The 531100-nt window shown below is 36.9% G+C and overlaps 16 protein-coding genes, 1 long non-coding RNA gene and 1 other non-coding gene across 22 annotated transcripts; 10 read left to right on the forward strand and 8 right to left on the reverse strand.

Annotated features, from left to right (window-relative positions):
* Positions 1 to 4368: 4368 nt before the first annotated feature.
* On the forward strand, positions 4369 to 174469 carry LOC134655377 (thrombospondin type-1 domain-containing protein 4-like). 2 transcript variants are annotated; one of them, XM_063510831.1, is made up of 16 exons: positions 4369 to 4526; positions 20211 to 20712; positions 78982 to 79042; positions 81187 to 81329; positions 93427 to 93556; positions 94714 to 94816; positions 95400 to 95530; positions 162976 to 163159; positions 165633 to 165793; positions 166284 to 166811; positions 166915 to 167181; positions 167283 to 167424; positions 167824 to 167999; positions 173336 to 173528; positions 173863 to 173940; positions 174358 to 174469. In XM_063510831.1, the coding sequence occupies exons 2-16, from the start codon at positions 20672 to 20674 to the stop codon at positions 174462 to 174464; spliced, it is 2445 nt and encodes an 814-aa protein (XP_063366901.1). In that variant the 5' UTR covers positions 4369 to 4526; positions 20211 to 20671; the 3' UTR covers positions 174465 to 174469. The 2 variants fall into 2 exon arrangements, with proteins under 2 accessions (XP_063366901.1, XP_063366902.1); XM_063510832.1 differs by lacking the exons at positions 4369 to 4526; positions 20211 to 20712; positions 78982 to 79042; positions 81187 to 81329 and adding an exon at positions 81381 to 81466.
* A 5290-nt stretch (positions 174470 to 179759) lies between these two features.
* LOC134655241 (uncharacterized) lies at positions 179760 to 181776 on the forward strand. The gene is made up of 3 exons (XR_010097422.1): positions 179760 to 180179; positions 180495 to 180687; positions 181431 to 181776. It is a non-coding gene; the product is annotated as an uncharacterized LOC134655241 (long non-coding RNA).
* A 3009-nt stretch (positions 181777 to 184785) lies between these two features.
* On the forward strand, positions 184786 to 199838 carry LOC134655411 (probable transmembrane reductase CYB561D1). Its single transcript, XM_063510874.1, has 3 exons — positions 184786 to 184967; positions 197919 to 198111; positions 199561 to 199838. The coding sequence occupies exons 1-3, from the start codon at positions 184800 to 184802 to the stop codon at positions 199836 to 199838; spliced, it is 639 nt and encodes a 212-aa protein (XP_063366944.1). The 5' UTR covers positions 184786 to 184799.
* A 1351-nt stretch (positions 199839 to 201189) lies between these two features.
* Positions 201190 to 265576, reverse strand: LOC134655379 (thrombospondin type-1 domain-containing protein 4-like). The gene is made up of 16 exons (XM_063510833.1): positions 265379 to 265576; positions 256939 to 257005; positions 256227 to 256330; positions 249522 to 249633; positions 247790 to 247901; positions 246084 to 246214; positions 212244 to 212424; positions 210998 to 211158; positions 210253 to 210570; positions 209739 to 209963; positions 208930 to 209163; positions 208289 to 208439; positions 207590 to 207765; positions 202848 to 203022; positions 201664 to 201759; positions 201190 to 201307 (listed from the first exon to the last, which is right to left on the reverse strand). The coding sequence occupies exons 1-16, from the start codon at positions 265414 to 265416 to the stop codon at positions 201204 to 201206; spliced, it is 2385 nt and encodes a 794-aa protein (XP_063366903.1). The 5' UTR covers positions 265417 to 265576; the 3' UTR covers positions 201190 to 201203.
* On the forward strand, positions 221325 to 323510 carry LOC134655408 (proteasome subunit alpha type-4). Of its 2 annotated transcripts, XM_063510870.1 has the most exons (7): positions 221325 to 221341; positions 321097 to 321198; positions 321299 to 321341; positions 321420 to 321749; positions 322191 to 322321; positions 322740 to 322863; positions 323314 to 323510. In XM_063510870.1, the coding sequence occupies exons 2-7, from the start codon at positions 321196 to 321198 to the stop codon at positions 323454 to 323456; spliced, it is 774 nt and encodes a 257-aa protein (XP_063366940.1). In that variant the 5' UTR covers positions 221325 to 221341; positions 321097 to 321195; the 3' UTR covers positions 323457 to 323510. The 2 variants fall into 2 exon arrangements, with proteins under 2 accessions (XP_063366940.1, XP_063366939.1); XM_063510869.1 differs by lacking the exon at positions 221325 to 221341 and having other exon boundaries at positions 321040 to 321198.
* LOC134655157 (uncharacterized) lies at positions 311290 to 313710 on the forward strand. The gene is made up of 3 exons (XM_063510610.1): positions 311290 to 311972; positions 312582 to 312774; positions 313344 to 313710. Exons 1-3 carry the CDS (start codon positions 311619 to 311621, stop codon positions 313640 to 313642), a joined length of 846 nt encoding a protein of 281 aa, XP_063366680.1. The 5' UTR covers positions 311290 to 311618; the 3' UTR covers positions 313643 to 313710.
* Positions 315291 to 320282, reverse strand: LOC134655339 (probable peptidoglycan muropeptide transporter SLC46). Its single transcript, XM_063510790.1, has 8 exons — positions 320113 to 320282; positions 318549 to 318809; positions 318171 to 318345; positions 317645 to 317822; positions 317054 to 317285; positions 316563 to 316709; positions 315744 to 315984; positions 315291 to 315384 (listed from the first exon to the last, which is right to left on the reverse strand). Exons 1-8 carry the CDS (start codon positions 320249 to 320251, stop codon positions 315291 to 315293), a joined length of 1467 nt encoding a protein of 488 aa, XP_063366860.1. The 5' UTR covers positions 320252 to 320282.
* Positions 323511 to 324318: 808 nt separating the features above from the next.
* Positions 324319 to 327299, forward strand: LOC134655158 (vesicle transport protein USE1). Of its 2 annotated transcripts, none has more exons than XM_063510612.1 (6): positions 324319 to 324521; positions 324727 to 324823; positions 325173 to 325299; positions 325613 to 325818; positions 326440 to 326581; positions 327170 to 327299. In XM_063510612.1, the coding sequence occupies exons 1-6, from the start codon at positions 324325 to 324327 to the stop codon at positions 327217 to 327219; spliced, it is 819 nt and encodes a 272-aa protein (XP_063366682.1). In that variant the 5' UTR covers positions 324319 to 324324; the 3' UTR covers positions 327220 to 327299. The 2 variants fall into 2 exon arrangements, with proteins under 2 accessions (XP_063366682.1, XP_063366683.1); XM_063510613.1 differs by having other exon boundaries at positions 325616 to 325818.
* A 2394-nt stretch (positions 327300 to 329693) lies between these two features.
* On the reverse strand, positions 329694 to 332876 carry LOC134655279 (peptidyl-alpha-hydroxyglycine alpha-amidating lyase 2-like). The gene is made up of 5 exons (XM_063510728.1): positions 332678 to 332876; positions 332455 to 332600; positions 331922 to 332120; positions 330472 to 330987; positions 329694 to 329889 (listed from the first exon to the last, which is right to left on the reverse strand). The coding sequence occupies exons 1-5, from the start codon at positions 332807 to 332809 to the stop codon at positions 329773 to 329775; spliced, it is 1110 nt and encodes a 369-aa protein (XP_063366798.1). The 5' UTR covers positions 332810 to 332876; the 3' UTR covers positions 329694 to 329772.
* A 105-nt stretch (positions 332877 to 332981) lies between these two features.
* LOC134655280 (uncharacterized) lies at positions 332982 to 333988 on the reverse strand. Its single transcript, XM_063510731.1, has 3 exons — positions 333843 to 333988; positions 333657 to 333764; positions 332982 to 333377 (listed from the first exon to the last, which is right to left on the reverse strand). The coding sequence occupies exons 1-3, from the start codon at positions 333849 to 333851 to the stop codon at positions 333204 to 333206; spliced, it is 291 nt and encodes a 96-aa protein (XP_063366801.1). The 5' UTR covers positions 333852 to 333988; the 3' UTR covers positions 332982 to 333203.
* A 1009-nt stretch (positions 333989 to 334997) lies between these two features.
* On the reverse strand, positions 334998 to 355393 carry LOC134655402 (uncharacterized). Of its 2 annotated transcripts, XM_063510863.1 has the most exons (7): positions 354858 to 355393; positions 339193 to 339458; positions 338536 to 338565; positions 337394 to 337601; positions 336166 to 336312; positions 335616 to 335753; positions 334998 to 335144 (listed from the first exon to the last, which is right to left on the reverse strand). In XM_063510863.1, the coding sequence occupies exons 2-7, from the start codon at positions 339449 to 339451 to the stop codon at positions 335060 to 335062; spliced, it is 867 nt and encodes a 288-aa protein (XP_063366933.1). In that variant the 5' UTR covers positions 339452 to 339458; positions 354858 to 355393; the 3' UTR covers positions 334998 to 335059. The 2 variants fall into 2 exon arrangements, with proteins under 2 accessions (XP_063366933.1, XP_063366934.1); XM_063510864.1 differs by lacking the exon at positions 338536 to 338565 and having other exon boundaries at positions 354858 to 355392.
* LOC134655340 (uncharacterized) lies at positions 340388 to 342295 on the forward strand. The gene has a single exon (XM_063510791.1). It carries the CDS (start codon positions 340388 to 340390, stop codon positions 342290 to 342292), a length of 1905 nt encoding a protein of 634 aa, XP_063366861.1. The 3' UTR covers positions 342293 to 342295.
* Positions 355394 to 363184: 7791 nt separating the features above from the next.
* Positions 363185 to 373577, forward strand: LOC134655281 (RING finger protein nhl-1-like). Its single transcript, XM_063510732.1, has 9 exons — positions 363185 to 363416; positions 363962 to 364086; positions 364540 to 364817; positions 367310 to 367429; positions 368219 to 368434; positions 369666 to 369880; positions 371859 to 372085; positions 372477 to 372643; positions 373046 to 373577. The coding sequence occupies exons 1-9, from the start codon at positions 363241 to 363243 to the stop codon at positions 373520 to 373522; spliced, it is 2001 nt and encodes a 666-aa protein (XP_063366802.1). The 5' UTR covers positions 363185 to 363240; the 3' UTR covers positions 373523 to 373577.
* Positions 373578 to 378973: 5396 nt separating this feature from the next.
* Positions 378974 to 380422, reverse strand: LOC134655159 (ras-related protein Rab-43). The gene is made up of 4 exons (XM_063510614.1): positions 380148 to 380422; positions 379986 to 380070; positions 379645 to 379901; positions 378974 to 379147 (listed from the first exon to the last, which is right to left on the reverse strand). Exons 1-4 carry the CDS (start codon positions 380355 to 380357, stop codon positions 379046 to 379048), a joined length of 654 nt encoding a protein of 217 aa, XP_063366684.1. The 5' UTR covers positions 380358 to 380422; the 3' UTR covers positions 378974 to 379045.
* A 366-nt stretch (positions 380423 to 380788) lies between these two features.
* LOC134655396 (putative GPI-anchor transamidase) lies at positions 380789 to 388067 on the forward strand. Its single transcript, XM_063510855.1, has 7 exons — positions 380789 to 380920; positions 381000 to 381278; positions 381770 to 381978; positions 382931 to 383048; positions 384127 to 384237; positions 385137 to 385318; positions 387945 to 388067. Exons 1-7 carry the CDS (start codon positions 380849 to 380851, stop codon positions 388015 to 388017), a joined length of 1044 nt encoding a protein of 347 aa, XP_063366925.1. The 5' UTR covers positions 380789 to 380848; the 3' UTR covers positions 388018 to 388067.
* Positions 388068 to 395329: 7262 nt separating this feature from the next.
* On the reverse strand, positions 395330 to 475656 carry LOC134655341 (carbohydrate sulfotransferase 11). The gene is given in 8 exon segments (XM_063510792.1): positions 395330 to 395423; positions 401053 to 401207; positions 405851 to 406012; positions 407089 to 407407; positions 408573 to 408760; positions 445262 to 445333; positions 446593 to 446853; positions 475298 to 475656. Coding segments are annotated over 7 exon segments (1143 nt in total). The 5' UTR covers positions 446746 to 446853; positions 475298 to 475656.
* Trnav-aac (transfer RNA valine (anticodon AAC)) lies at positions 467055 to 467127 on the reverse strand. Its single transcript has one exon. It is a non-coding gene; the product is annotated as a tRNA-Val (tRNA).
* Positions 475657 to 514245: 38589 nt separating the features above from the next.
* On the forward strand, positions 514246 to 524792 carry LOC134655384 (uncharacterized). Its single transcript, XM_063510843.1, has 5 exons — positions 514246 to 514920; positions 515599 to 515696; positions 516203 to 516513; positions 516810 to 517053; positions 524320 to 524792. Exons 1-5 carry the CDS (start codon positions 514255 to 514257, stop codon positions 524735 to 524737), a joined length of 1737 nt encoding a protein of 578 aa, XP_063366913.1. The 5' UTR covers positions 514246 to 514254; the 3' UTR covers positions 524738 to 524792.
* The last annotated feature ends 6308 nt before the right edge of the window (positions 524793 to 531100 follow it).

Below are 531100 nucleotides of genomic sequence, written 5' to 3' on the forward strand. Positions count from 1 at the left end.
TTGTTAACCCCAAGTGTTTGTTAAGTCGGTTTGATCATCTGCGCACCATATCACATTAAACATAGTTTTCAAATTTTCAAAAATTAGCATAGACAAAATATATTTAAATCATTCGCGTTTTGTACCTATGTAGTTTTTTTTTATCGTTTTAACCCTATAGTGTGGGGTGTCGTCGGATAGGTCTTTAAAAATAAATAGGAGTTTGCAAACAACATTTTTTGATAAAGTCAATCAATTCGGAAATAATAATTTAGAAAGAATAAAAAACGGTTATTCATTCTAACTTTTGAAAAATCGATCCAAAAAATATGGAAAAAAATCATAAAAATAGTGCTTAATAAACTCATTCAAACAAAATTAAAGCGAACTTGATAAGTTAAGCCGTTTATGAGTTATCGCTAAAAGTCTTCCCTTCTTATTTTATTTAAAAGCCTGGCAAACCTTATTTGTGACCGGATTTTCGCAAGCAACCCTATAACCACATAATAGTGACCGGAAAAAGATAGGCAACCTAGTTGATTTATATTGTACAAGTTGTATACATTCCATTGGAACTTATTTCGTTTGTCAGACAGATCGGTGAAATTTAAAGAAAAAAAATTTTTTTTTTCAAAAAATAATTAAACATAGTTTTTACCATATTTCTTTAAGCAACCCTATTTATTTATGTTCAGGAATATATTTTCTTTCATAATATGTAAGTTTCATCCGTCAGACATATCGGTGAAGGTCGACCATCTTAGACTACAAAGGCTCCCCGGTTGGGCTCCCCTATTATCATATACAGTTTTAAATGTTTATAACAACGTAATATTTATAATAACTAAGCCTCTTTCCATTAAATGCACTGCCTCGAATATATTATCATTACCTTCTTAAGTCATTCATTACCTTTCCCAGTAAAATTAGAAGGAAAAGAAGTGAATGAAACCGATATGAATGAAGTTTTGGAAGTTTTTGTCGCCTACATCAGTTGGCATCAGACCTTAATTTTGCAGAATAAACCATCTGAAAGGGGACACTAAAACACTTCATTACGTATAATTATAATAATGTACACTTGCTACTTACTGTATAAATCACGCGATGGCGATGAAGACTAACGAGAACCACACTCCTTCCCGACCCGAGAGATCGTATATATTTTCGCTAACAGCGGCACACGGGCGTCTGCTACGAGATCACGCGGCCAACTGACTGACGAACAATGTGTTGCATCGGCGGTAGGCGCTATATACCCTCGCTATATAGCAAAATATAGCTAATCTATTTCTCGCGTCGGTAATGAAGAAATTACTTGAACCATACACTTATAAGGCTGTATAGTTTTTATTATTTATTTCTAGCTTCTAATATTATACGATTTAAAACATAACTAAATAAGTCATTTATTAAACAAACAACGAATTTTCTATTTGTAGTATCTTAAGGTTAAAATGTAGGTCAAAGTTATATCTTCACGCGTTACATGTAGAGATGAATGAAAAATTTGGGTGTTAATTGTACATATAAAGAAAATACATATCTTTTTAGAATTGTTCATTGGAGAGACATATACTTTAGGCCCTATGTTACAACCTTGCATTAACAGATATTAGAAAACGCCACCACATTTTTGGTAAATTTCCGAAAACACCGATTTGCACGAAATGCGAAAACGACCCTATAGTGTTCCACTACTGAGCAAAGGCCTCCGCTTGTTTCCACCACTCACGGCCTGGCCACGACATTGCGCGACTGCATGGGAACGAAAGGTCCGATCACTGTGTCTCGCTCCAACCTATGGTTGTCGCCTTAGCCGAAGCCAGTCGCGCAATGCCGTGGCTAGGCCGTCCGCCCTGTCATTTGTATTTTCCCACCATTCCGAGTAGAATGCGTCCAAGTCGTTCCGCTATTTTCCTTTTTGGTCTGTACTGTACTCCGATGGCCATCTGTCCCGTAGGTCCCTACACTACCTCTTTCTAATTAGTATTTACTATTCAAAGGGACGGGAGTTGCTATGTAGCGAGACTCGCGACTTGACAGCTGATTACCTCTGCTGTTAGCTGTACAGAGAGTTAAAAAAGAGTTAAAGTTAGGTACGGTCGAATTCACAAACATATTTACAGGCCAACATTCCAAAGACCATTATATAGGTAATGTCATCAAATAAGAGTGTGTTCGCCTGGGGGAATACTTTTGAAACAATAGTTTGTTTTGTACTCGATCCTATTTCCGGGTGCTTGAGGTAGACATTGTAGACAAATAATTCCTTACACCTGTTCATTCTAAAGCTCAGGGGCCTTTTCTCTTAACAGTTAACAAGGCGAAAGTTTATTAAGACAGGGGGCGAGAAATTCTTGACCCTTTACAACTTGTCAGCCTATTGTGGTTGGGGTGTGAAATGTGTCGATAGGTAAAATAGAAAAAAATATCAATAGCAGTAACTACAACTAGTCGGCTTCTATATTAAAAGTTGCATCCATATGCTGACTTTAAGTTGTTTGTATAACAACATAACAAAGTAATTAATAAAAGTAATTTCATTTAGAAATAGTCATTTGCCTCCTCATTTTTTACAAGTTAAAGATTGGCTGAAGTTATGACTGATATTGAAACTATAAAACTGCTTCTTGGACAACAGTAGTAAGAGTGCGATGTCAAAATGTGACGTAAAATCTCGTCATAAATAGCGAATGTTATGGCAGAATGAGATCTCGCCGCGTCTCGGAAATGACGTACGACATTGATAGATCGACGGAAGTGAACTTCAATCGCTTCAGACAGCGTATTTTTATACGAATATTATAGACTATTTATAAGATTCGCCAGACATTGGGTCTGATGTATTGGATGGGCGCTTAGGCGATTATAAAGGATGAGTTTTATGAGATAGTCAGCAAACGAGCAGACGAGCCGCCAGATGGGAAGCGGTTACTGCACAGCACCGTCGCCTATGAACGTAAGCAACATCGGAGAAGCCTTTTATTCATTGCCGACCCTTGACAACACTGCATACTCGCATCTTGAAGAACCTCATATCATTATAGTGCAAAGGAAATTCCTCAGGAGGTCTGTAACTAAATCTTCACTCCATATTTTGCGAATACAATTATTGTTAGTTACATCGCCCACCTCCATCAACACTGCAACAGTAGGTAATGCTGGCTACGGCCGACATTCGAAAAAGTATTGCCATATGAAAAAGCTGAAGATCCTGAGAAAAATCCGGACATTTCCCTTAAAATCCTGACATTTCCTAGACGATCTTTTCACCCAAAATAAATTCATCATTCCAAAAAAATTCGTGAGCTACTATTAGCCCCATAACTCGTCACCATATGCTATAGGTAGCTAGTGTAGCTACAGCATGACCTTTTCCCTTTCCTTCGCCCAACTCCACACTTTTAGCTGACTTCTAGTGGTTAGTTGAGGTTTCTAAAAACACTGTCACTAGCCAAGTCCGCCCTCAATCCTGGCCAAGGACTAAAAATATACAAGTATGGCAGGGGAAATCCTGACGTATGGCAACCCTATTTGTAATACTGTCCTACGCTAAATAGAAGTGACGCTAATATGCTCTATCTATACACTACGAGTGGATTGAAGCCTTAACCACAAATTGTCTTAATTTGAAGTCAGAGACATGATGAGGATTCTCCCCTCGCGATCTGTATGATATTAACTGTTTTAAATGGAACCATCCACCAATTAATTATCGGGATAATAGAAGTAATTAAATTAAGATAAGGGAGATAACACAATGCTTAGACATTATTACCTAAAATGCGTCCGTATCTTATTTTTATGTTATAAAAAAAATTGTTTTATTAAGGATGACTCACGTTAGACCGGGCCGTGTCCGGGCCGGAGCTTCCGGCACTTACTTTTCTATGACACGACAGGTGATCACGTGATGCTTTCCATAGAAAACGATGCGCCGGAAGCTCCGGCCTGGACACGGCCCGGTCTAAGGTGAGTCAACCTTTACTCTGATTACATTAAAATCAGTCAAACGTTTGTATTTTATTTTGACAGCCCTTTAATTACACGGATAAGACTACTGTATCGTTTAAAATTTAGAAAAAATAACAATACAACTTAGTCCAAAAACTTCCTATAGTATCAAATTAAGAAGTTAATAATATGACTTCTTTTCTGTCTGTTACACTTTGAATAGGTAATAAATCACTGAAGATGAATTTAAGAGAATCATAATAGATTACAACCAATGTCGAACTGTAAAAGAAAAACGACACGTTCAAAAACACTCACACGCGCAACTGAACACGAGGGAACAATTTACATTCAGTAAAAATCTACTAGAGGTTTTCATTACAGCAGGAGGTACGTCTGTTACACTCCGTACAGTATTCCGTACGACGCGCCTATGCAAGGACGTATCAGTCGCCCGGCGAGCGCGCGGGAAAACATCGCGAACTTTTTAAAAGTTACGAATCATAGACTACTTATACAAGTATACAGCCAGTGTTCCATGACACGTGTTAATGGTACTGAATGATTTTTAGTGAACAGAGAGAACAGAGGTTTGTTTTTTATAATAATTTTACCTATCTATCTCTAATCTAATCTATCATATTATTATGAATGAAACACGTGAAATTTAATATCAATAGATGCACTTTTTTAACATGCACATTTTTTAAAACAATTTAACATGAATTAAAAATAATAATTTAAGTTACGAACAGTTACCTACTCATAGAGCGGCATATATCATAAATACTGAACTTATGTCCATAATAAATAACAATACAGTCACAATTTTATTGTTCTAATAATCATACAGAAATAGAAACTATTGAAAGCTAATCCGTTATTTTGAATAGCGCACTCGAGAATCGTGCCCGTCCTTGTATTGAAAAGCGTTTTAAAACAATTAATTCTCAACCCAGTTTCATTAACCTAGTATAAGTTCAATATGGTAACAAATGCGTACTACCATTACGCGCATTTTAAACTATTGTTACTTGTTAAAGTGTTAGTTGTAAGCAATGAAATTTTTATGTAACCAAACCATTAACAGGTAGCTAGGTGAATAACCTCTGATACTAACAAGGTATTTAAATAAGAAGTTTGCATAGTGATGGATGATGCCATTTGTGTCAAACAGGGGATTAAAGTTTTTGTAACTTTTTTTTATTCAATAATGGACCTCGCGTCGTTTAAGCCCACGTCTAAAGTCTATTATGTTTATGTATATATTTATTTATATGTATGTATTCATATTAATATGTATTATATATGTGTATTTATATTAGAATGTAGGCTAAAGGTTTTAATTATTTACTTGGGTAATAATTGAACCATAATTTACTTTTCTGTACATGTGTTCGTTTGTCTGTCATTTTCATTTGTCTACTCTCAATTGCTCAAAGGTTGACTGGAAGAGATCCCTTATAGGGACAAGTTCGCCTTTGTACATTGTATACTTTCTTTTAATTGTATCTTAACCTGTCTTATGTACAATAAAGTGTTTACATACATAAAGTCTAATGAAGAGAGGCAATTTGTTAAATAAATAGGTTATGCCTACTGAGTTTACTAGAGCGACCAAAAAAAAATGTTATAAAGGTTGGGTATGTGAATTTTTGAGAATACTTTGATGTACTAATTATAATCTAAATATTTTTTTATTACATGTACATACCTACATGTCACGTCACGTCATACGTTTAAGTCAATTTTGTCCTATTATTGACCAATATGCAAAAGTTACACAAATACTGAAACAACAAAACTGTTACGATTTCCATGAAAATGATTATTGTGATCAGTAATTAGGTTTTTCCAGAGTTCAACACGAAATTTTAATAAAGCATTACCGTTTATAAGTAGGTACTATTAAGTAAAGCAGTAATTCTCAGAAAACAATACAGGTCATGGATTATATATTCTGTCCCATACGCCAATGTTAGTTTAGTGAGATGAAGTTACCAAATAATTACGTTTTACAGCTTCATGACGCAAACGTTGGACACACATCGCCATAAAACTGTCACTAGTTTCAAAAAGCATCATCTCTACCCCATTCTCATGGCAACTTATGTCTTTCTGGCCTAGGACGGCAAAGTGTCCTGCGCGTCCCGATAAGCTCTATTATCGGATGTTTTAACGGGCCAGAATCGTGTGACTTTTCCATTGGGCGTGCATGTAGGCCGTTGGTGATAGTGCGTTGAAAACTGCACTTTTATTAGCGTGCGTAATTCTGCACGTTACGGTTTGCATGTGTGATAAAAATACGCGTATGCGATAACCAACATACCCCTATTACGTGTGCCAGACTTTGATATTAGTTATACCTAAAAACTTATCACAAAACCTTTATTAACCCGCCAACATTATTAGTAATAAATATTAGGCTAATATAATATCAAACATATTTAATGTTATAGGGACGACAAGTAACGACACCTTGAAAGGGTACGTAATCTTGGCGTTAAAAGGGTTAAAGTTTCATAGTTTCAAATCGTATGACAATAAATACAACAACTGGAACTTTACCTCAAAAAACAACTATACCTACTTTTTTTAAATTTAGCAGATACATTTTATCAATCACCTTTTGAGCGGGACATATTACACGGAGCAGAAAAACAGACTTACCTGCAACGTTGATAATATAGAGAAAGGCCAATTAGTTGTTAAGATTCCTTCACACGACGCCGATTTAATTGAAACTCTCCAGCCCTGTCTAAATACGGTGTGAGGTTGGCAGCATCTTAGTTTCTCTTTTATAATAGCACTCAGGTAGGATGGTACTAATGCAGGATGGTGTCGGTAGAGTAATAAAAATATTACCACCACCATTTTAAAATGCGAACTGGGCATTTTCGCGAGAAGAGATACAAGCAACTTTTTTTCTAAAATAGGTACCTAAATTTAATGTTTTCAAAAAAAATCGTCCCAAATTTTATTTTTCCAATCCGTATTCGTATATCCATATTTCAAACACTTTGTACTGCGGTTACAAAATAGAGAGTACCAAAGTAAAATTACTTACTGAAAATTTTGATACATTTTTTTCTCCTACCTTTTTTCTCCTAGATTTAAAGACCTTGTTATTCTGAGTAGGAAAAATATTAAATTTACCTACCTTAGAAAAAAAGTTGATTACTTAGATCTCTTCTCGCGAAAATGCCCAACTAAAGCAGCGAGAATAACCTACATTTTTTCTACTGATTTATATAATTTTAATGGTAATAAGCAGTTTATACGACAACGGCAGCAGCGTAAGCAGTTTATACAGTTTTTACTCACTTGAATTTTTAGTCGCTATATAATATCGATGGTAATAAGCAGTAATAAAATTAAGCGCGTTTTGGTACCTACACATTTTATTAATCAACCTGCTATATAATGTTTCATAGATCGTAGAAAAACTAGTAGGTAAATTGCTACAAAAAAAATATTTATTGTTTACCGCGTCTGACATGAATAAAGTTTAAAAGGGTAAAGAAAAAAAACTAAAAAAATGTACGTGCTACAAATATTTGGATTTATGTACCTATATTATTATGTTATTATTAGCCATTAATTATTGTAGTGGAATTGCAAAAGTATATTATTTGTACTTTTATAATTTGTGTTCCTTACATAAGTATTCACCTTTTGAAAACTTTCTCTGACAGCGCATGCATAAAATGCTAGACTGAACAAAGAACTTAGAAACCTAGGTCACTAAAACTGCATTAACAAAGCACTAACATGTAACTATACATAGAATTAACGTTTTCCTCATTTATATTCCTATTTACAGTTGACAAGCTACTTTTTGTATTGTTTCTTCATGTGTGGTCACCGCGGTTACTTTTATTTTTGACAAAAAATTTATACTTTCAGAAAATTTTGTACTTTAAACTCAATAGTGTAAAGTGCACATTGGTTTGGAATAATTCTTTTTATAAACGTCTTACATAGTTGCTGACAGTAATTGGATAGTAGCCAACTAGTAACTACAGCAATTAAGAAAAAATCCACTATAACGAAGGCGAAGTCTCAATAAAGGTGCTCGATTGGTTCAGCAGCAGTTTTTAGGGTTCCGTAGCCAAATGGCAAAAAACGGAACCCTTATAGATTCGTCATGTCTGTCTGTCTGTCTGTCTGTCTGTCTGTCTGTCTGTCCGTCTGTCCGTCTGTCCGTCTGTCCGTCTGTCTGTCCGTCCGTATGTCACAGCCACTTTTCTCCGAAACTATAAGAACTATACTGTTGAAACTTGGTAAGTAGATGTATTCTGTGAACCGCATTAAGATTTTCACACAAAAATAGAAAAAAACAATAAATTTTTGGGGTTCCCCATACTTCGAACTGAAACTCGAAAAATTTTTTTTCATCAAACCCATACGTGTGGGGTATCTATGGATAGGTCTTCAAAAATGATATTGAGGTTTCTAATATCATTTTTTTCTAAACTGAATAGTTTGCGCGAGAGACACTTCCAAAGTGGTAAAATGTGTGTCCCCCCCCCCTGTAACTTCTAAAATAAGAGAATCATAATACTAAAAAAAATATATGATGTACATTACCATGTAAACTTCCACCGAAAATTGGTTTGAACGAGATCTAGTAAGTAGTTTTTTTTTATACGTCATAAATCGCCTAAATACGGAACCCTTCATGGGCGAGTCCGACTCGCACTTGGCCGCTTTTGTTATAGAGGTATCGTATACCTTTAAACGAGCAATTCTTGTACATCTCCGAAACGGCTCTAACGATTTCGATGAAATTTGCTATACGGGGGTTTTCGGGGGTGAAAAATCGATATAGCATTTTTAAGTTTTTATGTTTTCTGAGCAAAGCTCGGTCTCCCAGATATTATTTATTATTTCTCCATTTTAGTAAAGCTTCTGGTATTAACGTTTTATAATATGTATTTTTTTTTTGTTTTGAGCGGGCAGTTCCTATAGATTTCAGTTTTCAGCGACTCAAGAGCTTAAAACAAAAAATCGCAGAGTAGAAAGTTTATACACAAAACTTATACTCGCTCTAGGTAGGTATTTTCTTTTTATATCAATTTCCAGCAACGGAAGCTAGTACATACTAAGACTTAGATGTATGTTACTTGAATGTACATGTCAAATTTCACGATATTTCAAAATGTCGTTTTGAAATGAGAGCGTATCTTCAATTGTATGGCGGCGGCTAGGTTCATTTAACTTAAAAATAAAAATTATTATCGCGTCAACATCACGCTAGACAAGCTTGTATTGCTTATTTCACGCGATCTATTTACACTCTTGGGTTACCATGATAACCTAATTATTACGTTATCTGTTAGTAACACAGACAAGACATCCTCTAGACTGAGCATAGTAACGCTACCCCCTCTGCCACTTATACGGTAGTTTTACTCCATCTTCGAGTCAATCCCGTGCCGTGATTGGTCCGTGTCTTTGAACGGACCAATCACGGCACGGGATTCGCTCACCTCGTCCCCCCGCACCCCCGTATTTTTGGAAGCATCGGTTTCATGAAATAATTGCTCTAAACTCCGTCTAGAGGATTCCTAGTCTATGGTTAGTAATATTGTCTTTAGCACGCCGCTACGATTACGACAGATTGTGAATGAAACATCGTGGTTGGGGACGGATGTTCGAATATGGACCTTGACCCATGGAGATATGTTTCATTATTGTTTGATCACATCGGAACAAATTGTAGCCTGTTTATTTGCCGAGTGCCAAATAACCAAATGTTATTTTTAATAGTTTAATTTTAATAATAAGACGGTTTTAATATCGTAGTAGGTGGGGGAGAGGGGGGCAGCCTAGTACACTTTTTACATTAATGGTCATAGTTCAAAATATTACCTACAGAAACCTGTTTTAAGTCTCTACACAACAACCTACGTTATTAACCTATGTAATTACTACATTTCCACAATTATATAAAGCTAAAGATAAAAGTACAAATTAGATTTTTGCAACTCAAGGAATAATGTTCGATACTGCCCCAAGAGGGGGTGGCTTTGAACTTACGTTGGGCAGATTTGAAATATGGGCTGTAAAGGCAACAATATCGAGATATCCGTGTTTTTTTTTATCTGTACTTAGTACAGTTTGTCACTAAAAATAATCGAGTTAACATTTTAATTGTATAATTTGCAGTTACAACAAAGATGGGCTAGTTTTGTACATTAATGTTTTTTGGAGTGTTCAAAGGTGCCTCAGTGGGGGTACCTTTGAAAAGTATTGAAATCTTACTAAAGCTACCCCCTTGAGGCAGTTTTGCAAATACCATTGTTAAAATCTACCACAATAATGTTTTGAACAGCGGATTAAAATATGAGTATTTATTATATTTTGGTTAAATCAATAAATTGCAATTTTATAATTATTTATATTACACTAATTTAATATTTTGTATTGTAAATACAGAATTCTAATAAATATTTTATCAAACATAGACTAAACGTAATAAGCACTGCACTTAGGTAGTTCATGGAATTTTGGTAAATGCATTATTAGCATTTACTAAAATATTATTAGGTACTGGTTCAATTTAGGTACTTACCTCCATGTCAGTTAATATCGGGGCAGATATGAACATTTCTTATAGCTGGGGTAGTTTTGAACAGACTGCTAATCAAAACTGCCTCCTATTTTTTTTTTCAAAACTACCCCAACCCCTATTTAAAAAGAATATACGTCGTTATTTTCCAGAAACATTACAAATTCTGATTATTCATCCTTCGTCACTAAACAGAATAGATTGTTCTATCTAATAAATTAAGTTTCACTTACCACTTCCTTCAAATACAGCCTGAGAAACCTTACAAATCTGCACAAATACCGCTAACGGGTAGCATCGAAAACAAACTAAGCTACTTGTTCGTTCATGTTCTGTCAAACGTCAAATTTGTCAGGTGACAGTTGTGTGGGTCAATGTTGCAAGCCCTAAATATGGGTTTGGATCATTATCGCATCAAAAATAAATTTTTAAACGCAGTTGTTCTAAGCTGCCTCCAGTGATAGCTGCCCCCCTCTCCCCTAAATTATTTCAATACCAAATGGACGCATGATTCCCAACTGCGTAAAATTCGAAGGTAAGAATGAAATTTCAAATGTTTTATGCAGGTATTTCGTCAATCCGTCGGATTTATTAATATTTATTCGTATTTATTTCATTAAATTATTTATTTTCTTTTCCTTTTGTAAATATTATTGTCTCAATAAACTCATTTTAATAATAAGACTGTATTTTTTTAATATATTTTCTAGAAGAAGTACGCAGGTAATTATAAGATTTGATGTAGTTATTTTTATTTTTGTAAACGCGACCTGCATAGTTTCTTGCGCCGGTACGGGCCGTGCTATTATATAATCGTTGCCGCGTGTGGTATGTTTTTGAAATTCATAAGTGAATTGTAAAATGCCTTTCACTTTCATTTTGGAACCTTTAACCCCATGTTAAAGTTAATGTTTACGAGTGCGTACGTCGCGCATTGTCGCATCAACGCTTCAGTTAGAACAATAGCTACCTAACAAACATGACACATTTTCACAAATCACACTTCGCATAATCAATTTTATTGTATCATGAAAACACGATAAGGTTATCGATCTGCCATAATCGGTCACTGATACCCGCCTGACTCACTACACATTAATATTAAAAAATATATAGAAGTGATCGATTCCCAGTAAAGATACGACCTTTTATTTTACACAGATTGGTGTGAATAGCAGGTACAAGCGAACACGTTGTTTATGCAAGTATTTGTTTCTTTATGTTATGAGGCAAAAAGCAGTTATTCGAAATTAGAAGCGGTACAATTTTGAACCTTATGTAAAGGCCCTAAATAAGCTAAAGGGCGTACTTCGTATATCATAAAAAAGCTTCAAAAAGGGTATCCCTGTATGGCATATGGCTTATTATGTTAAGTTCGCTTTCATTCTATATCATATTTTACTGTTTTAGTTTTAATAACTATAAATTCAAACATAGTTATTGTTGGGGCCCACTCTGTATTTTTCACCTTTCATTTACAAGTATTTTTGCATAGAATGTTCAGAAAGTTGCATCAGGTTAGATAAGATTAGATAGGTAAACAAGTGTGAAATTTTATAAACAACAAGTATAATTATCTTTATTTTATATAAGTATTATTTTATTCACGTCCGACTTAATGTTCAACATCGTAGTTCCAAAATGGGTGAGTGAACTATTTTTTTTTATTAACTGTGATAAGTTGATTACATTAGGAATACCTCGTAAAATTTTGGTTTTATTTAGTATATTCCTGGTATTGTACATACATATTATTATTTAAAAGTTATTACTCCTGTCGCATCACTCACAATACCACAAAATCGGTTGTTCATTTTGACATAATTACTACATTTAGTTTGTGTATTTACCCAGCTGGCGCACTGAAGCACACATATTTCACACTTTAGAACACTTGACAATAGACAAGTTGACACCATTTCTTTATAATTTCGGTCATGGTAAATATTTTTGAGTTGGTAGGTAGGTATTGATAAATTTCTAATTAAACTATAACGTGATGAAATATTATTAATTAATGGAGTCAGGGCCACCTCCAACTACCGTCCACGACGACGACGATAAACTAAACTAACTCCTTGTAAATGTCTAATTCTCCTACTTATTGCATGCAATGATAGACTATCAGAATTTTGACGATCGCGAAAGCACTCAAGTCCAACAAATAACTGGCGGAGGGTCTGGGATGTACCTGTACCTAGTGCTGCATTTTGTATTTCGCAGCCATACATAATCACTGCCAGGTCTGATCCGACTTCGAATGTTAGCAGATATTTTTCGAAACAATCTGATTTGTCATTGTAACTGTTGGTTTAACTGCAGCGCCATCTGAGTTACGTTTTGCGAGTTTAACCGTATTTCTAGTTAATTCTTTGATTATCAGATTATCAGTGTGATGTAATCTTATACAGCGTGTTAAGTAAACAAGTTACGAATAAACCTAGAGAAAAGCTAACGTAATATGAGATGAGTAGAGACGTGCGGGATCAACTAATAGAACTACTTGTAATTCACATCTTTGCAACACAATGCAATTGGTAGATTACCGAACGTCTCTTGTCATCACCATCTCTTATATGTCTAACCTAAAAAAAGTTAAGAAGTTAGCAGGGTGTCTTAGGAACAGATCAAATGTCGGGTAGTATTAAGTCACCTTAAAACCCCATAGTCATCTAAAATTGGCTACTAGCACAAACTTGTTAACATTATGTCGTGCAGCCCTTACCTACAATACAAGTAATGAGTTATTACATGTGCCATTGTGCACTTATGTGCTATTGTGTGAAGGCAATTCTAGGCTTCATCACTTGTGTGACTAGTAATGTGGCACTCAAGCCGTCAATTCTTGCTAAAGTGGCTAGTAATAGGGCTTTTGCACGATGAATAAAATTTGTTTTGCAGAAGTTATGTCTCAATTATGACACAACGCGTACAATAACTAAATCAAAATGTGCATAGTTGTTACCTGACTGCTACATGCTGCTTACACAGTAGTTCATTTCATTTAAATTTTGATTCAGGGACCAACACCCCATTATGAATACCTTATACCTACATGCTTATTAAATCTATAAAATGAAAACTAAACATTTTTATAAATAGTATTTAAAGTAAGACGTAAAAAATTAAACTTGCATGTACTTATTTATACATACCAACGCAAAATACAAGCTTCCTAAAGCATACAAATTGCCGTGGAGTCCCTCCTAGGTACGCTTTGAGTAATATTAGTGACACTGATATACAAATATTATTATCGGCACACTCAAACATTCGAGAAAATAAGTAATTCATAATTTTTATAAAAAGAAATTCTGAATTCATACAATTACCCGTAAACAGACAACCTTGACCCCTCAATAGAAAGCATGACAACGAAAAAATAAAACAAAACAGAAACACAAAATTCAATTACATAATCTTCTAATTCAAACTAATTCGATATGTGTAATAAATGATACGTCACTGATACAGTCGATGTAAAAAACAAGTGAAGATTTATGATTGATACAGTGAACGAAGTTAGGGTGTTCAAAACTATGAGAGAAATTTATTAAGACAAATACTCAAGTGCTTCCGAACACATAAACAATGTGGGAAGATTAAAAACGTGTCAATATACAAATTGAAACGTCAGTAAAGTTGATTTGTTATCTCGCCTTGAGGTCGAGTTAGTACTAGTTAAATGCATGTAAATAAATTGGACCAGATATCTTCCATGGCATCTACTATATTTGAATTACCAATGCGAGCAATATCTCTATTATAATTGCTTAATATATTAAATTACTAACAGTTTGTACAGTGTTAATAGGTTTATGCATCTTTGTTCCTAGTTGCAACATTGTATAATGAAATGTTTTTTTTTATTTAGAACATCCTCATAATTTTATGATATTAGGTATTCATTGCGCTAGATTTGGTCACATTTTTTTATCTTCTTTCAAAAATGCCTGATTTGAAAAGTTAATTGTGTTTTCGTTCGGGTTTTCTTGACTGTTATTGAAAGATATAGGTACTATATCAAAGAGAAATCAGACATTTATGTCAAGTCGGTGGTCCACATTTCAGTGCTTACTAAAACATCAACTTTATGATCTTCATTATAAAATGCGTGGGAGTTCAAATGGCTTTCATTTTCATTTTCTTCGCTAAACGGACTGTAGGGTCCAAAACGTTATACGAGATCAGATATGCAGATGTCATAAAAATATTATAAAATCGTATTTGGATCCATTTCTACAATGGATTATCATAATTACCTACTTCTGACCACAAATTGTTTTGTCATGTTAGTCAGATTCAATTCATTATTTGAACTTTATTAATTAATTATAATTTATGCAGATGCGTATTAATTATCATATTATAATCAGTTCATCAGAACAACAGTAAATTTTCGGATACGGTTTGATATTCGAATTCATGATGACCTATTTTATTTTAATCCTACACCTAGATTGTGGGTGACATACTCAGAACCTAATCAGAACTAGGATAATAATCATAATAGTTCTAATAAGAGAATCATAAAATCACAATAAGACAAACTATTTAGTTTACACCACAAATTTTCTATTTAAACTATTTAACCCTTACATTACCGTTGAAAATGGCGTCAATATCGCAGATTACGAAAGCGGTCTAATCCAGGAATAGTATCCCAACGCTATCAAGTTGTCGTGTCAGCTGTCGGATCGGATCGTCTGCGCGCCGTCAGCTGACGCAGACCACCTATCCGACATACGGAGTAACGTTTTGAAAAGCATGGAATTAGACCTAGGTTTTGTTTTGTAACTTCCATATACGAGTACATACTACAAATGATCCAGTGATTTTTAAGTGGTTATCATCATCATTGGCCACAGCATCTTTGCAGGTGATAGTTGCAGCGACTAAAGAGGTATTTTGAGGTGGTAGTCTACAGCCTACATCGACTGCGATGACTGTATAGACCATGAGTGGTTAAACAAGTAAAAAAAATCACTTACTTAAAATATCTTCCCGTTAAATAATACCTTCTATGACAGGCCATGGTATGCCATAAAACTTGCACAATATCAGCTAAAAGGCATTATTTTACCCGGCAACCACAGGCATAGAAGTGGCTTATTAAAAACATGTAACATGGTCCAAAGGTACCTACAATTAAAGTTTAACACATTCAGTGCGTTACGGGAAGCATTTGGCCGTATTAGACTTTCCGCCGGTGCGGCAGCTACTTATCTGCGCTTGTCTTACGCCCGGTGCGGCGGTGGTTAAAACTCCCATAAAATTAAGGGTTTTGAAAAATGCCTATATGTTTTGGAATTTTATACAGATCCGCGGGCGCCGGCAGCTGTAGGTATATACACAAGGATATAGTCTATTGATCAGAATGACTTTTAGTTCAAATCGATAACATTCCAGGTCTGTAGGGACCTTTTAAGTCAGGACATGGTACGGGAAAATGTAGGTCGTGCCGCAAATTTGGCTTTCTCAATACGGGAAGTATATGACTCGTAACGCACTGGCAGTAAGTTTGGGTTTCGCGCTGCCGCACCGATTGTGTTAATCATGATCTTTGTATGTACTTAAACCTCCGTGACATTTTAATTAACATCATAAATTGTCATTGTCGCATATGTATTATAATTATGAGCTTCAGATATTATTAGAGTGAGTGTGTCCTTCGAGTAAATATTAAAAACATGATCTAAATATTACAGTGTTTCAAAGCGATAATTATTGCAGTAGGTATTTATAAATCAATTGATACAATAAGACTGACTATCAAATCACGTTTAAAACCCGGCCAAGTGCGAGTCGGACTCGCGCACCATAAACAAATATCGAGCCAAAACAAGCAAAAAAAGGTCACCCATCCAAGTACTGACCCCGCCCGACGTTGCTTAACTTCGGTCAAAAATCACGTTTGTTGTATGGGAGCCCCACTTAAATCTTTATTTTATTCTGTTTTTAGTATTTGTTGTTATAGCGGCAACAGAAATACATCATCTGTGAAAATTTCAACTGTCTAGCTATCACGGTTCGTGAGATACAGCCTGGTGACAGACGGACGGACGGACGGACGGACGGACGGACGGACGGACAGCGGAGTCTTAGTAATAGGGTCCCGTTTTTACCCTTTGGGTACGGAACCCTAAAAATGAACAATAGATTCGATTGTTAGTTTTTATACAGGCAAAGCACTGACTTAATATAAAAGAATTAGACACACAAAGCAGAACAAAAACGTCAACAAATGTGGATCCCAATGACGTTTCGCACCATTTGCATTGATGATAAAAACGCTTACGTTAATTTTGAGTCAAGATAAATGTTTCGTACAGAAAAGAGCTTAATGTCGTAAGCATTAAGTGTCAAATTTGCAAACATAAGTACCAACACTGTTAAAAAAATTAGTCCGATGGCACTAAACGTAACGTATTTACGTCAAACAACGTCAAACGAGAATAATGAACGAATGGAGTCACTTTGGTACACTTTAATAGGTATTACTGTACAGAAAAACCAATTGAAGTAATAAATAAAACAAATTTAATTTAATCGGGAGCTCAAATAAAATTAAATCGTGGTTCAAATTCAAACAAATTTAATTTTTAATAAGTAAGTATACATCTTTAAATACTAATTTCTTTGAAATAAATTCAACTTATTAAATAAAATAACTGTGTATTTTAGATCTACATTTACTCATCGCACGGGTGCACGGGGACATTTATATGTAGGTACTGATTGGATTTTTTTTATAAAGTCCATACTTTATAAAAAAATCCTGTGGTTGTTACTGTGTTCAGACAGGTTTAGCATTTACAGTTAGTCGATATAAGCCCTTATTGGTGGTGTATATGTCGGAAACAGGGAAATGGGCCGAACACACAACTGCCGTTTTGCCTTGTTTAAAACTGCATCACCCCTATCTCTTGCTATAATTAAATAGCAGTCCACTTTGCAAGTCGCATAAGTTTTCTTGGAAATTTTGAATTTAAACATAATATTATTCCTTACGAATTCCATATAAAAATATAAAAAAATATTGACCTCACATCGACTCATTAGATTTTTGTTTCTGACATCCCTTCTTTGGTACTAACAAATTAATTTATTCAAAACCATATAATTACCACCAGATTACATAAATTATGTAATGCTATCCAAAGAACTAACCGAAAGAAATACATTCCATCCTTTTTCCTTGTTTTATCATTGTTATTTTTACATATTTTAACGGCACATTTCGTAATTGTTGACAACTTCACATTTGAGCGTTTCAAACAAGACTAAACGAAAAAGTAACGCGTGATCTGTTTTAACGTTACTTTTGTGGGGCCATTTTTTGCGGCTGATTGGGTATCCAGTTCTTTATTCTATATCAATGAGGCAAAGTAATAAATTGTTTTTTTTTTGCATTTATGAGTCAATCGAACGTCTATTAAGTAGGTAGCTACTGTTCACTGACATGGTATAATTACGGTTGTTTTTCGAGTGGGCTTTTTACTGTTAAACCTTCGATCGACACGAATTCTATGGAAACAAAAACGCTTATAAGTGTTACATTATATTTCATATGGGTAGCAATGGTATTAGGTGTGTGTTATTATTGAATATGACAAAAAATGGATAGGTATAGGTACAATCATTTATATAAGTATATTTCATGTAGAATATACCTACATATACTTCACAATACAACAGCATTTTACAGAATTTAGGTTTCATTTAATAGAATGACGGTAAAAAATGGTTTAGGGCTCCATTAATATTTACCTTATCAAGTTATCACCGAGTTGTAAAAATAAACACACCTACATATTTATGTATTCTCGTGCATACGAGTTTAAAGAAAATTTAGTCAATATAATATGTATTTAAAACACACGTTTTGAACACATATTAACTCACATTTATAGACGGGTCTAACGCGAAGGTAATTGAATAAATTGCGCGTTAGACCCGTCTATAAATGTTAGTTAATTTAGTCAATGTTTCTACTTAATCAAATCCAAATGAAGTGAGTCGCAATTAGAACAGTGACAATTATAATAAAAAAAAATGTTTACTGCCAATTCGCTATATCGCCATCTATACCTGTTAGAAGAAATAACTTACAGTCAATTGAGAAAAACTTTTCTAAGGTAAAAAGCGGTAATAAAATAATAAAATGGAATGCTGTAGTCACGCTTTGGTTTAATGTTTCCGCTAGACCACGGCAACGAAGTCTTCCGGTCGCCAACCACTTAAACTAGGATACGCTGGTTGCCATTAAATGTAATTAACTCCAAACAGTTCTATGAAGCTGTGGAATGTGTTCTAGTTGCTTTTTTATTGATTGTCATATGAAATAATAATTTTACTGTGCTCGAGTAAAGGCAAAATACATGTACTGTAAAACAAGTTAATTTTAAGTATGGATAACATCATAATAATCCAGATAAAAAAAACATTTAGGTCTCTACCAATCTGAAGTACTTAACGTTACTAATCTACCAACGAATACCTAACTCTTAGTCTAAAATTCGTGATCGATCCCTCTTGTCTGTTCGGAAGAGTCGTGGAATGTATTTGGGCCCCATACATTCCACGACTCTTCCCTTTCCGCACAGACTCTATACGACATTTTTTAGTTTATTTAAAACATTTTATTTTTGACGTCAATACACCAAATACGCGCCAAGGCACTGGAAAAAACACTGCGAAAAATTACCGAAGCCATTCTTTGACCTTTTCTATGTCTTTGAACCGCCTGTTTCTTTTCCTGGGAACATTAGCGCCATCATCAGTCAAAGGGCCCAAAATCGTTGGTAGTTTATCGTAACCTATCTACAAGATCCGATTAAGATCACCTGCGCGCTGACATAACTGGCCAGTTACATCCATGCACGATTTATAAACTGTTATTTGTTTCATGTCAGGATTTGATCGATCATTGGCAGTTCTTGAGTTTATTTTTTTATTTATAGCCGCGGCGTGCGCACTCGTTCCTAATCAGCCAGTCGTTTAAAGTGAAGCCACTTTTGTTAGGGACTAGACTTTTCTTTATATTTTTAGTGTAATGCGTTTTTAAAAAACCTTATTTAATATTATAATAAAGATTACATTAAACCGAACTGAAATGAATGACAGAAGTACGTTTAAATTAATTAGAACATTATAACTGTGTAGTAGGCAATTTTTGCTTCTTATTACTACATAATATATTAGCCTTTTTCCTGCACATATAAAATGTAGGTGAATGATATAAATACCGTTAATGAAAATGCCTATTTATACTGCCGTTTGTATAATTTGAGTGAAGTGATACGGTAAAAAACAAGATACGCTAGACATCAGTGTCCAATCCAGATACGCATGATAACCAGGACTACTCAAATGTATCGCAATCAGCTCCAAACGTCGATTTCCTTATCGCTCTCGTACCGCCATCATCCCATCAGGAAATTCCTATGCAAATGTACGTTATCAGGATATCTATGAGTCTAGTAAAAGTGTAGGGTGTAAAAATATATAAGTATTTAGAGCGTTTAATTTTTCAAAACAATTTCTTACAAAATTACAAATTTATGGATTTAGGTAAATATTTCATTACAATAATCGTCGCTATATCCCTTGTTTACTAACAAAGTAATAAAAATACCACTAACGTTTTCAAATCTACATGAAATCTATGAATAATTCTCCCCGTTTCCCTTCCTTGCAGATCGTTCCCGAATGAATATTGAGCTCAGAAACGGAGCCAGGATGACATCGCATGAAGATGAAGACAAATAGAAACACATTCCCTAATGGGAAACCAGAACAGTTGAAACACAACAAGAAACTTTTACATTTACGCGGACTATAAAATATAAGAATGACTTGATTCTTATAGTTTTTCCGCGTGGTTCCGGTGTCGTGATCCAAATTCTAATAACAGTCAATTCACGTTATCATCCGACCAGATCAGAATTTTTTTGGGTGCACCCAAAAGTACTTGATTAAAGGTTTTTCATAACAATAGTTTCGCCTATTCAAATATTGACAGTCCATAAAAACTTTACAATTTACCAAAGTTCAATCAACTATAAAGTGCTAAATCGGCGTATGACTCAGTGTTTTTTAGACGTGCCATTGAAATAGTGATACACTGTTATGGTGATACATTTGTGAAACCGTGCCAACATGGCTTGTAAGGGGGCCCTTCTGTTCTGCGTCTTTGTAATGTAAGTACCGAAATACGTGTTATTTTAGAGTCGATTTGACAGTTTACTTTTGGCAAGTCGCTTTTCATGGTGCGTGATGAAATTAGAATATTTCAGTTCGTGCTTTGAAAGCTCTTTCGAATCATGATATTTTGTCCTAAGACAGATATTTTGTGTTTTATTTTTTAAATTTGCAAATATATATATTTTAATTCATATAGTCGTGCGGATTGGCCGTTTCACAATTTTGGATTTTGATACCTATTATAACCAAAAATTAAAACCAAATCTCAACGGGACAAGCCCATAACCTATACGCAACCTATATTCAGAAGTAGGTGGACAATTAATAGACCTATTAATCTACTTATATTTATTTCTACGACAGCATGGATATGCAAGTCACGCGCTCTAAAAAATATACGTAGAGTCAAGGTAAAAAAATATCGACACGGACAAATTACCAAAAACATGTACACACTATCTTAATGAATAGGTAATAAGGTCCTGTGTACGTATTTTAGGCACTTTGTCCGTATCGATATTTAATACCTTGTAAATATACAATTACTACACTTCCATAGACGTTTACTGCAAATCCTTATTTATTTATCAGATTAACGTTTTAATTCCTCAGTGTTTAGCGCAGTTAATTTGAATTGCATAACTGCGTGGTGATATTTATGAATGACTCGGACCGTGTTGTTGTGGGCGGCCCGGATCGGCGGGTCCGATTCTGTGTCAACACCAAGAAATTATAAATTTATGGAGTCACAGATTTTGTACGTATGTCCTCAATCATCATAACCCAAGACCTCTTGTCGGTGGAATCGCCAATCCTTTCTTTCTTTTTATTACTTTATAGGGAACGTGCATGAACTGTAGGGGGCAGCACAGGAACCCCCTGTTTATTGGCGAAAAGTATTGTCAAGTTTAAACTTCCAACTATACCTACAATTGACAAGAAAACGTACGTGACCTGTAGAGGGCAGCACTTGCTTTGGTGTCAATGTACAGTTTATGTTTCCCATTCCTGAATGGGAAACATAAACGTTATATATGGAATGTTATATTCTGATAAACATAAACAAAAAATGCCATCTTGTGGCCTGCCACAAGATGGCATTTTTTGTTTATGTTTATCACATACTCTTTAATTCATTTGGGTTGTCATATACCTATCTAATAGTATAAAGGAAGACTCACGTCAGACCGGACCGGGGCCGGGCCGGAGCTTCCGGTGCTTCATTTTCTATGGAAAGCACCACGTGATCACCGATGAGCCGTCATAGACAATGACACAAGCCGAAACTACGCGGGTTCAAAAATACGACGAAACGTGCCAAGAAAAGATATGCACTGCCTTTTGCCCTTTGTCTTGTCTTGGCGGGGGCACGGCCGTGCCCCCAGATGTCGTACGCCTCGACCCGGGCTGAGTGCCTACCGCGAACCACGTTCGACGTGTTGCCTCTCTGTCGCACTTGTAAATTCGTACGTAAGTGTGACAGGGAGGTAACACGTCGAACGTGGTTCGCGGTAGGCCCTCTGGGCCCGGTCTAGTGTGAGTCATCCTTAAGACTGTATGATTATGTTGTGACAAAATTCATGTTCATTCCATGTCATTACATTACTAGCTCTACCGAGTCCCATTCACACTTTCCAACTTTTACGCTCATTACCATGAAGGGTGCCTGCATTGCTCAAATGTATTTATTGCCCTGTTTGAATCAATTGTGTAACCCGACAGAACGCATAAATAATTGCCCATTTAGATAATCGTTACTTTGCTAAACTAGATAAAGATTGAACAGGTGATTACGTTGACAAGGTTGCTTATTGGTGACGGACTGACGGTCAACGGATTAGGTACAAATGTTTAGTCAATTGAAGTTATTTGTTACTTCCAATACTAGCGGTAAACTTGTTAAATCGTAATTACTTAGTAAAATATGAGAAAATAGCTTTACTTTCCACAACTAGCAAAACATATTGTTTAGCACAGGCTGCGACAAAAGTTTAGTTTTGTAAATTTCATTTGGAACCGTTTCTTATAAAATAAAAGTTAAAACTAAATTTTAGAAAAAGGCAGTTCTATCTAGCCGATGGTCTGGGCTAGTGGGTTGTGACCCTGCCTGTTAGCCGCGGTCCTGGGTTCGAATCCTGGTAAGGGAATTTATTTGTTTGATTCACACTGATATTTGTTCCTGAGTCTTGGGTGTTTTCTATGTATTTATGTATTTGTATATTATAATATATATCGTTGTCTGAGTACCTACAACACAAACCTTCTTGAGCTTACTGTGGGACTTAGTTAATCTGTGTAAGAATGTCCTATAATATTTATGTATTTATCTTCAATCGGTTGCGTCGTTCAAGGAGAGGTTAAAGAAGCTATGGTTATCTGATCTGACTGATTAATTTGTATATATTTCTATTGTATAGTTGCTTTATATCTTTCTAATTCTTTCAAATTTTTAGTGTATTTTCCCCATTCCTTTTTGTGTAATATATGTATGTTTATCCTATACATTTTGTATGTATTTATATTCTTTATCTTTCTGGTACCTTGTTGTACATTTTGCTGCATTTGTCACCCTCTTTTCACTTTCTCCTCTCATCTACTCAAAGGTTAACTGGAAGAGATCCCTTAAAGGGATAAGTTCGCCTTTGTACTTCTTACTAATTGTATGTTATTTTTAATATGTATTTTTGTACAATAAAGAGTTTACTACTACTACTACTACTACTTATCTTCACAGTATTACAGTAGCAGTATGTAATGTCGTATCTCTATAAAAAAAAACTACTATTCCGAAAAGCGCAACTACGATCGGAATGATGTAATTGAATGAAATCAGCTTCATTAAGATTTAGTGCTTTCGGTTACCGCGCCCACTGTGTTGTCATCAGATTTACTAGGTTTAAGTACTCGCCGATTCAATCGCGATTCCCAAATAGCACAATGACTTGACAAATGACTGTCGCTGTTCGAGGAGCATGGTAATTGATTACGTATCCTGTACATTTGGCTCCATTCACGAATAGTTGTTGGAATTGGATGGAGTTGTCTCCGGCTTTTGTGAATTGCACTGGGCAATGTTAAATAGGTAATAAAACTACATAAACAGAAGCGCTTATAATAAAATAAATAAATAAATAATTATCTAGACGTGTATAGTGTATATTATGTTTAACACTTTAGTACTTTATCTATCTATACACTGAAAAAAAAAAATGATCTATCGAGCACACATTAAAATGATTTCATTAAGATTAACTGCTTTTATAATATCAACAAATGTACGTACGTTCGTACGTAACGTACAAACAGTAAACTTTACTGCTTGGTTCGATAGGCTCATATGGATCTGTTTAAAGCATTAAACGTTAATGCAATTTCAATTGTTTTAAACGATTTTTTTTCTCAGTATATTTGTAATTTGTAAATCCATTAATCCAAATCCAATTTGAGTCGGTGGTAGCTGGTAGCGCGTCAAAAATTTGTAGAAATAATAAAAGTAGGTATTGAACCGACAAATTTCTCAAACAATTGTGTTATAGAATAGTCTATTAAGATTAGATTATTGAGGCATTCATAACTACTTATTTATGGTTATACCATGCCATACCATCAGTCTCTGTACCCACTCTTTCGAGGCCGTAGGTAGATTCAGTCGCTTCATAGGATGACATTTTGACGGAGCACTGGGAACATAGGCATAGCACTGGCACTGGAGCATAGAAATTGTTATTCAGAACAAACGCCACGAATTACACTTACGTGCATAATTATTGTCTATGCACAGTCCTTAAAAGGAGCTGTGTCGTGACAATATTCGAAGCAATATTTATAAACAGTATGTTTAACAACATGTTCTGTTCAGTTATCATGGCGATATGTGTGGTCTGGAATTTGTCTTAAGTACATAGGTGATAGGTTAGTTTCCTATGCCTAGGTTTGTCTCTATAAGGAGCTTTTGATCCTGAATATAATTGGGATCGATTGGTATCAAATATAATTTTGTCAGAATTGACGATTTGGTCTTAGACTGTATTTTTTTTATCCAAAATCTATAAATGTCAATTGTCCTTAATTAAAAAGTTAGGGAAGGTCGCCTAAGACCATTTCCGCATAACATCACGCGATGAAGTAGGTACACCCAGTGTCCCAATTAAAATTTCTACCCTGTATGTGTAGGTATATGTTATGATTTAATTGGAATAATTGTGGCACCTATAAATGTTATATTCTGATAGACTAAAAACTACATTGATTATTTCCAAAATTAACTTTATTATTTCAACGGCCAATTGAGATGTAAAAGATAATATCTCCCTCAGATAAATCATTCGACACCGAGATAAAGTAATTAACGACAGCGTAGAAAAATGTCTAGCAAAACCACACACATGAAACTTATTTAAAGTTTCTAATTCAATCGTCATAAAGGCTATTTTTGTTTGATTGATGATTTATTTTCTTGGTTTGACTGTTCGTGTTCCGGTTCTGACTATCGGCACATCGATACGATTAAGTCAAACTGTGCTCATCGATCAATCGACATCGATAAATAATTTATTTATTAGCGGCTGTATTTAGTGGGTAATTCGCGAGCTTATTAGCATTTTTGAAGACTGACGTGCGGTGTTGGGATAATGTTTTATTTTGATTTAAAACAATTGTTTCAGATTCGCGTTAAAAATATTGACACCAATATAAGTATATCACAACTAGCCACGCAGCATTCTATTTTCATAACGTAGTACTCTAATATTGCATTGATATTATGACTATACTAAAATGTCACCGTACCGTACGCCTCCTCTCTTAGCCTACGATGTCAATCGTGTTTTTTTTTCAATATCAACAGTTTTTTAGTCTGAGATTCGTCTCGGTCTACCCTAAAGCTCCGCAATGATATATTATGTCCCCTAATATTTATTATATTTATATTTCAAAGCAAAGACAACCTGCAGCAAGTATTTAGACACCTTTTTATTAGATATATTGCATCATATCATAATTGCGCATAGCTTCACTAAAATAAGTGACTATCATTTTCCAAACAATACAAAATCCACATCATTGGCTAATTAACTGCTATCAGCGTCACCGCATCTTTAAAAAAAGCTAAATGATTTGTAACAGAACTTGTAAAAGCATCCTTAAGTTTTAGTTATTAAGGTTCAATTTGAAATAGCAGCTTTAGTGGAAATAGACAGTTTTCAAAAGGCTTTCTTAACAAGCGTAGACATGTGTAAGCAGCGGATTACAGCATATCGACTATAGAAAGCAGTGTCGAAGAAACGTTAAAAAGACGTTCAGAGAACCCTTTGTGACCATTAAACAACGCTGCCGTTTACGAAATTAACTCTATTATCTTGTCCCGAGTCGAGGATGGCTTCATACGAGAATGATTAAATAACTTTTAGGGTATTTATTTTGGAATATTTAAGTGTCCAGGTTTTAATTTTAGGTTTCTAAATTTTATCCCACATAATAACTGGAAATATAATAAATTCTCGCTGGCAGCTCGCTATTGCCATCGCCAGTCGCCACGAAGTGGCTACTCGAATAGTAGTTACTTTTAGACTTACATGTTAATGTATAAATTTTAAATGCAGGGAAACCAGCTCATTTTTGTTCGTGGTATCTACAGGTACCTACAGTTATGTAAACTTATGTGTTATTTTAGGCAATATAATAATCAAGTTAAAGTGACATTTGTTTAGAAGTAATACATGTATTTGATCTTTGTATACACAAATTGACTTTCATCATCAGCACTCGAGTCGAGTCACTTCAAAACTTGATAAACTGAATACATATATAAATGAAGATCTTTCTAAAACTGGTTCTTTCCCGCACCACACCATCCAACTCGCGTGAGTTAACTCGCTGTTATCATGGATCCATTAATCAAGCCTTACACTTCAGCTTTAATAATTATAATTAATAATTTTATCACCTATTGACGCGGCGCCGACGCATGGCTGTAATAGGCGATTAATCAATGCGAAATCAATTATTGTCTCGCTCGCAATTTGATCGTTATTGACCGATGAGTTTTATTAGCTTTTACTGTTCGTTAAGACCTGTCATTTATAGATCGCCGCAAAAAACAAAATCATACCATCGTTTTTTTCAATATCAATACTATCGCGGCCGTATCGATGCTGTATCGCAGCTGTAGCGATGCTGTATCGAGTTAGTAGCGACGTAGAATATTGTGTTTACGTGTGCGAGAGTATATGACCAGCGACAGTACGAGTATAGCGATTGTATCGCGACCTTTTTGCGAGTGCATCGCTGTAAAAAGTCGCCGTGTGCGACCACATTCTATTATACATACAATATGTGGCGAATATGTCAGCAGAATGAAGACGAGAAAGATATTTCCCATTGCTTTTAACAGATTTTAAAATCTTAAATCTAGTGTCTTAAATCTAGGCTCATGACCAAAATGTGAACATAATTTCCAATGAGAAATATTTAAAATAAGATCCTACTGCAAGTTGGCAATTTTTCAGTGGCATACTTTTTTTTTTATTCCATAAAATATGACTGGATTACACCAGTGAAATATTTGTGTCAATCAGTTTACGACTTCCGAATAGTTTTGTAAGGACGTGTATGGAGAATACTAAAATAGATGGGTTTTATTATCCGATGCGGTCATGTTCCCAATTTTAGTCGCTGTAAGTCATTTTAAAGCATGTCGAGTACATACACGAGCTATTTTCGCACTTACATGCATAACAACCGGATACGACAATTGGACTCTTGCACAATAAAATACGTTAGATATACCGCGGTATTCAGAAAACAAGATCCGTTCTAGAGAAGAGAACGATACGATATGTACTAGATACCTGATAGTTAAGATTTCAACTAGATATCTTTTGCAGCTCAATTCGGGCAACCAATGTAATTTTTACGTTAAATTATCGTATTAAGATCGTTTCAAAATCGTTTTGTGATCTAAAAATACATAGGTAACGAGACGTTTTAGACATTGTGGAAATCGTTCAAGAGTATCTCCAGAATCGCGAAAATGACAAATTTAACAGGCTAGATCTTAAAAATATCGTTGTCGTATCTTGGTGATGTCTAATAGATATCTAATAGACGTCTAGTTCAAAATCAGAATCAGGCCCATAGTTTGTCAATTCAATACTAAGTAACATAATAGGTTTGTCTGCATTTCACTTATGCATATATGGTATAAAATCTGAAGCAAAAAACATAATTTTTGAACAAAAATTATAAGCTTATAACCGTATCAAAATATGAAAACACGATAAAATTGCACACCACTCATCCTGTAGCTAAAACTAATCGCCCATGTCAATTCAAATCAGGATCCTTCCATCCTTAGACAACCGTTACTTTCAAATAAATCATAAACAAGATTATACACTAACCTTTACCCGTATTGATGTCAGAATAAAGAAGATTCGATACGCTATCATAAAGTCACATAATTTTCGTACCATGCTGTGCTTCAGAGCATTACTTTGGCATAATTACCCATTCCGGTATTAAATATTACTTATAGCCTCTAAATATTAAATAAACGTATGTTCTAGTCTAGTATTTAGTTGGTTACGCCTCTTTTGCAAGCAGTAGTTTCCTCTTAGACAAGTGATGAAAAATGCATTCTTCAACTGTTTCGAATGGGGAAGGCAAGTATTTTGAAACTGGTTTGGGTGAATTGCAAACAATTGTTTGGGTATTTAAAGACCTGTTAGGTTGATTCCATGTGGTATTTAATAAATTAAATACATAATTATGTATTATATAATCAAGTACAAGAAATACAATTTACATGGTAAATTTTCGAAGGTTCGAACACAATTGAATTAAAAAATTCCAACTACGCTTATTTTAACATTTGAATCGCCTTTTATTAAAATTATTACTAAATGAATAATCGCCTCAATGTGTGTCTCTCAATACAAAAACTTTACCTATTGAAAGCATTTACTTAATGCTGTAAAATTTAAGCCCTTGCTACACGGTCGCCGACAAGCCTTCTAACCGTCTGACCTTGGTCTGTCCTTGGTCAGTTTTGGTCAAATTTTGTTGGAAACAACTGTCTACACGGTCCGTCCAGACCAAGGCCACGCGGTCTGAGGGGCTTGTTGGCGACCGTGTAGCAAGGGCTTTAGGGTGCGTAGAGACTAACGGATATTTATTTTAAGCGTAGTTACGCTTATTAACCACGTCGGTCAGGAGACACCGATGATCTACTGAATTACATCACGTCACTAGAAAATTCGTATTTAATTAGAAACTACGGTTTACAAAGTGGTGTTTTTACTAAGTATAAAGATTGCATTGCTGACCTTTAAGGGTGACTCACGTTAGACCAAGCCGTGCCCGGGCCTGAGCTTCCGGTGCTTCGTTTTCTATGGAAAACATCACGTGATCACCTGTCATTGTCATAGAAAAGTAAGCGCCGGTAGCTCCGGCCCGGACACGCCTTGGTCTAACGTGAGTCAACTTTTACTTTGTTCAAATATATAATCTTTGCATAGTGATCGTGCTTTCCATAATATGGGACAAAATATTTTCCGAATGGGGTTGTTTTTTCTTTAGCTATGTGCACCGTTGCCCGGCCCAGCAGTTCCTCACCTCTAGAATGTTTCTCCTCACACAAGTCATACCTAAGTAAGTCATATATACCCGCGTCAAGAGATCGTCGACACTGCAGCCGACGCGTGGCACAATGGATTAGTCGCGCTAGTTACGCGGCCAGGAGGTCTGCATGCATTATGCACCAGGGGAACTTGGGGACATGGATGGATCGTTTCAGTAAGGAGAAATTGACTAGTAACTAATAAATTCATAAGAATCTAAGTGCCTAATCACGGCTGAAGATACCTCATTTTCAAGCTCGTCAAGTGATTTAGGCTGTAGAGCGTGCTAAAAATGAGTAAAGCACCATAGTAGTAAGTAGCAAATGAAACAACGCGACAAAATCTGCAACCCTTTAAAAGTTTGCCAAATAGAGATAAAATAATAGATATATGTATTATAATTTATTTATTTATCTCTTTAGTTCAAAATTATTTGCTACAGTCTAATAATTCTACATTACATTACACATTACATTATGTCTATTAAAGTAACTCACTCGAAGTAAAACACCGATTTTTATAGAGATAGTATAAGAGTCCCAGGGAAATCATCTGGAAGGTGAAAAAAGCGGCCAAGTGCGAGTCGGACTCGCCCATGAAGGGTTCCGTATTTAGGCGATTTATGACGTATTAAAAAAAAACTACTTGCTAGATCTCGTTCAAACCAATTTTCGGTGGAAGTTTACATGGTACTGTACATCATATATTTTTTTTAGTTTTATCATTCTCTTATTTTAGAAGTTAGGGGGGGGGGGGGACACATTTTACCACTTTGGAAGTGTCTCTCGCGCAAACTATTCAGTTTAGAAAAAAATGATATTAGAAACCTCAATATCATTTTTGAAGACCTATCCATAGATACCCCACACGTATGGGTTTCATGAAAAAAAAATTTTGAGTTTCAGTTCGAAGTATGGGGAACCCCAAAAATTAATTGTTTTTTTTCTATTTTTGTGTGAAAATCTTAATGCGGTTCACAGAATACATCTACTTACCAAGTTTCAACAGTATAGTTCTTATAGTTTCGGAGAAAAGTGGCTGTGACATACGGACGGACAGACAGACGGACAGACAGACGGACAGACAGACAGACATGACGAATCTATAAGGGTTCCGTTTTTTGCCATTTGGCTACGGAATCCTAAAAAGGAGGGGGTGGGGGATTTACTATTGAAGTAATTATTATACGCAGACAATGTTGTACGCAGAAACTAGTATTTTGAACACTCACTTACCACTTCAGTCTCACTTCCCTAAGGACAATCCGTCACGTTATAAAATGCGAAGAGGGAACGAATGCGTCACAAATAATGTTTGTTAACGAATTCGGGTTAAACTTGAACTTCGTTTCTCTGCCTATTACACTAAGTATACGGCTAGTTCTTACAGAGAAGGATTTTTGAGTAATACGATTCTAACGGCGCGATTCGGGAAATGATTTAGACATTCACTAGATATGAAATAGTAACGATATGTGACGTTCCACGGCAAAAGGTACCTTATGACCGCAATAATATTGGAGCGGCGTTAATAATAGCGTAAGCGCCAACCACCTTAGGGTGCTTTTTGCCGTGGAACGTCACATATCGTTACTATTTCATATCTAGTGAATGTCTAATTTATTTCCCGAATCGCGCCGTGAGGACCTATTCTTTAACCTTGTCGTTATTATGATTTATTTGAAATCTGAAATTAATATTCAATTGGGTCATTTCACGACAAGAAAACAAAACGCAATAAAGTGATGAACTTTATTGCGTTTTTTCTTCTTGGGATGAAATATTGTCTCGCGCTCTGGGCCCGGCCACATGTCAGCGGTGCGGCGCCGCCGCCGCCGCGCGGCGCGGCACCGCAGAAATCTGCGGCGACGCCCGCCGCAACGCAAAATTTTGCGGTGCCGCGCTGCGGCGCCGCAAAGCGGTGCGTTTCGCCGCGCGCGGTGCCGCAAAGCGGTGAGTTTCGCCGCGCGCGGTGCCGCCAAGCGGCGTGCGGCGCCGCGTGCGATGCCACGCTGCATAGTAAAGAATAAAATTCGACTACCAGTTGTTTAATCGGACATGGATTCCTTCACACGTGTTCTTGCTGTTGTTATAGCGATAGCGGTTCGCCAAAAAACGCTGCAAATGGTGTTAAAGGTATGAAAATCGGTACGATTGATCATTAGGACATTTGAAACAATTTGACGCGAAGCACCAACAAATAAAAAAAACCGGCCAAGTGCGAGTCGGACTCGCGCACGGAGGGTTCCGCACCATCAACAAAAAATAGAGCAAAACAAGTAAAAAAAAAACAAGCAAAAAACGGTCACCCATCCAAGTACTGACCCCGCCCAACGTTGCTTAACTTCGGTCAAAAATCACGTTTGTTGTATGGGAGCCCCACTTAAATCTTTATTTTATTCTGTTTTTAGTATTTGTTGTTATAGCGGCAACAGAAATACATCATCTGTGAAAATTTCAACTGTCTAGCTATCACGGTTCGTGAGATACAGCCTCGTGACAGACGGACGGACGGACAGCGGAGTCTTAGTAATAGGGTCCCGTTTTTACCCTTTGGGCACGGAACCCTAAAAACGAGAGGAGTTATGACGTCATCTTTTTTTTGTATGAAATTTAAAAAAAATTGTTTAGAAACCTATCGTGTGTAGTATTAAACGAAAGGGCTTTCTGAGCCGATTCCAAAAATATATCACATCATTACATTTGAGTCATTTTTTTTTAATTATAATAAAAATATTTTTCAAAACATACCAAGTTTGGGTTTCTCCAGATACAATACCGTTAAAAATTTTATCTACACACATGTCATTACTGCTCTATAATGCGTTCAGAAACCGTAGGAAATGACCAGCTTTATTACAACCAATTTTACTATGAGAACTTTCTTATCTGTGGTAGTAGGAAAATTTGTACTGTAATGTTATAAGTAGTTATAACGTTACAAATTTTTAGTATCGTTATGAGTTTAAATTTGGAACAGCAGTCAAAACTCAAGTGGGTCTCTATTCTATATCCATAGATATTAAAACAGTTATCGATATGAAACGTCAGTTTAGTATGTTTTTAGGGTTCCGTAGCCAAATGGCAAAAAACGGAACCCTTATAGATTCGTCATGTCTGTCTGTCTGTCCGTCTGTCCGTGTATGTCACAGTCACTTTTCTCCGAAACTATAAGAACTATACTGTTGACACTTGGTAAGTAGATGTATTCTGTGAACCGCATTAAGATTTTCACACAAAAATAGGAAAAAAAACAATACATTTTTGGGGTTCCCTATACTTAGAACTGAAACTCAAAATTTTTTTTTTCATCAAACCTATACGTGTGGGGTATCTATGGATAGGTCTTCAAAAATGATATTGAGGTTTCTAATATCATTTTTTTCTAAACTGAATAGTTTGCGCGAGAGACACTTCCAAAGTGGTAAAATGTGTGTCCCCCCCCCCCCCCCCCTGTAACTTCTAAAATAACAGAATGATAAAACTAAAAAAAATATATGATGTACATTACCGTGTAAACTTCCACCGAAAACTGGTTTGAACGAGATCTAGTAAGTAGTTTTTTTTTAATACGTCATAAATCGCCTAAATACGGAACCCTTCATGGGCGAGTCCGACTCGCACTTGGCCGCTTTTTAATATTAACCGCACGATATTTGATCTCGAGTGACATGAGAATAGGAACTCTATTCTTTTGTGAATTAAAAAAAACTATGGATGCGTGACATGCGTGAAAAAAGTTTTCATTCACCGTCATTTGGCGTACAGTTTATCTTTTAATTAGTTTTAAGTATGTGTTTAGATAAAGTAGTGTATGTAACTGTACATAATTAGGCATTAAAACTCGTGTGATCCTATTAAGAAACTCGCTAACGTTCGTTTCTTAAACCCACACTCGTATTTTGATGCCTCTCATTATGTAGCAGTCACATAAACTACAATTTTTGTTAAATATACCTCAAATTATACCTAATATCCTCATATCTAATTCTAATAAAGCAATTTTGAAAATATTTACATTTAGTATACCTATTTGTTTTAATTTTTTCTACTCCCGTACCTTTATTTGTCATTTAAAAGGTCGTACACACACCTTTAAACGCCTATGTTATAGTTGTCAAGACAAGTCTTTAGTCTATTCCCCAAAAAAGTATTTGTGCATACACGCAGTATCTTTTTGGTACTTTTACGATACTTCGTGTAATCACTACTTAAAAAATATTGTATGAAATACATTGTTGCCAACCTAATTTTAATTGTCATCTCTGACAGATGAGTACTAGTAAAAGGTGAGTTTTTTCAGTTAATTCTTACATAGATAATTTTTACTACGACTTATAGATTCCAAGATATACTTAAGCGACTTTTTAGAAAAACCGTTATACTTATATTAATTTTATGCTTTCTATTTAAATATTTAATTGAGAGATTCATAGATCACACTTTGTAAAATTGAAAATTAAAAAAAAAAACATATTTCATGTAATTATTTTCAAAATTGCTTTCTTAGGGTTAGATATGAGGATATTAGGTATAATGTGAGGTATATTTTACAAAAAAAAATTGAACGGTATTGTATCTGGAGAAGCCCAAACTTGGTATGTTTTGAAAATTATTTCTATTATAATTAAAAAAAATGACTGAAATGTAATGATATGATATTTTTTGAATCGGCTCAGAAAGCCCTTTCGTTTAATATATACACACGATAGGTTTCAAAACAGTTCCATACAAATACAAAAAAAGATAACTCATCTCGTTTTTTTAGGGTTCCGTACCCAAAGGGTAAAAAACGGGACCCTATTACTAAGACTTCGCTGTCCGTCCGTCCGTCCGTCTGTCTGTCACCAGGCTGTATCTCATGAACCGCGATAGCTAGACAGTTGAAATTTTCACAAATGATGTATCTCTGTTGCCGCTATAACAACAAATACTAAAAATAAAATAAAATAAATATTTAAGGGGGGCTCCCATACAACAAACACGATTTTTTTGCTCTATTTTTTGTTGATGGTGCGGAACCCTCCGTGCGCGAGTCCGACTCGCACTTGGCCGGTTTTTTATTTAATGGTGCTTCGGGTCAAATTGTTTCAAATGTCCTAAAGATCAATCGTACCGATTTTCATACCTTTAACATCATTTGCAGCATTTTACTGAATTTCTCGGTGTACTGCCAGCGCTATTAAGAAGGCGCAGAAATAAAAAAACAAGAGAAAAGAAAATTTTGGGTGAACCCATATCTTCGTATAATGAATGAAGATGCAAATCATTTCAAAAGAAAATACCGGCGCGGCACCGCAGAAATCTGCGGCGCCGCACGCCGCTCGGCGGCACCGCGCGCGGCGAAACTCACCGCTTTGCGGCACCGCGCGCGGCGCCGCACCGCTGACATGTGGCCGGGCCCTCTCTCTTTATTTTGCAAGACACATTTTTATATGAAAAATCTAAGTATATCGAACTTCGTAAGTAAGCGAAGTTGAAACTCATATTTTACATCACCTCATTACTGCCACGAAAAGAAAGAAACAAGTGTTCCAAAAACAAAAGCAACACCTTAATAGCACTATACGAAGTCAATACTGACTTTTACTACTACTACTTTTATTTGCGAGATGATTCCACTATGAACGTCAAAGACGTCAGATGTCAGTGACCTCAGCGCGTGTCAAGTTGACATGCCCGCCAACACTTTGATTAATTTGACATATTTTTATTTTTTACGAAGACGTTAATGTACAAATGGTCCACATTGTTAAATAACAATTCGTAAACCTTATTGCAAAGGTATAATAACCACTTTGGGGTCAGTGTTGCTGTACTTACAGCAAGTAAAGTAAGTAAAGTGGTCTTATACGTACTTACGTAGGCAGATATTTGGGAAAAAGGTACTTGAATGCCGGTTAAATTCGTATTTCTTTCGATACTCTGTTTTGACGTAGATTTATGTGTGGCATTTATTGTTCAAAATGTTTCTGAACAATTTTATGCTATCATTGTGTTATGTTTTTCTAAACTCCGACCGCAGCATCGTAGCGCCTACACGTTCAACTAGATCGAGTTTTTCCCATCCGTTGTCTTTATCAGTAGTGGTTAAACTGTAAATTTAATACCTACATTTGACCGTCATTTTCATATCCAAAAACCTAATGCACGCGTATTAGGTATTGTCACATACTGTCAATTACAGAAGCCAAATGGTCTTGTTCTATTAAGTATTTTTGACTTGGACCGCCATGTAAGGAAAATACAACAGAAGCAACCAGAAATGATACTAAATTCTTTATTTACATAAAATTGAGGTCGCTGTACACTAAGTCGCAAATTTGTCTAGGGCGTAATTGGTGGTAGAACAACCACCAAATAAATGCGACGTCGGTATTGTCTCATTTCCGTCCCGGAGAGTAAAAATCTCGATAAACAATACATGTGACCTTTTCTCCCTTTCCGGCTATCTCTGCTCTCCCACTGAAAAACCTATACTAGCAACAAACAAGACACGATAAAATCAATCTAAGACCAATTTTCACACGCCTCATTGCCACCAGTTTATTTCTCGGCGCACAATAGTCTGAGAGACACAGATCGATGATTCTTCCTTATGGACATGCAAATTGATGACATTGAGACTTGCGGTGGCAGCATGGTTCATTTTTATCGTCTGTGACTACGCCTGTCACTTTCGCCCTTACATACTTGTTTGAACGTGACAGGCAATAAAAATGCAACCGTGCTTAGCCCGTTGGGCGATAGGAGTTTTATCAGCCTACGCAAATAAGCTTACTAGTTTTGATAATATTTAAAGGACTCGTGCCCATATGTGACGGACACAACTCTTCACCTGAGATTGATTGCCGTGTGATCCAGTCCCTTTTTTATATCCCTACTACGTCAGTAGCAAACAAGTATACGGCCCGCCTGATGGACCAGTCTCCGTAGCCTAAGGACGCCTGTAACTCCAGACGTATTAAATGCGTGTTGCCGACTCTCTGCACCCTCGTTGAGCTCTGGCAACCTTACTCCTCGGCAGGACCACAACACTATGAGTACGGTGTTATTTTGCTGCAGTTTTTAGGTGGAGGTACTTCCCCAGTTGGGCTCTGCTCTAGATCTGGAATGACATCCGCTGTGCTTGTATCTACCATACACAGCGAGATGATATTCACAGTGCCCATACCTCTCTTCTGGACGTAGTTTAGGGACATACCCCGGTCCTAATTTCAGTCTGATCCAATTTTCACACCGTATTGAACATCGATCTGCGAATCGCAGTAATTATATTGGTAACAGCGACCCATTGTGTCGATTGTCGCAACACGGGCTCGTCGCGTCGGGTCACCGCCCACCGAAGTGGGACACGTGTATTCACACTTTACGATTCGATCGGCGCGATCGAAATTTGAATTTCGATTCATTCATAAATTCCGTGTGTACGCATGTGGTACGGGGAATGTGTGCATCTAATGTTTGATTTTAAATGCATTTTTTTAAATTCTGTGGTGGCTTGAGCTGGCTTAATGCAATGGTTATCGGTCGACGAGAATTTTTTTTTTAATGAAAATGAAACAACAAAATACAATGTTATTTTAATTTTGAATTGGAACCATGTCTTATTTAATAAAAGTTAAAATTATATTTTGGAATAAGATCTCTATTAGGGCCTCTTGGGACTCAGGACTTTAAACAAAATATAAATATGTACGCATCATAGCAAACTTAGGAAGTACCTAGTCAAGAGTCATGATCTATGTAGAGTTATAGACTTAACATATTAATTTAGAAAATCCATAGGTATTTGAATTAGGTACCTATAATACGTTACGTTAAGCAGCAAAATATTTTCGTTGCATGATTTTACTCATATATGTTTCCTGTAACAGGAGCAATAAATTAAACTGTAGGCTGTACTCCTCATACTGACCAACATTTGTTCAGCAACTTTTAAAAATAACTTATGTTTTGATTTTTATTACACTTTAAAGTTTATTCTAAGACGCAATGTATTGCAAATTTCGTTATGTTTAAAGCGTGACAAGCAACGTCAAACCAGGGATGTTGCGGATGCAGATTTTTTGACATCCGCGGATGCGGATGCGGATGCGGATATTTAAAGGCTCACATCCGCGGATGCGGATGTCAAGATTAGGTACTTAGAAAACGTCAAATATTACATTTTTAGTATTTTTTTATTTAAAAAAAAAACGAAACGTATTTGAGCATGAATATAGATGCGTTATATTTAATAAACAGTAACTTGGCCGACTTTTCTGGATCTAGACGATTTCGTTGTAGGTAATGACGAACCTACCTAGCACTTACGCCGCCGCTAAGACGTTCCTGTACCGACTTGTTCGACATCCGCATCCGCATAAGCTCCGCTCGATTTTATGCGGATGCGGATGCAGATGCGGATGTTGAAAATAATGCGGAAGTTCCGCGGTTGCGGATGCGGATGCGGATGTTCGCATCATCCCTGCGTCAAACACACTGATGTCAGCGTACATTGAAGGCAATATTTATTTTGTATGAAAAAGAGCAAGTCTAAAGGATTCATAATTTTTTAAAGTTGTTTAACAAAAGTTGTATAGTTTGAGGAGTATAATATATGGTTTAATTATTTGCTCGTGTTACAGGCAACACCCTGTATATTGTTAAAAAAACTCTAACTTGGGAAATATAAAGACCTCAGAATAGATCAAGTTATTATTAGCATAGCAGCATCCTTGCACTATATTAATATATTGCTTGTAGTTACATATGGGTAATAACTTAATAAGTTTCAGCCTAGACATTTAATTATATAACGCTATCTGTTGAGGATGTAATCGAAGGCGAGCCCACAGTGTAAATAGCATTTACAGTATCTTGACTTAAATAGGTACTACTTACTAAGTGCCAGTGACATCAAACTCCAACTCTCCTCATCCCATGAAGGCCGGTCAAACTTTTTGTAAAATTTTCGCAACCAGTCTTAAAGGGCAAGTTTTTAATCCTCCAGCAAAGTGGAGGATTTAAATCACATCTGTGAAACTATGAAATTCGAATCAACGCTATTAAAAACAAAGAAAAATAATGCATAAGGTGCTATATCTCTCACAACTTTCGATTTTATAGTCGCAAGAGGCGCTGGAATTTTAAAATGCTTTTTCTACTCGTCTACTGCAATGCTTGAATTAAGACTTCGTATACCAAAGTAAAATCGCATACTTTTTTCACTATGGGACCCCAACTCAACTATAATATTCATTTCGATACTGTTTAGGCAACTATAATGAAAATGAAATTGACTAATCGAAAGCGCGGAGCAAGTACCAGGGCCTCATGACAGGGTCGCGTACGAGTATGAAGGTATCGCGGCTGCTCGCGCATCTTAGCTGTATACTTTTGGTTTTTTTACCTACATATATGATTCTTCTACTAGTTTTAAGTATTTTTTTGTTGACTCGTAGTAAAAGTATTGTATACAATAGTGATATAATCAAGCTTTTCAATCTCGTACCTTCCTTAGGCAACTCACAAGCTTCGTTGCCTAAACACGGTACTCGACTGAAAAGCTCTCCATTATATCACGATTGTATAAAATACTATTAAACGTGACTCAGTTTCATGGAAATCATGGTGACACGTATACGTACACAGTAGTTCGTTTACACTGAAACGAAAATCGGGTCGAAATCGGAACATGATGCTATTTATAAATAACTTTTAGAGGGATAAAATAGTGTGTTGTGTTCAGACAATAACCCTTGTAATACTACAATGTAATGGTCAAAATACTGTCTTAAATTACTGCAAGTTAGTTTACTATTAAATTAATTGCTCTCGTAGAATCCGTATTAAGAGACGGTAAAATAGTAAAATAATCATAGTAGCTGTAGCAATTGCGCAGAAAACTGTTAATTGGATAGTTTGTTATATGTCTCTTCACTGATATTTTATGACAAGTGTTTTAGGTTAGTATTTCTAAGTGCTACAATATAATCACCTACCTACGATAACACTTGTGAAAGTTATGTATGAGTTCTGACTCACAGCACACAGCGCACAGTGTAGTTATTATACACAGATACTTAGGAAAAAGCACCGTATTGGACCATATAAATCGAACCAGAAATATCCGTAATAATTCTTTATGTTTTCTAATATATTTGTGCTTGTATTAATGCTAGTATTGTTCACATTTAGTAATACAGTTTCCTCTTGGTGAGTCTATTATACCTCACAATTATTGCTTACACATAAACACTCAATCATATTCAAAATTACTTAAACTTTAACACGTGCTGAGTTGTCTAAAGCAGGTAATTAGTGTAGTAATCCTCTTAACGGAGACAAGTCGCATAAGGCTAATAAGACTTGACAGATTATTGTTAACAGCGTGATGGACAGTCATAATGTCAACGTACGTACAGGGGCCTTACCATGATGCCCTTATTGCGATACTGTTTAGGACCTAAACTGAATTGCTAAGGGGCGGAGTTATGCGACTTATATAGCTCCGTCCTTTTTTATAGGCCCCAGATATTTAGTTTTTAGCCGTTTTCTTACTTAGGCCCTATAACTGTTATTATTCATATTCATATTCATATTCAATCATTTATTTGCATAAAAAACACAGAAATGCATGCAAATACAATTTTTAAAAACACAGAGATCGCAACAATACAGAAAACAGAAATAATAAAACACACAGCTATACCTAAGTCAAACAGAAAAAACAAAACAATAATACTATAATAAGAAATATATATTGTAATAAGAAAGCACTAGGCCAGCAATGCAAACATTTCCGCATTGATACGCTCGGATGTACTGAGACTAAACAGAATGTGGCTTTCGTAAACAACGCGTGGATCAGTAAACTCCGTGTCCGGCCACTGACGTTTTACAATTAAGACGATAATATAATATTACTCGCCGCTTTCATTATATTTCAATTTGTTGGCCTAGTACATTTCTCAAGTGAATCTTGTAAGTTTATCGAATGAACATTTGTAACTACGTTATATTAGACAAGACATATAAACACACCAGTGGCATGGTGCCAAATACATATATCTAAGAGGTAGCCTGCTACGTTGATCCATATTCCACCCACATTTGTCACCACTGTTTGCCACCCACGCTGTATAAAGGAAAAAAACATTTGTTTTAAATTATTATATTAACCATCGTTTCCTTATTTATTGAATAATATACTTAGGTCAATCATAATTCGATATTTATATTTATCCATATTTATACCTACCTAATACTTATAGCATGTAGCTTCTTTGAAACATAATTAGGCCGCATGAACGTTCAATGAAAAAATTATCGGTTATTTTTAGTTAAATATTAGTACCGGTAAAAAGAAGCGCTGGTGGCCTAGCGGTAAGAGCGTGCCACTTGCAATCCGGAGGTCGCGGGTTCGAACCCCGGCTCGTACCAATGAGTTTTTCGGAACTTATGTACGAAATATCAGTTGATATTTACCAGTCGCTTTTCGGTGAACACATCGTGAGGAAACCGGACTAATCCCAATACGGGCCTAGTTTACCCTCTGGGTTGGAAGGTCAGACGGCAGTCGCTTTCGTAAAAACTAGTGCCCACGCCAATTACTGGGACTAGTTGCCAAGCGGACCCCAGGCTCCCATGAGCCGTGGCAAAATGCCGGGACAACGCGAGGAAGATGATGATTAGTACTGGTAAAAAAAAACAATAATCCATCACTAAACTTCGTAGTCGAGAAAACAAAGGTTAAAACACAAATAGATCATTAATGAAATTGTATAAACTAATTAACGGGTAGGTGGTACCATAAACTATTACGTGGTTCATTTACGTGTGGCGGGTGACCGGTGACCCTACCACGTGGCCGTTAATTAATACCATTTGTATTTCATTTGAATAATACAAGAGGCCAAGAGACTACTTGATACGGTTTTAATCACATTTTGATACGACGTTGGAGATATCGCTAAATATTGCATGCGAAATAAAGTAAAAGTCGTACATGAAATGCACGCCAATCATCAAGACGATGCCGCAAATACGCATTTCTGAAAAATAATTACGAATTTGCGGCACTTGCGGTCAAGACTTTTGGGCCTTGGTCGTCAGACACCAAAACATTAAAAGATATTTCCCGAAAACTTGTTGGGGTGTCTGGCGACCTAAGAGCAGGGTCATATTTTGCCCAAAGGCTGAGTTTAACTATACAGCGGGGAAATGCGGCCAGTGTCCTGGGGACTAGGGATTGCTCCCGGTACTGAGTTTGTATGGGTTGGTACCGGGAGCAATCCCTACTGGGGACTATGCCCCTGGTGACATTAGGTTTCGTCTAAAATTGATGTAATACCTTTGTTAATATTGTAACTATGAATACCTACAGAGTACAGACGATGTCGAGCTCGTGTCAAAACCAGTTCGAAACCGTAACTAGTTGTTAAATCAGAATCGGTCTCCAATTCAAACGTACATTTTGGTACGTCAAAATGATGTCGTTTCTCGCGCCAATACATTGTATGCATTTCAAGTAGCTTGGATACGGTGACCGCCAGCAGAAATACAAACGCAGAAACTAAAACGCGTATTTTCTTTCAACCGAATCCTCCAACAACATTTCAAATTCAAACGCAAGTAATAGGTTATTAATGAAACATTACACCTAACCCGAGAGTAAAGTAAACCATTACGCGGTTCATTCACGCGCGCGGTGTGGTGACCTCAACACATAGATGCAGCCTAATAGATGGAGCATGGGTCTCTATTGTTTCCCATAAAGTTTTAAGTCATAATGTATTGTTTGTCCGTTAATGAAAATGCTCGTTAGTCATAATTTGGTTTTTCTCAGAAACGCCTAACTTGGATTGCCCTAAAACAAACCTAACCTAACCTAAGCTATCTATAAGATAACCTTACGAAAATCCTGAAAAGTTAACGGTATCAGAATTATGAGTATTTTGACAAATGATAACTTGATAATCATTACATTATGACTTTCAATAATTATGTCAAACAAGGATCTGATGGAGCATACAAGATTTACTGGATCAAGGTGCCAAGTCAAGATGACAATCGTTGATAAGAAACGCAAAACGAAAGTTAAATAATTTATGGTCAATAGTCACGTGACTTTTCGTCGTCATTCCGGTATATTTTTTCTTTTTGTTTGGTGTTGTAGATGTACGATTTTCATCTGGGCTTGGCCACCGGATCGTACACTTGCCAAGGACTAAAAATAGTAAAGGCAACAAAGGGTTTTTCTGTTTATACATAATTTCGCTGAAAATTTGAAGTCCTTCCAGGGACCACCACTAGTTCGAGGACGATCGGCCAAGAACAAGAACGTTAATTTTTTTTCAATTGGTTGTGCAGTAGTGGTAGTATAGTAACATGTAAAATAACACGTACGTGTGGTGACCACGCGGTTCGAAGCGGTATCTGTGGGCGGTAGTCTCCGCCTCAAAACCACGTGGATACATTTGCATTCTAATAACATTCTTACGGCTACTGTCGTTACGGGGGCATGTATAACTGTGCGTTGATTGTAGTTTATTGTTTTCATAAGTTTTGTTACACTGTGAGAACATAGTGAGTTGCGACACACAATGTTAATACAAATGTAAAACGTTTCTGGAAGAAAAACATTTAATAATTTATACTTGTATAGGTAGTTTAGTAATTTAATTCTTTAGGCCTCAGTCGGTCTGCCAGTTTTCTTTTTAAGACTACTATTACAGATTCAGAGAGACAGTACTACTTACTCGGAGTAACCCTAAGTGCCGCCAAAAACCTTTACTGTTTCTATCTTTTTTGTCAGACAATATTTAGCAGTAATACTAGACATAGGTAGATGCATGTTATTTCAATGTTCATTTTAAATTTCATGTTAGGTATTTCAGCATGTTGTCGATTGTACAGTTACTTCCCTCTGAGTCTTGATAGTACAAACAGTTTATAGTGACTAAGAGAAAAGCCTAACCCAGCCTTTATTTAAGTGACTAGGTGAAATACATCGAAGTTAACTTACGGCCCGATTCGGATTTTTTAATAGACATCTATTAGATAACTTTTAGACATCGCGATTCTGGAGATACTCTTGAACGATTTCCACAAGACATTACTTAGAGATCTAATTCACATCTAATAGATATCTAACACGATCTATCGTAAAAGTGACATTGGTTGCCCGAATTGCGCTGCAAAATAGAACTAGTTGAAATCTAAACTATAACGTATCTAGAATGGATCTAGTACGTGTCGTCTCTTGTGAATATCTTGAAGTTCGAATACGGCAGAGAGTCGCGTATGTCGTAAATGTTCTGTAGTTCCCTGTACATTTACAAACATCCTTTCAGACATCGGTGTCAAGTATTTCCTTAATATATTGTTGACTGATCAAATGTCAAGCTTATTGCAACGGGATAAAGTCCCGATAATGGTCGGTATTATTATTTGAGTCAGTCTTTTGTACCTATAGCTGTAAATTTATATTTAGCCAAACATGTAAAGTATTTTACATCGAAATTTACTCAATTTGTCACTGAGTTAGCTTCTCAAACTCGTACACTGGCCTATCCCTACTAATACTATAGATGCGACAGTCAATCTGTGTCACCTCTTTACGCTAAAGTAGGTAGTTTTTATCAGTCATCATCATCATTATCATTCCACGCAGACGAAGTAGCGGGCAGACGCTATTAATAATAAGACCGATGGGATGCCAAAATGCTATTTATTTACTCTGTAATACATACCTACTCTAAGAACAAATTAAATTACTTCCTATGAATTTTAATTTGTGTTACCTCTATTTCAAGAAGACACTATCTGTTTTTCCCTTCATATACCTACCTATGAAATTTATTTCGGTAATACATAGGTAAAACGTTGGTATTTTTCGGCAACAACGATAATTATAATTCGGCAAGCTTACATTGAAAAATTGAGAATTCTAAACAATAAAACACTTAAGAATTCATACAAACAAAATGTTTCCATTCCACCAATTCCATTAGCAAAACAGTTGAAAAAATACAATCCATCATCTCTACGAATTCTTAAGTTTACGTCCAGCTCAGATTCTCCTCTTTTAAGGAAGTCGTTTATATCTTCCTGCCGAATTCTTTTACTTTTATTACATAAACAATGTTCTCGTGTGTCCGCGATGGCGTCTGGTCATTTGATCTTAATAACTGCGCAAACACAAGTGGCTTACGAATCGGTTATCTGAAGCTGTTGTTGTCGAGTTACGGGTTTTAACGTGATGTTATTGTATCAAATGTTTTATACTATACCTATACAGAAATAATTAAAAATCGCTACCTATTAATATCACTTACTTCTTACACTATAACAACTTAAGTCTCGGACAAGTAGTGCCCTTTTTTTACTCGTATCGAAGAAGGAGCGCTTATTATATAAAGACAATAGGTAGGTATACTCGTGGCTTTATTAAGCTATTTTGTATTGTATTGTGGTTCGGGCGATTTTCCGCAACTCGACGACTGGCGCCTATTTTGCGTGATAGGGGGTGGACTAGTCCTGCCAGCCCAGCTCCTCGAGAAATTCTATCAAACATTTTATCTTTTCTATTTTATCTTTTCTTTATTAATTTTGAATATTTCTTAGTCTAGAAAATATCGGACGGTTAGATATACCTACCGGTCTACTTTAAGTATATGACGTCTCTTAATTAAATCGGTCTGACTACTTAGTGGTCTTATTTTGATTTAGTTCAATACTTAGGAACCTACGATATTTTAGATTATAAAAAGAAAACAAACATTGTGAAAAGATAATAATTTCTCTGCCTATCCGTGGTTCTTTTACTCCCACGATTCATAAGCCAAAGTAATTAAAAATGCGCAATAACCCAAATTTTAACATTTCACAAAAGCACAGTCGTTCACCTCGTGATCTATTTTTCAGAGAAGTTATCTAAGTTTATCTATATTATCTGGAGATAGTGTAGATACGAGTCCTCGACTATTGTTTGTAGGGCCGTCTTGCATTGAGTAATATTTGCATTAGTTGCATAATTTTTCACAAGTTACTGCACAATTTCTTATCTGGTTTCTATTAGACATGTTAAAATATTACTCGTTTATAAAAATTATTATTACGCTGCACAAACTTCTTCAATGATAATTTTAACTTGTAGTACGTGCTTTATCATGTAGCCTGTTCCATGAATGTTACAGAGAGGCAAAGCCAAAATTAAAAATATGTATCTGATTTATGAACATAACTCCTACGTTGAACGATTCCCGCGCTGTCAACTGTCAATGTCATTGTGTTTATTCATGTTAGCCTAGACCATTAGGGCTTAATAAAATATAACTTTTTTAACAGGAAATAATAGTAAATATATAATAAATATGTGAAAAAATAAAATATTAGTGTACGACAGTCCGACCAATTACAAAATTGGAAGAAAATACAAGAAGACTGAAGAAGAAAATGCTACTTTCGCGACCAAGGTCAAAGGCGGCGTCGTTTCGTGGATAGCATGACTATCCACCCGGACATGTTGCATATCAAAATAAGAATCTAGCAGGGCATGGACGTAGGTACCTACTTTTTATTTTAGGTCTGCATCATCATCTCCATCTCCGCCAGCGGCGTAGAGAAAAAAGCGATTTTCGCGTGGCGTATAAAAAGCAATCTGTGCCCTCCTCGCTCGCCAGCGACCGAATGTTTAATACGTATCTAAAATTCCGAAAGGGAAATAAACGCAAAGTAGGAAATACAGTGGACCCAGTATCAAGTGCTTATTTGTTCATGATTTTCGACGTTTGTGCTACTTGTGCATTCTGGATTTTTTGGAACACTATTCTAGCTAGGTGTATATCTGTCCGCTAACTGCACATGGTGACTGAGCTGTGCACTGCATTCTGGAGCACTATTCTAGGTGCGTCTGTCTGCTAACTGCACACGGTGGTTGTGCTGTGCACTGTGCATTCTGGAGCACTATTCTAGGTGCATCTGTCTGCTAACCGCACACGGTGGTTGCGCTGTGCACTGTGCATTCTGGAGCACTATTCTAGGTGCCTCTGTCTGCTAACTGCACACGGTGGTTGTGCTGTGCACTGTGCATTCTGGGCCACTATTATAGGTGTGTCTGTCTGCTAACTGCACATGGTGACTGAGCTATGCACTGCAATCTGGAGCACTATTCTAGGTGCATCTGTTTGTAAAATGGCTATACTAAGCTTTTTGGAGTACTAACCTAGGTATCTCTGATGATATTTGAACTTGGCAATCTTTCACATACTAATACTAGGTGTGTTCAATGCCAGTATATTTGGGACATTGTGGTGTTGTCACTTATTCCTTACTAACAGCACTGAGATATGGCTCATATCCTACCTGCCAATGGCAGTGGACTTAAGGCCACAAGTCTTGCTAGAACTGGGTTTTGTGGCCCCATGAGTTAATCAATGTGATATGCCAAATTAGGCCGTCTCTTGATATGTACTCATCTTCAAGTAGGTGAATTAAAATATTTATTCTTATTTCAGCAAGCAAGGAATTAAGCGAGTAAATCTTGACATCGTGAGACGGAGGCACCAGAAATCTGGATATGGAAAAATCCTAATAAGACAACCTCGTTGTTTGTTTTTTCAGATGTATAATTAAGAACATTACAAAACCAGTATGACCCAAACAAGATTATGCAAAAATAATCTGCGCTGTAAAATTTTATTGGCAGCGACTTGAACTGCGGCTGGTGAGATGCTTGTCAGTAATGAATAAGGCTAAGTATTTGTTTGCTAACTGTGATGATTTAGCTCTCAATCAATTTTGTGCTGCAACCGGCTGTCGCTTTTAAGTGACTGACTTTCATTTGTGTGACTGTCATCACTGAGAATCTTCGCTAAGGCAGCGGTCCTTTAAATACTATTAAAGCACAATAAATGGCATTAGAGATTTCTTTAAAACATGCTGTCGACAAGTGATATTATAAGAAAATCTAACAGAAAAACTAATAGCTTACGGCCCGGTACTTCAACTTCAAGGGCTCGATTATCAATCATATTTTCCAATGTATGTTTTGCTGTTACTATTTGTTTCATATAATAAAGTGTTCATTTAACATTACAACATACAAAAAACCCTGGTCAAAAGCAGCGATAAGGAAGCGGAGCAACACTTTCCTCTCTGCAGTCACAATGTGGTCGCACTCAAGTGACATTACAACAGCCTGTGTTCATTTAGAACAAATTCTCAAAAGCTGTGGTTTATTTAAATACACTTCTTTAATTGCAGTGACATCATATTTACAAGGATTCTGTCATACAAAATTAAATTTTTGTCTGTACTAATACCTAGAGGTATTCCGAAATATGATCAATTCTGTAAAATTGATAGTCAAATACTAGAAAACTATGTGACTGTGATATATACTGTGTGTATATGCCTATGATGTCCTTATAAAATAATGTACACTTTATACAGTTTAATATTGACTTCAATATTTTCTCTACCAAATCCTAAGAGAAATAAATACAGATACCTATAGAAGAAGTAAATTTATTGCAACTAAGCAGTTTAAGTCAACAGGGAATTGGAACTGTTATGAAACTAATGAAGTAATGACATAAGTCCTTTTATTAGACTATTAGACTAGGTGTCGATATGTGTCAGACCTTTCATGAAGTGTCTAAGATCTAGAGGTCACATAATGAGCAATTGTTTAGATTATATATCTATTGTTGAAGCTTATTATTATAAATGTTATTTATACCATGTAGGTGCATACATATACAAGATACACTTAATTAGTCTTGATACCATTACCTATATGGAGCTATAATCAAATGAAATTAGCTCCTTAGTACTTACCTCAGAAAGCTGGGTAATACTATAATTATTTCTTTAGCCGATAAGGATAAATACAAACTTAAACAACAGATAAAGTCCTTTATATATTGGTCACATTGTAATTAGTTTTAATGAACTTTGCTCATATAAATGGGTTGTTGTACCTATAACTACAAGTTATAGGTACCTATAACTACAAGTTATAGATATTTAAGTTTGGCTAATGAATATGGTTATGTGTGTATTTAAAGAGCTGAATAGATAAAAGTACCTATACTGAATTTCGTATATTTTAAAGAAATACAATGCCAATATATCACCTAGTGTGACATAATTTGGTGGCTAATTAAAATAAAGGGTTATAAATATATATTTTTTCCAGATATTTAATTACTTACGGTAATACTTACACCCGTGTGGAAATTATTAAATAAGCCTAATAGAATGAATTAGGTACATTAATTTTGTTCAGGTTATGGTGGTCTTGTTTATGTTTAAAGACCCTCTTTTCCGGTTTACCACACTGAGATACATCTGAGAGAAGACAACACAGCTATCGCAATTATTTATAAACCGGTGAAATGAAATACAGTATTTTTTATGTCTAGGAACATTAGCAGTGGTGTGAAAAGAGAAATTACAATATTCTACTTAAATGCTATATGTGCTTTAAGTGTCATAAGCTGATTGAGAGAAAATAATGTAAGATTTCAGATTTAACGCAAATTAAATTTGAAATTCTTACAACATTTTGGAAATCCATATACCTCACGAGTTATTGGTTATTATATAAATATCCTGGTGAAGTAACCCAGATGTTTTTTCTACATAAGTAGATGCTTTTGCAAAAAATATTTTATCTATGTTTTCCTTCCAACTGAAACGAAATCTAAGGTATTAAAATTTAGGAAAAGTAGAAGGCATCAAGGCACGGTCATTGTAACTACTCAGTTTACAAAATATTTACACGCATATGTACATATAATTGTATAAGATTTGCGCCCCAACTCTCATTTATAAAAACATATTTTATTAACTGGTTTCAAGTTTCAACAGCGGTTACCCCATTATCCATTATCCTGGTTACCCCAGTGTTATCCAGGAAGTGCCATCAGCCATCACTGAAGGAGAAGAGGAAGAGGAGAAAGGAGTACAGTACGGTGTAATCCCTTGCGCCCAACACCGTCAAGCACACACACACACACAGTACTCCCTTGAAATACTGGTGTATGTTATGTAAAAATAATTACATTAATTATTTTATGGCATCTGTTTCAGAAGTGCTTGCCGTTTTTAATAGCATTATGTAATGAGGGTATAGATGTGTAAATAATTGTAAATCTGCTCTTGTGCTTTTATTGGGGAATAGGCTCTCCTCAAATGATAGAATTGAACACTTTATGAAGAACGTTTTTTCGATTACACCAAACTCAACCTTAAAGTGTGACCTAGTACCCTTAATCGGTCTTAAATTATTTATTAACAATGTCACCAACTAATGAAAATCATTCATTACAGGATTAAGAAAAAGTAAAAAATTACTTTATCACTTTTATTAGCTGTTGTGATTGTACCTATACAACGTGCAAACCCTGTCCTTGAAAAAATATCAAACTTTACTGTTATTCTGATTGATAAATTTCAGCAACCCTTGCTATCCATAGCATTAATTTTTTCAGGGAAAACACTAATTTCAAATTGAATGAGGTGTAAAACATTGATTACCTGTATATATAAATAACGAACAATAATATTCGTGATGGTAGTTAACTTGTTAGTGATTATTTATTGCCCTCAGAATCATGAAAAAATCACTTCCCAAACGATTTGTAGAGGGATTACATAAGTCAACTCTTAAAGATTTGTATTGATATATTTTTATTTTCATCACCTATTTAACCTGTTATGTGTTGTGTCAACCGTAAATCGTTTAGGAGTTGGTGGAAGAAAAACATCAAGGTGGAGTGATTCTTGTAATGATTTTTCTCAATTTCATAATCATGGTTCCATCCAATAATTTTGGTAAATCCTTACTATGATAAATGAGAAAATAAGTGTTACTTAAAGGTGTAACCAACAATAACACACTGCCAAGAGTTGCTTATAGTTGTTGTATTCGCCAACAGATGCATCTCATGCTATCCTTTGATTTCTTTCCTATAATAATTAAGTTGTATGTGGTATTTGGTGGTATAAATGAAAATACTTACCTATTAATAAATAAGGATCAAATTATTTTTGTTTCAACTATCTATACTATACGATAGACAGTTTGATGAAATGATATCACTAGATCTCTAAATAATGTTGTAAACTAAATATACATACCTATATTTTGAAAATAGTTAATGATAACTAAAAAGGTACCTAATTTAAAATGAAATAATAAATCATTGTTAATCAATGATTTCATTGTTGTAATACAAAGCCAAAACAAACTTTGAATACTTATCTCTAAACATCTACAAGTTAAAATTATCATTGAAGAAGTTTGTGCAGCGTAATAATAATTGGAAATTAAACGAACTTACGTGTAAGTGAAGTTCATTTCAATTATATTAGCTGCACAAACTTCGAAATGATAACCCATCCCACCCAGTACCCACGTTGTCCTGAGACAACCAGGGATTCGTGTACCTATAATCCCTGTCAAAGTTATGGCAATATTGGCTTTGCTGAATTGGGGGCCAAGTTGTTCCATCTATTGGCATATTCACTGCCAGCGTGAGCTAAAAGCATAGCGGATACCATATGTTTTTTCCGCTTTGTAGCGATAAGTACCTAAGAATAGAGAATCCTAGCGGGCTAATGGCAGTGAAAGTGTTATGTCTTGGCTTGTTACTCTAAACTAAATGACATTGACAGTTGACAGCGCGGGAATCGTTCAACGTAGGAGTTATGTTCATAAATCAGATACATATTTTTAATTTTGGCTTTGCCTCTCTGTAACATTCATGGAACAGGCTACATGATAAAGCACGTACTACAAGTTAAAATTATCATTTCGAAGTTTGTGCAGCTAATATAATTGAAATGAACTTCACTTACAGGTAAGTTCGTTTAATTTCCAATTATACTTGATACTAATATTGTTTGGTTTAAAGACAGGTGCATGACAACGATCTTGTTAAGAGGCATACGTATAAAAGTACACGTGCCATACAAGTTACGTATTTATGTACCTATCTGGATAATTTATTTTATTTACACTAATTGTAAGTCTACATATTTATTTTGCAAATAGGTGGAAATAAATAGTATTGGTCTATTTGGATTTACTCGTGTATAGATGATTTATTTATGTTTCTGAATTAAATACTAACTACTAGTACCTAGCTAGATATATCGTAACGTCTATTAATTCTCACTGTTATTTTAGTAAAGCGTAGTGATATTCTGATTTTACACTTCTATTGATAAATACTAAGAAGTCGTAAAATGCGTAACATCTGGTACTCGTTTTGATGATCATGTAGCAGTAGCTCATCATATTGGGAAGTGTGATAGTAATAATGTTGACATTGACTTGCTAAATTAAAATCGTCTTCTTAAATTGGGTACCGTAAAATGCGGTGAGTAGGTTTCGTGGTGAGAGTTGGGTTATGAATGGGGAGAGAAGGGATGAAAGGGAGTTTAAGGCTACTGCTACAAAAATAATGTATTCCAATTTAAAATGGAGCTATAGTAATACTCATAATAAAAAAAATCGATCCAACAATCTTCCAAAATCACCTTTGTATGAAAACCCAACTCACCCCAAACACGAGGGACTACGGGGTGAGGTGGGTTTTCCTGTTTATCGTCAAAGTTATGAAATGGAAAACTACCCAAAATAAAATAAAAACTAAAATACAAACGTCCCGAACACTTATTATGATATACACCATTCAGTTTGCATATGTAAAAATAAAATGTTATTGAGGTTTGAATGTCAGTTTTGACCCTACTCACCCCATTCTACGGTACTTCATGTATTTTTAACAATTACAACTATGTTGTCACATTAATGGTCATATAGGAAATAAAAAAATCAATTTTAGTTAAATCAAGATAATATTAATATGATTTAAATTATCCATATACCCAAAACCTAATATATTTTCTAAACATTTTTCATGTGGGTAATGTTCGCTTCAATGTTGGTCAGCCGTACTAAAAAAAATAATTAAAACAACGTAACATAATTCAAATAAAATTGCAAATACATAATAGGTACTTACCGTACTTTATATCATTATTTACTTAGATTGAAAAAAAAAAACATAGATACCTAGTACCTACATTCTAAAGGTTAAAGATGTGTCAGTTATGTTAGAATTAATTAAATATGGCGCTATATTTAGTTAACCATTAAACGACCAACAGCTCAACTAGAGCGATATCCCCTAATAGGCGAGCCCATTTGCTGCATTCCTGCCTGAATTAAGCCAGACATTAATTTTGCCAAATCACTTTTTCGTCTCCACTCTGTCGCGATCTACGGTGCTATATTAGCGAGGCGTTGCCAACCGTTGGCTCTAAATATTGACTTAAAACGTAAAATAATAGATTACTTAATAAAATAGGGCTTTATAAGAGCTTTAATTTACTTACTAAATGTTTGACTGTGTACAATCAATAGCTTTTATTGTATTTTTTTAAATACAACTTTTATTTAATAAAACCATTTAAATTGAACGCAACATAAATTAAAAACCTATTTAGTATGAGTTCAAAATAATTACATTTTTCCCGTGGACATCAGACCTAAATAAATGGATTTTTAAGCCTAGGTTGGCATATTCACACCTTGTAACCAAATGTCTTTAAAGTTGTATGAATGACGGGAGCCTCACTAAAGTGTACCGAAATAACCGAAATTGTTGGTTACTGCATTGTCCGTAAGAAAGATGCTCTATTCCTGAAGCTTTTTGAGCCACTTAGGAAACTTTTTTCTGTCATTTTTTTGTTGTTTTTATGTGTTTAAAGTAGGTACCAAAAAATATTCAAAGAATAAGTCTAAAATTTAGGTCCATATATTATTAAATTGGCAGCAGACAAGAAAAATCCGGGTTTCTGACAATTCTATAGGAATGAAATGACAGCTGTCATATTGAAAATCCTGTTGCATCTACGAGTATCTTAAACTGGTTTTATGCAATTATTTTGTAAGTGAAAGTAACTAAGTATGTATGTACTTAGGTAATTGTACTTTAACGTTAAACCAGTAGGTATTTTACATTTTTTACCGGTGTAGGTACCTAGGTAGAAAAAACAATAGTAAATAAACCTAAATTTCGTATAAAAATAAACATTATACATTCATTAAAAAAAAATACACACCTCTTCCTAATTTTGAATTTTAAGTAGGTACAGTACGCAGGTACAATAAAATTAATCCTGTCCACAGTAGTTGAGACCTTATTGAATTGACCGGGTTAGTACGATTTTTAAAATCCCCGAATGCTTGTCATAATACTCATAATGAACTACATTCATTTACTATCTGTTTTGTCTGGTTATACATTGTTTCCAACCCCTGGACTAGTTGCGAAACAATAATTAAAACTCGTATATCTTTCGCACATATGAAGTTTACTGTTTGTTAACTATAAACTATTTAATCGCAGCTAGATGGTTACTAAAATGGCTTGTAATCAATTAAGACCACTTAGGTCAAACCTAACACCTACATACATTGTGTAAATACGAATTTATTTTAACGAATTTGCGTTTGTTGGATGTTTAAAGAAAAGAAGATCAGAAGTATAGTCAAAAGTAATAAAACAGTTTTTTACCATAATATATCCATTATTTATTAATAGAACTACTTATAAAATCAAGTGGCAATACTAAACACATAAGTGAAGAAAGTGAATCTAAATATAAACGATTGATCACACGATTCATACGTGTGGCGTGCTGCTTTGGCAGTAAAATAATACATTCGCTTCACTACGAGTATATTGGCCATAGAAACCATATTATTCTAAAACGGTGTATGCGCCGTCAAAGGCTAAGCATATGTCCTTTGAATGTGCGATAGTAGTGCGAATAAAATGACATAAAACCGCAATGTAGTCTTTTGAATGCAAGCCATAGTAAACCATGGATATATATTTAAATTATTAACGATATGGGCAATTTGCTTGCTCGTATATTGCAATGGTTGAATACTAAACGTATTTCTATTATAAATTTGTAGGACTATGAAGATGCGACTGACTTGGAGTGCTGGCGCCGTTATTAAAGCTACGAGTGCAATAGTAATCGACTCATTTAATTATATTGAGTAATAGAGATCTGAAATTGAACGTGTAGGTAAGAGGAGAAAGTTTTTCAGTTAGATGCTAATTAATGTAAGTTATACCTGCATACTTATGTTTAATATCTGAAGTCATCAAATTACTGGGCTATTACAGCGAAAATCGAAGTCCGCAAACTGCGGGCATCCTTCTCTGTCACTCTAATGACGCCTTCATTGGAGTAAAAGATAAAGATCCCCGCAATTTGCGAACTTCGGTTTTCGCGGTACGTTCCGTGGATATAAAAGTTTAACGGCGCATAGCGATATAGGTATACGACGTAATAATTCAATATTTAATTATATAGGAAACTTATAAAATTAAGTGCAGTTACTTATAGAAATCTATTATGTTAGTTTTTTATGAATAAGAATATTTTGGAGCCGTAGACCTTTCTTAAAGTCTTAGATCGACTAAAGCTAAAACACTGCTGAAAGAAATTCTTTGCTTTTGTTTGACATACTCATAATAATTTAAACATAAAGTTCAGCTGGTTATGCAGCACAACATTTAATAATATAGACCAATTTCAAAATTATACTTTACATTGATATATAGCAGAAACTTAACAATACAAATTAATCCTAAATAAGAGTATACCTTAGGTACCTTAATTCTAACCAAATAAACTGTATTCAAAAGAGACATCCCGCTCAAACGCCCGATCTAAAACCTGCTCACTGAATCACTTGATCCATCGCATGCGGGTAAATATAGCTTACTATAAAGTATATTTGTGTAGGTACCTATATCTCGTCCCATTCTGGACCAGATCTTGTTAATTGCGCTCCTGGTCCGCTCACCGTTACTCACTTAGTGTTAGTGCGACGCACTGTTAGGAAATGGTTTACGGTTTACTGGAACGGTTTAAAAGCCCTGTAAATCGAAGTTATTGCGGGGGGAGTTTAAGCCAAATAGAAATAAGATTGCAATGGAAACTTAAAACATACTTTTGAACACAGCCGACACAAAAACAGATAGGAAATTTGTATTTTATCCTCTAGAGTGCCAATAGTTATTTGTACAACAAGAGATCAAAGTTTGATATTTCTTCGAGTGCTTATTTTGAGTCCCGTGCAAGCGAAAGATTCTATACGAGCGTAGCGAGTGAATCTAATTTAGAATCTTGAGCGTAGTAAGGGACTCAAAAGCGCACGAGATGTAAATTACTTTGATCTCGTGTAGTTCACAAAACTTTTCACCTCAGCAGTGAGAACATATTAGAGAACCCGAAAAATGTATTCCTTCTTCATCACTTACATCTATTCACTCATGTTTTCTGAAGATATACCAACAATTAAATTTTCACTTCATCAGCTCGAACAAGAGTACTTTGCTACTTAAAAACAGTGAGCAAAATCGCATTTTGCTCATTTTGTCTCACTCAGTGAGCAAAATGCTATTTTGCTCACTGTTTTTAAGTAGCAAAGTACCCTTGTTCGAGCTGCTGAGGTGAAAAGTAATTTAATGAGAATTGTAAAATATTCCTCACGTTGGCTGGTATGATGAACTTAAGTGATGATTTTAAATGATATTCAATAGCATTCGATTTCTAATGTGTTACACACGGCAGCATAGTTCTAACGGACGAACGCTCGTACCTTCAAGTCCTTCTTCAAAACCACAACCGTACCTATGTAGCGAATTTTTTTCATCTTTCGCGTGCACTTTCCTTATTTAGTTTTTTATAGTGAGACTTGTTTTTAAATCCATGGTTCAACGTTTTTTTTGCCAGAAACGTCTTTATTGCACACCTTAATAAAAGAAAACAGAATCACAAGCAGAGGTAAACCACATGCGGTCTTAACCTTTTTTAGTGACATCTACTTTAAATAGGTGATAAAATAGGTGAGGGTGGGGAGGGTCGATCCCTAGGGGACACTTGGTAAACTTCATTTTTAATCAAACCAAACGAGATACATTTTTTTGCACTGGTAACAGTCATTCATTCGTTCCTAACTTCACGTTCTGTCATGGCACTGTATCGGAAAAGTCAGTGGTTCAAAAATGGCGGACGGTGAAAGATTTTCGGCGTACTATATTCAATTTTCGGTAAGCTTTAACTGGATTTATTTTATAATATGAGATGGAAATGATGTTAGTGAGTGTGTTTATTTTATTTGTTGTTTATTGAAGTGATGATTAACTTGGATTACATTGATATACGCGAACACACGTTTCGAGTACGGCACTTTTTATAATCTTACTATGTATGGGGAGACTTTGTCTTTTTCTTCTGGGGAGATATGATTCCGGGATCATGTCACCCCCAAAGCGATCAAGATACATTGTAATAATATACATTGTAATAATTGTAATAAATTTACTTACAAAATGATTCATAGAGCTATCATAAATATTTTCTTTTCTTTAGTAAATCATGCCGCAAAAGTACGACCAGAGAAACACTGATTTAAACTTTCAAGGTTTTTGACTCATTATTGTTTACTGGCGGGATTTAATGGCGTATAATTCAGTTTTTAATTATACAACCGACACCGAACTCCGAAAACGGAATTATCCCCATGGCCTTTGAAAAGACTAACTAAAGTTGACATCAACATTTTACTAACTACCCGCACTTGGTCTTGTTTATCAAGTTAAACGTTTTACACACAGGGGATGTTACTCGGTCGACAAACAACACTTATAACGATATTTGGTTTTCAACCGGCGATATTTGTTTTTATGGATGAAATGCTATTTCAATGGCTTTCCGACCTTATGTACTATTATAGAACCGACGGTCCATAGAAAGAATTTTAGGATTATGCAGCTCAAACACCGTCCTCGAAACGTGAGCAGTAAATTTCTAAACTTATTTATTATAGTAAACAATAACGACCAGAGATGGGTAAAAAATTTAAAATTGCTGTAGGTATCTGACGCTAAAAATACCTTCATAATAACTTTAAAAAATTTAGCTTGTTACAAGAAATTTGATATTAATAACTTAGATTTTTGTTTTTTTTTTTAACTTTTTTTTGGTTCAAAAATTGATTCCCTATTTTATGTTGTTTTATGGATAATACGATTACATTGTTTTTTAAAAGTATAAGATTATGGATTAATATGTGTTTGATATCTTCATATATTAATTTTCTGTAGATAAAGTGAATAAATTAATGTAGATACTATCCTCGAAATATGACATTGCCGCTTAAAATCTTTTTATTAAGTGTCCCCAAATCTGGAAGACTTGATCCCTTCGGCTTAGACATCTGATTACCGAAAATACAACTTCAAAGCATGGAAGATGCAATATATATATGTTTGCTGTGTATTTTACAAATTATAGATGCATTACTAATAGCGATCCGAGTTATATAATCAATGAGAATCTGGTATGGGGAGACATGGTAAAAATCTGTTTACCATGTGTCCCAAGAACCAGGGTCACTTGATCCCCCTAGGATCAAGGCTCCCGACCAGGGGTAAACAAGTCTCCCTTACATAGGGGACACATGGTAAAAGTCAACAGTATGGGTTTTCATTAAATAATGGTCTAATTTATTGCACAAATCTGTTCTAATTCAAACTATTAATGAAGAGATAAATTCTGAATCGTATGGTCTATAAAGTTTTTCAATACTACAAATTGTTAAGAAAATGTATGCTAAAAACAAAAGGGGTGACCCGCTCTTTAGCGGGCAAGGCCCTTACCCTTTGGTAACCCTTTGGTTAATAAAATGAGTGACGGATTGAATGTTCTAATGGCAGCAGTAAACATACTTATGTCACCTGCCAGTAATATTGTCTGCGTAACAACTGAAGTCGTAGGTAATGCTGTAACAGTAGGACTTTGTAGTTGTCATCCAAAACCTACTTAATACCTCCTTTCCCTTTCCTTTCCTTCTCCTTTTTCCTTCTTTCTCCTTTTTTTCGCCTTTTGTACGATAAGTTTTTCTTTTGTGTAATAAAGTTTAAATAAATAAATAAATACTTTTGCGCTTATCTCGCGTATACCTACAGTTTTACAGGCTGCAAAATTAGTAAGTACCTATGTATAAGAAAAAAACACGCTGTTTGAATCAGACCATTTCCTACTTGGTGGATAATTTAAGGAATCTAAACTAAACAAGGCTATAACATATTTAACATCTTTTTGTGTTTGCATTTTACATGTTAACGATGTTTTTTGCAAAAATCAAAAACATGAATAATAGTTGGACATAAAACATAGACGTCTAGACGGCATTAGCATTAGATTTATTCTAGACTTCAAAGAATCCGAATATGAGTTAATGTTGATATATCAAAGCCAAACTATTTAGCAGAAATGCTTAATTCGTTGGTATGCATTTTAATATTCATTGTTAGTTATTTCGGCTCGGGCTAAAATCTAGTTTTAATTCTGTTTTATTCCCAAAATGAAAAAGAATAACGTGCCAACGTTACAAATAAACCTAGACATGAATTTAAGTACTGTTCCGCAGTAAAATAATATTTACGGTGAAGTTGAGCTTATTGTACGAAATAGGGAACTCTATCTATTTATTTATCTAAAATAGACGAAAAAAACAAAACGACAAAAAAATAAAAATCGGCCCAGATAGTGCATGAGTACAAGAGACGATTCCAGACTCTATTAATTAAAATAATTAAGATGCAACAGCTCAATACACACAATCGCTACCCTCGGCTCACAAACATATCCTAATAACAGTAATTAGACAAAGACAATGGCAAACGGCCGGACTGACCGATTTCCAGTGCGTTATTATTCTGCGGGTATAGGTGCGGTTGAATTCGCTGTGACACTTGATGCCGCACCCTGTTGCGTCATGCATTCAGTTTGGCGATGGACTTGGCCATTATATAATATGTACCGTAAAACGGGGTGAGTAGGTTTCGCTCCCCGCGAATCTAGGTGGTTATGAATGGGGAGAGAAGGTTTGAGAGGGGGGTGAGAAGGGATTTTAAGGCTACTGCTACAAAAATAATGTATTCCAATTTAAAATGGACCTATATAGTAATACGCATAATAAAAAAAATCGATCCAACAATCTTCCAAAATCGCCTTTGTATGAAAACCCCTCTCACCCCAAATACGAGGCACTACGGGGTGAGGTGGGTTTTCCTCTTTATCGTCAAAGTTATGAAATGGAACTACCCAAAATAAAATAAAAACTAAAATACAAACGTTCGGAACACTTATTATATACACCATTCAGTTTTCATATGTAAAAATAAAATGTTATCGAGGTTTGAATTTCAGTTTTGACCCTACTCACCCCATTTTACGGTAACCTACGTGCCTATACACCAAATTGAGTAAATAGAGTCTTTCGAAGTCAAGTTTGCAATGACTTAATTAGCAATCCATAACCACACACCACTATGGTATCGTATCGTTGCTGCTATACACACTCTAGTCTTTATTTGTTGTGCTCTGTTATTTCCCTCCCCAGTAAATCGTGGATATATCTCCAGACCTTCCTTGGTACCTCCGTAGAGAAGACAGTTTAAAACACGATCTTCGGTATCGTATATTACGTTATCATATCATACACATAATATATTTAGGTATCCCTATCGAGGTTGGAGCTTGCTGTAAAACTCTATTAGTGGATGTACTAGGAACATAAGTCATTATAAACATTATCATAAGCCGTAATGCGGCAAGCTTACCTAGTGCACTATCTCTAGAACCTTATATACCTACCCACTGCTGGACATCCAACAGTGAAATGTTGCTATAATTACGCTCGAAACTGGAGTAAACAAAAACTACTTAACAAAAGGGTATATGTCTTCACTATATAAACTTCTAAATTAAACCTTAGATATTTCGAGCTAAGGATTACTTTCGAATAGTGACTATAATGGAGATAAACAGTTTTCCGTAGCGGATATCAGGATGCCGTAGGGCGCGGGCGCAGGCTTGCGTGCAAATATTACAAATGAGCTTCTCGCCTCAGCCTGCTTATATCGCGATTAATTCACTTAATCAGTAGCTGTTGTTAGTATTTTCTTTTTTGGTTCATATTTGAATGAAGAAAATCTTTTTTGCATATTTTTCCTTAAAACTGGAGAAAAGAATTTCTGATGATGAACATGAAATCAGCGACACTTATATGAGTTTGTTACTACTGGATGCATTCGGAATTTAAAAAAGCCTTAGATTTAATATTCATCAATATAAATATGCAAGCGACGTGCACTGTGATTAATATCAGATTGATATATCTAATACTATAAATCAGAATATGTCATCTAATACTATAAATCAGAATATGTCATCTAATACTATAGATCACAAACATTATCACGATAAAAACTATCACTCCAGGTGCACAATCGCCCCTCTGTTACAAACTGTTAACCGTGTAATAGGCTAACAACTTAATGCACGCTTTGGTGCTGCTAACCCCAATTTACAACATAACCGATTGAGACGAATTACACCAATTACTTTTATAGCCCTCACAAAGGGCCTATCTGTTTTGTAAACAAATTATTAATTTACTGGAAACTGGATGGCATTTGCATTTTCCTATCATTAATTCTGGGGCAGGGAAGAAGGGGTTTCATTCTTAATGCTATGTCCACACGTGCTAGATGACTGTCAACAGACTTGCCTGAGTTTACGTTCCCATACCTATTCTAAGATTTTATTTATCTTTTATATTGACGAAATTATTGAAATTATTACCGTAGTCCAAATGAACTTAAATTATTGATAGGATAGTAAAAGTGTGCACATGGTATGTGTTATGTTTAGCCAAGCGTTAACCTTTTCGCCGCCACGCCAATGAAGTAATAAAGTGTCATCAGCGCCATGTCAAAAATTGCTCGTATACAAACCTGACCAAAACGACGACTTGATATCAAGTCGTGGCGTGTGGGGCACGAAATGTTCGGACTTCATATCAAGTCAATGGCGGCGAAAGGGTTAAAATATTGTTGGCGTATACGATGCTTGTCATAAGTCATTCAAGGAATCTGGTTCCTGTACCATTTCAGATTTATGAAGGCTATGTAGGTATTGACAGTGGCAGTCAATAGGTGTGAAAACTGCTAGTTTCATATTATAGTCACTGTGACACGGTACGAAATGGCACAATATTACCTACTCGTACAAATCAATTTCGATCAAAAAATTAGTATTGGTACGTACGTGTGGAGTCAGCATTAAGTTTATTAGGACTCTTACGTCCTTTTCAAAAGCATATATTCAGGTCACGGTTGTGAACAGAATGTTTTATCTGTGCAATTAATTGGAAGTGGAACTGGCTCCGAGCTTCCTGATTCTGTTAGGGTTATTGCGGGAGTTTGTCAATGTCCTTCTGATTTACATCACTACATAGTATAAAACAAAGTCGCTTCCCGCTGTCTGTCTGTCTGTCTGTATGCTTAGATCTTTAAAACTACGCAACGGATTTTGATGCGTTTTTTTTAAATAGATAGAGTGATTCAAGAGGAAGGTTTATGTATAATTTGTTAACCCGTGCGAAGCCGGGGCGGGTCGCTAGTTAATAAATAAAACGGGACTTACTCGCATATACACTTGACATTACCCTGATGTTTCTAAATCTGAATTTGCCTTTTTCACTCATTGGGTTGGATGGGCTTTACTGATTCGACTTTATTATTATTTCCGCATAATTAATTGCACACAGCAGTACTTCTTGTCTTATCTTTATTAAAAGCAGCCTGTGGCTTATACAATTTTACTGTATATTTAGTTTTCATATACTTATCTACATACTACATTAATTATGAGAGCGTTCCACATTATATTAAAGCTAAAATATAAAAGCTTTACTTCACTATTAATTTTATTATGGTTCAACTTTAAATAATGTTGGTAAATAATTGTTTTCCATCGTAGTTTCTCGGAAAATACGATGGAAAACAATTATCTCTATTCTCGTATTTGCCATGCTATTTCAGTCAACCTCAGTACTTTTTGTACCGAGACTGACTGAAAAAGGAAGACACATTTGTACATTTCCGTGAAAATACGATGGAAAATCATTATTCACTACATCTGTACCCATAGCATGTTACAAATGTTTGTAAACAGCGTGAAAACCAATTGAGTTCAGCTCCGTAACATGTAAAGTGGAATGCCCCGTACGTTTCGGCGTAAATCGGGAGATAATAAAACCACAGACATCTGGGTGGCCATTACAATCAACATTGATTGATTGACGCCGATGGACCTTATATTGAACTATTAGGATCTAAAGCAGTACCTAATTCAATTCAATACCTAACAGTTCTTACAAATTGCACATTAATTCCTATGATACTTGCAGATTGCAGACTACCATCTCGCAAAAATCATTATTTCCTGATTTTCACAAGAACACGGATGACAAACTCGCATGAATCCAACTTCTTAGTAACACCCATACCTATTGGCCAATAAAATGTAGTAAGTGGTAATAAAATTTCCATTTCTATTTTCCACTTTCACTTTCAGCGAATCATAAACCGTCAGCTCCAACCCATCGATACACTGCTCGTGTTTATTGCTTGTTAACATACCATGCGCCGGCGCCGCCCGTACGTTTACCTTTGAACTAGATCATTTGAACTTGAACTTCCAATATTTCCTACAAGACTTTCGCATTTGGCTCGCTTGTGAATGTTTAATGCAAATGCTCTGATAGCGTTCTATTATTTCCTATTCTATACTCCTCTTTCTCACTCCAAGCGGCATGTAACGTAGCAAGAAAAGGATAGCAGCTCACAGCAGTCATGTTGACATATTGGATAGAGGTACGAAAATGGATTTTCTAATGGTTTTCGTAATGTATGCGCTCGTAGTTGGACTTTTATGAATCCATATGTAGGTTGGCTATATTCGTTTTTGCCGTCGTAAAAGTTAACGATGTAATTAATTTATATTCAAGTGACAGATAATGAAATACTAATATTAGTATCCGGTTTGTATACGTGCGTATGTATTGTTAATCTTATTTGAATTGTATACATTTGTCACTCTTCATGTTCAGTTACCTTTTAACTTTTACATTTCGTACCTATGTTATCAAAAGTGTTTAATGTGATAAATACTATTCTAGATCCTCTCTCTGCTCTCAGATTGCCAGTATTTATTTGGTAAACGATGTATGATACACGTCACCTTGTAACAAATACTATTACAAGTAGATAGGTATTAGGAATCAAACGCATTACACTTCATAATAATGCATATTATAAATAGGTCAATAGAATCGAGTGATTGAATTATTTTCGTAAGCTAATTCCCGAGCGAAGGGATTATGAAATCATAGAGCGGAGTATCAGGCCGTTGGAAATAAGAACCTTGTAAACAAAATATCACATGCGGTCTTTGATCTATCTGAATATGCTTAAAAAATAAAACACTATGATATAATAACTTAACGCGTAAAAATCATCATTATAGCCTATTGAACTTTCATGTACCTAATTTTCTAAAGTTTTTACTTCATCGAATGAAACATTTGTCTAATTTGACATCTAGCGAGCTGCAAAAATATCTAGGGTACTTACCTACAGTATTTATGGATTTTTTGCAGCTGGACGAACCATAATTCTGGCGTAATTTTTTGTTTTTTACGTTATGGTATGTACTAGGATATCTTTGAATAATGCGCCAAGTACCTGTTTACATCAAAAACGTCGAAGATAGGCTTTTAATTGTCTTTATCTAGGTACTTATATCAATAATTCTTGGTAAAAAAAATAATAAAGTATAGGACATTATTACACAAATTGACTAATCCCCACAGCAAGCTAAAGAAGGCTTAAAAAATGCAAATTTATTGCACTAATTTTTATTATATGTATGCAACAACAACTTCAATAAGACAACACCAACGTAAACATTATAGTGCGGCGCGGACAGTGTAACAATATGCTCTTGGGAAAATATTTACATTACAAACACGTATCAAATGCTACGTTGTGTTCGAACATCGCAGCTGTCAAATCAAGCAAATCAGACGATCGAAATGTGCAAAAACTCGGACGGCGCGAGATGTTGGTGTACACTGCATGTGTTCGCAGACTTCATAGTAATATCAGTCAGGGCTGAACAGTTCGAAATGTATGTAAAATCTAGATTAATTCACACATTCGAGATTGGTGATACTCATGTTACAAATGCAATATTTTTTGAAAAAACAAAACTTAATTATAATTGAATCCAAACTATCATTAAAATATTAAAATATATGAAAATACAAATTCAGACACTCAAGATTTTAAAGTACATGCTGTTCTAAAACATACCTACTCATTTAATATTTATATTTTTGCTCCTATATGTATAATACTAACTATACATATGATATAAGTAGTTTGTCTTCAGTGTCATTAATAGTTTACCATGGTTTAAAATATATATAAGAATTTAAAGAAGGGTTATGTTTCTTTAAGCTTTGTTGTTGTACCTGAGGTAGTATAAATATTTAAATAGAAATAGGTCAATGGTTCTCATTCGAAGGAACCCTAAAATGGTGCCACCATTAGGTACACTAATTCTGGCGGACAATTATGAAACTAGGAAAAAAAACGGATAAGTAAAAACATGAATGTTGTGTTCACCATTCAATACAAATTATCGACATGTCCAAACATTACTTGCATTTTACGACGCAGCCTAATCCGGCACTTAAAAATGTAAATAAGCAAAAAGTTTGGGTTACATACCTTTACTTTTAGAATTATCATACTACAAACATTATTTGTTATTCAATATTGCCTAAGATTTTTACCTAATATCTAGTGAAATAGGTAGGTTAGTGTTTTGTTTATTATAACAAACCAGGTTGCCAGAGCTTCTGACATTGTAACTTATTGGTGACATTTTGTGCCAACAGTTACCCCTCCGGCTGACACCTCCATAGTCGCTAATGTATTTATGTAGGTACGGGTTCCACTAACAATCAAACGGGCCACAAGCTTACCAGCATTGGGTTTATACTTTTTAAAACAATTAATATTCTGACTGCCCCACAGAAGCACTCCAGTTTGCCCAACCACCTACCTCGAAGCTACAAACTATCAAATTAACTCAATTAGCTCCATCATCCCGGGCCGATTGGATCGTGATCTCATTCCGATCCAGAAAGCCGGTGATTTATCGTCAGATTACTCTGTGTCGATGACGCAAGCGCAACACTACGAATAAAAGTCGTATATGTCATTGGAATTGTCAAAGATACGCTCTTTTAGTCGAGCCCGACCGCCCGTGACGGCCGAACACTCCTTGATGACTTATATACGTCTGGTACCAATGCCCTATTTAGGTTAGGGTTCCTTTGATTTGACACAGTTTCCTGCAGCTTTGTTTTATACCTAGAATCTAATCGTGTTCAAAATGCCCAATTTTGTATCATATCCATGTTTACGACAGTGGAATGACTGAATAGAATAGAATAGAATAGAATAGAAATAATTTTATTCGTGAGCACAAACACAAAATAGAAACAGATGTAACAGATATAACAGAGATATAACAAGAGATATAACAGAGAATAAAAGGATAAAGTGCCACGAAATGGTCTCATCTCCCGATTGATTGCTCCCAAGGGTGTCCAAAAAAACGGACAACGCTGTCATACAGTTTCAAAAAATGAAACAGAATAAAGTATTACAGGGCAAGAAAATTGTAAATTCTTTAAATAAAACACTAGTAAATGTTTTGAAAAAACGTTTAATTACAATATCAAATAGAAAAAACTTATGTGAAACATAATAATACTATATTTACTTCCAGTGTTAATGTATAGAATGACCCATATACCGAAATATTAAATCAAAACTATAAATTTCAAGGCTACTTATACATGCAAAATAGGCTCATAAAGCTAGTTACTAAAGTGACCAAACCATTTAACACTATGATCTCACAGTTCTATGTCTTGCTTGTTTCCTTATCACACGGACTATCTGAAACCTAAGCTGGTGGTAGAGAAAAGCTGTCGTTCCTGTTAAAAGTTTAGATGTTTTTCAGTCCCAATGGCATCTCGAACAATTCTGGGATTATATCGCTCCTCCTTGGCAAGAATCAGAGGCTTATTATGCACATCATTCTCCCAGGCTGCAGACTTTGGTTGGCGGTCCTTGACAACAACTATATATATTATGTTCCTGTACCCAAGTAGAAATGCTTTCATCTCCTTCCCATCCTTTACTACGTCTGCCCCACATTCGTCTGCCCAACTCGATTCAAATTTAAGTATTTACTCTCCTGAATTATGAAGGGATTACATTTTACAGGCCTCGGGAATTGTAACATCTTCTTCATTGACTTGAAAAAGGTTTTAACCGTAGCACATTTCAAGACGTGCCAATCATTTGAATACTGAAGCGAATTATGCGTTTGCTGACGTGGAATTAAGTTTTGTAGATGGAGTACTAGGGGACAGGTCGTGTTCAGGTCAACTCATTATATTATTAACAACGTTTTTCACACAAGGACGTTTGACTTCGAAATCATCTATAAGTACAGATTCACGATGTGGTGCACTAAACTTTAATAGCATGGCAATAAGAATAATAGTACGTGTCTTCGTAAATGAATCTATCTATATTTGTCCATCATATCTGACATCTCCGGAGAAAGTGACATGGCTGAAAGAGAGTCGGATTGGGGCAAGGTACGTACAAGCTGTCTCTAGTAGTAAAATCTCGTCATCGTCGTTTTTTTATTATCTCACTCCTCTGAGTCAGATGGTGGAACCACCTGAAACTAAAATACAATAAAATGTATACATATAGTTATGTATCACACAATCCCAACGCAACGTCAGCCTATAAAATGTCAATAAATTAAAAAAATATGTATAATCAAAGTATGGCAATGTCCGTTTTATGTCACAATCGTGTCTGCGCACAAGGCGGCACGGTCCGTTTTTTAGGACGTGCATGCATGGTACTTGGTGACCAGTACTATCGACAATGTCACAAAAATGGGACAAGATTTATTTCACAGTTTTTGACTTATAATTAATCTATGATTTAATGAACTTTATATATAGTAACAATCTTTAACTCACCTAGTAATAATATCAACACAATGAAAGCACTTTAGCCTGTTACTTTATATTCTACGACGTCAGGAACAGACTCCGTCGCAAATTCAGCAAATTTCATATTTCAATTGGCGCTTGCGCATAAACCGAATGTTGCCTGATATTGAAATTGAAATTAAATGAAATGAAATTGCATTAAGCTAGAAAAAAAAGTACATTTCTTGCACTTTCTTCAACGTACTTCCTTTTCTAGCTCGCACATAGTGTTTAAACTTGGCGCCGCATTTAGTACCTGTACTAAAAAAGGGACATAAACGTTTTAAGGGTTAACCTACACACATGAAATTTGGCACATGTATATGTGTATGTGTTGTCCCTTAGCTTGTACAAAATACAAAATTTCATATACATAGCTCATATAAATTAACGTTTAAAAACCGACATTTTTGTGACTGACTGACATATAGATCAAAAACCTAACCCACTTCCAGATGACCTAGAAACTTGAAATTTGGCATACAGGTAGACTATTAGGTGTACATAGAGGGAAAAATCTGAAAACTGGAAATTATTGATATTTCGATGGAAAAAAAAATTAATACTTATAGATCAAAAACCTAACCCACTTCTAGATGACTTAGAAACTTGATATTTGGCATCAAGATAGACTATTAGGTGTATATAGAGGAAAAAATCTTAAAACTGGAATTTATTGATATTTCGGTGGAAAAAATAATAATTAATACTTATAGACCAAAAACCTAACCTACTTCTAGAGGACTTAGAAACTTGATATTTGGCATCAAGGTAGACTATTAGGTGCATATAGTGGGAAAAATCTGAAAACTGGAATTTATTGATATTTCGGTGGAAAAAAAATTAATACTTATAGACCAATAACCTAACCTACTTCTAGATGAATTAGAAACTTGATATTTGGCATCAAGATAGACTATTAGGTGCATATAGAGGGAAAAATCTGAAAACTGAAACTTTTTGACAATTAACCGCGCGTTAGCGAGGGTTTCCTTTTCAGCTTAGGCAAACTGCTTTCATGATGAATACTATAGTAATTTCTGTACAAAAAGTAATGATATCCCAACAAAAACATAAATGTGAAATGAAAGCCAAGTAATTTTTAAAAACAAACCAAATTTTTGAAAAATAACATAGATAAATATATATTACCTATATGCCTATACGTAAAAACTAGCCAAGAAAAATCCTTTATAATTTCAGGATTTTCTACACAGCACAGAACTTGGCACCCATATAGATCTCAATTCTTTTGTCGGCGAGTCAACAACGACACAACTGAACTTGGCTTTCATTTCACATTTATGTTTTTGTTGGGATTAATATATAACATACAAAAGACAAAGACAGCAAAAAGATAAAAATACACTAATACTGTATGGATTATTTATCATTTATTGAAAATGTTTTATCTTTTTTTTTTTATAATTTACATTTTCGTTTAAAGACATTGAACCAAAATTTTACCTACGTATTATTTCAAAACAAAAACTTCCGAAAGAGAAGTGTTTATGAATGCAGAAATAAAATGAAGAATGCCAATGGTGACGTTTCGTCAGTGCGCGATTTGTCTCTCGGTGTATTTCAACACGTAATCTTCAGTGTTTATCAACCTATTTCCCAGTGTCCCACAAAAGTAGTTTTATTTATTTTACGGCTATTTGTTCACGTGGTATGAATAAATATTACGAGTATTGCCGGGACTGATAAACGTTTCTTTAAATATTTTTATGCAATTATTGTAGAATTTTGAAAACATTTATACTAATGCATAAATTACAAATATTCATAAATAGTCTCCATAAAAACTGTCCAGTTTGACAAAATTTGGCATCAAATTCTTTCCAGTAATTCCTTACAATCGTTGCTTGATTATTTTTGGAAATAACGCACTAATATAATGTTTTAGATTGATTAAACTAATATAACCAACATAAATAACTTCTCCTACCTTTACCTCGAAATTGCTTTAGAGATCACACTGTAGAACGTTGCCAATAACGATTTAGATTTCATCCTATTACAATAGAACATCCACGTCGATAAAGATAAACAGAGACAACGGCCAGTAATCAGAGAGCTCATACTGTTCATGGTAATACTATTTATCTAATCTTAGATGGGATCCGCTATCTTTCCAGCCTATACATTCATGAAGTAAACACTCGACCACAGAGGGCCTACTGCGAAAACCGAAAATCGAAATTATCCGAATCTCTATCGTTCTTGCATATGCGAGCGAAAGAGAGGCAGGTAAAAAAAAATCGTTTTTCATTTTTCGCGATAGAACCTCAGCCGGCCTAGACAGTGACAATCGCTATCGCTTCGACAACGAAACGCTTTGTGTCTCTATATCACTCTTTCATATTAGTGCAACAGTGACAGTTGCGTTTCGATCGCTACGGAGCGTAAGCGATTGGGATTTTGACTACTGAGATGGCCCAATAGGTTCTCATACGTAGGCCCCTAATAGTTTTAAAACCATTGACCCATCATGAGGAAGCAATAAATTTAAAATAGTTAGACGGACAAAAACGACAGGCTAAAATAAACAACGATAATTTAAAGTGAAACCATGAGCAAAAAGGTTGTAATTTATGGTTATTCGATGTATAGTTTCGAGGAAATTACAAAAACTACGCAAAACAACTTCTATTCTAGCTTTCACTGGGAGAGATAGAGGGCCGTCACTGTACACAATGGTAAACTAATCTAGAATCTCAACATATGACCCTAAGGTCTACAATACGATACGCAGCAGTATCTACTTTGGTCTATTCGAATGTTTCAGTGAACATGTGCAAAGCAATCCCTGCGCGCGCGTCGCCTGCGGCCGGGCACTTGACATCCTTGTACGAGCGAGGCAGAGCACCACCAGCCCGTTGGCGCCATAAGTTGGAGGGAGAGAGAAGAACGCGTCCCGTACGAGCAACTACAGTGACGCCATGACAAACGGGGATGTGCAGACACTTCTAGCGAGAATGTATTTTATTCACTGTTAATAAAGTCGACCCTAGGTTAAGTAGAGATAAGTTGGTATTTTGTAAGGGTTCGCTGGGGATGAGATGGGATGAGATGAGGGACACTCAGATTTGAGACGCTAGAGAGGACGGCGGTGACCATTAAATTAACTCTTACTACGAAATATCGCCAAGTGTTATCTAACCTTGTATTGTATAAAATCAAATCTAGAATCAGTGGTTCCAGTCGGGCGATATAACCCAGTTAAGTACCTAGCATTAGGCCAAGTGTTAATAATGTTACCTATAGTCTGTCAAACTATACTACGAGTATTTAAAGGTGACATTCTATAATTATATATAATGAGTTCGACCCTCATTAGTGTTACCTAATAAATATGGTTAAATACATTTATAGAATCAGGGATTCAAGTTCCCGCAGATGATTGGATGTACTTAAATGAATTGTCGATGGAAATTCCGATATTATACTTTGTAGTTGAATATTACCGACTAATCATGTTAAACCGTCATTCGCAATTATGCTGTGTATACTGTCTTGGAAATTACGAGTAGATTGTTAATTGTTATTGTTAAACAAATTGAAACGTGTAAGCACCGATGTATCTAGACATTATAATTTAGAGTATTAAGAGTCGAGCCAAAGGTTTTCCTGGGTTTTTCCTGGTTCGACGAGTAGGAGATACCAAGATGTTTCCCAGGGGGGTATGTGCGTTGGTTATTGTTATTGTATAAAGACTTCATCAAATTCTGGTAATGGTTCGAGCAATAAAAGGCATAGGTTGCACTTCATATTTGTATTACACAGTGCAAAGATTACTTATTGAGTTTATATCCAAGCACGAATAATTGACTTCTAGGAAACTAATGCCTTGTGGAATTTTTCATAGGAACGCACAATACCCAACAAATTTGCGATAATAAATTCAAGTATATAAATCGCCATGCGCATTTTCTCTACAGACACCCCAAAGTAGCTCAGACCCCTTTCATAGGACAGTAATTACATGTAGGTTCTCTCCTTATGATCCAACGATTTAGATTGATATATTTAATCAACCCCCAATACCATCTCACGTGGCTCCGTGACCGCAGGATCTAGACTTTGTGTCTAAATTAAATTACAAAAAAATAGACACAACTAGAAAAAGAACTTTTGCTTTTAAAATCAAACACAACGTAGGAAATCTTAAATTTTATTAAATTAATATGACGATCACAATGTTTACATACTTGAGAAGGGTCTGAGAGGGGTATTAGGCTACCTAGAGTGCGAACATACTTCAATTAAAATCATTATTAGTCTCAGTTTTGTTATAATGTTTAACAAACAAAAATTCCAAGACAGTATACCTATCTTTATTTCAATGGATTTTATTTTGTGTGTTTTGTGTACAGTGACGCAGATATTTTGTGCTAAATTGAGAGCTAAATAGTCCCCTGTAGCTGTAAGTTTTATTTGATTGCCTAGAGTTTAGACTATGGCTTATAATTCACCTTAAAGGTTGCGAATAGGCGCGAAACAGGTACCAAACAACTATAGGACCAGAAAGTTTGCCTGGGTGGTTCAAGAGTATATAGCGTGGTACGAATGCTGTTGTAGAAATATCGACCATAGGACGTACCTAATACAATAGAGTTGTTGATGGCGAGATGTGACAGGCGTGGTATTTTATTTATAGCAGAGAGTGAGATATCTAGACCGAGTTTTAATGCCGCCGAATAAATAGTAACTCATATAATATAAAGTTAATAATATGCGAGCTTCTGTAGCGAAGGGCTTTTACCTTTATGATAAGAAGGTTAATTCGGTTGTTATGAGGTTAACGAGATTACATAAATTATGTAGAGCTCTAGTAGAGTTGATGTTGATGCATTTGTTAGAATTGAGAAACTTAAGGAAAACCGAATAATAGTGCAAAACTTAGTAGTATTCGCGGTAGTAAACTGAGTAAGAGTGTGTAATTTATTCCAAAGGTCATGTAGTATGTATGTATGTCACAAATTTATTACCGTTTTAAATTATAGATTTATACGCACATTTTATTACACAAATCTTCCTGTAATCAAAGTTACAAAAATAATTATTTATTTCAATTGATGCTGTATTTCACATTAAATGCGTTTATATATTTGGTATTAAAGATGAATATTAGTAATTGAAACTAATCATTTATAATTGCCCGTTCTAATAGTCCATGATAGTAATTTTACAGATGACACTAATTCAATTGCTTTACGTTGGGGGGTTTGGGAAGCAAGTAGAGTTGTCGTTAGCAAGTTTGAACAGACAATATTAGAGAATTACATGTAACATTATGTGCCTGGTTTTAATAAGCAACTAGATTTGATCTCAGGTAGAAAAGCTCTGATGTATACTGGCAGTTTTGACGCGGAATTGGAGGGAGTCCAACCGGATGGGGATAACCTCTGAGGACGCTATTTGATGGGTTTTCTTTTGTTCTTGGAACAAAATTATATTTGCCTATCTTATTTTTATTGAGGCCTATAATCTTGTACACATTTAAGGGATGCTTCGACGTTACTACGTCATGGAGAATAGGGATTCGATTAATTGCCAATATAGACCACGGTTATACGGTTTACATAGGATAACCTGACACCACCTCTATTTGAAGCGCTGAGGGTCGGCACAGGCCAAGAAAAAAATAAATAAAAAAAAAACGAAATGGTACCGTTAACATCAAATACTATATATAAAAAAAAACATATCATATAGTGCACATGTGCACTTGCTGACCCTCCATACGAAAAGGCTACGTAGCAATCACACTTATTACTGGAGACAGGCCCTATGTACGCAGCAAACGATTTCAATTCTAGAAGTTTTGGCGTTATGGATGACAGACCCGGTCTAGTCAATCAAACCTATCGTCATTTACGTTTAGGAGCAACTGTTCTTGCGCCTCTCCTCTGTTGGACGCAACAGAGCTAGAGAATTAAACACTCCCGTATTAGACGAACGATATTTATAGCAGTTCATGTTCCGCTCCTTGACGAAATGACTCTGTAACGTGTGGCCAGGCCATTGTCTGTTCGAACTATTATTTCTTTGAAAAAAAAATCAAGTGACTTACTAAATTTTAAAACCATATTACAACATTATAGACATCTCTATTATAACAATATTTAAAGACTCCAAAGAAAACAATTAACAAAGGAGTTTTGATATCATGAGTGTCATGACAGTAATCTCATAAATGAAGGAAAGTAAATTTTGTTATACCACAAGATCTTATCAATTGCAATCTTACCATAGTTGAGATAACATGGACACGGAAAGGTTTGTTTTAAATGCAGTTTTATGAGGCGAGATCTCTTGACAAAAATATAGGCGTTTTTGTCAACAAATGTAAATTTGGCGGGTAAATAGTAAATATCAGAAAGGAATGGGAAATCAAATATAAGTAACAAATTAATTGTAATACGTGTGAACTTAGTGTGAAAAATCTCTGGCCAGAGTATTGCGTGATTTTGAATGGAGAAGGATGAATGTAACTTAGAAGAAAATGGTGAGTGAATACAAGGTTAATTGTTTGATGATGGATGAGTCAAGAGATCTTGTTGCTATAAACTGTAACTTACGGGCTCGGTAACTTGTTTTAAATGAATTTATAATTATATAAACACACTGTGTCGAACATACAGCCTTAATTGAATCCCATTGTTAGACAGGAAGTTAGAAAATATGATGTTTTCCTTTCTGAGAGATATATTTTAGTCTCATAGACGTTAGGCAACGGCCTAAGTTAAAGTATCGTACGAAATAATAGAATAGAATAGAATATCTTCATTGCTCACATGTTGGTATACAGGTCGTTAATGTAAATCAAAAATAGGATACAATCTAGGACACTACCTTGCGGAATGGAACAAGAACATGTAATTTGTTTAGTTTCTGAATATAATTTCTCAGCGGTTTTCCTTTTAATATCATAATGTTTTACTTCAAGTAAATAGATTCTGTTCTTCAGATAGGCCTTGAACCAGTTGTGGACGTCTCCACGTATCCCTATTCCGTATAATTTGTTAAATAAAATGTCGTGGTTGACACGATCATACGCTTTACTTGTATTAGCCAAAAGCAGAATGCTTACTGTCTATTGTATGCTTACTGTTTATTATAATTATACTTGATATATACAGCAGTCCGACACTCCATGTTCAATAGCCGGGTAGGCCGCACAAAAGGATAGGCGCCAGCGCTAAAGTTATTTGTTTATTGCCCACTACAAGCCCCATAATAGACTTTTGTTTAGAAAGACATTTTACACTTAACCTTGAGTTGACTAGTGTTAGTTTCGTTAATATTGACAGATATTTGTAGGGAGAGTTGGAGGGTTACTAAGATTCTCGAATGACCTAAATAGTTTGTGTAGAAGACCAAAAGAGAACGATGTAGTTTTGGTCATCTACCCAGAGAGGGGTGTGAGATGGCCCAATAGGTTCTCATACGTAGGCCCCTAATAGTTTTAAAACCATTGACCCATCATGAGGAAGCAATAAATTTAAAATAGTTAGACGGACAAAAACGACAGGCTAAAATAAACAACGATAATTTAAAGTGAAACCATGAGCAAAAAGGTTGTAATTTATGGTTATTCGATGTATAGTTTCGAGGAAATTACAAAAACTACGCAAAACAACTTCTATTCTAGCTTTCACTGGGAGAGATAGAGGGCCGTCACTGTACACAATGGTAAACTAATCTAGAATCTCAACATATGACCCTAAGGTCTACAATACGATACGCAGCAGTATCTACTTTGGTCTATTCGAATGTTTCAGTGAACATGTGCAAAGCAATCCCTGCGCGCGCGTCGCCTGCGGCCGGGCACTTGACATCCTTGTACGAGCGAGGCAGAGCACCACCAGCCCGTTGGCGCCATAAGTTGGAGGGAGAGAGAAGAACGCGTCCCGTACGAGCAACTACAGTGACGCCATGACAAACGGGGATGTGCAGACACTTCTAGCGAGAATGTATTTTATTCACTGTTAATAAAGTCGACCCTAGGTTAAGTAGAGATAAGTTGGTATTTTGTAAGGGTTCGCTGGGGATGAGATGGGATGAGATGAGGGACACTCAGATTTGAGACGCTAGAGAGGACGGCGGTGACCATTAAATTAACTCTTACTACGAAATATCGCCAAGTGTTATCTAACCTTGTATTGTATAAAATCAAATCTAGAATCAGTGGTTCCAGTCGGGCGATATAACCCAGTTAAGTACCTAGCATTAGGCCAAGTGTTAATAATGTTACCTATAGTCTGTCAAACTATACTACGAGTATTTAAAGGTGACATTCTATAATTATATATAATGAGTTCGACCCTCATTAGTGTTACCTAATAAATATGGTTAAATACATTTATAGAATCAGGGATTCAAGTTCCCGCAGATGATTGGATGTACTTAAATGAATTGTCGATGGAAATTCCGATATTATACTTTGTAGTTGAATATTACCGACTAATCATGTTAAACCGTCATTCGCAATTATGCTGTGTATACTGTCTTGGAAATTACGAGTAGATTGTTAATTGTTATTGTTAAACAAATTGAAACGTGTAAGCACCGATGTATCTAGACATTATAATTTAGAGTATTAAGAGTCGAGCCAAAGGTTTTCCTGGGTTTTTCCTGGTTCGACGAGTAGGAGATACCAAGATGTTTCCCAGGGGGGTATGTGCGTTGGTTATTGTTATTGTATAAAGACTTCATCAAATTCTGGTAATGGTTCGAGCAATAAAAGGCATAGGTTGCACTTCATATTTGTATTACACAGTGCAAAGATTACTTATTGAGTTTATATCCAAGCACGAATAATTGACTTCTAGGAAACTAATGCCTTGTGGAATTTTTCATAGGAACGCACAATACCCAACAAATTTGCGATAATAAATTCAAGTATATAAATCGCCATGCGCATTTTCTCTACAGACACCCCAAAGTAGCTCAGACCCCTTTCATAGGACAGTAATTACATGTAGGTTCTCTCCTTATGATCCAACGATTTAGATTGATATATTTAATCAACCCCCAATACCATCTCACTACGCGGCTTGGGGGCCTAGGCAAGATGACAACCGTACCTCGACAAACGCCAAACGATATGTAAAAATGTATCGGCATGACAGATGCTACGAAAAGTCACGTGACAATTTCCATACATTATTATTTTAAGTTTCGATTGGCACTTTCTATCCTATTTGTCAATACACCGTAATTTTTAGCTTTCCGTCATCGCTTTGCTAAACGAATAGAAATTTTGTCAATAGACTGTCAATCAACTACCGCGGGGTGAGGTTATTCAATTCCGAGAGGGGTGGAGCGCGTTCGTTCTGTATGACAATACTATTCCTTATTCTGTGCCTGTAGCATAATTTTCTATACATTCGTTACAACTATAAAGCTCACATTATAATGGCTAACCTAGAACCCCGGCCAGTAATCTTTCCGAACGGCATTGAATGGGACGCGGAAGCTGATTCTAATATTTAAATGCGAATAATAAATACCGATAACCACAGATTTAATGATTCAAAGTAAGCAGTAACAATGGAGTTTGAGGATTTGGATCCGTTTATGCACTAGGGCCAGCAATGTGCACACGTATTATTGTTATTCCATGGTATTATGATTATGAATGTTCAAATTGTTACTTATCCCTGACGCTAGTCCTAAGTTCTATCCGTAAAATGTTTTGTATAGGAACTTTTTTTTGGTCTATCTTTAAAGAGATGCTGTAGATACTAAATTAAGTATATAAAACAATTTAGAAACGAAGATAATGTAACCCACTTTACCTACTCGTTTAATAAAAAACTATTAACGTGTTATTTTGTTTCGTTGTTTTTTTTTTTCAATATTCTTTAAGTAATTTTTTAGGCTTGCCTATAATATGTAATAATTACAATTTCAGCAGTGTTAGAGCGTACATATAAAGGCAAATTTTAGCAAATACACAATGAAAGGCGGATATGGTTTTTCAAGTGGGTAGATAATTTGTGGAAAAAATGCTTTAAAATTCTAACATTTCTAACGGCTGACTAGATATTCCTTCCAGTTGTTGGAAGGTACGTGTTTTGAACTTTTGACTATTGACGGTATTTTATAGCCTTTTAAAAATTTGCTATGATACGACCTTGACACGACTCATTTATAAAATATACCTACATACCTATTTCATAGTCAACTTCAGCAACATGAATGAGACCACTTTAAAAACGCCTCTTATTTCCTCATTAAACAAACACCAATCTCAGTGTCAATGATTGTAGATCGTCTCTAAAGATTTCACTACTCAACGGCGGTCGGTATTCTATTAAAGTATCATCGAGCCAATTAATATTTCATAAAAGCATTAGAGCCCTTCGAGTCACGATGTTATCTAGTAGTTGGTATTCAAAGGGCCGAGGCGCTGCCAAAGACGGAAATGCTAATCGCACACGTATTTGACACTAACATAACAACCATTTGCAATATGTATGTGCATTTATTACGCGACTGATGGAGAAGCGAGGGTAATGATTTTTCGAGGGAATAATACCCGATACTTAATGTATGTTTTTAAACATTTTTCATGGATTTAATAGTTAAAATTGATTTGAATCGATCGAGTCGTAGATATGATTAAGGTGTAAGGGCAAAGTCGATAGTCGAACCTTAATACTCTCATTCGATAGGTAATTGACAAAATTAGAGCAATAAGGATAGACATAATATGTATAAACACTTAAGTAAGAGTGAGATAGCGCTTTACGAATAAAGAACACTTCCAATATGTCGTTGTTTCAATAAGCAAGTCCTTACAGTGAAAAAGCAAAATAATCACAGAAAAAAAAATATCACAAAGAATTTCATATTTAAAGACATTCGATAAATAATTAATGATTTTCAGATTAACCTATTTGCTTAATTTTAATGCAAGTATTAAGTAATCCATTTCAATATTGATGCGATACTCGTTCTGGAACCCGGGAATACACTCTCTTTCGAATTCCCTCTTCAATATTATATTTATATACAAATCATAAATGACGATAGATCTCTGAAAAGCACTTTCGCTCACTGTTGTTTACTTGAAAAACAAACACTCCTTTGTGCCTCATGCATTGTGTTAGTCGATCGTCAGAAGCTTACCATTCGTCATCCGTGACATTGCTCAAAGGGATGATAAATTAGCTGTTATATTCACGAAGTATTTCTTCTTATATCCAGAATATAACTTGAATCTGGCATTCGTTATAATTATTAGTAAACGAAGGTCAGACTTAAATCAGTCATGTGGCAGTCGGTAAGCCTTGTCATGAACAGACCTATTAACAGCAGCACTATCTGACTGCCTATGGATGGACCCTATGCCTTTGTAATAAGGTTAACGTATTGTAAATTGGACGATGGTACTGTCTATTTAGTACAACATTTTGTCTTAAACATTAAGCTCTAATCCAGTATAATTTGCTCCTCTCATCTCTCAAAACTACACGTAACTTAAGGTCAAGTTGATACTGGTCAATAACGGGTTTGTTTATATTTCAGATCTCTTGCAATCTGCCAAAGACTGGTGCAGGCGCAGCTTACGAACACCGAGCTAAGGCCGGTAAGTTTATCCAATGTTTTGAATCCTGGTTATAATAAGCAGATGACTAAAGGGCAAGTTTATAGATCAAGTAACGGATATTTATACCGCGGTATTTTGTTTGAAAATAATTCTGAATGCCTAGTGAAATATTGAAAGTTATGCGGAGTTGTGGTAGGCTACTATTATATCGTTCGAATCTGAATTCGAACGACATAATAGTAGAACTTCTGAAAAATGCTAAGCACACAACACAAGCTGTTTCGCTGTTTGTATAGATATATTCAGTTCTTAAGCTATCACTCCAGTACAATTTTGAGTTTAGAAGTCATAAATTGTACTGTGGTTGTCACGGAAAAATCAACTACAACTTTCGAATTGACACAAACTCGGTAGACAATCAAAGCTCACTAATTTGAATGTTTTTTGCCAACTGAGTGACAAATTTGCCAGTTATTGTTGTTTGTTATTTGGTCCCATTGGTCGGGTCCCATTTTTGGTGGTGACTTGTCGTTTTACGTTCTCTCGTTCTCAAATTTTCGTTTTCATGCAGAATAAAAAAGACTAAAGTGTTCGCCTATTTATGCTCACTCATTTGATCGTTAGAACGTCGGAAAGGAAAAACTTTCGTAAGATCCTGGGACCTATCAAGAGAGACAACGGCACCTGGAGGATAAGGAGGAATGCCGAAATCGAGTTGGTGGCCGTGTAGTATGTGTGTGGGTATGGTGTAGTATTCGTATGCAAAAATATTTTATTATAATTTTTTTTTACATAATCTTTAAGGTTAATGTAAATTGTATTTTTTGTGTAAACAAACATTAAACTTAGCACATTGTTGCTACATTTAAGTCCAATTTCCAATTTTCTTTATAATTAGACTTTAACTTCTGCTATACTCGTAATAGCGTAATAAATGTGTTTTCATATATGTAATCTCTTATTTTATAATGCAGTTTATATTTTTTAAGCTTATCTGAGTGGCCCACTGTATATTAAAAAAAAAAATAGATTAACTTTTAGATTTTAATTATTATTTTTTTTCTTCAAGGGGGGAGGTGTAGTGTGTATACTACACCATACCCACACACATACTACAGCCGGACCCAATATCATCGGCGAAACGAAATCCCACAGACTTCGCTGGTTCGGGCACCTATTGAGAATGGGAGAGGACCGAGCTGCCAAGAGGGCGTACCTGGGAAGACCGACTGGTGGCCGCCCGGTAGGTCGGCCCAGATACCGCTGGGGAGACAGTGTGGAAGCGGATCTGCGTCAGCTTCAAGCCGATAATTGGCAGGAAACGGCGCAGGATCGGGAAAAATGGTGTGCTCTCGTTTCGGAGGCCAAGATCCTCTTTGGGTCGCTGAGCCGTAATAGTTAGTTTAGTTAGTTGATCGTTAGAACATTGTTTCTCAATCAAACATCATACAACAGAAAGTGGCGGCTGTACCTAATGTGTACAATGAGGCTAGCATGTTTTCAAAAGTAATTTGATATCATGAAGTACCAATTCAGAGCCCCACTTCTACAAATTGTACCAGGCCGCCGTAGCGTTGTCAACCGCGACGCTCCAATTACAGACCAGTGGAATATTTAGGACGTCAGCTTCGATCAATAAAAATAATCAATAGAAAACTTCCATGTATATGTATCTTACCTACTTAATATAGTACCAGTACCAAGGTACTGCCCAAGCCCAAGGGCTATATATAAGGGGAAATTATATAAATAATTAATTCAAAATCAGAGTCCAAATCAAAAATCCATAATTATACTTAGTTTAAAAAAATCTCAAATAGGTACAATCAGCCTAGTAATTATCATCATCATCATCAATGTTCAAATCTATTAGGCGTTAAAACAATTAAAACGCTTTTTCTAATGATGACAATGGTAAAATATTATATTCAAAAAATAGCCTTTGCCTTCTATAGTTCGATCCAAATCAATGTAAGTACATAAATGTAACGTCTATCTATACCAATCAATTTTTTTATCAAACAGATACGTCTACAAACCATACTACATAATTTTAAAATAAGGTCTTAGGCGTGCAAACAAAAGGAAAGAATGGAGAAATTTGCACGCTTCTGGTAAGCTTCGGTAACTCCTGTTGGTTACCTAAGAGCTCAAAAATCTATACCGCTGCCTAATAATTTCAGGTGTCCCGAACGACAGAAGCGACTCGAACAAACGGCACGGCGTTCGCATGGAGCGCGTGGGGCCCGTGGAGCAAGTGCTCCAAGACGTGTGGGGGCGGCGTCTCCGTGCAGGAGCGGCAGTGCTTACCCAGGGATCCTTCGAGGTATGTGCCATTATTATATATTATGAAAATCAATACGTTCGCGTAAGCGCGTGGGGGCCGTGGAGCAAGTGCTCCAAGGCGTGTGGGGGCGGCGTCTCCGTGCAGGAGCGGCAGTGCTTGCCCGGGGATCCTTCGAGGTATGTGCCATTATTATTTATTATGAAAATCAATACGTTCGCATGGAGCGCGTGGGGCCCGTGGAGGAAGTGCTCCAAGACGTGTGGGGGCGGCGTCTCTGTGCAGGAGCGGCAGTGCTTACCCAGGGATCCTTCGAGATATGTGCCATTATTATATGACATTCAATACGTTCTCATGGAGCGCGTGGGGCCCGTGGAGCAAGTACTACATTTATGGGGCATGGCACACTGCGTCCGATTCGCACGTCACAAGACACTTGCGATTCATTTTACTAATGTCATTACTTCTTTAGTACCTAGTCAAAATACAATCCGTGAGGGCCTCTGTCTGGCGACATTTTCATTTCATGAATCAATACAAAATCTGGAAACTAGCTGTAATTTCATATTGCTTTAGACTTTATTGTTTCCGACGTATGTTTTCTTGCTTTAAACTTTCATTTCATCTCTTTCTATTAACGCAGAACAGAGAATGCGGTTGATTAAATTGGGAATGTATTTAATACACGTAACTCCTCGTGCTGATTGCCGATATCGATAGCCTTGTTCTCACAATCCTTAATGAATGCTTACGGCACATTCCTCCTGATGCCGTCGCGGAGTATCGGAAGCTACTTACGACAAATAGTTGTTAAGTTACAGTTGAGTAATATGTAGTTGCTAAGTCTAGGCATATTTTAAAAAATATTTAAATAAACACCATGTATTTTTTAAGAAAAAAAATCTTATATGAAATTGAATCTCATCACACATCAATCAGCGGTGGTATCATGGTCGCATTTTTATCACTAGCATGGCATGCGACACTTTCTCACTTACATACTTGTTACCTATAGAACGTGACAGGCATGATGACAAGTGATAAAAAATCGCCCATCTTAGCCCTAAATAGGTACATCAGATTCTAGGTGGCTAAATTTAATAACAAGTAGGGAGTTCCTATATCGAAAAAGTCAATTATCGATCTTCAAAATACTTCCATGGCGTTAACGTATAGTGGGTATTAGGTACCTACTAGTTCTGTTAGTTCCTGGACAAGGAGTCCTGTTCTTTATGAAACAAAGGGATATTTAATAGAACTAACAGTCTGGTTTTAATTAGTTCAGCTCCATATAAATGAGTTCTGGGTTTAATTCCACGTGTAGCTACATCCCAACGCTGTAACATCTACAAACATTAGAGCTGTTAGGATTAGATAATTTTTACTTAAAAGTATCAATGCGTATTTATTTACAGTGTGATTATCTTTCTGAATTTTGTATATGGCAATCAATTAGTATTTACTTATTTTAAAACAAGCTTTTTTGAATTTTATATTAAAGGAAAAAATGGAAAAATTACGCTTCCGGCAGGACTTGAACCCGCAACCTCCAAGCAAGCTTTTTTGAGCTTACTGGTTGCATATTTAGGTAATTGGTGTAAGATAAAGTTTCCTAAATTAGTCATAATTTATTTATATCTATTTAGTTCTAGACTTATGAGGCGGTTGCGTTTTTGATTAGTACACAAAAAGCGCAAATAACATTAAAATGCCATATTTAAGGTACTTAATACTTTAAAACTTAAACTAAAAATGTACTATACCTTATATTTATAACGTACGTCTATGATAAATAAAAAACAAATCACAAAGTTACATCGATAACGAAATCAAAGTATCATTGCCCTATCTTAATAGATAATAATGAACCAGAAAACAACATTATTTCCCCTAACAGCCTGTAACATTTACCTTAACGGATATACTGTCCGATAAGCCAGATAAGGCAGAATTATCACATCTCTGTTCTAATATTTCTGTCGCTTAAAAACGAAATTCTTGTTACAAACAACCTGGCAACGCGCGAGGATGATCAACCGAGATTTTTCCATTTTATTTTTTCCTTTGTTTCGTGTGGTATTGTCTTAATTGTTTCGTTTTAAGGGTTGAAACATGATGACTTATTTAAACGTTTCAGATCGTGTTAAGTTAGTTATTGTAAATATGTATTACTTTCATAAAAAATGCGTAATTATTAGGTTAATTTTCTTGAGTGTACCATATAAAGCGTTACTGCCATACATCTTTCAAACATGTTTTCACCGATTTAGTGATCTTTGTACCATTCAAATTTTAAGACTTTAATCCGGACAGCTCGGTAATCCGCCAAGGACATAATTATGTTTATTTGGTTATGTTTTACCCTACACAAGTAGCTAGTTTCTACTGTATCTAACTAAAGAATAAGTATACAAAGAAAAAAGGTAGATAATGTTTGGCAAAGCGTTATAGTTAGGTACCACTTTTTTTTCCAAACAAAAAAGTAATCATTTTATTATTAAAATGCCAACATCTCAGAGTCAAAACATGTCAGATACTTAAAGTAAGAACTTGAATAGTACAAGTGACAGCCCTAACCGTTTGGTCGCTTGATCATATATCACAATGATATCTAATGATACGGCGCGTGATCGATAAAGTCTGGCCACCGCGGGAGAGCTTCGCGCCGACGTACGCGTCGATAACCCTACTACGAGTCCTTTCCTGACTTCAAATGTATTGGAACGATGTTCCATCTAAAATATTGTTAAAGTTAAAAAGTTCACAATGAATTCCTAATAATGGAAGAACGGCGACCATAATTAGGAACTATATAGTTTACCTGTTTGACATAAATTATGTACCTGCTTGGTAGATCACTGTTTTTTTTGTATAGTAATATTGTATTTTTTTTATATATTATATTTGGTTATATTGTATTTGGTTACCGCGATACTTATTCATGAAATAAAACTTTGAAGAATGTCTAGACATGGTTCTTTAGTAGGGACTCAAACGGTACCGACCAGCCCTTTCTCGACATGTTAATTTAAGGACCTGTTCTTCCGCAATGAAAACAGTTGAATGTGCATTTATTAGTATACAGTGTGTAAATCCAATACGGGCGAAAATTTAAACGGTGGTTAGCACAGGACCTAAGAAGTATATTGAGATAGATTTTACTTAGAAATACAATGAATTTTTTAAGAGCCAACAGGAGCTAAGATTGAAATATTTTAGGTAAATATACCCGTCTCGCTAACGGAAGCGGCTCCTAAAACTAGTGCGATAAGGACAAGGCGAAAAATCCTGCGTAAAAATATCAAAAATCGAGGTTTCGTACTCGACTGTTTCCTCCTCCAAAACTTAACCAATCGTAACCAAATTTGGAAATCTAAATGATTATGACATTATCTGTGTCGGACCGTTTTGCTTTTTAGCACGCCTCTCATTGCGGCATAGTCAATTAGGCCATTTTTGCCATTTTTGAAGGGCTCTAGCGCCTTAAAAAACAAAAATATCAAAAAAAGCAAAACGGTCCGACACAGATATTGACAATATTAATCTGTGTTGAAAAAAATCATTGCTCTAGCTTCAAAACCCACTGAGGAAACTGTCGAGTACGTTTGTATGGAGAAATGACCACTCCTGTTGGCTCTTAACCATACAAAATAATTCGGCCCGCAATGTAATACACTACACAAGTTACGGGATACGAGCTTTTTAAAGTAACTGTGAACGCTTGTTGGCAGTTACAATAAAAAGCTCGTATCTCGTAATGTCATGTCATCTTATGTTTCTTAATGTTTGCAGTAGGTACATTGCTGCTCGGTAATCGGAAAAAAAATAATTACGGGGTCATAATTAAGTGTAACTTAAAAAACTTCTTAATTAATGATTAGACGTGTAAATTCTATATCTGGTTTAATTTATTGCCCGTATTGGACTTACACACTGTATAAATTGATCCGGAGCAGAAGAAAATTGACAGGTTTTTTTATGGAAATACTTAAAATAAAATAAAATTGTTTGAACAATTAAGTTTCGCAGCGTAAAGTAAATAACAATTTGTTAATACATACTCTTAGTTTATAAACGATGACAACACAAACTGATTCGCTGAATTTCTAAATGCCATATATCAGGAATAATGGCTTAATAGCTCAGATTAGAACAAATAATTATGTCTCTTGTATCAGTGTAATCCGAATTAATTTTAAAATTAAACTTAAAAATTACTTACAACGAAAAATTGAGAGCGATTTGATAAATGAGAATCAATAAATCTGTAACTTTAATGACTCCATAAGAGTTTACCTTGGTAGGTACTTTATTTTGTAGACTTTGCCTTAGGAAGATGACTTACATGCATAAATTACAAACGCACCATTAGGAAAGCTACATAAATGAGAAATGTTTAGTTGGTCTAATGGTTCGCAATCGTCCATTGAAACTACATTATTAATCATCAATTCATCTCTTTACGGACCAAGCTGTTCCTAGGTATTGACTTCGTTTTAGTACCTAAATGATCAAGGCACGCTTTGATGTACAGTTCGCCTCAATGACTAATAGAGCTTTTACAATACTGTCATTCTGAGATATTGAACCCACCAAAATTATTGCAACAAAGAATGTGGCCAGTGGGGCTTACTGTTCAAGATATTGGCAAAATATTATCTAGTTATGATCCCTTCACACGATAAAAATAAGAATAAGAATAAAAATTGTTTTTTTTTTTTAATAAGAAGAAGAAGAATTTGGTACCTAGTTAATGGGATTAACATATGTCATCTGCATAAAAAAAATAACATTAAGTACCTATGTTGGCTACAGTTTAAAATCAATAAAAATGTACTTCATGTGTTACAAAAAAGTTGGTAATAAAATATTAACACCCACACCGTCGACTCGTCAAGACAATCAACGAGAAATGCCAATATTTTATCACGGCCGTCAGAGTGAGATGTACCATCCACCACATGATAAATTTACTGTTCATATACTTTATTACAAAGGCATAAGGTCCGTCGATGATCAGTTAAGAGCGTTGCTGTTACTGGGATTCGACACGACTGTCCCGCCTCATCGACCCACCGGCGTGACACTTTCATTTCACGCACTCGTAAACGCTGTCGTCGGGGTTTCGTAAATGTTAATCTTCTTAAGTCTAAGATATCTTTAAATATCTTCATCGCGTAGCACAGGGGTCCTGAACCCTGATAATAGCTCTCCTTTTTTATTGCGAGATCTCCTTCTTGACAATTGCTTTCGCGGATTTTTATTGTCCTTTCGCCAGGAGTGACAATGTCATTGCGCCCCTGAGTTGCATAATGATCAAGTTGGAATAGGTATTTAATTAACGCACACTACACATTACCACAGCTTCACTGACTATGTAAAACATAATGTTCCCACTTAACCAGAGTAGCATTATTGTATTCAATGTTACCTTCTCTGTTTAATATCCGTTTATTTCGCCACACACAGAGTCAAAGCTAAATGCGTTTAAAATTGACCTTACCGCCCTTTTCAGACGGAACATGCCAAATTAAGGTAATATTGAAGATTTAAAGATGTAACAAGGCCGTGCTCGACCGGATTATCACGGAATTTGGTCAGAGGTTCTGATTGACGTACAATTTGGAGCTCTTTGGCGTACAATGGATTGTTATCATTATGTTTACACGGTCTTTAATCTTTTGTTCGACGCGAAATTTTGTTAAGTACTTTATTTAGCGGAATATTGCACTATGAAAATGTGCAATTTTGTACCAAATTTTATAAATAAAGGTTTCTATTTTATTCAATTACCAATGGAAAGAGGTGTTGCCGTTCACGTTGCATCTTTATCATAAAGAAGATAGCAGCATTCGTTATAATAATTTTTTTTTATTTAATACTTATATATAGGGCTCCTACTAATCTTGCAAATAAAGATAGGTACTACGAAAATTAGATAAGATAAGATAAGATAAAAATATATTTTATTGCACGGAAAGGATACAACAGTGGTTACAACACGAGTTACTGGTAAGAGTTGTGCATAACTAAATTGACATGCCGAGATTCCAGGAGTCCCCGCACTAGGCTAGGCCTGTATCGCGGGAGACCAGATGTACATTGTATGTCATGCAAGTTAACTTAAGAGGAGAAAGATACCTAATTCTAATTTTAACAATTGTGTAAACTATGTAAGTCTATCTGTTATTACATTACTACTAATTTTTGTTTCTAGGTTCACCTTTAGTATCAGTTATAATATCTCAGTCTAATCAGTTATTTTTATATCTATTAAAGTTTTCAGTTAAAAAGTTTTTAGAGTTATACAATTTTAGTCTAGTTTAGTTAGTTTTACATTTATTCGAGAATTGTGTTAAACAATTTTTAGAAGTAATGTCTCAGTCTCATTATAATCAAGTGATAATAACCAATTAAAAAGTAACCTTTTAGCTACATGCACAGTGCAATTAATTAATTCGCTCTGGAACTTTACGGCCGTATTGTAGATCAAAGAACTAAGGACGCCGCCAAATCGTCTCCCAAAAGCGGAATTTACCCTCGGGATAGGTAATTTAAATACGCGTTTAGAAAGTAATTCTGCATAATTTTCAGACTTAGCCGCGTTTTTATGTATCGAAAGACAGACTTTATGTATGTAGAGCTGGCGGACTGTGAGTACTTTAGCTTCTTGGTAGAGGCTGCTTGTCGGATATCGGAAGGGCTTTTTGAGCATTACCTTTAAGACCGAACGTTGAGCTCTTTCAGCCATTAATATTGACGTCTTGGCGGCACTGCCCCATACTGAGATAGCGTATGTGATTAGAGACTGACATAGGGAGATATATATATTTTTTAAGAGTCTCAAGTCTGCGGAATGTCTTAGTTTCTTAAATATGTACATCGTTTTCCTAATTCTGTTAGAGAGACATTTTATTTGGGCTTTGAAATTTAAGTTTTCGTCTATAAGTAAGCCGAGATATTTGATAGAGTCGGTACGACATATTACTTCACAAGAACACGATAATAAGCTATTGACATTATTGCAATTATGAATTTTGATTAATTGTTTAGATTTAGAGGGGCTGGAAGCGGCAGATTTATGAAAACACAGGAATTTAGTCTTTTTGCTATTTAGGGTTAGAAGGTTATCTCGTAGCCAGCAGGCGACGTTACTCATACCCTTTTATGCTGCAGCAAAAACACCCTCCCAAGTATCACCTTTAAACAGGATCACTGTGTCATCAGCATAGCAGATTATTTCAGCTTGGGAAAGGGAAATGTTGTGAATGTCATTAATGTAGATTAAGAATAATGTAGGACCAAGCACGCTCCCCTGTGGGACCCCAAATTCCACTTTATCCAGCTCGCTCTTGTGGCAATCCACTTTAACCAGTTGCCTTCTGTCCAATAGATAGCTTTCGAACCAGGCCAGTGACACGCCCCGTATCCCCAATTTTTCAAGCTTTTTAAGGAGTATTGGTCTAGACACAGTGTCAAAGGCCTTGGCCAGGTCCAAGAAGACGCCGATACAGTTTATGTTATTGTCCAAGTTGGCAGAAATTAGATTGGCCAAGAGCGAGATGGCATCCTCAGTGGACCTATGTGCCCTAAAGCCGAATTGTCTCTCAGACAGTACTCCACTCCTTTCTAGGAACCTGATGAGTCTGTAATTGACCAGTTTTTCCAGAATCTTCGAGAGTACACTGAGTAGGGATATAGGTCTATAGTTACAAGGTTCATTCTTAGGGCCGTCCTTATATATGGGGGTGATAGATGCTATTTTCCACTGTTCTGGAAAGTGACCCGTACTTAAACTTAGGTTATAAATATGTACTAATGGTTGCAATAATAAGTGGCCAACAGATTTGATCAGATCGCCGCTGAGACCATCCAGGCCCGGCGCACTATTATTTTTAAGCTGCGAAATAATATTCCTGATTTCATTGACATTTGTAGGGTGCATGAAGAAGGATTCGGAGGGACTTTCTCTTATATTTACCTTGGCGGCTAAAGTCTTCTCACAATCCCCAGTTTGAGCCAAAAATGTATCTGCAAGCTTTTTACCCGCCGACGAAAAGAAGTTATTACACCTATTCAAAGACTGCTTGGGGTCACTAGGATCAATTAAGTCAGCGTGTTGAGTCGGTTTCTTTGGGATGTTGCATATGTTTCTTATCGTACTCCACAGCTTCTTGGGGTTTTTGTTATGGGTCAAGAGAAGGCTTTGTTCGTGTTCGTGCTTTAGTTTCCTTAGAAGGTTGTTAAAGAAATTTTTGTACCGGTTGTAAGTTACTTTTGCAATTTCGTCATTCAATTAGTTTCAAAACTACCTTACATACACGTATGCTTTATAATACCTACACAATTATCTTCAGCATTTTTCTAACACGGAACCTCTCCGCTTTAACAACAGATCGTAAATATTGTGTGAAAAATATTTATCTACGGCCCAAACTGCCAAGTCACCGTCTGCCTAAAAGTCGAATACCGTGTTAACAACAAAACTTGTGTAAGAGTAAATTGCACATAGGCCCTGGTTCAAATGCTCGTAATTAGTGTTAGGAACTATTTGATGGTTTACGATTAAGTTTATGCGTTTGGCCAACTGTTCAGACAAATAATAAATTTATTTCGGGCCGAATTATGATTTATGTTGTGCGAATCGCAAACATAAATACACTAATTTGAATTTAATTAAATAGGTCAATAGTTTGGTTCCTGCCATTCATTAGCATAGTTAAACTAATGACGTAAATACCAAAGGATTGGTTCTAATATAATTGTTAAAGTAAATTTTATGGGAAGGTAAACATAAAGTACTAGCTAATTATCCTACTTTCAGACCGTTAATATTGTAATTTATCAACCTATTCTATGCGCTTTAATAAAACAAAAGTAAATCCTACTCAATAGCCATCATCAGTATCATGACAGAACAGATCGATATCAAAACCAATTATTTGTAGGCGGCGTGTCTATAGACAACGCCACGTCCACGGTTGTATCGTTTTAATTACTGCACAAAAGTAATATGTGACCCCCGTTGGGATGTAATATAGGTAAAACAATGTAATTCGTTCTATAGTGTATTGTATGCGCTTACGCATCTTGTATAATCATCTGGATTAGCTGATACTTGTAGAGGTGGTCTTTCCATAGCTGTTGCATTTGCATTAAAAGCCATAATTCCTGCATTATCCAGTAGAAAAAACTTTGTTTAAAATGCGATAAAATCTACCGATTTTTCAATTATGTACTAAGTAAATACCTACTTGTAGGTACCTATACGGCAAAAATATTAGAAAACTCATTCAGTTGTTTACAATATTCTCGTGCAATAAATTCAATTTCTAACTGATTATCCAATATCACTTACGCTTGTTATGTGTGATGACTTGATGAGTGCACTGTCTTACAATGTGTCTTAAGTGGCAAATACGACGGTATACCTACTACGCTGGTCATGACAGAAACAAGTACTCTACGACATGCGATTGGTAGGACTAGCATATGATCAGATTTAGAATGTATATTTCCAAAAGCTTTAAATGTACCTATTATTAACAGGTTTAGTTATTTAGCCATTCTTCTTGTTTACAAAATGTTGCTACTGACTATACCAGCTACGCTTGAGCGAATAGGTTTGATTGATGGTAATAAAATATTCGGCACCGAAAACATCAGACTCATTTAAATTAAGCCCCTTTGCAGCCTGCGGCATCATAGTAATTGCTACATTCTTTTGTCTTGTATTTGCTATAAATTCAATCCAACTATTGTCTGGTTGTTATTAGTGTTATTACAAACTGACAGTGATATTATTGAAGTTTTCATCTAACAAAGTACCTACGTATACCATCAGATCTAATTTCAATTTAAAACTCGTTCCCTGAAGGCATTTTTCCGCTACCTTTATTCACATTGTAAATTGATTGATTGTGTTTTCTTTTATGGTGAAATACACAATACCAGTGCTGCTCATTTCGCTGGGCTCCGTATATTTAAAATTCCGAGTTCCTTGAAATTCTACAAAAGTTCCCGTTATCTCCCTATGTGTGGTCTGGGTTAACAATAAAGGCATCCAAAGGTCGTACATCTGATACCTTAAGGTTTACGGAACAAACGCCAATCAGACGGTACTACCGTTGGAGAAATCCCTGACCACAATCGGATGACGGGAACACGGTCAGGCGGTCAGCTGTGTTTATGAGTTCATATTTACATATCTATTTATCGAATATTTAATATTTTTATACAAAATTTCTTCATTATGAATTTGGTTCAGTAGTTGCGGTATTAGAGACTCACTATCTCATTTTATGTTTGCGAATTAGTACATTTCCTGGTAAATCGTTTTGATTAGAAATGTTTAACATAATATCCGTATGTTACTTAAGAACTCTTCCTCACATTGAGACATAATAAAAAATGATCTGTTTAATATTCACTTAGGTATATAAGACAAACAACTTCATGAGACTTCATAAAATTAATAATGCAAATATTGAGCACAGGCGGTCTAACCAATTGAACTTATTAGTAGGTACTTATAGGTCCTTAGTTTGTAGTTCTACGAATTTGGTCATGTGCTTGTTAAGATGATTTTGAGTTCATATAGTTTCGCGATCAATACGTCGTCGGTTGAAATTGCAAACCTAACAACTTTTCGAATTAAACTTTATGTAGGTAGGGGAAGTCCGGGCATAGTGAACACCTTTACCTTTGACTTGATATAACAGAAAAATTTAACGAGGAAGAAATGAAAAAAGTATCAATAATAAGTCTTTATTTAATAATCTTTTAATTTAAAACAACACTAGCCTCCAATGTTTAATAGTTGTTGCAATTTTGAACGACACGTAAAAAAAGATATTTTATTCGCTTTGCCCAGGGTGCCGGGCAAAGTGAAACAGGCCCCCGGGCAAAGCAAATATTACTCATAAAATCTTAGTGAACTTAATAACTAAGTGAAAATTAATCAACATAAGATCATTTCAATAATATTAATTAGAAAAAGCTGTCACAAGTAACTTTTGATATATTTTCACTGATTTCATAAGCATAAGTCTTCACGGCATTTCTGAAGACATTTTAACACAGCGAATCCACGTTCTGATAGCCATTTCCATGACATCTGTTAGCCAGGAGTCATTATCGATCTTTTTTTGATATTTATATACCATCTGTAACAAAATATTATCATTAAAAAAAATTACCTAATAAATTCAAAGTGAACACGCTATCCGCTTTGCCCGATCCACTTTGCCCATTCAGTCAGTTAAAGAAATTAAGAATTAAAAAAAAAATAACCTTTGGATTGTTTTAAAAGAAATGCGTTGTAAAAGGAAGATACTTTAATAAGCAATAGAAGCATCTTGAATTAAAATTCGAGATAATTACTATGACAAAATAACATACAATGTACTTACCTTTCAAAATCGAATATTTTGCACTAAAAACACATTTTGACTCCTCACCGACGACGCTCACAGCGACCGCTCCCTGTGACGCTTGCCGCTCATAGAGCGAAGGATCTTGAACATTATATAGGCGCGTGGTGCGACAAAGTCGACTAGTTTAGGATTGGGAGCCCGAATTCGCTTTGCCTGGGGTGTTCGCTTTACCCGGACTTCCCCTACCTATTTTGAAACTGAGTCGCCAAAATGATTTTTATTTTTTTAGGTTTGAAGACTTTTATTATTGTATGTATGGTAGTTTGTATGGTTGATCTTATTATAGAATAAAAATCGCATGTTCTTTATTTCCTTCAAATGAAGTTACGAGGTTTGCGACTTTACCTACTATACTTTAACCGACGATATTGTAAAGTATCCTAAAGCCACCTTATCTGGGATGCAGAATTTATTGTGACATTTTCTGCAACACCATTTCTGTTAAACCTTAGTGTAAGGCCTGAGTGGACGCTCGAAGCGGAACGTTCGGCGGGGCGTGCAGCGTGGCGTCGAGCTCCCAAGTGATTTGAGTAGCGTGCACTAAGGCCGCTCTTATACGTTTGCGTTTGTTTAACATGCACGCCGCACGCCCCGCCCCGCTGCACGCCCAACTCGAGCGTCCACTCAGGCCTTACATTTTAGTCTAACCAGTATCAGAAAGCTGTTTAATTGCTATACTAAAATAAAAACAATTTAATTTACAGAATGCGACGTAGTAGAAAGAGAAGGAAATTGATTCGGAGTACGGAGCGTCTACGAAGGGCTCGCGATATTCCGAGCGGGGATCCTGACTGCCCCGGCCTGGCGAGGCGGTACCATGAGTGTAACACTGAGGTATGTCATATTTGGAGCTATTCGTACCCTGCCTTTTATACTGAAGGGAAAAAAGTTGATGCGGAGTATGAAGCAGCTGCGTAGCTCAGGAGATTCTGAGCGGGGATCCTGACTGCCCCGGCCTGGTTAGGCGGTACCATGAGTGTAACACTGAGGTATGTTATATTTGAAGCTAATCGTACCACTGCCTTTATACGGAAGGGAAAAAAGTTGATGCGGAGTATGAAGCAGCTGCGGTGCTCAGGGGATTCTGAGCGGGGATTCTGACTGCCCCGGCCTGGCGAGGCGGTACCATGAGTGTAACACTGAGGTATGTCATATTTGAAGCTAATCGTACCCTGTCTTTTATACTGAAGGGAAAAAAGTTGATGCAGAGTATGAAGCAGCTGCGTAGCTCAGGAGATTCTGAGCGGAGATCCTGACTACCCCGGCCTGGTTAGTCGGTACCATGAGTGTAACACTGAGGTATGTCATATTTGAAGTTAATCTTAACCCTTTTATACTGAAGGGGAAAAAAATTGATGCGAAGAATGGAGCAGCTGCGTAGCTCAGGAGATTCTGAGCGGGGATTCTGAGCGGGAATTCTGAATGCCCCGGCCATGAGTGTAACACTGAGGTAAGTCCTGCGTACAACTACCATGGATGCATTTTATATTGAAGATTGATGAGGCTTGTGAGGTTCCAACCAGGCATCCTGACTGGCCTGGCCTGGTCAGGTAGTACCATGAGTGAAGTCATGTGTGAAGTTGATGATGTATATATGGAGCATCTGCGAAGGGCTTGCGAGATTCCAAGTGCCGAGATACCATTGAGTGTATTACATAATTCTAAGATAAGTTCCATGTAATGTAGGGTAATGCGTGTCTATAAGAAGGATAATTAAGACGAAATACGAAGAGGTTATAGAGAGTTAAATAAATTCTCTATCTAAGTACCTACAAGTCGATTTTTAATGTATGATTGTCCAATGACGGAATCTAAAATAATCTCAAAACCTTATGGTTTTACGTCAATCCGTTTTTCCTTTTCGTGGGATATCCACGGGTCTTCCATCCACTTCCACTTGATCCACGTGACCGAGTATTTGTACTCATATGTATTACATATTGTAAAAGTAACAAAACATCATATATATTTTTTATTGTTACTATTTCCAGCCGTGTCCAGGCCCACTACGTGACTCCCGCGCCGATCAATGTGCTGTGTACGACCGGCGGCCGTTCCGAGGGAGGTTCTACACCTGGGTGCCCTATGTTGATGGTAGGTGTAGTTTAAAGACAAGATGCTTGGTCAAACACGATTTATTTCCTGAAACTTAGAGTTGTGACAATATCTATTTCTCGGAAACTATGATCGTTACCCAGCTGAAAACAACGTTCTGATGTCCCTTTTGAACTGCGCTTTTTGACGCAATATGTGATAACGGCACAGTTTGGAAAAATAAATTATGATAGAGAATTTAAATAAATCTAGGATAGTATAACGTGAGTATAACCATGAAATAAAGGAGTTAACAAGGCCAATAATTTAAATAAATCTAGGATAGTATAACGTGAGTATAACCATGAAATAAAGGAGTTAACAAGGCCAATAATTTGGGATACTCTTTAGCCTAAAGTTAACATAACGGATGAGTGATTTATTTTATAGTGGCAGGAAATACAAAAACTGCACTTTGAGGTTGTACCTACTATCGTTTTTGATTGCCTAATTTGTTTCTAATCAAAGAAACGCTGAAAAATCGCCGACTAAACATGAATGTGACGATCTTTTTGTATTTTGATTTTAACAACTAGTGCATAGTACAATCCCAGTTATTCAACCAAATTTTCGTACGTTCCAGGTGACTCACCCTGCACCCTGAACTGCCGGCCCCGTGGTCAGCAGTTCTACGCCTCCCTGGCCCTTGTGACTGACGGTACCCCGTGCACCAAGCCCGGCTACAGGGCCATCTGTGTACAGGGATCCTGTAAGGTAAGTTATAAGCTTGTTAGTGTTATCAGCGGCGTTCAATGCTACTGTGCAAACGGGAAAGCAATATAATTATGCGCGTGCAAAGGAAGATAGGGCCCTTAAACTGCCGGCCCCGCGGTCAGCGGTCCTACGCCTCCCTGGCTTTTATGACTGATGGTACTGACGGTACGCAGTGCACCAAGCCCGGCTATAGAGTCATCTGTGTACAGGGATCCTGTAAGGTAAGTTAGCTTATTAGCATCAATCGGGTATCAGGGAGGGTAAGGTAGGTAAGTTATTTTCTGAGAGTTTTCGGAGGAGATACCTAATTCGAAAACCAGTTTTTGTTCATAGTAGTATGTTAACTTATACTATTAAAATGTAGCAAAGATTACCTACATAATCGTAGAAGAAGTATAAAAAAGAAAACTTCATCCCTCGAATTGTACTCTTGAACTAGGTGTCGCTGTACGGCGTGAAGTAGATATCTTGCCGGGCCGACCGGGCCATGCCCGGGCCGGTGCTTCCGGCCCTTACTTTTCTATGACAGATGACATGTGATCACGTGATGCTTTACATAGAAAAGAAGCTCCGGAAGCTCCGGTCCGTACACGGCCCGGTCTAACGTGAGTCATCCGTAAAAGAAGTCAGCGGTAAGTCTGGTCACACTATATTTGTCAAAAGTGATTTTTTGACAATTCAGTTACCAAAACACAGTGCCATTCAGTGGCATCTACTTTAGCTAATCAAAATCGAGGATTTTCAAAATAGGAAAAAAATAAAAATAAGGCACCAGAGTATTAAAACTATACATAGGTACCTACCTACCCATTTGGTATTTTGGTTATCTAAATATATAATCATTTAAACCTTGATAAAATTACAAATACCTACTATTACAATGAAATAACTACCTACCCATCCACAAACGCGTGGATGGGTAGGTAGTTATCAAATCGTTATATTACGTTGTCAAATCCCAACGCTCGTACAAATCAAAAACCAATCTGTTTCTAGATGGTGCGGATTTGACAAATTAGTCCCAATGGGCAGGACTCGCGGCGCCACAGGTGGCCGTTCTACCCTTCAGACACAATAAGACCTAATTGCCTTGATATTGTTGTTGATATACGTCGTTTTGATTCTGGTGACTTTACACCCGCATCGTTTGTATGCGCCGCAAAAAAAAGAGATGAGTCAATTTAAAAGGGATAGCGTGTTTTTTTGTTTAGGGGCAATAACCGATAGGGTTAATTGCCATTAGTGATAATAGTGATGATGGTAATTGTCCATATTAAGCTACCTGATGCCGTTATAACAAGGGTAGTATCCAAAATAAACTGAAAAATACGTTGAATAGTAGTTTGCTTTTATTAGGTAGGTAATATCCATTACGTAAATATCATTTATTTTACCCATATCCTATTTTATAGTACCTAAGCAAGGTCCAATTTATAAATTACTATTTAATTTAAGGCACAAGGATTATTCTAGTTAGCCTACGACGTGATTTATATTATAATAAACCACAGTAAACTTACTGAACCGAACAACGTATATAAGCGCCACGTTTAGTTCTGCTACTCGACGGTAGATGGCGTTTAAAGTAACATTTGTTAAGAACTAGTTGTAGGCACGCCAGTCGATCATGAATTTTGAGTTTGCACAGTCATAATAAAATAAGGTGGTACTCTTATTATTTTATAGTAAAACATATAAGTCATTATCATGTAAATCCTACGAATAATATGGACGGATGGATGGATAAATGGATTATCGAGACTCTTTCAAGTAAAACTGCATAGGCCCACTTGCACCATCCCACTAGCCCGGGGTTAAGCGGTTAAACCTTTAACCCAGAGTCAAATGTACTGGTAACAATGGTAACTCCAGGTTTAACCGGTTAACCCCGGGTTAGTGAATAGTGCAAGTGGCCCTGAATGAACTTAGATGAAGTGTGCACACTGCACCCTCTGTACTATTGACATAAATTTTTCCCCATACCTACTACATACCACATTTTAGCTTTATTTAAGTTTGCAAGGATATCTCTATCACACTACGCTTTAGGCAACTTCTACAAATTGCGTTATTACTTAGGTAGGTACTCTAAACTGTCTTATATGCCCCTCTGTATAAAAAGGACGTGTCGAAACATGTATAACACGAAAGTTACGCCATTTTGGCTATCCGTACTCATTCGCCGAAGTACGCATCAAAGTTTCCGCGATTCGAACGTATACGGTTATGAGAATAAGTACTAAACTTGACTGAAATTGAATTGGACTTGAAACATTCCGATTTAGTATGGTCTTCATTCCTGACGGCCCTCAAGCGCTGATCCATCACTTGCCTTACACAATGGTAATGATAGTGACCCTAAAGCACAGATCACTAAGTCCCGGCCAATAATATATCACCTCCATGTTTTTACGGTAGAATCTTTTTTTTTATTTGCAAGTGATTTCCATCTACTTTAGGTAGTCTAGTAGTCGTTTGTGCGAGCCATGAGAAAAATTGGTTGAGGAAAAATAGAAATGACTAGTAAAATATGCAATCTTCAAACAATATTGTTTACTCTATTATGAGAAAGTACCTTTAGAAAAGATCTTCAATGTTTCCTAACTCTAGTTATTATTTTATGAATAGTGCTTTTGAGAGATCATCATCATTCTTTCATCCTTTCCTGGCCGGTTTCGGCCACGGCGACTGGGGTTGTACTAGTTATTGAGAGCGACGATCGTGGGCTCTTAGGTGGCTGACGTAGCCTATCTTTGCCGTGAATGAACGACCGCACTCACCGCAGGTCAGCTCAGCACCCCTCCGACAAAATTGTAGTTGATGACCGCAGGTGGTCGGGCATTTAACTCGTCACGCTTTGCGTCGAGTTCCACTCGCCTCTGCTCTTCGAAGGCTTGCACTTTTGTGCTCACTGTATGCCTCCACTTCGGCCGATCTTGTGCCGAAGTCTCCCAGTGCGATGGCTCAATGTCACATCTCCGCATGTGGCGCTTCAGAACATCTTTGTATCGCAAAAGTTGGCCGCCCTTTTGAGAGTTAAAGAGATAATGAACGGCTTACTTATAAAATATACACAAATCAATAGTGATTGTAGTTCAGATGTCCCATATTTGAAAGGAAGGGAAAGAAAGAAATCGAGGGGATTTCTGATGGTCATCTGCGTGACTCTCAAGTTTAAATCCAACTTAACAACTACTGAGAAGAAACTAGGGAATACATTTAGTTAGGTACGGTAGACGTAGGGGGCAGGATTACTACGCTGACTAAGTCGGGGTCAGAGGCTAGTATTTTATCATTCGGAGTCTGTGAGATTTAGTCTATGGCCTAACGTGACCAGAATAATAAGCTGCCGGATCGACGAAGGGACTGGTAAGGTTCCAGAGCTCAAGTTACGCTGGACAATTCTTTGAAACTGATAGTAATTGTGTAACTGTATGTTAGTCGGCCATTTTATGGTCGATATTACGAATTTGGGGAGAATAAATATAGGTATTAAAAGAAATGCTTTTTGTAATTAGAAGTTGTTACCTGTGGCGAACAACCGACTGTAGGAAGAGATTCTGTTCTAAGTAGGTAAACACTTTAAATCAAGGTAGCATCAGTGTCTCAGAGGGTAGGGCTGAACGTAATCTAAAATTGGCTACCACTGAGTTGTATATTTTAAAATAATCCGACGTGTATACTAAACTAATACTCTAACAGAAATAGTTGGCCACGCCTGATCAGAGGGCCTACCGCGAACCACGTTCGACGTGTTGCCTCTCTGTCGCACTTGTAAATTCGTACGTAAGTGTGACAGGGAGGCAACACGTCGAACGTGGTTCGCGGTAGGCGCTCAGAGCTGGGGGCTCTAACAGCACCGGATCGGTTGCTATTGTTTGACAGTAATTGTTGTCGATTGCTGTAACTCCCCAATAAAACCAGACCTATCTCAACTACCCCTGATATCTTCTATCGGCGCATTCAAAATTGAACTGTATTTGCAAGTTATATGTGTGATTTTGCAGCTACAGTGCTTGGAGAACTGCGAGGATGCGAATCTTGGTCGTGTATCGGTTATACAGATTCGGAGGCATAACGGTTATGGTATGGAGCAGGTCTGAGTCCTTGGGTACTTGTGTTAACGGCACATTAGGTCGATTCGAAGTATAGTGATATGGTTTAGAATATACTTGTGGAGACCTACAGTGACTTAGACTATATAAGAATCCTTACATTCAATTTTGTTTGTATTTAAATTACCAAAATTAGAATAATGTATTTCAGTTTAGGTGCTAGAGATGTTTTAAAAGCACGTCTTTTAGCCAAACTATTGCTGGAAGTATTACGAATTCTGCAGTTTATGTTGTGTGTTTGTTTGTGTCGTCGTGTTTTCCCGTAGTGATTATATACTGTTATTTATTTTTGTCAGTCTCCATATATAGGTACACTTATTTTTTTTTTTTATAAGCAAATGTGATTGTCTAAAGATAAAACGTCTAAGCTAGTTTTAGGGCTTACTCCTATGTCGTGACTAGATCATAGAACTTGTTCTTGTTGTTAGGTTAGGTTTGACTTTTTCACGTGGCCAACCGATCTTTTCATGAAATGATTGTCACATCATGAGTGTGGAGAAACAAATTAGTTACTTTTGTAAACAGTCAATGGTCTTTGAACTTGTAGAATATTTCGACCTCCTTCGCGCATGCATCACCGATGAATCTTTCTGATTTTTCAGCTGTTCAAACTAAACACCGGTACTCGTCATGTTTTCCACATAAAATGGGCCAAAAATATACAAAATCAAAACAGTAACACACATAAACCGCATATGGCCAGTCGAGTGAAGTGCCTGACTCATTACGTCTGACACAGAAGTGCCTCGACGTGTTTATCTTTATTATTAACTAAATTAAGATAATATTTGCAAAACAACGCAGATGGTTGATAACTTATAACGCGATGGATGGAGTTTAAATGGTTGTAATAGTTGTGAGACGGCTGACTATCGGAAAAATATATCCGAAGCACCAAAAGATGTATTCAATAATCAAATGTACCCTGTAGGTATGTCTACTACCTAGACCTACCTGACTATAGTGTGACACTAAAAGACTTTTTTGCTGCTAAAAAAATCAATTTCTCCCCACAAAAGCTGCTTAGGACCAATCTAGGCACTAGAAAATTCATAAATCAATGGTAGGTAATGTTTTTCATAACTAAGTTTAGTGTGGATGTTTAAATGTTTTTTATGCCACTTATCAGTCAGTCTATTACGCTTGAATATCATAACACTAGATGCAGACATTATTATTTAAGAAAGTTTTAATCCTGGGCAGGCGTGGCTCACTCCGCGATTTCGTCGCTTTGCTACAGGTAGCGAAAAGTACCCGTTCCGCCCCAATTTTGGGGAAAGCCATAAGCCGCGCGTGGCGCTCTAGCGGCCATATCTGTGCTGATCGTAGCAGACGCGTTTTGTTAGAGAGTGAGTCTCCTGTACTTAGTACTATTATTTATTATGTGTCCTGGGTGGAAATGAAATTGAAAACTATTCTTCGATTTTGCCGCGTACTGTTTTTTTTTTTTCAAAATGTGTGAATGGATACTTTATTCTGAATGCGTTTCCATCTGGCTCCATAGATTTATCTATGCAACAATGTAACAGACAAGGAATTGTCTTCCTAACGCGTTTGATTCATGATCATGACGGACTGTGGCTTGTTGACAAGAAAATTGCGTCTTTAAATACTCGTAAAAGTTTTAGCACTTTGTCCTTGGTTATACCTATCTTATTTTAGAATCTATAAATCGCGTTACAAAGTATTCAACCTTTGTTTCGAGTATTTATGTCTATAAAAATGTGGATAGCGTACAAAACTTGCAATATAAAAGTATAAGTAGGTATGTCGTTCGGACCATCTCGTCCGGTTTTCTCCCCTCTTCCTTGTCACCTCTATATTATTGTGACTGAATATGGCTACACTATGTTTATCAGTTAACAGCTGCTAAAGTCTATTTTTTTGTTCGGTAGACTAAAATGACATTTCATAGTATGAAATGACACATGATGTTCATACTATGAAATGTCATTTTAGTCTACCGAATAAAAAATAGACTAAATAATATTTAAGATGTTGTAATGGACGGATAAATGAAGCGACGAGAACGCACGTAGCTCGCATTTCCCCCTCACCATGTATTTCGCACATTGGCCAGAACCTCCGGACTTCTCATAATGTAAATAATAATTTAATAATAATTTGAGCCTATATACGTCCCACTGCTGGGCACAGGCCTCCTCTCATGCGCGAGAGGGCTTGGGCTAGCCCAATGCGGATTAGGGACTTCACATACACCTTTGAATTTCTTCGCAGATGTATGCTGGTTTCCTCACGATGCTTTCCTTCACCGAAAAGCTAGTGGTAAATATCAAATGATATTTCGTACATAAGTTCCAAAAAAACTCATTGGTACGAGCCAGGATTTTATCATCTCATATCTCATAATATACTTATAGAATATTTTTTATCCAGCGACAAATTATAAGAGTCTATTATAAAATGTTGACTATTATAGCCGGACTAGGGTGACTATGACTACTATAGTTTTTGGCAACTACATAGTAATTGGACTAATTGGACACTCTTAACAATAAGACTTCTTTTCGCTTGTTTGTTTCAGATTTGTTAAGAAAGGCCAATTTTTATGTAGTTGCCAATAATTATAAACCAACTATGAGTCAGTAATAACCACAGGAAAACTATACTCATCCTTTTCTTTTGGGTGCTAGTATATACTAGTGTAAGACAAAGATAGTATGATTCTCTGTCTATGTTTGAAATGACACAGTCCTTTGACAAACTATATTAATGCTACGAGGGCCTGAAGCCCATTGCTTTCATTTCGCACGCTATAATGGCCCTACGAGCTTATCTATCGATTAATTTATTACCGCAGGTCATTATAAGCTCAAGTGTGCGCTGCACCAAATTAATTATCAGTCTAATGACATTTCCTCAACAGGCCGAATGTCAAAGCGTTAAGATCCATTTTCGTATGTCAATACTTAATGTTGCCGGGATCTGTGTCGCTTATTGGTTTACATCGGGTTCTTATTGCCAGCGTATATTCAGATAAAGTGTCATTTTGCTATAGTTAAATTAAGTATACTAAATACATTATAGACGTACGTAGCCGACTATGACTCTTAAGAGTCTGTGTGAAACGAGAACAGTAATAGAATGTATTGATTCCCTTTAATTCACGACTTCTCTTTTCGAACAGACTCTATTGACCATAACGGAAATTCGGGATGTGATTATGGAAGCAAATAGAAAATAATAACAAGACAGAGAGAGGATGCAAAGGATAAGGAATCGAATCTCCTCGATGATATTAAAATGACATGGATAGGTACCTAGTATTAAAGTGTAGAAATGGAAGGAACGTGCCTTTGAAATACTTCTAATTATAAAACTGGGAAGGAGAAAGAACGAAAGCAAAATAAAACATTTTATATTGACAGCAAGAATGTTATTCATGCGTCTCTAGGGACTCAATGCGCCTGCGGGCGGCGAGTGCAATACATGGCTTGCAGCGCTGCAGCCGAGGACCGATCGTTAGACCGTCCATACGGCGCGCAGCGCTTACAGCTGAATTTACAAAATTTGTTAGTAATAAAATACAATCATCATCATCACCACAAAAGTAATGATTTTACGAATGTTTCAGGATGTTTTCCAGACAGGTAAACGACGTTTGTGTTATATGTCTCGATAATAATGATCTATCTTTAACACGCGTTTCCTATCATTTCTATCAATTTATAGTGGCGGTACCTAGTTGATATTCTAGTACGTAACATCCTGTCAGTTTCTTCATGATTTTATTTTTTTATTTCAAATTTATAACAAGTTACAGCTAACGCCAAAGCGGTACAAATTAACATTTGCTTAATATTTTAGCACATTTCTTTTTATACTGAATATTATATGGCAACCAATACATTTTCACTAACATTTCAGTCAATACTAATACTACTGCAATAATTATACCTTCAGTTCTGTTAAAGCGGAATTTCCAAAAAGTATGTCTTCACGGACAAAAAGGAAACTTAAAATGTTCCCCAATGGACGACATTTTTACATAAATGGACGTAACATTAAATTCAACAAATGCAAAAGGTACACACATGCACTAGTCATACAGCTATAGGTATGCATAATTATGATATGACATTTAGCTCAGCAAAAGTAGCTCTTGTGCGAATAGTTTAAGGCTCAATCTTAACTGAACACAATATTAACACCTCATTTCATATTCCAAATTAATAAAATAAATTATAAATAACGGTTTGAAATAATGTGCCATATGCGTTGGTCATAAAGTCCCATTTTATACCTAACTGCACATATTTAATGTCGTTTTTCCGAATATTAAATATTCACATATTTTGCTACTGACATAATTTCGTATTTGCGAAGCTGGTGGCAATTGCAAAGTAAATATTTGTTACGATATGAATACCTTCCATTTTAAACACAATCATACTTTTGTATTTAGTATACAGCTGTAAAGAGTTTAAAAAGGTCACCTTTAATCCATATTTATGTCACCTTCACAACGACTTTATTTAATTAATGTAAAATGTTTTAATTGTTACAAGAAAAATGTCTCAGTACATGACTGTGTACGATTAATTAGTTCCTTTCATTGATTATTATGTAAAACAAAAATAGTAACAAATAGGGTGTTAGTTAATATTTGAAGTAACTTTAATAATACTGACATTGAATAATTTTACGGTTTAGACTCACTTGTTTTTAAGTCACTCGCGCGACATGTTAAAACAAGTGAGTCTAAAATGTCTAAACCGTAAAATTATTCAATGTTAGTATGTCTCACAACAGTTTAAATTCGATAGTTTAATAATACTGTTTTTATTTTTTCCTTATTATTTTAGCACCAAACGTAGTCTGAAGCGGTTGTACAATGTACTTATATGTACAATCAGGCACGTACAAAAACAATACTACAAAATACTAAATGTTAGTCTTATTTACATTATTCTAAAAGATTTAAATAACCCGACATTTATTATGTTAAATAAATTACTATATTATCCATATAACTTTAAACCCTCATACTGAATTTATAGCAATTACTTAACCACCAACCAGTGAGTCTACCTTTATGGTAACTACTCGTAATAGTAGTTTTTCCATAATATACAAAACAAACTTCCTCGTGAAAGTGTTTCGCTCCCATCTAGTCTTGTAGAAATCGTTTTATGGTAACTAGGCAGTTATGTGCCTAGTTCTACAAATTATTCTATACCTAACATATAATTTAATCTGATGACTAAGTCGCCAGATTAAAGTGGTTTGGTGTTGCTTCGTACCACAGACATGCATCTGAATAGATCTCGCATGTACCACTATCTGTAGAAAACGTTATGTCGGTAAATGTCATATCTCATATTTTTTCTTTTTTTTTTAATAGAATAAGATAGATATTTTTTTAAATCATATAGGCCTAATAATTTTATAATTTACGCCTTTTGCATATAAATTGAAATCTACCAGCAATGTAAATTGCCGCTGGCTTAATCCCATCTGCACACAATACCTTATTTTACTTGAAAATACTGTTACTTACCCCGTGTTGTCCTCTAGGAAATAATAATTAATAATTATTATTCACATAAATGTCTCCGTAATCAACCCTCTAAAACTCAATACTAAGAGCTGATGTTATTAAATCAATTTTGTTTTGTTATTCACCTAACCCAAAAATGCAGACGACCCTAAATTTTTTATTAAAAATTTGTGAACCAAAATCCATCATTCTTAGATTCTTTAAATATATTTTTTTAGGCTAGCTACAATATCACGTAGTAATAGAAAAGTCCCTTTTCGTTAACCGGAAAAAGGACTTGACCGCGGTCGCGATGCAATTGCGCAGCTGCCAAACGCATATTTGTATACGCATACGTATTGCCATACTTACGCATACGCATATGCCATACGCATACGCATATACCATACGCATACGCATATGCCATACGCATACTGCAAAAAGTCGCAGTGTGGTAGGTAAAGCCAATTGAGGGGGGATTTAAATCTTCTCGAGGCAGAGGTGTAGGGTTGAAGCCGTTGTTGCTTTATTTGACGTTCATAAGCGCATTGTAATATGCCTACTTAAATATACTATCTTTTATCTTATCTTATCTAAGCCTTAAACATTAACACATTATAACTTCTGCATCAAATACTGTTTCCATAATGCAAGTAACCAATAAATAGCGATAGCCGGTAAAAGCGTAATGCCAACCTGACATCGGCTACTGACAGACGACTTCACTGTGAAATGATTAAGCTATTAAATTCAGATTTATAACTAAATGACTACTTTAATAAGACAGCATTCGACTTGTTTTAAAATTGCAATTATTTTGCCACTTTTATAAAAAAAAAATCGTCTGTTCTTAAACGGTGTTTGAGTAAAATGCCTGTGACAGAACGACAGACAAAAACCTATCAGACGTGTCCAATTTTTAGAATTCCGTAGATAATAAATAACAAAATCGAAATCCTTAAGCCTAGTTTCATCATGTCCGTCTGGCCAACCGTCTATCTGTCCATATGACACAGTCATTTTATCATTTATCTCAAAGAATACCTACCTAAAGTATTATTTAAGGCATTCTCGCTTTTACTGTAGGTACCTACCTATAGTTTTGACATTCAGTTTTGAAAACGAATGGTCTTATATACATTCTAATTGGATAAATGGTAAAATTCTTCATTTTGTGGTTGTTTACGGTCAATATCACGAGCTGTCGAGAAGCAAGATGGAATAATGCCCCTGTTCAGAGTAAGTAGTTTCACTCCAAGATAGTTGAGCACTTTCGTATTTTAAATGTAATATCAAAATAGTGTACATTTTGACAGGCCAATTAAAGTGAGTTATTACTACTGTCTAATGCGGATTTCTTTATAGTTAAGGAACGCTTCCCACGTATCCCCGACCTCCAACAACACACCGACGGCAAGACATTAAAGATTATCTTCAGCGTCGATAGAAGGAATGCAGACGCACCTAATGGGATAAACAAACGCACCCTTTGATACAAGTACAGGCGCATGTAATGCATCACCTATTTTATGGCGGTTGTCAATTAATGCCGGTCCCACGGGATCGACTCTTCATTATCTTAATGGCAGCGACAGCATAAACGCTCCAGAAACTTCTCATGGCCTACGTGACTCCAGACAACGCATCCCCACGGTTTCGGGATGAATATAAGCGGCCATCCCGACCAGCGGAAGACAGTTCTCATCGAGTCCTCATCTAGTTCGCATCCAGCGACCAGGCTACACGTGAGCTCCGAATCGCTCGGTGTACCGGTACACCCTCGCGCTTCTAAACTATATTGAATTAAACTCGTAATTGTAAAATCAAATAAAGTAAATACCTCCTCATCGGTGTTTTATAAGAAGACCTCCGTTCTCTCAAGACACTTAACTGGTGACAGCGACGGGCGAGTCTCCCAGCGAGCAGCGGCTACACATCGTCGGCGCGAACTGGAAGGTTTCAACCTGAAGAGATTCGACCACTGCCTTATGAAGACCACAGTACTCATCGCACTGGCGGCTACCCTGTGAGTTTTCCTACATTTTCCTTTCATTTTCCTAATTATTTTGTACGCATTTCCACCATTTTTTTTTTCTTAAAAAAAAAAAAGAGACAGTTCTATTCTGTGATAGGATTTAATTAATTTAATATCAAAATGGCTCTGAATCATACTACGATCGAAAAATATTTGCCCAAATATGAAGGTGATAGACAAACTTTAGATTTCTTTTTAAATCAAGTTACTATGTTAGCTAGAGCAGCAGACGCTGACGCAAGGGCCCTGTTTCCAATTATATTAAAAAGCAAGTTACGCGGGGAAGCAATTAAAGCAATTGCTCACATGCCAAACAACACGGTAGAAGAAATTGTAAATTCCTTAAGGTCTAAATTTGGTGACACTAGAAGTATAGAACAAATTATTTCTGAAATCACTCGCATTAAACGGTTCCCTAACGAAAGTGCTCTAGGATTTGCTGATAAAATAAAAGAACTTTTGTACGCAGCGAAAAATAAAGCGGATTCACCGCAAGCAACAGCCATTTTGGAGAACGTTTGCATCGACCAATTATGTAAACACTTGGATATCGCGACTGATCGATTAATCCGTTCCGCGCAACACACCACTTTTGATGACGCGTATAATCAATTAAAACACGAGTTAGAAGTCCACCCTGAGTACTTCCAGAGAAAACAAGAAAAATCATTTAAATCTAATCCAAGATTTAACTATAATAATAAAAACTATAATCAACATACTATACTAAAACCGAATTTCAATCAAAACCGCGTAAATCAACACCAATCTAACCAATTCGCACAAATATCTTATCCTAATCTGCAGTTAAATAACAACAACAATCAAATGCATTGGGCCAACCAACCGCGACCAACTCCGGAACAATGGCGACAAACATACCCGCCAAAACACCAACCTCAAAGATTAACTGACCATTTAGATAGTGATATTTCAATGAGAACCGCGACTAGTAGGCGACCTGTAAATCGTCCGCCAAGACCGCGACCGGTAGAAGTTTTTAATACACAAATAAATACCAATGAACATAATGGTAATTACGAACATAATTATGACCCCAACACGTATGATGGCGATGATTTTTTTCAAGAAACAGGACCACAAAACGAATTGACGTAAAATTAAATTATTTAGATAAAGATCATCTCCCATATATCACTATAGATGAATGGGGAGGAAAAATCTTAATAGATTCTGGTAGTAATAGGTGCCTTATTGGATCATCAATATTGAAGTCTAATAGGAATTTTAATAATAAAGTTATCGATAAAGAGTTTACAATTACGACTGCTCATAGTAAAACAAAACATCGAGGAGCTATTAATTTAAAATTATACCCGTTAGGCGAAGACATAGAACATGAATTTTTGATCTATGACTTTGACCCCAAATATGCGGGAATGATAGGATGGGACCTGATTTTAAAGCTTAACGCAATAATTCATCCAAAAAAGTGTGAACTTATCATGCCAAACAAAATAATTCCAATTAGCATAGACTATCCGGAGAAAATCTCAAAAATCGATCCGCTCTCGGATAATCTAATTACGTGTGTATCTAACAAACCGGACGGCGAATACTTTATCCCTGAAATCGGGACAAACACCGTCCTCATTAATTGTGCATTAGTGTCAGTGATAGATGGCAAATATAGATTAGGTGTCACAAACCTAAGTCCTAGGCCCCAAAAATTCAAAAATAATTTTGATAATTTCTTACAACCAATACCGAATGGATTAAAATCTGTATCGGAAGTATTAGACAATGTTAAAATAAACAAAACGGAAGCTAGTAAATTAACGATTCGAACGGATCACATGAATATGGAAGAAAAAGCTAAAATTACCAAGTTAGTACACGAATTTAAAGACGTGTTTCATACGGGTCAAGAGCCACTTACCTTTACCCATACAGTTAAACATAAATTACGTTTGACAGATGATACACCCATTTATGTGCGCAATTACAGGAAACCACCAAAACAACAAGAGGAAATAGACAAACAAGTTAACGAGTTACTTAAAAATGGCATTATTCGTGAGTCTAATTCCCCTTGGAGTTGTCCTGTTCACATTGTACCTAAAAAACCTGACGCATCCGGTAAGGTTAAATGGCGCATGGTCATAGACTATAGGCAATTAAATGCAAAGACAATCGAAGATAAATATCCTCTGCCAAATATAGAGGAAATATTGGATAAATTAGGTAGAGCTCAGTACTTCACTACGCTAGACCTCGCGAGTGGGTACCATCAGATAGAAATGCACGAGGAAGATATCGAAAAAACTGCGTTTTCAACTAATCACGGACATTGGGAATTTTTACGCATGCCTTTTGGTTTAAAAAACGCTCCGGCTACATTTCAACGATTAATGGATTTAATATTACGCGACCTCTTATATAATACATGCCTCGTATATCTAGACGATATAATCATTTACTCAACTTCGTTGGACGAGCACATACAAAAATTACGAAAAGTATTTGAACGCTTGCGACAACATAATTTAAAAATACAACCAGATAAATCTGAGTTTCTTCAAAAACATGTAGAGTACTTAGGACACGAGTTAACACCTAACGGTCTAACACCTAACCAACGCAAAGTACAAGACATAGTTAATTTCCCAGTACCAAAAACCGAAAAAGAAATACGATCCTTTTTGGGATTGACAGGCTATTATAGGAGATTCATTAATAACTATGCTCAAATAACAAAACCATTGACTAAATGCTTAAAAAAACGCGCCAAGATTATAATAGATGATGAGTTTTTAAAGTCAGTACAGAAGCTAAAAGAATTAATTACCAACGAACCTATTTTAAAGTATCCAGATTTTGATCAACAATTTATTGTTACCACAGACGCTAGTGACATAGCGTTAGGAGCGGTTTTGTCTCAGAAAAAAGATAATGTCGAAAAACCAATCGCTTATGCATCTAGAACTTTATCTGATACAGAATCTAAATATTCTACAACTGAAAAAGAGCTACTTGCGATAGTTTGGGCTTGCAAACACTTTAGACCGTACTTATATGGTCGTAAGTTCATCATTTACACCGATCATAAACCTTTAACTTGGTTAATGTCTTTAAAAGACCCCAATTCTAGGTTAACTAGGTGGAGACTTCGACTAGCTGAATTCGACTTCGAAATAAAATACAAACAAGGCTCTATTAACTCGAACGCAGACGCTTTGTCACGGGTAAAAATTAATTTTAACGATAATGAATCAATATTAGCTCAGAACGGTAGCGACATGGATGAACAAATTAACTACAATGATAACCGCGAAGAAATCCAAACACAGCACTCACAAGATGACAACATACACCAGGGAATTCCTATTATGAATGATGTCATAAATAAAAAGCCACATCAAATTTATTTTAAACTACACAATAAATTAGATAATATAAACGTGCGAAAGGAAGACGGTAACGAAATCATAGAAGTTAGCCTGTATACATCTAAACGACCAGGAGAAGCACTCAGGAAACTTGCACGCGAGTATTTAAAACCAGGTATTCACTATTACGCTTTCTTTTACGTAGATGAATTATATCAGGAAATGGTAAAGATCCTCACTAAAGAACATAATCCTCAAATTCGTATAACTCGTTGTACTGAAATAGTGGAAACCGTAGTTGAAAAGGAAAAGCAAATCGATATCATAAAAAGTTATCACGAAGGAAAAACGAATCATCGCGGTATTACCGAAACTTTAATGCATATTAGTAGGAAATATTGGTGGAAAAATATTATGTCCGATATCCGCGAATATATTAATAACTGCTCTATTTGTAAGGCAGGCAAATACGAACGGCATCCAATGCGTCCACCAATGTTATTGCCACCAATAGCTTTGCGACCACTTAATCATATTTTTTGCGATGTTGTTGATATTGAAGGCAAGCTTTACTTATCTATAGTAGACGGATTCTCTCGTTTCGCAGTAGTTAAAAGATTAAAAGATAAAAATAGCTCAACAGTTATGTCAAAACTTCTTTCTTACTTTGCACACTATGGTGTCCCTGCAGAAATAACGACTGACGCAGGAAAAGAATTCGCACTACTTAAGGAATTAGTTAATTTATATCACATTAAGATTAATTTCACTACGCCTTATAATCCAGCATCACACGGGATCGTCGAAAGATTCCACTCAACGTTGAGAGAACATTGTCGATTGCTTAGTGAACAATATAAAAATAAACTACCGCACGATGACAAAATGAAACTCGCATTAATAGCATACAACAGCTCGATACAATCAGACACAAAATTAACTCCACATGAAATCTTATTTGGACATATCGAAACGGAACCTTTGTTTAACTTTCTCCATGATTCACAGTTGTTAAATACTCTATTGGAAAAACATAGAGAACATTTAAAAACGGTTTACGATTATATATACAAAATAAAACGGGATGCTCAAATAAAAAGAACAGACGAATATAATAAGAATACCGAATTACCAGCCCCAATAGTCGAAACTCACGAAAAACTCCCAACCACTAATAAACAAGCTAACGTATTTTGTACTCGCCGAAAAACCTACATTCGCGACACAAAAGCCCCAAAAATATATTTGGATAGTCGAGGTAAACGACGAGCAGCAAATAAATTGAGGCCTGTTGTTGTTACAGGTTCCTCCAAGTCCAGGGTAGTCAACCCTACCAAATCAAGAAGTTAGAAAATCCCAATGGCGTGTATCTCGAAAAAATAGGACCAATTGCAGAAATAGAAGGCTACAGATATCTAACCAAAAGATGTAATCTAACCGAAATCCTTAACATCCTTAACAAATTAATGTCTAATAGAGTTCAAACTGATAATTACCACATTAACAGTCTTTATACCCATTTATTAGGAAGATTAAAAGGATTAATGAACCAAAACGTTGGTCGATCCAAACGCGGCCTTATTGATGGTCTTGGAACAATTGTTAAATTTATAGCTGGAAACCCTGATGCGAATGATTTAAAGGAAATTAATAACAATATTCAAACCCTTACAAATAACCAAGAAACATTACTTAACAACTTAAACGAAACTATTAACAAAGTTGACTTAAGGCTTAAAAGCATTACAAAACGTTTAAACACTATGTACGAAGTAAGTTTTACTAATAAGGCAAATATTGATATTTTAACTACTTTTATATTAATGGAAGATATAATTAATATCTTAGAGTTAGGCATAACATTAGCTAAGCCAGGAATACCTTGTAAAGACATTTTTGAGGAGGCAAACAATGTAGAAGTCGATCGTATTATGGTTTACACTGTTAGTAATGTCATACACTTTGTTGCAAAAATAGCGGAAATTAAAGCTAAAAGTGGTAATGCATACAACCTCATCCCTTTCCCGACTCATGATGGTCTAATCCTCGAAATCCAAAAACCTTCAATCCTCATTAAAAACTCATGGTACGCCTACCCAAGTGCTGAACAATGCAAAGCTAAGAAAACCATGATGGTCTGCAAACACGTTTGGTGGAAGGACTCCAATAAAACACCTGACTGCATCCATCAAGCTCTGCTTCTCAAAAACAACCACACGTGCCTTACGACGAAACTAGAAGAAGAGGAAGCTATCACAACAATAAACGACGGCAATTTCCTGTTATACTCAAGAGGACCACAACGAGTAACCATCAATTGCAATGAAACGTTTTACGAAGTCATCCAAAGGGCCATATAAACTACACCTTAATCCCGGCTGTGAACTACAGATGGCGAACCTATATACTAAAGTGATCTCGAAAACCAACAATCTATTCAAAGAAGAAGTCCAGCAGATACAGATGCACTTAGAACAAAAAACAGATAAGATCCAATATACGGATGAAGATTTACAAATACACCTGAAGCCATTAGAATCAACAATCAAATCAAACATACATCAACATATTTGGATACCCAGCGTGTGGAGCATAAGCATATTTATGTGCCTCATCGGGTGCGCCATATACCTCAAGTGCACCCAACGCCGTAGCAGCATCGAGAACACGGGCGTAACAAGCTACACCCTTAGTTCTCTCTTAAGGGGGGAGGAGTTAAGGAACGCTTCCCACGTATCCCCGACCTCCAACAACACACCGACGGCAAGACATTAAAGATTATCTTCAGCGTCGATAGAAGGAATGCAGACGCACCTAATGGGATAAACAAACGCACCCTTTGATACAAGTACAGGCGCATGTAATGCATCACCTATTTTATGGCGGTTGTCAATTAATGCCGGTCCCACGGGATCGACTCTTCATTATCTTAATGGCAGCGACAGCATAAACGCTCCAGAAACTTCTCATGGCCTACGTGACTCCAGACAACGCATCCCCACGGTTTCGGGATGAATATAAGCGGCCATCCCGACCAGCGGAAGACAGTTCTCATCGAGTCCTCATCTAGTTCGCATCCAGCGACCAGGCTACACGTGAGCTCCGAATCGCTCGGTGTACCGGTACACCCTCGCGCTTCTAAACTATATTGAATTAAACTCGTAATTGTAAAATCAAATAAAGTAAATACCTCCTCATCGGTGTTTTATAAGAAGACCTCCGTTCTCTCAAGACACTTAACTTTATAGAAGATTATTTACAAAGTTTCTTGTATAGGTACCTATTTACAGTCAGCAAAACTAGTTTAGCACCCCTACATATAACAAATTATGTATGCAGGGGTGCTCAGCTAATAGTTTTATTGACTGTACCCTATGTAGATAAGAAACTTCTATAATTACCACTTGCCAGTCTTACTTACTCTTAAAAGTAAGACAGACTGGGTCTTACTTTTAACCCTAGAAATATTTGTACTCAAAATTTTTGATCAAAATATATTTTTTTTTATTTCATGTGTTTTACTAGTATAAAACTAGCATTTATTTACGCAATCCCTAGCCTATCACAGCCTGTTAAAGGGCAAGAACGAGCGTGATTGTTCGATCAGAGTGACTAATTGGTAAATTGCAGCGACTCCAATTTACCTCCATTCCGAGTCTGGCACAGTGGGAAAGACGCTACAGAAGGCTGACCATAATTTAGATAAAGTTTAAAGTTAATAAAATGTTAGTGATATGGAATTTAAATTGAAAATCAAATATGGAATGTTAAGTTGTATATTCAGGCTACTGCCTGAATACACAACTTAACTAAATTGCTATTTATAAGGGTATTTAAACGTATGTAATGTAGTTGAATGGATTACCCTACGTCATAAACTTATAAATATAAATACTGCAAGGAAAATTGTGTCGTCCGTTTGCAATTTTATTTTGTACTATTTAGCTTCTGTCTGCAACTTCGTCTGCTAGGAATGATAATGATGAAAATTTATAAAAACTATCCTATGTCCTTACCCGGGACTCAATCTATCTTAATACCAAATTTCAACTAAATCGGTTCAGCAATTTAAGCGTGAAGAGGTAACAAACAAACAGACAGATATACTTTCTAATTTATAATATTAGTATGGATTAGGGATAGTAGCATGCTGTAGACCTGCATCTTTTACGTCTTTATCTGCCTCACACACGCCGCCGGCAGTACACGCAAATAGCAGAAAACTTTTAGCGCTAGGTTACACGGACGTTTGAAGTAACGATTTACATTAGCGCATACGGCACCACTTAGAGGTTAACTTGCAGATGTGATGCCAAGTAGTTTATTATTTGGATGGAGCCTTTGTTGTGTCGGTCCGTGCATGTGAGAGTTATTTAATCGAAGCGAAGTTTACTGAGCTAGTGCCAATTATTTTTAAACTGAGGCCATTTTTTTTTATCTACAAAATATTGAAGTGTATTAAAAAGAAAAACAAAACTAAAATCTTTTCTAATAACACAATCATATCCATTTCATATACAATACCGTAAAATGGGGCGAGTAGGGTTCGCGGGGAGAGTTGGGTTATGAATGGGGAGAGAAGGGATGAAAGGGGGGTGAGATGAGATTTTAAGGCTACTGCTACAAAAATAATGTATTCCAATTTAAAATGGAGCTATAGTAATACTCATAATAAAAAAAAAAAGGATCCAACAATCTTCCAAAATCACCTTTGTATGAAATCCTATCTCACCCCAATTACGAGGGACTACGGGGTGAGGTGGGTTTTCCTGTTCATCGTCAAAGTTATGAAATGGAACTACCCAAAATAAAATAAAAACTAAAATACAAACGTCCGGAACACTTATTATATACACCATTCAGTTTGCATATGTAAAAATAAAATTTTATCGAGGTTTGAATGTCAGTTTTGACCCTACTCACCCCATTTTACGGTACATGCGAAAAAATAGGCCTTAATTAATAATATTTCACCCACTTAATCTTATCTATATGAATACGTTTTTGGCTTGCTTCTTACATGACGTGTTCTATTTGAGCTAGATTACAACTACTATCCTTCAGACATTGGGAAATACCCTGTACATTTTGTACAATGTGTTTAACTGTTCAGCAACACTAGGTGTTCTGCAAATGATGCAGTAAATGTCAACGCAACTAACAGTTAAAGATGACAAGACAGTTATGATCCTGCTGCGGTATTATGTCGGTAATTTGTCTTGTTTACAGCTTGCACTTTTAAGGTGGTTCGACTAGGTTACTCAAAGCTTAACCCTCGCTAGATGGCGCCACTTTCGCAAAATTTCATGTTTTATTTTTTTGTGAAATGGTCTTGCTATTTGTATACTTAAAAGTATGTTTAGCGAACTCTTTAAGTAAATATTGAACTATTAAAATAAACATTGAATACTTCATTGTGCAAAAACCACCCTTTAAAGTCGACGGAGTGTTGCTGTCATGCTTTTTCCTACTATAACTCACACATGCAAACAGTGTTTCCGTGATGCTTGTAGTAGACAATTTTACACAACGTAAGTATGCTGCAACAGCGTTACGGTATGTTCGTGGAAGCGACTTTGTTTTGTAGTGATATAAAAAATACATACGCACTTAAGTGGACTTTACTTTTGAAGTTTGCGAAATTCTAAGCTGGTTGGAGATTTTAGGCCATTACTGCTGTAATAATTTTTACGACAGCCCAAGTATCTTCATAAGATTGAAGGATTCAATACGGGGTCACTAAGTAGGCCACACGAAATAACTGGAAGGCTCAAGATAAAAGTTACGCCAATATGTGGGCGGAAATCTATTGGAATAGAAGATGATAATGTGTAGTGACAAACATTTCTTGATACGGTCGCTGTTGCAGTCTTAATGTCATGTCATTTAGGATTTTGATTTAAACAGAAAAGACATACCTACGTCATTTTACCTTACTCCTTGCTACATTTAAACCCTGTTGCATCTGAAATTTAAGCACTAACCTATTGTCGACACAGCATTATAAAAGATCGCGAACTAGCCCTCAATCGCCCACGAGCCTGCGATTAAGGAGCGAAGTGCAACATTATCGCCCGAGACACCCATAAAACTGTAATAAAAACCGTGGAAATATATTAAGAGCTAATTTTCTATAATCCATGTAATAACTGTTATTACTGACAAGTTGTTGAAAATGAAGTAAAATATTATGATCTTTATGATTAAAATTGATGTCTAAAGTCAAAGAGCGTGACATAGTATGAATGCTATTACAGATTAGGTATACTTAACACCACATGATATTAAGGCCTTTTATAACTGAAATTTTCTTCTAACCAATTTGTGCAAAATATCTTTATTATTAATTTATTTTAATGCCCATAGATCAACAAGTAACAATGTTATCAGAGCATTCAAATATGGGAAAAAGAAAGATTTCTTCAATCCTAGAATTATCACTATTACTTTATTTAAGTAAATTATCTTTAAATAAATTGATCTTACTAGTTGTCTCTACAATAGCAATGTCTACTAAAGACAACTATTTGTAAACGTTTAGTGCAAAAACTTCTGACAGCCGTTTAGCCTTATCCTCAGCAAAGCAATCAATCACTATAATAAGCCGTCAAACTTGGACATTATCACCTCGGCAGACAATACACTTTATTGTTATGGCTTGTTATATTATATTAGTGTAAGGCCTGAGTGGACGCTCGAAGCGGAGCGTTCGGCGGGGCGTGCAGCGTGGCTGTGGGCTCACGCGTGATGTGAGCAGCGTGCACTAAGGCCGCTCCTATACGCTTGCATTTATTTAACATGCACGCCGCACGCCCCGCCCCGCTGCACGCCCAACTCGAGCGTCCACTCAGGCCTTACACTTATATTGTCTTGGTAATAGTGTTTTTATATCCATTACTATCGTTGGTACTGCGAATTTTATAATGGATATTAAATACTTTGTCAGCATTTTGATCGATGTTATTTATTGGCATAACATTCTGAACGTCTCATAGGTAAAAGTTTCGTAACGGTTCACATTGATTATTTATCCTAGATATGCCGTATAATCTTATACCTAAACTTTATACATACCTACAGTCAGCAGCAGATGTTCCTAAGCGGGCCAGGTGTTCAAAATGATCTTGACGCGACTTGTTAAGAGAATAAGAGCGTGCCAAGGTAATTTTGAACACCTCGCCCGCTTAGCAAGTTCTGCTGCTGACTGTACATAGTATGTATTTTATCTCTTTGGCACACGCTGCAAGGTGTCGGTAAATTGTTCTTATTGTAGGAGTATACGTATATAACTGGACTTATTATTTAAATATAGACGACTAGCCTTTCTAGGCATGAGTCAGTTTGTCAAAAAACGAAAAATCTCCTTATGTTCAATAGTATTTAAAGAATGTATCACCCAAACTAACCAAACTTTACAAAAAACGATAATGACCTCATTTATTGTTACAATTAAAAGAAGCCATTGAAGAGACCGAGAACAGAGATCGTGTGTGGTCGCCTCTGCTTCCTGGACGACGGAGTGATAAAAGATTTACATGTTACAGCTATTTGAAATGATGGTGACACCACATTTGTGTACACTTGTTGAGGTTAGCCTATAAAGGATCCCAGTTTTATAATATGTAAAATCACATACACAAATTATAGGCACAGAGCATAGAATAAGGAACGACTAACTTAAACTTACGAAGAAATATTTATTTTGTAAATTGTTATGCCGGTCATTCCAGTTTTCTTAACATCTATCTACAAAAAAAAAATATATCTCCACTCTCCAGAGATTCGACGATATGTACCTATATTTTGGAGGATTGCCTCCAGAGCTGGAAAAAATAATCCAGAGCAAATGCTGTTTCTCTTTTTATTCTTAATTCTACGTTCTACATGGGGAATGGGGAATAGATATATCAAGACATTCGCTATCTACCTATTTGATCAATACTGAAGAAAATAAATGTAATATTATGTAGTTACCTACTCCAATATTTTTCTAGATAAGTTTTTAACCAATAGGTATCGTTCATCACGCCAAACATTTTATCTACAAAATATTATTCGTCAACAAACGACTTAATTAATACCCGGCAGCAATCTCAGTAGTTATATATTATTGCCACATAATATGCCAGAAAGTGTCGGAGCGAGTGGAAGTGTGAGAGACGTTATCACAACTCTGGCGTAAGTCCGCCTGAGGGAATATCCTTAGTTGGCAATAATTAGCATCTGCAGGTTGTGCTTGCGAAAAGTAACATTAACCTATTTACTTAAATGCTACAAATTGCTTTCGGCGTTCAATTTATTCAGGATAAATTTGTCTCAAATTCAATATTTGAACGTTAGATTTCTTAATTCGGCTAGGTAATTGTTTGTTTTTTTCTACTAATTTTCCTAAAACAAATATGCTTATGTTCCCTGTAGGCTACAGGCAGGGGCCGTTTCTCAAAAGCTTGTGGAAGTCCCTTTCTAACAAAAGCTGTCAAAAAGTGACATCCGCTTTTATTACCAGTTACTTTTGAGAAACGGGCCCCAGGACCGAGTCACATATTTATTCGTGATTCAAACCATGATCAATTTCTATCATAAAAGTGCATCACAATTTGAATTTTGGTCAGTCATATCGATTATATACATACATAACTTCATTTCGGAACAAATTTAACTTACCCATCAACTTTACCCAAGGGTAATTTTTAATTCTATTGACCCTAGAGATGTAGGTACCACATTTTATTTCGCAAAAATCGTGTTTGTTTAGTCGATCTGTGCATATTTCCTACAATACCGCTTTTCTCAACTAATCATAAACACTCTACAAGTATCGGACATTTCGCCCGAGGCTCTTCATAAATACCACTTTGCTTTGGTTTAAACTGTAGTTTTATTCCGCTCCCAGCGTTTACTGTGGCATAAAACCGTGCTACTGCCTTTCGACACCTAGGAAGATAATTTACTTTATGGCGGTTTTACTTTGTACATCTTTGATTATTACAGTTTAATGATAATAATGATTCGTTTAAAATTCTGTTACGTTAATAAAATGATTTACTTACTTATCCCATTATTACGATGGAGTTTGTTTTATTTCGTAATATCTCATACATTAAACCTATATAAAACTCGTGATGATTGAGTACCTAATAAGAAAACTAAATATTCAAACGTAGGTAATATGTATAAGCATATATAACATGATTTATTTCGACGTAAACAATATATCAATATATGGAGGAGACAGTAAGAGTTACATAAAAAATATAAGCATGATTACGTTGGTATCACACTTTACAATTAGTATCGCTTGTACTTAACTTAAAACAATCGGAGGAGGAGTTTCGGAGGAGAAATCATTTTATCTTGAGCGTTTTCCGCCAGCCAACATCCATTTTGCGTTACGTGAGAAAATTTGTTACTCTAAAATTAATATTTAATATAATATTTTAGAACACAGAAATAAGTGTGCCTGAAGATCAGTTTACCCGTAATTTCTGACGTAAGGTTCTCACTAGTGTAGCTACAGCGGCGCCAAGTGTTAGCGCATTGACCGAGTAAAATCGGCCGAGATGATCCGTGAATCATACCACTTGAGGGAGGTGACTCGTACCTAGTACGGCGACGCGCGTATTAGAGTTCCACTTGATACTAGCCTTTAAGAGGCTTGAGAAGGTGAGGGAGATACTATACAGTCAGCAGCAGAAGTTTCTAAGCGGGCGAGATGTTCAAAATTACCTTGACACGCTCTTGTTTTCGTAACAATAAAGTCGCGTCAAGATCATTTTGAACATCTCGCCTGCTTAGCAACTATTGCGGCTGACTGTACAAGACTTACACGTGGGTCTAAGATCCAGTTTTCATACAAGCCAAATGTACACTAGTTATATTGTTGTTAGATGCCGAATAGATCGGCCGAGATGATCTTTGAATCATGCCACTTGAGGGAGGTGACTCGTACCTAGTACTGAGACGCGCGTATTAGAGTTCCACTTGATAGTGGACGTTGAGGGGCTTAAGCAGGTGAGGGGGGTATTACAAAACACTACACGTGGGTCTAACATCCAGTTTTTATAGCAGCTAAATGTACACTAGTTATATTGTTGTTATTGCCGAATAAATTCAGCCGAGATGATCCGTGAATCATGCCACTTGAGGGAGGTGACTCGTCCTAGTACGGAGACGCGCGTATTAGAGTTCCACTTGATACTGGACGTTGAGGGGCTTGTGAAGGTGAGGGGGGTATTACAAGACACTACACGTGGGTCTAAGATCCAGTTTTCATACCAGCCGAATGTACACTAGTTATATTGTTGTTAGATGCCGAATAAATCGGCCGAGATGATCCGTGAATCATGCCACTTGAGGGAGGTGACGCGTACCTAGTACGGAGTCTGGGGTATTACAGTTCCGCTTCTATACTAACCGTAATATTAATTGGCGACTGAACTCATATTGTGCGAAAAGACAATTGTGGAATAAACAAATATTGCTGTTTTTCATGCTTGTTCAGACCTAGCGATATCGAAAGGAATGGCTTTGTAAATTCAGTCGCCACTTGGTACTTACTATCCGTACTATAGCTACACCTACGCTTGGTATAAAAATTAATCTATTCCGTCTAAATAAAATAAGACGAGGTGAACAGTGAATCATACCACTTGAGAGACGTGACTCGTACCTACTAGAGTTACAGCTAAAAAAACAGCTATACAGTTAGGTACAGTAAAAGCTTTACTATGTCTGCGTTGATGTACGCTGAATAAAATATTATTAGAGTCGTTACCATAGCCACGGAATACATTACTAGTTCTATGACTATAGCTATACTAGTGCCCACGCCAATTACTGGGATTAGTTGCCAAGCGGACCCCAGGCTCCCATGAGCCGTGGCAAAATGCCGGGACAACGCGAGGAAGAAGATGACTATAGCTATACTAGTTCGGTGGTGTTGTATTATATAATATTATTAAATCGGCCGATATGACCGGTGAATCGCGGTTATTACCTACATATTACTTTTGAGACGTGGGTGTATCACCGGTATCATTGAGTTACGGGTATTCCTCTTGCATGTGGGTGTTATTGATCCAATTTTGGAACCAGCTGAATGGACATCAGCAAAATTTAAATAAAATTGTACCTAATGTAATCATAAAATCCGAAAATGAGCACAGTTTTGTTTTTTTAAACGGTAGAAATGACCTGTGTCTATGTTTCATTTTACGCAGCACTTCTTTATTATTTGAATATATGACACAGAAGTATTCTAAATAGGTAATGAACTATCGTTAAACATTTAGTGTTAGCTCCTTATATTTATTTATTATTTTTACCTTTTGTGGAAAACATAACAATAATGAAGATCTTGGACACGGCGCGGATAGTCCGCCGGTTCCTCTCTCTGTGGCCCTGACCACCGGCAGCTTGGGCCTTGCCCCGCTGCTGGCGGCACCCTAGGTTAGGTTTTTTTTTTATAATGTGTTTATAATATTTTTTATATTGTTTTTGTAAGTGTTTTTATATTTTATTTTTATTTTAATTTTATATCCATATTGTAAAAAAAGCCTAACTTAAGACAAAAGATAAATGAAGTAAAAGTACTTAGTATCTCAAAACCAGGTAAATCACGATTTTCACATCACTAACGCGAGCATGCGGGGTTACTTAACATTCCTGTTGGATGCTAATCACATAATTACTTCAATAAATTATTTGAAGCTAGGATAAATGGTGTCTATTATTATTTTTGACGTAATCGCTGTTAGTCATAGATCTGTTGATTTCTTTGCAGAGCTTATGCGTTGAGATTTGGCCCTATTTTGAATGTTTAATTGTAATCTGTGATATATCCATTTTTACATGGCGGAGATGCCGCCATTTAGCAATTAAAGCTTACATTTTTATAGTAGTCTGTAAAATTTTCTATACTTACAAATTAAAATGCATAAATTATATTAAATCTTTGTAATGTCATGTGTGTATCATTCTAGAGATTTCGTTCTTAAAGTTCTTTATTTTTTGGTGAATAGATATTTAGGCCGAACAGAAGTAGAATCTATTTTAATTAGTCATAATTGGAATCATCATCGAATTCCATTATTTCCGGTTAAATTTGTTTATTAAAATACATTAATATTTACTATTTTAATTTGTTCTAACTACCTAATATTACAATTCCTGTTATTACCTAAGTTCTTGTTATGCTCCACCTGTTTTTCCCACTAAAAATAACCTAAAAACATTTCACCATCGCAAACAGCTGATTTCCGTTCATCGTCATTCCATCGGAGAGAATGTTTCCTAAGGCATCGGGAGAAAAACGAGCCATTGTACTCGCTGCGAGCGAGATAAGCTCTAAACAAATTTTGTACGTCACGTGTAAATTTGGTTAAATTCGTTAGACTATTCTCGACCAAGGTCTGGGTTCATTGCGCTGCCGTATAGGGCCGATACCGACGCTTATACGTGACTGGAAGTGGCACGAATTTTGGCAACTATTTCACCACTTCACTTTTTGGTTGATTTTTATTTATAGGTTCACGATTCAACGCTTGTAGGTATGTTGCCACCGTCTTTTTTTATTGAAACAAGTTATTTTACTGTCATACAAAAAATGATTATTCAAATTTAAAATTTTCGGCCGGATTGGAATTATTCTACATACAATGTACAAATAGTAGGACTAAATGGTACGAGTACCGATTTATTATAATAAACTTAATAAGAATGAAGTTTCTATCTTAAGAAATTAATTAACATAATATTCTGAAAATAAAACAACTGGCTCGTTATTTGTGAGGAACGTTTTTTGTAAATATTTTTATTAATATAACGAACAGCGTATAAATTTTAAAACGAACGTTTTCCTTTTAATACTACTTGTATTTTAGTAAGTAAATACAACGTTTTTGTGCACATACCATTTAAAATTAATTTAGTGTATGTATAGGATAAATTTAGGAATGGTACGTTCATTTAATATTTAACTAAGCATTATCTGTTAATCCGTATATTGCGCTATGTCACATCCAGTAGCTCTATAACGGGGGCGTATGAAAACATTAGAATCACGTTGACAGCGAAATGATTTATGGGAACCGCGGCCATTTACGTGAAATCTACGCTTTGTCCACGTGTACGGTAACAATAAGCGGGTATTACGTGGGTACGATATGAAGACATCACACCTCGATATGGGATACTATGGTTTTTATGATTAGAGTGGACTAAGATGGCTGGCGATTTGTTTGAAGACTAAATAAGCATAGCAGAGCAAATGTTTTTTTATTTTTTTTATTTGATGTTTGAATAAATATGTATTTATATTTTTTTTTCGGTTTGTTGGTCAACTTTATCAGACATATTAAATCATGTTTGTGTAGATATATATCATAATTTTTGCGCTTAACCCTAAAACATAATATCATATGTATAATTGGTAAATATAGCTGGTCAACCAAATTTTGTCAGTAAAAAAAGGCGCGAAATTTAAATTTTCTATGGGACGATATCCCTTCGCGCCTACATTTTTCAAATTTGCCGCCTTTTTCTACTGTCAAGATCTGGTTGACCAAGTACCTATAGATAATATAACTACGTTTTACATATGGTACAAACAAGTCACATAGGTAACGTAATAACACATTTATCTTTTATTTAGTAGGAATCGGGGAAACGTTTTTCATCGTTCTTCAAATGTACAATTTTTTTTTTGTAATAAGGATAACTGTAATAAGGATTTTTCTTTGCATATTTCCATATCTTTGGGTAGTTGACGATCTTTTCTAGGCGCAAAAACATATTGACATGAAATTTGAGCGTTTATCTCCAGTATCCGGTGATCAATTATTTTTATGTCACTTTTTGTACGAAGAAATAGTGATTTACTTAATGGACAAATATTTACATAGGCAGGAATTTTTATATGACATAATAATAGAGATTCTATGTAGGCAGAATATTCTAAAAACAAATGCGATAAACAGATTTTTGTACTTCTAAGAACTATACCTACCTATATTTACTACCTGCTAGTATTTTACCTGTTACCTGTGTGTTGCTCTACTATGTATGTATACTAGGTATGTACTACGTGTTAGTTTTAGTACCTACCTGTATTAGGTAATTGATTGCATTAATGATGATATACCTATTTTACCTAAGTCCGTAAATATTATGAGTTTTGTTTAGGCACATAGGGACGGACGATGCAATATTTAAGGGGCCCACTGATTAAGTGATTACCAGTCCGCCGGACGGTATTGGCCTGTCAGTTGTTCGGAGCTGTCAATTTTTTGTTCTAACTGACAGGCCGATATCGTCCGGCGGACTGGTAATCAGTGGGCCTCTTTAGACCCGTGATAAATGTTATATCAAAAATTACGAAAATTGGTATTCCTTGCTGAAAGTATAAAATAATTATATCATGCTTTGAAGTATAGTATAAAACAAATATTGTATATATTAACTCACATTTATAGACGGGTCTAACGCGACATTTATTCAATTACCTTTATTTACCGAAGTTTCGACACAAGTTTCACTGGTCATGGTCGCGGCTAACTGATGTCCCAGCAAAATGTCAAAACAGAGATTTGTGCAACTACCCGACGAAAAGTGTATGAAAAAGTTTGGGGTAGACCCCACACTTTTTCATACACTTCATACTTACTTACTTCATACAGGGACATCAGTTAGCCGCGACCATGATCAGTGAAACCTGTGTCGAAACGTCGGTAAATAAAGGTAGTTGAATAAATTTCGCGTTAGACCCGTCTATAAATGTGAGTTAATATGTGTTCAAAACGCGAAGGTTTTAAATATTGTATAACCCTGTTTTCAGTTTCAGTCGTATCCATTGCACACGCGTATCGTCGCGGAACGCACTCGTCAAACAGAGTTATCAGATAACTCAACATTGCATAACGTGTTGCTAATATATTCGCAAATTCCATACCTGTAATAGTAAGATAATTTAATCAAAACTACAATATACATTGTATGACTAAAACTTGGATTCTCGAAAGAACAGAGTTGAAAGTCCCTTAATAAATTTACATGAAAATAATCGATCGGATTATTGATGTAAGTAGTAGGCATCGCACTTTCAAAAATTATTAGTTCAATTGCCTAAACTAATAACCTATGGCCCTATTCAATGCCATTAAATATTTATTAGCCACACTAAATATTTTCTACACATTGATTTTCGGAACCTAATATTTTTGTATAGGGATCGCAATTTTCCATTATCGAAATTAAATTTGTTTTCAATTTCCTAATAAAATGTTCCTGAAACTGAAACTTTTCCGCAACTTGTACATTTGTAGCTGTAGGTATTACCACATTTGCTATTTGGATAATGAGTGACCTTGATGACTTAGGTGCCTCTATATCGATGGAGTGATGTGATTTTAAAAGGATAATATAGGCATGGTGACGTAATTTTTTGTGTTATAGATTGGTCGTTTATTGGCATTCCCACAGAACATATTAAAGAGGTTAGAACGGCTATTGCGCGCAGTTAGTATCGATTGTGGCGCAAAAGGCATGTTTACGTTTTTCGGTCAGCGCGGGCGAGTATTAGCATGCGAGCGTTTGCTCATAACCGGCGGCGACACGTACCCTGCTCGCATCGCCATTCTAATTTGTTCTGTGGGCATTCCAATGTGAAATAATTGCATGTTAGAAACATTAGAACTCTAGGAACGGAGCGGCGGATATCGATGCTATATAAGGTAGCAATAGCCATGAATATTTAGTTTATTGAGTCGACTATTGGGCTTATATTAATATGTTTTAATACTAAAAATATGATTAACACCTCCATGTTACCTACATTAAATGATGCGATAGCGGTAAAGCTTGGATATTATATGAAAATCTTGCGGATTCTATCCGAATATTCGTTTCTATTTTTTTATTAAGTTGGTTTTACGAAACCCGTTTAAATATTTACCAAAAAATTTACAGTACCTACAGTATAATCCACGTATGTGGGTTCTTTATAACATTTACATCATTTTAAAATTATGTCATCACTAGGTGTAATCACTAATCAGTCCCATCTTCATTCCTATTTATAACATCTTGAATGCCCCCCACCTACCATCCACCTGCCGATGAAAACAACGCTTCCCAAACTGTCAAAATGTCAGTCCACTCAACGCTACATTTTCCACGCGTTTCAACCAACCGCCTGAATCTAAACAAGTCAATCATGTTTACATCAGATCGTCCTAAGTAGCGTTCAGATCTGAAGCTGCCGGTTGTCACTTAATTCAAACAGCATTCATATCAATAATTAGCTAGTATAACTTGCCCTCGAGATATACAATGTCTGTTTGTAATCTGTGACCGCATTTATACTGGTTCCCTTGAGACGAGTCCTTGGTAATTGGTGGTACGTAACAGTCGTATCAATATCCATTGTGTGATTTGTGTGCATTAGGATCGGTCAAACTGAATCAAGTGTTTCGCAAGCCCACTTAGCTTGGACGTTTTCGCTGGGGTAGCATGATGCAGACATCGAGCTAACGCACTATTTGCGTGGCAATATGTTAGTAATACTAGTCAGCGCAGCCCTAGTAGCACGGTCGCATTTTTATCGTTTGTCACCATGCCTGTCACGTTCTAACAAGTATGTAAGTGCGAAAGTGACGGGCATAGTGATAGTCGATAAAAATGGAACCGTGCTGAGCCCGCAGGACTTGTGCTTCCATAGACGCCATCCATCAAGTTGCCATGCATCACATAGGGTCAACAGGAGACAAAGGCTTACGGCAGAAGACTGCGCATAGATCTTTCTTACCATTATTGTAGTAGTGCTGGCTCTTACGTCACGTAATTTTATTCATTTTACTACTAGCAGTGCATGCATAGGATGCATTGTAGTTTTGGTTTGGACAGAATGGTTGGCTGAGCTGTCCCTGTGAGAGCCACTACCGACTAAGTATCGACCGCTTTTTTATAATGTATTTTCTCTCTTCCACTGTCATTAGGCTTACAGTCCTCACTGTCTGTTTTAGATACCATATTCAGCTTTCCGACATTTTTTCTCGCCTTTGGATGATCCTCGGCCTTCGGCGTGGTACGTTAGACTATCCATGTAGGGCACCTGGGCGCATGTTAGTCCGGCCCTAATCGACAAGGGCAGAGTTGTTAGCCGGCCCTACGATAGCCGCTATCGGTTATCGGCCGCTAATTACACCTGTCCGTCACACGATATCGAACACTTACCTGGTTACGCGTGCCTTCCGAGTGTCATTCCAATTGCTTGAAGAGGCATGCTAAAGGTTATATAGCATAAATTCTAAAATCACATTTCCTAAGTACGAAATTCCTAAAACAGAACATCGAAAATCAAAATGTCTAATGTACGAAATTCCTAAAGACGCATGTCCTAATACACTTTTAATCGAACGATCTCATTTTCGAATATCAATATTCCTTTGTACACAATACCTAAGGACAATACTCTGAAAGTCAATATGTCTAGTGCTCAAAATAGCTACGTTCAAAAAGCCTAATGACAATATATTGAAAATCAATATTTCCGAGAACATCCCCTACCCTAACCCTGCCCCCCCCCCCCCCCCCTCTTTACCTACCCTAACATTAATTAAGATTAATTTTGATTAGGGTAAGATTTCTTACCCTAAGTTGACGGAGCCCCGCGTACGCGGGGCTCCTATTTCTGGGCGTCTGAAGCTACCTAACGAACCTAACCTACCTACCTATTGATTTAGTTTAGTGTGACGTCCGTGAAAACAGTACACTTTGCGGGAAAAAGCGTAGGGAGGTAGGTAGGTTAGGTTTGTTAGGTAGCTTCAAATGCCCGAAGGGCAAACCACCCATAAATAGGAGCCCTGCGAAGCGGGGCTCCGTCTAGTTAAGTTGTAAAGGAACTTTTTGGAAATAAAATTGCGTACGTTTGACTCTTTAAGCTAAGGTCAGTTAAACGTAGGACAAATGTCGTTAGAAATTTCGCGTTTATACATTTTAAACTTAGGTCAACTGAACGTAGGAAAAAAGATCGTTAGTATTTTCGTGCACTAGCAGTATTGTACTTTAGACATTTAAATAGTATGTTGATTAACCGTAGGACATGTATCTTTAGGAATTTCGTACATTAGACATTTTGATTTTCGATGTTCTGTCTTTAGGAATTTCGTACTTAGGAAATTTGATTTTAGAAATTATGCTACATAACCATCCAAACAATGTCTGTGACTTCGAGATCCATTACGACTATAAACGTTCCTCCTAATTTTCATATCGCGTATGCACTTAACTCATTCGTACCAATATAGGCATGAACATGATTTTCATGTCTTGCTATATTGGAGCTCAAACTTATAGGTTTGCTTGAGACGAATATAACTACGATACGATTCTAATATTTCTAATAGAATAACACCCCAGCCCAGGAGATTGCTTGCTTAAGATGTATCGCGTACCTAGTACCTACTAGTTACCTATCTTTTTACTGAGGCCCATTAGGGAGACTCGTGTCAAAAAGTTTACAATGCTATGACTAAGTTTTATGTGGTTTTATTAAATCTTGGCATTTGCTTTATCAACAAAATAAATCATACCTAATTAAAAAGTCGTGATAATAGAACGCTGAAGGAAGTATAGGTAGCGACTGCTCTTTGAATTCTACTAAAATAATCCTAGTTTCCTGTGTGGTATTGATTTCCCGGTCAAATTGTAAATATTCACAGATCTCATCAAAATCCTTGCAATCTTTAGATTTCCTTTACCACTCGTCCAAACGGCGAAGGCACCATAAAACATATCAGTGGAATGTCCATTATGGACCATGTGATACCAGATGCGTACAATTTTGCGTCACGCTCACCCCGTTTATGAAGAAAGCTGTATCTGACTTGGAAAATTAAGCGAGTTACTACGTTTTGTAGATAAAAAGCTGCCTATCGTATAGTAAGGTGGCTCGCGGCACAGTATAGAGGCGAGAGCGCGGCCGCGCGAGCGTACGCGGAGTCGGGAAAATTGGCGCGAAAATGACGAACTGTCAACGATCGTTCTTTTTTTGAAAAGTTTTGATACGTGAAGTGCGAAAGATTTAAAGAAGGTTGCAAAGTGTTTTTTTGTTGTCTGAATGATATATTTTTGGTTTCTGCAGGAAGCGGAAAAGTTTTTTTTTTGGTTTCTTTTATTTTTGGTACCTATAGTGTACAAAAAGGTTAAAAATGTTAAAAGTTTAAATACTTAAATATACTAGCGATAGTTTTCAAAAACTTTTACAGGAGTAGCGAAAAATATTGGAACACTTTATACTATCAAAAATATTATTATTTTTCTGGATGTAACATTTGTTACACATAAACTTTCATATTTATATTTTAATATCTCAAACGGTCAGCCTAATGTCAAACTAACCTGCCAAATATTATAAGATACTTTATGTTTTGACTAAAGTTCTTTAACTAAATAATGGTACGAATGCGTTACGAAATATTTGCTAATTTATTTTAGAACGTGAGATATTAATGTAGATATTTATCGTTTGTGATCCAGATTAATTCAGGTCTAATGACAAGTTTGAGAAACCGTGTGAAATTTTAAATAGCGTTTTACACTGTCATTCTTTCGCTATATTTTTTTTAATCTATACATGAAATTCTATGTAGCACGTAAATACGTATACAAAAGTACGTAATACTATAGGTGGTCGTATTTACCAATAGGTTAAATTTAATTTTCCCGTTGGCTACAGCTTCCCGTCTCTGCCCTTCAGCGTGAATAATTACTTCTATAAATACATTATGACAACAATATTACTATAGATCTATTTTCAACTATATTGATAGGAGTCCAATAACTAGGTACTTACAATACTTCAGTTGAAATTTACTTACAATCTTTTTTTAAATTCATTCTAAATTTGAATGAATATGTTAGAAATAAATATTTTAATAACATCAATATGAATGTTTCGTTGACCAAATCGTCGTTGTCACTGTCAGGTCTAATTCTTCATATGACATAACACTAAAAAAAATTATTCACTGTTATATGCTTAGTAATTCAAAGTAAAATTGTACAATTCACTGAAAAATAATGACGCCATATCGCGAGCTCATTAAATATTGTCGAATCTAGTCTCAAGTTTCAACAACATAATTCTCTAGAGAAGAATGCCTACCATAACTACATAAATAATACGCCTTTAGAACATTGTTAAACTTTATAATTGCTTTCTGTCACATTGTCTCGTCTTCTTGCTATAAATTTTCAATTTTTATCATCTTAATTTAGTGCGGGTATAGCCAGCGGTGATATTTGGCAAAGTCCTTTATCTTGTTATTCTTGTTTAAAGTGAATTTAAGAATTAATTAGAGTGCTTACAAATTAGGCGTAACGTAAGTATTTTGCTATTCAAACATTTTTTTTGGGAAAACAAGAAAATAATTTTAGTTTAATTTATTTCATAAAAAACAATATTCATTGAATGCCGCCTAATTTCACTAAATACACGCCCTCAAATTAAGCCTCAAGTTAAAAAAATAGTTTTTTTTTTTAACAATAATAGCTTGTGTGTGTATATTTACAAAAAAAAATTGTAACTATTAATAAAGAAAGTAACAATAGTGTAGGCAATAAATATCATCAATACATTTTCATCAAAAACTTAAAGCAAAAGTGTGTGTTACCGGAAAATGTTAATTCACACTATTAAATCTACACAAAGTATACAAAGAGTTTATTAAGCTACTTAAATGCCCACAGCGTATAATATTGAATATAAATGATGTTTTGAGATGAAAAAGATAAGCGATATAAGCAGATAATAGGCAATATTTTACGTTTATGGGTTTTTATGGCCCGTGGCTAAATACTTTAAAAAGTCCGACATGTTAAATCTAGGAAACTATTTTATTGGTTTGCAAATATTGTATACGATTTTAATTATAATTTGTCAATTTTATTGTTAATAAATTAGACATCTACCTATACAGATATGTAGATAGAAAAATAAATGTAGGTATGCCACGATAGAAAAAAAAATTGAATACCATAACTTTATTAGGGCTTAGCTCTATTAGGCACAGGAATTTGCAAAAATATGATTAATATGTATCTAACTATTTAAAAAAGCTTGGTTCTTAGAGGCAGAAGTATTCGATTTTTGTTACAAGAAAAAATATTTTTAAATACTTAATTTTTTCTTGTTCATATCTAACACTACAACTTGCAAATGTCTTAAAAAATTGACATTCTTTTTTATCTTCTCCACTAAGTTATTGTCAAAACTTAAATATAAATACAAACTAAATATGTAAAAAATAACCACCTACTGAAACCCGTCCTAGGCTGCCGCCGACGCAAAGGTGCCCATCACTAATTAGTATTATTTTACAACTTTTGAAAACTGGTCCAAGTTTCCCTCGTCTTCCCCTATCCCACCGTCAATCGTCAATTTCCCCACCGAGAGAAATGCCGTCGAGCCTATACAAAAATAGCTCGGCATCCACGCCGTAGCGAGATTTCGCACAACTGGTTTAATGGAAAAATGCCGACAGATCTTAATAATAACGTAAATTACGAACGCACTTTCCTTCGTTATTTGTTCGTAAACTATCTAATACCTTTAAACGAGCAATTCTTGTTTATTTATTTATTTATTTATTTATATATATATTTCGGGGATCTCGGAAACGGCTCTAACGATTTCGATGAAATTTGGTATATAGGGGTTTTCGGGGGCGAAAAATCGATCTAGCTAGGTCTTATCTCTGGGAAAACGCGCATTTCCGAGTTATTATATGTTTTCCGAGCGAAGCTCGGTCACCCAGATATTATAGTTTAAATGTGTCATTGCTTTTCATTCGTAGAAATATAAAACTATAAAAAATAACAGGAACAATGATAAACTTAAAAAAATAAAAACAAATGTTTGGCAAACTCCAACGTGAATGATTATTAATAAAATAATATAAGGATAATTTAAAAAAATCTGCCTGATTGCAAAATACCTTACATAATCATTTTAACCTTATAGTTCATAGGCATAGACAGATGGACGGGTGGACATATAGATACTATGCCAAAATACCTATAATTTAAATGTTTAAGTATTCAAATACTGATTGTGTGTAAAAAAAAATGTAAATGCTGATTGCCTCAATTTATATAATTTGCGACTTTAGGTCTTTACTTTCCTTTTTTCCGACTATCAATCGGTTTTCCAGTTTTCCATCACTTTTTAGTCTACAATTACATTTAGTACCTATACCTCGTACAGGAATCAAATTCACATTCCCCGTCACTATCTTCCCGGCATTAATCTGTTTGGTCATACATTAACAAAAGCGTAATCGTCATAAATTAAAAACGTAGTAAGATTTAGAAAAAATGTCGCCCAAGGTCGGTGGGGGCCCAATGTCATCGTAGGTAAGGTTCTTATCGCTTATCTCCTATTGCTTATCGCTCGCCCTGCTAACAACGTTAACAAGAGTATAAAAGTATGAGGAAAACATTAGAGATATGACGTTTTATGCCGGGAAAGCATTGTATGTAGGCCATGCGAGCTGTGTTGTAAAGGGCTGGCTTGTAAAATCTGCAAACGAGGCTCAAATGAAAATGTTTGAATAATGTTTGGACGGTAATACTTTTACATTTTACCAGTTTTTGTGGCAGTACCTAGTGGGCAGTAGGTAGTAGGTTAACTTGTGTTAAATTAATTTTAACACAAGTTAACCTACTGGGTTGTAAAGGGCTGGCTTGTAAAATCTGCAAACGAGGCTCAAATGAAAATGTTTGAATAATTTTTTACGGTAATACTTTTACATTTTACCAGTTTTTGTGGCAGTACCTAGTGGGCTAGTGGGGTGGGTGTGGTAGTAGGTTAACTTGTGTTAAATTAATTTTAACAGTTTCGATTTGAAGTCTAGGTAATCTAGGTAACAACCATTAAGTATAATTGTACAAGAAACAAAACAACAAACATATTATACATTACAGGAACTAAGACATACAAAACTTGCAAATACCGAAAGCGAGTGTTGAAGTTTATATATTTTTTAATACCAGACTAATAATAAAATAAAAGATGTCTAAGTAAATAATATTATCACTGATAATAGTGATAATGTAAGTCAACTCATTCAACAAGCCAAGTGCGTATTTAGCTGCAACATTATTGGTAGTTTTAAATTACCTATTGAACGTATAGAAAATAGTTGTTGTTTTTCAATTTCAATGCCTATTCATAAATAAAAGAAGTTTTCGAAATGATGTGATGATGATTTGAAACTATACAACGTCAAAAATTTTCAATAAAATAATATAACCTCATCAAGGCCACATTAAAATTATTTTCATTAAAAAGTTGCGGTGAACAAAAGCGCTTTCATCTTTAATGGCATTCATGTCGGAAACATTATTATGGCAATGGAATACGGCAAAAAGGAGTACATATACGAGTTAACGATTTTGACTGTTCACATTTTCAGTTACGTTAATTTGAATACGCGACGAGGTGAAGAAGAAAAGATACGCTCTGTCGCAACCTCTCTAAGATACCGCCAAAATTGGGGCACTTACAAAATATTATAAATATTACAAAAGATACAAGATATCTTCTTCACATATGTGCCTACCTTGACGCCCTAACATAACAGTTTGTTCGGCCTAAATGGCGAAGGGACGGGTTTTATCTCCCTGTGTCAATTCAGAAGTTTCTAAGGTGCTGTTATAGACAAATTGCCGTGTCGTTAAGGAGATAATTATTATGCTAACGTTTATATAGCAAAATGACAACACTGTTCTTGGATGTCATCATTTTAATCAAGTACCTTTATTCCCGTTCTTCGTAACAGTTAAGTTTTTAACTCAATTACTATTAAAGAATTTTGAAAAGCTTAGGGACAAAATATTCTTTATAAAACCAATTATTTTTGTGTTTAATTCAATTATTTCAATTAAATTGTGTCTTCTGTAAGTACTTGCAATAGCTAAGTATTTTAAATGATATTTAACACACAATTTAGGCAATTATTATGAATTCAGCATAACCAAAGTCAAGTAGTACTTAATCCTATGAAAAACTTATCATCTTATCACTTCAGAAACATTATTAAGTAACTTTTTGGTGATCCATAACAAATTAACGTCGAGATAAAGTACAAACTTTGTGGATACATGTTGAATCAATCTAATTAGGCACTTCAAAAAAATCCTCATTGCGCGCAAAATTTAATCTGATTTTTATTTCAAATTGTTTGTTGCGTTCTAGATAAAGAAAAGTAACGCTACCCTACTGTACCCGAACCGATCTGAACGTAAAAATATGATATGACAATAGTTATTTGTACAACAAGAGATCAAAGTTTGATATTACTTCGAGTGCTTATTTTGAGTCCCGTGCAAGCGAAAGATAGTAGATTCACGAGCGTAGCGAGTGAATCTAATTTAGAATCTTGAGCGTAGTAAGGGACTCAAAAGCGCACGAGATGTAAATAACTTTGATCTCGTGTAGTTCAAAAAACTTTTCACCTCAGCGGTGAGAACATTTAGACAACCCGAAAAATGTAATCCTTCTTCATCACTTACCTATTTAGTCATGTTTCTTAAGATATACTAACAATTAAGTATAATTACCACAATCAAACACAAAAACGAACAAACAAACGTAGTAAATTTCAGTAAAATAGGTAATATATGAAAACAACGACCATCAATTGATTGACATTTGAATCGGCAACTTTTTTTTTGTAAAAAAAAAACATTGTAAGATACGGTCCGAATTACGGATACTTACTATTTCTAGAGATTCTTAAAAGTATAATTATTTATTTTACGTGATATACTGTGTATTTTTTGAGTTCATTATTTTAATCGTACAATAAATTACGTAAAATATTTTATCAGTTTTTATCAAATCTGAAACTTTATTTTCATTAATTACATATTAAGAATTCATACTTGTATATGTTTTGGAACGATACGTTCTGACGTTTTTCGGGGGTCTATTATAAACCGTCAATATACCGTTGAATGTCGTTTGAAATTTTTTTTGTCTCTTTCTTTTTGCTAACGACGTGAAAGGGACAGAGATAATAAAATCCAAGTATTTCGAACTTGTATTAGACCCCGCATGTTGAAATGACATTTGAATATTAAGGTCACTTGAATGTCATTTTGTCTCACTCAGTGAGCAAAATGCGATTTTGCTCACTGTTTTCAAGTAGCAAAGTACCCTTGTTCGAGCTGCTGAGGTGAAAAATAAATTTCTAGTGGCAGTCGCATATTTCGCAGGTTTATGTGTTTTCTACGAGTTTGATCATTGATGTGCGTATGTGTGGTAGCCAACATGTCAATGTAAGTCTAATACAAAGGTTTAGTGCTTTTTTAGAATTCGGCCCAATATTTTGTCCAATCATCCGCAACATTTGAAGGATCAAAAACAACCCACAGAATGTAATAACTAAACGAAAGCAATAAATCGTTGGTTTGATGTGACAAGGTCCCCAAGTGGACTACAAATCAAATTAGTCACCTGCACAATATTTACACCTACATACACAAACTGTTAAACACCCATTACGATAATATTGACCAATTATACGGTTTGGCTAAAGTACAAGATGTTTGTTCATACATTTTATTGCAAATAAATCTCAAGTGATCTAAACTGATCAATGTGTAATCATGTACCGCCCAAAAGAAAAAAAGCTTTAAATGGTTGAAGCTACTACGCTATTAATGCTTTTTTACGTATCATCAACCTATTAAGTCGGTAATTAAGAGGCCACCAAATGTCTGGTTTGTGGACAGGAGAGCCGAGCGGTCCGAGTGAGGTGCCGTCATTCCCATAACTACTGAACTATTTTAGTACCAACCTTGTCATTTCTGTATCGAGGTATTTCGGCAATGAAATAGTCATTTCCATTTACTGAGCTATTTCTGTGCAATATGTTTGGGCTTTTTGACGCACGATTTGCGAGCTCATTCGTCATTTATAAATATTTCAAGGGCGAATACCTATCTATAGGTACGGAGCAGGTAGGCCAAGGTAGGTATGTTGTTTGGATTTTTAGAGTGAACTATTCCACATTTTTCTACGATATACTATAAATTTTTAGCACGTGTAAAGTGGCCGTATAATTTGATTATTCTAAATAATAGATGGAGAATAGAAGATCAAGATATAATTTTAATTTATGTATATTGAGTTGACGACAAGGTTTATAAATATTTAGAGGTCTTTCGACTATATTTTCTTAACCGCTATTATTTTCGTCGTAGGTAAACGAGGCAATAAATAAACAAGATGGAAAGTCGTAAAACTAATGGACAGGATCGAATACGGAAAACAAAGAATCTGCAAACTTTTCAGCTGTCATTCATATACTATTTTGCTTAAAAAATACATTAAAATTTTATATGCGTTGTTCAACATCGAGTTCTAGGAAATTCCCATGAAAATAATAGTTTATCTGACTTCAGTAGCAGATTAAGAGATCAGAAACTGTTTGCAATTGGTAAAAACCCAGCAAGTTCAAAATCAATTTATTGGTAAACATTACCCGAACCATTAACCTTGTTCCAGGAAAAAATAACAAGATTTGATTGAGCTGTGCTTCCATTATACAATCGAAAGTGCTTCATGAATTTTATTCACGAAAGTATTTCTTATGATAATAGTTGAAGCATTTTAAGCACCACAAAAATATCCGTCTGTTTACAGCCGCATCAGTCTTCGTGATGGCCGCGTTAAACCGGCCAAGTTACAAACATTTTTACGCGCCCCGTTAATTTATGGTTTACCGAAAGAATCCACGTAAAAACAAAGAGATTTAGTAACAGCGTAGTAAATAAAACAAAGTGATCAGTGATATAACTCGGTTAGATATAAAAGGCGTATGTGAGTGCTAAATGGTGGTCGGTTACGTTTTGGTGTCTAACAGAGTAACGCTGGCACGGTGCCGGCCGCGGGCGTTCATTCGGAGCCGTCATTCATGCGATAGATTTCAATAGGGGATTAATAAACATGCAATTTTTCTTTTTGAATCCAATCTTCATTAAGTCTATCTCAATTAAAGAGTAGCAATGTATTGTAATAATAAAGATGTATGGCATGTGCACTTGAGACGTTTGAGATGTTTTGCCCGACATGAATCACCACAGCCAAAATTTGCAAATTAAAATTACTCGACATACGTACGGTCTTGCCTGCCCTGCCCCTTTTTAGACTTTAGTGAAGACCAAATTCTTACTCATCTGTAGTTGACGGGAAAATTCATTATCTAAACAAGTAGGCAGCTAAGTATTTCTTATGGTATTTTATGTACGTAGGTACCGACTAATTACGGTACGAAGAAAGCCAAACTTAATCATTTTTCTCGGTACAATTTTAAAATTGAACTAAATTGACAAGTTCATGCCATGTCTACCCTATAAATGACAGTTGCTCCAAATAGAGTCAATTGTTTACTCAAATATTAAGAGCAATGTTAAGCAATGCCACGTGAAGTAGTCCACATACATTCCTGCGAACCCTTTGACGTCACGTCATGTCTCAACGGAGTTCATAAAGATGAAACCGATACAAATGTATCTATTTCCAGATGATATAAAATTTGTTTGCTTTTAACTTTCGCCCTTGGGAAGGTTTAGTTCTGGTACAAGATAATCGTAAATTATTTACGATTTCGTACCTATATTTACGAAAATGTAGCTGTTTGATTTGTGGCCAATAAGAAGTCACGATTTGATGGATGTTCGGTATTTTTGTTTTCAATAAGCGTGAAACCGTTTTTAATTTGCAAAAGTAGTACAGGGACGCGTCTGTTTGAAGAGTTGTAACTATTATCTCCTGTGTTTACCTTAGCGCTACGACTGTATTCCTACTGTCTAATTCAATAAATATAATTGCTATAAAGTAAGTAAATTATATAATTCAGTATTTTCTATCCTAGTATGATATATGTATATTATTTCTATTTAAGATAGTTTCCAAAACTCAAAAAAAAATGAAATGGAAACGCAAATGATTACAAATTATGATTATGAAAAAAAAATTGTTTGTCATTAGTATGAATTGTGACGATTTTTTAAAAATCATCTCTATATAACCATACTTACCTAATAATATGAAGCATAGGTGTATGCTGGTAGGTTTGTATAGTAAAAATACAAAAGTAACCCGGCCGATTCACAATACCGCTATTAAAAATAATTTGGCAATAAAATATTCAAACGACAACACACGTGTTGTGATTGTGTTAACTGGATACATTTTTATGCTCAGACAATATATGTACCTACATACCTATATTTAGAAAAATATAAAGGGCACATAATACTCGTATAGCCATTTCGATAGCGATTGCGATTATTTAAATGTAATGAGAACACCAAAGTAAGAGAATGTTATTACTTCTTGTTGGAATCCATTGCTATTTTTCATTGTTTAATTGGCCTGATAAGAGCGCATATTTGTAACAAAGGCTAACTGAACACGAGTTTTTCGTAAACTTCGAAAAAAGAAATTTTATTCCGTACAATTAGGTACTGTATTTCAAAATGTATTGGAGTAAGTTAAGATATCTTTACTGATAAACATAAACATCACTTTACAAAAGAACATATACATACTTATTATACAAACTGATTATGTCGATGCACCGGCCTTGCAACTGCCAGATTCAAAATGCATTCATTGTAACTTTAGCAGTTTTATCAAGAAATTTGCACTGACCTGGATTATTGGGTATATTATATTATTATCAACAGCTATTTTATATTAAAATCAATAATATGAACGCAGTTCGGCCATTATAAAATAAATCAGACCTATAATTTCTTGCTATCCCGTTAGTTTATTGCGAGTACCTACATGGTACATTGTATGTAAAAAAAAAAAGATGTGTCCCGCCGAATTTGTTGCCGGTCCCATATTGGGATACCCTCCCCCAATTGAGGGAGGACTTAAATCTTCTCGGGGCAGAGGTGTAGAGTTGGAGCCGGTCTACCGAGCTTTATTTGACGTTCATAAGCGCATTGTAATAATTATGCCTACTTGAATAAACTATCTTTTATCTCTTTATCTTATACCTTTAAATGAGCAATTCTTGCTTATTTATATATATATATATATATATTTCGGGGATCTCGGAAACGGCTCTAACGATTTCGATGAAATTTGGTATATGGGGGTTTTCGGGGACGAAAAATCGATCTTATCTCTGGGAAAACGCTAATTTTTGAGATTTTATATGTTTTCCGAGCAAAGCTCGTTCTCCCAGATATTATTTATATCAAAAAAGCAACACATTGCAGTGAGTTAAAAAAAAAACCCTAAAATCAAAAACTAAAAGAGTATCATATATAATGTAAAAACCTAAAGTCGTGGTCGGTACTACACTATTTTAAAGCCGCCTAATATACTTACATGGAGAGAAAAAGAAATTTTAGAAAAATGATAATTAAACTCCCAGCTTCAGCTTGAAGCCCGTCGGTCGCCGATTAAGACTTTATTGTATAGGTACATATAACATATATTATACAAGTTAACCGTTTTGATACATTCCTTTGCATGTCTATCAACTACTTCTCGAGATCTTTATAATGAGCCTAAACTCAATTTTATGTTTTTCCATCTAAGAGTTCCTTTGACTATATTTCGACTGCATCATCAGAACAGCTCCATGTTAGCATCTTATTGCATTGTCATCGGATATACGGAAGAACCTTTACCAAATTTCAGTTCAATCTGTCACTAGTTCTTTCGTGGGTACCTAAAGGTTACTTACGGATGTCAACTATAGCTGCATTACTGTTGCTATACTGCTGCATGAAAAATAACATAAACTTTATGGCCGATTCGTTGGCTAATGTTGAAACTAATAATTAATTGGCCACTTTAACAGCCCTTAGTAATTAAAGAAGGTAAATAAAAATTATTCATTTATTCTCATTTCACACCTTTAAGTAATTGGTATAATAAACAGGCTCAAATAATTCGCTTTGAGCTAATTTTGTAACGTTATATAAACTTACATACATCTAACGATCATTAAGTTGGCCAGCGGTTAATGGATTAGCCAATAATAGTGCCAATACTTATCAAATGTTACTCTAATACAGGGGTTCCCAAACGTTATTTAGGCACGCCCCCCTGCTGCCTAAATAAAGTTCCCACGCCCCCACTTTTCGCTTCGATGCAAGGAAACGGACAACTATTAGGTAATCGTGTTCTTTCCCGAGGCCCCGCGCCCTCCTTAAAATGTGGATCCTATTACATGGATATTTTTACTTATCGCACTTAACTTCAAAACTCTTAGCGCTCCATAGCGCTCATATTTGAATATTACGCCGCAAGATAAAGTGCTCGCCACATTCGCATGTTTACATATCGATTCAGCGATGAAAATTATATGTATTAGCGCTGATCAAACACGATCTAAAGTAGGTTATCGCGCTCTATTAGATCATAAATACACTTATCATTATTATCCTTCACAATGTAAAAAAAAACGTTTTACCTTTTCTTAAATTATGTGAACGCCGGGTGAATTGATTTAAGATGTGGACTTAAGAATTGTGTGCAAAAATTGGAGCTTTTCGTCGAATTCTACTTGATTATGATAATGTAAATGTCACCGTAAAATTGTAAGCACTCGTCAATTTATAATCTCGATAGTTAAATTATAAACTGACGGTAGGGAGATTATAAACTAACCTAACCTAACCTACGTTAGATTGTAAACAAACGGGTTCACAATCTTACGGTGTCACATATAATGCAGTACATACCATTATCTAAATCCTATAAGTATAGGTTCCTTCCTATATTCTGGATAATTTAGATAAACCACTTAAATCGATTTTTGCTTAGTAACAATAAACTCATGGTAAGTAATTCATATTCAATAGAAAATCGAAAAAAACATAGAAGAAGGTTTCATTTGTTGCTAATGTCAATATTTATTGCATAGAATTCTAATAAATCATACAGAAGTACAACTCATATTTAAAAAGGTTTACTTACTGTGTAATGTACCAGAAGGTCTCTAACATAGACTAGGAATCCTCTAGACTGAGCATAGTAACGCTACCCCCTCTGCCACTTATAAGGTAGTTTTACTCCATCTTCGAGTCAATCCCGTGCCGTGATTGGTCCGTGTCTTTGAACGAACCAATCACGGCACGGGATTCGCTTACCTCGTCCCTCCGCGCCCCCGTATTTTTGGCAGCATCGGTTTCATGAAATAATTGCTCTAAACTCAGTCTAGAGGATTCCTAGTCTATGGTCTCTAATAATATTATGTTACTAAGTTAGTTTATGTATTTATATGATTCTATTGTTAGAAATTTAAAATATATCATTCAGATAATAATTTAACCTATAAAATGTTCCTAGATCAAAATTGATTATGATAATGATGTTTTATCTATTGTCTTGAAAAGGATAGCGAAGATAAAATACTAGAGACAGTACGAACTGTTCTTTACTGGCAAATACGAGTTTGTTTAGTGTAAGAAGTGATGTTCGGCGAAGTGAAAATGGCGTGTTTTCCAGTGATTTTCTCTGCAATTTTAATGGTGAGTACACATTTACATACATAACTTAGTAATCTAAGTATAAGTACGAGTAAATACCTACCTGATTAATATTTGAAGGGTACACGGAAAGAACATGTCTAGTCACTTTTTTTGATAAATGAGATTTTAATTTCAAAGTGTACAGCTCTCAATGAACTACTAGTTATAGCTTATAGCTTCTGTTACCGCTGTAATCATAAATATAGGTAACTCCTTTTTTCTCACTTTTTAAAACCCCAATAGGTACACGAAAATAATAATATGGTTAATTATTAACAATTGAACATCGTTCCATTCAAACCGCGATAAGTCAAATTGTTGTCAGAGTGACTCTTCCGTGTACCCTTTCATTTATTTTCCGATTCCCAAATAATATTACATGCTGCCGTTTGTATCCATAGACTAGGAATCCTCTAGACGGAGTTTAGAGCAATTATTTCATGAAACCGATGCTGCCAAAAATACGGGGGGTGCGGGGGGACGAGGTGGAGTAAAACTAAGAAGATGGAGTAAAACTAGCGTATAAGTGGCAGAGGGGGTAGCGTTACTATGCCCAGTCTAGAGAATGTCTTGTCTATGTTTGTATCAAAACAAGATACTTTTTTCTGATTGTGCATGGATTACTAAGATAAATATACAGTAAACATAAAAAAAACTATGCAGTAAATTATTATAAAATTAGTGGCAGGCTATTCGTGCGGTTTTTATAATTGCTATACTTTCAGTCACGAACTTTGTGGTAAACTAAATTATTTTTAATTTGACAATACCTCTGAATTCAATGCTAACCAATATCGGGTCGTTGTAGGTGTCATTATAATATTCTTCCAACCACATTCATTTGCGGTAAGTTTGAACAATAAAAATACTGAAAATTTCATCGTGATGTAAGTTCGTATATCGACTAAGTATATCGTAACTAATCTTATACCTTTAAACGAGCAATCCTTGTATATTTATTCATTTATATGTATATATATTTCGGGCATCTCGGAAACGGCTCTAACGATTTCGATGAAATTTACTATATAGGGGTTTTTGGGGGCGAAAAATCGATCTAGGTCTTATATCTGGGAAAACGCGCATTTTTGAGTTTTTATATTTTATGTTTTCCGAGCAAAGCTCGGTCTCCCAGATATTACGTATATTATTTAATCATGCTAGATCCTAGATTAATAAAATTAACAACAGGTAGACAATAGAACTCATCTATATCCAATCTAATTCCCCTGAGTTGATACTTCGGTACTATTACTATTCTTCTGCGTACTATTTTTTGCCTATTTACTTATGTCAAACAAAATAATGTCTGTGAAGTTAGCATATCAAAGTCTAGCAGATCACGTTTTTATTGTAGTTTTATTAGCATGCACCATCGTAAAAACCAATACTATGGAATTTCACAAAATGATATGCCTGACACAAAAAAGGCGTCTCTGAGAACATTCACTAAAATTTTTTTCTATTTTTGTAATTATATGATATACTAAGTTCACACGTGCTATGATGAGACCAAATTAAACCCTAAACCTCCTGAAAATGTTTCAGCATAGCACACATGTAGTTTGGCTAAATCGAAATTTCAAACTTAATTTTAATTTATCTTTCAACATATCGCAGACATAAAAAAAAACAACGGGTTGCACTCAGGGAGTGCCGGCAGAAGTGAAAACTCAATCACTATTGCAAAATGTCTGCAGCACTATGTATAATTGAGGTTAACGCCATCTAGCGTTATTTTGTCGCATTAGTTGAAACCCCTAAGCACATCACTGTTAGTACTCGAGATATATTAATACCAGTTAGAGCGAAACTCACTAGATGGCATTTAAATCAACAAAGAAAAACTCAATGACATTGAAGTAACGGTTTGCGATCAGGTCACGTGTCCGTCTTACGTCTTACGGTCACGTGACACCTGTTACGAGTTTAACATTTTTTCCCATCACAAAAAGTTCACTTTAAAAAATTTGGTAATACGAAATTTCCACTCGTTTGCCTACTCGATATAATAAAAAAACGGAACAGCTGTTCACCAATTAAAACACTAACGCATTAGTTCCTCAAGCGATAACATTTGCAGACCATAGCCCGCTGAAACAAAGCCAATTTTCAATAGGACCGATCCCATAAACAATCATTGACTAGGTGTCAATGCAAATGACTGCGTCTAGACGCTCAATTCTTAAAATTGTGGCCACTGGGACTTGATTGCGAAATCCGACCATCAATTCAGGTCACTAACAGAGGTTTTGTTACGTTTACTTATCGATCTTTATCATGATTTGCTATTTGGGACTACTTTTTTGCTACTACTACTAACAAGGAAAACATGTTGGAAGTTTGATCGATATTTGGATATTTGTTTGATTATCTTTTAGAGGATTACTTGTGAATGTACTATTTTTAGGGTTCCGTAGCCAAATGGCAAAAAACGGAACCCTTATAGATTCGTCATGTCTGTCTGTCTGTCCGTCTGTCTGTCCGTCCGTATGTCACAGCCACTTTTCTCCGAAACTATAAGAACTACTGTTGAAACTTGGTAAGTAGATGTATTCTGTGAACCGCATTAAGATTTTCACACAAAAATAGAAAAAACACAATAAATTTTTGGGGTTCCCCATACTTCGAACTGAAACTCAAAAAAATTTTTTTCATCAAACCCATACGTGTGGGGTATCTATGGATAGGTCTTCAAAAATGATATTGAGGTTTCTAATATCATTTTTTTCTAAACTGAATAGTTTGCGCGAGAGACACTTCCAAAGTGGTAAAATGTGTGTCCCCCCCCCCTGTAACTTCTAAAATAAGAGAATGATAAAACTAAAAAAAAAATATGATGTACATTACCATGTAAACTTCCACCGAAAATTGGTTTGAACGAGATCTAGTAAGTAGTTTTTTTTAATACGTCATAAATCGCCTAAATACGGAACCCTTCATGGGCGAGTCCGACTCGCACTTGGCCGCTTTTTCATATTTTCACACAAAAACTCGGTTACTTATAAAGTGACGCTTTGTATCAAAAAAGTAGCACCTAATTCATTTGATTTGTTTTTCTGCAAAGTAAGATATACGATATAGCTAACTAGGTACCGGTAAAAAAGAACTTTTAACCAAGTAGAGCATAATTTTAGTAGCTTGTTTCGGGACATAAATAAAGTAAGTAACAAGCCGATTTTAATACGACGTAGATACAGATCGCTCGATCATGTGATCATACTTTTTCCAACGTGCGTGACTAAAAGCCATTATTTTTTATATATTCCCGTTTATTTATTTTTGTTCACTTTAAAATAACCTAAAAACTGAAACAGCCGATGTAGCTTCGATCGTAAAACTTGACATTGAAACTGTTGGTACAGTTTTACTAGCAGGAAGCAGACGTCACACCTGGTCGGACCCGGGCCTACCTAAGCCAATAATCATTTTACGACTTGTAGGTATGTGGATTTTTGATTTAGGGTTCGTCAATGATATATTAACGTCCAGGGAATACTAACGTTTATCCACGTCAGTTGGTACCTATTAATAATAAAATTCATATTCATAATCATTTTCAGCGTGTTCCAGTAAAAGCTCTAGGTACATTCATTAAGTTATCACAATCTCCCTCCTCCCTCTTTATATAGGTACTTATACAGAGACTGCGTCCCATAACACTGAAAATACAGTCGTTGGGTAAATATTTTTGAGTGATATTGGTATAGATAGATATTTTGTCATCTGGAAGTATCGAGACTTGTTGAGGTGTGCCATAATACCTATAGGAGACCTTAAAAATATGATATACATACTTTGATTAGACTATAGCTAACATCTTAGTAGAGTAGCACATACGCCTAGATACATATTGTAGGTACCTAATATGTCGGCCGGAATATTATCCTTTGGCACATTTTATTGTTTATATTCGATATACGATATCCACGTAGATACAAAAAACAATAGGACATCGAAACAAATACATATTATGTTTCTATTGCGAGATGTTATTTAATATTTGTGGAACCAGTAAAGGGAGCAAGCAGAGGCGTAACAAATCTTTGTAATAACAACAGATAATAGATATAAAGATACGAGTCACGTAGGTGGCCTACGTGCATTCTACAATCGTACAATACATTTGTTTGCACCTAGGTGTACGACCGACTTAGTACAATTTTTGCCTAGTGTGACGTAGGGTCTAGCCAAGAGACAGTTATGCTTTCGTTAAAAAGAAGTACCTAGTCAGATAAAAGCAATACGATTTCAATTGGCGTGTGTCTCCCTAACACTCGAGTGTGAGGGAGACACACGCCAATTGAAATCGTATCAGCAGCAGAAGCAGCATGCTTTACTCGAGTAAAGCATGCTGCTTCTGCTGCTGAGATTTAAATCAATTTGTTATTGATAGGAATCGTAGGTATTTTTTAAATTTTAATTTGTCACATCAATTCTGGTAACAAAGTATCCTGCAGGCTCTAAATGCAAGCTAAATAAAGTTGTTATATGGCAGTGTCACTTTTACACAGTAATTATCAGTCAGTCATGATTTAAATATTTTACATACCTATAAATAATTCGATAGTTTTTCAATAAACGGACCTATTTTGGGAATCGACATACTACTAGTAATTACAGGTAGCAACTAATTGTAATTGTAGGTCTAAAACCACGTATTTTTAAACCAAAGTATTACATTTAAAACCGAAATGTGCACGGAACTTATGTTTCCAAAGCCAAATAAACTCTTGCTTATATAATTATGAGCAAATACCTAAAGAATCTTGGCGCCATCCTCAGAGATTCGCTCAAGCGTAGTCTCTGTGTAAACCATGATCGCATGTGTGCTCACGATTTTTAAGTTTACCCTCTTCTATTAGCGATCAGTAAATACGTAAACATTTATACAACAGTGGACAATGAACGCAAAAAGGAACTGAGGACCTAGCTAAGATGATAATCGTACATAGGTACTTAGATGCCAAAGGAAGAGTAAAAATGTAATGTTATATGTAAGTTTGTTTTTTGTTTCTCTTTTTATCTGTTTTTTTGCCACAAATAAGCAATTTATATTTCTATAATAGCACAGGTGCTGCGAAAAGTCACGTGATATTCTATACGTTATTTTAAGGGGCCCGCTGATTAACAGTCCGCCGGACGGTATCGGCCTGTCAGTTAGAACAAAAAGTTGACAGTTCCGAACAACTGACTGGCCGATACCGTCCGGCGGACTGTTAATCAGTGGGCCCCTTAAGTTTCGATTGACGTGTTCTATCAAGGTTTGTCATCTTGGCTAGGCCTCCTGCCAGCCTATTATGGATAGCTTTATCCATCTTTATCCACGTGATAAAATAACTGTCACTGTTTAACACCGTGGGAAAGAAAGTGACGGACACCGTTTTATCACGCTGTCACGTAGACAAGAACGACCATCATATCCGTACTGATGTTCGACAAGCAATGAGAATAATATTTCATATTGATAGGCTGTGTTTATAAATGCGTAGCGAGTATTATAATTCGCAGGATAAATACGAAGTGACCCAGATTGGCGCGTGCACATGGATGTTTGCATACTCGTCGCAGTCCCAGCTTTGTTTTACTCACTCTGAATAGCTCATTTAGAAACCCACTTATCTGATTCAGTTGTTCAGTCGACCTGAATTTTCGGCTTCATAAATTCCTCGTCCACGTCATAACTAAGCATCGCATTGTCCTTGTTGACTATCGCTGCATTCATGTCATGTATGACTTCAAATGAGAGATTAGAGATTTTAACTGGTAACTATGTTAACACATTCTGGATTCTTTGTTTGTGTTTTTTCCCCGGTTCCTAAGCAACGATTTAAAAATGAATAGGCGTAACAGACGGAAATACTTTCGAATTTATAATAAATAAATAAATTGACACATTTTGGGATCACATCGGTCTTGCAAATCAGTTAAATGTGTTTTTTTAAATTAAATATGTAGCCATTTAATGCTCTTTTGAGATTTATCAGTTAAGTTTTTAGTATTTATGTGTATCAAATTTTCCCTATAATACTAAACACTTAGGACTTTGCTATCGATAAATTCTATTTAAACATAACATAATTATCCTATCAAAACCAATGTTTGAGAGTAATTGAAATGTCATTTTCGGTCACCCTGGCCTTAAAGGATCTCAACCAGAACTGATAGATCGGGCGACATTATATTAACAGTGATACTTAGCAGTGTTACGTTTCAATGGATACGAAGCGGAGAAACCTAGGTATTACCGCGAAACACGATAATCGAAATTTCGTTATCTGTCTCTATCGCTTTCCTATTCATGCGATAGAGAGGCAGACAACCAATTTTCAATTTTCGTTTTTCGCGGTGGACCCTCAGAACTGAATTCACAAAGTAAACTTCACCTTCGCTTCTGGCATGTAAATGAAAATGGCAAGCCCTGTGTCAATTTAGAATAGACACCATAAACCAGAAAATGGTTCATGATTTCGAAAGCAACCAAACTAGACAGTTGAAGTTATTTTGCTATACTATCCTTAATATTACTCGATCCAAGTGTCTGGCAACTCTAGCAGCTGCTCATCGGTGAGGGGCAGAAAATGAAAGTCTCTTGCAGGATGCAAGTTTTGGAGTTCTTGGTTGTATTTAATTCGAATATCTATGCATAACATTTCCAGACGTTTCTGTTAGGCGAAACAAGTGCCAGGTGATGTCTAATGTTATTCAAATTCATCGCCTGCGGTTTTTTCGCAAGAATGCGTAATGTTGTTTATTTTAATAATACATTTTAGGATCGGCCTTCTATAAACGACAAAAAATCGGGACTTTTCGCTTGCTTATTTTTAACAGACAAGTTTTTCTGGCCTGTCATTCTGACCTCCACTGATGAACAGCTGCCAGATGCCCGGATGGCAGCTGTTTATCAGTGGAGCAGGATAGTATGGCAACTAACTAGAGAGGTTTTTTTGCTCTCATTGTCTTATCGTCAGGTGACAACAAAGAAAGAAGACAGTAGGTATAGTAATTACTACCACAAATTCAGAGTCATAGTCAACCGAAGTTTGTAGTAACAAAGCAAGGTTGATTTTTGGTTAATTATTTTTATGCAATTAGTTTTGTTTGTTACCTGACGATATACCATTTTCCGGGGCCAGCTCTAGAAGCGTTGCGGATTGAAATGCCCGCGGCACACTCAAATGAGCCAATAAATTTATAATTTCCGACAAGTCTCATCGCGTATGATAATGGAAACTCGACTGGTCTAGTTATACTCGTAATAATGTAGCCATCTCCTGTTGTATTAAGCGTAATGGTTTCAATCAACATTTATTATGTAAAGGATTCTCGTGAGGAAGGGAATTCAAAGCTTTTTTTTTAAGTTTGCAACACACCGTCTGTTATACACATTTGATTAGACTGAAGGGAGTGCCAAAGATATAGGTATATCTACTAGAAACAAGGTATATTATTTTAAAGACCTAATAATAAAGCATTAGGTTTGGTAGATAACCTCATTTCCTTCTTCATCAGAGATTAAAAATCTATATTTCTTAGTGTTATTGCCGCTTTTTATCTAAGACAGTTGTGCTAGATTTAAACATATGCCACACATTGCACACCCTAAATGTTTCAGCCTTGTCCATGCATGTGAGGCTAGTTCCATAAACGACAAACAATTGAAAGTAATAAAGTAACATATGTATGTATACGTTGATGTTCTAGGTGCAACGAATGGAGATAGCGAGATCGCTGAGAGTAATGACAGACCATATGTGCAAATGACAACCTTGTATCGTAATAATCTACATTGTAACAGCCTTGCATCTGCATTTAAATATTTAGATGGTCAAATTTGTTAATTCATAAACGCCTATAGGTACCTAAGAGCCATTTTGAAATCATAAGTTAAGATATACGTATATTAGCTTAACACTTTAGTTTCAGAAAAAAGAAAAGGGAAAGTTGCAAGCGTCCATAGATATTATATTAACTGCTTGCCACCGACGCGATATAAAAAAACTTAATATACAGAGAGGCAAATGGGGACTTCGTTTGTAAGAAAAGGCGGTTTCGGGGCGGTCGTCCACCTTCGTATTAATTAGTTTAAACAAATACACAATTTGCACGGATAAGTATGTCATCCTGCACAAACGTATGAGTCAGCATGCATGGCAAATTACTACAAAAGCGTATTTTACATATACATAAAGAAAATCTTCATTGACACCGATCAATTTGAAGGTTTTATTCGAAATATGCGACGCCCCCATTTTAATTGACATGACATATGTTGGTATTAAAGTAACTTCTGTTACGTAAATTGGTAAGGAAGAATTTTTATTGATACCACCGTAAGAGCGAAGCTGGTATAAAACAATCTGACAAGGCTCATATTTTAAACATTTAACTGGATCGAATGGAACAATACCGAGTGGGCTTCGCAGGGGGCGTATAATGCTCCTGGTTACGAACTGGTTACGGTTTAGTGAAATTGACCTTCGTTAACTGCATAAAGCAATTAAAGACTTACTGTAGTTGCCGTCTTGTCAATTTTAACTTGACTTTAGTAAAGTCATTGTTATTATTTTTTTCGGAACAATTTTTCCGAATTTCGTACTGGGGCACTGGAGCCATAACTTAGATGACAATTTTATTTAAACACCAAACGAAAATTAAAAATGTATTGGGGTTAACACTGCAATGTAATGTGCCGTGATTATCTACGTACATTATTTAAGTTTAATTTTCTATACTTTAACGATTATCACCTGGCTACTTATCCTTTGGATTACTCCAACAAAACTCAATTCAAAAGGCGATTAAAAGATTTACTCATAGTATTACTATAGGATGACTCGGTTTATATCTTCGATAAATGAGCTAATTACATTATTGGGATGCGAAAATTCGAGCAGTTCGAAACAGAAGACGAGCGAATCTTTAATTCACACCATTGAGCCTGGCGTCAGAAGTATTATTAGTGATTCTATGTAAATTACCATAAACCCACCCTGATTAAGGATTAAAAGCGTTGGGTAAATATTTTGCTGTAGTAAAACTTACTCTAGAAATAAATTTAGTTGTAAGATTATTTGAATCTGAATTAAAATAACAGATAGGTACATAACTATTGTTCAAAATTACATAAATTACCGACTGTTGATTACGACGACTTGTTTTACAACTATTTTCTCGCTTTCATTTAGTACACACCAGAACTATGTAGGTTAGGTACATATAATTAAGTACGCTATGTCACATTTTCTTTTATAAGCCGACAATCTAAAAAAACATAAGGTGATATTCATACGGAGGTTAATTTTATACTTTAGTTTGGTTGTGTATTATTAAGTAGTTTCGATCAAAACACTGTGGTTAGATCCATTAAGAGTATGATTCACTGCAGGTGGCGCCACAAAAAGCGCCGCTAAATGAGAACATTGTAATTAATGCCCTAAGAAGGGTTATGAATGAATGAATGAATGAATAACATTTATTTCAGGACAAGTCCCATAGTATGTTAGTAACAAGATGAATACTTAAAATTAGTGTTAGTGCACAACATAAATAAAAATTTAACACAAATAAAAACTTAAAAACCTATAACCTACCTACGTGGAGCGCGAGACATGGAGCTGCGTCCATCGACGCATCAGCGCGGAGTCCCAGCGGTCCGCGAACGCGCTCAGGATCCCGTTGGTGCTGCCGCGAACTCGGGCTAACAGGGAGGCGCACCGCTTGCGCATTATGGCAGCAAAATCGTCGGTCCGCGCCTCCGCAAACATGCCCGACGCACTACAGTGCCGCGGCAACCCCAACAGAACCCTAAACGCGTTGTTATATTGGACTCGCAAGTCGCTATATGCCCGCTGCGTAAAGTTGACCCACAGACCGCAAGTATAAAACGATTGGCAATATGCCTTGAACAAAGTAATTTTCACAGGCTGTGAGCACCTTGCGAACCTGCGAGCCACCATATTACATCGGACAGCCAGCGACCTGCGCTCCCTCTCCACGTCACAATTATCTTTTAAATCCTCCGTGACCCAGTGACCCAAATATTTGACTTTTTGCACCCTATTGAGAGGTGTGCCACAAAGCGAGATACCAGGAGCGTCTGTGTAGGTCTTTGACCCTGCCTTAAATATAATCATCTCGCTCTTTTTGGCATTATATTTGAGTCCGTGGGTCACAGCGTACGACTCACAGATTGCGACCAGTTTTCTTAATGCGCCAATCGATGGACTCAGAAGCACCATATCATCTGCGTAACTAATGTTATTCAAACAGATATCTCCAACGTGACATCCGATATTAGTGCTGCTGAGCTCACCGATTAGCCGGTTCATATAAAGATTGAAGAGCCGGGGCGAGCTCAGCCCCCCCTGCCTCACCCCACACTCCAACCCATATTCATCTGAGTATGACCCACCCCATCTTACTCTGTTCCTTTGATTGCCGTACCAGTAGCGAAGCATCAAGACTACCTCTGGCGGTAATGTGGTCTCATGCTGCAACTTGTTCCATAGCGCCTTATAGTCATAGCGCCTTATAGTATATATATACTTGAGTCTGCACTTTTTGTTAGAAACCACTCGGAATTGTTTAAAACCAAAGGAGAAGTATGTAAAACTAATAGTAGGTCTAAAAATCAGCTAGCCATACCAAATACCAAATTAGCTATGTGCAGAAAGGGGCCCTTCTACCAATGTATTATAATTACAAATAAACTCCCCGACAGTATAAAACAGGAACCGTGCGACAAACAGTTTAAAAATACGCTTAAAAAGCTACTTCTAGAAAAATCATACTATACTATTACTACTACGAATACGAATACTATACTACGAATTTTTAAATGACCAAACATTGGAATAATGCTATGCTATGTACTTACCCATATTAAACTAATTAAGTTCTATTAAAATATTATTGTAAACATTTATCGACATTTATGCACTCTAAAAACGACATAATAACTAATTAATGTGACCATATTGCTTATTGTTTGAATCTATTTATATATTAACCTGGACTTCTATATTTAATATTAATTAGCATGATAATTCATTATTTTTTACTATTCTCATAAAATGAGTGACATTGAATACTACATAAAGGTCGATAAAGTACAAAATTATGAATAGATTTTATTGCTATTGATATAAGATGCATGCATATACTTACCTAGACTTAAGAAATATTGAGTGCCCTTACATGAGTACCTATCATCCTCAAATCGTAACACCTAATGTAACATGAACATGACTGCAATATAATAAAGAATAAAGAATAATGTCTACTAGACCGAATGCCTTTGACAAGTCCAAAAAACAGGCAAATACAGGTGTATTTTTATCAGTGTAGTACTGAACAGCTTGCTTGAGACACAGTATTGCACTCTCCGTGGACAACCCTGGCCTAAAACCAAATTGTGAGTCGTGCAAGTTTAGGTGCTGGGCGAGTTGTTTATCAAGCAAACTGTCCAGAACCTTGGCCAGAATAGTAGCTAACGAGATTGGCCTGTAATTGGACATGTCAGAGGCATCTCCAGTCTTATTCTTCACTATTGGCACGACTACCGTATACGTATACGTTATGAGTCAATCTTCTACATTTCCGTAAATAGAAACAAAAACACAATGAAACATATATAATTGGATCATAGATTTCTCATTAGTTACCTACTACATTATATTTATAGTATATAAAAATTATGATGGATGATTATATAATACGACATGGCGATCTTACACAAAAAAGGCATCGTGAAAATGGAAAGACCAAGAAGAAGAAAATATGATAGACCTAAATCAAACTACTACTAGGAGGAGCGCCGACGAGAGATTTTTTCACTATTTTTCTTTCTTATTCAAATCTAAATCTAATATAATATATGTAATATTGATAACCACGACCCTACATAAACATTATGGACGTTGTCTATCGTATGCCCTAAAAAGGCTGGCGAGGTCGAACTTTCTCCTAAAGACTGCACGTGTGACAATAAAGTTGGCTAGCCGCGTTGACCATGCACAATTGCACACGTAGGAGGGCTTAGGTCTCTCTTTTCGTAACTAGCGTTTTACGTCTAAGACCTAAGAACAAGACGAGAACATAATGTACCGTTGGTATAACAATTGCCAAGGCCCGGAAAATAAAACACAGTCTAACGAGATTTGAGTCAAAGAGACAAGCAATGAAGGGGCCATATATTTTTCTTGGCTTTACACAATCTATTGCTAGTTCTTATTAGTACGTTTGAAGTAGCACAGTGTTAAATAAGGGCTAACCAGGCTCATAAAACTACCATTACTGTCTCTAATGTTGGACCGTGCATTAGCGTAGGTTAGTTACGGAGATGGCAGGGCCATGTGGACTCCGTTCTATAAATCGTGTTGATTTGCTCATTATTTTGCAATGTGGTAGTGGTATCTTCAGAATTGTTTTAGTTGCGCAAGAATATTGTGAGAAATTTGAGCATGATTTTTTATAAGGTCAAACTTTTTAACATGATCAATTTAACGCTTCCTCTATTTCAAACTTCATGGTATATCCTGAGAACTGATAATTTTATGATCTACTTGGCAAGTGCATTTAGGTACTGGGTACTGGGATTAGTTCATAAAATGGCCGGCCACATCATGAAGAAGACAAACAGGTCAAAATGAAAATGACGTAAAATGAAAACTCTACATTTTACGTCAAAAACTGAACGGTTACATTTATATCTATGTTACCGTAAACACTCGTCATATTATAATCTCGCTAGTTACATTATAAACTGACGGTAGGGAGATTATAATCTAACCTAACCTAACCTACGTTAGATTATAAACTAACGGGTTGACAATCTTACGGTGTCATCTGTTAGTTATTGATTTACTATTATTTCACAAAAAGCGATTGACAAAATATGATAATTTCACGAAACACGTTTAAAAAATTAATCAAAAAAGTAAAACCTTTTTTCTCACAAATAAGTATTGTATATTTCAAAAACACAATTCGCATGTGTTTTAATACCAGTCGCAGTTCTAACCTAACCCTCTTTTCTTGTAGCAGTTCGGTTAGTTTTTAAGGGTCGCAGTTTTAACCCAAGTCCCAACCTAACCCATTTTTCTGATAGTAAGTATTATTATAGTACTTAAGTTCAATTTTCGTAGGGTCGTTTTCTTCAGTTAATTTTTAAATGAGTTTGTCTTAAAAATATACGAAATTAGGAATAATAACTTTGCCAAATGTTTCTCAATTCTTGTTGGGAAATCACCATAAAATTAAGCCATTTATTCATGTCAAACAAGGATCAAATTACAAATATTAACATACATAATTACATACGTAACTACTAGTCAAACCCGTTCCTTATCGCTTCCGGTGCAAAAGTGCCCATAATGCTCACGGCATTACCCCGCTGGATGGCTATGGACAGCCTCTGCACCAGAAACGATTCGGAGCGGGGATCCTCTCCCTTTTGCCTAAGTCGACGGCCTATGTCACGCACAAATTGTATCACCATAATATATTATTACTTATTGCATAAGTAATTTATATGGCTAAAGGTTGAGGATTGCGTCGGAGTATCGTATCATTGAACATTGATGTTAAAACAATATTAACAACCCCAAGTGTAACTGGATAGATCATGAAATAGCCAATGAAACACACCTATGAAATACTATATAATACCTACAACTGGCTTTCTTATGTAAATAAAGACATTTGTGGTACTAAACAAACAAGACGACCTTACTTAACTGCTAATAAAATCACGTAGCTAGACAGAAACATAAATATCGTTTTTAACAGGCACTTGCGGATCATATTCTATGATTCTACAGTTTTATTAGACAATAATGTTATGTGATTGCTCAATTGCCTAGTCAAATCGTCACAGCTGGTATTATACTCTAAGAATTTTGAAAATCAATGAAAATAATGAATAATATCTATCAAAAGAACAGGGTGGAAAACGACATGACAAAACGCTGCGAAGACGAAAAATCAATCTAGCTATACTTTTTCTTAAGAAATATTTAATTGAATTTCGTAATTTCAAATTGTATTGCGAACTTGTCGTATTAAAATAATAACTACTTCATTATCAATTTATAAATTATTTCTCTTGTTACTTGATCAAGCGCGAAAATAAATATAATTTAATACTTTTTGACTAAGCGTCAAATATGAGCTTTATCGTCTTGCAGCATAGTTCATTTTACAACTTCACAATTGACTAAAATACGATTATGCGCTAGTTACTGGTATGGTGAGGGTTTTCGTATAATATCTCTATTAGTTATGGCTATAAAAGCGATAAAATCAAATTATTACACGGTTTATGGATAACAAGTTAAAATGAGCTGTTGAATTATTTTTTATGTTTTTTATTGATGTGGGATTAAGGGTAACCACGTAATGAATAGCATAAGGCCGAATCCGTCACGTTTATATTAATTATTCTTACATATTTGAAGTGTTCATTTTATTGATTTTAAATAATCAAGCTTTAGACCAATAGTTTGATATAAAATAAACAGCAAATGACAATTTTTGCCGGTCACGCGATATTTTTTACTTAAAAATCACACTGGTACTTGCCCTAAATTGGCTACGTAACTAATACTAAAGTATAATCTGAAAAATATGTCACATAGGTACGAAAGAAAATTTCCCTATGTAGTATTGTAGTGTAATCTGCACTATTGTTTATACTTAAAATAACACTTATCAAAATATTTTTATGTGTTTCTTGTTTAGAACGTGTATTTACCCTTACTAACTCGTACTATTTATCAAAACCTAGCGGAATAAATAATCGGGATCAAAATAAAAATCGGTACATCTACACTCTGCTATCCGCTTAAGGCCTTAATCTAATCAATCGGCAACTCATTGTAACTAAGAAAACTTAACTATACGAAATTTTAAGAAGTACTTAAGAAAAACTGTTTTTGCAAATTTCGCAAACTTTGCAGTACGGGTTATAGGGGTTAGTAAATATATAATTTATATTACAAAACTGTTGTCTAGACACAGTATACGAAAGAATTCTTCGAAGCATGTCTGTGTTAGATTTATTGGTGTCAATTATATTTCACGGGCTATGTTGTCTTGAATCGCTTCTTTAAATAACTGCAAAACAATCTCTGAAACATCTAGTCCAATCAAAGGAGTCAGCTGCCATTAGATAAGAATTATGCGATCCAAATATTAGATCACTTGACTCATAATATTAAGACTCTACCAGCAATACTACCCTAAAGCCTAAAAAGTGGCTCACTAAGGGAATAAAAAAATCTAGTCGTTATAAAAGAAAGCTACTTATACTGTCACGAAAAAATAAAGATGAAGCTTTTCGTTCCTATTTCAAATTATATAAAAGAACTTTCAAGAAAGTACTGGTTACTGCTAGGAAAAATCACACAAAGAAAACAATTTCTAGAGCTAAAAATAAATCAAAGGCAATTTGGAATTTAGTAAGAGAAAACACAGGTAAATGCAAGACAAATGACAAGATTTCCCTCAAAATAGATAATGACATGATTAATGATGACAAAACGGTTGCAAACTACTTTAATAATTTCTTTGTTAGTGTCGGCGAAAGCACAACAAAAGTTGATGAGTCTAATTTCATGACATTGCTTAAAAAACGGGGCACTAGTTGCAATCGATCGATATTCTTGACGCCAATCATTGAGCCTGAAGTTGTTCGTATTGTCAAAAATCTTAAAAGTACATATTCGACAGGACCAGATAATTTAGATACCAATATAATTAAAATGAACATTGATGTGTTATGTATACCTTTGTGCATCATCTTTAATGATTGTTTACTTAATGGAACCTTCCCCGATCTATTCAAAAAAGCAAAAGTTGTTGTAATTCATAAAAAGGGAAGCAAAACCGATATGAACAATTTCAGACCCATATCTCTGTTGCCAATTCTTGCCAAAGTATTTGAAAAATGCATAGCCACAAGAATACAATCTCATTTTGAAAACCATGACCTTTTTACCTCGCATCAATACGGCTTTAGGAGAAATAGAAACACGTTGGCGGCAGTGAGTAAATTGGTAACAGAAGTTATGACGAACCTTAATACAGGACTTACGTGTGGGGGTATCTTCTGTGATCTCACCAAGGCCTTTGACTGCGTTGATCACGAAACACTCCTAAGTAAACTCGATTTCTACGGGGTACGTGGCATTGCTCTGGCCTTGCTGAGATCATACCTGTCCAACCGGTGCCAATATGTACAACTAAATAATATTTCAAATGAAGCTGCAATAAGATCCGATGAGAAATATGTTAAATATGGAGTTCCACAAGGATCAGTGCTAGGGCCGTTACTATTTATAATATTCATAAATGATCTGCCTGATATGTTAAACTATGGCACTCCATATCTCTACGCTGACGATACAAGTGTTATTTTAAGTGCAACGTCCGTTGAAGATTTAAATGTACACATGCAAAATTCCTGGACGCAGCTTACTAGATGGTTTGCAGCCAACGGATTGAAAATGAACTGCAGTAAAAGTTTTTATATGGCATTTCGTAGGAGCACAACAAGTCCTGATTTTGACTGTGATATCCCAATCAGTAAAGCAAAATGTGTGCAATTCCTAGGCGTAGATCTTGATCCGTACTTGAGGTGGCATGATCAAATCGATAAGATTAATATAAAATTAGCGGGGGCTTGTTATGCTATGAAAACCCTAATGAACATTGCAAGCAAGGAAGTCTTACTAACTATGTACTTTTCATACTTCGAAAGCATAATTAGATATTGCATTGAGGTCTGGGGAAACGGGACTAATACAAATTCACTTCTGCTTAAGCAAAAGAAAGCCCTAAGAATAGTCGAAGGATGCCGTACTATACCTGAGTCGCACCGTAGTATATTTATAAATAACAAAATATTGACTGTGATTTCTATGTACCTATACAGAATATGTGTTTATGTGTTCAACAACAAACACTTGTACGCGGAACAGGGTGCGACCATCAATAATTACAAACTGCGAAATAGAAATAGGTTACTCTTAAATGAATCACATTATGTAAATTTTGACAAAAGCTTAAATAATACGGCTATAAGAGTTTACAATTTATTGACCGACGAAATTAAAGATATAAAAGATTTTAAAACTTTTGACAAAACAGTTAAAGAATATTTTTTGAGGCGTCCTTTCTATTCCATAAATGAATACTATGATAAGTTTTTTGACCAATGTACCTGACATCTCTGTAATGCTATTCTATTAAATTAATGTTTTATTATATATTTGTAATCTGATATCTTCACTCTCTCTATTGACTTATTATTATTATTTTGGACATAGTATTCATTTTTATTTTTTATATTTTTTATTTTTATTACTGTTAAACCTATCTGCCTTAGTTTAAGTTATGTCGTAGAAGTTGTATTTGACCATTGTACCTGACATTTGACTTAGTATTATTGTTTTATTTTTTCTGTTTGACTTATGTATAGCTGTGTGTTTTATTATTTCTGTTTTATGTATTGTTGCGATCTCTGTGTTTTTAAAAATTGTATTTGCATGCATTTCTGTGTTTTTTATGCAAATAAATGATGAATATGAATATGAATATGAACTACATTACATTTACAAAGTTAATCAAGTTATGTTGTACGGGATGTGAAATATACACAGACAAATAATGTCTCTTTACACATACGTATATGTTTCAGAGGGCATGTAACGTGCATTACTGTGAAAAATAAAACATATTGAGCAAACGAGACACTATGCGGTAATATACCTTAGAAAGAAAGAGACGAATGAATGATTAAATGAAAGAAATACACATAGGATTAGGTTAGCGTATGATGAGACGGAAAATATATTCATTATGACCGAAAACGTTGTTTCAATATTTCAATATAATATTTGATTCAACGGTCATTATGGAATTTACTGATTTACATGAAGCTGAAACTAGTGACATTAATATGGTTATCAACATCACACGATAAAAAAGACATAAACGATTAAAAAATGACATAACATAATGATATCACATTGATTGGAGTACAATCAAAATTGTCATAACAAGAACTTGTTCTAATTAATCAAGCGCTTAATCACATTCCTGGCTTGTTAATTTTTATAGGCCAAAAGCTGTCATTATCACCATGTGCTTCCACGAGAACAATTAACAGCGACCAAATTATTAAAATTAATACCTCAATCATTTTTACGACTCCTTCATTGAGGTTACAGGAGATAAATTCGACTTGTATTAGTGACAGCTCAAAATGTGCCGAGTATGACTACAATATGATGACTAAATTAAGTCAGATTTTACAGATTTGACGAATCTTGATATAGATCCATCCACTCAGCTCTGTGAACTGCAAGTATTTAATCAAAAATGTCATTTTATTCAGCCCACAGCTTAGTATATTACATGTATCATAATAAAAGAGTGTATATTTGTGGCGACACTAGCTAACTTAATCTTCATGGATTCTTTATAATGCGGAGATCACATCTCGGATGTAAGCACAAAAATAATACCTTAATTTACCCCTTACCTGCATGCCCTTAACGTTATTTGAAATCTAGTTTAACAGTTATTTATCATACTTACAAAGTTTATGTTTTATACATGGCTAATTTAATGAGATCTCAACACCGTCACAAAAATTTGTGATGTCCTAATCTTTCAAAAAATATAGTCGAATATTGCTTCCAATTCATATGTTTGTGGTCAGAGATTGAGGTTCTTAATGAGACCACTTTGTGCAATAAAATCTGAATGGTAATATATTAGGTAGGTACGTGTTTTCTATTATCTAGTTTAATATTTCCTTTCCTAGTTACGGTCAAATTAATGATGTTCATAAACAGGTCGTGATTAAAAGAGTTTTATGGAGTAGTAGGCTTTTTTCGTGTCTACTTTAGAAGTATGGATTTATTTTAATTGCCACACATTTACATGCCATTTGCTTTTGTGTAGGAATTGAAAACGACTTCCAACAAAATATTATATTGGTTTTATTGTTTAAAGTTACAAGAATTATGTCTAAGCCATAAATTAAATCATTTTTTTTGGCTTTGTGTAAATGTTTAGGTGAAATGAACACACACTTAACGATCTTTGAGCAAAAGTTCATTAATTACGATGTGAAACAGTACTCCAGCAAAATGCATTATTAAAACTTATAAATGAAAATCCGTTATCTTAGTTTAGAAAGATTATAATTATGGTGGATGACTCAGATATTTACAAGGTGCAAGCGGGAGCAACGCCTTGTCTCGCCGACAGCGAAACTAAGTAGGTACACGATTATCTTCTTGAAATAAGTGCAGTATTTACAAGCGGGTTGAGTCAGTATTTCACAATTATGATTGTTCATGAGATAGCTATGCATTATGTACATACTTAAGCTTCGTAGGTAACGGATTATATTAATACGTTTTCAATCAAGATGATATTGTTTAACAGGAATGTAAGTTCCACTTCATTACAAATAGAAGTTTTAATTAGTGGAGACATGATCGCGTGTACTCGTCTAAACATAAGACAAATTTAGTTATTAAGGGACAAATATTGCACATATAAATATTGGTTTAACGAACCAGCTTATACTAACTACTAAACTTAACTTACTTAGCATAACTACTAAATATGGAAAAAAGAAAAAGTTGTGGCCCCTGCAGTTTTCGACACAGCACAGAAACCTGACAATATGACAAGGCTGCAAAAGCCCAAGGGACCGTTGACCAACATGTGGAACTGACAGAATGGTGAAAACTTGTTGTGGAGAAATCTAACATGAAGACACGTGTTAAGCTAAGTTGAATATTTGAGGGATCGACTGAGGAGAAAGGAAGGCGGAAAATGTGCAGATAACTTTGCCTCTATAGCAACCTAGTATAGACTAAATCGCTACCGAAGCATTGGTGGCCCAATTTACCACATTAAATAAATACTATAAAGTATAAAGTGCATAAAAAACGTCACTCAAAATTACTCTCGGAAGTCCATAAGTGTTTAAATAATAGAAGGCCTCACGTGCAAGCTGGGGATTAAGTTGTCCGCGCATGTCACGGCGGCGGCGCAGAATCTGGGCGGTCGACGGGCGGGTATAATTTCGCAGCGGAATGCATCCACGTTTACTTAAACAAGTATTTGAGATATAATATGCGGTATAGAAAACCTGCACCCGCATTGAGAATACGGAAATAGTAAATATTACTCGGTGCAAAATGTGGGTAGCAATTAAGTTTGTTGATCTTTGATGTTAAAGTGTATATAGGTACCATACAATCAAAAGCAATAAGATTAGAATGAAAATAGTGACCGATATGTTGTTACACGTTTACCCAATTGTAATCAAGCAGGGATTCATGTGAATATCGTTCAGACATTTTAAGCTTTGGCTAAGAATAACGGTAAAAAAATAAACTAATTGTGTTCTAAGCTTTGGTTTTGTACATAAAAATGCCTACCTCAATAGGTACATGGCTTACGAGTAGATATCTACTTTAAAAACTTAAACTACTGTATCAAGGCTAGAGGGGGTAGGTAGGGAAAATTTATTGTATTTATTGTCATTTATACATTTAGATTGTAAGTTTTGTCCTTTAGATACTTCTGAATGATGTGAATGCATGTGGATGCCTATGTATGTAGTTATAAACACTGGGTCTGTCAAAAATACACAAGAGCATCCGATGCAACGGAGCCACGCCGTTTTGTCGATTAAATAACTAGTGTTTAGTTTTAAGTTTATTAAATACATAATTACATATGCATGTTAGTCTGTAAGGTATTTGTAATATGGGCCTTGTTGCCTGATTTAAATGTCTAAATAAATAAATATCTAAAAATATACTAACCCTGATCTTTCCTTGTTCCAGATTGTGGGTCGAGAAGGAGTCCTAGGCTCGACCGCGTCCCGCGAAGTGCGATGCGGTCGCCGGCTGGTCTCCGGCCTGTTCTCCCGGCCGAGATTGCCCCTCGGCTACTCCTACGTAACCACGGTCCCGCGCGGGGCATGCCGCCTCAACATCTCGGAGATCGTGACCAGCGAGAACTATATCGGTAGGTAGAGTTAGAGCAGCTAAGTTGGCAGCGATTTTGATAGCCCCGACTGTGCTGCGGGCGCAGCATGGTTCCATTTTTATCGCCTGACACTATGCCCGTCACTTTCGTACTTACATACTTGTTGGATCGTGACAAGTATGGTGACAAACGATAAAAATGCGACCGTGCTACTGCCACAGGTGTTATTTAAACGTGATAATTTCATAGAAGTCTGACGTTTAAAATAACAGTTGAACTTGTTTCAAATCCAGTTCGTTTTTAAAACATAATAAATTATACTTTATCGTCATTTAGGAGAGCTCCCACAAGCCAAACGCCAAATACATCTACGTAATATTCATTCAATATTCAATACATGGGTTTATTACTAGTTTGTATTAAGGATGACTCACGTTAGACCGGGCCGTGTCCGGGCCGGACCTTCCGGCAATTACTTTTCTGGCAGATAACAAGTGATCACGTGATGCTTTCCATAGAAAACGAAGCTCCGGTAGTTCCGGCCCGGACACGGCCCGGTCTAACATGAGTCATCCTTTAATGTAGGTAATAATTTTACTTCAGTTTTTACCAAGCTATAAAATTGATCTAATAACTATAACATTTGCATTATAGCAGACCTAGTTCATCGATTGTTTTATTAAGTAAATCAAATAAAAAGTATAATAGCTATAAGTTGTTTACGACCGTTTTACAAACTATAAAAACGTAACAGCCATAAAATGTAGGCTATAAAACTGCGAATGAAAAAGGACAAAATAATTATTTGTATTGACTCTTTATTCGATGTGATGTGAATGTTTTATTGCGAACTAAATAGGTCACTCGGAGATCTTAATCAACAGATGAAGTGTTCGTTGGTGCAAAGATCGATGTCGAATCGATTAGGCGAAATTGCACAGAAATTGTTTTATCAACCATTTACTGTGCAGGCGGCAGACGGTCACCGAACCAGTGTAAGGCGGGCCTTAGGATGTTAATTTACAAAAATAAACTTTTTGGAGATATACACGGTGTAACATGACGAAACCGAATAATTTTAACAGCGTATTCCTGATCATATTTAGAGACAAAAATGTCCTATAAACTTTTTTGAAAATCGCCTTCAGAGTTAATACCAATTTAAAAAAAAAAACAAGTTTTTATTGTTACATAGTGCAAAACGCCTTTTTGATGGCGATGTTACTATGGGACGTAGTCTAAATATCCTTATTGATAGATGTCAAAAAGAGACAAGTAACACTTTGCAAAAACTTTACGAAAAAAAAAATTAAAAATCCATTTGAAGTGAAATTTTAACCAATAACATTTACTTTTTATGTACAAATACATCCAAAAAATTGAAAAAACCAAACAAAAAGAAAATTTTTTTTGGCGAAATTGACCTAAACTCATATTAATTTTTTTCCTTCTTTAGATCTCAGAAATTCGTGGTTAAAATCTTTCGCATTCCTTACATTGTACTTGTTAGAGGTAGGTCGTTCGAAGTCGTTCTGCTAAAAGGTAGTGGTTTAAAAGTTGATGTCCAAACATACAGTTGCTAACCGTTATATTGGGAAATATGTTGAGTCACTACGTGATGAAAATTATGCGTAAACTGGTTGCGAAATTAGGTACCTTGTGCAAAATAATTTTCAGCAACGATTTAGAAAACCTAATTATGAAATTTTATTGTCAATCGTATGTAATTACAATTGTGACCGATCTGTAGGTACATAAATTGTACTTGCAGTTTACCTACGCTATGTAAGCCATTGAAATATGGTTACAAGCCGAAATTGCACAGGCTGCCGCCAATAGACTCCTACGCGAACTGTACGAATAGAAGTCGTTCTCACAATTGCTGGCTAATTATTTGCATGACGCAGTCTAGTCTTGCGTTTGGCGGCTTGTTAAAGGATTGCTGCGTTTTATTTAACAGGGGCTCAATTCTCGCACCTATACGTACGATGAAAATGGTGAGCTATCGTATCCGTTAAGATTTTTTTCTCGGAATTTCAGAAGAGTCAGAAATTTTATATAACGTAACGGGTTTGTAATGACAATGATGCTTTTATCTTTGTTTTCGAAGTTTAGAAAAATTAACGATTTTGGGAAATAATGCAATTGGACAAAGACAATCCGATAACCAAAACATCGGAAAAAAATCGGAACCTCGATACAAAAGAGATTTTTTTAAGTTTGATCGGAGGTTTTATCAAATGACAGCTTAAAGCGGTTCAGTTTTAGGTAACTATTAAATGTTCATGCAAATTTTATTTCCGAGCTTCTACTTAACTAGATTTTAATGAATCTAGTCTTTCGGTAGTTTTGTCATTGGATCTAACTGCAATGGGATATATTATAACGTATGTAGCAACAGTAAAATACTCCGAGTTATCTGATAAAACTAAAGATTCCAAATGCTTTACGCATCCAGCGTGTTTCTAGTCAGAAATAAGCTAAAATTAATGCTCAAATATTTTGTCCCCAGCTTTAAGAGTGACGAACGGGTCCTACATAATGAACGGCGAGTTCGCCGTGAGCGCGCCTGGCATGTACGAGGCCGCAGGCGCGAGGTTCAAGTACTCGCGCGCCGCAGGCCTCGACGCTGTCTTCGCGCACGGGCCCCTCCACCATCCCGTAGATATTATGGTAAGTAGAGTAATGTACCTACTTCACTGGAGGCTTTATTTTCGAAAGCGCCTTAGAGTATTGATCCTAATTGTTATCTACGAAAGCAGCCATTAAGTAAATCCAGGTACGGCAGCACTGCAGTAGATCATGGTTCTAGTGGCTTCTATTGGTTAGAATTTTATATATACAAGCCACTATAGTTCGTTTTTTTTAGCATTAGGAAGAACTTGAAAGAAGGTAAGCGATTTTGACATGCCTGCCACTTTTTAAAAATCAATAACTATTACTTATGAAAGCAGAAGACTATAAAAGATCGTATTAGATTCATAATTTTTACATATTTACCGTAACTTATTTTTAAAATGTGTTTTTCAATTAAAAGACACATCAAGATTGTTTACGTAATTTCTAATGCTAAAAAAAAACGAACTATACAACTTTGTACAACCACCAGTTTGCTCATCTCTTACTTATTTAGTCCGTTTGCTGACTTTACGTTTTTTTCCAGATCCTGTACACTCAGCCGAATCCGAACATAAAGTATGAATACTTAACCGACACGGAACCTGATGAAACAAACGACATACCAACAGCCAGCCCTCCAGAGCCTCATTATCCCCAACGACATCACCGGCACTACAACGCCGAGTCCCACACTAGGGCTCTTGATCATCCCATTCAAGATCCATCTTTGCCACCAAGCTTTGAGAACCAAGCGGATTCAAACGCAATTGGAGAAAGAAGATTCACATGGAAGATACTCTCATTTACACAATGTACACGAACATGTGGTGGAGGTCTTCAAATTGGTAAATTCAGATGTGTGGAAGTAGACAAACTGACCGGCCGTGATCGAGAGGTTTCCACGGTGCATTGCTCGGGGAGTACTCCTCCGGCGCGTCGACGTCGGTGTGGTGTTACTCCGTGCCCGCCGAGGTGGAGAGCAGCTGCGTGGGGACCTTGCCCGGTTTGCGGGCCTGCTCATCGGACAAGGATTGTTGGATGCGTCCAGGACCATGCTCGAGGAATTACCAAGGTATATACCTCTATAATTATTGTCTTAACTTTATGTAACCATTGTTCATAAAGTATTGTGTTAGATTAAAATATTAATCGGACAAAAAACTTTACAATTACAGGTCAGCGACCAGAAATGTCCCCTTCCCATGCCTCCGAGCAGCGAACTCTGCGACATCCCCAACTGCGACGGAACTGTTACCACCGAAACTCCAAGACCTGATACTAGGCGTCAGGTCCGACCGAGAGACAGAACTGATTCCTTCCATGATGGCCCAGTTATATCGCTTGCACGAAACGTGTCTGAGAATGAAATCGGCCCGACGCTAAGTCAACAAGCGTTTAGTCATTCTGGTGGTGGAGGATGGTTGTATACTGAGTGGTCTGAGGTTAGTGATTTCTTCAACTATTCTTTTAAGTAAATAAGGCCATATAAACTCATTATAAAGCATTCAAACCACAAATAATTAAATACTGGTATTTTTTCAAGTGTGTTGGCTGGTGTGTCGGCGGTGGTGTTCAATCTCGAGGAGTCCGATGTGCTGACCCAGCTGGCTGCACGAGTCACCGCGCGCCAGTATCATCACAAAGCTGCTCTGTGAGGAAGCAGTGCGACGCGCAATGGTTCACTGGTAGTTATTGCTTCTTGTGGGGCAGCTCGTGTTGTGTGGTTAGGTATATGTAGTCCGCAGGGGTCCAGTGTATCGATCCAAAATTCTGTACGAGTTGCTGCAATACTTTTCTGTCTGATATTAATGTGACGCCGCGCCGTGGTTCAAAGTTAAGAAGCACAGTAAGTTGTGGTTTAGTGTGCGAGTGGAGTCCCGAAAAGCCCGATGTGTTTATTTAGCGAGCTATACAACTCTGAATAAGGTATCATACAGCACCTCGTGGTCATCTACTTAAGTATAATTTATATCCAACTTTATTTCACATGCGAGTGAATTGTTTCAATAATCATTTTTGCTCCTCGGCTGAATTGTACTACCTCCTCATTCAAATTACTTAGTATCTCTCTTTACATGTTCCAGGTGAATGGTCCCCATGCTCAGCGTCATGCAGCGGGCGCCAGGTCAGGGGAGTGGTCTGCATCGGGGGCACCGGGCGCCGGCTGCGGGACGGCTCGTGCCGCGCACCGAAGCCAGACACTGAGCGAGCTTGCGGGGGCACTTGCGCTCCTAGCTGGTACCTGAGTGATTGGAGCGAGGTAAACAAACTTTTTTATGAATAATTAATTAATTATACATGTATAGTGCATCAAGCAAATCTTGTCAGTAGCAATGTACTGCAAATTAAAGTAGGGTAACACCATGTAACACTCAAAGAGCAGAATTGCGCTTGGAAAAGCAGCAATGTACATCGAATAAAACGTGTTTATTTTTCCGCCTTTCATACGTCAGTTCGAGTGAATTATCATAACCTCAAATTTTAGTAATGTTTACCGTCAACGAGTATGATTGTACATTGTAAGCACCTTAGCTTTGCTTGAGGTCATGCAAAATCTTGGTATTTAATGGTGACAGCAGAAATTTCTCTTGAAATAGAAACGATTCAGAATGTAAACAATAAGATGATGGCTGTCATTCACGATCCACATTCCACAGATAACACACAGATGACACGCGATTTTGGAATTATTCGAACACAGTGTTGCTAACCCGCGATTTTTCAAATTTGCCGCCTTTTACTACTGACAAGATTTGATTGATCCAGTATACATATTTATTGTAAAGAAAAAGAACCACAAAAGCCTTGGAAGATTTGTGAAGTGCAAAAACAATCAATTTAATTTATGTAGGTACTTAAGGTGACGGTAGAGGTGGGTAAATTTTCAGATTCTGTCAATTTACCCCATTTCACACACAAGCGCACTTCACGCACACTACCTCACTTTACTGGGACAGGTCACTGACCCATCAAGTTTTTTTTAAGATAGCGTTTTGAGTTTAGTGGCCTCCTTTTAGGAAAAGCGTTCCATTGAAAGAAGAAAGAGAAACAATACATTGAATCTTGCTTCACGTGACGTATTTAAATTCTAATAATTCATTTGGTTGTTGACAATTTTCTACATTATGGCTTTGTCGAGATACGCGTTTTCTAAAGTTAAACCGAATAAAACCAGATGTCATTAAGTCAGATGTAAAATTTTATTTACTACTCTATACGACTTTTCATAAGGCTCAAAATCAATTAAATGAGAATTTAAATAAATAAAGTTCCGGCAGGGTGCAAAATTTAATTAAGGCGGACAAAATAAAATTTGAAAATATATGGAAACAGTGTTGGCTAATGTACCCCTAATATCTTTACCGATTTACTTTTATGTGGTATATTCGCCTTTTGTTTCACTATTAAATTAATACAATTAAAATAAAAAATATTATACCGGTATTCCACCGGTATTATTTCAGTGCTGAAGCGATTATCTTCGATCGTAGCCTTGATAATGTAGGAGTTGATAGTTACTTACGGCGGTAGGAGCGGCAATGAACCCCGTGCAGAGTAGAACGTGAGGTGCGTTGGGATAAGTGCATATATCTACTTATAATTCTTTGGCTGGTTGGTAACCCTCTATATTTTATTTTTTGTTTTACTGTTATTAGGTTAAGGAAGTTTTAGGGAGTGAAAAAAAAAATGATTTTCGTTTTATGCGCTCGCGTGATTGCCGATGGATTATAATTAGACAAAAGAACTTGTTTTCCACGCATCGAATGTAGATCCCTATGACACTTCCTCCAAGTCTTCTCCAATAATGTTTATACCGTATTTTAATTACCTACCTTAAATGTTACATTTCTAAATATTTTTTTTGTGCTATACATACTTCAAAAAAATCGCTGGAGGCCTAGCGGTAACAGCGTGCGAATTGCAATTCCGGCTCGTACCAATGAGTTTTTCGGAACTTATGTACGAAATATCATTTGATATTTACCAGTCGCTTTTCGGTGAAGGAAAACATCGTGAGAAAACCGGACTAATCCCAATAAGAGCCTAGTTTACCCCCTATGGGTTGGAAGGTCAGATGGCAGTCGCTTTCATAAAAATTAGTGCCCACGCCAATTTATGGGATTAATTGCCAAGCGGACCCCAGGCTCCCATGAGCCGTGTCAAAATGCCGGGACAACGCGAGGAAGATGATGATGATGTGACACATACTTCCAAAAAAATCTACAAATATTTTACGTGACAACTGCTTATAAGTAAATATTATGTAGGTACACTTATAAAGTATAAAGTAGAAAATATCTTATAGGTACATAATATAAAAACCGATCATGTACGAGTAGGATTCACTATGGGTTCCACAGTTACACATTTTTATTGCGTATTTTTTGTTTAAGACCAACTCACCTATAATAGGACATAGGTCTTCCATTAATCTTTTGGCGTTGAACTATTTTTTGTATATGTATTTATGTAATACAATTCTGAGTTAGGTTATGGTACATTTTTGCTCACCTACTTATAGTTATGTATTATATCTGATATGTCACATGATACCAAAAATCGCCGCAAAGTTAAAAGTTCATTTATTTACGTTACTCATCTTCGGATCACCGACTTACTACTTCCTTACTTGACATATGTGTACTAAATTTCAATTGAACTAGTCCAGTAGTTACGGTGAAAATTGGCTTTAACAAAATGGCAGACACACGAGTGATCTTATAAGGGAGATTATTTTCCTCGAGTGAATGGTATGCATTTACCCCAATGCACCTCACGTTCCACGCGGCGCGGCGTAATCTGGCCCCTATTTCACCACGGTGACAGGTACGACAAAAACATCACTGTTATTGACGCCATAGGCATCCATGGACTACAGTTACCGCTAACACTGATTTAAACTTTCACGATTTTTACACATTATTAAATTGTACAACGGAACCGCAAAACGTTCAAGCGGATAAACAAGACCAAGTGCGGGTAGTTCGAAAAACTCGCGCGGTTAGAAGATGCTGATGTCAACTTAAGCCAGTCTTCTCCGAGACCACGGGGACAACGCCGTCCTCGAAACGTCGGAGGTAAATCTTAAAACTTAGATACGCGATTAAGTCCCGTTGTACAATTTAATAATACAGTTACCGCTTACCATCGGGCGGGCCGTATTCGTGTTTGCCACCGTCATTGTACCTATTATTAAAAAAAAACTTTATTATATCGGATAAAACAGACATTTCTCTCGCGAAAAAATCTTGTGACAATTGTCACAAGATTTTTCAAAGAATTTTCGGTAAGTCTTGACAGGAAATGAGTTCTGTGTCGCAATTTCGATACAGTTGCCGTGTTTCTTGTGACAATTGTCATTAGCTTCGCAAAATAAGAATTTTTTAGTGGCAATATAATGGAGTTTATTTATTTATTAAAATGTTGGTGGCAAACAAGCACATCGCCCGTCCGATGGTAAGCGGTTACCGTAGCCTATGGAGGCCTGTGACGTCAGCAACAGTGATGTCGACAACTGTCGCACCTGTCACCGTGGTCGTGGTGAAATAGGGGCCAGTAAGTACCTAATAATCGCAGTGGTCTTAAGTGTCACAGACCCTACTGGCGCTTAAGTCCTTTATGACAATTTCTGCCTATTTTAAATTGTTCAAAAAAAAAGAAACCGAATAATTATATCGGACTACCGAATTTTCACGAGAATCAGTTGAGAAATGTGATATGCAAAGGAGAAGAATTCGGACATAAGAAAGCATTTTTGCCCAAGTTGAAACGGAGACCTTCGCCAACGCTCGGTCAATGATGGTTTAGGTACAGCTAGCTGCAGAGAACAGGTACCACCCCTGCAGACAATTATCTATCTGGTCGTACCTTTTCTCTGCAGCTGACTGTACACCTATAAAAATGGTTGTCCCTGCTGTAATTTTATACCGGTACCGTACTTTGTATTTCAACCGGTATAATTTTACCTTTAAAACGAACCATACCGCTTATACCGTAAAGAAAGCATGATGCAGTCTCTGCTTTGCACAATTATTGTGTGGACAAAATTCTTATAATCACCGAAACATACATACCTACGCACATAATGTCATTGAAATAAAACATTGTTATTTTATAGTAAATTTATATAATACTCGATATATACACATAACAATAACCAGACCGCAGCGGTATTAGCCTGTAAGCTTCATCTCTTGTCTCCAAATCAGCAAAAACTAGTTAGTACTAAATGCTGGTCTTGCTGTTATTTTATTCTTGAAGATTATGGCTTGTTTCTTGATTATTGAGAACAGCACGTAATCGCACACATATAGACGGAACGAACGGCAACAAAGTAGGTGTAGACACTAAGACTTTCAGGTATTAAACGAATTACGCTTCGTATTAATAGGTAAGTATTATTTAAATGAATATATAATATTCTCTAACGTAAATACAAGATTACAATTGACATCAAATGTCATTGACGTACAGAAGTCATATACTTTTTTTTAATGACGCAAAATTGATACCAGCATAATGAAAATCAATCCCAATCAGTAAAACGAGTCTTTAAACTTTTTTCATTTTAAGCGGGTTTTGAAGGAACAAGTTACTTAAATTCAATTGTAATCGTATTGTTTTAGGATAGTTTACTGCTGTTTTCGATCGTTACGACCTGTAAATAACAACAAATCAAATTTTAAATAAATTTATTTACCCTATTTTTTGAAATACAATTTATCTACTGGTATACATTTTCGTATGCGTATATGATGAAATGTCTAAATAATGACAAAAACGAGCTACGACGACGTACACGTCTGCTTCGATCCAAGGCCAGCGGCCATCTGACTCGAAGAAGAATTGTGAGTGATGTCGTCAATGTATGGAAATTGTACGAAAGTTTACATTTGGGATTGAATTTCTGTGTTATATTTGTGAGTAAAAATATAAGTAGATAATAATTTGCTAGTTTAGTTATCTAGCTTTCAAAATCACACAACAACTCAATTACTGTTAAAGGCAAAACTGTAATGCGTGTTGCTCAAACGGAACTCCATATTTTGATTTTTGGATACTTTTAGTGTCGATTTGTAGAGAATTACAGCAAATAAAAAATATTATGCCGTGAAGAGCCGGTACACGGCTTCTTCGTGAACAAATTTACGTATAATTTAATGCAGTTATTAAACATTTCTTGAACAAATTGATTGCACAAAGTGAGCTCTAAATCGAAAACGTCATATACCGTCCCCTTAACTGAAAATATTGGGACGGATTTTGTTTATATAGTATTTCTTTTAAGTATACCTACGCAAGATGAGTTCCATATTGGAATTTTGACATAATAATTAGATAATAATAGATCACGCGGCCGCGGTAGGCCTAAGAAGCGCTGGCTGGAAGTCGTGACAGCGGACATGCAAGAGAACAATCTCACACCTGAGGATGCCGAAGACCGGGCAAAGTGGAGAAGAGTAAGCAGGAAAGCGGACCCTGGCGCTAGGCCGGGAAAACGCTAGGTTGAAGAAGAAGAAGAAGAATTACCTAATATTAGTTCCGTCCATACGTAGACGATATGCAGAGTTCATTGTTTAACCTTTACGTCCGCAGTGCCAAGGCCCCTGCGAGGCCGGCATCCAGAGCCGCACCGTGTGGTGCGCGCGCGGCGGCGCGGACGGCGCGGAGGGCGCGGCGCGCGACTTCGAGTGCAGCACCCAGCGGCCTCTGGCGCGGCGGACGTGTGTGCCCGCTCGCTGCTCGACGAGGCCTGCGGTCAGGCCTGCGGTCATCAGTCCTCCTGCTGGTTAGTATGTCTCCGGCTCAGAATATTTATAAGTTAAATTAACTGAGGTTACAAAGCGTTAGTAACGCTAATCAGTGCGATTTTGAGAGCTACAGCTAGGTTTGAATCGATTTATTTACCTACTCCTTTTTGCATTTCCGATTAGTCATTTCTAACAAAGAAATAAGTAGGTACCTTAGGCACTTACTTATTAAATATGTAGTAATGGAAGAGTCAATAATTTGACCAAGGATTAAATATAGTGTAAAGTGCAGCATGAGCATTTTTTATTGTTTCGTGAACTTGAAACTAATAACTATTTTAGTTGGCATTAATCATACCGATTGTATTTTAGTTACAGACCCACAACAGCGAGTGACAAGAAATCAAAGTCCAAACACGCAGAATACAAGAGACCGGACAACTGCTAATGGTGGGTATTTATTTATATGTAGTTTCATAACAAATAATAATAAATAATAGCATGTACCTCTCTAGCAAAAAAAAAGAAAGTTGTTAGATAAAGATTTCAACGTATGCTGGACTTTGCCCAGCGCTAGTTTTCTTTCCGACAGTGGATCTTGACCTCCGACACCAAAGACCGCCATGCTGTAAATACAGTTTTGCAGGGATCTGTATAGATTTAAACCTTGTACTGTATGTTAATAATAAATAATAAATAAAATAATAAATGCTTCTCTGTCCAAAGTCGTATCTATCCAATCGACAACGCCGAGTTTGCTAAGGTCTCTTTAAGTCCAGAAGGTCTACAGAAGTCTCTCATGTCTCCAATAATGTTCGGACCGGACGCCAGATCTTCAATTTCACTAATCATTTTGTATAATTCCAGGTCAATGCATAGACAAATTAAGCACCTGCGCCCTTGCGGTGCAGGCCCGTCTTTGCCACTATCCGTATTACGCCGACTATTGCTGCCGTTCCTGCCATGGCCGGTAAACATGGTAAGACTTGGGTTAAACTTTTCTGATATTAGTGTCCACAAAAAAGGCATCAGTTTTCCCGGCCGTTTTTGACACATGACGACATGACTGATTTGAACTATGGATGTTTTCTATTGTTGATGTTGATGATGTTCCTGTATGTTGGCATAGAGAAAAAAATACATAGAGTGCTCACTCCATACATCAGTTTTAGTACCAAAAAGACTATTAGCATCTAGCATCGAGTAGCGGAACTATCAGTACTGCTACTTGACAATAGATGTAGCAGTACTGATAGTTCCGCTACTCGATGCTAGATGTAGACACTGAAATTAATAGTCTGAACTGATGTGAGTGATCACTCTTGTCTTACTATATTTCTCTATGATGTTGGAGACGTCCGGGAATCAACCAATAGTATTAGTTGTAGATAATCCACATGTTTTCCGCTTCGCTAAATTACAATCAATGCTACTGGTTGATTCCCACAGGTCTCCTCTCATCTCCGTTTATCTCGATCTGACTCAGTGGAAAGGCAACATTTATCTTTATAATTATGCTAGGCGCGCTGTGTAAGATTGTCCTAAAATATTTATGTATTCATCTTAAAACCTTTTTCTTTTCAGAAAGAAAAGTCTCAGGCGCTGACACAGTATTGTGATAAATGGACGCACAGTGAGAATACGTAATATATAACATAGTGTAAAGTTGCACTGGCCTCGCGCACACTGAATAATCTCACCAGGACCCAGTGCTAATGATCGGAGAACGACCGTTTCGTGTGAAATTGCCATAAAGTATAAATAGTATATTTTGACTGCTCTAAAGGTACAATAATACAGGGTGGTCCAAACCTTGACGTCCTAAAATTTATTTTTTTTTAGATTCCTCACGTCGTGAGCTATCAGAATATACCCCATGTATGTTAGCCGATTTTTCGTAGTTTTCGAGTTATGATTTTTTAAACTTTTAACTTTTGTTACGAAATTCCGGGGTTCCCATACAGGGTGGCTAAAAAATAACTGCATTCCAGATGCCAGGGAGGTTTTGGGATTATACTGAGCAAATTTTACTATGGGACCAACCCCGAAATCGCGAAAAAAAAATTTACCCTTCCATAGAAAATGGACCACAGCCAAAATGTATGGAAGCCAAATTTTTTTTTTCGCGATTTCGGTGTTCATCCCATAGTAAGATTGGTTCAGTATAATCCCAAAACCTCCCTGGCAACGGGAATGTAGTTATTTTATAGCCACCCTGTATGGGAACCCCGGAATTTCATAACAAAAGTTAAAATTAAAAAAAATCATAACTCGAAAACTACGAAAATCGACTAACATACATGGGATATATTCTGATAGCCCACGACGTGAGGAATCTAAAAAAATTTTTTGGATGTGAAGGTTTGGACCACCTGTATCTACCTAAAGCCGTACCAAGCTAACTCTACATAGCATTTGGCTAATTGTATTTCTAAGACAAAGTGTGGAAATGTCATCATAAATGTGAAACTATGAAAATATGACGTTTATTATGATACTTAGTTTTGTCAAATTCGGTACAGAATTAGCCTACAAAATCTCTACTTAAGATTATTAGGTTTATTTTTCGCTCCGAGTTTTTTCTGAAATGTCTTGCTTTTTAAATGTTTTTTTATACATATCTGTGTATGACATAATTATGATAATCGAAGCAATCGTTTGTAAGATTTACACTCTGAGCTATGTTAAACCACTATGTGATTTTAATATGTATTCATTTCACTTCGATTCACGATATGTTTCCAATTTTAAATGGTATTCCAATGGCTGTGTGCCAGTACGTTCGATTCGGCTGCATAGCTTTTGGTCTTAGCTTAATAAATTGTATTAAGACCAGATTAAATAAATATCAGATTCAACATCGAAATCATCGTATTAAAAAATGGTACGGACGATAGTCGAATCCGATAGATTACTCAGTTTAAAAGCGCTCTTCTAAACCGCAAATGGTACTTAATGTCATAAGAATTTATGAAATGAAGATATCTTCATTGTCTTCATAGTCTAACACAAGACAGGAAAGTGGCAAAGTGTATTCTTATCAATTTACAGTTACAAGAACGTGAATCATTGTGTAAATACTTAAGGAAATCAGTTAAATATTAAAGGACACTGTGTAAAAACATATATATTCCTTTATTTTTTTCAATTAAATATTAAACTTCAGCAACACAATTATTAAAATGCATAGGTACCTATAATGGCAAATACTTATTCTTTTAGGTCGCATTACTTTGTGAAAAGAATGGTTCGTTAATAAAATAACTGTTTCAAAATGTGGAAGAGAAAAGTTTATGAGAGCTTAATACAGTTTAGTTTCATATTTTAAACCAGGGATCGGATACCGGTATTTTTTGTATGGGAACGGAAACGGTATTTTTTCGTTCTTTGCTAATTACTTCATTTCTAATTGGGCAATCTAATAATACGAAGTCGTAACCTAAAAACACAACCGAGTCCTACATTTCGAGTATAAAATAATTTGAAAAATATGGTTATTTCTAAGTTTTTGCAAAAAACCGGTTCCGATCCCTGTAATTTAAACTGACCAGCTCGTGTCGTGTAAACTAGGAATATGGAATAAGTATGATAAGTAGGTATTAGTAGTTTTGTGATCTCCAGTTATAGAATTGAAGTCGATCTGTGGATAGTAGGAAAACAACTGCGCTATTCTTTATGTTATGATATTTCATTTCAGCGCTGCGTTGCCTACGAATACTCTAAATTAAAAATTAATTACCTGTGTAATTTTTCAAAGTATTAAGGATAAAATGCAGTGCTGAGATTTTCTTAGGTTTATGATAGCACTGAATTGATAATCAGTGTGATTGATCACTGTGGTCATAGACCTAAGATACAATTAACTAGGTATTTTATTATATAATTGCACACCGTTTACCTATATGAGTTTGGCACTTATAAGTAAGTACTATGCTTACATAAGAAATGTAAAACCGCAAATTGTAATTAGACTATTACGTTTTATCACTAATGTAAAAAGCTTTTTTCTATAATAACTCTTGTATTTTGCAAGATAGGAATGTCTATAGTATAGTGGTATATTTTTCACGGAAATGTACTAAGTGTTAAGTGGACTAGGAGATAGTTCCTATCCATATTAGGCTAGTTTGACGGCCTTGCCCTATTATTTAAAATTATTATGCTTACTATACAATCTGATTATGTCAAATATTCGCTATACAAAAGTATAATTAGGTATATTGTGATTTTACTAAAACATCTACACTTATTGAAGGTTATGAGTTTAGTAGAAAAACCTTGGCTTATTTGGTACTCAAATCCATGTATTGCAGAATGTATATAGACTATGGTACCTTAGTAAGAAAGATAGTATTTCATTTAATTTATTTGATCACAAGAAACAATGTCTATTAACGTGTAATATTTTGAATAAGAATATATTTTTGTTAGGTACTCTTATTTTATGTAAATCCAATTTAAAGAACAATTCCAGGTTGATGCCTGTTATGTAGAATAGTGACACGTTTATAGTATATATATGTCAACTATCAGAGAGTTATTACTCTATTAGGCATAGTAAAAATATGTAAATAGTACTTTATATGTATAGTGCATTTACTTTCTGGCTGTTAAGTATTTATGTGTTCTTAGGTATTTAAACTGCGATTACAAGTACATAGTCTTCAATTTACCCACTTTCACAATAAAATAAAATAACAATATCATGTGTCTTTGTACTGAAAAAATGCAAAAAATACGGTTTAATTTTGTTACACAATGATGAGATAAAATAATAGATATCTACCTACTTACGTCAGAAGATCAGAAAGTATAATCTCTTATCTTAAGTATATAGCTTTACAAACCAGATGCTGTTCTCTTGAACTATATAAGGAGAAAAGGTTTCTTTTTACATTTAATATCAAACCGACTATAGGTGATACACTTGGAAATTAAGTAGTTTTATCTGACAAATAACTACATGCGATAATAACATACACCCTTAATACATAAATATATACACTACGAAAGTGTGAAAGTGGGTATATTTTTGTTTAAAATAGGGCTGTACAAGAGGAATAATGTAAAACTAATAATTGGTTTTGCAATAAGTGCCTAACTGCAGCTTACCAGTTTAATCAAGTTTTAAAAATGTATCTACTAATTGTTGCGCAAAATAACAATGTATAAAATAAAAAGCTTGAAAAAATGTGGTGTTTTTTTCATGTTTATTTATTTAATTGATAATGGATGGTGACAGTGAACTTTTTAACACATTCGATGCGGCAGCGCCAAACCCAAACGTACTCCTAGTGCTTTACGCGTCATATAGGTACTTCCCGTATGAAGAATACCTGATTGGTATTACAACCTCCATTTTTCTGTGCCATATCCTGCCAGGGGATATGAAACCACGTCTTTAGGCCGCATTCTACGTACGTAAAAGTGACGTAAATGTCTCGCAGGAATCTGTCTCACTATCATTTTGGATTGGCATTTTGGTGACGTTCGTCTCACTTACACTTTAGGGTTTACGTACATAGTGCCACAACAACTACAGTTCCTGCGCCGCCATTCAAGTTACATGGATGCTTATATGTTAGGGCATCGAATGTATGTACAAACTCTGGAAAACTTTGGTAACAAACTAATATCAGCGGGCTCAGCACGGTTCCATTTTTATCGACTATCACTATGCCCGTCACTTTCGCACTTACATACTTGTTAGAACGTGACAGGCATGCTGATAAACGATAAAAATTCGACCGTGCTACTAGGGCAGATTTTTGAATTTTTACCATCAATGAGGATAAACGCACAAAGCTTAGGCCGCTAATGGTTTTAAAATACTATTTCACATTTCATAAACATACCTATGCCAAATTCAAAGAAACATAAACCGTAACAATATAGTCTGTGGGTTTATAAATTCATTCTGGAATTTCTCAGGTAGATCTATAAGATTAAAAATGGAATAAATACGTAACACGTATTCATTTATAGCAGATTTATAACTTGATAGTTGCCTATTCTACACATCAATCCGCGATACCTACCTAAATAAATATTATACGTCATGTGTACGCCGATTAGTAAATACTTAGATTATCTGTCTAATTTTGTAGCAATAGCAATACAATTAGATTAACAGATTGATAATGGTGCCGTTGCTAAGTTCAAAGAATTACTTACAATACTATTTTCAATCTTATCACAAATCACACCGACAATATATTTACTGGGACTAACTAACAAATTCCTCATTTGTGGGAACTACCCGATATTGATGCAACTTCATTTTCCTCAAATGCTTTCTTAAAATCCCTAGACGGTAACGACTAAAAGCTATCTCACATTCGTGTCAACAATTTTGAAGAGGTACTCCAACAGTTGACAGTCTACGTGTGAAGAGGACCTCTCCAAAACACATTTATTTAAACATTGGAGACGTTAATCCACACATAATCGAAAATCAGACAAAGACAGGCAAGCACGTCGCAATATTTGAAGATATGCGTGAAATTATTAATAACACGGACATAAATAAAAAGAACCATGATTCCATTTGGTTTTCTACTTTAAAAACAACTATAAATCTTTTATCTCACGTTTTTAGTAGTTTAGTGGTCGTAATATGTCTTTGGTTTTCTTGTCGATCGACAAAATTAACCATCATAGAGTTGCATATAGTGTTATGTGTTTTAGGGGTAAGTTGAAGTTGTTAAAACTTATTATATCGACTCTCTCTATATCAAGTCCCTTAATTTAATATTGTAACTGTTTATGTATAGTATGTAACTTAGTCCTCAAACATAAAACACATGAATCGTTAACTTTATTTAGCTGTATTATCTTTGTACCAAACAAAACAATTTTAATCTGATTGTTGTAAAACAAACCACGGTGTTTCACGTTACCGTCTTTAACTTTAGTTTAAGCTTATAATAATTATTAATTTAATCATCATCAGGTTTTTTTCAAAGAGGTTTATCTTTCAAATAAATTGGAAAATTGCGTTTCAGTACCAACTCTTCATGAGTCAGGGAATACTAGTTTTGTCAAAGTTCAACAGCTGGTCGATGTACTTTAAGCGAAGCCACCGGCAATGTATCCACTGGGGTTTGGAAATAATTGGAGCAGTATTGGTCATCGTTGGCTCTATTGAAGTGATCAGATACAAACATGAACATTTTAATACTCTTCATGGAATTCTAGGTAATATTATTTCTTTTTTATTGCTAAATAAAATACAAGTAAAAACTTGACAATTTTTGTTAGCTATCTTAGCTATTCGATTCACCTTTTCATCTCTTTTTCATCGATTACGCACTAAATGTTTAGTTTTTTAACCAAGCAGTAGTAGGTACTTTATCCAGAAATGTGTGTGAATCGCGGTATGATATTTTTAATCGTTAAATCCCATTTTTGTGTCAATATCCTTTATAGTGATTTTCTAAAATGTCATTAATACAGTAGGGACCTATACCATTAATGCTGCTGTGATAGCAGCACAAAGGCTAATTAAATCAAGCTATTACACCATTGCTGATGTGTATTTATTGAAAGTGTACCTAAACACAATCTGATAAACGTACAAGCAAACTCAAACAACGACACAAAACTTAATTACTTTATTGATTCAAAACATGATCTTTTGCTGTCTACTTTAACAGTAATTAATAAGAAAATATTGTAAAATTGATTAATTTACCATCTGATAGTAACTAAAGAACATAATTTATAAGCACTTGAAATGCTATCAGAAATTTTGCATTTCCGACATTGTACCTTACTTACCAACTGGTCATCCTGACACTTAGTATACCTACTTTATTGTAGCATCATCGTCCACATTGTTAAATGGCAATTTGCAAATCTTGTCGCAAAGACATAAGATATACCGATGATCAATTGAGTGATGTTAGACTACAATCAGTAATAGAAAATAATTATTTCAGGTTTATGTGCTTTCATAGCAACAGTGATAATCATATTCAACGGGACGATGACGTCACTTTGTACCAAACTTCCCAGCTATGGTATAACTGGTATCAGCCTAACTGCCAGCAAATGCGTGCATGGTGTCACAGGAATTGCAACCTTATTTCTTGCCTCCGCAAGTCTACATTACGGCTACGATAAACGGTCTTTCAGAAGGTGGATCAATAACGAAAATTTGATCGTTGTTCTTAAAGTCTTTACTTGGATGTTAACCATTTTCGTTGGTTTTGAGTTTTGGATAATATTGGCAAAGAGGATTCAGTGTAAAAATACTATGCCCGTCGGTGTATCTAATTAGAACTAAGTAATAGATGACTGTACCAAAGGATTCCACATTTGATAAGATTAAAAAGATTACTGAAAATTTATTGATTACTTAACCATAACAGAAATCTATCCTAAAATATCCTTTTATCAATAAAGAAACTTCAAGACACAGTATCCCACTATTAAATGGACTCTATCAGCAGTTTCTCTCCATCAAGTTTTACTTTGCGGGAGAAAATGCACGAAATACCTACCTACTATCACAAGCTAAGGTCCACACAGTTCCCTCCAAAGGTAAATGTGCAAAGTTACTTTTAAACAAAAAAAAGTAATACATCGGCCCAATGGTTTTGGAAAAATTTAAGAATAGGTATACATTAAAAAAACCAAAATAAAATAACTTAATATAATATCTTTTTTTTTAAAAAAAGGGAACCGCCTTCAAAAAACCAACCCACTGAAAAGTACAAAATAATTTTTATATGGCACCCCTTTACGTGTCCAGTCCCTATCCCGTCGTAAAGCAAATTTTTGCCAAAAAGTAATTAATACCTAATAATAAGAAAATTAATAATCATCCGGGTAATTACTTAGTTTTTGAAGTCGGTGCCAAACCAAAATTTTTGAGAACCGATATTTTAGACAACGAAGAATGCTGCACTTACTTGCATTATAAAGACATACTTAGTTTACTCATTAATTTAGTTTTTGTAGGTACTACGTACTCGTATTTTTTTTCTGATTGGTAGTAAAGAATGTTTTTGTTGGTTTGGCACCGCCTTCAAAAACTAAGTAATTACCCGGATGATTATCATTTTTCTTATTATTAGGTATTAATTACTTTTTGGCAAAAATTTGCTTTACGACGGGATAGGGACTGGACACGTAAAGGGGTGCCATATAAAAATTATTTTGTACTTTTCAGTGCGTTGGTTTTTTGAAGGCGGTTCCCTTTTTTTTTTATAAAAGATATTATATTAAGTTATTTTATTTTGGTTTTATTTTTGTTTATTTTTAATTTTTTAATTCTTTTTTATTTATTTTATTTTATTTTTTACTTTTTAGTGATAGGTAGGTACTTCATTTATTTTAGGTTTTGGGCTAAAATATGTTTGTTAGGCTCTCCATTTAATATTGGGCTAGTAACTACCTACTAATGTTGGTGATGGCCTAACTCGACGATAATCGCGACACAACATAATATGACGTTTTGGTGCTAAACGATTTGTATGTATATTCCTCCCACTCCCATTCCCAGTCCCAGTCCGAGTCCGCCTCCCACTCCCACTATTTTATCTAAATCGGTTTCAGCAACTTACATTTGTTGGTAGGTATACGGATAGCATGGCCACCTACGGGGTCCAATTGGTTTTTCAAACCATCCATGTACTGTACACTAAAACCTTCTGCAGAATGTAACACTTTTCTGAAAACCGCATCAAAATCGGTTCAGCCAAACGCAAGATAATCACGAACAAACATACATACATACATACATACGGGTCAAACTGAGAACGTCCTTTTTTTAAAGGCAGTTAGAAAAAAGTTTATCGACCCACCTAGTGGAACTCTGCAACATAGGCACACGACGACAAGTCGGTTAACCAAAACAAAGTGTGCCTATGATGCACCAAACCTGAGTTCCACTAGGTACAGCAAGGGTTCAGCGTCAGCTTTATCTTGGGTACTGCTCTCCCAAGTGCTCATCAAGATGTGACGGATGACCAAAATAGCGTGGGCCTATGTTGCACCAAACCTGAGTTCCACTAGGTACAGCAAGGGTTTAGCATCAGCTCTATCTTGGGTACTGCTCTCCCAAGTGCTCATCAAGATGTGACGGATGACCAAAATAGCGTGGGCCTATGTTGCACCAAACCTGAGTTCCACTAGGTACAGCCAGGGTTCAGCATCAGCTCTATTTCGGGTACTGCTCTCCCAAGTGCTCATCAAGATGTGACGGATGACCTAAATAGCGTGGGCCTATGTCCACCAAACCTGAGTTCCACTAGGTACAGCCAGGGTTCAGCATCAGCTCTATTTCGTGTTCTGCTCTCCCAAGTGCTCATCAAGATGTGACGGATGGCCAAAATAGCATGGGCCTATGGTGCACCAAACCTGAGTTCCACTGGGTACAGCAAGGGTTCAGCATCAGCTCTGTCTTGGATACTGCTCTCCCAAGTGCTCATCAAGATGTGACGGATGGCCAAAATCGCGTGGGCCTATGTTGCACCAAACCTGAGTTCCACTAGGTACAGCCAGGGTTCAGCATCAGCTCTATCTTGGGTACTGCTCTCCCAAGTGCTCATCAAGATGTGACGTATGACCAAAATCGCGTGGGCCTATGTTGCACCAAACCTGAGTTCCACTAGGTACAGCCAGGGTTCAGCATCAGCTCTATCTTGGGTACTGCTCTCCCAAGTGCTCATCAAGGCGTGTCGGATGACCAAAACAGCGTGAGCCTATGTTGCATCAAACCTGAGTTCCACTGGGTACAGCCAGGGTTCAGCATCAGCTCAGATCTATGTATACTAAAACCTTCTCCAGAATGTAAGAAACACTTTTCTGAAAACCGCATCAAAATCGGTTCAGCCAAACGCGAGATAATCGCGAACAAATATACATACATACATACATACGGGTCAAACTGAGAACCTCCTTTTTTTTTTGAAGGCGGTTAAAAAACACAATTTAAAGTTTGTTAAAAATGTAAACGCTGAATACCATTAGAGCATTGTTTTCCAAGATATTCCGTATATTGTCCTGCCTCTGCCTAATCTGCTTCCATATAAATACGTCTCGCTATAACATAAGCGCCAATCGTGAAAGTGGCCTCTTTGATGTAGATAGTCACGAAGTATCCAATAAAGTTATCGTGCAAAAGTACTTACTTATCTCCAAAAATAGCGATAACTGCACTTAGTTATCCATGGACATTACTTAATACAAAACCGTACATGGAAAACGCGCATCCGGCTAAAGCGACAGTCTTTTGTTTGACACAATAAAAAGTTCGCGATCTTCTTATGTTTATTGAGTGAAAAAAATAAAAATAAAACAAAATGCGTCAACAAAGTGAAGAGCGGTCTGCTTTCATCATGTGCATGAATGTGATTAACTCAATAACTCACTGGGTGCTGGGTGCGGTGGCCATGCTTGCCATCACCTTAGCCGCAATATTCCCTGGATCGTCACACTTCATTCAACATGTGTATCTTTGTACAATTGGGGTAAGTACCTTTTAAATACTTTTCACTTCTCATGCTCAAAAAGTGCACATTTATGTCGTGCGTAGACGACATAAAATCGCATTTTATGCTCTAGAGCATAAAAGTAAAATTTTCTTCTAAGACTAAGGTAATCAGTCTCAACAACCAAACAGTTAAAACATATTGCACAATTTTACTGAGCAATAAAATTGAGTAGGTGACAAAACTTGTTATATTATTTTATTTTTGCTACAATTTATTAGAAATCAGTATTTTCTTTCATTAAATTTAGTAAATCACATAAAATAGGAGTCGATTATCGTTCAAATATGCTCCGAAATGTTTGACTTGGCAGAAAACCAAGCGTCTGAAACTCTGATCACATGTTGAAAATTAAAAAAAAAAAATTAAAAGTTAGTTGGCGGGAATTGGTTATATACCTATTATGTTCTTTCGCTTTACGACAATTTCGAGGTGTAAATTGCCGTTCAAAATATAATTATTTTCCTCGCAATCGAAGTGAAAAGCAGAGTGTACAACAAGGGCATAAATGTCCATTTTTACCCTCGTCTACTATTTTGGTCTTCGTTTGCTCAGACCAAAAAATTGCCTCTGGTACAAATGGGTCACTTTATGCCCTTGTTGTACAATCTACTATTGTAGCCGGTGTATTGCACCTAATATAATTCAATGTAAATACATAGTTCTAATTTCAAGTGTAGAATTTATCAGCATATTCCCGGTTGCATCTTGAAGGCGACCGGAATCTTCTTTTGGCAACATTATATCAAGTATTGGGGTCATTCTCTCATTTCGTGCAAATCGGTGAGATTCTCTCGATTTGTAATTTTTCTTTTAAATGGTAAACTTTTGAGTTTCGTCAATTTGTGGATTCATTTATTAACATTTTTCTGCTAAAGGCACCTTTGTAACGTTATTACTTTTCATTTAATAAGGCTACTGGTAATGAACTACGTGCTGGTAATGAATTCGGCCGAGATGGTAATTTTATCAGTGGACGGTAATGAAACAAACTTATGAAATCAAACATAAAAATACTGTATTTCAAGAAAATTAACACCAATTAAAATCAACAATATTAAAAACATGTGTCTTAAGCACCGAACCGACTTGACATACACTTGGGGTTGACAATCTCAACTTATAATGTTCAAGCTAGATGGTACATTTACCATTTACTTATCATCATTATAAGTCGAGATTGTCAACCCCAAGTGTTTGTTAAGTCGGTTTGATCATCTGCGCACCATATCACATAAAACATAGTTTTCAAATTTTCAAAAATTAGCATAGACAAAATATATTTAAATCATTCGCGTTTTGTACCTATGAAATTTTTTTTTATCGTTTTAACCCTATAGTGTGGGGTGTCGTTGGATAGGTCTTTAAAAATAAATAGGAGTTTGCAAACAACATTTTTTGATAAAGTGAATCATTTCGGAAATAATAATTTAGAAAGAACAAAAAACGGTTATTCCTTCTAACTTTTGAAAAATCGATTCAAAAAATATAAAAAAAAATCATAAAAATAGTGCTTAATAAACTCATTCAAACAAAATTAAAGCAAACTTGATAAGTTAAGCCGTTTATGAGTTATCTCTAAAAGTCTTCCCTTCTTATTTTATTTAAAAGCCTGGCAACCCTTATTTGTGACCGGATTTTCGCAAGCAACCCTATAACCACATAATAGTGACCGGAAAAAGATAGGCAACCTAGTTGATTTATATTGTACAAGTTGTATACTTTCCATTGGAACTTATTTCGTTTGTCAGACAAATCGGTGAAATTTGAAGAAAAAAATTTTTTTTTTTAAATAATTAAAAATAGTCTTGACCATATTTCTTTAAGCAACCCTATTTATTTATGTTCAGGAACATATTTTCTTTCATAATATGTAAGTTTCATCCGGTGAAGGTGAAGACATATCGGTGAAGGTCGACCATCTTAGACTACAATGGCTCCCCGGTTGGGCTCCCCTATAGTCAATAGTCAATAGTCAAAATATACTTTATTCATGTAGGCCTAGCAACAAGCACTTATGAATCGTAACATACTTATAAATTATCTTAAGCTAATTATCAGAGCAATTTATTGATGTTATTATTCCATAAGAATATTGGATTATTATACAAATCAAATTAAACACAAATTAAATTAAATTAAGAATTTCACAAAAGGATCGTCAAACATGAAAAAAAACTGTATAAAAAACACTAGAATGTTTCTAGAATAAAATCTAAATGTCAAATAAATAAATAAAAAACACAAAAGAAGTATGTCCATCGGAATATCAATTTCCTCATCATTAATCAATCATACCTAAAAAAATAATCAATTCGAATAACAATTAATCCCACGTTGTTAAATCATTCATGTAGTCTTGTGTGGTATAATACGCTTTAGAAATAAGTTTACGCTTCACATAATTCTTAAATTTATAAATAGATAATTCAGTAATATGGTTTGGAAGTTTGTTATAAAATCTCACACAATTACCCATGAATGATTTTTTAATTTTATGGAGCCGAGTGAAGGGCACTGCGAGCTTATGTTTATTTCTAGTATTAATATTATGAATTTCACAATTTTTTCTAAAATTTACAATGTTTTTATGTACATACAGAATATTCTCATAAATGTATTGACAGTGCACTGTCATTATGTCAATTTCCTTAAATTTATCTCTAAGTGAATCTCTATGGTTCATTTTGTATATTGCTCGAATAGCCCTCTTCTGCAGAACAAAAATGGTATTTATCTCTGAAGCACCACCCCACAGTAAAATACCATATGCCATAATGCTATGGAAGTAACTAAAATATACTAATCGAGCTGTTTTCACATCAGTTAACTGACGGATTTTGCTCACTGCAAAAGCTGCAGAACTCAGTCTATTCGAAAGAGTAGCAATATGGGGACCCCACTGGAGTTTAGAATCTAAAGTTATACCAAGAAAAACTGTACTATCAACTAATTCCAATTCCTCATCCTTCACAATGACACTTGTTTGCACATGCCTAACGTTACTACTAGTGACAAACTTAATACATTTAGTCTTTTTCTCATTTAACAATAAATTATTAACATTGAACCAATTTACTACTTTTGAAATAGCATCGTTTACATCACTGTAAGCTTGTTGCTGTCGTTTGACTTTGAAAATAAGTGAGGTGTCGTCTGCAAACAATACTATATCATGGTGGGTCTTTACAAGGAATGGCAAGTCATTTATGTAGATAAGGAACAGGAAAGGCCCCAATATTGACCCCTGCGGTACACCCATAGAGACCAATGACCCCGGTGATCGCTGTCCATTCACATCGACCCTTTGTATTACATCTGAGGTAGAAACATGTTCAAAATGAAGGTCTCCACAACATTCTGGAGCGTTATGTTTTAATAATGTAACAGCAGATGAGGGTGATGAATTTAAATCCTTAGTTGTGGATACTGGTACCTCGGTGAAAAATTTTTCAAATTCTGTAGCTACTTCTAAATTGGAATCTATAATTTTGTTATCAATATTTAGTTTAAGTTCTTTAATTGTGTGTTTCGAGCGACCAGTCTCCACATTTATTACTTTCCAGGTTGCTTTAATAATGTCGGAACTACTTTTTATTTTCTGACTTAGATAATTTCGCTTAGCTATATGACAATCTACTTTAAACTTCTTCGAATATTCCTTGACATGTTCTTTAAATTCATCACTCTGATTAAACCGCCGTTCCTCATACAAGGCATACAGTTCACGTCTTCGTTGATGTAAGTCCGCAGTAGCCCACTCACTAAAAACTGATGCACCATTAACTACGACCGATTTTGAGGTGAATATCGCATTATAATGTTCCATAAAAGTGTGAAAGAATGAATTATACATACTATTAGGACTCATATCGGAAGACAAAAAGGGTAGCGCCTGAACTAAACTTTGCGTCATTCTTTCCACGCGGTCCGAGGTTACTGGTACAAAAGTTATTTGTTTTCTCATAGTATTTTTCCTTAATGCCTCAAATACCATTAATTGACCTAAGTGGTCTGATTCTAAATTGCTGATAACTTTTTTAGTAATAGGAAAAATATCAGTGAAAATATTATCAATACAGGTTGCACTAGTAGCAGTCACTCTAGTGGGCTCCATAAACATGTGGTTGAGATTACAAGATTTGAAAAGATTCAATAATCTACAAGACATTGTTGAATTTTCCAAAATATTTACATTAAAGTCGCCGCATATAAGCAATTTCTTACTAGAAGATGATATTTTAAGTAGGGCAGATTCCATTATGCTTTCAAATAGTTCAAAATTACTTAATGGCGGCCTATACACACAGACAACAATAAATTGCTCCAATTCTACTGCACTTAGTTCTATAGTCCGTTCAACAGACATGGATACAATGTCCTTACGTTCCTTAAATTTTAACTGACTATTTAATATAATTAATGACCCACCATGTATGGAACTAAGTCTGGTGAACGAACTTCCCGCCTGGTGATTATTAAATTGAGGCATTAATTCATTATTATTTAACCAATGTTCAGTAATACATAAAATATCAATATTAAAATCATTCAAAAAAAGTTCAATCTGTAAATCTTTACCTCTAATACATTGAATATTTTGATGCACCAGGTGGATATACTTTCCATGTTTGCAGTATTTTTCATTATATTTATTTAAAACTAAATTGCCAGAGACAGAATCTTTTGTCTTAACAGCTAGTTTAAATCATTGGTTATGACTGGAACCAATTCCATGTTCATACTGGGCTGCTCAATAGGAGTAGATTTGACTGCCAAATTCTTGGCAGAAATGTCTGTTGGAACTTACTTTAATTACAACAGTGATGTTGGCGTGTGTCTGATATAGTTTGTACCTACATAGAGTTCTTATATGTACCAACTCTGGCTATATAGAAGTGGTCTTCTAAGACAGATGTCACATTTACTATATGTCATTCTCTTATGAACGTTTGCTGGTGCATCATGCACAATACATTTTGGAAACATTAAGTATGTTATTTGATTGAGTAGTCTACGGTAAAATCCAACATGGTAGCAGAGCGTGTACTCAATTCGCTACTCTAACATTTTCCAAAAGTGTGCGCGTGTGATTTCGTAAAATTATTTTCAAAATTTATTCGCAAGAAAACAAAAGATGGCAACTGCCATTCAGAATGTTTCTATTGAAAAATTATCCGGGATTGACAATTATCCGTCTTGGAAATTTATGATGCGGATGGTGCTCATTCATGACGATCTTTGGGATTGTGTGAGCACAACAGAAAATAAAAACGAAAACGCGAAAAAGCAGGAGAAGGCGCTCGCGAAAATCGCCTTGAACGTGAAGCCTTGTGTATTTCCACAAATTAGAAATGCCAAGACGGCTCACGAAGCGTGGAGCAATCTGCAGAAGGCATACGAGGACCGAGGCTTGTCACGACGACTCGGATTGCTTCGCACATTGTTCGCCACCAAGTTAAGCGAATGTGCAAGTATGGAGGCATACGTGAATAAGGTCATGGATACATCGCAACAACTGAGCGACATCGGAGCGGCTTTGGAAGATGACTTCGTGGCCGTGATTTTACTCAGCGGTTTGACAAGCGATTACGACCCGTTGATTATGGCTCTAGAAAATTCGAATACGTCACTGTCAAGCGAAAATGTCAAAGCGAAATTGCTTCTGGAAAACGCGAGACGCGATGAGAAAAGCGGAGATGCTACGGCTTTAGCAGCTCTAAAAGCACGCAAGCCTATTAAGTGCTTCAGATGCAAAAAGAGTGGACATGTCAAGAAGGATTGTCCTGAAAACTCTGATAGCAAGAAGAGTGACCGGAAAAGCCAGGCGCATCTCACAGCGTTAGCCGCAGGAGTCAAGAATGACGTTTGGTACGTCGACAGCGGTGCGGCGCAGCATTTTTGCAATGATCGCAGCTATTTATCAGATTTTACAACTGAAAAGCCAAAGAAGGTCTTAATAGCCAATGGCGAAGCATTACCGACAGCTGGGAAAGGAACTGCGCAAGCTGTGTTAAAGGACAATAGTTTGAGATTGATAAGTAATGTGTACTTAGTCCCTAAATTGTCTGTTAATTTGTTATCTGTTAGTGCGATGGATAAGAAAGGTTACGAAATTGTGTTTCGTTCTGGCGGGTGTACAGTCTATGACAAAGGGGAGGTTTTGGCTACTGCTACCCTGAGAGATGGTATTTATGAACTCGATGCCATTGAAACTGTTTCTGTCTCGTGTAGTGAGCCGTCCTCGGAGGCCATGTGTTCGTCTTTGTCTGTAGGTACAGGTGACAGCAAAGCGGTGCCGGCACGTCAACTGAAGGATGACAGTCGTCCTGTTGCCGTGAGCGTGAAGCAAGCGCCACAGTCCCCTGCTACTGGAAACCAGTCAATGCAACAAATTTGGCACCATCGTCTGGCGCATCTGAACACCCGAAGCATGGAGTTACTGCGAAAAGGTATGGTCACAGGTATTTCTTATGACAACAATAACTTTCAGTCGTGTGTTTCCTGTATTTTAGGTAAACAAACTAAGTTGCCATTTCCGAAGAAATCTGAGACCAGAGCCAAGGAAATCCTTGGAATAGTTCACAGTGACGTCATGGGACCACTGCCATGCCCGTCCCTAGGTGGGAAGAGATATTTTCTGTTGTTTATTGACGACCTGTCACGAAAAACATTCGTTTATTTTCTTAGGAGAAAGGATGAGGTTTTCGAGATGTTTAAAGAATTTAAAGCTCTCGTAGAAAACCAAACCAATAAGAAAATAAAAGTTCTTCGTAGTGACAATGGTGGTGAATATGTCAATTCTAATTTTCAGAAGTTCCTGAAGAAGCATGGAATTCGACATCAGACCACGGTTCCAAGGTCGTCAGCTCAGAACGGTGTCGCGGAACGCGCGATCAGAAGCGTTACGGAGAAAGCCAGGTGCATGCTTCAGGAAGCAGGCTTGAAAAAGGAATTCTGGGCAGAGGCGGTCAACACCGCCGTCTACTTGAAGAATCGCTCTCCAACTAAGGCTGTGATGGGCAGTACACCACAAGAAAAATGGACAGGTAAAAAGGAGAATCTGAGTTACCTGCGCATTTTTGGTTGTCAAGCGTATGCCCTTCAGCACAAACGGGACAAACTGGATCCCAAAAGTAAGAAATATATTTTTGTCGGATACTGTGACGAGTCAAAGGGTTACAGATTGATAGATCCGGCGAGCCCGAAGAATGTCATAAAGGCAAGAAATGTCACTTTTCTTGAGCATGCTTTTTGGAATGACACTTCATCGGATGAGGATGACAGTTCACGTTACACTCAGATTAGTTTGTTTCCGAACAATGTAACTGTCACTGATGACGTTCAAGTGCGACCCGCCTTACCCGATTTACCCCAAGAGCCCGCAGAAATATCGAATGAAAACTGTCAAGATAACAGTGTCAATACGATAGATGATTCTGAGAGCAGTAGTGAGACCCCAGATGACCCTGCGGATGAGACGTATGTCCCAGGATATTCCACACTGGAAGACTACGAGAACTCTACGGACGAAACTAGTGAGTTTGAGTCGGCTAGTGTAGCACGCACTGTATGCAGTGACACAGGGGACCCTCAGACAGTTCGCGAGGCACTGAACGGCCCGGAAGCGAGTAAGTGGAAAGCCGCGATGGCGGAAGAGTATAAATCCTTCATCGATAATAAATGCTGGACTCTGACTGACCGCGATACGAAGCAACGGCCGGTAAAATGCAAGTGGATCTTTAAAAGAAAGCTTGGCCTCGACGGGGAAATATTGAGGTACAAAGCGCGCCTTGTTGCAAAAGGTTATACCCAGAAATATGGTATTGATTACGAAGAAACGTTCTCCCCTGTAGTACGATATTCTACTATACGTACGTTACTAGCTTTAGCAGCGGAACACAACATGAATATCGAGCATCTGGATGTAAAAACGGCGTTTTTGAATGGAGATTTAAAAGAAACCGTTTTTATGGAACAGCCAGAGGGCTACAAGATTAAAGGCCAAGAAGATAAAGTTTACAAGTTGAATAAGGCCATATACGGACTGAAGCAAGCTTCGAAGTCTTGGTATGAGAAAATTAATGGCGTTTTGACAAGTAAAATGAAATTTAAACGTTTATCTTCCGAACCTTGTGTCTATGTCAAGTCGAGCGGGAAATCTATGATTATAATTGCGCTCTATGTTGATGACATAATGCTGTTTTCTTCAGCTGATTGCCAAGATACGGCAGGAATCAAAGAAGAATTAAAGAAAGCCTTCGAAATCAAAGATTTAGGGCCAGCACACCACATTCTTGGAATGAGGCTTTGCAGACAGAACAACGAAATAACTCTAGACCAGTCAAGTTACATTAAGAAGGTGCTAGAACGATTTCACATGTCAGATTGCAAACCTGCGCGAACACCTATGGAAACAGGTCTGAAGCTCGTGAAATCTACAAAGAAGGATTGTACGCACGACTACAGAGGTCTGATAGGATGTTTGATGTACATAGCGGTATGTACGCGACCAGACATTTCGCACGCTGTTAGTTCGCTCAGCCAGTTCAACGACGCGTACGACGAGACTCACTGGAAGGCGGCGAAACGCGTTCTTCGCTATCTGAAAGGTACGCTTAATTATTGTTTAACTTTTCAGAAGTCAGGGTTAGATATCGTCGCGTATGCTGATGCCGATTTTGCGTCGAATGAGGTCGATCGTCGATCTTATACCGGTTACGTCTTTAAGATTGGAAATTCTACCATCTCTTGGGAGAGTAGAAAACAAAAGACAGTCGCTCTTTCAAGCACAGAGGCCGAATATATGTGTCTGTCAGATGCTTGTAAAGAGGCTCTTTTTCTACGCAAGTTTCTGTTCGAAATTTACGGGGTACAGTATAGGATTACGTTGTTTAATGATAATCAGTCTGCACTGAAGTTGTGCACTAATTCTATGTACCACGCCAGGACGAAACACATTGACGTAAGACATCATTTCATCAGGGAAATTGTTGAGGAAGGTACAGTCGTCTTAAAATACCTATCTACTGATGAAATGGTGGCCGACGTTTTAACGAAACCGTTGGCAAAGGAAAAACATGATAAGTTTGTAGGTCATTTATTTGTATCGCTTGAAATAACATGATGGTCCTAAGCAGTAGGTATACTTGCAGAAGTATAGTTTGTTTTAGATCCGCTTCACATAGTTTTGAATATTTACTGTTTATGTGTGACGGATACTTTGATAAATTTATACTTTTGCTATGTTTTTGCCGTTGTGATGTTTTATTATTTTTAGACAGCGGATGTGTCTTTGTCTAGACTACGGAGATTATTTATCGTGTTTACTTAATGTGTGTAATGTGATTTACATGAGTTTATATTGGTTCAAGGGCCAGTGTTGGAACTTACTTTAATTACAACAGTGATGTTGGCGTGTGTCTGATATAGTTTGTACCTACATAGAGTTCTTATATGTACCAACGTAAACTCTGGCTATATAGAAGTGGTCTTCTAAGACAGATGTCACATTTACTATATGTCATTCTCTTATGAACGTTTGCTGGTGCATCATGCACAATACATTTTGGAAACATTAAGTATGTTATTTGATTGAGTAGTCTACGGTAAAATCCAACAATGTCAAGTAAATAGGATAGCGATAAAGCTATTTGTCTTTTGTAATAATTTGAAAGGCAATACTTGCCTTTAGTCAAAAACACCATAGGCATATGGTATTTACTAACAAAATTGTTAGTGTCAATTATCCTAAACTTACTACTATATGTACAAAGATTATATAGAGCTATATTTAACTTATGTCTAGTGGTATTTTCTGCCTCTGACATTTGCTCACAATAGGGGAATGTGAAAAAAATAATTTCATGCACTGCCAGTGAGTTTAACTGTTCAAAGTATTTAATTAAATTATTTTTGTTCACATTACCCCTATTCCCCATAAGAATAAGCAGTGTTGTCTTAGAATTAATATTACTGTCATTTAAAATTTGTGTTAAGATATTTTCAAAACTACTATGAGGCAGACAATTGCTGATTGTACTAAGTCCCTTTAGGTAAAAGTTTAAAAATGAGCCCATATTGCTTCCAATTTCATCACAATACATAATAACATTAGGTTTAGGTGTGCTTTGTTGTGTAGTGTGGAAGGAGCTATTATCATTTATTTGCTGGTGTGGTAAACCATCACACAGGCTTGGGTCGAGTACACTGGTCGACAAATGTTCAGTCACTTGCTTACAAACACATGACTGGGCATTGGTCAGTGACTCAAACCGCTCTGAATTAAGCTTAATCTGGGATATTAAGTCATCCATGGCCAAAGAATATTCATTAATCACCTTTTTAGAACTGTCATTTATTGTTTCTAGGGATTGTATTGAATCCTCCAAACTCTGAATTTTTAATTTTAAAGTCTGTGTGTCGGTTTCATATTGTAATTGACTATTTTCTAACTGAGCAGAATACAAATCTAACTTATCCACTAAATTAACATTAATTTTACAGAATCTCAGCTTTTTTAAAAACAATTTGTTTATTTTTGACAACTTTTGGTTTTTTTTCATGAGCCTATTTAATTTAATATATTTCTTTAGTTTGTTTCCGCTGCAATTTACTAACCTTGGTGTGGTAGTATCATTGGCTAAAACTGTAGTGGCCACAGGGTTTTCAATTGGTGCGGCAACCAACTGAGAGTCGGGCCGGACCAGTTCTTCGAACAAGGTCTGAGTGTGTGCCGCTGCTGCATTGTTTTGGGCCTCCTGTAGCTCATAGATTTGTTCGTGGGCGTCGTGCAGTGCTCTCTCCAATGAGTTGATGTCCTTCAGGGCCTGCTCATACGCAGCACTACACTCAGTGAACCTGTCAACCATCTCCTGAAGCCGGGCCCGCTCTGAATTTACATTATTGTAATCAGTTTCTAACGAACACAGTTCCTTTTTCAGCTTATCATTGCTATTAATTACTAATAATAGTTCCTTCTCACTGTCTTCCCTTTCACTGAGCAATTGAGCACAAGATTCCTTGGATATTTTCAACTCCAGCAAGGTAAGTTGGAGTTTATCAGTCTCCTGCTGGCGAGCCGCTGCAGCTGCTCTGCGGGTTAGCATTGTAGATGGTTAGGCAATTTATATTAAACCCAAAATAAACAAGGAATCGCTTACTCACGCCAAGTGATATTTAGGTACGTACTTACATGAAATAGTGACGATTGACTGTGTCTACACTGTGTTCTAACCCTGTACAATGATTATTATAAACACACTTGGTAAATACTAGTGATAAAAAACCAGAAAGGATTCTAAGGCGAACACAGGTTTCAAATTTATAACCTGTAACGGCTACAAATCTGAGATATTACAAGACACTTGTAAACGTCACTAAAGCACTTCACTTATTATTTATACATATAACTTAATGTTAAAACTATTTAATTCACACTTATAATGCTTAATATTACATGAAATATCATTAAAATTAAAATAATTACAAGGGACCTAGCAAAATCAGCTGCTTATCGTTTGACAGCCGGGGTTGCATCTGACAGCCGGGGCCTATTATCATATACAGTTTTAAATGTTTATAACAACGTAATATTTATAATAACTAAGCCTCTTTCCATTCAATCCACTGCCTCTAATATATTATCATTACCTTCTTAAGTCATTCATTACCTTCCCCAGTAAAATTGGAAGGAAAAGAAGTGAATGAAACCGATATGAATGAAGTTTTGGAAGTTTTTGTCGCCTACATCAGTTGGCATCAGACCTTAATTTTGCAGAATAAACCATCTGAAAGGCGACACTAAAACACTTCATTACGTATAATTATAATAATGTACACTTGCTACTTACTGTATAAATCACGCGATGGCGATGAAGACTAACGAGAACCACACTCCTTCCCGACAGGAGAGATCGTATATATTTTCGCTAACAGCGGCATACGGGCGTCCGCTACAAGATCACGTGGCCAACTGATTAACGAACAATGTGTTGCATCGGCGGTAGGCGCTATATACCCTCGCTATATAGCAAAATATAGCTAATCTATTTCTCGCGTCGGTAATGAAGAAATTACTTGAGCCATACACTTATAAGGCTGTATAGTTTTTATTATTTATTTCTAGCTTCTAATATTATACGATTTAAAACATAACTAAATAAGTCATTTATTGAACAAACAACGAATTTTCTATTTGTAGTGTCTTAAGGTTAAAATGTAGGTCAAAGTTATATCTTCACGCGTTACATGTAGAGATGAATGAAAAAATTGGGTGTTAATTGTACATATAAAGAAAATACATACCTTTTTAGAATTGTTCATTGGAGAGACATATACTTTAGGCCCTATGTTACAACCTTGCATTAACAGATATTTGAAAACGCCACCACATTTTTGGTAAATTTCCGAAAACACCGATTTGCACGAAATGCGAGAACGACCCTTGGCGCAGGCATTTGGCAACATTATATCAAGTATTATCCCACGTATTGGCGCAGGCACTGGTTTTAAACACGCAAGTACTTAATCTGGTTCCTAGAGGAAAAACTATGTCGTATCTGGAGAAGTGGTTTCTCACGATGCTTGCCTTCGGTGAAAGGCAAGTGGTAAACATCAAAATATAATTTCATACTTGAAAGCCGGGCTTCAAACCCGCTACTCCGAGTTAGAAACCCCATGCCTTAACTGGTAGCCTACCCAGCGCTAAAAGTACTATTCCACTTAAAAAAAAAAGGTGTATTCGTCGAGTGAATATTATTTAGATCCAGTATTCTTTTTTGGAAGACATAGGTATATTCAGAGAACGAATGGACTCGTTCAAATCAAATGCCGCCCATTTGATTTGAACGAGTCCATTCGTTCTCTGAATATACCTATGTCTTTTGGTTCAATGAATGATCACTTCAACATTCAGTTATATTTTTTCAGTACGTCGTCCTCATGGCCGAAGCCATCCTTACCTTCAACCCGAACAACGGCTGGTCGAAAAGCATGAGGTATCAAGATAAGAAGGTCATCCATTGGGTGATGCAGATCGCCGGGTCTCTCTTAGCTATTACTGGCAGCATCATTCGGATTGTCAATGTCACGAATAATTTCCACACCCCACATGGAATTTTAGGTAAGCAAAATTAGTTGTATATGTACATATAAAACTGCGTCATTTTCAATGAAATTATGTAAAATTTTATCGTCTTCCTATACCTAATTAACTATTTAAGATTTAAAGTATACTATTATTGTGTATACTTATAACAGTTATATCAAACAGAAAAGAACAGAAAAGATAAATCAAAGCCGTCTACGAAATAAGCAGCTGCATGTAAGTCAATTATGTGATAACTTTTTTACACCAACGAATAATCAAAAGTTTGTATTAATCGAATATTTTGCCGAAATCATTACTTTGGAATTTATTTTATCTACACCGTGCACCGCGCCCTTAGTCAATTGTGATGTCATGGGCGTAGGCAGGCAGGAGCAGGGAGGGGTGGGGGGGCAGCTGCCTGTAAGATATTTTTCTCCAATATGCTCGGAAATGTTCACCTTATTGTAGCAAAAATAATACGGGAAGTTCTTCGTTATTGTCAAACTCTAATTAAAAAATCAAACTATCGCTGTCCTGTTCTAGCGGACGGGAATGAAAAAAACACTACAGTAATAACTTATTACTGTAGTGTTTTTTACTTTTTTTAAATAAATAACGCAAACAGCCAATTATTATAGCCGCGAGCCGCGTCTACACGACCCGATCAACTATCATTTCAAGCTATAGGATAGAGCGAGATAGTAAGATAAATGACCTTACTTGTCTCGTTCTTACAAGACCGTTGTGCTCGTGTATGATCGTGCGAATACTGCTTAATAAAATCAAAGATTATTTTTATATTTTTTTAAGCATCTCATCCGTGTTCATAAAGCTTATATAGTTTGTTAAAGGACTTTCTCATTTCAAACATAGACAGAGAGAATCATACTATTTTTGTCTTACACTAGTACTAGCAACCAAAAGAAAAGGATGGGTATAGTTTTCCTGGTTCTTACTGACTGACAAATTGGTTTGACCAACTATATTGCACAATTATATTGAATGAACGAATATTGAATGGTACTGACACTGACTGGCAGAATAAGTTTGTACCCTTAACTTTTAAAAATTAATTAAAGAGGGAAATTGTTTTTGACATTTTTGATGTGAAGGTTCGATTTGAGTGAGGCTTGATGCTTAAATAATTATTATTTTACCTTATTTCCTCGCATGTTTGGAGAAAAGCACTATATATGCCTCGGCAGGAATAGCAATTCGCGGATTCGTCTTCTTTGTCGGACTCCGCTTCGCGTCGTCCGACAAAATCGAAACTCATCCACGAATTGCCCTTTCCCGGCCTCTGCAATAATGTACTATATACTACTTCCAGCTCATCCCGCCATCTCACTTATTGACACACCCACACACCAACACACACACACACACACATACACACAAACACACACACAAACTCACACATCACACAAACACACACACACTTATTGAATTCTTATAAATTTAAACCTTTTTTGTTTCTTTTAGGCCTCATCGCAATGCTGCTCACTGCCCTCAGTCTTGTTGGAGGCGTCATCGGCCTCTACAGCAAAACCGCCGCCATCAAAATACTACATTTCTGCGCGGGATCCTCGACTCTCATTGCGGCCTTTATCTGCCTCTGCCTCGGCTTTGACAAATCAGTGTTTAGGGGCATATTTAACGATACCGTAGCTAATTTAGCCATCGCCTTTACAGTTATCGGTTTAATAGGTACTTTATGCTCTGCGGCGAACTCTAATCTTAATAGAGTTTTGAAACGATAGAGTCAGAGTCACCTCATAAATTGTACTTGGACTTGGCTTGACACGCTGCCGCGTGTCTAGTTTTCCTAAGTAGGTAGGTATGTTATTGTGACGAAGATATGTTTTATATGAATGTGCAATGAGTCGTGGCTAAAGTAAACACTTTTTATCAAAAATTTAGCTGCGTGATTTTTAATAAGTGTAATTATTAAGTCTTATTGCCTAATTACGTTGACTTAATGGATATTGATTGAGATTGTGATTGTGTTTGATACTTTGTCCGCAGTGGATGTCGATATTTAAGTAGGAAATTTAGCAGACAGTATTACTATACACTAAATTTATAATAATGATATATAAATGAATAAAACTACTATTATATTACTAAAGATGCTTTATTTATTCAACCTTAATATATAGGTAGTACCTACTATTTACATACAATAATACTAACATTACTAACGAATACTTTTTAACCACTCTTCACGACTGGGTATGCGCTAAATACTGACCTATTAATAATTAAATAAGTTTTACAATAAATTTAAACAAATCTAATCTACATTCGATTAAAAAATATGCATTTACATTTACAAAATAATCAATTTAAATATCACACCAATATACTCATTGTATACATTTACCTACTATACACTGTAATACCTACCTAGGTAATATATACGTCCTTAATGTATACCTCTCCGGATTCCGGACATAAGTGATTTAAGTGATTTCGTCAGTATGTCAGTTGTAACTGATAAGACACGTAATAATGGAACTGATTATGTTTATTGCAATTACTAATCGTAGATCATATCATATTATAACTTTATCGGCATTAAAACATGAGTCACTTTGTTGCAGTGTTATCTGTGATGTCACGTGGATCCCAATGAATAAAGGTTTTTATTTTTATTACATTATAGCCTACAGGCTACTTATTTATCTGTAGTGTACGTAACAAGATTTGTTCCACTGTTAAGTCTGCGGCTAATTTAAAACATTTCGCCATAACGGCTCGGCCCTGACATTGAGCGACGCGACGGTGGCAGCGACAACCATAGGTGGGAACGAAAGGTCCGATTTCTGTGACTCGCTCTAACCTATGGTTATCGCTGCCGCCGTCGCAAGTCGCTCAATGTCGTGGCCGAGCCATAAAGCTCAATGGGTACATAACATAAAACATCATGCAAAATATTTAGGCAGGCATAGACAGTGATGTACCTACAAAAATATTTTCCTCACAAGAGGAGGTAGTCTTCAAAGAATAATACATATATACATATATATATATGTGTGTGTGTGTGTGTGTGTGTGTGTGTGTGTATATATATATATATATGTATGAATTTCTTTTGCTTCACTTATAGCAGGCGAAATGCCGTTCTACCGTCCTTTGCAAGAATAACAGCAGTTGTGTATATAGTACTTGTAGTGGCAGAGACGCGCCTGCACCGCCAAGGCGCAGTTACTGAGCTTATCTTCGCAATCTGGAAAAACCGAGATATTAAAAGATAAATTAAAATAAAAGTATTTTTATATTAAGTACAATATATAGATATGATAATGCATTTTGTTGATAAAGTCAACGTCCCTGTGGTGTTCATTACTAACGTAATTCATAAGAGATGACAGCAGGGTTTGACCTATTGGGCATTAGCAAATCGACCACTGGGACGTTTACCTACCTTAAATATTTTATTTACTTATTTATTTAAAATTGACTGCACAGAAGATAAACTTAATGTACAAAAAGCAAACTTAATGCCATGAGGCATTCTCTACCAGTCAACCTTAGTGCAAAGCAGCAAAGATTGTAGGTAGGAATATTTTGGTATATTTATACCTTTTGCTTCGTGTTGCTGCGTGGTAGTGCCTTCCGTTGAAGTTGTAGTTGTAGTAGTACTTGTTGTCGTATCACTTCTGGCTACCTTTTGAGAATCTATAAAGAAAATAAAAAAAAAATTGAGTCAAAGTTTGCTTGACTGCATGAGCATGAGCATGAGCATGGATAAAAATATACAGAACAGAGAGTCCATTATCTGCAGTGACACAAAACTCCAACCCTATCATGTTAACCATAAACATGATTGTCAATCATTACTACCTACATTCTATCAAGAAGTTTTCATGACGAGTTTGGTTGTGGTGTCACATTTACATTGCTCCATTAGAATAACAAGATTGTCGCGCACCAACGCACCACATCGCGCTGGACGTCAGTTTGGACGAGCAGCTGGCGATGCAAGTGATAGTTACCGAAAAACTCCGGTCTTACGGTTAACTATATAGTGGAGTGCAAGATCGTTCTCCGGCGGGCGCGCACCACACTGTGCGGCGCTGGCGCTTGTGATGGACGAACGGACGAATATTTGTCGATGCAAGTTATAGTTACCAATAAACTCCGGCGGTACTGTTGCACTGCACAGCGGAGTGCACGATCGTTGCGCCGGCGGGCCCGCACCACAACGGCGCTGGTGGCTTGTATTGGACGAACAGTTGTCGATGCAAGTTATAGTTACCAATAAACTCCGGCGGTACTGTTGCACTGCACAGCGGAGTGCACGATCGTTGCGCCGGCGGGCCCGCACCACAACGGCGCTGGTGGCTTGTGTTGGACGAACAGTTGTCGATGCAAGTTATAGTTACCAATAAACTCCGGCGGTACTGTTGCACTGCACAGCGGAGTGCACGATCGTTGCGCCGGCGGGCCCGCACCACAACGGCGCTGGTGGCTTGTATTGGACGAACAGTTGTCGATGCAAGTTATAGTTACCAATAAACTCCGGCGGTACTGTTGCACTGCACAGCGGAGTGCACGATCGTTGCGCCGGCGGGCCCGCACCACAACGGCGCTGGTGGCTTGTGTTGGACGAACAGTTGTCGATGCAAGTTACAGTTACCAATAAACTCCGGCGGTACTGTTGCACTGCACAGCGGAGTGCACGATCGTTGCGCCGGCGGGCCCGCACCACAACGACGCTGGTGGCTTGTATTGGACGAACAGTTGTCGATGCAAGTTATAGTTACCAATAAACTCCGGCGGTACTGTTGCACTGCACAGCGGAGTGCACGATCGTTGCGCCGGTGGACGCTCGCCCGCGCCCGCCGTGACGCACACGTCGTCGCGCGCCGCGCCCGCGCCGCGCGCGCACCACACGGTACGCCGCTGGACGCCAGTGTTGGACGAACAGTTGGAAATACACTGCGGAAAAGAGCCTTAACTTAGTATAAATAGCGCCAACTCTTACATAGGATAAGGGAGGGTATCGTACGAGGCGACTAAGTCCACAAACGAAGCAAGAAGCTATTTCGTCATAGGGGCGATGGTCCTCTTAGCATTGTTTTGCAATCCATGAGAAGGATTCTCCAAAATAAAACCCGAAATGGAGTTTCCATAAGGCGTGAGTAGAGCTGACATAAGTGGCAGATTCCTGCAGCCGACCTGTCTCCACACGTATTGGCTCGCCTTTCCTGTGGGATAAGACAGTGAAGCCGAGAGGGTAATGCAGGTGCTGGGCATCCCTGCAATTTCTTAATTCCGTCCCCGGCGCTGTAATGCCTTACACCATAAATCGTCTGCAATAGACGCTAAGGCCAATGATGACATTGATAAAGACACAGCTAGGTTTATGTAAGCTTAGACATAGAGAAAAAATACATAGAGTGCTCACTCCATACATCAGTTTCAGTACCAAAAAGACTATTAGCATCTAGCATCGAGTAGCGGAACTATCAGTACTGCTACTTGACAATAGATGTAGCACCGACAGGAAAGTCTTATGCTGTTGAGATAAGACTTTCCGGTCGGTGCTACATCTATTGTCAAGTAGCAGTACTAATAGTTCCGCTACTCGATGCTAGATGTAGACACTGAAATTAATAGTCTGAACTGATGTATGGAGTGAGCACTCTTGTCTTTATTTCACTACTAGCTGTGCCCGCGGCTCCGCCCGCGTGGAATTCGGTCTGTGTCAGTAAGCTAATTCATCCCTAATTTCTCTTTCTCTCCCCTGGAGGCGGAACTTGAAGTAAAGTTGACAGATCGATACGATTAGCGGACTGAAGCCAGATAAAATATTTTACAATTAGGTAGGCACTAAACAAAACTACACTCCAAAACCAATAGTTTTTTTCGCCCTTCCCCAGCTTCGCCCAGGCTGTAAGTGCCTAATCACAGAACAATAGTATAAGTGTCTAAGTGCGAAGGCCGAAGGCCGAGCTCCACGTAGGGCCAAACGTCCGAAGCGTCCAGGCGGTCAGTGCTTAAGTCGTAGTAGTAGTCGCTCGGTAGGGTGCCCAGAAAGCCACCTTAAGTAAATTAGGCTTATCCTTTAAAATCGTATTAAAAACGCGAGCGTAGCGAGCGCGAAAATTTTTTGATAAAAAAAAATGTAGAGAGGCTATGTCAGGGACACAGCCGCAATGGTTTACGTGAAATTTTGGTGTGGATATCTAATGCGAAAGCCGAAGGCCGAGCTCCATGTAAGGCCGAAGGCCCGAAGCGTCCAGGCTGTCAACGCTTAATCTCAGAACAATGGTATAAGTGTCTGATTGCGAAGGCCGAAGGCCGAGCTCCGCGTAGGGCCGAAGGCCCGAAGCGTCCAGGATGTCAGTGCTTACTTAAGCACTACTACTACTACGACTTCGTAGTAGTAGTCGCTCGGTAGGGTGCCCAGAATGCCACCTTTATCAAAGTAGGCTTAGCTTTAAAAGTTAAAAACGCGAGCGTAGCGAGCGCGAATTTTTTTGATAGAAAAAAATTGAGAGAGGCTATGTCAGGGGCACAGCCGCAATGGTTTACGTGAAATTTTGGTGTGGATATCTAATGTGAAAGCCGAAGGCCGAGCTCCATGTAGGGCCGAAGCCCCGAAACGTCCAGGCTGTCAGTGCTTAAACACAGAACTATAGTATAGTGTCTAAATGCGAAGGCCGAAGGCCGAGCTTCGTGTAGGGCCGAAGGCCCGAAGCGTCCAGGATGTCAATGCTTAATCACAGAACAATGGTATAAGTGTCTGATTGCGAAGGCCGAAGGCCGAGCTCCGCGTAGGGCCGAAGGCCCGAAGCGTCCAGGATGTTAGAGTGCTTAAGTACTACTACTACAGTAGTCGCTCGGTAGGGTACCCAGAATGCCACCTTTATCAAAGTAGGCTTAACCTTAAAAGTGAAAAACGCGAGCGCAGCGAGCGCGAATTTTTCTGATAGAAAAAATTGAGAGAGGCTATGTCAGGGACACAGCCGCAATGTTTACGTGAAATTTTGGTGTGGATATCTAATGCGAAAGCCGAAGGCCGAGCTCCATGTAAGGCCGAAGGCCCGAAGCGTCCAGGCTGTCAACGCTTAATCTCAGAACAATGGTATAAGTGTCTGATTGCGAAGGCCGAAGGCCGAGCTCCGCGTAGGGCCGAAGGCCCGAAGCGTCCAGGATGTCAGTGCTTAAGTCGTAGTAGTAGTCGCTCGGTAGGGTGGCCAGAATGCCACCTTTATCAAAGTAGGCTTAGCTTTAAAAGTTAAAAACGCGAGCGTAGCGAGCGCGAATTTTTTTGATAGAAAAAAATTGAGAGAGGCTATGTCAGGGGCACAGCCGCAATGGTTTACGTGAAATTTTGGTGTGGATATCTAATGTGAAAGCCGAAGGCCGAGCTCCATGTAGGGCCGAAGGCCCGAAACGTCCAGGCTGTCAGTGCTTAAACACAGAACAATAGTATAGTGTCTAAATGCGAAGGCCGAAGGCCGAGCTTCGTGTAGGGCCGAAGGCCCGAAGCGTCCAGGATATCAATGCTTAATCACAGAACAATGGTATAAGTGTCTGATTGCGAAGGCCGAAGGCCGAGCTCCGCGTAGGGCCGAAGGCCCGAAGCGTCCAGGATGTTAGAGTGCTTAAGTACTACTACTACAGTAGTCGCTCGGTAGGGTACCCAGAATGCCACCTTTATCAAAGTAGGCTTAACCTTAAAAGTGAAAAACGCGAGCGCAGCGAGCGCGAATTTTTCTGATAGAAAAATTGAGAGAGGCTATGTCAGGGACACAGCCGCAATGTTTACGTGAAATTTTGGTGTGGATATCTAATGCGAAAACCGAAGGCCGAGCTCCATGTAGGGCCGAAGGCCCGAAGCGTTCAGGCTGTCAGTGCTTAAACACAGAACAATAGTATAAGTGTCTAAATGCGAAGGCCGAAGGCCGATCTCCGCGTAGGGCCGAAGGCCCGAAGCGTCCAGGTTCAGTGCTTAAACACAGAACAATAGTATAAGTGTCTTAATGCGAAGGCCGAAGGCCGAGCTCCGCGTAGGGCCGAAGGCCGAGCTCCGCGTAGGGCCGAAGGCCCGAAGCTTCCTGGATGTCAGTGCTTAATCACAGAACAATAGTATAAGTGACAGTGAGAACCTATAATTGGCTCTGTGATTCTATTGTAATTTCTGGATATATGTAGCGCTGTTGGTTTTCCATGTACTAAAATAAAATAAAAAATAAAATAAAATAAATAAGTGTCTAAGTGCGAAAGCCGAGCTCCGCGTAGGGCGTAAGGTCCGAAGCGTTCAGGCTGTCAGTGCTTTAACACAGAACAATAGTATTCATGTAGGTAAATGTGTGTGCTGGGAGCCCTGAAGCACTCAATGGGTTTAGGAACTCCAGAGGGTCTGTTGTGACGTTGCCTTCATCCAAGACAGTGTTAATGGATTTAGGTATATACTGCCTGTTCACCTTCGATTTCCGCCAATATCCGCGCATGTGTAGGTAAGTATAGACGTACGACTCTCTCCAGTATCCACTGATGTACCACAGTACTTACCGTCGAGCGCGTCTGTCGTGCGAATCCGCTGAGCGGTCAACCGTTCTTCGCACTGCGTGAACGTCTCCCAGGCACGGGATTCTTCCTCAGATTCCTGAGACCGTGCTACCTTATAACCTCAATACGTTGCGAGAATTTCGCGAAAAAATAGTTTTTTTTTCGGAAAGGTATGGTAACGCGTTTAAAATGCAAGTCGCAAATTGTTTGACATTTACAAAGATATATACATAATATTTAAAAACTTTCGCGTTTTGAACACATATTAACTCACATTTATAGACGGGCCTATCTTGAAACTTATTTTATTACCTTTATTTACCGACGTTTCGACACAGGTTTCACTGGTCGTGGTCGCAGCTAACTGATGTCCCAACAAAATGTCAAAATAGAGATTTGTGCAACTACCCGACGAAAAGTGTATGAAAAAGTTTGGGGTAGACATCATATTTTCAAACCACCCACTTCACAATAATGTTAATTATTGTCAATAAACCCGCGATAGACCCGTCTATAAATGTGATTTAATATGTATTTGCAAAACGTTTGACATTGACTACGAAAAATGTTGTTTTTTTTACAAAGTACACAAAAAAAAGTTTACACCACTTTCTTAAGTTAGCGCCATAAGATTCAGATGCAAATATAACTTAATTGAGTGTAGTGGCCACCCCCCCTTTTAGGGGTTGAATTTTTCTAGCCTAAAATGTGGCCAGGGATTTTCTTGACAGATTAGTAAAGTTTGCATAAAAATCCGTTCAGCCGTTTTCACGTGATGCGCGGTCAAATAAACAGACAAACAGATAAACAGACAAACAGACAAACAGACAAACAGACAAAAATTCTAAAAACTGTTGGAACGTGTTCTGTTATCGATTCTAAGTATCCCCAGCCAAATTTTTTTCAAATATCTTCTATGTACAGACTTTCGACCCTCTTCAGCTTTATTATATGTATAGATGGCTTAGATATCAAATTGATCTACCTGACTCCACTCGCTAAAGTACCAAGTAGGCGTGCACTTGTCTTCACAGTCTCTCTCGTGCGCCGGCCTCGGCGTCTTGCATCCAGAATCTTTCAGGTGCCTACCAGTGCCTCCTATACACAGGACTCCACGTATCTGCTTCCCATTACAAGATGAGGAACATTGAGACCATTCGCCTGCGAAATGAATATAGATATTGTAGAGGCCCTAGTGTAAGGCCTGAGTGAACGCTCAAGTTGAGCGTGCAGCGGGGCGGGGCGTGCGGCGTGCATGTTAAACAAATGCAAACGTATAGTAGCGGCCTTAGTGCACGCTGCTCAAATCACTTGTGAGCCCGACGCCACGCTGCACGCCCCGCCGAACGCTCCGCTTCGAGCGTCCACTCAGGCCTTACACTTAGAGAGCTATGTGGGGTGGTCCTAAGTCAGGGATAGTCAACCAACAGAGTACTGGAAGAAGTAGAAGTCAAAGTATTGAGGAACTGATAATAATTATGGTCTCACGTTCTGTGATCGTGAAGAATAAGAAAATATAACAGAACGGTAAAGTCAGCAACAAATAAATAGTGACGGCAAAATATGTCGGGAAGCAACCTTTAATTTTGACCACTTTGACTATCACGATCTATTTGATGCTGAGTAAATGTCGTTGTATACAAAATTAAAAAAATTGCGAGAAAAGAAGTGGGTATATTTTTACCAGTAAACCAATGTCCTTCCTGAGCTTCACACGATATCTTCGGACTGCACGATCGCGATGCATCGGGAGATCTCATAGGGGTGCAACCCGATGGATCCGAGCATCGGATTCCACGGGTTTGTAAACCACCGCCAACACACCAGCCTACACACTGAAAACACCATTTGATAGTATACCGGTACAATAAAAGAGGCATAATACAGAACTTATCTTGTATATGTCTATCATTTAACTCGGCAGTTGGTACGAAATTATTATGGTCTGCTTAGGTAATTGGTTTGTGACCCTATCCTAGAATGATACGGAAGATATAATACGTTCTTATGTTTAGGTTAGGTTAGGTTAGTTAGTTACCTCTCTCACACATAATTTTAAATAGGTTTTGTTTATCCAATCTGTTACTTACTCTTTTGTAAGCCCCAAGATACAGGCTCAGCCTAGTTTGGGGCTTAACGGACACCTTTGTGCATGCGTATTTCTTAGTTATTATAAATAAAATTTATTCTTATTCTTATTCTTAATTATAAGTAGTACGTCGTTCGTCAGCTTATTAGATCCATAATATTAGACCATAGTCTCCTCACTGGCCCTGTGTAGATTACGAACTTTACTTATAATACACACAACAAATAAATCCATACCTCCGACCATTCCGTAAACAGCCAACTAGCAGCCGCATTGAAGTTGTATTCCGGGCCAATTTCATCCTCAGACCCGTTAACGGCGACGGAATACACCGGTCCTTCGTGGAACGCGTCAACATGTTCGCGAGGTCGTTTTACCCGTCTGTCCACTTGCCTTACATCAGGACAGTCGGGGATATCGCAAGGTTCTGTTGTCGATGGTTTTGGTGATGGGCATTTTTGATCGCTTATCTGAAATATGGACAGAACATTTCTAGCACTTTTCCAATGAATAATATTAAAATAAAATTGATGTTTAACAAAGGAATTTGTTAAGAAACTCATTTTCAAATAAAAAGGATGAACCAGCCATGACGAATCAGGCGGCAGAAAAGGTGACAATCGCTCGCGCTTCGCCATCGAATCGCTTTGTGTCTGTCTGTCACTCTTCTATAATTAGTGTGACAGTGAGAGTTGCGTTTCGTTCGCTAAAGTGTCATTCAATAGAACTTGCTAACTATGTAAACAAACCGTCATACTAAAATTGACACTGAATGTCAATTTACTAGTAACTTTTGTTTACATAGTTAGCAAGTTCTATTAAATGATACTTTACGTAGCGTTAGCGATTGGCATGATGTCTACGGGGCCAGTTCCACCTTAGAATAGAATGTCACACGGAATCGCCAGTGGCATAACATTTTTGGATACTGTTATTTTTCTGTTGTCCTAAACATTTTGCAAGCACGCTATTTTTAGCAACACCTTTGATCTGACTGACCAGCTCAGTCCAACCGCTTTAATTTCTAGTGATTAAACAAACTTACTTTTGTAATGCCTCTTGAATGATCCTGGACACAGCCAACGATCCTCGTCCTTGTGGCAGGCCCGCAGGCGGGGCACGGCGACCAGGCGGCGGCGCGCCACCGCGGCGGGCACGGCACGTTGCCGCACCGTCGTCGTCTGCTTGCGGGCGAGGAGCCCGTGCAATGCACCGAAGCTACTTCTCGGTCACCAGTACTGCTAGCTTCAACGCAGCGGAATTTTCCTACCTACAAATATGTATTATCTTATATATCATAATAAGGATGCTTAAATATTTTCGCAATGTTGTGCGCGTTAATAATGTGCTTGATAGTTATAATCTGCTCAAATCTGCATTTTCAAGGTGCAACTAAAACCACGTAACGACCAAAACTATTAGATTTTAAAAGTCTGTGGCATTTAAAGCCAGGCTTGTGTAAATAATTTCAAAAATGTATGTTATTCGCATTAAAGTGGAGTGTGTAGTGCAAAAGTATACCTACGTCGGTATGTACATTTCTTAATTCTGTGACATACCTGGAATCCTCCACCACAACTTCTCGAACACTGGGTATACGAGAGTATTTTCCAGATAAATCTTCTATCCCCAACAATATTTTCTTCGAACTCCTCCCCCGAAAATGCATCTTGCATAACATTTACATTCTTGTATCGCGGTACATTGGCAGGTCTAGGAAACGCGTCCAGACTGTGATGCCTTCGGGTATGTTTGGGGGAAATGGTTGAGGGTATTTCAGGGGTTGATCGTGTAATCGATTCAGCGTCTAGCTCGCCAGACTGTGATTCGGTGAAGTATTCGTACTTGATGCTTGGGTTTGGTTGGGTGTAAAGTATCTGAAAATGAAATGAAATTATAACAATCTTTTTTTTTTGTTTTCTGCCATGACGGTTTTGTCTTCATACAAGTAAAGAACATAAAAAAATTAAACATAAAATATTTTACAAAAAAAAAATAGTTTTAGCACAGAATAAATAATAGTACTAAGTACAGAAGACTCACTCTCTAACAAAACGCGTCTGTTACGATCAGCACAGATATGGCCGCTAGGTGGCGACAGCGCCACGCGCGGCTTATGGCTTTCCCCAAAATTGGAGCCGAACGGATGTACTTTTAGCTACCTGTACCAAAGCGACGATATCGCGGAGTGAGACACGCCTGGTTTAAGCGAGAACGTTTTAGTAAGAGTTACAAATGCTATCCTTTGGAATTCAATATTTATACACCTTTACTTAACATGGACAATGGACAATTGGGACTCACCATAATATCAATAGGGTAATGGATAGGCCCATGAGCATACACTGCATCCAGCCCGACTACTCGTGAGTAGATGAACCGTGCGCCCGCTGCGTCATATGTTCCTGGAGTGCTCACAGCAAACTCTCCGTTCATTATGTATGATCCATTTGTGATTTTTAGAGCTAAAAAACAAACAGTAATGATAGGATTTTTTTTATTTCTACCAAACTGAGGTGAGGCGGATGAGTTAAGGCTGAGCTGAAGACTCAAATCTACGCAAATCAACACAAGTCAAATGGTTCACCTGGTACTTCCGCGGTAGATCCCTGTTTTCCATAGGAGATGGTAGGTTCCTTAGTTTTGGACTAGGTTAAATAAATTGGCTTGACTCATTCATTCACCTGCCTGTATGCTTCCTGAACAAAACTTGTTTTACATTCAACTATAAGTAGGTAATATTGTTTTGATACCACAATTGACAATGCTCCACACAAAGTGTCCATTCGGTGACAACCATCTCTGTTACAAGTAGGTAACCTATTATTAGCAAAATCACAAATTGATTTGGAACAGAACTCAATAGCGAGGTAACTAGCCTAGCTATTCAGTACAAACGTCATCAGGGCCATTGTAAGTCTCGAATGATTTAGAACCACAATACTGATTGATCAGTAAGGACCTACCTTGCGTTTGCGCACCATTTGCCCTCATCAAAGGACCATTCTTGTGACTTTAAAGTAACAAATTATCTCGTTAAGATAGGTTGCATTTTGAGTTGTAAGGGATATAATTGGAGATTAATGGCTGACATTACTTGCGCAGAAACTTGCACTAAAGGAAGTATTTTCGAATACTTTGCTAAAAATTGTATCCATAAGATTTTATTGTACCCGAGCTGCATAGATAGTTGACCCGCTTTGCATCTTCCATGCAGCTCAGTTATCTATAGAGCGGACCATACTTGAAACTCATAATATAGGTGACTAAAGACAATCGAACAGTTTAGACGATAGGCATTTTGTAGGACCTTGAACATTGTCATGTGTGTTTCCTGCTAGTACCGCTTCTTTGAACGAGTAGATACTTACTAATATAATTCTCGCTAGATATGATCTCCGTGACGTTGAGACGGCAGGCCCCGCGTGGCACAGTGGTTACATAAGAGTAGCCGAGCGGCAGTCTAGGCCGGTAGAACAAGCCAGAGACTAGCCGGCGACCGCATCGCATGTCATGTGTGTTGGCAGCTAGTACCGCTTTTTGAACTTACCAATATAATTCTCGCTAGATATTATCTCTGTGACGTTGAGACGGCAGGCCCCGCGTGGCACAGTGGTTACGTAGGAGTAGCCGAGCGGCAGTCTAGGCCGGGAGAACAAGCCAGAGACTAGTCGGCGACCGCACCGCATGTCATGTGTGTTGCCTGCTAGCACCGCTTCGTGACCCACAACCTGAAAGAAAAAGTACTATTTTGTAAAACGAATGAACAATTCGTTTTAGAGATTTTTAAAACATATATTTGTATGACAGTACCGGAATTACAGAGATCAAATAGGTACGTCCATAAACGTAACATTATAGATAGGTACCTAAATAAAATGGCATTGTAGAGTGGTAAGACAAAACTACCTTATATAGCACAGACATTAAAAATATGTATGCTGATCCAATACAAAATAACAGCATATAAAACACTCCACATTCTGTCTTCTTAGATATACATTATACCTTTCACACTTCCTAAACATTCCCACGCGCATTCAGTATAAATCCAAAACCGTGCGAATTTCTAATTTTAATCGCCTTGTACAACGTCCAAAGTTGTTATAGCTTATTTAGTAATTCTTTTGTTTTTAATGGAGTGAAATATTAAAGCATCTGCCTTCAGACTGTTAGGGCGTAAAGGCCTTGGTAACAAGAGTCTATTAGGCCCTTTAGGCTAATATATAAAAATATTCGCGGCTCGTAGCGGCGCCGGCAATGGGATTAGCCCGTCGACAGCCGTATTATACGGGTAGGCACGTGCGCTGTCAGCTGTCACAGCGCAAATCTATGAATTTTATAACATTAAGCCCTTCCTAGACGTTGATGATAGTGTTGTGTTGTACGAAAATTTACATTGCAGTGATTCTTGCATATATAGATAAATGCAAGAATCATAACAAATCATAACAAAAAGCATAACAGATAGCAACTCATCATCAGCCACGTGCCACGGTATTTGGCAAAGCTTACTAAGGGAACCTGAAGTCTGCTCGGAAACCTTATGCCATGAATTGGCACTAGTTGCCACTTGCCAGTTGCACTGCCATCTGATCATCCAACATAGAGGGGAACAGATGAAGATAAAATAGTATTTTAAGGACCCTTTATTAAATCTGTGTTAAAAAACTGGCCAAGTGCGAGTCGGACTCGCGCGCGGAGGGTTCCGCACCATCAACAAAAAATAGAGCAAAACAAGCAAAAAACGGTCACCCATCCAAGTACTGACCCCGCCCGACGTTGCTTAACTTCGGTCAAAAATCACGTTTGTTGTATGGGAGCCCCACTTAAATCTTTATTTTATTCTGTTTTTAGTATTTGTTGTTATAGCGGCAACAGAAATACATCATCTGTGAAAATTTCAACTGTCTAGCTATCACGGTTCGTGAGATACAGCCTGGTGACAGACGGACGGACGGACGGACGGACGGACAGCGGAGTCTTAGTAATAGGGTCCCGTTTTTACCCTTTGGGTACGGAACCCTAAAAAAGGTACGTCCCTGCTTTTTGTACCACGGCTTGCCAAGAGAGCCTGATGTTTTTAAGAAAAACAAAGAGTGAGTTGACATTAAAAATACTCAACCGAGAAGTAAATGGTGGGACTTTATGCTTATTAGTTCTTATAAGTCGTAGCTCGCTGTGAATTGAATTAATATGTTGACAGTCGTATTATATGAGCGTAGGTACGCTTGTCAGCACTTTTGCCTCTTGTCCGGCTCGGCTGTTTCTAGATCGTTTCTAAGTCAACATAAAACATGGGCTCCTATCAAATCTGTTTTGGGAATACCTACTTAAAGTGACTATTTTGTAAGTTTTACACTGTTTTATTAAAACTTTGAACTTAAATCGTTGTAAGAGCTGCCTATTTAACTTTGTATTTTTTTAGTATTAGATAACTACATTAATTTTAAGAATTTAAAAGATTCCACACATAACACTCATAAATCATAATATATGTTTAAGCTTCTTTTCACTCAGAATAAAACCATGTTTAACAAAGTTGCATTTTTATTACGAGATAACACCGTAGGAATAGTGTAGGTACTTTATTCGCGACGCGGGCGTTTCCAAAGTGTTTACATGCACTCTAAGTGTTTTGCGCTTCCATTATTTCCATCTTAACCGCTTATTACGGACATGGTATCACAAAGATAACAATTTTAGCACCGCTGTTTGAATATTTAAAGCACTTAAGTACAAATGTCTTCATTAACATTTTTAGTGTCAAGAATAGTATGCGTGTCTTATTCGAGATGGATGTACAAGACGTCGGTTTTGTACTTTTTAATCAACATAGGCAATATTGTAATTTGTACAATAAATATGTAATTACTATGTAACCTATAAATATGTAATTACTGTGTAACCTAGCGAACCCCCATGGCTACGCCATTTTGAAATTGGTAAATCCAAAAATAATATCGTCAAAAAGTCCATGTATAATAATCAGACAATTTTACGAGCTTCGGTAGAAAAATGCGACCTATTGAGGAAAACAGCAGAATATGCGAAAGCAATTTTGGTCAAGCTTTCGGTTAATAATAGTTATTTGTACAACAAGAGATCAATGTTTGATATTTCTTCAAGTGCTTATTTTGAGTCCCGTGCAAGCGAAAGATTCTATACTACTAATTTAGAATCTTGAGCGTAGTAAGGGACTCAAAAGCGCACGAGATGTAAATAACTTTGATCTTGTGTAGTTCACAAAATTTTTCACCTCAGCAGTTGTTCTCACATATTAGAGAACCCGAAAAATGTATTTCTTCTTCATCACTTACCTCTATTCACTCATGTTTTCTTAAGATATACCAACAATTAAGTTTTCATCTCAGCAGCTCGAACAAGGGTACTTTGCTACCTAAAAACAGTGAGCAAAATGCGATTTTACTCACTGTTTTTAAGTAGCAAAGTACCCTTGTTCGAGCTGCTGAGGTGAAAAATAAATTATTTGATTTGAGAGATCACTGACCTACACTGACAGTGCATAAGTTTATTTTGTTTATTTGGCTCGATGCAGGAGATTGTTCGGCGACTTCTGTTTTTTCTAATTGAATTCATTAATAACCTTTAATCATTTACGCAAGCCTTAGGACTAATGATGCTTTAAAGTAACCTAACGGAGTTCTGTGATTTAACTGTTTTACAATACAATAAAATGCATTAAAACTTCAGATAACGATGCCTAGCCCTGGCACTATAAATGTATATACCTATACATCATTAGACTGCTATTAAGTACCGCAATACTCATGTGGCATAAGTGCATGTTACCATAAGATGCTGCAACAAAGTGCAAATGCTATTTTATCTACAACAACTTTCTTATGTCTTTAACATAGGGTCTAATTCCAACTTTAAGATATTTACGTCACGTTTGCTAAAGATACGATATAGATAGGATATGTTAGTGTCTAAAGTGATGTTATTGTTTGAAAAAATATCACCTTTGACACTGACATATCCGAACTATAACGTATCTTTTGCAACATTTTGACGTATCTTAAATTTCGAATTAGACCGATAAGCATGATAATGCAATAGCGTCCGAATTCCAAACATATTATTTTGTTTCTATTATTTTAAATTCGAAATTATGTCATCGATATTAGAATGACCTAATTGTCACTTAAACTTTAATAATACCCGATAACATTAGATATTGGTTCTGTTATCTGTAATGCCAGATTTCCCGTTCGTCATTTGTTTTCACACTAATTGAATCATCCTAATCTTAATGTATGTTAATTGATAAACCTTCGGAAGAACACGCCTTTTTATTACTTGGCCGCTATCAAAAGCAAAAAGGTTCGCATACGACTGACCGATATTTACGACCTATTTCAAAAGGCCGGTAGTTTGCCAGCGATACCTTTACAAAACGATGACACCTAGACGCCTCTCAAGGATCTGTTTAAAAGCTTCGGCTCGGTTTTATTTGCCTTTTATGACTTTATTCGAATGTAAATTGGCTTTAATTCGTATTTACATAAAAAACGGCGCCAACTCCATTCGCCGATAAAGTGATGAAGTTGTCACAAAACATGTAAGTTTTTGTTTATGCATAAATATGTATGGACTGTGAATAAATTCAATATTGACACACATTAGCAAAAAAAGGTGTTAATGACCAAATATTCCGTTTCATCATATTTATCTAAGATTAATATCGAAGCCACCTACAAAACTTCCTTCTGGAATTTATAATATGACCCTACTTAGAGGAAAATTTTAAATTTTTAGTAGGTGTCTCTGTGTTAAAGAAACTTAATACTTACTACGTTTACTTATTTAATATTTTTACTATGATATGAACTAGAAGAAACCAGAAATGCCCTGCAGATAATCAATTACATGTTTTCACACTGAATATCATATTATCTTAATCGATAACACGAACCTCGATGAATGGGCGCCGACTCATTAATAACCCTAATCTGATCACAATGATCTCGCCCGTTTATCAGCAAATACTTAAAGCATGGCGCGATAAATCTCACATAGTGGTAATTGAAAACGTCTGCTAATAGACTATTAATTAGGCTTATAGCGAGTTAACAAATTAGCTGTCTAGAGGCGCGAGTTTTAGAACATGATTTGTGACGTGTGCCGCCGTGTTTGGCGTTTATGCCTTATTTCAAAGTATAATTGGTATCTCTATTAATTTGTCATGCTGCGGCTGTAGTACGGTCGCATTTTTATCGCCTGTCACTATGTTTGTCACGTTCTAACTCTTCTAACAGGTATGTAAGTGCGAAAGTGACAGGCATAGTGACAGGTGATAAAAATCCTACCATGCTACCGCGGCAGGGTTAACTGCTGCGCTGTTTCGCGTTAGATGTAGGCTTTGCAAGTGTAATTTGCGTTGAATTTGCCATTTTAAATAACTTAGGTCAAACTGACACTTAATTTCACCATTTTCCGTAAAATTACAATTACTTAAGTCAACACAGCAAAGTTAACGGTGACGTTTTTGGACCACGTACTTTCCTATTGTTATAAGCCGCGACACAACTCAATTAATGGAAGAATTATGTAGATCTTTAGTAGCTTGTGTCATTTGATTGTTTAAATACAATAAACTGTAAAAAAATCAAAGGAAAACCAAAAGACATCGAAATATTTTCATAATTACTAGCAACTATTAACATAATACATATCGACGACTCTACGTTTTTCATTAAGTGCCTCATTATTCGGAAATCAAGTAGTAATAAGTTAAATCGAATTAAGGTAAGCATTAATCAAAGTGTCACAGACCCGAATGTAATAGAATCAACACCTATTCGGTTAATTTTGGTATTACTTAATGGGTGTCGTGATATGTGGAGTCAGCAGTAAATAATGTTGCTTATTAAAACCAAGAGACAGATTCAGATTTTAAATATACTATACCAATCGCATCGAGTCGCGCATTTATACATATACTTACTTACCTACTCGAACTCAAGGGTTGTTGCGAGGGCGATGCAATGAGGTTAATATTAGTTATTATTATTATCTGTCGTGTCTCCCCTAAATTTCTCCACTGATCTTTATCCAGTGATATGTCTGGCCACTCCTTCAAGGAGTCCAGTTCATCCCGCCATCGCCGGCGAGGACTGCCATCCTCGATTTAAGTTTTGCGGGCTCCCACTTCGTATAGTAGTTTTCCCCACAACTTATTAGGCATCCAGTAGAATCAAATCATATCATATTTATAAAGTCTGAATACACTTTCAAAGTGACACAGTTACGTAATTGGGCAGAAACCTTTAATTGGGTATAATAGGTTCTTATAAATCAATTAATATGCCTTTCTTGTGCTCCGATTGTATCGTGTTACAGCCGTTAGCTGTAGCAGATTGTAATCATTCACAGATTTAATGCTCAGTAAAAGGGGTTCAGCACTCAAACCACTGCTTTCAGCAACATTTCTTTTATTACATTGATATACAGGATTAGTTTAAGATTACAATAATATCAAATCGAACATAACCTCGGGCAACGCGCGCCGCCATATCTATCTGACAGTTCTCTCTCTCTACCATAGATACAATACAATAACCCAAAAGTATAAAGCCAGGTGCGTACTACATGATTATCAGTGTAAAGCCACATACAGAACATTAACTAGGTATTGTGATGCTTATAGCTCGGCCGTCCTTTTATTTAAAGTGAGTCCTCTCACTAAAAACAATTGTACATTAATAACAACAGTAATATATCATGACAATTTTATCGATATCAAACAAACATTCATAAGAACAGTTTTTGTAAACTTCTGACTATAGACCTTTATTAGCCAATCACAGCCAATGACTATTTGCATATATGTAAGTATGTATTAACCTTATTGAGAAATCAATCTTCTGACTTCACATGCTTTAACCTGAGATCATGTAAACAATAACTTAATACAACCAGCTAACCTTATTGAGAAATCAATCTTCACACTTCACATGCTTTAACCTGAGATCATGTAAACAATAACAATACAACCAGCTAACCTTATTGAGAAATCAATCTTCTGACTTCACATGCTTTAACCTGAGATCATGTAAACAAAACTTAATACAACCAGCCAACCTTATTGAGAAATCAATCTTCTCACTTCACATGCTTTAACCTGAGATCATGTAAACAATAATTTAATACAACCAGCTAACCTGGTTTAACAACCTTCTTTCGATAATCTTTCAATATACTTATATAAACTAATTTACATTCATGGTCTGCTCTAGACAGTCTGCCAAAGTATAAACCAACATCAACAATCACAGTCTGCCCTCAAGGCCTGCTCTACACAGTATGGCAAAGTATAACACGTCATAAACAATGACAGTCTCCCCTTAAGGTCTGCTCTAAATAGTTTAGCAAAACATAATTCATCATAAACAATCACAGTATTCACAGTTTGCAAAACATAATTCATCATAAACAATCACAGTCTGCCATTAAGGCCTGCTCTTAATAGTTTGCAAAGCACAATTCATCATAAACAATCACAGTCTGCCATTAAAGCCTGCTCTAAACAGTTTACAAAGCATAATTCATCATAAACAATCACAGTCTGCCATTAAGGCCTGCTCTAAATAGTTTACAAAGCATAATTCATCATAAACAAACTCAGTCTGCCGTTAAGGCCTGCTCTAAATAGTTAGCAAAGCATAATATGTACATCATAAACATCACAGTCTGCCATTAAGGCCTGTTCTAAATAGTTTGGCAAAACATAATACGTCACAAACATTCACAGTCTGCCCTTAAGGCCTGCTCTAGATAGTTTGGCAAAACATAATACGTCACAAACATTCGCAGTCTGCCCTCAAGTCCTGCTCTTAATAGTTTGGCAAAACATAATACATCATAGACAATCACAGTCTGCCCATAAGGCCTGCTCTAAAAGTTTGGCAAAGCATAATACATCATAAACAATCACAGTCTGCCCATAAGGCCTGCTCTAATAGTTTGGCAAAGCATAATACATCATAAACAACCACAGTCTGCCCTTAAGGCCTGCTCTAGACATAATCCCAAAGTATAAATTGTTATGGCCTGCTCTAGACTTGACTAGTCTAGACAGTCTGCCACTACGGCCTGCTCTAGAAGACAGGCTGCTATCAAAGCCTGTTCTAGACAGTCTGCCAAATTCAACCTAGACAATCTAATAATTTGATTTGGTATGGCCTGCTCTAGACTAGACCAGTCTAGACAGTCTGCCATCACGGCCTGCTCTAGAAGACAGGCTGCTATCAAAGCCTGTTCTAGACAGTCTGCCAAGATCCAACCTAGTCAATCTAATAATTTGATTTGGTATGGCCTGCTCTAGACTGGACCAGTCTAGACAGTCTGCCATCACGGCCTGCTCTAGAAGACAGGCTGCTATCAAAGCCTGTTCTAGACAGTCAGCCAAAGTTTAAATCATCAACATCATAAACAATCGCGGCCTACCCCAGACAGTCTGCCTTCAAGGCCTGCGCTGGTCAGTTTGCCAAAGTATAAACTAATATATATATTTTAATTTGGATCAGACAACAAAGCCCATATTACAATAACCTAACTTTGCCAAAACATAAACTAACATAATAAACAGTCATGGCCTGCTCTAGACAGTCTGCCATTACGGCCTGCACTAGACAGTCTGCCAAAACTCAACAGTTATATTCTAGATTCATAATATTAATATGATAACTAGCAATCATGTCAGCGAAGAGTCTCGAACAACACCTAGAGATACTCTCGCTGGGTCGCTGGATCAAGGTTCAGATGCAGAAAGTGGTAATCTTGGACACGGCGCGTATGTACGTCGGTTCCTCACTCTGTGGCTCTGACCATCGGCAGCTTGGGCCCTGCCCACTGCTGGCAGCACAATCTTAACAGTTTAACCTCCTTTGCTTCAGTCAGCTCTTGCTGCGAAGCCCTCGCTTATCATCAATGAAGGGCCGTTCAGCCAGGTTACCAGCGTTGAAACATAAAAAAAATAAAAATGTTATAATTATTGGCAGTAGCAACGATCGTTTTAGTCTCAGTCCTCGTCAATAATTAATTCATTGATCATGCACATCGACTCAGTCAATCACTATCATCATCAATTAATCTTACTATATACATCATCCATATATCGTCATCAAAGTGGTCGGTCAAGCATTATCGCCGAATACGATGAAGCATACAAATCAAGGAAGTTTAAATTAATGATATTAACATTTCAGAATGTAAAAGAGACTTGCACCATTAATGGTGTCACAATTATTCTACATCAATTTACAAAAGAAATAAGTTTGAAAATATAAGCAACAATTTCAAAGCATTATTATTAGCAACATGATGTCTGGTCGCATTGTGGATACTTTTACTGAGATTGCAAATGAAAACGAAAAAGAAAGTTTATTTTCTGTTAACGAGTACAGGTTCATTTACAATGGTTAAGATCTCCTAGTAGGTATTTAAAAAAGAAAGTGAATAATTTCACTCTATTTGGAATTCTTGAATACCTACTTCATACCTTTGAATTGATGACAAGCGGTATTTATATTTAAACATTATTGCACAAAATATACACCAATGTACAAATTTGTCTCTCTAAATTTATAAATTTAGTGCAAGTCCTGTCCGGTAAAAGCATTTGTTAAACGGGATTGGCTAAACAAGAACAGATTACTTTTCCGTGCTGTTGACTCAATATTTGTCTAATAATATTGCATAGTATTCAGTTATATTTTTTTAAAATTTTACTAGGTATTCAAAATTGAAATAAGTAATGCAGTTATACATGCGTAATGTGTGTGTGTGTGTAATGGATGGCGACTAATAAATGATTATGATTATGATTGCAATCCAGTAATAAACCAAAAATGAAACTATGAATTGTTGCTATGAAATACAATTTATTTGTGACTTTACGATTTCATTTGCTTATAGGGTGAATTAAGGTATTGGAATTACTTTTAATTACTTCCAATGGTTCCAATAATATAATAGGTGGGGTAATGTCGATAGTATTTGCTACGGTATACTCCGTGTAGTATACAGTAGTACTTATTTGGAGTGTTTTCTTTCCGGGTGCATGTCACCCCAAGGTTTATTGCTGCGTTTTTGCCGATTTCTGTGGCTGAATCCCTATTACTTTACTATTGTGAAATATTGGACGAAGTTTAGGACGAAACATCAGGACCATTACCTTAGATTTTCCTTAGATACCTACTCATCGTTACTAAGATCGTAATCAGACGTCAATGTCGTCATGGATATCAATCATTATCTTCATCAAAAATCATCAACATTAATTAATTAAAATAACAAATATTCCATCAATTCATCAACTCAGAAATAACATCTAAAATATGTTTTATTTTTTTATTTTTATTTATTTATATAAACAGATTATTCAATGACCTGATGGTCCTGATGTTTCGTCCTAAACTTCGTCCAATATTTCACAATAGTAAAGTAATAGGGATTCAGCCACAGAAATCGGCAAAAACGCAGCAATAAACCTTGGGGTGACATGCACCCGGAAAGAAAACACTCCAAATAAGTACTACTGTATACTACACGGAGTATACCGTAGCAAATACTATCGACATTACCCCACCTATTATATTATTGGAACCATTGGAAGTAATTAAAAGTAATTCCAATACCTTAATTCACCCTATAAGCAAATGAAATCGTAAAGTCACAAATAAATTGTATTTCATAGCAACAATTCATAGTTTCATTTTTGGTTTATTACTGGATTGCAATCATAATCATAATCATTTATTAGTCGCCATCCATTACACACACACACACATTACGCATGTATAACTGCATTACTTATTTCAATTTTGAATACCTAGTAAAATTTTAAAAAAATATAACTGAATACTATGCAATATTATTAGACAAATATTGAGTCAACAGCACGGAAAAGTAATCTGTTCTTGTTTAGCCAATCCCGTTTAACAAATGCTTTTACCGGACAGGACTTGCACTAAATTTATAAATTTAGAGAGACAAATTTGTACATTGGTGTATATTTTGTGCAATAATGTTTAAATATAAATACCGCTTGTCATCAATTCAAAGGTATGAAGTAGGTATTCAAGAATTCCAAATAGAGTGAAATTATTCACTTTCTTTTTTAAATACCTACTAGGAGATCTTAACCATTGTAAATGAACCTGTACTCGTTAACAGAAAATAAACTTTCTTTTTCGTTTTCATTTGCAATCTCAGTAAAAGTATCCACAATGCGACCAGACATCATGTTGCTAATAATAATGCTTTGAAATTGTTGCTTATATTTTCAAACTTATTTCTTTTGTAAATTGATGTAGAATAATTGTGACACCATTAATGGTGCAAGTCTCTTTTACATTCTGAAATGTTAATATCATTAATTTAAACTTCCTTGATTTGTATGTGAGGTGTGAGGATTAAGCCTGGACTATCCCTATAGTCCAATATGCAAAATTTCCATACATCCAATCAATCGAAAATAATAATAATAAAAGAATGTATGACAAATCTGTAACCGATAACATTTAAAATTTCGAAAAATTCTGCTCATCTGTTTTTCATCTTTAAATTATATAAACCTTGCTCATATACAAAATTCAGGCTTAAGAATGAATTACATAAACTAATGAATTGGGTTATTGAGATACATGACATTTGAAACAATAGCATGAAATAGATGTGAAACTACCAGCATCATTTCAAATTTAGAATTCATACTGTGTGTAATTCCATTCAATCATTATTGTTTCTATATGCTTCTCTCTAAGTATCCAGATTGATAATTTTCAGTATAACAATGATATGCAACTACATGCATGTACCTACCTATGTAGAATATACCATTCAATATCTTCAATTATCATTTTTTTAATCCCTTTTTCATACACAAATGTTCATAAATAATTATTTTTTTGTTGTCAAATCAAAAACTATTTTCTGTCTTTTGTCCAAAATAATTTATATGCACATTTACCTATTATATTATTTTATTCTGAATTAGAGACCGGAGTATAGAGATAGAGATATATCTAAATAAGTGTGGTGCCTGCTAAAGGCCTCTTCTAACTCTTTCCATTGACAACTGTCATGGGCCAATCTCCTACAATTCTAGCCCGCTATCATTTTCTTCCTCTCATTTTCGCTATCCCATCATTTTATCATGGCGATAACCTCTGTGATACTGATCCATAACATTGTTTTGTTATCTCTTACCATATATAGGCATTATATACTCATGCATCATTAGAAACAATATACCTTTTAGTGTCATTAGACTATCCAAAAAAGAATAGTAATAATACCTAGTAAATATTCAACTAACATCATTATACAACTCAGTGTTAATAACTAACTTCACTGAGCACCTGCATTGTATAATGCCATCCTTACCCTTTTGACTTCCTTCGTAACCATGTTGGCTCTTAATAATAGCTCTGTGTCTCACCAATCTCACCGTGACGAAGCTGATGGTTGTTTTGCTTGCGTTCTCGTCGAGATCTATTCTCATTGTATTCCAACATGTCATCTCACAGTCCAAAAACAAACAATGACAAAAACACGGGTTAATAACTAGATCAATATATAGCGAACATCCAGTGCATTGCAAATTTAAAACACTTTTTATGGTAAGCAAACAAAACCAATTGTCAATCATTTTGTTTAGCGTACAAAATATGAAATCTATCTTGTATCATATATATACTTTCTATTGCTTTCATTATGAAATGAACTCTTAAAAGACCAAGCAACTTACATTTCTACGCACCTCTCGTCATCAGTGAGAGCGACGATCGTGAGCTCTCAGGTGGCTGACGTAACCTATCTTTGCAGTGAATGTACGTCCACATTCACCGCAGGTCAGCAGCCCTCCGACAAAATTGTATTTGATGACCGCAGGTGGTCGCGCCTTTAACTCATCAGTCATCACAGACATCACGCTTCGCGTAGTTCCACTCGCCTCTGCTCTTCAAAGGCTTGCACTTTTGTATTCATTGTATGCCTTCACTTCGGCCGATCTTGTGCGGAAGTCTCCCAGTGCGATGGTTCAATATAGCACCTCCATACAGGTGAAAACAATCATCCAATTTCTATGTGGGCATTTGAATTCACAATCCCGCTTTCTGAGATGTAATCATTCACAGATTTAATGCTCAGTAAAAGGGGTTCAGCACTCAAACCACTGCTTTCAGCAACATTTCTTTTATTACATTGATATACAGGATTAGTTTAAGATTACAATAATATCAAATCGAACATAACCTCGGGCAACGCGCGCCGCCATATCTATCTGACAGTTCTCTCTCTCTACCATAGATACAATACAATAACCCAAAAGTATAAAGCCAGGTGCGTACTACATGATTATCAGTGTAAAGCCACATACAGAACATTAACTAGGTATTGTGATGCTTATAAGATTGCATTCAACTAAATTAGGCATTTCAGTGTTAACTTTTAGAAGCTCTCAATTTAAATATTAGGTACCTTATAGCGAACTAAAATTATGGATACTCTAATCTCAGCCACTGTGGCAAATAGCTTCAACCTTAGCGCAGCGTTGTCAAGCCAGATACGAAATTATGGTCATAATTAATTAATTAATTATATTTAGTGACCTATACCTTTGTTTAAAATGTTCGGGTAGGGTAGTACCTACATGCCAAGCGATTAATTTAAGAAAAATTACTACACTTTATTCCGTAGATAATTAAAATTATGGTTCTAAAAGTTTTAATACCTTAAAATAAATTGGAAACATGATTAATAATATGCGGCTTACCCTATGCTTTTCTGGGTCCTTATGCGTCACGGGCACGTGCTGATGGAAAGCTAGATAGGTATATGCTATCAAAATCAGAGCACCAAATGAGGTATAAGTGTCACTTAATGTTATAGTTTTATATTCAGGTTAATCAAGCAACTAACCTAAGATTAGATTCGTTACATAAAATCTAAGTGTTTGCATAAAGTACTTACGAAAGTCAGTAGGGCGGCAAGAAGACAGGAAGTCATCATGTTGCTCTTCATGTTTACTCGACTCGACATGATTATCTTTAGATAGCACAAGTTTTTATCCAAGAACAGCTTTTTAGCACCGCACGATGACACGGAATCATTTTTTTAAACTAAGCAATGCAAGATAAATTTCATCATATTACGTTCATTTAGTTACATTTTACCATAACTAACAAGTTACACTTTTAATTTAAATACTCTTATACCTATATATTATTTTAATTACATATAAGTGTTATGGTGGTGAACAGTCCAACGATTATAGCGCTTTCCCTAGATAGGCACACAATAATGTGTACTTTTTTGTATATACGACATCTGAATTGTATTATAAATTATATGTAGACACTATCTAACTTCCTATTTAGACATTAACGGATACATCAACAGAATAATTTATCCTAATAACTCAGTGCCTGGATATTGATATACGGCACGCTTTACGACCGCTAGATTTGAAATCCCTATTAAATTTATTGCCTATCTATTACGGGCTAAGTCAAACAACACCGGTATATTGGCCTTTAACTATTTATGACAAACGGAGCACCCGTAAAATAAATGGAACAGAGCAATTTGCATCGCAAACCAAATTAATATTGGCGAAGGTTAAACTCTCAAAAGATCGTAGATTTAGAGCGGGTTATGTTCAGGCGGCCTAGCCAAGGTGACGATCGCTTGCGCTTCGCTATCGAATCGCTTTGTAGTCTCTCTATCACTCTTCCATATTAGTGCGACAGTGACAGTTGCGTTTCGATCGCTACGGAGCGTAAGCGATTGGCACGTTGGCTACGCAGCCAGATGGTGGTTCGGTGGAGTGATTAGGATTACTTTATTGTTGGTAGTGGATCGTAAGAGATGCCAAGAGAAACGTACGCTTTGATCTGACCAGACGAATTGCACTTACGCACAGAACCCAAATCCCTGCTGATATCTTTACGATATTGCGGTACGTGCCTTGACAAAATCTGCATTGCATTTACGCTGCATTCAAAGCTTGTTTTAGTTTACATAAAATATAGCGACATCATACGGCGTGTATAGCAGATTATTCGCCATATTATTGTTATTTATTGTCTGAATAAATGTATGTCAAATGAAATGTATTTTCAATTGTATGTTATCTCAACTGGATACTAGTCTATAACGCATGCAAAAGTTACGTGACTTTAGGTCAAGTTTCCACGCGAAACACGATATTTCCCCCATATAGTACTAACACCCAGCACACACATTTTGTGGGATCCCGCCATTCAAAACATTTCACTACATATTTCCGAGAGTGTGACCAAAAGCAGGCGGTGGCCGTGAGCCAAACGTCCACGTCTCATTGTAGACGTGTCTGCATACTGCATCACTAAATATGAATCCTTGCATTTATTTACTTAATATAAAATTTTATTCTGACAATGTGGTATAAATACCGTACGTCGTCGACTAACAGACCTATAAAAAACACTATTTTGGCGAAAAAATCGGCGTGGTGACGGAAAAATTGAATCGTCTTTATTTACCTACTGATGTAAATTCTATGGTCAGTTCACTTAAATAAAGTACAGAAGTTACCGACTGAGATAAAGTAAGACGCCGATTGTGCATGCTGTAGAATGATAATCAAGACATGTGGTAGGTATTGCGACTTTAACGCCGAGTGGCAGAGGTTAGTGTGGCTTTAAAAGCAAATTATTTATAGGTATGTCTTTACTGACCAGCTCAATAAAAACGTAGTTGAGTAAACCTATCGTATAAGTTGCTAATGCACATTTGATTAAATATAGAGAAGGGAGCTAAAATATATTCGCAATAAAACTGCCATAACCGAACAAGATGGCCAAACAGAAAAAATATAAACTATTCAAATTATTGTCACCTCTCTTTACCTTAAAACAATTTAATTGTTACTTCAAAGTTGATTTGAATATATAACACGGAACAGTGAATTCCCAAGATGGTCCTACACCTCCCTATCATTTATCATTGTAATTTAGGGTCCCTTTTAACCTCGATTTGTTCGCGTGGCACTAGTAAATATGTCAATTATTGTTATTATGATATCCCGCCCGGCCTAGCCGCTGCTTTTACAGCTTAGAGCCACATCGTAATTTAAGATATATGGATAAGTGAACAACTTGGATTTATTACGTTCGGAGTACAACTTTTAACATGTTATATGTAGTTTTTTATATTCAAATATTCGTTTCATTTTTAGGGATATCTAAAGATTGTTGCTGCTTCTCTGATTTTTAGGTTTTACATTTAAGTCACTAACTTAGGATAGCGATATACTAATCAAACTAATAATAAAAACTTAAACATCTACTTTTAAATATCAGTCATGTTTTTTCAAGGCGGTTACATTTTATGTTTCTAGAGAAATGAAAGCAAATCTGAAAGTTCATAAAAATTTCGCTATTTTTGTATGCCAGTGAACTTTTAAAGTTCTATTTATAAATATTTCGGTAGATCTCAGTGCTAAGAATAATATAAATTCCATTACCACGAATAATTAATACCTATAATAATACATATCGGTATTGGCCAACCGCCAAGCACTAATTATTTTCTAGTTTCGTTTTACACATGACATTAACGTCACGAACAATGTAGGTATGTAAAGTGCAATGCATTTGTGTAAGCTCTCGTTTTAATATGTGTGTTTAATGGGACAATGTCACGCGCACCAGAAATATTATGACATGCAACTAAGTCTAGGTCTGAAGCGATGAATGACCACTGGCAGATCAAAGGTAAGGTAAGTGTTAAATAGCTTTTGTTTATCATTAAATAATTTTCAGATTTATTTTCGAACATGTACAAAACGGTGTAAAGTAAACGTACCAGTGCTCGACATGCTAATGTCCAATAGATGACACCCTGCTGTCACCTCTATTGACAATGACCAGGGGTCGGACAAAAAGTGCGGATGACGTAAAAATGACGTAATCTTGCACACAGGATGATGTTTGAGTTTGTATTTAAACTTCCGTGTGACATGTAGTAACAAAGTAGTATTAATGAAGTAACAAAATAATCGTAAATAAATCCATGGAATTAATAATACAGGTGGTAGGGTGATGTAGTGAATAAAATAAATTTCATGAAACTTGCCACAATATTCGAGTAAAGATGTGACATTTTAGAGCGTTTTCTTATACATTAGTAAATATAAATTTTAGCTAAATATAATCGTGAAGATACAATAGCTAAACAATAACGTCAAAAAAAAAGTCAATTTATTGTTCATCTGATTGACAATGTGTCAGTCAAAAACGTACTTACTCATTTCTAGTGGCGATATCGTTTAATAAAGAGGTTGATAAATGATAAGTGATAATTGTTTATGAAAATCAAAAATACTATTTGAAATCATCCTATAAGTGGTTTGACGTCATCCGCACTTTTTGTCCGACCCCTGACAATGACGTAAGTTTCGTTTACCTTACATCATGCGCTTCATTTTAAAGTAGGTATTATCACTTTATATTATTACTTTACAAATGAAGTGAAACACAAAGACATGATGTTTGCTGGAAGAATACCAAAGTAAACCATTAAACTTCAAAACGATCCTAATCGTACACACCAAAGAAAACGTGGGCAATTGTTCCAACTAAAGAGCACGAATCACCTAAAGTGAAGACATTACTCAATACAGATCGAACACAAACGCTATCGCTCCATCTAGCTGCGCACGCGTCGCTCAGCTGTCAGCTACCGGCGTATTGTTTGTCTGTCTGATCTACTAACCGATCAAAAGGACGTAACTGTAACCATATTCCAGCGATATATGTCGTTATTGATTAACAAGGGTCATATCACTGCTTATAGTAAACATTGATTCTGAGATGAAATGTCGTAATTGAGATCGGCGTTGGCTATTAGGCTAATGAGCCTGTCAATTTGGATTAATGACTATCTGTTTCGCTGGCAGGATCTGTAAGTACTTATACTTATGCGGAGAAAAGTTCGCTTTCAGAATTCCTTTTACACAATGACTATTATGGTTTCCCGATCTTAATCTAAAGCTTTTTTTATAACAATTTTGTTAAAACATAACCAATTCTAGAAAAATTAAAGTCTTAAACAACAGAGACGCTACAACTTGGCTCATTATTTTGGTAACCTACATTCAGATCTCTGTGATATGAGAGGAATATAGACATTAATTTTAAAAACCTTCGCAGTCGACAGTTTAGATGAGAGCAATGATAAATACACACCAAACATATGACTTCATTCCGCAATCAAAAATAAAAGCTACCCGATACCCAAGGAAAACTACATTTTTATGCTAATACTTGGAGTAGGTATCATCCATGTCCAATAACCTAATGTAGTAAAATGTTTTGACCTGATGTAACAATATTAGTTCTGCCACCTACGGAGATTTGATAAAGACAAAGAATTATGAATAAATGAATAGAACATTATGAATGTTGTGACTCAACGGAAACTGTAACAGAATAACTTTAAGTTAACATGATGATGATGATGACAAGGGAAGTAAATAAAAATGATACATACAGAAAAGAAGATCTATGAAGATTTTTTAGTACGACTAGGTATGTACAAAATATAGAATAAGTAATTAGATAGTTATGTATCTTTTTTTTTTATTCTTTTTTGTTTAGGTAATAAGACTTACATTGTGTATTACTTGTAGTTTATAATTAAGTGAATAATTAATAAATAATTAATATTGTCCTTCGCTGCCTGAAATACAGGGAATCCTAGACAGGCATTTGTAAATCACTTGTCTTAGTCTTTAATTCTTAGTATTTAAGAGCAACCACTGTACTATACTTTTCTCAAATATTTGTGAAATTATTTGTATTTGTAGTTATAATGTAAGTTATAACTTCTTTACAAGAATTGATGATTGGAAGGAAGAATTACATACTGGACATGGAACTGGATACACATGGTGAAGTACGTGTTAGTTGGCTGCTTGTATCCATAAGTTTTTATAGATATGTAAACGCTACTCAAACTATGCACAAAAGCTTGCAAGTGGGCAGGGCCACTTTGAATGACTTTGTTTTGTATGAAATGTACTAAATTTCATTGCTTTTTAGCATATAACAGTAACGTGACATGGTCGTTTGCAAACAGTTTATGAGTTCTCTGTAAAATGCTCTTCAACTTGGGAGTTCCGAACATAAAACAATTAGCGTTAGTTCCCAGGTTTATTTTATAGTTGCATGCTATGACTGAACGCTAGTTTGTAAAATTACTGCAAAACTAGCGTTGACTAGTACAAGCACGTCTCAAGATGCGATGAAAATTTTCTTACATGTACCAGTAAATGTATATTCGAGAAAAATATATTTTATTTTTTACTGGTTTTGACCTTCATTATTCCTGCTACATTTATTGTTTAAAGTACTTTCAATTGTAAGCCCTACAAAATATATTTAAGAGAAATTGATCACCTAGACAAGCCCTTTTAAAAAAGCATCCATTTTTTTCTTCAATCTGTTTTCGACTGACTAACTAAAAACTAAGTTCAATACTTAGGTGAAACATGAGTACTAATTATACACAATAGTAAAAATTAAATACACGTCGCGGATTAGAGTAAACAATTAAGAAAATGATAACCACTACTACTGTAACGAATTTCGAACAATTGAATGATGATTAATAGCTGTATGTTGAAATTAAGATGCCTCTGTTAGTACGGCGAATTAGGGTTGTACATTTACACTTCGTGCACTCTGTACCTACACAAAATATTTCTTGCTCCCTGTACACATAGTTATATTTATAATGTGTAATTTCGTGTTGATGGTAAATTGATTTTATTTCTCTGATAAATAAAATAGAATTTTTAAAATCTTATTTCCTGTACTATTGTAGTTCAATTACTTTTTTAATCAAAACCAATTCGAAAGCGACTATCCCCACGAAATGCCCGATGACTTATTTTTTTTTCCGTTTACGCTCTCATAAAGTTAGAAGCCTATAGCAATACTATTACTTTTTCTGTGCTATAGCAATACTTTCTTCGAGTGCAGCTTTAGTTTGTATATTTTTGACAAAGTCATTAATATACCTAGGCAGAGTCAGTGCGGAAAGAGAAGAATCGTGGAATGTATGGGGCCCAATACATCTTTACTTTGCCACATCCCTAACAACACTTTAACAGTTGTTATTGAGACCTTCTAGCCACAATTTGTTGATGACTATTTGCGAAGCTTTTACAGTGTTCCGTTAATGGGTTTTAACGAAAAATTAGCAGAAGCGAGTCATCAGACGCGGCAGACGCGTTGTCATCCTTGATTAGTGGTTATCCGCCGAATCATTGAGCCGATGTACTCGTTCATATATTTTATATCTGTACGTATGTTTACGATTGTGCCAGATAAATGAAAAACCGGCCAAGTGCGAGTCGGACTCGCGCACGCAGGGTTCCGTACCACTCCGTAAAATGGAGCAAAAAACGGAAAAAATAACGTTTGTTGTATGGGAGCCCTACTTCAATATTTATTTTATTCTGTTTTTAGTATTTATTGTTATAGTGGCAACAGAAATACCTACATCATCTGTAAAAATTCAATTGTTTAGATATATAACGGTTCATGAGATACAGCCTGGTGACTGACAGATGGACACGGACAGTGGAGTCTTAGTAATAGGGTCCCGTTTTTACCCTTTCGGTACGGAACCCTAAAAAGTACATTGACGAAGCTTGCGTTGTGGATTTTGCCTACCTTACGAATATTAAACAAATAAAAAAGTCTATGTACGTATGTTCAAAATGCGTACATCACTTGCAGACAAAATTTGCTAGGTATAGAACTGCAGCGAAATAAGAGATAGGTATACTTTTTTGTCTATTTTTAACAGTTACCTATTACTACATTGAATGACATCGTTGAAATTAGCCGTAAATTATGATATTATTCGACACGGTATTATGACATGTTTGTTAATACCAAACAAATCAAATGTCAAATGTCAATGTAAAAATTGAATCGTGTTTTATTTTTGTATTAATAGGTACGTTAGGTGTTTAGAAAATAATTAAATAATTGATCGTTTGTGCACCTTTTAAAAAACAAGAAGAATTGTGTTCACATTTTATTTCTAAAATAGAGTAAATAAAATTATTCTGGCAAGTACCTATATGTCATCATTGTTGTTGATCAAATCCAAACGCGTCACAGTAGACGAAGTCAGAACTATTCCAAGCCGCTGACTAACTCCATATTTACCGCCGTGAGTTTAAACGCATTTCAATAGTTCGCCTAGATAATACGTTGCGATAGTAGTGTCCTGATGGCCGTGAGATTGTTCGAAACCGGGAAGAGGATATTCAACTTTCGGTCTCTAATAGGGATGATGACACATGTTGAATTTTATAACGAAATCTAGTGAAATAGATAGCAAACGAGCAATTTATCACAATAATGTGGATATTAAAATAAAATAATTACAAAAATCTAGTTTTTTTTAACTTCCAAAAACGATAAAAGTAAGGGTACCATTCGATTCTTTACATTTCATGCAAAAAAATATTGTATAGCAACTATACAGGGTGTCCCAAGAAGTAGTGATATACTGAAGCTGGGAGGTAGAGGACCTAGAGGGCTATCTGAATCACCCCCATGTATGTTCCGCGATTTTTCGTATTTTCGGAGTTATGATTTTTTTTAATTTTTCACCTATCGCCGAGTACGATGAGATTTTTATTTATGGTGACGTGAATTATTGCGGTAGATGCTTGATTTTTTTTGTGTGCTAAGTTGATAGATAGGCCAATTCAGTATGGTAACATTTACTATCGTTAGATCTTTGAATGGAATTAAAAAAAAATTAATGCCAAGAAAGATAAAATTACCCAGTATGTTCACAACTTCAAGGGCGCTTAGAAAAATAAAACGTACTGGGTAATTTTATCTATCTTGGCATTATTTTTTTTTTTAATTCCATTCAGAGATCTAACGATAGTAAATGTTACCATACTGAAAAATCGCGGAACATACATGGGGGTGATTCAGATAGCCCTCTAGGTCCTCTACCTCCCAGCTTCAGTATATCACTACTTCTTGGGACACCCTGTATACATAAACGCAATATTTCACCGACAAAAACGCAATTTTCTTGTTTTGTCCATACTACAATATGGGCTCCCAGAGACCTTGACGTCACGTTCCCTTATCGTTTTGTTTAAGGCGTTTCGCGAGTGAAGTGCGACTGTCGGCCTTTGACTACAACTTCTGACTTTTGTGTTACTTTAATGCAATGGGTCCCATATAGACATTTGATTCTAAAAACAAACCCGATCGATTGATACCATAAATGAAAATTAGTCATGTAGCCTATCTTAACTGGAACATTTTTTGTTTGTTAAGTAGAAAAAGAACATTGATTGTTGACATCCAACATTAATTTGCTTATTTGCTTTATATTATCAGATGGGTCTGGCCACAAAAAATTACACCTTTAAAAATAAGATACATCAGAAAACTCAATAAGAATAAAATGCCGAGTGACCCTAGACCAAAGAATAGGCATCGCCATTTGGCGTAGGAATGTAGCCAGCCTTATGGGCACCCTTCCACAAGGGACAGACCGTAAGTTTAGTTTATACTTAATTGTACCTAATGTTAGATCACAGAAATAGGACACAGGAATCTCATGCCTGAAGCATTCCACTAGAGTGTGCTGTGGAATGCTACTAGGTATCAGATAGTTTCTGTACTCGATTGATCGAGCTACGTTAAGAAGGTATTTATTAGTCAGTTTTAATCGTCAACCGACAATAAGGAGATTAGTGAGTTTGAGCTACGAATGAATGAGAATTAATGAATGAATGAGTTATGGAACAGACTTACTGCACCGGTGCGAAAGGCGATGTTTGTAATCCATTATAGATCCAAGAAAATACGCGACTTCAATTTACATACATGGTGTAAGATATATGCACAGGTATTAAACCTAATGGCTCTCATCATTAACCTTACGGTTAACTTAGCTGTTTATTTTTTGTTTGCATATAAGTTTAATGTTACTTGTAGTAAGGTTCAATATAGAAAGATTCTTGTCGAATTAACGTGTGATTGTCATGTTAAAGTTACATCGTTTAGCACCTTACAGTATTAATTGTTGGAGATAAGAGACTTTTAACGGTACTTAAAAAGTTTTGGGTGTTCGATGCTTGTACACAACTTTTTGTGCTTAAATTTACGTATGAACCAATGTATAGTTCTGTTTTTTTATATTACTCGCACTTCTTAACAACTTTTTTTAGAAGGGTAACCGGGCACTTTGAAAACTAAAACTTTAATAACAGTTGCTTAAAAAAATAGAGTTCGATATTCGAATTTGTTTTTTTTTCGGACCGAAGCTAATGCGCTGGCTGTCGCGCGCCGCGTTGTGCACTACTGGTGAGACGCGCACGCGCCGGACCCATTGATATGTGGAAAACCGAGTGGGAATGTACCGGGAGGACTAGTGACTTGGGAGGAGGGTAATGGATGAAAACTGTACCATCTTTTTTATTATTAAGGATGAAAAATACAAATATCAACTTGAAATAGTTATATATTCAATATTTTCATACAGATACCATTATGCACGTAACACGCAGCATATTTTAAAGTAAAAATTTAGAACGCTATGTTTTTTTTTCAAACGCAAATACGAAATTAGGTGTTGTTGTTCAACTATGATATTATGATATATATGATTCAAAAAACGTTAAACAAATTAAAATTATCTCTTTGAGAGTGTGTGCTATTAAACAAAATAACAATTTTTGCACGAAAAATGATACTAGTCCTTCATTACATTAAATAGTTTCTGATGAACTGAAACAGAACATGGAAAAGCAAGCGCAATACCTAAAACACTTTAACGTTATGCACCTAGTGCATCTCATACATCACTAATGCATCCAACATCATAGAGTAGCAGATTTAGTTTCGTAAAGCTCGAGAATCGAATAAATCACTCAATCAATCGACGTCACTCGATCGATTGAATCAACATTCGAAATTTAAACCCAGTACGGTAAAGATGAAGGAAAAACTAATTTGGAGTCAAGTTTTAGCCGATTTTATTTATAATCTTGTGAAAATATTCCGTTCGGTAAGTAAATTGACGATCTACAAAAATGTGATCGACTTATTTATGTATGGTACCTACCACATTTTACATTAGTACTGTAGCACGAAGTAGTTCATTTTAGTTCTTTTGTCTGGGGAATAAAATTCATATCTGCATACGTTTTTGACTTGTCAACAGAGTAGTGCATATCATTGTTTAATATTTCAGCGTCAGTTTCTGATACACACGACGTATATGAAGAAAAAACAGCATTTTCTGTAGAATTCGCTACGGCAGGAAGTTATTGATAGTACTTTAGGTGATGAATTTACTTAAACAATATTTTTTCCCACAAAATTTCATTTCATAAATTGGAAAATTGGTACATTAAATTTTTAAGAATAAATAACATTATCATAAATATAAGGACATATTTCCTAATTATGTTTTCGATGTCCGCCCGAAACATCAAGCATCGTAATGTATGTTTCATTTTATAAATACCTAAGTACTAACGTTACAGCTTATGGCCTTAAAGTCATTCAAAACACAATTAATAAAAAATAATGTGTCAAAATTGCAAATATTATGAGCAGATAAATATAAATATCTGGGTGACCGAGCTTCGCTCGGAAAACATATAAAAAACTCGAAAATGCGCGTTTACCCAGAGATAAGACCTAGCTTAATCGATTTTTCGCCCCCGAAAACCCCCATATAGCAAATTTCATCGAAATCGTTAGAGCCGTTTCCGAGATCCCCGAAATATTTATATATATATAAATAAACAAGAATTGCTCGTTTAAAGGTATTAGATAGATAGATATGTGTACCTCTACGGGTTGTATTTCATAGCCGATTCAGATGTAGCATTTCATCACAGACGAATGAACGTACGTTACAATACCGCGGCAAAATCTGCCAAATTATTCAAAATGACCACATGACAACAGCTAATAAAATGAACAGTTAGATGTGTCCCATCAGGTATAACAGATATTTGGAAATCCGTTTGAAATTGAAATTTATAGCGAAAGAATCACATAATAGTGAGCTTTTCAATTGCTGTTACTGCTGTAAATGGTTGATGGGGCAGAATGATTTAATGTCTGTGGTCTTATTTTAGTACATTGCAGAAACTTCATTCAATGTCATTTCACGTTTATTTATTAAGTAATAACTTACGCCTAAATCATAATCATATCTACACATTTCATTTTCTACGCAGCGTCATAAAATAATCATTTTAGTGTTATTCAATATTCTTGTGACAAAATGGTAATTTCTGGACACATTTTGCAACAAAGTAGGTAGACTGTTTACGTTAAATTATACATTCTTGATTAGCGAATAAATATTGGCATTAGGCTTGAGCATGTTTTACGTGGTTCCTGAGAATCTCTTGGCTAATCTTTTTAAACTTGTAGGTTTGTATATGTATGACAATAAACACTTCATTGCTAATTAAATTTATAAATAGCTGTTACTCACAAAATAATGGTTCGCATTGTATTCAATAAATTGTTATTGTAATAAAGTGTTATTAAACTCTAATCTAAGTTTCTGTCTCACCACATTGGAAATGTCATCGGTCGATCGTCTATTTTATTTTAACAATTTCTAGAAAATTCGGCGTAATGCGTAATTGTTATTTTAGTCGAGTGGTTTTATTCTAAATCATAGTGCATTAAGGTAATTTAGCGTAGCAGGATCATTCTCTGAGAATAAATATGTCTGCGTTTGCGTCTAATTGCCACGACTCTTTTCAAACAGTTTGTAATATGGGTCGCGGCATTTTAGACCGCACAGACATATTTTTTGAGAATGACCCCCTAGGCCTAGCCAAGCGTTCTAATAATTAGCTATCGATCCTAAAAGTAAACTCATTTCTGTGCTTGCACTGTAACCTGTAACTGTAACTGTAACTTTCAAGATTCTATCAATTAGGATAGGTACTTACTCTGAAATACATACCTAATAATGTAAGTGCATTTTAATGTGAAGAAATAGATCGTTTCGGGATTCGAGAGATCGTTAGTTTCATTAATAACACATCGGTGGCAAAGAAGCACACGGGGCGCCTGATGGTAAGCGGTCACCGTAACCTATTGACGATTGCAACTCCGGAGTGGTATATGCGCATTGCCGACCTCTTAAAAATCAGTACACCTTTTCCGACGAACCCAAGACTATAGCCCCTCGAGAAAACCTCTGCAAAAAGCTCATTCCACAGCCGGAGTGAACGCGGGAGGGAATTCCTCTTAAATCGCACAGTGCGCGACCATATAAGTAAGTCTGTATTAGAAAGACACAGTCATAATAAAGGACTCGTTCATTTAGAGTCTTCTTAACCATTTAACCGCCGTAGACTGATGAAAGAAAAATCACATCAAATAAGGGCAGAGGTAAACAATATAGCTGAACCACAAAATAATTGTCACATTGAGAATTGACGCTTTAGGCAAACCTCTCTTATTAGGTAAATTAATTGTTTGTTAAATTTTGATGTAACAGTAAATATAGTGAATATTTTTATAATACAACCAGTATTATGTTTTTTTTTTAAACTGTACTATAAACTGTATATAAGACATACAAAATCGGGCTCATTTCGCCGCGGTATGATAAATAAGACGAAACTTCGTGTAACTTCGTACCGCCGGCGACACGAGCACGCTCGGTGAAACATTCTGTGGCGGTTAAAAGGTTAAAACGAATAGTTCCTAACAAGCGTTAGGAGTTGTCACATAGAGAGTACGAGTAAAGTACGTAACATATTACACATGACAATAGGCACCAACATTGTCACCAAGCGAATACATAATTTACCTTTAGCCATAAAATCAAATATTCAGTGTCATTGGCACACATACAATGGCAATAAAAGATTTATGTATTCGCATTGATACAGATGAGGTAGGTTTGGGAGGTTTAAATGGAAAACTACATAACATAGGTAGGTACCTAATAATAGTTAGGTACATATTTAAATAACAATGGTAAATGGTAACCACTGAAATTTTTCGCCGAAAAACACGTAATTTTAAATAAATCGGATTAATTTGGAAATCCAAGGAATACATTGCGGACCATTGAGGTGACATCAATTCAGCCGGCCGATCAAATGACGCAATGTAATGAATGCGAGTTCTCGCGCCGTCTAAATGAGCCCTAAAGGTTGGCGCATAGCGACATCTACTATTTTTCCTTTAATATATATAAAAGTAATATTGATTTCTTCTTAACATGAAAGATAAATCCGTTCCTTCGAAAGCTTGGAAAGCCTCATACATTTTTATGTACTTCAAACGAGTTGTACACATCGATCAGTCGTGTTTAGTATGAGGCGCCGGCGCAAGATCCGCGATTAGAGGCACGAGCCTATTCTGTCAGGCTAGGCGGCACTACAAACAGGTAAGTACGAGTACTTCATCGCGATAGGCTCGAAATTGGCGCTACAGGCAAAATACAAGGAAAGTCAAGTCTCAATTTGAAGTTTAACATTTACTATGTCATCATTTTCCTCGCGTTGTCCCGGCATTTTGCCACGGCTCATGGAGCCTGGGGTCCGCTTGGCAACTAATCCCAGTAATTGGCGTGGGCACTAGTTTTACGAAAGCGACTGCCATCTGACCTTCCAACCCAGAGGGTAAACTAGGCCCGTATTGGGATTAGTCCGGTTTCCTCACGATGTTTTCCTTCACCGAAAAGCGACTGGTAAATATCAAATGATATTTCGTACATAAGTTCCGAAAAACTCATTGGTACGAGCCGGGGTTCGAACCCGCGACCTCCGGATTGCAAGTCGCACGCTCTTACCGCTAGGCCACCAGCGCTTCTACATACAACACAACATTTACTATGTATAAGATAAATATGCAACTTTAGGAACAAATCAAATTATTTTATTAAATATGTTTTGATTTGTGTCTTTTTAAATTAATCACGCATACTAAATTTTTTGTCGAATACTAAATAAAATGTGACCAAACTTTCCAACACCGGATCGGCTTCCGCCACTTGTACGGCTTAGTCACTTTTTCTATAGTATATGACTTCTATTTCAGTTTATATAAATATGCGTTAATAGCTTTACAAATTTACGGTGAGCTTAATTTTTTTTTACTTACATTACATATGCACATTACTACCACATATGCAATTTTTAGGGTTCAGTACATCACTCGCGTGATGTCCGTCTCAGCTAATTTGCTTCGAAATTACTTCCTTCTTTTGACAAAATGTGTCAGGTGTATGGTATAGTTATAGGTAGTATGCTCTAGTTTACCCTCATATGCATACAAACACCAAACTATATTACCTACTTAAAATCAAATAGCATTACAATTGACAAAATTCGGTCAATAAATTTTAAGTTATTCGTCAAGAAATTATGCATTAAAACATTGAGGTGTACAAGAGACGACATCTCGAACAAAATGTTTCCGCACCTCAGAGAAGTGCATGCACTTCTTTGCTTTTAGTACGTCACCGACCATTGACGAGATGCCACACATGTACAGAAAATTAAAAAAAAAACTAAAAAAATAAATATTGCCTTCGTGCGTGTTAAAAATATGCAACAATAGCACAAGAAAATATAATAAAAGGGATGGAATAACATTTCACCGGTAAGCAATGGAATAACTGTTGATTTACTATTATTTAGTTTTCAAAGTAAATGTTTGGTCGTAGAAAAAGTATTGTATGCAACGTTGTGTAACTGAGTCAAAAAATACTCGTGGCGTCTTTATTAACAATTTTCGGCTTCGCATGCATGCATGCACTTCTCTGAGGTGCGGAAACATTTTGTTCGAGATGTCGTCTCTTGTTATATACCTCAATGCATTAAAATGACATCACGGTGTCAGCGATAAGAATCGCTATTTTGATTGACCAATTAGCAAGTCCCGCGGTACTAATGGGATGCAAATGGCGTGAAGATATCCAGAATACCCCCGCCAACATGGAACCAGACATACATTTCCCATTTTAGGAGAAAGATTCTCACCCGTGAGATGAATATTACGTTTTCTAGAAAATTCCTCGAGTGACTTACTATGTAGCAGATTCGTAGATTGAATGAGATGTGTAAAGTCGTAGATTCTTGCCTCGAATCTAACAGTGAATGTTGACTATGTTATAATTAAATCAACGAATATGTGCTACGTAGGTTATCATACGCAAGAAATACATATTTCGCTGAGAACTATTCAATCTTTAAGTACTTTTATGCAAATTTGATTGAAGATGAGATATCTTGTTTAATAAGCAATCATTTTTATGAACATTATATTCTCGCTATTTTAATAAATTAATATTGGATTTAGACTAAAAATATGTCCTTTTTGGAAGCTACTTCAATTTCCTTGGCCATGTCTAAGGTAAACGTCCCAGTGCTCGACATACTAATGGCCAATAGATGACATTAACACATAAGATTTCTAACAAATACAACAATACCATTATTATCCCAGCAAAGTGTTCCAGCCATGTCACTAACTATTCTAATCAGTACTGTTTATTATACGATCTTTTTACTGCCTTCAAAGTGTTTATTTCGCAATAATAGCGTTATTACTTCTCTTACAAGTACTCTCGACCTCACTAAATACATGTTATGTTGTATACGGCATACGAGTCTACTTGGTTATTCAATTGACAACAGAGATTTTGAAGTCGCATACATAAGACGTCGCAACAAAATGTACCTATCCAGTAAGCTATTTATTTATGTTTTTCTAAAAGTTTACTGAAATAGTACATTACATACCTAGGGAGGTGAATTCGTGAATGCTCCAGATCGCAGGTGTTTGTATATGCCATAAATACATATAATAATATATAAATATGCTAATATAAATATGCGATCTGGGGCTTTACGAATTACCGCCCGTGGTTTGTCTAAAGTTTTACGTGTTGCCTTGGCCAGGAAGCGAGATTTTCTCCTCGCGTAGCGGGGAGAAAATCCCACTTACGGGCCTAGGTGACCTAAAAATCTTGAAACTAAAAATAATAGTTAATGCGGAGGCCACACCTCGCATTACACGCGAGTTACTTCCAATAAAAATTCTATATATCTGTCTAGCCCATTTTCATCCACCCAAGGGTTTAATTTCAAAATAATTTCTTAATAGAACTCTACATTTGGATAATATGCGATTCTTGCAAAGTTCTTACCTTTAAGTTTTACGTTGTGTTTCAGTATCACAATAGCAATTTTAGTTAAAAATGTGCTAGTCTATCAATAACAGGATCTCAATAACTTCTTAATAAACCAGTTTATGATCTAGCCACCTTGGTTTTACATGTTATTGTTGATTTTATTGCGATTTGATGACGACAGTTGACACGCTCCAGAACTTCTCAGTATTTACTAAATGACTTCATAATGGTCAAATAGATTCTACGAAAATGCTCCACGTTTAGATGAACATTTGTTTAAGAAATTTGTGTCTATTGGGGTCAAACACAAAACTGTGTTCGCGTCTTTCCTTAAAAGTTAAGGGCTATATAGAGGTAAAGTTTCATATTTGCCCACAGGAGAGAAAACTGTACAGTTCGCGCGAATACACAAGTTTTCTCTCCTATGGGCAATTGTACATGAATCGTTAACTTTCTCTGTTGTATTTTTAAGAAGCCCAGCATCTGCTTTTGTCTTCCGACTGTTAATCTGGCTTACCAAGCCATCAACAGTTTAACCCACAGTTCTTTCACAGCGATATGTTTAACCCTTATTTTATCACCTATCATATCTGCTGGATGTCGTTTGTGCAGTACTGGACATGGCTTCCCCAAGAATCTTCAGCACAACCGATCGTGCACTGCCCCCATCTAACGGTTCTCTGCGACCTCAACTTTGCCACTATGCAACCAAAAACATTTATAACAAAACGTTACATGCATGAATTACACGATACAAATGCTAAGAGCCGGCCATTACAATAGCTTATTGGTCGTATAAAAGTCATATAAGGCTTGCACGGGCACGAGCGGCGCCAGCGCACATTTACCTACCACTTAGTGACTGCAATGCGTGTTAATAGTATTTTATTGGCGACCTTTTATAGATTATCGTGACTGTGATTTTGTTGTGAATAAAATACACATCTTACCGTTATATGCTGTAAGGTCAGTGGGTAGAGAAAGCTAGTTTTGCGACGTGTGCTTGAGTTATTTGGTTTGGTTTTATTTTATTTTTGTATCGTACCGTAACTCAACCGTTTTTATTAGGGTTCCGTACCCAAGGGGTAAAAACGGGACCCTATTACTAAGACTCCGCTGTCCGTCCGTCCGTACGTCCGTCCGTCCGTCCGTCTGTCACCAGGCTGTATCTCACGAACCGTGATAGCTAGACAGTTGAAATTTTCACAGATGATGTATTTCTGTTGCCGCTATAACAACAAATACTAAAAACAGAATAAAATAAAGATTTAAGTGGGGCTCCCATACAACAAACGTGATTTTTGACCGAAGTTAAGCAACGTCGGGCGGGGTCAGTACTTGGATGGGTGACCGTTTTTTGCTTGTTTTGCTCTTTTTTTGTTGATGGTGCGGAACCCTCCGTGCGCGAGTCCGACTCGCACTTGGCCGGTTTTTTTGCTTGTTTTGCTCTATTTTTTGTTGATGGTGCGGAACCCTCCGTGCGCGAGTCCGACTCGCACTTGGCCGGTTTTTTTTTGAACATGTTTTACTGCATTCTAGCAAAGCTATTGGAAAATAATTCTTGAGCACTGTTTTCCGCAATAAAAATCTTATCATTATATATATATATAATATATATATAATAATCTTAATAAACTTTGGTTAATTATTTTGACCTATTTTTTTGTTCCTAGTGTTCCTTCAATTAATACCGAAAATAACACATGAAAAAGTTATTTTATTTGCTAAGAGATTTTATTAGTTAGTTATTTGACTACTTTGAATTTGAAGAGAAATAAAAGTAAATAAACAAATAATTATTTGTATTTTGTACGCAGTTTATTTGTGTCCTACTAAACATAGGTTGCAACATAGAACGATGTGTGGGGCATTTCCAATGTTGTCCTAAACCACTTTTTTGACAACTATGAACTACGAGAAACATGTTATATCATGCCAAATGTGTCAAATGACATCTGACGTCGATGGGGAACAAAGCGGGACACATTACAAACGCTTACAGAACTTGGGCAGATCAAAAGCTTAGGTAAAGACCAGTATAAAACCTACTCACGGGCCTAGTAGGAACTTGCTGTACCTAGTTGCAAGAGCGGGAGACAGCTAACTATATTACTTTGTCAATATGACGTAGCTGCTTCCTGATTTTCCACCACTAAAGGATCTCACGCTAGACCGGTCCGGCCCGAGGCATCCCACAGGTCATTTTCTATGAAGGCTGATCGGTGATCACGTGGTGCATACTTATAGAAAACGAAGCGCCGGAAGCTCCGGCCCGGCCCCGGCCCCTCAAGCGCTATTTATCCATTATTAATAGGTTCAAAGGATGTAAAGTGGCTAAGAAACCTGGAGCTCACGTAAGATTGGTCCTCATGAGAGATTCATTTGTTTGCGCGCACGCAAGTTACGGGAATATACGGCCGGGACGCGGATCGCATTCCGAGGCGAAATGAATCTATCGCCAGAACAATAGTTTCAATAAATTTACGATAACGGCGAACATGTCCTTGCCGATACATTGCAACGGGGCACTTTATAGCACAGACTTATAACGTTTGCACAGCTTATAACAGAAATAGCTTTTAATGGAAAAAAGCCATGACTTATGTAAATATAAAATCAGTTCAGAGAATTTAAAATTATGAAATGAAATGAACTTTGGAGTTATCAATTATCCTTTGAAAGATTTTTTAAATAAACAGTCTGTCAGTGGAGAGTGTAAAATGGAGGGACCTTAATACGATATGAAAAAGCTATACAAACAGAAAGGCGTACCTTCGTGGCACTGACGTCCTCTTAGTAAAAAACAGAAGTTTTTTTGGGGAAAGGTAGGTACCACATTAATGGCTCAAACGATATCATGTTTAAAACAATTTTCCTGAAAAGTATTTATTATCAGTTCTTCTTCTTCAGTCGGTCCCTCAATACTGAGGATCGTGACATCATGTCCTTCTGTTGAAGACCAGGTTCCTCCATAGGGTTCTGTTCCCCGCCAAGCGCATGGCCTCGTGCAGTTTTAATTGCATAGGTGCCGTAATTTGAGTACACCATCTAGTAGGAGGAGGGGCCTGAGGTCTCGAGCCTTCAACTTTGCCCGTCATTATTACTCTTTCCAGGCTATCAGGAGAGCGACGTGAGAGGTGTCCGAAGTATGCAAGCATTTGGTCCTGGCATATCGTTGACAACCGGCGTTTTATGCGTAGCTTCTCTAGTATCAGTTATATTCACTTTTTTTAATTCTATACACCCAACTTAAAAGTTACAGGAGAGTGGCATTTTTTTGGACTTTCAAAACAATTAATATCCAGTTTTCAATTGTAGTCATATGCCAGGGGCTTTCATTTCGTTTCTCGATACAATCTTAAGCGGCGTTCTATTAGTGAGTGAACAATCTTCTGCTCGCACTACTCTGTGAATTTAGTCAATCGCCTATTCAGGACGTTTTATTGCAACGAATAATAGGCCACAATCGAACACAAATTATTGGCTAAGATGTTACCATGCGGACTCAGTACTTTTATGATCCACATTTTAGTGAATAATTGATACGTCACAATTTTGGTATTTATTTCTTTTAACAAGATATAAAGTACCGAGATTAAAATTGAAGTGGGTAGATTAATTTTAAAATTAATTTAATATACCTATACATCATAACCTTTTCTTGCAATAATGATGGAAAGATTCACGTTCAGTGCCTCGGTGTTCCAATTAAATTATTAACGTAAATCGTGAAAATTTAATTTATCAACTTTCTATCGATCAATCAGCAAAATACTAATACTATTATTTAACATGCTGTATTGACAGTTTCATGAAAACAAATGAATACTCCACACCTTGCAGAGATTGACGATCTTAGAATTTTCCTGCCCACCGCCACCAAGGCCGGGAAGCGTACAAATGCTTAGAGATTTACGTTCAAGAGAGAATGTCTGGTAAAAGTATTCTTAACAATCTTAATTCTTAACTTACAAGACCCCTGGACACAAATGGCTCGGAGACCGGGCCTGGTGCAGGGAGTTCCATCCGCCACCAAGGTCCGTGAAGCGTAGAAATGCTTCCGCTGAAGACTTTAGTTTTTGTTCAAGAGGAAATGCCTGGTAAAAGTATTCTTAACAATCTTAACTCTTACCTTACAAGACCCCTGGACACAAATGGCTCGGAGACCGGGCCTGGTGCAGGGAGTCCCATCCGCCACCAAGGCCAGTGAAGCGTAGAAATGCTTTCCAAGAGGTCTGCAGTTCAGGGTGCATGGAGAATCGCCTGGCAACAAGGAGTAAGATGTGAGCGTAAGGGTAACATTCCATTTCTGACCGCAGCTGCACTACTAGTACTGAATGCGTCGCTGTCACTGTCAATTTCCATAGTAAAATGAACAGTAGTGCAGCTGCGGTTGGAAATGGACTGTCACCTTTATGGTACATATGTTGACTTGCAGTGTTGGCCGAACGCTAATTGCAATTGACCATTAACCAGAACAAATTGAACCGTAAACCGTAACGGACGATTACAGTTTACGGTTCAGTTTATAATGGTTAATGGTCAAAAATAGTCATTTGCATATTAACGTTTCGGCCAACACTGTTGACTTGTACTGGTGTATGTGTAGGCGTAAGGTGCAAGTGTAACTGTAAACACACCTTTGACGTCGACTGTAAAACCATCTATTTACAATGAATATTTTGTACAACGGCATGCACTTAAATACAGGGAGACAACTAGAGGCACTTGAAGTGGTCCGCGAATTAACAATATCAAACAAAACCACTAAAACCTTACTGTCAAACAACTTATGATCCTTGCCAAAAAATAAATTTTCATTATCATCACTACTCGAAAATGTCCGACAAAATCCTATTGTTAAAGAGCTTAGCTAACTTCTCGTGACACTAGTTACAAAATTACGATACTGCAATTTTAAAAATTTACCTATTTTGACGGCACCGTGTCATCAGTTCGTTGCCAAACATTCATGGTAAATAATTCCTCCTGGTACTTTGTTAACCTCTCAAGTTAAGGTAAAACGTGGAATTTTGTAGTCACGAAAAAGTGAAACAGAGTATTAGAGAGGTACTTATTTACATAAACACAATTGGTATCGATGATTGGCATCGGAATCGTGCGTTTGGGAAGACCCTTGTATTGAGAAACTGAATTAATGAGAATCTGCTTGAAACCACAAAATAAATATATATGTAGTCTGTGTTGAAACGAACGAAAACTCAAAACGTTCAGACCGCTATCATAGCCATTGATATTTTTCCCTTGAATAACGGCAAGTCGAGTTTGCTACTTGTCACAAGATGTCGCTAGTATCTATAACATGTGACGAGCGTGTGTAAATAACCAGAGACGATTAAAGAACAGAGGCAGCTTACGCTTACATAAAATTCAGATTCTTTGCTGAGCTATTGTGAGAAGTGAGAATATACGTTAAATAATTTGAAAAAGAGTAGGAAACCTGACTTAGGGCTGATTTAAACGACGCGCGAACTCGCATGCTATTTTAGTTACATTGCGGACTGTTGGTTACGTCCAATTCAACTGACCGATCAAAACCCGCAATGTATTAATTAAACTCGCATGCGAGTTCTCGCATCGTCTAAAGGGCTCTTAGGGCTCATTTAGACGGCGCGCGAACTCGTATACGATTTTAGTTACCTACATTATGGACCATTGAGGATACAACAATTCAGCCGACCGATGAAACTACTCAATGTAATCAAACTCGCATGCGAGTTCTCGTCCCGTCTAAATGAGCCCTTACTTTTGCAATACCGGTAGCGAAGATAACAATAACGTTGATGTAAATAAAAGTAATAAGTAAAAAGTACTGACCGTCTATATAAGGGACCCAGGTGTAAAACCGCCCCCGGAACGGCCGGCGGTCATACGCCGAGCACTGCTCAGCTCGCATGTCTGTTGCACTCGTGACCCCGGAGTGACATGGCTGCAACAAAATACTTCAAGTTATGGCCAATAACATTAATATTACTGCTTATTAGCAGTAGGTATATAGATATCAATCGGGGTATAATATATGTAAATAGAACTCATTATCTTTCTTTTACTAATACCTAATTCTTCTGATCAATGCGAATAACGCGACTCGTGTATCAATATTTATCGACATTAGTCGTTATTCAAAATAGAGATTACTGCACATTTAAGACATTTCAAATTACCTAGTGTAAAAATGATTTTCACGATGAACTTACCTAAAGTTTAATGATTTCTTTAAGTTTTTTTACAGAATGATATATTTGGAGTCAAAACTACGTGCCAACACTTGTTGACATAAAAGCAATGGCATGAAACATGATATACCTAATTCTATGCTAAAACATTTATGTGCGAAAAGATTATTTGCTAGACTAACTAGGCGTTTGGCATTGGCACAGAAATCTGGTGATGAAAGTGCATTTCAAGCTTAATATTTATCACTAGCGTAGTTTTTAAGACTAAGAAACATTAAATTCAGAGATACATACTAACAAAATTTTGTAAATACTAATAAAACACAGTCTCTTAAATTTCCACTTTGGTACAATATTGCAGGTTAACTAATACAATCGAATAGTCAAATAAATAAAAATGACATATATATCATCGCCATCGAATTTCGAAATTAATCATAGACTTTACAGTTGCTTCAAGCTTATAAAAGCTATTAAATGAAACAATACTAATGTACATTTGTAATTCAATCGTCGCTGGTAATCAAGAGCTTTTAGTCGGCGCTTATCAGTCTTCGAGCCACAACGAACAAATCATTACGTTTTTATTGCCGTGGCTGGAAATGTTCCGTGAATGAGTTTTGCGTTTATTATACGTTTTATCGATTGTTTTGTGTCAGAGGAAATGATTTATTAATATGTTTTAATGCACATTTCACGAAATGCATTTAAATGCATTTCGTGAAATCCGTGTGCGTGAAATGTGTGTAAATCTGTGGTCTCTGCCTACTCCTCCGGGAAATAGGCGTGATTATATGTATGTATGTGTACATTTCACGAATAAATAGTTATCAACATGTTTTTCTATCCATCACATCAACCTGTGACAATATAACAAGACGGGGATTTAGATGCCCGTTAGTTCTGGTCGTAGCTCGCTAAGCACTGAGCGGACAGCCGTGCAGTCTGGCCCGTCTGGGACCGCGAATATCACTCCTAGGTTGTTACTTTTTGTAATTTTCAAAAAAAAAACATCGATGAGCGCATTCATAGAAGCAATTTTCATATGTGTAAAAATTGCTACAATTTTTTAATGGTGTGTTTTAGTTTAGGTATCAATCGCTTGCGCTACATCAACGAAACGTTTTTTGAGTCTGTCTATGACTCTTCCATATTAGTGCGACAGTGACAGTTGCGTTACGTTCGCTATGGAGCGTAAACGATTGGCATGTTGGCTACGCACACATACATTTTTTTATGCAGGGGTGCTAAGCTAATAGGTTTTCTGATACATCGTCACATTTTATAGGAATGTGGTAATGCTGTAGATACGCAGTGTTAGTTGCCAATAGGGGACCAACGTCTTACTGTCTTAGTTAAAATTCAAAACTTACAGCCATATTGCACTGGTGATATCGCCTCGCGACCCCGACACAGTCCGCGCCGCGGGTTTGCCTGGATACCCGCACGGTTGGCATTGGAAGCATCGTATTAGTGGAGCCAGGCCTGAAACAAACAGATGGTTGTTAAGTTAAACTCACTATTAGACTCGGCTGTCTGAAACAAACAGATGGTTGTTAAGTTAAACTCACTATTAGACTCGGCTGTCTTTCTATGATACCTCAAGGCCGGATGCTTGAAAAGTCGACCGACCAAAGGATTCCAAATCAGGAGTGAACTGTGTGAAAATTTCGGGGTAACGCAAAATAACTGCATATGAGAGTAATTAAGTTATCCTAGAGTAAAACACATAAGTGCCCATGAATCATTATTTCAGCTTTCATTGCGAATTACTTTCGTGGATATAATCATATCATTTTTGAAGAAGTGGTGCCGTTTTGCAATATCAGGTATCCTGAAATGACCTCAAAATCTACAGCCAATATGAACTATGACAAAAATAATAATCTACATACAAAAAACTATAAGTAACATTTTTCAATTAACAGTCGTCGTTGCTCATTTAAAAGACAGATAAATCCGACCATTCTAATTACACTTCACACTTAAGTACTGTTTCCTTACAAAATAGAGACGAAATAAAACTTAAGCGGTACCACAAAGCCTTGTAATGAAATTAACGACGTAAGTTACAAATTGCCTCAAACGGGCTAATCCAATTTACTTTTTTTAAATTATTCTTACTTAGGGTTCTGTAACCGAAAATAAATCTAAAACCGGAATAGCCAGAAGCTTTCCGTTAATCTTATCACGTCTGGTAAGAGATATCTTACCTCTATAAACTTTAAATTACTTATTATTATTGGTGAGTCCTATATACAATACCTACATCTATTTCTTTGGTACTTAATATACTCACTGACTGATTACAATACAACATGACTTAAATTTTCACTTTTTAGAATTCCATAGTGAACTAGAAACCCTTATAAATTTTATCTCCGTCTGTCTGTCTTTTCCCGACTTAGCTCGCTAACCGTTAGTGCTAGAGATCTGTAATTTGGTTTGGATATACATACCTACATATAAATCAATCACCCCGTCAAAGTGGTAAAATAAAAACTAGGAAAAAAATCAGCCCTGTGGTATAGGCTGTTGTATGATAGGTATTTAGATAGGTAAAACGAATATAGGTTTTCAAGAAACGTTTGATATGACTTTTAGTTTTAATATGATGTGAATTTTTCTATCGTTTATTTTGTATAAAATAATAACTTCAAAAATAATTGTTTCGAAAGGAAAAATTATATCTACAACTTTAACGAATCACAAATCACAGGGTCCTTCGAAATTCCTCAACTACATCGAGTCCATAACTCATCTAGACTTATTACCCCACTAATTTGAATGTGTACTCTGCCCTTACGTGTACATGACAAATGGCGCCTATCCTAATTTGTCGAGGATGTTATACGGCACGCTATCAACAGGACTTCGTTATATTTCTTGTCATAACTAATAAGTATTCTAAAATAGCTCTTAAAGCATTTATTTAAGGTTTAGACTAAAGCTTTATGAAGTAGATATAGTAATTTGAAGGAATTTCATGTCGTGTCTAATCGTGTGTGTGTCGTTTTATGATTAAACGTTTGTGGAACGGCTAAATAAAGATTGTTTGAGTGACATAACAATCCAAGCAAGTAGTTAGTAAAATTCTTGTTGCAATTCTATCATCATTAATTATGCGTATTAAATTGCCTCATTGATCTTACGATGGAAAAATTGAAGACAACAAAGAAATATATTTTTCATCGATACCTCTTTTACAGAAAATCGGTACATTGTGCATTGTTATATTTTACTAGAAACCCAAAATTTATTTACATATGTGGACTCCTAGCACGCTTGCCCAAATCACTCCAGTCTCAACTAATTAATTATCAGTGATCGGAATTGGTAGTGCCATTTCACGGGACTTCGGTGCGTTAGCTTAGTATGGATATACCTTTTCACCCCGGGTTTTCATATTACCTACTTCAATAGGGATGATGACCCATGTTGAATTTTATAACAAAATCTAGTAAAATATATAGCAAATGAGTAATTTATCATAATAATGTGAATATTAAAATAAAATACGGAAATGTTACAAAAATACAGGACCTGAAAGTTTCAAACCTTAAGTTTTTTTACAACTTCCAAAAACGATAAAAGTAAGGGTACCATTCGATTCCTTACATTAAAAAAAAAAATTAAAATTATAGCAACCATTATATACATAAACGCAATATTTCACGGACAAAAACGCAATTTTCTTGTTTTGTCCATACTTCAAGATGGGATCTCAATGACCTTGACGTCACGTTCAGTTTTCCTTTTGTGAGGGGCGTTTCGCGAGTGAAGTGCGACTGTCGGACTTTGACTATAATTTCGGACTTTTGTGTTGCTTTAATGTAATGGGTCCCATAATCAGACATTTGATCCTAAAAACAAACCCGATCGATTGACCATAAATGAAAATTAATCATGTAGCCTATTAAAGACATGCCAAGAAATATTTTCGTGAAAAAATAAGAGTCTTGGAATCCCGAGTATTATCCATGTTAAGTACAATGTTTGAGGTCATTGACCCCAAATGGCACTACCTATTCCGATCATTGTTAATTATCCATACGAAGCATCCTTCTAATTACCAAATGATCTTTAATCATCATTAATACGCCCGTTACGGGATGGATAACTTTACATCCCAAGACAGGATTAATACCACTGATATAAACCTGCCAATAACTAAACGTAATATAAGAAATACAGAGAAAGCAAAGTAAATGTGCCGATATTTGTATACTTAAAGAACAAAGTGTAGAAAACATGCAGAATACATTTTTATATTTTAAGTGAAGATCTTTAAGAAACAGATTCCGATCACCTCTCTTACGGTGTTTTAATAAACAATATATCCTGTCATATTGTTTATCGAAACACCGTAAGAGCGGTGGAACTTAAAAATAGTTAAGCTTATATCAGATTTAAATCATTTTTCACACTCAGCTCATTGAGTAATAAATGGTAATAACCTAATAACTGAACTTTAGTAATAAAGACATAAAAGATCAAAATTCTAAAACCGATTTTGTTTTTAATAAAGCGGTCGGTAAACACTTAGTTCGCAAGTCCCAATTTTTGTGTAAGTACTTAAGTAGTAACAAAGTAGTTGTCTATGCCAACATTTCTTTTAATTTAATTCACATTCTATTTTGTTTACTTTTTAATTGTCCAATGTGGATTTTCCACTCTGTATGCGCCTTAACTACGTTATGACCTTTTTCCTTTGGCTAAGAGCAGAGTCCTGTTAGTATGATAAGTAGGTAATCAAAATACCGTCACTGTTAATTAAATGGGCGCCTGCGGACGCTAGGACTGATTTCTTCAGTCTTGGGAACAGGACAAGAGATAAACGTCAAGTTTGTGTATTCTACATGCATCACTGCCATTGGTGACATTAGAAAATCTGTTTTAACTTAGAATCGCTCGATAATCCGGCAAACAATGGAATGAGTGTTCGAATGTTTTTAAGCTTGCAGAATCAAAAGGATACTTATACTTTCTTCATTCAATAATTCAAATGCGGAAAACCTATACAGAAAAAATAAAAATAAATTGTAACAAGAACCAGATAAGTACCTATTATACGATAAAAAAATTATTACTATGGTCAATATAATTATATAATCAAAACTGACCTTTTTCATTACACATTTAATTTGTTATTTGACACAAAAAAAATCTTTCTGGTCCAAGATCTATTATAATACAAGTCATTTTATTTCTCGGACAAGACATTCTCGAGTTTTCTTATTTTTTAAAACATTCCTATTTTTTGTAAAAGGTATATAATATGTATTGTTAAACTTCAACTTTAAAATTTATCAAAGTGACCTCGGTTTGCGGGGTTACCTTTTAAACCCTGCCAGTTAATTTGCTACAATGGGCGGTCGAAGTGTCGGGCCGGGGCCGGAGCAAAAATTGTAAACATGGCGTTTACAAGCCTATTACGGTAATTCGCTTTATAAAAGACCTTTACATCGCCGGTCTATTAAATTTATTAGGTTGTACTTACGAATTTAATAAAATTTAAAATTCTTGTTAGTTCTGTAAAAAGGAATCGGAGATCCTTTCGATTTCGTATATCAAATTAATGTTAATATTTTTTGAAGTCGCAAATTTTTTCTCCATCCTATCTCAAAGTTTTAATTCTACGGTCCAAAAATTTTAAATAAATTATGCCAGAGACTTTTTTCATTACACTTACTTACCGATTTTTACCATCAATAATTTCGCGACATTACGATGTTGACGTTCCAGCGTAGAGATATATCGCGATTAGAACGTTCAATTCATCACTCATTTTATCAGAGATGGACACCGACATCGACAGTTGTTCGCTACTACAACGCTGCAACAATAATGCTGCAGCAACAACGCTGACACAGTCGCAGTCAGAATATAACATTAACCTCTGCGTCCACCAGACCCCAAGGCAGAAATAGTTGGCATAGTTCGGAACCCAACTAAAACCTTAAAATATAAAAGCCCTCAGTGCAAAGGTCAAACATGCCTTTTACCCGCTAAACGAAGGTAATGGGAACCCCGTAGCGCCGTAGTAACAAGCGATTGTGCGCTGATTGACGCACATCATATGTCGATGGGCCCTAATGAGCACGTGATTATCGGGTTTCAAACTTTACCGAACTGGCCGAGAATTTTTAATTTTATTAGTTGCTCGTGCGCGGGGAATCAAATTCTTCTCAATCCAGTGTAATGTGACCCGGAGGGGTAGGTACCTAATCTATATTCTTCTTTCTTTTTTTTGGTCTTACTAAAAATAAAATTCTTAAGGTTGGTTTTTTATATGTTGTTAATGCGGTTTAGGTGAGTGCAACTGGTGTCAATATTATATTAAAAAAAAAAACATATTTATGCTGATTGGTGTCACGTCCCCACTTTGTCATTGCAATGTCTGTGTGATAACTTGGTTCGGGCGCTAATCCATCAAATTACTTAATTAAAAATGCAGTTTAAAATGATATTCTCACCGCTCATGCAAGAAAATATTGTTTAAAATTTTGAAAATGTTTACTCCGTAAGCAATGGGAACGATATTCCTGATCCGAGGCGCCACTATCTAAGAAAACCGCTAAGTTATGTTCTTGTAACGTTAGCTTTGTACACCTGATCCGCAAAGTTATATTTGCCAGTGACAAAGGTATATAGTTGGAAACAATGTTTAAGTTGCTGGCTTTATCATCCGCATTGATAAGTTTGTAATGCATACAAACGTCAGATTTGTACATATTTGTACTGAGACGTGTTAATCGTTACATTTGCGTGTTTAGGTTGCAATACATGTTAAATGTGGTAATAAATTGGCTATTAACCCTTCGGAACCTAGTTAAGGATGACTCACGCTAGACCGGGACGGGGCCGGGCCGGAGCATCCGGCGCTCCGTTTTCTATGGAAAGCACCACGTTATCACCGATCAGCCGTCATAGAAATGTCGGACGCCTCGGCCCGGGCTCGGCACGGTCTAGCGTGAGTCATCCTTTATAAGACTATACTATACGCGGACCTATATCATATACATATTTGATAGCACTGGATACCGAAAAGTTAATAGGGCAAGCACTAGAAACGTTGCACGTCTACACTGAGCTACAGAGGCTTACCGGACGTGTGCGAATCCTTAAGGTGGCCACTGACGAGCCTTCCAACAGTCCAAATAGCGTGGCTGCACTCCAAAATCGGTCCGTGAATGTCAAAAACGTACAATGTTTTTTAAACGGCATCCTAATCGTGGATTTCCATTTGGATTGAAATCCAGCACGCCACTCCATTTGGAGGTATCGGCGTGGTGACTTTGGACTGACCGTCAATGCAAGAAACGTACACCATACGTGCGCCACTCCATCTGGACGCACTCCAAACGCTCCGTGAATGTGCAAAACTACGTCCATTTTTATTCAGTCTGCATGGCGCAGCCACCAAGTAACGACACCGATGGCATGGAAAAGTATGGACGTATGAAATGGATCGATCGTCAGTGTACTAAATAATTGGATGCCGTCCATTTTGATGAATCCACTGTAACAGCATCCATTTGGAAGGCTCGTCAGTGTCCTGCTAACGACACCGATGGCATGGAAGTATGGACGTATGAAATGGATCGATCGTCAGTGTACTAAATAATTGGATGCCGTCCATTTGGATGAATCCATTGTAACAGCATCCATTTGGAAGGCTCGTCAGTGGCCTGCTTTAGGATGGCGTTATAGCAACATTTCCCATAAGACGGTTCTACCTTTACACACACCTGATAAGCCTCCGTAGCTCAGTTGGCAGAAGAGATTGGACCAGTGTTCCAATGGTCGCAAGTCTTGCCGTAGGTGTAAATTTTTCAATTTTTCCTTAAATATAAAAAATTGTAGTATCGCTCGCAGACATTTTTGCTTATCACTACAACATATTAACTAAAAACAAAGTCGCTTCCCGCTGTCTGTCCCTGTGTATGCTTAGATCTTTAAAACTACGCAGCGGATTTTTTTAATAGATAGTGATTCAAGAGGAAGGTTTACTTATAATTTGTTAACCCGTGCGAAGCCGGGGCGAGTCGCTAGTTAAAAAAATAAGCGGACTATACCTGGGCAAGCACTCGCGCTTTTCGACGGCGACGCCACCGCCGCAGGTCCTCGAACACGGACTCCAAGTACCCCACGCACTCCACGCGTATGCGCCCGAGTCCGTCTGTAACAACCAACATCATAATTTTACCATGAAAGTCTTCTAGATGCATGGGAAATCCCGCGAAATAGGCGTCTCACGTTAGACCGGGCCGTGTCCAGGCCGGAGCTTCCAGCGCTTACTTTTATAAAACAGATGACAGGTGATCACGTGATACTTTCCATAGAAAACGAAGCTCTGGAAGCTCCGGCCCGGACACGGCCCGGTCTAACGTGAGTCATCTTTAAATTTGAAGGCACAGCAACAATGCAATGTGATGTTTCACATTTAAGCCGTGCGTTGCTCTTAACCAATTGAGCTACGGAAGCCTACCAGGACATCGCAAATCTTTCCATCCCTTCCTTTATGCATACACGATGAATTTAGATGTAATCCTTTCGGTAGATGTCGCCACCCTTATGGCGTGTATGCATAAAGGAAGGGATAGAAAGATTTACGATGTCCTGGTAGGCTTCCGTAGCTCAATTGGTTAAGAGCAACGCACGGATTGCGGAGGATGCGGGTTCAAGTCCTGCCGGAAGCGTAACTTTTTCCATTTTTTCCTTTAATATAAAATTTGGAATATCGCTCGCAGACGAAACTGCTTGTTAAAAAATTGAAATAAATGTCACCTGGGCTGAGGTTGAGATATCGTTTGTTGCCGTGGTACACATTGCAAACTGAATGATAGCAGCAACCCTGAAAGAAAATAAAACAGTATATTTAATAACCTCTTTATGGCAGCTCTAAAAAAACTGGTAGAAAATGTATCAATTATTTTGGGACTTATTGGGTTGTTGTGTGTATGGGAGAACTTGGGAGAAAATATTGCTACATTTCGACCCATGTTGTGTAATGTAATTGCCTCCTCAAGGTAGCTCGAAAACAAATTTAGAAATAATTAAGTAATTAGCTATTTCCTTACTAGCCCCAATGAACAAAAGTCTACGCAGAAGTAGTAGGAATGTTCCAACCCGATAACTAGGTACCTTAAGTGATCACCGACAAAGCTTCAGGATTACTGTCGTGACAATATAATCTCCTCTATCCACGCACAATTTGTTTCTACAGCACGCAACTAAAGTGTCTCCATCTACGAATCTGAAATCGCCACTAAGCTTTTAGTCTTAAGAGCGAGCTCGGTTATTTAAGTACTTTGGTAGTTGCCGACCGTACAGGGTACAAGTTAACAAATATAGCTCCATCGACTATTCAAAACTTACCCCTAGGATCTTAGCCATAAGAGCGGGTCAGTTTTTAACAGCAGGATTCCCTGGGTTGCTGACTATACACTCAAGCAACAGGTAATGAGCCAACAACAACCACTTAACCCGAGTAACAAGCACTCAAGTCTTCGGTTAAACAAGAAGAGGCGTTTGTTAACAATCTGTTTACGGATCAGTCACAAAAGGCAGACAAATAACACAATAGAACTCCCGAGCGAACAGTACATTGACTTCATTGAAGCGTTCAAATTAGAACATTTTTAAATTTGAATTTTGAATTGGAACCTGAAACAAACAAGGCAATAAACTTGACGCGTCCGTTTTATACTTTCTAATACATAGTTGTTTAATCGTAAATATAGACATGACAATTGTTGCAGCTCGTTGTGAAAATGCATCTAAAGATGGCTACGGCAATTGCTATAAATACGAGTATTTACTTCTAATGGGAAGACCCACTAAAGTTAGGCAGCGTTTTGTCCATAGTAACTCGTTTTCAGTCTCCGACCATAACTTTTTAAACCAAATCTTAATTTAGTCTAATGAGACTATCAAGTTGATATCAAAAGTAGTCACCAAAAGTAGGTGCACAGATATTTGGAGACATTTATAACATGCAGGTTTTTACTACCTACCTATTGTTTGTTTTCATTCACATTGTTTGTCATATTCATTTATTCTTCCTCCTCCGCCTCTTCCTTTTGATAACATGTTTGTATATTATCTAGTACCGTGGGTGCTACAATACTGGGAGACTACTTGTCTCAATTTGCTTGACTTTCCATATTTGCCTTCCGACTTTAGCGCTGGCTTAAAGAGGATAAAATAAAAACTTTATTTCTCAAAAAAATGGGACGTGAGCTACATACGTTCGGAATGTAGACATTTGGATAGCTAAAAAATTTATGAGTTATTCCATATTCCGAGGAATCCTTATAGAAAAAAGGAAAATTGGTACTAAATTTTGGAATTAGAATTTCTGAAATAGATTTCAAAAATACTGCAATGGTTTGCCTCGGGCTCAGCCAATCGACACTTCAAAAGTGCTCTTACGAAATTCGTTCCTAGAATATACCTACTCACATAAAACACTCTGCAATCCACATTTGAAGATGCTCTATTTCCGAAAACACAGAACATTTACTGCTATCGCCCATCCATTCTATTATATTGCAAAATCCTCAGATTTGTGTATGATTGACAACCCTAGCTCTCCCACAGACTAACTCTGCCACTTTTTCATGAAGACTCACTTAATCTAAAACAAATACGATTGGCAATGGCAAAACATAAGATGTGACAGTATTTGTTGGATTGGCAGGTAAAACATTTGCTATCGCCATCTGTAAAACACTTCGATCAGCCAACCTCATTAGAGTGACAACCCTAGCTCGCCCGCAGATTGCGTAATCCCACATCCATTAGATGTTTGAAGATGTTACATTTTCGACAACCAAGTGCGTCCACTGCTGCATTAAAACGATCAAACGACCGAGGAACGCTCTAATGAACATCTTAAGTGGTTTATAAAGTGCCGATAGCCGTTACTTTTATGTTAAAATCACTTCACTCTCTCTGTCCTATGAGAATTTCTTATTTATTGACGTCTGCGATTATCATTCATTTATTTTTCCATGGTTGACTCTTTTAGCAATTAAATAACGCTCTCATTCTCAAATATTTCACTTTGTACTACTAATACTTAATGAATACTTTTATTTAATAATTATAAAACCGTGTTCCCCCTAGATGCAAATAGATATGTAGCTATATTTAGAAACTAGTGATCTGCATTTTTTTCGCTTATTTATTAACTTACTTCAGTAAGTATTGTAAATATCTATACTTCGTTTTTTTTAGGATTAGAAATATGGTAAACAATCTTGACGTGTATTTTAATTGAAAAACACATTTTAAAAATAAGTTACGGTAAATATGTAACAATTATGAATATAATACGATCTTTTATAGTCTTCTGCTTTCATAAGTAATAGTTATTGATTTTTAAAAAGTGTTTTTCAATTAAAAGACACATCAAGATTGTTTACCTACCAAATTTCTAATCCTAAAAAAACGAAGTATAAGTACAAACATGACTGAATATACGAAACGAAAGATTTGGTTTTGAAAAACAAAGAAATACCTATAATACCTAATTATGATTACCTAAAACACATAATTTCTCGATTACTACTTAAACTTACTTACTTATTATTACTTTTTAGTACACTGATTGCTCTTCATATTATTCCCATTGGAACATTTCATCATATCCTGTACGATTTCCGTGTTACCAAACTTATATAGCCCTTTAAATGTGCTTTTCACATCGCGTTTAGAATCCACGTATCAACTAGCGCACAAACAAAGAAGCCATTGAAAATAAACTAAGGTAATTAGCAGTTAGATATAGCTTTGCTTACGAAAAGATAAACATGTCAATTGTGCTAAGAGGATTTATGTTGAGGCACGCGGTAGAAGTGTAGCAAGCAGAGATATTCACACTCTAGATGGATCATGTGCATGTTGGTCAAGAAATTTGATTTCTGTACTATTTCGTACCTTGTCACAATCCCTAGCGGCTTTCATAAACGAAGTATCGGGCGCCTCGCCACGGACCCAGATCGTTCTAATGTGAGTCTTCCTTAATTTGGCACAAGTTCAACCCTATTAATTATTCTCTGTTACGAGTCTCTCCTTCTTAGTCATAATATTAATTTCAGAGCAGTAATAGTCACGCTGCACATGCAGAGCCTTTTGTAATTAATAGTCTGCGACATCTTTCTTTAGCAAGTGCAGCACCATATTTCCTAGGCATCGATTGAGGAGTAGGAGGCACTTTCCGTTTAGTTGCTCTTTTTTACCTGTCACATTTTTGTGAGGTAGTACGTCTTATACTATCGTAAGCTACGCATGTAAATTACAAATAAATATGAGCTAGACCTCAGGATAAGCATGGCCAGTTGGACTTATGAATATGTGGGTTGCGACCGAGCCTTGCTGCTAGCGCAGTATAATTACAAGCGCTTGATGTGTGGTAGCCATAAGTCTTTTTAAAACCCTACACAATACGGTATCTAAAAGTGATAATCTACGCCCACGGTAGATCTGTAACATAAGTTACTTGCTCTATATGGTGCACGAATGGGATGAGATGCATATCAAGCGTTCCCGTAAGAACGTATGGCTCGAACGAATAGATCTATTTTATCCATTTTAGTCCAGACTGTTTTATCGCGGTTTTCTCACGCGGTTATCACAATGGCTGGAAACATGCTGGAAACAATAAAGTCAGTAGATTTGATCTTATTTAGTGTTCGAAGAAACTGGACATTGACACATTTTAGAGTAAATTTATTTTTCACTGAATTGTTTTTTGCGCAGCTGTATGTGGATTGATTTATATACGAAAAAGCGGCCAAGTGCGAGTAGGACTCGCCCATGAAGGGTTCCGTATTTAGGGGATTTATGACGTATTAAAAAAACTACTTACTAGATCTCGTTCAAACCAATTTTCGGTGGAAGTTTGCATGGTAATGTACATCATATATTCTTTTTAGTTTTATCATTATCTTATTTTAGAAGTTACAGGGGGGGGGGACACATTTTACCACTTTGGAAGTGTCTCTCGCGCAAACTATTCAGTTTGCAAAAAAATTATATTAAAAACCTCAATATCATTTTTGAAGTCCTATCCATAGATACCCCACACGTATGGGTTTGATGAAAACCATACAAACAAATGAGTAGTTTAATAGTAAACAATGGGGTTACACTAAAATTAATTTCTTTAACACATTACATTACAAGTGGCGCCAATTACCGAGGTGCGTTTAAAATGTACAGTTACCGCTACAAGTATTAGAGGTGATTACAATTATTAATCATCATTTAGCGTATAAGTATGCGCACAAGTTAGATGAAAGATAGACTCGAGAAGCATGCCAGCGCGGTTCTATTACGGATTCTAATTGTATACTTATACAGTTAATCAAAAAAGCAAAAACGAATTAACAAAACAGTATTAACTGACGGCTTTTTTTTAGAAATTGGTCAATAATACGAGGGCTGTTTGATAAGTACCCGTTTATGAAAAAAATAATCAGTTGTTTTTGTTTATATGCATTTATTTTTCTTCATAGTCTCCTTTTAACTCTATACACTTGTTCCACCTATATTCAAGCTTCAATAAACCATCCAAAAAGTATGATTTCGGAAAGTCATTAAAATAGGCCTCTGTGGCGGCAATGACTTCGTCATTTGATCCAAATCGCTTACCACCGAGCCATTTTTTCAGGTTGGGAAACAAAAATAAATCGCATGGGGTCAAATCTGGAGAATACGGGGGGTAAGGCAATAGGGCGTAGCGTAATTGTGTTAATTTAGCCATCACAACTCTAGACGAATGAGCTGGTGCGTTGTCGTGATGAGACAGTACTTTTTTATTTTTTAAATGGGGTCGTTTGTCCTTCAACCCAGCGTCAAATTCATCCAATAAATTGGCATAGTACTGCCCTGTTATCGTTTTCCCCTTTTCTAAGAACTCAATATGTATAATACCCTGCGAATCCCAAAAAACGGTCGCCATGACCTTTCCAGCCGATGGAACGATTTTTGCTATCTTTCGCGCAGGTTCACCCGGTAAAATCCACTGCTTCGACTGCCCTTTCATTTCCGGGGGGTAGTGGTGACCCACGTTTCGTCTACGGTCACGAAACGACGCAGAAACTCCTTCGGGTTACGTTTGAACACGGCCAAACACTGCTCCGAAGTAGTCAGTCGGTTCCGTTTTTGCTCCTCCGTGAGTAAACGCGGCACCCACCTCGCCGATACTGTCTTCATACCCAATTTTTCTTCTAATATGTTTTGTACCCGCTCGATTGGAACATTTACAGCATCAACGATTTCTCGAAGTTCAATTCGGCGGTCGGCTAAAACGATATTTTCAATTTTCTTAACCATATCGTCTGTAGTCACCTCAATTGGGCGGCCTGGGCGATCCTCATCAAAGACGGTTGTTCTCCCCCGCTTAAACTCGTTAAACCAGTATCTGACGGTTGTCATAGAAGGAGCACATTCATGGTAAAGCGCTTGCATTCTTACTTTTATTTCATCACATGTTTTTCCTTCCAAAAACAAGAATCTAATTACAGACCGATACTGCTCTTTCTCCATTTTCACAATTTTAAGTTCACGCTTTCACTGAATCGCTGTCAAATGAGAAAAAAACAAAAGAATGCTGTTTTTTTTTTAAATTTTCCCACCTCTGAAAAATGGCTTAAAACGATTGTATACATATTTTCGGCCCGTGATATTAATACATTTGGAAAACGGGTACTTATCAAACAGCCCTCGTACGTAAAGCATGTTGTTTTATTTGAAATAATTTTATGAATATGCTCAATACCTATGATTAAGAGAACTGTATATTTTATGCTAAAATAGGTTTACTTAATTCGAAGCAATTTTAAGCACGATTAATACGATCCTTTGATGACCAGAGAGCTGGCCAATATTTTGCCCAGCGGATCAGCATTGCCATCCAGCGGGGCAATACGGCCAGCCTTCTGGGTACCCTACCGAGCGACCACGACCTAGGTCAATTTTTTTATTTATAAGTTTTTATTTTATTAAGTGTTATTATGTTTTTCATTAACAAATACACTGTTGGTCTATCCTTTGATATAATATTTATTCGTGTTTTTATTTCTATGTGCAATAAAGTATACATATTATATACATACAATACATACATACATATTTCACGGAAGCCAGCAAACGTGCAGCTATTCGCGCGTAGCTTTTTACAAGAGAAGAGAGTGAATCGACGTTTCTCGAAATAATGTGTCAGAATTATTCAGGTCAAATATAATATACATATAAATATTTAAATAACCCTCCTTTTTTGGCTTCGCCGCAGTGGGAAGAATAAGAAAAGGGTATGTTGTAAAAACCGTTATACAAACAGAAGTTGATTCACACCAGGATTCACTTGACCTTATTTTTTGTCCCGACCCAGCGCGTGTCTTGAATGGACCGTATAATTTTTGTTTACTTTTACTCTCCAAGGAGTCTCAAGTAGCAAGAAAAAAGTTACCGTTTGAAAAATATTTATCATGGACAAATGTTAAGCCACAGACGAGAAAATCTTAAAGACTGTCAAACTTTACACAATGAAAGGCGTTGTAAACCAATGGTGGCACCAATGCGTAACGTGATACTTAGTGTAGTGGTGCATTTCGTAATGTGTTGCGAGGTCTTAGTCCCATTTTTTGAGGAGTTTAGACTTCTATAACAAATTCTATAACTATAAGTAACTCATTTTACCAAGGTAATTCAGTGACAGTGCACGCTTCACCGCCGCAGTAATGCCGCAACAGTAATGCAGCTGCAGTGCCATCAGAATACCGCCTTTAAATTAAGATACCTAGCTTACAAAATGAGACTGAAATTATGTTGACGTGGCGCCGACAATGATGTGAATAGAGCTGGGTGCTCTATATGGAAATAAACAGTCTTTATTATTAACTTGTCTCGTTGTACGGCACGGCTCCAAATTAGTAAGTACTTGCATTGTTTACCTCATTACGATGTTGATGTTTGTCTGGACTCGCATTTCGTTGACATGATTTTAAGAATAAATAACATTTTGGAAAGCGCATTTTGTCAAGTCTAAAAAAATAACGGACTTCATGTTTGCGTCAAAGAAGCCTCGAGGTTTGATAGTTAAATAACAATATTGAAACGGCTCGGTTTTATTAAGATTTTTGCTACTGTTGTGTAGTAATTGTGTACCTAAATTTTTAAGGTTATTCAAGTAGGCACACAAAATCGTTTATACAATAAAAAGACCTTTCTATTTATACAAAAATCTTGCGAAATATTACATTCCAATGCCGCCTGTAAATTTCCTAAGAACCAAAAATAAATAACCATGTGTTAAAAGTCCAAATTTGTTTATAATTAGGTTATGTTTAGGCATTTTTGGCGGGCTTCCTGTTTCAAACGTGAACGTATACCTGATGCCGTTAAAATCAGATAGTACCGCGTACGCGCAGCTCGTAAAGCTGGAGCTATGCCCCACTAGAACATGTTTCTTTCCTATTTTGAACGCCGGAGTGATCGGCCTAGGAAGTGATGGCGAGACGGCCCATTTCTCAGCAACTGGACGGATACTGCACTTAATCGGGAAAATTGGAAGTTTAGGGGGAGACCTTTGCCTAGCAATGGGACTAGGTACACATTATAGGATTTGATGGTTGGGTCCTATATGCCATTTTTTGAGTTACCTTTATCTACTACCTAATTTAAAAATACTACATAGGTATGTAACAACGTTCTATAATTCATTTTACTGTTTTAAAAATTGTGGGAAGCGATATTGGTGACCTATTTCTAGATACCGAGAGGCTTTTTATTTCGTAAGCTTCATAATACAGACTCTATGGGAGGCAGTCTATACCGCATCTCGTAAAATGCATGCGTACGAGTTGATTTATTGGGTATTGAGCTATTCCGCTGTTACCAAGGAACAGTAAGTTTACATGAATTTCATTTTCCGCCACTCTCTTTCTCTTCTGTGCAGTTTTATTGTACAGCTGCACTGTGGAAAGTACTTTCACTTAAACTTTAAACTATAAAGTTAATACATAATACTAAATTTTGTAGTTTTTACATTGATGTTTGCATCTCTTTCGTTAATAGGTATCGCAAATGAAATTATTAAAATTAAAATTTCGACCTGAAAGTTTCTGAAACTTCCGAGGACATTTTGCAATTTTGGAAAATTAGTGACCCGAGGCAAAACCCTCGACAACTCTAGCATAATGATTAATGATTCACGTACCAAAGGATCTCCATCCGCAACCTCTCCATTTTTATCATCACTCGTTATCTTCTCTGCACTCTCTGTCCATGTCTAGAACCTTCTGGAGGTAGACATAGCAAGCCATGTTCACGTCACCCCCCGGATCATTGTTGGTTGACGTCAAAACATTTTTGCGGATGGTGCACTTCTGGAGTCTGCTAACATGTCCTGTAACAAAGAAATGATTTAAGATTCAGCTAAAATATGAACTCAAAGAAAAACTGGCTTAAGTTGACATCAATATCTTCTTGCTGCCCGAGTTTTTCGAACTACCCGCACTCAAACAGTGTGAGTGTTCAAGTTGATAAACAAGAACAAGTGCGAGTATAGTTGATGTCACACTAACTTTATGAGCTAGTGTTTCCTTGGAATCACGGGGACAATGCCGTCCTCGAAACGTCAGAGGTAATTTTCGAGTGTGTCACATAAAAGTAAAAGGTCCCGATGAGGTCCACTCGGTGTCCTAGCAATACGTCATATTTACGCCTTAAAATGTCGAAAACAGCAACCTCTCCTACTCTACCTACATTCCACGTGTATCTGATCTTTCTTGCTTAAGGATACCCACTGATGTTGAAAGATTCCAAAATTGCCAAACTTGCACATGGAATAGTTATTTTTCATATTTTTGTATTGGAATCGCAATTTTCCACTTCCAAAATGAAAGTTCTCTTTGTTTCCTGTGAATTTTTTCAGAAATTCCGAGTACTTTTCCAACTATTTCGAATCTTTCAGCATTATTCCACATCTATCCCGGTATCCCGGATACCTCGGGAGATAATTCGTCAAAATGATGTAACAAAATTGCCCAAGCTACTTGCCTAGATAAGAAACCGTACAGTCGCCATCAGATATATCGGAGCGGCCAAGGCACTCACAAATATCTGAACACGCCTCTATTGTCAGGGCGTTAGAGTGCGTGTTCAGATATTGTGAACACCTTGGCCGCTCCGATATATCTGATGGCAACCGTACACGAACAACGTGAGAACTGACTCACCGCATAACTGGAGCAGGCAGTTAAGTAAACACGGCCCTAGCTAGTAACTTGATTTGAGCCAACTTTGACTAATTGTGGAAATTGGCTTTTAAATGTATATAAAATGGGTGGGATCTTCATTGATGAGAATTAAATATGCGAATTGGAATGAGGTACAGTAGAGTCCGATTAGTACGACTTCGCATATAACAACCAACCGCTTATAGCGACGTATTTAAGTATAGGCACTTGTTTGGTTTTAATATGAGCTACTATGAAAGTACAACCGTTTATTACGACTCCGCTTATAACGACCGATCGCTTTTAACGACGGAAATTGACTCAAAATCCGTCCGTCAAGTCCGGTTACAACGACGAGCGACGTACTTTTTACAAATAAATAGTTGGTAAGAAGCTTACTCCGTCCCGCGCACCATAAAATAGTCATGTGAAATTCCGTAATTTTGCAAACTAAATAAAACCCAATTCCCATTATTCAATTGAGCTTAAACTTCACATACCTACATAATTATGTACGAGTTGGGTACAATGCAATATTTTGGTAGGTACCTTCGAGCTGATCTGATGATGGACACAGCAGATGGCCATAGGAACTGTGTGATAAAACAACGTCAGCTGGGTTAGATCCCAAGAATTACGACTTTTTATTTTACGGGATTCGAGTAATTTGCGGATGACGAGTGAGTTGACTACGCGTACCTTGAAAAGTGGCTTCTTCTAAACACACAAGTCTCTCCATTTAAGACAGTGTTGTAATACTAACGTAAATAAATATTTTAAAGGAAATGTTTTTTTTTTTGATTGTCGCATAAGTATTAATAAATACAAAATGACGTAATTATTTTGATTAAAAAATATATTAAAATTGGCAGTTCGTTTTATACGACGTCCGGTTAGTACGACGTAATATCAGCGGTCCCTTGGGCGCCGTTATAACCGGACTCTACTGTAGTTTTACTTTATCATTCCATACATACAACATACAAGCATTAATCTAAATTTAAAATTATATTTTTTTATTGTTTGTAATTTTAAGCTTTCTGCAGCAGTGTGTATCTCATGAGTTCTCGCGCGCGACTCAATACATCTTGCGCGACTTCAAGTCTGGAGTCGCGCCCGAGAACGCAACTCATGTTAGACCGCCTGAATATTATAATCAGTGAGACTGGAAGTGTTAGGATTTAGGGTAAAATCTCTACCAGAAGCATCAGTTTATTGATAAAACAAACTAAATTTAAACACTGCTTTAAATATTTAACTAACCATTGTCTAACCGTTGATTCAACACAGTTACATTGTGAGCTCGTTTTTACATAGGTAGTCACTATCAGCACTGATAACAAAATGTCTATTCATAAGACATGTTGTATTTTATATGTACCCAATAATACTTGAACCAAAAATCCTTAATATATAAGCGTAATTGAAAGTCAAATTGTACTGGCTGTTTATATTTTATTGTAAACGAATAACAGCAGTTATCCGTTTGAGATAGACACGCTGCAATCTTGTAATCATTTGGTAATATTACATTTACCTGTCCTTTTATCAAGAGCATGCAAAATATGTAATAAAATTAAATGATTGAAGGGGGAAAGGATACTCCGATGCTTCCAATCAGCTATGCTAATAAATAAATAAAAAAATCATGTAAATGTACAGGTTATCTAATAAAAACATCTTGATAACTAAATGAGACAAAAACTTTTTGTGCGGATAAGGGTAACATTCCATTTCTGACCGCAGCTGCACTACTGGTACTGAACGCGTCGCTGTTACTGTCAATTTCCATAGTAAAATGAACAGTAGTGCAGCTGCGGTTGGAAATGGACTGTAACCTTAAGGTTGAGTTTTTAAAGGCAATAATCGATCGCGCTTGCATTCATCTAGCAAGCAATTAACGTCTTTATTTTGTATACGTTCAATTTTTATACTTACATAAAAATGTATGCTTAAGTTCGGCCAGAGATGTTTCGGTATAGAGTCTGTGCGGAAAGAGAAGAGTCGTGGTATGTATGGGGACCGATACATTCCAAGACTCTTCTCTTTCCGAATAGACTATATCAGAACCAGACATGTAACACTATACAGCCGCAGCAAATCGCTGTAACACTTGAGTTGTCTACATTAGTAAAGTAAATAATGCGCGAACACAACGCTACTGACACGTCAAAAGAACGTATATTCATTGAGTTGTGGTAATGTCTCTTAAGTTGTATTAGATAAAATATAGGTGCCTCAAATGGCTTTAATCTTTTTGTTTATCAAGCAAAAATATGAAAAAATTATGTCACGGGTATAGGGTTTGCACGACGGAATCGAAATGTATGGGAATATCCGCGGATCCGGATCCAGATCCGGATAATTCCATACATTTCGGATCCGGATTGCAAACCGGATTGCAGGGTACGATTTCTATAAAGTTTACAATTACATATTGAATGAAGCAAGTTTCGTTCGAAGTTTTTGAATGTTACCAAGCTATAGCTACTTAGATTAAAAACCTACTTTCCCACGCATTTCCAACACTATTCTACATGGTTATTCAAGACCGCTTAGTCACACAATTATTTAATAAGTAAATCACATAAAATCCATAAATCATAGGTAATAAATAATTTATTTGTGTGAATAGGGTCACATTCAGATTACATTGTTATAATACTATACATAGGTAGATGCATCATATGTTTCTAGTATGCCTATTTATATTAGCTATTGCATTAACCAATGCAGCACTACAACATTTTTTACATAAATTATACTGGTATGTATATCTTAAACCAAAACCGGCTGCAATTCTTTAAAAAACTTACCTCAATCGTGCAAAATAAGTCCTCTAAATTCAACACGCCTAGATATTAAAATAAATAACATTCACAGTTTTTCGTACAATAAGAATTCAATTTTTCCTAACCTAAAACTTTTGCCGCTAAAACTTTCAAAACTTTTTAAAATTCGGATTCCCCGCGTTTGGCCACGAAGGGCATGCGCGGCCGTACGCCCGTGTATGTTGCCTTTAGCCGACTGGACGACATGGCTTCTAACGTGTGCTCAAGCAGGTTATAATTAATAATGCCGGTAAACTGGAGCTGGCTGGTTAGGCTTAGGTATCGCTTGATTATTCAACAATGAATCGGTGGTGATTGATTAACGATTTTTGTCATACCTACGCGAAATGTTTGCGGTGCCTACGACGCGATTTTTACTGAAAATAGGCTTTATTTTTACTCGATGTGCTTTAAGATAGGCGATGTGCTATTTCATGTAACCACATACAAGAAACGGTACCTGCCTTTTCCTTTTTGACAATATCTATGTCAAAACTTAGAACCCATCAATAATTTTCGACACGCTATATGCACGTTGCTTCAGAAATCCACTTTACACGTTGACAATTTTATTACATCATGCTCAGATATTTGTGAGAATCTTTGATGTTCAAATATATCTGAATCACTAGGTATATCTGATGTAGTTGTAGAATTGGCAATAATTATTTTATTGCTAACTAGCTGTGCCCGCGGCTCCGCCCGCGTGGAATTCGGTCTGTGTCAGTAAGCTAATTCATCCCTAATTTCTCTTTCTCTCCCCTGGAGGCGGAACTTGAAGTAAAGTTGACAGATCGATACGATTAGCGGACTGAAGCCAGATAAAATATTTTACAATTAGGTAGGCACTAAACAAAACTACACTCCAAAACCAATAGTTTTTTTCGCCCTTCCCCAGCTTCGCCCAGGCTGTAAGTGCCTAATCACAGAACAATAGTATAAGTGTCTAAGTGCGAAGGCCGAAGGCCGAGCTCCACGTAGGGCCAAACGTCCGAAGCGTCCAGGCGGTCAGTGCTTAAGTCGTAGTAGTAGTCGCTCGGTAGGGTGCCCAGAAAGCCACCTTAAGTAAATTAGGCTTATCCTTTAAAATCGTATTAAAAACGCGAGCGTAGCGAGCGCGAAAATTTTTTGATAAAAAAAAATGTAGAGAGGCTATGTCAGGGACACAGCCGCAATGGTTTACGTGAAATTTTGGTGTGGATATCTAATGCGAAAGCCGAAGGCCGAGCTCCATGTAAGGCCGAAGGCCCGAAGCGTCCAGGCTGTCAACGCTTAATCTCAGAACAATGGTATAAGTGTCTGATTGCGAAGGCCGAAGGCCGAGCTCCGCGTAGGGCCGAAGGCCCGAAGCGTCCAGGATGTCAGTGCTTAAGTCGTAGTAGTAGTCGCTCGGTAGGGTGCCCAGAATGCCGCCTTTATCAAAGTAGGCTTAGCTTTAAAAGTTAAAAACGCGAGCGTAGCGAGCGCGAATTTTTTTGATAGAAAAAAATTGAGAGAGGCTATGTCAGGGGCACAGCCGCAATGGTTTACGTGAAATTTTGGTGTGGATATCTAATGTGAAAGCCGAAGGCCGAGCTCCATGTAGGGCCGAAGGCCCGAAACGTCCAGGCTGTCAGTGCTTAAACACAGAACAATAGTATAGTGTCTAAATGCGAAGGCCGAAGGCCGAGCTTCGTGTAGGGCCGAAGGCCCGAAGCGTCCAGGATGTCAATGCTTAATCACAGAACAATGGTATAAGTGTCTGATTGCGAAGGCCGAAGGCCGAGCTCCGCGTAGGGCCGAAGGCCCGAAGCGTCCAGGATGTTAGAGTGCTTAAGTACTACTACTACAGTAGTCGCTCGGTAGGGTACCCAGAATGCCACCTTTATCAAAGTAGGCTTAACCTTAAAAGTGAAAAACGCGAGCACAGCGAGCGCGAATTTTTCTGATAGAAAAAATTGAGAGAGGCTATGTCAGGGACACAGCCGCAATGTTTACGTGAAATTTTGGTGTGGATATCTAATGCGAAAGCCGAAGGCCGAGCTCCATGTAAGGCCGAAGGCCCGAAGCGTCCAGGCTGTCAACGCTTAATCTCAGAACAATGGTATAAGTGTCTGATTGCGAAGGCCGAAGGCCGAGCTCCGCGTAGGGCCGAAGGCCCGAAGCGTCCAGGATGTCAGTGCTTAAGTCGTAGTAGTAGTCGCTCGGTAGGGTGGCCAGAATGCCACCTTTATCAAAGTAGGCTTAGCTTTAAAAGTTAAAAACGCGAGCGTAGCGAGCGCGAATTTTTTTGATAGAAAAAAATTGAGAGAGGCTATGTCAGGGGCACAGCCGCAATGGTTTACGTGAAATTTTGGTGTGGATATCTAATGTGAAAGCCGAAGGCCGAGCTCCATGTAGGGCCGAAGGCCCGAAACGTCCAGGCTGTCAGTGCTTAAACACAGAACAATAGTATAGTGTCTAAATGCGAAGGCCGAAGGCCGAGCTTCGTGTAGGGCCGAAGGCCCGAAGCGTCCAGGATATCAATGCTTAATCACAGAACAATGGTATAAGTGTCTGATTGCGAAGGCCGAAGGCCGAGCTCCGCGTAGGGCCGAAGGCCCGAAGCGTCCAGGATGTTAGAGTGCTTAAGTACTACTACTACAGTAGTCGCTCGGTAGGGTACCCAGAATGCCACCTTTATCAAAGTAGGCTTAACCTTAAAAGTGAAAAACGCGAGCGCAGCGAGCGCGAATTGTTCTGATAGAAAAAATTGAGAGAGGCTATGTCAGGGACACAGCCGCAATGTTTACGTGAAATTTTGGTGTGGATATCTAATGCGAAAACCGAAGGCCGAGCTCCATGTAGGGCCGAAGGCCCGAAGCGTTCAGGCTGTCAGTGCTTAAACACAGAACAATAGTATAAGTGTCTAAATGCGAAGGCCGAAGGCCGATCTCCGCGTAGGGCCGAAGGCCCGAAGCGTCCAGGTTCAGTGCTTAAACACAGAACAATAGTATAAGTGTCTTAATGCGAAGGCCGAAGGCCGAGCTCCGCGTAGGGCCGAAGGCCCGAAGCTTCCTGGATGTCAGTGCTTAATCACAGAACAATAGTATAAGTGTCTAAGTGCGAAAGCCGAGCTCCGCGTAGGGCGTAAGGTCCGAAGCGTTCAGGCTGTCAGTGCTTTAACACAGAACAATAGTATTCATGTAGGTAAATGTGTGTGCTGGGAGCCCTGAAGCACTCAATGGGTTTAGGAACTCCAGAGGGTCTGTTGTGACGTTGCCTTCATCCAAGACAGTGTTAATGGATTTAGGTATATACTGCCTGTTCACCTTCGATTTCCGCCAATATCCGCGCATGTGTAGGTAAGTATAGACGTACGACTCTCTCCAGTATCCACTGATGTACCACAGTACTTACCGTCGAGCGCGTCTGTCGTGCGAATCCGCTGAGCGGTCAACCGTTCTTCGCACTGCGTGAACGTCTCCCAGGCACGGGATTCTTCCTCAGATTCCTGAGACCGTGCTACCTTATAACCTCAATACGTTGCGAGAATTTCGCGAAAAAATAGTTTTTTTTTCGGAAAGGTATGGTAACGCGTTTAAAATGCAAGTCCCAAATTGTTTGACATTTACAAAGATATATACATAATATTTAAAAACTTTCGCGTTTTGAACACATATTAACTCACATTTATAGACGGGCCTATCTTGAAACTTATTTTATTACCTTTATTTACCGACGTTTCGACACAGGTTTCACTGGTCAATCAATCTTTGGGTAATATGGCTCCATCGATACTGTCGATGATTTCGCCAACGTCAAAGTGGATCCCACGTGGGATCGAATTATTATTATTTTGATTATTTGTAATAAAATTCAGCCAGTGTACGGTATAAAAGTATAAAATTATGGCCTCTAGGGCTCTAGCCAGCCACGGTTAGAGGTAGAAATACCAAAATAAATGCTCTAGAGCACGACGTTGTTCGGTAAGTAGTTGGGTTCTCAGTTCTTGTAAGGCGATAGCTGGACTTTACAAGAACCCGCGTGGGCTACCCGGCGTTGACGCCAGAATGGTGGTTAAACGCGTTTCATGATTATTTTTTCATTATCTGCACACTTCCACATTAGTTTACTGCATAATACGCTATCAATATTACACTTTAAACAATATTAATAAGCAAAAACAAAGAAATGAATCACGAGGCGATGTTACCAAAATGGCGGTCGACGAATAACCCCCCGGTGGTCGCAGCTAACTGATGTCCCAACAAAATGTCAAAATAGAGATTTGTGCAACTACCCGACGAAAAGTGTATGAAAAAGTTTGGGGTAGACATCATATTTTCAAACCACCCACTTCACAATAATGTTAATTATTGTCAATAAACCCGCGATAGACCCGTCTATAAATGTGATTTAATATGTATTTGCAAAACGTTTGACATTGACTACGAAAAAAGTTGTTTTTTTTTACAAAGTACACAAAAAAAAGTTTACACCACTTTCTTAAGTTAGCGCCATAAGATTCAGATGCAAATATAACTTAATTGAGTGTAGTGGCCACCCCCCCTTTTAGGGGTTGAATTTTTCTAGCCTAAAATGTGGCCAGGGATTTTCTTGACAGATTAGTAAAGTTTGCATAAAAATCCGTTCAGCCGTTTTCACGTGATGCGCGGTCAAATAAACAGACAAACAGATAAACAGACAAACAGACAAACAGACAAACAGACAAAAATTCTAAAAACTGTTGGAACGTGTTCTGTTATCGATTCTAAGTATCCCCAGCCAAATTTTTTTCAAATATCTTCTATGTACAGTTTGGTTGGTATGCAAAATTTCTAGAGAGATATATATATATAGGCCTCTCCGATATGATGGTGATTGTAAATTCATTGGCCTAAAATAGCAACAAAAGTTTTTTGAAGTGAAAACTTCTTTAGCGGCGCTGTGCACTAAATCAATAAAGAAAAACTCAATGACATTACATGAAACGTGTAATGTCATTGAGTTTTCGTTTATTGATTTAAATGCCATCTAGTGAGTTTCGCTCTAACTGGTATTAATATAACTCGAGTACTAACAGTGATGTGCTTAGGGGTTTCAAGTAATTAACGCTAACGCTAGATGGCGTTAAACTCAATTATACATAGTGCAATTTGCACTAGTCATTGAGTTTTCACTTCTGCGGGCACTCCCTGAGTGCAACCTGTTGTTTTTTTTTTGGAATTTCGCCATCATTCAACAACGATATCTAGTAATGATTAGTGTTTGTATTTTTTCATTACGTCCCTTCCCTACGAGCGTGTGCTCAAAGTATCAATGATATACATTCTCATTTAACCCCGACACAATAAGAATTTAGAATATTTAAAGCCCGAGTTAAAAAACAATTTAATTTAAAAGCGAAATCGTGTGCTCTCTTAAATAGATAATGGGCAATTCATTATTAGTACCCTATTTATTATTTTTAATGCTGGCGTCACAGTCATCTGTAGACACAAAGTTTATTAGTAAGAAAAGGACCTAACTGCCTAAGAAGTCCATAGTGAGTTAAACCCTTGTTTTACTGGGTTCAAGAATACAGCACTTTGGAATAGGCGTCTTTATTAACATTCCTGGCGCACCAAGGTTTAAGGCATCTTAAATAAATATAATAGGCGAGATCAGAAATGTAGCTGGACATTTATCTGGGCAATATGAATAGTAATTTCAGTCTCTCCTCTCATCTACTCAAAGGTTAACTTGAAGAGATCCCCCAAAGGGATAAGTTCGCCTTTGTACTTCTTACTTTTTTTTGTTATTTTTAATATATCTTTTTCAATAAAGAGTTTACTACTACTACTACTACTAACTTCTAAACCGACCAAGGGGTTGTTTCTTAAAATATAGATTCTCTATTTATTTTCACGTTATTGTGTCATTTTTCGTACTGTCACTTTTTGTACCTTTTCATAGTTATAATCTATATGAAAGCCCCTAGGGTGTTCCAAACACATTCCTTGGTCATACTTGGTTGACTACTTTGACACTAGTTGATACCAGCAAACAGTATATAAGTATACCTCATAAATCCAATAAATATTTCACCATAAGCTTTCAACTTTAGATCACAGGAGGATTACAAGAGTTAAGTATTCACGTCAAAGAACTTAGTTGATTCCGAGTAATATCTTTGAACAATTTGAAGTATTTCAACGCAGGTTGATAATAAGTTAAAATACTCAGAATCTCAAGACTCGGAAACGACATTTGACAAATTCAATGGCCTCTGTAAATTATTCACATCCCGGCTATTGTCATACTGTTGCGTAATTTACCTAAAACTTATTGCGTTTATAACTAAATATAGTACCCAAGCTTTTTGTTAGAGGCTAAAGGAAGAGCTTAAATATCTTTGAAGACAGGTAAGAAATGCGTAGATATTAAACATATGCAAAATTTTGCTACGACTAAAGCTAACGGTTTGTGATGGAAAAGCTAGGTGGATAGATATCGAACAATTTTTAAAGTTATAACAAGCAGTAAAACACCAGAACATTTTTATAAGGCAATAACATTAATTAAAACTTATTAAAAATTCATCAGCACATACATCAAATTAATACATCAAATAAAATAGCTTACCTACTGATATACTTTTGTCTAACATATTATAAACCTTTCCTGCATAAACCAAATTTTAAAGCAGACTCGCTTAGGTATCACATTGATTTCTATATCGCTTCTAAAACTATTTAAATCCTACGTTAATGTGCTTGTTTGCGTATTGGTTTATTGGATTTGATGACACATCAGGACACAACAAATAATTATGTTATGTATGTATGTACTAAGTAGAAGCTAACACTTTCTTTTTAGCAGTCGGTTAAAAACTACAATGAACTATCAGTTGATTCCAAAGCGGCTCCTCCTTAACACATTCCTTCAATACTTCACAGTAACGAAGTCGAACATCATTAGACCCACGCATGGTGGTCCAGCACTTTTCATTACAAAGCACCCGTTACTTCCCGATAACATTTTATTGTCCCAATGTCCTATTTCGCCCACATACATTAACCCCCAATATATGAGTAATCCCACTTAAACTTAACGAACTCTTGTAAACAAAACACTATCCTGAATTTAGGAGTCGATTTAGATAAGTGTAAGGATATGATAATGCAAGTTGAGGACAATACGTAATTTGTGGGCATCGATGACCAATATCGATGGTAGGACGAAATGAAGTTACCTACTTATAGAGACAATCAGATATAGTTATAAGAGTACCTAGTAAACATGCTCAATTGAATTATATTAAGATATTACGTATTGCTGTGATTGGTGTCATGTGGTGTTATTTGGAGCATATGGAGAGCTATTAAAACAATAGGAACTATAAGTTCGGAATTATCTGAAACCATACGAAGTTACATACTTTTACGAAGTTATTGTACCATCTTAAATAATTATTAGGAACAAATATTATATCGGTAGCAGAGCCTAGTCGATTAACTTACCTATGGTGTATTCGGGTATTTCCGAATGAACGAATAATGGCGGATAATTCCGAAAGCTGACTCTTACTACAACCATCTACAACGGAATATGAGTGACTTTACAATGATTTTCGGGATTACCTGATTTCCGGAATTACCCGAATAAACCTTATAGCAATGGTATTCAAGTCGCTAAGCACATTCTGCTATCCAACATCAGTAATTGCTTAATATTGACACTAACTAATACATTTTATAATTCCCATACAAAGTACCTATCTCTAATACAAATATTTAATCACATTGATAAATTAAAGAGAAAGTTATCCTTGAATTAGAGGTAGGATCCACTGAGTCACGCTCGTCCTAATAAATATTGATTTAGTACAGATATTCTAATTATCAATGTAAAGCACTTCTGGTGCTATAATTGGCGTTTAAAAGATTTCTCTAAGCCTCTTCAGGAGTTTCTCATAGTGTTGATTAAGACTCGAGTCGAGTCCTTTGAGTCATTCTGCTTTAAACTCGACTTTGTTTTTCAAACTCCTATAATAAAGTCGAAACTCAAGTTGTTTTTAACTTGTCAGAGACGCGAGTCTTTTGTGAAGACTTGATTCCTGTTTCCAGAACTGTAATTTAAAATAAAATTCATGGGTTTTATTCTCCATTGCTGCTACTAGTATTTAAATAAAACCAACGCGCAACGCTTCCCTTTTTAGGGTTCCGTAGCCAAATGGCAAAAAACGGAACCCTTATAGATTCGTCATGTCTGTCTGTCTGTCCGTCTGTTAAGAACTATACTGTTGAAACTTGGTAAGTAGATGTATTCTGTGAACCGCATTAAGATTTTCACACAAAAATAGAAAAAAAAACAATACATTTTTGGGGTTCCCCATACTTCGAACTGAAACTCAAAATTTTTTTTTTCATCAAACCCATACGTGTGGGGTATCTATGGATAGGTCTTCAAAAATGATATTGAGGTTTCTAATATCATTTTTTTCTAAACTGAATAGTTTGCGCGAGAGACACTTCCAAAGTGGTAAAATGTGTGTGTCCCCCCCCCCCCCCCCCCTGTAACTTCTAAAATAAGAGAATGATAAAACTAAAAAAAATATATGATGTACATTACCATGTAAACTTCCACCGAAAATTGGTTTGAACGAGATCTAGTAAGTAGTTTTTTTTTATACGTCATAAATCGCCTAAATACGGAACCCTTCATGGGCGAGTCCGACTCGCACTTGGCCGCTTTTTTTCATGAATCTGATGTTCCTATCCTCTAGAGTTAAACTAAGATAAGTCTGCAACAATTTTGATAGCACACGCAGTGCAAGTGTTATTTTAAACGTCAAACTTCTATGAAAATATGCCGTATAAATAAAACTTGCACTGCGTGGGCTATAAAAATCGTTGCAGACTTATCTTGGTCTAACTCTATGAATATTATAAATAATTAATAACCCAATCATTTATTTTTGACTAACAACTTCATTATTACCATCTGATAAATGAGCTAATTTTAATAATTTTACATCCAACTTTGTCAATCATTTTATGCAACATTCTTTTCAACAATAGCCGACAAAGTGTGATGATTGTGCAATCATGTGCATATACCAACCGCAACTTTCCTTGCCTTCTCTCGCCCATACCTTTTGTTCCAATTTCAATCCTACGCTGAAGCACATTAAGTTGTTTTTTGCATAAAATGATTTCATACTTTAGGGTTTTAAATATCCAATGAGACTATAACCGTTTACCCAAACAGCTTGAATTAGAGGCATGATGCACGTTAGGGCTTATTAGCGGAGTTAGGAAGGGCAGTGACCTTTGACCCTACTCGATACAGTGACCCATTTGACAGATTTCGGTGCATATATTGTGAACATTAAGTGTAAATTAGAGAATTTTTTAAGGCTCGACATTTATCTACCTAGCACAAAACCTATTACCTACCTATCGGTTTAGTTAGAGTAGGTAACAGGCCAACAAATATTTACAGAATCTTCAATAAGCTCGCTTAATTTTTAATTTAATTTATGTTTTGTTACTTGTTATCAACAGATAATATTGCAAAAACGTATGTATGTAAAGCTGGAACCATGCAATTTCATGGTCATGTCACTATTATTTCAGTGGTTGCATTAAATAAAATGGCATATTATGCCATAAATACCAGAACATCTTTTTGATTATGAAATATCTGAAACGTCTATAAAATCCGTAGGCACTTCAGACTTTTGTCAGCCAATAGGTGTTATCAACGTCTTACACAAAACCCACAATAGTTTGTGCGCGCCTTAATGTTCTTAAAACATTGATTTAGAGTATGTTATCGCTTGTTTTCGCTTTTATATCGTTATGGTTTATCTTGTAACCGCACTTCACCTTCTTGCAAGTAAAGGTAGTGACACACGCTCGTTTTCTTCGTCGTTATTCTCATCGCTCAACCGCAGTTGAACATTCGTCTGATACGAACCAGTACAGTAAGATCTCTTAAAACGCAAAGTTTGACCAACGAAACGAGATATTGACCTTGAATGTCATACTTTTTACTAACAATTTTTTTATGCTAAATTTTTATTGTTGTTGTTTTATCCAAAAAATTGAAATAACGCATCGTGATTGATGGTAATTTTCTAAATCACAATTTAATGGTCAGGTTCTAGTTGGCACAAGATTCATACTCAAGTTTAGCGGTGGTTTGACGCTAGCAATGCCCGTAGTTTTTATGATGTTGTATGACTGCGAGTCTTCCTACATTTTCCAAATTAGAGAAAGAGATGCAAAAGGTAGGTTTTTAGCCAATACGGCCATAAATGTTTCTAGCATGAGTCGAACGCTGGCTTAAAGTATACACTTAGTTAAGTTAGGAATACAATGGTGGTCAGGAAAAGTAACCGCAAGTGTGTAACTCGCTATGAAATTTAGACATCCGCGTTTTAGGTAAGGTTTTATGACAGCCTATTTTGCGGATTTGAAAATGGTTGGTAGCGAACTTTCACTGGTAAAAAGTTATATGCACGTGCCTAAATGATGAATGTCTGAGAGTTAAGGTCTCTGTCCACTACACCGTAGCATACCATGACCGTAGTAGGAACGTATCAGGCACGGAATGTAACGCGATACGGACTACTATGCCCACTACAACGTATCCACACACGTTTATTGCCCGTGGTATTAAGTAAGCTTTGTTAAGAAAAGGGTATTCGCTTACTGTTGGTACTTTAATTAATCGTTGGGTTAGGGTGGACATTATATAGGTATCAACTTCTACTTTACATAGTGGAGTTATTTTAATCAATCAAAAATTAATCTCAGCTTTAAAGGTTCATATCATATTCAGACTTCGCATTCGACTAGGTAAATCTTGAGTTATACCGCATTTCAGAAGACATACATTTTCACTGGTAATAACGCTACGTTTCACAAAACTGCAGTAGATGCCTTATGTCTGTCACGAGATATTATACGAGCCTAGCGTAATACGTAATGAATACCATTGGATGCACAATCTATCGCCATTAATCTGGAATGCGGCCGCCCATTGATGTCTGCTTTACTTTGTAATCAAAGCGGTTTTACTGTTTTTACTCTTAAAATCTTTTCCCTGACAAAACATTGTACCTGTTTTAAATATAATCAATAAGTTAAATTTAATTTAAACAGTTGCTTTCCTACTGTAAATAAAAGTAGGAAAAAAATTGATGTGGAATTCGACGTATATACTTATTATAAAAAACGTTGCCTTCAGATATGCATTGGGGCAGAGCTAGCTTGGTACAGTCGCCTACACGTTACACAAGGAAGGCCGCAAAAATATCTGACACGACCTTATTTGTAGAGCCATAAGAGCGTGTCGCATATTTTTGCGGCCTTCGAAGAGGAACATATTATTGCAGGTGACTGCGACTTTATAATGAAACTAATAATATGCACCGAGCAATATGTAGCCATCTAGAACATCTAATAGCCACCAAGACCTAGGCAATCAAATAAACAAGCTTATTACAATGTCATTGACTCTGAAATCACGGGTGTCCAATTCTATAATTATTCAACCGCAAACATCAAACCAAAACTAAAAAGCACACAAAAATTTTCAGATGAATATCTGCAATAAAATTATCAATACAAACATGAACCTTATTGTATTTGTAAGAAGGTTTAAAAAGCCATAACGAGGATTGTCGTATTTTAATCAACTCAAAGTCTTTCAAAGGCGCTTATGACATTATTTATTAGAGGTTGACCTATCAAGTAGAGCATATCTATTTATCGTTCACTTCAATTGTTTCCTGTAGGTATTGCTGGGACGATTTAAATACAAGTCGTAAAAGTTGATTTTTGTGATTGTTTCATAGTTCCAATCAATTGGGTGTCAGGGAAAGCCTTGATTTGATTTTGTCAATCATGGATGAAAAATTACGACCCAGTATTTCAAAGTAGGTAGGTAGGTACCAGTGGCGGCACGTCCATAAAAGCCGATTCCCACCGGATCGCCTGTTTTTGGACGTTTAAGCAGAGCAGAGTAAGCCAAATTTGCCCCGGCTTGCCTATGGATATTTTTGACGCGCCACCACTGGTAGGTATTAATTACACAAACGGGTCTACCGCGATATAATTTCATTGTTTTTACCTTTATCCGACTTTTCCGACGTTTCAGCTGAGTTGCACCAGCAGAGTTGTTGCAGCGTTTGTGTAATTAAATATGTGTACAAAACGTGAGAGTTTAAAATGTTACACTGGTAGGTACATAACAAAATAGCTAAATAGTGAGTGTCGTCGACTAAATTTATAACAACAGCAGAAGCAGTTCCATAGCTAGAGGGTTAAGAGAGTCAAACTTATCTATACACACTCTTACTCCTAAAACAATATGAGTCTGTTTTTGACTACTGCCATAGTGACTGTAAACTTAAAAAAATAAACATTTTGAATAATATCGGTAAATAATTAGTATAATTACTTACTTACTTTCTAAAACATTATGAAGCATACATATGTACATAGTAGTTATGTGTTATATTTAGTAAATATCATAAGTAGGTAGGTAAATGCAAGATTTTTTATCACTCTTGGTAATATGAACATAATTCATCATAGATACCTACTAAGTACCTATGTATGCCTAAAAAAGCTATTTGGTAATGTAGTATAGGTAAGGGAACTTAATTATTTTTATGCAAGATTAAAAAGTCCATAAAAATGCAACAGACTGACGACAAAATAAAAATAACATCTGCTTCGGAACGACGTCTCACTTCCTTTGACGGTTTAATCACCAACGCGAGACATTAGTATAGTGTTTGTTCGAGATTTAGACACATTAACATTTCTACTGATCTATAGGTACTAATAATTATACTTTAATTTTGTAGCGATTGCTTGGTGGTTGACAAGTTTATTATGTAGCGACAATACGAAACCCATCTCCCAGATTTTGCAGATATCGCGAAGCGTCTGGTTGACGTAACTGGTGACCGAAGAGCTGGCGGCTTCCTCGCACAACGTATCAGCAATGCGATACAACGAGGAAATACCGCCAGCATCGTTGATACAATGCCTCAAAGGCATATTTTAGATTTAAGCTAGTTACCAATTTAATTTAATAGTACCACTGTATATATCTTTTAAGTAAATAAATGCAATTAAACATCTAATTAATCAAAAGGCATTTGTGTAAAACCATCGATGGAAAAGTTGAAGTGGGCAGAAGCAGGGCAAAAGTTCGAATTCATGAATGTAGGTAGTTAAATATTTTTGCACAAATTCATGAAAGCAGGTAGTTAAATATTTTTGCACAAATTCATGAAAGTACAAATGGCGGACTTAATGATAGAAGGCATTATCTACCAATAAACGATGACATTGCAAAAGTCATGCAGAGTGATATTGGTCCTTGACATTTAATGATTACGTAGCCGACTTGGTCATTCAGAGTGATGTTGGTTCTTAGATAAGATAAAGATAAAAGTTAGTTTATTCAAGTAGGCATAATTACAATGCGCTTATGAACGTCAAATAAAGTTACACCGGCTCCAACCCTACACCTCTGCCCCGAGAAGATTTAAATCCCCCCTCAATTGGAGGAGGGTATCCCAATATGGGACTTAACATTAATGATGACGTTTCCTCACTTGGTCATTGCAAATGCCATGCAGGGTTAGTTTCGTCCAACACATTTTGATATGCAAGCCCATCAACATCGTAAACCCAGTGTGCAGCCTCGGTTGCAACCGATCATTTTATTGTCTTGGAGTCAATCCGTGACGTGAATTACAATACGTCACACAAAAGCTGTTTATGGAAGCATTTCATAATGGTCATTTAGTTTCGACAGAGACATGATAATGATAGACTGTCAATATCTATAGATTCGATTAAACAAACAATGTCTTTTAGTACCTCTTCACTGACCGATTTAGATGAAATAAGGTATGGAGATAGTTTAGGTAGGTTTCATTATATTCATAGAATCGTCATCATTTCACGCAGAAATCGCGGGGAAGAAGATCGTAACTTTATGTACAGTCACCACACGGGATTCTTATGCCATTTAGGGTTCTTGCTATTTACCAATTTTGGAAATTCTATAGCGTATGTATTGAACAATCAATTTAGCTAGGACCCTAAACGGCGCAACAATCGCGGAGCGTCATGGTACAAGTTGACAGTCGTCATTATTTAATAGTCTCTGGTGTCTGCAATAATGGTAAAACGGTTTATTGGGGGAATTAACGAGTTGTACAATTCTTTTATCTCTTTTAATTATAAAATGGATCATTGAACAAACCAATTTGGTTTCCGGGAGCAATTTTGGTTTTATTGATAGTCAATTTGGCTTTGGGTTTATCGGAAATCATTCAACTAGTTTATAAATAAACTTAATTATATGTATACATGCAGACATTATCCAACCTAAAATAGTACAAAAAAAACATTAAAACTAACTATAAACTAAACATCTGTTTATAAATAAAATACCTATTTAGAGTTATAGTCAGATACACACATTACTTAAAGTGTTTACCTACTAAAAAAAGTCATTAATTAAATTTTTCACTATCTATCAAATTCTCCGCAAATCTATAAGCATCATGTACTCATGTGCCGGGATGATGATGATGATTGATAAAATCAATCATATATCCTACCTTGGGCCTCAAGCTATCTCCATAGGTACCACATTTCATCTAAATTGGTTCAGCGGTTTAAGCGTGAAGAGGTAACAGACAGACAGACGGCGCGATTCGGAAAATGAATAAAAGATTCACTAGATATGAAATAGTAAAGATATGTGACGTTTCACGATAAAAGGTACCATTGCCCCGGTTGTATATTGGAGCGGCGTTAATAATAGCGTAAGACCCAGCCGCCATAAGGGACCTTTTGCCGCGGAACGTCACATTATCTTTACTATTTCATATCTAGTGAATCACTAATTCGGATCATTTCCCGAATCGCGCCGAATGTGTTACTTCCGCATTTATAATATTAATATATAGTAGGGATTTGATTGCGTATATTATATTTAATGTTACATGTCAACAATATGAGATCAAAGTCACAAGGCTTACCATCATATGCCATCATTAATAACTCGGAGCTCTTAATAAAGTGATAATCCCTCGAGCCGACAGTAATAATAAGATTAAACTTGTTTCTTAAAGGCATTTTGATTGTACAATCGTTGTAATCGGTTTAAAATTACAAAACGTTGATTATGTTTGTTGATATTGGTCTCGTAATTTAGGAAGAGGCTATTGAATTATAAATGTAGTAACACACGGGTATATAAGTATTTCTCGAGATATTTAGCGATGTGACAAGGCGGACAGGCGGATAGAGCACTATAAGGGTTCCTTAATTCACAAATAAAGGTTTATAGGTACCTATTCGTGTTCGGTACGGCGCGGCGCTTCGGAGCTACAGCCGTAATGTTGCAACTTTAACGCTACTGCAAACTGCAGTCCCCATCCTAGAGGTAATGTACCTTTTATACTGTCTATAAATTAATTAATTTCATTTGGACTGGCTTGTCCATATGAAATGAAATAAACTATGTGAAGATTAATACGAAATAAACTGTGTCTTACCCGTTAGGTTTTAACATTGAATTGTCAGCGGAAGTACACATGCATGCGAAATTTCAAGCCAAGCGTATAATTAGAAGACGCTTGAGTTCGCCTAGCAATATTTGAAATATTTAACTATCGTGTGTTAAAGCATGGTGGAAGATTAGGCATTGGTGTTGACTGCAAGTTTTTTATAACTATTTAACAGAATAATGTCAGTGACAAACGCCACACTGCAGGCTAGTATGCACTGGGTCCAGGACAGAGCGGCGTGGAGAGCACTGGTGAAGAGTGCCCACAATCGTCACGTTCCTCATCCATGAGGTTACGACAAGGAAAAGTAGATATACAATACCTAGAGAATTCGCCATTTGAACTTATTTGTTTTGCATAAAGTTTATAAAAACAAGTAAATAGATATAACTACTTTAATGGCGATAAAAATTGTAATATTACGGTTAGAGATACTAATTGTTGATATTGATATGTCACTCTGCTTTCTACCCAAGAGCTCAAACTTGTAGACACTTTCCAATTCGGTCGTAAAAAAAATTACGAGCCCCCAAATCCTTTTTTAACCAGTTCGATACTTAGAGCGCGATTAATCTAATCAAAACACTGGCTATATAATAATCGTATAAATAATTAAATTATCGGGCCAGTGCGGAGGAATGCAGTCGGAACCGTGTACTAGCGGAGGCTTCAAGACAGAGGGGCTTTTAAAAATGTTGTGGATAAAGGCGACAGTGGACATGTGAGGAAAATGGGCACTACGTTTGTATGGAGAATTGGTCGCCCAATATCCTCTTTAAGATTCTCATTTTCAATCCCGTTTATAACATGTTTAAGTCAAAAGTTTCATGGTTTGGAAAACATTTCAAAACATATTACAATCAATGTACTGTGGGGATCATATTAAGGTGCAATAAAAAATACTAGCCAACGTATAAATTTTAAGTATTAGGTATTATACTTAAAATACATCTTCACGGAAAATAAACCTCCTGTAGAGATGCAGTTTGACGCTGAATGCCAGAGGGCCGAAATCACTCTGCTATCGTATCTATATGTAAATAAATTTAATTTTACAGCGTGTCTAACATTAATCGGTTGACAGGAACGGGGTAATCGTTTCGTAATATGGAGTAAAAGGCCTGTTATATCAGTAAGACAACTAAATCAATGGAAACTATGAAGTCATTGAACTAGTAATTTGCTTGCTCTTTTTTTTCGAGAAAATAGCAATATGAGGTGGCTGGGCCATAAAATTTAAAAATATATCTTAGCCGGGAAATTGCTCTTGACGTTTTTCAAGAGATGTTTGATGATTAATTAGTTTAAATTCCTTGCATATTTGGAGAAAAGCACTATGAATGCCTCGGTAGGACAATTCCTGTATTCGTCTTCTTTGTCAGACTCCGCTTCGCATCGTCCACAGATTGCCATTTCCCGGCCCCTACAAAAATCCACTATTAAACTGTATCTACATGGGCGACTCTTGCAATAAAGGATTTTTTGAAGTGAAAACTTCTTTAGCGGCGCTGGGCACTTTTTGAGGTGGGGAAAAAATGATAAACTCGAGACAGCGTAAGGCGATCACGTGACCGTGAGGGGCGTAAGGCGATCACGTGACCGTAAGCCCCGTAAGGTGGCCACTCATAATTTAAATGGCATTTAAATCAATAAAGAAAAACTCAATGTTATTTGACATTTATGTTGCGGACTCCTTTTCAAGACTCTTTACCTATGTTCAAATAATTTGAAGTTGTCATGGCAGTATGTAAATGAACATGTCAATGAAAAAGTGTGATCTTATTTGAGAAAGATAATAATATATAATAAATAAATAGAATACCTCCGCTAAACGTATGTATCGTGTTACCGGGCGTCGGTAACATAGTGAGGTGAGTTTTCACTTCTATCGGCACTCCCGGAGTGCAACCGTTGTTGCTTGTTTTTTTCCATTTTTATACCTATTCTCATAGAATATCTAATTCTATTTCACGCTACTTCTATTCATTATCTCTAGGCATGCGCATACGCCGCGCAGGAAGCGAACCCGATCCGAACGTAATGGCTCGCTACGTATTAACCCGCAGATTGGGTTACCCGAGATTATTCATCTCAGTTTATTTCAAGCTGTCCTTAGGAGCGTGACAGTTTCTATATACAGTTGCAATTTTCTAGGCGGTTAATTGCAGCGCGGAATCAATTTAACCTAACTCAGAATGCGGATAATCTTAGGATATGAGCAGGCGTTCTACCGTTAACTTCGAAATCCCAAGTTTCTGTGTATAGATCTCATAATTTCAGGTACCTACCTAATAGAGACGAAGAAATGGGAACTTTATATGTACAACGTCTGAGAAGATGACTTTTAATTTGGCAGTGTTCTGTAACAAGTGCATTTTTTATAATTCGGTTCCATGCCGTACCTAGTTGTTCTTTACAGGGATCGGATACCAGTATTTTTTGGATGGGAACGGAAACGGTAGTTTTTCGTTCTATATTTCATTTTGAATTGGGCAATCTAATAATACGAAGTCGTTACCTAAAAACACAACTGAGTCCTACGTTTCGAGTACTAAATAATTCGAAAAATGTGGTTATTTCGAAGTTTTTGCCAAAAACCGGCTCCGATCCCTGGTTCTTTATACGATTTTTGCTGAATGGTCTGTGACACAAAGCTGATTGCCATAGACCGCTAACTGTTTATCTTTTCTTCCTAGTTGCTTTTGCCTTGTTAGTTCATCCATAATTGTACTATAAGTTTATTTTTTCTTCAGTTTCTTTTAATTTTGCGACAATTATCAGGTTCAAGAGTTACTTGCTAAATGCCAAGATTTTTAAACATATAGCGTGCCTAGTACTTTTTTGTCCCTATTTGTATGTAAGTACATTATTTATCCCTGTATAAATATCCCGCTGAATGGCACGATTAGGCATTGAATTAAATTATGCAAAAATACTGGTTTGCAAGGGATTACCTCCATTTTATAGCGGATGAGGCTATTTGATAGTATTCATAACACTCCCATAATTTATAAGCTATGAGGGTTTATTATAAATAAAAATTTATCTCGGTGCGATTAGCATTATGCAACATAGTCGTTTTTTATAGAAATAGCTTTTATATCGTTCAACTGGTCGTATAAGGAAGCGCGGGGCCTTAAAAGTGATAATGAAGTGAGGTTCATTAAATACAGGAGTCGACGAGTTTCTAACGCAGCTCGTATTTTATAATATATATAAGAGTAGAGACCTATTACTTACTTGCCAAACTTGTAGCCGGAGCTTCCAGCCGGCTCTTCGTTTTTTATGGAAAGCACCACGTGATCACCGATCAGCCGTCATAGAAAATGACATGTCGGGCACGGCCCGCTCTAGCGTGAGTCATTCTTTACAATATCCAATTTTGGCTTACAGTCACATTAACATGAAATATCCGACATATATAATCGGTGGCTATATGTCATACAAGTAATCAACAAATTTATAATGAATCTGCATGCCTATATAATGTTATTATGTAGTAACAAGCGTCTCGCCGCGGATCGTAATATTATCTAACATCAATTACAGGTGGACTAGAATGAACATAAGGTTGCGAGCACATTGCATAAGTTTAGTAATCACAATTTTGCCATGAAGCAATTAAAAAAAAATCAAATCAAATATCATTTATTATCAGGCAACTAAGGCCCATAGATTAAGGCCCTTACAAACGAACATACATACAATAATAAAAATCTTACAAGCTAAAAAATATTTTATTTCGGCGACACGGTGGTTTTCTGTTGTGTCGCCTGTTCCGGTGTAGGATTTGGCAGATTCCTACAATGCATTTGCAATGCATGGCAATGTGAGACAGATCGAGTTCAAGTTTAAAATCGTACACATAGCTTCCTGGACCTTTCGTACTAAATATTGTTTCAAAAGTTACTCGTCCATGAAAGAAAATATGGTGAATAAACCGACTAATCTCCAGGTCAAGTTGAGTCACATTTAGCAAGAGATCTAAGGTCCACCACCTTGCATTTTGGAGACAAAGCAAACCGCTTGGAACAGGTGTTCCTGGGGGTGATCTGAGCTGATTTACCCCGGTTGCCGAGAGGTCCCCCCCAGCAGGTGGGCAGGGGAGGGGGGGCAAAAGTGCCTCCGGCGCGCATCACTCTAAATTTTATATCTGCATACATCTAGCAACTATATCAAGTTTGGTGTCTTTTTCGTATAATTCGAGGATGGAGAATTTATTTCTGTGACTAAACTTTCACTCACCCATACAAAAAAATCGAGAAATTCAAAATTCAAAAAAAATCTTTACACTTTTTTTTTTAATCCTCTACAAAATTAAAACTACGAGGATTTGCTCTACAAAAAAAATACCTGTCAATAGCCTAGTTATCCTTATATATAGAATAGTAAACTTCTCAATCATTTTTCTTTTATAACTCTGTAAAAAAAAATATTTATGTCGCGCGGCGTACCTGCATTGTAAGAGCAGTATGCAGCTTTTAGGATTTTTAAGTATGTTTTGATGGTTTCTTATAAGTTATTATGCTTCTTTTTGTAGATTACATTAATATATTACTTCTGGACGTGATATATATGCAAATATAAATGAAATATATAAATAATAATAATAAGTGGCAGCACAATTCCAACAAGCCCTCGAGCTTGGTTCTCTCCCACCTTCCTTAACAACTGGTGTCACCTTCCTGCTCTTCAAGTCCGGTAGTACCACGGAAGCAAAAAACTACAGACCCATCACATGCTTGCCTACACTCTACAAGCTCCTTACATCCATTTTGAGAGCAAAAATCAATGCGCACATTGTCGCAAACAATATTTTGGCTTCCGCTCAAAATGGATGTAGGGTTGGGTCCCGTGGTACTAAAGAGCTCCTCCTCATAGACATGACCATATGCCAACAAATCCGGCGGAACAAGGGGGCCCTCTCAGCCGCTTGGATTGACTATAAGAAGGCCTATGATTCGGTGCCTCATTCATGGCTGGGGAGGGACTTAGAGCTGTATAAAGTTGATGCAGCTTTGAGAGCCTTCCTAAGCGCGTGTATGAGGCAGTGGACCACAGTCCTTCGTCAACCAGGAGGCGGGGATGACCGCTCTGGCCCGCAGGATTTTATAAGGATTGAGCGAGGAATCTTTCAGGGTGATAGTCTGAGTCCCCTGTGGTTCTGCCTAGCTCTGAATCTCCTCATGAACCTCACCCTGCTGAAAGATTTGGGACTAGGTTGCCGGCTTCGGAGAGAGGGTGAAGTCATTTCTCACCTTTTGTACATGAATGACCTCAAATTATTTGCACAAAATAGCCAAGACTTGTTGGACCTACTGAAAACTACCGAAGTCTTCAGTAGTGCCATCAACATGGAGTTTGGTGTCGATAAATGTGCGGTTATACATGTAGAGCGGGGGAGGGTTGTAAATTCAACAAATTTATAACTCTCTGAGACAATGGCTTTCAGATCTATCTCTGAATCAGAAACCTATAAATACCTTGGTATGTCACAGTTTCTGGGTATTGAGGACGAGGGTATTAGACGGTCGGTGAAGGAGCGCTTTTTCAGTCGGCTCACAAAAGTCCTTTTGTCAGGAGGCAACAAAGTGCGTGCCTTCAACGCCTGGGTAATGCCCCTACTCACATACTCCTTTGGCATACTAAGGTGGACTCAGACCGAACTGGACGCCCTAGATCGGAGGGTCCGATCACTGCTCACCCTGCATCGCATGCTACACCCACGCTCGTCAGTTATGAGATTGTACATCCCACGGAAGTGTGGAGGCCGAGGCTTCCTAAACGCTAAGGATCTCCACAACCGCCAGGTGTACAATCTCAGGAATTATTTCCTTAACAACGAGTGTGGGATGCATCGTGTTGTGGTGGCAGTAGACAGGAACCTCACGCCGCTCTCCTTGGCAAACGAGAACTGGCGCAAACCTGTGGTACTAAGTACTGCGGATCGCAAGGCGGCATGGGAGAGTAAGGTGCTACACGGGCGGTTCTACAAGGTCCTCACGGGACCCGATGTGGACCTGCTCGGGTCGGTGAACTGGTTACGATTCGGGGACCTCTTCGGAGAAACCGAGGGTTTTGCCTGTGCAATTGCGGACGAAGTAATGATGACGAACAACTATCGGAAATATATCCTGAAGGACGGTACGGTCGACATCTGTGGGGCATGCCGCCGTCCCGGAGAGTCACTCAGGCATATCATTTCTGGTTGTTCTCATCTTGCTAACGGCGAGTACTTGCACAGACATAATCTGTGCAAGCTCGTAGCCAGGATTATTCACCAGCAACTTGCTCTTCTATATGGTCTTGTGGACCGCGAAGTACCGTACTACAAGTATTTACCTGCGCCTGTTGTCGAGAATGGTCGTGCCACGCTCTATTGGGATCGATCTATCATCACTGACAGGACTATTGTAGCCAATAAGCCTGACATTGTGATAATAGATCGATCGCAATGTCGGGCCGTGCTCGTTGACATCACCATCCCCCATGATGAGAATCTCGTGAAGGCCGAGAAGGACAAGTCCAGTAAGTACTTGGCTCACGAGATAACCGCCATGTGGGATGTTGATTCGACGATCATTGTCCCGATAGTCGTTTCAGTGAACGGTCTAATAGCGAAGAGTCTCGACCAACATCTTGAGAGACTCTCGCTAGGTGGTTGGATCAAGGGCCAGAAGGCGCCAGATGCAGAAGGCGGTGATCTTGGAAACGGCGCGGATAGTCCGCCAGTTCCTCTCTCTGCGGCCCTGACCACCGGCAGCTTGGGCCTTGCCCCGCTGCTGGCGGCACCCTAGGTTAGGTTTTTTATAATGTGTTTATATGTATTTTTTATTGTTTTGTAAGTGTTTTTATATTTTACTTTTATATTCATATTATAAAAAACCTAACTTAAGATGAAAGATAAATAAAGTGAATAATAATAAAATGCTTTATTGCACACTACAAAAGAAATGTTACAAAAGTATGAACAGGTACAAAAATGTAGGTAACAACAGGCGGACTTATCGCTAAATAGCGATCTCTTCCAGATAACCTTCAGATAGTGAGACGGCGGAAAAGATTCAAGTTAACGGAAGTTAAATAAAGATGTTGGGAACTAATACCAACGGTCCCTGAGCGCGAGCGCCGCTGCACTGCACCGCATTCACCTCCGTTTAGATACCTACACTACACGCAAATTTAGTATAATTTTTATGTATACATAGATAAGTATCTCAAAAGATGTAGAAGATAAAAGGTCACAATAACTAAATAAAAAATTGATCTGTCGTGAAACTATCCAGTAGGTAGACAACTCATTCTGCATAGGATAATCCAATATTCAGTTATATCGTACTTATTGTAAATTCCTTTATTGTTTTAAATATTTACTTTCTGTACCTACTTGCGTTATGCTGAATAATGTTTTGAAGTAAATGCGTGTCTAAACTAAATGCGTGTAGGTATACCTACTTCAGCACGGTCCGCCGTGCGACACAAAACATTTTTTTAAATACAATTCTTAGTTAAAAATGGTTGATAAGTTTATTATTCTATATAGTAGAATAACTGGGCTATTCACATGTATTTTTTTTTAGAGCAGATCCTCATAGTTTTAATTATGTAGAGGATTTAAAAAAAAAAAAAAGTGTAAAGATTTTTTTTGAATTTTGAATTTCTCGATTTTTTTGTATGGGTGAGTGAAAGTTTAGTCACAGAAATGAATTCTCCATCCTCAAATTATACGAAAAAGACACCAAACTTGATATAGTTGCTAGATGTATGCAGATATAAAATTTAGAGTGAGGCGCGCCGGAGGCACTTTTCCCCCCCCTCCCCTGCCCACCTGCTGGGGGGGACCTCTCGGCAACCGGGCGAAATTAGCTCAGATCACCCCCAGGAACACCTGTTCCAAGCGGTTTGCTTTGTCTCCAAAATGCAAGGTCCCCTTAGAAAACGGGATCTTAGATCTAGTACTACATTCGTATTCTTCGAATCTGGTTGCCAAAAGCGAATCACAACCTGGAAAAGATAAGATGAAGAGAAGAAATGTTGCTAACGACTGGCTATTTCACGTTAGTTTCTGCTGAGATTAAAATTAAATTGTATCTTAATTAAGTTCAGGTACTGTGAGCCATGTCTATTACCTTTACTTTTACTCCAATCAATAGGGTACTGTCTCGCGAAATCTATGCTAATCTACCTTACTACACTAATAAATAGCTTGAAGCGCTTTCCGCTTCCCATCCGCACTGGCTTAGAACAGTGGTATCAGTGTCATCGCGAACAGCAATTCTGACGAGGTATTCTACTTGCGCAAGCGCAAGCAACCAGTTTAGCTTAGCTTCGCAGTTAACCAGTGTAGCTTGAATTTGAAATTTTTAAAAACAAAGATTCATCACTGAAATACTTCTTAAACACATACAAGAAAATAATATAAAACTTTAACGGCTCTACTTGCTCTACTTTATAATACTTGTCATCTTATATCTATTGTCCATTTTTTATTTTTCTCCTTATGTTGGCATGCTACCTAACTGTCAAAACTATCGCCTTTCCCGCTCTTTTTCTAATAAACTGTACATATGTCATGTGTTGTCTGTGATGTCCATAACAATGTTTTTGTTTTAGGTTCCCAGCACATTTCCTATCACCAAATCAAAATTATTCACCGAACATTCTTATCGTGCATGGTACGTCTTTCAACGTCGTCATTGGCGAAATCCCTCCTGCCAATACCACAAGAGGGGAAAGCCATAAAAAAAAACAAAAAAAAAACAATTGTTGATAAATGATAATTTTAATAAACATTAGATTTTTTTTTTATTAGTTTTAATTTTTAAAAGATGCTTTTATAAGAAAAATTGTCTTAAACATCTCACAAATAGACTAAATCAGCGGTCGGCAACCTTTTAGCAGCCAAGGGCCACATTAGGAGCTAACGAAGTTGACGCGGGCCGCACTTTGTTAATATTTATGACTTTATCAGACATTGTCGTATGTCAATACATATTACATATAAAATAGCCAGGGGGGCTCGCGGGCCGCAAGTGAGAGGTTTGCGGGCCGCAAGCGGCCCGCGGGCCGCCGGTTGCCGACCGCTGGACTGAATGATCAAGTAAAACCTTAAACATTGCTTGTCAATGTATTTTACGTCCATCTTGTACTGTATCATCATAAATTTACCGCCGCTATTTTCGCTAGTGATTGTATAAATAAACTCACTCGCAGAGCATCTTGGTCGAACTCAAATATGGTGTTGAGAGAGATGCACTGGCAGTTTTATTTTATTTACTTATAAAAATTTCAGCGAGTTATCGATAGGTGAGCGACTACTTATATACATATAACCGCGGTCAACTCATGGTAAAGGTAGTTATTGGTTAGAACGAGCAAGATTCGCTCTAACTCGAGTAGCGAGTAGAATCGCGCTGGCTACTGGCTATGCAAATATTCTGCTCCAATTCCAAAATGAATTAAATGTGTGCAAACTGCGAAACTCATACAACATTTGCATTATCCAACTATAGTATTTGCTATGGAAATATGCTCCAATTTAAAAAGGTATTAAGTTGTATGTGAATCCCTTGGGTTGTTCGTCTTATTCCTCTGGGCTTCAAGTACAATGTGGTATCACCGATCAGCGAATATAGCAGTCTAGTTCATGTTTGCGTTTTATGTGGATTCGTCGTTGGTGGTGCATTGGAAAAACTAACAAGATTATTTTGTTTTAGAAATTATAGACACTATCTCGTATAAATAATAAATTAATGAAAAACACGGATTACTTAATCGATAAAATCGTAAAAGACATAAATTAACATAACTTTAGAGCTGCCATTTTCGACTATTTTCTTACGACACAACATTATCCTATTTTGGACACTCGAAAGTGGTTAATTCCTATTTAACCTAAGTACAATTAGGTACAATTAGGTACCATCCAAATTAGTTTTTTTAACTGATTGGTAGGTACTTGAAGACGGTAGCCTATGGGAGCTTGTAAAGGATGACTCACGTTAGACCGGGCCGTGTCCGGGCCGGAGCTTCCGGCGCTTACTTTTCTATGACATGACAGGCGATCACGTGATGCTTTCCATAGATAACGATGCGCCGGAAGCGCCGGACACGGCCCGGTCTAACGTGAGTCATCCTTAACGAAGATTCACTGTGTGGCACTTAAACTTGGTAACAGAGCTAAAACGATTTTTTTACGCGTAGTATTACGATAAGAATAATAATCGTATGCTGATCACAGCACAATGACACCGGCCTAAGGCTGAATAACCTGTTATCGTGCACGTGGTGGATGCAAATACCGCAGACGGGCAGATTACTCCCGAATGAGGGTGCGTTTTATTATACACTATTCAATAGAGATGCCACGAATATTCGGCGACTATTCGGTATTCGGCCTATTCGGCCACTTTGCCGAATATTCGGTATTCGGCCGAATGTTGCCTACTATTCGGCCGAATACCGAAGATCTGTTACACCTACTTAAAAAGAAAAATTGCACATTAAAAATAACCAAAAATTATGTAGGTATATTTAGAATGTATTCTTGGAAAGTTATTAAATACGAAGACTCTTTTTTGAGCATTTGTTGATTAAAAAACATTTTATTTTTATCATGAGTCTGTTTTGTTTGACTCTATTCATGAATGCTGTTCAACAAAAATATATCTTAGCTAACGTTATCTAACGTTGAGCTTTGTTAGCGATCAGTTTCATAATAATAGTGACTTAAAATGTTCGAATGTCATGCCGAATATTCGGTCGCCGAATATTCGGTCGCCGAATATTCGGCCGAGAGAGGGGCCGAATATTAGGTATTCGGTATTCGGCCAAAACCACTATTCGGGGCATCTCTACTATTCAACAAACATACATCAATGGTGCGGAGCTATGGTAGGCAGCCTAGAGCACCAAGGCCTCTCATGCAGCTGAAGTGCTAAGAGCCAAGCCCACACTAGCGTCTCCCGAGCGTCGGCGTCAAGTCAACTCTATGGCTGCTGCTCGACGCAGCGTTAGCGCAACTGCGCAGCGACGCCATTTTCCATAGCGATGACTAGACGCCGACGCTCAAAAGACGCCAGTGTGTGGTGGCTAGGGTTTGCAATCCAGATCTGAATCCAGATCCGCGGATCTTCCCATACATTTCTGATTCGTCGTGCAAACCCTAGTGGTGGCACTAAGAGGATCCCTCGGCACGCCAGCTTCAATGACGTCATCCTTTGTCAGTGCCGGCGGTTCTCGAGCCCAACGGTCTGCCAGGATCGAGAGGCCTGACGGAATGACGTTGGTGCCTTAAGGTTCCGTCACACAGGCGCGATTTCCGGGCGGGGCGTGAGCGTTTTATAATATAAAACCCTCACGCTTTAGTTAGAGTAGGTATGGGCCGGCCGCTTGTCTGGGATGCGATTTGCTTACACCCTGGCGTCCAACCTATATTCCTGCACCACAGTTGGCGCAGGTGTGGCCGCATCCTCGAACGAAAGCCTCACGCTCACGCGTCACAAATATGTGACCCTTGGTAGTAGCTAGTAGCAGCCATGAAGTTACATTTTTATTCTAGATCCGTGGTAGCAGCTACAAATTACAGGACATTTAGGGCTTCATTTTTCTTACACTTGTGGTAGCGATGTGAGAATATTTTCTTACGAGTACTACGCTTTGTGCAGGAAGTATGAAGCAACACCATAGTCGTAAAGAATTTGTAGTAAAATGCCCTTTTGTTTTTGCTCATTACTTATTAACTTAAAACTATTGACTGGTGTTAAAGTGTTATGTCTTTGAAGAATTCCCAAAGCTGTTTTATGTTAATACCTACTAACTAAATATGGATACCTATAAATACTCGTATAGGTTCTCAAAAAACTTGAGAAAATGCTTCTGGTATATGGTTTTATACCTAGAATGTTTTAATTAGCATAAATTGTATATAATTTCCGTACAGAACTGCTCCCGTCCAGATACGATTACAGGAGGTACCTTGTAGTGTAATTTTTAAGACGTCATTCAATAAGTAATATTTTATCAATTATACGCTGCGAAATATACGCTAAGAAAAAAAAATTCCACCCAATTATCCACCAATAATTTTAGCGACTCATCATAATTTGCAATACCTAAATACAATATTCTTTGATGAGATTGTAGGTAATAATAATTACAGACAGTTTCCATATAAAACACCGGGACGCAGAGGTCACAAACCCTCGATGTCTGGTTTCATTACTGTCACTGTCAACAATTTGCATTTGTATTCGTTCACGTTGTATCGAAATCGAAGTTGTTTTTCTAGGATCAGTCGCTGTCGCTACATCTTTACAAAAAAGGTTTAGAATCTCTGATTCTGTGATCTTCTAGTCTAGAGCCTAATGTTATTTGAAATGGAGTATAGGTATTTAGGCAGAGGTCTCATCTTACGTATTAACCGATACTTACTTGATAATTCTCACGTTCAAGTGCAATTTTCCTATTGTCAATAAACCATTAAAAATAAACACTGCGGAAGTTCAGTCCAGTTATAGTTATATTACAAACTTTTTATTTGCTCTCAAAACAAAATCGCTAAGTCAAAACCCAATCCAACAACACTTTGTTTTTTTTAAGGCCGCCTTTTGAAAGGCAACGGCAAGTTAGTACATAATATAACAATTTCCCAATGCGTCGGCGCAGGGCAACTGGCGCGCGCAGCGGCTTTCGACCGTTTGAAAAGGGCTTGCCTGGTTAGTGCAGTGTGGAAAGTAAAAATCGTTACAAGTATGAGTAAAAGTACTAATTGCTGGACACGGGCTTATCGGCGTGTTGTGTGTGCGCCGTACACTGTGCGGTTATGGTTTTTCACGGACATTTAATGGATTTTTGTGTGTACGATTCGCTTTTTAATGAAACACAAATAACAAAACTTGTGACAGCAGCTTCTTGGCAATAATTATAATTTATACAACTGCTGAATTAGAAAAAAACGCCGCAGTTTTAAACTTAATAACATCACAAACATACGGGAGTAGAAGTATAACATCGTCATTTCCTTACACATAAAAAAAGCGCTTCCATTAACATGGTTTTATTTTTATTTTATCAACCGTCAACTCTCAGCGATAATGTAGACAAAATGTCTCACAGCATCCTGCAATTCCTGTACTTACTGATTCGCCTCGCATCCTGGATTTCCACGTCTAACTACAAGTTAATTCCGTTCAGTATACAAAGGTTCTAACAGCCGAGTAATATCCGCTGAATTAAACCCTTTTCTAAATGTCATAGTGTATTAGGCTTTAGATTAGTTTGAGGACGCTTTGTTGTCCGTATGAGGTGTGACGTCATGTAAAAGTAAAATGTTTAATAGATTACTTCGAGTTTATATTTAACTCAAAGATTCTCTAAATCAAAGATGTGCAGGTGCCATACCTAACGCGAGTCACTGCCGTATTCGAACTTCAAGATATTCACAAGAAACGACACGTACTAGATCTATTCTAGATACGTAATAGTTTAGATTTCAACTAGTTCTCTTTTGCAGCTCAATTCGGGCAACTAATGTCACTTTTACGAGTTTTACGTTAGATAGTGTTAGACATCTATTAGATGTGAATTGGGTCTCTAAGTCATATCGTGTGGAAATCGTTCAAGAGTATCTCCAGAATCGCAGAAATGTCAAATTTGACAGATTAGATCTTAAACATATCGTTATCGTATTTTGGTGACGTCTAAAAGATATCTAGTAGATGTTTATTTCAAAATCCGAATCGGGCCCTAAGTATCTTCTGATAGCAAACAGACATAAGGACATTACCTCCTCACCTTATTTTTTTCTGATGATAATAATAATTACCATATTAAAATTATCCTAAGAGTTCTCTTAGCAATCTTATCTGAAATAATTTGTGTAGCTGTACAAAATACATTTTTTTGAAACGACTGCCACATTTTATTTTAAACCAGGAAAGCAGTCGGATTTCTACAAAACTAGCGACCCGTCCCGGCTTCTCACGGGTTACACAAAACCTTAACAAATTATACACCTAAACCTTCCTCAAAAATCACTCTTTTGATAGTGAAAACTGCATGAAAATCCATTCAGTAGTTTTTGAGTTTATAGCGAACATACATACACACAAACAGACAGACGCGGCGGGGTACTTTGTTTTATAAAGTGTAGTGATATTTTTATTAGCCTGCCTGGCACAAACCAATGCTATTATGGTATCTATTATATTACTTAAATAAGTAATTATCACGTCACATAAACTTTTTTACAGCCAACAGTACATAGCACACAGAATTTTAAGCCAATATAAAATGTACTATCTCTTAAAGGGCTTGAAATACTTTGGCCCTTTCTTCGCCAAGTTGTTCAACAACTACCTCAGTAACTTGAAAACAAGTTGGCAATTACTCTTATTTTACAATTAAGTGTGTTGAAAAATGGACGAGTGAAATAATTATCAGCATGCATGTTAAGCCGATGAACTAGGTATAGTTAATGTGAAAATTATTCGCTCAACATATACAAAATAGTTAAGCTGTGGGGAAATATCGATTTTTTTACTTAAGGCATATGTGTTTTGGCAGATACCTTTGTCACCTTAACGGCATTTCTTCACCACCAGCGGCACCAACACTCTCGTTTCACATATTAAGGAAAAAGGTGCAACATGAAATACGAAAGGGCAGATTATGTAAGTAAGTAAGTATTCTTGCGGAAATTGACTACCTATTCGCCGATTCGTACGTCGTCCAAGTCAGCATTTTTTGATTTTCTCACATTGTACTGTTCATTAGAAAGAGCTGTGTAGTTTGTTTGTTTCGCGCGCGGCGAGGCTCGATTCCCGTCAGATGTGAACCGTCAAAACCGTCAAAAAGTAAATTAACATCCTTTCTATAGATACAAAAGTCTGGACTCGTCATTTCTTAATAGTCCTATAGAATGTGTTCAAACAGGAAGAGTCGTCGATGATTGGACTAAAATGACCATGTGGGTCACGAAACAATTATAGCGCGCGGGAGGTTCTGGGCTAGATTTGAAAAATAATGCCTTAATACTGTATTGATGGACTGGGATACTTTTAGGGAGGGGCTTATTTTTTATCGACGTGTAATAATTACCTATTATTTTTGTGATACTTGTTGGTGAAGAGATGCAGTATGAAGCAGTCAAAAAATTATGAATATAAATAAGTGCTTATGTTTATTTTCCAAGCGGAGAAATTTATATAAATAGGTACATTTGATTTACAATTTTTCTGTCGTAGTTAAACATCCTTTTTCAATAGGCCATAGCAATCCAGCGCGGGAACGCTGCCTGCGTGATGGGCACCTTACCAAAGGCGCAAAATTTTGATAGGTATTTTTAATTTTTTAGCTTTAGTATTAGTTGTACTTAATTTTAGTTTTATATTCATTTTATAACACTTGTTATGCAATAAATGAGTTATTTCCTTTTTCACATTATACCTACTTATAATTAGGACAAACAGAAACTAATCTACATTAGGTTAGAAATTTGTCGTAATCAAATACCAAAATCCCTAACACCAACACCATTAAAATTAACAAATCAAATGTCAAGAACTTATTCACAATACGGTCTCCATTGACAATGCCATGGTGGTCTAGCATTCCATTTGGTCAACTATCCGAGATTTCACTTTTTATTGTTTTCATAAAACTTGTCACACAATTCTATCATTTAAACAACATTTCAGTAATTCACATTCATACACGCAGTAAATTCAAAGGGGAAACTACACTCGATAGCAATGAAAGCTGGTCATTTTATACAGTAATTTTCATAGAAAGCGACTCGTTCTCGTTCTACGCTAGTGTAGAGCTCACTCGACAAAATTTATCGATATCTGCCATCCCTAGCGGCTGACGGTCCGACAGACCACACATATTGTGGCCTAAGCCGTCTAACGTTTGAAACAGAAGAGCCTATGTTCAGGGATCCTGTTTCTATCGCTTGCCTAATTCTTGGCTTAGAAGAATCAGTATACGTGAGACTCCAAGATCCAAAATCATTACACATAATTAATGGGGACTAACCAGAAAAAAGCCTAGGATTTTGACTGTATTTTTATACAATGTACCTAATAAATAACATAAATATCAGCTGACCACAAAATGGTATGAGGAATAACACCGTCACATACTCTAGAGTTTTTCTCTCCTACCTTATTTATCTCGTACCTTACTTACGTAAACAAAAACTCTATGTAAAAAAACTAATTATTAGGGCGAGCGAAGCGAGCCCTATCACTATTCGACAAACTATGCATTCTTGTGGTACACTTTACGGAAAAACTATCGCACTTATAGGTTTGAAATTTAACATAGTAATTTAAATTCATGTCTAGATGTGTTATCAAACATAAAAATATAATTTTATCAACTTAATAAAATAAAATAAAGGAATAACACTTTGTATGACTACTAGCGCCATCTGTTAGAAAAATTATGAATTAAAATTCGTGTCAATGTACTATGTGTTAACCTGGTTAACAACGATGAATACAAAAAAACCGGCCAAGTGCGAGTCGGACTCGCGCACGGAGGGTTCCGCACCATCAACAAAAAATAGAGCAAAAAAATCGTGTTTGTAGTATGGGAGCCCCCCTTAAATATTTATTTTATTTTATTTTTAGTATTTGTTGTTATAGCGGCAACAGAGATACATCATTTGTGAAAATTTCAGCAGTCTAGCTATCGCGGTTCATGAGATACAGCATGGTGACTGACGGACGGACGGACGGACGGACGGATGGACGGATGGACGGATGGACGGACGGACAGCGAAGTCTTAGTAATAGGGTCCCGTTTTTTACCTTTTGGGTACGGAACCCTAAAAAGGGTTAAAATTTTGAATTCAGACCCATTTCGCTTCGCTCGGTTTGATTCCCAATTTAGCAATTAAGTTTCTCTGAATACTGGAACAATAATCTTGCTGTATATGTCGTAGTCAGATCGTATAATCCGCCGTATTACATTACGGCTAGCCGTTTTCAAAAACAGGGGCGTTTTGAAATGCGGCGGTTTAACTATTAGCCGGATTGAATGCCGAATGCGGCTGAATGAGAATCCGCCGGAATGTATTCGGCGCCATACGTTCTTCAACACGGCTAGCCGTAATGTAATACAGCGAGTCATTAGCCGCCGCTTTGACAGTTTTTAGTTCCCATTTTTAACACTCGTGGCGCTGCCTGACATAACAACAACAACTATGAAAAACGCTGGGGTGTCCATCAAATCTGGAGTTCGTCGAACTGTTTCTTTTCAAAAAACATTTCCTTCGCAACTTAACTAGATGAAGCCCGGCCTCGCGGGGCTCCCATTTCTGAGCGGTTTGCCCTTCGGGCATCCGAAGCTATCTAACGAACCTAACCTACCTACCTATTGGTTTAGTGAGACGTCTGTGAAAACATATACATATACATACACTTTAGGGAAAAAAGCGTAGGTAGGTAAGTAGGTTAGGTTCGTTAGGTAGCTGTAGATGCCCGAAGGGCAAACCACCCAGAAATAGGAGCCCCGCATTTGCGGGGCTCCGTCTATTTAAGTTGTGAAGGAAATATTTTGGAAAAGAAACATGTAGTGCGGTGGGACCATAGTAAAAATAAATTAAGTAAATTGCAAACATTGTCAAACTCCGGTTATGTAGGCGACCGAAAGAACTGGTCACTCTACAATCTAAATAGTAGATACGATGCGGCTACACGTAGGCCGCGCCTTATTGAAGAACGTATCGCAATGACAATCCGGCTAATCGTCGAACCGCCGCATTTCAAAACGCTCCTGTTTTTGAAAACGGCTAGCCGTAATGTAATACGGCGGATTATACGATCGGACTACGACATATTCACTGCGGAGGTCAATTTACTCGTATGTTCTGTTCTGTGACGCCGATGAACTGATCAGTCATGTTGTAATTCGACACGTCTTGATGAGCACTTGGGAGAGCAGTACGATAGAGCTGATGCTGATCCCTGGCTGTACCTAGCGGAACTCAGGTTTGGTGCAACATAGACACACGCTGGGTTGGACATCCGACTCGTCATGATGATAATTTGGTAGAGCAGTACCCAAGATAGCTGATGCTGAACACTGGCAGTACCTAGTGGAGCTCGGGTTTAATACAACATATGCACACGCTGTTTTGGTCATCGGACTCGTCTTGATGAGCACTTAGGAGAGTAGTACCCAAGATAGAGCTGATGCTGAACCCGGCTGTACCTAGTGGAACTCAGGTTTGGTGCAACACAGGCAAACGCTGTTTTAGTCATTCGACACGTCTTGATGGGCATTTGGGAGAGCAGTACCCAAGATAGAGCTGATGAGCTGATGCTAAACCCTGGCTGTACCTACTGGAACTGAGGTTTGGTGCAACATAGATACACGCTGTTTTGGACATCCGACTCGTCAGAATGAGCACTTGGGAGAGCAATACCCAAGATAGAGCTGATGCTGAACCCTGGCAGTACCTATTGGAAGTCAGGTTTGGTGCAACATAGGCAAACGCTGTTTTGGTCATCCGACTCGTTTTTTTTGAGCACTTGGGAGATACCCAAAATAGAGCTGTAGCTGAACTCTGGCAGTATTTAGTGGAACTCAGGTTTGCAATATAGGCACACGATGTTTTGGACATCCGACTCGTCTTGATGAGCACTTAGGAGAGTGGTACCCAAGATAGAGTTGATGCTGAACCCTGGCAGTACCTAGTGGAACTCGGGTTTGGTGCAACATAGACACACGCTGTTTTGGACATCCGACTCGTCATGATGATCACTTGGTAGAGTAGTACCCAAGGTAGCTGATGCTGAACTCTGGCAGTAGGTACCTAGTAGAGCTCGGGTTTTATACAATGTAGGCTCACTCTGTTTTGGTCATCCGACTTGTCTTTTTCAGCACTTAGGAGATACTCACGATATAGCTGTAGCTGAACCCTGGCAGTATTTAATGGAACTCACGTTTGTTGCAACGTAGGCACACGCTGTTTTGGTCATCTCACTCGTCTTGATGAGCACTTAAGAGAGCAAATTATACATAAGTTTATGTGCGGAGCAGCATGATTACCGCCAGTAGGTGTCCAGACGGGATAGTTTTACGCTCAATTGTGTGGTGTGAACGCATAAATAAATTCAAGGACATTGGCTCGCTGACCCAACATTGCGAGAAAAGAAAAGCCAGTTGGCTTCCTTACAAGAAGTACTGGGCGACCGTGTAGGATGTAATAAGGGCTTATGAAATTGTATATTACGTGTGGATGATATTGGCAATTTGATTTTGTCGTCTGGACACGTTTTTAATGGACAAAGTAAAAGTTGTATCAGACAGGCGTACCGGACAGCGACCGAGGGCCAATTAGTAGGTATATTTCTTTCTTGCTCTCACTTATAGCTGCGTCCTTAACGGACTTATTACTTACCCACTCGATTGAACATGGAACAAGCCTCGGACTGGATCAAAGTCGCGGTCCGGTACGTTTAGGTAGAAAAACTCCGCGAGCCCTTACAAAGCTCTGCTTTTTGCTAGTGTTACTTTTGTATATGACACCGTAAGATTGTGAACCCGTTAGTTTACAATCTATCGTAGGTTAGGTTAGGTTAGTTTATAATCTCCCTACCGTCAGTTTATAATGTAACTAGCGGGATTATAAACTGGCGAGTGTTTACAATTTTACGGTGACATATACATTACGTTTTCTAAGAGTTAAATAATTTAAAAAATAATAATTTAAATATATGTTGAAAATCTATGTCCTTTCGGAATGAAGTGCAAGCCGGATTGGTTAAATGCGCGTTAATGTAATTTGTTGTAGAGAACAGTTAGTAAGTATTTCATAATGAATATTATAGTACACTGAATTATTATATAATGATTATTTACAAAAAGAGTATTTGTTTGAAGAGTTTGCTTGAAAGTTCTAATGGCTGTAGTGGTTTTCCGAGACCAACGCCCGCCAGCACTCATCAGTAGCAACATAGTAACTTACTCCATTCAATTTCTGGATACAGCGGCCCACCCCCGTATCCAGAGCCTGTAATCTCTATTGGTTTCTTATTAAGATGTTTAACTACCGGTTCAGCTATATTAATGGCGGGCGCTTTGTGGGTTCTGTTTTGTTGGGTTGCAATAATGTTGTCGTTTAAATTGTACTGTCATCGTCATTAGGGTATGCTTTGGTGGTGCAGTTGTGTGAGTTTTGAACCGAAGATTATAGGGTTCGAATCCTGGCTTGTACCCAGACGGTCGGCAAATATTCCAACAACACCTAAGCTCTCTGCTGGGTTGGAGATACAACATACCTACATATGAGGTAACCTAAGTTTATGATTTAAAAAATATTTGGAATATCTCTACACCTTATTATAAAACAAAGTCCCCCGCCGCGTCTGTCTGTTTGTATGCTCGCGACCTATCAATAGGGTGATTCTTGAGGAGGGTTTAGGAGTATATTAATTTGTTAACCCGTGCGAATTCGCGGGGCGGGTCGCTAGTAATATAAATGCGATACCTTAAAACAATTGTAACATTCGTACGAATAGCAATCGAAATCTTTGTACTGGCTAAACCTCAGCGTAGACTTTCCTATCAAAGTTAATCTATCGCGCTTTCTTTAAACTATTACTAAAAAGAGCCATAAATATTTTAAGCAAAACGTGCTGACGTAAACCATCATGCCCAAAGCGCAGTAACGATAAATCTATTGATAATAATCGAATCAAGTCGACACACTAACTCGCACACGTCCGTCCTTTTCAACATCGTAAAGATAGATAGAGACGGGAAGATCTTGTGGTGAGATAGGCGGTATGTCTGTGGGTTGGTTCAAAGACCCATAAATAATAAAGCCTTGTATTTGTTGTTGTAGATGTTGTCACAATAGCATGGCAAGGTTCAGTTCTATCTAAATGAGCATTAGCTATAGCAGTATCTGGAATACCAGTAGTAGTTTTAGTGAATCACTTGAACATCTCTATTACACCATATGCAATAAGTATAGACTGTTGACAAATAGTGTATATGTAATAGTAAAAAAAAGGAAAAAAAGAAGAAGACTGTTGACAAAATGCTACATAGGCTGTAAAGGATGGCTTTTCCCCAAATAACTATTTGCACTAAATGTGCTACATATTCTGTCATTATGACCAGATACAAAGGGTACTCTAACTCTATCTGAAACTTTACAAGATGGCGTTATGATGTCGCTTATCGGCGCCATCAACAATATTGACGACAATATCGACAATGAACTCGTATTGAGATGTACAGTCTGTTTTATTTATCAATCTCTGTTTTACTGTAGCATACTGCATCGATTTATAATAATTAACCAGCATGGGATGACGCCAGGCGTGCTGTGTGCTCCGCTCTCACATAATTTAGATTTTATATTTGCTACGATCTGAGAAAAGTTGCGAGGCAACAAGATCCATTGTTTATTTTTTTCTTTTTTATAGTGTTTTGTTTTGTGACGCTTTTCTTAGATGCTAAGATCCATATTAGCCAGGGTACCTACATTAATCAAGATTATTAACCTCCATACAACGCCGCCTGCCTCATCATTGTTTTATACCTCTCGCTCGCATTGTTCTCGCGTCGAATGGTGGTTCCTAATGTTAGTTCCTTCAGGTGTCTTTTCGATGGACTTAATTTAAAAACAATTACTTATGTTTATTAACTAAATGTGACTTGCAAAAATGTCTACAAACCTTTTGGCTGACAGCTACCTACTCCATATAAAATGAACTGTCGCTATTTATTTTGTATTTTTGCTATGTATGTATGAAAACTATCACCTTAGGTACCTTTGTAAGTCACAGACACGAAAGTAGAATGAAGGCATAGTAAAAGTTGGAACAGCTGATCGTCTTCTTCTTCCTAGCCTTATCATAGCCATGTCAGTTAAAAAGGCGACATTGAATTTAAAAATATAAGGGCGAAGAGTTGACTTCCATATAAATTTTAATTTCGCGCGGCTTTTTCTTCTGACAAGTTGGTGTGTGTTTCAGTATAGTTTTATGGGCAAATAAAATAACCTCTGCATAAATCTTAAACAGTAAGTAGGTATTATTATGATGTTTGTGGTTTCATCCCAACTCACTTCACAACTTAGAATAATAGTTTTCCCACAACAATAACCTTTTAACAACAAAACGACATAAAAAGTAAAAATTAAAAAAAAACTCGCCGTCCGCGGCACTATAAATCAGAATCGAATCGTCCATAATCGATACACGCCGCCATCGATTTATAATCGGCGGTGAGTGTAATGTTACATGCGATCCGAGTAATGACCGACCGACGTCGACGTCAGTCTTATGGTTATTTAGTTCGCATTATCCTGTTTTAGACTTGAGTTCCTGTGGACACAGTAATGCGGAATAGGTAATAAAAGTAGTAGTGTGGAATAGTAGTAATATTTTTGTTTATTAAGGTACTTACATACTAATATTTCATGTTATTAAATACATAATTACCGAGATTCATTGTCACACAATGAATTCCACTTATTTTGGTTACATTACTCAATTGATTCAATTAAATAGATTCTATAACACAAGAATGGTTCTGTAAAAATAAATTATTTAAAAAGATAAGCACTAGAGTCAAAGTGTAAGTAAGTTTACGTCACCCTAGGCTACGCGAGAAGAAAATCTCACTTCCTGGCCAAGGCAAGACGTAAAACTTTAGACAAACCACGGGCGGTACTTCGTAAAGCCCCAGATCGCATATTTATGGCCCTCACCTTTGGTTCGGGCCACAAACACCTGCGATCTGGAGCATTTACGAAGTCACCTCCCTAGGTATGTAAATGTACTATTACCTACCTAACATGTAATTTCTTTGAAGTGACGTCACTGAAAAGTTGCAGTTTTGCGGTTTTCGTATTGCAGCTGTCAGTCATCATTCTCTATTATTAGAGTCTGTGCGGAAAGAGAATATTCGTAGAATGTATGGGCTCCCTTACATTCGACGACTCTTCTCTTTCCGCACAGACTCTATAGTTATAGGTACTTTGGCATCGCATAGGTAGGTACCTACCTACGTTGACAATTATTAAACTCAAGTCATCAGTGGCGCTCAAAAATTAATAGCACGTACTTCTTTTAAGTTAATTATTTCTCTCATAAAACCCAATAAATCCTTTTTTTCTCACCCCTCGTTATCAAATCAGGTGACAAATGGGTCCCGCCTTGGGTCATTAGATCTTATTAATAGGGGGCGGCTGCCCCTAACAGCGGCGTGTTAGAGGCGGTGCATTCTTTGAACGTAATTAATTGCTGGCAGCGTCTAAATAGTTGTACGTCTGTAATTTTAAAGAGCTGTGGTGCGAGTAGGTGGTCAGATGTCAGGGCTTGGACGTATGAAATGTACCACAGAGCATCAACTTATCATAAGTAAATAGGTATCTATCAATTTACAGTCTAGAATCTAGCTAGACCATTGTGTAAGATAACTCTTTGTGTATTTTAATTTTATTTGTGTAATTTAAATTTGTGTACATTTTGTTCTTAATTACTTATTTCATTAGGTATCAATGGGGTTGATAACTGTCAAAGGTTTGCATACATGGGGTTTTGCATAGTCTCTAGTTATGTTCTATGAGATTTGGTTTAAAGAGCTGCCATCCAGGGCATAAAATTAAAAAAACAACAACAATTTGACACAATTTTAGGGATTGGCAGGATTGGCGCCGTCTGTAAAATACTTCGACCGGCCAATTGTTATCAAAGGAGAATGGGTACTTTTATACGGGGAGTGTCCCATGGATATATACGGTTGAGACATTTGTGGTTTTAAAGCTGTTCGAGTAGCTAGTCGATATTTATTTTAATTTTCCTTTATGCTTAAACTAGAAATTATTTTCTAGACAAGAATGTAAACAACCGTATGTCATATAAACAGACGACCTTTTGTATACCTATCTTATACCATAGAGAAATATAATAAGACAAGAGTGCTCACTCCATACATCAGTTCAGACTATTAATTTCAGCGTCTACATCTAGCATCGAGTAGCGGAACTATCAGTACTGCTACTTGACAATAGATGTAGCACCGGCCGGAAAGTCTTATGCTGTTGAGATAAGACTTTCCGGTCGGTGCTACATCTATTGTCAAGTAGCAGTACTGATAGTTCCGCTACTCGATGCTAGATGCTAATAGTCTTTTTGGTACTAAAACTGATGTATGGAGTGAGCACTCTATGTATTTTTTTCTCTATGCTTATACCTACACCACGAATTGCGAGCTCTTTGAACTTTCTTCTCTCTAGAAATATTATGCTTCGATTTATCACAATTATCAATTCTTGTATAAAATAATCCCTGTTTACATAATAAATATAATAATATCTAAACTCAGAGTAAAATAAACTCATAATTGTTAGTATTTCCAATTCCAATAGGGAAATGTTTCGAAATGGTACAGTCTATGCCATCTGTCGATGAGTAGGAGAACTAATATTTTTATTGTATAGCGTTATAGCCGTAAACGGCGGGAAGAAGTTGATAACTCGCGAGAAAAAATTGAAGAAATTTGAACCTTATTCAATAAAATATCTCGAGTTATCAACTTCTTCCCGCCGTGTACCGATTAGGTAATAGGTATGCGTAACTTGTAGTGAGGCCATCTAGTATGTAGCGGCGGAACTATAACATTCTTAATGTCCATTAGACTGAGTTTAGAGCAATTATTTCATGAAACCGATGCTGCCAAAAATACGGGGGTGCGGGGGGACGAGGTGAGCGAATCCCGTGCCGTGATTGGTCCGTTCAAAGACACGGACCAATCACGGCACGGGATTGACTCGAAGATGGAGTAAAACTACCGTATAAGTGGCAGAGGGGGTAGCGTTACTATGCTCAGTCTAATGTTAATGTCCAATTGAATTTCAATAATTAATGTTTTTATTATTTAGATGATATTATAAAGGTCGTCAAAAATTTAACCTAACCACAGAATAACTAATAGTACTACCGTACAGAAAATTCACTCCTTCACAAAAGTCAGATTTAGGTATAAAATTACACCTATATCGCCGCCTGCAAGCAAAATTGAAACTTATAACCGCGCACGAACCGTGAATCTTCTTTGCGCGCCGCAGTTTTATGACCGAGCTGTGAGTGTCGGCACGGGGTTATCACTTGACAAGTTTTTATACCTATACCCACTGATTTATTATTTTTAAGATAAATATGTAGGAATTACAAACGTTGATTATGTAAACATACATTTTTTATCCGGAGATAGTATGTCTGATTCTCACGGAAGTAAGTTTCGAAGCCATTGTGTATTTTCAATTTTGCGCGAGCGCCACGTGACACGACTATCGTGCACGCCGAGCGGCAGCCCACTGCCATACTCCTGTCATGGTCTTCTCTTCCCAGAGTGTCACTTGCCTACGTCACAATAACATTGCCACTTTATTTCAACATAACATGTTACATGGGTACATTATATCTATGGTTAATAAGTTAATTTATTTCTTTATAATTTAATAATTTTCATTTATATGTATTTTATCTTAAATTTTACAATAACACGTCATTTTTAATTATTCGTTAGCAATATCTTCCGATTCACGAAAGAAATTTCAGACGTTCGGGTAATTCTGTTTACACTACTGGCAACACAGGATAGCGCTGTCACATTTGACAATCCGCCATTTTGTCCCTGACCGACCGTCCTTGTCGAACGCGTGTTAATTGTTATTTCCTTCTCGCTCAGTGTCAGCAGTCGCAGTGTTTTCCAAACTTTTCACGTCGTAAGCTTCGTAATTAATGTTTTGTTACGAAAATGGTTGGCTGCTCTATTCAGAACTGTAAGAGTAGGAGTGAAAAGTGCAGTATAGATTTGTTTTATTTTACTATGTTTCTACATGAATAACTTAAAATTAATGCCGTTAAAATAATTTTCACTGTTGGTTAAAATTCTCCCACATTTTAAAGTTTGAGAACCTGTAAACAGCATGATGACGTAGGCAAGTGCCAGTTAGGTCATTCGCGAATCTCGGAAGAGAGTACCAGGCGGAGTATATTATTATACCATGCTCCTGTCCGATGGGCGCGCCGGCCAAATGTACCTAAACTGCGGAGTGACACCCCCCTGACCTAACCTAACGAATCAATCAGACGACTCGACATATCAAAAAATTGTTTTTGTTAAAGAATTAGGTACTATTAGTATGTACTATACCTTTAAAATAAATGAGTTCAGATTTTACCTATTATTGTCATATAGGTAGGTATACTACCTATCACCTATCACCTACCTACTGTTTTAAACCTGATTTCGTCTTGATCCATACTTGTTTAAAATTTTAGGCTATGTTAGTATTTATTGCACTGCATCCAGTATCTTACGGCACTTACGTAGACGTCTTAAAATTAAGTCATTTGGATATACGAGTATGTTCGTCACATTTTCCGAAAACTACAAACTGATATGAATACTTATTCCAGTCTACCTATTGCATAGAAGTGTTTAATGTAAGACAGGCCCGTAAGATAATACAAGCCTCGATACTCAACATTTAGGTCAAAACATCACCATTCATACAGAAAATACTCCTAAAGAAGCAAAGGAATTTCAACATTGCACAAACGCGAACGAGATTAAACTAATCTCTTCGCATTATCGAAAGTTGCACAACTCCATAATCTTAAAACTGTCAATTTTCTACGATACCTTCCGATCGAATTCTCCCATGTTATCTCAATACCGCTATCTCAAGCAGATCTGTAGGACCAAGTTTTAGTACGTAACTCGCGAAGTGTCCATGTGACTGTGTGTCACCGCTCAAGAACGGTTCGGAGGGTCTACGCTGTATCTAGAAAAATGGATAGACCTAGCACAAGCCAGCAGTCGGAGAAATATTCTGTACCCAGACTAGATAAACTCCCGACTAGTTCTACGCAGTCTGTGGATAAGGTGGAGATGTTTGAAGTGAGGGAGCATGTGCCGTATCAAGCGGAGGTAACTCGAGCACCAGGCGCCTATGACGCGGAGAGCGGTGACGTGTATACCAACTCCTGGGACTCCGCGTGGGTGGCCATTTGCCAATTGTTGAACCTCCTTCACCATATGCAGGTGGCCATCGTCGTGTTCTGCATATGGCACTTCGCGTTAACTGTAGAACCCAGTGGGGCCATCAGCAATCTTCAGCTCCATATAATTTTCGCGGGAACCGGCGTACGTATTCAGTGTTTTGTGAGAGTATAAAACTGTAGTTGACTCCTTTAATCTCTTGAAACACGATAAGAACGACAAATATGTAATACTAACCGCAGTTCGTGTCTAGTTTTATTTTACATCATTTCTGTACGAGTAGGTATATTGCTATAATGAGTGTAATGACCTGACTGAATGTCATGTAAGAAAATAACTAAACTTGGCTTGTCTAAAAGAATACCTACAAATAAATATGCAAATTCTATTTGAATAAATATCTCGAGTGTTGTTCAAAAAATGCAACGCTACTGTTAAAAGATAAACGTCGTAGAGCTTGACAGCCTAAGTTGACAGCATGTTGGTCACCGTTACTACCTACTCGGAATTAAGATTGAAGATAGCAACTATTGGGACAAGAACGATGATATTTACAAATACGTTCCCAATAGCAAGTAATACTCTGAGACTACCCGAATCAGAACTGAGTCTGACTCAGGCGGTCAGAAAATCTGATCAAAATGATCATCAGCCAGTACACACAGCCGAAATTCCGATGTGCAATATTTATCGCCGGGTATCTGTAGGCACAATGCTCATGAATAACCATAGGCGCTTCCTTTCATATTTCAGTACCAGCTGTTCCTAGTAGAAGCGGTCCTGACGCTCCACAGACACAACTCCTGGTCCTTCCAACTGTCCCAGGATGGGAAGCGAGTGGTCCACGGCTGTCTGCAGCTCATCGGCTCCTTGTTCGTCATTGTGGGCTCGTTCCTGGCTTTAGCTGAGACTGACATGGTTGTAAACACACCTCATGGATATTGCGGTAATTTCATGATAATACTTTTTTTAGACGAACCCTTTTTACCGAATTCCGAGTTCCGACCCAAAATTAATTTTGATTCACTGAAGTTACCTTAAGTTGACTAGTGAGTAGTTTTCAAAAGATCAAACCCATTAACACCTGTAACAGCTTGGACTAATATTAGACCCTAAATGTATACACACATGAACTGTGGTCCCCAAGGTATCATTTATCCGGGACCCCCATTTATCCATCATGCTTCTAAGCTACGACAATCCAACGGTGGAATGACATTACTGTATAAAATTATGGCTTACTAATATTGGGCAAGCTTGCTGAAAAGTCTGTACTTGAACCAAAATAAGCTAACCTAACCTAACAATTAAATTATGTCTACCTAATCTAAGGCCACACTTAGATATCATTAAGCTCAATTTAAATAAATGCCTTGATGAATCATACTTTCCACAAAACGGCCTCATTACAAGAATTGCCTACTTCGGTACAGGCAAGACAAAACTAAGTCAAGATACGCGATGAGATAAATTTTAGCGACAGCATGAATATACATCAAATCTTATCTATTTCAGGTGTTATTGCACTGGCCTTCTCCCTAGCCAGCTTCATCTCCGGTATCATAGCACTTTTCTCCTCGAAAGTACGTCTGATGATCAGGAGCGGACCCGTCAAGATCCTCCACATCGCGCTTGGCTTAATTGCTCTCTCCATGGGCCTTATCACGATAGCTATAGGGTTCAATATGGATTACTTCAGCGCTGCAAACCCTGGGTTATCGACGGCTCTCATGTGTTTTGTGGTGTTCACCCTGATGTATATTATTGTTCAGCCGATTATCAATCTGATATCGACTACTAGAAAAACCCTGTGACTAAATAAAAAGGCAGGGTCTTCGGATGGTGAGAGTATGGTAAGCAGGCTGTAGGTTTAAGTGTAAAAGGGGTGTGGGATAATATTTTGTGTATTTTTTCACATTATTAGCAGTCTACAAGAACTAAAAACAGAATAATTAATAAGTTCAGTAACGTCCGGACTTTTTGTAGTTTTATAGACTAACTAAAAGAAATCATAAGATTCTTTGAATAAGCGCACATTATGAAAACTCAGTTAGCTCATCGTTCTTATAACCCTGAGAATCAAACCGATTCTATTTGGACTTGAACGCAACTGGGAAATGCAAAATTAAGTGTCATACAGGGTGACATATTTGACGTCGTAATCAAAGATTTTAAAAGTGATAGAAATATTAAATTTCATATTCATCTTTATTGTGGTCAGCTGAGTTTGCATTATTATTTTCGTTATTGAATTTAATTGTAAATAAAATAACACTTATTTCCACGCCCTTTAATAGATACTTTAATAGATAAGTATTACCTACATTTATTTATTAATAATTAATCGGTTGATGTAAGGTACCTAACATAAACCAAACGCATTTATTTTAAGTTTTTACTTATTGCTCTTGGATTTTGTTTACTACTTCAGTATATAAAGATTTAAATAAACAAAAAATAGGTATATGCCAAAAATTCATTGAGTAAATGTGGAGTAAATGAGGATTCCGTTGCATTTTCATGTGTACATTTATTTATACGTATGAAAATAATAATTTTATATAAAACAATATTTACTTTTACACACAATTGAACATAGCTACTGTAAAAAAAAATCACAATAAAGAAGATACCTACTTGGATACATCTACTTGAGCCGCAGATTTTATATTTTATCCCGGTAACATTTTTTGCTGAAAATCTTACTTCTGTGCAAAGTTTTTAAATGTATTTTTATGGTTTATACGTGGTGTTACTTGTATTGTTATTGTAAGTATAATAATATTAAGTCAATGTGTATGTTTGTCTGTGTGATTGTAATATTAAAGCATTTATGGTTTTATAATATTAGTTGTCTTATTCGAAATCCAAAAACTAGATTCTTCTAGGTAAAAAACTTAGTTAAAGCCTCTCTTGCATGTAGTTATGTAAATTTTACAAAAAAGCATTAGATAAATTACATTGACTACTACATACATAAGGGGCTTTTACCTATATTATTTTATAGTAGTAGTAGTTAGTTTTATTACATGATATGATATTTCAATAAAAGTAGGTACCTACTCACTGTGTGCCTACTTATTTACTTACTTATACCTATAACATAAGGTTCTTGATATGTACCGATTTTATTATCACAGTTTGCTTATTCTAATCAACTATAAGTAGCTTCCAAATAAGTTTGATATATGAATGAACTATAAGTTTATTCATTTACCTACACATGAGCATCTGAGCCATCATATCCATCTTAAAAAATAAACAAGAATTTAAATCTCTAGGGCTTATAAAGCAATATTTGTACTAATATCACAATTGATTCAGTATATTTTCTAGTTTTGATACTACTATTATAGATAGATTTCTCGTGTTGAGTTACCTAATCATATCGGACAATGGGTCATAAAGATACGATATATATGTAAATTGTTCTTATGATGCACATGCATTCAAATTGATCTGTCATTGATCATTTTCAGTACAAACATCTTCTTCAAGGAAGGGGTTGATTTGACTTCGATTTTTCACCACCCTGTAGTAAAGAATATTGGCGAATCTGAAAAACAAATGAATAAATAGTTGTTACTTTTGCTATTCAACACAAATGTTTGTTTTATGTACAGCAACAAAATGGTTTTTGAGCCGAAAATGACGAAATGTAGGTTGTAGAAACTGTAAGTGCTAGGTGTTAGAAGGTTAGGTGCCAAAGTAAATTTCGCGCCTACATTTATTTTATTGACCGCCTTTTTTACTGGCACATTTTGCAGGACAATATTTAATAAATGTCAACTTCTTTCTTCAAAAAAAAATGTTTACTTGAAATGCTGTAGGTCAGTGATGCTTAATCTCTGCTGGGGTAATAAAGTAGCCATAATGTTCTATAAAATAAAATGAATCATTTTAAGTAATACTTACATTACAAGAACAAGACACACCGTGAATAATCCTCCGGATATCACGTAAATAAACCCAGGAAATACTACCAAGGTGCAGTAATACGCCCAATTGAACAGAATAGGGGCAAAGATCGGCATGACAGCTTCTACGCAACTGACTAGAGAATACATTTTGGCTATTTCGCCTTTGGGCAGCACTTTGGAGATCTGGGACCGGATTAGTGGGGGTGATAGACTCCCAAGTATGGACATCATTCCCGCTGAAAATAAAGATGCAAGTTTTTTTTATACAATTAGAATTAGATGAGGGTCAAATGGTACTCGCTAGGAGTAGGTACGGGCGGCGGCCGATTGCCTCTAAGTTAAATTTTAGTTGTCTGTAGAGGTAGTAAGCAAATGCATTTATTCAGTTCCAAACGCGTTTAGTAGATTCTTGGAAGCATGTTGTTGGATGTTTAAAGGTATGTTGATTGAATATACAAAGTCGTCGATATTACATTAGGAGTCAAACTTTTTTTGACGTTTTGGATCTTCAGACGTCAGTAAAAATCGCTTCTTGCATTTAAAAATATTAATTAATTAATTAAATTGTATATGTAATACAATACAAGTATAAGGAGCAATGTGGTGTATAATGTGTGTATACTTAATATTGATTTTATGCCCAGAATAAATGTTATTTTCTTTTGGTAGGTAATTACTCGCTCGGACTTGAGGGTCTTAGTCCGCTCTTAATAGGCCCTATAAGCATTCGGTATGATATTAACGTTGGCAGCCAATAAGAGCCCCTCATGGGACCAGTGCCTTCATTCTTAACTTAGGAAAAAAAACGACTTACCGAGATACAAGTGCCAGGATTTTTGGGATAAGCTCCTAACAGTCGCATCGCAAATGGACGACACGTAGGACAAAATGAGAAGCATCCCATCCGACATCTTGCAGTAGGATTGGAAAAACGACATCCCAATATACATTCCGACAAGACCTGTAATAATACAATAATGTAGAAGTCCTGCTACGTTACCATCTATCGATTCTACTAAGGTCATTTTGTCATTTGTAGCGAAAGATACAGCGGCCTCTGTAGGTGTCTTTGAACACGTATACGTAATTACCTAGGCAAATAGGTACCTACAACGAAAATACTCTAAAGGACATGTTTGGCCAAGCCACATATTCTTATCATCATTTATTTCACATGAGATTATCAGTGGGTTCAAAGTGTTCGAATCCAAACATTGGTCACATTAAAATAATTCAAATTTACCGTTAGCAAGTAACTAAGTTATATAAGGTTATTCATATGGTTCTATGTGACTTTAAAATCACCTATAATGATGTTAACAGCACAGAATGTGGAATACTCCTTGAGAAGCCACTGGAACTTCTGTCTCGTGAATAAATAGTCCACGGCACTGATCCCGAATATACAGAACATAGTGATCGCAAAAGCGGTAATAAGGAGGGTCAATATAGCCGTGATGCTGAGGTATCTCTTCTTAAAACATGTACGGGCCATGTCTTTGATTAGGTTACAATTGAAGATTTTGCAAAGACCTCCCTGTAAGCAGACAAAAAAATTTTGGTTAACTACATATATCAATACAATTATATAGCAGCGTCCGACCACGTGAAGTATTCCCGCCAAGTTTCAAATATGACGCTCCTTGACACTGTCAGTGCTAAATCTAATTGCCTTAGTACTTTAGTGTTAAAATTCTTAGTCATGTTATAAACCATCCTGTATATGTACATACGCCAAAAGGCGTCACATCTCTATTGTCCTTGAAGTAATAAGATTACGATAAAAGTTTGGGATTTCCTAGACTAATATTTTTGTCAGTAAGCAAATGCATGATATTTGCGTTAAGTAAGTATATTTTAAACAATGTATTTGTAAATAATGACATTAATACTCACTCTTTCAGCTATAACCAAAGTCTCTTCCACCAACACGATGGTGTATAACAATGTGAAGAAATAAATGGCCGCTGATAACGTAAACAAGGGAACGTAGCCAATGAAATCGTACACGTAGCTTGAACCTATGGTTCCTGTGAGAACACCGGCAAAGCCGCATCCCTGTATAAGTGCCAGTCTGAAAAACAAAAAGTTTTCTGTCTTGCCGGAAATTGGCTTATGGTTGTTCATTAATACGTTGCAAGATTTGTATCTCTTTGCTTTATACCGTAAACGAAAGTCACTTAGCCAAAAACTTTTGGGATCACACTGCATGCTTTTTTTGCGGCCAAAGTGGCATAACATGAAAAAGGTCCCGGAGAATTTGACTCCGGTTATATCGGACAAGGGGGAACGGGAGTAGGTATATTCGGGAGCAGGTATATTCGGGAGCCTTTGTAGGTCATTTTTGACCGCAATGATCGTGAAGGTGGATGATAAAGGTGAAGATAATATACAAGACCACGGGATTTAGTCTCCAAAATACCTGAAGGATCTATCCTCCTCATTAGTGATATCTGTAGTGATCAGATTAGCTCCCAACATGATTGTGCTGAATCCACCAAGCATTGCAAACGGCATTATGCAGAGAATAAACCAATATGCACTTAAATATTGAACTGCGCTGAATACAACTGTTAATACAGCAGTTAAGAACTGTCCTGAAAAACAATATTCCGATTTAGAAAAATTTGGTACGTCAACTAATCTGGTTGAACTGAGCACTAATTATAAAATGAAACTGTACCTAATGACTGACTAATTAGCTTCACAAACAGGGTCACTATCACTACCTATTTTACTCTTCAGCAGAAAAGTGATTGTGGTAGGTACGGTGAGGTATAATAATGCCACAGAAACTTACCAAAAAGAGGCCAAACCACCAACGGCTTCCTTCCATACTTATCAGACCAGGACCCTAAAAACACAGCCAGTACAGCCGGCATGATGCTACTAAAGACTGATATAGTAGTCACCAGAATAGACGCTTCGGATTGGACTTCAGTCTCCAGGTCTTTGGCTTCGCCGGTCTTGTTTAGGATGTTGAGTAGAGCGCATGTTGTTGAGTTGTACTCTAGCTCGACTATGCAGGTGCGGTATAGGAGTAAGTTGTATGTTACGGTATCTAAAATCAAAAATTATAAAATTAATACGGAATTAATGCTTCATTTTGCGAAGACCGATTTTAAGCCCGTTTAAAGAGGTTATTCGTAGAATAGTTTAATGATAGAACCAATTAGGTAGGTATCTTAGGTTTTAGAAATTAACTATCAACCCGAACAAGCTGCTAGTCTAACATACAACTGTGTGGAGGAAGACTTCAGGAGGATAAAGAAATGTGACACCGACTGGAGAAAGGTCGCCATAGAATTGTAATAATTGAAGAAAGCTGTAAGAAATAGCTAGGAAGCTAAGAAGTCTAAGAACCACAAAGGGTTTGTAGCGCCATTGGGACAAAACTAAATTAAATATAACAATGAGAATTATGTAATCTACCCTGACCAAATTTCAGGACAGATGACAGGAGGATTCGTATCCCTGCGAGGAAATTTTCGGTTCCTTCCTAATAAGGAACAGAAAATGCGCCTACAGTATTAGTCCCTCTTGTATTTTAGAGTAGGTATAGCTAATCTTTATTAGCTAGGCGCACCAATGGCTTGGAAATCGTAGCTGCACACCGAAGGGCTAAGGCCGGTTCTTTATCATTTGTCAGTTTTGTCACCATGCCTGTCACGTTGTACCTAACAAATATGTTACAAGTAGGAAGGAAAGTGACGTAGGTATTAGGTATGGCATGACAGGTGATAAAAATGCGACCATGATACCGCTGTGGTATAGGTAGGTTGTAGCATGTTGTAGATTCATAAGATTCTCTACTCCTTTAATGTAATTATAAGGAGACGCAATAATGCAACTAACTTAATACAGACATAAATTTGTATTATAATTTATAATATACTTAAACCTATATTAGCCATAAGTTGTAGAGCTCTGTGATTTGTAGAATAAGGTTAAAACTTGCATGTTTGACTTTGCAGCTGCACTATGATTAGTAATTATGTCAGCGTAATGAATCTGGCAAGGACATGCCTTTGTTTGATCGAGTGGCCTCCGTGGTTAGATAGGTTTGTTGAGTGTCGGATGTTAGGTCAATGGCTGCAAAATTATAGTTATTCGAGCATTATTTATATTTAATATTTAATCGAGATAAAAACTTATATCAGATAAAATATATTATTACTTATATACTGCTGTACTTTACTACTTACTAGTACTACTATGCATTCCTTCCTTGTAATGTCAATGCCAACAAGTTTTTGCTTGTTATGTTAAAAAAAACATCACTTCACAGTTGTTCAATAGCGAGACTTCGACTTCTTAAGACAAGTAAAGCAAGTAATATAAGCTAATTTCATTATTTCACTCACCTGTGAGAGATGAACTGAATAACAAAAGAAAAAGTGGCAGTTCAACGGCCAGCCACACGGAACGACGTGGACCATCAGGTCCGTGGCTGGACCGTATAAGAGGCTCCAACTCCTCATTATTATTAAAATTTAAAGACATCCTGGCCAGTTATATAAACTCAACATACATATTTGTATCTTGGGTTTTCTTTTGTCATATACGAACGTACAGATTCCCACTATTTCCCACGATTTTGGCGCGAGAAAGAAGCGGGTCGACGCAGCCCGTCTGCGGCGTCGGCGTTGTACGGACTGAGCATTTTAATTTTCGCGCGGCGGGCAATAACAACAGCTGTGTGTTAAACCTTGACTTCGCCTTTTATCGGGTATTTTTTGTTGAACAATGAATACGTGGTCATAATCTGCATCTACTTCCAGTTCTTGGCATGCAGGATCATTTAATTGACTAGGATCATTTAGTTCAATTTGTATGGGAACTGCACGCCGACTGCATAACAACTGCGTGCAGTTCCCATACAAGTTGCAGTCCGTCTGTACGGGCCTAAAATAAATAGGTAGGTATCTTAGATAAAAAAAGTACTTACCTATTATTGAATTATTGATTTCCTCAATCGGGCTTTGATCACATGCGGACAGAATAATTTTACGATAAAAAAAACCGAAACCCGAAAGTTGCGTTTTGTTTGATATTAAGTAGTGCCATCTATTGTACGTTTATGGAATCCTTACATCTTAGTTGTTTCGTCTACCCGACAAGAGATGGCGGTAGCGCTAAACATACTAAAAAATTCAATCAATATAATTTAATATTATATTTTTACAAATTTTTTCTTCGACTTTAAAATTTCACGTATTTTAATAAAGTTTCAACATACATATTTAGGTGACTGTATGTAAACGGTTGCTACTAAAACGTGACATCAAGCTTTAAAAAAAAAAGAAATGTTAGCTGTCATCGTCCGGTAAAAGAATTTTAAAGAATAGTGTTTGTTGAAAAGGAAGATTTTTACTATATATTAGTTTGTTTAACTTGCGGTAGTTAACTAAATCAAATTCAGTGATAATTGAGTATACTTCACAAAGATGGTAAGTCACAAAACCCATATTTCACGATTTGTGTTAGGTTACCACAAACAACTTGCTTGGTCATTCCTGTTATAAACACTTATTTCGGCTTTATTTACAGGCCCGTCGTTATGATACACGTACCACAATATTCTCGCCGGAGGGTAAGTAATACTAGTAATTTCTATTTAATCACAGTAACCACAAATTCGGTACTTTTAATGAATCGTTTATTTTCACAGGTCGGCTCTACCAGGTCGAGTATGCCATGGAAGCCATCAGTCATGCTGGCACATCACTGGGCATTTTAGCAACAGACGGCATTCTACTAGCCGCGGAGCGTAGAAACACGAACAAACTTCTCGATGAAGTATTTTTCTCTGAGAAAATCTACAAGCTGAATGATGACATGGTCTGTTCTGTCGCTGGGATAACGTCTGACGCTAATGTGCTTACTAATGAGCTGAGGCTGATTGCCCAGAGGTACCTGCTGCAGTATGGAGAATCTATTCCTTGTGAACAGCTGGTGTCTTGGTTGTGTGATGTTAAGCAAGCTTACACACAGTACGGAGGTGAGATTTTGCTTGTTTCGAAAATATATTAACTATTAATAAAATTGTGGTTGAATGTTGGTATCCGGCAGCATGTAGCTTAGGTTGGCTTATGTAAAATATAGGTATATGTAGGAATTATGGAAATTTTTCGAACCTCAAAATCATTTAAGTCTTATCTCATGACTATTTTTAATAGTAGTGGCAGTGGCGTTACAAAAATGAAAACTTAAGATGGCATGAAATTCATATTCATATCATTTATTGCATACATGTGTTTACAGTAGGTCTTATATATATCTTAGGTTACAACATGCACCCGTTAGGGCATAGCAACATTTTACTTAAATAATACTTAATCTAATCATAGGTATTATAGTGCTTTCACAGGTTTCCATCACAATTTTCTATTCCTAGCTGCTCTCCAAAAAAAAACCATGCTAAATGTAACTTTAATTCCAGGTAAAAGGCCTTTTGGTGTATCTATCCTGTACATGGGCTGGGACAAGCACTACGGCTACCAGCTCTACCAGTCAGACCCCAGCGGCAACTACGGAGGATGGAAGGCTACCTGCATTGGTAGCAACAGTGCTGTGAGTTAATTACACATCATATTTCAAACTGAAATAGACCACCAAGAATAGACCACCAAGTACGTCATATTTCCTTAGACCCCGTCTCCCCCCATGGTGATTATTCGTGATTTTTGTCAGACCTCTTCCCCCCTTACTTACTTTGTATGATGTGATTAACACATTCAGTGCCAAAAACCTGACTATTCGGTATTTCATGACTTCGATCCCACGCCAAACGACCCGATAGTCGGGATCGTGGTACTACTTTATATAACGATTTTTTGTGGCCTGGCGCGGATATCTTGTTTGGCTGGGTGGTTATGAATGTGTTAATGGATGCCCCCTTTGGCCGGAACACCTATTTTTCATTTTAAAACGAACTTTTTAGTATGTATATAAGTTTTCTCAAAAAACCAAATAAATGTTTTTAACGCAGGCTGCAGTATCCAGCTTGAAGCAGGAGTACAAGGAGAACGAGACCACACTGGCCGAGGCGGAGGCCCTTGCAATTAAAGTTCTGAGCAAGACCCTTGACATGACCAAGTTGACTCCAGAGAAAGGTAAAAGATGGTTCATTTCATTTTAATTTTAAAAGCTTTTCAGAGAATTCGGAGTCGAATGAATGATCTAATGATACAGTAGCAAATGTATGTATGTGGCCGAGTAGGTGAGGTGTCTTGCTCCTTTGAGCCAGACATCTCGTTAGATTGCAGAGATGCATGTAGAGTACTAGGAGAACATAGCTTTACTTTAAAGTATGAAGACCTTATTCTAGTTCAGATTCCAACATAAAATATTTATATTGCCCTGTATATTGGAATGGGACACATCTACCGTGTCCCATTCCAATACCGTGTCGTGTGTTTACCGTGTGTGCCTTTTGTGCTATATTCAGACTAATGGCACCACATTGTCAATTTAAAGTCATCTTTATTAATATTAATAGTGTATGCTTGAAAATTTCACAAAAATGTAAATATTTTACCTGAACTTGGTTTTCATTATTTTAGTTGAGATGGCAACACTAACCCGCCAAGACAACAAGACGGTGATCCGAGTGCTAACAAACACTGAAGTAGAGGCGCTGATTGCTGCCTTCGAGAAGAGTGAAGCGGAGGCCGAAGCGGCTAAGAAGCAGCCTGCTAAATCTTAATTATATCTTTTGTTATAAGAGCTCTTATACTGGTCCATTAAATGATTTGCGATATATTGTTTTGTCACTTGATTTTCCTATTGTGTTGAAGTTTTGATTTGAAAAGAAACAGTAAACTAGTAGCACTAGCTTTATTGCCTATGTAAAGCATTATCCTATACCTAATTTTGTAATAGTTGCCATAACGAAGATTTTTAGCTTGAATGTGCAGCGTTTGTTCGTCTACTTTGCTCGATCATTGAAAATGCTATAAAATTTTAATGTTATTGAAAAAAACCTAAAAAAACCGATCAACCAACCTGTACTATAATACTCGTTGTATATACTGCAAAGAGTAGTATAATATATATATGATATACACTTTGAAACCAATGCAATGGTTAAATTTCTATAGTTGGTCAAACTAATTTGTCAGTAAATAAGAACATAAAAATCTATGCTCGTCCTCTTCGTTTGTGTGCTAGTACTAGTGTAAGACAAATATAGTATGATTCTCTATGTTTGAAATGAGACAGTCCTTTGACAAACTATAGAATGATTTTTTTACAACACATGTAAAGTTATTGAGCGTTTTAATATATGCCTTAAATAGGTTTTGTCGTTCCCTTTCAAATAATTTTTGCAACTTAATTTATTTATTAAGAATAGTAATAAAAAAATATGCGTGAAAGGAATAATTCGATGACATTGACATTTTTGACGTGTAACTGACGTTTTGTTAATTCAACTTTGAACCATCTTTGAACACAGAATAATTGATACTCTTGTTGAACTCATTGAACTCAATTATTGGGTCGTGGATTTCCTATTTATTACTAGTGCGTTTTCAACATTATAGCTGAAACAACTAACATCACTTCACCTAATAATGGCGGTCGAAAAATTAAGAACGATTCCTTCACAGCCCACTGCGCCAAAAAAGTCCAGATTAGAAATGAATGTGCGGCTACTTTTAAACAGATGTGAGCTTATTGCAAAGCAGGAGGCTGTTGAAGGAAACTGGAGGCTTAAGAAATACGTTGATTCATTGGATGAGATGTTGACTGAACTTAGGACAGGGCCAGAGTAAGTAAAACTGTTTTATATTTTGTATAGGACCACACAGTGCCAGGTGCACGGAAACCACGGTACCACGCTAGTCATTCTATGTTTTTAGAATATTTTGAAGTGGAGACATGACTTTTCACTTGTTGTTTCTTTGCACCTTTACATTTTGTTAAGAACTTGTGTAGAAATGTTTTGAAACATCTCATGAATATTTATTTTACAGAAAGCCTTCTAAAGATATCCTCATAGAATACACAAAAAGAGCTGGTTTCTTGAAAGGTTTAATACAAACAGCTACATTAAATAGTCCAACTGAAAAGGTAAGTTCTTCTCATTTAAAAAATTGCAACTTGGTTTTTAGGATAACTATTTTCATTATTATTGATAGTTAAAGTCTACTACTCAGCTGTTTGGTTATAATAATACACAGTGGCGGATTTGCCCTAAGGCCAAGTAGGCCTGGGCCTAGGGCGGCAAGACATTAGGCGGCAGCAACTAAATGCAAACCTCACTTAAGTTGTCAACTAAATAATGTAATTAAATATGTACAGTGTACAAAACGCGAGAGTTTAGAGTGTTGTCAACTGTCTTAGTTAAGTGATAAAATATTTAATAAGTAGATAAATGATTTGATTTTATTAAACAAAATTTGTCATCTTCTCACTTTAGTTGGAAGCAGTTCAGTTGCTATCTCATGGTGCTGCCACACTATGCACTGATGAGGCGGCTCAGGAAATACACCAGAAGACAGTCGCCAAGTATGGCAACGAGTTGAGGTCTGAGCTTTTTGGACTAGGTTAGTATTTATGCAGGTCCTATTTCTAATATTTACAATTTTGACACCCTAAACATTATGTTTACAAGCAGTATCACAAAATATTTACAACATGTATAAATTATTCCATTCAACTCTGTGCCATACAGTTGTATATATGCAGTGCCATTCATCAATGTAGCTGTCTAAAAAATTGCATACTGCATAAAAATGTACGGAATTTTATACAGATAAACATTTGCAATAATAGTACTCGAGTTATTCAGATAAACTTTTTGTACGTAATTTGTAATCATCTTATACTTTTGTTAGTTCAACTTTCATACCATTCCAGAAGACAATGATGACACTCTCCGCAAACGCAACATCATTAAAGCTCCCAACTTCACAAGCACGAGTAGCAGCCAGGAGGACATGGACTCCCTGCTCAAGTACCACCAGAATATGCAGGAGAAGGTTGCCGAGAACATGGTGCTGCTGACCAAGAGTCTAAAGGAACAGTCGCAAATCGCCAGCAATATTATTAAGAATGATACTGAGGTAAATGTTATCCTTTGATGGATTATCAAATTTATGAAAGAAGTAATAGATTACTTCCTTAAGAAGGACACTTTTTGTTTTCAAAATTCGATGAATCACTAATCATACTGGTTATTATAACATGAGTCACTTTATTCTTGCATTACAAGTTCTGTCAATACCAGGGCTCGGACTCGGAACCGTTTTTTTTTAAAACCCTGAAATAGCCCAATATTTTTAATTATTTAATGCTCTTTACGTAGGACTGAATCATGTATTTAGGTAACAACTTCGTATTATTAGATTGACCCATCAAAAATGAAACAATAAACCAAAGAACGAAAAGTAACGTAATAAAACCGGTATTTTTTGTATGAAGGAAAAACCGGTTCCGAGCCTTGGTCAATACAGTTCAATTCTCGCCTAGCAAACTTTTTCAAATGGTATAGTAATCTTTATCATTGGGGTTCCATAAGGTACTGTCAATGTCTGTACCATGTAGATCTAGAATATTGTGCCCTTATTTTTATAGGTTCAAAACAGCCGGCCCTGGAACCGCCTGAACTTTACACTCTTCCTTGGTGAAGATCAGTGGGTAGATGCTGTTAGATTATGTTCTCACATCTACAAATTTTATTTCAGGCCTTGAAGAAATCATCAGAAATGACAGACCGGAATGTGGACTCTTTGAAAGTGGAGTCGGAAAGGCTGCAGGATCACAGTAGGAACGCCTGGAAATGCTGGCTCTGGATCATGCTTGCTATAGTCACCTGCATATTTATTAGTGAGTATACAATATCGCCACAGCATTCTAGAGATGAGACCATTTGTTGTGACGCTATGTGCATATGGACGCATTCCTATCCAACATAGTTGCACTTTCTTTAAACCTTTTTTTTAATTCCAAATACTAAAAATTACAGATCTAATGTGCCTTATGTCTGATCGATCTGTCATTTTATAACGTCCGTAAACTTTTTAAATTACAAGTTGCTACTATGTCCCCTTCATACTTCTTTTTGTATATCTTTGAACACTTTTGACGCCAAGTACGCCTTAATCCTTTATAAGACATAACTCTGAAATTATGCAAAATTAAACCCTATCACTTTGAAATAAAGTTCAAAATCAAGTGGAAAATTCCCTTTAAGGCTTTAAGTCGTCTTGAGTACGTCTCATAATCGTAGTGGCAAGAAGGCGTATTCTGTCATTATACCTTTCATGCTTTCCAGTACGGTGTATACCTTTGACTCGCTTGCGCCCATTTCTTTGGCATGAGTAACATTTTTGACAACCAGATTATTTTTTGAATACTTACGGTTACTGTTACCAGGGAGGTATTAACTTTATTTACGTTCTTTTCTTTTTACAGATATGGTGTTATTCATGAAAGTTATGAAGAAACGAAGAGTAGAACTGTAAATAAATGGATGTAAGTAAATCAACTCAATATTATATATGTTACTTATATTATCAAATCGTTTTTTGTGACTATTTATTATAAATTAAATTAAGACATGACTTGTAAATATATTGAAAATAAATGTAATTCTAGACGTTTACGAAATATCATTAATTCTAAATTAGATTACATTTCTACGGGGTTTAAGTAAATAAGTGCTTGTTGCTAGGCCTACATGACTAAAGTATATTTTGACTTTGACTTTGACTAAGGTTGAAATAGAAAAAAACGGCATATTTTTCCCAATTTATTACATTGTTTTAAAACCTACGGAACTTTGATATTTTTATAAGTATGTGTCGAGAATGTGGTTATATCAATATAATACCAAATCCAGATTTGGTCCATTGTTCTTTACATTTAATCCAAGATAAAGAGGGGAAGGATTAATTTCAGGTCTAAATGTAAAACATAGCTTTTCGTTTAGGCTAGTACTAGGTCAAGACCTAAATACAAGTATCGAGCTATTACTAACTTTAATTTTATCTTACGTCATTAAACACTGCGACTTTTACAAAATTCATCAGTCAAAAAATTAAAAAATTAAAAACATTGCAGTCTCGAATAAATTTAAAAGTGGAAAAAGTACTGTCTTGGGTAAGACTTGAACTCACGGGCTCTGGTCTGGTCTGTTTTTGTTTTTATCCAGAGGCCGTGAGTTCAAGTCTCACCCAAGACAGTAATTTTTCCACTTTTAAATTTATTCTAAGCTTAATAGCATCGGTCTTCACGTTTCTGCTTGTAAAAAATTAAATTGCAGTCTCGATTTCGGGACTGCAATGTTGCATACAAATTCCATTATTTGTAGAGTTCCAAACTTTTTAAAAGTTGAAATGGCCATATCGAATGAAGGCATAGGTCCATTAAACAGCCAAACAGATGATCAGCACTTATTATTATAATGTTGGTACCGCGACTATTTAGGTGTCTCAAATAGGTTAGCGTATTTTCAGCAGAAAAATACACTTCTATTTTTTTTAAAGACGGGAAAGCAAATCTTTTTAATTGTTTTTAATTTTCTAATAATTTGAACGTTGCTTCTGTAAAATATTTCTATTTCTTGCACCATTTTTGAGAAAAGCACTATATATGACTCGGCTAGAAGGCTAATACTTGCTGGCTACGGATTCAATTAAACGGACTCCCAAGGTCGTCCGTTTAAAACGAATCCTCAGCCAGCAAGTAGCTACTCCCGAGCCTCGACAATAATGTATACTATTGTTGTTCTTAATTTGAAAATATATTATGATCAGTTCTAAAAGGGATTATCCTTTGTCCTAACAGTTTAATCAACCCTTAATTTTCAAACCAAGTTCTTTCATCCCACAACATACTCTTACCTCATAATTATTTTTGTTTTAGAAAGCAAGGGGTACACACAATGCGTTTAATATAAAGGCTTCGTCACACAGGCGCGTTTTCCGGGCGGCGCGTGAGCCGGGCGCGCCGCTTTTACATATAAAATGCTCACGCCCCGCTCACGCCACGCCCGGAAAACGCGCCTGTGTGACGAAGCCTTAACTCTGAGACATATTGATACTATTGATAGTAATCTGGAGAATAATTTTAATAACAATTTATAGCACCTGTTTATAGCTCTATACATTGTTGAGTATTTTTTCTCTTTTCAGCATATTTTTTTCTTCTGAATATTTTTCAGCGGTAAGCTTATTTCTAACTGATTCCTAGATTTAGAAGAAATAGGCTATAGAAAACGTACAGAAACTACAGAAGAAGCGAAAGAGGGTATAGTTGTGAAAAAGGAATGTTCCCAAGGAACCTTAATAATATGTAGCTTAATCTACGCGAAGACTTTATAAAATACTTAGTCATGTCTAAATATATCGAACTCTGTGCGCATAGCGTCGAACCTAGTTCAAACGCGATATATCTTCTACAAATAACGGTGACTATCTAGGCATATGGCAGGATATTTCCAACACAATAACACTACTAAGTTAAAGATCCAAGCGTTATATTCTATTTAGTAACAGTTATATATAATACTGATAAATGGGAGTTTTAGGAACTAAATAGCTGTAGGTACTTTTTGGAGTTTCGTAGCTTTTAGTTCCTTGTCAGAAATAACTTCACAAATTAAAAATATTATCTAGATCTCCATCTGTCTTAACGCACTCAATTATATCTTATCTTATACCATCTCACTTAAGTTAATAAGCGAATCTCATTCGCGCTTTTCATTACTTATAACATTCTGTACTGGGTATATGCAATTCGTTAAATAATGTAATGCCCGCAACACACTTCGCGCTATTTTCGCAAATATGGGGCATTATCTATGAAAAGGGACCTTATTGTCGATGGCGTTTACGCCGCACAGCGTCGCGCGGCATTGTATTTATATCGGAGCATCGTTAATAATGGCGTAACCGCCATCGACAATAAGGTTCCTTTTTATCGATAACGTCACATATGGCTGCGGTAGCACGACTATGCCAGCAAATAGGACGAAGTATGTTGCACAGCACTATGTAAATTTCAACGTAATTTTCCTACTTGTCGTATACGTCGGTCAACTCGAATTTCCATATTTTGTTGGGTCCGATTTCAGTGACGTAGAGGTGGGATCCGTTTCTGGTCACGGCAAGAGAGTGGGGGTTGGTGAAACCCTGAAAAAAAATTGTAAGTTGTAGGTAATAATCTAAAAAGTATTTTTCTTGGGTAAATTGAGAAGTCCATATCAACTTTATTAGTAGATCTTACGTCTAGGTTAATTGCAGAGAAATTACAGTACGTTTTATTAATGCAAGCCCCTTTTCCTTGAAATGAAATATATTTATTTGTCAGAATATGGTACATTGATGTGATCTTAAATTAGAATGAATGCAAGTTCCATCATATTGTACCGTGAATTCGGTGTACAAATATTTTTACTTAATATATCTATTTTTTATATCTACATATATCTTTGGTTAGCTAGTCAGATATGCATCTTTAAATTTATACTTTTATATACTCGATAGGTATTCTATTAGGTAGTTCACCGTTAAAACTATTAGTTCTCTGTAAATGTGTGTTTTGAAAAGAAACTGATAATATAACGAGGTTATCTTGCCAGACCATTGAAGCCTGACCTACATATGCATACTCATTACACCTCATCAAGATTTTTGAACTTTAATGTAGAGCGACCTCTATGTTGGCAGCCTGCCAGAATTCGCCAAAATGGGGTTAGTAAAAAAATATCTCACCGCAGTAGGTTCCCAAGTATCCAAAATATTCCCAGTCATAGCATTCACGGTAAATCCTCGCACAGCGATATTCTGTGACGTCGGTCCATTCACGGCGTAAATCGTATCTCCATGCGACGCGACAGCGAAAACTCTGCCCAAAGTCGGATCCTCAATAATCGTAGCTGGGTCCAACATTTTGATGTAGCTCTTCAATCCAGCTTTCGGGCAGACGATCCTCATATTCTCTCTATCAGCGACACAGACCATATCAAGATGCTCCAGCAGAGTAACACTGTGCGGAAGATTTAAGGTAAGCGAGTCGGAATACATAGGAATTTCGAGTAGAAGCTTTCCTGCTGCGTTGAATTTGTGGATCTGGTTGTTGCAATAGCCGTCGGCGACAAAGATTTCGCCCGTGGTGGCGACGGCGACTGATGTGGGCATGCAAAGGAGCACTCGGCGGCGGTAGGGGTAGCCCGCTGTGAAGGCTTCGCCGATCGTCAGGGTGGGATATTTGTGGTTCAGCGGGGTGTACTGAAAGAGATGTAGTTTGTAGATGATGTTGTTTAGATAATAGAGAAGTGCTGGTAAGGTAGTTAGAATGTGTGTGACGAAATAAAACTACCTAAGTTTTAAAGTAATATTTTTAAAGATAATGCGATAGGTAGCGAATGAATGAACAATATTGTGAAAGTAATTTAAACCTAAGTTTGGGATCTTAATTAGTAAACGGAAAAGTCGGCATGGCTTGGGGGCATCCCACACGATCTTAATTTAAAATGAGACGAGATACAGATTCATAATTTAAGATCCATAATTTAACATAGAGTAGATATGTATTGAAAAAAAAAAACAAGCAACAACGGTGGCACTCCGGGAGTGCCGATAGAAGTGAAAACTCACCTCACTATGTTACCGACGCCCGGTAACACGATACATACGTTTAGCGGAGGTATTCTATTTATTTATTATATATTATTATCATTCTCAAATAAGATCACACTTTTTCATTGACATGTTTATTTACATACTGCCATGACAACGTCAAATTATTTGAACATAGGTAAAGAGTCTTGAAAAGGAGTCCACAACATAATTGTCAAATAACATTGAGTTTTTCTTTATTGATTTAAATGCCATTTAAATGATGAGTGGCCACCTTCCGGGGCTTACGGTCACGTGATCGCCTTACGCTGTCTCGAGTTTATCATTTTTTCCCCACCTCAAAAAGTGCCCAACGCCGCTAAAGAAGTTTTCACTTCAAAAAAACAGGGTTAGGTAAATTGAAGGTAAAACAAAATAAGTAAGGCGGTTATTGCACTTACACGGATTCAGGATGCCGCGCGAATGCGATAAACACCTAACTTTTTATACCCACCAGAAAACAGGAGGTAGATTACGTATGATTAGGTATGATTATTTAATTAGCATTTTGAAATGATTAAAGATACATAATTTTAAATTGTACCTTAAAAACTTGATGTTTAGCCACATCCGTGACCCAAACGTTGTCGTGGTGGTCAACGGTAAGCCCGTGCGGCATGTAAAACGCATTGGCGCCCCAGCTGTGTAGTACGGAGCCGGTATGTGGGTCCAGAACTAGTATAGTGTCTTCTACTATCGGTCCTTTCTCCAGGTTCTGATATACATTTGACTCGTTGAATGTGCTGAAAGAAAATAATGGCTAGTCAATATTGAAACACTACCTTAAATACAGGTTTCCTTTCCTTATGGGGTCTAGTTTAGGCTTGGGATCGGCAAACCGGGGCTTGCTCTTTGGACGCTTTTTATAGCCGATACATTAGGCTCCCAAAAAAATAATCGTTTGAGTATTAAAGTGCTGATTTTATTTCGGTTCTTTGAGAATATAAACCCTTCTTAAAATTTGTGTCGATGTATGATGATGATGATGTTACGGAAAGCGCCGTCGACCGAGAAGACATTTCTAAAATTGGTATAGGTATCTTTAAAATTTTTATTAAAGAAAGTAGATCTATCTACCTTTCGTCCCATATTCTTTCAGCTCTATGGAAAATGACCGGCTGTCCTAAAGAGTTGATAGAAACAGCCGTAATCTGACCCACGTTCACAGACTGTTGCGGCCAGTCTTTCACTTCTTGGGGTCTTAGCACTATCTCCTCCTTAGGCTGAAAATACGGAATTATTAATTTAAAACAGTACCTCCGGTCAGAAGTTTACTTAGCGATTTTTTTGCAACACTCACCAAATGTAAACTTAAACTCTTCAAAAGATCATCTTCTGGCCCGTAACTAAAGTAGTCGAAGTTTTCCCTGACCGTTTCAGGTTCACAATTTAATCCACGTAAAGCGAGGAGGAATAATAATATCGGCAACATTTTGTAGCGGTTTGTTGATGTCTGCTGGCGACGTAGCACTGCCCTGACTATTGATTGCGTGACGTCGAAACCACCGCGCGTGCGCGATTCGGCAGCGGATTTGGCTCTTAGGGTCAAGAACAACCATCCATCATACTTCTCAAGGACGTAAACGTAATAAAAACCGAATATGTATAAGGAAATACTCGTTTATTTCACACATAACAGGATTCTCCAACAATTTGGTCGAACACGCATCACATTGTATTTTCCCCGAAATTAGGCGAGCTATTTTCTTAGTCTAATTACGAAAATAGAAGGCATAATTTCCGTTCTGGCTCAGTCTCAAATTAGAATCGTTGTGAGGGCCGATAATGTAAATGAAATTCTAGAAGCTGGGTCTATCTAGGTGTTGTTATTGTGGTCTGAAGTCTGAGTTGGGCTGGTCCCAGATGTAGCCCGTCTCCGTCATGGAGCAGACGGCGTTGTAGTACCGTCCAGGGCTCCGGCAGTAGGACCAGGAGGGGCACTTGCATCTGAAGAGCGTCTGGAACTCTTCCTTGCACACCTCGTTCCACCAGCAAGTGCGCTGAAACATTGTTTTACAGACGATTAATTTCAGTCATTTGTTTTGTTTACGTCATAGCGTCTACGAAGGAACTTCGTTTTATTTAATCTCTGGAATCTTTTTCGGCAGCGCTAAATGAATATCTGACAAGAAATATTAAATAAATCTTCGTCAATTTGAAACATGTAACGAGTCAAATTCTAAAGGAATTTCGCTTGAGAAGCAACAGGTTGTTAACGATCAATCATGTCCTGCAGGATTCAGGTTAGCGTCTTTCTAAGTTAATTTAAATAAAAATACCTCCGTGACATATCCTTTGACCGATTGGTCAGAGTAGCTCCTTTTGCTTACAGAAGCCATCCCCAGCATTGCACCGAAAAGAAGAATCGCGATCGTTACATATTGCGCCTGGAACGTTAAAATTCACACACAATAAACACATTTAAACGCACACGCGTGTAGGTTAGTTAATTTTGTGGTATTTACCTTATTCATAGCAGAGTTTGGGGCTTAAAATAGTGTTTTTTGGTCGCGTAACCTTTCGACGGAGGCAGGCGCGGTAGATACGCGCCGCCCTGTCGCCCGTCGCGTCTGCAGTGTCCCGGTGAATGAATCATTCCGATTGAATGGATCACGCGGTTTATGTTGATCATAGTACGCGGGTTAATATGATATTGCGTTTAACTGTTTAACCCTTTGATGGATAGTGGGAGGTTTGTCGCTATAAACTTATTTCTTGTCGAGTACTTTTAAGCAGTTTCAGGAAAACTTTTGGCCATCTAAATATAAATAAAAAATACGCTAGTTTCATGCTTAGCTGTAAATTTCGACGTTTAGATTAAAAAAAAACTGTAATTCCATACATAGATAACCCAAATAGATACCTATAACTTAAAATACTAATCTTCCTTCGTAATACAGAACTATTCATTAGGAATAAAACAGCGAAATAAATTTTACTAGTAACATTTATTATAATATTCTTATTTAGGTAATGACTTAAACATACTCAATTTACAAAAATCACTAGCTACGTAGGACTTTGACATTCTTAACTACTTAAAATTCAACAGCAAAACATTTGAATAATAAAACATACTTAACACAAAGATAGAGTGAAATTCCTCATTAAGAACTTCAGATTTTTACAATATAAAGATAGCTCAAACTTATAACAAATTGTTATACACCTAATTTTATAAAGGGCATTTAGAGATTCACAGTTACATGAAAACGTATGTACTATCAAGACGGTCGACAAAACTGTAAAGAGTGTCGAGATAAATGCATCACGGAATGGCACTAATGAATAAATAATTTAGACTAATTACGATCAACTTTGGTCGGAGACTACACTAATTTTGGGACAATTTACTGGCACTTTATCCAAGACCTGATCTAGAACCTAGCCGAGTTATTATCCCTAAAATCAAAAGGGAGGCATCACAGAAATCGTCTAACACTCTAAGGCTTTGCATTTAAATTTTAAAGTAGTATGAGAAACTTTAACCTTCATTGAATTACGTTAATTTTTTCGGTTCAGTCTCCGTCCTTTCTTTCTACTTGGTTATAAGTTTTATCGCAATTTTTTTCTGAAATCTCCAATAAGATCCGATGATCCGAAGATTGAACGAGTTACAATAGAACAAAAAGCAAGCTTGCATTGGCTAGGTTCTAGATCCAATCCTGGTTTCGCCCGTTCACTACATCGCTCTTATTCCGTCTATATCAATATTGTTGTCTATATTGTCGTGTTCTTGTCGCCTGTGTAAATCCTCTGCCTCTTTCCTGGAATAATATTATGCGGAAATTAGATAAATGGAAATAAACTTGCTCGGCGAAGGGCATTAAATGTATTCGGAAAAATTGTTTTGCCTATGCAGGCTCTCAGGAGGGCGTTGGTATCCTCAAGAACTTGCAGACAGCAATTTAAAGAAAAAGATAGAAATAAACCAAGCCGCCATTAAATTCGTTCAAAATTTTGTTGTGTAACGGAATATACTTCGCTGCAAATATCGAGCCGGTCGAGTTCATTTCTTAGATGATTTGGAGAACACAGCATTGAAAGTGTTAACGCTCGAATATTCGCAAGGGATGTGCCAAATTTAAACCAGTCACGGCTGTCACGAGTAGGTACTTATTAGGTCTCCAGCGAGTAACTCGTGACTGGTGGTCGGAAGTTTTTACTAACAGCAAACCGCTAAAGAGGGTGTGTTCATGCATGGCATATGAGGGTATAACTACGTAAGTATCACTTACGAGTATTTGTTGGGTGAGGGTTGAAAGATGCTTCGAGGGCAGAGCCGGTAGTACGGCCAACATTCGCCGCCCTTTTCACCTGCTTTTTGGGCTTCTACATACTCTGACAGCAGAGTTGCATACGGGGATTTGCTGGGCCTGAAACACACATACACATCATTTATTTGCAGGTTTAATTTCCTGTTCATTCCTTAGATTCGTTGCTTTGTGACGGTTGAATTACAAGAGACGGATAAAAAATATCTACACGATTCAGTTTTTTTAAGATAACTGATGTCTCTACATCATCACGTGGCACTATATTTATGCCGAGTTGCTCTAGGTTTGATCGCTTCCCAGTACTTAATCTAATATCATGTGTGCAAACGGATTAAATTAGCGAATCTTAATCTTATTTTCAGTCTTCAAACTGAACGAACAGTTACTACAAATTAAAAATACTAACGTAACGTGGGTCTCGGCGAAGGGCATTAAATGTATTCGGAAATTTTGTTTTGCCTATGCAGGCTCTCAGGGGGGCTGCTGAGTGCTGGTATATAAAAATACTAACGTAAAGAACAGCTTCATGACTTCCCCGAGGAAGCCAAAGTTGGTGAGAGGGTGAGAGTGGATCTCGCAGATGGCGCGCAGGAGGCACTCCCGGCCTTCCATCCCGAAGTTTGTGAACATGTCCTCTGCGATGCTGTACATTATGGCTCTGAAATGTTAACGGGCAATATTAGTGCTTGGGAAAGTATGATTAGATGGTCTGACGAATTAATAGATGCCTCTTGGAGCTAATGCCGATAGTCAGTTGAAGAGCTTGAGACATCGGTTACGGTCCGTGGCCGTTGAGAACAAATAAAGTTTTACGCGTTTAGTAGTTTTACGCATTTTTACCGTAAAGGTAATTGTGATGTGTAAGTGCAAAAACAGCGTGATTTTTTAAAGAAAAACATTATAGATTTACTTTCACGGAAATATTGCAACGTCTTATAAAAGTAATAAATTAATAAAGATTACGTCGCATAAAATCACTTAAGCCGCAGTGGCACAAATTGTTCGAAATAACTCAGAAAACCTGACACTGAACTTGCGTAACAGTTTTCGAATCGCAAAATGTTTGAAACATTTGTGACCGCTGCGCTGGAGGACTCCCTTACGTGCTCAGAATACCTGATGTCTTCCCTAACTAAAGGTGAAAGTAATGGCCAATAACTAAGCACTTGTATCCAATCAGTAGGACGTGACGTGATAACAGGACTATAGAGGCTCCTTTGGTCAAGTGTATCGCGAAATTTATTGTAATTACGTTCCCATTCTTGTAAGATTGCTTATTTAAATTTATATATGTTGCATATGCCTTATTTGGTGGGATCAATGCGAGGATATTTTATGATTGGAGACATGTGTTTAATTTACGTAAATCCTTAATATGCGCGATGCGGTCACACGTCCTTTAAAATGTATTTCATTAGGAAAGAATTTGGCCCAGTTAAATCAAGTGCACATTTGCCGTTCTCATCCCCCGTCTTTTCTGACGCTGTAACGCTCCCTATTGATCGAGAGTACTATTTCGTCAAGATAACTGGCACTTAGTCAATTCTTACCTCTCTCCTCCATGCAATCGGTCTAATGTCGCCGTCTCCACCTCCGGGGGCACGTCTGCCGCTCTCTTCCCCCGTCTTCTCTCCAGATACTGCCCCACATATTGCGTCATCATTGAGGCAGCAGCGCTCTCCGTTGACCGAGAGTACTATTTCGTCAAGACACTTGTAGTAGACTTAGTCAATTCTTACCTCTCTCCTCCATGCAATCGGTCTAATATCGCCGTCTCCACCTCCGGGGGCACGTCTGCTGCTCTCTTCCCCCTCCTTCTCTCCAGATACTGTCCCACATATTGCGCCATCATTGATGCAGCAGCGCTCCCCATGGACCGGGCTAGGATCGGCGGCAGCGTGCCGTAGGGGTTCTCGTTGTCCGTGAGACCCAATTTGTCGAAATCAACTGCGGGAAAGGTTTTTAGTTAGATAATTTTTTTACATGTAAACTGCCGCTATTATGTTACATAACGATCAATACAATAAGGTTGATAAGGTTTACAGTTATGTTAGTAAATTCCACGGAATAAAAACTTGAATAGATTTTATCTTTAAAAATATTATAATAATTCGTATACCAACCGCCGAATTTGTACAGCCAATAGGGCGTTTGTGTTTCTAACATTTGTGCTTTGAAATAAATTCATGAATAATGTAATTTTACGAAAAACATGTTAAAAGGCGTAGTTTTGCATTTCGTTTTTCCTTACAATAATGTATAAATATTTATTCGCTCAGTAAGGATTTGGCAAATACGTACTAAATGTGAAACTACAAATATTTGTATTCATTTGAATAGCACAGCAAGAAGGAGGTCGATTCTAATTTAATAACTTGTTATGGTTTTGATCTTGTTTTGATACGACTCTGATGATCGTCTTGGTGTGTGGTGCACACCTCACGTTGCATTCCGCATGCTCCACTCACCGAGAGCAACTTTCAAAGTCGTATCAAAACCGTTAATAAATTGTTAGATCAGTAGGTATCGGTCTGTCTTTCCTTACCAATTCTACTTAAATAAATCTATAAAACGGTTTAGTCAACTGCCTAACAACAATTTCTACATATTAACGACAACACGACGATATATAGGTACTTCTACAGACTAATAATAAACTTACACTTACTGCTACTAAATTTAACTATAAAATTACTAATCTAAATCTAAAATGTATATCTACAAGATACTAACACTAGTCTACGACTAGTCTAAGTTCAAGTTCATCCAAATATTGTAACTACAAAAGCACTTACCGTTACTTATCAAACTACCGACTGATGCTACATCTACTATGTACTACTGTCTACATCGCTATACTTATAAAACTTATTATACTGACTCATAAACTCCACCTCGTACTTTAGTGTACCTGCGAATCGTGAACAAGGGTGATAACTCGTCTTTTATTACTTTTTATAAATGCTAACCGTGATCAATTGATCATGGTCGTGTTTATGTTGTTACTGCTGTGGTAGGTAAAACATCTATCCGTAACACATTAGGATTATTGTCCTACAAGATAAAACATAAATTACCTACACCAAAAATACCTTTAAGAGACGAACATACAAGTAAAGAAGTGATCGCATCAACGTCTTATGTAGGTAAGTATCCCATAATTTTTGAAGTTATCTTTTACAATTCCGTTTTACCCAACGTCGGTTTCCTTAGCACGGCCTAATGAGTTTAAGCCGATTCCGTCTGATGAATTATTGTGAGGATCAAGGTAAGAGGTGTTATTAGATTCGTCTTAGTGTGGAATCGTGTGGATGACATGCGGTGAGGTTAATATTGCATATTGCTTGCAAAGCCTCACCGCCGTCAGGTTTTCTAATTTATTTAATTTGACTTGTTGCAATTACTTAAAATAGGTTTATTTGTTTTTGTTCTTGAGTCATAAAATTATTTATGTTTTGTAATTACATCGTCTTATTTCTCAAAATGTGCTTTATTTTTAATCTTTTACCATATATACCATAATAAGAAGTCAACTTACTTGTAAAAGGGAAATTAATTGAAACGTTAGACAAAAACCCCTTCGGCGGATGCCTCACAAACGGCATCGACAAGGAAGGCGTTATCGTCATGGTCGTGCCAGGAGGCAGCGCCAGCCGGCCATCGTTGGTGATCCAGAGTATCCTCTTCTGTCTAGAGTGGGGGATGTCCTCCTTGGCCTGGCCTTGGTCGGGAGACGCCATTGGCAGCAACGCGGCCAGAACTATGCTGAGTATGACGCGCGGTATCGTCGAGTCCATCGTAAAGCTGTAAAAATGCAGATACATTACTTAAACCCTGCCAAATATGTACATAGTTATTGTGGTTACCTATCTCATCTCCGGAAACTTTAAATACGATTATTAAAACCGCGGAATTTCATTTACCGAACACGTTTTTTTTTTCGAAAAACCGTTGATCTTTCATCAATGTAACCTAATATAACGGTTTTTGAAAAAAAATTAACGCGTTAGGTCAAATGAAACATCGGGCAAACATATTTCGAAGATGCGACATATTTCCGCCACCGGTTATTGTATTTGGGGCTCTTCGGGCGGGCGTATTTAGCTAGAATCTCGTGCGCCATGTTTCGATCTGCTACGAAGATGCTCAACGAAGCACAATCTGTGCCCAACGCAAAGCCCGACAGAGACTACACGGAATGTAACATATCGACAATAGTTCGACCTAGGTACAGTCAGCAATAGGCTATTATTTTAGCATTTGCATACAAACTTCTATGCAGGATTCTACTTTTTATCTGCAGCCGTGCATTACGTGAGTGACCCATAATAAATATAATGCATGTTAAGACGCATGAAAACATATAGTTTGTCAAAGGACTGTCTCATTATAAACATAGACAGAGAGAATCATACTTTCTTTGTCTTACACTAGTACTAGCACCCAAAAGAAAAGGATGAGTATAGTTTTTTTGTGTTCTTATTTACTGACAATTTGGTTTGACCAACTATATTTTTATTTTACTCCGGTTTTTATTTTACCTACATGATTTTCACTATAGTGGCCTTTTCCACCATAGAGGTAGTAATTAGATGTCAATGGATTTTTGTTTATTTACATATGACCATTAAGACATATAAGGAAACTGTCAGGACTGTCAGTCGTCACTTTTGTAAATACGCTGATTACATGAAACAATTTTTTATTTACTTATTGCTTAAATATATACTAGAATGAATATTGCAGAATGCAATCATATACGAATAAGAGATGGCAATTATGGGATGAACGTGGAGCGAATAATACAACAGTTAGAAGATCTTTACCAGATAGATTTCCGAACTTTACCCCAATGGCAAAAACTTATACAACGAATGCATCTTGCAAGTACAGAATGCAAGCGAAAAATACAAGATTCAAAACGTCGTAAAACCACTATCATCGACAAACTATACATAGAATCATGTAGGCCATCACCCTTTGAGCTTACGGACGAATTGGCTAGGACTGCTAAGATATGGAAAGCAATGGAAGCCAATTTGAAGACGAAGAAAGAATCTATTTTAAATTTAACAGAATCGGTTCATAGCAGTTTACATGATGAAACTGTCTATGGTGAAATACTGGGTGAAGAAAGTTTAGGACACCCAAATACAGAAGTTTTTGCATCCCCGGGCCCAATTATAGGACAAGATGAACCTGTTACAAGTTTACCTGCTTATATCGGCATAAATCCGCACAGACGTATATCTTCGTTAAAGTCTGATCAAAGTTGTTTAAGCCTTGCAGATTCAGGTCTAGCAGTAAAGCCTATAAATTGTGTAAAGAAGCCTGATGAATGGTCAGTTTTACCCCAATGCACAAATATAATTAGCGCTCCAAATACGATCACTATTGAAAACCAATCACTAAACGAACAAACCATATCGTTTTCATTGATTACCTTCAGCAGTGAATACCAGTATTTAAATCTGCAGTTCAAGAGATTAACTGATAACACGCCATTTAGACGAGCAAAAATTCTTCCAGTTACTCCGGTAAAATTATTTCCAGGTGAAGCAGTAAATTTTAAGTTTGTTTTTAAACTTCAACCGAATCCAGAAAATTTTGCGGTAAAAATATTTTTTAAAGTGGGCCAAAACGTTTTGGCTGAAGCTCCTGTGGAAGGATTTACCTTGCCAGTAGTCGGTGTTTTCTTTATAAAAACTGAGGCCGTACATGTTACCGAAGAAATAAATATACCACCTACGTACTTTTGGCACATCAATGCAAACTTTGGTTTTCCCTTTAGTGGTGTTACTATAAAAGTGCCTGATGACAATTGCTACAACTTGCATATAACCAAACGGAATTTGAATCTGCTTCAAGAATTAGAACATACTTTCTCAATTGAGCCCATGACTCCCAGCTCGACGACAATAGCTCAAAGACATCTTGACGAAGAAGTTATAGCTCAGAGTAAAACATTCGTTTCCTCGAATGAATGCCAGGAAGAAACAGAATCAGCTTTAATTTCAATCTTTATTACAATAATAATAAATGATATCATTGAACGGGCATTAGATGTTTTTGTGTTCGAAAAAACATATTTACCTTTGGAGCCTTTTTCAAAACAAACTATTAAAGTATACCAAACAAAAGTCGAACACATAGGTTTCCATCAAAGTCTTTATGAGTTCAAAATCACGGACCTTGAGACGGAAGAAACTGTTTTAAACAAAACAGTTAAAGTTTTCGGTGAAGTTTTACCGAATCCTGTGCAAATTGAACCTGGTTTACTTGATATGACTGTGTCACCTATAGTGCAGGGACGTTGTAAAGATAGCTTTACAATCATAAACAGTAACAAAAGATTTCCGGTAACGATTAAAATTAAACTTACATCAAAAATTAAACAGCTAATTAGTATAACTCCCATGGAAACTTCAATACCTATTGACACGCGTGTCAGTTTTGTAGTGGGTTTATGTTCTAAAGATCTAAATCAAACTATAAGAGAAGATTTCGTACATCTCACAATTAAAATTATTGTAATCGGAGATAAGTCGGTGTATCGTAATGTGCCACCAATATATTATGAGATATTAGCACCTTGTTCATCAGAATTTTTGAAATTGTACAAAAAAGCAGGTTTGTGATTAATATTTACTTTGACGCATCCTTAAACCGTTTTATGCTACCTATGATTTTTATAATTAAAATAATTGCATTGTAACTAATTACTTCTATTTTAATAAAAAAATTCTATAAAATCTACTCAATGTTTTTTTTAAATTGTGTTTCTATAAGTTCTGATAAACATATTTAATGTGTTGATTTTGAAACATGTAAATATCTGATTCTGATAATGACTCGCACCTCGCACAGTAGGTATTAAGCATCAAATTGATAGTGACGGCAAAAGTAATCAAATATAACAGCACACCTTTGTTTCCTTGGAAATAAGGATGTGTACCGATATATTTGGCTACTTTGGCCGTCACTGTCATATGTGTGATTTTGATGCTGACTGTACAGGTCACAGTCATTGACCCAGCCTGAGCTAGTTTACAGCCACAATCGATAATAAATCTAAAATTGACATGAATTACATTGTAGCCTTAATACAGTTGTTAAATTCTGCAAAATAAGGACCATTCCTCGATTTGACCCGATTAATTTCAATACATCGGCCAAACCTTGGACCAATTAGTTTCTTCAGGGGTCCGTTTCTCCTTGTGTTTATTAAATAAGCAAAAAAAAGGGTCGGTCAGTCCGCCGTCTGGTAACCCTGCAGAGTCAGGCAGGTATCAAAATAAATGATGTTGGTGGACTCTATTGCCGGTGCGGATCTAAGACACATTCGTCAGGATAAATTATAGCCTGTTTTTTATCGGACGAAAACGGAAATACTCTTTGGACAGAAAAAAACTTAACTTTAATCTGGAAGATTTGGAATTATCCTGTGATACTTGCATCTCTTAATATGCTCCACCAGTGGATCGAACAATTTAAACATTTCCTTCACAACTTAACCTCCTATTTCTGGGCGCTTTGCCCTTCGGACATCTGAAGCTACGTAACGAACCTAACCTACTTACCTATTGATTTAGTGTGACGTTCGTACACTGGGGAGTCTGGGGAGACAAGCGTAGGTAGGTAGGTAGGTTAGGTTTGTTAGGTAGCTTCAGACGCCCGAAGGGCAAACCGTCCAGAAATAGGAGCCCCGCGAAGCGGGGCTCCGTCTGGTTAAGTTGTGACGGAAATGTTTTTGGAACAGAAAATTCTGACAAATGCGGAATCTGACCAAAAGTCCGTTTTCGTCCGAAAAAAATAGGCTATAATTTATTCTGACGAAAAAGGAATCTGACGAATGTGTCTTAGATCCCGGTGCGCTGTCTAACCCATATAAATTAACCAGTAGGTAGGTAGAGGTGGGGCGTTTTTTACGCACGGAAAACAAACGCACGCGAAACAAGAAGTACTTTAATGACCGCGCATTTTATATAATTTGAGGCGAATAAGTACCTATCCGCATTTACTTATATTTATCGCGGTGGTCAATGGTTTATTTCAAGATTTTGTGCGCGGTTCGTCACAGCCCGGCCGTGCTTGCTGAATAATACATTTCTCTGTAAGAAAAGGCCGTATTAACACAAGATTTTAATCAAACATACGCCATTATTTTGACTGAAGGTTATGGTATACTGGCCTCCGCGGCAGCCTTTCCTCATAACCGTTACGATGAGTTGGGTAGGTATTGTCTCGACAACAATCGGTAGGTAAGCCGTCACGAATATCAACTCCGTAAAATGTGATTATTTAGGCCAATAGCCTTATGTAAACGACTTAAGAGCTAAATATGCGTAGCTAATACGGCCAAACAATACATATGAAAAACTGGACACTAATTTTATTAACTTCTTAACCTAAGTATTAAGAGCTAAATATGCGTAGCTAATACGACCAAACAATACCTACATATGAAAAACTGGACACTAATTTTATTAACTTCTTAGAGTAAGGACTGAAATAATCGGAATTACCTACTGATTATGTTTATGATCATCATGTCATGCGTACATATTCCACTTAATTAAGGGCAAGAATACTTTTCATAAAGTAAAACTGTATTTTGAAAATGTTAATAGGTAACTTGCAGACCTGAAACTTAATAGAAGTATAGTTAAGTACTTAAGTGTTCAAATTACACGCGCCTCAACAATTAGGTTGGTACGCATGACAGCCCGGATCCAAATTAATTGTATAACTGATCCGTTGGAACGGGTCCAGGTCCGGATAATAGGTATAACTACCCTACTAGGATCCAGATTCCGGACAGCAAAACCATATGTTGAAATTAGATGTTAGCATGAAAACATATCGACAGAACGTTGTGCGTTCGAACTGTTCGAGGTTTAACCTTTAACCTTAGATTTTACTTGTGCTACAGATTCTGCTAGGATTATGGGTACCTTTATTCACAGACTACTGAGACTACACTTCTTTTGTTTTTGCCAGCTTTTACTAATTAACGTACTTATCAAATCAAAGCATGGAGACCACTTCGATGTACGGTTAGGCATTTTTCTAGTTCAAATAAAGATCGAAACCCCTATGTACCTAATCCGCTACAGTGAACCTAAGTACGAGTAAACCCGCCTTCAGACTGCTTATTGATGTCGGCGGCCGATCGTAAGATCAGGCAGATCGTAATGTTCCTGTGTAATGTTTTGACTACTTTTGACGATAGTGACATTAAACCAATATATAGGTTAGGATAGATTCGTTAGGTTGCTTCAGATGCCCGAAGGGCAAACTGCCCAGAAATAGGAGCCCCGCTACGTCGACTCAGGAAACGGGTCAAAGATTTTCACGTTTCACGATATGCCTAGGAATTTCACGATATGCCTGATCTTACGATCGGCCGCCGACATTGACATTAAAACCGCTGTTAAAGTCACAGGTTAAAGTAGTAAAATTTTATATATTTAATCAATTTTATGGGCCATTGGCTACTTTTCTAATTGTCACCTTGACTAGCGAATCGTCGGGACTCGACTCGGCTACTTGTCATTCGTCAAGTGATTATCGATACCTACCGCACGTGTCACTAACCTACCTGTACGGCTACCATCAGTTTTGCACTGACATAAACGCCATCGAGAACGTAATTTACTTTCTATACATCTCGCTCGTACTCGCATATTAGTGCAAACGAGATGTATATAGAAAGTAAATAACGTTTTCTCGATAGCGTTAATGTCAGTTTTGACACTGTCAGTGACTCATGGTACGGGCTCTTACCTAGCTTAGGTGTCGATAACTCAGATCCGATTATTTGACATTCATTCCAGATAATCACTTTCACAAGGAATTTGAATTTAAGGATAAAGGTATTGACGAATTCGGATTGTAAAACTTGGCACGAGATTTGAATTCGGGTGTAATTGAGTTTTGAAACTTATTGGATCTTATCCAACTTAATCCTTCCGTTGGATGTAGGTTGTCTGTAATTTAGAAAGTTTTTTTTTGGAAATTAAGGTAAGTAGGTACCTACATATGTTAAGTGCTTGTCTTTGTCCGCAAAATGAACATCAATATATGCATGCTATGTTATAACTAAAACACCATAAGGGTTCCTTTTATACCTTTTTGGTACGGAACCCTAAAAAACAAACACTAAGGTTAACGCAAAAAGTCACAGATTTAAATAAAGAACACGAAAAGAAAGCCCAACATGAATATTCTAAAAATACTTGAAACTTGTTCTGTTATGCCTATTCAAAACATTAATTTCCTCCATTGTAAGATGACTAAAATATTCACAACTGAAAACGTCCAAAACATTTTACGGCTGGGGCTACATAAGTAGGTAAAGAATTAGAAAGACGGTATATTAAATTGGTAGATTATTTAGCGGATTGATGTTTTTTTTTAACGATAACATTGAAAATTTTGTAGCAAGAAGTTATTTTGTTGAAATAAAAGAATCGTTACAGCTAATTTTCATTAGGTACCTACTATCAGAAGTTGGTACAAAATTCACCATGTCTGACGATAACATAGGCTTGATATCTACATAAAACCAATAGCATCACTGTCACTCTGGCATCGCACAATTTCTCATTGTCACTACCAGTGTAATTTTTATGTTTTTTTTTATATTATAAATGGGCTTACTCATGGCCACAGACTAGCCGAGGCGAAGACGTGGCCTACGATGGAGCGAGCCTGCCCAGAAGGATCCTGTTCACCCTTGATTTGAAGGTTGCCGGGTTATATGAGCAAAAGCAGCTTAAAAACAAAAGCAAAAAATATATATTTTAAGTTGCTTATTATAATTTTTGCCTTAAATTTTTTTGTATAAAGGTTAAACCACGGTTAAAGTTACTTATTATGTGGCACGGGATTTCGTTTACGCAACTTTAAGAACTGTTTACCAATTTGTAGACCCTTATCTCGTTGCAACAAGGTATACAAACGGTCAGTTAACTGTGATCCATCTTTTTCTCATTACCCATTTGTCATTAGCTACCGGTTTCATTAAACCCTGTATCAAACGGCGTGGCTATGAGTTTAGTCGCCTGTTACCCTCGTGGGACCCGTCCGACGGCTTATGCTGACCTAAAGGCACTAGATTCTAGCTAGACCGTAGATGTACTAACGTCCATTAAACTGATAATAAAATGGCATTTCAGTTTTGCAATTCTATTATCAAATATATTTTCTACTTTTTCTAATTATAGAAAAAGTAGAAAATATATCAAAATGTATTAGTTAAACTTGGTATAGGTATTAGGTAGTTAGACTGTTTTAAAATATCTGGTAGGAAGACCTCTTAAAAACATCTTAGACAATCTAACTAGGTATAGACCTTCTTAATCTAGTTATAGGTAGTTAGACTGTTTTAAGATATCTGGTAGGAAGAGCTCTTAAAAACATCTTAGAAAATCTATCTAGGTATAGACCTTCTTAATCTCGTTATAATGAATATTTTACGAATGGTTTGATAATCTGCCTTGTTGATATACCTCTACCTACACGTATAAAGTCATTTTTTTTATTCGGTAGACTAAAATGACATTTCATAGTATGAAATGACATTTTATGTTCATACTATGAAATGTCATTTTAGTTTACCGATTAAAAAAAAGACATTAGGTACCTATTAGGTGTGTATCAAAAAACATGAAATACGTTGTTACACAATAAGCTTATTATTTTACCAAATTTATCATCACCTGTTCTGATGAGTCCGATTTTAAAGCTTCGTAAAAAATAGGTTTAATATGTAGGTAACGTAACGGACTAAAGCATCTTCCACGACGGACTAGTCAACCACCAGACTAGACCATAGACCCCAAACAATTCGCGAAAATTGTTTCACACTGCCAAATAATTATACGCATTTTTCTGAGTATCATCATCTTCCTTGCGTTGTCCCGGTAGGTATTTTGCCACGGCTCATGGGAGCCTGGGGTCCGCTTGCAAAATACGTAATCCCAGAAATTCGCGTAGGCACTAGTTTTTACGAAAGCGACTGCCATCTGACCTTCCAACCCAGAGGGTAAACTAGGCCTTATTGGGATTAGTCCGGTTTCCTCACGATGTTTAGCTTCACTGAAAAGCGACTGGTAAATATCAAATGATATTTCGTAAGTACATAAGTTCCGAAAAACTCATTGGTACGGGCCGGGGTTTGAGCCCGCGACCTACGGATTGAAAGTCGCATGCTCTTACTGCTAGGCCTCCAGCGCTTTTTTGCTCAGCATTCGCAGGTTTGCGGTGCGAATCGCAGCCATACATCTCAGAAATGTGTTATTGTTTTAACCTGTGGTGTCTTTATAGGCCCGCAGTGGCGTTTATTACCTCGAATTGACGGCGGCTGGCGTGTGCCAGTTTTGTATTCGCATCAAATGTAATGTTTCTACGTAAATTGGTTTTAGCTAGAGTTCTAGTTATATACTGTACCTACTTAATCTTTCTTCGTGCTAGCAATCTAAGTAAATGGTGAACTTAACATGGCTCTATCATCATTATCATTATTTCGCTTAAGTAATGGGTTAGTTCAGTTATTCCTCCAATTGCTGTTAATTATTACTAAAGAATATCTAAGTATCTATCTACCTTTACAGGTACTGATGCTACTGCTGATGGAACAACTTTGGAAATCAGCCTCTTGATGTGTAGTGAAAATATGTCACCAAATTATTGGGTGTATTCCTAGGGTAGTTCGTATTGTGTTAACAGTTTAACACATTCATTGCCACCCAGCTAAACAAGACATCCGCGCCAGGCCACACAAATTTCATATAAAGCTGTAGTACCACGATCCCGCGGGGTCGTCCGGCCTGGGAACGAAATCATAAAATACCCGACAGTCAGGTTTTCGGTATTCAGAACGTCTTGTAAATGTTTCGATCTCACAAATAAGGTAAATCATAACTTTTACAGCTAAATAATTCCTTATTATCTAACACCGTACGGGTGGTCACCAAGCACGTACCACAAATGAACACTACTCTGCGTACGACGCATGTCAAGTGGCTCCACCTCCATGCCATAGAGAAAAAAATACATAGAGTGCTCACTCCATACATCAGTTTTAGTACCAAAAAGACTATTAGCATCTAGCATCGAGTAGCGGAACTATCAGTACTGCTACTTGACAATAGATGTAGCACCGACCGGAAAGTCTTATGCTGTTGAGATAAGACTTTCCGGTCGGTGCTACATCTATTGTCAAATAGCAGTACTGATAGTTCCGCTACTCGATGCTAGATGTAGATACTGAAATTAATAGTCTGAACTGATGTATGGAGTGAGCACTCTTGTCTTACTTATTTCTCTATGTCCATGCTAATGCTTTACGTGGAATGCCTAGAAGATGAGCATCTTATGAGTCGCGTTAATTTTTAAATAGGTGTTAGAGGCAAGGAAGGAATAAATAATTTAGGATGTAGCATTTTAAACGACCCTTTCCATCTGTGTTGTTATTACGAGTGGACTTTACATTTTATTTTCTGCCTTGGTGAATCTGATTTATCTGATTAACGTTCTTAATTCGTCCGTACATCTTCTTGCAAACATGAAAAACATCGATGGTCAGTTATGACAAAAGCGAGTCATCTTTAAGCTAAAACTGAGTGTGCACCGATTTGAACAGAATAAAGTTAAGGAGTGTTATTATAAACGTTATTATATTCTCATAGGAATTTGACCTTAAAGATATTGCCACACTTTATTCTTGCAAACGCCATGCAGAGTAAGCTTGGTCCGACTCTAGTTAAAAGTATTGCTTTAGTACTCAATAAGTACAGTCAGATTTTAATTTCGGACCCAATTGGTACCTTGTCACAGTGACAATAGTATGACTCTTCTCTAGCGACTTTCATATTAATTGTCACTGTGACAAGGCACGAAATGGTCCAAAAACATAAATTAAAATCTTCGACCGTACTACTTATCAATCAATCATTGACATAATTATTACCTTTTACATATCAACTTGAGGTTAAATACCTTTTATAATAAATCATGGTTGACTCCACGCATTAAGAGATGCATTAAGGTCTAATATCGTCGTCAAGTTATTGTGTAGTCTGTGCGGAAAGAGCCCATACATTTCACGACTCTTCTCTTTCCGCACAGACTCTACGTAATTAAAAATGATTAAAAGTAAATATTCCCTGACAATAGGTACTTGTTACCTACTTTATATGTTTACCACAGAACATAATAAACAATTTAACCGACGCTCTGAGGTTTAACCGCAAAGGTAAATAGGACATTGATATTTGAGCACAAGTACATTCTTAATAAGTGTCTTTAACCTTTTGGACGCCAATGACCAATATATCCGCACCGCATGTTCAACGCCAAAGACCGATTAATCGGTCACAGACCACAGAGCAACATAGACCGACGTGCATATGCATAAAGTTCAATTTCAGTTTTGACACTTGGGTGACGTGGCGTCCGAGTGACAGCTTTTAATTTGTGTTTGACACGGCGTTGAAAAGGTTAAAACAGCCTAAGGATCCACTGGACCACCAACAAGTCCAACAACCCACGAAAACGACTAAAACCTCAATAACTCCTACGCACATATATTTTTGCAAAATCATTAACCCAAAAACATAAAAAAGCATAAGCATAAATAACGAGGTATAAAATGTGCAAGTGAAAAATAAATAGGTTCAAAAGGAGGACGAATACAGAAGAGGTTTATCGTGACACTTGGAACAGGCTGGACGGGTTGAGTATAATCCTTGTATGACCATTTTATATGCGCGAGATTCACTTGCAGACCACGGATCACTTTAGTACGGTACTAGATGGAGCATAAGACGACAGACGATAGAATATTCATTATTGGCACACCTCAGTAAAAGGTACAGCTTAAAGAAAAACAATTGATTAATGAAAGAGGCAGACAGCCTGCGGTCTTATCGCTAAAGAGCGATTTTTTCCAGACAACCTTTGGGTAAACAAAAACAATTAAGGTAAAGGGCCCCAAGTTCGTGTTAGTACGTTATTTCGTTAGTTTTGTTTCTGGCGCAAATAATAAGGAATTCAAGTATTGTTTATTTAAATTATACATATGAAAAAAATCTGTATTATTTAATCTCTTCAATAAAATAATAACCAATATTTTAGTGATTAAACTGAGAGTAATACGACGGTTGAAACTGTCAGACGGCCGCGAACAGCTGTGTTGTATGCGTGCACTTTTTTTAGGCGTAAGGTGCGCGCTCTCACTTGTTAAGCTTATAGGAAGGAAAAGCTAAACCCATTCGAATAAAAGTTTTTGGGAGTGTTTCTGTGGGTTCCTTAGTAATTGATTTGATAAGAAAAAATATTGAATATATGCATAGAAATACCTTAAAATTGCAATAAATCGACTCACGAAATAGCGGTCATTTTATTTTTCGTGTGTCTCCTATTTCGTGCCACTAACGAATCAAGGTTTTTCTAGATACATTTTGAGTGCTTGTTGTTAAATAGAACAACGAAGATAATTTAAAAAATAAATTAGAAAACAATTAATGTATTTCATGAAGTTTCGTATGAGCGAAATTCGGTATATGTTTTTTTCACTAGAATTCTCATAAAACGAGTTTGAATGTGACCCGACTTTAAATTTTTAAGGTATATTCCACGTATATTCTCATATTAACTACTAGCACAATTTTATTTATAATTAAATTTATTTGATTTATTTTTGTGTATGTTTATATAGCTGGTCAACCAAATCTTGTCAGTAAAAAAAGGCGCGAAATTCAAATTTTCTATGGGACGATATCCCTTCGCGCCTACATTTTTCAAATTTGCCGCCTTTTTCTACTGTCAAGATCTGGTTGACCAAGTATATTTAACGTATAAGATAGTTAATTTTTTTTCTATTTTTTTTTTATTTTTTTATTATTTTTTATTATTTTTTATTTATATAGTTCGGCTTTTAATCAAGTAATAAAGTAGCCATATGGTTTACGAAGTCTTAATTCAACTATTAAAGACGACGAGTACAAACATTTTAAGCTAGCTCTCAATATTTAACATTTTTTTTAATATTATTATTAATTTGACCTTACAATTACTCGTAAGTAGGTAAGACCGTTAAATAATTTAAATAATTATCAGCAAATTATGACCAATTACTCTAAGAAAACTTTATTCCGAAACAGGGGACACGAATTCACGAACTTAGGAGCTGAGCTAAATTTGTATCACGAAATGGGAGCCAAATAAGAGGTTCACGAAAAAATTCATATAAAAAAAAGTTTCAACTAAAACCCTATAGTTTATACATTAAATTATTAACAAAGAACTAATATAACTTACTCAAAAGCTTTCAAGGTATTGATATGCTTAGTAATATTTAAAAAAAATGCTTAGTAATATACAAACTCTCAAGAGCCTTAACCTGCCGAAACAGGGGCCCTTTACCTTACTTAATCAAAAAGTGGGTTTCAGGCTGTGAGGCTTTTTTGAAGAACCCCATACTGTAGACCCTCGAGAAAACCTCGGAAGGGAGCTCATTCCACGAGCGTCCGCGGGAAGAAATTCCTCTTAAACCGCACAGTACGCGACCATTTAGGTTCTAGCTAGGGTGTGTGGATGAACACCCTGCCGATGGCGAGCGGTGCGGTGATAGAAAGCGGCCGTTGGCATCATGTCAAACAATTCTTCAGAGCACAGCCCACTGTACAAGCGGTAGAACACACATAAGGAGGCAAGGTCTCTCCTCAGACTTAAAGGTTCAATACCGCTTGTGAGTTTGGGTTCATCGACGATTCGTACAGCGCGCCTTTGGATTGAGTCGAAGGGTCCAACCTGGCATCCAGGTGCTCCTGCCCAAAGGTGACATCAGTACTCCATATGGGGCCTGACTTGCGATTTATAAAGCTGCAGTCTTTGCCCCGGAGTGGAGTATCGCCTCGCTTTATTGAGCACACCGAGTTTTTTCGATGCCAGCGTAGCGTTATTTCCTGTTAATTGTGAATTCACATTGCCTCACATACGAAGGCAGAATTTTCCATCATGAAAACTTACAATTAACTATGCAACGAAAACAGGGCTCATGTAGTGGAGTCAAGCAAAAATCTGAGAACATTGGTGTGCGAAAAATCCCGAGACCCTGAGTTTCCTAAAAAAAGTCGTGTGCCAAAAATGTCTAGAAGAAAGAGACAGAGTGACAACACTGTAGATTCACTGTCAATCTGGCGAACAGCGCAAATGCTTGCCCCACGGAAATGTGCAAGCTGTAAATAGGTAAAGCAACATTATCTTGTCACTCGATGCTATATGTTCTTGTAACAAACTGTGCTACTATTGTCGCCTTCCTGACGGGATTAACATCAAGAAATAGGTACATCAAAATGACGACTCTTCTGAAGAAAATTGAAGATGAAAGTTCTAGAGAGGTCTTAAGATCAGACATTCCAAGACCAAAGTAAGGCGATCACGTAAAAGCGAGGTAAGGTATAAGGTCTTGGGTTGATAACCAGTGCCGGTGGTTGCACCGCCGAGATACGCCGCAAAGCTGGCATGGTTAAGAATAAGAATGCTATATGGCTAAGGCTAACCTCGACAAGATCTGGAAGAATACAGGTATTCGACGTGCAACTAAAATGCGCTTGGTATGAGCTCTCGTCTTTTCAATATTCCAGTATGGTGCCGAAACTTCGTCTTGCGGCAGTCTGAACGTGCGAAATGGAGACAAAGTACATGTGGTCGTAATCCTCAGCAATGTGAAAACGAGAAAGAAGATACGTCTCAGTGACTCAGTGAGCCTAGTGCTTGAACCAATTGAAAACCAATAAATAGAAGCCACTAGCCAGCCAGCATTCCACTATGTCTAGCAAACTTCAAGGATATTTAGAGTTTTGTTAAAGTACGTCATTTTTAATACGATAAAAATAGAGTTACCGATCGAATCGAAGGTCATTGGGACCAGGTAACAGGGACAGTTAGTAGGGTAATTTAAGTTATAGCTACGCTATATTCATTTACAAACCCTATTTTACTCACAGTCTATTCAAAACTATACGTAGTTCACTAACTAGCAACCTAGATTGATCAAATTTTCAAGAAAAACAACAAATTAATGATTTTTCTTAAGAAACCTGAAAGTCAAGGTCACGCCGATTTCACGCCGAAAACACGCCGCCGCCGCCGATTTTTTGGCAAACGCCGCCGCCGATCATTTTTTAATCGGCGCACACGTCTATGTCGTATACAAAGATATCAGATGCTGCGAACAACACTTAAGCGTTTACATTTCACATAACAGCCTTCTACGTGTTTATATGCTTGTCGTACCACATAACGCGACGTCTATTGGAAGTAGTCTATACTAAATGCTCATGCTTGTTTAAATTTGTAGGTACGCACATCAAACCGCCTAGGAACTCTAGAATGTAGAATGTAGGCGCCACGCCATTGAGCTTCGCATTTCATTCATTAAGTATACGGCGCTTAACTTCAGCGGAATATAGGTATAGTCTTACTTTGACTCTTATGTCACCTTTGTGTTACTAATATAATTTTGCTCTATACTCTTAGCAACATAATCCAAGCGGTCGCATCACATTAACTCGTACATCCAAACGGTTGCTTCTTATATGAATTTTAAAATTTCAAAACCTAACTTAGAAATAAGACCATAATATCATTAATATCTTATTTACCTGAAGATGCTAGTCTCTTTTTGGCCTGGAAATTGGAGTGGCAATTTTTATTTTATGGTGGCCGCTAGATATTAAACTAGTGTTCTTTGACACCGGTTAATGTTATAATTTAAATTAAGTCTAGTCAAGGGTCACAGTTCACTCAAAAAATTAAAAAGAAAATAAGCTTCTATAAGTATATCCCTTAAGTTCCACGGGAGAGACGTGAACCTAATAGTGTGTAATGTGTATGTAATACAAACTTCGGATATACACAGCGCTTAATGAATAAATCCAAGTCCAACATGTTAGTTAATATGTGTGGAAATATAGTGCTTCCAGACCATATACATTTAATTTGCATTTAAGAGTAACAAGTCCTTTGAGCCGGATCTGAACAAGTTATTTTGAACCAAAACGCGGCATCCTCTTCCTATGTATGTACACAAATCAATGTCTCAAGTAACAGTAAGCTAGGTACCTACTAAAAAATAATAGTGTACTTACATAATAAGTAGAACACAATTAATTGCAACTAAAAACTACTTACCCCGTTATATCAACAGGTTTATAGATTCATTTAATCGCAGATCCTTAGCTCACTTGGGCACAAAATGTACGGATATCACAGCCGGGTCCTTCACAAGTACACAAACACTTCAATTGTCTGACTGACGTCTTCATCAGCCAATAGTCCTTCCTTCAGTAATTTGTCCGTCCGATGCGTTATCGACAACAACTTTGTATTCACATGCCGCCAAAACTCTCTACACTGATTGTGATGCAGCACGCGTCCATCGCGTTTCGTTTTGAAAGACAATAGGGCTCACCCCTGGGTGCAAGCATCGTGGCTATTGCCCGGGTGGTATGTGCGCGCGCGCGTGGTCTGGTCGCGGTGTGTGTTAGCGCAGATACCGGTACGGAATGGAGGCTCGCCGGGCGTAATCGTTCGATGTCACCTCTCAGTTGGCCACTGGGTTAGCGGCGTTCCTTTTCCTGCTACACCTCTTAATAGGTAACATACTTGGAGGGTATACGCATCTCTCTCACGATCGCATTGTTTAATTAATTACAAACTTTTAAGGGGTAACTGAGCTGATTGTTTTGCATTACAAAAAAAATAGAAAAAAATTTCGACCTCTACCAAATCAACCCGCAAAAAATGTTAATCATTCAATTCATTCAACGTACGGTTTCTTCGCTGAATTTTTTTTTTTTTGTAAATACATAATCAACATTTATAAATACAGTTTCAATATTATTTCTTTCGTCATCTCAATACAATAAAAGAAAGTTATAATAAATTAAGAAGAAACTTATTTTATTATCCTTATTCTTTAGATTACCCTGTCCCGATGATATAAATGTGCAGCCATTATCGTACGCCCGGAAATGTTTATTCCTTGCCAACATCTTGCCAACAATAAATGCAATACATTCACACGTCAAAAGTTGCCGGATAAATACTTTAACACTGATAATAAAACGTAAGACATGTGTCTAGATCACACTAATTACAGATACAGTACACGTAATAAAACGAAAGCGAAAACACTAAATAAAGCTACGTAGATACGTCACATCAATAAGAGGATTGTACAGCAGAACTGGGACGGAACAGTCGTGAGATGGGGTTTCGCAAATGTGCCCAATAATTGGTAGGTACCATAATAACCACAAAGACGGTTGTGGATTGGTCGTATATACACATGTGCCTTTATTCCGCTGAGGGTTTGAATAACAATATAATAACAGAGTGGTAGATGCAATTTACGGAAGTAACTTTGTCCGAATACATATTCCCATGGCGTTGGAGTAGAAAGAACAATACTGGTTTGCTTTGAAAATAATCGAACGTAAAGAAGGTACATTGCACTGGTCAGTTATTATCGATTCATTATAAATTAGCTTAATACCTGCCAGAATTATATTAAGTACCGGTACTTAATTAATTTAATTAAACAAATACCGGTATTTGTTTAATTAAATGCCCAACGGCTCTTGATGGTTATCGGCAATTAGGTGTGTAAACGACCGTCTGGTTTAATTTAAATTTAATCTCATAATTTCGGCAGGAACTTATGTCAGAAGCTTAAGATAAGATGGTAGAATATTTTATCAGTATTGAGCTGCACTTTCCGCACTTAAATAGTCTGTAAATGTCAGGCCATTGTACGGAGCCTGTCTGTGATAAAAAGACAATACAGGGTTCTGGTGGCCAATCTAACGCCGTCCAGAAGTGCAGCAGCTTCTTGGTGTCTTCGCAGCCTTACCGAAGCGAAGTCAGTATGTCGAGGAATTTAACCTGTTGTGTGTTTGCACCTTCACATTCAATGATAACGTGGGATGTTGGCCGATTATAGGCTGTCGGGCAAACCAAGAACACATAAGGTAAACTTACTAGTGCTCGACATGCTAATGCCCAATCCCTCACCTCCTCCTCTATTGACAAATGACATGTACTGGGACCGCATCGAGCACCAGTACGTTTACCTTACATAGGTACCTAAATGCTGGGAGTTATGTTGTCTACTATTAGGAAAAATAATAGGTACCATGTCTTTATTTCTAAGTTTGATCATAACCTACTAACACTGATAGTTTTCTGGGTTTAGAAACAAATTAAAGTGCATGTTGCTTCGTTCTTCGCTATCTCCAAAACACAATAGGACGTTATAATGTAAACCAATGTTGATTGAAACAAATGACTCCTGCCTGAATTATTTCTAATTTGCACTGATACTTATTGCTTAAATATGTACCTAATCAGTGTGTTTTCAGCTTTCAGCACTTCATCATCTTCCTCGCGTTTTTGCCACGGCTCATGGGAGCCTGGGGTCCGCTTGGCAACTAATCCCAGTAATTAGGGTGGGCACTAGTTTTTACGAAAGCGACTACCATCTGACCTTCCATCAACCCAGAGGGTAAACTAGGTTTTGGGATTAGTCCGGTTTCCTCACGATGTTTTCCTTCACCGAAAAGCGACTGGTAAATATCAAATGATATTTCGTACATAAGTTCCGAAAAACTCATTGGTACGTGCCGGGGTTCGAACCCGCGACCTCCGGATTGCAAGTAGCACGCTCTTACCACTAGGCCACCAGCGCGCAGCGCTTTCAGCACTTGTCAATCGTAAATCGTAAATAAGGCTCTATTATAATAAAGATGCAATTAGAAATTTACCTTATTGAAAATATAACGTGCCTTTGGCCTGAAAACGTCACAAATAGTGTTTTGCTTCACAATATCTTTAAGGCTATTTGTTAAAACTCCATCGTCCGCCGTAAGTCTATGCAGAAGGGTGCCTCTTCCATAAATAATACATTTTACATACCTTTGTTGTGGTAATTAAATTGGCCTAGTTCCGGTGGAGGGAAAACTGCATGTGATTTGTATGCACCTGGACAAAGGATAGCGGAAACTGGGACTGTTCTCTATTAAATATACAGGGTGTATTTGTTTAATCCCAATCATTTCGGTAGGTACCTGCGTAAGAGCTTTGCAATACATATATGTAAGTGGCTGTAGATATTTTTACATGCTCATAATGTTCTATTATTTTCATAAGAAACTGTTAGGAACATCATTCGTATTAATCCTATTACCTGGTGAATATTTTCTTCTGTAATAAGTACCTACCAACAAACGTAGCAAACATTTAACAAAGAATAACAAGAAAATCAGTTCACATTTTGTGTCGAACTCTTAAACCATTTGACATTGCTTTCTTGTCATTCGATTTCGAACCGTAATTCTTATCGTAGAAATGCGTTTTTGTTTTAGGTAAGTAAATATGATGGCAATAGTACATTTACGATACAAGTGCGAAAAATAGGAAATTCGCAACGAGTGGCGATACATTAAAATAAGACCGAATGGGAGTGTTTTAAATCGACACGAGTTACGAATGACCTATTCGCACATGCATCGTACAACGTTTTATAGTAGGTACATATTACATAACTTGAGCCCTTTAAATTATCGACATAGTTATGTAATGTGTTAATTATTGCAGTATGTTGCCTTTATGGACGTAAGGGTTAAATTTAAGTAATTAATTGTCATCTATAAAGTAGTATAAATTATTATACGACTACCTAATTAGGGTACCTAATTTAGAAATTATGCAAGTAAAACCTCAAAATCCAATATATCCTGTATATTATTTACACGGAAATTCGTAAAGACTAGGTTTCCCGTTTAAAGTGACTATTGTTGTGAAAAGTCTTGGTGATTAAAACCCGCATTTAAATACCTACTCAATACATCTTACCGTGACTTTCGACCGAGACTAAATTATGTGTGTTTGTTGAGACGAGTAGTAAACTGAAATGTGGACATTTGTCAATACAAATGGTTCATAACTAATAAGTAGATGGTAAGTAGGCTTTGTCAGAGGCAGTGTGGGTCAAGGCATGACCTGTTTCAAATGAAACTAGGCACAGTTCTACGCAGAGGACTTAAATTTAACAACATATTGTAATATTTTTTCCTATTAGACTGTGTTGTCTTGTATTACGAAATAGTTTGCATATTATAATTAGTTATAACTCTACAATACTGACCCACTTTTATTTAAGTACCTACAGTCAGCATCAATAGTAGCAGATGCGACGACGCGCCAAAATTATCCTCTATTTACGCTTCAATATATTTATTATAAAAAGAGTGTCTATATGTAAAGCAATCAGAGTTGGATCCGCTACTATATTGATGTTGACTCTACATATAGGAAATGATTCCTTTTAAGTATGTACTCGTATATTTGGGCCATACACATTTTTAGCAAACTCGTTCGCCTTTTTCCTGTAGATATCGCAAATTTAAGGGAACCTAAAGCAAATTTTTACGCGGCACCTTTACAGGCGGATAACATTTATTCAGTAAGTACTTGAGACTCAAATAAGAAAACCGGGATATCTATGTAGGTACCAGAGTTGTTAACTTTGATTGTGTTGTCCACAGAAGTGACCTTTTTCTAAAATGTGTTTGACCCATTTATAGAATGGTGCTATTATTTTCGCGAACACTACCAATTACATATTCTGTGACACTACTTGATCCTCAAAAATCTCACGTCATCAAAAGGTTTTGATTATGAAACTGAGTCACGTTTCGTATTGAGATATAAAATAAGCACATTAAGAAAACTGTCTAGGCGATTACGAGGATCTGATTTGTTTTTTTTTGTATCGCGCAAGGAAGCAAATTCTTACTAAGGTAAATAATAAATATCAGTTGTTGTGTGTGTTGAAGCAGGTACCTAGTGAGAATTGTTTTGGTATTAGCAACTATTAAACTGACTGTTGCTATTTGCAATGCACTGCCAAAAATAATTTTACTTCCATTATGATAAACAGCAAGCTTCTCATAATACACACATACCTAAAGTTACACATTCAAGTCATGTGCGTAAGGTTAAAAGTGCACATTGTCTTATTTCGCGAACATTTCGCATGAGATGAGACAAGATCTGTGCGTTTGAGATTATAAATGTGACTCGCCTGCTTAATATCCTATTACGAGAGTAATTTCATATTTCTTTTTATTATACGCGTGATCGATGTGTGTTGTGATCAAGATTGTGTTTTGTTTTGAGTCTATGAGACATTATAAGTAACTGTACCTAAGGCAAAACTGCTGTGCTGGGGGCTGACAATCGTAATAGGTACCTAGATCATAAAAGCTGATGATGAAGATAGCGGGACACATTTTCAACGATATTAGTAGTACCTACTTATTTCCTTATCTTGAAAATACTGGACTTAGCACTTAAGACTTATAAATAGAGTCGTCCTAAAAAGGTAAATCCCTGCGAGCTAGACTTGGTTCAGAGGTCGGAGGCTACGAATCCGTTATAGACCGCGAGCCACGAACAGGTTTCCATGACCAATCGCCTCCCAGGCGATAACTCCTATAATGGTTAACGGCTACGTATGATGAATCCTCGTGGACGTCAGCTGCCGCTCCGTTGGTGGGTTGAGGAATGGCAGCAACCGAAACACGTAAAAAAAAAAAATATTTTCAGTCATCGCCTCCCGTTTGATACTTTGCCAGATGATAGTTTAGGTGCTATTGTTAATAAAAAAAATCGTCAGCCGGTTGTATCGCGGTGGAAACACCGTCAGCTGGTCACATGAACATGTAAAAAAAAAAATTTTTTTCAGTCATCGCCTCCCGCTTGATACTTTGTCAGATGATAGTGTAGGTGCTATTGTTAATAAAAAACATCGTCAGCCGGTTGTATCGCGGTGGAATCACCGTCAGCTGATCACCTGAACATGTAAAAAAAAATTTTTTTTTCAGTCATCGCCTCCCGCTTGATACTTTGTCAGATGATAGTTTAGGTGCTATTGTTAATAAAAAAAATCGTCAGCCGGTTGTATCGCGGTGGAATCACCGTCAGCTGGTCACATGAACATGTAAAAAAAATTTTTTTTTTCAGTCATCGCCTCCCGCTTGATACTTTGTCAGATGATAGTTTAGGTGCTATTGTTAATAAAAATAATCGTCAGCCGGTTGTATCGCGGTGGAATCACCGTCAGCTGGTCACATGAACATGTAAAAAAAATGTTCATGTGACCAGCTAACGGTGATTCCACCGCGATACAACCGGCTGACGATCTCTTTTATTAACAATAGCACCTAAACTATCATCCGACAAAGTATCAAGCGGGAGGCGATGACTGAAAAAATATTTTTTTTTTACATGTTCATGTGACCAGCTGACGGTGATTCCACCGCGATACAACCGGCTGACGATTCTTTTTATTAATAATAGCACCTAAACTATCATCTGACAAAGTATCAAGCGGGAGGCGATGACTGAAAAAATATTTTTTTTTTACATGTTCATGTGACCAGCTGACGGTGATTCCACCGCGATACAACCGGCTGACGATTTGTTTTATTAACAATAGCACCTAAACTATCATCTGACAAAGTATCAAGCGGGAGGCGATGACTGAAAAAAAAATTTTTTTTTACATGTTCATGTGACCAGCTGACGGTGATTCCACCGCGATACAACCGGCTGACGATTCTTTTTATTAATAATAGCACCTAAACTATCATCTGGCAAAGTATCAAACGGGAGGCGATGACTGAAACCAATTATTTTAAATTTTAGATTGTATTTATTTATTTGTTTTATAAATTCATGTGACCAGCTGACAGTGATTCCACCGCGATACAACCGGCTGACGATTTTTTTTATTAACAATATCACTTAAACTATCATCTGACAAAGTATCAAGCGGGAGGCGATGACTGAAAAAATATTTTTTTTTTACATGTTCATGTGACCAGCTGACGGTGATTCCACCGCGATACAACCGGCTGACGATTTGTTTTCTTAACAATAGCACCTAAACTATCATCTGACAAAATATCAAGCGGGAGGCGATGACTGAAAAAAAAATTTTTTTTTACATGTTCATGTGACCAGCTGACGGTGATTCCACCGCGATACAACCGGCTGACGATTTGTTTTATTAACAATAGCACCTAAACTATCATCTGACAAAGTATCAAGCGGGAGGCGATGACTGAAAAAAAATTTTTTTTTTACATGTTCATGTGTACAGCTGACGGTGATTCCACCGCGATACAACCGGCTGACGATTGTTTTTATTAACAATAGCACCTAAACTTTCATCTGACTAAGTATCAAACGGGAGGCGATGACTGAAAAAAAATTTTTTTTTTACGTGTTTCGGTGGCTGCCATTCCTCAACCCACCAACGTAGCGGCAGCTGACGTCCACGAGGGTTCATCATATATGGCCGTTAACCAGTATACGAGTTTTCACCCGGGAGGCGATGACTGACGAAATTTGCGCCTGGCTCGTGGACCATTAGTGATGAAAGGGAATTCAGGCCCGTGGGCCACTATTTTAACAGCAAGTTCATGGTTATTATGTTAAAGACCATCAGAGTAGTCGATAGGTAAGTATTAAGATATGAGGAATTGAGAAGTGCCTTCATATTTTTCCCACACTGTGTGTTGTCGTCTTTTGTATTTCAAACACGCACTTTTCACATAGCCAATGGCGTACATGGGCACGAGCTCATGTTCACAAATCCGCGAACAAAAATGTGTCTTCCACTGTAATAAACATGGGCACCACGGGAAGCCCTGCCATCGCAACATTGCATTTAAGTTCACCTGTTTTTACCGTTACCGTCCCTAAAATATGGCAGCCTGAATGTCTGCATGCTTCGATTACTTTCTCAACCAGAGTTCATCTGAAATTGGTAGAGAAATGACGTATGATATGATAAAACATTTGGGCATATGTGCCTTTGTTCAATTGAGTTATTTAAAAATATATTGCTGACAAATTTCGAGACGATAAAATCGTTGTCCATTTGTGATCATAATCGGCTGAAGATATATATGGATGGAGTCAAGTTTTTTGTATTTTTGTTTGTATAAAGAAATTACTTGCCCGGATTAAGTTGGTAAGTAAGTTACTAGACTAAGTTAAAACTATTAGGTTGATTAAATAGGGACTTTTCTAAACAATAATAAAAAAATCCTCTATTAGATATCAGAATTAAGTCACTATTAGCTAGAAAAACGATTGCCTTAATATAGGGAAGTTATTATTAATATTTATCTTTGTATTTAATAATCTAATCTTTAGTTATTTGCAATCTAATCAATCGATAATGCCTGTGTGTATTATGAAGTTTTACAGCATAGGTACTAACGTGTATATAGTAATTACCTATGGGCAATGATAATTTTATCTCACTTTATTTATTAATATTAACAAAGCAATGCCTTAGGTATATGATTCGTATTATCAAAAGATATCAATTGAAACAACAATTAGCGATAACAGTAGGTAGGTAGGTAATCAATACCTAATCACTAATTCAAAGGAGTCAGTTTACGATTTTCAATTATTGAAGCAGTTCATTTGCAAAATGGCGGAGAAAATAAAGAAAAAACCTGCCCTTTTCTCTTTGAAAAGTTTTCGGAGTGCCAAAGATGGTAACATAAGTCCTAAGACCCCATCGACACCTAATGGACAGGAAGTGAAGTTTTTCTCATCAAATTCTGTTAACAAATATGCGCAAAGTCCGGAACCCCGGCCTCGATCGTAAGATTTTTTCAATTTTTTTGAGGTCTTTATTTAATTTACATCAAGCTAAGCTCTTAAATCATCATCATTAAACCTTCTTACTTTCGTACAGTCAGCAGCAGACGTTGCTAAGCGGGCGAGGTGTTCAAAATCATCTTGACGCGACTTTATTGTTAAGGGAATAAGAGCGCGTCAAGGCAATTGTGAACACCTCGTCCGCTTAGCAACTTCTGCTGCTGACTGTACAACTCATTGCCACAGGCTTTCTCTGGACAAATTGGAATGGGGAACTTAACTCTTGCGCTAGCCCTCTTACATATTGGGCATGGCATTGTTAAATGTATTTGCAGATACATAGAAATTCTTCAAGATGTTTTACGGTCACCGAAAAAGAAGATATTCCGGCCATATGACAACATTTATAAACACTTAAACAGCGTACACTGGCATTTTTAAAGCCCACAATGATCCCTCAAATTAAGCGCTTATTTTTCCATGCCTCTTCTGATACTCGTACCTCCACTGGGTTGTTATTTCTTGAGTTTAATTGTCTGATGTCACAGGGCCTCGGCGACTGGGATCAAGGATTTGGTTCAATGCGCGCTGTGCCTGGAGGTGCTCCACAATCCGAAGATGCTGCCGTGCCAGCACACATTCTGCATGGCTTGCTTGGCAGTCTACGCTGGAAGTGCGTATATACACACACTATACCTACCAAACCCTTCTCTTTTTAATCATATTATTTGAAGATCTAGCTAGACGCAATACGTCAACAGTCAACAAGTCAATATAAACTCTCAGTGGCGGATTTGCATTGTTGGCCGCCCTAGGCCCCAGGCAATTAGTAACTACTAGTCGTCCCTTTCTCAGCACCCATCTATAGACTGCCGCCTTGCTGCCGCCCCTAATATCTTGCCGCTCGGGCCTACTGGGCCTTGAGCGGCAAGATATTTATGAATGACTTGGCTTTAAGGAATCTGCGATTCAATTTACTACTTGATTGCACCCATTACGCACATTGCAAGAGCTTTTGTTGGCAAATGATGTCTGCTTACAGTCCGTTTACCTTCCGCATTGACGCCTGAATAAATATTCCTCGCATAAATAGTAACAGAAAATTTTAAATGGCGCTTACTTACAGATTCGCCTATCCTAGAGTGCCCAATCTGCCGAACGAAAATTCAAGTCACCGGACCGAACTTCATCAGAGACCTGCCTTCAAACTTGTACATAGACTCTCTGCTGCAACTAGTTGGCATCAGCAATGGGAGCGAGAAGATTGCCACGCCACCACAAACGCCTTTAGTGCCACTGCCAGGGATGCAGAGTGTGGAACTTTTTGCGGCGGGAGTGAGGTGTACACAGTGTCAGACTATGTGCGACAACGTCGATGTTACTGCCTGTGAACATTGCAAGCTGGTAAGTACAATTTGTTACATTCCAGTCTTTGAAATAAAGGAAAATGGAATACGTAGCTAGGCGGCATATTTTAAGGATATTATAGGATCGCCAATAGAAGACTTGTAGGGTTGTTCAGTTGATAGAAAGAGTGCTGGTTGCTCGCGAAATTACAATTGTCAGTCTCGCCCGAGTAGACAAAATAATAAACAATTTTATATTTGTTAAAGGAATCTTATCATTAGGTACCTAGGTAATTAGAGAGCTAAAACTAGCGATAGTCTACAGTGATGTCTTCTAAAAAATCAGTCCGATAAGCTCTCAGAGATAATAAATATAGCGGGGGTCCTCTTATAGGACATACATTGACGCATTTCTGCAATGGTACCTTACTAGCGACCCGACCCGGCCCGCCGCGTGCGTTCGTTATATACATTATACATAATTAATGTAATCTGGGGGCACGGTAGTGCCCCCGCCAAGACGAGCAAAGCGAAGCGCAAGGGCACTACCTACCTTTTCTCGAAGCGCTTCGTCGTTTTTTTGAACCCTCATAACTTGGGTTTGGATTATACCAGATAAACAAAATTCTCGGGATATGATGTCAATAGGGGACTTATTAAACATAAAAAAATTCAATTGCATAGCTCTTATACTTAAGATACTTAAGATTTTATTCATATCTAAAAAACCCCAATTTCGTCACTGACTCACTCACTCACTGTTGATCATCAAAACCTCTAGGGTACTTCCTGAAGTCCTAGGAAGCTGAAATTTGGTATGTAAGATAGTATTAGTACACAAACAACAAAATAATTTAAAAACTTGAAATTTTTTGCCCCTAAGGGGGGGGGAAAAGGGGGGTGGAATTTTGTATGGGAAATCAATAACCGCTGAACCGATTTAGTTGAAATTTGGTATGTAGATAGTTTTTGTAATGGAGAATGGCATAAAATAGTTTTCAACCCCAAAATCACCCCGTAAGGGTGAAAAGGGGGTGAATAAGGGCGTTAGGGGAAAAAGAGGGTTGAAGTTTGTATGGATGGGGAATCAGTAAAAAGCAGATTGTATAAAAGATAAAAGATGCCCCGAGGTACGTATTACAGGATTTTAAATAGTACCTTAAATCACACGCGCAACCCTTTAAATTAGGGGATGGAAGCAACTTACAAAAAGAAGTGAAATCCCACCAAAAACATTTTCATGTAAAATGTTGCCAAGACGAAACCATAAGGCTCGCACTGACAAAAAGTTATCAGATCTCTTGTAGAGCCAAGCTTCTAACTCTACAAGCCCTAACTTCACATACTCTACACCTTAGTCAAAATATGTGGCTTGGCCGTTTCGTTACTCCAAGAACTATTGTATTAAAAAATACACTTTTCACCTTACGTCCATGTGACAGTAGCGAAACGGTCAAGCCACATATTTTGACTAAGGTGTAGAGTATGTGAAGTTAGGGCTTGTAGAGTTAGAAGCTTGGCTCTACAAGAGATCTGATAACTTTTTGTCAGTGCGAGCCTTATGGTTTCGTCTTGGCAACATTTTATATGAAAATGTTTTTGGTGGGATTAGTAATTATACATAAACGTTCCTCTTGAATCACTCTAAGTATTTATTAAAAAAAAAACGGATCAAAATCCGTTGCGTAGTTTTAAAGATCTAAGCATAGGTACATAGGGACAGACAGCGGGAAGCGACTTTGTTTTATACTATGTAGTGATACCAAGTTCATGCTTCCAAATGAGAGCGTGCGATCTGATTTTTATCTAAACAATCCTCATTCGTTTTCACCCAATAGTCAACTATTCACGCGGCAAATCACGAGTTTAACCCTTTCACCGATACTTACGTTATTTTAAATATGCGCATCTAAAGTGTCATCCTATGGAACTTGCTAACTATGTAAACAACAGTCACTAGTAAATTCATATTTTTGACAGTTTCAATATGGCGGTTTGTTTACATAGTTAGCAAGTTCCATAGAATGAAACTTTAGGAGGCGCGTGGTAGGTAGGTAGACCCAGCCAACACTGAATGTGTAAAACGCCATCGACATAGGCACAAAGTATTAAGTTACCATTTTGCTACTCGGACATGTAGGTAATGTTGAGGCATAACCCACTTTAAAATAACGATAAGATATTTTCCTTGCTAGTTAAGTACAAGTAAGACAGGTTTCGTGCTATCTGGGTCCTGTTTTGTACGTAGGTACATATTTCCATATCAAAATCCTTATACGAGTATGAACTACCTATACAGATGAGGCTCATCATTGTTGGTGGTAGAGCTCAAAACTAGTCTAACAATAGATAGGTACTTTTACCGTAGTTTTTTCCGTGTTTGTTTTTCTAACTTTTGTGGTACCTAATCAAGAAATGAACGTAATGAAATCTAAATAATTAAATACGACCGAGTTGTCTCTACTAAATATAGCAAATAAACAAATCAATTAGGTGCTAATACTGCCAATGTATTGCCTTATATTATTTACCTTCTATTGTTTCCTCCAGAATTTCTGCCGCGTCTGCTGGTCTCAGCATTTGGACGACATGCGGACACAAGTGGAATCTATTCTTAAACAACTGGAAGCGGCCTCTGAAAGGATGGGACACAAAGTGGAATATTACAAGGTAAATACGTAGTTACATATACATAATATACACACCATTCCCCATTTGTACCTATTTAGGATTCAGTCATTCATTAGGAAACCTTGGAATACCACATACAAGACTTACTGTTCATATTTAAGCTCTTGGTTTATGTTATAACTTATTTCAAAACGTGGTCCTAAAATCTACTTACTTAAAACTACCTCGTAAGTCACTCATTAGGCCTGTGGCCCGTTTCTCAAAAGGTTGTAACTTGTAATACAAGCGGATGTCACTTTTTGACAGCTCTTGTTAGAAAGGGACTTCCACTTGTAGGTAAAGATACAAGCTTTTGAGAAACGGGCCCCTGATGTTTTTTTGAAGTGAAAACTTCTTTAGCGGCGTTGGGCACTTTTTGAGGTGGGGAAAAAATGATAAACTCGAGACAGCGTAAGGCGATCACGTGACCATAAGGGGCGTAAGGTTTAGATGGCCACTCATAATTTAGATGGCATTTAAATCAATAAAGAAAAACTCAATGTTATTTGACATTTATGTTGCGGACTCCTTTTCAAGACTCTTTACCTATGCTCAAATAATTTGACGTTGTCATGGCAGTATGTAAATAAACATGTCAATGAAAAAGTGTGATTTTATTTGAGAATGATAATAATATATATAATAAATAAATAGAATACCTCCGCTAAACGTATACTGTATCGTGTTACCGGGCGTCGGTAACATAGTGAGGTGAGTTTTCACTTCTATCGGCACTCCCGGAGTGCAACCGTTTTTGCTTGTTTTAATAATCGTTATATCTCAACCAAGGACCGCTGCGAACGCATAACAGAACAAATAGTCATCGCTGCCGACGAAAAAATCAACGCCATCATCGAAAACAAAGACAAGCTGCTAAAGGAAGCTTCGGAACTTCAAAAATGCGGGGAAATGTCAGCTTTGGCCCTTAAGAGCTCTTTGGAAGAGGCCCGGGAAGTAGCAAAGAAAACCATGTCACTTAAGGAGCATGTGGAGGAAAAAACGAAGGTTTGTTGACCCATCGACGTAATTATCCTCAACCTGTTTCGCAATAAGATTAACAAGCCTTTTATCACCTACCGCTTACCGAGCGAAACACACCTTGGGCAGAATTGTATTAAGTATAGCTATAAGATCCGTAATAACAATGCGTAATCAGAGATTGCACATACACTGGTCCACTCGAGGCGTTGCGTTCGGTATGCGTTTTTAATCAAGATACCCTTACTGTGCCAAAAAGGACAACTTTATTGCTGTACATTATTGGTACTTGCTAGCAACGTGTTTACGTAAAAATTATCTGTTCTACATCGCTAACTTTTAATCGGGAACGATAGTGTTTAAAGACGAAAATCCAATTTCGGTAATTGATCACTTGTGTGACATACGTCACGCGTAATGCGATTGCCGACTAGTTATCTAGCTTTCAAAATCACACAACAACTCAATTACTGTTAAAGGCAAAACTGTAATGCGTGTTGCTCAAACGAAACTCCATATTTTGATTTTTGGATACTTTTAGTGTCGATTTGTAGAGAATTACAGCAAATAAAAAATATTATGCCGTGAAGAGCCGGTACACGGCTTCTTCGTGAACAAATTTACGTATAATTTAATGCAGTTATTAAACATTTCTTGAACAAATTGATTGCACAAAGTGAGCTCTAAATCGAAAACGTCATATACCGTCCCCTTAACAGCGCAATTAATAACATCGTAAAATGGCTAAAACCAACTCAACGGTAGGTAATTCTAGAAATCTAAATGAAAATGAAAATGAAAATGATTTATTTAGGCATCAAAAATGCAGCTTATTACATAGTGGAAGGGTATTACATTTTTAGGAGTAAGTATTCTATTGTTAGACAGCCTAGGAATAGTGTCCTGAGCCCTAAACTAGGTAAACTAAAATGATCAAGTACCGTGGGAGAGCAATGGGGATTGCAATGCACATAATAGAGAACGGTAAATAAAAAACTGCCAAACTATGAGCTAGCTGTCCAATAGCTAAACTTCGTAAAAGACCTACCTATTATGATTTTACATATTCAGCATCATCATCTAGCCATTTACTGTCCAATGCTGAACATATGGGCCCCTCTTCAAGCATACCACTCATCTTGGTATTTTTGGTCCTAAGCTAAACTCGTCCAGAACCTCCAAACATTGCTGCCCAGTTATGTGATAAAGACTCTCCAACACAATCTTAAAAGACTTCACAACTTCTCTTGGTTCTCAGGTTTCTACCTACATGAATCTGCATCAGAACGCCGTACAGCTTCTCTCGGACGTTTCAAAATGGGATTCGGAGCGATTCGTGTTCGATAAGGAGAACTTCCGTATCGAGATGGACTCAGCTACTCCGCTGGAGGCCGAGTCAGATGAGCCGGTGCCCGCTGGTGGCTGGCAGAACGATCCATTGGAGAGTGAAGAGAGCTTGACGTTCCACTACAGGTAAACCCTTCTTGACCCCACGTTTTGATAAATAGATAGTTAAGTAGATAGCCTCTTAGCTCTGAAGTTGACATCGAAATTTCCTTTATCCTTATTGCTGTGGTTTAAAAACTGCTCGGGCCTCGAGCCAGAATTCCTCGGGATATGCAGTATGCTGTTTGGATTCAAAAGCTGTTCACATTGCTATTCGGTGGTGATTGTTACAGTCATGTCCGCACGTTTAACAGAATGATCCTATTAAGTAGATACTCCATGCGTATGTGTAATGTGGTCCGCTCATCTCCATTTCCGCTATGCGATTATAGAAATAACGGCTATTAACCTGTTCTTCCTGATTAAATCGCCTTTGCGGCTAATATAGGGTTGCCTGAGATTAAGGTTAAAAGGACTCTCAAGATTTATTCGACCGTCGCGAGACTTTCGCTTCTAAATACTATTACCTAATACCCAATACTTCCAATACTGTACTGTGGGTACCCACATATATTAGGACTCTTAGGAAATGGTTAGTTCCCGACAGATAATCGCTTTACTAGGTATCAACTCATTAATAGGAAATAGTCACTTTACAAAGAATCCAACGGTAATAATTTGCACTGTGTAGGTAGGTATGTCAACAATTTAAAATCCTTACTTAAAAGACATTGACGCATACAAATGTAGAGAAATGAGAATTTTACTACCCTTTAAATGGCTAAACACTCGGGTTTACTTACGATACGAATACTGTAAATATCAAATTGGGTGCCACCGTTTTACCACATTTAAATGGTGTAAGTACCACAGTAAAATGTTCATATCTATTCAAGAAATAGTAATAGTGTGGCCTTCCCACTACCTGCTTCGTTAGACTTGGACAGGTGTCCAAGTAGGTAGGTACCCACTCAAAATGATAAATGTCAGTGCAATTTTCTTAAGTCCCTTGTTCCCGATAAAAGGTTTTTTGACCTCTTGGTCTTTACAACGCGATGTCTTTACCTTTTGATCGAAATAAACTTGTTGTACCTAATTACAAAGAGAAGTAACTTAATTTTCTACGCGCCTGCTGTTGATTGCCCCTCCACAATATACTGCACCTTATTATTTGCTATTGTGTTTTAAAAGGCTTCAAAAATACATAATCCAGTTTTTGTGACACCAGCAATGCGAGGTGTGACCAAAATATTTGTACATTGGGTCTCTATTGTTTCCCAAAAAGTTTTAAGTCGCAATAATGTATTGTTTGCCCGCATTTTCGTTAGTCATAATTCATTTGGTTCAGAAACGCTAAACTTTTCAGGGCTGCCATAAAACAAACCTAACCTAACCTAACGACAATCCTGAAAACTTAATGGTTTCAGTTTTATGACTAATGAAAATATGACATATGATACAATACATTATGACTTAAAACTTTATGGGAAACAACGGGACCCCGTGCTTATTAGTTGTGTCCCTTGTCTTAACTTACTCTTGATTGTCTGTCAGAGTTTCTATACGAGCAGCCTGTGGTTCAACTGCACTCAAAAGGCGCTCAGTGCCCTGAGGGTTCAATATAATAACGGCTTTCGGGCGTTGTTGAAGCTGCCCCGATTCTGTAGCGCGTCTAAAATGTTTGCGGAGGCACGCACAGATGGGTTTCACGCCATCGTGCGCAAAAGAACTGCCTCGCTAGTCAGTAGGATCCGGGGCAGCTCTAACGGCATCCTAAAAGTGTTTGCAGGAAAGCCTGATTCTCCCATGCACAGACATATTAATAAGTTAATGATCATGGGTAGTTAATTGTGTACATTTTAATTTTATCGATTTTATTTATTTATTGTGATTTTACTAATTTTTAATTTTTATTAATTTCATTTATTGTAAATTTTAATTTCATTTATTTATAACTTATGTAGTATTTTAAATATTAACAATAGATTTTAAGTCACTTTGTACCTAACACCAATGGATCATAAGTTATCTGAATAAAGAAATTATATTATATTGTCCTTTGCAGATCCCGTAGCTTCATCCCCCATTACGTCTGGCGCAAAACCGCGCGTCCGTGCGGCGTGGGCATCAGCCCGTGGAACAACCATCTCTACGTCTGCGGGATGGACACCCACAGCGTACTGGTCGTGGAGCGTACCCAGGCGAAGATAGTTACCAGAATGACTTGTGACGAGATGCTGTGTCCCGTGCACATCGCCTTTATGAAGAGCTTGGGGGAGATTTACGTCACAGGTAAACGTTTTGATTCTCTATGTAAAACTATCATCAGGCCTTTAACATCTTGACAGATGATTTATGCAGCGTCTGTAAGCGACGAACAACGTCTCTCGTGGCTGTATAAGCCAATGCGGGACCGGCACTTGCGACCGCATTTGTGGCTGATATAAAACTATAAAGCCATCTTTATATGTGTGGCATGGATATCTAGATATCTAATTACAGCGTGTTAAGTTATTTTTTATTTTAGGGTTGTTATTCTTCCCTCGTCTTCTTGGGATCAGATGTAGGACTATTTATATTAGACAACTTTCCTCTACGTCTACGACTCACTTTTAAAACTTTTGCTTCGGTCTTATCGATCTTTACCTAAGTTCAATACTTAGGTATGCTTATTTTTCTCCAGACAAATGGAAGCACTGTGTCCATGTGTTTACAAAGGATGGAGAGTACGCCCGCTCCATCGGGCAGAAGGGCAGTCGTGTCGGCATGTTCCGCTCTCCTGAAGGCATCGCAGCAGACAATGCCAGTCAGCTGCTGTATGTGGTGGACACTGGAAATGACAGAGTTCAGGTACCTACTGCAAAAAACTATGTGCGATTAGGCGGGTCCAAACAGGACGAGCTATCACGCCAAGCGCCAAGCAGCGGGCTCAGCACGGTTCCATTTTTATCGACTATCACTATGCCCGTCACTTTCGCACTTACATACTTGTTAGAACGTGACAGGCATGGTGATAAACGATAAAAATGCGACCGTGCTACTAGGGCAGGGTAGTAGACTAGTCGTACCTCGCCCAAAGCTAACGCACTCCTGGCCCGATGTCTCTGATGAGGCACGTGAGTGGCACCTCATGTCTTCCCAGACCGAACTGACCTGCTTCACGCGACAATTTCTTTCTGAGTGGAATTACCTACGCGATATTTCAGAAACTTAAAAAAAAGTCACATCATTAACAATTTGTTTCTTTACCAGATCCTGCAACCCGACGGAAAATTCATCGACCAAATCGGCGTCACGACCAAGCTCCAAACCGTCTACACAACCAAGAACTTGGAAACCAAAGAAGTCACGGTTACAGAGCTGAATGCACCAACCAGCGTCGCCGTCACCAGCGACCGAGTTGTCGTACTGGACAGTGGAAATAGGAGAGTCAAAATTTATAACAAAGCTGATAAGAGTAAGATTAAGGAATTCGGTTCTGTTGGTCAGAGGAAAGGTCAGTTCAGGCAGCCTGAGGTCTTAGCCGTGGATCCGATGGGCTTCATTCTTGTAGGGGATTCTGGGAACTGTAGAGTGCAGGTGTTTAAGCAGAATGGGCAGCTGGTCCGGGCTTTTGGAGGTTTGGGCACAGAGGCGGGGAAATTTGGATGGATATCGGGGATTACTGTCAGTAAGCAATTGGATATAATCGTTAGTGATACGAAGAATCATAGCGTCAATTTTATTTAACTCTTGTAGGTATTGCTGTTGTCGCCTAATTCATAATGCTAATAAACCCAACCTAAGGTCAATGTGGTGAGCCGGGCTTTGCCGGGATATAACATTTTTGGTTGGGGAGACCGCGATAGGACAAGAAACTCTCGTATTTGTATATGTACTTCGCACACATAGAAAGGAAGAGCTTCGTTCCTTCTGCTTTACCGACGACCTTCTGTAAGTGGAGTATGTGTACAAAGGCAAGAGTTAAAAGTGATGAAAGAACTTGTGAACGGTCTTATCTGATAGACGATACAAGAGCAGGAGGCAACCAGCCAGAGTGAGATAGCAATACCTCACTTCGCAATAGGTGTTGCCGTAAAACTACAAGGACCATGATAAATTTTACATTCTAATGGAAATATACGAGTAAAAAATTGTCTGTATAAGTAACAATATTTTTATTTCATGTGGAAACGTGTACAGAAAATAAATTTGCATTAATCTTAAAAATAATGTTTAATAAGTGGGATTGGATGCCTTTAGTAGATTTATAGAGATATAATATACTCATTATAGAGATATAATGCACCCGCATCATAATATGAATAATGAGTATATTATATCTCTTTAATATAATATATCTATATATTATATCTCTTTTATATAATATGAATAATGAGTATATTATATGACCACCCGGTCATATAAAAACTATGTTAACTAATTATCAGTGATTAATACACTCAAAATTGACTAAAGGAGACCTTATTATAACTAAAAAAGACTTAAAATAGATGCACTGAGAAACAAAATCACAGAGATTCGACTTATAACTAAATTAATTATAAATTTAGGCCCTAAGGCTTACTTTAAACGATATAATTTTGTTTAACGTGACTAATGTTATATAATTCTACTATATTAATAATCTTAGGGTACTTCCAGTATACCTGAATCAAAACTATCTGGTGAAGTAGTAGAAAAGAGAGCATATGTACGACTTATTTAGCGGCACAACTGCGAGCGAGATCCGATTACACTATACCTGCTTTATTATCAAATTGTTTTGAGACTGGTATATAGTCCCATGCTGAGAAATCTTCAATAGCCTCTTAGGAGGATAGAGTTGGTTATTGGGCAAAACATATATATTCTGTGGAACTATATAGGGAAGTACCCGCAATGGCTGGGCGTCCATTTTGAAATTGAACTAGCCAACTTTCGTAACTTTTTGAGTCAATAATCAATATGACGCCTCGCCATTGACAGCAATTTTAGATATTATGTTTGGACGACACTTCTACAATTCCGATTCGTGTAAATAGGTATCTAAAGGGTTTTCTACATGGTCTGCGTAACGGCCAGACAGGTATAAGAATTAAGAGACAGAGTAGTGTAGTCTGTCTCACTCTAACATTCATATATCTTACGCCACACAATCGTTCATGTCGACTGTTTTTATTTTTTTTGTATAGATTTGTAAAAACTCAAAACAAATTGCTTCTTCTATAATAAAAAGTGAAAAGGATGGTTCTGTCTGACTATATAGCAGACCATGTGACCTCTAACATTTAGAACTAATAAAAATATGATATAATACAAAAATGTGTTTTATTTTACTAAAAGATCATTAAATTTACATGACAAGTTACGGCAGATACTTGCAATACACATTAAAAAACGTCATACTTACTTACCCCCCCCCCCCCCCCACGTTGCACAATGTACTATTGAAAATGAGAGTTCAGTTTCGGACAGAAGTAGTTACCATTAGAACCTACTCCCCAGTTTCCCCACCCAACTAAAGCGGAACCAGCGACGAGCGTTCGACCATGTTTTCGCGCAAGAAAGGGAGGTGAAGACTGAAGATGTAGCTTAGCTCGCATTTGAATGAAAAAGAAGCATATATTAGTGATTTTTTTTATAATACATATATGCTGCTTCTCTCACTCACTGCCATCGAGAACTTTTTTTAAGAGAGAAAGTCGCTACTCGCTTATCTCCGCCGCGCCGGTCGGGCAGTAGAGTAACGCGCCAAAAATCGCACTTCTATATTACACGTGTACAGTCGCCATCAGATATATCGGAGCGGCTAAGGCGCTCACAAATATCTGAACACACCTCTATTGTCAGTGCGTTAGAGTGCGTGTTCAAATATTGTGTGAACACCTTGGCCGCTCCGATATATCTGATGGCGACGACACCAAGGACTCACGACTACCAGATTACATTTATACTGCCACGTAACAAGTTAAACTCTAAGTACCTACTTACAAAAGTACAAACGACGCACTTTGGGATATTTACACTGGCTATCTTACGGATATTTAGTCTATAAATAAAAACGTCTAATCTGATTGATTACAGAAGCACCTACCAATTGAATTTGACTTAATATGAACACATTGCAATGCTTCGCAACATTTCATGGCGATTATTGAAACGATATACGACTGGGCGATATTCTAACATATTTCGCGCACGCAATACGAATACGATATTCGAATAATCACGAAACAACAGGCCAGTTCACAAGGCTTGACAGAAATAGTAGTTTATGCAACAGTGATATAATAAGGGTTCTTAAAATTCAAGGGTCGAAGTTACAAAACGAGACGTAGTCGAGTTTTGTAAAAAAAGACCCGAGAATTTTAAGAACCAATTATGAGCTGTTGCATACATTACTTTTTCTATGGCAGCTGCAGCAAAAAAAAAAAAAAAAAAAAAAAAAAAAAAAAAAAAAAAAAAAAAAAAAGTTATTATTAAAAAAAAAGTTATTATTAAAAAAAAAGAGTTATTATTTAAAAAAAAGAGTTATTATTTAAAAAAATTGAGTTATTATTTAAAAAAAAAAAAGAGTTATTATTGTAAATGAAAACATACCTCTTTCAATCAAGATGATCGGAACTTGTATCTTTAAAAAAAATAAAGCAGTTGTATTATACTCATAAGATGACTGCTAGCAGTCATCTTATGAGCCTATAGACAAAGCATTCAAATGACATTGCTTTAGATATCACTGTCAGTCATTTAATTGACACATTTAAGTGCTGGAGTAGAAAAATAAATTAGAAGGCTCGACCCTTAATAATAATAACGTCCGATAGTAGCGATGTACAGATGTAGTGCATAATTGTTTTCCATCGTATTTTCTCGGAAACGTTCGTATTGGTCCTGCTACTTCAGTCAGTCTCAGTACTCTTTGTGCCGAGACTGACTGAAATAGCAAGACACGTTCGTAAATTTCCGAGAAAATACGATGGAAAATAATTATGCACTACATCTGTACGTTAGTACAACAGACATCAGATTTAAGGGGGCAAAACATTGACGTATAATATCTAAGGACGGGCTAATGGGGCACTAAAAATGGTACTAGTTCAGCGGTGTTACTCACGAATTCCAGCCAATCGTGCAGTCTAACGCAACTAGTTGCGAATAGCACGCGTAATGCGAACTCGTCAACTAATCGCGCGCATGATGCAAACTCATCAACCAATCGGGTTGTAGCGGTTTCACACCGCTGTACTGGCCCATGTCGTGTCTCATTATTATTGCCCGTAAAGCCAGTCCCTAGATATCTATGTCAATGGGGCAAAATTTAGTGACAGGCAGGGAGTTCCTATATATATCAATGATTTTCTTTTGATCGCTCCAAGCTTTGTTTCTTTGTAAATATAGTATGTATATTGTATGTATTAGAAACGCCCGACTGTATCGTATCAAAAACCGCCGTTCGCGTTAACTCTAAAATCTTTCATTTTAATCGCTCCGAGATTCAATCCGATCCAATTCTGATACTGCATAAAGATATGCTCGACTTGGCGGAGGCACTGCCGTGCCCCCAGATCAAGCTTTTCCGCGGTACTTTGACACGGTGGTAGACTGTGATAACTTCTATTTTTAATTTAATACTTATTTTGTATGCATAGTTCATATACCTACCTAATAGAACAAAAAATACAAGACATTCCTTAAAGTCGTTAAAACTTTGTTACGCCGTCTTGCGTGAAACTGTTAAAGCAATACTTGGCATATTACACGTAATAAAAACACTTATCCGTTAAAGCACGAGGTCGAAGCAAATTGAGTCTTCATACGATGGAAAAGGGCTTAATTTTGTTTAATCTGGACCGATTATTATATGCTCTACGGTTTTTCTTACTTGTTAAATAATTATGCATACAAATCTGGGTTTACAATCAATACTAATATATGGCTTATATCAGTCTCGACTAGGTGGTATAATTACATAATCTAATCATTTACAATATCGAAACTGATGGTCGTCGTGATCTTAACCCTAATGTTACCACGGAATGAGCCCATCTACATATACCTATGTAAATTCATCCACTCTACAAACTAAAAGATCATTATTATGAGATTTATGAGCACCAACTAAAAATTAAATAGTGACTTTAAAATATAAAGTAAATATATTATCAAAAAAAGAGATTTCAGAATGTCAATAAAGGTTTTTTTCTAAATTTAATAAACTCTTTTAGATTGCTAATTTATCTGTTTGATTGGTAGGACGTCAAAATTATCAGTAGGCAAGCCAAAGTATATTAAATTGGCTTACTACATCAGACTGTTAAGATGTGATTCACCTCAACAATGGCAAGCCGGTGGAAACCGAGTTTTATTTCTGCCTACATAAAACATCTAACTAAAACCAATTAGCTTGGAATTTACTTTCCCCGAGAAAGTGTGAAGTGCAACACTTGCTATGCTTCACTTCCTATGATTTATAAGTTGCTAGATTATCGTCCATACTTTTTGATACAAGATTGTAAGATATAAGATACTTATATTTTTTATAGTTGAAATAAAGATTTTTACAAATATACTTAAAGTAAATGACGATGCAAGAGGAAATTAGTCAATTAAATTCGAGTAAATTATCAGTGGCCAAGCATACAAGCACTCATTAAAAAAAATCCATCTCCAATTTCAACTAACCTGATTTCTTGATTAAAGGCACATTAGAAGAATAAACAAATACTGTAAAGTTGTGTGAATCTCAAAATGATGTACATAAACATCAGACCTCATCATTACCAACATAGCAACTCACATCTACCAGTAAGTAACATTACTGGGATAGTAATGAGTGTAATGACACTATACATACTTATTGATAATACATATTGTTCTCAGAAAGTCAGCGTCATATGATTGATAGTTAAATTCTACATGGTAATTACGTTTAATTATGTATTATTACTGAACTGATATATCAAGATATCAGTTGGCACTGTCTTCTACTGTATATTTTTTTACGTATCGTTTTCTGTTATTCTTACTATGAATTTTTAGCACTAATCAATAAAAATGTTGTCGCAGGTTAGAATTTACCTATTTATCTGCGTGATGCACTACTACATTTTTTTATGAACAAACATCTGGAGGAAATAATTAAAATCCATTAAAGTAACTTTTTATAAAACAAACTAATACGTAATAATAAAATGAGGCCTGAATATTCAACGGTATCAAATTACATAGCCTAGATTGTGACAATGTTTTCTTATAAAATACCTGATATATCTAAGAGGAGCGACAAGGTTGACACCGGCTTACGGAGTGGCTCTCTCCGAGAACTACTGAGTCGGACTCTGCCGGGGGCCCTTCACTGTTGTCATGTTGCCTCTGAAACATACAGTTGGTCCGTAATAACAAATGCCAATAATGTTAAGTACAAGTGTATCATTGAATTAAAAGTCTTTCTTTAGTCACAAGGGCTTATAGGGTCTTATACATGTTCATTTCGGCAATTAGCTTCTACCAATTAACCATTTGACTAGGAATGGGATACTACAGTGAGTGATAAAATATATCAGCTAATTTAATTCAAAGCAATCTTATAGAAGCAAGAGATATCAAAACAGATTTTTTTGTTTTTTACTAAGGGCCACTTGCACCATTCGCTAACCCGGATTTAACCAGTTAAACCTGGAGTTACCATGGTTACCAGTACAATTTGACACTGGGTTAACGGGTTAGCCAGTTAATTTTGGGTTAGTGGAGATAGTGCAAGTGGTGTTAGAAGCATAAGTAGCACAGATTTTTTTATTTTATTAAAGCCAATAATCTTATTCTATCTATCATATTATATTCAATTTTAAAACAATAATATAAAAAAATACCTTTAACTCTGTGGCTAAGCTCCGGAATGTATCCTCGACATTGGTGTTGTCTTTTGCCGATGTTTCCAAAACAAACATAATCTCAGGCACATAGCGGCAGAAGGATTTTGGTTCATCGGGCTCAACTTCCCGTTGCTGTGCCAAATCACACTTGTTTCCAATCAGTGAGACTATCACATTTGACGATGTATACCTTCTCACCTCTTCAATCCATTTTTGGAGAGATAAGAATGTTGAACGCTTTGTAATGTCATATACTGAAATAAAAAGTTACAATGTTGTCATGTTTATGCATGAATGGGTATAACACGCAATCGCCATTACTTTATCAAAATAATTACCAATAATTACTCCATTTGCGGAACGATAATAGCTCTGGGTTATTGTTCTGAAGCGCTCCTGGCCGGCCGTATCCCATATTTGTAGCTAAAAACACCAAATAACTTCGTTTTTATAACATTCAAAGAATCATTCGCCGTAGAAATTAAATTAGATCCACTAACCTTGACCTTCTTTCCGTCTACTATTAGTGTTTTCATAGAAAAGTCAACGCCTATCGTATTCCCGTGCCTTTCAATAAAATTCCCTGATTTCAATCGTTGCACAATGCATGTTTTTCCTGTGCCACAGTCTCCGATTAACACAATTTTAAATAGATAGTCAAACTGTTCGTCCGGGACACTCATCAATGTATTTGGATTACGGTTACTCATGATTAGAGAGGTATAATTATTTTAATTAAATTTATAGTAATTTTCTGTTTACGTCCTTTCCATTTTTCTTTCGTTTGACTGACTGAAATACTAGAAATGTCATTTCGTTGAATGACATCTTTCTGGACATCGAAATCGCGTTTCTAATCGTTTTTATTTGTATCTCAAACATAACAATGAAAACTCGATAAGAGAGACGCAGCTATTTATTAGAGCGAGATACAAATATAGAAAAAAAAAAAACATTTTTAAAGCTATTTAAGTCTGCTTTCTAATCGATAGAAGTGTTATTAGTGACGGCTGTTTTATAATAGGCTCAAACAAATTGTCAAGATAACAAGATGGCGGCCTGACAATAATTGACATTGACACTATTGACAGCTAAAAAAATAAAAACGAATTTTAATCTTATCGAGTTATCGCTATTTGCAGTAGTTTTCCCGTTTTAAATAATAATTTAATGAATTAATACTCGTGCTAATGTGCACAAAATGTTGATATCAAAAACATTTTCCTTCGTCCTTACTGTCATAACTGCTGTACCATGTATATTCGCAATAGAGGTATTTACAAAATATTTTGTTCTTTACGCCTGACTCCAACAGGATAAAAGTTTTTTCCAACAAAAAACTTTATTTCCAGATTCCGGAAAAGTTCCAAAAATCGAACCACACTAACAACTGGGCAGTATTAGTAGACACGAGCAGATTTTGGTTCAACTACCGGCATGTAGCGAACGTGTTGTCAATCTACCGGAGCGTCAAGCGCCTCGGGATCCCGGACAGTCAGATTATCCTCATGATATCGGACGACATGGCGTGTAACCCGCGGAACCCGCGCCCGGCGACCATATTCAATAATGCTCATGAGCAGATCAATGTGTATGGAGATGATGTTGAAGTGGATTATAGAGGTTATGAGGTAAGATAGCATAGCAACTTTCAATCCTTGAATATTTATCACTTTTTCTAATAAAGCTCTCCTAACCTCCTACAGTTTTGGAATTATTTTTAAGTACTAAGACTACTAACACAATTTTGGGAACAAATCAAATTATTAAATATTTAGATTTGTGTTTTTTAAGTAGTCACACTACTATATTATTATATAAGACTACTAAGTTTGCTACCCTCGCTCAATTATACCAGGGCAAGAGGAAAAGTATAGTAAGTTTTCTTTTTCCTTGTTATTATAAATAAATTTCATTTATTAACTTTAGGGTAAAATCATGTACCTACTTGGTGAATAAACTTTTCAGTGTCACTCATTATTGCAGTTACATTCAGTGAACAGCTCTTAAAACTCTGATTTTATGGTATAACAGACTTGCCCCTTTGGGCAGAATAACAACACTAAAATGTTGATCTACCTTGCTTCACAAAATTCAGTTTAAAAATTTAAAAAAAAATTAGGTTTCAGTTGAGAACTTTGTCCGTCTCCTCACTGGCCGCCTGCCCCCGGATACCCCTCGCTCCAAGCGCCTCCTCACCGACGAGGGCAGCAACATACTGATCTACTTGACTGGACATGGCGGGGACGGGTTCCTCAAGTTCCAGGACTCGGAGGAGGTCACCAGTCAGGAGCTGGCTGATGCTCTTGAACAGATGTGGCAGAAAAGAAGGTATTTGCTTAATTTTCATTGCCCAGTAAAATTATAAACCTACAAAAAATTTATGCTAATAGGATATATACGGAACGAGCTGACAGCCGTAGGACTGAGCTGGAACGAGGCCAAGACGGTTGCTCAAGACAGGATGGCGTGGAAGGATCTTGTGGAGGCCCTATGCCCTAGGACAGACAACAACAACAATAGGATGCATAAATAAACAGGGTCAGCTGCAGAGAAAAGGTACCCCTGGATAGAAGTTTGTACGCGGGGGTGGTACCTTTTCTCTGCAGCTGACTGTACGCAATTCAGATTCAGATTCAGATTCAGATTCAGAGTTTTATTTGCTTAAACATGGTATATACAGGTCTTAAATACTAATACAATAGAGCTACATGTTTGGTCATAGAGACATGCAAATATTGTGTGATGTCATGTGTGTCGCATGCATCATATTTAAATGAAATTAATTAATATCTAAGTACTTACTAACTAGTTCTTATAACTATGAATATATGTCATTAAGATATTCCTGAATGGTGTAGTAGGCTTTGGATGTCAAAAAATTATATAATGCAATTTTAAATTCATTAATGTTTTCTAGTCTTAAAATATTAATTGGCAATTTATTAAATATTCGTGGTGCCATACCAAATACATTTAGCCATTATGTCTCATTTGGGGCATTATCTATGAAAAGGGACCTTATTGTCGATGTCGCTTACGCCGCACAGCGTCGCGCGGCAATGTATTTATATCGATGTATCGTTAATAATGGCGTAAGCGCCATCGACAATAAGGTCCCTTTTCATAGATAACGTCACATTTAATGGTTTTTCAGCCAGATCTCCATGAGAAATTTGTTTCCTTTTTTTTTGTTTTTCTGTCCATGAAAGGATAACAGAACTCCACTGCGTGGATGTTGCGTTGTTCTAATTCTGATTAATGATACATTTCTTTTTTTTAGATACAATGAGATTTTCTTCATAATAGACACATGTCAAGCATCATCTATGTACGAGAAGTTCTACTCACCCAACATCTTAGCCACTGCTAGCAGTTTAGTTGGTGAAGATTCACTTTCAGTGAGTATCCTCAAATAATATATAATTATGTAGTAATTTACAAATTATCTATCCCTAATCTACAATGTATATATCGTCTGCAGTCTAATAATAGATACTTTTTCAGTTTTGGTAGTGACAATGTACATTTTAGTACTTTGCATGCTGACTTATAGCATAGACACACATTCAAATCTTTGGGAGCGTTCAAGTATTACGTAACGAGTTTGGGAGGAGGGGGGGTCTTGTAAAACGTTACGATGCGTTACAGGGGTGGGAGGGGTGGTTTGAACTACGCGTTACGTAACATTGTTTTTTAACCCTTCAGAACTTTTCGCCACTTTACGGTACTTTACGCCACATAATTGTGCCTTTAGGTAAAAAAATGGTCACTTGGTGGTTACGTAACGTTTTACTAGGGGGAGGGGGGGTATAGAAAAACGTTACGGCGCGTTACATGGGGGGGAGGGGGGGTCAAAAATGTCCAAAAATTGCGTTACGTAATACTTGAACGCTCCCTTTTCCATTGTCATCAAGATGGCTGTAATTTTGTAAGTTGTAGGTAGAGAGTAACCCACTTAATCATAAACGTTTACTAAAGATAGCAAGCCGATAATAATCGTTTGTCCCTCTCCATCATACCAATATGTCGGACAGGGACAAACGAATATTATCGGCTTGTCAACTTTAGTAAACGTTTATGAATAAGGGGGTAAGGTTGTAAAGCCTGACCAGTAATATACAATCATTGTCAAGAGGGCGCTGTTATTTTCATGTATAGGGTGATAGTTCTGTATAGTATGAAAAAATTAGTTCCAATGAAATTCCGCAACATGGTGCATGATCATATATTCCTGGTCAGGCTTTACAGTTTACACCCACTCCATTGTTAGCTAAAATTAGCATTTTCTTTCCTTTTTATTTTTATTTTTATATATATATATTTTTTTTTTCAATTTATTGTATTTTTATCTTAAAATTATGTAATGGGTCTATTGCCTGAATAAATAAACATCCATTCATTCATTCATTCATTATAATTATTGGTAACATTAGTACCTACCTAAGTTAATTGAATGATCTGTTATTTATATTTCAGCATCACGTGGACTCCGCGATCGGCGTATACATCATAGACAGATACACATACTATGTGCTGGAGTTTCTTGAGAATGTGCATCCGAATACACACAGAACTATGTCAGAGTTTGTAAGTACCTTGTTTGTTAACACATTCATTGCCACCCAACCAAACAAGACATCCGCACCAGGCCACAAAAATGTCGTCTTATAAAGCTGTAGTACAACCACCAACTATCGGGTTGTCCGGCCTGGGAATGAAATTATAAAATACCAGATAGTCGGGTTTTCGGCACTGAATATGTTAAATGTTTATTTATTGGGAATCTAATCTAAGCTAAGGGAAAGCTAAGCTCAGACCTAAATTAGAATTCATGACTTGTGCTGATATGGGTAAGAGTCCAGTAAGCCAGAGACAGTTTGAATCTGCTATTGAATACTTCTTAAATTAAAAGAAAAAAGTACCATGTACACTGGCTAGACAGATTAAAACTTGCAATCTTCACTAGCTCAGATACTTGGACTATTTATCAGTACTTCAAGAGGTTCTTTTTATTGGCAGCACAGGAGCTTTCTGTATATTGGTGTGAAGTGGAAATGTCAAGTTTAAATGTTCAATTAGGCCATAAGGCCCTACCTTACTAAGATACTACGGGGAGCAACACCTTGTGGGTGTGAAATGTCGATATCAAGCTATCATTTTCAATTTAATCAATATTTTTAATAACTGATATTTAATGTCCAAATGTTATTAAGTGCCCAATCCGCATTGGGCTAGCGTGGGGACTATAGCCCAAGCCCTCTCGCGCATGAGAGGAGGCCTGTGCCCAGCAGTGGGACGTATATAATTAGGCTCAAATTATTATTATTATATTTAATGTTATTAAATTGTACAACGGGACTTAATCGCGTGATTTACCTCCAACGTTTCGAGGACGGCGTTGTCCCCGTGGTCTCGGAGTTCTTCTTTAATAATGTGTAAAAATCGTGAAAGTTTAAATCAGTGTTAATATTTAATGTTTTTTACAGCTAGCCGTATGCCCCAAAAGCGCCTGTCTGTCTACTGTGGGCGTCCGCCGCGACCTGTTCAAGCGCGACCCGAGCCGGGTGCCCATCACAGACTTCTTCGGCTCCGTGCGACCGGTCGTCGTCACCACCGACCCTATAGATATACTGGATATACCTAAGAGGAAGAGAAAGACTGAGCCAGAGTAAGTAAATAAATAAATAAATAAATAAATATTATAGGACATTATTACACAAATTGACTAAGCCCCACGGTAAGCTCAAGAATGCTTGTGTTGTGGGTACTCAGACAACGATATATATAATATACAAATACTTAAATACATAGAAAACAACCATGACTCAGGAACAAATATCTGTGCTCATCACACAAATAAATGCCCTTACTGGGATTCGAACCCAGGACCGCGGCTTCACAGGCAGGGTCACTACCCACTAGGCCAGACCGGTCGTCTGATCGTAAGTTGATATAAATAAATAAATAAAAAAGCCTATTTCCAAATTTCCCTATTTTTACATTAGAAGTTTCTGCGTATTGGTTAGTAAGTTTCTTATAGCTAGTAGTTAGTGTTAAGTTTATGTGTGTATTTACTATTTGTTTATTTAATTTGGACCCCTCTAAGAGTGTAGGCCTCCAACTCTCTCCATTTTTGCCAGTCTTTCCCTGCAGTTTCTTTTATATCATCTAGCCATCGTTTATATGGCTTTCCCACTTTCCTTTTGCCAATAGGGCCTCTCCATTTCGTTGCCAATCTTGTCCATCTATTGTCCTGCCCAACGCCATTTTAAGTTGAGGGCTTGAGTTAGTGCGTCTTGTAACTTTGTTTTTTCTCTTATATAGTAAGTTGATATACCTAGTGATTAAGTGGGGTCCCTTTGTTTCCCATAAGGTTTTAAGTCATAATGTATTGTTTGTCATATTATCATTAGTCCTAAAACTGAAACCGTTAACTTTCAGGATTTTCGTAAGGGGCTGTTCATAAATTACGTCATCTATTTTTGACGATTTTTGACCCCCCTCCCCCCCCTAAAATCATCCAAAAATCATGCTTCAAATGGTCCTGTTTCCTTCTACGTCATGCTACCATCATCCGATGTCCAGACCCCTAAGGTTATCCTATAGATAGCTTAGGTTAGGTTTGTTTTATGGCAATCCTGAAAAGCGACGCGTTTCTGAATCAAATAAATTATGCATAAAATAGTGCATAATTCTTTACATCAGTCAACCTCAGTACTTTTTCTACTGAGACTGACTGAAATAGCATGACACGTTCTTACGTTTCCGTGAAAATACAAAGGCAAAGGAGTATGCACTACATCTGTATAATTATGTATGTATTCCGATTCTAAGAAATAATGTCTGCGGTCTAATTGTCACGGCTCCATTTAGTCGAATAAAATCTATATCCATCCATAAGGGTAAGATAAAAATATAAAAGATTCGAAAGAAAGAATAAGAAAGAGTTTATTCAAGTAGGCATATTACAATGCGCTTATGAACGTCAAATAAAGCTACACCGGCTCCAACCCTACACCTCTGTAGGGTATCCCAATATGGGACCGGCAACATAGCCATTATCACAAGATTTTGCCGCGATTTCTCAATTTCTTAGCATACGAAAGGTGGCCTTAATGTCATAAAGTTTATTTTCTATGGGTTATTCCCACTAGTTACCACCAAGTTGTTACCAGTGGTAACTACTGGGAATTTTTTTCCCACCTTTTACCACTGGTAACTACTGGGAAAAATTATTCCCAGTAGTTACCACCAACTCGGTTTAGTGGTAACTACTGGGAATTTTTATTCCCAGTAGTTACCACCAAAATTTTGTTAGAGTTAAATACTAATAAAAACAGTATAAATAGAGTATAAACAGAGTGATTTTGAATTACCTAATAAAATCACTTAAAAAATAATGTAAATGGATTATTAAATTTATTCTTACATATATTATAGTTTTTGTACTAGTACCGGTTAAACTGTTTAACTATATTTTTGGTCACCTTTCTTTTAAGGCAGTTTACTAAAACACTAATCGACTAACAATTATTTATTAAATCACTCGATCTTTATACTATACTATTTATACTGTTTTTATTAGTATTTAACTTTAACAAAGTTTTGGTGGTAACTACTGGGAATAAAAATTCCCAGTAGTTACCACTAAACCGAGTTGGTGGTAACTACTGGGAATAATTTTTCCCAGTAGTTACCAGTGGTAAAAGGTGGGAAAAAAATTCCCAGTAGTTACCACTGGTAACAACTTGGTGGTAACTAGTGGGAATAACCTTTTCTATCAGTCGACCTTCCACCTCCACTCTATCTTATCTATTGACTTAGTTACCATGCACGTGCTCATCATTGCCTACCATTAATCAGATGGGCGTTGGGAGCTTTTAAGAAGGAGTAAGTGTCTGTGGACAAATATTCAATCCTAGCTAGCTACTAACTACAAACAGTATCACGTTTCTCTACAATAACATAAAAAAACGTCCTAAGAAAATGCCGATTAGTTTTTGAGTTTATGACACATCTACTACTTTATCTTCTGATTTTGCAGGTGAACCGCTCCGTCTTGTATATCCTACCATCATATATCGTAAATGAAATTGTACAACACCTTACAAAAATAATAAGTCACAGGCCTACTTAAATACATCGAAACTTAATAAAAACTTAATGCGCTCCTATAGAAGTTATTAATCATCACCATACATGCCAAAAATTGGAGAAATAGGGACAAGACAGATTTTTGTTTGATAGGTAATCACTGCTCTTTTAAATCTTAAAAATTATGTTTTTTTTTTCAGACTGAAACCCGTGTTACCAGAGAAGCGGAGTTACCTCCCACAGTTCCCAGTGCATCTGGTGGAAACTAACTAGTCCAAAGAGTGTAACTACACATGAACAAAGGTATTAATAAACTTATATTATAATTTTGTATGCGAGGCATTTTTAATTACCAAATCTAAACATTTCCTATTGTATTAAAAAAAATTACGACGAGTATTAATGCAATGTTCTGCCGCCAGAGTGCAGCACTAGGACAAACCGTAAACTATAGAGTATAGAGTAACTTATTCATACTATGCCGTAATAAACATTTTTAACAAGTTTTCACAGATAATGTTACGAATAAATATGACATTGATGCATCAAGGCGGTTTGTTTACTATTTGCGTAATATTCCCTACTACCTTTTTGGGTTCACCGGTTTAAGCGTGAAGAGGTAACAGACAGACACAGACAGACTTCCTTCTATAATAGGTATTAGTATGGATTTAACCTTAGCGTTATGAGGAGGTTAAAGAAAACACAACGAAATATTAAATAATGTAATTATCTATAAGTACTAAGAATAATTATCTGTAACATTACGTAACACAACCGATTCGTTACCGCGAACCTACAACTCAAGCACGTCTCTCACAATCTGATATGAGATCATCTACACGACTATAGCACCATTTCAGTTACGATCATAGGCCATGTCTTTTTGGTCTAATTTACCTATTATTCATCCCATATTCACTATACACGCAGAACGGAAAAGAGAGAGAGATAGCGTCATGATTTCTATTCGTAAAGTGTCATTCTATAGAACTTGCTAACTACGTAAACAAAAGTCACTAGTAAATTGACATTCGGAGACAATTTTAATATGGCATGATATGGCGGTTTGTTTACACAGTTAGCAAGTTCCATAGAATGACACTTTATCAGGTAGGTATTAGCAGTTAGGTTAATGTGGCTAATTCCGTCATAGAGGCTATTCCGTCCACAAGCGTATATTTCTTTCAATCGTAGGAAAGAAAAACATCTGCTTTTGATTGCTGAAACTAAAAGCAGTCGCTGCTTTGTCGATGAAATTATGAATTTTGTTCGTTGTTCCAGAAAAACGCTAGTAGACGGAATTAACCACATTGATTTCGAATGTTATAACTCACTTGACTACAAGGTGAAAATTTAAGGTCTCTTTAGACATTAATCTATCTTACTTACGGTCTAGGTTGGACATGTCTTATATGATACAAGTAACTGCGTTGACACATGTCTCTTTTATTCAACAGTCTTAATTTAGCCAGGTTTAAATCGCTCTCTAAATACAGGTATCCGTCTATAACTTCTTTAGTTAATAGTAATTGTCGACGTCAAAAATATGTTTACACTTTTGCACCTTACTCCTTTGTAATAAGGCGAAAAATTTTTGACGTCGACTGTATAATATAAAAGGTAGGTAATTCAAAAATGCATAGTTACTAAATATTTTCGACTGCAGCCAAGTGAATTTCAGCGCAACGCATACCATTAGGTACATTGTCGGCAATAGATACGATTTGATTTCTTTTTCTTTAGATCGTGACCAGAAAAATTAGAAAAACCATTTTTTTATGTTTGGCAATCGAATAATGTAAAACAATTGCTGAATTAAAAAAGCCAGTACAGTTTACAATTTGACATACATTCTATATTAAATTTTTGATAAATTGGGGCGATAATACAGGTTGTAAATTGGGTAAGGGTTAGGTTAAGAACTAGATCTAGTTTATAACTGACCGGTAGAACTTTTAGTCTAACAAGCTTAAATTATTCTTTAGCCCTATGACTAGGCATACTTTCATACCTATGGAACAACTTAAAAATAATATTTTACAAATTGTACATAAGTACAGGCAAAACTCTGAAATATTTTATTCGTAACATTAACACATTCAGTGCCAACGCGAGCTACGCCACGCTACGCTATGAGTGTAGCCGGTAACTCAGGAAAAACTGTATGTAGCGAAAAGCGTCGAACAAGAGAACCCGCCTAGCGGGTCGCTGGCAGTGAATATGTTAAAAATTTGTACATTCAGCTAGAAATAATATCTACATAGTACACTCAAACAATACCTACATATTATACACGCATGCGAAAGTTGATCGTTTACAAAACACAGACAAAGTTCTGAATTAGGGCCGGGAGCCTTTGCACACCGCGACTTTTTAACGTACGCAAACGCGCATTTGTATCGCGACAAACGCAAACTGCTTCGTGTAATGAAAAACGCGCCGTCGACGCGCGTTTTCGGAACGCGTTAATTAGTCGCGGCGTGTAAAGGCCCTTAAAGTGGTAACACACTATCGCACCGCACCGCGACCTTGGTGCGTCGCACCCATGAGTAAGAGCGAGAAACAGCTATCTCTTTCTCGCTCTCACTTATGGGTGCGACTCACCAAGGTCGCGATGCGGTGCGATAGTGCGTTACCACTTTTAAGATGCGTAAAGTGTTGCAAGATATTGTAGCCGGAATAGATGGCAATGTGCGGCGCCATACTTTTTGTAGTATGTAACTGAATTTTCGAACTTTTGACAAACTGGTTACCGCATAATGTACGGGGTTGTATAGCCATTTACTTCAGCGGCCGAAACTGCGGTTCAAACCATTTGCACCATGTTACGCGTCTTAGTATTACTTTATGTGTACAAAATGACTTAGCTGCTAAAATTAAATTATTTCTTATTGGATACCTAGTTTATTTGGCTCAAACGCTCCTTAGCCGTAGGTTAGCTGTCGAATCAACATAATTATACCTAGTGCATTCAAATAATTGCGAATCACGTCCGAATATCGCCTGGGAGAAAATCACCCATAATGATATTATGCCAAAGTCCATTTTCGCGATTACCCGAAAACCGGAACTGATTCAGTATTAGCCCGTATTCACCTTAATGTAAGGCCTGAGTGGACGCTCATGTTGGGCGTGCAGCGAGGCGGGGCGTGCGGCGTGCATGTTAAACAAATGCAAGTGGTGTAGCGGCCTTAGTGCACGCTGCTCAAATCCCTTGGGAGCTCGACGCCACGCTGCACGCCCCGCCGAACGCTCCGCTTCGAGCGTCCACTCAGGCCTTACACTTATAGTTCATATATTACTTCAAAGTCAAGGTTATATTCATATATAGGTATTTGGTGGGCGGCACGTGGTTATAAGATGACTTTTTTGAGAAAATATTACAAATTGTGTGATGTTAAATCTTACTTATTACTCTTGAAAGATGTTGTAAGATTATTAGTGTAATAACAGCTGCCACATGAACCGAGCTAAGACGAAAAAATATAAAAGGACGATGGTCTGTAATTCGCATACATATTTCAAATATTCTAAACTCTAAACCTAGTTATGTATTGGACATTATCTATGATAATATATAAATAGGTATTATATGTAAATAACAAACATTAAAAAACTGTTCTAGTCTAGGGCATCTAGGGTTCGGATTCAAGCTTAAGAACGAAATATTTTAACAACTTGGCTATGTAACAATTCATATTATTAAGATACAAAATATATACAAATTGATATAAATCGTTGACAAAATTACTGGATTGTATTAAAATACTAGTATACCTATTCAACATTACTACTGTAGCTATGAAATCTTAAAATATAAATTGTACCTATAGATTACGTCAGGTATGTATGTACTCGTACCAAAGATTTAAGGAAATCGTTTTTATCACTAAACAATCGTGTCATTGCACAAAATGCATTGGGGTAGAAATAAACCATTTTAAAACTGCGCGGCCTTCAAAGCACTTACGTCTAAAAGAGCTGGTAATCTTATGGCTTTAATAGACGGGCGTACAGGACCGTGACCTTGATCCGGTCCGAAGCCAGTCCGGATCATATGGACGCAGCTGTAAGTGAGAGCGATAGAGATGTGCTGACCGGACGAAGGTCGCGGTCCGGTACGCCCGTCTGTTATAGCTTTTATAGACGAGTCGTATACAATCAAGATCAAGTTGGTACTGTCGTCTTTGTGTGCGTTGTGTCTACGAATACAAATTGCGCGCACTTTAAAAATGGTTTATCCCTCCTTTCCTATTTGTTTTAAAATTGTGTTGCTGGGCAAAAGCGAGATGATACTTACAAGGCATTTCTTTTGGTACCTACTTACTTTATTTGTTCCTAACGCCAAACAACCATCATTCGATGCCACTTTTACATATTTTTAAAGAAATTCGCCCTTATTGTAAGTACCGTAAAACACCGAACTATAGTCTTAGGGCCAGTTGCACTAACCACATTTGACAGACTGATCAACGTCAGCCGGCGCCCCGCTTTACTATGAATTTTTCCATCTCTAACGATACGAACAGTTTGGTGCAACCGGCCCTTAGTTGGGAGCTATTAGACTATAGTTGGGTAGTTTTACGGTATCCTAAATATTCCATCGTTAATAACTAGGGAAAGGTAGTATTCGGCAGATGTATCTGACATTTTCTGGCACATGTGTATGAGGACAGATCTTCGGCAGCCACATTTATGCTTAATTCTCGCCAGACACATCAACCAATAAATCTGTAGGTGGGTAAATACGTATAACGTATAACCCTATCTATTGATATCTTTAAACAAATCATTAGGTACATATTAAATACATCTATTTCCATAAACCTATATTATGGAAGCACTAAGAATTTTGTATTCAGCATTACAATACAAAACTAAAACAACGTATGTAGGTACTCTACGCGTATTAGCTAAACTTTGCTATCACTACAAACTATCAGTTCAACAATTCTTTTAAACTCTTCATCACTTAACTCATTATAAATTATAACATTTCTGTGTTAATTTAATCAAATACGGACTTCTCATAAGAGTAGCATGGGCTACGTTACATTTTATTGTATTTAAGTTTTTTTACCGACCCGAAACTCATTGAGGTTACTTATACTTGGCAACTTTCGGTCTACAATATAAATGAATTAAAATAATTTACTTGAAACAACACAATCTTAAAATTAACAGTAGTTAAACTGTGACTTGTAATTGGTTGTCCCAAAGAGGATACCACTCAGCATGTATCGGACGGAGCACGTAGTGCAACGACGCTAGTTTTCAGTGGACCCTTGTACACAATGTAACATGTGTTTGTAATGTTAGACTCTACATACCTATAGTCAGCTCGATCGGATATAGTTTAAATATTGCATGCAAAATTTTACGTAACTAACAAACATTAAAATAAACAAGAAAAAACAATAAAGTAGGGGTTCCCAAAGTGGGGGGCCACGTTTTAAGGGGGGCGTGGGGCCTCGGGGAATTTGAACACGATTGCCTAATCTAATAGTTCTCCGTTTCCTTGCATCGAAGCGAAAAGGGGGGCGTGGGAACTTTATTTTAGGCAGCAGGGGGGCGTGCCTAAAAAAAGTTTGGGAACCCCTGCAATAAAGCATGAGATTTGTGACGTATGTAGGTACTTAAGTATTATTCAGATCTGAGAATTCCACACCAATTACTCAAGAATATTATTAATTTATTATTCACAGTTACATTTAATACGATCCCTTAACCTTATCGAAGTTCTTAGGTTCGTTCCGACAAACCGTATCAAATATCGGGCCTACTTGCGTCCATTAAGCGATATTATATCGGCAAACATTAACAGAACAATTAACCGCTTGAGAGGAAAATGATTAGTGAAAACATTCCGCTTGAGCGGCGACGACCAGCGGGGCGTCCGGAGCACCCCACAGGCTTGGCAGCAAATCTCATGCGATTATCGATACATTGCCTAGTAAGTGTGGCCTGAGTGGACGCTCGAGTTGGGCGTGCAGCGGGGCGGGGCGAGCGGCGTGCATGTTAAACAAATGCAAGCGTATAGTAGCGGCCTTAGTGCACGCTGCTCAAATCACTTGTGAGCCCGACGCCACGCTGCACGCCCCGCCGAACGCTCCGCTTCGAGCGTCCACTCAGGTCTTACACTTGTTGGTGCAACAAATTCAATCGATCTGTGAAATGACGCAAGGCAAGGGTCGAAAGTCGCATGTGATTTGTTGCAACGTGAGTCTTGGGCCTCAGTGTGCGCTGGTTAAACAATTTATTTAGTTTTTCAATATTTCCTTAAAGCTATATTGCACTTAAATCAACTCAAATATGACCTAAAATAAACGGTTTATAAAATACATAGAGGCTTGTATGTGACAAGCGTTGGTATATCTCATTCCTGGTACATATAAAAATTATTAAGCATATCAAATAGTCCTTGTACGTATACTTTTACTTGGTATCGCATCTCAACACTTCCAACAAACATTAATATCAAAATGTAACAAAACTAAAGACCGAATTGACAACTTCTATCGAACGTTTCAAACAACCAGTCTTTACCCATCGCTGGTACCACATAAACAGTCCACGTGATCCTTAATCCACAGACACAACGTCTAATTTCCATCGTTCGCATGCCATATCTTGGTCGGTACACCGTCTATGCTCACTATCTTAACAAAGGTTGTATCCTTCTAGGACCTCCTAGTCGTTTACGCCCTTTTATAATGTGCGCATTAAATATAAATGACTAAATTATATAATTACGCTCATCCGTGGCTCGTAGAGATGGGTAGTAAGTAGGTAAATACTCACGGGTAAATACTCAGTATTTACTCAATATACCCGTATTTACTCGTTTATACCCAAATTGGTGGATATAAACTATTTAGGGAGATTACTCGTAGAATAGAGTACAAAAACAATATTTTGAACATGATCGGTGGAGCCATTTTTGAGATTTATTTAAAAACCCTTAATAAAAGGTCGTAAGTGCCGCGTAACCACGCACTTTTACGCGACATGCAGTTTATCTAGATTCTAGAACATTGATAGAATTTAAGTACCATATTTTTAAAGTAATAGTTATTTACGATACAAGTGCGGAAAAGAGGAAATTCGAAACGAGTGGCCATAAATGTTTAACACGACCAAAGGGAGTGTTTTAAATCGACACGAGTTGCGAATTACCTATTCGCACGTGTATCGTAAAACGTTTTACAGTAAGTACATAGGCCCTTTAAACTTTTGACATACACACGAAAAGTGCTATTTTGCTCACTAGTGCGGGAAAATAGGGCCATATGTACTGTAAATACCTTTTCATTTAAAACCAATTTTTTTACTATGCAATATCACAAGTTGCCTCTCACTGATAATTAATTACCTTTATTTTTAAAACCTTAAACGTCCTATATGCCTTTTATTTTATAAATATTGTTAATACACGTTAGCACTCTTCAATAAAAAACAATTTAGTTCTTAAATCTCACTTATTTTTAATTTTATAAGCAATCGATTTTACCCACCTAAATGAGTAGGTAAATACGGGTATTTATCGGGGACTTTGAGTAAATACCGGGTAAATACTCAGTATTTACTCACCACTACTCATCTGTAGGCTCGATTCGTCCGGTTGCACGATTTCGAAATAGCTGTCTAAGGTGTAGTTGAAGAGTTGAAAGTCGTATCTGCGAAAGAAATGTGTAAGTTAGTCACGTTTTGCAAGTAATCACAAATGAGGAGAGTTCATGTTAAGTATGTACCTATGTATGCATATATTAGGTATTTTATTGCACATAGAAATAAAAACACGAGAACACAGTTACATAGTAAATTAAATACAACAAAGGCGAACTTAACCCTGTATGGGGTCTCTTCCAGTTAACCTTTGAGGAAACGAATAAAACAGAAGTAACGATGAATGACAAACAAAAATTAAAGTGTACAATCACTAAAATTAATGAAGTGCAAGTTTTGAATACACATTGCTACAAATAAACATAACCTAAATAAAATAAATAAATACTCAATAAAATCATTTATTTACAAACAAGATATATACCTACAGTGGTATTACTAAAAGAAATTAATAATTAGCTTAAATCTAAAATAGGCCCTTGAGGCATTGTACCAAGGATGCTGGCGACATTTCGCTGTATCGCAATGCTGATACGTTGTGCGAGGTAGCCGCCAGCTCTTCGGTCACCAGCTGTTACGTCAACCAGACGCTTCGCGATTAGATTTCTGCGAACAACTTATGCGCGCTGGGACCCCATGGACCTAGAGTTTCAACTCCAAATGGTACAAAATGGTTCTCTACCGAGGCTCAATATATATATATACCTACTATAGATAAATATATATGAATTCGAACCAGAAAAGTAAAGAAAACTAAACAAGTACTAATCGAGGAAAACAGAATTAACTAAGTATCGAGAAGCGACAATTTTTTAAGCCTCTCCTCTCCTTGAGTGATGCTACAGATTGAGTATTCTACTTTGTGACTATTAGCCTAACAGTGATTATTGGCTTATGCAGGACGTTTCTAAAACCAACTTTAATATGTCGATGACGGGTATAGCAGCAGTTCTTAACATTAAATTTTAGCCCCATGTTTACCTAGGTACTTACACATACAAGATGGTATAATATTCAGCGATTTTAGTAGTTTCAGAGATTATTAAATTGTACAACGGGACTTAATCGCGTATCTAAGTTTATGATTTACCTCCGACACGCGATACGCGATTAACCTTTTGGACGCCAATGACCGATATATCCGCACCGTAGGTTCAACGCCAAAGACCGATTAATCGGTCACAGACCACAGAGCAACATCGACCTACGTGCATATACATAAAGTTCAACTTCAGTTTTGACACTTCAATGACGTGGCGTCTGAGTGACAGCATTTGTGTTTGACACGGCGTGGAGAAGGTTAATAAGTCCCGTTGTACAATTTAATAATGTGTAAAAATCGTGAAAGTTTAAATCAGAGTTTCAGAGATGTTCTAAAAATCGGAAGTCTGTAAGTTTTAAACTTTTAATTATTTCCTTGTTCCAGAGGTTCAGAATTCAGATTGCCTAAGTTAATGATAAATAATAAAGCAATAAACTTCATTTTCAGATAACCGTTTTAGCAATCACTCTTATGTTTTATCCTTAACTAGCGACCCGCCCCGGCTTCGCACGGGTAAACAAATTATACATAAAACTTCCTCTTGAATCACTCTATCTATTTAAAAAAAAAGCGGCCAAGTGCGAGTCGGACTCGCCCATGAAGGGTTCCGTATTTAGGCGATTTATGACGTATTAAAAAAAACCTACTTGCTAGATCTCGTTCAAACCAATTTTCGGTGGAAGTTTACATGGTAATGTACATCATATATTTTTTTTAGTTTTATCATTCTCTTATTTTAGAAGTTAGGGGGGGGGACACACATTTTACCACTTTGGAAGTGTCTCTCGCGCAAACTATTCAGTTTAGAAAAAAATGATATTAGAAACCTCAATATCATTTTTGAAGACCTATCCATAGATACCCCACACGTATGGGTTTGATGAAAAAAAAATTTTGAGTTTCAGTTCGAAGTATGGGGAACCCCAAAAATTTATTGTTTTTTTTTCTATTTTTGTGTGAAAATCTTAATGCGGTTCACAGAATACATCTACTTACCAAGTTTCAACAGTATAGTTCTTATAGTTTCGGAGAAAAGTGGCTGTGACATACGGACGGACAGACAGACGGACAGACAGACAGACATGACGAATCTATAAGGGTTCCGTTTTTTGCCATTTGGCTACGGAACCCTAAAAAACCGCATCAAAATCCGTTGCGTAGTTTTAAAGATCTAAGCATACATAGGGACAGACAGACAGCGGGAAGCAACATTGTTTTATACTATGTAGTGATAGTTTTCTATTTGTTTTTTTTTATGCACGAAGGGTTAAACTTTGCGATGTCTGACAAAAAATATCTGTAAAACATTACACTCCTTTTTTGGGGCGTCCTCTAATAAAAACAACACCAAACGAACTTTCGCAAAGTAATTGAATCACCGAATGGGGTCGTAAAGGGCTCGGCCCATTGTTGCAGTTTTACATTTTCCCGCATGCAACGTGTCGTGATGAGCAACGATGAAAGCGATCTTTGACTCAAATGGGGTCTATAAAATAAAAACAGACGTGTCCTCGGTACCTAAGTATACGTATTGACTCTCACGAAACCTCCGCTAAAAAGCCGCTCTCATACAATTGAAGTTACGCTCTCATTTTAAAACGACAAGTTGAATTAACAATATTAACATGAAACTTGGCAAGCACATTTAAGCAAGTACGTAACCACAGACAATCCAACCTCTAGACATAGCATAGTCGCGCTACCCCCTCTGCCACACATACGGTAGCGTAACTCCATCTTCGAGTCAATCCCGTGCCGTGATTGGTCCGTGTCTTTGAACCGGGCACCTTGTACGTATGGCACCATCGAGACTGCCCAAAGCAGTATTTTACTCTGAGCTAGCCACAGGTAAACGCAAGGCTGGTGGGCAGTACCTACGCTACAGGGATGTCTTGAGACGCCACCTTTTGGCCACCGGCATATCATGCGAGTCGTGGGAGGAGCTTGCAACACGGAGATCGGACTGGCGAACTGCTGTCAATACGGGTCTTGATATCTTCGAACACTCCCGACTTGAAGATCTTGACGCCAAACGCCAGCTCCGAAAAACTCGGCCCAAGCCCTCCTACAATTACACATACAACGCATCTGGGCAGCTCTACTGTGCTTTATGTTTAGTTGTCGCACTTTCAAAACCAAATTTGGTTTTGCGAGCCACGCTCGCGCTTATGCACGTAATAGTTAAGATCCTTTTTAGGGTTCCGTAGCCAAATGGCAAAAAACGGAACCCTTATAGATTCGTCATGTCTGTCTGTCTGTCCGTCTGTCTGTCCGTCTGTCTGTCCGTCTGTCTGTCCGTCTGTCTGTCCGTCTGTCTGTCCGTCTGTCTGTCCGTCCGTATGTCACAGCCACTTTTCTCCGAAACTATAAGAACTATACTGTTGAAACTTGGTAAGTAGATGTATTCTGTGAACCGCATTAAGATTTTCACACAAAAATAGAAAAAAAAACAATAAATTTTTGGGGTTCCCCATACTTCGAACTGAAACTCAAAATTTTTTTTTCATCAAACCCATACGTGTGGGGTATCTATGGATAGGTCTTCAAAAATGATATTGAGGTTTCTAATATCATTTTTTTCTAAACTGAATAGTTTGCGCGAGAGACACTTCCAAAGTGGTAAAATGTGTGTCCCCCCCCCCTAACTTCTAAAATAAGAGAATGATAAAACTAAAAAAAATATATGATGTACATTACCATGTAAACTTCCACCGAAAATTGGTTTGAACGAGATCTAGCAAGTAGTTTTTTTTAATACGTCATAAATCGCCTAAATACGGAACCCTTCATGGGCGAGTCCGACTCGCACTTGGCCGCTTTTTTTTTTGTTCTATTTGTCAGGATGTCGCCGTCGACGGATACGTCTGGGAGGACATCATCATTCATTCATTCATTCATTATCATACCTATGTGTACATTAAAGGTAAAAAATGAACACATCACGCCATACCCTTGAAAATAGGGTCGTATTTAATTTGCCTGTCATGTGACATTTTTACGACTCTGGTAAAACGATCGGTAATTAAATGAATGTTAAAACATTAACTAAACAGACGGCATAATTATGTCATTAGTGTCAGTTGGTGGTCTATTAATCGCAATAGAAAATGGAAATAAATTGAAACAATTGCAGGTTTTATCCACTGACGTCGTACAGTGGGCCAAGAAAGTGGTCTACCAGTTTTGACAAAAGTTTCTGCGAGATCTAACGATCGCTAAGGTTGACAATGACGTACAGTTGACGTACGTGTGTCGACCTTGTTGTCTCATGACGTTCAAACGAAACTCATCCGTAGGGTGGTAGCCCACTTTCTTGGCCCAATGTACAAGTGGATCGATTGAATCGAAAAGTTTCTAATAGTTTCTTAATGTTTACATCGAAATGTACCTAGTCAATTTACCTAATATTGACATTCGGACAGGAGGCCCAAAAGTGCTAGTAAATGGGTCCTAGAAAATAGCCACAGCGGCACAGTTCAGACCGAAAATGAGATGGCAGAACGAATTAATACGTTCTGCAGGGGTAGGTATGCGGCTAAAAAAGAGGAGAGGCCATTGCCCGCCAGTGGGACATTAAATAGACTTACGATAAAAACGATACGATCAGATCCGGACAGAAGCGCAAATGGTATTGAGATGAGATACTTCATAAAAATTAAAAATTCAACACAATTTCAACATTTATTCCAAATCATAATTACTAACTGTACCTACGTATTATCCAATACTATTTGTGTACCTAGTTACCTACTCGTAAACAATAGATACCAACGAGAAATATTAATAGGACCTTATTGGTTACAAACGTAGTCTGACGTCCATTTTTGGAGCAAGGTAGGTTAAGACACAAGTTTCTGGCAAACAAACATGGACTAAACAGTAAAAACTGACAAGTTAGAAACAGCCCATTTCAGCAAACAGCTAAAAACGGCTTCTATTCAGTTTCGCTAATCCGTTTGGGAAATACGGTTCTGCGGGCGGTCCGGCAGGGGATTTAAAAATACAAACTTTTTTGCTTCGGGACTTGGGATTTCCCGTCCGTTTCATATGAGTGGGTAAGTTTCGTCACAACTGTGTCCCATTTATGTGACAAAAGTAATATGACTCGCAATTTTTCTTCGGGGATGTAGGTTCAACAGTAGTGTTTTATTCGTGCTTGAATGTTCTACGTTAACCTTAGGATTAGGAAACACCACAGTTAACCTTATATGAACCTGCATGTACTATCTTACGCAAATAAATAAATTATGAATTATGAAAATTATAGCATTACATCTCCCCTGGAACTAATCGCTTCTTAAATTTTACATACATAGGTACAAAACTTCTATTTATTATAATTTCTAGCAACGGAAACTAGTCCCAGACATAGATACCTAATACCTATATATCATGCTACTTTATACATACGTTCATTTATGTAATGTGAGCATCTTTCTTTCTAGCGTTGTCCCAGCTTTTTGCCTAGGCTCATGGGAGCATGATGGGGTCCGCTTGACAACTATCTCGTTTACAAAATGAGAGCGTTCGTTCGGTTGTATGCTGGCTTTTAGTGATGAGTTCTTGAACTCTTAATACTTGTCACACGGAAAGGAATAGCGCTGATAGTTTCGCTTGTGTGTAAACAGTAAACTCACTTATAAAGGTTATACAGGCCGACCAGCTGCTGCCGCCGCAGCCGCGAGTAAAGGTGGTTGATGCTCTGTTGGGTCTTCCCCTTGCCGCTGTTCCGCCACTCGGGCTTCACCACGTCTTGCAGCCGCGCTAGCTGAATCAGGTACCTTTGGTCCTCCTGTCAAACATGAACATGATCGTTTATATTAGCGACTGCCAGCCGTCTACTCGGGCATCATGCCGCAAGCTATCAACAGATGGCAATAGGATCACTTGCCATACAACGAATGAAACTTGTATAAAGCGCACATACGTCCCAGTACGTTAGGCAATCTCTCAATTGCCGTCTCCACTTCTACATAGGTAACTATATTAGACTGAAGGTGCAAACAGAATGAAGGCGCAGGAAGGGATATTATGAACATAAATAAAACACATTTGCGGGAGTAATTGTTTGGGTAAGAAATTGTTTATCGATGGGTAGGTACTTACGGAAAAGAAAAGGAAAAACTTAAGGAAAGATGACATCGTGTCAGTGGCCGGAAACCACTGGACCCGCTTGGCCCAAAACAGGAACGACTGGCATGAGATGGAGGAGGCCTTCGTCCAAAAATGGATGATTCCCGCGTAATACCTAAACCAATTGTTACCACCTAATTTTTTTTTTAGTATTTTAATTTTGTTTTATTTAGTTTTTAAAAATACGTTAATAAGTAAAAAAAACTATGTACCTACCTACTTTCCAGGGAAATAAAGGCTATTTTTATTTTATTTTATTTTATTTATTAGGTACTTACGGATTTAAACCTTCATGATTAAATATACCTTTCCATTGGCAAGCAGGACGCGGTAAGAATATTGATGCGACTGGCGATAAAAGTTTGCTTGCGAACATACACTTTTAAGGGGGTACTATGTATTATTTCTTGCTTTGTCTCACGTTTACCGGTCGAAATGTACCGTTTCATTACAAACCATGAATTGAAAATCCTAAAGAATTTAGAAGGCGATTTGTCTTCATAAAAATAAGTACAAAATCATTAGGTAACGGCAGGTTGGATAAGGAAGGTGAACATAGTCTAATTGTGTATTTACCTGTTAACAGACTTGACCAAAAATTTGATTCTAAGCAGGTTCATTATTAATGAGATGTAAAAATTTTTGGTCAAGTCTGTTACCAGGTAAATTTACACAAGAATAGACGTAGGTAGGTAAATATCAGTTTACACAAAAGTCGTTGGTAGCATAATGTTTTTGTTAAGTATAATTTTTAATTTGGGATCGCTACTTTAATAATTTAAAATCGATCAACAATTTACAATTAAAACTAGTACATGTTTTTATGAATACTTAAAATAACAATATAACAAATAACCTTATGCCATTTAAATTTAAACCAAGTTTTTTGGCTTGCTTTAGGCCGCAGTGAAAGATTAAAACACAAAGAAACATTTCATCTCCAATGTGCCAGAACCGCCATGACAGCGAAAGCCATTAATTAGATATGTCTTTGATCTTTGCATCTAATGGCCGTACTGACAGGTCTTCATGGTAATAAAGCGAAGGCCTTATCTTGATTTAATTACCTGATTTCGTGTCATCCCTTCTACAGTGCCTGGACTAAATTTACAATTTAACTTCGTTAGTAGGCCAAAGATGACGGGAAAGATGTGTTATATTTTCAATTTAAATTTGAGATGTTATTTTTCACATTAATAACATTATTTTCGCTGTTTGTTTTGTTACGATAACTAAAGCAAAACGAAACACGGAAGTGTTACCAAGCCGCGACCGGCGGAGCATCGCGACATTAACGTTTCCTGTTGTTTGCAACGGAATCGGGGAAATCTTTTTTCAATGGGATTGGCAACTGTCAAAGGTTTGCATAGATGGCGCCATCATAGCTTGCTCCTTTTTCTATGAGATTCCTTTAAGCCTTTTGGCATCTAGGGCATTAAAAAAATAAAAAATTGACACAATTCTAGGGACAGGGCAAGCTATGATTGCGCCATCTGCTAAACACTTCGACCGGCCAACCCCATTAGGTAAGTACGACGAAATTTTTGTGGGTGAGCTCGGTCTTAAGAATACGTCATATATACACGTCCCGTAGGGAGCTGTAGCTTATATTATAAATCAGCCATACTCTAAGTGTGTTCCACGGAACCCTAGGGTTCCGCGACACCCCTGCAGGGGTTCCGCAAGAATTTAGAATTATGCTTATTAATAATAAAATACACTTCTAAAAACTATTGTTTTATTGTAGGGTTCCATCAAGTATTTCGTTTTCTATAACTCTTGTTTTGTACCTATTAGGTAAAACATCATAGTACACAGGGCCCAGCAAACATTTTAAGTATTTTTTCCTAGGCTCGAAGAAGATTTTACCAATTTAAGTAAAAATTACGTCCTAAGTCACCAATTATTTTACGTATTGTACACTTTTACTTCAAAGTCAAAATATAGGGACAATAAAACGTAAATTTCACTTCATAAATAGACCATGAAGTCAGGGACTTACGGGTTGAAAATAAGGCGAAATATTAGGTAAAACTTACCTTGAAACCTGACCAATAGGTCAAATCTACTAATAAGGCATTTTAGGTGTATTTGCGACGTAATTATTTCTTATACGGGGACCATGAAGTCACGGACTTAATGGTTGAAAATAAGTCGATTTATTAGGTAAAATTCACTTAGAACCCTGACCATTACTGACCAATAGGTCAAATTTACTAATAAGGCATTTTAGGTGTATTTGCGACGTAATTATTTCTTATACGGGGACTATGAAGTCAGGGACTTAATGGTTGAAAATAAGTCGAATTATTAGGTAAAATTAACTTCGAACCCTGACCAATAGGTCAAATATACTAATAAGGCATTTTAGGTGTATATGCATCGTAATTATTTCTTATACGGGGACCATGAAGTCACGGACTTAATGGTTGAAAATAAGTCGAATTATTAGGTAAAATTCACTTAGAACCCTGACCAATAGGTCAAATTTACTAATAAGGAATTTTAGGTGTATTTGCGACGTAATTATTTCTTATACGGGGACCATGAAGTCAGGGACTTAATGGTTAAAAATAAGTCGAAATATTAGGTAAAATTAACTTCAAACTCTGACCAATAGGTCAAATGTACTAATAAGACATTTTAGGTGTATTTGCGACGTAATTATTTCTTATACGCAGACCTTTAGGTCGTCGATTTTATGTCGATTTAGATACTAATTTTAGGTAAATATTACTTAAAATAGATACCAAATTGCGACCATATAGTTAAAAACACTTGTAAAGTACTATCAATACCATAAGGTTGTGCCGCCATTTTCTTTCATTATAACGGGATTTAAAATATGAAATTGCATAATTTAAGTTGTTATATCTTGAATGGTGCCATCGCACGGTACTTCATCATCATCATCATCCTCCTAGCGTTTGTCCCGTACTGTAACGGGGTCCGCTTTCCTACTTTTCTCCTTCCACTTCGCTCTATCCTGGACATCGGTTTCTGCCAACCCACAGGCGTTTAAATCTTTGGCGATGACATTACGCCACCGCTGCCTTGGTTTGCCCCTCCTGTTCGGGCCTGGTAAGGCAAAGCTAAGGGCTCTGTTGCCTACGTATTCAGGCGGCCTTCTTCTGACATGCCCAAACCACCTCAGCCGACTTTCTTGGAGCTTATCGGCGACGTCTCTCACTCCTAGGCTACCACGGATGTGTTCGTTACGAACCCTATCAATCCTGGAGACGCCTGACATCCACCTCAGCATCTTCATCTCCGCCACATGCACGGTACTTCATATTGCTAATATTCAAAATAAAACAATATTTTTGATCGAGTCAATACACTCACACACAAATATTTCAAGAGCCCATCGATAGTTTTGTATGTAAACCTAACATACTGCACGAAAAAAAATTCTGCGCACTAGATTTCATCGTTCTTCATCTGCGTAATCGGCCTAAGTAAATTATTTTACATGACTTAGTGGCCGCCATTATCATTGCAAAACTTCAAGTTGTTTTCTTGTCAGACATTTTGTTTCTGAGTGAAAAGAATATATAAGCGTAATGTTTGTGTCTCTTTTTCTCATTATCGCGTCTCATCTAAACATTGCCTCGCAGAGTAATTATATGGTAAAAAATATGTCACCACCACGTCTAAAGGTGGTAAAGATTACCAAATTAGTACATTTCAACTACGCGGCACGTCGTGGCGACGTCGAATCCACGTCGGAAACATGACCTAATGTTGACCTAATGGTTGTAATCACCAAATTGCCGTCAATAAATACGTCGCCCGCACGTGCTTTTTTTCCCCATTTATATCGACTCGACGTCGATTCGAGGTGCCTCATTTTGGTCACCTAAATTGTGCGACCTAAAATAGGTGCCTTTCTCGGAATATTGACCAAAAATGTTTGCTGGGGGCCTTGTTACTAGATATAAAGGCCCAGTTGAGGATTGCGACTCGCTAGGGGAGTTCACTGTTCGTAGGCGCTTTTCGCTACATACGGTTTTTCCCGTGTTATCGGCTACGCTCGTAGCGTGTAGCTCGCGCTGGCACTGAATGTGTTAAAGCCCTGACAAAAAACGCGAGTTTGTATCTGCGGAATTGTAAATTTTGATGTTAGGTACGTGATGTAATATTGTAAACTTAATAAGTGTGTATATTGCCATACGATAAATAAATAGGTATTCTACAACGAAAATTTATATGATAGATAAGTATATAAATACCTACTTTAATTTTGTAATGGTAGTGATTGTTAATGGTTGGGTTTGCGAACACTTATCAGGGTATACTCACGTCCAAAGTCTCGAACTTTAGCACGACGTCGAAGTCGAACTTGCACGGCGTGCAGAAATCCGTGTACGGCGTCCAGTGCATGTCGAGTGTCCGTTTCGCCCGGGCTTCGTCCAGCACGTACGAGACGAACTCTTCGAACATGGGGTGTGGCGAACGCGGCGCGTCTGGGGTTTTCTGAAGAAAAAAACATACAATACAATAACTCTTTATTGCACATCTTAGGTTATTTTATAATATCTCTAGTCTAAGCTATTAGCAATTATACACATTCGTATGCAGAGGTCCTAACGCTATGCTAAGTATCAATCTATGTACGCTATAAATTTTGTAGAAATGTTCTTGTCTACCCAAAAAAAGTGGCGCTGTACTTACATAGCACCTTAACCCGAGACCAACACTCAAATAAACTATGAAAGTTTATTTATTTATTCAGTACAAAATACTAATTATACTATAGGTATATGACGTAAATTTAGGCCACGCAAACTAAAGCATAGTTTCACAAAGAGAGCATTACTTATGGCATATAAAAGAAGGCCCCTCATTTGTTATGAATACTGTATGAATTGCCTTCATGATTATTCACGTCGAGGGATTACACGCGCTTCACCCCTCTCCACTCCTTTTCCACCCCGTTCAACCCCTTAATGTTAGTCACCGTTGACGAGGAAACAATAGCAATAGCAAATATTATGGTTCGGCCATCAATTATTTATTCGAACGCTTGCAAGGGCTATGATTGTCATATCTCGTATCGAATGAACTAGGCCACGATTATGGTTAAATAATAACATTCTCTTTTTATAATACTAGCGACTCACCTCGGCTTCGCATGGGTAGAACCTCAACAAATTATAAACCTAAACCTTCCTCAAGAATCACTCTATTGATAGATACATATCGGTTCAGTAGTTTTGAAAATATAAAATAAATAGTGATGCACCTTTATGGTATTTAAGCAAACTTTGGTTTTTAAAATTCCGAAGTCAGAAAAAGGACTGCTGTTTTACAAAATTTAACCAGGAACACAGTTAACTGTATAATAAGATAAAAGCACTTAAGTAATTACAAAACAGCTTGAATTCAGAAGCATTTCGAACTTATTACCGCTTGCCATTCATTTTAATTTCCCAAGCGCATGTCATGTCATTTCAAGCATTCGATCATTAGCGAACGACGGAACCTCGAAACAATCAGCAAAGTGATGCCCCAACGAAATGGAACGCTTTCAACGTAATTGAATTTCCATTTCAGCTTACCTTCCTATACTTTAGAATAATCCTGTATCCCATCTTGTCGTGGAAGGACTTAGGCCACGCGTGGGCGATTTTGTCGTTGTACGCCGAAGCTAGCCTTTCTAAAGGATGCCTTACGATCAGGAATGATATGGAGTCTACTTGGGCTTTCTTGACCATTTCGACTGATGGCCTGGCGTATTTCTTTCTGGCCAGTCCTAGAGGCACTTCTTTAGTTTTGTCTAAGAAAGCAGCTGTGTAGTTCGCCATTAGATTGAAGTTGTACATCCATGACGTGGAGGCAGCTTTGAATATGTTACACCTGAAACAAAAAGTAGGTATATAGATATTGATCTACTGCGGAATTTAGTCCATACATTAGACGACTAGTGTTTTTACAACCCCGTATAGTAAGCGCAAAAGTAAAACAGCGATTAGTAAAAGCGCAAAAGTATACATTTCTGCTGATTAAAGAAATTAATAGACATTAATGTTTTCTTTAAAACAAGTCACTTTTTTTGCGATGTTGAGGTCTTGAAGTAAAATTGGTTCAATATCACATGAGAAAGAAATCTTGCATATTGCTTATTTTAATCGAATCCTATTGAAAAATAGGTACCTTCTCCTTTTAGGGTACCTATCATTTTTGCTACATGTATAACTATATATTTACATTGCAAAGCCACTGTAAGTTTTTTGCCACATGGCATACAAAAACAATGCAATTAGTCGTTACTCGTTACATGAAACTGGAACAACCGCTTAATTGCAACGAGAATTAGCACTTCAGTGACATTTCCGTTGTATAAATATACGTTACCCATTATTTGCCGTGTGATAAGTGTAACGACCCAGTTTAGACACTTTAGACGCATGTAAAGGTCATTTAAGGTGTTTGCTGGATTATGGTGACACGGCATTACAGCAATTGATGCATTGCACTGAAAATACTGTTTCGGCGCGGCTGAAAGGTTCGGCAGTTTTTATGACGAAACCTACCGAAACCGGAATGAAGCTTCGACCGGATAATATTTTTCACATAGGTATACCTACTTACTGTCTTTCTGAGCTCAGAGCTTGTATTTTATGGGGAACCGGATCTAAGTAGTAATTACGAAAGCGACTGCTACTGACCATCGCTTTAATATCTGCGGGGCTACCGCGAAGATTGCGGGCATTTTTCTCTGTCACTCTAATTACGCCTTCATTGGAGTAAGTACCTAAAAGAGAAAGATCCCCGCAATTTGCGAAATTCGGTTTTTGCGGTAGCCTCTGGACGCTAAGATAACGTAAATATAATGATGAAAATGATAGGTAGCGTTTCGTTTCGTTTTCTGCAAACGATTGGCTTGGCTATGCCCCCATTTCTAGTGCACGCACTAGAAGTTAACCGCTTCTTTAGTTTATAATACAACCGGAAAAGTGCGGGAGAGAAGTAGGTACGAAAGAAAATGGCCGACTCTAGATACAAGGATATGAGGTCTTACCAAATAACATGGTACTGGCGATTGATGAGGTACTCCCAGGCGTAGGCCTTATTGCGCGAGCTATCGAGGCCGAGCCGCGAGCACTCGCTCCTCAGGAACCGCCGCCGCGCCTCCATCCGCGCGTTCACCTCCATGAACTTGTCTCGGGTTAGGAGTCCGTCGTCGTTTGTCCCGTTTTCGTACATGTACTGTAACAACAAGTAGAATTAGATATCGTTATGGTTGCCCTTGACACGATATGAAAAGCTTACGGCACTTTCTGACATCGCGCGTAAGTAGGTACGATAGGCGCTAAGTATATCATCATATCATGTCATTCCATGCGCGGTTAGAGGGACCATAATACACATAATCTGATCTATACGAATGTGATGGCTACATTTTTATCGTTGAATTTGAAAAGCGCGCCAAGCGGGATGTTTGAAAACTCAAAATTACATACGAAATAACACTTAACGCATACGCGTACGTCACGCCACTATTTTGATGTCAGTGTACGTTCAAATTGCCATGTTAGTTATTACTTTTTTATATTTCAGTACGTATATTATAAAGCTGATATGTGATGTTGCATACACAGAATACATAAGGAACGAGTGAAATTTGCGACCTTGTTTAATGGTGTTAATTAACATAGTTACATTAATCACTACCGCCACAGTGAACACAGTCATCAGTATCTTAACTTTGACATTGCTAATGGTTTGGCCTTACTTAAGTACTAAAGACGTGATAAAATTACCATGGAACGTCTATCCCTTACATTACTTAGGTACATTTTTGCAAAATTGTAACTCAAAAAATTATAAAACAGGCGTCAGTGAAGTGTTATAAATTCAGATCTTCATCGATACGCTTTTCTCAGATATCTCGCATAAGTCGCATATAACCAAATCAGTTTCATAAACGAAAATTCGTTACACAATCAAAAAAATATGTTTCCAGTAAATATTGTGCTACTTTCCCGAACTAGTGCGGGAAATAGCACTTTCCGTGCGTATGTCGAAAGTTTAAAGTGCCATATGTACTGTTAAACGTTGTACGATACACGTGTGAATAGGTAATTCGCAACTCGTGTCGATTTAAAACACTCCCTTCGGTCGTGTTTTAATTTGTCGCCACTCGTTTCGGATTTCATCTTTTCCGCACTTGTATCGTAAATAACTATTTTTAGTGTGTTTAACTTTAGACAATATCACTATACTGTTTGTTAGTATTGTACTGTAAGCTATTAAAAATTATAATTGTTTAAAGTGCTGTTTACTAATGTGTTTGTTCATTATCGCTTTCATTTCAATTAGGTAAATTTATTCGTATGAAGTACAAGCGACGTTTTATATGTATTTTTATTTTATTTATTGTTCAGAACACATACAGTCATAAATAAAAAATATAGATAAGATTACAAAATATGTAAAAAAAAGACCTGGAGGTTCATTATATATGTTTATATGTACTGGATATAATATACATAAAATTTATTTTTAAATTCAATGGTCGTTGTGGTCATAAAAGCCTAGGCCATATTTTATTATTTAGGAGATACCTGTAACTTCTATATGAATTTGTAATAAAAGTTTAAATCCAACGTCCTCTTTTAAAAGATAATTATTATCTCTTGAGTCGACTGAAATTATTAACCAAATGTTTCCGAATGCAAAACGCAAACAGACTCTCAACAAACTTTATGAGCTCGATAACTTATGATTTACGATTAATTTACTGCCACGGTGGCATAAATTGGTGGATAAAGTAGTTTTTAGAGAAGATAAATTAGACGTTAATAGAAACCTCGATAAAAGATTCATATCTGAATTTCCAGCTAGAAAAGAAACGGTAACCGAACGGTCCTAGGGCTATTTCGGTTTTGGGACGCAACCGGGAAAAGGTGTAATTTTCTTACGTCTATAATTTTTAGGACACTTTCTACTGAGAACTGAAAGGGACAGAGAAAATAATAAATCATGTTGCTTCTCTGTCCCTCTTAGGAGCAAAATAGTAGAGTGGCTTAAGGCGCTGACGTAACCTAAGATGCGGAGGATTTAGGTAAGATAACCCTTCGAGTAGTAAATAATATAGGTATGATATGTACCTATTCCGCTTAACTATATATATTCATAATCTCTCGTTGAAATGATTTGACCAAGACAGACAATGAATAGTTATTTCGAGGCTTGTAGGTCGTTTCTTATCAACGACATTAGCGGGTAGAAACTCGCACCTAGAAAATGTTGATGTAAACTCTATCCAGTGTTTCTTCGAGACCACGGGATACCGTCGTCAAAACGTCGGGGGTATTTTTTAAAACTAAATTATATTTATAAACAAATATTCTTGAAAGTTTAAATCAGTATCACGTGAGTGACGACATGACTCGAGAACTCCGCTTTATTAAACAGTGAGCTTTCTGTACGCAGTTTATTCTGTGGAAACACGTACATACGAGTTTTCGTGAGCGTCAGGATGACAGGACCATGATGGCTATTTATAACGAGTGTTACTCCAAGATTTAGTACCTATTTAGTACTATTTGGTACCTGACATCAAATATTTAGTACCTCAATAGAAATCGAGAAATATTGAAAATAAAGTGGCCAGCCATTCTGACGTCAGGTTGACAGGACCAAGTCCAGTTCCCCTATTTGTAGGCGTTATATCGAATCCATCTTTTGACAAAGATTTAGTACCTATTTAGTACCTTTCATAATTATTCTTCTTATTTAATTTCGACTTAACGTAAAAAAGTTACAGCTAGAATAAACTTTGTATGTGCACAGTGGTGCAGCCAGTCAATGTGAACCGGGCCTAAAAGTTTGTTCAAAAGTTAATATTTTTGACTACAACATTTACTTTACGTTGTTTGGCCAATCCAAAATGAACCACGAGCGTAGTGAGTGGTTTGAAAGTGGAATATTTAGCATTGCGAGGATTTCAAGGCATGAGGTTTAAACAATGTTTCTACCGAGTGACACACTACATTTTTGACCACACCAACTTGAGGGAAATACTCACTTAAAATTGAAAATCATCACTTAAAGTCAATTTGTAACGTTCCACGGGAAAAGGTACCTTATGAGGGTTTCTAGTTTCGGAGATATTAAATGTTTTGTAAAAAGTTGAAGTAATGCTATTTTTTTTATTCATTTAATTTCTTAGATTAGGTTATTTATAATATGAATCCCACCAAAAACATTTTCATGTAAAATGTTGCCAAGACGAAACCATAAGGCTCGCACTGACAAAAAGTTATCAGATCTCTTGTAGAGCCAAGCTTCTAACTCTACAAGCCCTAACTTCACAGACTCTACACCTTAGTCAAAATATGTGGCTTGACCGTTTCGTCCCATGGGCGTGAGGTGAAAAATGTATTCACTATTCATTATTTTTTATTATAAAATAGTTCTTGTGGTAACGAAACGGCCAAGCCACATATTTTGACTAAGGTGTAGAGTCTGTGAAGTTAGGGCTTGTAGAGTTAGAAGCTTGGCTCTACAAGAGATCTGATAACTTTTTGTCAGTGCGAGCCTTATGGTTTCGTCTTGGCAACATTTTACATGAAAATGTTTTTGGTGGGATTTCACATCTTTTTGTAAGTTGCTTATGACAATCTTCCATCTCCTAATTTAAAGGGTTGCGGGTGATTTACTACTAAAAATCCTGAAATACGTACCTGGGGGCATCTTTTATACAATCTGCTTTTTACTGGATTCCCCATACAAACTTCAACCCCCTTTTTCCCCTAATGCCTTTTTCCACCCCTTTTCACCCTTACGGGGTGATTTTGGGGTTGAAAACTTATTCTATATCCTTCCCCATAACAATAACTATCTACATACCAAATTTCAACTAAATCAGTTCAGCGGTTATTGATTTCCCATACATAATTCCACCCCCCTTTTCACCCCCTTAGGGGCTAAAAATTTCAATTTTTTGAATTTTTTTGTTGTTTGTGGACTAATACTATCTTACATACCAAATTTCAGCTTCCTAGGACTTCAGGAAGTACCCTAGAGGTTTTGATGATCAACAGTGAGTGAGTGAGTCAGTGACGAAATCGGGGTTTTTTAGACATGAATATAAAATCTAAAGTATAAGAGCTATGCAATTGAATTTTTTTATGCTTAATAAGTTTACTATTGACATCATATTCCGAGAGTTTTGTTTATCTGATATAATCCAAACCCAAGTTATGAGGGTTCAAAAAAACGACGAAGCGCTTCGAGAAAAGGTAGGTAGTGCCCTTGCGCTTCGCTTTGCTTGTCTTACAAAACAATAAAAAATACATATAAACACATTATAAAAAACCTAACCTAGGGTGCCGCCGGCAACGGGGCAAGGCCTAAGCTACCGGTGGTCAGGGCCGCAGAGAGAGGAACCGGCGGACTATCCGCGCCGTGTCCAAGATCACCACCTTCTGCATCTGGCCATTGATCCAACCACCTAGCGAGAGTCTCTCAAGATGTTGGTCGAGACTCTTCGCTATCAGACCGTTCGCTGAAACAACTACGATCGTCGAATCAACATCCCACATTTTATTATTATTATGTGATCTGAAACCTTAATGCTTAACGTTTGTTTACATATTTTTATTTTTGTTATAAGTAAGTTATAAGCCTAGTAATGTCTTCTCAAAGTTTAGTAGAAAAGGTAGCTTATGGAGGAGTGACTGAAAATTCCAAAAATACCTAGGCAATACGGGAAAAGAAGTTTGGTAAAGAACTGTATTAGCATTCTGAAAAACTAATTTGATAATTTCAGTTCTGGTCGGGGGGCCTAGGCAATACCTATTATGTATAACCGTACATCGGACCTACATTACAAATCCATGTAGCCTGCTATTATATCAAAGTTACCCTCGTCAAGTCTTTCTTGACTAGAATAATCTTCATTTGGTGCAATTAATCTGCCATTTCTTTGCTGAAAAATGCCAATATCCGACGCATTGTTATAGGTCATCCAACCTCAAAGCCGCTTGTCTTCAATGGCAACCAAATATCAAATATCAACATTTATTCAGCAAATAGGCCACAAGGGCACTTTTACACGTCAATATGGAATTTACATACACAGCAAATAAAACACATCAACAATTATAAAATACAACTAAGCCGTAAATATCAAATCAAACTAACATAGAGATATATAAAGTCTCTAAATGTCGAATTACAAAAAACGCAATAACAATAGTATTGAAAAAAAAAACACAAAGATACAAAAACTATAATCTAAAATTATTTAGAGATGTAAATGACTCTAAGTATCATCATAACTAAAAGATTACAATATATAGTAGTTAATCAAATTATCCTTAGAGATGTATAGGGTCTCCAAGAGTCAAAATCCTGTATACCTAATTAAAACATTCATTAATAAAGAAAATTATAGTAAAAATAAAATAGCATACGAGAACCGAATGAGGTGTGTCCATGTAATTATCCTCAAAAATAAAGTTACTAAATATAATAGCTCGTGTTAGCTTAAATAGACCAGTCTCCACAAACAGCACCCGTTTCTTTCTTTTTAATACCATGATATATAACATGATTAAAGTTATTGTTATGTAAGTTTAAAGTGGCATAAGAGGTTAAATATAGTATTTAGTTGCGGTTTTAGGATTTATTTCATTTGTATGATATAATTCCTTTCATATCTGCTAAAAATTGATTGTGGGTAAAATTTTAGTAAAAAATATTCAATTTTGTGATTTTTCATGAAAGTGAGCGAGAGAGTGCACCGCACCGCGACCGTTTAATGGAAATTCGTGATCTCTGCCTACCCCTCCGGTAATTAGGCGTGATTATATGTATGTATGTAATAAATTCGAGTTATTTCCTCATGTTGGCTGGTAAAATTGACTTCTAGTGATGATTTTCAATTTTAAGTGAGTATTTCCCTCAAGTTGATGTGGTCAAAAATGTAGTGTGTCACTCGGTAGAAACATTGTTTAAACCTCATGCCTTGAAATCCTCGCAATGCTCAATATTCCACTTTGAAACCACTCACTACGCTCGTGGTTCATTTTGGATTGGCCAAACAACGTAAAGTAAATGTTGTAGTCAAAAATATTAACTTTTGAACAAACTTTTAGGCCCGGTTCACATTGACTGGCTGCACCACTGTGCACATACAAAGTTTATTCTAGCTGTAACTTTTTTACGTTAAGTCGAAATTAAATAAGAAGAATAATTATGAGAGGTACTAAATAGGTACTAAATCTTTGTCAAAAGATGGATTCGATATAACGCCTACAAATAGGGGAACTGGACTTGGTCCTGTCAACCTGACGTCAGAATGGCTGGCCACTTTATTTTCAATATTTCTCGATTTATATTGAGGTACTAAATATTTGATGTCAGGTACCAAATAGTACTAAATAGGTACTAAATCTTGGAGTAACACTCGTTATAAATAGCCATCATGGTCCTGTCATCCTGACGCTCACCGAGTTTTCATTTCACTTTCCAGTCTCTAGACTGAACTAAACTTAGGTTTAGTACCTAACTTTCTCCACTTTCCGCAAGAACCTGAGCGGAGTGCGATCCCATTCCGGCTGACGGCTGCACTCGTCTTGAGATGGTAGCAAGGACTATATAATTCCAGATACGCCACTGTCATACAACTAGTACGAGTATAATATAGTCTTAAGAACCCAACTGTTTACACCCGGATTCCACTAAGCACCGGAGACTTGGGGCGGAGCTGCGAGACGGCAGTGGTAACGCTAAAAACTATAAAGCTTTGTGTGTATAATGATTATTATAGCCCATGCTCCTTACAAATCTAAAACGATGGTATCTAATTCTTACACTTTAAAATAACTTTAGGGTGTCCCAAATAAAATAAGTAAATAGACAGCACCAGTATTATATTATTTGGACAGCACACTCATAAATGTTGGTACATGACTGACAACATTAACCTCGCTTAGAAATGTTGTTTTCACCTCAGCAGCTCGAACAAGGGTACTTTGATTCTTAAAAACAGTGAGCAAAATGCGATTTTGCTCACTGAGTGAGATAAAATGACATTCAAGTGACCATTATAATCAAATGTCATTTTAACATGCGGGGTCTAATAAAAGTTCGAAATACTTGGGTTCTATTATCTCTGTCCCTTTCACACTGTTAGCAAAAAGAAACAGACAAAAAAAAGTTAAAACGACATTCAACAGTATATTCACGGTTTATAATAGACCCCCGAAAAACTTCAGACCGCATCGTTCCAAACCACGTACGAGTATGAATTCTCAATAATTAATAAATAAAAATAAAGTTTAAGATTTCATAAAAACTGATAAAATACTATATTTTAGGTATTTTATTGTACAATTAAAATAACGAACTCAAAAAATACACAGATCATCACGCAAAATTAATCATTTTACTTTTAAGAATTTCTACCATAGTTGACAAATAGTACGTATCCGCAATTCGGACCGTATCATACAAAGATTTTTTTGTTGTCAAAGTTGGCGATTGAAGTGTCAGTTATTTGTAATATATATATAATAATATTTGTTATTTCTATATTATTTTACTGGAATTTATTATTACGTTTTGTTTTTGTGTTCCATTGCGGTAATTAAACTTAATTGTTTGTATATCTTAAGAAAACATGAGTGCAGGTATTAAGTGATGAAGAAGGATTACATTTTTCAAGTTGTCTAATAGGTATGTTCTCACTGCGCTGAGGTGAAAAATGTTGTGTACTACACGAGATCAAAGTTATTAACATCTCGTGCGCTTTTGAGTCCCTTACTACGCTCAAGATTCTAAATTAGATTCACTCGCTACGCTCGTGAATCTATTATAGAATCTTTCGCTTGCACGGGACTCAAAATAAGCACTCGAAGAAATATCAAACTTTGATCACTTGTTGTACAAATAACTATTGTTAGCGTAAATTACGAGTGTAATTGTACCTACTGAATAATTCAGGAATAATTCGTTGAAATGTAATACCTTTAAACGAGCAATTCCTGTTTATTTATTTATTTATTTATATATATATATATATATATATATATATATATTTCGGGGATCTCGGAAACGGCTCTAACGATTTCGATGAAATTTGCTATACGGGGGTTTTCGGGGGCGAAAAATCGATCTAGCTAGGTCTTATCTCTGGGAAAACTCGCATTTTCGAGTTTTTATATGTTTTCCGAGCGAAGCTCGGTCACCCAGATATTAGATGTTATATGAGTGACGTATCTTTTACCTACACATGTTACGTTATCTGTGATAGAACCAATCTCAATAAAAATAAAAAGTCCCCGCTTTTGCTGCGCATTTCAATCTCCTGTTTCGTTCAGAAACTCGATCGAGTCTTCGAACAACAACTACTCAAGTGGGTTTAATCAAATCTATACGACTGCGTATGCCGCGTTTATGAACATTTTACTGTTGTTACGAGAGTTTTGCTGCCAGTTTGACAAGATAAGTTTCGGTTTAGGTGGGTAAGTTTACGTTGATTAATATTTTACGACGATTCGTTTACGATGTTACAAATACTTAGGACAAATAAGAAGGAACTTCGTAGATACGAGTAATCTAAGGGTAATCGAATCTGTACGATGATAATCGCATGCAAGTGTTTATGGCATGTGTTGTGTGTGTATCTTAGTAACTAATTGGACAACGTTCGTTGATCAAGATTATTAACACACGATTGTACAATAAGGCAATAAGTATGATAAACGCAATATTCCACGCAAAATAGAGAAAACGCCAACCCATAAAAACGTAAAATACATCACGTCACGTCTTCCCTAAAGGGGCCCACTGATTACCAGTCCGCCGGACTGTTGTTTGGAACTGTCACCTTTTGCATTTAACTGACAGGCCGATATCGTCCGGCTGACTATTAGTAATCGGTGGGCCCCTTCGGGCTTAATAGGCCCTTATAAAGTTTTTATATGTTATTTTTAGTTAAAAAATACATCCTGTAAACCTAACTACAACTACACACATAACGTCAATTTATATTTCAAACATTTAGATATAGGTACCTACACCAATAACTTTTACATTCTTGCTAATGATCCTAAATAACATAAATTATGATTGTGTGTAGTTTAGTTAATTTAGACCTTATCAGACAGTTTTGTTCAATTTGTTTAATGTTCAAACAATTTTGTGTTTGCATCAATATTAGTGATCCTAATAATGACAGATAGGTAGGTAAAGGTAATCACCATAAAAGATAGTCATCTTAATAGCACATCTTTGGGGTTCAGTATTCGCAGGGTGAAAAACTGAACTTTGGTGTCTGTCCGAAACGGTTTTTTTAATCACATGGTTGAAATGGTTAAACAAACCGCCGATCTATTAGAATCTTATCAAATAATTCATAAAACAAAATTATAATATATGTAAAAGAAAAAAGTATACAACGTCCTAGTTGTTCAACATTTTTCCCAAGACGCATGAAAAAAGACATTTAAAAATCTGTGTCAGTGTCAGTACGGAACCCTTTGGATGACGAACTCGCACTTTAGCCGATACAATTCCAAACGACTATTGTAATAACGTACGATGCGACGACGATATGCGAACAAATGTTAGCTTTATACTCTTTATAGTCAGAATGATAGCATTTTAACTAGGTACTTACCTACCTAGGTACCTATGTTCTGTGAGGTCAAGTCTAGAAACGTCAACATACACCCAAGAATCATTAAAACGGGTCACTTCGCGTGGAAATATGAATATAAACTGGTCGCTGTCCATTGGTAAGTGTAGACGAGTCGATTCAACTCTAGCCCGACCGCAGGTTAGGCATTAGTTTTCAAGGTTTCAAATGTCATTACAGGGCATATGTAAATGTAGTTTACACAATCAGTGTAAATGCCGGAACATTGTAGTGCATAAAGAAGTAATTGACAAAGCAAATTCACTAGAAACTGGAAACTAAATTTTTTCTTTATTAGCAAAGTTGCCATACTTTAACTACTTACAATGTAAGAAGTTTTGAGTAGGTATTGAAAAATTTAAAAGTGTAAAATATGGTATTGTCTGGAACTTTCCGTCAGCACAGAGGTAGACTCGCTTCTTGGGCGATAGTCGGAGATAAGAACGAAATGATATCTCAAATTTTACATTAAAGGAAAAATGGAAAAAAGTTATAGGCGGATTAGACTCTCGCGCGAGCCACGAGACGAGCCACGAGACGCAAGTGTAAGCGGTGGGCTCGCGGCTCGTCTCGTGGCTCGCAAGCTCGACGAGCTAATATAATTTAAACACTAACGGCACGGCATAAGGTTTATAACCGAATGACAAGCCGAACGCGAGTGTAAGCGGTGGACTCGCGTCTCGTGGCTCGCGCGAGAGTCTAATCCGCGTATTACGCTTCCGGCAGGACTTGAACCCGCAACCTCCGCAATCCGTGCGTTGCTCTTAACCAATTGAGCTACGGAGGCCTACCAGGACATCGCAAATCTTTCCATTCCTTCCTCCTTATATTTGAATGCATTCGAATCTTAGCCAGTTGTCGATGCAATCATGCCTATTAATTAACTTCTGACATTTCAACGAACCGATTTAAGTATCCATTAGACGTCTGATATTTGCGTCGTGATTGGCCGTGGTCGTGAATCCTGCGCACGAATAATGCTGCAAATTAGCTTAATGCAGGGATCGGAAAACTTTTAAGAAAGTTTCTAAAATGCAAAATTTCCACTTGCCAAAATTTTGTAAATTTCTCATATTTTGGTATAGAATCGAAATTTTCCATTTCAAAAATGAAAGTTTTCTATGTTTCCTGTGTAATTTTCCAGAAATATCCGAGAACTATTTGGAAATTTTCCGCAACTTGCACATCTGTACCTACATAATCTACCAACACCCAATTCTCCGAATTAATTGGATTGGAATATACATATATGCTCTTTTTAATCACTCTAGAAGTTCCACTTTGCAAAGCTACAATTGTATGTACCTCAAAAGAGCCTCATGCGTTCGGTTTGAAAACCCCAGTACGGCTACCATCAGTTTGGCACTGACCCAAACGCCATCGAGAACGTAATTTACTTTCTATACATCTCGCTTGTACTCGCATATTAGTGCGAACGAGATGTATAGAAAGTAAATTACGTTCTCGATAGCGTATATGTCAGTTTTGACACTGTCAGTGACTCATGGTACGGGCTCTGGCCTAATGCGTTTAACTAGCCTGCAGATTAGCCTCTAATGCGCTGAACTGCTATAATAAAGTTTTAAACTAATGCACCGTTACATTTTACACTGTTACCTACGAGTCGTTCCAAGTTGAGGAAAACATAAAATCAGTACCTACCTATACTCAAGAAATACCCTAGGTTAAGGAATTGCTAATCTAAGTAAAAGTAATATTGTATTACAATTTTGAATACAAAACGTTGTGAGTTCTTATTAATCAGAATTAGTTTTACTTACAGAGTTTTTCTTTTGCATTCATTAACTGTAAAATAATATGTACTAGTCATGTTCATGCTCATTGCTAAAGTTAATACTCGGTTGAAACTACTTGTTTGTTTGTTGAACAGTCACCAGTTTCCGTTCATTCGTTCGTGAATGATTTCGAATGGAACCATAAAGTAAGTATAGTATAGAGTAATCGGCCCATACAAGCCTCGCTTAGTTCCACAAAAATCCAAGAGATGTCACTCAGAGCACCATTGGGCCTAAATATATATTTGTGTTATTTCAAATCTTGCCAATTTTTAAATTAACATGTATAGTTCTAATTTATTTAGCATATTACAACAAAAACCTTTTAAAACATCCATTTACACATAGTAAATCGACGCAGAAAAAAATAAATAAATAATGGCATGAACTATTCTAAGCGCCATCTATCGCATTACTAGACAGTTAGTTTCTTGCCGTTGTAACACACTAAATAGCTCGATTGTTTGAGAAAGACTATCAATAGATGTCACTGTAGTAAATCCTCATACTTTATGATCATATCACAGACAACATATCAACATTATTAAGTAATAAATAATATAATTTTTCTCAAAAATGGACGGCAAAGTCGACGTTGCCGGTTAAAAAATAGGTCGCGAAGTGTGTAGTTTATGGTCATTCTAAAAATTAAAAAGTTAAAAACATTGCTGTCTCGATTTCGGGACTGCAATGTTGCATACAAATTCCATTATTAAACGAGTTCCAAACTTTTTAAAACTTTAAATGGCCATATCAAATGAAGGCATAGGTCCATTAAACAGCCGAACAGATGATCAGCACTTATTATTAATATAATGTTGGTACCGCGACTATTTAGGTGTCTCAAATACGTTGGCGTATTTTCAGCAGAAAAATACACTTCTATTTTTTTTAAAGGCGGCAAGCAAATCTTTTTAATGGTTTTACTTTTCTCTGTGAAAATTAGAACGTTGCTTCTGTAAAATATCTCTTGCACCATTTTTGAGAAAAGCACTATATATGACTCGGCTGGAAGGCTACTTGCTGGCTTCGGATTCAATTAAACGGACTCCCAAGGTCGTCCGTTTAAAACGAATCCTCAGCTTGCAAGTAGCTACTTCCGAACCTCGACAATAATGTACTATTGTTCTTAGAAACGTGATAATAATTAAAATATATTAAACCTACATGGTATCATCAGCCACACTGTTAAGTGTTAACTGTACCGATGTACAGTTAGGAGTGTTGCTGTTTGTATATTAATTTACTTAACCTTACGCATTACAAAATTGTCCTCATATAGCTATACATATATTTTAGGACAGTCTTACACTAATCGACCTACTTGGTAACAAAACATTGTAAATTCTTGAGTAGTTTGAATAGCAGGGCAGGTGACAAAAACTTGCTCAAAAGCATAGAAGGTAGCATCCTATAGAAGTGGTGTACGCGTGCCTCCGTGAGGGACAAAACATGTAAATTCGACCAATCATAGCGTCGCATTGCGCCGCTATGATTGGTCGAATTTATTTGTTATGGTGGGCAACAAATGAATTCGACCAATCACGGTGGTCAATTTACGGTGGGGAATAAAACAAGATGTGAGACTGTGACAAGGACAAACAATAATAGCGCTTTCGCTGCTACTCCTACTGAAAGATACATAAGACTATCCCGTTCTGTCAGTTATCCCCTGCTTCTATTCATGCTCAAAAGAGAAGAGACATCCGACATTTAAAAAATATCCCTATATGTATGAGAGCAATAATACAATGTGTAAATGTAAATACATACATATCTTATATTTTATGATCATATCAAAGCTGGAAGTCCTAGGTTCGGATCCCCCTAAAAGTGTATTAATATGGTGTCCCATGGTGGTGGCCCATTTGTCCCCGCCGCCATACAAGAGGTGTGGACAGATGGGAATAGATATAGACCATTAATATATACACACACAATTAAAAAACAAATAAATGTCCTATGAGGATTTGAACCCAGGACCTCCTACTTCATAGCACATAGCAGAGCAGGGTCACTGTCACTACTGACTAGCTAGGAGGCCGTAGAAATAATATACAATTTATATATATTTAAATTAAGTACAGTCAGCGTCGTATAGTAGGTCGCATCCAAAGTATTCAAATAGTTCAGTACGCCATACAAATAATATGGTGTACCGAACTATTTGAATACTTTGGATGCTACCTACTATATGACGCTGACTGTACTTATATAACAATTAACAAATCAGACTGGCAGCCACAGTTTAATGGCTAATCTAGGATTAAAACTTTTTAGTGGCTTGCCATTATGTTCAAAACATTTAGCTTCATACCACATCAAATATTTAAGTTTACCGCCATTGCCCGCCAGCATTGAACAAATTGGTTGTTAGTGGGTAGACAAAATAAAGTCACTATCATGTTAAACATTGAATTTATTAATTGTATTTTATTATTTTTAAGAGAATCTTCATAGCATGTGTCTGTCCGTTGAAACAGGAATCAATCTCAACCATCTTCCACTCAAAATATTTTACTTGTGGTACAGTCGCCATCAGATATATCGGAGCGGCCAAGGCGCTCACAAATATCTGAACACGCCTCTATTGTCAGGGCGTTAGAGTGCGTGTTCAGATATTGTGAACACCTTGGCCGTTCCGATATATCTGATGGCGACTGTACAGAGATGCATTGACTATTTCATCTTCACTCTCTTGTTGCATACATTGTAACTTCTAGTGGCTAGAGGCTGGGTCCTGAAATCAGAAACATATTTTTTATATATAAAATGTAATAATATCACAATAAAGTTTAATACACATTGCCTTCACATTGGAGTCTGTTTGCAAACACTAACCATTGTATAGATTTAGACCAAGAAAAGTATGCAGCGATATTGATCGCCTGCGCAGTACATGTGTTATTTTAAATGTCAAACATCTTTGAAATTATGACGTACCTTTCTTCTTTCTTGCTCTAACTCTAAATACTTTGGAATCTTTTGCTTGCTCGGGTATCAATATTAGCATGGGGGGTTAAAATAAAACTTGACAATAGTTATTAGTGGGCAAGGGGGCAAAGCAGTTGTTTAACCGCTCATGCTAATGTTGATTCCAGGGCAAGCAGAAGATTTGAACTATGAGCGTAGCGAGTGGTTCGAGAAGTGGAATCTTGAGCGTTGTGAGAATTCAAGGCACGAGGGTTAAACAAACATTGCCACCTAATGAAACACAGAATTTATCACCATGCCAATGCAGGGAAAATACCAACTATAAAATACCAAAAAAATCAAATCCACATGAACATTATAAAGAATTTATAATTCAAAATCATCATTTAAAAGTAAATTCTACCAGCTAACATAAGGAAACTCAAAATTTAGATCTGATTACTTTGCCCCACATGTGGGATAAATCATAAATGCAATTTTCTCATTAGTATTTGAACAATCAAGGGGGCCTTTACCAGTTGGTGTGGTGATAAATTATTTAATTAACCTTTGTATTCAAAACAAACTTACCTGAAGTGTTAATTTTTTATCAGTTTTATCATTTATTGGCAAACAGTAGACACTGTCAGATTAATATGTAGGTTTTACCATTAGTAGTGTTCCGTTACTACATCGGCAATTCACGTCATCATCACAGGTCTTTTCGTCTATTGCAGACGATTTATGCATTGCTGTTTAGACAACGGGTTTGGTGATTGTGGAGGCCGATGCGTGAGCGGCACGACCTCCCACATTTTGGGCACATGTCACGCTTAGCACAGTCTTTAAAGCGCCACATCGGTCTTCCAACTTTCCTTTTAGCATACCTACGCAACTGCACCAAGCAAGACACGTCTAGGTATTCTATTCACGTACTTGTACTATAGTTCAAATGAAGCTATAATATGAAATTAATAAGTTTGTATAAACAGAAACAAAGCAAAGGCAACCAACAAACGCGGTGCCGCTTTGTGGCGACTTGACTATTTGACAGTTTATTTTTAGTGTTGCCGTTGAAAGTTCTTTCTTGTCCCTAAATAGAGCTTTTATGATTTATTATTATACAATATTATTAGTTCAAATAAAATATGATATTCCAAAAGACTACAAATAATATTATATAGTACTTAAATTCCAAAATAATGATAATTATGCCTCAGTGTCCATTTCTGAGGGCCTACCGCGAACCACGTTCGACGTGTTGCCTCTCTGTCGCACTTGTAAATTCGTACGTAAGTGTGACAGGGAGGCAACACGTCGAACGTGGTTCGCGGTAGGCCCTCAGCTTTTTTAAGGAACAGGCGTATAACATTACCCTGAAGTAGGGGACTAATTTTAAAATAGCAATAATCATTACTTGATGCCGTTTTTGACGTTTCTGTGCACGCTGTTGTCTGTCTATACTTATAGGTCACATAATTAGTGATACAAACACCTGCCTGGTCAATATACGCAAAATTAGATATATTTATTCTAATTATAACAGAAAAAGTTTATTAAAACAAACATTAAATGCTTTTGTATAATAATTTCAGGTTTGATAGGTACGGGTTTTGCCATGGGAGAAGTTGAAAAGGAACGTTATGAAAACATATCTTTGTATGTATAGGTACTAAGATGGTACAAATCATGTACAAATCTGTTGCTTAAAAATAAAAGCACGACGCGACGTTGCCAAACTGCTATGAGTTACTGCGAAGCGAGTCCAGTTTAACTCGACAACGTCGCATCGTATTGTTACAATAGGGTATTTTCGTACTAGTCAAATCAGTTACTTTTTTATAGTTATTGCAATGCAACTTGTATCGTAAATTTTTAGAAGGCACGATAAGAGTGAATTGAGCATGAATTGAGGTATTTTATCTCATTAGGATCGAAAGAGCTCGTGAATTTGAGTACAAATAACACAAAAGTGGCAAAAAAGATCACAATATAAAAAATGGCAAAAAATAGTAGTTTTCGATATAAGTGCGAGAAGTATGTCATTTTGCACGAGTACCGAGCTTTCGATTTTTCCGGAAATATACTGAGGGGCTACCGCCAAAACCGAAATTCGCAAATTGCGGGGATCTTTCTCTTTTACTCCAATGCAGGCGTAATTAGAGTGACAGAGAAAAATGCCCGCAATTTGCAAAATTCGATTTTCGCGGTTATAGCCCTGTCACTTACAACGGATGCCTTTGCTTTGATATCTGGTGGCGTTAAATTAACTCCAAAATCGTCTGAATCACTCATTTTTATTTAATAACTTATGCTTTCTTGGCAATTACTTACAAACATAAATCACTTTAAATGTTGAATAAAAAAGGCGGGAAGGGAATAAAAAAAGTTTTACTTTTAATTGCCATTTTTTTCAATGTGGATTCTGTTGTCACTGTTGTCAGCATTATGCCAATTGAAGAGAAATTGTATTATTAAAATTAATAAAATTAATTTTCAGAACATATAATTATACATGGTCAACCAGATCTTGACAGTAGAAAAAGGCGGCAAATTTGAAAAATGTAGGCGCGAAAGGATATCGTCCCATAGAAAATTTGAATTTCGCGCCTTTATTTTACTGACAAGATTTGGTTGACCAGCTATATGTAAAAAAACATGAATCTTTTGTTATTTCATTATATTGATATATATCTAATTAATTACATTTATATTAAGTGTATAAAGTGTATTGTACGAACGTCAGCTTCATTCTGTCGCGCGTTGTTCAAGTAATACTATTGGGTCTCGAATAATACTCCTTTATGCCCAATCGCGCGTTGTTCAGGTGGGTCATTTATAAGCGGGTCTCGCATAATACTCATTTATTTAAAATGTATCAATCAGATTACTTTTTAGCACTAGTGTAAAAAAATCAAACTTTACGCACGATTTGCAGCTACAAAAACTAAACTTTTTGAGCAATTGGATTAAAAAAATATAAAGAAACGCTCAAGTACCAGTGGCATGGTGGCATATAGACGGACTTACGCCAGTAGTAATGTCTAATCCTTTTGCCATGCACCAATGGTAGCATGCGCAAAATTATTATGACAGGTATTTATTTTCAGCCGGTTTAAATAGTTTCGGCAAGACTTATGTAGCATTCTTATAATATATAAATATTATCATCACCACAGTATCGTTTTCCGAAATTACTTTATGGTTATACCGTTTGGCTACGCTATTTCTCTGTACCCTGCCTCTCCCTTCCCTCCCTGTACTCCTTAAGTGCCCGAACTCTCTTTACTCATACTGAAAGATACATAAGACTATCCTGTTCGGTCATTTCCTTCCACCCCTCATGCTTGATCCAGTTTTAAACTAGATTCATGATTTATTCAATACGCTATAAAGCGACATCTGTTGATTACTTCTAATCGTTGGCAACGACATATGTCTACTAACTTTCAATGAAGACGTATAGATGTCGTTAGGAATTCTATGATTTGGATGTGACACAGCGCCATCTTGTATCCATGATAGGCAACAGTGCTTTTTCAGTGACGCCATCTGGTAATGGTGCGCTTTTAGGCGGTCACATTTGAATGTATGGGATAGCAGCGTCTGTATATATGTAGTCTGTGATGGAACTAACTCTCTGGTCCATTCATTGTTTTACTATCGGACCAGAGTTTGCAGAATAAACGGGAAAGTTTGAAATGTTTGAATGAACAGTTCAGCTCGCCGGTCAATGATAGGTAACGGGAACTATTTTTGAACAAACACGAGGCGTTGAGTTCTGCAGTAAAATTGCAGACGGATTTTATTTTTGGAGCCTAACTTGATCAAACTGAAATGGAAAGATAATTTAAAGAGTATAACTCTAGAATAAACTTTGAATGGTCAATATTAAAACTTTTGATGGAATACGATCTATTTTTTGTGAAGATAAAATATCTATGTAAGAGGACTGAAAAGAAGTAGGTACTTATAAAGATTTAGAAAACCTACTTAAATTCAAAAAACTATTGTGGTAGGTATTTGTGGTCTTGTAGGTACTTACCTACTTTTTTTAACAATTTGTTATATTTTTAATGTTATAAAATTCTTTGTATATAGGTTATAAACATGATGATATAAAATATTCACCATAATGATGTTAAATACAACACGCATAACAGCCTGAAAATCTTATACATAAAATTGTAATTTAGGTCCCCCATTTTCGCGTAGATAATTATAACGTGGTGGGGCAGTATAATATATACCTATGAATAGTCAAAGTTTTTACTTGCTTGAGTATAACGTCGCTAAACATATACGCTATCACCGCCTGCATTAGTCAGAATGAAGCGATAAAGTGGAGCATAAATTTTCGTTTCAGCGGGCAGCCAGCGGAATAAAAATTAACTACACAATAACGTTAAGAGTGTCGTAAATTGCAGTGCTGTTTTTGAGGAAAAGGGTTGGTAAATGTACCTTTTTAATCGGCTATGTAAGCTTTGGCTGACTTTAGGTGTTTTACAATAAAACAGCAAGCAATTATTATAATTATTTAACCCTTTAAACGCTACGCTTGTTATAGCGCGCCATCGTAAACCTTATAGGAATGCATGAAGTGTTAAAATGCATAGACTAGGAATCCTCTAGACGGAGTTTAGAGCAATTATTTTATGAAACCGATGCTGCCAAAAATACGGGGGTGCGGGGGGACGTTCAAAGACACGAACCAATCACGGCACGGGATTCTGACACTTTGACTCGAAGATGGAGTAAAACTTCCGTAACATACCTATAGTGGCAGAGGGGGTAGCGTTACTATGCTCAGTCTATGTGGTTAAAATGTAATCGTCCGAGTGGCCATCTTTGGCGGTGAATGTAAAATTAATTTTAAACAAAACTTACCTATTGACATTCGACACAGTTATCACTTCACAAATGTCATTCCTTTTGGTATAAACGACGCTCAAAATGTCATCTCATAATCAAAACTACAATAAAACAAATAAAATGTTGACAAACTTACGGGCCGATACGAACTTCCGTGCACTTCGCTCGTACTTCTCCGTGCATGATTCACCACGAATCATGATTCATTCATTCATTCATTCATTCTGATGTTAGCGTACGTTCGAGTTGGCCTGAAGAGGGTGCATATTTCTTGATCAAGGCTGATATCGTTGGCAACAAAAACGGTGTAGAAAATCCGCCAATGTGTCGGGCAAGCCTTTAATAGGGTCCTAGTGACCCATGACCCAGATATAACGCCGAATCCGAATGTAGGCTGATGAAGAGTGATAGGGCCGTTCCTATTTCAATAACACTCAAAACTAATATTGGTCTAGCGTTTAACTTAGGCGATTGGTAAAAAGTTATTTGGTCAGCTACGAACTGTAAAGCTGATTTGTATATGTAAGTCAGTAAAAATGTAAAATATGATACCGTAAATTGGGCCTTCTATGCTACGCTGGGTAAGTGTGCTCCAATAGTTTTTATTACGCCGGCTTCCGATTCGACACGTTGCTCCCAATTATACGATTATCATCTTGGCTAAGCTTCCTGAAGACTATTGCAGCAGGAGAAGTGTTGATAATGGTTAGATATCTTAATTTCGAATTTGAATATAAAATTTCATTTCAATGTTTAAGGAAAACGAAGCCGGCAGGCGTGCAACGTAATTTGGAGCAAATGGTTGCCGTTATTTTTTATTTGTAAGGTAAAACAGAGAAAGCTAAGTGGAGTAAGTGAACCAAGTTTTAATATTGGAGGTGCGCATTAAGGCTGTTTACATATTAGGACAGAAAAAGCGCTGGTGGCCGAGCGGTAAGAGCGTGCGACTTGCAATCCGGAGGTTGCGGGTTCAAACCCCAGCCCAATGAGTTTTTCGGAACTTATGTACGAAATATCATTTGATATTTACCAGGCGCTTTTCGGTGAAGGCAAATATCGTGAGGAAACCGGACTAATCCCAATAAGGCCTAGTTTACCCTTTGGGTTGGAAAGTCAGATCGCTTTCATAAAAACTAGTGCCTACGCCAATTAGTTGCCAAGCGGACGCCAGGCTCCCATGAGCCGTGGCAAAATGCCAGGACAACGTGAGCAAGATGATGACATTTGATAATGGATATTTATCCGCACGCTGTTCTGGTGAGCGAACGGGACATCGGTGTTTACATGCATAGCGCAGTGTGATAACCGCGTAAAGTTAATTCACGTGAAGATGTAAATAACCCCAAAACGTGCGGGACCGCCAGGTGAAAATTATAGCCGCAAACGACACTAGTTTACTGCTATCTCGCGTCTCTATGCTATATCATACCTATATATATACCTATTTACGTCAACACAAGTATTATACAACTATATTTGGTTATGTTTGCTGTTTATTTGCCGTTTTAGCGGTTATAATCCTGTTATATAAATATAAAATATTACATATTGTACACCTTACAGGATGACTCACGTTATTAGGCCGGGCCGACCGTTCTGTGTCCGGGCTGGAGCTTTCGGCGCTTACTTTTCTATGACAGATGAGATGACTGATGAAAGGTGATCGCGTGGTGCTTTCCATAGAAAATGAAGCGCCGGAAGCTCCGGCCCGGACACGGCCCGGTCTAACGTAAGTTATCCTTAATACAGAAAACAACACAATGAAAACGGAAGCTCAAGAAGAGGAACACAACAAGCGGTTTACCAGTAATTTGATTGGTTAGGTAGGTATCAATCGTTTATGTCGGGAGCTACGATTTATAAAACACATAAATATTTACTTGGACAGGATAAACATTACATTTGGTTTGCGTTGCGAGTCAAACATAATAGGTTTTCCTCCTCCCCTACTTAATAATGTAGACCGGTACGGTAAACCGGGGTGACTTTGAAATGCAGGGGCGACTTCGAAATTTCAGTTTTTCAGCCGTAACATATTTTATTAGGAATTTTTAGTAAGTAGTAGGTAAACAAGAACAGAACTTGATACACAGTTCGTGAAAATAATGCATAATGCTAATTTAGTGGCCGTTTTAAAACTATCAAAGTATCCCCAAAATTTCCTAAAGTCACCCCGTTTTACGGTACTTATTATGCAACCCCGACGGACAATAGGAATAGCGACGGGTAACGTAGTTTTAAAAATTCAAAGGGAATACAGACAGCGAAGCTTTAAATAATTTATATTAACAATTTTCACGCAATCTCCATTAAGAACTTGTCGGGCTGGAAGCTATAATTTTATATTAGCTTTTTAATATTTAATCTGTTACTTTATTTCACCGTTATCAAACTAGAATCTCAAATAACCCGTCTAGAACCTAACTAGTTTTAGTTTACTAGAAGTAAAACATCTTGAATTATATAAACACACTTATAGGTAGGTTCAGCCCTAGTAGCACGGTCGCATTTTTATCGTTTATCACCATGCCTGTCACGTTCTAACAAGTATGTACTTAAGTGCGAAAGTGACGGGCATAGTGATAGTCGATAAAAATGGAGCCGTGCTGAGCCCGCAGGTTCCTAAAAACTCTACTTGAATTATAGTCGGTTCATCTGTTTGAGAGAAGCGCACGATCAACGATGCTCCAGTAAATATGAAACAATTCTTGTCAAATTGGAATGAATACTCTACTACTCAAATCATAAATATTTTATAACGTAAAATTTATATTATAAGTTAGAAAGGAAAACGGTGAACTGAGACGATTACGTCATAATGGATCCACCTCCATTTAATGCGTTTTTGTAGATTCTCAAATTGTTAAAAGCGCAAAAACACGTTTTTTGTGTCTTCAATCTTGTTTTTCCTGTGTACCTCCGTATCCGTATACGTAAACCCGTACCTATCGTTGCGATCAAACTTTTTATAATCAGTTTTGGATTCAATAAAAAAAACCGAATGCATATTCCATTCCAAATATAAAAACTGCCGTTTCAAAGCATCAAAGAGAGATAAACACGACGTAATCAGTCGACTTGTTCCGACCTTCTGGGGACAGTGGGGATGGAACGGTAATAGCACAAGGCTATGCCGCGCTGCGCTGCACCGAGGCACACCGAGGACTCATTTCCCCTTTAGCTACCCTTTCTCCCTTTGTGTTCTCATCGCTTTCGGCGTAGGTGTTCGAATTGACTTGTTAAATACGATCTTGAGAAGTCTGAAAATAGCAAAAGGTCTTTCTTTATCTTTATAAGGTAGGTAGGTACTTTTCGTCAGTGCGAAGGGGTCATAAAATATCACGTACCTGACCGCTTTTTTACGTATTTATCTAATACCGCGTTAAACCGCGCGAATTTATAAGGCTTTCGGACAGGAAAATGTGAAAAGCAGCGTTTATTAGATGCGGTGTGTAAAAAAAAACAAGTAATTACACATTGTTTCAGTCGCATTTTCAATGGTTTTCAGTCGGCATTTGACATTATCAGGGTTCTGTCTTATCTTAGAAAGTTTGATGATGTCAAATGAGGTCGTTCGGCCCAGCAGAGATCAAAGGGTACTAACCCTTTATATGCTACATTTTATATGGTAAATATGACTTCCGTATTGTAACATTCCTTTTTGGCCATTAAAGGGTTAAAAGTAACATCACATTTGTTTTGGTCGGATTGAGTCGATTGCTCGTATATAGTAATGTTGAGACAATAACGCCCTAGCTACCCTATCCGATGTCCGTTTCAATGAAATTGCGGCCGTTGAAGCTCAATCGGACTTTTGTTCCATTTCCATACCTATGCCTTTTATAGCGGTGTGATATCACACTGATTCATTTGAAATCATAATTTTATATGGCCCCTACGCTTCGCGGCATTTGCCCAAACGCTCGTATTTGTTAGTAAAAAAAACATGTTTGCGCAAATCGTGTAACCGTCACATTTTTGACGTAAAATGCAACAAAACATGGCAACAATTTACAATGATTTTTTTGGTTCCATTTTATTTAATTTCTACTATTTTATGTCGCACTATGGTTTGTAATATTTTCGCTTAATTGTAAAACATGCCGTGTACACTACACTTGTTTTAGACATCGTGCTAGATTTAAGCCATAATGTTACCCATGATATTGTAGGTACCATATCTGTTTGTACCTAATAAAGTAAAATAAAATACGGCGAAAGTGCTATCAACTTTCATAAATAAACTCAGTTTATGTTAATATTCTACATGTAGGTATATTTCTATGACAATAAAAATTGATGATAAGACGTTGTTATTATTTTCACAAATAAAGAAATTCTGATACTATTTAAAATAAAAACCAAAGCGTAAAAAGTAGGTTGGATCATTACACTTATAGGTTTCAAGTCTTATAAGGACATGCGAATACAATATGGATAGTTTCTTTTTGCCTCATAGGAGACTATTAAACGAGTACTTAAGTTAAATTAGGTATTCATACTTTTTTAACTTAACATCAAATCAAACCAAACAAACCATTAAAAATAAAATACGTAAATCAAACTAAAAATAACAAACATCAAACATTAACTTAGTGGTGGGTTGTTGGGCGATAATTTGAGATAATTATATTTAACGCCGACTATGATTAATCAAAATGTCAAAAAACGTCTATTATAGCTATTAATAACAACTTATAAAACCGTTTAAAAACGATAGAAGGCAAATATAGAGTCTGACCAAGCTAACTTCACATTGATGTTACAATGAAAAAATGTGGAAACTACATATTACGAAATATAAGATTTCTAAGTTGTGTTTATAAGAACGCAAGTGTCGTATCGTAACCGTGATGCTGCTTAAAACATCTGACACAGATGATAAAGGCCTATTATTATTTAATATTATTATTTCTAATGAATGTTGTTCTTGGTACTTGGTAATGGTTGTTCTATAGCATACTTTTTCATGACAAAGTCTGTGCAGAGTTAACTTAGACGGACTCTAAGAATACCTAATAAATACTTTCATCTGAATAGAAGGGGCATGTGTGTCAGTTGGGAAAAAAGAAAATCGATTAAAACAAACTTATTTACGATTCTTCGCCGGTCTCTTGACCTTTAATACCGGTATTTTGCGTTGCATCACTGATAAGTAAGTGTGAATAGTCTGATTTCATAATATGCAAATGATTATTATACCTACGTGTATTTTAAGTTGACAGTAGGTTACATAGTTACTTAAGCAACCATCTAAAATCTGTAAACTGTACTACAAGTTATAAACACAGTGAAATGCCGTCATATTATAAGACACGTAACCACTAAAATAAAATAAATAAATAAATAAGCCTTTATTGCTGCTCTACAGTGATAAGAATGTTATGTATTTCTTTTCCGACGATTGGTTTTTGTAACAACAGCTTGTCTTTCGACAAAGGCCTCCTCTAAAGATTGCCATTTTTCCGTATCTCTTGCAAGTCTAATCCATCGTCACAAACCACTAAAATAAACATACATTAAGGCATTATTTAAATAGGTAACTATTAATAAATTTGGCTTCTCAAGATCTCTTCCATATGATATAACGTTAAATTGCTCAATAGGAAACGCCAACTAATAGTTGTTTAGAAGTAAATACCTATGACAAATACTAAAATCAACGGAGTACTATTTATGAGTTCGTTCGGAGTAGGATTTGCACGACGGATCTGAAATGTATGGGAAGATCCGCGGATCCAGATCCGGATAATTTCATACATTACAGATCCGGATTCCAAACCCTAGTTCGGAGGTTCAGGTGCTTCCAAGGACCATTAGTGGTCCGTAGAACCCTGGAGGCCAATCCAAACGTACTTAGTGATATCTGAATGATGTGATGTCATTTAATTAAATATCGCGCGTGCATTTCCCTCGTACTCGTCTGTACACGGATTGGCGTGAGCGTCGCATGGCCGAATGATAACTAAATGATATCATTTCGATGTCAAATGTAAGTTTAAATTGGCCTCCTGGTTAAGAACCCCTGACGGGGTGACCGCCAAAGGAAAAGTGATTTAGTGCGCTTCAGTACATAAAGTATTACATAATGTGCAAGTTATTATCGAAAATTAATGGATTAATGAAAATTAATCTGTACGGCTACCATCAGTTTGGCACTGACATAAACGCCATCGAGAACGTAATTAACTTTCTATACATCTCGCTCGTACCTACTCGCTTAAAAGTGGAAACGAGATGCATAGAAAGTAAATTACGTTCTCGATAGCGTATATGTCAGTTTTGACACTGTCAGTGACTCATAGTACGGGCTCTGAAATGTTTTTCATTGTCCTGTTGCTGTTTTATGTTATCGTTAAACTAATGAGTTTTGGCAGCTGGTATGCTGGTCTTCTTCTAGCCTATTAGTTTGGTGTCAAAAACGAATGGTTTGGTCTCGTTAGTATTTTGATTAATGTGGTTATAAGTACATAACTAATGGTAAAATATGTTTCTTTTAATATTTTACGAGCACATAGTTCTTAACATGTAACTTATTAGTTTGAAAATATACCTTCTATTTTCACAAAATCTTGCATCCAAAACAAATATGTGACGCCCCACGAGTAAAGGTACCTTATGGCGGTTGGCGCTTACGCTATTATTACCGCTCCAATACTATTGCGGTGCTATGCTACGCAAGCGCCAGCCGTCATAAGGTACCTTTTCCCGTGGAGAGTCACATATGGCATGTAATTTTTGCAGGTTGGTTTGCTAACATTTTCCATATGAAATGCTGTTATTTACATAGATTTGTAAACAAATCATCGGTTTTGCTAATATTGGTATATAAAAAAAAATATAAAAAAAAATAATGTCCCAGTTAAAATAAAAACGCTTTTAGGGCAGTTTTATTTTGTTAAATGAAATTTATCCTTATTTTGAAACTAAAATTAATATCAATCTTGTTATCATTTGCCAATTCCATCATTGTTTAAATACAAATAGTCTCATCCATCAATTACTACAATCATAAAGTAAAGTAATCAATTTTACTAAATTAATTAATTGCTAGTTGGGTAATTTAGATCTTATTAAGTTATTAGGATCAGGGGCCTTATCGTGATGTCTTATTGCGATTTTGTACGGTGCTACATAAGTCGCATAACTCCGTCCCTTAGGAATTCAGTTTAGGTCCTAAACAGAATCGCAATAAGATGGTAAGGCCCCAGGTAGGGTTTGCACGACGGATCTGAAATGTATGCCAAGATCCGCGGATCCGGATCCAGATCCGGATAATTTCATACATTTCGGATCCGGATTGCAAACCCTAGCCCCAGGTCAATGAGAACTTACTAATTTATAGGCATGTATATCGTGTTAATAAACCGTCTGAAACAGACGGGTTGCCCAAATGAAGTATAGCGTGACTCGAGGTATTTGGAGGAGATACCCAAATCGTTTATTTTATGGACGTCGAATCGTGATCATGGCGAATGGGATTCGATCTAAATAATAAAAAGATTCAAGTACCCTGACTGCTTAATGAAATTACATTGATTTGCATCTAAGTGGCATAATATAGTGCCTTAGAACATTAGAGCATAAAGCTAGTAATTTGTGTTTTTAAGTAACGAATTTTGAGAATGTAATCGGTTTTGGTTTTGAAGTGATTACAGTTTTTAGAGTTCTGATACATATGGTTACTTATTTCGCTTAGATACAACATATGCCTGTACTACATAACATAGCCTGTGGATGAATATAACTTTTGTGAAATATTGGAAGAAGTTTGGAAGCTTTTTGTGCACTTGCCCAAAACCTGCGTTCTGGCATTGAATATTTCAATATTCTTTTCATAAAAAAGTATGTTAAATGTAAAGTATGTTAAGTGTGTTAAATGTCAATTGCGCTGAAGCTCTAGGATTTAAAAAGGTCATAAAACGATTTTTCCTCAAGTTTTTTTCGCCCTAATAATGCTGAAAAAGCCCTATCTTATACAACATATACCTACCCTTATCATAGCAGTAATGTCACGGCCGGGCCCCGGGCCTACGCATTCGCTGTCAGCACGATCCTCACCTTTGCGCCCTTGTAAGCGTGGGAGCCTTGTAGTTTAATTAAAATAATAGTTACATTAACAATATACTTGATTGGGATCTGGGATTATTATAATTTACTCAAGAAAGTAATCATAAAAAACAATTATTATAATAACATGAAAATTAGGCCTTTATCTAGGAGTCTTAGACACAGTGTGTAGATCCGATGATCATTTTAAGGTCTACGTGCCGAGAAAAACGAATCGGTAAAAGCGAAATACGTGTCGTCTCTTCCCTTCTTTATGAAATCTGTTAAAATATATGTAGGTAACTATTTTACATTTCATGCCAACATGAGGGGTAGTAAACAAGTTTATGGCCCGCATTATGGAAAGCAGTGATCGCAACCTGTGGACGCTTAGCGACCTTTTCTGTACAACATACCACACGCTATAGCGACCACATCACAAAACTAACGCAACATACATTCCAGAATAAGTAGTTTTTAGTATCACTGGCCGGCCGGTCTTTTGTAAGCTGGAGGTAAGTACATTATAATTACTGATATGCCATCGAAAACTTTCCAAAATTGCGAAATTTTCACATGATAAAATTTCGGAAACTTCTCATACATATTTTTGTATGGCATATGAAATATTCCATTTCCAAAATGAAATTTTCTTTAATTTCCTACGATTTTTTTCCGATAATTTTTGAAACTTTTCGCAACTAGCATATCTGTAATTCTAATAGATTTACGCTACTTTGACAATGATAAAATTCCTATATCCCCAAACCTTCAACAATAATGTATTGTTAGATAGTAAACCTATACTCAATATTATAGTTAGGTAGCAGATATGAAAGTACAAGTAAGTCGGTATTTTAATGTTCTAGCGAAATGGGGGTTTAGATAATCGCCCGTAGGAACGACCGGTAATTGGAACTATCCAATAACTGTGCCGTGTCACGACACGACGGGTATACACGCGCTTTGCATCTTTTATGTACAATTTTGTAGAAGACTCGTAGAAGCGTCTAGTAGACTTTATGTCGTTGTAGTAAGGTTTAGAATTTAGAATAATCAGTCGATTGTGGTCGACTATGGGCATTTCTCAGGAGGGCCATATTTACGTGTCCGGGGCAAAAAGTTATTGAATTTACTGTTCAATAAATCTGAATTAATTCAGGCATGATCTTCAACATATATTCTGTCTGGGACACTATCAAACTAATTATTTATTATTTATATAATACATGAAAAAAATATCCAAATGCGAAAAATGATGTTCGGTGGGCGTGTCCCGCGCCCAGATTTATTGAAACAAAAAAATATTACTCAAGATGGGGCATTATATCGGAGTTATTATCGGTATTCACGCATAAGGTATTAGTTAACTGATCATATTCTTTATATCAAAATAATGTGTTAGCTCAACACATTGAATAAAATCAAATTTACGATGTGTCCCGGGCTACTGACTGATTTCGGTGTAATTTACAAACCATGTCGGTACTCTTACAAAGTTGTAGACCAGGAACTCAGTGGCTCAAACAAAGTATGCTTTAGTTGTGCCTTAACCGTTGAATAAAGTATAGGTGCAGTCACAGTATACTAAGGTAGTTTTTTAAATGTTTCTCTGTCATTCGGTGGGTTTGGTTCTATGTTTTTTTGAGATCGGTGGTGCAATTTTCTCCCACAGTTTTAGTGTTTTTATCGTTATGCAAGTTATTAAGAAGTCCTCGAAAGTACGTAAACCCATCATTATTACATCTCCTCTGTATCACTCATGCTATTTCTGTAATTGCTAAAAAGCGATTAATTTTGACATCACTGGTGTTGATTTCCTTGGTTTCAGTGGAGTTTTTGACCACCGATATCAAGAAAGTGATCACCGAATTCAAATCCTGCTTTGTAAACTAGTTTGTTGTACTTTATTTTCCAACTTATCACACCTAAAAAGTACAAGATATGTTTTATAAACGTAAAAATATGCTTGTACGTAAATTAAGTCATAGTATAGGTAAACAAAATCACTAGTTTAAAATGAGTAGTTTTTTTTTTCACAAGACGTATGTTGAAAATCGTAGACCCAATGTTTCTTTCTCTCTATTCGCTGTTGTCTTGATTTCTCTTCAAACCAATGGAGTATAATATGTGAATTTGTCCTCTGTATCACTTGAGGCCCTCCTACACCACGATACCTTGAACGTGTCAGCCAATTTAAATAAATGTAGTTAATTAGATCCCACTTCGTTTAAAATAACTTGTGTATTTACATACTATGCAAGGTGCACCCACAAAACAAGGGATTAAAAATAAAGTGGCCTTCTAATGTCGAGATCGCTTCAAAGGCACTGAACGTACCTACTGATCAATATTTCTAAAGCATAGCCATGAACACAAATTCAACATAGCCAATGTTTTAACAATCCTCAATGTCTGATGTATTTATGTCTAAATATCGGAGTTACAATTTAGCTCAAGTGTTTGAGGGTGCAGGAGATCATAATGAATAGGTGATTAGATCTTTAAGCATTAGTCAACAAATTCAAATAGTTTTAAATTGAGGGAATACACGCTTTAAAACTCTGTCATTCAAAAATACTACATATTTTTAAGTCTAGCAAAATACTTGTTTTCCGTATTGTTTACAGTGTTTTATAAGTGCATTAAATATTTTTGAGCATTTGAACACCACTCAAAAGTATCTTGTTTATCGGGTGTAGGTAACATAAATTTCTTTTTGATGAGTGTGCCGTTGGATTGTGTGAAACAAACATTTTCTTCTTCATGCCACTTAAGTATGTGCGAATTTGTGGTCGACATGTCTGGAACTCGTTTCGGGACCATACTTACTTCGCTTCGCCCTATTGTATGAGGATAGTCAATTAGTGTGGGATATCTTCTAGAGATGTTGTTTCATAAGCTGCAACTTGAGTCAGTAAAATATTGAGTAAACAAAGGTACTATCTATTAAATTTATGTAAGCTATGCGATATAATTAGCCTCGCTACATCACTTATCATCAAATAATAATGAAAAATATGAATAGATTATAATATAATTTAGATATAAAATTGAAGTGTGATTTCTGTGTAAGCAGTTTTGAATTCGGTGAGGCAAATTGATTTCAGTGCCTGCACATGATTTCGGTGTTTTTTAAATCTCAAATATCAAAAAACTATAAGGTTCTAATGGAGGCCTCCGCTACCAATATTTTTTATATTAAGGCTAGATTTTAGGAAATGAAGTCGTGTATCAAATAAGTAAAAAATAAAATTCGGCACCGAAGTCAGGCACCGAACGTCATCTCTGAGAATCGCCCCTATGTTGTTGTTGACACCTACAAGCTGAGCTACGGGTTAAAGTGAACGTCTTCCTACAACATTTTAGTTCAGCACGCAAATAAATTCCGAATTCAAACTGATCGGAATGTCACTCACGGTTGTTATGTGCGGTAAGGCAGTGAAGCAAAGCTAATTCAAACGTGGCTAGGTTAATATCCCATAGTGTGCGGCGTACCTGGTGCAATAACCTTTGAAGCTTTCCTTCTAATAGGTCGTTCAATATCACTAGGCTAACCTACGCCTATGTAGTTGTACATGCTGTGTATATTATACTCTGCTATGTTCAGCTAGCAGGCTTAGCTTTGTAGTATTAAGGTGCAAATGTAAAATGACACTATGTACCAAGTTACACATTGGTTACAATTACAATTACCTGTAAGTACATTAATATTTACGTATGCCATAGGTTACTAATAAGCTTCTAATATTTTGGAAATTGAACACACTAAAAAGAGGTAATCCTAACCTAACTTAACCTAACTATTAAAATCCATAAGCCCAAGTGCTCATTACATCAAAAAATCCATTCACAGTTTTTTTCATACCATCTGTAATGGCATTTTTATATACTTTTAAAACAATACTAGTCTATTTCACCGTTATTGACCCCAGGCCGTCTCGAATACAAATTCAATATATTTCTGGGTCTTTTTCGGTCATTGTTAGAACGTCCGCATTGAATAACTTGAATATTTTATGAAGTTGTTTTTCGAAACGTAATTATATCAAAGGTTAGGAGCGTTCAGTTATTTGCCCAAAAAAGAAAATTAGGTTCCTGCTTAAATATTAAATTTTATAAGACAAGGTCTAGTAATAGCTTACATGTAGAGGCTGGGAATAATTTGGCATGACGTACCGTACCTAAATGGCACGAGTAGCGCCTATTTGAAGAAATATGTATTATAGCTTTTTTAACGTTGGGGAAGTAGGTAATAAAAATAACGTTGTTATGTTTTGTGGCAAAAAAAAACTATAATTTTCATTTGTGCGAAGCATGTGAGAACAGATAACTCAACAGAGCATTAACATCTATAGGTAAGTAGATGTTTAGAAATGTTAATTTCTGCAAGATTTTTTATTTAGGTATTTCATAGACATTCAGCATCACATAATATGGTGCTCAGTGAAATTACGATACTCAGTTTTCCGGACCCCGGAACTGTTTTTACCAGGAAATTTCCTCCCGTCTTACGCATTGGCTTACACATATACATATGTAGTATATGTACCTACCTCTCGCGTCAAACGATGGTCCTTATAACAGTTCTGTTTTATACATAGGGTACCTAATAGTTGTCTTGTAAAATATTTTTAGTAATTTTTTGTAAGTTTAGCACATTTATTTATTTAGAAATGTAACGTTTAAGTGATAAAAATACGGTAAAATATTTCTTCAATTGTTTTACTAAGCACAAATAAAAGATAGAGTTTGTGCGGAAAGAGAAGAGTCGTGGAATGTATTAGGCCCCATAAATTCCACGACTCTTCTCTTTCCGCACAGACTCTACTTGAAGGAACTGTCATAGGGTGGTCCCTATCGAATGATGGTTCATTCGACGCGAAACGCGTGAGATATACCTAGTCTATTAGTCTCATAAAAATGGGTCTGATGTGTTGTATAATTGGCCCTTTAAATGTTCTATACATGACTAACAAACAAGCAAGTATGTTTAACTAATCGACATTTATAATTCACTACCGACCATACACTAGATATGTAAATCTATTCAGTAGTTTTCGAGTTTATCGCGAACATATATTCACACAAACAGACAGACGCGGCGGGGGACTTTGTTTTATAAGGTTATATTGAACAGGATTTGAAAGGTCAATTACAAAGTTCCGGGCATTAACCACATAAATTATTGTTTTTATTAAAGGACATTAAATCCTCCAAAATAAGCAAATAAAGCGAAATATGTTTACATTTCCAATAACTATGATTGCCATCGGTCATTAGTTAATTGTACACAAGTTTTTCCATTACCGGACATGGTCATTATGGGCGACATTAAATGTAAAAGGCAATTAGGTATAGCTACCTATAGCCTATAGTAATTACTCATTTATTAGAACTTGCCTTCCGAAAAGTTCAACCAGTATTATATGTATTTGGGTGATAAAACATGGTTAGAAGATGGCCGAACAAAAAAAGATACTAAAGTATTTTTTTAGCACAAAATGTCTCTCACAATTATTCGACGGTCGATACGGACGGAACGACGGACGACGGATGGGACGGTCTTTCTCGGTTCCAGCATAACACGCTAGACCGGGCCGTGTCCGGACCGGAGCTTCCGGAGCTTCGTTTTCTATGGAAAGTGATCACCGATCAGCCGTCATAGAAAATGACATGTCGGGCGCCACGATCCGGGCCCGGCGCGGTCTAGCGTGAGTCATCCGTAAGAAACGAAAATAAAATTGTACAGCTATTTGCTTCTGTTAATGAGTATTATTGTACCTAAATATTTTTCAAGGATCATGAATTAAGAAATATGAAGCTAAGTGAGACAGTGGCATAATATGTGCGAAAGCCGCGAAAGCTCAACACCAACTCCACTCCAAATCCAAGGTCAACCTACAAGCCCCATCTCATGAAAATATATGGACCTGAACTTTTACAACAGAGACATGTTTAGATATTTACGAGTCCCATGCCCGCGATGTACAAACATCTGATGCTGATTCTGGCAACTGTTAAAATAACATTTACATATGTTTCATCTCACGTCCTTTTCCCGCCCTACCCCCAAAATAACCTGCGGTCAAAACTCGTGTAAATCTGTTGTTTGCACGTTCCAGTCGCACGTAAACATTTACAAACTAATTTCGTTCGGAACTTGTTTTATCTCGGTGAACTCATGGTATAAGAATGTTATTGTCCATTCCACGAATTGTTATTAAACATCTAAATTAATAATTTTTCACCAAATTTTGAATCTTAGTCGCAAATCTTCTGTTTCACATTTGTATGGAATAAAAGAATAAATAATAAATTCGTCACTTTGGGTGATCGCCAGAGCAGGGGTTAATTTCTCATACGATATTATATTATTTTCGGAATAAGATAAGAAGTAAATTTTGACAGTTATGAATTTACCCTTATACCTATATGAAGCTAAGGCTATTTTAGTTAAACGGTTAGCTTCATATAAAGATCAATTGTCACCACAGATTGTCACACTGTTAAAATTTACTTCTTACTTACTTTGACTATAAAAAATATAGTGCTTCGTTGACATGGAATCTCATACGATTTGACAGTTCGTGATAATATCGCTCTGGATATGGGCTCCATATTAATCATATTATTTAAGGCGGTATAATGTAAGTGTAACGATGAAATATTTACTTAGTTATATGCTATTTTGCTAAGTAGTTGAGAAAGAACATACCCTTGGCCCCTATTTCACCACGGTGACAGGTGCGACAATTGTCGACATCACTGTTGCTGACGTCACAGGCCTCCATAGACTACGGTAACCGCTTACCATCGGACGGGCGGTGTGCTTGTTTGCCACCAACATATTAATTTTAAAAATACTCCATTATATCGCCAATAAATAAGTACTTATTTTGCGAAGCTAATGACAATTGTCACAAGAAACACGACAATTGTCACGAAATTCCGACACAGAACTCATTTTCTGTCAAGAATTACCGAAAGTTCTATTAAATCGTGTGACAATTGTCATCATCATCATCATAAACTTCGAAAGAGAAATACCTGTTTTTTGCCGATTTAATAAAGTTTTTTTAAATAATACAATGATGGTGGGAAACAGGAATACGGCCCGCCCGACGGTAAGCGGTAACCGTAGCTCATGGATGCCTGTGACGTCAGCAACAGAGACATTTGTCAAATTGTCGCACCTGTCGCTGTGGTGAAATAGGGGCCGGTCGTCTGTAGTTTCAGTTATCGAGTCGGCAAACAAGTTAGGCCATCAATCATAATGTAATTAGGTAAGTGTGTTTCAGAAGTACCTACTCATGTTAAGCAATTCCTAAACATGTTTTAATATATGTTTAGCATGTAGGTATTCTTTGGGTAATTGTGTAATTTTGCTGGGCCCTCCCGTACCAGTAGCTTAGAAAAGTAGATTAGTACACATTATTAAACATATATCGTTGGGTAAACTCAGACAATTACCTATCACGCACATATCCGTGATATCCAATTTCATGTCTCGTGGAAGTCGTGGATTTCCACGAGTAAATTTCATTCACTTAAATTAGACCTTACAGCATGGGAACAAGTTTTGTCCTCATCCCATTGCAAAAAGTTAAAAGAACATGGTGAGTCAGAAAGGAGAAATATAAATTCATTATCAAGTTTTGGAAAAAATCTTAAATTAACCTCATCAACAAATGGTTTTACGTGCTGTCGAACATTTAGTTACGTTCGCAAACCTTATACTTAAACATTTAATTTTGTACAAACTAACACTGAACATGTACTAAATTCAACACATCTCTACACATACACAAGTCAACGAATAACGAATATAATAGTTTTGAACGGACACCCATAACTTTCCTGTTGCAACATGCGCCCTTATGAATTTGAAACGTTAAAGAATAGGATACGATAAAGGATTAATAAAGAAACGGGCAGTGTTGGCCGAATGTTAATTGCAATTGACCATTTAACCAGTACAAATTGATCCGTAAATCGTAACGGACGATTACTGTTTACGGTTCAATTTATAATGGCTGATGGTCAAGAAAAGTCAATTGCATTAAAGTTTCGCCCAACACTGGAATCGGGACTATTATAATATTTTTTTTTGTGGTAAGGGAGCGTTCAAGATTACGTAACGCAATTTTTGGACATTTTTGACCGCCCCTCCGCTCCCCCCATGTAACGCGCCGTAACGTTTTTCTGTGACCACCACCAACCACCAAGTGACAATTTTTTACCTAAAGGCCACAATTATGTGGCGCAAAGTACCGTAAAGTGGCGAAAAGTTCTGAAGGATTAAAAAACAATGTTACGTAATGCGTAGTTCAAATGGAATTATTTTCCAAAAGGTTATTACTGTGTCGTTTGAATATTAGCAAAATAGGTATCAAAAAAATCTCATATTCATTTATATCTTTTTAGTTCAATTTAGAAAGCAAAAAATGTATGGTACCTAGTATTAAATTCATAAGAGCCCGCACACAGGAGGTTATAGGGTCCAATCTCATTGACCAACTTGCCCAGCTACTACTATAACCCTTTCACCGGCCAAGTGTAAAGCGAGGTCGTTGTGTCAGCGTCGCAGGTGTAGAACAATCGTGCAGAGTCGTCTTCAGACCGTTAGGGGGTTAGGAGTGCAATTTTGAGACCGGGAACTTAGTTATATTATAAATTATAAAGTTAATATAAAAAATATAAATCATATATTTCTATCTGTATATTGAAATAAGATGACATGGTAGATATTATTCCTCGTTTATTCCCTACTGACTGTTAAATAAATATGTAAGTCCCTTGTAATGATTTCTTGGATAATTACGAGTGTATTTACGTTTAAAATTCTGACATCTTCTAAGCCAAAAAAGTGAAGGTGAGAATATTTCGTTTTATGGCGGAATTGTTAAGCCTAACTGAACTAATTTTCGAAAAATATCAGTGTCAAATTGAATGGAATAGCTACTGCAATGTTGTCATGATTGTCACACAACAATCACAACCATAGTATAGTTAATTAACCTATAACTAAGTTCCGTAGTCCGAACGTATGTAAAATTGCCCCCGACTGTTCAGGTCTGTCAGTAAAGCGTGGGTGCAGGGGCTATATTCCACAAGTTTAAACGACACTTCGTGATATGCCAGATAGACTTTCACTCTAAAAAATCTATAGGTCCATCACTTGCTTAAACTTTTTTGTGATGGTCATGTCATGAACTGCTGTTAAAACAAGTCGAATCGAGCCCCAAGTGTAGCGTCGGATTGGGTGGTTCACATCGATATGTCATAAAGTGTCATTCAATAGAACTTGCGAACTATGTAAACAAAACTTACTAGTAATTTGACATTCAGTGTCAATTTTAGTATGGCGGTTTGTTTACATAGTTAGCAATTTCTATTGAATGACATTTTACGTATGTATGTTACCTGTGTCCGTGACAACGATGGACCCGCGTATGCGGGCATGTAATACGAGCCATTTATTTTATAGAAGTTACTCTGGAAAAGAAGAAGTTTGCTGTATCGAAAAAAGATTTCATCGTAGTGTTTCACAAAAAAGTGTACCTGCTTATTGTTCTAATCGACAACACAACACACAAATATTTCAAATCTTTGAAAAAATAGTATAATGTAAAATGTAAGTAGGTAGAGTTAGACCAAGATAATTCTGAAACGATTATGATAGCACAGACTGTGCATGTGATTTATACGTCATAATTTCATAGAACTAAGACGTTTTAAAAAATAAGACTTGCACAGTCTGGTCAATCAAAATAACTCTACATATTTTAGAACGCCTTTAAAGAGAGATAAAGGGTTATGTTAGTTATGTAGAGGTATTTTCGTTCAGTTTTCACGGATAATTAAGTATTAACATTGTTGCTTTGAAACAAAACCAAGTTGACATATTAACTGGTATCAACCTGACCTAGACTATCTACAGACAACCGACATTTGTAGTTTCGTAGGTCCACCACTAACGGTCGCTCGCCAGCTGGGTCCATTCCGTTACCATAAAAACCACGTAAAAAGGTCCCGTACGTTTAACGGTTGAAGAAAAAACGCCACAAAGCGGTTCTGCGGTGTAAGAATTGACCTAGCAACTATGGAAATTAGATTACTACGCTAAATTTATTCACAGATCTAGGTTAGGTAAATTGCCCTTTTTCTGACTGAGGACATTGAAGCATTTTTACTTCGGAAGCGCATATGATTTATACCTATAACGCTTCTGAAGTAATGTGTTCTTACTGTACCGAAGCTGTACCTAGATACAAAACAAATCGGCCTTCCTTTCCGAACACAACGTATTGGGGCGTTTTTTTTTTTTGTTGTCCCCTACACTTTCTTTTCAAATTTGGGATTTTTTTATGTTATTTCTACTCAGAATCACGAGCTCTTTCTATCCTAATAGGAGAAAAAAAGTGTCCTAAGGTTTTTATTTCCATTACGTCACCATTTTTCATAGACTTTGTATGGCGATCGCGGAATGGAAAGATCGAAAAATGTATGGAAATTTTGGGACACTTTTTTTCTCCTATTAGGATAGAAAGAGCTCGTGATTCTGAGTAGAAATAACATAAAAAAAAACTAATTTGAAAAAAAAGTGTAGGGGACAATAAAAAAACGCCCATTGGGCCGATTAATAAAATTGTAAAGGGTGAAGGCGCACATCCCCGCCCTACCTTACTTCTAATCGGGAAACATTCAAGAACAGAATGATTATGACTAAAGAACACAGTGTGTTGGTATCTTACCTCTTGATAGAAGACTCGTTTAGAGTTATAGGTGAGGTTGTACTGCTGGTCAGCGACCATCAGGAGGATGGTGAAAGGCAGCAGGAAGGCGGCCGCGGCCAGGAAGGCCACGCACCTCCCCAGCCGCATCATGCTCACATTCCTTCGACCCATTCTCTTCTACTTTTCCTCTACTTCACGCAGCTCCTCATTACAGGGCGGGACGCTTTGTAACACTTCATTCGGACAGTTGGAGCTTTGAGGTTGATATAGGCGAGTGTTCTGTAACAAGAAAGAGGTGGTTGAAGCTCTCTTTGGTTTTTATATTATCATCAATATCTGGGAGACCGAGCTTTGTTCGGAAAATATATCAAAATTCAATAATGCGCGTTTTACCAGAAATAAGACCTAGCTAGATCGACTTTTCGGCCCCGAAAATAGCAAATTTCATCGAAATCGTTAGAGCCATTTCCGAGATCCTTAATATATATATATACATATACTTATATATATATATATAAATAAATAAAGAAGAATTGCTCGTTTAAAGGTATAAGATTATTATTATACCTAATAATAATCTTATACCTTTAAATGCAAGAGTAGGTACCCCTACTCTTGCATAAATCTACAATGTAAAAGTTTAAAAAAATGTTACCATTCAGGTATAAGTAGTTGCTTAAAAATCGATACAATTAGCTAGGTATGGACAAGTCAAAGTATATTTATGAAAATAGCTACTGTCATTTGTGTGAGTCATGTTTAATCCATCTACCTACCTACATGTTTTCGGTTTTCAAAATGTAGGTACTTAATTGCAAATTTAGCTTTGCCAGTCTATTTTTAGTACCTAATTGAATGATGACTATGCAACTAATTTGTCACCAAATAATGATGCAAGGTCGGTAGTCACGGATGTTGTAAAAGGGAACCAATTTACTTGTTTTGAGGTTGTTATTACGCCGACGTAATTACTTGATTAAACCATCATTACTTTTGCATTACGGTGAGACTAGTATTAGCAATATTATATATAGACTCAAGCAAGCGTGAAAAACGAAAATCATGGGTCTCTATCGCTCGAAATTCGAATATACAAATGCGATAGAGAGGCTGATAACCATTTTAGATTTTTCTATATTGGCGGTAGGCCCTCAGTATGGATATGATGGTCGTTCTTGTCTACGTGACAGTGTGATAAAACGGTATCCGGCACTTTCAATCGCGCGGTGTTAAAAAGTGACGGATGTTTTGTCACGTGGATAAAGCTATTCATAATAGGCCTGCAGGACCGGACGCGTCAAAATTCCAAGGCCAATGAGTCATTTGGTAAAACTGTGAGAACCTTTGATGAGCTCATTTTTGGACACTTGAGTATGGTATTTGCATGTTATCATGTTAAACAAGACAAAGCGTTTAACAAAGGCCAATGAGAACATGTCAAGTTATTAAAAAGGGATGTAGTTCAATTCAATGATAAAACTTCCGGTGCTATATAGCTATGTACTTAACTTCGAGTCGTTTTTAAGTGCTTGACACTACTATTGGAGCGTGTTCACATTGTCGGATGTCCGATACGACCGCAAAGAGTTAGAGTGTGAAGGAGCCCCTCTTGTTTGATTATTTAAAAGTGCATTGTTCGAAATATAAGTTTGGCCCAGAAATAAAGGACTTACTTAGGAGGAGGTCATAGCCTCATAGGGCACTCGCTCGCAGCTGCCTGTCACCTGACATCCAATATCGGACAATGTGTGTTTGTGTTTACATTTTTTACTGTGCAATAAAGTTTAAATAAATAAATGTGTAAAAGCTCTTTGTCGGCGCAATTTTTTTTTAACAATTTTATTAGATAATAAGGGCCACCCCATACTATAGCGTCTTCCTAAATCGCTGCGCAGTTGCGCCAACGCGCCGTTGCGTCGAGCAGCAACCATAGAGTTGGCTAGACTCCGATCTTAAAAGTGACAGAGTTTCAATTATTAGAATTAGGGTGTCAAACATTAGGGCGATTACCTTGCCTACTGTCAAAGATCCGTTTAGTCTCCGTTACATAAACGATAGTTTCCAGCGAGTGCACTTTCGTTACACGGTTGTAAGTACATTACTAAAATGACATTTAAGTGGTGTTGAATTGAAATGTGTTTTTTCTACTCCAGCACTTAAATGTGTCAATTAAATGACTGACAGTGATATCTAAAGCAATGTCATTTGAATGCTTTGTCTATAGGCTCATAAGATGACTGCTAGCAGTCATCTTATGAGTATAATACAACTGCTTTATTTTTTTTAAAGATACAAGTTCCGATCATCTTGATTGAAAGAGGTATGTTTTCATTTACAATAATAACTCTTTTTTTTTTTAAATAATAACTCAACTTTTTTTAAATAATAACTCTTTTTTTTTAATAATAACTCTTTTTTTTTAATAATAACTTTTTTTTTTTTGCTGCAGCTGTCATAGAAAAAGTAATGTATGCAACAGCTCATAATTGGTTCTTAAAATTCTCGGGTCTTTTTTTACAAAACTCGACTACGTCTCGTTTTGTAACTTCGACCCTTGAATTTTAAGAACCCTTATTATATCACTGTTGCATAAACTACTATTTTACGTCTACTACTCGTAGGAGTGTATTAAAATATGCACACGTAAAACGGTGACATTTAAGCGCGTGTTTTGTTATAACTTCAATATAGGTACGAGTAGATAAAATTAATAACAGGATGTTGACACTAGGTATTATCGTCATTTTAGTTGTCCATTTGGTATTGTAATCCTTTGGACAAAATATATATTTCACAGACACAATCTAACGTAGGTTAATAGGTTTGTAATATTCCTACAGTCAGTTTATAATTTAAGACGAAAGTGGAGAACCCGCGCGAAATCGCCTTTTCATACAAACGTAGTCCTCAATGTCCTCATTTTCCTCTCTGGATTTTTTAACATTAGGTATTGAAAATATTTTGACACAATTTATTACAGCTATGCCCTTACGTTTAATTTTTTCGAATTTTTATTTATTGTAAGAGTTAAGAGCGTTTCAATTTTTTTATAATAATCAAAAAATCGAAAAAACTCAAATGCAGGTGTATATTCTACATAACTTATGGTTATTCTACATCAAATTATGCAAAAACATTTTCTATTATGTCAATATCCAGAGGAAAATGATGGCCGAGCCCTTTCCTCTAAATCTGTTTATTTTACCACTTATCCACTCGGTCGCGTATGTTTTTTGTAGCCGCAAATGACCAAGTCACGTCCAAAGTTCGCCAGATCGTGACCGAGAGAGAAGGCAAGCACAAATGCGATGCAAGATGCTCGATTGGTAAAATGTCTATAATGGTTAGAAAAACAATGTTCGCAAACAAGTCGATAGGAAGTAATTTGTGGTGGTCATACTGGTCATTAGTCAAAAGGGCAATAAATATTCATCCGCGCTTTCTACACTCAATAGCAAATAAAATGGGGCATTTTGTATGGAAGCTTGCCCAGTTTTTAGTGGATCGATCGGGATCGCACTCAATATGAATCGGGCTTCAATTTTCTACATGTACCTATAGGCCTAGCACATGATTGGCGCGACAGTATCTCGCGGTGAGATAAACTACCCGTCTTTTTTTACCTACCTACGTTAATTAGAGGGACGGGTAGTCTATCTCGCGAGATACTGTCGCGCCAATGATGTGCTAGCCCGGCTAGTACAATTATAATTGAAGAAATAATAACCGTGATGGTATCATTAAACAATAAATAAAGCACAAAATAGTGTACTTCCGTTTGATAATTACAGGAAACAGCGACGAGAGGTTCGCGTGAGCGTCGCATACAGCACCATAAACTATACTTAACTGCAATTTAAATGGGTCAATTTCTATGGATATGTCTAAACAACTTGAGCCGTTTACATTGCTCTTGGGTATAGGCTCAACACAGCTCTATTGTTAGCACCAGGGGTCTTACCATGATGTCCTTATTGCGGTTATATAAATTATATACCTCCATCCTTTAGCGATTTAATTTAGGTCTAGGATTTAGGTCCTAAACAGAATCGCAATAAGGACATCATGGTAAGGCCCCAAGTCTAATTATTGTAACCCTTCATTTGTCAACATCAATTATATTATTATTCAGTTTAGACATTCACAATACCTATAGATTCTATTCGTTACCTATCTATTTAATTTTAAGTACAGAGATAATAAATTATTGACATGATTATTGATTACAAATTGATTTCATTTTGTAGCGAAATTAGGCATACCTACATTTATGTGAATACTGAATACTTACTTTTATTTTTTACAGTTTTTAAATGCGTATTTCGACAGTTAAATTATTTACCTACCAAAATATTTCAAGAGAAACGTGTATGTCAAGATGACCTCTTGGTCGCAGTCCAAACAGATGGTCGCATCAAACTCAACTGACACAAAGCTGGAAAAGCATCATCGACGAGAAATTTATCTCCCATCGGAGGAATCACGACCCTCAGTAATAAGGAATCAGCCATACTCGAACTTTAGATACGTCAAATATTAGATATCTATTAGACATCACCAAGATATGTCAGTGTCAAACAAGTGTCAAAAGTGACGTTTCTTCAAACAAAAACATAGATTTCTAATAGATATCTAGTTCAAAATCCGAATCGGGCCCTTGAGATACGATGCTTTAAGATAAAAACTGTCCATCTTGTTGATTGTTATGGTCTCTCCAAACGTTTCCGATAATCGCATGCGATTTGGATATAATGCGGCTTTTGGTCTATCGATTGAAGTGGTTGGCTACTTAGTCAGCTATTTTCTAAAATCACGCGCCATTTGTTGGAAGGTCTGTAGAAGCCTTAACAACCGACACATTTGAAGATTTCAACATGCGGCAGCTGGTATACTTTTATTATTAAGCACAGGGACTCAGACATTAGCGCTTCGGCAACGTCCAAACTTACAAAAACGCACGCGAGATGCTTGCTTAATATACAAATAGGTCCTTAGTTACCAATTATCACCTCATTTGTGTTACGTTTACCTGGTTCACGAGACTTTACCTAACAAGTTAGCTCAATTAAAACTTTTAGTTGTATATGCGTTCATTCGTAGGTATTTAGATGACAGTTTAGCAACCGATATATTGAAAAGTAACCTGGCAGCGACTTTATCTACTTAAAAATCATTAAAACTTTTCATTCGATTTAACCTCACCTTGGGGTTGAATCATAAATGGGTTGAATTAAAAAAAACTATTAGTGGAGCTTTACAATATTTGAAGAATATATTATGTTTTAACGGTTTATGATGTGAATTTTCTGTCAATTCAGCAATTTCGCCACATATCGACGAATACAGCAAAAAATTGAAACTTTTAGTATACAAAAATCTAAACAACTCCTAGGAGTACCTAGTCAAGCAATATTTCATTATGGATAGCCATGCCACGCCTGGTTCCGTTATGTCTAGACCACCCTTAGGGCTATTTAGACGGCGCGCGAACTCGCATGTGATTTTAGTTACATTGCGGACTGTTGGTTACGTCAAATTCAACCGACCGATCAAAACCCGCAATTTAATGAAACTCGCATGCGTGTTCTCGCATCGTTTATATGAGCCCTTATTCCCGAACCGCTGACTCACCCTGACTTCTCGCCAAATAAAACTTGATAAAGTAACGTCAGGTGTAATGGGGCGTGACACAGTGGAGCTAAAAGCGCCGCAAGACATATGCAAATCTGATGACAAACGACCGTGTGGGAGCCGTGACGCAAGATCGAAGTCTGTCCATTAGTGGAGTTCGGTTAATTAGAGATGCCCCGAATAGTGGTTTTGGCCGAATACCGAATATTCGGCATGACATGCGAACATTGTGAGTCGCAATTATTATGAAAACTGTTCGCCAACAAAACACAACGTTTGCTAAGATATATTTTTTGTAAAACATAACTAATTAATGTAGTTAGAGTCAATCAAATCAGACCCATGATAAAAATAAAATATTTCATAATCAACAAATTCTTAAAAAAGGGTCTTCCTATTTATCTAACAACTTTCCAATAATACATTTTAAATAATACATTGGAAATTTTTGGCATTTTTTTGTGTAATTTTTCTTTTTATGTAGGGGCAACAGATATTCGGTATTCGGCCGAATAGTAGGCAACATTCGACCGAATAGCGAATATTCGGCAAAATGGCCGAATAGGCCGAATACCGAATAGTTGCCGAATATTTGTGGCATCTCTAATCATAATGGTAAACCTTGGTTACTTTGAGTTTTATGTGAATCTTTAGCTGCGGGTGAACCTTACGTACATAGAACACCTAATTTTAAGAGAGGGCTAATGCAAAATTGTTTTTTTTTTTATATTTAATGTTAATACGCTTTAATTTAACACACGCGGCCCTTTGGAGGTATAAATATTTATATATCACCAATAATTAAAATAACCCTTAACATGACTAAAGAGCTGGCAGCTTCCTTACTTAACGAATAATCATTGCAATTTAGCGAGGAAATGCTGCCAGTATCTTTGGCACTATGCCCCAGGGATGCCTTTAGATATAGATTTTTTGTTTTTTAAGTAGTCGTTTTAGTTTTGTAGGTATGTAGTTTTAAATTAAGGTTACCTACTTTTAATTGTTAGTTTTTACCCTTGACAGTTATTTAATTCTCTCGAGGATTTAAACATACAAAAAAACTTGTACCTACCTTGTCGACATACATACAAATACATACATACAAATCTGTTCATCATCATCATAATGTTATAATTGACCATTAACCAAACATTGATAATGATAACATCGGTAATGGTAGTTATGTTACCTTTGATTTACTAAATCACGGTTTTTAATATTTAATGGGAAAAGATTTTAATATCCAAATCTAATTGTCTTCTGTTTTATATTATTCTGCAACAAAAAAATAGAAAGAAAATAACAAAAAAGCGCTTTCAGGAGAATATCCATTAACAGTATCCAGAAAATTAAACAATTGTCATATAATCTTCATATGTACGTTGGTTTTTGTTGATCTGTATCACTTACAATCATTTAAATTTATATTCGATTAAAACTCAATACATTTTTTAATTTTTTTGCTGATACCGAAAGCAGTTACTAGCGTTACTATCTGACCATCGTGTGTCAGTGATACTCTGTATCTCAGTATCCCTATGTAGGACATAAAAGTGATAACGCTTAGCGGTACATTAACAGTACCAATGTCACGTATCCCGTATCATGTCGTGTCAAAGTGACAAACTGCGCCGCTAATAGGCGGCGAGAATTTCCCACTTAAATACCATTATTCTCCTCCTCAAATTAAAAAAAGTCTATTCATTATGTACCTTCCTATGTACATATGACTCTTTACATGAATACAATGCCATTGTGATCTATTTATGGAACAGTAAATGGAACTAAGTGAGTAAACCTACGATTTTAAAATGGACGCGAATTGATAATTTCGTGATACAAAATGGACGTAACTGATTACTTCCTGTCATTATTTGGCGGAAGCTTTTACAGTTCGTTTTGTTAAAATTATTAAGAATGATATTTTGTCATCAGGTTCGTAACCCCAGACACATAGATAGAACAAACATATATAATAAATTAAATTAAGGTAAACGTTGTCTCAAGGGATATTATGTGCGTATATTTTAATCAAGATCCCTATTTCAAGGATTTACCTATAGTTAGCTGTCGCCTTGAGTAAGAACATCACGAATTTTATTAGATAGCTACAATGAAAAACATCCCATGACAAAGTCACTCTGTTATCTAATCTAATACCTTTAAACGAGCAATTCTTGTTTATTTATTTATTTATTTATATATATATAGGTATATATATATTTCGGCGATCTCGGAAACGGCTCTAACGATTTCGATGAAATTTGGTATATAGGGGTTTTCGGGGGCGAAAAATCAATCTAGCATGGTCTTATCTCTGGGAAAACGCTGGTTTTTGAGTTTTTATATGTTTTCCGAGCAAAGCTCGATCTCCCAGATATTAAGAAGTAAAATGAGTCCTGTCGAGTCTCTTGCCCGGTATCTTCTCGGAGTAGAGTGAAAGATGAAACAGGGAGAAGATATTTATAAGCACATTCATTGTAAGATATAAAAAAAATCCCTATGTGTTTTAATTATAAGAAACCTCTGTGATAAACAATATGTTGGAGTACTCAATTATCAGCTTTAAGTTCTCAAAGACCGCCCGACCTTACTGACAGGACGGTAACGGTGACATCACCGCCATGTAACGAAAGGTCATTAAAAGCTCTTGAATAGATGTTTGTTTTGAATGCAATCAGTTCGGAATAGTTTAGTTTATTTTGTAGCATTCAGCGCGCAACCTTGGCGATAAAACAGTCCACGCCGACACGCGCCAGCTGGAAAACATAGATATCGGACGTTTTGGGAGTTATAATATTTATTTGAAAATAATTGGTAAAATATCGGAGAAAAAATGTTTTTTAACTTTCCCTCAAATGATTTTTGTCTACTTACATCAAAATTATAGCCGGGCTAGCACTCTAGCACATGATTGGCGCGACAGTATATCTCGCGGCGAGGTAGACAGACACCCGTCCCCACAGTTTGAAAAAGACTGGTAGTTTATCTCTCCGCGAAATATTGTCGCGCCAATCATGTGCTAGGGGTGCAGTCATATATATATTAGCCTACCTTACAGTCATACATATATATATATATATATATGTGTGTCACAATAAATATTAGCCTACCTATATTAGTAGGTATATGTATATCTGGAAAGCATTTTTTTTTTTTCATTTATCTACTATCATTTTTTGAAAAGCATCTTTAATACAACACTGTACTGTAGCCAAGTTTACCAAGCTACATAATTACATATGCTAGAACTCAACTAACCTAATTGGTCTGAGAAGTCAACAAGCGTGCTAAGAGTGCTGCCAACTAGCTGGGATAGCATCAAGAGCGTTAAGCTTTTCAGCCCTTGCCAAGAGCTGTAAAAAACGAATACAGCAAATCAACTCAGAAATACGTATATAAGTAGGTCAAACGGAGATTTAAAATAGTTATTTACAGTACATATGGGGCTACTTTTCCGCACTAGTGCGTAAAATAGCACTATTCGTGCGTATGTCGAAACTTTAAAGTGCCATATGTACTGTAAAACGTTGTTCGATACACGTGCGAATAGGTAATTCGCAACTCGTGTCGATTTAAAACACTCCCTTCGGTCGTGTTTTAATTTATCGCCACTCGTTTCGAATTTCCTGTTTTTCGCACTTGTATCGAAATAATTATTTTCGAAGTTTTACAGTACATATGGCACTTTAAAGTTTCGACATACGCACGAAAAGTGCTATTTTACGCACTAGTGCGGAAAAGTAGCCCCATGTGTACTGTAAAGGAAATTTACGCTAATTTCCTGTTCATTGAGAAATCAATTTCCCATTCCATTTTTCCTACACTTCGTACAACCGTAAGTAACATTAGTAAATTTAAAAAAAAAAACAGATGAGGGTTCAAAACCCCAAGTAATCCCTAATAAGTCGGGGATCTTAGCCACACCATAATAATTGAATTGTAATCTCTCGTTCCTTCATTTTCAGAATTGAGAATATACGCAACGCGAGTGTTTCCTGCGGACCAACATATTAGTAAACGATTTGGGAACATAAAAACATAAAACTTAATGTAAGATAGAATGAATTGCATGCTAGCTTATATTGAAAATATTGTAATATTTTAATTTATGCTACACCGATCTGGTAAATTTGTATTGAGACAATACGACATGTAAAATGGTACCATCTTTTTGTTTACAACATACAATTTATGGCAAATAAATAAATGAAATAAAATGAAATCAATAGGTAAGTAGGTTAGGTTCGTTAGGTAGCTTGAGAGGGCCTTACAGAGAGAGGGCCGTACTTACGTACGAATTCACAAGTGCGACAGAGAGGCAACACGTCGAACGTGATTCGCGGTAGGCCCTCTGATGCCCGAAGGGCAAACCGCTCAGAAATAGGAGCCCCTCCGTCTAGTTATGTTGCGAAGGAAATGTTTTTTTTAAAAGAAACAGTAGACGAACTCCAGATTTGATGGAGACCCCAGCGTTCTTCATAGTCTGTTGTTGTTATGTCAGGCAGCGCCACGAGTGTTAAAAATGGGAACTAAAAACTATCAAAGCGGCGGCTAATGACTCGCTGTATTACACGGCTAGCCGTGTTGAAGAACGTATGGCGCCGAATACATTCCGGCGGATTCTCAATCAGCCGCATTCAATCCGGCTAATCGTTAAGCCGCCGCATTTCAAAACGCCCCTGTTTTTGAAAACGGCTAGCCTTAATACAGCGGATTATACGATCCGACTGCGACACACATACAAAGTGCGCTCGAGCAACGCACACATAGACACTGCTCACGGACACGATATCTCGGACCGGTTGGGACCAGTGCGAGCGCGAGTGCCATCCGCTTGAGACACGCGTCTGTGAACTTTTTTGTGCAATAATGGAGAAACAAAATAAAAGTTATTATAACTGTTCAGTGGACGGTTGTTTAAATTCAACATTAAACGGTGAATTGTCGTTTTTTAAGCTACCAGTGGTTTCAGAGAGGTAAGTAGGTACATGCTTGTATTTCGATGGTTCGTGTTAACGTTAAGAACAGTTAGGTAGGCAGGTAAACACCCCGCCCCGGCCCCCGAAGAATATATCTAAGACCGATTTATATAGGTAATATTTTCCTATTTTAAATCAGTATAAACGAAGTAGGTAACAAAATTTTTGTAAGGTAAATTCACGCCATTGCCAATCCAATACCACCTTTAGCAAGAGATCTTAGGTCCACCACCTTGTATTTTGGAGACAAAGCAAACCGCTTGGAACAGGTGTTCCTGGGGGTGATCTGAGCTGATTTCGCCCGGTTGCCGAGAGGTCCCACCTAGCAGGTGGGCAGGGGAGGGGGGGGGGGGAAAAGTGCCTCCTGCGCGCCTCACTCTAAATTTTATATCTGCATACATCTAGCAACTATATCAAGTTTGGTGACTTTTTCGTGTAATTCGAGGATAAGGAATTCATTTCTGTGACTAAATTTTCACTCACCCATACAAAAAATACGAGAAATTCAAAATTCAAAAAAAATCTTTACACTTTTTTTTTCGAAAATCCTCTACAGAATTAAAAGTATTAGGATTTGCTCTAGAAAAAAAATACCTGTGAATAGCCCAGTTATTCTACTATATATAATAGTAAACTTGTCAAACATTTTTTGTTTATAACCCTGTTAAAAAAATATTTTGTGTCGCGCGGCGTACCTGCATTGTAAGAGCGGTAAGCAGCTTTTAGGATTTTTAAGTATGTTTAGATGATTTCTGATAAGTTTGTTATGCTTCTGGTTGTAGATAACATTAATAAATTACTTCTGGACTTGATATATATACACATACAATTTAATTTTTTTTAAGAAGCAGAAATGTCTGCGACCGATGCTATTATGCTCAGAATAAATTAAAAATTGGAAAAAAATACTAAAAAATACGCCGTGAGTTCAAGTCTCACCAAAGACAGTAATTTTTCCACTTTTAAATAAAGATGTTGGGAACACTTTCGCCAGTAGAGTTATTATAATTGTGATAAAATTAACATATTTAGTTAGGATATGTCAGACAAAAAATGCACATAGGTCCGTGCAAATGTGCAGTCAAGCGGGAGTCGGACTTAATAGACGGAACCCTTGGAACGCGAGTCCGACTCGCACTTGGCCGGTTTTTTAATGCAGTTGCACCTCCCTGTGCATTTTGTTTTGCAGCGGCAACGAATAAGCTCTAAACAAGCAGCAGCCGCCGTAGGTAGGCTTGTCCATATGGGCTCTCAAATACTATCAATAACCATTTTGTTTGGACGAGCCCCAGTCAGCAGGGCATGGTAGCTGTTGCTGAGGGGCTATCATCTGTCCCCAAAAATAGCCTCTTTGGTAAACTGTACGGAGAATATGTTTACGTAGCGCATCTTCCGTTGGAGACAGATTCTCTTACTGGAGATTTCTTTTTGTAAAAAGTACTTAACGGCACTCATTTACACTTATACCTGATCTGAAATCAGTAACAAAATGCATAGTGTTAAAATAATGTCTAGGAACCAATTCACACCTCGTAATTTAAATCTGTTCAGACTAATATTGTAAGACTCTTACTTGTCATACAAGACAATAACAATTGTTTCCATTATTGTCAACGCCTGCTCAATATTGCCTTATTTGCTGTATTTAAATACTTACCTCAGTTACAGCAGGATATGCGCTCCAAGCTTGAAATACGCTTTTTTTCCCCTTTCCACGCAAAAAAAAACAGTGTCACAACCTGAAAAGGCGAGGAAGAATGGCATGACTTCTGTCCTTTTTGGTCCTTTAAAATAAATTATATATCTATGGAGGAACTACATAAGTTACCCAAAGAAGTAGCAATAGCATGGCACGGGAGGAACTGGTGATTCTTTCCTGTACCAATATGTACCCATAACTCCTGGAGCTCCGGCAATTGTGATATACATGCAATGCAACTGCAAGAACAACGACATCAGTAACCACTGTGCGTAACATATTTTTTGTGTGACCTTGGGCTACAGCATCAGCGACATGGACCATCATGCGCATGTCTGCTTCCTCGTGGCTACATGGATCTCGTTTTTGTTTATCTCTGCTACTGTTCATTACATGTTTATCACAATTGCCGGAGCTCCAGGAGTTATGGGTACATATTGGCACAGGAAAGAATCGCCAGTTCCTCTTGTGCCATGCTATTGCAGCTTCTTTAGGTAGGTAACTTTTGTAGTTCCTCCATTAATTGTAAATAAAATAAATATGTCACCGCAGTACGAGACAGGTCATCTGGACAATTGGTCACGTGCTGCAAACTTTCTTTAAATATAATATGATTTTATTGTGTTTATTTATTTAAGTAAGTAAATGTATATTTATTTATATATATATTTCGGGGATCTCGGAAACGGCTCTAACGATTTCGATGAAATGACTATATGGGGGTTTTCGGGGGCGATAAATTGAATTTTGAATTTCTCCTATTTTTTGTATGGGTGAGTGAAAATTTAGTCACAGAAATGAATTCCTTATCCTCGAATTACACGAAAAAGACACCAAACTTGATATAGTTGCTAGATGTATGCAGATATAAAATTTAGAGTGAGGCGCACCGGAGGCACTTTTCCCCCCCCCTCCCCTGCCCACCTGCTAGGGGGGACCTCTCGGCAACCGGGCGAAATCAGCTCAGATCACCCCCAGGAACACCTGTTCCAAGCGGTTTGCTTTGTCTCCAAAATGCAAGGTCCCTTAGAAAACGGGATCTAAGATCTGGTACTACTCACGTAAGTTGGAAACTTGTTTTTTTGTTTGTGTAGAGATATTGTGTTGTTTTTAGTGTAATATGATAGATTTAGGTCTAAAACGGATAGGGCAATGGAAATTGTGTAACTAGGGTAATCTGTTTAGAAGTTATTAGGGATTTTCGATAGTGAAAACGAAAAATTTTGTATGTTTCTGTTCTGTAAACTTTTTGTATTGTAGGTAATAGTAGGTAGGTTTATTGTTTTGTTTTATAGGATATAGTTATTTGTACAACAAGAGATCAAAGTTTGATATTTCTTCGAGTGCTTATTTTGAGTCCCGTGCAAGCGAAAGATTCTATAATAGATTCACGAGCGTAGCGAGTGAATCTAATTTAGAATCTTGAGCGTAGTAAGGGACTCAAAAGCGCAAGAGATGTAAATAACTTTGATCTCGTGTAGTTCACAAAACTTTTCACCTCAGCAGTGAGAACATATTATTGAACCCGAAAAATGTATTCCTTCTTCATCACTTACCTCTATTCACTCATGTTTTCTTAAGATATACCCACAATTAAATTTTCACCTAAGCATCTCGAATAAGGCTACTTTGCTACTTAAAAACAGTGAGCAAAATCGCATTTTGCTCACTAAGGGAGCAAAATCGCATTTTGCTCATTTTGTCTCACTCAGTGAGCAAAATGCGATTTTGCTCACTGTTTTTAAGTAGCAAAGTACCCTTGTTCGAGCTGCTGAGGTGAAAAGTTATTTGCTATTACGGGCTATAGCCCGCCGTACCTATACCGCCGTTTGCCGTACCTATAGGTACTGGCAGTACCTATAGCCCGTACCGTACATTACCTACCGTACTGGGGGTTTGGAGTAGCCCTCTTAGTCACCCCCTCCACTTTAATATTAATTCGTCTGGCCGGTTATTTTTAAGGTTACGGTATTTTTTAAAGATAAAGTTATATGTATCTTGTTTCAGGCGAACTGAGTGGTTGAGATTGATCCATAGAGAAGATTTAATAGATTCAAGTTGCTTTCGTGCTCGTGTGTGTGAAGCTCATTTTAGTCCCGACTGCATTATAATAAATTCAAGTCGAAAGTTGTTAAAAAGGAATTCAATACCACAACTCCTCCTACCGTTACCGAATAATTTAGCAAATAAAGGAATTCAAACAATTATTGAAACAGCCGATGCAAATGTACAGTGTGATTATGATTTGCAAACGAATGCTCAAGTACAAACTCCATTACACCTTTCAAATGATATTCCTCGAAAAAGAAAACTTTTATGTGAAGTTCAAAGATGCCGAAAGAGGCTAAAAATAACAAATAATACACAGTCTGAAGCCAACACGTTTTTTAAGTTATGTGATAAATTTCTGACTCCAATATTCGCGCGTGTTGTTAAACAACAGGCCAAAATTAAAACTCTGGGACATTTCAGTAGCAATGATCCATGGCTTATTTGAAAATTATAAGCAACCAGTAGGTTTTGCATTATTAGCTGAATGTAAAAATTATCTAAGCGTAACAGATTGGATTGACAAGCTAATCCTACAACTTTTTTCAATTGGTTTCCATGTTCGAAGTTTAGTGTCAGATATGGGATCTGATTTTTTAAACAGCGCCAGAAAAAATCATTATCTGCAGAAAGTCCCTTTTTTTCGTTGGTGACCGAAAGATACCTATATATTATATGTTTGATCCACCTTACTTGATCAAATTAGTACGAAATAACATGATTAACTATGAATTTCATTTTGAAAACGATGTGACGAAATGGCATCGCATACTTCAGTTTTATGAGATGGATAAGTTGAAACGACTGAGACTTGCCCCGAAGCACAGATACACATATTAAACCTACAAATTTTGAGAAGATGAAGGTAAAGTATGCTGTGCAAGTTCTTTCTTAGTGCTACCGTTGCAGCCGGCATGAGTAGGTACATACAGGGACTTTGGCATAATAGAAAATTCGGCAGAAGGCACAATTAAAATTATTGAAATTATGAATGATTTTTTGAATACATCATCGCTATGGAAGAAAAAAATATCAAAACGCATTTTGTGGCGAAGAATACGAGATTGCTTATATTAATAGCATGTTGAACTTCTTTGCGTCGTTGAAATTAATTCACCCAAATAATGGCCGAAATGTTACATCTAGTCTAGAGTAAAGTTCATTGAAGGTTTCCAAATAACCTTAAAGTCTTTATTAATGTTGTTTGAGGATTTAAGAATTGAAGGATTATCTTATGTACTGACCAGACGATTAAATCAGGACTGTTTAGAAAACTTTTTTGGTCAGATTAGGACAAAGAATGGAAATTCTACGGAACCAACATCCTGGCAGCTGGTTTCAGCATTCAGGAAAATATTTTTTAAAAATATTTTAAAGTCGCCTAAAAGTGGTAATTGTAAAGAAGATTTAACAAAATGTTTACTAGATGGTGAAAAATTATATGCTCCCTTAGCCAATGAGGCTGGTAATACAAAAAAACCACTTCGACAATGGTATCTAAGAGAAAGAAAAATGAAAGTTGTGTCAATACTAATTTAATATCAACTACGGATTATGCCACACTTGACTTACCGGAAAAAAAAACGTTAGTTTACGTCAGTGGATATTTGTTGAGGAAATGCATAGATTACCACAAGGAATGTAATGAGCTTATGACTTATGCAAAAGGAGAAGACAATGCACAAAACTTTACACAGGGCACTACATTTACCCGTTATAAAGATTATTGCAAAGATGGCACCAAAACTTTATTAACCATACCACCAGACAGTTTTGTGGAATTTGTCAGATCAATGGAGGAACGATTCTGCAACTTTTTCAAGAGGAACTACTTGAACTGTGAAATCCTAAAAAGCCTCTTAAATGAGGTACAGACTCTAACTTTCTCAATGCCTTGCAAGTGTTTTCCACTAGCTTACTGTAAACAATTGTACATGAGAATGCGAATTTATTACACTTTAAAATATAATAATCGTGCATTTCGCCAATGTCGAAATCGTCGCAAGATATTTTCAGTGACAAATTTGTAATATACCTAATAATGACAATAAAAATATTTTAGTTATTATTAATTTATATTTCCATTCTTCCCGTTTCATCCTCAACAATAAATCAAACAACTAGATACGAGATACAATACGATAGATACGAGTGCCACTACCACGATAGTTTTTTTGTGCATAAGTCATAGTTGACAACCCTAGAGCGACCGCCGAGCGTAGGTATGAAAAGTGATATGTACTTCACTTCACATGTGATTGACTTTTTATCTTTAAAAAAGAAGACTTATCTTATATATATCTATACCTACATATTATTTGTAAGGGTTCAGGAAGAACAATATTATAGGCTTTAAAATCTATTTACTGTATAAAATCCACGGGAAAGACGAATAAGGCTGACTCTTACTAAAACAAGTTTTTGACCCAAATATTAACTACATTTATTTTACATAATTTACAGTACGTAATGGATGTCAACTGTAGCTGCGTTACTGTTGCAGCGTCATTGTTGCCGCCACTGAATCTGCCTCTTTCCTTGATCACATGAGTGACATGTCCATTGATAAACATTAACAAAAATTTTCCTCTACCTATCAATATACGTAAGAATCTAGCTGATAGGACTAACAGTGTATCTGGCACAATTGATTTGATAGAGGCAAGATTGATTAGCGCTCGATAACGGATGCGGCTATAAGACGGCGGTGTAACTGTCACGATTGTTTTAGCTATGATGAGGGAATAATAGGAACTGGAGTAACAGGACTGCTTTATGATAATAGAGAGATGAAAGCAAAGAAATTGTGATGAGAATTTGTTTGATGGATGTTATAAAATGGCAGTTAGTCATTATCTTCTCTTAATGAAAATATTCCCACTTAATGTGACATTCGGAATTCTAATACAGCTGCATTACTGTTGCGACATTATTGCTGCAGCATCATTATCTGCGAGTATGTATATGCCATAAGAATACGAAACTGGATGTCAAAATAGAACGCTTAATATTCCAAGTTTTTTTTGTATAAAATGTATTTATTTAATAAAAACACTTAAAATAAAACCTTATAAATAAAAAAATTGTCCTAGGTCGTGGTCGCTCGGTAGGGTACCCAGAAGGCTGGCCGCATTGCCCCGCTGGATGGCAATGCTGATCCGCTGGGCAAAATATTGGCCAGCCCTCTGGTCACAATATTGGCCAGCCCTCTGGTCACCAGAAGCCTCTATAAGGCGCTTTGACAGCTCCTTATAGAGGCTACGCGCGCTAGGTCCCAACGGCCCCAGGGTATATTCCAAGTTCAAAATGTTATCTGTCGTTTAGAGTTTTAAATGCACTCGAAACTATAAATACCTATCAGAAATAAAACTTGTCGAACGTAATTAAGATAAGAATACAAATTTTCATTAGAGGTACTGTAAAATAATGCATAAAAAATTACTGTGCAAGTGCAAAACATAGCCCTGGGTCAAACAGATACAAGAGTTAAGGGCTATAAAGGTTAATTTTCTTATTTAACCCTTATCCACGTGAAAAGGTTCTCCTTTTATTTAGAGAACTATGATAAAATCATTACTTACATGCCCACGAGCTGTTAACTATTGCCCACAGGAGAGAAAACTAGTGTGTTCGCGCGAACTGTACATTTTTCTCTAAATAAAAGGAGAACCTTTTCACGTGGATAAGGGTTAAATAAGAAAATTAACCTTTGCAGCCCTTAACTCTTGTGTATGTCTACAGGAAAGACGTGAACACAGTTTTCTGTTTGACCCTACACCTACAAAAATATACTGCGTTGATTGAATCTTGCGGTTTGCCAGCCATGTTTCTATATCGTAATGAAACAATATCTTGCGTGATATTTGATCACGATATACTTTGTAAGGAAAATAGGAATCAACTACCTATTGAATGCAGACTCTACGGCGACATATTATCCTATTGAGGGGGGATTTAAATCTTCTCGGGGCAGAGGTGTAGGGTTGGAACCGGTGTAGCTTTATTTGACATTTGAAGCGCATTGTAATTATGTCTACTTGAATAAACTATCTTTTATCTTTATCTTTGTCTTATCTATTTACCTAAATTCAAAAGAAAATCCAGTCATATCTGTTGAATATGCCTAGTTCTGCTGTCGACCTACATGTGAAGGAACCTTGGCAAGGGTCGCGCTCGCGGCTCTCATCCGGGAACAAAAGAAATGTTCTCCATGCAAAGCGTAGTGCGACGTGCGGTGGAACTACTAGGTATTAAAATTGCACGGCCAATATTCGAAAGTACTATTAGCATTTTATTGTACATACGACCTTTAAACATTCAAGAAAAGAGCGTATTCCCATCTTAAAGGCCGGCAACGCACTTACAATCCCTCTGGTGTTGCAGATGTCCATGGGCGGCGGTAATCGCTTACCATCATAAAATAAACAATTTTACAGATATAAGGATGAAAAGGCAAACCTAGCTCCTATAAGAGATCGTTCTTAGCTAACCTTTGCGAAACTGATTGTGAGTGGAAAACTTCCACTGAATGTAACACTGAAAAGTCATTTTATGGAACTTGCTAACTATATGTAAACAAAATTAAGTCACTAGTAAATTGACATTCATAGTCAATTCGAATATGGCGGTTTGTTTACATAGTTAGCAAGTTCCATAGAATGACACTTTAATTTAAAACAAATCACTGACACCAAATTGCACGGAGAGTGACCCAAAAATGTTATTAATATGCATTGATATAGTATAAAGAACTGGATACCCAATCAGCCGCCAAAAATGGCCCCACAAAAGTGATGTCAAAACAGATCATGCATTACTTTTTCGTTTAGTCTTGTTTGAAACGCCCAAATGTGAAGTTGTCAACAATTACGAAATGTGCCGTTAAAATATGTAAAAATAACAATGATAAAACAAGGAAAAAGGATGGAATGTATTTCTTTCGGTTAGTTCTTTGGATAGCATTACATAATTTATGTAATCTGGTGGTAATTTTATGGTTTTGAATAAATTAATTTGTTAGTACCAAAGAAGGGATGTTAAGGAACAAAAATCTAATGAGTCGATGTGAGGTCAATATTTTTTTATATTTTTATATGGAATTCATAAGAAATAATATTATGTTTAAATTCAAGATTTCCAAGAAAACCTATACGACGTGCAAAGTGGACTGCTATTTAATTATAGCAAGAGATAGGGGTGATGCAGTTTTAAACAAGGCAAAACGGCACTTGTGTGTTCGGCCCATTTCCCTGTTTCCGACATATACACCACCAATAAGGGCTTATATCGACTAACTGTAAATGCTAAACCTGTCGGAACACAGTGACAATCACAGGTTTTTTTTTATAAAGTATAGGTAGACTTTATAAAAAAAATCCAATCAGTATCTAAATGTCCCCGTGCACCCGCGCTATGAGTAAATGTAGATCTTAAATACACAGTTATTTAATAAGTTGAATTTATTTCAAGGAAATTAGTATTTAAAGACGTATACTTACCAATAAAAAATTTGATTTGTTTGAATTTGAACTACGAATTAATTTTATTTGAGCTCCCGATTAAATTAAATTTGTTTTATTTATTACTTCAATTAGTTTTCCTGTACAGTAATACATATTAAAGTGTATCAAAGTGACTCCATTCGTTCATTATTCTCGTTTGACGTTGTTTGACGTAAATACGTTACGTTTAGTGCCATCGGACTAAATTTTTTAACAGTGTTGGTACTTATGTTTGCAAATTTGACACTTAATGCTTACGACATTAAGCTCTTTTCTGTACGAAACATTTATCTTGACTCAAAATTTACGTAAGCGTTTTTATCATCAATGCAAATGGTGCGAAACGTCATTGGGATCCACATTTCTTGACGTTTTTGTTCTGCTTTGTGTGTCTATTTCTTTTATGTTAAGTCAGTGTTAATATGCCAGATTTTGGTTGATGATAATTGAATTACTTGAAAATTAATATTTATCTCCGAAATTAATTCTGCCTTCATTTCCACAAAAAATGCACACAAAACTGAACGTCACGCCAAGCCAAGATGACAATCGTAAATCGACACAGGCCAAACGATAAAAAAGTATCGAGATGAGAAAATTTAAAAGTGGAAAAATTACTGTCTTGGGTGAGACTTAAACTCAGGGCCGCTGGATCGTTACTCCAGCGCTCTGCCATCTGAGCCACCAAGACCTCATCCAATAGCCAGCAAATCTTTCCACCATATAGGTCAAGGGGACCCGAGCGACATCTACCTACCGTAAGAAATTTACACTTCTTAAACGGCTACCGGAGTTCTAAGACTTCTAAGTCATATTCATATTGGAAATTCACCAGTTACGATGTGCTACCCATACTAATTTTAATTTTTAACGAGCAGAAACGTCTGCGAACGATGCTATTAAGCTTAGAAGCTTGGAACTCCGGTAAGAACGTCATACTTTCATAAAAAATGACATTGTCACGCGTTGTCATTGAAAATGCCTTGCAGAGTTAGCTTGGTTTGACTCTAGTTAGTAGACAATGTGTATATACTTAGGCAATTGTCCACAAACACTATAGGTACAGTCAGCAGCAGAAGTTGCTAATCGGGCCATGTGTTCAAAATGATCCTGATGAGACTTTATTGTTAAGAGAATAAGAGCGTGTCAAGGTAATTTTGAACACCTCGCCCGCTTAGCAACTTCTGCTACTGTACGTAATTGTCACATCGAGTTGGCAGCACATGTCAGGTCAGGAATAACATCCGGCTTCTAACTTTCCAGAGATGTTTGCACCATGCGAAACTATCTGACATAGTTGCATTAACTCGGCGCGGCCTCTCGTTAGGCACAACACAACTGCTAGTCCGAGTCAACTAACGATGTTAGCCAGTTCTACACTTTCTGTAGATTATGCAGTACAATTATACATTCTTGACCCCGCAGTCTAAATATTTATGATATTATGACTGACTCAGTATTTACATCGCGTCGTAAATTGTGAGGATATATATTATTTAGGAGGTATAGGGGACTCGTGTAGTTATTTCTTTCGATACCTACCTATTCTAAACATGAATTGTTGTCTTTTTTTAACCGCCTTCAAAAAAAAAAGGAGGTTCTCAGTTTGACCCGTATGTATGTATGTATGTATGTATGTATGTATGTATATTTGTTCGCGATTATCTCGCGTTTGGCTGAACCGATATTGATGCGGTTTTCAGAAAAATGTTTCTTACATTCTGGAGAAGGTTTTAGTATACATAGATCTGAGCTGATGCTGAACCCTGGTTGTACCTAGTGGAACTCAGGTTTGGTGCAACATAGACTCACGCTGTTTTGGTCATCCGACATGCCTTGATGAGCAATTGGGAGAGCAGTACCCAAGATAGAGCTGATGCTGAACCCTGGATGTACCTAGTGGAACTCGGGATGTACCTAGTGGAACTCAGGTTTGGTGCAACATAGGCCCACGCTATTTTGGTCATCCGTCACATCTTGATGAGCACTTGGGAGAGCAGTACCCAAGATAGAGCTGATGCTGAACCCTGGCTGTACCTAGTGGAACTCCGGTTTGGTGCAACGTAGGCCTACGCTATTTTGGTCATCCGTCACATCTTGATGAGCACTTGGGAGAGCAGTACCCAAGATAGAGCTGATGCTGAACCCTGGCTGTACCTAGTGGAACTCAGGTTTGGTGCAACATAGGCCAACGCTATTTTGGCCATCCGTCACATCTTGATGAGCAGTTGGAGAGCAGTACCCAAGATAGAGCTGATGCTGAACCCTGGCTGTACTTAGTGGAACTCAGGTTTGGTGCAACATAGGCCAACGCTATTTTGGCCATCCGTCACATCTTGATGAGCACTTGGGAGAGCAGTACCCAAGATAGAGCTGATGCTGAACCCTGGCTGTACCTAGTGGAACTCAGGTTTGGTGCAACATAGGCACACTTTGTTTTGGTTAACCGACTTGTCGTCGTGTGCCCATGTTGCAGAGTTCCACTAGGTGGGTCGATGAACTTTTTTCTAACTGCCTTTAAAAAGAAGACGTTTTCAGTTTGACCCGTATGTATGTATGTACGTATGTATGTGTGTATGTTTGTTCGTGATTATCTCGCGTTTGGCTGAACCGATTTTGATGCGGTTTTCAGAAAAGTGTTTGTTACATTCTGGAGAAGGTTTTAGTGTACAGTACATGGATGGTTTGAAAAACCAATTGGACCCGGTAGGTGGCCATGCTATCGGTATACCTACCAACAAATTTATGTTGCTGAAACCGATTTAGATACAATAGTGGGAGTAGGAGTCGGACTCGGACTGGGACTGGGAATGGGAGTGGGAGTGGGAGCAATATACATACAAATCGTTTAGCACCAAAACGTCATATTATGTTGTGTCGCGATTATCATCGAGTTAGGCCAACATTACCAACATTAGTAGGTAGTTACTAGCCCAAAACTAAATGGAGAGCCTAACAAACTAGTATTTTAGCCCAAAACCTAAAATAAATGAAGTGCCTACCTATCACTAAAAAGTAAAAAATAAAATAAAATAAATAAAAAATAATTAAAAAATTAAAAATAAACAAAAATAAAACCAAAATAAAATAACTTAATATAATATCTTTTAAAAAAAAAGGGAACCGCCTTCAAAAAACCAACCCACTGAAAAGTACAAAATAATTTTTATATGGCACCCCTATACGTGTCCAGTCCCTATCCCGTCGTAAAGCAAATTTTTGCCAAAAAGTAATTAATACCTAATAATAAGAAAATTAATAATCATCCGGGCAATTACTTAGTTTTTGAAGGCGGTGCCAAACCAACAAAAACAGTCTTTACTACCAATCAGAAAAAAAATACGAGTACGTAGTACCTACAAGAACTAAATTAATGAGTAAACTAAGTATATGTCTTTATAATGCAAATGCAGCGTTCTTCGTTGTCTAAAAAATCGGTTCTCAAAAATGTTGGTTTGGCACCGACTTCAAAAACTAAGTAATTGCCCGGATGATTATTAATTTTCTTATTATTAGGTATTAATTACTTTTTGGCAAAAATTTGCTTTACGACGGGATAGGGACTGGACACGTATAGGGGTGCCATATAAAAATTATTTTGTACTTTTCAGTGGGTTGGTTTTTTGAAGGCGGTTCCCTTTTTTTTTAAAAGATATTATATTAAGTTATTACTGTTTACATTAGTAACAAAAGATTATTTTTTTTTTAATCGCACATAGTTCATATTTAAACGGACGAAAATACGTTTACGTTTAGCGTCGGCACTAAATGTATACTCTATTCTTAGTTCCATTGATAAAATTAGAACATCTCACCGCAGTTTGGACTGTCAATGTCACTTCTACTTTGATATTCTAGACATTTCAATCTTGTTTTAATTATAATGTAAACTGAGTTCAGTTTCACAATTACACAATTGATAAAATTTTCGCATCTTCATTCACCCATCACTGGGAAATTTTCAATTCTTCTTTTCAATTATCATTTTTCCAAAAGGCCTATTTCGGTCATCCTTATCTCGCGATCACGATAAGATGCAGCGTGACAGCGTTCGTCTTCAGTGACTAGTACAAACACAAACAGCAACACTCCTAACTGTAAATCGACCTTATTAGAAAAGGCATAAGGTCCACCGATGTACAGTGAACAGTGTGGGCGATGGTACTATTGAGTTATCACTTCAGCCGATCACTGATTCGTCTTATCTTGTCGATAATCCCAGGCCCTCCACCAACCATCATTAAAGACACGCCGAGTCGCCGTTATCGGAGGGAAACTTTATTTAAATAAAACTTCTATTCTAAAAAAAAATCTGTCTTCTTCTAAACAGCTATCGAATGGAAAATTATACGGTAGCTGCCATTGTGAATGAAGTCATTGATAAATGTTAACTAACTGCCTATTAGGAACTTTACGATGTATTGAATTTGGAGGCCTATGGTAGTTTGGTAGCAGTGGTGTATTGAAATACTAAATATGGTAGTGTGGTTCGGTGTAAAAGGGGCCTCAGGGCTATTTGTACTGGCTCTTTATTTCGAATGAAGCTACCCAAAATAAGTGCCACTCGCCCTAAAGACCTCTTTTACATTCCAAAGAAGTTCTATTTTTTTGCTGTTATGAGGCAATACTGTCTGTTTGCTTAACTGCATGAAAGAAAAAAAACACAGATAGATTATAGCTAGTTCTCAGTGTTGTCGCTAATAAGCGATCTTGCATGTATACCTACCATTTCTCATACCTTACCCAACCATGTTTAGATCAACTATGTAATACCTGTGTCATACATAAAGATAGGTATGTCTAGAGTCCGACCAAGCAAAGTTTTCACACCTAGCGCTACGTCAAGTATGACGCTGACATACTATTGTGTATTGCGTCACAGCGAACTTGCAAGCGGATACCAACTTAGCAGAAACGTGAACTATTTAACTTACTCCGTCATACAGTTATAAAAATCTAATTCAAGCAAAACTGGTTATTAATGTTACCTAATCCAACTATTATTTCACCAGCTAATTTATTTTGGTTAAAGCTGAATAATTTATCAACACCTACAATTCAATAAGATGTTGGTTTCGTCACGCGATGCCGCCATTCAAGTTTTGTGAGTTTAAATATACGACTTTCTTTATTGTTAAGCTAAGGAGTTCAAAAAACTCATTAGCTATGCAATAAGCTATAACTTAAAGCTTTACAATAACGAGGAATAATAACATTGATTTTGTCACGATGCATAAATTTTAGGGTGATGCATTAAATTTCATTTCATTATGCGATCTAGAAACTAAGCTATTAGGGCCATGCACCATTCACAAGCCGGGGTTAACCGCGGTTAATCCTGGAGTTACCATGATTACCAATACAATTTGATACTGAGTTAACGGTTTAACCGGTTAACCCCGGGTTAGTGGGATGGTGCAAGTGGCGCTAATACCCTTATTATAATGCCACCTCGGCCTGGGTATTTTGCTTTATTGGATACGGCTGGATGTTGCGAGGGATGACATGCGTGCCAATGGTCTTACTAAAGAGAATGCCGAAGACTGTGCGAAGTGGGGGTGAAAAAGTAGGAAAGCAGACCCTGAGAAAAGAGAAGGATGCAACCGGGATAACGCTAACATGAGAGGGAGAGAGAATCCAAGCGTTTCCGTAATCATTGTTTTGAGTCTTTTGTAGGAGGAACACTGAATTAATTTAAAAAGTAAATAAGGTCAAAGTGGTGAAGACCATCTATAAGGAAGACTGTGTACAATAGTAAAGACTGTGTCGTAAAGTATGTGAAAGCAAAGAGCGGATTCATCCTGTGGGTCGCGAAGTTGGAATCTCGACACAATGCGAATTTTAATTCGTTTGTGGTGAGCGCTCCACTCCAACTGAACATCTAGCGACCTTCACCAAGGAGGAGTTTTGGCCGAAGGGTGTCAAGTTTCGGCGGTTTCGCGGCCGGCTCCCTGACACTGCGGGGTTGCGTATTGCATCGCAAACATAATGTGATTTTTAGTGTTTAAATAGTTTATATTTTTATAATATGTATGCTAGTGTTAAGGTATTTTATGTATGGGCCACTAGTTGTCTGAAATAAAGATTTCATTCATTAATTCATTCATTTCATTCATTCATTCATTAACTCTTGCGTTTGTACACATACTGATGGTCGGTAGAGCAGAAGGAGTGAAGATCTTCCTTTCTGTGTCTGAGCGACGTAGGTACGTACCAGGGATGTTGCGAACATCCGCATCCGCATCCGCAACCGCGGAACTTCCGCATTATTTTCAACATCCGCATCCGCATCCGCATAAAATCGATGCGGAGCTTATGCGGATGCGGATGTCGAACAAGTCAGTACAGGAACGTCTTAGCGGCGGCGTAAGTGCTAGGTAATTTCGTAATTACCTATAACGAAATCGTCTAGATCCAGAAAAGTCGGCCAAGTTACTGTTTATTAAATATAACGCACCTATATTCTTGTTCAAATACTAAACGTTTCGTTTTTTTTAAATAAAAAAATACTAAAAATGTAATATTAGACGTTTTCTAAGTACCTAATCTTGACATCCGCATCCGCATCCGCATCCGCGGATGTGAGCCTTTAAAAATCCGCATCCGCATCCGCGGATGTCAAAAAATCGGCATCCGCAACATCCCTGGTACGTACAAAGAAATACAAGAGATTTTGACCTATTACGGCCTTCCTTGCAATAAAAGTCCTTAGCGGTAGGTACGTGTCTTCTACACTTTGACTTTCCCTATTAATTAACAGAGTGACCCAAAAATACGTTGACAACGTTTATTCTAATTATTTCATTAAGTACTTACGTAACTAGTATGTACAAAATAAGTTAAAAATTAAAACTACACTCTTTTTATGCAACAAAAATTAATTGTCTTCATAATATATTCTCCTTTCGCTTTGATACACAAACGCAAAGTTTGTTAAGATTTTCAACGAAATGCCGCAGCTCCAAGTATAGGTACACAACTTTGGGAAAATTTTCTTTGTAATTAGAAAAATCTTTGTTCAACGTATTTTTGGGCAACCCTGCATTTAAGTTACTCTCATTACAATCATTCAAATCATTCGAAAATTCGCGGGACAATTTTGGATGAGACTAGCACAGGACCGGGACAAGTGGCGTACACGAAGAGTGGCCTATGCTCAGCTCGACTGAAGGCTAAAATGATGATCATGTGATGATGACTCCCATTACAGTCATTACAAATCTTACAACTAAATAATGCAATTTATTAACTGGTTTAAAGAACACAAACGTAAACAAAACGAGATCACACGTGCCAAAGCTGTGAACTTAACGTATCGTAAATTTAGTTCACGCAGATCATAATTATTTTCTTTTTTTAGACGCACAATTTATCTTGGTGTCACATCCGCTGAGAAATGATTACCCGCGTGTTATTGTTACACGAGTTTTTGAGATAATAGAATAGTAGGAGTTATGTGTTATGTGGCAATCCGCAATACGCCTAAGTTATAATTATGGTAGTAAAAACGAAACAATGTCTGTACTGGTGTCCTGATTTCGAATTTATTACGTCACTGATCGATAATAAACTATTTTGTCACAAATTATGATGTCGATCTTTACAAAACTTTGTAGGTAAAATCAGGTAGTTTATAGTAACATGAGTAAATATTTATTAACAGGGGTTCCAAACCTTTTTTTGCATCGAGTCCTGTGTCAATGTCAATAGCAAAAAAAAAAATCATCGCGCCAACCTTTTAATTTCTGGTGGTACAAGACCAAAATAACGAATCAGTTGTCTAAATGATACAGTGGCTCAAAACACTGTACCTATGATAAATAAAACACAAAAGGCTTAGACATTGTGTTGCTATTGTGCTTAATTCTCTGAAAGACTGGGCGCAGTGTTAAACCCCATCATTAAACACTACCAGGTCTTCCATAAAATTTTAAACTTCTTTACTTTAACATTGTATAATTATGAGCAATCAAATTTCACCTTACTAAACCTTTTTATAGCCCAATCTATCTATAGTATGGACTTTTCCGAGATCGCTGGTATATGATCACTGAAACTGATTACGTTTACCTATTATTACTTAAAAGTTATTTACTAAAATAGCGATCAGTTTACCGTCATATCAAAGTAGAACCTCGTTAGTTTAAGATGCTTGTTAAGTGAAATTTAATTAGTTACTCGTATTGCTAATTCTTTATAGGTTTAAGACTGCATCGACCGTTCAGTGGCACCCTCATTGGGGGAATTGTGTTTTCTAATAAACCAATAAATGTATGTACAAATCAGCACATAAATTACTATTGTGTCCTATTGATTCCCCAACTTTTGGTCTTTGTCACATAGTTTTAATTTGGTAGTTTTTTGCTTTATTAACTAACTATTAACTAAATTTATCTGAGCAACAATTCAACCCTTTAGGAACCTATATCACTTACTGTTGTTTATATTCTTAAGTTATCTTCTGTATTGGGTAACCTACTTAGATATACCTTCATAATAGTATAATTATATGTACAGTTGTCCGAAAATTACGAAACTTTAAGAATACTAAATAAGTGTAAATAATGGAATGCGGTATTTGATTAACATATTTATGTAACACGAGATTGTAAGTATCTGCAGACGAATAAAATTTATTATCCTCAACTCAGACGGGACAGCGACATCCGAAACCTGTGAAGGTTATCTGGCCAATTCCACTATTATGCCTCTGTTTTATGACTATGACATTGATGTCCATACCTAGCATTAGATATTATAGAATTTGTAAAATTGAAGACAGCCTTTCTTAATTCAAGCTCTATCTATCATAAACGTAATCCTCAAATCGGAGCTAAAATACTTAAAGAGATCATACATACTGGTCCAAATGCGTTCCAAGATATTTATTATAACTGAAATGTCTGTCATAAACCAATAATACACCAAGTTCCGTTTTGTTTATACCGAATTCACATAGACCGGGTGCGAGGCACGTCAACACAAACGCAGCGGCGCGGGGACGTCCACGCTTCGCGGACGGCGCTCCGACACTGCCGAGCCCTGTGATGTATCGACCCCCTCTGACATAACAATGCGAGAGGACCCCGCAGTCTCGCTGCAAGACCACTACTGCACTGCAGCTTTATTTTTGGCAAAGCACCCGATAGTGGAAGCCGGGCCGAGTTTGAAACGAATTCGTGCCAAGAGCGCGAATGGATCAGTCAGCGACCCCGTTCCGAAGATTGCGGCTTAGAATAATTTGTACTAAAATTGTGCGTGTCATTAGTCATTATGATTTCCATGTTCCTTTATTAGGGGGTCTCGCGAGGCAACAAGGGGGCGCAGAAAAACTAGTAAATAAAAACCAGTAAATTTTCGTTGTTTTTTTTGATACATTATTTTTAACAAGGACTAGAGTAAAGAAGGTTGGGGATCCCTGCATTAGACGAAATTTTGCGTTTTACAATTTTGATTTTTTTTGTAAACGATATAAGGTTTAGTGTTGTATATAAATCTGGTTAGCGCATGCGTAAGTCGAGCACAGGCGCAGAATCTTGCAGGCGGAGATTCATGGTCACTCGTTCAAGGTTGCGTGGTGCATTCATTAAAGTTTACAATAGTCAGATAAGGGCTGATTTAGACGGCGCGCGAACTCGCATGCGATTTTAGTTACATTGCGGACTGTTGGTTGCGTTACGTCTAATTCAACCGACCGATCAAAACATTCAAAACCCACAATGTAATGCGCATCGCGCTCGCATCGTCTAAATGAGCCTTAAGTCTAGTAGCTTATTGTTAACTAATCTTGGACAAATATTCTTAACTATTAACTAATGTTTGCAGTGTCTTACGAGTAGCTAGTGGTTTAACTAGTATTTCCTAATTAATTAGCTTACTGGTATTTTTTTCTTGAACTTTTTCTGTTGAAACAATCAGAGGTAAATGAGAGTCTGAAAATCATTTTCCTTTAAGCATTGTTCTATGCCCAATTGTTTAGGTACAAATTTTCAAAGATAATAATTTATTACTGGGTCATTCTCTCATTTCGTGCAAATCGGTGATATTCTCTCGATTTGTAATTTTTCTTTTAAATGGTAAACTTTTGGGTTTCGTCAATTTGTGGATTCATTTATTAACACTTTTCTGCTAAAGGCACCTTTGTAACGTTATTACTTTTCATTTAATAAGGCTACTAGTAATGAACTACGCGCTGGTAATGAAATCGGCCGAGATGGTAATTTTATCAGTGTCCACTTAATGAAACAAACTTATGAAATCGAACATAAAAAAAATGTATTTCAAGAAAATTAACACCAATTAAAATCAACAATATTAAAAACATGTGTCTTAAGCACTGCGGAGATGATCAAACCGACTTGACATACACTTGGGGTTGACAATCTCAACTTATAATGTTTAAGCTAGATGGTACATTTACCATTTACTTATCATCATTTAAGTCGGGATTGTCAACCCCAAGTGTTTGTTAAGTCGGTTTGATCATCTGCACACCACATCACATAAGACATAATTTTCAAATTTTCTAAATTAGCATAGACAAAATATATTTAAATCATTCGCGTTTTGTATGTAATTTTTAGGGTTCCGTAGCCAAATGGCAAAAAACGGAACCCTTATAGATTCGTCATGTCTGTCTGTCTGTCTGTCTGTCTGTCTGTCTGTCCGTCTGTCCGTCTGTCCGTCTGTCTGTCCGTCCGTATGTCACAGCCACTTTTCTCCGAAACTATAAGAACTATACTGTTGAAACTTGGTAAGTAGATGTATTCTGTGAACCGCATTAAGATTTTCACACAAAAATAGAAAAAAAAAACAATAAATTTTTGGGGTTCCCCATACTTCGAACTGAAACTCAAAAATTTTTTTTTCATCAAACCCATACGTGTGGGGTATCTATGGATAGGTCTTCAAAAATGATATTGAGGTTTCTAATATCATTTTTTTCTAAACTGAATAGTTTGCGCGAGAGACACTTCCAAAGTGGTAAAATGTGTCCCCCCCCCCTGTAACTTCTAAAATAAGAGAATGATAAAACTAAAAAAAATATATGATGTACATTACCATGTAAACTTCCACCGAAAATTGGTTTGAACGAGATCTAGTAAGTAGTTTTTTTTATACGTCTTAAATCGCCTAAATACGGAACCCTTCATGGGCGAGTCCGACTCGCACTTGGCCGCTTTTTTTTAATCGTTTTAACCCTATAGTGTGGGGTGTCGTTGGATAGGTCTTTTAAAATAAATAGGGGTCTGCAAACAACATTTTTTTATAAAGTGAATCATTTCGGAAATAATAATTTAGAAAGAACAAAAAACGGTTAATCCTTCTAACTTTTGAAAATTCCATCCAAAAAATATGAAAAAAATCATAAAAATAGTGCTTAATAAACTCATTCAAACAAAATTAAAACAAACTTGATAAATTAAGCCGTTTATGAGTTATCGCTAAAAGTCTTCCCTTCTTATTTTATTTAAAAGCCTGGCAACCCTTATTTGTGACCGGATTTTCGCAAGAAACCCTATGCAACTATATTCGCAATAAAATTACCATCATTTTGATGTATAATTCAAGTGTCAGACAGATGAGTGCAATTATCGATAAAAACTTACCTGTTTAAACACGGCAACCACATAATAGTGACCGGAAAAAGATAGGCAACCTAGTTGATTTATATTGTACAAGTTGTATACTTTTCATTGGAACTTATTTCGTTTGTCAGACAGATCGGTGAAATTTGAAGAAATATTTTTTTTTTCAAAAAATAATTAAAAATAGTCTTGACCATATTTCTTTAGGCAACCCTATTTATTTATGTTCAGGAACATATTTTCTTTCATAATAAGTAAGTTTCATCCGTCAGACATATCGGTGAAGGTCGACCATATATGCCGGATCTTAGACTACAAAGGCTCCCCGGTTGGGCTCCCCTATTATCATATACAGTTTTAAATGTTTATAACAACGTAATATTTATAATAACTAAGCCTCTTTCCATTAAATGCACTGCCTCGAATATATTAGGGTCAAACAGATTACTGTGTTATCGTCTTTCCTGTAGACATACACAAGAGTTAAGGGCTATAAAGGTTAATTTTCTTATTTAACCTGTCGAATCCCACGAACACGATATGACGTCACCATAAGCGTTCTGGCTCATATATGAGCCGTGGGAGATGACAGATTAACCCTTATCCACGTGAAAAGGTCCTCCTTTTATTTAGAGAACTATGATAAAATCATGACTTACATGCCCACAAGCTGTTAACTATTGCCCATAGGAGAGAAAACTAGTGTGTTCGCGCGAACTGTACATTTTTCTCTCCTGTGGGCAATAGTTAACAGCTTGTGGGCATGTAAGTAATGATTTTATCATAGTTCTCTAAATAAAAGGAGGACCTTTTCACGTGGATATAAGGGTTAAATAAGAAAATTAACCTTTAAAGCCCTTAACTCTTGTGTATGTCTACAGGAAAGACGATAACACAGTAATCTGTTTGACCCATTATCATTACCTTCTTAAGTCATTATCCTTCTTATATTATTACCTTCCCCAGTAAAATTGGAAGGAAAAGAAGTGAATGAAACCGATGTGAATGAAGTTTTGGAAGTTTTTGTCGCCTACATCAGTTGGCATCAGACCTTAATTTTGCAGAATAAACCATCTGAAAGGCAACACTAAAACACTTCATTACGTATAATTATAATAATGTACAGTTGCTACTTACTGTATAAATCACGCGATGGCGATGAAGACTAACGAGAACCACACTCCTTCCCGACAGGAGAGATCGTATATATTTTTGCTAACAGCGGCATACGGGCGTCCGCTACGAGATCACGTGGCCAACTGACTGACGAACAATGTGTTGCATCGGCTGTAGGCGCTATATACCCTCGCTATATAGCAAAATATAGCTAATCCATTTCTCGCGTCGGTAATGAAGAAATTACTTGAACCATACACTTATAAGGCTGTATAGTTTTTATTATTTATTTCTAGCTTCTAATATTATACGATTTAAAACATAACTAAATAAGTCATTTATTGAACAAACAACGAGTTTTCTATTTGTAGTATCTTAAGGTTAAAATGTAGGTCAAAGTTATATCTTCACGCGTTACATGTAGAGATGAATGAAAAAATTGGGTGTTAATTGTACATATAAAGAATATACATACCTTTTTAGAATTGTTCATTGGAGAGACATATACTTTAGGCCCTATGTTACAACCTTGCATTAACAGATATTCGAAAACGCCACCACATTTTTGGTAAATTTCCGAAAACACCGATTTGCACGAAATGCGAGAACGACCCTGCAAACATGATAGACGACATTATTAAATTGTACAACGGGACTTAATCGCGTATCTAAGTTTTTAAGATTTACCTCCGACGTTTCGAGGACGGCGTTGTCCCCGTGGTCTCGGAGAAGACTGGCTTAAGTTGACATCAGCATCTTCTAACCGCGCGAGTTTTTCGAACTACCCGCACTTGGTCTTGTTTAAATCAGTGTTATGGTAGACGACATTAATTACTTATACAAAATATAAATAAAAAACCGGCCAAGTGCGAGTCGGATTCGCGCACGGAGGGTTCCGCACCATCAATGCTGTAATGCTGTAAAATTTGTTTTCAATAAATATCAATATCAATATCAATATCAATATCAACAAAAAATAGAGCAAAAAAATCGTGTTTGTTGTATGGGCCCCCCTTAAATATTTATTTTATTTTTAGTATTTGTTGTTATAGCGGCAACAAAGATACATCATTTGTGAAAATTTCAACTGTCTAGCTATCGCGGTTCATGAGATACAGCCTGGTGACAGTCGGACGGACGGACGGACGGACGGACAGCGAAGTCTTAGTAATAGGGTCCCGTTTTTTACCCTTTGAGTACGGAACCCTAAAAACAAGAATTCAACAAGGATACAAAAAACATCATATAATACGCGCAAGTACGAATGATAACAAAATGACATAATTTAGATATAAAAATGCAAGTTCGAATTGGCCTCCAGGGGTCGCGAAACTTTTGAGAAGAGCCAAACGTAGTAGAAACTATCAGTTCTAGGAATATCAAAGAGCCTATTTAGCGCAAATCATCCTTAAGTTACAATGACAAAGTGTGGAAATGTCATCATTAATGTCAAATTTCTATGACAATATGACATTTATACTGACACTTAACTTGGTTCTCTGCAAGTTGGTGCAAGTTAGCTTAGACCGGCCTGATTCGAATTTTAACAAACGTAAAACAATTGATTAGATCCATATCGTATCAAGACAACTCTGTTTTTATCGGGCGGCTTGAAGAACCGCAATAATACCTGTAAAGAGCCGCGGTTTGCATTAGATTAGGTAACAATAATAATGATGCATTAGATTAGGTAACAATAATAATGATGTAGAACAATAGGCTCTCTAATTTGGTTACGTAATAAATAAAGGGCTGAACGTCGACAGGAAGACAGCTGTATTAGGTGTTGTTTGCGAGTCATTGCAGAGACGAGATAAAATAAAGACTGGTATTAATGAGCATTTTAGCCGGTAGAGAGTATTTCCTACGAAGCTGTGATCCAGGAGATTTGGAAGTTTTGCTGTGCATTAACCTTTTCCACGCCGTGTCAAACACAAAAGCTGTCACTCAGACGCCACATCATTGAAGTGTCAAAACTGAAATGGAACTTTATGTATATGCACGTAGGTCTATGTTGCTCTGTGGCCTGTGACCGATTAATCGGTCTTTGGCGTTGAACCTACGGTGCGGATATATCGGTCATTAGCGTCCAAAAGGTTAAATAAATCGTCAGTGTGATGATAAGGCTCTATGTCAAAGTTGCTCTATGATGGACGCAAGTTTGAATGATTGTCAGTCTTTATTATATATATTCTGGTAGAGGTAGGTGTCGTAGATGTAGAATACATAAGCATGTAAGTACCTACCTAATATCAAATGCGTACGTGCGTACGTGAGCTGCGTGGATCGTAATTATTAATTAAACAACACCAAATTGAAGGTTGCTTTTACCTCCTACGCTTTCACATGTCTATCTTTATTGAGTTGTTACAAATAATTGTATCAAGGAATCCCTACTAATTTTTATTATATAAACTCAGCTGTCTGTCTGGCTGTCTGTGTGTTACCACTTCAGACTTAAACCGCTGAACCGATTTAGATGAAATTTGGTACTGAGATAAGTACATAGTTTAAGGCTCGAGGAAGGATATAGGATAGTTTTGATCAAAAGCTGGTTCACTCATTAGAATATCGAGCACAAGGACCTTACCTAGACACATTACGTACAGTCACCTGCAATAATCTTCTGCTATAGTCTTCGAAGGCCGCAAAAATATGTGACACGCTCTTACGGCTCTTATGGCGCTACAAATAAAGATCGCGTCAGATATTTTTGCGGCCTTCGTTGTGTAACATATTATTATCATTGCAGGTGACTGTACTTACCTACAGTTGTTCTGTAAATAAATACTGCTTTTCAAACCACGGTATAGTTTGTCTCTTTCTAACAGAGCCCGAACGGCGAACGGCTTATCCTTTGTCTATGTTAAGTAAAACCGCACGTGCTTCTACCTGTTTAACCCTTTGACCGCCGTTGGCATGTATACAAGACAACGATAGAACGATACACTGGCGCCGCTGTCTTGTATACAAGACAAAAATTCAACCGCTCGGTAAATGTGCAAAAAATATCAATTATATATTTTTTTACACTCATGTTAATGTTTTAAGTCCTTGTTTAAAAAAATTTGCATTTATTGCAGCTATAGAAATCCATTCTTTTATAATAAGGCTCTCAAAAAAATTGCTCCAGATTTCAACGTTTTTCTTGTTCCTCGTCGCCGTTGTCCTGTATACAAGACAGCTAGGGATGGGAATGTTAACTCGATATGAGAATATTCAAAATAAATATCAAATCGCAAATCTGGTTTTATTTAAGCATTTGAACACTTGTTAAATGCCAATTGGTCGTAACTAGTAACTAGAATACGTGAAACGAGACGAGAGAGACAGGCATTAACTATAGCTGAAGTTCAGGGAGCTTCTTCAGCTGTTGATAGTAGAGTCAGACAAGTAAATCTGTCCTTGTGGTTTATTTGCAGAACAAAAGATTCATTTTAAGATGATAGTGTAGTGGGGAGTGATACCCTGCAGTGACCGCTTCGCACAAGAATGGTACAGGCGGACGCTAGGAGTATATAGTCAGTGTCGCCTAACTATGAGAATGTTATATATTTGAAATTGACGAAAAATTGTCATGGTAGGGAGGATGTAATACGGGAACTGAGAAGCTCATCTAAGGAACATGTCGAATGTGTGTTAGAAATATAGCAATGTAATTGCACCTTTGTGGTGGTTTATTATTTGTGTCGTTGACATGTAGTTTTTAAAATAGACTTCCGGCTTCCGGCATTCGACTCTAATGTCACTCGTGTCTAACTCTTGCTAATATGAGTAATATGTAATGGCGATTCTAATATAAAATAAAACTCACATATTCAATATAAACTGTTTTCTTTATTTAATTCCATCAGGTTATGGGCCCAGGCACATATTCCTGTAAAATTATATAAAGAATTCAGGAAGTTCAACGCCGAAAGAAATGTGTCGGCGGTCGGTATAAAAGTGAGGTTTGGTACGGACGCCATTGTTGGAATAAAAATAATTTATTACTTGCTCGGCTGAAAGAGCAAGGGAGGACAGCAAGATGGATTTAAATCTCAATACAAATAACAACTTGATAAAGTTGGAAGGATCCAGTAATTGGAATATATGGAAATTTCAAACCACCGTTTTATTGCGAGGTCAAAATTGGTTGGACATTGTCGAGGGAAAGAGCGTAAAACCCGAAGAAGCTGGTAGTGCTCGAACTACTTGGGAAACAAAAGATGCGAAGGCTCAAGCCTTGTTGGTTACGCGTATGAAGGAGAATGCCATGCTGCATATTATATCATGTTCAACCTCGGCTGAAATGTGGAAGAAACTGCAGAGTGTTTATGAGCAAAAGACGGAGACTAGTATCCACATCGTACAGCAACGGTTCTTTCAATTTAAATACGAATCAGGGACTGAGATGTCTACATTCCTATCAAAGATCCAGGAAATGCAGAATCAGCTCAAACAGATGGGCGAAGAAGTCTCTGATAAGTTCGTTATTACGAAAGTTTTAATGTCGCTGCCTGATGAGTATAAACACTTTGTATCCGCTTGGGAGTCTGCCCCTGATGACAAGCAAACTATGGATAACTTGGTGGCGAGATTACTGGTAGAAGAAGAGAGAGTAAAAGAAAAAGGCGAAGCGCCAACCCCGTCCTCGTCAGCTTTCATAGCGAAGAATAAAAATAATGCAAAGTGCATGAAGTGTAATAGACTTGGACATTATGCCAGTGAGTGTAGAAGCAACAATAGTAACTACAAGAGTGAAGGACATAATAACAAGTGTTTCTACTGTGGTAAAGGGGGACATAACAAAGCACAGTGTTGGTTTAGGAAGAACAAAGAACAGAAGAAAAGTAACGCGTTTGTGGTGTCTGATTCGCTAGAACCACATAATAAGACTCTTTTTCTGGTTGATTCCGGATCGAGTGAACATATATGCCGCGAACGTGCACTATTTTCCACGTTTACTAGCGCAAATAGTGAATGGAAAGTCGAAGTTGGTAATGGTGTGGGACTTAGTGTGCAAGGACATGGACAGATGGCGGTAGAAGTGCATAACGGGAGTGAATGGGTTGAAACAACCATAGACGATGTTTTGTTCGTTCCGGAAATGAAATCAAATTTGTTCTCTGTAGACTGTGTGACAGCTAAAGGTTATGTTGTCGTGACAGATAAAACGTCAAGCAAAATTTGTAAAAATAACGAAGTCTGTGCGGTCGCAAAACGAATTGGGAAGTCGTGTTATTTAGAATTCCGGTTTAAAAACAATGTGGCGAGTGTTGCTAAAACATTGGACGGTACCTTGATCGAGTGGCATGAAAAATTAGCGCATCAAAACTTCGATCATGTCAGAAAAGTGCTTGCGAAAAATAACATTGATGTAAAGTGTTCATCAGTTCCCAAGTGCGAAAGTTGCCTCGAAGGCAAAATACATCGCTTGCCGTTTAGTAACAGCGAGAGTGTGACTACAAGAACGTGCGATCTTATCCACGCGGATACTTGCGGCCCGATGGAAGTTGCGTCTATAAGCGGTTCAAAGTACTTCGTCGTATTGAAGGATGACTTTTCGAACTACAGAACAGTCTACTTTGTGAAAAACAAATACGAGGTGAAGGATTGTATCACAGATTTTTTGAACAAAGCTGAAAACATGACAGGAAACAGAGTTCGAGTGTTTCGTAGTGATAACGGAACAGAATTTGTAAACAAAGACGTGAAGGTGATGTTTTCGAGACGCGGAATAGAACACCAGACAAGCGTTCCTTATACCGCGGAGCAGAACGGTAAAGCCGAACGCGAAATACGTATTCTGGTCGAAGCTGCTAGAACTATGTTGAGTGCAAAGAACCTGCCAAAAGAGTTGTGGGCAGAGGCCACCGCAACAGCAGCTTTTGTACTGAATAGGACTGGGAAAAGCAAAGATAGTGAAAAATCCCCATATGAAGTCTGGTCAGGGAAAAGTTTTGACATCCACCAGTTAAAACCCTTCGGTACCCCAGTGTATACTCATATTCCAAAAGAAAAGAGGAGGAAGTGGGACCGAAAAGGGGAAAAAGGATTGATGGTTGGATACGGAGATACTGTGAAAGGCTACAGAGTATACTATCCAGATACAAAGAATGTGGAAGTAAAGAGGGATATAGTTTTCTTGGAAAATAAAGAATCAAAAGATGAGAATCAACTTGAGGTCACAATGATCACAACAGAAAACAAAGATGATAAGACTGAGGAGCCCTGCAATGAGCCAGAAGGGGAGTTGTCAAGTGTCGGTGAGACAACAGCAACTTCAAGTGCAGAGGAATCAGGAAGTGAATATATGCCGTCGAGTGATGAAGGTGACAGCTCATTAGAGCGAAGTGTTGTGACTGAAGTACCTCGTAGAGAACCAAGCACACGAGTTAGAAAACCACCTGAATTTTACAATTGTCATTGTCAGAGTGTCCGCGCTACAGAAAATGAGCCTACAACATACAAAGAGGCAATGACCCGACATGATGCTGACAAGTGGTCTGAAGCTATAAAGCGAGAAATGAAGACATTGGAAGATAATGACACTTGGAAAGTAGTGAATGATCCAGGAAGTGAGAAAGTGATCAGCAGTAAGTGGGTGTTTAAGATTAAAAGTGGTAACAAGGACACTCCGCAATACAAAGCCAGGTTAGTTGCTAGGGGGTTCGAACAAGATGACATATTAGATTTAAATGACATTTATGCCCCAGTTGCCAAATTGTCAACTCTTAGGTTGTTTGTAGCAATTGCAACTAAACTTAAATTACCTATAATTCAGATGGATGTGACAGGTGCCTTTTTATATGGTAAAATAAATGAGAATGTGTATGTTAGCCTGCCAGAAGGTGCCTATGAGGGTAGTAAAACTATTGTGAAACTAAATAAGTCTCTTTATGGGCTTAAGAGCTCACCAAAATGTTGGAATGAAACATTTAATTCTGTAATGGTTAAAGACGGATTTACTAGGTCAAGTTGTGACTCTTGCCTGTATACAAAATGCAATAAAACTAGCCAAACATATTTGTTGCTATATGTAGACGATTTGTTAATTTTTGGGTCTAATGAAAATGAAGTAGAACAACTTAAAACCAAATTAAATAAAGAATTCAAAATGAAAGACCTAAGGCTAGTGTCAGATTACTTAGGTATTAATATAAAACAAAATGTGCAAACAGGCATTACTGAACTGAGTCAAAAGACTTATTTGGAAAATGTACTTAAAAGGTTCAAGATGGAAAGTTGTAAACCTATGTTGACGCCAATAGATGTGAATATTAACAGTAAAATATTTGAGGCTGATAGTGGCACTGTAGATAAAAATATTGAACAGACATGTAGACAAATTATAGGCTGTCTTATGTATGCAGTGTCCGGTACTAGGCCTGACCTATGTTATGCTGTCTCATTGTTGAGTAGATATCAAAAGTGTGCAAATGACATATTATTGACATCATTAAAAAGGGTCCTAAGATATGTCAAACATACTCTAGATTATAAATTGGTATATAAATGTGAAAATGATGTTTTAGAGGGATTCTGTGATGCAGACTGGGGTGGTGATCTCAAAGATAGAAAATCCACCACAGGCTACTTGTTTAAATTTTCAAATTGTCTGATATCTTGGAGTTCAAAGAAACAAGTATCAGTCAGTTTATCCTCAACGGAATCTGAGTATGTTGCAATTAGTGTTGCGGCCAGCGAAGCCTGTTGGTTGATAAATCTGTTAAATGATTTTGGGATTAATAGTGTATGTCCAGTGAACATATATTGTGATAACCAGTCAGCCATTTCAGTTGCTTGCACAGACACTGTTAAGCGCCTGAAACATGTTGACATTCGATACCACTTTATTAAAGAGTTGGTTAAGAATAATAAATTAACTTTGAAATATGTTAGAACTAGTGATCAACCAGCAGACATGCTCACTAAAGCCCTAAGCAGGGAGTTGCTCACACGGTTTCTTGTGATGTGTGGTATGCATAACATTTAAGTTTGTTTTTAATGTATTTGTGGAGAATACTTATTAAGTTTTTAAAGTGTAATTACATTGAGAAGGGGTGTTAGAAATATAGCAATGTAATTGCACCTTTGTGGTGGTTTATTATTTGTGTCGTTGACATGTAGTTTTTAAAATAGACTTCCGGCTTCCGGCATTCGACTCTAATGTCACTCGTGTCTAACTCTTGCTAATATGAGTAATATGTAATGGCGATTCTAATATAAAATAAAACTCACATATTCAATATAAACTGTTTTCTTTATTTAATTCCATCAATGTGAAACATGCATTCCCGAACATTTCCGATCCCCACCCTTTTTCAATATTATTGTTCTTCACTCATTGACAATTCAATTAACCCACGTGCAATTTTCCCCAATGCAGTTCCGGTACTTACATTTATATTATCGACACACGATGCGCGGCTCTAACGTTACGCTTATAAAGTTTACGTACCGACAAGCGCTTACGCCGTTGATCTAGAGACTATTATTACTTAATCCGCGCGGAAACAGTCCTTGTCGGTCTGCACTGCGGACAGTCCATGCGCACCGTTGTCTTGTATAAACGACTTCTTGTACAGCCTAGTGCGGTGATATTACGTCATGAATCGATATTGTTTAGTGGTTGTTTTTAATGATAAAGATCTTTATTTTTAACATTGTCGTGTGTAAAAAATATGTTAATTTTTGGCATTTTCGAAATAAATTAAAGTTGGATAAGAACAAAGCCAAATTGAGAAGATTTTTACCATAAATTGTAAATATCGATATCACTATTTGCAATCCCTAAACTTTTTATTAGTTGTTTACTTAAAATTTGCTCTGGCGTGTGAGTGAGCGTCTTTGCGAACTAGGTCCGGCGGCCAAAAGGTTAAAAAAATGGTAGGGCCGTTTTTACTGGTTATTGAATTACCACTCTATGGAGATTGCATTAAGGTTCAAAATGAACGAATGTAAAAATATTTTTCTAGGCTGTGTGTAGTGTAGTCCATTTGTCTCGCCGGTACTCAGTACTTCGGTTACTGAGTGCCGGCGAGTCGAACGCTACAGAACCAGTCTAAAATGTGTCATCGAGATGCGTAACAAAGGCGCGTTATCGGAGAGCGCACCTACACTGGTTTTTTGAGCGTTGGACTAGCCCGCGCTCAGGTGCCAATTAGAATAATTAAGACCCTTTTTTGCAGGTAAGTAGCACGTGCGGTTTTACTTAACAATAGACAAAGGATTAGCCATCGGGGCCTATTAGAAACCGACAAACTATATCAAGGTCTATCACACAGAAGCATTGACATTGCCCCCAGTTCCAGTCCGAGCGGAGGAAGTCACCATTTATGATGACTATTTTAAGCTGACCGACATGTGCTTGTGTAGGCGGTCCATTAAGGTTAGTAGTACGGGGCATAGCTAAGTGTAACTTTTTGACTCGTAAGAAAATAAAACTAGTGGCTCTGTGAGCTGTAGACCTCGCGAGCATAGCTTATTGGGACCGTGCACGATAGGGTGGAGCGAAATCCAAAATTCTTGAATATAGCAATGGAACCCCTCTAAAAGGATGTCTAATTTTTTATTGTTTAAGTGAGAAATAATAAAAAAAAAATTGGTATGTACTTTTAGCCCTCTACTATTCGATTATATATAGCAATATTTGTATATTTTTAATAAATTTAATTTATGCTTATTTTTTTTATAACAAGTTTTATTCATTAAATAACATCTTTTTGTTACAGATATACTCGATTCCTATACTTATTTTTGTTTATAACGTATATTTTTATGACATGGTAAAACCACGTAAATAGAGGTTTTATGGAAAAGGCCCTTTAACCCGGATATTGTGCACAAATTGCAGTTTACAACTTATTACAGAACCGTGAAAACTATTTTGAACGTGATAAGATAATAAAAATACTACTAGTAAAAGTAAATATATGCCTAACATACGTGTGAACATGACCCAAAAAGGGCGTAAGCGACGCCGAAGGGCAATATTTGACGCTCATTTAAACATATAAGTAACCCATTTTTTGCAGTAAAATGATACTTTTCGTAATCAATAACACCGTTACTTTGGCACAAGAACGTCTAAAAAAAATAACTCATATAATTTTTTTACACTGTAGCATTTTCCTTGTTTTGCATGAAATTGCTGTTTAATATGAAAGTTTGAAATTTTATTATTTCATAAATATTGAAAAAGGCACAAAAATCTTGGTAATAACTTATTAAATGCTTATTAAGTATTACATAATTTCAATAAAATGTACACATATTAGTGAAATAGTATATTTAAATAATTGATGAAAATTTACCTTTATTAATTTCTTTAGCGGCTGGGTAGAGGGCTAAAAGTAGTGTTTATTTTGAAACTTGATATAATCACTATAATCTACATGACAAACTGCAACTTTTTGTACCGGTTCCACATTGATAATCAAATTTTTATTTTTTCCCATACAACGACGCTCCACCCTAATGCACGATGACAGCGATACACAGCGGTTTAATCAATCAACAATACAAAGGTTTTAATTTATTTAAAAAAATACGAAGTTTAAGTGAAAAAAAAATACAAAAAGTTATGTCTTACTAGGGATCGAACCCAGACTTTCTGTGTGCAAACAAAAAAAAGCGATTGTTTACAAAATGCACCATGATAGTTCTTAGCTAAGCTGACGAAATTCGGCTACTCATTCTCGAGTACAAACTAAATATCTAAATACCGTCTAAACCAGCAATACAATTTTTCTGCATTTTTTGCCATTTACTATGTAAATATGTCTCAAAAAGAAAATACTCTTATGATATCGATACGACTATTTGCTTGCGCGAGGTATCACAACTCCTCCATTTTTCAAAATTTCCAAAAACGGGATCGACAAAACAATTTTATTTACTCATAGAAACTGGTCACAAAATTTCACAAGAATCGGTTGAGAATTGTGACCTGTAGAGGAGAACATCCGGACATACAAAAGCAAAATGCCCGAGTCAAAACGTAGACCTTCGCTACGCTTCGGTCAATAAAAACTATGAAAACAAAATGTTAAAAATAAAAATAAACAATTGTCTCAAAACAAATTTCTACTAAAAAATATTATTAATATAGTATTTTATGCAACCGTTGTAATAAAATTGTAAATTTAACAATAGTTATTTGTACAACAATAGATCAAAGTTTGATATTTCTTCGAGTGCTTATTTTGAGTCCCGTGCAAGCGAAAGATTCTATAATAGATTCACGAGCGTAGCGAGCAAACGGTCCGACACAGATATATTAACAATATTCATCTGTGTTGAAAATCATTGCTCTAGCTTCAAAACCCACGGAGGAAACAGTCGAGTAAGTTTGTATGGAGAAATGACCACTCCTGTTGGCTCTTAAGCCCGATGGTATCAAATTATTGTATTATGACCTATATTTTAAATACAATCTTACCTTCGAAGATACAGATCGATACGGCTATTAGGAGTTACCTACACGTTCCCTGCGACATCTAACTCATAATAGCTGTGGTCTTTGTTAAACTAAGTGTGTTATAAGACTTATTAAGGTAAACGTACTGATGTTCGGTCCCAGTACAGGTCATCTTGGAACTTACGAGGGGTGTTCAAAATATTCTCGGTATGAGAATGAAAACAAACAAGTACGAAAAGTTTGATATTTTTATTTTTCAATATACTCCCCCCCTATGTTCATACACTTAAAAGATCGATCAATTATTTTTTTTAATCCTGCATAAAAATATTTTTTATCTTTGGTGTAAAAATGCTCCTCCACTGCCGCCTTCAATGCTTCATCATCGGAAAATTTATTTCCACGCAGATCCTTTTTAAGATTGGGGAACAAAAAGAAGTCGCTGGGGGCTAAGTCCGGACTATACGGTGGGTGAGTACCAGTTTCAAACCCACATTCAACAATAGCTGCCTTGGCAATATGAGCAGTATGGACGGGGGCGTTGTCATGCAGAAGCATAACACCTTTGGTTAACTTTCCTCGCCTCTTTTCTTTGATTGCATGCTTTAATTGACGTAGAATGTTAGCGTAGTACTGTCCTGTGATATTTACACCTTTTTCTTTATAATCGATCAGTAATACTCCTTCACAATCCCAAAATATCGTGGCCATGACCTTGCCAGCTGAAGGGATGACCTTGAACTTCTTGGGATGAGCTGAACCCTTAATGTGCCACTGCATGGACTCTTGTTTACTCTCTGGGTCATAATGATGAACCCAGGTTTCATCTCCAGTAACTATTCTTTGCAGCACCTCATCAGGATTTTCACCGCACAGGTCAATAAAATCGGAACAACAAGCTACACGCATGTCTTTTTGAAGCCGAGTCAGCATTCGCGGAACCCATCTTGCACTTACTTTTGACATATTAAGATGGTCATGGATAATATCATGTACGGTACCAATAGAGAGATTGGTTACTTGTGCTATAGATTTTACCTTCACTCGACCATCTTCCAATATAAGTTTTTCCACTTTATCAATATTTTCTTGTGAAGTAGCTACTACAGGCCGGCCAGGTCTAGGGTCGTCTTCAACACTCTCCCTTCCACGTTTAAACTCGCTTGACCACTTTTGAATGGTAGATAAAGAAGGAGCAGACTCACGGTAAACACAATCCATTTCCTCTTTTATGGTTTTTTGATTTTTACCCTGTTTTGTCAAGAATTTTATCACGCATCGATGTTCTAATTTAGTTAACATTGTCAATTCCCACATGATGTTCATGTTTGTTCAGCAATTGCAGAAAAACAAAAGAACATCTCGGTTCGAATTATACTTTTTTTTAATGTCAATGAATAAACCTTAGCGGCCAGTAACGAAAGAAATTTTAGAAGAGGTTGTAAGATATCAATACCGAGAATATTTTGAACGCCCCTCGTAAGTCATTGTCAATAGAGGTGACAGCAGGGTGTCATCTATTGGACATTAGCAATTTAGCATGTCGAGCACTAGTACGTTTACCTTAGTATTCTTCAAACTCGATGAGTAAAACGTGTTATCTCCTCAAAATGTATAACCTAAAAACGCCAAACCTCGCAAAATTGTATTGTAATGACACCTGCCAGCGTACCCATCGAGTTTGAAAAATACATAAAACAAGCGTTATTAATTTAAACTTTAAGAAGTTAAAATGTTGGTATTCATATCAGTTAGTTCCAAATTGAGGAATAGGTCCAGTCGCCAATGAGATATATCGGAGCGGCCAAGGTGTTCACAATATCTGAACACGCTCACTAACGCCCTGACAATAGAGGCGTGTTCAGATATTTGTGAGCGCCTTAGCCGCTCCGATATATCTTTCTGGCGGTCTAGCATGAGTTCCGTTCTCGCGCGCGACTCCATACATCTTGCGCGACTTCTAGTATGGAGTCGCGCGCGAGAACGCAACTCATGCTAGACCACCTGATGGCGATTGGCGACTGTACGTTGGTTCTTGGTTGGGTTTTATCCTTTTAAAATAAGAACACAAAAAACTTATTGTTCAAACATGTTCACGTGCAAAAGAAGTGCTTTCCGTGAATTTAGAAGGGCATTTTATTTAAATGAAATGACTTGATACAATTCATTGCTTTTTTAGGGTTCCGCACCCAAAGGGTAAAAACGGGACCCTATTACTAAGACTCCGCTGTCCGTCCGTTCGTCCGTCCGTCTGTCACCAGGCTGTATCTTACGAACCGTGATAGCTAGACAGTTGAAATTTTCACAGATGATGTATTTCTGTTGCCGCTATAACAACAAATACTAAAAACAGAATAAAATAAAGATTTAAGTGGGGCTCCCATACAACAAACGTGATTTTTGACCGAAGTTAAGCAACGTCGGGCGGGGTCAGTACTTGGATGGGTGACCGTTTTTTTGCTTGTTTTGCTCTATTTTTTGTTGATGGTGCGGAATCCTCCGTGCGCGAGTCCGACTCGCACTTGACCGGTTTTTTGCTGATTCATTTGTAGGTACGTCAAGTGAGCAATGTTTATTAATAAAACCAGGAGCTACAGTACAGTATCTATGTAATGTAGTACTTTACCAATTTACAATAATGTACATTAATTATATAAGCCTAGTACCTACCTAACACGAGGCCCTGCGCTGTTTTACTCGTAAGGCGAGAATAATTGAATTTTAAGTACTTACTTGTATTAAGGCCGTGCATCGAAAAATAACAGGATCTTAGAAAGGTGGCAGTGGCTAGCCCCGGAAACAAACAGTAGTGATTTTCGGATATATGTTTCTTGACTATATGATAAGACATTTCGTAGTAGTCGAAACACGAATGCTTAAAATTTTCTCGATAGAAAATAAATCCAAACTTACGTGTTCATTTTTCGGTTTTAGCTTCGTGCAACTAGAAAACACATCCATATCCAGCACAATCTACCTTACAGCAAAGGTTTTCATCTCGTCTTAACTTTCAAAGAACTAAATATTAACTTATTATCCTTTACCGATGGATTTATTATCGATTTTTGATTTTATGAATTCAACAGCGAACGCCCATTTTACGCAGTTCGGTTTCTCTTTCTGTCATGCGTCAAAGTCATAAATGCATCCTTTATGCCAGTAATGTTAGATGGCCGTCGTGCCTCAAAGAGGTAAGACCTATGTCACTTCGCGCAGCGCTCCGAATTACGTAAATTTTTAATATCCAATAAACGTTGAGTCGTAACTCCATTGAGTAGTAACGGAATCGGAGGTAAACCTATGATGGTGCCTTCTTACAGGCCTATACGTTACGCATGTGTGCGTGTTTGCTTAGCTACGTAACCCAAACACAAATTAGGTTGCTTTATATATATCAAAGAGTTTCTTTGACCATATCCTGCGTCCATCATCAGATATTCGGTGGTACCATAATATTGCGTTATCAGTTATCACCCAACTTAAATAATGTATATTAAGTTTTAGCTCAATCGAATAAAGAGACGTGGGATCTAATTTATCTTGTAATATGTACTTGATACATACATTGCAACTTAAAGGTTTGTTAGAAAAAACCTTTTAAATACCACTGTAATAGTTTCACCTACATATGCTTAACAAATAAACACTTTTACTATTGACTTCGAAATGCATGGACGTGCCTGCTGAGAAGTGTGTTCCAGGCAGAAAGTCAGAACTTTTTTTTGCCGCACTCTCTCGTTCTATAGCTAAATATTATGACTATCCCTTTTCTAAATAAGTCATTAAATAATTGAGGCTGCAGATTTTAGTTAATTTCTATCGTGTCCTCGATAACTTGAGTGTCCTCCAATATGTTATGACTGAAACAGAAACAAATAGATTAGATGAGGTCATGATTCTATAGTGGCGCAGGCTAGTACAGAGGTTCATTTGCAAATTATAAGAAATTAATGTCATTTTTAGAAAGCTGTCGTTTTTAAGTCAGGGGGATTTTATAGTTTCATTGGTCCGATTTCGTTTCGACTGAAAATAAATTAAATTTTGTTCCAGTAACTATTAATCCGTTATTTAAAGCATTTTTGTTATTATTATTTTATTAAAGAGTACCTATTATGTATTAAAGTGTAGTCTATGCCACCTGCGGCATAAAAACATACCAATGAACATCTTATTCAACAATATTTGTCTCAGTAGTTAAGCTTTTATGCTAGGGTAATACACGACACAAACATACCCACACACATACATACATACCTACATACATAGGCTGCTAAAATCATAATTCTTCCCATTGTCACGTATACAATCAAACCACTTAGGGTATTGCAAATGAAAACATTTAAAATAAGAGTACCTACTTAAATCTTTCAATTAAACTGCTGGCAATACACACTAGGCTATGCCTGCGCAGTTTAGCATGTACACTGTACAGTTCAACTGCACAGGTAAAGCCGGTTTGGAAACTGCAGTCGAATGCCTTTTTACCTGTGCAGTTAGACTGTACATAAAAATTAAATATTAATAATATTTTATCCTTATGTCTTAGATTCATGGCACAAAGTGTGGTGGTGTTTTTCTTTTGTCAATACACTTGAATTCTTACATACAAAACCAGCTTCTACAATATTCAGACAGGGTAAAAAAAAACCAATTTTGAAAGTGAGGTCTACGGGTTCCAAAGTTTTTAATTGTTACAATCATTATGACCTTTTTCTGCAGTGTGAAAAAAATGTCAATTGGTAGTTTAGTAGTGTATCTTTCAATGTTGTTTGTAAGAGGGATATTATAAGTAGACTATGGCAACACCAGACATTGTCATGATGGCTTCATGTATGAAGTCAGTGTTGATTAAATAAAGATAACTTTTAATAAAAACATCTTCTTATTTACATGGCGCAGTCGAATCTAAAGTGAACGAACGTGAACAGTATTAGGAGAAGTAAATGGGCGCAGTGGTTAGTGATGTGAACTTATAAAATGGAAACTCTAAAACAACCGCCGCCATTATCCCTACAAGGAGATCCATCGGAAAATTATAAAAAATGGCTACAAAGATTTAAACTCTATTATACTGCCACGGGGGCAAAACAACGATTAGACGAAGAAAGCAAGATTGCTTTATTTCTTCATTGCATTGGTGAAGAATGTATAGAAATTTACAATAATTTTGACAATGAAAAAATTAAGACCTATGAAGAGCTCGTTGAGCAGTTCTCAAAATATTTCTTGCCACTAAGCAATGAAAGTATCAACAGAAATGTCTTCTTTAGACGTAAAATACAAGAAGGGGAGACTTTGGACGAGTATGTCAACACATTGAGGACCCTAAGTGCAGACTGTAATTTTGGAACACTTAGGGACAGTTTAATAAAAGATCAGATAATTAGAGGAATTAAAAAGAAAAATGTTGTGGAGCGTCTACTCAAAGAATCTGACCTGGATTTGCCAAAATGCATAAAAATTTGCAAAACATATGATTATACAGAAAAACAAATTAAGGACTTTGATGTTGAAGAACAAGCAGTAAGTGTAGTAAAGAAGGACAAAAGCTATAGTTATAGATCTAAAGAAAATACTGAACAAAGAAAACAACCAGAGAGAAGAAATTATGGATCAAGAAATATGAGAGATCAATCTGAGGAAGCAGGTACAAGTGGATATCAGCGGTCACAGTCTACTACCAGACCTCCATGTCACAGATGCGGCTTTGTACATGGTTTCAAGTGTCCAGCGTTTAATCAGGTTTGCAAAAAGTGTAACAAATTCGGGCATTACGGAAAAATGTGTAGAAATGTCAAGAATGTGAATGTAGTAGATCTGTCATCGGATGAAAGTGATATTGTGTTAGGTATGGTGCAAATTAATTCGATTCAAAGGAAAGAAGACTATGAGGCCATTCAAATACATGGTCACATTATAGACTTTAAATTGGATACTGGTGCGGACTGCAACGTGCTTCCATTAAGGTATGTTAAGAAACTCGGATTAGAAAATAAAGTGGAAAAAAATGCAAACAACTTGTATAATTATGAAGGAACAGAGCTGAACTGCGTCGGTAAAATTAAATTAACTGGAAATTTTATAAATAATAGACAAGTACAATTGAAATTCTATGTTATCGACTCAGTTCGCCCGATTCTACCAGTGTTAGGTCGTAAATCAATATTCAAGGAAGAACTAATGGAAAGAAAATATCTAAATTGTATAAAAAATGACTGTAATAATCTCACAGAAAATTATAAAGAACTGTTTGATGACAAAATTATAGGCACTTTAAGTGGTTCAGACTATAAAATCAAGTTAAAAGAAAATGCTCAGGGCAAAGTGGAATCTTGTAGGAAAGTACCAATATCATTACACGAGAGCTTGAAAAGGGAATTAGATAAAATGGAAAAACTTCAAGTTATTTCAAAAATAACAGAGCCGACTGAGTTTGTTAGCAATATAGTTATTGTAAAAAAACCGAATGGGAAAATTAGAGTTTGTTTAGATCCAGGAAATTTAAATAATTGTATTATGAGGGAACATTTCAAATTACCTACCTTTGAAGAAGTGTCTAGTAGAATGGCAGGTGCTAAAGTATTTAGTAAACTGGATGCATCTACAGCATTCTTTCAAATTAAACTTCATGAGGATAGTGCTAAACTGTGCACGTTCTCTACACCTTTTGGTAGATATTATTTTAAACGTCTACCATATGGGCTTTGTTCTGCACCAGAAGTTTTTCATCGTAGATATAAAGAAATTTTTCAAAATATAAATGGATGTGAAGTGTTTGTTGACGACCTAGTAGTATATGGTAAAGATCAAGCAGAACATGATGAACGTTTATTAAAAGTATTACAAATGGCAAAAGAAAATGGGGTAAAGTTTAATTCAACTAAGTGTGTATTTGGAAAGTCAGAAATAGAATATCTAGGACACCTACTGACTAAAGATGGTATAAAGCCTGATCCTACAAAAATAGACTCTATAATTAAAATGGAAAAGCCACAAAATGTAAAAGAATTGCAGCGCTTGTTAGGAATGATCACATATGTGGCCAAGTTTATACCATCTTTATCACAAGTTTGTAGTCCTCTAAGAAATTTAATAAAAAAAGATGTAGAATGGTTGTGGTCAAAAGAACATGATGATTCCTTTTGTGAACTTAAAAAAATATTAGTTTCAGACCCTGTGCTGCAATATTATGATGTCAGTAGACCAGTGAAATTGTCAGTAGATGCTTCAAAAGACGCTCTTGGAGCGGTATTATTACAAAATGACTTACCGGTAGCTTATGCCTCCAAATCCATGACCAGCACTCAAAAATTATATGCTCAAATTGAAAAAGAACTCTTAGCCATTTTATTTGGATGTTCTCGCTATCATCAATATATTTATGGTAAACAAATTGCAGTTGAGACTGACCACAGACCCTTAGAGTCAATTTTTAAGAAACCCATATGTGATATACCATTAAGATTACAGCGCATGCGTTTACACTTGCAGAAATATGACATAATTGTGAAATACAAACCTGGAAAAGACCTTTTGATAGCTGATGCATTATCTAGACATAATTTAAAAACAAATGATAATCTTCTAGAACAGGAAATTGAGGCTCAAGTTAGGATGGTTGTGAGTTCTTTACCAGTAACAGATAGGAAATTACAAATTTTTAAGGATGAGACAAATAAAGACACAGATTTACAACAAATAAAATATTACATTTTGAATGGATGGCCAAGTATTAAAGATATTCCTAATAGTTTGAGACCATACTTTACATTTAGTGGAGAACTGTATGTGTGTGATGAACTGATTTTCAAGAATAACTGTATTATTGTTCCACAAACCTTAAGATCAGACATGTTAGAGCGTATTCATTACAATCACATGGGATTAGATAAGTGTAAGGCTAGGGCTAGATCATGCATGTTTTGGCCGTTCATGTCAAGAGACATTGAAAATAAAGTTTTGAATTGTAGTACATGTGATAGGTTTAAGAAAAATAATATAAAAGAACCTATGCAAATTAGGGAAATGCCAAATAAGCCATGGTGGCACTTGGGTACAGATGTATTTCACTATAAAGGAAAAAACTTTATAATTGTAGTGGATTACTATAGCAAATACTTTGAAGTGTCAGAATTGAAAGATTTACGACCAGAAACTACAATAGATGCATTGAAAGCTATCTTTAGTAGATTTGGGATCCCTGAATATTTGTATAGTGATGGGGCGACTAACTATACTAGTATCAAATTTAAAGAATTTGTTACTAGTTGGGGTTTTGTACACAAAACAAGCAGTCCTACCTATGCCCAGTCTAATGGATTAGCGGAGAGATATATTCAAATAACTAAGAATCTTTTTAAAAAAGCTGATTATGAACAAAAAGATAGATACTTAAGCCTGTTAGAATATAGGAACACACCAATTTCAAAGGAATTTAATTATAATACGCCTTCAGAATTGTTAATGGGCAGGAAAATTAAGGGTTTGTTGCCTAGTATTCAGAAACCTAGTAAAGAAAATTGTAATGTGCAAAAAATATTGTATGACAATGCATGGAAACAAAAACAGTACTATGATAGAGGATCAAAAAACTTGGGAAAGCTAGATGAGGGTCAAAAAGTTGTATTACTTAATAATAATAAACCTAACAGCTATGCTGAAGTAGTGAGAAAAGATAGCAGACCCAACTCTTTTCAAATTAAAACAGAAACTGGACAGAACTTGTTTAGGAATAGAAGGTACTTAATAAATTGTAAAAATCAGAGAGAAATGAAAACTGTAAGAGATAGCCCAATATTGTATAGCGATGAGGAGGAACCGTTGACAGTATTTGAAGGGTATAGAAGAAATAGTATTGCTGATATGACAGATGATAGCTATGTTTCAGAACAAAGTAAGAATATTGTTGATGTTCAGAACTACACAGAACAAAATGAGAATGGTCAAAGTATTGCTAATGAAAATAACAATTCTGCTATAAGAACTAGAGCAGGTCGACTGATTAAGAAACCTAGCTATCTCTGTGATTATCAAACTGATTAAATTTGATAGTTTATGCTTTTATATGTGTTTTAATTATTTAGCTATTATTGTAAAAAGTCTACTTGCTAGTAGACAGACATGTCATGGTTGTAGCTGCTTGAAAAGAAAGGGGATGTAAGAGGGATATTATAAGTAGACTATGGCAACACCAGACATTGTCATGATGGCTTCATGTATGAAGTCAGTGTTGATTAAATAAAGATAACTTTTAATAAAAACATCTTCTTATTAACTCTAGTTTACCAAAAACAAGTATAACAAACTAGAACTTTCTAGTTAGGTAATTAATCTACAGTTGGATCAACTTTTACAACATTCATTGTTGCCATGACAACTTCATGCAATTATAGTAGTCATAGAACAGTTTTTAACAAACTTTTGTCACTTAGTAGAACATAGTCATAGTAGAAGATCAGTGTCAATAGTTTTAAATGGCACAATAAACTCTTCATGATTTTAGTTTAAGAAAGGTGTACTTACATCTCCAATCCTTGATTCTTCTGGATCCATTTTAGACAAGCCAGTTCTCCCGGTAATTGGTTGAGTTACCGCTCACTGCTAGCGGAGCCTGGGTTGCTGCCACATTGATTTTTCTAACTTTGCAGCTCAATTAACGACAAGTCTGACAATAAAAATAGAATTTATAGATAATTGACACATTTAACAGCTAAATTGTATTCAGTGATGACTTGATGACCCTGCAACGGTAGTTAGAAACTGGATTTGGGCTAATATCAACAAGATAAACAACAAACATTAACACATTAACTGCCAGCGACTCACTAGGGGAGTTCACTGTTCGTAGGCGCTTTTTGCTACATACGGTTTTTCCCGTGTTATCGGATACACTCGTAGCGCGTAGCTCGCGCTGGCACTGAATGTTTTAAGTAATGCTAAGTTATGGATGTTTCTTGTGTCCATACTACAAACTTTGCTTAGTTTGAGATGAGGTTGATCTGTATTAATTATTAGCATAGTACTTACCGACTTCCATGCCTGCTGCCACTGATGCCACTGCTCTGTACGGATCGTGCTCTCATAGAACTTGTATGCAGCACTGCACTTATCTCTGGCTTCCGAGAGGCTCATGGTCCTCCCTGTACTCCCTGTAGGCGAACAGGGGATGCTGAGTTATATATTTTGCTAGCATTTTCTTCTGCGTGAAAGCATCGACTGAAAAACATATTCATGACAAAATCAGTTATGATCAAACGAATTATAACTTTTTCTGTAAATAAATTATTGGTTTTTAGAGAAACTTACATTATGCGTGGCATTTTCTTTAGATTTCACAGCAAATCAGTATTTTTCTTCAACTTGGTTTGTATTCTGATATTTTCACTGATCACGCGCGTACGCGATGCTTGTCAATGTCAAATTATTGTCAATTGACTCAATTGTCAAACACGATTATCCGTGCATGTTATAATGTAGGTCAATTTGTATAAAGCTGTCACTCATTTAAACACTTTTCAATTTGGAAGTGTAGTAATAAAATTGACTATTCATGTTCAAACTATGTCCGACACACGTCCGACATATGAATAAGGGCAGCCATTGAATAGATTTTTCATAAGCTCTACGCATAGACAGTCGTGGTCACTATCGTATGATAGTCGATAACTTTATTCAATATCGACGTGGTAGGCTTATCGTAGCTCGGGGCCATGCTCAGCGATATGACAAATTTACCAATAACGTTAGAAGACAACGTATCATACCACGTGCAATATGATACGCCCGTGCTAAGCCCGCTGTATTCCTTACATACCTAAATAATCTCTTATTCAATAAAACATATAATTACTAAACACTGTGATTTATTTCAAATAAATGCAAATCGATCGGATAAAATATATTAATACCTACCTATACAACAATGAATACGAGTACAGTCAGCTGCAATAATATGTTACACACCGAAGGCCGTTTTGCGGTAGATCATGTTAGATCTTATTTGTAGAGCCATAAGAGCGTGTCACATATTTTTGCGGCCGTCGAAGAGTAACATATTATTGCAGGTGACTGTACCTATGAAAAATTCGAGGGTTAAAAAGCATTTCAACCAAAGCATTTATAATAATAACGACCATGGACGCCTGCAACCCCAGGGTTATTGTAACCCCATAACAATAAGGTTGAAATTTGCATTTAGTGACCGCAAAGTCAGGTGAGCGTAATCAAGTAAATCTGTTTTCATCATATTTTATCAAAAATAATCTCTTTTCTGTTCTTGTGCTATTTTCTTATTATCAATACTCTTAACTTATATGCTATATACGCTGCTGCTTCTATGATGTTAACATCTTCCAAAACAACAATAAATATGCAGGTTTATGAATTAATTATTTTATGGTTTGCTATTATGAACAAGTAACAACGCCATCTGTTTCAATTTTTTCCGAATTTAAGTTTCTGGCCGACCGCAGCGACCGCGTATAATGGTAGTTAACTTCTGTAACGTTAGATGGTGCTAAAAGGTCACACAAACTTCACGTGCGGCGCGAAGCGTTTCCATGTGTGCGTGTTAGCGGGGAGGGAAGAACTAGCGGGCGTGGTTTACGAAGCGCCAGACGCGGCTGCAGTAGGCCCTTAATGCATGCCATGCAGGGTGGCAGTGGAATCTTCTAACCAGAAAACATCATCACTTTGACGTAGAACTAGTTACGCTATACTGCGAAATAACATTTTAAAAACATTGTAGAAACTTACTTGTATGTAGCAAATTAGCAATCACGTAGCAATATAACAAACTTCATTTCGATTTCGATGATAAAACCCTAAAAATTCGTTAAGATTTAATATATAAAGCAGAAATTGACATCGGCTGTTTGACTGATTTGTTTTAGGGTTCCGTAGCCAAATGGCATAAAACGGAAACCTTATGGATTCGTCATGTCTGTCTGTCTGTCTGTCTGTCTGTCTGTCCATCTGTCTGTCCGTCCGTATGTCACAGCCACTTTTTTCCGAAACTATAAGAACTATACTGTTGAAACTTGGTAAGTAGATGTATTCTGTGAACCGCATTAAGATTTTCACACAAAAATAGAAAAAAAAAACAAAAATTTTTGGGGGTTCCCCATAGTCCCCATACTTAGAACTGAAACTCAAAAAAAATGTTTTCATCAAACCCATACGTGTGGGGTATCGTATGGATAGGTCTTCAAAAATGATATTGAGGTTATATCATTTTTTTCTAAACTGAATAGTTTGCGCGAGAGACACTTCCAAAGTGGTAAAATGTGTGTCCCCCCCCCCCTGTAACTTCTAAAATAAGAAAATGATAAAACTAAAAAAATATATAATGTACATTACCATGCAAACTTCCACCGAAAATTGGTTTGAACGAGATCTAGTTAGTAGTTTTTTTTAATACGTCATAAATCTCCTAAATACGGAACCCTTCATGGGCGAGTCCGACTCGCACTTGGCCGCTTTTTGGAACTTTCAAAATGATTAGCTTCACAGAGCAAAGACCTCTTTAGTGTGACTTCTTCTTTCATCTTCCAATCTCTTAGGTCACTATAGAGTTTTTATACATTATACCTATTACCTATATACATACATATAAATATGAAACACAGAAATTATGACGTATCAATGTATCAATGACACTTGCACTCGCGATCGATCGATCGCTATCGACATAAACATTTGTACTTGCTTATATAGTCAAAATGCTGTTGTAGCTGTGTGTCAAAATGCTGCTGTTGTAGTAGTACTGAGTCAAAATGCTGGTTTCAATACTTTAACAATCACCGTGGACCGTAGCATAATTTCCTGTCAATTCAAAAAGAAGCGTTCAACCGTGCGATGCCTGTGCGATCCATTTGAATAAATGTGACGTTCCGCTACAGAACTGTGTAGAATTCGTACTGAATACCCACTTTTACAAATAAGGGATACCGAAGAAGTCAAATTAGAGAATTGCATCTCGAATAGGTATAGGTACATTTTGCGAAATTCCGTTTTCGCGGTAGTCCCTCTGGAAGGAAAAGGGTCTACCTTCCTACGGAGAAGCGGTCGTCCACTATCCTCTTAAAGGAGCAATAATGTCATTATTATACAATGCCAATATTATATTTTATATTTGGGGGCAACAGTAGCCAACAGATATACCTATCGAAGCGGCCGGGGTGCTCAAAAATATCTGAACACGCACTCTAACGCCTCGACTTGACAATAGAGGCAAATATTTGTGAGCACCTTGGCCGCTCCGATATATTTGATGGCGGGTGTACGTCCATGCTTTCCGCTTCGTCGGAACCATGCCCTTGGATTTTAACAGGGTGATTAAAAATGCGGGCACGTATCGCGGGGTTTTCTCGAGATCCTGTCGCTGTCGTGACGAGCAGGGCCGGATTAACCCTAAGTCAGAGGGCCTACCGCGAACCACGTTCGACGTGTTGCCTCCCTGTCACACTTACGTACGAATTTACAAGTGCGACAGAGAGGCAACACGTCGAACGTGGTTCGCGGTAGGCCCTCAGAGTAGGCAACTGCCTATGGGCCCCGCTTCGGCTAGGGGGCCCCGCCTCGGCTAGGGGGCCCCGGCGGCCCCGCGCGCGCCAAAAACAATATTTGTTTCATATGGCCAAAATTAGACCACCACCCTCACACCTCCCAAAAGCCCAAGACAGGGATGAGAGGAGGAAAAGTGAGGAGGCTTCCACCCAGCAATGGGATCTGCAGTCAGCCCCAAAACAAAGTTAAAAAAACAAGAATAATAACCTGACTGTAGAACAAACGAAGCTTTAATAATTAATAAAATGGCCAAAATTAATAAATATTGTTTTTATTGTACCTAAATATTTATACCTACTTAATGTCCAATATCAGTTTCTCAGATACACGATCATTAGATGATTATGTCAATTATGTTATTTTATAGATTTAAAGTCTGTAATATCGAGCTCGATTTTCAGGCTCCCGAGGGCCTAATACCTCATCTCCGAGTAACTCTTGCTTAAGACATATTATTGTCGAGTAACATTTGCGCTGCTTTCTTACAGTTCGACCTTCGGCGTCGCTTTTTAACAAATATAAACATTGATTTCAGAAGCTTGGCCTTTTGCCTCGCATGAAAGCTCACCTCGCTGGTTATAAGTACGCTTCGGGTTTGTTAAGTAATGTGGAGATTGCTGAGCTCGACCTACCTCACACCTCCATTTTTGGTTTGTCTTCCAAATCTCCTCTTCTTCAGCTTAGCCTTTGGCCTCGCTGCGCCAAGCTCGGCCTGCGGTCTCGCTTTTTAATACAATGGACATTGGTTGGCGTCTGTGCTCTAGCTGAGCTTATCCTGAAGCACGGCTTCGACCTCGCATGAAAGCTCGGCTCACTGGGGAACTTCGGATTTTTAGGCGCGGCCCGGCGTTTTTAACACGCTTTCACAATTTTTTAACAAAAAATTTCGCGCTCGCTACGCTCGCGTTTTTTTGCTGCTTTTCTGGTTGACCTGTACCTACATGCTAACTTGACTGGTGAATGAATAGGAATTTAAACCTATGGAATATCTTTATTATTACGTTAATTTTAATCATGTGGCTCGGCGTATGGTATTATGGTCGGACAATCGCTGTTCAGCCTCGCACAATATTTAACTACCTATTGAGAAAAAAAGGGCTCTCCCCACACTTGACGCAAATACGGATTCGGCAAAGACTGATAGAAAAAAGCTTTATGTCCACGCAATAAAAGCGAAAAACACATCGCTCGGCATGTTCGGATCGGCTCAACCAACACCTGAAGGTTGAAATTAAAACCACAAATTTACTTCCCTGAACTGAAAAATGAACATTATGTATGCAGAATTGACTGTAAGGGCCTAAGGGGGCCCCGAGCATTGCACTGCCTAGGGGCCCCGACATGCTTAATCCGGCCCTGGTGACGAGAACGTGATTGAATGAGAGTGCGAATTATATCCTGGCCCACTTGCACCATTACACTAAGCCGAGGTTAACCGGTTAAACCTGGAGCCTGTGTGGAAAGAGAAGAGTCGTGGAATGTATGATGGGGCCCAATACAATCCACGACCCTTCTCTTTCCGAACAGACTCTACCATGGTAATGCATGGTTAGTGGTTACCAGTAACAATTCGACACTGCCGGTTTAACCGGTTAACCCCGGGTTAATGGGACGGTGCAAGGGAGCCTTATGTACCTATAGGTGCCGTAGCTAACGTAAATGTCAAATGCCGAGTCGTGCTAGCTGTGCAGAGCGCCTGCCACGCCACCAAAGTCTTTATCTGCCTCTGTCGCTCTTGCATATTCGAATGACAGAGGTAGATACATTAGATACATATACATACATAGATAAGGTATTAAAATTATCAATGGCATTTATTTTATTAGCCATTGTGTGCTTAGCCCTTAGACCCAACTTAGACCATACATGTTAAGTTATAAACGCTCTAAGGCGTGGCATTTAAATTGGATATTCCAATAGTGTAAGTATGAAACAACCAATTTAGCTAGGACCCTAACATGGCGTAACAATCCCGTGTGGTGACTGTACCTACTATATTCTACGCTTTGGCTGCTAATGCTAAACGATGTTACTACAATTTTATTGTGATTTTATCTTAAAACAAATCCTTTTCAGCAGCATAAAATAAAGGAACGAAAACTTTTACACAGAATTGTCGAGATTGTGAGACGCAAAAGGTGTTCGACAGTCCATTTGGAAGTAACGACCTCATACGTTTTATCTGCGATTCCCATCTTTGCGGTTAGAAGCTTTTACGTGCGGTAAAGCGTTTTGTGGATATGGTGGTTGTCAACAGCGCTGGGGCCGCATTCGAACTGTCAAAATATGAACTTGATTTGTTAATAAATTTTTGGCAGAAATTTAGTTTTTGATCCAGGCTCTCGAATATGCAAGAGCGATAGAGAAGCAGATAACGAAATTTCAATTGTTCGTTTTTCTTGGTTAAGAGCAGGGATGTTGCGAACATCCGCATCCGCATCCGCAACCGCGGAACTTCCGCATTATTTTCAACATCCGCATCTGCATCCGCATCCGCATAAAATCGATGCGGAGCTTATGCGGATGCGGATGTCAAACAAATCGGTACAGGAACGTCTTAGCGGCGGCGTAAGTGCTAGGTAATTTCGTCATTACCTACAACGAAATCGTCTAGATCCAGAAAAGTCGGCCAAGTTACCGTTTATTAAAATATAACGCACCTATATTCTTGCTCAATAAATAAATACTAAACGTTTCGTTTTTTTTTTTAAATGATACTAAAAATGTAATACATTTTCTAAGTACCGAATCTTGACATCCGCATCCACATCCGCATCCGCGGATGTGAGCCTTTAAATATCCGCATCCGCATCCGCATCCGCGGATGTCAAAAAATCTGCATCCGCAACATCCCTGGTTAAGAGTACTGTCAAGTTATTATCAAATCAAGTTAGGGTTGTGAACGTTTGAATGTGGCTACTGTTGTAATGTGGGCTTCAACGGTAATGGCTATTTTATGGTTACAGATCCATATGGATCATTTGTGCGATATTTTTTATAAAATGTGCACTGACTTAATATAAAAGAAATAGACACACAAAGCAGAACAAAAACGTCAACAAATGTGGATCCCAATGACGTTTCGCATCATTTGCATTGATGATAAAAACGCTTACGTAAATTTTGAGTCAAGATAAATGTTTCGTACATAAAAGAGCTTAATGTCGTAAGCGTTAAGTGTCAAATTTGCAAACAGAGGTACCAACACTGTTAAAAAATTTAGTCCGATGGCACTAACGTAACGTGACCATTGTATTTACGTCAAACTAAAATAATGAACGAATGGAGTCGCTTGGTATACTTTAATATAATTTTACAGAAAAATCAAAATAAGAAATAAAACAAATTTATATTCTTCCTTAAACTATCGCGGTTATTACTCATTATAACTAACGTACACAGGTTCTTGGTATGGTTTAATTTTATCGGGAACCCTTAAAGGATCACTCGTGTGTCTGTCTGTCCGTCCGTCTGTCACAGCCTATTTTCTCCGAAACTATTGGACCAATTAAGTTGAAATTTGGCACACATATGTAAGTTTGTGACCCAAAGATGGACGTGTAACGTAAATAAATGAATTTTAAATATGGAGGCCATTTTTGGGGGGTAAATGATAAAATTAAAAAATAAAGTTTTTCAAACTATATCGTGTTACATATCAAATGAAAGAGCTCATTGTAAGAATCTAATTTTTTTTTGTTATTTTAGGATATATAGTTTAGCAGTTATTCAAGAAAATAGGCAAAAAATGACCCCCCCCCCCTCTTATCTCCGAAACTACTGGGTCTAAAATTATGAAAAAAATACACAAAATAGTTCTTTACCTATAGATGACAGGAAAAACCTATTAGAAATGTGCAGTCAAGCGTGAGTCGGACTTAATGTACGGAACCCGTGGAACGCGAGTCCGACTCGCACTTGGCCGGTTTTATTTAAAGTATTTAACTAAACTAGAGTCTGGCTACTGAAATATTACACAAATGTTTGGCGGGAAATTCAAAAAATCTTAGGCTGGTCACACTTTGTGTAGTAGGAGTTATAGTTATGATACTAGAAAATATTTTTGATTTTCTGTGCACACGTAAGATACCTAAGGATATAAGTTAAATTGGTGGTGTATATGTCAGAAACAGGGAAATGGGCCGAACACACAAGTGCCGTTTTGAATGGCTTAAAAAGTGCATCACCCCTATCTCTTGCTATAATAGCAGTCCACTCTGCACGTCGCATAGGTTTTCTTGGAAATCTTGAATTTAAAAATAATAATATTCCTTATGAATTCTATATAAAAATTTAAAAAAATATAGACCTCACATCGACTCATTGGATTTTTGTTCCTTGACAGGGATTCTTTGGTACTAACAAAATAATTTATTCAAAACCGTGAAATTACCACCAGATTACATAAATTCTGTAATGCTATCAAAAGAACTAACCGAAAGAAATAAATTCCATCCTTTTTCCTTTTTTTATCGTTGTTATTTTTGCATATTTTTACTGCACATTTCGTCATTTTTGACAACTTCACATTTGAGCGTTCCAAACAAGACTAAACGAAAAAGTAACGCGTGATCTGTTTTCACGTTACTTTTGCGGGGCCATTTTTTGCGGCTGATTGGGTATCCAGTTCTTTATTCTACATCAATGAAAATGTGTGGTTATGTAAGGAACAAAATATTATGTAGCTACCAGTTCACTCCATAAGGTGGGGTGGGGGTGTTGGCACCGCGCCGGTTTCGCACCATTCGCGCCTTCCGCGCCGTCACCGCGCCGCTCGCGCCGGTTTCGCGCCGTCCACGCCGGCACCGCGCCGCCCACGCCAGCACCGCGCCGGTTTCGCGCCGTCCACGCCGGCACCACGCCGCCCACGCCGGCACCGCGCCGGTTTCGCGCCGTTCACGCCGGCACCACGCCGCCCGCGCCGCTCACGCTTGCCGGGATATTGACACTTGCAGTCCCATTGTCTCAAGCACGGATGCGCCATCTAATTTATTGTGAAGTAGTTGCCGGTAATGCATTAAAGTCTATTTTTTTATTCGGTAGACTGAAATGACAGTTAATAGTATGAAATGACATTTCATGTTCATACTATTAACTGTCATTTCAGTCTACCGAATAAAAAAATAGACTTTAGGTATATGTGGCAGCTTTCGTCTAGTGTCTGAAGGTGAAGGCCAACCATTCAGGATGGCTCAAGTTATTTTTTTAGACCGGGATCCTTTTAATGTATCGAAACTTTTTTTACCTTTAATACATAAATTATGATACTGTAGTACGATGTCAGCCAACGTAAAGTTTTGTGATGACCTCTTTTCCTGCGGCATACCTATTTCAGGTCAAGGCCCATACTTGCATATTTTAAGTTTCACAAGTCAATTAATTCTGGTAAACAATTATTCAAATGCTTCCATAAAAAAATGTCTAGACTGTAATTAAAGCTTCCGCTACATGTAAATTGTGGGACAAACTATGCTCACATTCTGAAACTAAAAAGATCTTACAACTATCGAGCTTTCGAACAAATTGCAACCCTATTACAATTAACTTATAGTTCAAATTAGCATAGTTTAAGGATGTTATAGTAAACTTTTTAATCACCGCTAGTAAAATGTAAATGTATTGTTGTTGCAGTTGCATTCAACTGTCACCGCAGGCCGCGACATTGCAGCGTGAGATGGGAATCTCATTTCAGAATACAGCAGCTGATAGTCCAATAGATAGGTACAGAGAATGTAAGGTTATGTTAGATTTTTTCTCCAAACTCTAAAGCTTGACTTTCTTGTTACAATAATCATTCTCAAAACTCAATGAGTAGGTACATTACATACTCTAACAAGTCCTCTTTATCATAAGGTAAGATAAAAGATAGTTTATTCAAGTAGGCATAATTACAGCATAACATGCATAGCATAGCATGTAATTATGCCTACTTGAATAAACTATCTTTTATCTTATCTTATGATAAAGAGGACTTGTTAGAGTATGTAATGTAGCTTGTTAGAGTATGTATGGTGTAGCTTTATTTGACGTTCATAAGCATGCGCTTATGAACGTCAAATAAAGCTAGCACCGGGTCCAACCCTACCTATACACCTCTGCCCCGAGAAGATTTAAATCCCCCCTCAATAGGAGGAGGGTATCCCGATATGGGACCGGCAACAAACTCGGCGGGACACATCTTTTAAAAAAAAATTACATCAGAAGAAAAAAGCGGCAAATTAGAAAAATTTAGGCACGCAGCATTGATCTCACCACAGAATACAATGATCTCACATACTCGATTTTCGCGCCTCATTCTACTCGCGGCGAAGTATTTCACAAAAAGAGGGCTATAACCGCGAAAATCGAAGTTCGCAAATTGCAGGCATTTTTCTCTTTCACTTCCGCCTTCAAGAGAAAGATCCCGCAATCTGCGAAATTTCGGTTTTCCTTTCTCGGTAGCCCTTCTGGGTGATAGGTAGGTAATGTATGTGGACTGGTGACCGTGCGTCTGCTCGCTTGATAGTGTGGTCGAAAATCGAAATGCGAGTTGACTAAGTAGGTATATGTAAGGATTTTAAGATTACGCTGTGTCCTCTAAATTCCTTTGATTTTAATGCCATATCACACATTCCGTGGTTTGTTTTAGGTTTGTTGCGTTGAGTCGCTCTGTCATTTTATTGAGTTGCTGGGAAAATGTATAGGTACCTACAAGTAGCACATCTCTATATCAGGATTCAGGTTTATTCTATTTCTATCTCTATATTAGATACAGGTTTTCGTCCGGGTAATTTAAATAGAGATAAATTTAAATCGTGACAAATGCGTGACAATTAATAGTTATTTGTACAACAAGAGATCAAAGTTTGATATTTCTTCGAGTGCTTATTTTGAGTCCCGTGCAAGCGAAAGATTCTATAATAATTTCTAATTTAGAATCTTGAGCGTAGTAAGGGACTCAAAAGCGCACGAGATGTAAATAACTTTGATCTCGTGTAGTTCACAAAACTTTTCACCTCAGCAGTGAGAACATATTAGAGAACCCGAAAAATGTATTCCTTCTTCATCACTTACCTCTATTCACTCATGTTTTCTTAAGATATACCAACAATACAATTTTCACCTCAGCATCTCGAACAAGGGTACTTTGCTACTTAAAAACAGTGAGCAAAATCGCATTTTGCTCATTTTGTCTCACTTAGTGAACAAAATGCGATTTTGCTCACTGTTTTTAAGTAGCAAAGTACCCTTGTTCGAGTTGCTGAGGTGAAAAAATACTTTTATGCGTACCTACGTAGGTAGGTATAACTATGCTTCATTGATTGGCGTAGAATGAAATTAATAATTGACGATATTGTTCGGTGTCGGTATTAATAGGGCCATTCATTCACGCAAAGGCAATTCAAAATAATCACAGTGCAATTGATCCAATTGTTCAGGGCGTTACCTAACATAGCATGAGAATCTGTGAACTACCTGCTATTAGATGGTCAATCAGATCTTGACAGTAGAAAAAGGCGGCAAATTTGAAAAATGTGGGCGCGAAGGGAGGGAGGAAGGATATAGTCCTATAGAAAATTTGAATTTCGCGGCTTTTTTTACTGACAAGATTTGGTTGACCAGCATATCTAAAGTGGCTAACACACTATCGCACCGCACCGTGACCTTGGAGCGTCGCACCCATAAGTGAGAGCGAGAAAGAGATATCCCAAAAAAACATAAATGTTAATTGAGAGCCAAGTTCAATATTAAGAATATGTGTCGTTGTTGTTGCATTAAGGTCGCGGTGCGGTGCAATAATGTGTTAGCTACTTAAGAGTAGACTTACGCGTGATTCAAACGCTTTATTAACGCTGATTAAGTAACGCGCGTTGTAAAAGCGCTCGTGCGTATGAGGCCTTAACCCATTCATGGCCACGAACCGCCGAGCGTACACAATACGCCAGGCCACCATACAAATCGTTTTTGGCTAAAACGCATGACTCAGCTTATGGGTCTCGAGCCTGGCGCGAACGGTAAATAAATCGCCGCTTATGAAGCCGGCCAGTTGGACAGCATTATGCAACATTTTTACTAACCACCGATTTTCTGTGCCTATCAAAAAAGAAACTAATTATTGCAGTTTGTAGGAGTGAATATTTTTACTTTCTACAAGCGTTTAATGTCTGACCAAGCTAAGTTGGCAGCAAATTTTATAGCCCAGCCTGTGCAAGTGTTAATTTAAACGTCATAATTTCATATAAGTATGACATTTAAATTACACTTAGGTACTCAGCCTGTGCTATCAAAATCGCTGCCAACTTAGCTTAGTCTGATTCTATTTAACTTGCCGTGTTTTTTTGTTGTTGTTTTTTGGGGCAAATCTTGGAAGTTAAATTAGAACCGTTTCCCGATTTAGATGAAATTCAACAAAGGTGAGTTCAGGGTTCCAGAATTCGTAGTCAGGTCATTCGGATGAAGCAGGTTCGGGGTCCAGTTCATAGCACAGTCGGTCAGGTTAGGCGGGTTCAAATTCCGGTAATCCATAGCCATGGTCACAAAATACGAAATCACTAAACAGCACAGGAGGAGTATAAAGTCGCCAACGAATAAATCGTGACTAAATAATATTTTCCATGTTACTCCAAAATACATCTCTAATAGGGGGGATGGGATGAATCACATCTTGAACTCTTGTAACAAATACCACATGAAAGATAATACCGCCGCCGCCGTTCGGATGCATTCCTTGTTTATTATCCAAGTGTGTCCGATAAGCTTACACCTGGTCGGTCATTATCTTTGTTTTGGTAAACGCCATTATATTAGTAACAATAGATAACTTAAAATGTATTATAGTACTTACTTTCTAATCTGCCGTAGAAACCACGATGTTTGAAAAAACTTGTAAATATTTGTCACAAACTATTTGTTATACAATACATATTAGTTAGTGATGACTGTTTCAACCGCCTTGTTCTATATTGAAACGAAAAAAAATTAACTTTAACATCATTGTTAGTAGGTAATTGCCTAAGATACAATACAACGACCACCAAATATTATGACATAAAAGTACAGTGGGAAAAAATCCTCGTTGCCTTACCCCTCATACAAAACAAAATATTATTATACTACGGCTTGGTTCCTACAAATTGTTGCTTACCATCATCCAAACAGTAATCAGTTGTAAAATGGTACAATATCAAACAGCTTCAACATGAAATAAGCTTTAAAACCAGCCAATAAAGTTTATTTTAGCCTGCTACGGAAACATTAGCAGTTTTTACAAGTAGCGCCAGGCCACGGTGACCCATACCTTGAGCCCTGTCAATAACTTCTGAAATATATATATTTTTTGTATTTTTTCAATATAGATTTTTCTGTTTGCTTGCATCGCATTTTGTATCTAGAATTTCAGTATATTTACTATATTGCACTGATAGTAAACCAAACTTGAATATTTGAGACCCTGTTTTCATTAAAAAAAACGTGTATATAATTTTTATCCTAATATGCCTTATAGAAATGATTGTTAGCTTATATGTTACTTACGTTATTACATCAAATTACGTTTCGTTTAAGTTTAAATCAGAATTTATTCAGGACTCACATGTGAGTCACTGGCCCTGCGGAACTGTTTGAGCATGACCCATACGCTGAGTCGCTGGCCCTGAATGGGTTAAACGAGAAAAAAATGACGTACGATACCATTACGATACCATTAGTCCTGCGTTTAATTAATTTACTCAAACAGTCTGCGAGATTGTGGGACGTTCCGAAATAGTAAAAATAAAATATTCAAAACCCTCAGTTTGACCCCGCACTTGTGAGTGATGAATAGAATAGTGGAATGACCGTTTTTGTAAGAATATATTCTAAACTGCTAATAATATTTATTATGCGCCAATAAAACTCCAAAATACTCGCTTATTATTTTTGCACTATAAAAAGTACCAGTAATATTACAGCTTTGGAACGACTTCTTGTTTTTGACGTTGACATTGACAATGAAATTTTATTATTTGACACTTTGACAAGTTTGACAGAAGACGCACCATAGACGCATGCATTGGAGAATTTGGACTATTTGGAGAAGACATGGAGAACTTCGCGGGTAAAATTTCCAAGTAAAATAATAAATTAGAAACATTTGTAACTTCCAATTCAAGTAAAGAAATCAGAAATGTTGAACATTTCGGACGTTACCCTCCAAGAAACAATAGAGGATCTTGTGCCATCATGTGTGTTTAACGAAATAGCATGTTTCGTATTTTACGACGACCACCCGGCACAAAGTAAGATATGCGATATCACTATATGTACGAAGTATGGAGAAGTTAAAGAATACTACAAGTGTGAAGAAGTATCGTCCCTGTTTCTTGGCAGTGAGATTAAATTTACAAAGATGAGTATTCTTAGGAATAACCAAGGACAGCTTTTCTACCTGTTAGCGTCACAGAATGAAGTGATAATTTTATCCAGAAAAGACAAACTTGCAGTTCATAAAAAAGTGTCAAACGTTGATTATTACGATATTAATGACTGCGCATGTAGAGGTGAAGCATGCCTTAAAGTTGTCTTAAAAGATGATGCGGTGCCTTTAATATTTGATGATAACTTTGAGAATTTAGGTGAAAGAGCTGCAGCTTTAAGTGGAATGCATGTTGACGACTCTTTGCCGATTCTCACACAGCTAAAAAGGAAACTCAGTCAGGCTCGATATAGTATACAATGCAATGAGAAGACTTGGAGAGAATTTATGGATTTGCGGAAACTTACAGCTTTTGCTGCATCAAAGAAATTGCATCCAAACTTAGATGATTCCATGATAAATGAAAGCTGTAATCAGGTATTTATTATCAAATAATCTATGCATGTTACACCTAGCTACAAAATTGCATGGCCACTTTATGAACAAATTCATTAAAGAGTCTTTCTATGGAACTTGCTAACTATGACACTTTACATACCAAATCTCTAATAGCGAACTTGTATTTTATTATGCAATAGGCCCCTGCAATTGTCTCTTAAAAGTACCTCATACAACTTGTAAGCTGCTTTGTTGGGAACCTTGTATTATAAGTATAATAACTAGCTTCTGACCATGATTTATCTGCATGGGATGGTCATGATTATTGATAATAACCACACATCGGTAACTCGTGGCATTTAGATAGCACTTAAAAGATTAGTTTAATTACGTCCTTTTTTATTTTAGTGGTTTCTTTTTCTCAACTCGTATAGGAAGAACATCACTAGTCTGTTAGAAACTGTCAAGTGCTACCTAAGTGCCACGAGTTACCGATGTGTGCTCATCACTAATCTTTTAAGTGCTACCTAAATGCCATGAGTTACTGATTTGTAATAATAACTATCCTATGTCCTTCCCCGGGTCTCAAACTATCTCCATACCAATTATCATGTACTTAAATTGGTTCAGTGGTTTAAGTGTGAAGAGGTACCAGACAGAGTTACTATTTGTAATATTAGTAGGGACTAATATAACTATAAATTACAAAATTTCCAGGTTCCTGAGCAGCTGAAACTGATATCACGGACTCCAAATGTTGCCGTTTGTAATAAAAAAGTAGTAATCACACTGAATGTCATCAATAAGGGTAAAATGTAAGTATGAACCATCATTTTCTATAAAAGAAATTGCCTGGTTTAATTTTTGGGAAAAGTGAAGTACATATTTTTATAAGGCAGAGGATATATACTTCCCACAATGATTCTGAACTTTGTATGAAAGTGATAGGGTTTAATTTTGCATAAAATCTGAGACCCCCCCATATGCTTAATGAGTGTTACTCTTAATTGAATTCAATCTAGGCCACTAACTAATACAAGTAGTACACATACAAGTAACATAAGTAGTACTTTCATTCGTTTTTACTTTTAATTTACTAAAATATAGAAAGATTTGTTAAATACCTATGGTAGACCTAGACTAGTCTGCCCATATAGTACACCCGAAACAGTAGTACTACCTAGATTCATAGTAATCTCCAAATTGAACATATTATAGTTTGTGTGTTTTTATTTTTATATTAGTATGTCTTTGACATGTACGTTTACACTATATTAAACATATTGAATTGAATTTATATCCACACCATTATATTTTCCAGGCCCCTCCACGACATTGCCATACTGCTCCACTCCAAACAACCCTCGATAGTCTACGCTACCCACCTATTCCAACACACAACTGTCAGTCCCCGCTGGAAAGAAGCACACAAACTACAACCAAATATACAAACAGCCATAGTAGCTGTTGTTGATCTAACTGAACTGCAATATAGCACAAGTAGATTAGAGTTAAATGGAGTAATTTCTTATAAAAGAGGGGGGAAAGATTATTTGATGCCATTTGATTCTGTTGTGTTGTCATATTCTGAGTTTATGGGGAAACAGTATGATGTGCTGGCTAATGAAATTAGTAAGTATATTTTTATGATAAGTAGTTCATAATAAAAATTGTCAATGTTCATAATTATTTATGATATGACCAGTTCAGCCTATTTTGTCATCATAAGGGGGCGTTTCCAACAGGATGCGTAGCGAGTGATGTGTTTGTTAAGAACCAATATGGTGGAAACGCAGCCTTAAACTGCAGATGACCTTGGGTTCTATTCCCAGTATGGGCATTTATTTGAAACCGTTTTTATTTTTCTTGCATGTTTTTTTTTTAAATTGTAACTAGAAAAAAAAATCTACAATTTTCTTCGTTTTTAGATGACACCAGCATCCTTCCAGTTCTGGCCACCTGTAAAAAGTTAGAGCTGTCTTTAAGAATAATAGACAACGCGTCAGGACTGACATTGACTGACATTTTCTATCAACACATGGCAATGGAATGTGTGGCTGGAGTGAGCAATGCTGTTATACATACGATATCTCCATATCACGTGCTGCATGGTGTGATGGTCGTGTTTGAGGATGAGAATGCTGTTCGTACACCTATAGCAGTGTATGTCAGGTAAATTGTATTTGTTGTGTTGTCTGACTGGCGACTGGTCTGGCCTAGTGGGTAGTGACCCTGCCTGTGAAGCCGCGGTCCTGGGTTCGAATCCCAGTAAGGGCATTTATTTGTGTGATGAGCACAGATATTTGTTCCTGAGTCTTGGGTGTTTTCTATGTATTTGTATATTATATATATCGTTGTCTGAGTACCCACAACACAAGCCTTCTTGAGCTTACTGTGGGACTTAGTCAATCTGTGTAAGAATGTCCTATACTAAATAAAAAAAAAAAAAAACTTGCACATGTCGTCGCCCCCATGGAAAACTCACGTATCTGCTATTTTTACAAAATTGACTTTTTGATATAAATCTGCACCAAATAGGAGAATACACCTTCTCACAAATTTTCATAGATCTAACATTCATGGTTCCAGAGTTACATTTGTACAAATCTGAATGTTTATATGTTTGCACCCATGGTAAACTTACAACTTTTAGCTAAGGTATTTTTCCGGGGACGATTATATGGATCATGAAAGATTTTGTCCCATAGTAAACTTACTAATCGGGCAAATTCGCATATTCACTGTGTCAAATATTATATATATATGAAGAAAGTAGCCTATAGCAAATAAACGAATCTAGTTGTTTCGTTACTTTACTATGGTGGCGATTATTACCTAGTACCTAACATGAGTAGCCTACAGCAAATTTGCGAATCTGGCATATTCATAACTTTGTTATGGTGGAGATTATTACCCAACGACGTGTATAGTCTACTGCAATTTTGCGAATCTGGCTAATTCGTTAATTTGTTATGGTGGCAAGTGTGTTTGTGTTCGTAATGTTATCCAAAGTAAATACGCGAATCAGGCATTTTCGCAAGTTTATGGTAGTAATTTATAATTTAGTAATGAAATCACATTTCACATTTTTGCGAATATACCTGAATCGCATTTTAGTTAAGGTAAAAAATTTAGAATAATCGTTATAATATAATAAGTTTTGTAAGGAATATAATTTATTAAATACAGTGTTCAGAAAAAGGCACTATTCCAGCATGTATAGAGACATATAGGAAAATTTTCAGATCATATAAATTAAAATTTCATGTGCCAAAAAAAGACTTTTGCAAATATTGCGTGCCATATAGAAATGGAGAATGTGAAGAGGGGTGATTATCTCCAGCACCTAAAACGAAGAGATGACGCTTTTTTGCGCCGAGACGCTGACAGACAAGCAGCAGTGAATGACGTGAAAACTTTGGCATTCAACTTTGATTTAGAAGCAGTTCTCCAAACACCTAAAGGGGCAGCTGGGCCCTTTTTTTATTTTCGGAAGTTAGCTGTCTATAACTTAACTTTTTATAAGTTTGATGATCAAGATGTTGACTGTTATACGTGGGATGAAACTGAAGGTAAGCGAGGTAGTGTCGAAGTCGCAACCTGCGTATACAAATATATTTTAGACAAAGAAGGTATCACACATGTCAGAATGATGTCAGACTATTGCGGTGGGGAGCAGAAAAATTACCACTTCTGTTGCATGCTTCTGCACCTCGTTTCGACACATGAAATGATTGAAATAGTAGATCACGTCTTCTTTGAATCCGGGCACAGCCACATGGAGTGTGATTCAGTTCACTCTAAAATTGAACAAAAGGCTAAAAACGTACCAGTATATACACCAGATGGATGGACTCAAATAATGAGATTGGCTAGAACGATTCCCCGTCCATTTAATGTAAACGTCTTGGTTCATGATGAGTTTTTAGACTTTAACAGTAATGAGGTGCAATTTGCAAAGGATACCAATTCGAAACAACAAAAAAAGAAGAAGAGAACTAAAAATAACGAAACCATTGAGAATGGATCATAGGACGAAACAGGACAAAAAGTTATGACTAATTTCTATGATGCAGTATGGATTCAATATCGTAAAGAAAGTCCCAAATCAATTTTCAGTGATTATGATGACAAACACTTCACAGAGTTAAAATTAAAAGCAGAAAGGGGAAAAAGTGCCACATTATTACCTATTCCTGCTTATGATAAAGGAATGCCTATTTCAAAAGCAAAAAAAGGTGATTTCATGAAACTATGCCGTGATAATCAAATACCTAAATACTCATATTTTGCAAACCTTCCAGTTTCTGAAGAAGTAATAGATCGTTTGCTGGAACCCGATCAGGAAGAAGATTTGTTTTTTTTTTAATGAAATGAACACTTGTTCCATACTTCTTTTGTTTATGAAATACTTACACTATATTTTATAATGTTTTTTATTGGCCTAACCGTCAGGCCTATTCAAACGTGCAGTCGTGCACTGACATCAAACCGATACTATTAGAAATATCAGTGAGAGCGAGACGCCCGTGATAATGCATGACAGCTAACTGATATGATTCCAATATCATTTTTAATATTTTTTATATCGGTTTTATGTCAGACAGAGCACGTTCGAATTGGCCTATGTAATAAGTGATAGCAAATTTTAAATAGAAAAATTCATAATTCTACTAAAAGTGTCATAAAATACTGCTTTTGTATTCTGTGAATTCTGTGATACAATCGCATATAATATATTATAAGATATTACTGGGATCAAAAGTAAATACCTACTAACGTATTCACAACTTCACATGCACCATAAGAAACTTACGAAAATGAAATTTCCGTAACTTTACATTGGTTCAAAATGTTTGGAATGTATTTTTTACTTACGAAAGTGACATTTTCATCAGTTTACCACGGTGTATAAGTTGACCTTTTTTTACTGTCTATGGAGTTACAAAGTTGCGAAAATGCGTTTACTTCTGATTACAATAGCGTAATGTATATCTCACAAATGGATCATATAATGCATACATTTTGGAACCCTTATGTATTTAAAATACCAGTTCAACCGCAACATTGACTTGTAAAAAAAAAGTTAAACAAATTTTACAGCTTAAAATCCTTCCCCTCAAAAATGTGTTTTTTGCAGATAGGTGAGTTTTCCATGGGGGCGACGATGTCACGGTCACCTGCATTAATAAGGGCTAGGGTCTTTTTGCTCACCAGTTGGCGCCACTGTTAATGGTGGTCCAGAAAAACAGATCTCAAAATTCTTTGCTTATTTTTATAAAATCAATATGTTGTAATATACATAAAGGTATTTTAACGTTTACATTTGCCGTTTTTTCAACCTGTTTAAATTTGCATATATTTTAGTTGGCACTTTTTTTAAACCACTACCATTTATTGAGCTATATCTATTGTTTACCACGGTTATAATCAAAGATGGACAAAGATTTACCACAATCTATCTATACATATAATAAAGCTGAAGAGGGTCGAAAGTCTGTACATAGAAGATATTTGAAAAAAATTTGGCTGGGGATACTTAGAATCGATAACAGAACACGTTCCAACAGTTTTTAGAATTTTTGTCTGTTTGTCTGTTTATCTGTTTGTCTGTTTATTTGACCGCGCATCACGTGAAAACGGCTGAACGGATGTTTATGCAAACTTTACTAATCTGTCAAGAAAATCCCTGGCCACATTTTAGGCTAGAAAAATTCAACCCCTAAAAGGGGGGGTGGCCACTACACTCAATTAAGTTATATTTGCATCTGAATCTTATGGCGCTAACTTAAGAAAGTGGTGTAAACTTTTTTTTGTGTACTTTGTAAAAAAAAAACAACATTTTTCGTAGTCAATGTCAAACGTTTTGCAAATACATATTAAATCACATTTATAGACGGGTCTATCGCGGGTTTATTGACAATAATTAACATTATTGTGAAGTGGGTGGTTTGAAAATATGATGTCTACCCCAAACTTTTTCATACACTTTTCGTCGGGTAGTTGCACAAATCTCTATTTTGACATTTTGTTGGGACATCAGTTAGCTGCGACCACGACCAGTGAAACCTGTGTCGAAACGTCGGTAAATAAAGGTAATAAAATAAGTTTCAAGATAGGCCCGTCTATAAATGTGAGTTAATATGTGTTCAAAACGCGAAAGTTTTTAAATATTATGTATATATCTTTGTAAATGTCAAACAATTTGGGACTTGCATTTTAAACGCGTTACCATACCTTTCCGAAAAAAAAACTATTTTTTCGCGAAATTCTCGCAACGTATTGAGGTTATAAGGTAGCACGGTCTCAGGAATCTGAGGAAGAATCCCGTGCCTGGGAGACGTTCACGCAGTGCGAAGAACGGTTGACCGCTCAGCGGATTCGCACGACAGACGCGCTCGACGGTAAGTACTGTGGTACATCAGTGGATACTGGAGAGAGTCGTACGTCTATACTTACCTACACATGCGCGGATATTGGCGGAAATCGAAGGTGAACAGGCAGTATATACCTAAATCCATTAACACTGTCTTGGATGAAGGCAACGTCACAACAGACCCTCTGGAGTTCCTAAACCCATTGAGTGCTTCAGGGCTCCCAGCACACACATTTACCTACATGAATACTATTGTTCTGTGTTAAAGCACTGACAGCCTGAACGCTTCGGACCTTACGCCCTACGCGGAGCTCGGCTTTCGCACTTAGACACTTATACTATTGTTCTGTGATTAAGCACTGACATCCAGGAAGCTTCGGGCCTTCGGCCCTACGCGGAGCTCGGCCTTCGGCCTTCGCATTAAGACACTTATACTATTGTTCTGTGTTTAAGCACTGAACCTGGACGCTTCGGGCCTTCGGCCCTACGCGGAGATCGGCCTTCGGCCTTCGCATTTAGACACTTATACTATTGTTCTGTGTTTAAGCACTGACAGCCTGAACGCTTCGGGCCTTCGGCCCTACATGGAGCTCGGCCTTCGGTTTTCGCATTAGATATCCACACCAAAATTTCACGTAAACATTGCGGCTGTGTCCCTGACATAGCCTCTCTCAATTTTTTCTATCAGAAAAATTCGCGCTCGCTGCGCTCGCGTTTTTCACTTTTAAGGTTAAGCCTACTTTGATAAAGGTGGCATTCTGGGTACCCTACCGAGCGACTACTGTAGTAGTAGTACTTAAGCACTCTAACGTCCTGGACGCTTCGGGCCTTCGGCCCTACGCGGAGCTCGGCCTTCGGCCTTCGCAATCAGACACTTATACCATTGTTCTGTGATTAAGCATTGATATCCTGGACGCTTCGGGCCTTCGGCCCTACACGAAGCTCGGCCTTCGGCCTTCGCATTTAGACACTATACTATTGTTCTGTGTTTAAGCACTGACAGCCTGGACGTTTCGGGCCTTCGGCCCTACATGGAGCTCGGCCTTCGGCTTTCACATTAGATATCCACACCAAAATTTCACGTAAACCATTGCGGCTGTGCCCCTGACATAGCCTCTCTCAATTTTTTTCTATCAAAAAAATTCGCGCTCGCTACGCCCGCGTTTTTAACTTTTAAAGCTAAGCCTACTTTGATAAAGGTGGCATTCTGGCCACCCTACCGAGCGACTACTACTACGACTTAAGCACTGACATCCTGGACGCTTCGGGCCTTCGGCCCTACGCGGAGCTCGGCCTTCGGCCTTCGCAATCAGACACTTATACCATTGTTCTGAGATTAAGCGTTGACAGCCTGGACGCTTCGGGCCTTCGGCCTTACATGGAGCTCGGCCTTCGGCTTTCGCATTAGATATCCACACCAAAATTTCACGTAAACATTGCGGCTGTGTCCCTGACATAGCCTCTCTCAATTTTTTCTATCAGAAAAATTCGCGCTCGCTGCGCTCGCGTTTTTCACTTTTAAGGTTAAGCCTACTTTGATAAAGGTGGCATTCTGGGTACCCTACCGAGCGACTACTGTAGTAGTAGTACTTAAGCACTCTAACATCCTGGACGCTTCGGGCCTTCGGCCCTACGCGGAGCTCGGCCTTCGGCCTTCGCAATCAGACACTTATACCATTGTTCTGTGATTAAGCATTGACATCCTGGACGCTTCGGGCCTTCGGCCCTACACGAAGCTCGGCCTTCGGCCTTCGCATTTAGACACTATACTATTGTTCTGTGTTTAAGCACTGACAGCCTGGACGTTTCGGGGCTTCGGCCCTACATGGAGCTCGGCCTTCGGCTTTCACATTAGATATCCACACCAAAATTTCACGTAAACCATTGCGGCTGTGCCCCTGACATAGCCTCTCTCAATTTTTTTCTATCAAAAAAATTCGCGCTCGCTACGCTCGCGTTTTTAACTTTTAAAGCTAAGCCTACTTTGATAAAGGTGGCATTCTGGGCACCCTACCGAGCGACTACTACTACGACTTAAGCACTGACATCCTGGACGCTTCGGGCCTTCGGCCCTACGCGGAGCTCGGCCTTCGGCCTTCGCAGTCAGACACTTATACCATTGTTCTGAGATTAAGCGTTGACAGCCTGGACGCTTCGGGCCTTCGGCCTTACATGGAGCTCGGCCTTCGGCTTTCGCATTAGATATCCACACCAAAATTTCACGTAAACCATTGCGGCTGTGTCCCTGACATAGCCTCTCTACATTTTTTTTTATCAAAAAATTTTCGCGCTCGCTACGCTCGCGTTTTTAATACGATTTTAAAGGATAAGCCTAATTTACTTAAGGTGGCTTTCTGGGCACCCTACCGAGCGACTACTACTACGACTTAAGCACTGACCGCCTGGACGCTTCGGACGTTTGGCCCTACGTGGAGCTCGGCCTTCGGCCTTCGCACTTAGACACTTATACTATTGTTCTGTGATTAGGCACTTACAGCCTGGGCGAAGCTGGGGAAGGGCGAAAAAAACTATTGGTTTTGGAGTGTAGTTTTGTTTAGTGCCTACCTAATTGTAAAATATTTTATCTGGCTTCAGTCCGCTAATCGTATCGATCTGTCAACTTTACTTCAAGTTCCGCCTCCAGGGGAGAGAAAGAGAAATTAGGGATGAATTAGCTTACTGACACAGACCGAATTCCACGCGGGCGGAGCCGCGGGCACAGCTAGTTATGAATAAGTAGTGAAAAAAGCGATAAAAAAGCTTGAAACCCCCAAAACTTCTATGCATTTGACCACAACATTTGACATTTTGAGAGACCTCCCACTACACTAGCGCCCCTAGCGGCGATATTACACGCGGTAGCCCCGATTTCTTTCACATGAACTGAATGAAAATATCTGACTCAATAATCTTAAAGTTTTATACATGAATAATCTTTCATCATCATCATCATGAACTTAAGAGTTATTCTCTTGTCGGTGGAGTATGTTCTAGCTTTTCCTGTCTTGCGCCAGCTCTTTGACTCCTTGGTTAATAATCTTTATTATTTATATTTATTTCAGGTCACATAATCAGGTGCTACCACTGATACACTACATCCACGAAGCCATTCCACATCGCATCATTATAACGCCACCGAATCACAAAATAACAGCCAACGAACACTCCTTAAGCAAATATAATGAAGAACTCACAGAAAAGAAAGAAAAAATAGACTATGCAAGCAACGCTCCGTCTATGCTACGCCAAACGGCTATGATTTTAGAGTATTTAGATAGTTGTATAGTCAAAATGAATGAAAGCAAAGATGCTAAAGTGCAAAGCAAAATAGGGAAAGAAATTGATTTATTTGCCGGAGGATTGGATTTTTTTACGGAGTTTAGAAGTGAATTGTTGGCCGAATCAAGCAAAGGTTTAGGTTTGAAACAGTGTGAAGTGAAACCAGTAGATAGTGAGAGCATGTTTCTGGATACTGAGTGAGTTTTGTTTTGTACCTTATGTTGATCGGGCTAAGGTTTAGAGTAGCGTAATTGTATTGTCGCCTGTGATATTATACTTAAAGAAATACTATAAATCTGACTATGAGTCGGTTTTTATTTTATAATAAAAGAAGTTAAAAACATGACAATAGTTTTTTAAGATAAAATAAAAGAAAGGTTTGTTTTTAATACATTTTAATTCTTGTTCATCACTGTTTCGAACTAAATAAATAAAAACCTATTTAACATTATGTCACATAAAAAAATACAAAAATGCTTAATATTCTAATTAGGATTTGTTGATACACTAACTTACATAAATCTTACAGTCAGAAAATAAAAAACAGCATTATAATATAATATTCATTTCAGTTATAAAATTAAACATTTAACTAGAATACAAAAATATTTTACAATAAAAACTTCATTTAGGTATATTATAATAACAGATTTATTGTTTTGAGCATTAAATGTTCACGTACTATTTCTAAATTATTTATTTAAATTAAACAATGTCCTTATAATACAAAAATACACACAAGAATAACTTGTATAATTGTTTAAGTATACTAAGTACCCGGTTTTACCTTTGTTGTTATTAGCACCATAACATCAGCGTTTTAAGTAACAATAGGTATAAAATATATTAAACTGTACAAAATTAATAGGTAAGTTGAATTTTTTATTTTAATACATCACATAAAGACACTAGGTGAGGGTGGGGAGGGTCGATCCCTAGGGGACACTTGGTAAACTTCATTTTTAATCAAACCAAACGAGATACATTTTTTTGCACTGGTAACACTCATTCATTCGTTCCTAACTTCACGTTCTGTCATGGCACTGTATCGGAAAAGTCAGTGGTTCAAAAATGGCGGACGGTGAAAGATTTTCTGCGTATTATATTCAATTTTCGGTAAGTTTTAACTGGATTTATTTTATAATATGAGATGGAAATGATGTTAGTGAGTATGCTTATTTTATTTGTTGTTTATTGAAGTGATGATTAACTTGGATTCATTGATATACGCGAACACACGTTTCGAGTACGGCACGTTTTATAATCTTACTATGTATGGGGAGACTTTGTCTTTTTCTTCAGGGGAGATATGATTCCAGGATCATGTCACCCCCAAATCGATCAAGTATACATTGTAATAAATTTACTTACAAAATGATTCATAGAGCTATCATAAATATTTTCTTTTCTTTAGTAAATCATGCCGCAAAAGTACGACCAGAGAAACACTGATTTAAACTTTCAAGGTTTTTGACTCATTATTGTTTATTAAAACGGGATTTAATGGCGTATAATTCAGTTTTTAATTACACAACCGACTCCGAACTCCGAAAACTGAATTATCCCCGTGGCCTTTGAAAAGACTAACTAAAGTTGATATCAACATTTTACGAACTACCCGCACTTGGTCTTGTTTATCAAGTTAAACGTTTTACACACAGGGGATGTTACTCGGTCGACAAACAACACTTATAACGATATTTGGTTTTTAACCGGCGATATTTGTTTTTATGGATGAAATATATGCTATTTCAATGGCTTTCCGACCTTATGTACTATAGAACCGACGGTCCATAGAAAGGATTTTAGTATTATGCAGCTCAAACACCGTCCTCGAAACGTGAGCAGTAAATTTCTAAACTTATTAATCAACTCAACTCAACGTTCAACTTTGTTAATCTCAGTACCTACTTATAGTTAAATTACATTCATGTTATTTATTTCCTCAATATATACTTTATTACCCAAGTATTTATTTAGCCTAAACATTAAACCTATCTTCACATATGTCATAGTATCATACAGTATAATATTATAAATACATACACAAACATAAACATATATATATATACATACCTATATTATTTTCTACACAAACTAAAATAGTCTTAGCCGTAGAGTTTCCGACAAACAGCAAGCAAATTCGTATTGTACGAAGGGTCGGCTTGAAAACCAGCGTTGTAGTAGGTATAAGCCTGCTGCAACACATGCTGAGGTTCGCTCCTTTTTAGCATCATAATTTAAAAAAACTTATATCTACATGTAAACAAATTAATTTGTGCCTATTTAAGTTTAATTCTAAGGCTTGTAATGTTTTGTAGCATTGCCTGTAAACATTTTTCAATGTGGTGTTAAATAAAAAATTTCTATGTCTATGTCTATGTCTATGTCTATTTATTATAGTAAACAATAACGACCAGAGATGGGTAAAAAATTTAAAATTGCTGTAGGTATCTGACGCTAAAAATACCGTCATAATAACTTAAAAAAATTAGCTTCTTACAAGAAATTTTATGTTAATAACTTAGATTTTTGTTTTTAATTAACTTTTTTTTTGGTTCAAAAATTGATTCCCTATTTTATTTTGTTTTATGGATAATACGATTACATTGTTTTTTAAAAGTATAAGATTATGGATTAATATGTGTTTGATATCTTCATATGTTAATTTTCTGTAGATAAAGTAATAAATTAATGTAGATACTACCCTCGAAATATGACATTGCCGCTTAAAATCTTTTTACCAAGTGTCCCCAAATCTGGAAGACTTGATCCCTTCGGCTTAGACATCTGATTACCGGAAATACAACTTCAAAGCATGGAAGATGCAATATATATATGTTTTCTGTGTATTTTACAAATTATAGATGCATTGCTAATAGCGATCCGAGTTATATAATCAATGAGAATCTGGTATGGGGAGACATGGTAAAAATCTGTTTACCATGTGTCCCGAGAACCAGGGTCACTTGATCCCCCTAGGATCAAGGCTCCCGACCAGGGGTAAACAAGTCACCCTTACATAGGGGACACATGGTAAAAGTCAACAGTATGGGTTTTCATTAAATAATGGTCTAATTTATTGCACAAATCTGTTCTAATTCAAACTATTAATGAAGAGATAAATTCTGAATCGTATGGTCTATAAAGTTTTTCAATACTACAAATAGTTAAGAAAATGTATGCTAAAAACAAAAGGGGTGATCAACCCTCCCCAGTTTCCCCTACATTTCAACAAATTACATAACACAAAAAAAAAACACAAGTCAAAAACAAAGCAGTCAGCAATTAGTCAAAAATCCCACCCCGCGTCATCCCAGGCGCAAAGGTGCCCAAAACGCTCGCCGCATTACCGCGCTGAATCGCGATGGACAACCTCTGCACCAGGAATGACCCGGAGCGGGGATCCAGGCCTCTTTCTCGCAAACGGTTCCCAACCTCCTTAAAAAACTCTCTAGCCTCTAAGCACCAACAGCCAGCCGTTTCGACCGCCAGAGGCACAAACAAATAGCCGTCCAATTCCGCATACTTCTCCCGTTTTCTCAGCGCCGCCACCTCAGCAGCTGCCCCTGCTGCCCTCACGGTGCGGCCAATGTGCGATGCAGCAAAAGTGCTGACGCATGTAGCGTCCCAAAGCAAGCACAAAATTAATTGACTAAAATACAAATTAAAAATATTAAAATATAAATGTATGTTTAAACAACCCACAACCGAAAAATCTATAGTGTATTATTTTAGGTAGAACAATAATATAAAGAAACAGAATGTGTATTTCAGTTTATTAAACCACAGGACTCGTTTATTCAGCCAATCATAGTACCTATTATTGGCCGAAAGAAAACGACGCGCGAGCGAAGCGTTTTCGTTTTTTGGCGCGGGCAAAAATTCTTTCGTATGCCTGTCTGGCTATTCTCTTCTACAGGGATTTCTTTACGAATTGTCGTTAAATTTTTGAGAGCAAATTCGATAATTATGTGGTATGTTTGTGTCCATTCTGTCTGTGTCCACGTTCTATAAACTACCTAAAATAACTGACTATAGCAATTATTGGCAACAACTAAGATAATGAAAATTTGAATCATGTTTGGATGCTACCTACATTTTCGAGGTAATTTCAGTGTCATTTTCTATCCCCTTAGGTCGCATGGTCCGATTGACTAGTCCGATCAATCGGAATACGAATATTTTTTTTTCCTGTTGGCTCGATTGATCGGACTATAAGAACTTCTCAAATCCTGTCAGTCCTACTATCGGAGTAATGGGATTTTAAAAGTTCGTCTAGTTCGATCGATCGAGCCACGAGAGCTTGAAAAATCCTCTTAATCCGATCACACAATTTTTATTTTTCCTGTTTGTCCGACCGGTAGGTTATGGTTTTTGTGTTTTTTTATTACAGAATGTCCATACTGACGGCCCTTTTTTATACGTTTTATTTTTATGGCATTGATGCCCTTTATTCAGTAGTACGCAACCACCTTTACGGCGTAAGAATACAATTTTGTCGTGATCTATTATTTCCTCCATCTTCCGTCCGTCCGGTTCAATAAATTGACATTGATCAGATGTTGATATTATGAACTGACATCGCATCAAATAAAATATAGAAAAGTTTATCAAATGCCAGTGTCTAGTAATGAGTTAAGATTAGATAACCTTTATGTGTCATCCGGACTTAGCAAAATATCAAGGCGCACAAAGTGATTGTGTATTTTCATTACCTGGCACTACTTTTCCCCCAAATAAAACGCCTGGCATTGTTATATTTGAATTAAATACATAATTAGCTATTATATCACACCAAACACAGGGCTCTATAAATTGCACACCTTCAATTGATTTTACAACCACTTTGTTGCCCATCCACTCCCACACCCACCGCTAGACAGCTGCCAGGCGCCCGGATTAATTAATAATGATAGTATGGCATACAAACTAGAGGGATTTCGTTGCTCTAGCAATTGCATACCTATTTCCGTGGCTAGCTCTTAGACCATAAGTATTACGCCCTACCTTTATATAACCTAGCCATTATTTAAAATCATACTTGTCTTCAAAACAATACTTACAAAAACACACTGGGGGCGATCACTAGTATATAGAACGAGCATCGATAATTGAGTTTATCGATATAGGAAATCCCTACCTGTCAAGAACATTTGCCCCACGGATTCCTATGTCTGCTTATAACTTGTAATACAAGCGGATGTCACTTATTGACAGTTTATGTTAGAAAGGGACTTCGACTTGTAGTACAAGTTACAAGCTTTTGAGAAACGGGCCCCTGAACTCACTGCACCTTCAACGCCTATCAGTAGTCATGCGCAAAATGTGTCACTAAAAAGAAAAGATTGATATGCATCTTTCGTACGCTCTGAAGTACTTCACTCCTTTAGTTCACTAGTTCAGTTTAGTTCAGTAGCTCAACAGATCCATCTATATCAACAGTACTGGTTTCATTTCTCTCATTTGCGGATATATTGAGTTGAGTGAAGAATTTGATAGATAATTTCATTTAATATGAATCACTCAAACAAATTAATTTATGAATCGTAGGTTCAACATGGCGTCCTTGTTACTCTCTAAGCAAATGAGCAAGTAAATGAAAAGGTTTTTAAACTGAACTGCTGAAGTAAAGAACTAAATGAATCCGAACTGACCTAGTGAATGAACGAGTGACATCAAGTGAAGTACTTCAATTGAATCTTTCATTCGCGAACTACCCATGTCTACCTATCAGGTTCAAAGAACAATATTAGTTGTTGCCAACAACACAAACAACCCATTGTGCTCTAACCTACAGAGGGGACTATTCATTCCTTTGAGGATTGGATCCCGCTCCGGAGCACCGATGTATGTCAGGTACTAGGAAGCGTTAGCTGCCTGACTCTTTCAATTGCTTAGCTAAACTTAGTATAATAATCACGTGAATTTAAACAGCGTGAGCCCTGTATAAACTTAATTAATAAAAACCATCACGTAACCTGTAATATCTGTGTATCCGAACAATTAATGTAGCAATAGAACGTTTCTGAAAGCACATTTAATATTTCACCTATTCTGTAAATTTATATGTAGAAAACTTCAACCAATTCGGCCAGGCCATTTTGGAGATAAATACAGAGATTCATTCGTGACCGTTCGGTCTGGGAAGGAATTGCAATTGCTCTTTGATTGTGTTCTATTTATTTTTATTTCCAAATTGCTATGTACTTAAAAGATTCATCATCAGTGCCTATGTATGTCCCACTGCTGGACAAGGGTCTTTCATTAATACCAAAGGGATTTGGGCTTTTGTCCCCAGCGCGACCGCGCGAACTTATTATTTACGATAAATATATATTAAACTTATTTGAATCCCAGAAAGGTGAAATCAAAACTTATTTCGAATGCCTTATTAATATTTTATCACGATCGACTTTAACACGCTAAGAACTTGTTAGAAAACTAGAAAAACAATAATCTTGTAGGGAAATATATTAACTAGTAATTTAGCACCCAAAACCACTGGTGTTTTGACACCCAATACAGGATTGATACAATATTTACCTTGAAACTTGAAATACG

Source organism: Cydia amplana, chromosome 16 (assembly GCF_948474715.1).
Source record: "Cydia amplana chromosome 16, ilCydAmpl1.1, whole genome shotgun sequence".
Lineage (NCBI taxonomy): Eukaryota > Metazoa > Arthropoda > Insecta > Lepidoptera > Tortricidae > Cydia > Cydia amplana.

Coding starts and splice junctions, on each gene's coding strand:
- LOC134655377 (XM_063510831.1), top strand. CDS start 20,672: ATGGCTTGTAAGGGGGCCCTTCTGTTCTGCGTCTTTGTAAT. Junction 94,817..95,399: donor CTGGGTGCCCTATGTTGATG/GTAGGTGTAGTT, acceptor CGTACGTTCCAG/GTGACTCACCCTGCACCCTG. Junction 167,182..167,282: donor TGTATACTGAGTGGTCTGAG/GTTAGTGATTTC, acceptor TATTTTTTCAAG/TGTGTTGGCTGGTGTGTCGG.
- LOC134655411 (XM_063510874.1), top strand. CDS start 184,800: ATGCGTCAACAAAGTGAAGAGCGGTCTGCTTTCATCATGTGCATGAAT. Junction 184,968..197,918: donor TGTATCTTTGTACAATTGGG/GTAAGTACCTTT, acceptor ATATTTTTTCAG/TACGTCGTCCTCATGGCCGA. Junction 198,112..199,560: donor CACCCCACATGGAATTTTAG/GTAAGCAAAATT, acceptor TGTTTCTTTTAG/GCCTCATCGCAATGCTGCTC.
- LOC134655379 (XM_063510833.1), bottom strand. CDS start 265,416: ATGATAAAAATGGAGAGGTTGCGGATGGAGATCCTTTG. Junction 249,634..256,226: donor AAGCGCGAGTGCTTGCCCAG/GTATAGTCCGCT, acceptor TGTTTGTTTCAG/GCCTGGCTCCACTAATACGA. Junction 208,440..208,929: donor TGTTTACGGAATGGTCGGAG/GTATGGATTTAT, acceptor TGGTGTTTTCAG/TGTGTAGGCTGGTGTGTTGG.
- LOC134655157 (XM_063510610.1), top strand. CDS start 311,619: ATGGATAGACCTAGCACAAGCCAGCAGTCGGAGAAATATTCTGTACCC. Junction 311,973..312,581: donor TAATTTTCGCGGGAACCGGC/GTACGTATTCAG, acceptor TTCATATTTCAG/TACCAGCTGTTCCTAGTAGA. Junction 312,775..313,343: donor CACACCTCATGGATATTGCG/GTAATTTCATGA, acceptor TATCTATTTCAG/GTGTTATTGCACTGGCCTTC.
- LOC134655339 (XM_063510790.1), bottom strand. CDS start 320,251: ATGTCTTTAAATTTTAATAATAATGAGGAGTTGGAGCCTCTTATACGG. Junction 318,346..318,548: donor GGTGGTTTGGCCTCTTTTTG/GTAAGTTTCTGT, acceptor ATTGTTTTTCAG/GACAGTTCTTAACTGCTGTA. Junction 315,385..315,743: donor GTGTGTCTTGTTCTTGTAAT/GTAAGTATTACT, acceptor TTTGTTTTTCAG/ATTCGCCAATATTCTTTACT.
- LOC134655408 (XM_063510870.1), top strand. Junction 321,342..321,419: donor CACAATATTCTCGCCGGAGG/GTAAGTAATACT, acceptor TTATTTTCACAG/GTCGGCTCTACCAGGTCGAG. Junction 321,750..322,190: donor AGCTTACACACAGTACGGAG/GTGAGATTTTGC, acceptor CTTTAATTCCAG/GTAAAAGGCCTTTTGGTGTA.
- LOC134655158 (XM_063510612.1), top strand. CDS start 324,325: ATGGCGGTCGAAAAATTAAGAACGATTCCTTCACAGCCCACTGCGCCA. Junction 325,300..325,612: donor GTCTGAGCTTTTTGGACTAG/GTTAGTATTTAT, acceptor ATACCATTCCAG/AAGACAATGATGACACTCTC. Junction 325,819..326,439: donor TTATTAAGAATGATACTGAG/GTAAATGTTATC, acceptor ATTTTATTTCAG/GCCTTGAAGAAATCATCAGA.
- LOC134655279 (XM_063510728.1), bottom strand. CDS start 332,809: ATGTTGCCGATATTATTATTCCTCCTCGCTTTACGTGGATTAAATTGT. Junction 332,121..332,454: donor GAAAGAATATGGGACGAAAG/GTAGATAGATCT, acceptor ATTTTCTTTCAG/CACATTCAACGAGTCAAATG. Junction 329,890..330,471: donor ATACTTGGGAACCTACTGCG/GTGAGATATTTT, acceptor ATTTTTTTTCAG/GGTTTCACCAACCCCCACTC.
- LOC134655280 (XM_063510731.1), bottom strand. Junction 333,378..333,656: donor TCAAAGGATATGTCACGGAG/GTATTTTTATTT, acceptor ACAATGTTTCAG/CGCACTTGCTGGTGGAACGA.
- LOC134655402 (XM_063510863.1), bottom strand. CDS start 339,451: ATGGACTCGACGATACCGCGCGTCATACTCAGCATAGTTCTGGCCGCG. Junction 338,566..339,192: donor AATTAATTTCCCTTTTACAA/GTAAGTTGACTT, acceptor CACGATTCGCAG/GTACACTAAAGTACGAGGTG. Junction 335,145..335,615: donor CCCTCACCCAACAAATACTC/GTAAGTGATACT, acceptor ATATTATTCCAG/GAAAGAGGCAGAGGATTTAC.
- LOC134655340 (XM_063510791.1), top strand. CDS start 340,388: ATGAATATTGCAGAATGCAATCATATACGAATAAGAGATGGCAATTAT.
- LOC134655281 (XM_063510732.1), top strand. CDS start 363,241: ATGGCGGAGAAAATAAAGAAAAAACCTGCCCTTTTCTCTTTGAAAAGT. Junction 364,818..367,309: donor CCTGTGAACATTGCAAGCTG/GTAAGTACAATT, acceptor TGTTTCCTCCAG/AATTTCTGCCGCGTCTGCTG. Junction 368,435..369,665: donor ATGTGGAGGAAAAAACGAAG/GTTTGTTGACCC, acceptor CTTGGTTCTCAG/GTTTCTACCTACATGAATCT.
- LOC134655159 (XM_063510614.1), bottom strand. CDS start 380,357: ATGAGTAACCGTAATCCAAATACATTGATGAGTGTCCCGGACGAACAG. Junction 380,071..380,147: donor TAGACGGAAAGAAGGTCAAG/GTTAGTGGATCT, acceptor TGGTGTTTTTAG/CTACAAATATGGGATACGGC. Junction 379,148..379,644: donor GCTTAGCCACAGAGTTAAAG/GTATTTTTTTAT, acceptor TGTATGTTTCAG/AGGCAACATGACAACAGTGA.
- LOC134655396 (XM_063510855.1), top strand. CDS start 380,849: ATGTTGATATCAAAAACATTTTCCTTCGTCCTTACTGTCATAACTGCT. Junction 381,979..382,930: donor CAGATGTGGCAGAAAAGAAG/GTATTTGCTTAA, acceptor TCTTTTTTTTAG/ATACAATGAGATTTTCTTCA. Junction 383,049..384,126: donor TTGGTGAAGATTCACTTTCA/GTGAGTATCCTC, acceptor TTTATATTTCAG/CATCACGTGGACTCCGCGAT.
- LOC134655384 (XM_063510843.1), top strand. CDS start 514,255: ATGTTGAACATTTCGGACGTTACCCTCCAAGAAACAATAGAGGATCTT. Junction 515,697..516,202: donor GTCATCAATAAGGGTAAAAT/GTAAGTATGAAC, acceptor TATATTTTCCAG/GCCCCTCCACGACATTGCCA. Junction 516,514..516,809: donor TGTGCTGGCTAATGAAATTA/GTAAGTATATTT, acceptor CTTCGTTTTTAG/ATGACACCAGCATCCTTCCA.